The sequence below is a fragment of the Meriones unguiculatus genome, chromosome 15, assembly GCF_030254825.1.
Source record: "Meriones unguiculatus strain TT.TT164.6M chromosome 15, Bangor_MerUng_6.1, whole genome shotgun sequence".
Lineage (NCBI taxonomy): Eukaryota > Metazoa > Chordata > Mammalia > Rodentia > Muridae > Meriones > Meriones unguiculatus.
The window spans coordinates 42,793,125-43,346,865 of record NC_083362.1 but is presented as its reverse complement, the minus strand read 5'-3'; the positions used below and the strand labels follow the sequence as shown (position 1 = coordinate 43,346,865).

The following is a 553,741-nucleotide window of genomic DNA, read 5'->3' as shown; positions in this document are numbered from 1 at the left end:
TCTGCTCGTGAGGCCCGCCCTGCCGCGGGAGGAAAGCCCGAGAGCTGGCTAATTATGTAACTTCACCACCACCCCACCTTCCCCAATGCTGGCCCGGCACGTACTCGCGCACGCTGCCAAGCCTGGCGGCTCTTACTAGGTAATGGCAATCTAAAAAACAGTACCTGCTGTGCTGACCCTGAGGGTTTGTTCCGAGGGCAACTCTGGGTCACGCCGTCCGGGAACAGGCCCAGGCACCTGGCAGTTCTGGCTGCCTTCTTCCTACGTGACTAACTTTTGGTTTGGTGTTAGTTTTATGACCTAGGTTTCCTTCATTCCATGCAGTGCAGCAACTTTGCCACATTTCGGGACTGGAGAGATCCTGACTTCCTATTTGTTTAACCTCTGTAGTCCCTTGCCTCTCATAAAGGTAGGGTAGCACTACTTAGAATTTTAACACTCCTGAAAAATATTGCGTTTATTTATAGGGGAGGGGCGGCACACGTAACAAACACGTGTGAAGGTCAGTCAATTCTCTTTTCTTGTGAGTCTGAGGGATAGAACTCACTTAACAGGCTTGCATGGCAAGTATTTTTAAGCACTTGGCCATCTTGCTGGCTCTAATAGTTTTAAAATATTGAATCATTGTGTTTTATTACTGTGTGACTGTTTTGTGACTGGTGTGTGAAATGTCTAGCGCATAGAGGTCAAAGGACAATTATGAAGTCATTTTTCTCCTTCCATCTTTCTGTGGGTTCCAGGGATCCAGTTTGTGCCTTCAGGTTTGCACAACAGATTCTACCAACGGGGCTTGCCTGCATTTGGTCAACATACTTTTGAGGAATAAACGTGATTGCTGGTTAAACATAGGTAATACATACTTTGAAAAACTTGCTAGCTGCTGGAGAAGTAAATAAGTCTTTCTCCTCACAGAGCTTATATTCCAAAGGGGAAGAGGGAATTGATGTATAATGCAATATCAGATAATTTCATATCATGTAGAATAAAAGAAAATAAGGAGTAGGGTAGGATGTCTCGTGCCGGTAGACGGCACATACTCCAAGCTAGGTTTAACTACACAGTGAGAGCCTTCTCAGAAACATTTCAAGTGAAATAATGAAGCTGGAAAGATAGCTCAGCGATTGAGAACACTTGCTGCTTCTGGGATACCTCACTCAGGATGGTCGTTTCTAGGTCCCACCATTTGCCTGCAAATTTCATGATTTCCTTGTTTTTAATTGCTGAGTAGTACATTGTGTAAATGTGCCACGATTTCTGTATCCATTCCTCCGCTGAGGGACATCTGGGTTGTTTCCAGGTTCTAGCTACTACAAATAAAGCTGCTATGAACATGGTTGAGCATATGTCCTTGTTGTGTACAACATATTTTGGATATATGCCTAGGAGTGATATAGCTGGATCTTGAGGAAGTGCTATTCCTAATTGTCTGAGAAAGGGCCAGATTGATTTCCAATGTGGTTGTACAAGTTTACATTCCCACCAGCAATGGAGGAGGGTTCCTCTTTCTCCACATCCTCTCCAGCATGTTTTGTCACTTGAGTTTTTGATCTTAGCCATTCTGATGGGTGTAAGGTGAAATCTCATACAGTATATACTCACTTATAAGTGGATATTAGACATATAATATAGGATAAACCTAATAAAATCTGTACAGCTAAAGAAGCTAAGCAAGGAGGACCCTGGGAAAGATGATCAATCCTCATTCAGAAAGACAAAATGTGATGAACATTGGAAGAAGGAGAAAACAGGAAACAGGACAGGAGCCTACCACAGAGGGCCTCTGAAAGACTCCACCCAGTAGTGTATCAAAGTAGATGCTGAGACTCATAACCAAGCTTTGGGCAGAGTGCAGGGAATCTTATGAAAGAAGGGAAAGATAGTAAGACCTGGAGAGGATAGGAGTTCCACAAAGAGAGCAACAGAACCAAAAAATTTGGGCGCAAGGGTCTTTTCTGAGACTGATACTCCAACGAAGGACCATTCATGGATATAACCATGCTCAGATGTAGCCCATGGCAGCTCAGTGTCCAAGTGGGTACCCTTGTAAGGGGAACAAGGACTGTCTCTGACATGAACTCAGTGACTGGCTCTTTGATCACCTCCCCCTGAGGGGGGAGCCGTCTTACCAGGCGACAGAGAAGGACAATGCAGCCAGTCCTGATGAGACCTGACAAGTTAGGAAGGTGAGGAGGATCTTCCCTACCAGTGGACTTGGAGAGGGGCATGGAAGGAGATGCGGGAGGGAGCCTACAGTGGGATACAAAATGAATAAACTGTAATTAATATTAAAAATAAAAATTTAATTAAAAAAGAACACTTGCTGCTAATTCAGGAGACACCAGTTCCATTCTCTGTACCATATTAGGTGGCTCACAACAACCATGTCAGCTCCAGGGTGGGATCTGTCAACTTTTCCTGCCCTCTGCAGGCACTGACAGTCCCCACCACACACACACACACACACACGGACTGGAAGGGTTCTCAAGATGAAGGTGCTTTTGGCTAAGCCTGACAATCTGAGTTTGGTTCGAAGGACCCACATGGTGGAAGGAAAATAATGAACCCCAGAAGTTATCCTGACCTTCACAACTCATGTTCACACATGCGCTGAGTTCTTAAAAGCTTTAAAAGGAAAAATTAAGGCCGGTGGTGGCGGTGGGCAATGCCAGCACTCGGGAGGAAGAGGCAGGAGGGTCTCTGTGAGTTGGAGGCCAGCCTGGTCCACAAAGGGAGTCCAAGACACCAAGGCTACACAGAGAAACCCTGTCTCAGAAGGCTATTAAACAAATAAAGGGTAAGAAGAAGGAAAGAAAAGAGTAAGGTGGGTTGCTGGTTTTGTTTATTCTGTTTTATACAGAGCCTCACTCTTGCCCAGACTGGCTTTGAACTCTTGGGCTCAGAGCATCCTCTTGTATTAGCCTTTTAAGTAGCTAGGACTAGAGAAAACTGATTTGTTTTTGTTGATTGTTTTTTTGACACAGGGTTTCTCTGTGTAGCCTTGGCTGTCCTGGACCCACTTTTTAGACCAGGCTGGCCTCAAACTCTCAGCGATCCACCTGTCTCTGCCTCCTTGAGAGCTGGGATTAAACATGTGCACCACCACACCTGGCTCTGATATTTTACAGTGACACTGAATATATACTGATATACAGCCACACTCATGTGCATGTGTACACAAATATACACAAAATAAACAAAAATAGCATTTACTCTTTTCCCAGGAGATCCTTTCTCTATGCTCTCCCCATCTCTATTCCTTAACTCCTCTTTGTCCTGTAAGACTGACTCAGTGTTACATTACCAAGTTCATCTGTTTGTGTTGTCACAACAGAATACCTGGACCGGGGATTGAATTCAATAGTAAAGTGTTTGCCTCACGTGCATCCTGTCCCTTTCTCCCAAAATAATAACATTTGAGACTAAGGTAATTTTATAAAGGCAAGAGGTTTTTTGTTTGTTTCTCTTCTAATGGCTGGCATGTGGGTGGAAATGCTTGCACATGTAAAGAGAGGTCGTGATAAAAGAAGAGGCAAGAAGCCAGGTATGGTGGTTTGAAGGAGAATGGACCCCATAGGCACAGTATGTTTGAATGCTTGGTCCACGGCTGGTGGAAGAATTTGATAAGGACTAAGGGGTGTGGTTCTCGTTGGATCTTCACTTTGTGCTGGTTTCAAAAGCCCATGTCATTCCAGTTAGCGCTCTCCTTCCTTCTCTCTCTCTATACTTTTGGTCTTCCTCCCTCTCCCTTCCTCTCTCTCTGCCTGTAACTTTTGGATTAGGATATAATAATCCCTATAGCTTCTGTTCACATGCCATGCCTACCTGCTGCTGTGTTCCCTGCCATAACGGACATGGACTAAACTTCTGAAATTATAAATTTTGGTCATGGTGTCTCTTCACAGCAATAGAGCAATAACTAATACAAGGGTTAAGTCAAGCTTGTTTTTCTTGGTTTTGTTTTATGGGTGTGGACATCTACATATGAATGTTGCCAGTAGAGGCCAAAGGACAAACCTCACATGTCATCCCTCTGAAACCACACACCCTGTCTTGTGTTTATGTTTTTTATTGTCATTTTGTTCAAGACACAGTGTCTCTGTGATCCTGGAGAAAGGCTCAAAAGGTTGGAGGTGACTAATCACTAATTAACGCTCATGTGGAAAAGCTAGAGGGCATCCTTGGCAGTGTGGAAATAGTGTTTCATTTCCTGCACCGAAGACCAGAAGAGGCTTGATGATGAGGTCTGGGACTTGAGTAGCATAGCTTCAGGGTGGGGACATATTCAGCTTCTGTATATCTGTTCCACAAAATTGCCTCAACTGGGAAGGATTGTCATCCTGGAATAGGCCCCCAACTCTGGGCCAACAAGGGTGGGCTAATCTTCCTTGTGAAAATCTTTTGTTGTGCTGTCCTTTGTGTGAAGATGCGGAATCCTCTGCCTCATAAGACAAGTGTCCCATTCTGAAACTTCCTTTACTTTCCCTCCTGAGCATCAGACCAACAACTGGGATGAAGTCATTAAGTGCTTAGCCAAGAAAGTCCTGTGTGTACTTGTAAAAAGGAAAAGGACAACTCAGAGAAGACAAAAGATCTATCCTAAACGTACTATTATGGTGTAGTAAGCCTGGCATAAATAGCTGAGTATTGGAAAGAGGTTAAAGCTCTACTTACATATTTTACATTTAGAACTGGAAGCTGGATGGTGCAGGGGTCATGTAAAACATTTTACAGCTGTGGCTTTCAAAGATAAGTATGTTTTAGCTGCTTGCACAGGAGCTGCCTAGTGCCTCTGTAACAGTAAATATAAGAGCCTTTAGCCTTGGCCACATAGGGAGTTTATGAACAGCTTGGGCTAAGCCTGTCTCAAAAGCCAAAACAGGGCTGGAGAAATATAGTTCAGTAGTTAAGACCATCTACTGTTTTTATTTTTTGTTTGTTTGTCTGTCTGTGGACCAGGCTGTCCTCAGACGCAGAGATCTGCCTACCTCAGAGATCTAGGATTAAAGTTATCAGCCACCCCGCCTGTTTGAGCACCTACTATTCTTACAGAGGACATAAGTTCTGTTCTCATGACCCAGGTAGGACAGGGATCTGACACTGTCTTCTGGACTTCAGAGCCTCTGTACTCACAAACTCACACAACACACATACACACACACACACACACACACACACAGTACTAAACCAGCCAGCCAGGGGAAGATGGCTCAATGGCTAAGAGCACCAGCTTCTCTTTTAGAGGACCCTGGTTCAATTTCTAGTTCCCACATGGCTGCGTAACTTCAGCCCCAGAAAATCTGACACCCTTTCTGGCCTCTTCAGGTAGTGCATGCAAGTGGTACACAGGTATACATCTGGGAAAACCACCCACTTATTAAAAAAAAATGTTTTAAAATGTGGGAGATGGGGAGGGCTTTAAGTGTTACAGCTCTTGGGGGAAAGGTTTCCCCAATAGAAGTGTTGCAGCTCTGAAGGGAAATGCATCCTGGCTTTCAAGAGCCAAGGGATACCACAAAATCATACCACAAAACAAGCCTCACACAAGAGATTTATTGGGAGAGACACAAGCTGCTTGGGCGAGAAGCAGCAGAAAAATAAGAGAAAGGAAGGCTTTATATAGGGTTTCTTGGGGGTGGAGTTTTCCAGGGTGGAGATTTCCACAGTGAGGACTGGTGCAATTTCAAGCCCTGAGTTTGGGACAACTCTAGGGATTGATGGGTTTGGGAGTTCAGGATAATAGAAGTTTTTGTTTCTTTGTTATGTAAATTCGTTTTTGCTTTAATCCCAAGTGTGGGATTTTAGTTGGGCTTTAGTTTGTCCACAGGCTGGGGGGTGGCCTTTGACGGCTGGTAAAAAGCTGGCCTGCCTTTTGGGGCATGGAGATCGGCGTGGTCTAGGGCTCTGAGACTACGAATATGAGTGCCCAGCATGAGAAAGTATGGCATGTGGTGCTGGTGTGTGGCGTGTAGCGTGTAACAGTTTTGAAAAAGTGGAGATGGACTGTGTGGTGGTTTGGAACAGACAGACAGAGAAGCTTTGGGCGCAGCAGCTTGGAGGAGAATGCTGGCTGCATTTGCTGTCAATGGAGATTGATAGAACCCTGAAAGAACCCATCTATCCTAAAGAGCCAGGAGAAGTAAAGGGGTCTGAGGCCCACTTCCCCACTGACCTTCTCTCTCCTACCTAGGGTTGGGGGGTTGGAAGGGAGAGGCTTTAAGGAACCCCAAATAAAATATAATTTAAAAATTGCGCACTACAGGGCTGGGGAGATGGTTCAGTGGTTAAGAGCACTGTCTGTTCTTCCAGAGGTTCTGAGTTCGATTCCCAACAACCACATGGTGGCTCACAACTATCCTGTACTAGGATCTGATGCCCTCTTTTGGCATGCAGGTGTACATGCAGACAAAGCACATAAAATAAAAATAAAAAATAAACAAAACTGTTAACAAACAAAACAAAAACCTGTGCTATAGCTCAGGGATTGGAGGGGCTTTCAAAACCAAGAAATAAGCTTGGGCTTTTTACCCTACATCTCCCCTTTCTTTTTGTTTATCATTAATAAGCAATGAAGAGTCAGAAGCTTGGGCAATGTTATCATTAAACTACTTCCTGCTGTATGGGGGCATGGAGGACCATGGGGCAAGGTTGACCTTCACCACTAAAACATAATCAGGAATTATAGGCCCCTGGCTTGTGGCTTGGGGCCAATAATCTGTAAGAGCAACTGAGTAATAGTCTAGTTAGAGATCTTTTGGATCTGTTAAAGAAATCTATAGCATGGTGCATTTAGTAGAACGAGGAAAAGAAGGAGAAAGAGGGTTAAGAAAGGTAGTGGCCAAGTGAATAAACTGTAATTAATATAAAAAAATACAAATGTAATAAAAAAAGAAGAGTAGCCTATTCCATACTGGGTTTGTCAACAATCTGCTGAACAGAGCCATAGGACTGCTCCTTACTTTTTGGAGATCCATCTAGGATTGTCAGATCATATCTGCTACTGTACCTGACTGGTGGACGTACAAGCAACATTTCTCCCTGAGGAAGAGGCAAAGACTACGTTTCTCCATTGTTAGAAAGTCCAATCCTCGCCTATTTTGTAGCACCACAGCGGACAGTGAGTCTGTTTGGCCCTGGCGGCTGAGGATGGTCTGAGGCACCCACTGGAGGAGCTGGGTGAACCGAGAGGAAAACTGATAGTAGGTAGTTGGGGAAGCAGTTACTTCTGCTCTTCTAGTGGCAATGTCAGCAGTTACAACAAGGACCTGAACCACTCATGTGTCATGCGTGCTACTATAAATTCCATGATGGGAGCCGGCAAGGGTTCTTCATCAGGTACTACTCCTAGTTTTGGAAAAACAAAACAAAACAAACAAAACAAAACAAAAACACCAGGGAACAGGCCCCAGACCACCTAGTAGGTAGGCAACCGGAAACTTGAGTGCCTGTGGATTGACGCACTGAGTACATTCAGGCCCAGGGGCCGGGTGGTGGTGAGCAGGGTCAGCAAATTAGTACAGTCTGAGGAATCCAGTGTGTCCCTGAGGAGTTAAAGCAGTCTGCAATGCCAAAGAGAGGGCTGTGGGAGAGATGGGGATGGTCGTGATGCTTGGCTCAGAGCAGTTAGTGAGCTATTGGTTAGAGGTAGGGGTCTCGTGAACATTAAATTTCCATATGAGAGAGTTACTCTGGACAGGAATAGATAGGAAGAAGGAGAGGAGGAGAAAGCAAGTTTAAATATAAAAGCCAGAGAGAAGACACTTACTGAGTAGGTGAGGAGACATGGATAGTTAGAGCAGGTGGAGGGAAGGGGCAGCCGGCAAGGCAGACTCTAGAATTTTGAACTAAATATGATGGATGGCAGAGGCCAGCAGAAATGAATGATTTGTACACACCTTGAGAGTCAGATCAGCAACCTGAGCCAGTTTGAAATCTTGAGCCGTGGGCATGGCTGAAAGGCAAGTGTGACATCTTCTGTGAATCTTACCTGAAGAGAGAGGTCTTGGGAAGGGAGTAGTGTTTGGGCACTCTGAATGCTAGTTAGGAGAGCTGGTGAAAAGAAAAGACTATAGTGGGCGACCCAAAGACTAACCTTTTTTATTTGAGTATAAGAAGTTCATCTGTAGCCAGAGCATGCAGACAAGGAGCCTGTTTTTGGATAGGATGGTCTATTTTTTTGTTTGTTTTTTTTTTGTTTTGTTTTTTAATATATAAATATGTATGTGCAAGGGAAGACCCTAGTTGATAACCCACGACCACAAGGGCATATTTCTTCTTTTCTGTAACAGAGAAGGGGTGAGTTCCGTCCAGAAGATGTAGGGGAGGGCTTGTTGAAGCTTACTAAAGGGCTTAGCAATGGGTGGGAGGAGGGGCTCGTGTGTGGGGCCAAGAGCTGCCTTATATAAAAGCCAGGCAAGAAGAGAGATATGGGGCAAGTGAGCTGTGAGGCTGGGAGGAACTGGCCTGGAGCAAGAATGAGACCAAGACGTGTCCAAACCCTGAAAATCCCATCTTGAGACCTGTCTGGGCCTGCATGTCCCAGCACACGTAGGCTTGTGACCCCTACCTCTGCCACCGTTGAGGTAGTCATGTACATTGGTGGCCAAGTTTCAAGACATGTCCATCTAGCACTTAGAATTCCTCTCCATGCAAATGAAGCATTCCCAGCACCTCAGCTCTAGCCAATGATGTACATACCCTGAAAACCCTTACCCACTTCCTCAAGGTAGCCCTTAAGCCCCCAATACTTTCTTGTTTGTTTGTTTTTTGAGACAGGGTTTCTCTGTTTAGTCTTGGCTATCCTGGACTCGCTTTGTAGACTGGCTTTGAACTCATAGAGATCTGCCTGCCTCTGCTTCCCTGAGTGCTGGGATTACAGGTGTGTGCTGCTGCACCTAACTATGCCTCCCAAAAAGGAGAGCTGTTTAACTAAAAACCATCTCAGAGAAGGCTGTTTCTCCCCTGGCACCTGACCAAAATCCTGCTAACCCACTTGTCCAGCTTCATTCCTTCAAGTCCAGCATCTGTGTCTAGATGAGCAAACCTGGCTTCACACACACACACACACACAGAGAGAGAGAGAGAGAGAGAGAGAGAGAGAGGAGAGAGAATCCAAGAGACTAAGAAGCCAGCCATCCTCAGGAAGGATAGAATTTGTTCTTCATAATAGGGATTAAAAGCAACTAGATTAAATATTTCCTTTCTAGGGTAATTGGCCTTGTGAGTTGGAGTAATAACTAGCCCCAGGTAGTTATCTGAGGAGTGGACAGTTGGAAGGTGAAACTCTATATCCCTGACCAATCAGAAAGTTTAATAAGAAAGAGGTGTCTGCTTGGCTAATTTGCAGGGACAAACTTCAAAGGAGAGGACCATCTAAGTATTGTATAAGCTTGGATTCAGGACGAGACAGAGTGAGTCAGAGTCTAGAGCCTGGCCAAATAGATATGAGCTATCTCGGAACTCTTGGGGTAGGACAGTCCAGGTGAATTGGGTAGAGAGGTGAGTGTCCAGGTAAAGGATATTTTGTGACTGGTGTTCAGAGGAATAGAAAAGAAGGCATCCTTGATGTCTAGGACAGAGAAATGGGAGGTCTTTGAGGGGATGGTGGAGAGGGGAGTATGGGGTTGGGTACAGGGTGAAGGGGAACCATTGCCAAGTTGAAGGTCCAGAGCTAAGTGGTCATTCCTCAGCCTCAGAAGAATGTTTACACTGACCAAAGGGAAACTTACCTAATTTTCACTAGTGGATGAGGTGCTGAGCAATCGGCGAGCTGGAAGGTGAGTCTGTTGGGGGTGGGCTGGAGATGAGGGATAGGATGCCAGTGCAGCTTAGACCCCAAGGGGGTGTGCCAACACCAGGAGAACCTATTCCACTCATGGTACCAATATAAGTGTTGCAGCTCTGAGGGGAAAGATTTCCCTAATAGAAGTATTGCAGCTCTGAGGGGAAAGGCATCCTGGCAGTTTGGACCCAAGGACTACCATACAGTCATACCGCACAACAAACCTCTCATGAAAGACTTACTGGGAGAGACACAAGAGGGTGGGTGCTTTGGGTGAGAAAAAGCACGGGACTGAGCTGGAGGCAGGCTTTATATAGGGCTTCTTGGGTGCAGAGCTTTCCAGGGTGGGTATTGGTGGGATTTCAAGTCCTGAGCTTGGGGCAAACCCAGGGATTGGTGAGTTTTTGAATCTGGAAGTGAGCTCGGACCTATTGCCTTACACTATGTAATGGCGGGAGGAGAAAAACCAATTGTATATAGTTGTCCTATAACCTCCATCTTGTGTCATGGTATAAACACTGTCCACTTATATCACACACATACATAGTAATAAATAAAAATTTAAAACAGAGACATGGCTCAGTGGTTACAAGAGCACTTGCTGCTCTTGAAAAGGGCCAGAGTTTGGTTTCCTCCACCCACGTCACGTGGCTCACAACTTCCTGTAATGCCAGCTCCAGGAAATGCAATAGTCTCTTCTGGCTTCATCGACCAGCTGCATGCACATGAGCAGATCTTCGCATACAAAATAAATCCTTAAAAAAAAAAAAATCACACCTCCCCACAAACCACCCTTCACTCTGAGTGACTTTCTGACTTTTAAGTGAACTGCTCTTCTGGGAGTGAACTTCACTTTCTTTCAATGAACTTTCTTTCACTTCTGCTGCTGTTCTTGTGTCACCTAAATCCTTTCCTATGGTAGCACAAGAACAGAAGAGAAACTTTCACTCAATAACACTGTCAGGAGTTGGGAAAGAAAATAACTAAATTTGCAAGCTCTCAAATCTATAGCAGAGGTCAGTAATAGCCCCAAACTGGATATAGTGTCTATGCGGAGAAGAGCCTGTGTAATAAAATACCCTATCAAGATCTCAGGAGACAGGCCTTGCACTCTAACAGCATGTTCTTAGAAATCTGGGCTGGGGATGTGTAGCACAGCAATAGAATGCTTGCCTTGAAATCTGGAGACTACAGTGACCCATATTAAGTGTAGTGAATGTGGTAGAACGTTGGTGAAAGATGGGAGAAGGAAGAATCAAAAGGCTCGGAGAAGGGGACATGCTAAAATATATACCCTGCAGTAAAGCCTTAAAGGTTAACAGATGACTGTACATACTCAGGCTCAGAGTAAGCTGTGTCTTAACAACAGGGAGTATGAGAGGGACACTAGCCTTCCTTGAACAGGGACTGAGACTAGGTGAGGTGATGAAGTTCTTGACTGGGGGTGTTACAAACACGTCGATGGAATGCCAAAAATCCCAGCAACCAAGATCAACTATTGTAATGTGGTATTTAAAATAACCATTTGCTTTACCCAGGTAAAACTTAGTAACCATGAAGTAAGTGTTGTGGTGTTTTTTCCTTCCGTCCCCAAGCTCCTGGAATAATGATTCATGAGACTCAAAATATACTTACAAATACCTAGGCCGTATAGGTAGGCTCTTCTCTGACTAGCTCATAACTTAAAATAACCCATTTATATTAATCTACATTCTGCCATGTCTCTGGTTACTATGCTCAGGTACTACATGTCTGTCCTCACATCTTCCCATACAGATCTCATACAGATTCTGGCTCTATCCCAGAATCCTCTCTGCCTGCTCGATGTTCCACCTCCTATTCTACCCTTTCCTATAGATAATGGTTCTAAACAATACACAAGATATCCTCTGTAGGCTTAGATTTTTCAAACATCTACTTAATTTATTTAACCTCCTTTTTCACACCCAGACTATAGGTAGGAGATTTAATAGGGAAAAGGGCTGTAGATCTTTTTTAGCTAATTCCTGATGATTAGGGTTGTTGGGTTCTTTGAGGATATACCAATCTCAGTCGTCAGCATACCAGTAGTCCAGTCAAACAGCAAAGCAGCAAACCACAGCAGCAGCAGCAAATAGCAAGCAACAGCAACAGAGGTGGTACCACTCAGCAAAAAATGGCAAGACTATGACCAAATGGCAAGAGTGTGCTGAAAGTGGCAAAACTCTGCCAGAGCAGCAAGGACGTTTCTGGAGCATTTCTCTCTTTGAAAACCAGCAAAGCGATGCTAGCCATTTCAAAGTGTAGTGATGCAAAAAAAACATTGTCTCACTGTCTGTGGGCTTCTATTTATCCTTTCTCAGAGTCCACACAAAGATGTTTTCCAGCTAGCAAAAACCACAAACCTCCACAAGGCAGTTTCCAGCTGACAAACACCATAAGCCTTTTCACAGAGGTAGTTTCCCCCCCGCACCCAGGATGGGGGGAACATTACCATAACCACACTCTTAGAACCAAAACAAAAAATACATATTCTTATGACACAACTGAGTTTCCAAGGAAACCAGAAACTTCCACTTTGATTCTCTCTACAAGTAAGCCATTTAATCGGATCCCAGGTGCCATCTTGAACAAATTTTTTTGTAACTCTTTGATTTTTAACAAGTATTTGTAATACTGAAGAAGCCTGGAGGCCAGCATAAGCTTTTGTATGCTAACAAGCGACACAGATATCTATTTGTCCCTTTTGTCAGGGAAAGGGATTTTTTTTTTTTTTTTTTTTTTGGTACAGGGGAACTAGTTTAACTTTGGCCCTAACACTCAGTCTTTAGTTTCTGTAACTCTTTCTCAGCTGAATTTACGACTTTGTTGTAAGGGCCCGAGGGAGGCAGGAATGCCTGTCAAAAGCTGGGTTGGGATATCTAGTTTGCTGCACTGGGGCTAGGGAAATGCAGGTATCTTTGGAGTAGTCTGGTCTGGAGTAATGCTGGTCTGAAGCTGAGGCTCAAGTTGGTAGGAAAGAAATTTCATTAGCAGCATCTGGTTTACATAGGATTTCAGCTAGTCCAGGGCTTGTAAGGACCACCTGAGGCTGGCATGTTTGGAGCAGTTTGCAGTCTTCAGTTGATTGAAAATCTGCTGGGATAAATGTAGACTAAAGACAGAAGGTAAAGCTGAAGAGATTATGGGACAATCTTTAGCTTGGCTGTACATTTGAGACTTTCAGGCTCTGGTTGTTGGGGTGGTAGGAGAAGTCTTAAGACCAGGAGGAGAAGAGATTTTACCCTCAGGATTAGGCAATAGGCTTAGGCTGTTGGCTGACCTCAGAGGAATACTCATCTGGAATTTGTTTGAACTGTAACAGGTGGACAGGTGGATCCAGGTCACAGCTCCCTGAAGCTTACATTGAATTTTTTAAGTTTACAAAAGAAGATGGTAGTTAAATATACATTAGCATTATTGTTTGTAATTCGCACAGAGCTCTTCACTCTAGAAAGAGCAGTTAACAGGTATCTGTAAGCAGCTGAAGTAGACTCATGACTTTAAGTGTAAGTAAAAGTTTGGGGGCCCAAAAACGATTTGGGGTTAAAAACATGAACAATCTATGTAATAAGTATAGCAAAAAAAAAAAAAAAAAAAAAAAGCCTTTGACATGTAAAAGTTACTCAGTCAGGATACCCTCTACACCCAAGGCTCCCCTTGATAACCAGAAGTCAGCGACATCATTTACTCAAGATAACCAGACATAGTCCTAGAACCCCACGACACTCGCTATTTAAGCAGAGATCAAAGAGCAGTGCTCTGCTCTGCCCATCTGGAGAGATGCCACCTTGATCTGGCCTGTGGCTGCAGAGTATGCCCCAGGATCCTGGCTCATTCAGAGACTTCTGTCAGAGACTGGACCTAACCTTTCAGCTATGATATGTCTCACAGGTGTCAGCCTTGAGGAGATAGGTTTAGGACCATAGTTAGAAATTTAAATGTGAACATTTTGTAATGACCCTCAGCATAATAAAATATAACTTTTGTTATACTGACTATGTGTATCTACCTTCTTGCTTGTGACAGTCTTCCTTCTGTCCAGATTGTTGGATGTATGTAGATGTTTTCAGCATAAAGAGAAGCATTCTTTTTTTTTTCTATTTATTTATTTTTCTCTCATACAACACATCCCAAATTTAGGCTCACTTCTCTCCACTTCTCCCAGAACCCCCCAACACCTCCTCCGTTTCCCTTCAGAAAAAGGTAGGCCTCTCAGGCTTATTGACTGAACACAGCATAAGAAGATAATAAGACTAGGCACAAACTTTCATACCAGGGCTGGACAAGGCAACCCAGTAGGAGGAAAAGGGTCCCAAGAGCAGGCAAAAGAGTCAGAGACGTAAAAGCCCTGAATACAGTCTATAGAGGGACAGGGAATCCTGCAAAAACAAATATAACCCATGGAGAGACGGGGAGCCTTATTTTTCTGATTCTTTTATTGCATACAATTATATATTACAGTTTCTTGTATGACTCAGTTTATCCAAATAGGTAAATCTTAACAAAGTTAGTAACAATAAACAGACTAGACATGTATTTTTAACTCAATTATTGTTAACCTGAGTAGACCTTAGAACTTTATAAACCTTATTTATTAAATATATTTTATTTACTAAACATATGGTTTATCTAAAATTTTTATTTTTTAAATTATTATTATTTTGAGACAGGGTTTCTCTGTGTTGCCTTGGTTGTCCTGAACTCTTTTTGTAGACCAGGCTGGCCTCAAACTCACAAAAGATCCACCTGCCTCTAGGCATGTGCCACCATCAAAAGTTTTATTTTTAGGACAAAAATCATCGTATCAAAATCCAGCCTAATCCAAAATATTTGGGAAGCCTGTTGTTGCCTTCTTAGTCTAAAAAGCAGATAACAAGAATTGTATAGATTTTTAACTGTTAAAACCTTTTTGTTATAAGTTTGTCAGTTTTTTTGAGACAGGGTTTCTTTGTATAACAGGGCCCTGGACTCACTTTGTAGACCAGGGTTGCCTTGAACACCTACCTGTCTCTGCCTCCTGAGATGTGGGATTAAATGCATGGGCCGCCATGCCTGCCTGGGTTGTTATAAACTTTATGTTTTGTTGTTGTTTTGTTTTGAGATAGGGTTTCTCTGTGCAGCCTTGGTAGTCTTGGCCTTGCTTTGGAGACCAGGCTGGCTTTGAACTCCCAGTGATCCACCTCCTTCTGCCTCCCTGAGTGCTGATTGTTTGTTTGTTTGGACTAGAAAAAGCTTTATTCTTGTCCAAGGGTCGAAATGGATAGGGACGTATAGATGGCGTAGGCAGTCAGTGCCCTGATTAGCATTGTATGCCCATTCCGAAACGAATGTGCCAAACTGCCGCCGTTCTGCATCACGGTTTTCCCATGCCGCCCCTCAGCTCCCGACCTCGCTTTCCTATCCTGAGACAGGAGAAGGTGCCGAACAGTGCCTCAGCAGTCCACCATGCCCACAGCGTAAGCCGTGGCGAAGCCCATCTTCACGCGGTCGAAGCAGCTGGGCTGGGACTGCCCGTGGAGTCACGGGCCACGCCACTGGCCCGTTACAAGTTTTAAGCTAACTTGTGCTTGGAATTTTACAGGTCTTCCCCACCCACCCCCGAAATGGTCTTACAGATCCTGAGAGAAAAAAAAAAAAATGTTTACATCGCAGCAAGAGTTTAGTATATCTACGTTCTTGAATTGGGGATTTTTTTTTTTGGGGGGGAAGGGCTTAAACAACCAAAAAAGGAGGAAGAATTCCAAGAGTCAGATCTGTAATTACATTTAGCCCTTCTGATTTACTCTATATAAAACGTTTTGATTAGGATATTTAAATAGATGAGACATAACAATAACAAAAAATTTACCCTTTGTTGTAACGATTTTTTCCTAAGTGCGGGTTGGACAATCTCTGGAGCTTTCTACCCAGAATATATAAGAGCTTTCCCATTGTTGGACACCCTCCTTATTCTTATTCTTTAGCTTAGTTTCTCCGGAAAACCTCGAGACTCTAATTGCATGCTACCACCTGGGAGAATACTTAGGTGAAAGTCAGTGATCTTGCCTATCTCCTAGGGAAAAAAACAAAGACAATCTAATTATAATTAAAATATTTATTTTATTGATTAGCTGCTATCAAGACACTAAAGTTGAGATTGCCATGAGAAAGAGGATGAGGGAAGCGTTGTTTTTTTGTTTTTTAGGTTTATTTATTATGTGTACAGTGTTCTGTCTGCATGTATGCCTGCATGCCAGAAGAGGGCACCAGATCTCAGTATAGACCCAACCATGTAGTTGCTAGGAATTGAACGCAGAACCTCTGGAAGAGCAACCAGTGCTCCTAACCTCTGAGCCATCTCTCCAACCCTGTTTTAGTATTTTTTGTTTTTTAAGACAGGGTTTCTCTGTAGCCTTGGTTGACCTGAACTCTCTTTGTAGACCAGGCTGGCCTTGAACTCACAGAGATCTAACTGCCTCTGCCTCCATGAGAGCTGGGATTACAGCCCTGCACCTCAGGTTGAGGGAAAGTTTTTTTGTTCTTTTTGTTTCTAAACTTGAGTAAATATAACCTTGTTCAAAATGTTATGAAAAAATGTACATGTTTATACAAGACAGGCTGTGGCAGGGCACTGGGTTCTCCCTGCGTGGGTGGCCCCAGGAGCGGCTGGAGTCTCAGATGCTTATGTCTCTGTCTCCTCCCACCACTCTTTCCCACCTAGTCCCCCAGGAGCCAGCAGTGCCTGCCCCTTCCTGAGCACACGCACACCCCTGTATTCCCTGGGGAAATAGCTAGTCGACCTTTGCCATTCCCCCATACCCCGGGAGGAAGGAGCTAGGATCTGTCAGGCCCTCTCTCTTGCAATCGTTCACCCTGACTCAATGGTCCATGTCTCCACTCCTACTTGGCTTGATACTACTTAATGAAAAGTATTTTTCTGACCTTAGAAACAGCATTGTCAATAGCCAACCACCAGAGAAACAGCAGGCCATGCACCTGTGTTTTGAAAATTTGATAGAAGGCATTGAGCGGAATCTTCTGACAAAGAAGAGAGACAGGTTCACCCAGAACCTGTCAGCATTCTGTCAAGAAGTCACCAACTCAGTGAAGAATTCTACTTATGGAATGAAGAGCAGTGACACGATGCGCTGACAACTCTTGGACTCTACGTGGACAGAGGGAAGGGTTTTAAAGCTGAAAGCCACAAGAAGACCTTGAGTGTCTGCACAAGAAAGCCAGGAGCTGTCCTGCTCCGCCAAGATTAGATAGTTTAAGCGACCTCAAAATGGTCCTTGACTGTCTGCACAAGCACGTTACAGAAGCCAAAAAGCAGTTAGTCATAACCTAACAAGTACATGGTCATGGAAGTATACTTCTGGCTGGGGGTCACTGAGTTATCTTCCAGGGACTGGAGTCAGAGACAAGTGCCTAGTGGGTACCAAGATGGATGCCTAGCCAAAACGGAGTCTCTTTAACCATCACAGAGAAGGATAGTGAATAATCACAGACTCCCTCAAGTAGTAACCCCTGTGCCAGTTATGGTATCTAGAGCAGGCTACTATGACCTCAAGTATATTGTATTGAGCTGATCTGATAAGACTTTTGCTATCTTTGCTTTCAAGTGGTCCAGGCTAGTCTCAAATTCCATCCATAACCAAGGCTGCCTCCTGCCGCCTCCACCTTCCAAGTACTGGAAGTACAGGCTTGTGCCACTAGGCCTGGCTAAGAGTTCATTCCCATTTTTTTTTTAAGAAGCTTTTTTTTTTTTAAGATTTATTTTTTATTTATACAGTGTTCTGCCTGCATGTGTGACAGCAGGCCAGAGGAGGGCATCAGATTTCATTATAGATGGTCATGAGCCACCATGTGGTTGCTGGGGATTGAACTCTTTACTCTGAGCCATCTTTCCAGCCCTCATTCCCATTTTTAACAGCGAGTCTTTAAGTTTCCTGTGCACATTCTCTTGAGCTGAATAACAGTATACATTTAATTGTTGTATTTTAGTTTCTTAAATTTTTTGATATAGATTTTCATGTAGCTTATGTTGGCTTTTAAGATTTTTTTAATTAAATTTTTTTATATGTATGAGTATTTTGTATGCATATATATCTGTGCAATACATGCATGGCTGGAACCCAAGGAGGCCAGAAGAGGGCATCAGGTCCCTTGTACTGGAATAGCAGACGGTAGTGAGTCACCATGTGGGTGCTGGGAATCAAACTCAGGTCCTCTAGAAGAGCACCAGTGTTCTTACTGAGCCATCTTTTCAGCTAGCAGAGGAATGTTAATTCAGAACATGGCTGCTCTGGCAAGAGATCACATCCAAAGACCTTCTAGGTCTGTGTGATCTGGCTGGACTACAAACACGCCTTTAATCCAGGAGACAGAGATAAGCAAATCTGAGTTCAAGGCCAGCCTGGTATTGAGCGAGTTTCAGAAAAAAAGCTTAGGTCCAGGTGTGGTGGTATACGCCTTTATTCCCAAACATTGAAGGTAAAGTTAGTTTGTAGAAGGAAGAATCCAGGTTTGAAAGTGATGTTTAATTGAGTGGCAGAAACATTGAAGGATTTGACAGATGAGGATACACCCAACTCTCAAGAGCAGAGAGAAGAAAGGGAAGCTATGTAAGGGGCAATGCAGAGAGAAAGGAGGCAGTTTTACTAGGGCAGTAATAAAGATACAAGTTGCAATGAGAGAACAAGCTAGACACAGGTGAAGACTGAATGAACTGGAGAATGAGAAGGAGGTAGGAGGCTAGAAGAGATTGCTGGAGTTGGTTTGAGGCCAAGTGAAGCAATTCCAGGGCCAAGAGAAAAGCCAGATTGAATAAGTCAGCTGGGAGAGGAGTTTGAGCCAGAACAGCTGAGTTGAACCAGCCAGCCCTAGAGCTCAGTAAGAACAAGAAATGGTGAGCTTATTTCAGCAGTAAGTCTCAGAGGCTGAAAACATTCTAGGCCTAGATTAGATCGCATGGAGTCTAGAGGCTTCCAGGACTAAGTCTAGGTTAGCAGACAGAGGCAGCAAGCCTCCCAGATAGCTGAACCAGGCAAATAAAAGTTTATTTTACACCAGCCCCTAGATTTTAATTTTTAAAAGTTGTGAAGAAATTGGAGATAATAAGGCTAACTCCATTTTCTTTCTCAGACTCTTAATCTTAAACTGACTGTCCTTAGAGTGACTTGTCCCCCACCTTCTGGTTTGGAGAAAAACCACCTGGCCCTACACCATTCAGGTTGTTGTCAACACCACAGAATGTGTTAGCAGATAACTACAACCAGGCCTCCACCCTACAGGTTGTCATAAATACCGCAGAATGGCTTAATGGGCCCTCCACCCAGCAGGCTGTCGTACAGAGGTCTTGCAGTTTGACTAGGTGGCTCTGACCAATCAGCTTAAAGGTCACCTCATGGCTGAACCCTTACCCAGTTTTACCTAATTCTGTTGGAATTCCCCACCTGCAGTTTTTCCCTTTAAAAACTCTGCCTTCCAGGGATTCAGAACGGCTATTTCTGACTTGCTGTGTCAGGGGCGACTGATGGCCTGAGCTTAAGCTTGAATAAAGACCCTTGTGTGTTTTGTATGGTTCTCTTGTTTCTGGGGGTCTCACAATCTAGGCATAACAGTTGTTAACTCTTACATTAACATACCCCATCACAACATTGTTGTAGCCTTCCCACTTCTGTCTCTGGTTTTTTGTTTTTGGTTGTTTTTTGTTTTGTTTTATTTTACTTACTTACTTAATTATTTTTTTAGACAGGGTCTCTGTACATAACCCTGGCTGTCCTGGAACTCACTATGTAGATCAGGTTGGCCTTAAACTTGAGATCCATTTGCCCCTGCCTTCGAGAGCTCTTGCCTCTCTTAAACCTTTTGCTAGCCAGGTGTGGTAGTGCATGCCCGTAATCCCAGCACTCTGGGAAGCAGGTGGATCTCTGTGAGTTCCAGGCCAGCCTAGCCTGGTCTACAAAGTGAGTCCACAACAGCCAAGGCTACACAGAGAAACTCTGTCTCAAAAAAAATTAAAAAAAAAAAAGAAACCTTGTGTTGCAACAAATCATATTAGTTGACAAATGTCCTTGTGTTAGTAGTCAGTGACATTGTTCAATCTTGTTAATCAGCCCAAGAAAACTTAACTACATTTAAGGCCTTAGAAAGTCACATGCCCTAGGGAGTGGCAAATAAACCTTGTGAAAATTAAAGCCCTTTTACATTCATGATACCTTTAGAACAGGCTTCCTTCACAGTGACACTTGGCACTGTAGGCTGGATGAGTCTTTGTTACAGGAAGCTTTCTTGTGTAGGATGTTGAGTAGCATCCCTGGTTCTTAGTCGCTGTTCTATTGCTGTGAAGAGACACTATAATTACAGCGACTCTTAAAAGAAAACATTTCATTGGTGCAGGTTTACAGTTTCAGAGGTTTACTCCATTTTCATCATGGAGGGAAGCATGGCAGCGTGCAGGTAGACATGATACTGAAGAATTAGCTAAGAGTTCTACATCTTGATGCACAGGCAGCAGAAGACAGAGACACTCACTGGGGCTGGCTTGGTCTTTTGAAACACAAAGCCTACCTCCTGTGGCACACTTCCTCCAACAAGGCCACATCTTCTAATCCTTTCAAATAGTACCACTTCCTGGTGATCCAGCAGTCAATCTATGAGCCTACAGGGGCTATTCTCAATCAAACCACCACACCTGGCTTCTAAATTCTAGGAATCCTGTATTAGTTATTTTCTGTTGCTGTGATAAAATACCATCACCAAAGCCATTCATGAAACAGTTTATTTTGGCTCACATTTCCAGAGACATAAGAACCATGGGCAATGTCAGCGCCAAAGTTATGTTTTAAGGTTAAATTACTGTGCCTAGAAGATCCATGAACCAAAAATGTTTGTAACCTGTAAGCCCCTTGCTAAGGACAGATATTCCCTGCATTGCTAGAGGCTATTGTTTATGGGAGATAATAGCCACTTGTTTTCACTCCCCTAAACAAGTTTGTGTGGCCCAGCTACACTGATGTGTTTGAGCATATGCAGGCAGAAGTTAGGTGGCAGGAAGTACGTCAGGATATATGCTAGTCCTCTTTGGACCTGATGGGAAATATGGTGGCCCCATGGCTTTGCCTTTTAAGCCCCTGCAAAACATGACTTGTGGCCATTCCCTGGGAACCCATGGGTGAATCCATCTTCTTGGCCAGTATTTAATTAAAGCTTGTTTCAAATTTGGCTCAAAATTGTAGAACTGGTTTTTCTTTCAAGAATCTCAGGAATAACATTATCTAAAATATAAATTGTAAACTGGGCATGGTGGCATACTCCTTTAATCCCAGCAATCCAGAGGCAGAGGCAGATGGAACTCGGTGTATTGGAGGCCATCCTTATCTACATAAAGAATTCCAGTCCAGCCAATGTTATATAATGAGACTTTGTCTCAAAAGATAAAAGGAATTTTTAAGGTCCATTTTCAGTGAGCTTACAGTTAACAGAGTTAGAGATATGCAGGAGTCACAGGTTTTTGGAGGTTGGCACCGGCTTGTCTCAGAGCTCTAAGAGCTAGAAAGTTACAGAGTTGGCTATGTGATTGAGCCCAAGACCAGAGAAGGGAACAGTCTCTGGCCTCTAGTTACTCATTAGATGAAGCTTTGTTTCCTAAACCAATACACTAGTGGGATTCGGGAGGGGCTGTGCTGGTGTGAATCTCTAAAGTCCCAGCCTATGACAAGAGAGGGCAGGGATCTTTCTCTGTAAGGGACTTTAAAACCACTGTCCTGCTTGGGTAGTGGCGCACACCTTTAATCTCAACAATTGGGAGGCAGAGGCAGGGGGATCTCTGTGAGTTAAAGGACAGCCAGGGCTACAAAGGGAGACCCTGTCTCAAGACAAAAAGCCCAAACAAGCAGAAACAAAACAAAAACCAAAAACACACACCACCCCCCAAAACAATCAAGCAAAGAAACAAACAAGCAAACAAAAAACAAAAAGAGACAAAAACACTGTCTTGCACCAAATCAGCCTGCCAGACATTCTTGCCCTTTCTATATGCTGATATTCCTTTCCACAGAATGGTTATATATTTGGCTCAGTGGTCAAAAGCACTTGCTGTTCTTGCAAGAGGATCAGGGTTCAGTTCCCAGGACCCAGATGGTGGTTCCCAATCATCCCTAACCCCGGTTTTGGATTCAGGGGATCCAATGTCCTCTTCTGACCCCAGCACGTATCAGCCATGCATGTGATATAATACATGCATTCAGGCAAAACACCCATACTCATGGAAAAATATAAAGAAATTTAAAAAAAATGCTGGGTGTGATGGCCCATGCCTTTGATCCTATCACTCGGGAGGTTGAGGCAGGCGGATGGGTGAGCTTGGCTGGGTAACCCCCTGCCAGAGGGCTAATGTTCTCCCACTGTTGTGGGCCTCTGATAACAAGACTGGTTGTACTCTGAGGGCTTTTTGGCCACAGGGACTTTCAGAGGTTCCCTCAACCTGGCCTTTGCCAGTCAAGTCTTTCCTGTCCAGATAAATGCATCTTAGTCTAATTCAAGAAGGAGAACAGCGGGACTGGGGTAGCACATGCCTACCCCAAGAGTCTCACGGAAGAGCTAGCAGGCACCACCAGGATAGCCAAGACTACACAGTGAGACCCTGTCTCAAAACAAAAACAATTAAAAAGCAAGCCTGCTCTGTTGTCCACTAGTCTCTTGAATATGCTATTACAGAGTGAGTATAGTATTTCCCAAAGTGTGTGTGTGCTCGGGGTGGGGTGGAGTGGGGTGGTGATGGGGAGGCTTGTTGTCAGGAGCAAGAAGCTGAAAGGTCATCTTCAATCACAAACTTGAGGCAGAGAGCGCAAACAGGAAGTAGAATGGGGCTGTGACCTCTCAAAGGCTGTCCCTAGTAAACTACTTCCTCATGCAGGGCTACACAGCCCCACCAAACAAGGTACCAAGTGTTCAAGTGCCCAAGCCTACGGGAGCCATCTCTGACCCCCTTTTTGATGTTTTCCTTCCTTTATTGAGCCATGTTAGCATTCTTTCAGCCATAGCAGTATTCATACAGATAAACAGGCAAGAGTAAGGAAGTCTTTTTACAAAAGAGGACTCAGGAGATAACTCCAGGTGCTCTTTTAGGGATGCTTCCCATTACCCTGGGGCTTCAGGAAGTATTTAGCTCCCACAGTTGCCACAGATGCAGCAAAAGCCCATTTGAATCTGTTACAGAAGTAATAAGCCTTCCCAGTGAAGAAGCGTTCGGCATGTTTAAAGGTTAATAAGGGAAAAGGTTCTTTAACCCTGCACATCTGGCTCTGGTGAGGAGCTACCTTGAATAGCTTAGATACACATTAGGCTTAAGCTCTCCAAATACGAAGCCATCCTTAAATCTCCAATTTAGGTCCCAGGCTCAGGTTACACTTTAGAACAATTTTAAACAGAGATAGGAGGCTGCAAATCTGGCCACTTAGGCAGATAGATTTGCCAGCAAAGTTATTGCCAGAATTTGTTTAGGTACACCACCGGCATTGTACTTTTTCAAATGGCTGTTACCTGGGGTCATCTTGCTCACCTGGCAGAATTGGGCTTTTATCAAGAAAAGAACTGGGGGTTTTATTGCAGACCAAACTTAACAATGCTCATGTCCCCACCCTTCTCCCTTGAGCTGTCTGTTAGAGACATGTTCTATGATTTGAAGGTAGGCCTGCTGGCTGGTTAGATATTGGTATACAAACATTGACATCTTAGCATCATATACTTTCTCTCAAACAGGCCTGGTTAGCATTCTACTTATCTTTGGGGGTATTTTGGAGGCAGTGTTCCCTTAGCTAAATTTTACTTTGTGAAATTTGATGTCTTCTAAGCAAACCTATTAGTAAATCCTTTCTAACATCAATTCTATTACCTTGAGTTTCTTTTACATTAAGTCCTTTTTAATAATACGCACATGAAGGAAACATTGCTTGAAAAACTACTCATTTATCTCCATGCTTCATTGTGAGGCCGAGCAGCATGTGTGCGCGTGTGGTAATAAATGTGTAAATGTATATATATGTTTGTGTGTGTATATAAATATGTATATATTTATATATATGTTTATGTATATAAATGTTTTGCCTCCATTTGTACATTCTCCACATTCTTGCAGTGCCCACAGAGCCAGATAAGCACATTAGATACCCTGGAACTGGAGTGAAAGTTTGTGAGGGGCTGCTTGAGTGCTGGAAACTGGATTTGGGTTCTCTGGAAGAGCAACCAGCTCTTAACCTTTGGGTCATCTCTCCAACCCCTCCTAAACAATTTCTAATGGTTTCTCTTCTTTTTCCACTGTCTGTAATCTGTTTTGTGTGTGTGTGTGTGTGTGTTAGAGACAAGCTAGCTATGTATAGCTCTTGTAGTTTTGGAACCCTCTCTGGCAGCGAACACAGGCTGGCCTGGAACTCGAGAGATCTGCCTGTCTCTGGCCACCAAGTGTTGGGATCAAAGGTGTGTGCCACCACATCAGGCTGAAGTTCTAATTTGTTGTGTTTGTGTCCATGTCCCCAGTCTCACAGCAATCTGCTCTCTCAACCAACTGGAAATGGGTGGTCTGTTGTTTTTTTGCCTTTTTTTTTTTTTGAGAAACGGGTTTCTTTGTGTAGTCTTGGCTGTTTTGAACAAGCTCTGTAGACCAGGCTGGCCTCACAGAGACCCACCTGCCTCTGCCTCCTGAGTGCTGGAATAAAAGGTGTGTGCCATGACTATCCTGGCCTATTTTAAAATTAAGAAAAAAAAAATTGAGTTATTTGGCTTCTGGGAATCCAGGCTGGGAGGCCAGGATGTCTTTGACTCGTTATATAGTAGAGGCCGACCTTGAACTCTGGATCTTCCTGTTCTACCTCCCCAGGGCTGGGATACAGCACCTCTGGCCCCAGCGTTAACTGCCTTAGTATTTCTTTCTTTCTTTTCTTTCTTTCTTTTTTTTGAGGTTTGTCTGTGTAGCCCTGGCTTTTCAGGAATTCCCTTTGTAGACCAGGCTGACTGGCCTCGAACTCGGGGAGCTAGCTGTCAGTCTTAGCCTTACTAAAGTTAAAGGCGGGCGCCCACCACCGGCCCGCTTCTCCGCGGGGCGGGGCCATCCTCTGAGGAGCTAGGCGCTTCCGCGGCTCCGCTCGCTTTTTGAGGAAGCCGCCGCGAGCCCGCCCTGGCCCCTCCCACTCCCATCATGCCCCTCGCGTTTTTATCTAGGTGGCAGTTGCGGTGCGTGCCACAGCGCGGCGCGCGTTCCCGTGCGCGCACGCTCCGAGCGGAGCCTCTCTCCTCCTGGGTGGCGGCGGCGAGCGGAAGTCCTTGGGAGCGCCAGTTCCGTCTGTGTGTTCGAGTGGACAAAATGGCGAAGATCGCCAAGACTCACGAAGGTAAGCGGCCTTTCCCTTCCCACGCGCGACCTCGGCTGCCCGCCAGCCGCGGCCCGGCCGCTTGGCCCTCGGCGTCTTCGCGTGGCGTCTCCGGTCCCGGCCGAGGCCGCGCGGCGGGCCCTGCTCCGGCTCGTCGGCGCAGGCCGCTGCCCGCGTAATGGCGTCCTCTCGCACTCCGGGACCGGCGCTTTGTTCCGCGCTGGATGTTGCTGCTCCCGAGTTGTGTGGGGCCCGGAGGGCCTCGGGGAGCGGCTTGCTCCGAAGGGCCCCGGGGGCGGGGGCGGGGAGCGGGCGAGGGAGGGCGGTCCCTCTCGCCCCCGGGGCGCCGTCGTCGGCAGTTTGCACCCGGAGAGCCCCGAAGGACGGGCCGCGCTTGGCGGAGTCGCTCCGGCGCAGGCCTGTTCCCTCAAACCTCCAGCCGGGCATCTCCAGGCGGCCAGGTTGTGTTGTGTGGTGGTTCTTGCTCGAGAGGATTCGGGCATGCAATCTGGCAGTTTACTCCTTTAGTCGCTTCTCGTGTCGTGTTTCTCTTTCGCTTTGAGGGCTGATTGTTGGAGACTCGGTAGCAAGAAAGGAGGAAAGGCAGATTTTTTTAAATCAGTTTCCTAAGTTTTCTGTGCAGTTGATCATTTTATGGCACACACAGTAAACACAGCTTTGTTGTGGGTTTTTTGTTTGTTTGTTTGTTTGTTTTTGGCAAACGACCTGATTCTATAAGAAAGTAACTGGAGAAGACAAGAGTTGGAGTGTGTGAGGTTGAAACCCTGGTCCTAGGTGCCTGGCTTGGAAGCCAAAATTTACGCCGACAACATGGCTTCTGAGAGTCACTAAACACACCCTTTCTTAATGTGTACTCTGTGTTAAGAGGTAACAAGCTAAGGATGTCTGAAATTTGACAGTTTGATTAGGAAACAGATGTGTGAATCTCAGTTCTCTTAGAAAATCAAAGGAATGTAGACAGAGAAGTAAAACCGATACTCTGCGAAACTTGGTTAACGGAGCCGTTAATTTATGCTTAGTTATTTTAGAGAGGTGATGACGCTGATCTAAAAGGATCAGTCAGTTTTCAATTAGGGGAGAATGCCTGAGCCCGAGGGAACATCTAACAACCCATTGAGTCGTGAAAGATGTGCAGGCCTCGTTGCTGTGGTAGGAAGAGAGGGTGTAAAGAGGGATTCCGATATGAATGTAGAGAGATGGGTTAGGACCGAAAGGTGATCGTTTTTTGAGACAGGGTTTTTCTGTGCAGCCTTGGCTATCCTGGAAGTCGCTCTGAAGATCAGGTTAGTCTGGAACTTTGTTTTGTTTTTTGAGACAGTCTCTCTGTGTAGTCCCTGCTGTCCTGGAAAACTCTTGGTAGACTCTGCTAGAGTGGCTTGCCTCTGCTCCCCAAATGCTGGGACCAAAGGTAAGCACCACCAGGCCTGTCTAATGTAACATTTACCTTTGCTTTTTGCAAAGGTCAGAGAACAACTTGCAAGAATGTTCACTCCTTCCGTGATACAGATTCTGGGATATGAATTCAGGTTGTCAGGTCTGGCAGGAAGCAAGTTCACCCTTAATCAGAATAATCTCATGAAAGTTTTCATAACTCTACTATTATTGTCGTACACAAGAATTGTAGATACACCGATAACTCCAGTATCTGGTCCATAGTGGGTATTCAAGTGTTAAATCAGCTTTTATTTGATAGATTATCATGGAGAAAGAGTTGCTTGTAGTCCAGGCTGGCCTTGACTTATGATTTTCCACCTCTTTAAGAGCTAGTGTTGTAGATACGTGAATTCTGTGGTTTTATTGGAAAAGTTTCAGAGAAATAAGATATCTATTTTTTAATTAATTTTTTTCTTACATTGGTTTATTGTGTGTTTATGTATTTCTGCCTCTGTGTCCACATGGAAGTCAGAGGACAACTTGAGTGTTGGATTCAGGTTTTCATGCTTGCTGCCTTTAGCTGCCCAGCCATCTTGCTGGCCTTTCCTTTTGTTTTTTCTTTGAAATATAATGATTGTGTAGCCCTGGCTGGCTGGTTACCCACTTTCTATTTTTACTTTCTTTGAGACAGGGTTTCTCTGTGTAGCTCTGGCTGTCCTGAAACTTGTTCTGTAGACCAGGCTGGCCATAACTCAGAGTTCCTGCCTGCCTGTGCTTACTGAATGCTGGCACTAAAGGTGTGTGTCACTACCTCACTGTGTATCTTACTTAAGCTAGCCTCAAACTTGGAGGAATCCTTTGTTCCCTGAACACTGGAAGTTTTGCTATGTATCACACTACCTATGCTTTCTGGATCTCTATCAAAGTTGGGGATCAATCCCCAGGATTCTGTTCTGTATTTTATAGTTTCAGATCTTTTGACATTGAACTATTGAAGTACCCCTCCCCCTCTGAAAAGAGGAATTTTAAAACTCAGTATTAAGTTAGACAGGTAGGAAATAGCTTATTCTTGTTTTGAGAATCTTCTGAATTGAGAGGAAAAGATGTTTTAGTATCAAATTTGGAAGGCTTTAAACACTGCAAGATTTGATTTTGGCTTTCCAGTGCATATAGAATAAAGTGCCATCTTCCTGTCTCCAATTAACGTGTTACTATTTGTGTCTGTGTATGCATGCATGTATGCATGTGTGTTGTATATGTATGTGTGTCGGTACCCCCATCTGTGCAGACCAGCATATGCACATGGAGGTCAAAGAATGCATTTGGGCTTATTCCCTTGAGACAGGGTTTCTTACTGAACCTGGAGCTATGCTGATTGCCAGCAAGCCCTTTTTTCTTCTCTGCACTGGAGTTTGAGATGTGCATGACCATGCCAGTCTTTTTAACATGGTGTTTGGAGGTTTAGGTTCTATACAAGCATTCTTACTGGCTGAGCCGTCTCTCCATCCCACAGATGACTTTTTTTGTGTGTGTCATTAGAGCCAGGTGTGGTGGCACATGTCTTTAATCCCAGCCCTTGGGGGCAGTGGTAGGTGGATCTCTGTAAGTTCAAGGCCAGCCTAGTCTACAAAGTGAGTTCCAGGACAGTCAGGGCTACACAGAGAAACCCTGTCTTGCAAAACAAACAAACAAAAAGAGAGTCATTGGGTAATTGCATCAGAGGCAATCATTTTTAGGTTATTGGAATAATTGAGAATGGGACTTATGGTGTAACTTATTTCTCAATAGTTTCCCATATTATGCTCAAGTATTTCTTGGTTGTGTATTTATTTTTTATCATCATTGTCATCATCTTTGGGCTTTTTTCTGTTGATTTCAAAGCTGCTGTGTAGCTGAGTTTGTCTTTGGATTCCTGATCCTTCTGCCTCCACCTCAGAAGTGCTGCCATGTCAGCTATGTATCATCATGCTTCATTTGCATGGTTCCATTCTCAGGCTGTTGATTCCCATTCATTATTGAACCAAACTGAAGATTTTTTCTTGTCATATAATTTTTCAATATATTTCTCTTTCTTTGAGATAAGGTATGTTGCCCAAGATGACCTTGACCTTTGTTTTTTTTTTTTTTTTTTTGTGACAGGGTCTCACTTTGTGGCCCTGGCTGGCCTGGATTTCATTATGTATACCAGGCTGGTCTTGAATGCTGGGAAAGGCATGTGCCGTCATTACAAATGGCTGGAATTATAGGATAAACCACGACACCTGATTTATATGGTACTGAAGATAAAATGCAGTATTTCATGCATTCTAGGCAACTGAGCAACATCGCCATACTGCTTTTCAAATATTTCTGCTAGAATCATCTCTCATATCCTCTTTAACTAATTTGATCATTTTAAAAAAGGTTTATGTTTTGTGTGCTTGTGTTTATGTTTCTGATTCTGTATGCACAAACATACTTGGGTGGCCATGAAGTCAAAGAACGGTATTCAGTGCATGCCCCTAGAATTGACATGGTGCTAGGAAGTGGACTCTTGTCCTCTGGAAAAACAGCAAGCACTCTTATGTGCTGAGACAGCTCTCTGGTTCCTAAACTGATCATTTTCTTACTTGGTCAGTGTACCTTATGCTTTCCAGGATTGAAAGATAAGAACTAGACTTAACAAGCGGCGGTGGTGTATGCCTTTAGCTCCAGCACTCAGAGAGAGTCCAGGACAGCCAGGCTACACAGATAAACCCCGTTTCGAAAACTATCACCCCCCCTAAAAAAAAAAAAAAAAAAAAAAAAGAACTAGACTTGCATACCAAGTATGATCTTTTAGGGGATTTTTGCATAAAATGTGTCAAGTATGTTTAGTTATGAGTGAGCACAATCTTGCTGCTGTCTAGCAGTTTTGTAATATTGCTGACTTTGGCAAAATAAGGAAGAAATCTTGGTTTAACCCAAAGTTTCAGTAATGTGCTTTGCCTTTAGTTTCTTATTTTATGTACTTATCTTTATGGATATCTGCATGACTTTCTGTATATGAATGCAGAGCCTTTGGAGGCCAGAAGAGACATCATGTATCTTAGAACTTGGGACAGGCATTGTGAATGACCTGCCGTGGATGCTGGGAATATCTGTCTTCTGCAGGAGCAGTACCCAATCTTAACTACTGAGCCATTTGTCTAGCTCCTGCTGTTAATTTCTTGAGTTGAAAAATCAAGAGTATCACAAAGCTGAGCAATGGCTGAAAAACAGACACTTCAATGTAATGTTTCCTTTTGGTGGCTAGTAAAAATAAAAAGTTAAAACGTGTGTAATGATTTTGAATTTTTTTTCAGTAGAATTAATTACCTGGGAACTGACTTAGTCCTCTGGTATTCAGTAAAAATAAGTACACTGTTTTCAAATGTTTTTATTACCCAGGCATAGTGTTGTTGTGCACCTTTAAATCGCAGCACTCAGGGAGGCAGAGTTTGAGGCCAGCCTGGTTTACAAAATGAGTTCTAGGACATTCAGAGCTACATAATTTTCCTTTCTGGAAACCACCCCACCCAATTATCTTCATTTGTTTGTTCCTTTTTTGTTTTCTTGAGACAAGGTTTCTCTGTGTAGCCTTGACTGTTCTGAACTCACTTTGTAGACCAAGCTGGCCTTGAATTTACAGTGATCATCTGCCTTTGCCTCCCTGAGTGCTGAGATTACAGGTGTGCCACCATGCCCCTTCCCCCATTTTTTTTTCCTTTTACGTAGATGAATGTTTGCCTGAATATATGTATGTATGTGTGTCACTTGCATGCCTAATGCTGGAGGAGACTAGAAGAGGGTTTCATATTCTCTGCTACTGGAGTTACAGACGTTTGTGAGCTGCCATGTAGCTGTTGGAAATAAACTTCCATAGGCAGTGTTCTTAACCACAGAGTCATCTCTTCAGCCCTAATACTTTTATTTTTTGTTTTATTTTTTTGAGATACCATGTATCTCTGGTTGACCTGAAACTCAGAGATTATCCTGCCTCTGCCCCCTGAGTGCTGGAATTAGTAAAAGCCTGCAACACCATGTCTATAAAAGTACACTTGATCTACTGGGCCTTGGTTAAAGAAAAAGTTGAGTTTCTTTGCAGAATGTATTAGCTTTTTCTGGGTGCCTTTTAAATTTTGAGAAATTTAACCTTAACAAATTGTGTCCGGCTAGAAGAAAATAGCTGTCACGGATCAGAGCAAAAGGGAATGGTGCAGTATCAAACCCAGGGAAAAAGCAAAGCTCAGAAGGGTAGCCCAGTGAAAGACAGCTGCCTTACTCAGATAGGACATTCTTGGTTAAATAAGAGTTTGCTTGCATGAATGAACAGTTGTTAGATGTTTCCCATCTTTTAAAAAATTTGTTCTTAGACTTATTTTGTGTGGTGCCTACATGTATGTGAATGTGTGTACAACATGTGGATGCAGTGCCCAGAGTTCAGAAGAGCACATTAGATTCCTTGGAGCTGGAGTTTCAAGTGGTTGTGAGCTATCATGTGGCTGCTGCTGGCAGCTTAACCCATGTCCTCTGCTACAGCAGCAGTGCTGAGCCCAGTGCTTGATGGATGAGAGACAAAACCAATGCATATCCACAAAATATATTTTGAATAAGTTGTCAAATATATCAGCCACCCAAATAATTCACCAATTCATTAACACTGTTACTATCCATCTTCTGTACTTTGGGGAGGGATGTGTTCCTGATAAGTGTGTCAGGGATCAGAATTCCTTCCAGAACAACAACAATCATCTTGTTGGGGTTTTAGTTGAATGACAATTCCTTGTACTTCATTGGAGCAGATTTAGCCTTTAGACATTTAAAATTTTAACATTTAGAAAAATACCATTATAACCAAGTAGAAACCAGTCTACTGGGAAAAGTGGCGTGAGTGGGCAAAAGAACTGGAAGCTAAATACGGTTGACCATATTTCTAATTCCAGTTCTCAGGAGGATTGCCAGGAGTTTGAGGTCAGCCCAGACAACATTGTAAAGCTTTGTTTCAAAGTAAAACAACAAAACAAAACGCATGTTAGCACAAGGGAATTGACTAAAAGAAGAGGGGCCTGGTAAAACTTCTGGACATTTGTTAATAAGGAGGACTCCTGAGCTTTTAAATTGGAAGTTTTTTCCAAGCCTGTATCTGTATGAGGGTTAGGATGCTACCCTTTTTTTATAGCTGTATGAGGGCATTTTCATTGGAGTGGTCATTATATTATGCTGAAGATGTAGAAGATCAGAAGCTGTTTGGCAGGTCTCATTTGCTCTTTTCTATTTTCCTTCCAGAGTTCTGATAAAAATGGTATTTGTGATCCCTTGAAAAACTTTCAATCACAGCCATACTTAGGAGGCAGAGGCAGAGTCAGGCCAAACTCTTGAGTTCAAGGCTACATAGAGAGACCCTATCTCAACAAAACAACAACAAAACAAAAACCCTTCCCCCAGAAAACCAAACCAGCTACCACCACCAACAAAAGAAAAGCAATAGACTTAAATCAAGTGTGGTGGTGGTTCAGACCAGCTACCACCACCAACAAAAGAAAAGCAATAGACTTAAGTGTGGTGGTTCGTCCTTGAAACCCCTATATTGATGAGGCAAGGGCAGGAAGATTTCTCATTAGGTTGAGGCTTGCCTGTCTACATAGTAAATTCCAGGTGTGAACGGTCTCAAAATATACACAAAAAGAAAAAAAAAAAAAAAGCAGAAACCACCATCCAACTAAAGTGTGCATGTTGTAAGGGAGAAAAACCTTAAATATTTCAGGAAAAAAAAAAGAGCACTTACATGTTAACCAGTTTCTACCAAGAGGTACGCTAATATTCCTCTAGGAATAAGTCAGTGCCAGAAGTAAACAGAGGGGTTAAATAGAGATTTAAATAGCCACTCTGTCTGTCTGTCTGTCTATCCTATCTATCTATCTATCTATCTATCTATCTATCTATCTATCTATCTTTTTGAGACAGGGTTTCTCTGTGTAGCCTTGGCTGACCTGGACTAACTTTGTAGACCAGGCTGGCTTCAAACTCACAGTGATCCACCTGCCTCTACTTCCCTTAGTGCTGGGATTAAAGGCATGTGCCACTGTGCCCGGCTTTAAATTTTTATTCAAAGTGTTGAGGATTGAACCCAGGGCCTGGCATTCCCTAAGCACATTCTGTATTTCAGTTATTATTACTGTCTTTTTTGGAGACAGTGTCTCTCTACATATATCTGGCTATCCTAGAATTCACTATCTAGACCAGACTGCTGGCTCCACGATCACAGAGATAGATCCACCTGCCTCTGCACCTCTCCTCCCACGTGCTGGAATTAAAGGCATTCACCACCAGGCCTGGCTCAATTAAAAACAAACAAACTGAAAAACTTCTGTAAAGCAAAGACACTGTTGTCAGAAAAAAAAAAAAACAAAAACAAAACGACAGTCTACAGACTGGGAAAGGATCTTCACCAACCCTATACCTGACAGAGGGCTAATACCCAGACAATATAAAGAACTAAAGAAGTTAAAAAGCAACAAATCAAGTAATCCAATTAAAAAATGGGGTATGGAGCTAAACAGAATTCTCAATAGTGGAATATCGAATGGTAGAGTAACACTTAAAAGAAATGTTCAACATCCTCAGTCATCAGGGAAATGCAAATCAAAACGACACTGAGATTTCACCTTACAGCCATCAGAATGGCTAAGATCAAAAACTTAAGTGACAGTGCATGCTGGAGAGAATGTGGAGAAGGGGAACCCTCCTCCATTGCTGGTGGGATTGTAAACTTGTACAACCACTTTGGAAATCAAATCTGGCCCTTTCTCAGACATTTAGGAATAGTGCTACCTCAAGACCCAGCTGTACCATTCCTAGATGTATATCCAGAAGATGCTTAAGGACACAACAAGGACATTTGCTCAGCCATATTCATGGCTTTATTCTTAATAGCCAGAACCTGGAAACAATCCAGATGTCCTTCAGTGGAGGAATGGATAAAGAAATTGTGGTACATTTACACAATGGAATACTACTCAGCAATTAAAAACAAGGAAATCATGAAATTTGCAGGCAAATGGTAGGATCTAGAAAAGATCATCTTAAGTGAGGTATCCCAGAAGCATGAAGACAAACATAGTATATACTCAAGTGCATATTAAACATATAATATAGGATAAACATACTACAATCTGTGCACCTAAAGAAGCTAAGCAAGAAGGAGGACCCTGGGTAAGATGATCAGTCCTCACTCAGAAAGACAAATGGGATGGTCATTGGAAGAAGGAGAAAATAGGAAACAAGATAGAAGCCTACCACAGAGGGCCTCTGAAAATCTTTACCCAGCAGTGTATCAAAGTAGATGCTGAGACTCATAACCAAACTTTGGGCAGAGTACAGGGAATCTTTTGAAAGAAGGGGGAGATAGAAAGACCTAGAGGGGACTGTAGTGCCACAAGGAGAGTAACAGAACCAAAAAATCTGGGCACAGGGGTCTTTTTCTGAGACTGATACTCCAACCAAGGACCATTCATGGAGATAACCTAGAACCCCTGCACAGATGTAGCCCATGGCAGCTCAGTGTCCAAGTGGGTCTTCCAGTAAGGGGAACAGAGACTGTCTCTGACATGAACTCCGTGGCTGGCTCTTTGAGCACCTCCCTTAAGGGGTGGGGGTGGCCTTGCCAGGCCACAGAGGAAGACAGTGTAGCCAGTCCTGATGAGACCTGATAGGCTAGGGTCAGATTGAAGGGGAGGAGGACCACCCCATCAGTGGACTTGGAGAGGGACATGGGAGGAGATGATGAGGGAGGATGAGATTGGGAGTGAATGAGGGAGGGGGCAACAGCAGGGATACAAAGTGAATAAACTGTAATATAAAATAAAAATAAAAAAACAAACAGCTTTAAACAGAATTAAAAGATAATGGCAAAAGATAAATCAGGAAAAGATAGCTTAAGTTAGGGTAATTCTGATTGTGCTTGTTTGCTGTAACAGTTTTGAGGGGTGCAATGTAGGAGATGATAGCGTCTGTGAATACAGTAATACATGCTAAGATTATTGAGATGTGAAACAACAAAAATGTGGGACAGCAAACTTATTACCTCTTATTTTTTCATTTTTAAAGTTTTATTTTTAAATGCATAGGTGTTGTGCCTACGTGTATGCCTGTGTACCTCATACATGCTGTGCCTTGGAGGCCAGAAAAGGGTGTCAGAACTGGAGTTACAGGTGGTTGTAAGCTGAACCAGTGCTCTTAACCACTAAGCCATCTTTCCAGCCCCTCATTGCCTCTTTAATTCTTTGCCTGCCATTTTCCGTCTTACTGGGAAAGGGGCCCAGCTATTCTTTGGACTGCATAAACTTGTTAGATTTTAAAAATGGTCTACCTTTGAGAATACAATGTTTTTCTTAGATCAGACTCAGTGGGGTTGGGCAGTTAATGTGATAATTTCTGTCCTTATTTTGATCCCTGTAACTGGTGAAGGAGGGTTTCTTCTGTTCATAGGCTTTATGACCCACCCATAAATCTCTTAAAATCTTGCTTTTGAAGTCATGGTGGCCAAAGATGGCCTTGAATTCCTCTCTTTTCTGGGTTTCTCCAATTATAAATTGGGAGTTATTATACTTGCTTATACAGTGCTGGGGCATTTATTCATGCTAGGCTAACACCTGCCAACTTAGCAACACTCTTAACTCAGTCTATATGAAAAAGAAAACTAAAGAGTGCTGGGCATGCTTACTTAACACGTGTAATCTTAGAAATTTTGATCCCTGGAACTCATGTAAAAAGCTAGATGTGTAAAAAGTTAGATGCATAAAAGTAGATATGAGGTGTCAGTACTCCTACTGCAAGGTGGAAAATAAAGATAAGAGAATTGACAGAGCTTTGGGGCAGCTAAGCTGGAGTCTACTATACAGTTGAGAAACAAGAAAGGCCTGACTTGGCAAGTGGAAGGAGATGGCTCACCAACAGGTGCTTTACCTGCTCATCCACTTCACTAGCCTCACTGTGCCTACCTTAATGCTGTTTTATACTTGGTCTTAGCCGGAAGGCTGAGAAATGACTTATACTGTTGTTTTACACCTTTGGTAGTGGGTTTTATTTTCTGCTGTAACATAATACATGAAGCTCTGTATCAGATTGAGGAGCTTATGCAATGCTGAGCAAGTGATTCACCACTGAATTAATTATGTCTCTAGGTCAGTTCTGGTAGTGACAAGTTTAAATAATTCTTAACATTGCCCTGGTTCATAATCAACACCAACAGTTTTTATGGCTGGCAGAGAGGGCTCAGCAAATCACTTGTCATACAAGTTTAGTGACCTCAGTTTGATCCCTGGAACCATGCAAAGGTTGGAGGGAACTGACTTTAATGCGTTACCTGACCTACACATTTACACATGCACCACTCATACTAGTAATAAATACGTATTTTGAAGTGACTCTGATTTTTCAGTTGGGGAAGGTTTAGAATTTTGAGATTAATTTTGATAATTCATTTTAATGGTTAGGGTAAGTTGTTTTAATGGTTAGGGTGAGATAATCAATCAGTTTTTTGGATTTCTTTTCGTCTGTTGAGGTAAGAAGATAGAATGTGTGTGTAGTTGTACTACACATGCATGGGGAGTACATTACATGGGAATAAACTTTCCTGTATTTCAGTATATTTGATAAGATCTAGGAAGGGGGTTGAGAGCTCTTGGAATATGAAATTGTTTTCTTTCTTACAGATATTGAAGCACAGATTCGAGAAATTCAAGGCAAGAAGGCAGCTCTTGATGAAGCCCAAGGAGTGGGCCTTGATTCCACAGGTTATTATGACCAAGAAATTTATGGTGGAAGTGATAGCAGATTTGCTGGATACGTGACATCAATTGCTGCCACTGAACTTGAAGATGTAAGTTACAAATTATATAAGAGGCAAGGGTTATTTTCTTTTTCTTTTTTAAGAAAAAGTAAGAAATAGAAGGGATTTTTCTGTTTGAGTTGCCTGGTTAAAAGGAAAGAGAAAACAGTTATACACATACACACACGTGCGCGCATACCGGATGTAGATGTAGGCACATCTACACACATACCCACTACTATGTAATCCTGTATGTAGACCATGTGGGCCTCAAACTCTGTCTGTCTTCCAACTGCTGGGACTAAAAGGGCATGCTACCGTAACCTGTTTCACTCTGCCTGTTTTTGCCTGCCCAGTGCTGGAGCCTGCACCATGCCCTCAGATACTTTCTGAAATGCTCAGTTTTGAATTCGATGTGGAAGACTTCTCTGAATATTGTTACACAGTATATAAAGCACTTTCACATTATTTTTGATATAAATTCTTGTTACCTAACCCTGTCTTGAGTACCCTATGGAAAAAGTGACTTTACTGTAAATAGCCATTTTTCTGTGACTTGTTCATTCTACACACCCAATTTTTGTGACTTGATTTGATTTGGAATCAAACTTTAGGCCTTCTTTATTCTAATATGCTTTATCACTGGGCTAACTAAACTTTCAAATTATGTATTTTGTTTGTTTTGAGACAGGATCTTCTTACAGGTCAATCAGGGTGCTGGCATTATAGGCTTGTGCCACTGTGCTTAGCTTTAGTTTCTTTTGATCTCTTGTCTTTTTCAGTTTTTAAAGAAATAAGATTTTTTTATTCTTTGGGAATTTCATATTAGCTTACAATGTATCTTGATCTTACTCACCATCTACTTCCCATCTCACTCTTCCAGACCCACCCCATGCCCTTCCAACTTTTGTCTCTTTTTAAAAAAAATAACTCACAGAGTCTAGTTTGTGCTGCTCACAGTCATGGGCCTTGAAACCATCTACTGGAGCATGGCAACCGACCAGGGACCACCCTCTTAAAACTTTCTCTCCCCAAAAAGTCATCAGCTGTTACTAGCCCCTCAGCTAGCGTATATAATGCTCTGTAAATATACCCTTAGGGAAGTCAATGCATTTGATAACGATTATTGTTTCCTTGTTTCTGTGGTTAAATAAAACTGAGGAAGTCCAAATAAACTATGGAAGTTGCCAAATCACAGGCTTTTGTCATGTTAATTTTTCTGTTGTGATATTTTGTTTGTGACCTTTGGGTGTTTCATTGCAGGATGACGATGACTACTCTTCATCTACGAGCTTGCTTGGTCAGAAGAAGCCTGGGTACCATGCCCCTGTGGCACTCCTTAATGATATTCCACAGTCAACAGAGCAGGTGATTCTCTACACCTCCACACTTGATTCAGTCACAGAAAGGGAGTGAGTTCCCATGGAAGCAAATCTTCTCTCTCTCTCTCTCTTTGTTTTTGTTTTTTTGAGGCAGTTTCTCTGTGTAGCCCTGACTGTCCTGGACTGCTTTGTAGACCAGGCTGGCCTCGAACTTGCAGAGATCTGCCTCTGCCTCTCTAAGTGCTAGGATTACAGGCATGCACCACCATGCCTAGCAAAGCATAGAAATTTTAGCAGTCAATTCTAAGACTGTTTTGAGAGAAGAACTGGCGTGGGAGAGTCACAAGTAATTGTTTTGTAAAGGCAGTCATTACATGAAGTGTAGACTTTTAGAACTGATCAGTCACACACTTTTTTTTAAACAATGGTTTATGTATTTTTGTGTGTGTGTGTGGTAGGGAGGTGTTGGTTATTTAATAGAGTATGCATTGAAGTGAGACATGCCTCTCTTTCAGTATGATCCATTTGCTGAACATCGCCCCCCAAAGATTGCAGATCGGGAAGATGAATACAAAAAGCATAGGCGGACCATGATAATTTCTCCAGAGCGTCTTGATCCTTTTGCAGATGGTAATTCTTTCCCACTTTTCTATAAGTATTCAGAAATTTATTTTAATTAAGTTGTCTTTAGCCCTTTGATTTTTTTTGGCATGCTTATGAATTTGCTTTTTGTTTTTAAAGACCCCCTTATAGATTTGTATAGATTTGGTTGAAATCACAGATGCCATATTCTTCATCTTTATAATGCAAGTTTTCTTTCCAGGTAGAAGGACAAGAAAATAATGAGCCAATGCCATAGAAACGCAAAGGGTTAAAGGTTTTTCTTTTACTTTTGTTTTGGGTACTCTTGGTATACTTTGAACAAATGTGTTTTTCTGCTCAAAATACTTGCAAAATACTGCAAAGTTTTCATTCAAAATTCTAGAGTTTTGGATTGTTACTTTTGAGAAACTATTTCTCACACTAGAGTTCCCCTCATTGTAATAGCTTAGTAAATGCACCTACTTTGCTCTATGCAAATTTATAGTTAAAACAAAATTATATGCAAAGACTTTGGTATTTTTAATAGTTGAAGTCTGTTTTGCTAATTGTAGTGTGCAAGGGCCATAGTGAGCCTGATGGAAGCTTTCCTCAGGTGAGTGAGTCCCACCCTCAAAACTAAGTGCCTGTTTCTAAAAATAGATTTTGCTGCAGGTTTACAAATTAGACTTCAGCCTGCATGAATGAATAGGGCTATTCTTTTTTTTACTTGCATAATTGTAATTGATTTAAACATGTATGTCAGAATTCACAGGCCCATACTAACTGTCCTTAATTTCTTTCCTACAGCAGTACTGCTATATGCCAGTCCTGTCTGCATTCTTAAGGGTGCAGTTCAACACATCCTCTCTAGATTATGGTGAAAGAGTATTCCAAAGGAAGTCTTATCAGAGCTAGTGTCAGAAAGAATGACACTACCAATTGGGCATGATCGTCAGCATAGGAGATGTCTTAGAATTTTATTATTTTGTCCTAAATTTTAATGCTATACTACTTGTATAGCCAATTATCACTTTTCTAAAGCATAGTGTGCCTTTGTGGTTCTTGTTATATACTGTTTGGGCTTCTTTAAGATATTTTGCAGTTTGTAAAGCAAATACTGAAACTTTAACCAAGAGACTAACACATCTCTTTGTACACCACTTTTCTTTTGTGTGCATTGTAGTAACTAGTAGAATAATATATCTTAAGTAATATTTCCATTGTAATTGTATTTTCTAAGAAATAGAATTATATAGTGGGTCAAGAAAAAAACTTTAAAAAAAAACATGAAGCCCTTTTTAGTAATGTGACATGAGAATATGATTGTAGGTATATTTTTTATAATCAGATTTTCTAAGTTACAACTGTTTAGATGAAAAACTTACTTTAGTCAGTTACTGTAGTCAGGATTTTAACAGCTTGCAACAGGTAATGTTTTGAATATAAATATCTTTCCAAAGTGTTACTAATGGTAAAGAGATAATTTTCTAGGCTTCTATTCTGCTGCTTGAAGTCAGAACTGCTGATGGAGACAAAGGCACGAAAGTGTACGTATTCCGGATTAGCAACCCAGGAACCCATCACTTCTGAAGACTCTAAACTGTGCTGTCATTTTGCTTTATATATGCATTAAATAATTGTTTTAAACTGCTGTAGATATGTTTGTGTTCAAACAGGTTAAATTGATCAGCAAACTCAATAAAAAGTAAGATGTATAATTATCAAAGTTTTCCACCAAAAAATAAATTAATTGATTTTGTAATAACATAATATTAGAGCAGGGCAGAGAAATCAGTTGAACCTAATACGCTTTATTTATTGTACTCTTGTCCTGTTGCTGTTCTTTTCTGCAGGAGGGAAGACCCCTGATCCTAAAATGAATGCAAGAACTTACATGGATGTTATGCGAGAACAGCATTTGACTAAGGAAGAGGTATGAACTCACTTCTCAGTGTAGTGGTTGTGAAATAATTTAAGAATATTTGAGAGAGTTTTATATTTATTTAGTTCTCGTACACAGCAATATTTTTGCTTCCCCCCTTGCCCTAAGACAGGACTTCTTTGTGTAGCCTTGACTGTCCTGGAACTCTCTGTAGACCAGGCTGGCCTTGAACTCAGAGATCCACCTGCCTCTGCAGTGCTGGGTCAAAGGTATGTACCACACTGCCCAGCATTTTTTTCTCTCTCTTTTTAAATTATTTTTTAAAAGATAGTCTCATTATATAGACCTGGCTGGCCTAAAATTCAGAGAGATCTGTCTGCTTTTGCCTCTCAAGTGCTGGAATTAAAGGTGTGAACAATCATATTTGGACTGTAGTACTTCCATCATAAAAATTAAGAACATCATCCCAGAATTGTATCACCCTTGAAACTTGTCATTTCGATTTCCTAGGGCGTTCTGGCCTCCTGTGTGTATGGGCATGGTTGGGAAGGTGTTTAGGGGCATTTAGTAGTGTACCTCATCAAGCTAGTGGTCACGTTATTTCTTCAAGAATCCCTGGGTTTGGCAATAGATGGAGAATTCTGAATAGTCCTTTGGCTTACAGAGATAATTGTGTTTTAGCATAGGTGTAGTGGTGAGGAGCCAGACTTCAACTGATTTTGTAGTTTTTGTTTTTATTACATTTATTTATTTGTGTGTATATGCTCATGCCATGGTACATGGCATGGTGTGCCTGTGGAGGCCAGAGGACAGCTTGCAGGAGTTAGTTCTGTTCTACCAAGTGAATTCCAGGGTAACAACAAGTGCTGTTACCAGCCGAGCCTTCTTGCCATCCCTGGTCCTGTTTGTTTGTTTGTTTTTTTAACTTTTTTTTTTGCTTTCTAAAAAATATTTCTTTATTATGAATACAGTATTCTGTCTGCATGTACACCTGTTGGCCAGAAGAGGGCACCAGATCTCATCTTAGATGGTTGTGAGCCACCATGTGGTTGTTGGGCTTTGAACTCAGGACCTTTGGAAAAACAGTTACTGCTCTTAATCTCTGAGCCATCTCTCCAGTGCTCCTGGTCCTGTTCTTTTTGGTTGTTGTTTGAAGTAAAGTTTTCCTGTAGCCCAGGCTAACTTAGAACTCATTCTGTAGCCCTAGTCATAGGCTGGCCTCTAATGCACTGTGACACTCCTGCCTCACTCAGCCTTCTGAGGGTTAAAGGATTAAGGTGCACACTACCGAGGCTGCCTTGGCTTGTTGTTATAGCTACTGTGCCTTTATTAATAATGAAGCAAGTAGAGTTGTTAGGTGAATTAAAAGAGAAATGGAACCTCATTTTAAAACGAAACTGAATTAAATGCATTTATTATGACACTAAGTTTTATTTTCACTTTTTTGGTTCTTTTTTTGTTTTTGAGACAAGAGTGTTGCTATGTATTCCTGGCTGGGCTGGAACTGACTTGTTGGTCTTGAATTCAAAGCAATATTTCTGCCTTAGACTATGGATCACAAGCATGTGCCAGTACACCTAGCTTATTTTTGTCTTGAGTTTTAAAAGCTTTCAGTTGTATGTTTTTGAAATCTCTGCTGTTAAATGAATATTTTACTTACTGACTAGAGATTTTATTTTATAATAAATTTCCTTCAGTAGCTTCAAAGTGTAGGCTGTTAAAACTCTAGAGTTGCTTATATATTGTTTAGGGAGAAACAATATATAGAACTGTTAAAGATAATGAATGGTACAAACTAGAAACAGAAAATAGAGAGGGTTTTTTTGTTTGTTTGTTTGTTTTTTTGAGGCAGGGTCTCAGTGTAGCTCTGGCTGTCCTGGCACTTGCTCTGTAGATCAGGCTGGCCGCAAAATCAGACATGCACCTGCCTGTGCCTCCCAACTGCTGGGATTAAAAGCATGTTCACTCACTTGTTGTGAGTGGAATATTAAATAGCTTATTAAGAAGAAATGAATATACTAGTAGTATAAAAACTTAATTAGAGGAATTCCCTTCCTATTTTCTGGTGCTGGGAACTGAACAGGATCTTAGGCATGTGAGGTAGATATAAGCCACCTGTGAGTTTCTTCCACGTAATGAAATAATGTTCTCTGCTCTTTCAAATGTTTTTCAGAGAGAAATTAGGCAACAACTAGCAGAAAAAGCTAAAGCTGGAGAACTAAAAGTCGTCAATGGAGCAGCAGCATCCCAGCCTCCCTCAAAACGAAAACGGCGCTGGGATCAAACTGCTGACCAGACTCCTGGTGCCACTCCCAAAAAGTTATCAAGTTGGGATCAGGCAGAGGTAATCTTTTATTTTCTATCACTAGTTTTATATTTTTCTTTATGGACTGTGTTCATTTTTGGGTTTCTAAAACAAGTTACTACTGACTAGGTGGCTTAAGTGACAGTTTGTGTTTATTTCTCAGTTATGGAGGTCTGAAGTAGAAGATGGCAGTGCTAGCAGGGTTGCTGTCTGGAGAGAGCACTTTCTCACTGTTTCCTCCTAACTCTTCTCTTGCTCTTCTCACGAGGACTGGTCCCTTTTGATTTCATCTAACCTTGAACATCCCCAGCCTCCAAATGCAGTCACATCAGGGTTACAACCTCAGTCCCTGAGCAGGGCTTAGAGACGCTTCATTCCATGTGTTGAAAAATGGAATGTTTTCTCTCTCTCTTTTTTTTTTTCAAAGATTTATTTTTATTTTATGGTGCTTTGGTGTTTTGACTGCATGTATGCCTCTGTGAGGGTGTCAGATACTCTGGAACTGGAGTTATAGACAGGTGTGAGCTGCCATATGGGTTCTGGGAATTGAACTCTGGTCCTTTGGAAGAGCAGCCACTGCTCTTAACCACTGAGCCGTCTCTCCAGTCCCGGAGTTTTAGTTTAATTTTTTTTCCCCCTTAGAGACAAGGTTTTGCTTTGTAGCCTTGGCCAGCCTGGAACTTCTTATATAGAACAGAGTGGCATCAAACTCAGAGATCCACCTGTCTCTGTCTCACAAGTGCTGGGATTAAGGGTGTGTGCCATGTTACCACTCAGGGCTGTAATATTAATTTTACACATACACTGTGTTACATTGTCGAGATTGTAGAGTAAAACGTAGTAGTCTTCCTTATTTTCTTTGACCAGTTGGTAATTGGTAACTTTACTATATCCTTGGCTAGCTTATATACTCTTGAACTAGCTCTTTTTTTTTTCAAAACAGGGTTTTTGTTTGTAGCCCTGATGTGAGTTCTGGGAACTGAACATGGATCATCTCTTAAAAGAGAAGAGTTCACACTATATCTTTCCTTGGCCTGGATCTAGCTATGTAGACCAGGCTGGCCTCAGACTCAGAGATTCTACTGTCTCTGTTTCCTGAGTCCTGAGATTAGAGTCTTGTGCCCCAGACAAGATGCCTAGCCCAGAGCTACGTTTTTAAAGCTGAGAGAAACCTGCTCTACTCAGAACGGCTTAGCTGTAGCTTGTAACTAGATAGAGGAGTTTATTTTTCTTAAAAGATTGATTTACTTTTGGTTACATATTTGTCTGAATGTACACCACATGTGTGCAGCCGTGCATGGAGGTCAGGAGAGGGTGTCAAATCTATTTGGGATTGAAGTTAAAGGTTCTTGTGAGCCACGGCTGTGTATGTTAGGAACCGAACTGAGGTTCCCAGCAAGAGCAGTTAAATGCTCTTAACTGCTGAGCCTTCTTAGCTGAGTTTATAGGTTTCTATAAAAGCCGTTGTAACTTAGACCTACCTTGCTTCTGCTCAGTTATGGAAACTAAAATGCATAACAGGAAGATCCATATTCCTTTTTTTCTTTTTTTTACATAGGAAAAGCAAAAAGCTTGTGAAGAATTCATTTTCATTATTTACTTAATCCAGAGTGTTTTCCATCACGAATAACATTCTTTATTAGCTGAGTGTGGTGGTATACACTTGTAATCCCATATGGGCAGAATGAGGCAGGATTATGAATTATAAGACAGTTTCTGGGCTACCTTATCTCAGGAAAATAAAACATAACCCACCGCCACCCTCCTGTCACTGTCAAGACACGATACATTTTGAACTAATCTGCATTCTTGGATATTATTTAATATTATTACCTTCTAATTCATCTTATTCATCCCACTGATATTGGGAGCATCACAGTAGGAAAACGCTGCCAAGCCTGATAGTCTGAGTTCCATACGTAGGATTCACATGATGCAAAGAGACAGCACATTCTGATGGATTATACTCTGAGCTCCACACTTTCTCAAATGGCATGTGTGTACTCCCACACATACACACAAGTAAATATAATCTCTCTTTTTTTAAACATGCGGTCTCACTACGTAGCTCTGGGTTACCTGAAATTCACTATGTAAACCAGATTGGCTTTGAACTCAAAGAGACTCACTTTTCTCTGGCTTATAACAGGCTTTAGAAAATATTTCTTACAATATGTTTCTTCTTACCCAGAGGTTCGGTGTCTCAGAGATCCAGTTTGGGAAGCAGTAGTTTTAGAGCTTGAAAGTCTTGCGTTGGAGATGCACGCAGACAAACCTTTGTGAATTTCTTAAACTCACAGGTTTTAGTAGTGTATTTCAAGATACTTTTGTAAGAGTAAAAGCTACACAGCTTCTATTCTAAATGGCTATTCTAACTGTATAGAAGTTCATTGAACTGTGTAGACTTTAGGTCTGGTTAATTTTTATGTTTTTTTTTTAATTTGCAAGTTTTTTTTTTACAATAATTTTTGAAAAGAAGTCATAAAGAACAATAGCAAATAGTAGATAGGTGCAGCAGATGAATAAATTATTGAATCAGTGTTTCACAACATCAAGCAGAGATAGTTGTAGTAACCTGGGTAAAAGAACTAACAAAAGTAGCATCAATCAAGGGCATACCAACACCCACCAAACATTTACTGAGTTAATGTTTAAGGTAGCCCAGTTCTTCAGTAGCTTTCTTCCCATAAATGAGCTGCTTTTCCTGTTGAGTGCAGACACTTTTATCATGGGGTAAACATCAGGTGATGTTTGCTGGAAATAGTTTATAGCTGTTTTCAAGAATAGTTTGGGCTCTTTTGCTATTCTTTCTTCCTGTTATAGAAAGAGGGAGGGAGTCAGACTCAGCCAAGATGTGTGTATTGGAAAAAGTTTGAGACACACTTGCTTGGGTCTGAAATGGGGGTTGGCTACCTGCCTCCTTCAGAGTCAGCTTTTACAAGCTTAAGCAGTAAATTACCAATACATATATATTCACAGAGGTTTATAAACCTGAATGTGTTTTGTGCTTTTAAAAATGTTTTAATTATTTTTATGTGCATTTGTGTTTTGTCTGCATCTATGTCTGTGTATTTTGAATCCCCTGGAGTTAGGGAGAATTGTGAGCCACTGTGTGGGTGCTGGGAATTGAATGGGGTCCTTTGGAAGAGGAGCCAGTGCTCTTAACTGTTAAACCACCTCTTCAGCCCCATGTTTTGTTTTTAATTTGAGGTTTTTTACATTGTTTTAAATGAAAACTGTAAATTAGTTTTGATCATAAGGATATGCAAGACAGCAAGCAAAATAATACTCTAAACTTAAACTAAAAAATGCATTTATTAGTTTTTGTTTAACAGAAAGTTTGTGGTTATTTCTGTAGGGTGTATAGATTTGTGAAATAAAATTCTTTTGCTTTGTTAAGACACCGGGACATACCCCTTCTTTAAGATGGGATGAGACACCAGGTCGTGCAAAAGGAAGTGAAACTCCTGGAGCAACCCCAGGCTCAAAGATATGGGATCCTACACCTAGTCACACACCTGCTGGAGCTGCTACTCCTGGTCGAGGTGATACGCCAGGCCATGCAACCCCAGGCCACGGGGGTGCGACTTCCAGTGCTCGTAAAAACAGATGGGATGAGACTCCCAAAACAGAAAGAGGTAGGTACTTTCAGCAGAGTACAGATGAGTGTTTGGATGCGGTGTTGACCTGAACGTTGTGTTTCAGGCTGTACTTTCTAATACAAATATATAGTAGAAATTTCTTTGTAATGACCAGCTACTGTGGAGATGGAGCAGGTTGACTCTCTTTGAGAAGACTGAACCACCAAGTGTGTAAAACTTTTTTTCTTACTGTTTGACTCAGTACCCAAGCTTAAGTCTATTAAAACCTTTTCTTAATAACCTTTGATTTTGGGTTGGTATATGGCTCAGTGGTAAAGGCTCTTGCTGTTAACCAAGCTGGCAGACTGGGGTCTGATCTCTGGGAACCACATGGCAGAAGGAGATTCCCACTCCACTGGTAACCTGATCTTTATATGTGCATCATGGCACGCGCTCCCCAGCACCACACAGTAAATGAATAAAAGCAACACACCTCAAATTTGATTGAAATAAAAAATAGAGCCTAGTGGATGGAGCACTTAGTTTTTACCCTGTTTTTGAAGGGGCTGAAGATTCTAGGGATAACTGTGAGAGAAGATAAGTTTGATGTTTTAAGATGTAAAAAAGATCATAATTTTATGGGCTTTTCTTTTTTTAATTTTAAAAAAATGTTTTGGATACTGTCTCACTAGCCTTGACTGACCCAGCCTCCTGTGTGTAATGTACAAGTTTTAAGTTTTAAATGTACAAGTTTTAAGCATTTTTTAAAAATAAATACACAACTTAGTGGCTTTAAGCATACTCATCGGTGTTGCACAACTGTGACTGTTACTTAAATCTATATTTTTTTTCAGTGACCTGAACAAGAACTGTATTCCTTAATGTTTTTCCTTTCTTTACCACCTTCTGGCTTCTAACATCCTGTATTTTCTGTTGTCTCAGAACTTTGCCTAAATCCAGTGTTTGCTGTGTAGTGAGAATAGCTGGAGCGTGGCTCAAGATAAGCAGTGGACTGATTGCTCTACATAGTGGTTCAAAATTTTGTTTTTCTTTTTCTTAGTAAGTTGTTATATCTGCCTTTGTAGTCAGTGGAAAGGAAACACAAAACTACTGAACAGAATTTTAACTATCTTGTTTTGAAATACGTTCTTTTGCACTGGATCAAATTGAATGTGGGGGAAGCGGTGTTGTAAAAGTGCTTAACAGTGTGGTCGTGCTGACCTTTGTCTTTGAAGATACTCCTGGGCATGGAAGCGGATGGGCTGAGACTCCTCGAACAGATCGAGGTGGAGACTCTATTGGTGAAACACCAACTCCTGGAGCAAGTAAAAGAAAGTCTCGTTGGGATGAAACACCGGCTAGTCAAATGGGTGGAAGCACTCCTGTTTTGACACCAGGAAAAACACCAATTGGCACACCAGCTATGAATATGGCTACCCCCACTCCAGGTAGAAACTCTTTAATTATTCTTTCTCTTTATCTATTTTAGGATTTTTGCTTGTTTGTTTTAATGTTAGCTTTTCTGTTAAGAATGAGAATAAGAATATAAAATGTCTTGATTTGCATTTGTAATATAAAACTAATCAGATGCTAGGGCTGATCTTACTTAGTGATGAAGCAGATCTTTAACAATTTTGCTTTTTTGATAGGTCATATAATGAGCATGACTCCTGAACAGCTTCAGGCTTGGAGGTGGGAGAGGGAAATTGATGAGCGAAACCGCCCACTTTCTGATGAAGAGTTAGATGCTATGTTCCCAGAGGGGTACAAGGTACAAGCAGTGAATGTATGGCAGAGATGTTATATTTGTTCTATGAGTTTTAAGTTTTTAGTTTGAAAAAAATTGCCTGGAAAAATTGCATTGGTCTTGCTCAAATTTACTAATTTCACTTTTTTAGGTACTACTAAGTACATTTTAGTTTGAGATGAAATAAGTAACATGGAGTTTTATTATTTTGTTGGCTGGGGTGGAGCTTTCCTTTAGTCCTAGTGATCCCTGGGAGCCAGAGAGGTAGGCCGATCTCTTGAGTTTGAGGCCAGTCTGGTCCAGATAACAAGTTCCAGGCCAGTTATGTAGGAGATACCCTGTCTCAAACCCCTCCCCCTTCAAAATGTTTTATTTTGGGGGCTGGAGAAATGGCTCAGTGGATAAGAGCATGCATTGCCCCTACAAGGAACTGGAGTTCAGTTTCCAGTATCCACTCAAGGGCCTCACAATCACCTGTAATCATCTCCTGAGAACCCAGCATCTTCGGCCTTTCAAGCACTGTACTCAAGTTTACAAACTTATATCTAGTCATACTTATATACATAATCTTAAAAATTATTTAAAAAATTATTTTTAATTATATGTGTGAGTATGTGCATATGAGTGCAGGTGTCTGTAGAAGCCAATGTAATTTCTCCACTGGAATTACAGTGTTTATGAGCTGCTTAATGTGGGTTTTGGGTTCTGAACTCCAGTCGTCATGATTTGAGGTGCAAATGCTCCAAGTCACAGAGACAGTTCTCTAGTACCTGCTTTCAGAAAACTATATTATTTTTTGAGACAGTGTTTTACTATGTAGCCATGGCTGTTCCAGAACTCAAGATATAGACCAGGTGACCTTTAATTTTCAGAGATCTGTCTAAAGGAAATGCCACCACTCTTGGCTTTTATTACTTTTTCAGTGAGTAATCTCAGGATGTCTGGAGGTCCACAGATAGTGTTTTGAGAACCTCTGGTTAGTTTTGTAGGACTGAACTTAGATAACATGCTGGTTTATTTGCTAGCTTAGTAAAACTTTCTCTAAATGACATGTTTTCTTTCCAGCAGTAACTTCAAAGTTATTTATTTTTTTCTATTTTACAATAGGACCTCACTCTGTAGCTCAGGTTTATTGAAATTTATTTTAATCTATAAAATTTTCCAAGTACCTGTCATTATGGTGATACGTGTTGGCAAAGAGCTGTTTGTGATGGTAGTTAGAGTCAGCGTCAAGACCATAGCCCATAATGAAGGGCCTGTAGAGCGCCTTCTGGTGTTACCTCTTGTCAGGACAGTGTGCAGGGTGTGTGCTGCTGCCACTCCAGTTAGGCTTGTGTTAGAGCATTTGCTTCACATGAACATGTCATATTGCTTAGTGTATTCGCCTAGGAGGTAAGGTTCTGAGTTTCATTTTTATAACCACAGTTAATTGATAAGACTTTAAAAACCAAAACTACCTTGGAGCCTTTTTGTAATGCTTTGCATTTTGACAATCTATGTTGATTGCTTAAGTCTCTTTTCAGTTATACTCTTTGGCTTCCTTAATACTAAAAGGAGGGACACTTTGTGAGTCTAATAATTAAAATCTTAAATACACCTTTAGGTGCTAAATGTACAGTGACAGCTATGGATTTGACATACTGTAAGACTCAACAAATAAATTCTACTTTCAGTCAGTGGTCTGTGGTACACATGTGTTGACTAGCAGCAAAAATGAATGATAAAATACAGGTGACATCAGATATATTTAACTTGACTTCACTTTTAGTCTCTTTTAGTTATGATAACTAAGGCTATTTGGAGAGGGTCTGTGTTAGGCTTGATGAACTACCCAGGAAAGTAGAATTATCAACAACAACTAGAATCTTAAGCTTTAAAAAAACAAATGTTATTGTTTTTTATTAATATTTTTACACATTTTGTTGGTTTTGCAGTAGATTTAATTTGGCATTTCTTTCAGAGGATCTTGGCAAATAGTTTTATTTTTTGGTATTTAAGTTCAATCTGAATATATATTTTTATAGTATTGTTTATGTGAATGATTTTTAGTCTGTTACATAAACCATGTTTATTTCCATTTAAATAATATTTATATATATTTCCTCTAACAGTGCCTTTGGGATATCACTGACTTAGGTTTTATAATTTTGAAATTTTGTTAATTTGACATGTTGGCTTGAAAACATGTTGATATTTCAAGCATGTTAATGTTTAAAGGTGACCAGAACTTTTAAAGAGTGCTTCATGTATTTTCTTCTTTTCTACTTAAATTTTAATTAGCAAATTAGAAATATAAATGTTTTTCATAAATATCTTAGTTTTTAGTTAACATTGCACAGTGGGGTATGTTTTCTTTAGATAAATAAACTTGCTAGCTAAAGTTGTAAAATCTGTTTAAGTGCAAATGGTCCTCACTGTGTTGTGTTTCAGAGTAGAAGTCAAGGCAGGCCTACTAAAAGTGTTTATAACTATCGCAGGTACTTCCCCCTCCAGCTGGTTATGTTCCTATTAGAACTCCGGCTCGAAAGCTGACAGCAACTCCGACACCTTTGGGCGGCATGACTGGTTTCCACATGCAGACTGAAGATAGAACTATGAAAAGTGTTAATGACCAGCCATCTGGGAACCTTCCATTTTTAAAACCTGATGACATTCAGTACTTTGATAAACTGTTGGTAAGTGATGATAGCAAAAATGAATGATAGCAAAAATGAAGTATTGTTCTTTGGTTGGGAGTTACAAATCACTAACTTGATCTACTTTCAAATATAATTGTAGGTTGATGTTGATGAATCAACACTTAGTCCAGAAGAGCAAAAAGAGAGAAAAATAATGAAGTTGCTTTTAAAAATTAAGAATGGTACACCTCCAATGAGAAAGGTAAGTTCTATTTTTTGTTGTTGTTGTGGTTTGTTTTGTTTTGTTGTTGTTGTTTTGTTCTGATAAGGATATGAGAAGATTAAATTCTTTTTGTCCTTGACAGCTTTAAAGTGTTTAGAACTTAGGGGAACTTGTTATACCAAATGTGACTTAAACATAGAAGGTTGTTTAGGCAGAACTAAGTAAGGCATATGGTTTAAATTTGTGTGGTTCTATAGCTCTACTGAGTTATCTTTCTAAAAATTTTAAGAACACCTTATTTATGGGCATTTGTATATGCAGCACACGTGGAGGTTGGGATAGCTTAAAGGAATCAGTTCTTTCCTTTTACTGTGTGGATTCTGAGGATTGAGTTCAGGTGATTCCCAGGCTTGGTGCCCCTTAGCTCTCTGAAGAATCTTGATAGCCCTATAAATTAACCTTTATTTCTTTTATGCTCACTTCACTCACCCAGTCACCCACCCATCGTTCTGTCATCTATTTAGTGTACGAATGCGTGTGTTTGTCTGTGTGTGTGTGTGTGTGTGTGTGTGTGTGTGTGTGTGTGTGCGTGTGCGTGCATGTATGCATGGTGTGTGGGTATGTGTGCAGGTAGGTAGGTCATGTCCCAGGACAGACATGAAGATCAGAGTACTGCTTTTGAAAATTGGTTCTCCTTCCATTGTCTGGATCTCAGAGTCGGAACGAGGTCGTTAAGTTTGGTAATAAGCACCTTTACCTCTCAGGCCTGCCACTGATTAAATTAATTACCCTTTTTAAATGAGCTGATAACATTGAACTCGAGTTACATGAGTTTGAACATTAAAACAATTTTAACAGGAATTAATTCATTGTACTGTATGTAAATTGTCTGCAAAAATATATGTCACAGTGTTATTCCCAGTGAAATTGGTCCCTTTAGAATGCTTGCTCATAAAATAACTATTTTCTTTTTCCTCAGGCTGCCTTACGTCAGATTACTGATAAAGCTCGAGAATTTGGAGCTGGACCTTTGTTTAACCAGATTCTTCCACTGTTGATGTCGCCTACACTTGAGGATCAAGAGCGACATTTACTCGTGAAAGTTATTGATAGAATATTGTATAAACTTGATGACTTAGTACGACCGTATGTGCACAAGGTTGGTTTGTTTAATGGCTTTATTTTTATTTTTTATTTTTTTTGGTTCTATTTTCCACTGTCTGGAAGGTTCTTTTTTCTTCCTCTTTTTTTCTTTTTTAAAATTATGTTTTATTATTTATTATTTTTTAAATTTATTTTTGCTTTGTTCAGGCAATGGTCTTGTCCACAGTTTAGGTGGGTCTTTGCAAGATAATTCCTCACAGGCATGCCCAGAGGCTCATTTCTTAGGTGGTTCAAGATTATGGCCAATTAACATTACAACTACAAAGCAACTACCTATATATAGCATAGGTATATGTACATTTTTCTTTTGCTTCTTCACTCTTATGGGTTATTTTCCCAGTTGCTTTTATTGACAGAATGAGAATAGCTATTTTATTATAGAATAAAGAACTATCTTATGATGCTAGTTGTTATGACAGTGCTTATGTATTTTTAAATGTTAGTTTACATTTAATTTTCATCTATATCTAGGGCTTGACAGTATAGAAGTTGAGAAACTAAAAAAAACAAAAAACAAAAAACAATTCCCCTGATAAGGTTTCTCTTTGTAGCCTTGGTTGTTCCTGAAACTCTGTAGACCAGGTTAGCCTCTGCCTGCCAAGTGCTAGGATTAATGCATGCACCACCACTCCTGGGAATTAAAATTAAAACCGGTTACACCCTATTAAAAAAAATTACTTTGATAATTGTAAATTGATGTGGAAATGTAATTCCTTTGGGTTTGTTTGTTTTTTGTCTTTTAGATTCTTGTGGTTATCGAGCCACTGTTGATTGATGAAGATTATTATGCTAGAGTGGAAGGCCGAGAAATTATTTCCAATTTAGCAAAGGTATTCACATTAAATTCCTAGAAAAGGAAATTTATCTTTTAATGGGTTGAGGATTAATGGTATTAAACTAAGCTGTTCTTGTAACTTTTTCCTTAGGCTGCTGGTCTGGCCACTATGATTTCTACCATGAGACCTGATATAGATAACATGGATGAATATGTCCGAAACACAACAGCTAGAGCTTTTGCTGTTGTAGCCTCTGCCCTGGGCATTCCTTCTTTATTGCCCTTCTTAAAAGCTGTGTGTAAAAGCAAAAAGTCTTGGCAAGCGAGGCACACTGGTATTAAGATTGTACAACAGATAGCTATTCTCATGGGCTGTGCTATCTTGCCACATCTCAGAAGTTTAGTTGAAATCATTGAACATGGTAAGTGGGGATGTATCTTTTATAGATCAGTTGATCTGAATTTTTGGTTACTGATTTGGGGTGGTGTTGGGGGGAGGTAAATAAAATGGTTTCCCTACACAAATAGGTTATATTTTGAAATGGGTTTTGTAATATTTTTTGTTAACAAACTACTTTTGCATTACCTTTATGTACTGTGAAATTCTTGCAGTTTGGATACATGGCTAGATACATTGCTAAACTTTGGATTGTATTTGAAGTGAAAATTAGGTATTGATGCTAACTCACACCTGTGTCTGATTGTATAGGTCTTGTGGATGAGCAGCAGAAAGTTCGTACCATCAGTGCTTTGGCCATTGCTGCTTTGGCTGAAGCAGCAACTCCTTATGGTATTGAATCTTTTGATTCTGTGCTCAAGCCCCTGTGGAAGGGTATCCGCCAACACAGAGGAAAGGTGAATCTCCTCATTAGGTCTGTTTTTGTTGTTGGTCATTAAGGCAGTCCAAATTACTGACATGTATGTGTTTACTTTTTATTTTAATAGGGTCTGGCTGCTTTCTTAAAGGCTATTGGGTATCTTATTCCCCTTATGGATGCAGAATATGCCAACTACTATACTAGAGAAGTGATGTTAATCCTTATTCGAGAATTCCAGTCTCCTGATGAAGAAATGAAGAAAATTGTTTTGAAGGTAATTTGTTGTTGCAGTTTGTGGGAGCATGTTTGTCAGCATACTGTGCATGTTTAGGAAGTTCAAAGAGATCTCTATAACATTAAAAACAAATTAAAACTATGTTGTGTTCCATCAGTGTTTTTGGTTTATTTTTATTTTTATTTTTTAACATTTTAGGTGGTGAAACAATGTTGTGGAACAGATGGTGTGGAAGCAAACTACATTAAAACAGAGATTCTTCCTCCTTTCTTTAAACACTTCTGGCAACACAGAATGGCTTTGGACAGAAGAAATTACCGACAGGTGACCTTTTATTGTTAAAATTTGATTCTTATAAATATTTTTGACTAATTACTTACTTAGAATGCATATCACATACTACAATTTGCTTTGACTTGTATGTATTCTACTGTTTGTTTTTTCTTTTTTGAGATAGGGTCTCACCATGTAGCCTAGAAATCACTATGTAGACCTCAAACTTAACTTCTGCCTCCAAGTGCTGGGCATAAAGGTGTGCTCTACCTGGCCTCTTTTGTGTTTTTCTTTTGAAAAGCATGCATTTAAGCCTAGCATAGTGGTACATGCCTGTAATCCCAGCCCTATGGGAGGCAGAGTCAGGTGGATCTATGTTGTGAATTCGAGGCTAGCTTGGTCTACAAAGTGAGTCCAGGACAGCCAAGGCTACACAGAGAACCTTGTCTCAAAAAACAACAAAACAAAAAGCATGCATTTAATGTGAAATTTCTTTGAAACTGGTACATTTAAAACTTACTTGTAGTGTATGGGTGTTTTGCCTACAAGTATTTCTGTGTGCCGTTTGGTCTTAGGATCTTCTGGTATTGGATTTACAGACAGTTGTGAGCCAAAATCTCTTGGTATTAGAGTTACAGACATTGTGCCATACGGGTACTGGGAAACTTGGTTCTTCAGAAGAATAGCCAGTTCTTTTAACTGCAGACCCATTTGTCCAGCCCAGTCCCTGGGCCAGTAACAAAACACTCCCCCCTCACCGTGTGTCTGTGTCTGTGTCTGTGTCTGTGTCTGTGTCTGTCTGTCTGTCTGTCTGTCTGTCTGTCTGTCTGGTCTGTGTCTGTGTCTGTGTTATAAACAAAAAGTTTCTCCCTATGTGTCTGTGTGAGAAATTAACAGAAAGATTCTCTTTTTCCCTGTGTATGTTTCTGTGTGTGTGTGTGTATGTGTGTTTAACTTATTCTTATTTGGTGTGTGCATGTACCCCAGTGCATGCATGTGTGGAGGTCAAAGAACAGCAGTCAGGAATTGCTCTTTCAGGTAGATCCTGGGGATCAAACTCAGGTTGTCAGATTTGTTGGCCATTTATTTATTGAAACCTCTCTATAATCCCTTACCTTTTTTAAGACAAAATTTTACTTTGTAGCCCAGGCTGCTCTCAAATTCTTGGTTGTTCTGCGTCAGCCTTTCAGCTTGGCAGTACTGCGAGTTGATGTTTTTGTCTGATTAAGTTGAGGCTTTCTTTAGTTAGCTGAAAATAGGTTTAATTTAACTTAGAATTGTTTTTGTTTCAGAAATAGGATTTTATGTTTCTTGGAATGGCCTAGACCTTGCTATATATAGCCAGAATGACACTGAACTTGAAAGACTTGATTCAGCCTTTTGAGTGCTGGGATAGTAGGCCTGAGCTACCCTATCTAGCTGTTCTCACTTTGAAAATTAATATTGTTTTATTTCCTTAGAAAAGTAATAGATTTAAAAGGTGTTTTTATTCTCTCTTTTTAGTTAGTTGATACGACTGTAGAGTTGGCAAACAAAGTAGGTGCAGCAGAAATTATATCTAGGATTGTGGATGACCTGAAAGATGAAGCTGAACAGTACAGGAAAATGGTGATGGAAACAATTGAGAAAATTATGGGCAACCTAGGTGCAGCAGATATTGATCACAAACTTGAAGAACAACTGATTGATGGTATTCTTTATGCTTTCCAAGAACAGACTACAGAGGTAAGGGCAACTAATAATTTATTTCTGGTTTTTAAAATTTATAATTATGTGTATGGGTGAATATTAGAGGGTGTTTTAGGGATCAATTGTCTTAAATTTGTTTCCTGGCGATCAAATTCTAGGCATCAGGCCTGGAAATAGACAATTTACCTGCTGAGTCATCACCCTGGCCCGTCATGACTAATTATTGTGGCACATTGTCATTGACTTTCATATATGTAGAAAATTTATTTTTAAAGGAGATATTTCTTAAAAGACATTTTAAATACCTTTTTTTACTCAGTTTAGCAAATGTTCTTTTACCTTAGGTTTTATTTGATTTAAAAACAAATGAGGTGTTTGCGTGGTTAGAGAATATTGGCTTAATATTTAGCTGATTATTGGCTTAATATTCAGCTTTCAGTCAGAACTAAATGCTGTATTTTTAGTGTTTTTTTTTTTCTTTCTTTTTTTCAATGCAACGTTTCTCTTTTAGGATTCAGTAATGTTGAATGGCTTTGGCACAGTAGTTAATGCTCTTGGCAAACGAGTCAAACCGTACTTGCCCCAGATCTGTGGTACAGTTTTATGGCGTTTAAATAACAAATCAGCAAAAGTTAGGCAGCAAGCAGCCGACTTGATTTCTCGAACTGCTGTTGTTATGAAGACCTGTCAAGAGGTAATCTATTTATTCTACCATATCTATATTATTGTAGCAGGTAGCTTAATGGAAAACTAACACTTGTAACATCTCTTTTATTATAGGAAAAACTGATGGGGCACTTGGGTGTGGTGCTGTATGAATACTTGGGTGAAGAGTACCCTGAAGTACTGGGTAGCATTCTTGGAGCGCTGAAAGCTATTGTAAATGTAATAGGTATGGAATTTGCTGGTCATGTGTCAATTTGGCCTTTTAATTTTCTTTGTATTTTAAAGCAAAATAGAAAGTTGTAATTAGGAGTTTGTAGATTTTTTTTTCTTTTCTTGAGCCTTTCAGGATTGTCAAAATGTCTCAAGTCTTTTTTCACTATTGCCTATTTATATTTTAATTTAAAAATGTTAAGGGGGAAATTTAGGACATACAAAATCTGGAAATAGTTACAGCTCAAAATGTTTTGAGTTAATGAGAAGAGAGGGCCATAATAGAACTAGTGTATCAGCTGAGAAATAATCTGGCATCTTCTCTAAGTGGGAGGGACAACGCTGAAGAGGTAATTTAGTTTTAGAAATTTTCTTTATCTAGTCAATCTTCTGTAGTAAGGTGTTTGGACTGGTTGTTAAGATATTTTTGTGTGCCCTGGGTTCAAAGAAGATGACTAGGTAAAAAAGCTGTCTATCCTGTCTTTTATCCATAAGTAAAAATGTAAATATGTAATAATCTTGGGTATGGAGAAAAAAAAACTAAAGCAAACAAAGGGATTCCTGTGTTTAAAAATCTCATAGTATGTAAACATAGTGTTGAAAATAGCTTCTTTAGGACTGAAAGGATTGTGAAAAGGCCAATAGTTCATAACACCTGGCTGTTAATAACCATTGTTTTTCCCATTTTGAAAGAAATACTGAAAATGTGGAAAGGGGAAAGGAGTATTACGCAGTATAGATTTTTGAACTGGTGCATTTACATATAGTCGCCAGTTTAGCCCAGGCTTGAATACTGTAATGATAATGACTTGCCAGCAGTCATTTAGCCACCTGTGAGTCTCTGCTTTTTCAGGAAGTTTTAAACCATATTGTTTGTCTGGCAAACATGAGAAAAGCAGTGGAGAATCAGAGCAAGTAATTCTAATTGAAGCAAGAGCCCCTGCTAGCTGCTCTATAGGTTTAGGTAACATCCAGGTATACCCTGCCTTCAGGGAGCCTGGGGATGTGCTTTGTTTTGCACTTAAAGGATATGGACACCCCGACTGGGTTTACACGTCTGCCTTCGGCTTATATTGTATTTGGCCACAATATAGGATGTTCCTATATGAAAATGTCAGTGTTCAAATAACATTTCAAAACCAAATAAAAACTTGTTACTTCATTTTTAAAATCCTTTCACTGGTTTTCATTTATTTTTAAATGTAATTAGAAGCTGTTAATAGTTTAAAAATTCTAATTGGGGCTTTTATCCATTTATGTTTATGCATTATATTGCATTGCACAGTAAAAGGAAAAATGAAAGAGATTGCAGTTCAAGTTTTAATAGTTCTTTGATTTCTGTCAAATAGGTATGCATAAGATGACACCACCAATAAAAGATCTCCTGCCTAGACTCACTCCTATCTTAAAGAACAGGCATGAAAAAGTACAAGAGAATTGTATCGATCTTGTTGGACGTATTGCTGACAGGTAAGCAGATTGTGTAGCAGCATTTTCATAATTTACTTCAACTAGATTTCTTAAACATTCTCATAGGCAGTATACATTTTTTTTTTTAGATTTAATAAATTTGTATTCAGTAGCAAGTTTTGCTTGGAGTTGCTAACCTAAGTATATATGGTCTGGTTATTCAAGATGACTATTTTCAGTTTGGCTGGTTATAAGAAGTAACAGTGTAGTGTTTTTGTTTCGTGTCCTCTTCCTCCCCCCAAGACATGTTTTCCTGTGTAGCCCTGGCTGTTCTGACACCAGGCTGGCTTCAAGTTGAGATCCACCTGGCCCTGCCTCCCAAATGCTGGGATTAAAGGCGTGTGCTACCACAGCCTGGCTAATCAATGTAAGTTTAAAAACTAAGCCAGGCTTTTTTTTTTTTCTCTTTCCCTTTTTTTTTGAGATAAGATCTGACTGTACACTTGGCTGGCCTGGAACTCACTATATAGACCAGAGACTTTTAAACTTAAATCTGCCTCCTGAATGTTGGGATTAAAGGTGTACACCACCATTTAACAAACCAGGCTTTTAAGAAGAGTGATGCTAGTTTCCATTTAATAATTAAGATGAGTTAGTGGGGATTTCAGAACTGAATATGCACATTTACTTTTTAAACTTTCGTGAGAATAAGGGTTGTAGATCAGTGCTGGATCCCTTATTTGGCATGTATGAAGCCCTAGGCTTCATCCCAGCAGTACAAAAACAAAACTAAAAAATATCAAAACACCTTGCTAACACAACAATGTTATTTTTTTAATTAGGGGCGCTGAATATGTATCTGCAAGAGAGTGGATGAGGATTTGCTTTGAGCTTTTAGAGCTCTTAAAAGCTCACAAAAAAGCTATTCGAAGAGCTACTGTCAACACGTTTGGTTATATCGCAAAGGCCATTGGGTGAGTATTTTTTTTAGTAGGTTATAACAAACCCAGTGTCTTGGAAAGTACTTTCATGTAGGCATATCTTTTGAGTCATAGAGTTAATCATTTGAAGAAAAAGCATTTCATTTAACCACTGACCTGCCTTTGTCTGTTTTAAAATATTTCCTTAAACTTTTCATTGAACTAAGACAGGTAGGAGACTTTAAATTTTTCCCTACTGAAATAAAGATATTTTCAGAGAGGAAAATAGTTCATTTTCAGGGTACATTCAGAAGGTTTTGGTTTTTTGTTTGTTTGTTTGTTTTGTTTTGTTTTGGAGACAGAATCACTTTATGTAGTCCTGGAACTTGCTCTGTAGACCAGGCTAGTCTTAAATTTACAGAAATCTGCCTGCCTCTACTCCCCAGTGCTGCGATTAAAAGTGTATTGAGAGTGTGTGCCACCACACCTGGCTAAAACATTGCTTAAAATATCAAGGGATTAGTATTTTACAGTCTTTCATTCTTCACACATTGTCAAATTGTGGGCCTCTGTTTTAATTGCTCTTAAAAATAAAAAGAAGCTTCTCTGGGCTGGAAAGATAGCTCAGCAGTGAAGAGCACTGGCCGATGTTACAGAAGAACCAGTTTTGATTTCTAGCACCCACATGACTCACCTCCTGTGACTGTAACTCCCATGTCAGGGATCTGACACCCTCTGCAGGCACTGAACACATGCAGTGCACAGATACATGCCAGCAAAACACTCATACATATAAAAATAAGTATAATTTTTACTCTTTAAACTGCTTGAAATATCAAGTAATTTAAATGGTCTAACTGGCTTCAATAGCCAGGCAGCCTTATAGATACAAGACTACCCAAAAACTCTGGACTCCCATGTTCAAACACATAAAATCTCAAGGAATTCCTTATCTTTCCCATTATCCCTGTTACCATGTTTTTCTTTAGCAGGGCAACCCAACACAGCTCTGGCTGCTTCGCACCAAGCTTTTACATACTTCATTTGCTAAACGTTAGAGAGATATTTGAAAATGCGTCTACCTGAACTAACATTAAGAAAAATGTGACAATTTGTATGACGCTTTTAAAACCTTTTTTAAAACAATTTTTATTTATTTTAATTTCCTTCTTCCTTGTATGAAGTTCGTTAAGTAAAACCACAATCCTAGTGATGAGAGAGTACTGAATTTTATCAGAATGTTATTAATGTTACTGCATTTTTTTTTATTTGCAGTTTTTTTCTCTGAGAACAAGTTTAACAAGTACAATAACTTGCTGACATATTTCTTCTTTCTTTTTAGCCCTCATGATGTACTGGCTACGCTTTTAAACAACCTCAAAGTTCAGGAAAGGCAGAACAGGGTTTGTACAACTGTAGCAATAGCCATTGTTGCTGAAACATGCTCACCCTTCACAGTACTCCCTGCCTTAATGAATGAATACAGAGTTCCTGAACTTAACGTTCAAAATGGAGTTTTGAAGTCACTTTCCTTCTTGTTTGAGTATATCGGTGAAATGGGAAAAGACTATATCTATGCTGTGACGCCCTTGCTTGAGGATGCATTAATGGATAGGTAAGTGACTAAAACTAAATGCAGAAAAATAATTAATAGTTATGTTTCATTTTAGAGTTTATTAAGATAACGTTCCAATGACCTATTATATTGATAAAGAAAAAATACTACTATGGATTATTTTACAAGTATAATTTTTTTATCTTCATATTTGTTATAATGGGTTATCCAGATTTTTTCTTCTAAGTCCCCTATCCTGTTAGTCTGTTTTCATATATGTTAATAAGCTAAGTACATTTTGAAATGCAGTAACTGATTTACTGTTTGTTTGGGGTTTTTTTGTTTTGTTTTTTAAACAATTGGTTGGGGAAGATGAACAATATGAGAGAAATGTGTAGTTATGTTTTTGAGACAGGGTCTCAGGTAACCCAGGGTAGCTTTGAACTTAACTATGTAGCTGAACATGATGACCTTAAATTTTATTTCTCCCTTCCTCCTGTACCTTCAGAGTGCAGGGATTGTAGACACATACCACTATGCCTGGTTTTATTTGGTACTGTGTATGACCTCAGGGCTCCCCATACATGTTAAGCCAGTGCTCTAACAAATGAACTATATCCTCAACAGATCTGGTGTTTTTAATCTGTATCGAAGATGAAGCTACCCTGTCCAAGTCACAGTCTTTCCTTTGCAGGCCCCCAGTGTTCAGATGGTAGCCATTAGCTCAATATTACTTTTGAGTTACGTGATAAAAGAGTCTTGCTACATTTTCCTCTCTAGATTGAAGTACAGAATTAATTGAACCTGGCAGGATTATAAAGGCAAGTGTAAGGTTCAAGTAGTTTCAGTGGCTGATAAGTTTTCGGCTGGTCACTTTTGTGTCCAGCTTAAAGTTATGTATTCAACTGGCCACATAGCCTGTAATCTCAGCTACCACAGAAGCTGAGGCAGAAGGATCGAAAACTAGGTGCCAACCTATGCAACATACTAACACTGCCCTGTATCAAAACAGCCTTCTAAAAATTAGGTGGGGTTATAATTCTTCTACCATGCATGAAGCCCTAGATTCAGTCCTAAGTGTAGCCAGAGCCACTCAGTGACCTTCATAAAGGTCAACTTACACTGACTTAGTGTGGTACCAGAAAATACAGATGGGAAGTTATGGAGACAGATTAGTAATCACAGTCGGTAGAAGGTCGCCTTTCTGTAAACCTAACAAATAGAAGAAAATTGCCTTGTTTTTCACTTACATTGCTTTTTAGTGAGGCATACCTGGATACTACAGTCATGGAGAGGTGTGACTTGAGGTTAAAAGTTGTGTTCTGCATAGTTGTGAAAAGTAAGCACAACTTGTCTTTTCATATTTAGACTATAAATAAAACTGATAGAATCGAAAGTTTGACAAAACTTTCTGTTTTGGGGGTTGTTTATTCATAAGCCCTTGGATACTGTACTGCAAAATATATTTGAATTTTATTATTTTGAGATAATATCAAATTTGTATTCGGAAAATTCAAACTTCTATCAGATGTACATTTTGTAATTTTCATCAATCACCACAATAATTTCCTATACCTTTTACTTTCTTTATTGTGATCTCAACTATTTTTCAAAGTTTTTCTTTTTTTTTTTTTTTCTTTTTTCTTTTGTATTTTGAGACAGGTTTTTTCTGTGTAGTCCTGGACTTGCTTTCTAGACCAGGCTGGCCTCTAAATCACAGAGATCCTCCTGCCTCTCTGCCTGTCTGAGTGCTTGGATTACAGGTGTGTACACCATGCCTGGCCACTATTTTATTTTTTAATTCTAGAGTTTATAATAGTTGTTGGTTCTGTATTTAAAAAAACACTGTGCTTTGAGGATCAATATGCTCAAGATACACTCTACACGATTCTTAAGGAATTAATAAAATATAAAACAATATGAAAAGAAATATTTTGTTCTGTGTAAGTTGAGGTAATAACTCAAATTGAAAATTACTAAAAAGAAAGAGTACTTCAGTTTGAAAACTTATTAAGAATAGGGTTATCATGGTGATTAAATGACAGTGAATTGTTACAGGTCAGATCTTTTTTTCTTATTCCTTTGAGAGGCTGTTAATTTCTTGGCTAAATGTATGAACACTATTTTATTTCATGTTTGTGCTCAGAATAGGTAGAGTGAATATTACATTGATTTGTCATGAACGTAAGTTCAGATTCCACAAGAAGATAAAAATTCTTATTTGTGTAGATGTAAATTGAAATTCTGAATGAAACGATGCCAGTTTGAGAGCAAATTTAATTTTGACTTAAGTGGTGTTAATCTTTACTATCAAATATTTAAGGTTGCAGAATTTAAAATGACTCAAGTCAAATGTTGAGTAGTAATTTAGTTCTTAATGTACAGATGAATATTTCTTATAAAATTGAGACGAGTTACAGAGACTTTTTCCTTTCCTTTTTAGGGACCTTGTGCACAGACAGACAGCTAGTGCAGTGGTGCAGCACATGTCACTTGGTGTGTATGGGTTTGGCTGTGAAGACTCCCTGAATCACTTACTGAACTATGTGTGGCCTAATGTGTTTGAGACCTCTCCCCACGTGATCCAGGCAGTCATGGGAGCTCTGGAAGGCCTGAGGGTTGCCATTGGACCGTGCAGAATGTTGCAGTATTGCTTACAGGTAGGCGAAATGGGTGTGTGTGTGTGTGTGTGTGTGTTTGTTGTTTCTTCTACACAGGGTTGCTCAAAAAATTTAGATGACTATGTTGAAGTCAAAGTCATTCACTCTGTAATTACTATGTGGGAGATAGTTCTGTGTTGAGGTAGGGATTAGGTTTTGTGTTTACCCATCACAGTTTTGTGCAGTTTGCAGATTTTTTTTCTTTCCTCTTCAAAGGAAGTACTTGTGTCTGTGTTTATGTTATTTTTGATACAGGGCTATGTTGCCCTGGCTGACCTGGAACTTCCTATGTAGACCAGGCCAGCATTGAACTCCTGGAATAGATCCACCTGCTTCTGCCTCCCGAATGCTGGGATTAAAGGTGTATGCCATCCCATCAGCTAAAGTGAAATATCACGTCTTTATAGCTTACAGTTGTGTTATGTTTGTGTGTGTTTATAATAAATAGTAGTAACTACCTTTTAATTTATTCTAGGGTCTGTTTCACCCGGCTCGGAAAGTCAGAGATGTATATTGGAAAATTTACAACTCCATCTACATTGGCTCACAGGACGCTCTCATAGCACATTACCCAAGAATCTACAATGATGATAAGAACACCTATATTCGTTATGAACTTGACTATATCTTGTAACTTTATTTTGTGTCTAATACAGCTGTTTCACACCTTAAACTTGCTTCAATCTGATGATATAAACTTGTAAAACATTGCAGACCAGTGTAGAGCTGGTCATAGAGAAGGGGTAGAAAATCCAGTAGCATGATTTTTAATAACTTTTCTTTCTGACGTTAAATAGTAAATGCCAGTAGTGACCAAGGACACAGTGATTACACACACTATACTGGAGGGATATCATTTTTTATTCATCTTTATGAATATTTAGAATTCATTCCTTGTGTTTAAAGGGAATGTTTAATTGAGAAATAAACATTCGTGTACAAAATGCTAATTTGTGTGTGTTTTTTGAATATAACTTGTAAAATGCAGAACTTTGGTAACATTTTGGTTTGTGTAGAGTAAGTGGCTTAATTTTATTTTCTGTCACCTGGCTTATTGTGGAACATAGCAGAACACAGATTTTAAAGTGATGGCCCCTTTGTCAAAAGTCCACTGTTTTGTTGATGAGAAGAGTAGCTTTGAGGGTGTTCTCTCAATGTAGCATAACCATTCCATCACCATCACTGTAGGAAGTAGCACTTTGAACTTGAATATTATTTTGTATTTACATAGCACCTTTCACCTCTTGATTTCTCAAAATGCTTTATGAATGGGCATAAAGGATGTATTTTACGTCATGTGCAACTCTTGCTGTCCTGTGTTTTTAAAGTGGAAAAGCTGTCTATATTTCAAAACTGTTCTTCCCCTGTTAGGATGACGCTATAAATGAAATGTTAGTGTAGTAAGATAATTTTGGGGCTTTTTTTTCCCACTTTTTTTTTTTTAATTACACATTATTCACTTTGTATCCCCCCCATAGCCCCTCCCAGTCTTTGGGCTTTTGTAGTATGTCATTATCCGTTCATTTCAGTAAGCAGCTGTTGAACACCTGCTGAATGCTAGCCACTGTCCTTAGATGCAGGGGCTACAACGGTGCATATGACCTGGTCTTTACCTTTTAAAACCAGTGTAATGGAAGGGGCATGCACAGAGTCCTTATGTACCAGGATGCTATGCAATGGCAGAAGCAAAAATGCCTGGATTTGCTTAATTTGTATTTAATTTATATGTAGCAGTCAGATATGTTGGTTTAAGTGTGAGCATAAGCCAAAATGCCCCCACAGTTCTTGAAGAACCAAGCATTAAGGCTCTACTTTAATGTTTTAGGGGTAACTAATAATCAGTTTTCTTTCATTTTATGCCCTAAATTTCTTGGCCCCTCATTACTGTTTGTTTTGTCTCCCTCTGTATTTTTGTGGATTCTAAAGGGAAATAAATTGTGCCATCGTGTGGCTCATATATGAATGCCATTCTCAAACTTCTAGGAGTGCTAGAAGCTTGTGCTTCTGACTACTCTGATAGAAGTTTAGATAATAAACAGCTTCCTGCTTCGCTTTTGTAAAACTGATAATGAACATTAAATGCTCCCAAGCAGGATACATAGCACCTTTCTCCCATGTGTGTGGTCTGACTTCTTGACTATTTGTATCATTGAGTACTAAAATCAGACAAATTTCCAGACCACTTTCCTGTTCTTAGAAATTTTCTACCCATACCCTATTACACATTTTTAAATATTGCTGTTTTGTATAGTTGATTTCAAATAACCCTTGGTAATTATTAATTTTAAGAATTGAATAGTTCTCAAAGTTAAAATTTAATTTTAAACCACTTGGGGAAATTTTTATTGCATTATCAATTAAAATACTTAACATAGCTTCTTGCTATTTATGGAAAACAAGATTTGCAGTAGAAATACAGATCAAAAGAGACTGCCTACTCCTTAAGTGACATTTTGCTGATAGAGGTGATTTGAAGATAGATAAGGGGGAAAATGCTGAAGACTGTGACCTCAAGATTAGGACCAAATAGAAGCTCAAAGATGTTTATGTTGTTTAATATTCTTATTAAGTATGGAAAGCATTTTGGGATAAACCTTTGTGAAAGATGCTATGTGAAGTTTTAACTCTTCTCAAAGACCTTTTCTTTAGCACTTTATTTTCATATTTCTTAAGGCAACATTTAGGCAGGAAGAATTAATGTTCTTAAGTCGACAAAAGGGTAGGTTTTCTTCTGGGTTTTTGTTTTTTATTTTTTCTGTGGGCCATTGCCCTCTGATGGAATTAATTTCTTTGGCTGTTTGATTTCTTTTCTTTTTTCTTTTTTTTTTATTGTATTTTTAAAATTTGATGTATGGTGCCCTGTGAAGCATCAAGTACCACTAGATAAATAAAAATTATTATTATATCTAAAGTCTTAGTATACCAATTCTTAATCTTAGTTGACTCTGTATGGTGTTACACTGTGTATGCTGTGTTGTGGTTTACCATTTTAATTATATAGAGCTCTTTGGCTTGTTGGTCATACAAGTGAAATTGAATGTTAGAAGATGTTTTTCTTCATGAACTAAGGTGGGCATGGTAGCACAGGCCTGTGATCCTAGCACTTGGGCAATGGCAAGAGGATTGTAAGGTTCACTATCTAGGGTGTATGTAAGACCCTGCCAAAAAACAATCTAACGAAACAGAACTAAAAATAAGTTGAAAAAAAGACAGTTGCAGCTCTATCAATTAAGTAGTTTGGCTCAGGTTTCCAATGGTGGTTATGTTTTGAAAGGTTAATTGAAGATACACTACAGCAATCCCAGAATTACTCTGTTTCTGTACTAACGTTGTAGGCCAGATAAATCCTATGTGAGGGGATGTCCTATGCCAAAAACACCCCTTTTCCTTGCCTTTGGGTGAGAAACAGCTAGCTTAAGACTTGGGTTTTTAAATGGTTGGCTGGGAACTTAACAGCTCAGGCTGACCTTAAATTCCGGGTCGTCCTATCTCTACTTTCCAAAGGTTTGAATTACAGGTTCATGCCACCATGCCTGTGTGGCTTCAGACTTTAAGTAGGACTCATGTTTGCTAAACTGTGGAGTATGTAGAAAGTATTTCATTATAAGCATCAATGCCTGGAAAGGAATTCACAAATACCTAAGACACCTACCTACCTAAGTAAATGGCCATGTAAGTCCTATGGAAAGTAAGCTGTGAAGATGTGTTCAGATGTCTGTCAGAGCATTTGTGTGGTACACTTGGGGTCTGCCAGCAGCAGTTAGGAGGCTTGTTGCTCCTTTTGGACTGTTGGTCTTTAAGGCCTTTGAGGTGATAACAGGTAAGTTTTGTCAGGCTAAGTTAGAGTTCTTGAGACTTCAGACTGCATTTAACCTATTGTGTACTCAGCCTGTTTAAACTGCCTTTAAGAGAGTACAATTGATCTTATTATAATGCCCTGGATATTGATGTAGTCAGCTTTTACAACCTCAGTTAATAACTTTAATCTTAAATTGATGTACTCTCAATGCTTCTGACCCAGAATAAGGCCAACAGCCTTATACAACAAATACATAAGTGTTGGGAGTAACCTGTGGATACAGCTTCATATCATATGCTTGCAGTATGCCCTTCTCAGTGCTTCTGGGAGTAAAGCTACATCTTCCCTCGTAAAACTCTTAGCCTTATCTTAGCATATCCCGTATTCCTTACCCATGCAATGCTTTCTGCAGGGAAAGCTAGAGATTTAGAGCAGACTGACAGGCCGGTAACCACAAACAAGACAGAGGAGAGAAGCGGAGAACTCAAATTTGAACATGCTTTTTTAGTTAAATTAATTCAAGAGAAAGTCTGTTATTCCCAACGTAAGATTTTACATTTTAGTCTCTGAGGTTTTCGTTAGTGCATTAACCAATGCAGACATTTGCATAGGAAGCTGTGGAGGGCCTTCTGCAGCAGAGTAACAATCCATGGGAGGCAAGGCAGCTCGTGACTCAGCAGTTCAAACTTTGCCAGTCTGACCCTGAGTAGCTTATTTTAGGCATACTTCAGCTCAGCGCAACTTGGTGAAAAATTTCCTGGAGTAGTTAACCTCGTGTGTACAGTAAAGCACAACAATCAGACATGACTGTTGAACTATGTAAAGTACATGATAATGCCAAGGTCAGCATGCTATAACCTCTTCTGCTCCCAGCCTGCTGGGCGCTGAACAACCGTGTGTTTATCTTCCTGTGGGAAGCTATTGAGCATGACTTGCTGAGAATTTAGGTTTCCCAGGCAGTCGGGATTTGTAGGTCTGAAGGAGTCAGTGACATTTTTAGTGCTCATATTAGAAAGATTGGAGATGTGCTGGTAGTCTGTTTCGGGCATTGTGACGTGTTGGATACCTTTGTATTTTATAGTCCCATTAATAAGTGTAGGTAGAGATTTATTTATGGTGCTGGGGATGGAACCTAGGACCTCAAGCATACTGTGGGTGTTCTACCAACTTCAGGCTTGGGAAGAGCATTTTAAAGAAGTTAGCAGGTTGGCTTTGGGGCTGGGGGTTCTTAATGAAATATTATCCTGGAAACTGCTAGGGAGAAAAAAATCAATCTGCAAATGATAAATTGTTGATTTGTTGTGTATTATTACCCCTCTGCCACAAGTTAAAGTTGAGAAAATCTCCATATTTAGCACTTCTGTGGCTTCAGTAATAAACAGTGTAGTTCAGTAAAGCAATCCTCAGTACTGAAGAGAGGCTTCAGCCTAGGGAACAAAAAACCCACCGAGTCCACAGAGTGATGGGAATGCATGCACGGGTGTGGGGCCTTCTGCTAGAGCATGTGAGGGAAGAGAACAAGGTGTCGCCACAATACAGGCTGAGCGGTTCTGGTGTTAGTCCTGAGCTTAGAACCAGGCATGCTAAGTCCTGGCTGTGTGACTGCGGACAAGCTGATCTCAGCTTTCCAGTTCATAGAATGGACATAATAATAGTTTTTCCTTCGGTAAGTGGTGGTCTTAGGTAAAGAAGAACTGAGATAATGTTTACACATATCAGCATCCTGCTGTATGGTTGAGACCACTTTGGAAAAAACTCAAGCTCCTTCTAGGACTTAAACCCAGGTCCTTAGCGCGAGCAGCTTGTGCTCTCAGCTGCTGAGCCATCTCTCCATTCCCAACACAAGTAGTTTAACGTCAACTTCTGATACGTGAAAATAACAAAGCCAAGAGTCATCAGAGTTAAAAATCTTCCTGGGGGTGAGCATGTGTTTATTTTTTTTCGAGATAGGGTTTTTCTGTGTAGCCTTGACTGTCCTAGACTGCCCTGGCTTTGTAGACAGGCTGGCCTCATACAGAGAGACGTCTGCCTCTGCCTCCCTGAGTGCTGGAATTAAAAGCATGCACCACCAGGCCTAGCTAATGCTTTGTAATTTATGAACAAATATCCATTGTTCATTTATTTTTCACAGTAGCCTTCAGAAGTAGACATCTATCCCTGGTGGACGAAGGAGAAAGGGTTCTGAGAGGCTGCGAAGTTGTATGTAACCAGCGCACTGATTTGACTCCAAGCTGATACTTCCACCAGTGGATACATTCATTATTATTCTGGTCTTTTAACTGCAAAATTGATTTCTGATCTTGATAGTGTAGAATAATTACATATTTTTAAAATATGTGATTTAAAAACTTTCTGTGGTACCAGCTGAAACAGTGCCCTCACACATGCCACGTATACTCTCTACCAACAGAAATATATTCTCTTTATTTTGTTTTGAGACAAGGTTTCACCCCGTAGCCCCAACTGACTTCAAACTGGAGATCCTTCTGCCTCAGTTCCCTAGGACTGGGATTACAGGTGTGCATCACCATGCCAAACTGGGTTTCTCTCCTGATGTTACCTGAACTGGCTGCCCTGCCTTGGCACTTTCAATTGAGGCTTTCAGAAAGGTCCACGGCTTGCTCTTCACCTGACTGGCTGCTGCCAGTTTTTTGACAATAGGCTCTTTTGGCTGTATGGGGTCCAGCTCTCTAAGATATAGCAGCATCCAGGATTCACACTGCTCTCACCCCACGCTCAGGCTTGTCTTTACTCAGGTGTCTGCCCTGGTGGACTGTGTGTGTCATGGGAGCATGGACTGGACCCCTTACTTACCCTTCTGTCCCTGGCACCTGCTTGCTTCAAGGGACTTGGTGTAAAAGCTTCCATGTGAATTATTTCAGGCAGGTTATTGTTGACAAGTGTTCTACAAGAACTTCAAAAGCATGGAAGTAAGTAGACATTTTCAAGCGAATAATTCTTTTAGAGTAACTTACAAGTTCACCCCTAGACTGAGGCAAATGTTCTGTGAAGAGCTTTCTTCAAAACATTCTGATTTCTGCAGTATGTTTAGGTTCCGACAGGGGTCAGCAAAACCCAGGAAAACAAAAGCGTACCCCTTCTCACATGGCAAGTTAGTCAAGAAAGCAGCACTAGAAATCTGACAAGTCTTATGGAAGAATAATGGCTGCCAGAAAGGGCATATTTTTATTAATTAAGTATTAATATTTAATATTCTTTAATCTACTTTAAAAGACAAGGCGTTTAAAATAATCATCTTTCATTTTATTATAGTTCTTTAAAAATTGAGTGCTTTTTTTTTTTTCTGCCAGTGTCTCACCATAATTTATTAACCTTCAAATCCTCTTGAACAGTAGCTGGTAATATTCTGTACTAGTGGCAGTGTGAATGAAGTCCCCAAGAACCACGCAACTTCATATAGTTTTTAGATGAGGGAGCCCAGATGCACACATGAGCTGTTTGGCTCCAACAGCTGATGTTTTTAGCACCATTTCACTCCTCTTTTTTCAAGACAAAATCCTCTTTCGTCACATTGATTAAACATTTAAAAACATTTACTTATTTTTATTTTACATGTATGAGTATTTTGACAGCATGTATGTATATGCCCTACATACGTGCAGTGTCCGCAGAAGAGGAAATCAGTGGGCTCTGAAATGGAGTTACAGACGCTTGTGAGGCTCAGTGTGGTTGTTAGCACTGAACCTGGGTCCTCCGCACGAGCAGCAAGCACTTTTTAAACAGCCGACCACCTCTTCAGTCCCTACGTTGATGTGTTCTCTTCGGCCTTGAACGTAAGCTTTAGTTCTAAGAATACTGGGTTTCGTTGTAACATTTTCACAGCACATCACTGTACTTCCTCACACTCCATTTTCCACATGCTGACTGCCTGCCCTTTTTTTCTAGCCTGTGCCTCACTGCTCCCCCTTCTGCTCTCAAATGGCCTTTTTTTCTGCTTGCGCACACACAGGCACACGTGCACATATGTACACACATGACATGTACAGATTTCTAAAAATACAGATGGTTTATATGAGAGAACATGCCCAGTATCTGTCCTTTTGGTTTTAACTTATTTTGCTTAACTTACCTTTAGTTCCATTCCTTTCCCTAAAAAAGATTTAATTTCATTTTTATGCTGAATAAAATTGTATATTATACATGTATTAATTTTCTTTACCCCTTCATCTATTGATGGCATCTAGGCCAGTTTCATTTCTTGGTTATTGAAAATAGTGCGTAAAGCTTCTGCACAGCAAAGGGCACCATTATTTAAGCAAATTGGTATCCTACAGAATTGGAAAAAAATCTTTACCAGTTATGCATTCGATAGAAGGTTAGAATCTAGAATATACAAAGAATTAAATAATTTTGAACATAAAAATAACCCAGTTAAAAATGGGCCATTGAATTAAACAGGGAGTTCTGAACAGATGAAACACAAAAGTCTAAGAAACGAACAAATGTCAACATCTTTAGCTACCGGGAAAAAGCAAATGAAAACTTACTTTATCTTACTTCATTGAGAATGGCCAAGATCAATAAAACAAATGCTGACACATGCTGATGAGATTACAGGGGAAGAGGACACTTACTGATAGCGGGAGTGCAGATGGCGCAGCGGCTGCGGAGAGCAGTGTGGAGCTTCCTCAAAAAGCTAAAAACCAGTTCACTACAAAACCCAGCTGTGCCGTTCCTGGGACACCTACCCAAAGCACTGGACATCCTACTATGCAGAGACACCTGCTCAACCATTTTCATGGCTGCTCTACTCACAATAGCCAGAAACTAGAAACAGTGGCGATGTCTATTGATTGACGGGTGGATAGTGAAAATGTGGTACATTGACACAATGAAATATTATTCATTTGTTAAGAAAATATGAAGTTTGCAGGGGAATGGATATAGCTATAGAAAACCATACTGAGTGATGTGACTCAGACTCAAGAAGAAATAGTGTGTTTTGATCTTACATGTGAATGTTAGCTTTTAAGATTTAGATATGTGCATTTTGATCAGAATAACCATAGAAGATAGGCAGCTAGTAAAAAAATGGGGTGGGGGAGTGTATCTTTTAAGGAAGGGGAGATAGAGCACTGAGCTATAAGGAGATAAAGGGAAAAATAAAGTAGGAAGGTTAAATGGAAGAAGGGGAATGAAGGGCAGGGTAAAGGGAGAGACACCTAACACTATGGTCTTTTGATCACATGTAAACCTATTACTGTAGAGGCTCCCTAAAATATACGCATATATGAAAGAAAACTAAATGGAGTCACCAAATAAAAGGGAGACAGTGCCCAACTAGACATCCTAAATCATCGACTCAAACCTCCAGTGCCAGGAATGGCTTCTATCGTGTTGAATTGTTGGCCAAAAGGGTCCCATCGAAATCTCCAAACATCATTGGCTATTGTCAAGGCTATTAGTTACCTGCTACAACTTGATGGTAACGTCCTCTTGCTGAAGACCCCACTTATGTCACAGAACATGGAGAAGCCGAGCTAGTACCAAACTAGAAGCTTTCCTCTACTGACTGGTGTTCATGGTTCTGGAAGTACTTTGCATAGTTCCGGAGGAGAAAATCAGTCATCAATATGACCCAGCTACAAACGTTGCACCTTGTCTTAGTTAGGATTTCTATTGTTGTGAAGGGACAACATGGCCATGGCAACTCTTATAAAGGAAAACATTTACTTGGGGCTGGCTTACAGTTTAGAGGTTTAGTCCATTATCAGCATGAGGGCAGGCTGGCAAACACAGTGTCAGAGAGTTCTACATCTGACTCCAGAGGCAGCAGGTAGAAGAGAGAGAGAGAGAGAGAGAGAGAGAGAGAGAGAGAGAGAGAGAGAGAGAGAGAGAGAGAGAGATATGAGCCTGGCTTGAGCTTTTAAACCCCAAAGCCCATCCCTGGTGACATACTTCCTTCAACAAGGCCTCACTACCTAATAGTGCCACTTATTGGTGACCAAGCATTCAAATCTATGAGCCTGTGAAAGCTACTACTATACAAACCACCACAGTCATTCAATTACAAACCGTGCTGCCCACAGCTGTGACTTTCATGCTGGATATACTGGTGCGGTGTGGCACAAATGTTATGGGAGTAATCAGCCACTTTCTGAGTGAAATTAAGCTACTCGGTGATATGGGTCATACACCCAATACAGCTAAAGTGGCGAAAAAAATCCAAGATTAGATGGGCCCTAGGGAAAAATCTTTTATTATTTTTTTAATTAAAAAAATTACAGCCAGGTGTGCACATCTGTAATCCCAGCACTCAGGGAGGAAGAGGCAGGCAAATCTCTGTGAGTAGGAGGCCAGCCTGGTCTACAAAGTGAGTTCCAGGACAGCCAAGGCTACACAGAGAAACCCTCACTCAAAAAATAAAAATAAAAATAAAAAATTACAATATAATTACACCACTTCTGCCTTCCCTGTCAGAAACTTTAAAATGCCATGCAATTCTTGGGATCATTTCCTGTCCTATTGGAAAGTCTATGTTTATATGTTTAAATGTTTTCACTTAGCAGTTTCAGAGTTTTGGGTCTCAGATTAAAGTTTTTAATCCACTTTGAATTGACTTTTGTGTGGGGTGAGATACAGCAGTCCAGTTTCATTCTTCTACATGTGAGCATCCAGTTTTTCTAGCACTGTTGTTAAAAAGTCCATCTTTCCACAATGTGTATTTTTGGCACCTTTGTTGAAAGTCAGTGAGTTGGCTTCTTTCTTAGTTTTCTGTTCTTCCCCCTCCCCCATTCTTCTGTTTTTGTATCACTACTATTGTTACTGTGTTCTGTAGTATAATTTAAAACCAGGCATTATGACGACTTCGCTCTTTTTGTGGAGGATGGTTTTAGTGGTTTGGAGTAATTTGTGTTTCCAGGTGAAATTTAGGCTGCCCCTCCCCTTTTCTGGTGAAGAATATCATTAGCTTTTGATGAGGATCGCCTTGAATCTGTAGCTTTCTTTTGGTGACAGCCATTTTCACAGTTTGAATTCTGTCAACCCATAAGCATGAGAGGCGTGTTCATCTTCTGTCTTCTTCACTTTCTTCCTTCAGTGTTTTACAGTTTTCACAGAAATTCTTCACTTTGGTTGGGTATATACCTAGGAATTTTATTTTGAAGCTATTGTCAATACAAGTTTTTTGTCGTTGTTGTTGTGATTTTTGTTTTTTGTTTGTTTGTTTTAGTTTTTCAAGACAGAGTTTCTCTGTGCAGCCTTGGCTGTCCTGGACTTTGTAGAGACCTGCCTCTGCCTCCCTCAGTGCTGGGATCACAGGCATGCGCCACCACACTCAGCCTTCAACAGGAGTTTTTCATTTACATTTTTTGCTTTTTTCTAATTTCATACACAAAAACTGTCTTTACATAATTTCCACCTTTCTTTTTCCCATTTCAACTCCCCCAACTCTCTCTCAAGTTCATGACATCTTGTATAATTAATGTTGCAGGCATCTGTATCTACACCTATATTTATCTCCTACTGATCCCATTTAGTGTTGTATGTATGTATGTATGTATGTATATGTACGCTGACCACTGCGATTGGATAACACATAAGGGGATTCATCTGCAGAGAAGATGGATTCTCCCTCTCCCAGCAGCTCCTGTTTCATCTGGAACATAACAGTAAGGGTACCTGCCAGTTTAGAATGAGAACTCTGAGGTGAGTGAGTAGCTAAGTGTTTTCCTAGTAGGGTCAGTGCAAATGTAGGGACAGATGCTGTTTATTATTTGGGCTGCTATGTATTCAGAGTACTGCCTTTTTTTTTTTTTTTTTTTTTTTTTTTTTTTTTTTTTGCCTCATTTGCCCCTAAGAAAACTGTGTAAATGTTTGTTTCCTGAGTGCCTTCATGTGCGCACAGGGAGGAGGCCAGGAAATGAAAGCCATGTGGCTCAGACTCAGGCCTTGAAGCTTCACGCTTCCTCACAAGGACGGAGAGGAAAATATGCCAGTGATGTTTTCAGGTGATGATTAGGAGCAATATGAACTAGGCCTGTGGCCTTGGCTGCTTGTGTTTCTCTTGAGCAATTGTTTCTGTTCTGTAAGCAGCATAACAGCAAACTCACATTTCATTTGTTGAAATCTGACAAAATTGGACAGAATAAGAGGCTCAGGATGCTATAATAAAAATGACCTATAAAATTTAAAGGAGCCCAAATGACTTGGCCGCAGGCACTGTCATAGCCAGGGTCCTCTAAGAGTAACAGAACTTACAGAATGAATCTCTCTCTACATATAGAAGGGGGATTTGTTAGAATGACTAAGAGGCTGTGCTCCAGCTAATCACGATAGCTGGCTGTGAATGGAAGGTCCCAGAATCCACTTGTACAGTCTTCAAGACTAGATGTCAGCTGGTCTTCAGGATATACTGTAATCCTGAAGAAGTCGTCTAATGCTAGTGAAGGAATGGACTTGCTAGCAAGGTGAGGGCACACAGGCAAAGAACAAAAGATTCCTTCTTCCATGTCCTTCCAGCAGAAGGTGTGTGGCCCAGAGTAAAGGTATGTCTTCCTGTCTCAAGACTTGGATTAGAAGTGGATCTACTTACTTTAAATTAAGCAAAAATCATGCAGAAGGGGGGGAGGAGGGTGGGACGGGGGGGGAGGAGGGTGGGACCGGGAGGGGAGGAGGGAGGGGCTTATGGGGGGATACAAAATGAATAAAGTGTAATTAATAAAAGTTAAAAAATATATATAACAAAAAAAAAATTAAGCAAAAATCCCTCACAGGCTCAACCCCCATTTTGGAGGTTCAGTTAATTTTAGATGGAGTCAAGCTGACAACCAAGAATGGCCATCACAGGTGCATTCTGGAGTCACATGGAATTGTGTGAACTTGGATTGCTTTTCCTTACCACCCTTTACTGTGGTGGCCATGCTATGCTCATGTTTACAGGACTAGTCTTTAAAAGTGAAATAAGTTCTCTATTAACCCATTCTTTTTCCTTAAAGTTACTGTTGTATAAGGAATTTAGTCAGATAGGGACAGTGAGGAGTTGACAGCCACCTGATGCCAGCATCAGGGCTGGGGAGCACTGACATGCATTGGAGAGTGAATCACAAAAATAAATAAATAAATACAATGATTAAAAGGCTTGGACATTTGGGAGTCAAATGGAGCAGTTGAGTGGGAGAGAAGTAAAGAGATTATTTGCCCGGGGTGAGGTAGGGTGGTGGTGCTGGACAGTGGGTACAAGAACTTGCTGAAGAGGCGTGAGGATCTAAACTTCGATCCCCAGGATTCACTCAAAGCCTGGTGCGGTATCATGATCACAGAGATCTGAGAGATGGGAGTTGGAGACAAGGGAATGCCCAGAAATTCATGGGCCAGTTAGTCGGGCATATGCAATGGTGAACAAGAGATACAGTGTCCAATGAGGTGATAGATGGTAACTGACGCACAGAGGTTTCTGTCTAACCTCCGTATGAATGCTGTGACACACACACACACACACACACAGATTTTTAAAAAATTCCTTTTGGAGATTTAATTTATGCCCTTGCATATGCCAGGCAACCACTGATCTACATCCCTAGACCTTTTTTCCTCCTCTTTATTTTGATGTTTTTATTGTGAACCCAGCCTTTAGTGGCTGAACCGTCTCTCCAGCCCTCCTTTTTGTTTTGAGACAGGCTCTCCCTACGTAGCCTATGCTGGCCTTGAACTCTCCTGCCTTAGTCTCCCAAGTAAATGGAATTTCAGGTGTGTGCCATCAGGCTTACCCTCAACAGATTCTTGATCTCAGTTTGGAAAACTGATTTAGCCAAAGGGACTGTGTGTGTGTGTGTGTGTGTGTGTGTGTGTGTCTGTCTGTGGCAACAGGCAGCTATGTCTGTACCCTGAGACAGGAGATCAAAGAGGGTTTCTCCCCAGACCTGAGACTTAACATGGGTTCAGGGGAGACTAAGACAGTTGTTCTGAAGTAACATGTTAATGCTTCTAAAATTTCTTTATTTTAAAAGTTTGGATTTAACATCTGCTATGGAGAGAGGAAAATAAATTCCAACTGGCTTCCTTCTTTGTCTTATTTCTCGTTTAAGTGTGGGGGTGGAAAGAGGCTGGTCGTTGAAACACAGTAACATGAGCCATGAAAACACAGTGATTCACAATTAGAAAGGGAATGGTTTACAGATGGCGTAGGGTAGAGAGAAGAGGGGCGGTGTAGAAAGGGGGCAAGGGGACTCCACGCAGGTCACTGTACCTACAGACCAGGTTAAAGTTGGGGCTAACAAAAATCCTACCTCCTCTGGAATTCTTCTTGAGAATGTGTTACTTGGCACAAAGAACAGTAGAGAGAGCATGTGACATGTTTAATATTCAGTCTTTTGTGTATTCTCATCCTGAGCCAGTCAAAATGGACATGCTTGGTTGCAGGGCTCTCCTCGGATGAACCAGGACCTCAGGCATGCTGGGTATGTATTCTCCTGCTGAGTTACACTTCCATCCACCCACCTCAGGCTCTTTCCTCACGCACCTACACTAGGAGCTACAAAAGGGCTGTGATGTGGCTAGTTGCTATCAATGTATTAAAACTCAGCCAGCCAGGGACACCAACGAAAATTCCTTCCTGTGGACATCAGAGGAGGGAGAAAACAGGGAACAGGGCAGGAGCCTACCACAGAGGGTCTCTGAAAGGCTCTACCCTGTCGGGTATTGAGGCAGATGCTGAGACTCATAGCCAAACTTTGTGCAGAGTGCAAGGAATCTTATGAAAGAAGTGGTGAGATAGTAAAACCCGGAGAGGACGGGAGCTCCACAAGAAGAGCAACAGATCCAAAAAGTCTGGGCACAGGGGTCTTTTCTGAAACTGATAATCCAGCCAAGGACCACTCATGGAGATGGCCTGGAACCCCTGCACAGATGTAGCCTATGGCAGTTCAGTATCCAAGTGGCCTCCATAGTAATGGGAACAGGGACTGTCTCTGACAGTGATTGGCCTGCTCTTTGACCACCTTCTCCCGAGGGGGGAACAGCCTTACCAGGCCACAGAAGAAGATAATGCAGCCACTCCTGATGAGACCTGATATACTTGAATCAGAGGGAAGGGGAGGAGGATCTCCCTTATCAGTGGACTGGGAGAGGGACACGGGTGGGGAAGAGGGAAGGTGGGATTGGGAGGGGAGGAGGAAGGGAGGTGCAGGGGGGATACAAAGTGAATAAACTATAATTAATAAAAAAATTCCTTCCTGGAAATGCCCATCTCTACACCCAAGGAAGGTTCACTCCTCACTCAGCAAAAGCCCTAGAAATAGAAGGATAGGGTCTGGGAGGACAGGGTGAAAGGTGTCTCCTGGACCCCGTAGGACAGTGGCTTATGAACTCACAACAGCGTGGTGGCTCATGCACACCAAACCTACACAGCATCAAGCCAGCCGACGCTGCAGCGGGAGTCAGCACTCGTGAAAGCCGAGAGGCTGCTGCTCCTTGCCAGAGGAGGGAGGGCCAGCTTTCCTCAGGGGTGTGAACCTCGGTGGCTCGGTCAGGCTGCAGTGGCTGTCACACGCGTCTGAGAACATGGACAGCACTCGCTGGGCTCGCTGCTTTGTTTCTTTGCCTCTGTTTTCGAGACAGCGTTTCTCTGTGTGGCCCTGGCTGTCCTGGAACTCATTCTGTAGATCAGGCTGGCCTTGAACTCACAGAGCACTGGGCTTAAGGCGTGTGCCACCACCATCCAGCTAGGGCTCTTGGGTTATTAAAAAGAAGACATGAAGGTTAGGAAGGGGTGAGGACAGATCTGAAGGAGCTGGGAGGTGTGGGGTTGAATATGATCAAAATACATTGTAAGAATGCATGAAATACTCTAAAAATTAATAAAACATGTTTAAAACTTCTCCCTATATGGGAGGCAGAGGCAGGTGGATCTCTGAGTTTGAGGCCAGCCTGGTCTACAAAGTGAGTCCAGGGTAGCCAAGGCTACACAAGGAAACCCTGTCTCAAAAAACTAAAAAAAAAAAACAAAAAACAAAAACAAACAAACAAAAATCTTCACAAAGGTAGGTCACTTTCTTTCAAATAGATACTTTCTTTTCCTCCTCCTTCTCCTCCTTCACGCCCTTGTCTTTTTTATTATGCTATATAGCCCAGGCTATTCTAGAATTCAAGATCCTCCTGCTTCAGCTTCCTGTGTGCTGGGATAATAAGGTTACAGCAGTGAACTTGACTCTCAATAGACGCTTATTTTTATTTTTTAAAGAACCACTCAGCTACAGCCAACTAAATTCATGCCTGTAATTCCAGCTCTTGGGGATGGGTGTTTCGAGAGTGTGGTAGAAGGATTTCAAGTTCAAGGTTAGCTTAAGCTATTAGCAAGACGCTAACACAAACAAACAAACACCAAAATCACAACCCATTAGGTAATAACTAATTGAACAGAAGCCTAGAGGGTCAGGATGCTTTGAGAGGTGTTTTTTACTCACTTTACATTATAAGCAATAATGATGTTGTATTTTGACACTTTGATGATTTGGAAGGTCTAAATTAAGAATGTTTCTGGTCAGTTGTGGCACAGGCCTGTCATTACAACACTTGGGAAGTTGAGGTTGGAGGACTGTTATGAGTTTGAGGCCAGCCCAGGTTACATAGTGAGTTCAAAGCTAGCCTGGAATACAGAGCAAGATTCTGCCTTTTTATTTTACAACTTGTTTTAGTTAATGTGTATGGGTGTTCTGCTGTACCACATGCGTGCCTGGCACTGGAGAGGGCAGAAGGGGGTGCTGGATCCCTTGGGATTGAGCAGCAAGGAGTATTGAGTCACCATGTGAGTGGTGGGAATTCCACTCACTTCTTCTGGAAGAGCAGCCAGTGCTCTCAATTGCTGACCCATCACACCAGCCCCGGTCTTAATAAAAGAAAGGAAGCTGGGTGTGGTGGTGTAGGCCTTTAATCCCAGCACTTGAGAGGCAGAGGCAGGTGGATCTCTGAGTTCTACCTTGGTCTCTATGGTAAGTTCCAGGCCAGCCTGAGATCTATATAGAAAGACTTTATCTAAAAAAAAAAAAAAAAAAAGTGTTTCCCCAAGCCAGATCTGTAGTCTTAAACAGACACATTTCTATTTATTTTAAAAGAGTTGGGAAGCAGGCATCTAGCGGTGTTAGTTTGGGTGGCTGATGGTGATTGGCGATCCTGGAGAATCTCTTGGCCTTTTCTTAATGGTTGCAGCATGTCTGGAGAGCAGCCAGGGTGTTCGACTCTAAGTCAGGAAGAAAGGGAAGAGAGGAGAGAGATCGGCTTTGCTGGCAGCTCTTTACAATGAAAGCCACTCTTTCAGACCATGACCCCGAGTGGCTCCTTGCTTACAGCTCACTGGTGGGAACTGAGTTTTATGACCAGGAAAGAGGCTAAGTTCAGACTGTCCCCCACCTCAGCTTGGCCTCAACCTCACTACATAGCTGGAGATGACCTTGAACTTTCGATATCCCAGACTCTACTTCCTTCCGTGCACCACCATTCCTGGTTTTACACCGTGCTGGGAACCGAACCCATGACTCAGTACATGCTAGGCGAGCACTCTCCCAACTGAGCTCTAGCCCCAGAAGTTTAGATCAGTTTGACCCACCCGAACTAAACTCTGGTAGTACATGCACGGAGGAAGGGGAGGATGGCGAGGGATCGTGACTCGATGGCGGTGTGTCTCGTCTCCCGGAAGCTACGTGAACACCCTCACCGCGCCTTCTACTACTGACGGCGCGCAGATGGCATTAAAAGTGCGGAGCTTGCACTATCGCGTTGCTCGTTTCCCTACCCGCTGTCCTGCATCCTTATAGCTCCCCCACAATCTTCTTTGAAACAGCACGGGCCTCTATTTTCTTAAAAGAAGCTTTGTTAAGCCTTGCCACAGCTGTTTGCCTCGAGGGTTCTGAGAGCCTGAACCACCATTAGCGTCCCCGTTCATAGATCTTCACGAGCAGCTGGAAGTAATTTTGCATCTAGGCATTTCACATTTCATGGGTGGGTGAACTTTACAATAACTTCTGGAGCAACGATTCTGAAGCGCGTGCATCTTTGATTGGACATTTGACTAACTCACCGTTCCATTGGTGCGGAGATATTTAAAAACCCTGAAAAGGTCCTAGCCAGAGTTGTAAAAGAGGTGCCAGAAAGTCACAAAGAAACAAAACAAAACAAAACAAAAAAACCAAAAAACACAAGTCAATATGTTGAAACTATTTCCTACATGACAGCTGAAATGATCCCCCCCCAAATGAGAAGCAGGCCCCTCCCTGTCCTCAATCTGCCAGTGGCTTCCAGTCATTTTGGACAAAATGGAAGGCTTTTAAAAATGGCTTTCCAGGTCCATGGTGACCTGGCTTCCTCCTGCCCACTCTGAGGTGGCCCCCTCTCAGGGCATTGCGCCCCCCTCCCATGACGTTCCATTTCCAGGTGTCTGTGTGCATCGCTCTTCCTTCATTCACATTTCTGCCCCAATGCCACCCTCTGAAGCTGGTTCCAGGTCTACCCAGTCCCTCCAATACTGCCCTGCCCCCACCACGTCAACCCCCAACCTACTCTGTTTTTCTACCAGGCCTTGACTGTGAACGAACACCATAGGGCGCTTAGTATAGTTCTCCAGCAGGATGCTGTTCCCTGTCGTCTGGGAACCTGCTGTTTACCTCTGTGTCTTTCGTGCTCAAACCAGTATGCACCCAGCCGATATCATAAACATTAGTTGGATGAGAGCAGAAGAGGTTTTACTGTTTGAGAAAGAGCCTTACCTGTAGCCAAGGTTGGCTTTTGTGTGCCCTTTGCTTGTGTGTAGCCCAGGCTAACTTCTGTACTTCCAGCTAGCCAGCTCCTGGCTCAGTGTCCTGAATGCTTGGATTGCAGGAATGTGCCCATCACCCGGCTGAGAAGAGCTTTTTTGGATTGTCTGTTTTGGGAGGCTTTTGTTTTGTTTTGTTTTTGTTTGTTTGAGACAGGCTGGCCTCAGACTCACAGAGATCCACCTGCCTCTGGCTCCTGAGTGCTGGGTTAAAGGTGTACAGCAGTACGCTCTGCCCGCTGAGAAGAATTTAAGGAAATGGGCCCTTCTATCACATGTGCAGAAGACTAATGAATTCATCAGAGCATGCTGGGTAAGTTCTCTATTTTGTTTTCTCAGGTGTACACCGGTATTTAATTTGCAAAGCTAAAATAACGAAATGTTCAATGAAATCAAACAGCGTTAGAGCATTGAAAAGAGAGTATGTGTGATTCTCTTGAATTATACATGTAGGGACTATTATTGTTTTCACGCTAATGCGTGCTGAGCCTTTGATAACTGACACATCATTTTCCATTTCTCTGCAGAGGTAGCATTACACACATTTTTAGAAAAGGAAGCAGGACGGTGCCTTCTAAATAGTCCTCAGATCTCAACTTCTGGCTCCAGGTAGTGAACGTGTTTTGTCGTTGTTTTTAAAGATTTTTTTTTTTATTGTTAAATTATTATTGAAACAGAATCTTCACACTGTAGACCTGGTTGGCCTGGAACTCTCTTCTGTGTAGACCAGGCTGGCCTCGAACACACAGAGCTCTGTCTGCCTCTGCCTCCCAGTGCTGTGATTAAGGGTGTATAACACCACCTCAAGCCTTATGTAATGGTTCAAAACCATAGCTAATTAGGCATCTGTCTGTGTATATATGTTAACCATGTGGGTATGTTAGTCCATTGTCTTAGTCAGTGAAGAGACACCATGATTATAGCAACTCTTATAGAAAGACTTGGGGTTTGCTTACAGTTTCAGAGGCTTCATCAGTTATCCTCATGGTGGGGAGCATGGCAGGATGAAGACAGACAAGGTAGCTGAGAGTTCTGGATCTGGATCTGAAGGCAGCAGGAAGAGGCAGACACTGGGCCTGGCTTGAACACCAAAAACTCAAAGCCCAGTGACATACTTTCTCCGACAAGACCACACCTACCCCAACACGGCCACACCTCCTTATCCCTCTCAAGTAGTGCCATTCCCTAATGACCAAGCATTTAAATATATGAGCCTATGGGGGTGGGGGAGGGTCATTCCTATTAAAAATTATCACACTTAGTTTGTAAAAGTTCTCTTTTGACCCCTTGTTGATTTTCTAAAGACTGCTGACATTTTAATTGAGTTGTATTTTCTAAGATGTATAGAATGAATGCAAATAAATATTGTTTATGATAGGTGTAAGTGTAAAGCTTGGGAATCATCAAGAGTATCTTTAGGCTAGCCTAGTCTACAAAGCATCTTCTCAAAAACAAAACAGACACAAAAGTACCTTTGGAATAGGCAGAATTTTATGTGCTGATTAAAAAGATGTCTGGGCCAGGAGATGGCTCATAGGTAAAGTGCTTGCCATAAAAGCCTGATGCTTGAGTTCGTAGTCCCAGAAGCAACCTCAGACTCAGTGTATATGAGTAAAATCCCGCACTCCGATGTTAAGACAGGAGGTAGACATAGGATAATCCCGCCACAGTTGGTGGGCTGGCCTGGAGGGAGGGTGCCACAGAGAGGCAGATAAGGAAAGGAAGTGTGAGGTCATTCTTTGAATTCCAGCTGTGTGCTGTGACATACATGCCCTCACACACGTATGCAAAAATCAACAAATATTAAAAGAAAAAAAGACATTTAACAAGGGTCAGCAAGATGACTCAGTGTGAGTAGAGGTGTCTGAGGCCAGGCCTGAAGACCCGAGTTCCAACCCCAGGACTCACTTGGTGGAGGAAACTGACTCCTACCAGTTGTCCTCAGACCGCTACAAGCACACCACGACATGTGCACACACATCCACAAGATGACTAAGTAAACAAACAAATAAACAAACAAACACATATAATCGAGGAAACAAAAACGAAAGGATGGTCCACTGATGGGTAACTGAAGAAAAGCAAATGAAAACAGTAAACTGCCCTCTCTCCCAGAAGGCTGGTGAAGACTGAGTGTTGATAAGGATAAGAGAAATGATTCCTTCATGCACTGTGGTTAAAATTATAAGCTGGTTTTAAAAAAACTTTCTGAAAGGCAATATATATTTCTTGTTTGAAAAATAAAGTCTGAGCTGTGATGGATGGGGCACGCCTGTGATCTCAACACAGAGGCAGAGGCAGGTGGATCTTTGTGAGTTCGAGGTTCGAGGCCAACCTGGTCTACAAGTGAATCCAGGACAACCAGGGCTACACAGATAAATCCTGTCTCAAACAAAAGAAAAGAAAAAAAAAAAAAAAAGAAAAGAAAAGAAAAGAAAAGAAAACAAAATTCTAACAAAAAATTTTTTGGTTCAGGCAGTGGTAGCACACCTCTTTAGGCCTAAGCAGAGGATTAATCTCTGAGTTTGAGGCCAGGTTGGTCAGCAGAGAGAGTTCTAGGACAGCTAGAAAACCCCTGTCTTGGGCTGCTTCCCAAAAATGTCTGTATATTACATATTCTAGCCATTTTGTTTCTAATAACTTTGAAGGACATATTTAACAATAAGGGTGCTGGGTAGAATAGTTTGTGTAATAAGCCATACTAATACACATGAGTATAAAGTTCAGAGGCGTCATTTAAGGACAGACAGTGCTCAGCTCGCCACCAGCTGTAAATTCTGCTGGTATTTTCCATCAAGGTTTTGCTATGCATTAAGTCATGGGATCAGAGTTCAAATGTCTCAAGTACTTTCCCAAGCCTGGAATGGAAGGGCTCAGGTAGGTGTTTCCAACCCGTGCTGCAGCCAATGGTGTTTTAAATAAAGGGCATTTTCAAGCCTCCTAGAAACTGTACGCTTAGCACAAAGCTTTGAATTGTTTTGGAGGGGGAAGTCGTGAGCTGACTCAAAGCACGGGAAGAGCAGTCTCAATTGAAACCAGATGCTCCCATCGAGGTATCTTTAATGGCCGTCAGCAGCCAAACCCTAAAGCCCACCTCTTCAGCACAGTGAGCAATGCCGTGGTGGCTGGACAAACTGCCTGGCTGTTTTGTTCACGAGGGGCAGACAGCTCCCTAAGAATGTGCGGTTTCTGGAGTGCTCCCAGCACCGGCTCCCATGTGCAAGTTCGAACGCTCCTTACAGAACTCGAAGAAACTTGCAGAGTAGGTTTCTCCCATCATATGAATGGAAACACTGAGGATCTGAGAACTTAAAATGACTCACCTAAGGTCATCCTGGAGAGAGACGGGCCCGCTCACGTCCGAGTGTGCGGCCTGGCTGTTTGTTCCCACGCTGTCGGTCTCTTGTTATACGAACAGCAGAGCTGAGTAATCCCATTGAGACCACATGGCTTTCTAAAAATTAGGGTGTTTGCTCACTACTAATTGGGACATAGCTGATACCCTTGGCCATTCCCCATTCCAGTGCTCTTCTGTTAGCTTTCTGATTGCCCGGAATGCCCCTGCATCAATGAGGGAGGGCTGCACCCGGCCTGCAGGGGGCTTCAAGAAGTCTGGCTATAAGGCTCTGTGCTTGGGTAGTATGTGGCTTACAAGTCTCTGCACGCCATCTCTGAGGAGCGTAGGGCAGAGACAGCGCTGCACAACAAATTTCATCTCCCAGCTAACAATTTCTTCAAATGGGTCAATTCTAAGATGGTCCCATTTCTGCACAGCCAGACTTCACTGGCTGAGGCAGATGAGGGGTTTTTTTTTTTTGGCACTTTCATTCTGTACTGTTTGCTCCCTGATAATGCCCCCCAGTTGCCCCATTATCTTCCCGGGGAGAAATGGAGCCAGTGAGAGACTGAGATCCCATGAACAACAGCTTGGCAGAGGGGGGAGGCGGGGCTCACAGTCACGACTTCTGGGCAATTTACATGGAAATTGTGAGGTCCAGAGATCTCCTGAATGTCGTCCTACACATTATTTACAAGCCAGTGCTGCAAGTGACGAGGGCAACCTCACTGGGCATAGCCATTTGAATTAACTTTATCAACAACCCATGAAAACTGATCTGAAGTGCCAGGTAGAGTTCTTCATAACATATATTACAAGTAAGTGTGTAACTGTGACAAAAGAGCTTCTCACAGTCGTGCTGAGACCCAGCATGACCTGTGTGCCGTGCTCTGGCTTCCTTAAAAGTACCCGGGATTTTCAGTTACTTCACAAGGCAGAAGGTGAACTCATCACAGGAAATGGAGGGGGCGGGGTCAATTCCGACTCACACAGCAGGCTTTGTCCTGTGGCACAGTACAGGTATTTTCTATGACTCTGTGATGTCTGGCAGCTGCAATAGGCCCGAGTCCCTGTCCCCGTCCCCCCAGACAGGGCTTTTCTGTATAGAGTTCCTGGAACTCTCTCTGTAGACCAGGCTGGCCTCAGACTCAGAGATCTGCCGGCCTCTGCTTCCCGAGCGCTGGGATTAAAGCTGTGCACCACCACTGCCCAGCTAGGCCTGAGGGTTTGTAAGGCTTGCTGTGCCCTTGCCATGGAGTGAGACACAAGAGAAGTGATAAGGCGAGCTGCTGCCAAGAAAAGCCTTCTGTTGGTTGGATGTCTGGGCAGTGATGGAGTCTGCTCAAATGATAACATGGAGCTGGGTGGGGCATGACAATGACAGCCGAGCTGTGCACTCGGGAGCTGAGGCACAAGAACTGCCAAGAGTTGGAGGCCAGCAAGGCCCAGAGGAAGGCCCTGTCTCGGAAAGGCCAGATAACAAAAACGAAAACAATTGAGTACACTGTAATGGTCTAAACTGTTGTGAGCCAACATACCTGAATAACAATTGCCCAAAATTTAAACAATATTTTTAAAATATGCGGATTTGTTTTTGAGTTTTGTAAGTGTGAGTGCAGTGCCCAAACAGGCCAGAAGAAGGTGTCGGATTACCTGGAACTGGGATTGTGTGTATTTATGAGCTGCCTGACAGGTGTGTCGGGAGTTGAAGTTGGGTCCTTTCCAAGGATGCTACATGCTCCTAATTGTTGAGCTACCTCTGCAGCTCCAGGCCCCAAATCCTTAAGTAGAGATCCCTAAGGTGATGTTATGGGCAGACATTTTAAGAAAACCTGCCAGCAAAGAAAATATTAATGTAAGAAAGAAACTCCTCCTCATTTTTTAATAATCACAGGGAAGGTTTTGCTTTTCATTCCGTGGGTATGGAGCCGAGCTTCAGACCTGGGTCATTGCTGTAGGAATTCCCAAGTGCCTTTTCTGATGCTGCTATATATATAGTGACACTGAATTTCTTACGGGTCATTTGATTTTCTCTGTATGTCAAATAAAAGTTCTTGGAGGCCGTTGTTTTGGGCTTAGCTCTTGACCTATCGCTAGATAGATTGGGCTAGAAATGGACCATCCACGCTAGAGCGCCATGTCAATAAACTGCAGCTAGAGTCTTTATCAGGACTTTCCAGAGACCAGGATCAGGGAGATGGCAGCCAATTCTTTCTTAGTCCACTTTTAGTGAGTGTGACAAAGACAGTTGCTTTACTTTAAGCTCTACCCAGAGAAGGTCACTTGAGGTTAACACAACATTGTCCTGCTGTTCCGTCTCACTGCTCTAGCAGGCAATGAAAGCTCTTTTGAAAGGTGACAGAGCATCAGTCTGCATTTTATTTTAGCTTCCTTGAGCTCTTTACTGTCTGCAAACACCATCTACCTCCATTCAGCCCAAATGATCCCTTACTCTACCTTATGCAATAAAGTCTAGCCTAGAATTTTTATCTAGAATTAAAAGTAAATGAAAGGCCTGCCGAAGGTACCCAGAGGCACACCTGCTGCCAGGGTGTGAGCAGGCGGGTGGGCGGGCGGGAAGACCATCACTACTATGAGCAAGAGTGTGGTGATGTGCTGGGAGGGAGAGAAGTGGAATGGTTTGTGCATTCTGAAGGGAGGAGGAACTGGAACTCAAGGGTGGTGAGAAAAAGCCTGATGTGAGTAACCTGTGCTATCACCTGAGGGCATGATGAGCTCCTGGCACACTGCCAGGGCCACATCTACCACCTGAGGGCATGGTGAGCTCCTGGCACACTGCCAGGGCCACGGCCCTGAAGCAGCAGGAGTCCCATATTACTACCAAGGGCCGTGCAAACGTCCATGGTCTGGGATGCCTCCTGGGGTCGTCTTGATGTCCAGGGCTTCAGGAGAGCCAGCCCTGCACCTTGCCTGGGCAGTGTGGGAGTGCCAGCTCTGAAGGTGTGAGTTTGGGAGAGCTGGCCCTGCCCCTCATCTGGGCAAAGCTGGACATCTGGCCCTGGTGAGGTGGGTATGGGGGAGTTGTCTGGCCGAACAACACAGCCACTACCCAGGCCCAGGGCTTTGAGGTGGCCCACCCCAACATCTACCCCATCTGTGAACTGCTGGAGCACATGAAGAGGCTGGTCCTGCAGATCCAAAGCTGCAGCATCTCCACAACACAGGGCAACAACAGGATATCCAAAAGGAGTCCTGGTGAGGATCCAATATTGACGATGTAGTGGAAGCCGGAGGCCTCGAACCAGGCCAGTGACTCATTGTGATAACCTTTGCAAATGAAGTTGTTTGGGAAAAAGGGTGTATTGTAGGATACACTGTGATACATCGCAGTTTCCACAATGAGAAGCTTTATTTTTTTATTTTTTAAATGTTTTTTTTTTTTCCTTTTTCTTTTGGCAGGGAGGTTGCAAGGGAGGAGGGTGGATACAGAGAGACAGAGAGATGAGTGGGATTGGGGTGCATAATGTAAAATTCAGAAAGAATCAATAAAACGTTTTTGAAAAGCAAATTAAGTTTTTATTGTTACAATTTTGTCTTTTGACAGCCTAATTCCAATTATAGGTACTTTAGCTTACCTTCTATTGAATTAGTTTTGTTGACTTTTTTTTCCAGTCAATTATCTATTTAATTTCTATCTTAGTCATTTTGGGTGCTATTACAGAACGCCATGGATGTCTAAGGAACAATAATTTGCTTTTTGCTGTTCTGAAAGGTGTGGAGTCTAAGCTGAAGGTGCCGGCAGGCTCTGTGTATAGTGAAGGTCGATTTCCTAGTTCATTGGAGGAAAAGTGTGAGAGAGCACCTGTCCTAGAGTTTTACTGCTGTGAATGCCATCACCACGCAACCCTTATAAAAGCAAGTCTTCCGAAGGAAAGCAGTTAATCGGGGCTGGCTTACAGTTTCAGAGGCTTAGTTCATTATCATAATGTGGGAAGCATGCAGCGTGCAGGCAGACATGGTGCTGGAGAAGGAGCTGAGAGTTCTACATCTGGATCTGCAGGCAGCAGAAGGAGACTGTGTGACACATTGGGTGTCGCTTGAGCACCTGAGAGCTCAAAGCCCGCCCCCACAATGACACACTTCCTCCAACCAAGCCACACCTCCTCATAGTGACACTCCCTGTGGGTCAAGCATTCAAACACATGAGTCTATGGGGGGCATCCCTATTCAAACCAGCACAGGCACCAATCTTATTTCTGAGGTCTTCATCCTCATGACTTAATTACCTCCCACAGACCCCATGCTACTAAAATCCCTTCCCTTAAAGAGACTAAGCAGCATGTACCCTTCCCCCCTAAGTCCCTGAGACATGAGACTGGAAACCGTTGGTGAATTGGGTTTTCTTTCTTCCTTCCTTCCTTCCTTCCTTCCTTCCTTCCTTCCTTCCTTCCTTCCTTTCTTTCTTTCACATGTATTTATTTATTATGTAAACAATGTTCTGTCTGCATGTGTGCCAGTGCACCAGAGGAGGGCACCAGATCTCACTATAGATGGTTATGAGCCACCATGTGGTTGCTGGGAGTTGAACTCAGGACCTCTGGGAGAGCAGACAGTATTCTTAACCTCTGAGCCATCTCTCCAGCCCCATGAATTGGGTTTTCTTTCTTTCTTCCTTCCTTCCTTTCTCTCTCTCTCTCTCTCTTCTTTTATGTTTTTGGTTTTTTGAGACAGGGTTCCTCTGTGTAGCTTTGGCTGTCCTGGACTCACTTTGTAGACCAGGCTGGCCTCAAACTTCACAGAAATCTATACGTCTCTGCCTCCTTGAGTTCTGGGATTACAGAGCCTAAGTCAGGGGTTACTTACAGGAGTGTGGACAGTCTTGCCCCAACTGGCCACACACATGGACATTCCACCCTTTGACCTATGTACTTTGGCCCCTCCCAGTGGTCACTGCAATTAAGGCAGAATTGTATGCAACAGGTGGTAGAGAGACAGGATACTCAGGCGAAGGTCTTGTGACCCTCTGCACTGGGTGTAAATGGCCAGTAAACTCATCCGGGACAATCCTTTTGTAACAGGGCACAGCTGAACTTCCCAAGATGATGTGTGCTTGACTTGGAGGATAGTCACTCAACGCATACATGTACCATAAAGTACAGTGATCACATGGACTGTGGAAATTCCCCTGTTAAAGCTAGTCTTAAAGGGCCCCTCACACAGGGCAGTGAGGGTGCACACCTTTAATCCCAGCATTTAGGAGGCAGAGGCAGGTAGATCTCTGAGTTCAAGGCCAGCCTGAGCTACAGAAGGAGTTCCAGGACAGCCAGGTCTACACAGAGAAACCCTGTCTTAAACAAAACAAACAAACAAACAAACAAACAAACAAACAAGGCCTCTCATGTCCCTCATCTTTTACTTTTTTCCACAGTTAGTTTCTGCTAATTATCTTGCGCCCTTTTGGTTTCTTCAGAGGCTAACACACTTGAAACAATGAGTATGGTGTGTTCGTGCCTATGTGTGAAAATATGAACAAGTGGGAGGGAGAGGAAGCCTGAGAGAGGCTGGGAGGGAGGGCATCGGGGGAGGGTTGCTGCGCTCCTGCAGCATCCGCCTGTGGCCTGCCCTGAGCGATTTTCTACTCTGTGGGCATGCACTTTCTCCTTTTTGCCTTGAGCCACTTGAGTTGAGTTTCTCAGAATGAAGAGTCCTGAAATAGAGGAGCATCTTGGTGCCTGAGGCTTTTTCTAAAATTAAATGATCTCAGGATATGGTCTTTTAGAGAAAATGATAGGTCTAAAATTATCAACAACTTACACCATCTACAGAAATGTTGACTTATTTTCTGTGGCTCTTACAAGTATTGAGTGTTATGATTTGTTTAAGCCATTGTTTATGCCTTAAGTTGAAAAGAGAAGTTTGAAACTATTTTTTAAATTTATTGTCACTGTGTGTGTGTCAATTTAAAATAAAAATTCAAATTCAAATTGAAGAGTTAGAGAGACCTGCATACTACATTCAGAAACATGTTTTTTGGTTAAATATGAGTTATTATAAAACTGTCAATTTCCAGGCTCTGTTGGTGCATGCCTATAATCCCAGCACTTAGGGAGGCAAAGGCAGGCAGATCTCTGTGAGTTCAAGGCCAGCCTGGTGTAAAAAACGGCATACAGGATAGCCAGAGTTACACAGAAAAACTCTGTCTCGAAAAACAAAACAAAACAAAACAACCTGTTTATCACTATTACAGTTTAACTATCTGTGCCCTCTCCAAAGTCATATTCTCCAAATTTTATTCTTTGCTGTGGTTCTCTGAACTGCCTGCTAGCTTAATAAGAACCACCAGGTACACTGCTGCTCTCCAGGAAGCTGAAGTAAAGGGAAAATGGTGAGGAGGGACACCAGGGAGATATTGGCCAAATAGTGTGCTTTTGTGAGGATGGAATTCAGGGGATCCGTACCTATTTGAAAATTTGTGCATTCTAACTATGAAGGGGCAGTGGAGTGCTCCTGCAAGGAGACACAGCAAACATTGATTCCACTGACCTGGAGCTCAGACAACTCTCTGGCCACTTCGGGCTTTTGATGCTCTGAAGCCAACAGCCTAAGGAAGGAACAGCAATGTTAGGAGGGATGGTCGATCTAGATTATCAAGTGGAAACCAGATCACATGTGACACAACCCCGCCAGTGAGTTTTAAATTTAATGTTCTATGTGTATTTATTTTACTTAAAAACCATTTCTTAGAACCCAAACCAATTGATAGTATATGTCTGTGCACATGTGTGCCACAGCGCATGTGTGCAGGTCAGAGGACAACGGGTGGGAGTCAGTTATTTCCACTCTGAGGGTTCGGAGGGTCAAGCTCAGGTTGCTAGGCTGGGTAGTGAGGACACCTTCAGATGGAGCCAGTCCTCCAGCCCCTGGAGGATTGTTTTTAATTGTCATGCTAATTGTATGTGATTGTGGGTTTGCAGGACGGGATGTAACATTTCAACACATGAATAAGTGCGGCGATGAGCAGATTAGTATAACTGGGTACCTGCCAGCTCAGATATTTGCCCTTTCTTTGTGTCAGAGACATTTGAAATCCTGTCTCCTAGCTATTTTGAAACATTTAATTGACTTCTGTCTGCCATACTTATCTCATTTTATGTAGAACATTAGAAGTTCTTCTTCATATTCAGTGACACCGTAATGCACCAGCAATTTTCATCCCTGTCCTCCCATCCTTCCCAGAATCTAGCACATTTTACTCATAATCAGTATTATTATTTAAAATAACGACCCAATAGTTTTTGTTCTTTTTTAAATTTTAAACGTGGGCCACTTTGAGAGCAATGCTCTCACATGGACTCACAGCAGAGCTCCTGGTCAGTGATAGGACATCCTTGTCACATGGACTCACAGCAGAACTCCTGATCAATGACAGGACATCTGAACACGAGGCATACTGGCCTCCACCACCTTTGCATTTTGGTAGCTCATGATCCTATCTCATAATTGTAGGGCCCTGGCATCATTCCCCACTCCTGTTCCCCCACTGCTATTTCTCCAGATGTCCTACCACAGAACCTGACAGATATTTTACATTCTTCAGGTCCTCCTTAGTTGCGTCCTACCCATAAGTCCCCGAGGCTGCCTGGGCCCACAGAGGCTCTAGTGCTACCCTGTAGTCTCAGTATGGATTTGAGCATATCATACCACACATACAGAGCAGCTCTGTGGATGGCCACAGCGAATGAGTTTAGCGGTAGCAACATGAATCTCCTAATAGCTACAAGAAGAAAAAGCTCATACCTTAAGTGGGAATTCATTTTAAGATAATAGTTTAAATCTATTGATTTTGTGAAGGAATTACAGGATTCAGAAAGAGCGAGGTAGCCATTGACAGGTCTGTGACACTCACAGTGTCTCATGGAAACTTGCTAAAATGAACGTATGTTTAGACATCATAAAATGCTGCAACATTACACAACACTAAAAGCAAAACTTACTGCCTTACACGCCAGGAATCTTAAGTATGTGTTAAGATTTTACTGCATGTCTAGATTTCTTTCTACATTTAGTAAGTCAAAATTCCTCTGGATCTGTTGTTAAGTTAAAGGTTTTTGTTATGGAAAACTATTTACCTAAGAGTAAACTGTCAGTATAAATCAGAAGCTATTCTGTCTTTAAAGACATTCTTGTTTTTTTTTTTAAGATTTATTTTTGTTTTTTGTATGTATTTTCCATTTATGTATGTATGTATGTATATATGTATGTATGTATGTGTACCATGTACATGCTTGATGCCCACAGAGGTCAGAAAAGGGCACTGGTTCCTCTTGGAACTGGAATTACAAGTGGTTGTGAGCTACTATGTGGGTGCTGAGAACAAACTTGGATTCTCTGGAAGAGCGGCAAGTTCTGTTATCTATCGGGTCATCCCTCAGCCCCCTAATGACATTCTTGACGATGGAATCTTCTTTTTTTCATGTTTTTATGTGCTTTACTTTTAAAATTTTATTTATTACAGTTTATTCACCTTGTATCCCAACTGTAGGCCCCTCCCTCATGCCCTCTGAATCCGTCCTCCCTCCCTCTTCTCCACCCATGCCCTTGCCCCAGTTCACTGATAGGGGAGGTCCTCCTCCCCTTCCATCTGATCCTAGTCTATCAGGTCTCATTAGGACTGGCTGCATTGTCTTCCTGGTAAGGCTGCTCCCCACTCAGGGGGAGGTGATCAAAGAGCAGGCCACTGAGTTCACGTTAGAGAGTCCCTGTTCCCATTACTAGTGAACCCTCTTGACACTGAGCTGTCATGGGCTACATATGTGCAAAGTTTCTAGGTTATCTTCTTGTTTGGAGTATCAGTCTCAAAAAAGATTCCTGTACCCAGGTTTTTTTTTTTTTTTTGTTTTTGTTTTTTTTTTGTTTTCTTTTTCTTTTATTCCCCTCTCCTTGTGGCACTCCTTTGAGCTACCACTGAGCTGTACCTCCAGCTAGGCTAAGAGCTCCTTCCTTCATTTGTTTGCTCCTTTCTTCTTTCCTTCTTTCCTTCCCTTCTTCCCTCCCTCCCTCCCTCCCTCCCTCCCTCCCTCCCTCCTTCCTTCCTTCCTTCCTTCCTTCCTTTGACCTTTCCTCCCTTGCTCCCTCCCTCTCTTCCTTCCCTTTCTTTCCCTTCCCTTCCCTTTCCTTCTCTTACCCCTCAACACTTATTTAATACTCCAGGTTTTTCTATGTCCCCTTTCTTTCATAAGATTCCCTGCACTCTGCCCAAAGTTTGGCTATGAGTCTCAGCCTTTGCTTTGATACCCTGCAGGGTAGAGTCTTTCAGAGTCCCTCTGTGGTAGGCTCCTGACCCGTTGCCTGTTTTCTCCCTCTTCCGATGTCCATCCCATTTGCCTTTCTGAATGAGGATTGAATATCTTACCCAGGGTCCTCCTTCTTGCTTACTTATAAGTGGATATTAGGCATATAATATATAATAATCATACTAAAATCTGTACATCTAAAGAAGGTAAGCAACAAGAAGATGGAATCTTCTTTTTCTGGGGAGAGATACTGTAGTTGTGGAAGTTATCTCATAAGTCATTTTTAAATGATAGTTTAATAAAGTTAAAGTTTTTTATTAAATGCTACAAAGTGCTTTGAGAAACCACAGTTTGAACAAAGCTGACTCAAACTTCAGTTAAAAAATAAGCTTGGCTGACAACCCAACCATACTGCACTTACATGACTCTTCAGGCTATACTTCACAGACCCAGTGTTGTCCTGACCATTTTCATTAGACTTTAATGTAGTTCAAATTGCAAGAAAAGGAAGGCCGGAGGAATGAGGAAGAAAGAAAGATAGATAGATAGATAGATAGATAGAGAGATAGAGAGAGAGAGAGAAAGAGAGAGAGACTTGATACAACAATTGAGTAAACACACTGTAAAATAAATTTACAAATGATTGGAAGACTTAGCAATGCCTATGCGATGGTAGGTCATCAAACAGAGTCAATGGGTTTTTGGTTATTGTTTTAAAGTACGATAATGACATGGTGTTTATTTTTAGAAAAGAGTCATTTCCTTGTCAAGATCCTTATTGAATGTTTGCTGATGAAATGATAAGAGGTGATTGATTGTTTCAGCAAAGGGTTGACATAATGGATAATCACGGAGAAACTAGAACTCACCATGAGCTGATAATTGTTGGAACCAGGCCACAAGTAAGCCGGGGTTCATGTTGCTATTTTCCCTAGTTTAGAATTTGCTCTGAATTGGTGTCTCTCTCTCCCTGTTCTTGGGGTTGAACTCTGGGCTTCATGGATGCTAGACTGGCACTCTACCACTGAGCTGCACCTCTGGCTAGGCTAAGTTCACTTGTTCATTCATTTGTTCCTTCCTTCCTTCCTTCCTTCCTTCCTTCCTTCCTTCCTTCCTTCCTTCCTTCCTTCCCTCCTTCCTTCCTTCCTTCCTTCTTTCCTTCCTTCCTTTCCTTCCTTTGTCCTTTCCTCCCTTGCTCCCTCCCTCCCTCTCTTCCTTCCCTTCCCTTCCTTTCCCTTTCTTCCCCTCCCCTTCCCTTCCCTTCTTCCCTTTTCTTCCCTTCCTCCTCAACCCTTATTTAATTGTTGAGTCAAGGTTTCATTGCAGTTGAGTGATGGGTTTAAATGTATGTACCACCATGCATTTCATTTCCAAATCTTTCACTAGCTTGGTTCTTTGAACAGCATTGAGTACTAGCTTTGGCTAGGGTTGGGAAAACAGAGCTGAGTCAGTAAAGGACTTTCTGGGAAGGCACGAGAACTCAAGTTTGATCCCCAAGACCCTCTTAAAAACCCCGAGTGTGGTGACATGCATTTGTAATTCCCATGCTGGGATGCAGGGACAGAAGGATCTCTGGGACACTCTGGCTCTCCAGCTTCTCTCTGTCAGTTACTGAGTCCCAGGCCAGTGAAAGACCCTATCTTCAAAAACCAAGGTGAATGGTACCTGAGAACTGATAACTCAGCTTGACCTGTGACCTATGCACACATTCACACAGACACATATAAAACAAGTACCCCTAGCTGCTCTCTTTGGTTGGTTTCCAACTTTAAAGACAATGCTTCTATCCTTTCATCTTGCGTTTTTCTTTGTGAACTCAGACTTTAGTGGCTGAGCCATCTTTCCAGTCCCTAACCTTTTATCTTTAACCAACCAATCTGGCTGGTCCTGGCCTTGCAGGTTGGTAATTCCTGCTATTTGAAGTCTGAGGCAAGGGTATTTTAAGTTCAGAGACAGCCTGTGCGGCTTAATGAGATTCAGCGTCACAGAAAGGAGGGAGCTCAGCAATAAAGAATACATGTCATGCATGAGGCCCTGGGTGTGTGTGTGTGTGTGTGTGTGTGTGTATGTGTGTGGTGTGTATTTGTTTTGGTCAGTTTTTGGTTAGTACCATACATCTCATTAAAAAGGCTCTTTTCCATTTTTTGTAGCTCTAAGATTTTTTTCTTTCAGTGGGCATTACACTTATCAAACGGTCTTAGGAAATCTACTGCATCCCTATTGGTTGTGAACTTTTTTTGATTATTTGACCAGTGTATATCACAGTATAAAAATATTAGGTAAGTAAAATCTATTTGTCTTTGTCTTTCAATTTCTTTTTCTTTCCTTTTGATAATGACACCTTGAATTAAATTTTTTGTAAAACTTTTATTTATTTATTTATTTATTTATTTATTTATTTATTTATTATGTGTGTGTGTGTGTGTGTGTGTGTGTGTATGTGGTCAGAGGACACCTTGTAGGAGTTGGTTCTTTCCTTTATCATGTGGATTTGAAGACTGAATTCAGACCATCAGGCTTGGTGGCAGGTGCTTTATCTATTGAACCATGTGGCTGGTTGCCTCCTTAACTTTATTCAATCACACAAAATCATCAAATTAAAATGAACCTGCTGGCACCGTAGAGTGGATGCCTTTGTTGTGCTCAGGCTGACATTATCAGTGTCACCTCAGAGCCTGACACAGGACAGTGTGCAGACCTCGCCCCTACCCGAGAGGAGGACAGCCCAATTTTTTTATTAACTAAAACATTTGCTTTATTTTTTACTATTTTGCTTGTACGTGTGCTTATGCACCATGAGAACGCCTGGTGCCTGTGGAGACCGGAAGAGGGCATTGGATCCCCTAGAACCGGAGTACAGATGGTTGTGAGCTGCCATGTGGGTGCTGGGAATTTGAACCGAGGTCCTCTGGAAGAGCAGCCAGCACTCACAACCACAAAGCCATGTCTCCATTCTCATGGTTTATTCTTTACCCATGCACAGCAGATTTCCCCGTCGCTGTGTGGAAGAGGCGTCAAGGGCTGACAGTGTCATTTGGCACCTTGAAGGCTACTGATTTGCTTGTGCTAAAGACTGTGTCTAAGGCAGGGTGTCTCCCCCAAGAGCTTGGGTAGGGCACTGGTGTAACATGGGCTGGCAGAGGATTGCGAAGCTAAACAGACGCAGGGGAAGACGAGGATTGTGGCAGGATGTGTGATTTCAGCATGGCCATTGGTGAGACACAACTCCATCATCCTAGAGCAGGAATAGATTCCGGCTTAATGTAACCTTGGGTTGTCAGGGCTGCAGGAATCAGAGCTCCAGAACCTCCCTGGATGCTCCAGCGGCTTATGTCGGAAGTGATTCTGTCTCTGTGTGAGGGCTTCAGCAGCACTGCCTCAGTGGCCCTATGGACTGCTCAGTGAGCTTGTGAGATCCGATACCTCCTGGGTGTCTTTTCCGCTCTGAGTAACAACACATTGGCAAACACAGCAGAGAAATGGCACATTCTAAACACAAAAGCACGTTTTGGATTCTGTTGCTATGGTCTTGACTTCTGTTTTAATGTAGCATCCAGCCCTTAAAGAACTAGCCAGTAAATATTATTTCTTTCTTGTCTCTACAAAAATTGAGGGGGCTTTCTGATGGGGTGGCTCATCATGCTTGACACCTACTGGATGGAAAAACCCAACTGTGCCTTTGTGTCTCTGAATGTCATTAACTAGTTTTCAAACACTCACTGAAACCATTGCTAGAATTTGGCAGAGTACTTTCCTGCTGACTTTTGAGACTATGCATATCTTAAGACATGCGTCACATATGTTCTCCATTCAGTTGCTACTAAGTTGATGCATTATAAGAGTTAGACACTTTCCAAGGAGCTCATTGAACCATTTTGAAAAGGTTCTACCTAAAAAAAAAAACAGGAAGTCACAATGTGTCCAAAATCAAGTGAGTTTGAACTTGGGAGGAGATGGATGAGGTTCAAAGCTCTTGCATTCTGCTGTTAAATTTGGTTTATTCTAAACCAGGATGCGGATGAGCCTCTACCTTCTAACTCTTTTTCTGTGCCTGTGTGTGCAAGGACAAATATTTGTGTGCATATAAACAGGCACACTCCTTACGAACTCCAGGACAGTGGCTGGAAAGAAGCATTGCTTGCCTGGCTTTAGGGAGGGAAGACAGACACTCCTGTGGCTTTAGACCTGGCAATCCAGAATGTATGGCATTTGATACTCCCTAGGTTCAGAAAGAGCAGGTGCTGATCACTGTCACTGGGAGAAGTCACTGACGGAGAAGACGTGTGGCCCTAGCAACGCACGTTAAAGATAACTTAGCATATTGCCTTCCAAAATGAGTGTTTTTCCTTTTCTTGGTGTGTGTGCTCATGTCATGTGTGTTTGCACGTGTGTGGGTGTGAGTGCACACAAAAAATGTGGTGCCAATAGGTTGCTATCAGGGGTCTTTCTTGATAGCCCCCATTTTCATTACTTAATTAATTAATTACTTTTATGTATTTATTTATTACAATGTATTCACTTTGTATCCCAGCTGTAGCCCACTTCCATTTCCTCCCACTCTCACTCTGCTTCCCTCTTCTCCCTCTATGCCCTTTCCCTAGTTCACTGATAGGAGGGGACCTCCTCTCCTATCTGACCCTAGTCTATCAGGCCTCATCAGGGCTGGCTGCATCATCTTCCTCTGTGGCCTGGTAAGTCTGCACTCACCAGGCAGAGGTGATCAAAGAGCAGGCTACTGAGTTCAAGTCAGAGACAGCCCCTGATCCCCTTACTAGGAAACCCAGTTGCAGACTGAACAGGGGGTCAAGGTCTTCTCCAGGCATGGTCCTTAGTTGGTATCAGTCTCTGCAGGGCCCCCTGGGCCCAGTTTTTTTTTTAAATTATTAATTACAGTTTATTCACTTTGTATCCCAGCTGTAGCCCTCTCCCCCATCCCCTCCCTATCCCATCCTCTCTCCCTCTTCTTCTCCTATGCCCCTCCCCCAGTCCATTGACAGGGGAAGTCCTCCTCTTCCATCTGACCCTAGTCTATCAGGTCTCATTAGGACTGGCTTCTTTGTCTTCTTCTGAGGACTGGTAAGGCTGCTCCCCACTCAGGTGGAGGTGATCAAAGAGCCAGTCCATGGGTTCAAGTCAGAGACGGCCCCTGTTCCTATTATTGGGGAATCCAATAATAGGACACGGAACTGCCATGGATTGCCCCCATTTTATATACTGAGCTAGTGTCTCTCATTTGAACCCAGAGCTAGAGATTCAGCCAGTTTACCTAGCCAGCTGGCTCTGGGATCTCCTGTATCCTCCACTTTCGCAGCGTGATTTCAGGTGGGGTGCTGTGTACAGGGGTCTACAGCCTCACCTTTTAAAACTAATTTTTAGGGGTCAGGGAGAGCACTCAGTGGTACAAGAACGAAGACCTGAGTTCAAATCTTTAGCACTCACTTAAAATCTAGGCATGCCTCTGTTAGCTTGCCCTCACTGGGGAGGTGGGGTAGAGGAGGACAGTGCCACTCCTAGCCAGGTAGCCCGTGGTTGTAGAAGAAAGCAGGCTGAGCAGGATGGGGTGGGCAGGTGGATTCTGGGTGATGGCTGCACAGCGAGCCTGCCCCAGAGTAGACGCCCCAGGTTCAGAGAGAAACACTGTCTTATAAAGACACAGTAGAGAAGTTCTTGTGGACGGCACGTGGCATCAACCTCTGACCTCTGCAAACGCCGGCATTGGGTGAGCTCTACCCCACTTTTCACGTACATCAACACACAGCTGAGTTACCTCCCAAAGTTGCTGTCTTACATAGGGTTTCTGTTGCTGTGATACCAGGATCATGAATGCCCAGGGAGGAAAGGGTTTATTTAGCTTACATTTACAGTCCATCATGAAGGGAAGTCAGGATAGGAACTCAAGGAGCCTGGACGTACAAGTGAAAGCTGTTGCCTTTGAGAAACACTGCTTATGGGCTTGCTTCTCATGGCTTGCTCAGCCTACTTTCTGGTACAACTAAGTACTAACTGGCTAGGAGGACTGTTCCCCTCTCCCCCACCTCCCCCAATGAGGACAATCGAACAGAGGCATTGTCTCAACTAATTCTTCGCAGATACTCTAGGTTTGTGTCAAGTTGACAAAAACCAACCAGTATATTAATGGACTCCATTAGGACATTTGATACGTTAGCACATTGCTTAAAGGATGGCTTTACAAGGAATGAGAAGTACATGTGTTGTTTGTTATTTATAGACCTATACAGGATAGATGTGTCTCATGATTTTGGGGGAGGGTTAGGGATCAAAAGGGAGAGTTAAAAATGTCCCAGTTTGAAAACAGCAAAAACCTGACAGCTGCTCTGTGCTGTACTTATTCAGTGGATGCGGAGACTGTATACAATGTGAGTGCTTAGGGTGAGTCCTAAGTGAGAGCAGGCATAAAATTTTCCTCATAGGCACACCCAGAGGTTGTTTCATGGTGATTGTAAGCGCCATTATATTGACTATCAAGAGTAACCATTTTCGTTACAATGCTCTACATATTAGGAGGACTGAGCCATTTTATATGACCATGTGTGCTTGGGATTAAAATGACAACTTTGAACCAGGCCACAACCTGAAGGGGCTTAGGGTAGGGGGGCAGAAAAATAAATTAACCGTTACTTCAAATGGGGCGTCTAATGGCAAAAACCCAAATCCCGAAGCAAGGAGAGCAGAATTAACTGTGTGTGTGTGTGTGTGTGTGTGTGTGTGTGTGTGTGTGTGTGTAATTTCAGGCCAGGTACAGTCCCTGGAACACAAGAGGGACAACAAATGTTGGTTCCCTTTCACCTTCCCTTAGATACATATGAACCATTATTTTTTATTCTTAAAAATATGTATTTCTTTTTCTGCGTCTGGGCGTTTTGCTTGCACGGAGGCCTGTAACACACTCATGCAGTCAGTGTCTATAGATGCCGGAAGGAGCATTCTATCCCCGGAACTGGGGCCACAGGTGGCTTTTAGCCACGTGTGTGCTGGGTGCTCTGGAAGAGCAAGGGTTCTCTTAAGCACTGAGCTCCCTATAAAGCCTAAACTACAAGGCCATTGGCCAAACACCACGGTAATACAATGGTAGAGACCTTTCCTTGTGGAGTGGTAAGTTAGGATGGACTTTAGGTTGTTTGTATTAAAACATGTTTGGCCTCTTTGGGAACCAGGAACCAACATTTACACAGTTGCTTATCAGTCGAATGGGCAAGCTAATTGTAAACAACGGGTCCAGAAATGCACGCTAAACTGTAAACCTAATTCCCTGATAGTAGTGTGACAGCCATATTTACTGAAGCCTCTTGGGCCCTGTGTCTGTTTTTGTTTCACTTGGCAATATGAAGTCCTAGCAAACTTCTACATGCCGTACTTAATCAAACTCCCTTCTGCCTCTGAGGGTCTTGAGGGAGGGGGATGTATTTCCTGGCTTCAGACTTCTGGGTGGTGGAGAGGAGGGCCTGTGGGGTGGTTCATTACAAACACAAATGTTTTAAGTCAATGCTTTGTTTAAAAGATGTATGCAAAACTGAGTCCATGCCATGCTATGCCACGAGGTTATATAAATATGGGAACCGCTGCAAGTTATTTACCACTTTAAATGACCTTAACTTCCTGAATAGAAAGACAGATACCCTGGGTATCCGAGACAGTTTAACCCTGTGAGTCCCCAAGCTATAGCCATGTTCATCAACATGCTCCTCTTTCTTTCTTTCTTTCTTTCTTTCTTTCTTTCTTTCTTTCTTTCTTTCTTTCCTTCCTTCCTTCCTTCCTTCCTTCCTTCCTTCCTTATTTCTTTCTTTCTTTCCTTCCTCCCTCCCACCTCCCTCTCTCCTTCCTTCCTACCTTTCTTTCTATATATATATATATATATATATATATATATATATATATATATATTTTAAGTTGATAGACACAAGGGGCTTTGGCCTGGATTCAGGCCCTTTGCTGGGGCCTGGGAGTCCAATTACTGCTGCAGGCTGAGAAGCAGGTCACAGAGAAGGTGTCTCATGCCCATAAGTGAAGGAACCAGAGGCTGAAGCAGGCCAAGGTTGAGATGGATAGTGCCACCTACAGAGAAAGAAAGAGTTCATGGCAAGGAAGCCACAGCAGGGGCCCCAGGCAGCACTCAGTGGAGGACACCCAGAGAAAGAAAGAGTTCATGGCAAGGAAGCCACAGCAGGGGCCCCAGGCAGCACTCAGTGGAAGACCACGACCCTCCAGAGCCATTTCTGCAAGAACAGGATGAAGTCCTGGTCTGTCCAGAAACTCACAAAAATGACCTCTTAAGTGAATCGAGGGTGAAAGTGCTTGTTCTTAGTGTTGTCACTGGAGATGTGTTCATCTGACCAGGCACTGAACTGTTCTCCACACACAGTAGGTCCCTCCACTTCCTGGAGAGTAGCTAATCTAGTCCTTAGAGTTCTGTCTTTTGGCCTGAGCATCTGTCATTGTCTTCTTTTCTACATGTCTTTTTTACGTGTCCAGGCAAGCAACATTGTGGCAACAATGTGGCCTTTTCATTCTTACTCTAGTAGGGGGAGATTCTTTGAAGAAAGAAGGGGATTAAACTGTTCCCTTCCGCTGGGATTTATCTCTGAAAAAAAAATAATAAAAATAGTTATTTGTAACTTGTATGAAGTAGCAGCCACCTTAAACTTGCCCATTTTGGCTAAGGGTCAGAGCAACCAATATTAACATGGCTGTTCCTGGTGTATCTTAATCCAAATTACTAGAGGATAAAAGCCAAGAGCGTGCTTGTGTTGTCCCTGTACTGGTAGACTTTGAAAGGTAAGGGCTTTAGGGCTTGAGGGGTGGCTCGGATGTTGAGTGCTTACTGCTTTTGAGGAGGACCTGACTTCACTTCCCAGCACCCATGTCAGGCTGCTTACCACCACAGGTAACTCTAGCTCAGGACGACCCTGTGCCTCTGGCCTCCAGGCCACATGTGCTAACATGCACACACACATAAACACACAGTGAAACATAACTTAAGGCTTTTTTTCATGCAAAAAAAAAAAAATGGTGATAAAGACCAGCAACTTGGTCCTTTAAGAAAGGAATAGGATATATATGTGGGTTTAATATAGACAAGGATGAAGAAATATTTTTACAAATGGTTAGTCATTAAACTCTGCTGTCCTGTCTTTTCGAACATTTGGCTGTTCGTTTTAGCTCAGGAACAGGACACGGGCCGTGTGCTTACTTCAGCTGCACAAGCTCTTGTGCATGACGGGGTGGGGAGGTGTCCCTCGTGTTTCTCTCTTCTTAATCCAGTCCTTGTCATTTTCTGTTATGATGGTGCCAGGAAAGTTCCTTCTGTATCTATGTATTTGTTCCTGCTCTTAAGCATTTTCATACACGTCTTGTTCTGATGGCAATGAAGACAGTGTCTTAGCTTTATCTGGACAGGGTTAGGTGAGGTTCAACTGTGTTAAATGATTCACTCAAGCATATTCATTAAAATTTTCATTTGTTCTGTGCATCTACCCGGTATCCCAGATACTGTGAAATGAATTCGGGACCAGTGGTGGATCAAATACAGTCTCTGTTCTAAGGGAGGAGACAGGAAAGCCGACAGGTGGCTTTAGGACCGATGGATAAAGGCGATAATAAGGGCTAAGGTTGGGCGCGAAGTGTAAACCCTTAGGGAAACTCCTAATACAAGCTTGGGAGGTGCCGCGAGAAAGGGAAGGCTTCGTGGATAGCTGAGCCACATCCCGAAGGACAGGCGGGACCCAGCGAAGGCGACACTGGGGTGTGAGATTCAGATAGGAAACATCAGCGTGTAAAGGCTTAGTGTGACAGGGGATGTGATCTATCAGAGGAAGCAGTGACTGAGAAGGGGCGAGGTCATTTGTAGGGCGCGGATGGAGTCCTAAGTGAACCTGTGCTGCTGACTTGAGCAGGGCCTTGTGCCGAGCCTAGTGCCTCAGACCCGCGGCAATGGCTAAGCCCCTCCCTTCTCCATGCTGGACCGGTACTGGCTTGATCTTGTTCAGGCAACCACAGCTGCCGGGAGGTTGAGAGCACAGCAGTTCTTCGTGACCGGAAGACACGGGTTTGCACTACTTCTCCTCTGTCATAGGCTTTTTTTTTTTTAAATTAATTTTATTTATATATTTATTTATTACAATTTATTGACTTTGTATCCCTGCTGCAGCCCCCTCTCTTGTCTCCTCCCCGTCCCAGCCACCCTCCCCCTTCTCCCCAGTCCCCTGATAGGAGAGGTCCTCCTCCCTTTCTATCTGACCCCAGCCTTTCAGGTCTCATCAAGGCTGGCTGCATCGTCTTCCTCTGTGGCCTGGCAAGGCTGCACCCACTAGGAAGGGGTGATCAAAGAGTCAGCCACTGACTTCACGTCGGAGACAGCCCCTGTACCCCTTACTAGGGAACCCACTTGGAAACTGAGCCACCTATGGGCTTTCTTTGAACAGGAGGTCTAGGTCCCTCGTTGGAATATCGGTCTCTGCAGGCTCCCCTGGGTACTTTGGCTCTGTTGTTCTCCTTGTGGAGTTCCTGTCCCCTCCAGGTCTTTCTATCTCCTTCTTCTTCCATAAGGTTTCTGGCATCTGCTCAAGGTTTGGCTCTAAGTCTCAGTATCTCCTTTGATACCTTCGTGCATAGAGTCTTTCAGAGGTTGTCTGTGGAAGGCTCCTGTCCTGTTCTTTGTATTTATCTTCTCCTACTTCTGATGTCTATCCTGTTTGCCCTTCTGAATGAGGATTAAGCATCTTCCCTAGGGTTCTCCTTGTTGTTTAGCTTCTTTAGGACTATAGATTTAAGTTTGTTTATCCTATATTATATGACTAATAACCACCTATGAGAGAGTATATACCATGTGTGTCTTTCTGTTCTGGGTTACCCACCACTTAGGATGATCTTTTCTAGTTCCCACCATTTGCCTGGAAATTTCATGATTTCATTGCTTTTAATTGCTGAGTAGTACTCCATTGTGTAAATATACACACTTTCTGTATCCATTCCTTTGTTGAGTGACATCTAGGTTGTTTCTAGATTTTGGCTATAATGAATATAGCTGCTATGGACATAGCTGAGCAAATGTCCTTATTGAATGGTGGGGCATCTTTTGGGTATATGCCTAGGAGTGGATTAGCTGGATCCTGAGATAATACTATATCTAATTTTCTGAGAACACGCCATCCTACAGACTGGGAAAAGATCTTCACCAACCCTACATCTGACAGAGGGCTAATATTCAGAATCTATAAAGAACTGAAGAACTTAAACACCAAGAAATCAAGTAATCCAATTAAAAAATGGGGTACAGAGCTAAATAGAGAATTCTCCACAGGGGAATATTGAATGGCAGAGAAACACTTAAAGAAATGTTCAACGTCCTTAGCCATCAGGGAAATGCAAATCAAAATGATCCTGAGATTTCACCTTACACCCATCAGAATGGCCAAGATGAATAACTCAAGGGATGCTGCCTGCTGGAGAGGATGTGGAGAAAGGGGAACCCTCCTCCATTGCTGGTGGGAATGTAAACTTGTACGGCCACTTTGGAAATTAATCTGGGGCTTTCTCAGACAGTTAGGAATAGTGCTACCGTCATTGGCTCTTCCAGTTTTTCTGCCTCCTCTTCTGAAATGTTCCTTGAGCCGTGATAAAAGGTAGTATACAACAGAAGTCCCATTTACGGCGGGGCACTCCACAGATGCCTGTGCTCCGTGCTTGCATCAGCTGTGAGTCTCCGTATTTAACCGCACAAAGGACCAAAAGCATCACTAACCTATGGATGTAGATACGCAGATTTAGAAGGTAGCTTCACACTGTGATTGTTCATCAAAATAATAGTAGATTTTCCCTTAGGGACTATGAGATTCCCCAGCTACAGGTTCTCGGCCACATTTCCAGCATCAGGCATGAGCTTCCTTCTATGGAGTGGACCTTCAGTCCGATCAGAAAGCGGTTGGTTCATCCCATTATGGCACCTATGCACAGGCAATTCCAGATTGCAGCTCGGAGGGTTCACGCTGTGGAAGACCCGTTGATGACTTTGCTCCTCTGGTAGCCTGCATAGGACCGGCTGGGACTAGGAAAGCTAGCATCCATGTCAATACTGACTTGATTTCTCCAAGTCCTGTGACCAAAGTGTGTAATGTCTCAGCAACAGGACCTTATATCAAGGTCTAGTGAGCAACTAGAGCAATCGCAATTGCCTGCATTGTTTTGCAGGTCTCTGGGATATCTTCCTCCCCAGACTGACACTAAGCTTTGTATTTGGCACATTTTATACATGTATATGTAACCAATAGTTTATAATAAAACTATTGTACAGCCCTTTCATTTTATTTTATGATTTTTTATTTCAAATGCTGTATGTGCTTGTATACCTGCAGGCCAGAAGAGGGCAGTAGAGGGTATAGATAGTAATGGGCCACCATGTGGTTGCTGGGAATTGAACTCAGGACCTCTGGAAGAGCAGACAGAGCTCTTAACCACAGAGCCATCTCACCTGCCCCTCCCTATGGGCTTTTCAAACATCCTTTGTGTTATCCTTTTCTCCCCCTCTCATCTTCCCTGTCCTCCCAAACATCTTACTATTCAAAAAAATTAAAAAGGATTCATTTATGTTTTTGTTTTATGTGTATGGATGTTTTGTCTGCATGATGTCAGTGTTCCCTGGTGCCTGTAGAGGCCAGAAGAGGGCTTGGGTCCCCTGGAACTGGAATTACAGATGATTGTGGGCCACCACGTAGGTGCTGGGCATGGAACCCTGAACCTTTAGAAGCTCAGCAGCTGCTTTTAACAACGAAGCCATCTCTGCAGCCCCAATTTACAGAGCTAAACACTGTAAATATTATAAATATTGTGCCCTGAGTGTGGGGACTGGCAGCACACCACAGCCTCCACCACAATGATACTTATTCATGTTGTTGTGCAATTCATATGTGTTTACATGCACATACATATAAAACATATGGACATATAAACATCTTTTTAATGTCTGTATTTATGAAATTAAAAAATGAAATTAAGTCAACAAAACAACAGTAAAATGAGATATAGCATACTGAATAGACATTAAATTAATAGGCTCTGGTTACTCTAGTACCATTTCTCAGGATGGTACTTTTTAGATTGGAAGAGATATACTTGCTTTTTTTTTTTTAAAGTTGCCGCACACCTTTAATCCCAGTGCTTGGGAGGCACAGACAGGTGGATCTCTGTGAGTTCAAGATCAGAATGGTCTACAAAGTGAGTCCAGGACAGCCAGGGCTACACAGAGAAACCCTGTCTCACTCTCCCCCCCAAAAAGGAATCAATATTTACACTATATGCCCACTTTTTTGGAGATAAATGACTGTTCCTCTGTGATGTTAAGGTAGCAAGTGCAGTGTAACCAACGGGTACCAGGCAGCTAATTTCTTTTGGAAATAGGAACTCGATGGTTGATTTCTGATGTTGTTAGGTGCTGGCCTTACCGCAGAGAAGCCCGTGACATTGAGCATGAACTTGATTGACTCTGTGGCTCTATATATTGCATTTATTTCCTATTAATAGAGTCTAGCTAAGTTTCTCAGGTTGTCCTTCAGTTCCTGGTCCTCTTGTCTTAGCATCGTGAGTACCCAGGATTATTGTCACCACTAATCTACAGATATAGACATGGCTACCATGGCTACTTTGAAGAGGCCAACTTTGCCTGATATGTCATCTCTACTGAACAGTGAGTGTTTCACTGACACAGGCACTCTCCCACTCTCTGAGGGATGGGAACATTCATCTAGGATTTCTCCAGATCTCCTGTTGTTTTTTTCTTTTTCCTTTCTTTCTTTCTTTCTTTCTTTCTTTCTTTCTTTCTTTCTTTCTTTCTTTCTTTCTCTCTCTCTCTCTTTCCTTTCTTTCTTTCTTTCTTTCTTTCTTTCTTTCTTTCTTTCTGTCTCTCTTTCTCTCTTTCTCTCTCTCTCCTTTCTTTCTTTCTTTCTTTCTTTCTTTCTTTCTTTCTTTCTTTCTTTCTTTCTTTCTTTCTTTCTTTCTTTCTTTCCTGGCTCCTGACTAGTGAAATAACCCACAGTCATCCATGGTTGAACACAAATCTATGTCTCTAGCCATCTCTCAAGCCAGACAAAGACATTCAGTTTGCTCCCAGAAATGACTCGCACTGAGAAAACTCTTCACTGCTCTGGTAAACATGGAGTTGCCAGCTTGTGGTCGTGTTCTGAGAACTGTCTTTTCTTTGGTTTTAAAATCTTCAAGGGGACAAAAATGTTATAGGAGTGATTATCAAATGCATCTAAGTTATCTGCTAAGGCAACTTCTGCTTTCTGAGCCTGCCCAGTCTCTTCTATAACAGTTCCATGTTGGGGACATTGCCCTGGCGTGGACTGAGCCTCATGGCGGCTGGATGAGACATACTTAGTTCCTGAGAGCAGCTGAGGCTGCAAACTTGATGCTTCATGGCTGGTCAAACTCAGCTAGCGAGCCAGGCCCCTTTCTCAAACGGATTAGTTATCTGCGGAAGAGGAAATACCTAGCTTTGGAACTAATGTCTTCTTGTTAGCTCTTTTAATCAAGACCGCCGGGGCTCCACATAGAATCCCTATTAGGGTCCTTCTGTAGGGTCATTTTCTTTCTTTTATCCTTAACAAAAAGAGCCAGTTTATGGGTTACTTGGTAAACAGGTCAAAGCATAGACTCAGATATGGTATGTATTGCTTCTCAAATCCAAAAGGATACAGCACGTGTAGTGTCTCTTTGGTTAGCACTGTGCTTGCATGCGTGTTTTTGGTTGCTAAGAACGCCACCACTGACTTGCTTTGTTAGACAGAGAAGACATTTATTTTGGTTCAGAGCTTGGGAGGGACTTCATCTCCTGACAGCCTGCCTGCTGGCAGACCCTGAAGGGGGTGAAGGGCGTTACACGGCAGGAAACAGGGAGTGTCTTCCCTCCTCCTTACACCGCCACTGATAACTCACCCACAAGGCCTCACCGGGATGGCTTTCTCCTCCTCCAGTCGCCTGCAAAATCCTCACCCTGAGATACGGACAGGTGGATTAAATTCCTACCCTCTCAGTGGGGATCAAAATCTAACATGTAGAGTCACCAGGGACATTCAAACTGACGCAGAGGAGCGCTGTAGAGGATGGCGATTTATCTTTTACTTCTCAGGGGACCTCCTGACAGTGTCCAGGGCTCCGGACCATTCAATTAAATGGCAAATTCCCTGGGGCGCACAGCCAGCACTCTGGCACACATGTGTCTTGTTAAGCCATCTCAAAAACTTTTTTCTGTTCTCGGGTCTAATCATCTGAGGTGTCTTTAACACAGTGATCAAGGGGAGAGTTTACACAAACAAGATTGTAAAGGTGAGCTCGTGCCCTCAGTCTATGCAAGTTTGATTTATTTATTTATTTATTTTTTACAGTCCAGGTCCTTTTTTTTTTTTATTTTTACTTTTATTTTTTGTACATAAGGCCATGAGCTCATATGGATTGGGCTCCAGCAGCTCTGACTCCTTCCCGTTGGTCCTCACAAAGTGTGCTTCTCTGGGGGAGGGGGGGCGCAGGCTGGCGCCTGAGCTGAACCCAGGTGCCCTTCTCCTTGGCCTCCTTCTTCTTCTGGTCGTTCTCCTTCACGCGCTTCGGGAAGCTGTCCCTGTTCCTAGAGAGCTTCATGTGCTCAATGCCCACGGTTGATTCTCTTGGCGGGGATCTTGTCCTTAACCTCTTGTTCACAATGATGGGTGACGTTGTAGGCCGTTTGGGTTTTGCCGTGGTGACACCCGTGGGGCATTCCTTCTTGGACAGTGCCCATCCCCTTGATGTCTACAACGTCACCGTTTTCGTAGATTCGCATGGATGTGGCCAAAGGAACAACTCCCTGTTTCCTGAAAGGCCTGGAGAACAGAGAGCCAGGGCCCCTCCCCTTTCCCTTTGTGTTTGTTGTCTTGCTGAGTCGCTGCAAGATGGCTGCTGCGGCGGCGGAAAGCAAAACAGTTTGCTTTGGAATAGATTAAAAAAAGATTGCTCTCACACTAGATGTATGCCAGGTGCCCAGCTCTGTGACCCATTTGTTGGAGTGTAGCTACAGCACCGGTTGCAACTGGTGTGGCTCTTGCTTGAGTTAACAGTTTGTAGTTAAACTGGAGCCCTCCGCCAGCGGCAACCGCCAAACAGGTGAGTTAAAAGGGAAGAGTCTGTGCAGCCCCCACCTCCAGCATGTCCCACATGTCTTATGGCGGTGCTGACGTCTACATTCTGGAGGACTCAGCGCTACCCCCATCCTTTTAGTCCATCAATAGGGATTCCGGTCGGTCCCTCTGCCACAATAACCTGTGTGTCAGAGAAAACACCTTGGGATTCTGTTAGCTATCAAGTAGGCCTCCTCGGCTGAATACTTCACCGTATGTAACTATATTATAGGTCAGCAGTGACTTACACAGGTCTGTAAACTCCATGTATCACCATTGCCATAAGCCTCAATTTGACTGGTGGTCCAGGCCTGTGCCTGGAATCTTAGGAACTAAGATTAGATACTAAAGTATCTAATTCCTGAAATGTTTGGGTCATCCTGGAAAATGACACCAGGTTCCCCTAAGGAGAATTTGTACCATATATTTATGGCAATATTGTAGAGTCCCCAAAGAGGACTAACTTCTTCATTCAAAGGGTTCGGTGTCTGTGACGTGGCTTAGTGGAGACTGGGCGAGGCGGAGGCCATCGCTGTGATGTCACCAGCAGCTTTCGGGTGGTGAGCCCATGGGTTTGCTGCTGTAAAAATCAGGGCCATTTCGAAGTTTTCCTACCTATTTAATTTTCAGGTTTGCCCAGGCCACTGCCAAATATCCTGCCAAATATCAAACTTTGTTCTGCTTTGTCCCTGCTGCCCGTGCTTGTCTGTGCTAGTTAAACAGCGTCATTTGGCACAGTGTCATCTCAGGATTGTAGGAATCACCGAGCTAGCTCAGCGGCAGTCTCCCCTCCCCTGCCCTCTCTGTCTGTTATAGAGTTTTTCTGCGGTTGCCCTCACTAATGTATTTTCCAGCGCCTTCATATCTAGAGATACATCTCTAGAGATACACGTAAGTCCAGGCTCTCTGGACAGGCATTCATGTTAGTTATTTTAGCCTAATTTTTTCCTTTTTAGTAGGTACTGGACCAGTTCAAATTTCATACCTCCTCACCTATGACAACACCATTAATTGTATGTGTGTGTGCATATACCTGTATGCCAAGGTACATGTGAAGAAGCTGAAGGATAAATTTAAGGCAGTTGGTTCTCTCTTTCTACCATGTTTCTGAGGTAGAATCTGTTGTTTCCATGCTGTGTGTTCTGGGCTAGCTAGTCTATTCTCGAGTCTTCATCCACCTTCCATAGACATTCTGGGAGTACAGATGCATGCATCCACCACATCTGGCTTGTTATGTGGGTTCAGGGGATCAAACTGGTGGTTTGCAGGCTTGCAGGGCAAGCAATTCCACCCAGAGAGCCAATGCCATGTTCTTGGTGTTTTTGTTTTGAGACAGGGTCAGGCTGGCTTTAAACTTGATGTAGCTGAGGACGACCTTAAACTCTTGACCTAGTCAACAGGACTGGGATCGTGGGCACTCTCTTGACATTTGAGTTGCTGATACTACCCATTTGGATTGCCCTGCCCTGCCAGTGTTCTCAGCAACAATGTTACTGCTTTGTCCTCTAGCAGGGTTGTGCTGGATGTATCATTTAGCTGTTGGAATATTCAGCAACTATACCTTTCCATTTGCTTTTCGTTTATTACATAATTAGGGCAGGACATTGAATTCTAAAATAAATTTGTGTAAGTAGGTAATATTATATTTGAATTTCAGTTCTGGAAAGTGAAGGCAACGTTACAAGCACTACCTCTTTCTATGGATGAAAATGCCTCCTAGGGCTATGATTGTGTCCCTTTCAACGACAGCCTGCTGTGGCAGCACACACTCGGGAACAGCAGGAACAGCAGGACTGGGAGTTCAAGGCCAGATTGCCAGCAATATTGCAAGACGCGATCTCAGAAAGACAGGGGGTAGGTGAATGGGGGACCTGACTGAGCCAAGAGCCCATGTATATGCATGTCCATGATGACCTAAGTAGATCTCGAGGGAATCGTCAAATTACATAACTGGTTATCTCTCTTTGGAAATACAGTTGTATTTAGTCAGGGAGTTTGCTGTCCCATATACCTACAAATCTACGCAAGGTATCAGCAGGCAGCCTGATGGACAGCAGTATGGAATGCCTCACTCGCCAACAAACAACTGAGTTGTCTGAGAAGGGTCTTGGGAACAAAGACTTTGAGGTGTGTGTCTGCTTTTCACTGGTGGACAAAGAGGGGGACCCCAGGACCGTGCTTCCTCAGTTCCTCGGTTTCTGCATGAGTTGAATCACAATCTCCAGGGTGGAGAAGAGTGGCGTTGGGGGTTAGCTGCTTCACCAGCCAGAGCGGGTGGATGATAAATGCAAGGATGCTAGTCGATGACGGTCACTCCCTTCTCCCTTGAAATCTTTGTGGAGGCACTGACAACGGGGAGGGAGAATCTACAATTGTTTTGTGAGTGAATTGTAGGGGCAGGCGTTTGATCTCACCCAGGCACTTTGCAGTTCTGATTTACTGTTCAACAGTCCTGAAGGCTTGCTCCATGGCCTCTCAGGGCACCTGCGGCTTCCTGGGAGTGTCCCAACTCTCACTCTCCTGTTTAACTTTCTTCTCTAGATCTTAGGCTTTCTCCTCTCTCAGGGAGCCGGCCCTTAGCCACCAGTCCGGTCTGGTGTTCCCCTCCTTGTGACCCTTTATATCAGTTTGTAATTATATTGCTCAGCAATGGCTGTCTGGTTTATGTGAGTGGCCTTTGAGAGTCGGAACCTGTCTTGGGGTTTCTATTGTTGTGAAAAAAAAAAAAAAAAAAAACAAAACAAAAACTTGCGGAAGAAAGGATTTATTTTTGCTTATATTTCCACATCGCAGTTTGTCACTGGAGGAAGCCAGTGCAGGAACTGAAGGCAGGAACTGAAGCCCAGGCCACGGGGAAAGCGCTACCCATTGGCTTTGTGTTCATAGACTGCACAGCCTGCTTTCTTGTACACCCAAGACCTGAAAAGGGCCCCACCAGCTTGCCCACGGGCCAATCTGGTGGGGACCTATTCTTAACCGAGGTTTTCTCTTCTCAGAGGACTGTAGCCTGTGACAAGTTGAGGGAAACACCAGCCCGCAGAGTATCTTTCCTGCTTATGCCTGTTTTTCTCCATGCTTAGCCACTGCCTGAATTAATAAGTGCTTTTCCAGATCTCAAAAGTGCCAACACTTACTATGGGTTAGAAGCCCATGTTAGAATCCCATGCTGCTGGACAGCCGCCTCTCCTCGCCCTCGCCCCTTCTTTTCTCTCTGTCTCTGTCTCTCTCTGTCTCTGTCTCTGTCTCTAGCATGCAACTTACGCTCTCGTAGGAATAAATCAGCCAGGACCATGCAGTAACTTAGGACAGTTTTTTTTTTCTTCTTCTCAGTGCCACCTCAGTCCCCAAGCCCAGGATACCAAGTTAGGGTACTGTGTGGTTTGGCGGGAGAAGTTGGAACGAAGGGCCCCCGAGCCCCTGTTCCTCCCACCGCTATGTGTTAGAGAAACACTGGAACCACAAGGCACCCAGGGCCTCCTTCCGTTAAACAAAGAGACTGTCAGCCGTGCGCCCAGGTGGCAGAATTCAGAACACTGGAGCGATCTGCCTAGGGAAGGAGGTTAGGGAAAGGGGGTGTGACGCAGTCCCGCAGGGTGAAAGTTGGTGGCGTGGGAGTGGCACTCTCTCCGGGCCCCTGGGGCGTGCCTGCAGAGGGGCTTGCCCACCGGTCGCGTGCGCGCGGGGGTGGGCGGTGAGACCCTCGAGGGGAGGGGGTCGCCGTCATCCCCACCAGGAGCTCCTCCGGCGTGGGGCGAAGAAGCCACGGGCAGGTGCGGGAGGGCGCAGAAGCCGCGGGGCTGCGAGGAGCCCCTGCGGGCGGCAGGAGGCAGCGTCGGCCCGGGCGGCGCGAGCAGCGCGCGGTGATGTCAGTGGCGGCCCAGCTGGCAGCGGCCGGCACTTCCTGTAGCAAGGCGGGCGGGCGGGCCGGGCTGCGGATCCCGAGAGCCGGGGCCGGGCTCGGGCGGCGGAGCGGTGGGCGGGCCGTCACCTTCGGGCGCCGGGCTCCCGGCGCTTCCTCCGTCTCTCCCCCCCACCCCATCCCCGGCCGGTCCCTTCCGTTTCCCCGGCTCCCGGCGTGACATCTGCGGAGCGGGGACCTGGATGCGCGCGCGCGCGCGGGAGCGGAAGAATGGCAGTGCTCAAACTCTGCGACCAGGTAGGGGCGCCCGGGCGCGGGGCGAGGGGGGCGCGGCGGGGCGCGCCCCGGAGCTGTGGACGCGCGGCCGCGAGCGTGCCCGGCCGGCCTCGGGGCTCGGCTCCGGCGCGGTCTCTCCCCCCCCCCCCAGCCCCCCAGCCCCGGGCCGTTCGCGGCTGGAGAGGGTCGGCGGGGTGCGGGAGTGGCCGCCGTGCGCGGGGGACGCGGGCCGTGGCCGCCCCGGGGGAGGTGGGGGAGCCTCGGGCCGCGCTGCGCACTCACCCCGGGGCCAGGCTGTCGGCGGGCGCAGGGGGAGGAGGAAGGTGGAGGGCGCGGGGGAGGCTCGCAGCCCTGGACCTCTCCCGCGGCACGCGTGAGGCTGGCCCGGATCCCCGTTCCCGTGCGCCCCGCTGTCTCGCTGGTGGGACGGGACGCCCTGACTTCCCCTTTAGTTGCCCGGGGGCCGGGTGTGGGGCGCGGGGTTGAGGGTGCGGAGGGGCGCGCGCTCTCTCGGCCCCGGGCTCCCCGGGGGAGGTGAAGTCAGGTCCCAGGGTGAGCTCGCAGGCGCCGGTGCCCGTCAGCTTTGTTGCTTCTCTGGCCGAGACGTTACTCAGGGCTGCCCCGGAGTTCGGCTAGAAGCAATGGGATTATTTACCGAATCCGATTGACAGTCTTGGCTACACGTCCTGGACACTGACACTCACAGAAGCCCAACCAAGTTGCGAGACAAAAAAACCCCAAAACATCTCTTCGTGGCTCTTTCGGTGCTCCTCCACTTCTCGGTTTATTCGTGCACACTGAAATGAACACTTTGGGGGGGCTGGCGAGCAGGGAGGCGGTCTCGACTTTGACACACGGCCACCAGGCCAGCTCCAGGATTAAACCACTCAAACTTCTTTAAGAGGACGCCTCCCGAGTCTTGCTCCTTAGTGTCCGGCCAGAGCGTCCTGCAGCCGAAACGCGCCGCCTGCGTTAGTGAACCACAAGGATTTGTTTTTGCCCCTTGAGATGGACGTGACCTCAGCTTGCTCTTCGGACTCATCTACAGCCCCCTTCTCTTCCCCTCCCCCGCCCCGTCCAGAAGTCACCGAGTTTAAAAAACTCTCTGTTAAATTTAGCAGGGAGAGCAGCTGTTAATTGTGGAACCTGCCCCCTCCTCATCGGCTCCTGAGCGTTTCAAGGGCTCGTAAATTGATATTAGGGTTTTCTCCACCCTTTGTTCACCATTTTTGCCAACTGTTAGACATTTGCTTGTTTTAAGCTGCACACTGTCGTGTGTCTGGGTCAGGTCAGCTGGCACACATTCTTATACTTTGTTAATCCCCAAATCTGCAGAGTACAGACCTGGTTCCAGTCGGCATTGTTAGGTTATCTATGTGAGAATTCCGTGCAGCGTCTTACTTAGGAAGATGCCAGCCATCTATCCTAAAGTCCTTATTTTTTAAGTAAAAACAGCGGACCCGGAGAGGCAAGCAAGTCTTCCTCAAGATCCTCAGCTGTTGGCTGGTATTGTTCACCTCCTGGGCTCCTGTAGTTGCAGAAAGCTTGAGGCCCTGAGGTAGATGCCCCCTTCCTTTCAGTAGATGAGTTAAAGCGGGATGTGAGGCTCTTTCTCCGAATATGCATCAGACCTGGTGAAGAGTGTGCAACTGGGCTCAGCAGCGAGGGCCCGGTCTCAGGCTAATCAGAGAAGAGCTTTCAAAGATGTTTATCTTTGCAAATGTTTCTAAATACACCCTCTTTGTTTCCACCGGGGAGAAAGAGGTATAACCTTCATTTGACTCCAGTCTCCCGGCACACAGAAGGCACTAACTAAGGAGTTCTGTGACTGGAGAACACCTAAAAACCACCAGTCTATTTTGGGACAAAGCCAGAGGAAGACTGGGTGGGGTGGTGGTAGGGCGGGGTGGGGTGCAGTGGTGAACGAAGATGGTTTCAGTGTTTCTTTAGGTCCAGGAAGTACGTTTTTCTTGCCTTATATAGTCTTACTTTTTTTTTTTTTTTGTTTGAAACATACTTCTTAGAAGCAGGCTCTTAACCTCATCTACTCAGGATAACGACCCCTTGATTCAGCAACTCCTGGAAGAGCTTTGCCCCCTCATCTTGCGCCTGCCTGTGATCCCTGCTTTAGTTTGTGGTGGAGCAGCTTGTTCTCTACCAAGGGGGGGCGGGGAGGGGGCTGCCATCTTGGCCTAATATTTGTAAGGCGAATCTCGACCCTTGGCTACAGCTCTTTGATTCTTTTGGTTTGAGGACACAGTCTTGTCGCTGATAACTTGCATCATAATTTGTCTTGCTTTGCCTTTGGATGTAGGTGAAGTAAGAGGTGATCACCCCTGAAGGCTGGACCGGGCTTGGGGGCAGTGGGCACTACGTCAGCAGCCACTTCATCAGTGATCTCTGAGCCAGGCAAGAGAAGGGATATGCCTTTTAAAAACTGTTTTGGGAAAATTACAAAGTAAGGGGGAAGGGAGAGGCTGCTGTGGTTTTAGTCTTCTACTGTGCGAAGGAACTGGGAGCTAGTGCTACAATCAAGCTCGACACTTAGGACTTCTGCATTTGCAAGTCTGTCCTGTCATTCTTTTGTTGCTGTTGTTTTCTTTCTGGCAGTATTTTGGGACCATTTTAGTTTGCCTAGGACTGAGGGGCTTTCCTAGCATGTGGTGGCAAAAAGCTTCGACAATTCCTAGCAACTGGAGGAATTGGTTGCTTGCCCTCTGCAACATTGTTCTTTAAGCATGTAATTAATATAGTAATATAACCATTTCCTCATAGGTGGACATGAAGGCATTTGTTTACGCCTTGGGAGAACTGAGAGATAATCATAAGGTTGAAGAAGGTTTCATCACATACAATGCAATGTGTTTAGATTATAATAATAGTCATAGAGCCTTTTGCAATTGGATTTATCTTTGGACTTTTAGGGTGCATTTCTTATGTATACAGGTAGAGCACCACAGAGGTTTTCGTGTACGGCTACGTCAGTCTGGCTCTTTCCTTCAGTTTTTCCTTTTCAAAGTTGCAAAGGCTGGAAGGGGCCTCGTCCATCATTTGAAAGGTCTGCTTTTCTGATGTGAGTTTCCTAATGACAGCAGAATGGCTCCATTTCTCAGGAAGAGTCTGGTAGACAAACTGCTTGAGCAGTTGGCCCTTTGGAGCTTCCCGCCTGGAGGCCTTATGGTTGGTGTCTCCTCGCCAAGTCCTAGCTCACACTCCAGTCAGCCGCCTCCTTGCCAAAGCACTGTCCGGCAGCCTTGGCAGTGACCAGAGACTAGAAATCCTGACACTGTGAAAGTGGGATTTCTGGCTGCTCTGTGGGGACTTTGGACTTTTTTTTTTTTTTTTTTAATGCAGCTATTCTGTATTTTCAGCTACCCTCTATGAACCGGATTGCAAGCCAACACTGTATATGCTATAGGAGCGAGGGAGAAAAAAGACAAACTTGACGTTTGGACTCTGTTTTGGTTGCTTGTGACCCAGTGGTATGGTTTTGGGAGTGTACTTGAGGGCTGGCATTTCATGGCCTGTGCATAACAGTGGCTGGTGTTGATTGTGGTCTTCCTGTGTGCTTGGCCTTGGCAGTGAATCATCTCCTTTAATCCTCAGAGTCACACTAGGAGGTAGATGGTGTCACTCCTACTTCACAGTTGAGAAAACAGGACAGGGAGGCTAGGGACCTGCTCAGGTCATACACCCTGAGAGTGACTAGGCACAGTGTCCTCCCCTGGCGGCTGATGGCACAGGTGGGGCTCTGAGCCCCAGGCTGTACTCCCCACAGTTGAAATGGCAGCAGCACGTACAGAGCTCAGTCTCGTCTCTTAGCTCTGGGGAGGCTCTGGAGAGGTAGCACTGTCCACGCTCCCAGCATGGGGTCAGACCCCCCTCTGTCAGTTGAGGACCTGCTGTGAGGTCTCTGTGCCTGCTTTGCCTCTACCTGGCTTGTCTCACTGACCTCTGTACCCAGCAAATGATGTGTTGGTACCGTGTCGATTCTTTTCTTAATTACTTATTTGTCTTTGTGTAACATGGGAACCTGTAATCATCTTCAGTGTCTGGTCACCTTAGGAAATCAGGAAGCCAGCCAAGCAGATGAAGAAGAGTTTGACAGTAGAGATAACTCCTTGTGGCATCTTGATGTGCTTCCTTTAAAGCCTCTGTTTAGCTGGTACAGACTCTAGCTTCCTTTGTGATAATGTCAGTATCCTGAATGATGTACATAGCTGATACCTGTTTTCTAGACCAAGGACTTTTCTAAATAAAGTTATGTTTCCCTTAAATACTTTACTGTCTGCTTCAGGATAAAAAAAATCCAGCTCCTGGGCTGGAGAGATGGCTCAGTGGTCAAGAGCACTGGCTGCTCTTCCAGAGGTCCTGAGTTCAATTCCCAGCAACCACCTGGTGGTTCACAACCATCTGTAATGAAATCTGATTCCCTCTTCTGGTGTACATGGAAACAGAGACTCATATACATAAAATAAATAAATCTAAAAAAAACAAAACAAAAAACAAAACAAAAACAAAAAAAAAAAAAAAGAAAAGAAAAAGAAAAAAAAAAGCTAGGCTTGGTGGCATACTCCTTTAAAAAAAAAAGTCCAGCCCTGATTAGACAGAACCTCCTCTCTTAAAAGAACACTTTAACTTTCACTTCTGCTATTCTGAGTAGAGAGTAAACATAAATTAAAAAATGCGCAGTTCTTATACAAAGACATGGGGCTGAGACATCTGGAAAACAGTTCATCTTTCAGCAACATAAATATGATATGTTAACATATACATTTATAACGTAATGGTAAATTACTTTAAAAAGTTATATTAGTGTAAATTCTTCAACTTTTTTTACACTTAAAAATTTTCAGTTGTTTGTTTTTTGTTTTTGTTTTTGATGTGTGTGTTTGTGTTGTGTTCCTACATATGTGGGGGTCAGAGAGCTGCGAGTATCTTTTCTTGCCTTCCACCATGAGGGTTTTGAGGCTCACACTTCAGGCACCAGGCTTGAAGGTGAGCACGTTTTACCCACTGAACCATCTGGCCAGCCCCTCATGAATTCCTATCAGCCAGACATCTGATGATCCTGCACTCTGCAAAGTTGTTTAAGGCATGGCACTTAGAGGGCCTGTGAGATGGCCCGGCTCACCAGTAAAGCTGCCTGCTGCATGAGGCTTGAGTTAGCTTGCAGGAAGCCATGGAGAAGCCAGGAGAGAGCCAGCCCCACAGAGTCGCCCTCCGATCTCCTCATGTCCACGTGGTACATGCATGCGTGTGTCCTCCCCCAACTATATAAATAAAGCTGGACACAACTTATCCTTCCATACCTGCTGAAGAAAATTCCAGCTTGAAGCCAGTGCTTAAAAAAATGGCGCTGGGGGGGCTGGAGTGATAGCTCAGAGAGTTAAGAGCACTGGCTGCTCTTCCAGAGGTCATGAGTTCAATTCCCAGCAACCACATGGTGGCTCACAACCATCTATAATAAAATCCGGTGCCCTCTTCTGGCGTGCAGGTGTATATGCAAACACAACATTATATAATAAATAAATAATCTTAAAACAAAACATTGAAAAAAATGGCGCTGGGAGGATTGCTCGCTGGGCCAGGTGCTTGCCACCAATCCCGGGGACCCGTGTGGTAGAAGGAGAGAACTGAGTCCTGCAAGTTGCCCTCTGACCTATGCACATATGCTGTGGCACATGTGCACCCCCCACTCCCAAGAAATGAATAACATGTAGTTAGAATCTTTTACAGTAGCGGTTGCTGTAGTTATTTTAAGGATTCCTGCTAGTTAATATCTGAAAGTTTCTTTGTACATGAAAAGTCCTGGTGACTGGTTCACTATTTTTTTTTTTTTCCTTCCTGACCTATCACGCATGCAAAGCATTTAAAAATGCTTGGGAGTTACATAGACTTTCGTGACCAGGTCACTTTCCTCTAACTCGGGGCCCTTTGAGAACCAGAAGGTGCTATTAAGTATTGACTGGAAAGGGACCATCAGGTAAGTCTGTGCACACAATCACATGTAGACTCCTCTCTTGCCTCTGCTCACCTGGGGTTTGACAGTGACACTGAACTGGTTTGGCTCATATGGGTTAAGTCTGTACTGGAGCCTGTTGGCCGTGTGTAAGCCCAGGGTTAGACCTGGCCTTTACCTCACACATCGCCTCTGAGCAGGTGACGGTGGGTTGCAAGCGCCATCTGGTAGAGGTGTCCTGACTCTGACTGTGGAAGGTGGGGGAGGGTGGGGTGAAGGAATCTGTGTTGTGGGCATAAGTCAAGGGGAATGGTGTACGATGAGTGTTAGCCAACACTTGGAGGTCAGACTTGTCTGTGGGTCCGAGGTTCCTCTTTGGCAAACGGAGATGTTGAACTGGATGTCTTGGTGGTGCCTGAGCTCTGCCCTGTTCCTCTTGGGGCTCAGTCCTTCCAATGGAGTTTTGCTTTACAGTGCCTCCCATGCGTGTGGCTGTGATGTGTGTATGTGCACATGGGCTGTGGTTTGGTTCTGCAGGCAACAAGGTTAAATGGTTTCAGGTTCCTGAAGAGGCTTGTATTCAATGTCAGTGAGTTAGAAACTGATTGTTTACTCTTCCCCTACTTCAACTTACAGATAATCTAAGATTGTCTATTTTATAGGAGGTTTCTCTTTTTAGTAGAATATCTTGTTTGCCTCTGGCTTTCAGAGGTTGAGAGGCTGAGATAGTTTTTCTGACCAGTGTTCATTTTTGTGAAGAGCTGGTAACCTAAAAGATTGAAGTTAAATAAAGTCCTTCAAATTATGATAGTCATACTTTTAAAGGATGCTTTCTAGCTGGACACCGTGCACATGTCTGGAATCCCATACTCAAGAGGTAGAGGCAGGAGGTTCAGGAGTTCAAGTTCATCATTGGCTATCCCTGGTCACACAGTTTAAGGCCAACCTGAGTTATATAAATGCATATCTCCAAAATTAATCAGTCCATCCATCCATCCATTCATCCATCCTTTCACTTGCTTCCCCTTTTGAAGACCAAAAACCTGGCTGGGATCTGTCCCTATTACCCAGTAAATCCTGACCACCTTAGTGTAACTCCTAGCTGTCTTTAATACTGGAAGGCTCAAGGAAGCTTTCAGAGCTCTTACTAAAAATAATTGATTTGTAGAGACATTGGTGTTGCCCTGATGTGGAAATTTAGTATCAATTCTAACTTGTCTCTGAAAGCTTCAATATTAAATTGTTTTAATTTTCCTCTGATTCATTTAAAAAATAGCATCAGATTGGAAATAAACTCTTGGATTCCACTTACAAGCCTTTCAGTAGTTACGTGACTTTGAGCAGTGCCTGGGATTGGCTTTTTTTTTTTTTTCTTGCCTAGATATAGAGGCAGACAGGTAGAGACTCTTCTAAATTCTTTCAGGCTCTCCCTTGTAGAAAAGCTTTCCCCCACTTTGTGGTGATAGCAGCTTTAGATTTTCCTGGGCCTGATAAACATACTTTGAGTCCTGGGTCCTTTCCTCCAAGAAGGCCTTCTGGGATCTCTGGGAGCCTGGTGTGGAGACACAGACCCCAGTGGCTCCTCTTAGTGAGGCTGCTCTTGAATTGCTTTCACACAAGAGAAGCACTCTTCGCAGACCAGGGTCTCTTAAGGGCTGGGCCAGCACAGTGGTTCTCACAGGCGCTGTGTGGGTAACTGCCTTGGTTCTTCCAGGAAGCATCTCTTTCCTTAGACTCCATAGGCTACATGGGCCTGGCAAGTCTATTTTTCAACTGTGGGATGGAAATTGGGCACAGCTAACAGGGTGACAACAGCCATCTCAATTACTAGACTCTTCTGAAGAGGTGGGTCCTCGTTGTGGGGAGGAGACTGGCTTTGGGATCTGATACAGGGATGCTGAGGAGAAAGATTGGAAAGTGACAGACGATACGTTGTAAAGATAGGATGATGGGCAGAAAACAGGTCACTTGGAGCCAGTCGCCCAGTAACCGAAACAGTAGAACAAAGCTGCAGCCCAGGACAAACAAAATGGTTTCCCGAGCTTGAACCTGGGAAGGAAAATAAATATACATTCCCATAGTTCTTTAAATCCACATTCCTTAGAAGAACTCACTCCTTTAAGCAGTAAGCTTTTTTGGGTATTTTAGTACGCAGTCTCTAATGGTACCATTTAACATTTGCTTCTGCTTTTTACTTTCTGTCTGGCCACATCTCCACCTGAACCCTTGTCGCTGCCTTCAACTGGTCTCACCCCATCTGACCCTGGCCACTGCACTGTGCTCACAACAGAGCAGTCAGAGTGGTGGAACTTAGGTCACGCACTTCTCCACACCCAAAGCCTCCGCTCTTCAGTGTATAATGAGGGCTGAGAGCAGGCATGATGAGTTAGAACTAGAAGGAGGGCTAGAAGTGAGATGGGACTCTTTAAGTGTGATTTAATTCCAATGGCATATCCACGTCAGAGTTGTGATTGTCATTGCATTTTGAAGAAAAATGAAAACCCAGAGATGAGGGAATTTACTTGGGGCTTCTGAGTCTGGGAGTCACAGCGGGATGGGCTTAATTCCAGACAATACGTTCTTAGTTCTTATGATCCCTGAGACAGGGCCACTGTCACAGGAGACCCTTCCTTCATTGGTGATCAGGGTCTAGGTGTAGCACTAGTGTGGATGCCTTGAGCACGGAAGACCCTCATCTAATCTTGGCAGGACATACGTGACGTATCAAACAGCTGTCAAGCCAGCTGCAGGTTTAGGGTACGTTTGGGATACTGACTGTAGACTACAGTTCAGCCATAGAGCCTTTGGGAAAGGCTTTAGTGAGCCAGAGAAGGTCTAGCTGCTCCTTAGGGAGAAATGCTTTGGTAGCAGTTGGAGGCGAGTGACAGGGTGTACTTCTCAGGTGAAGGGGTTAGAGGAGGAGGGGCTTATTGAAGCACAGAGTTCCTGTTAGGAGGACAAGAGGTAAGGAAATAGATGAACTGAATAGGAGAGGGGCTGGTGTAGTAATGACAGCATCTCACCACCTCTGACCAACAGTACATGTCCTCACCTGGATACTCGGAGAAGGGGTCTGAGACTTGCAAGGCTCATTGCGTTCACTGACTCACAGGCATGGTATTTTAGAAGTTGATTTGTACCTGCCTCATTCCAGAAAGTAAACTGATCTGTAAGTTGAAGTGAGGCCTCTGGGGTCTCCGAGGATCCATACCTCCCGCTTTGGTGGAAAAGTGCGAGGTCCTGGCAGTGTTTTGTGGACAAATGTGTATCCAGGAACAGCAAGGACTTCACAGTGAGGACCTGGATGGTTTCGGTGGCACATGACATGGATGAAATATTGCTGAGGTCTGAGATGCTCTCTTTCTAACTTGATAAAGTTATTTTTAAAGGAAAAAGCTAAATAGGCAGGATATTGAAAAAAACAACCTATAAGATTACCCGATTTTACAGAGAGTATCAGTTGCAAGATGGGATGAGTTGGGGTGTGGGGGAGAGCAAGTGTAAGCGTGTAGATTAAAGAGATTTAACACTCACCCAAGCAGTCGGGGAACACTTTGATTCGGATTGCAACAAGCAAAGATATACATTTATAAAATAAACTGGTGAAAACTGAATGCTGACTGGATATTTGATGGTTAACATGAGGGTGATATTGCAACTATTTCTAAGAAGAGAGTCCTCTGGCAAATTAAGAAGCAAAGCCACAAAAACTTTATTACTTGCCAAGGTGTACCTAGCAATTTAAGCCACAGTACTTCCGGAAGCAATTCCTCACTCTTCCACTTCTTGGGCTCTGTCTGTGCTGTCCCCTCCTGCCTGACAGCTTGTCTTTGGAAGAGTTCTCAGCGTCTTTGTTTGATTGCCAGAGAGTCACTGTCTGAGCAGGGTATGGTGGGGCTCACTTTGAACCTCAGTGCTTAGGGAACAGAGTCAGGTGGGACCTCTCTGAGTCTGAGATCATCCTGCTCAACAGAGTGAGTGCCATGTCAGCCAGGGCTGCGGAGTGAGACCCTGTCTCAAAAAACAACAACAAAGAACCAGAAAAAAACCCCACAAAAACAAACAAATAAAAACAAACAAACAAACAACCCAAACAATTGGGCCGGAGAGATAGCTTGGCAGTTAAGAGCACTGTCTGCACTTCCAAAGGCCCCAGGTTCAACTCCCAGCACCCACATGGCAGTTCACAACTCTCTGTAATTCCAGTTCCAGGGCTCTGACACACTCACACAGACATAAATCGAGGCAGAATACCAAAGTAAATAAAATAAAATAATAAAAAAACTCAAACAACAAGGCACAAGTTGTTGCTGGGTTTGCTGTCCAGTGGAATACAGGTCTCAGCTGGTTGTGAGGACCCTAGTAGCTATTGACTTAGCCTTGATCCTTCATAACTCATGTGACAGTTGATCATCTGATTTAGAATCCCTCGATCCCTCCCTTCCTATCTTTCCCTCTTTCCTCCTTCTTATGCTTTTCTTCCTTCTCTCTCTCTTGACAGGGACCCTGTGTAGTCCTGACTGCCCTGTGGCTTGTTGTGTAGCCCAGGCTGACCGTAAACTCACAGAGATCCCCCTGCCTCTGCTTCCTGAGTTTTGAGATCAAAGGCATGTACTATCATTCCTGGCTCCCTTTCTCTCTCTTTTCTTTTTCCTTTTTAACAAGGCCTCATGTAGCCTAGGCTAGCCTTGAACCTGATGTATAGCTGAGGATGAACCCCTCGAGCACTGGCATTGCAGGCCTGTGCTGCCATACCTGGTTTCTGTGGTGCTCAGGATCAAACCCGGGGCTTTGAGCTAGGGAAGTGGGCTACATCTCCAGGCAAGAGCCCCAGCTTAAGAGGACTTGGATTCAGCTTGTCCCTGTTTGATATATTAGTTCAGATATTTGGGCGGGAACTTAGGTATCAGAGCTGATAGAAGTAACCTTGCTTAAAGCAGCCTTTAAAGCAGGCTTTTGTTTCAACTGCAGAGCTTTACAGAGCAGTGAGAAGCTACAAGGTCAGTGTAACTAAATGACACATCTGTCCTCACAGTGAGTGGAATTGCTCGTCATTCTCAGTGGTTTTAGGCTTTAGTCACACCAAAATACTGTCATTTATTTCTACACATGTGAAATGGCCTTCTGAAGTGAGTCTAGATTTAAGGATACTGAAGGCCACAAGGCTAGGAAGTGGGCACCTTCAATTTTAATAACTGGAGCAGTCACTAGCAACGAGAGAAGCAAAGGTTTTAGATGCTTTGTGGCTTCTAAGTACTTATTTCTTGGGGCCACTGAGATGAGCATAGCATTTTAGTTTTCTTCTGAAGTCTGTCTTTTGGCCAAGGGCCTTCTATCAAGTACTGAATTTTGCATATATACTTTAAATATGGCATCTGGTTTAAATAGGTTTCATAAGCACTATATAGGAGAACACTGAAACTGATGTTTGGAAATCTGGGATGCACATATAGCTTTGCTCTTAACTTCTGTCTTCATCTTTCTATGACCCAACTGTCCTTGACTGTAAAATGGGTACAGTAATATTTGCTTAATGGGGAACCTGTGACACTTAAGCCAGAAATGTTCAAGTACCCCAAACAAGCAGACATTTATTATTTATTTTTATTTTTATTTTTTTAAGATTAAAAAAAATTTTTTTAATAATTACACTTTATTCACTTTGTATCCCCCCATAAGCCCCTCCCTCCTCCCCTCCTAATCCTCCCCTCCCTCCCCTTCTTCACGCATGCCCTTCCCTAAGTCCACTGATAGGGGAGGTCCTCCTCTCCTTCCTTCTGATCTTAGTCTATCAGATACCATCAGGAGTGGCTGCATTGTCATCTTCTGTGGCCTGGTAAGGCTACTCCCCCCTCAGGGGAGGTGATCAAAGAGCAGGCCAATCAGATTATGTCAGAGGCAGTCCCTCTTCCCATTACTATGAAACCCACTTGGACACTAAACTGCCATGGTCTCTATCTGTGCAGGGGTTCTAGGTTATCTCCATGCCTGGTACTTGGTTGGAGTATGAGTCTCTGGTAAGACCCCTGTGTTAAAATTTTCTGGTTCTGTTGCTCTCCTTGTGGAGTTCCTGTCCTCTCCAGATCTTACTATTTCCCACTTCTTTCATAAGATTCCATGCACACTGCCCAACAGTTGGTCATAAGTCTCAGCGACTGATTTGATAGTCTGCAGGGCAGAGCCTTTCAGAGGCCCTCTGTGGCAGGTTCCTAGCTTGTTTCCTGTTTTCTTCTTCTTCTGATACCCTTCCTCTTTGCCTTTCGGGATGGGGATTGAGCATTTTAGTCAGAGTCCTCTCTCTTGGTTAGTTTCTTTAGATGTACAGTTTTTAGTAGGTTTATCCTATGTTATATGTCTATATGAGTGAGTATATACCGTGTGTGTCTTTCTGCTTTTGGGACAGCTCACTCAGGATGATCCTTTCCAGGTCCCACCATTTACCTGCAAATTTCATGATTTCCTAATTTTTCATTGCTGAGTAATATTCCATTGTGTAGATGTACCATACTTTCTGTATCCATTCTTCAGTTGAGGGACATCTGGGTTGTTTCCAGGTTCTGGCTATTACAAATAAAGCTGCTACAAACATGGTTGAGCAAATGTCCTGATTGTGTACTTGAGCCTCTTTTGGATATATGCCTAGGAGTGGTATGGCTGGATCTTGAGGAAGCGCTATTCCTAGTTGTCTGAGAAAGTGCCAGATTGCTTTCCAGAGTGGTTGTACAAGTAAGCAGACATTTATTGCTGCTCAGTCAATAGTCCCTGAATCTTAGCTCCTCATTTGTCAAATTAAGCAAATGAGTGTTTTAGGGTCAACCGCAGCTCTCTGGAATAGGTTTTAGTGATTTTTTTTTTTGCTTTGTTTTGTTTTAAATTTATGAATTTTAATCCTGTCTTATTTTTCTGTAACTTCAACAATTGTGGTACACAGATACTTGATTTTTATATGAACTCTCTCTATTGAGTACCCTATATATTGGGTCCTACAATTTTTTAAAAAGTGCTTTCTTTTGTGATGGTTTTATCTCATCGGTTGGTTTGGTTTCCTTAACTCACAAAGTTTACATTGAGACAGATCCACTAGGGTAGGCAAGTGTGGAGAAGATTAGAGTTTGCAGACATTCTTGATTTAAGCTGTCAAAAAAGACTTTGGAAATGACAAGACCCCAACTTCCTCTTCACATAGTGTCAAACTGTCTCTTTGAGGAAGTGTGTGAAAGCAAAACAGTTTGATGGAACAATCGTCATAAAAAAGTCACCATGAGAAGTGTTATCAGGACAGAATATCTTAAAGACTTAGGTGCAGAATTTCAGGCTGCGGATGAATATTTATTGGGGTAAACGGAAACCATAAACGTTGGCTGGGGCTGTAGCTCAGTGCTAGAACGCAGGCCTAGCAGTCATGAGGTCCAAGGCTCAGCCATAGTCCTATGGGGGATGGGAGAGTGGAAGGAAACCATTATAAAACAACAACAAAACCAAAATCCCAATCCTGATCCCAAATCTGATCTCTGAAGAAAATTGTTTAAAAATATCAGATGGAGGACAGAAAGGATACATTGTAAAATGTCATTTTAATTTCGACTCTTTTTTTTTTCAGTGACGGGGCATTGCTAAAAGAGGATATAGGCCAAACATAATTGGATACATATGTATGTTTTAATTTAAAACATACTTGTTTCACCAGTAGAAATTGAGAGCAAAATGTAGCAAGGTAATAGAAAATGAAAATTAAAAAAAAAAAAAAAAAACAATGAAAGAAAAGCAGGAGAAAGGGAAGAGCGCCAGGAGGTGAAAGATTTTTTTTTTTTAAATGGATGAATCAAGCAAGTGTGGTTGTGTACGCCTGCATTTTCAGTATTTGGGATTATAATGCAGGAGGATCATGAGTCCATGGCCAGTCTGAGCTCATACAACTCACTGCATACAACTATTGTGTGACTGGCATTTCTTTCAAATAACCAAGATGTTTGTTCACAAGAGAGAGGGCAGAAAGAGGTTAAGGCAGGATGATGGGGAAGGGTACCATGAAATGAGGCCTCCAGATAGGACATTGTCTTTGCAACTGTGGGCCCACAACAGCATTGGATATCTGCCTAGGTGAGTTTAAGGCTAGCCTGGACTAAGTGAGACTAGGTTTCAAAACTTAAAAGGAAGATGAGAAAGAGGAGGAGAAAGAGGAAGCAGAAGAAAAAGAAGCAGAGGAGAGGAGCAGATAGAGACTGACAGGAGGAGGACTCTGTGGGTTTCCGGGGGGCGGGGCTAGCTGCACAGTGATGTTCCTGAACTTCGTGCTACACTGATCATTTAGCCTCTCCCTGGAGCAATCAACACGAGCCAGGATGCTTCAGCTGCCCAACACTTCCCAGGGTGCTGGACTGACAGAGGAGGCTGTTAGTTAAGCCAATTCGTAACCGGAAGCTGCAGCTTAGAGGGCCCATGAGTTCTGTGGCCCAGCAGAAGGTCTTGAGAACGGGTGTGGTGACTGACGGAGAGAAATGATTTTTGCATAGCAGGAAGGAAGTCTTGGGGCTCCTGCACCTAGGAACATTTCCTTGTGACATCTCTGTTTTTAAGCACCCTCCTCTCTCCTGGTGAGCTAAGGACAAAGTCATTAAAAAAAAAAAATCACAGCGTTATCTTTCCAGTCCAGCCTTTCTAGAGACTGAATACTGTTTTCTTGGTTCCATTCCCACCATGAATTGGCTGGGAGACCCTGGCTAGTAATTTTATCTCCTTGGGTCTCAGTTTCCCTTTGGATGGCATCAACAGGAAAGTGCCCGCCCCCATTTTGGTAGCCAGCATCATGATCTAAGGTCACTGAACTGCCAACCTGGGCGTGTCCTGCGTCATCCCAATGTCCATTTAGAGATGACTGTTCCCGAGCCTCGCAGATGGTGGGACTTTGGAGTTTCTGGGACCAGACTGACTAGCTGAGCTTGGTGGCTCTGTAATTAAGGCAGAGAGGCCCCTCTGGAGCAGGCACTCTGGGCCAGTGCTGTTGGCTGCTGATGGAGTTGAGCACCATTCAGCAGCCACCTTTCCCTCGCATCAGGAAGGAGTAGCCCTGCAAATGAGCCAAACTGTCTAGAAAACAGAGACCGTAGGATCGGCTGTCCCCAGGCCTACCTTCTAGGAAGCCTGGGGTTGCCTCTGCTCCAGCTGTGATCACAAAGCACCCAGTGGGGCCAGCGATGCCCAGGTCTCAGCAAATGACTCTGCCAAGTCCTGCTGTCCTTCCTTCCACTGGCACTAAGACACGCGTGATAATCACTGTTCCACAGCAAACCTGAGGCTGTCCATGCAGCCTGCCTGAGCCCTTCTGTGTGCAGTTACCAGGTAATGCCAGCTGATGCTGCATGATGAAGAGATGCCTATTGTGCCACAGTCTCCACAGTCTTGTGCTGTACAGGCCGGGGATGGTGTGAGGCACATATTAACTGTGGCCTGGCGCAGATTCCTTTCCAGGCTGCTGTATCTTTAAGACAGAGAGTACTCTCAGGGTTATTAGAGACTAGACCTAGTACATCAGTCCCAGTGGTACAGAGGAAGAGGAGGAGGAGGAGGAGGAGGGGAGGAGGAGGAAGGGCAGACAGCTCTTTGGTCCTGAAGCTCTAGCCTACTTCAGGAACAGGGGCAGGGCAGAGGGACAGGAGTAGTGTTTTCTGCCATGGCTACCCTCTTTGCAACAGTGAAAGGCGTCCATATGTGAACAAGGCCATCCGGCTTCTGCTGACCATGGCTTAAAAGACCCTCCTCGAAGCCAAGCTGATAACGGCAGCTACTTTCACACAGAACACTCAATGGATTTAGATTTTTTTTTTCTTGTAACAACAAAAATTTCCCTGGGATTCTTCAGCCACTAGTAAAATGATCAGGCAGAAATAAAAATTTATTTAGGAGGGTGGTAGAGAGATAGGCAGTTGGTTTACATGGTTGGACAGGACTTGAGGCAGCTATAACTGTAAGGGTTGGTGGACTTTTGTTTACTAGCTGAATCTGGCCCACTGCCTACCTGCATTTAATGCCTATGGGCTAAGAATAATCTTTATGCTATTAAATAGCTATAAAGGATCAAAAGACTTGTATTTTACAACATGAAGAATATTAATAGAATTTGTGTTTTGGTTGTGCTGGAGCATACCCTCCTGGTTTGTTTGCACTGTTGGTGTCACTCGGAGGTGACAAGAGTGGAGCTGAGAAGTTGCAGCAGAGACTGTAGGGCCAGCCAGGGTGAACATATTTATTAGCCAGCCCTTGAAGACAGAGTTTTTGGGGCCTGGGTGTCACCTCAGGCCAGATTCAGGACCACATGCTTCAGAGGGTGGGCATTACATGAATTCCCTGGGCTGCGCTTTGGTGTAGGTTCAATTAGAGTGTGATGGGAATTCTTGTGGCCAAGTTTCTTCAGGAGAAAGTAGGCTCTTTTCTGGGTACACTTCTCATGTAAGAAATCCTGTTTTAGGGGCTGGAGTGATGGCTCAGTGGTTAAGAGTGCTTACTGCTCTTACAGAAAGACCTGGAGGGGGACCTCCCCTATCAGTGGACTTGGGGAGGGGCATGCGTGAAGAAGGGAGAGGGAAGGTGGGATTAGGAGGGGAAGAGGGAGGGGTTTATGGGGGGATACAAAGTGAATAAAGTGTAATTAATAAAAAAATAAAAATTAAAAAAAAAGACCTGAGTTCGATTCCCAGCACCCACAAAGCAGCTCACAACTGTCTGTACCTCTGTTCCCTTGGACCTGACGTCTTTACACACGCTCGCTTGCGGGCACAGCACCAATGCACATAAAACAAAGCCAAATTATTAGATAAAGGAAATCCCCTTTTCAACAGGAGTTTGTTTGCAGTCCAACTTTCTCTCCCTCCAGGAGCTTGGTAGAGAAGGACCCATGTGTTTATTCTCTACACCATTTGCCTTTTAAACTGATGCTTAGACTTTTGCTGTGGACCAGAAAAACTTACTATGCACTTTTAATGCACTCACAGAGCCCAGATAGGGAGGTGCTCCAGCGTTTGAGAGCAAAACAGAATCTTATTATTTCTACTCCTTTTCTTTCTTTCTTTTTTAATACTGTTTTTAGTTTGAGTAGAAATTAGATCTGGAAATGACTTCAATTTATAGAACGCTAATTTTAAAGAGGATCTTTTGACTGTAAAGTCAGCTATTAAAAAATACAAACCTATTTGTGTCGTCGGTTTATATTTCTCACTATTCTAGAAGGCTTGTGCGGTGGTAATTTCCGTGTGTCTTGCACATTCGGGTGAGAGTGTGCCTCTGTGGGTCTGTGAGTCCAGCGTGTGTTCATTTCATCATCATATAAGGGAGGCCCTGCCTCCCGTCCCTTCCTCTGCTCTGGCTCACTTAGTCTTTAGACCTGGAGTTGCAGTTGGTCCTAGAAGAAGTTGGGGTGCTCTGGTGAGTGAGGGCCGAGGTCGTTTGACATTGTTCACGTTCTCTTTAGTCACGAGGTAAAGCATTAAAGGCCAATGATATTTGCTTATGAGAAGATTTACATGTGAACTGGTGTGGTGTTTAACTTGAGAAAAATCCTCTGGGGAGCCCCTGACGCTTCCTAAAGAACATCCCAAGTGGGAGGACAGGAGGGGTCTACTCCCATTTCTGCTTTTTTATAGGGGAAACTGAGGCCACAGTTTGTTACTTAGCTTGCAGACTGCTGTTTCCGGCTAGATCTGAGATGCATTTCGTTTGCCTGTCCTGTTCTTAAACACCATTAAGACCTCACGTGTCATGTTTACGGTTACATTCGGGATGCAGCCTGAAATACTAACCACTCTGAGAAGGAGTTCTCAGGCAGACGCCTGGTTAATTACTTTTGGGTCTCATAGTCTGCACTCTCTGTCTCAGAACACGTCGCTCGCTTCTCAGCAGGCCTGGATGAGGGAGTCTGCTGCATAGCCAGCGCTCTCGCCTTACGATCCCCTTTGGGTGCAGCACGGGATAGTCCCAGGACTGGAACTTCAGCTGTAAAACACTGAGGCCTTCCCGGGCCCTTGCCTCCCGAAGGCCCGGGCAGCGCGCTTGTCTTCTTGCCTAGAGTCGGTTGGGAGCCGGGTGGGCTCTCTGAAGGCTGATGGAGCAGGCCCCTGTCCTGGCAGAAGGAAAGCGAGGCTTCTTGGTGTGTCTCTGGTCTTAATCCACCTTTAGCCTCCTGATTAGTATTTGGCGAGGAAGGCGCTTGCTAAGCCATCCATTGCTCCTCACTTCTGGGGGAAACGTTGGCACCCCGCTCTTGCTCCACCAGACTTCAGTTAACCCCCCAGGGGATGAGCCGGAACTGCTCAGTGAATGAGGGAGCTGCGGCTTGGTCCTGCTTCTGGCTTACTTAGTGTTTTGAATTTACTTTTTTTCTGTCCTGTGATCTTTACCAGGACGGCAGGAAAGTCAGAGAGTGGTTAAATTTTTATTAGGTAAACAACCTTTGTAAAAGCGTTGGTGGTACTGCCATTCTGTAGGGAGGAGTATGGAATTTAACACATTTTATTTTATTCATGGTCTGTGTGGGAGATGGGGAGAGGGGAGGATAGGTGTGTGCTACTGTGTGTGTGTGTGTGTGTGCGTGTGTGTGTGCACGCGCGCGTGTGCATGTGCGTGGTCACAGGTCAGCTAGCTTGCAGGGTTTTTTCTTTTTTTCTTCTACCACATGAGGCCCAGGGATGGAGTTTAGGTTGGCAGTTTTGGTGGCAAGAGCTTTTACTTCCTCATCCGCCTCTTTGGCCCATGGAGGGAATGTTTTGTTGGTAACTTCTTAAATATGTACAGTGGAGAACCCGTAGCTGCACCCTTAGTGTGCAGCTAAGATACTGACAGTTCTGAAAAAGCTCCCTTTCACTCCAGCACTCACCAGTCGAGGCAGCAGTGGAAAAGGAATCTTGCCAGCGTGTGCGTGCATGCGTGTTTGTGCCTGAGATAGCTCGAGAAGACCAGGGCTTGGTGTCATGTGCCTTCCTCCATCGTTTTCCACTTTAGTTTTTGTGACAGGGTCTTCCAGTGGACACGAATCACGCTGCCTGGCCGCACTAGCCGTCTGGCGAGCCTGGTGTCCTCCGGTCGCTCCCCTGCAGAGCTGAGATTGCAGGCCCGAGCTCCTGGGCCTGGCTTTGCCCCTGGGCCCTGGGGAGCCAGACTTAAGGCTTTACAATGCTAACCCCGCAAGCACTTGACCTCCTCTCCCTAGCTCCAGGGGAATTAAAGCTGCTCATTTTATTTTATCATTTTACATGTATGGGTGTTTTGCCTGCATGTGTATTTGTGCACAACAGGTACTCCTGGTGCCTGTGGAGGCCAGAAAAGGGTGTCAGACCCTGGAACTGGCTGTGGGCTACCAGGTGGATGCTGGGAATTGAATGTGGATCCTCTGGAAGAGCAGGCAGTGCCCTTAACCACTAAGTCATTTCTCCGGCTCCTGGAAATTTTATTTTGTTCATCACTTTCTGCGTTCTAAGGGTTTGATCTTGTCCGTGTGTATGTTTGTATGTATTCATATGTTTGTATAGATGTGTGAAAATATTGTGTATATGAGCAGACATGAGAGGTTGAACTTGGGTCTTCCTCGGTTGTATCTCTATCGCATTTATTTATTATTTATTTTTGTGTGCAGTTTGTGTGCAAGATGCATGTTAGCGTGTGTGTGGGCACCCATGTCATAGTGAATGTGTAGAGGGCAGAGGGTAACTTTGTGAAGTCTGTTTTTTTCTTTCCATCTTTACTTGGCCTGCAGGGATCCAACTCAAGTCACCAAATTTGGGCAGCAAAGGTCTTTATTATTAGTTTTATTTTATTTTTATTTTTCTGAGACAGAGACTACTCTCTATGAAGCCCTGGCTGGCCTGGAGCTTACTATGAAGATCAGGCTGGCATTGAACTCACAGAAACCCTCCTGCCTCTGCCTCCCGTGTGTTGGTCAACCACACAGATCTTATTTTTGAAGACAGATCTCCCACTGAACCTCGAAGGCCATTGACTGGCCAGACTAGTGGCAGGCCAGTAAGCCCCAGAGATGCTCTTATCTCCCCCTCCCTCCCATCCCACCCAGCACTGGGGTTACAGGTGAGCTCTGCTGTGCAGGGCTTTTTAGGTAGCTGCAGGGATATGAGTTTCTGTCTTATTCTTGCCCAGCAAGCATGCTTTGGACTGAGCCAGTTCTCCAGCTCTTTTGAGGATTTCAGACTGGCTTTCATGGAAGCAGCTTTTAAAAGACCTGGGTAGGAAATCATGCTTCCTGGGAGCTCTCAGTTTCAAGCTCTGTGCTTTTTCTTTAAGGAGGCTGTCCTGGGTTGATTACAAAGCCCGATTGCAGGACATCTCAGTGGAACATTTTTACCTCAATCCCCAACCTCTACGAGGTTTTTATAAATTGTGTAGCCCCTGAAAGGTTTTTTTTTTTTTTTTAGTTGGATGTCTAAAGATTTTCATCATAAAGTTAGAAAGATACAAAGGATGTAATTTTTGGCTCAATGTAAATATTAATATTTAAAGTGAAAACATGGTATCACTGTTTAAATTGTATTGACTGGAATTTAAACACAATTGTCATCGGCTGTGCCTGTTAGTAGTCCAGATTTTATAGTGTTTCTTTTTTATTCAAATGTGGTGCTCTTTTTGGGTGGGGGACAAGGTTTCAGCCCAGGCTGGCCTGGAACCTGTCACCTTCTTGGCTTAACCTCCTGAGTGTTGGGATTGAAAGCATAAACCAAAATGCTGTGATACATTTTTGTAAAGTAATTAATAAATTTTTTAGATTATAATTGCATCACGTTCCCCTCCCTTTTCCTTTCTTCAAACCCTCTTGGGTACCTGCCCTTCCTCTTACTGTGATGTGTTTAAAACAATTATTCTATGATAAATTTTAGGATTGTCTTTGTAATGATTATTAACAACATATCAATATGTATCTTAAAAATTGGATTAAATATTCTTAGAGCGTGCAAAGTAAGATGTTCTTATTTGAAATACATTTCTTGATCTAGGAGTAGGAAATTATTCTTTGACCATTGTTCACCAGTGTTTAAAATAGACAATATGCAGTTGAATAATGTTCCTATACTATGAAGTATTTTCGTGGCTTCTATTGAACCAGAAACCCAAATGTTGAAAAGATGGTGTTTAGCAGTAAAGAAAAAGCATGCAGGTCAATAATTTGTATTACCACATTTTGTTCACCAATTTATGTCAGCAGGTCCTAAATTGCTAACATCTTTAGCCATTTTTGGTACATTTTCATGAGTGATCTTGCTATTCCTTGGATCACAGCCTTCTAGTGCACAAATTTCAATTTTCTATTTTGAATGCCCTGTAAGAGGAGCCTTTTGTGCGCTTTTAAGTCTTGCTTAGCTAATGAAAGCTACTGGCGTTCGTCTAGCTTCCTAGTTCCCACCTGATACGCAGTTTAAAGATTAGCTCACCTGTTTGTGGAGAACTTGCTGATAAGCTGGCCCAGGGCTGTTTGTGGAAGGATGTTTTCCTGACCTGGGCTGATTATGAGTGGATCATTTCTTTTTTTTTTTTTCTTCACAATTTATTCATTATATATCCCTATTGAAGCCCCCTCCCTCGAATGATCATTTCTTAGACACTGTGGTCTTTTTGTACACGAGGGTCAGTTTCCTTGGTCAGAATCTCAGAGGGCGAGGAGTATTTCTGCCTTGGATCCGGGAGGAGAAGGAAGATGCTGAAGAGGGAGGCAGAAGGGAAGTTGTATCTGGAAGGTATCCACATGGGGTACCTGGAGAATTGAAGCGCTATTCCCACAAGGTGATCTCTGGCTGCAGCCTTCCACTAAGCTTGCCCGTACTCCAAGGAACCTCCTCATCACGAGAACGCTGGAAGAGCTGGTGTTAACGTAGGGTCTTCATTCTCTCCCCCCCTGGAATCCCCTCAGGCGGCCATGAATGACAGACAGGTAATTCTCACAGGAAGTGCAGTTGACTTTTGAAACTCCATGTTGCAATGTGTACCATGTAGCACGTGTTGAAACTTTTAACATTTGAAGGGTGAGATGGGGAGCAGATGTAACAGCTCGACACACTCAAATCGATGAACTTAAATGTAGTTTTCATGATTGTTCTGTAGTACAGTTCCAGTGAGTTATGATGAAGAGTCGGCTTTGTATGTATGAGATTGGGGAAGTATTTTCTTTAATACTTGAACCTTTATTGGGGTCTGGTGGAGACTTCCTCTCAGATTTATTGAATGTGGTCTTCATGGCTCCTCCTCATGTTCCACTCTGTGGAAGGGATTGACTGATAGCAGGATGTAAGCAATAGTGTCTTAGTCATTATTCTGTTGCTGTTTAGAGACACCATGACCACAGCAAATGTTTATAAAGGAAAACATTTAATTCAGAGCTGGCTTACAGGTTAGAGATTTAGTCCATTATCATCATGGCAGGAAGCATGTGACACAGGCAGTCACAGTCTGGAGGGGTAGCTGAGAGTTCTATATCTCACTCAGCAAGCAGCAGGAAGAGAGAGTGACACTTGGCTTGGCTTGATCATCTGAAACCTCAAAGCCCTCCTCCAGTGACTTACTTTCTCCAACAAAACCACACCTACTCCAACAGGCCACACCTTTAATAATACCACACCCTGTGAGTCTATGAGGGCCATTTTTTTTTTTTTTAATCCAAAGAACCAGAAGTGGATTATAAATGTGATTAAAGCCAATATTAAAGCAAAAATCAACTAGATACAAAAAAAGCTTAGTTTGCATATTGAAGCATTCAGGTCTTGCTTTCATAATGGAACACCAGTAAACTACTTACTTGAGGGGGAGGGAAGGAGGTACATCTGATGGCTACTTTGGTTGGTTTGTTGGTTTCTGCATTAACCAAAGTCTCCGGATGTACTAGATTGAAGTGTCTGGTTACTTTAGGATAAATGGGGTAGAGTTTCCTGTGTGTGAGATCCAAATGATGCATGTTTGCTTGGGGACGTTGAACAGACTTGCCTGATCAAGAATGCATTTTTTTGGGTAGTGGTAGTACACACCTTTAATCCCAGCACGCTGGAAGCAGAGGCAGGTGGTTTTCTTAGTTCGAGGCCAGCCTGGTCTATAGAGCAAGTTCCAGGACAGCCACAGCTACACAGAGAAACCCTGTCTCAACAAAACAAAACGAAGCAAGAATGGGTTTTCAAATATAACACCAATGTCTGACGACTAGAGTTGGCTGGTCTCTCTTGCTCATCTCTAGACCAAACAGAAACACACATCCTCTCTGCCAAGTGCTCTGTGATGTATAAGCAGGCCTTACAAAGTAGCTGCTTTTATGCTTCTACTTTTCTTCTTGCAGGGGAATTAACTTTTTCAATGATGTATCTCATTTTTAAGAGGGAGGAGATGTACTATTATTTTATTTTTAACATCTGGAGGGTAAAATTCCTTTTTAAAGAAAGTAGACTTGAGAGCTTAATAATGAACCCTCTTGCAGAGGGTCCAAGTTCAGGTCCCAGCACCCGCAGCGGGTGGCTCACAGCTAGCTTCAGGGAACCCAGCACCTGTGGCCTCCACGGGCACCTGTGCTATACCACATGTGTGTGCAGACACACACATACCCACACACAGAGTAGTAAAATTCTTTTAAAATAGACTTTATTATTGAAAGCAATTTTAGGTTTATACGGCAAAATTGAGCAAAAGGTACAGCTTGCTTCCACATAATCTCTGCCCTTGCTCCAGCATCTCTGCCAGCTCATGGTTCTCAGCATCCTCCGCCAGGGACTGGATGCCAATACTTCATTATCACCCAAAGCCCATAGCTTACACTGGGACTCCTGGTGTTGGACAGCTTTTAATAACTGTCAAGGACACATATTCACTTGGGTAGACTTCAGTATTGCCCGGAGTAGTTTCACTGCCCTGAAAACTTCTGTGCTCTGTGCCATCATTTCTCTCCTCCCAAGCCATGATGACCTGAGTACTTTCTCCATGGATTATCCTGTTCTAGAGTATAATGTAGTTGGATGATTTTTGTTCATTAGGGATAAGATAGACTTCTAGAATTTTAAGGAAGCTTAGATTTTTCAACAGACCTACTTTATGTAGGGTTCCTAATGCTTCTACCTCCCTCCCACACACTGACCAGGGGTAGGGGAGAAAGAAGGTTATTAGGTAGAGGGCATTGTAGACCTTTTTAGAGGTAGTTCTTTGGGATGAGTCCACTCTTTGTTGTCTGGATACCAGCAATGCACTGCAAAGGTCAACACCAAGCAGCAATACAAACCAGCACGATTCAGAAGATCGGGATACATCAGCAAAAGCCAAAAGACTCAGTCGGAACACCCCAAGAAGCTCTCTAGAACGTTTCTCTCTGAGAAGTCAAGTGTAGAAGCATGAAGATCAGCACAGCGATGTCGGTCCAAAAAGTGATGTCTCACTGTCCGTGGGCTTCTGCGTATCTCCTCTCCTCAGAGTTCACCCACAGATGTTCTCAGCTGGCCAAAGTCATGCCCTTCGCCTGCAGAGAGCTCACAGGAAAACATCCCGTGCCCTCTCACAAGCCAGCCTCCAGCAAAACATCACATGACTCAAGTGAGCCTTCAAAGACACCAGAAACTTCCACTTCAGCCAGATCCTTCTTTACAAATTGGAGTGGTAGCACTATTACACACACCCAGAGTCAGCTGTGGGGTCTGACATCTTGTGTAGGTGACGGAATGGTTGATTGCTTTTACTGACAAAGTAAAGCTGGAAAACTCGATTTTCTCTGCTGATATCCAGAAGTGCTCACACTGAACACACTGATACTAGTTGTATTTTTTATTTTTATTTTTTAAGAACCTGGTACTATATTGTTATATCATTTCATTGATCTCTTTAAGCCCTATTTAGGTAATCTGTCAGCCAGAGTGGAATTTCATGTTTTCTTTCCCTTTTGGTTCTTCTGCAATCTGCTCAACCAAGGTGTATTTTCTAGGAACTTATAACCAGGACATGCTTGAGAGATGCAGATGGGGTGGATGGTTTCAGTGCTGTGGCTTGAGAAGCTCCTGGGGTTCATGAAGTGACCCCCTGAGTCACAGAAGGGTGAGCTTCTGTGAAAATCTGCTTGCTCTGTCTATAGGAAAACAGTGTAGGTCATTGCCCTTTAGAGCCAATTCCCGGGCTCCAGCTCTTGGGCCACAGCTGCCCCTGTGTCTGTCTCACTGTTGGCCCTATGGTTTACTAGGGGCGGAAAGCATTGAGTAATTTAAATTCACTCGATTTGCCTGCCTCTTCTTCCCGAGTGCTGGGATTAAAAGTGTGTGCCACCATTGCCTGACTGACAGTACTTTTCAAATAAATACATATATTTTAATAATTTAAGGAGATATTTTAAAATATAAAGTGGTAATGAAATCACTGGATTACTGAAGCAGATTACTTATTTTGAGATAATGGCATGCGGTTTCAGGTTGACCTGGGTGTGCTGTGCAGCTCAGGATCGTCTTGAAATCATGGTCTGTCTGCTTCCACCGTGATCACGGGTGTACGCCACCACACCTGCCACTAAAGCAAGTTTTAAAAATGCCGCTTTTCCTTGCACAGCTGTGCTAGTAACAGAAAAGGGATGGAGTAGAGTTTGGGAGCTGTGCCAGGCTTGACTATCTGGTCAGAGTAGGGTTCGGATTCTGGCCTGGGAGGATTCGTGATATTTGGTGTATCACCTGCTGGTACGCCAAAAAATCTTAGAGAAGCCCTGAAGGAAGGGAGGGGTCTGAGGGCAGTCTGCGGTCCATCTGGTCCATCACGGCAGGGAAAGCATGGTGGCAGCAGTGTGGGTTTGTAACTCTTCGCTCTGACGAGCATTTGAGCCATGTGGGTAGCTGGGCTCATCTATCAAGTGGTCACGGTCCTCCTCGGTGGCTTTTACTTTTGCAGGGATCACGTTTAGCAGTGCAGTCCCGCTCTGCCCAAATGTCATCCGTGAGGCTTCATGTGGTGATGAGGACTGTTGCTGCCCGAGGCGTCCACATTCTGTCCCTCTACCTCCACACAAGCCCTTCTGACAGATCTTAAACCACCGAGTCAGCTCGAGCTCTGCCTCTTCGCGGTTCGGGCACAGGTAACTGAAACCAGATGTGCCCAGTGAGGCTGCGGCTTTTCTTGCTGAGCATTTGGTGGCTGGGGGCAGGGAGGGAAACCTTACAAACCCTTTGTGCTTTTGTTCTATGCACATCTTCCATGTCTCAGCAGTTTCTGCCCTTGTTCTAGCTGGACATGGTTTGGGAGGCAATGTTGATAGGCAGAGAGGAGTGAGGATCGGTTTTCCTCCCTGCCAGTCTTTCCCCTTTGCCTCTTATCCATCTATGTGCTGCACTTGGCCCTCTGGGGCCCAAGTTGATTTTTTTCTGACCTGGCATTTACCTGCTTGGTAATTTAGAGTTTGTGTTGTGACTTAAGAGAAGCCATGAAGACTTCGTGTGTGTGTGTGTGTGTGTGTGCGTGCGCAGAGCTATGTTCTAGGGCTCAAGAGTCTCATCGGGTGTAGCGAATGATGGCCTCAGACTTTCTTTCAATCATATCTGAGCATTTTGTGCAAGATGGGCTCCCTGGCATCTGATAAGATCGCTCACAGGCTTGCTCCTTAGGGCAGCGTGCACCGCTGTGTTTTCCCCTTAAGATCCCCAGGGGCAATATTTTATCAGTCTCTGAAATGTGGGCAGCGTGAGGGATATGCAGTCTGCTCTTCAGTGAAGCCCTGCTGAGCTCAGCCCTACAATCATGTGGTTCTGAAACACGACCCAGCCTGAAACTATAAGAAGGCTTCCGCTCCATCTGACGTACCCACAGTGCTTGACACGAGCAGCTAACGTCTGAAGGGTGTGGAAAAACCAGAGACTTGCTGACTGCACAAAACGCATATGAGAACTGCATGGAGGAGGGGTCGTCCCGTAGAATTTTCGGTATTTTCTTCTCGAATGTTTGCTCCAACTCACGCCACCCGTTTCTGCTCCAAATGTTCTCAAGGTCAAAGGCCTCTCCCTCAGAGGTCTGAGGCCCTTGCTTGCTGGTGACCTGTGTATCAGCTGAGGGAAGAGAAAGTGGGTAGAGGGGTCCTCAGGGCAGTCAGAGCTGAAACCACATAGCTAGTGGCGTGAGTGTAAAGAGAGCCCCCTTTTCTTTCCCTTCATAGAGATAAAAAGTAAGTTCGTATATATCGGGGCGCACATGCAGAGTGCAGAATTTGGAGCAGAATTGGTGTGTTATTTTCATCCCACCACTGCTGATGGTTCTTGTATTTCTGTCTTAGATCACAGAGTCCTAGCACTTTACAGTGTGACGCCACTCAGGCACTGAGCACCAGCCCAAAGCTTTTCTTCCAACCTTGCTTCTGTTCCCACCTTTCCTACCAGACATGGTCTCATTGCTGTAGCCCTCACCCTGCAGTTACTCATCATTGCACTCAGCATCACCCTGGGGGCACTCTCTCACCCTGAGGGCACTCTCTGATTGGGCGGGGAATGGTCAAGCGCAGGCTGCTTTGAGCTGTCTCTGTCAGTGGAAGCCGCAGGTACTGTGATGGGGCTGAGCCCCCTTTGCATTTTGCTGCTGTTTCCACTGAGTCACTTTCCCTCTGATCCACCGCTCATTACCCGGTTGGTGAGACCGGAAAGCCTATACCCATCCTAGAGTCTTCATGGCCATCTGTGAAAAATCCCTTATAACTCTGGTGATTTCTAGTTATAATCCTGAACGAATGCTGTCGACAGGGCTAATGGTTCCCTGTGTGAAAAGTCTGACCTAGTGGTGTTTGCCTAAAACCCCAGTTCTGGGGGCATCTCAAGAAATAAAGTGGAGAGTGATCAGGGGAGACACCTAAGGTCAACTTCTGACCTCCACGCCCATGTGGGAACCTGCGCACTGGAAGAAGAAGAATCTAACGCTAATATGAGAAATAGTAACGTGATTTGTAGCAAAGCATCACATCAATATGCATGGCCACACTGATAATGAGATCGTATTTTCAGTTTAATTCTAAATTAGTTGAATCCGAGAAATACTCAACTCCATACTATCAATACGTTTTACATAGCTTTAGAAATAAGAGAGTAATTTTGGGCCAGGTGGTGGTGGCACACGCCTTTAATCCCAGCACTCGGAAGGCAGAGGCAGGCAGATCCCTGTGAGTTCAAGGCCAGCCTGGTTTACAGAGTGAGTTCCAGGAAAGCCAGGGCTACAAAGAAACAACAACAACAACAACAAATGAAATAAGAGCTTGGGTTGAAGTATGCCTCAGCTGAAAGGGTTCATCTTTCACACGTACAGGTCCTGAGTTTGACCCTAAGCATCGCAAACGGAAGGTCCTAAACAAGCCTTTCCTAGTAGCACCAAGGCTATGTGGACTTCCGGAGTAGGCCAGTGTGGGGGTGATGCAGAGATAATTCATTACCTGGGAGCAGCATGGTTGTCAAAGCTAGGATTTTCAGAGCCAGTGAAAAAACTTGGAACTTTAAACAGAATAAAATGCAATTTCTCACTTAGGGTTTTCAAATTCATATTAAATTCAGTGTATTTAGAGTTGAAGCCTCATTATCAAGAGGAGACTTCAGGAACGGGAGCCATGGCTCTGCCATTTAAGAATTTACACTGCCTTCCAACATTCATGTTAGGAGGTTCACAGATGCATAAAACTCCAACTTCAGGGGGAATCTAATATCCCTGTCCTCTCCCACGTACATACCACCCCACAGATCCACACACACGTGTAATAAAAAAAAATAAACTAAAATATTTTTTAAAATGTGTTTTACATTTTGACCACAGTTTCCCCTTCTTCCTTTCTTCCCAGTCCGTCCTTCCTACTCCCCCACTCATCTTGTCCACTCCACCTCCATTTCTATTCAGAAAAGGGCATCGACCACCCAGGGCATATGAGGTTGCAGTGAGACTGATCACCACCTCTCCTATTAAGGCTAAGGCAACCCAGTAGGGGGAAAATGGTCCCCAAAGGCAACAGAGTCAGAGACAGCTCCTGCTCTCACTGTTAGGAGTCCAACCTACACAACTGTTACATATATGTGGATGGCCTAGCTCAGTCTCATGCAGGCTCCCTGATTGGTGGTGTAGTCTCTGTGATGCCCTATGGGCAAAGGTTAGTTGCTTCTGTGTTATCTATCTATCTATCTATCTATCCACCCATTTATTTATCTATCTATTTATTTATCAATTAATTAATTTATTTTAAGCATTCTTGACCCTTCTGTGTTGTAGGCAGTGATTAATATTTACTATTGATTTATCTTCTGGTAATGGTGCTGTTAATCCTAAGCAGCTGTATAACCAAATCACCACATAGACACTGGGTTTATTTAGCTAACCTAGAACACAATGCTGGGCAATAGCTACTCCATCCTAAACCTTCAAGCCCTCATAGTTTCCTAACGTTTAGATTTCTCACATTATACTTGCTTTTGTGAAAGCTTAGGTCCAGTCCATCTCTCCACGAAGTTCCAAGATCTCTCCTCCAGCTCTCTCTCCTAGCTCTCCTCTCACCCCTTCTCCTCCCACTCATTTCCTGTTCTCTAGCTCCTCCCCTCTTTCCTGTCCTCTGGCTCTTCCCAGCTCAACATTGTCTCTAGTTCCTTTATTTTGGCCTGTTTACACAAGAGTTGAGAAAGGATGCTTAGAATGAGTATCACAATGCAATATCTGGATTGAAACCAGAGGGGGGGGGTCAGCATTTGAATGAACCAAGGGTAAGGTGTATACGTTTTAAAAGAACATTACACCAACACTTCTGGCTCCTATAATCCTTCCTCCCCCACTTCCACAGGATTCCCCAAGCTCTGCCTAATGTCTGGCTGTGGGTGTCTGCATCTGTTTTTATCAGTTGCTGGGTGAAACCTCTCTAATGACAACTGGGCTAGGTGCCAATCTATGAGTACAGCAGAATATCATTAGGAATCATTTCATTGACTTTTTTTTTCAAGTCATGTTTGGGTCTATCCAGCCTCTGGGTCCTTGCCCTCTGGGAAGTGTCAGGGGTGGGCTCCCTCTCATAGCCTGTGTCTCAAGCTGACCTTGTCATTGGTTGGCCATTCTCCCAAATTTCTGCGCTGCCTTTACCCCAGCACATCTTGTAGGCAGAATAAATTTAGACTGAAGATTGTGTGGCTGGGTTGGTGGCCCAGTTCCTCCATTGGAAGTCTTGCCTGGTTAAGGAGATAGCCGGCTCAGGCTCTGCATCCCCCATTGCTAGCAGTCTTAGCTAGGGTCTCCCTCATCAGTTCCTGGGAGTTTCAATTGCCCTAGGTTTCTAGCTTGTCCCAGAGAAGCCTGTTTTTCCCTTGATTCTAGTTGTTTTCTCTCCATCCTCCCACACCCAAGTCTTCCTGTTCCCATCCCTAACTCCAACCTCCATCCAGCCCCTTTTTCTCATTCACTTTTGATGTCTGTTCTGAATAAACTTTGTTTTTTTTAAAGAGGCCCTTCAGGAGCTCAGCAGTACTCTAATTCTAGAGTTTTCTTGCCCTGTCTCTCAAAGCCAGTAGATCCTCTAGTCATTAGACAGCTGAGAGCATCTGCTCTTCAGCTCCAAAGCTTTGAGAAAGCTACTCTACTGAGAACCTCGGCCCTTGGCAGCAAGGGAAGGCCCTGAGCTATCAGCAGATGTCACCCAGTGGATGCCCCTAGCTGATGGTATTTGCACATATTTTGTGAATGAATGAACGAATGAACTACTAGATTTGAAACAGGAGCATGGTTGCCTCTCTCTGCAATCTGGGTATTTAACACTGAGGGAGGGCAGCGCTGCATGTTGAGCTTTGGGGAGAGGCTCTCTTGGGCTGTAAGGTGCTCATTAGGGCCGGGCAGCTACAGTGGGGACAAAAGTACCTCAGGCAGAGCGAGGAGAGGAAAGAGGCCTCAGCCGCTTTGGTAGGAAGCTTGTGGATGAGCAGCCATGGTGTTCTGCTTTGATCCAATAGTGCTGGAACTGCTGGTGTCTGCCCAGCAGCAGCCAGAATAAGATGCCTGCCGTGATCTCAGGTGCAGTGGCTGAAGTCCAGGCCTCCCTTGAGGGAGCTGGTGGCTACAGTCTGTGTTGACCACATGGCTGAGCTGGGGTTAAGTCATTACTTGACGAAGGTTTCTGGATGGCTCACCTGACACACACAGGCCTTCATATCTGTTCTCACTTGAGCTTCATGGCAGCCTTAGGACATGGTCACAATACTCACGCCCATCTTATAGATGAGGAAACACATTTAGGAACCATTCCCTGAATTCCCTGTTATAAGCACCCAGCCATTATTTCATCAAGAACAGGCTCTCTCAGGGGGCCTATGATGACAGTTGCCCTCCCTCTCTCCTTTCCTTCCTCCCTCCTTCACTCTCTCCCTCCCTCCCTTTGCAGCCATTCAGTTGGTGTGAGAAACGCTGAGCTCCATCTGCAGTGGGACAAGAGAACTGTTGAACACTGTTTCCCTCATCCCGTTGCTTCTGTGGATGGTTGAGGAGCTTATAGGTTGATTAGCACAGCCAAGTGGAGGGTTCATGCAATTATCACTTGATCAGCTTAAGGAATTAATTAAAACAACCCTTGGCATGTCAGAAAGCTGCTTGCTTTGTGGTCAGGTGCCTTCATAGGTTGTTTCTGACATGGACAAGGATCTGTGCTGTATGGCCTCTGGAGAAGAGCACTCTGAGGCCTTCAGAACATCACTTTTCAGGGTCCAGCCAGCGAGCACCTGAGGATGAGCAGGCTGCTGGCTGGGACCTGACCTGCATGCCAGATGCACATGGGCCAGGGAGTGCTTGGCTCTGGACCCTCCAGCTTCCTTTATGGGCCACTTCAGTTTGGGCTCTGAGTGGCCCATTGGAAAGACTTTCCAGCCACTTCTAGTCCCTCAGAGGGAACTACTGTTTTTTAGTCCAAGCCAAGGCATTTCTGTTACTATTTGTTCCAATAATCTTGGCTTTTGAACAGACCTAGTTGGGAATGACTGCTGGGCCATGCCATGTGGGCCACAGGCATGTGCAGGGCAGGTGCCAGAACCACGGTCTCACCAGCTCTGACTAACGAGACTGATGCAAGGTAGCGTCAGCTTTTAGTAAAACACCGGGATGTTTTGGGGCTGGAATTCTCTTATGATGACATTTCACGTGAAGGAGTTGGATTCGGGGGTGGGTGGGGGTTCTGCAGCCGGAGCAGTTGGTTCTACAGAAGCTTTCCCCCAGCCCAAGGCACTGTTGCTCCAGACATTCTGTCATGCTGATATGGGAAGAATGGGCGCACGCTCCAGAGCTCCGATGAAGTCGGGAACCTTTGTGTATGTTCTTTGGCCCCTTTGCACATTCTTCTCCTTGACTTACCTATTCACTTAGCTTTTTAAGAGTGCTCAGAAAGAGGGAGGGGGCTACGGCTGGGATGCAAGTGAATTAAAATAAAAAATAAAGCAAAAAACCCAAACAAACAAAAGAGTGCTCGGGTTTTTCCGTCTCCCTGTGACCACTCTGTAGTCACTCTTTGGTGGGTCCCCTCTCTCTCCTCTGTCTTCTCCATCACAGGCTTCCTTAGATCTGGAGAGATTCAGGTCTGTTTAATTCTCAGGACCATGGAGCATACACCTATAAGCTTTTCAGAGGCCTAACTAAATTCATAATAGAAATAAGAGGGATTCTTTTGAAATTAAAATACAATTAATCACTCGTCTTCTCCTTCCAGTCCTTACCATGTTATTCCCTAGCCCCTGTTCACTCTCACACTCACGGGGGAGGGGAGATTTTAATCAGCTTCTTGAATACTCACATACAGAACCTAAGCTAGCGTGTCAAGGCTTTTACAACTTACGATGCAGTTATTTGTAACTCAGGAGTGGTCCATATTAAGTGCTGGAGGCAGTTGCCTTTTCCTTGGGGCTTATAGAGAGCAGGAGCTCCCCAGTTTGGGTGCTACCTGGTAGCTCACCTACATCTTGCAAGAGGTGTCACCTCCTCCCTCCTCACTGCACGCTGCCTTCAGCCCTGTGGGGCCGGACGATTAGGTCTTCTCAGTCTCTCAGCTTTCTTACCCGAGTCCTCCCTCCCTCTGGCTTGGGGATTCCCCAGGGAACGGCTTGGACATGCCTGTGACAGAATGTGAAGTGGGCTGCCCCTACTCTGGACGTCTCTCCTCAGCAGTTGGCCCCTGTCCATTGCTTCCCAGCTGCCCTGTGAACGCCCCCCAGGTGCTGGAGCTGGATGTTCTGCCTCACCTCTCTGTCCCCTTCCACACACTCTTCTTTCACATCCACGGCTCTTGCTAGTGCCAGTCTTGTTTACTCATCTGTCCAATCTTCATTCTTCACCTTCTACCCCCTCAGACCCCCTCAGAGTTATCCGGTTGGCCTCCCGCACCATTCACTGCATTACAACCCATTCTCTCACCTCAAAGTTTAAAACGAGTGTGAGCCTTGCATCTCATCCTAGGCCCTCCCTCAGCCCCTGCTTCAGCCCCAGCTCTGTTCTTGGTCTTTGCGCTTCTACATGGGTGTGCCAGCACCACCTTCACGCTCCTGGGACATGTGGGAATGGGAGGCATTCCAGTTTTCATAGTGATTAGCAGTTGTTGCCAGCAATGGGTGGAGCCAGAGGTGGCCGATGTCCTGCGTGGGAAAGTCTCTTGTGTGTGGACGTGTTCTGCCCAGAGTTGCAGGTCCTATTGATCAACAAGACGATGCTGTGTCATTGCCTCTGCCCTTCGAGATACCCCACCTTGACCTTCTCTGCCTGAGGAACTCTTACGTATTAGAGTTCCAGCTTAGACCTGCCACATACATCCCTGAAGCTTCTTTCCCAGATCTCCCATTCACTGCAGGAGTAAGCCTATGCATGCTTCCCAGTGAACAGGCTTTGCACGTGTATTTCCTGCAGAAGAGCTGGCCTGATTCAGCTTCGTATTCCCACAGCTAGTATGGAGAGTGAGTGGCTCAGATCACAAAAAGGAGTAATCTTTTAGCCGTGTGCGTCTCGGATTGGTTTACTTGTTAGGTTTGAATTGTCTCCCTCTTTCTTCCCTCTCCTCTTTTTTCTGCCTCTTCTCTCTCAACTGCAGCCTTTCTAATTCTGGCATGTGCTTCTTCATTACTACAGATTGGCTATCTTCCATAACTACAGCCCTCTGCAGTTCCTCGAGGCATCTAAGAATTGAAATAGATCTTGGCCATCTTTGCTACGAGGTGTGATTGCAGTAGTTACAGCTCCTGTTGCCAAGGCAACAGCTTTCTGGTTAAGAGTAGCGTGCTTGTTGTAGTGAATCTCCATTAAGAGAGGGGAGTTTTATGGCTTCCATCTCCTCACATCTCCATATTCAAACTCTGTCTGCTTCATTGCTTATAAAAGGCTGGTTTACATGGGAACAGGGCAGGCATAAAACATCTTTATACTTGCTGTTTAAAAGCAGTGCTGAGCATGTTAAGCATACAGAGGGTGAGGGCACACAGTAAGTACATGTGTTCATGAATACACCATGTAAGTAGAACCCCAGGCACACAAATGGCATATCACTAGCATCCTAAAGCTTAATGGTTATTGATGAAAATCCTGGATGTTTCGAAATACGTTTCTTATTTCATCTAAGAATCATGTTTTCTTTCAAATGTTTATTTGTATGTGTGTATGTGCATGTGTGAGTTCATGCCTGAGTATATGTCTGTGCATCATGTGTGTGCAGGAGTCTGGAAGAAGTCACAAGAGGGCATATGGTCCCCTGGAAGCTGAGTTGCAGGTGGTTGTGAGCCATCCTGTGTATGCTGGGAACTGAATGAACCCAGGTCTATAGCAGCAGCAGCAAATTTTGAGTAGATTCAGGGAGAGAGATTATTTCTAAGACTTCTGAAAACTGGCTGTGTGGACGTCACGCGCCATGTGGAAGGAAGTGGGGAAGCTTGACTTACCTTGGCTAATTTGCTTTTCTTTGACTAGGAAGCAGGGGGTGTGGCTTGGATCTTGCAGGTGGGGAGACGCGTGGTGTCTAGCCTTTCTTTCTACAGAGGGTGAGTGGTACTTCTCTGCTTGTTTGTTTTGTACTGCTGGGGACTGAACCTCTGCACCCAGGGCCTTGCCTTTGCCTGGCAAACTCTTCTGCCACGGAGTGGCACAGCCAGCATTGGCGAGTTGGCTGAATGTCCTTACCGGAAGGTTCTTCTTCTCCAAGTTCAGAAGTTTGGGTGTGTCATTCAGTTTGTGTAGAGGGGAAAAAAAGCCCAAGTTTTAAATATAAAATGGTAAGAACTGCAGTGTTTTAAAGTTTGTTTACTCAGTTCTTATCTGTGGCTTCCTTAGTCAGGTAGACACGAGCCCTGCTTACATATCAGTGGCTTAACTGGCTCTGGCTTAACTTTTAAGGATGCCATTTCAACTGTAATTTTCCACTTCCCCTCCCTCTGGCATCTTTTTTAGGAGAGCTCTGAGCTGTTACTTGAGGCCTTCTAAAAATTATCAAAATGAAATGGCTCTGGCAGCTTTTATACTGGTGCTTAACCAGAAGGGATTGATGAAAACGGTGGAATTTTGTGGGGAATTCTCTTTCTTTTTCACATGTACTGGTGTTCCCCTGCAGTTATGTCTGTGCACGGCACGCATGCTTGGTGCCCAAGGAGGCCAGAAGAGGACAACGACCCCACTGGAACTGGAATTTCAGATGGTTGTGAGCTGCCAATTGAGTCCAAGAGGCTGAGAATTGAGTCCAAGTCCTCTGCAAGGGCAGCCACAAGCTCTCTTAACTACTGTGCCATCTCTACATGTGGCCCCGTGGTGAAGGATTCTTTAGATGGTCCCCTCTGGTTGGTCCCCTGAAAGACAGGGTTTCAGCCTTCACGGATGGCTGCTGCCCGGCAGGTGGGCCTGTGTGCCGAGCAGTTGCCTTGGGTTTCAGCCCCAAAGCCTTTATAGGCTCCTGTCACCTGCCTTGCAGTTTGTGACTCCTGCTTGCAGGGTGATCACTGGTTTCTTCGGGAAGATCATGTTTAAACAGGGATATGTTATGTTCTCTACGTTTTAGTAGCCAATAAAATACTTTTACTACTGGATTTAATTTGTGAAAACAGAGGTGATTCAAATTAGCCTCTGATGTTATCTGCTCATTGCCAAAGGGTTGAAATAATAGCTTTCTTTTGGTCTGTGCCATTAATCCATTGAAAGGCACGCTCCTCCAAGTATTAAAGGGAAGCGACAGCCATTGGCTTTCAGTTTTTTTTTTTTTTTTGGCAACATTTATGTGCGACATTCATAAATGGTCTGTATTATAATATTCTTTACAGATGCGAACTCCTGCACTTAGGACTTAAGAATCATAAAGCAAACACGTGGTCATCTTTATTAGACAAGGCAGAGGCAGCTAAAAACAAAAACAAATGAAAGAGGCAACCTGAGCTTTCAACTTGGAAAGGCCTTTTCAGGGGAATTGTGCTAGCATTTCTGTGGGTGAAATAGGAGGAAACTGCCTGGCTCGTGGAGTGGGGTAAGGAGGCATTTGCTCTTATTTGGATATGGGCTAGTGTGCTGAATTCCGTGGGAGGCTCACTGGGCCTCCTCAGTGTGCCTACGGTATTTTGGCTGCTGACTCCCATCCTTCTTGTCAGAGAGCCAGCTGTCCCTTCATTCCGTAAGCGGTGATGACGGCTACTATAAAACAGCTTTGGTGTCTTTTAAAGCAAATTCTTTTTTTTTTCCCCTTTGAAAAAAAAAAAGGACTTATATTTTTCAGGGTGGCCTAGCAGTTACTCTAGCTTACTCTAGCTAAGGTTGACCTTAACTTTCTGATCCTAGTGCCTCCCTCATGGGCCCATGCCCCCAGGCCCTGTTTATTCAGTGTTAGGGATCCATGGCCTCCTGCATCTGAGGCAAGCAAGTGTTCTATCTTGACCTACATCCCTACCCCAAATCATGAAATCACTGAGGAGCCTATAAAATCTGACCTGATTATGCTGACCTAGCTGTATGTATGGTCCAAGTGTAACAGAGCCCTGACGTTTGATTCTTCTTGACCTAGAAGAACGGCATCTCGTTATCCTCAGCTGTTGGGGAGAGGGTAAGATGATTCTCCCATTTGATTCTATTTTATTTTGGTTTCAGTCAAGGTCTTTGTATGCAGCCCAGGTTGGCCTAAGCCCTCTGATTGCTGGCATTATGGCTTGTACTACCATGTCAAGGTAAGGGTCTCCTGTTACAATGATGAGAAAGACCCTGTAGCTTGTATGCGTGTTGCCTTGATGATTGTACACAGGTGTAATCTGTGCACATTGAGAGGAGATCCTGCTTGATGGCTGAGGAAGGGGATAAAGTAGACCGCTTCCTCCTTCTGGAAAGGTGACTTGACTGAAGATGTGAATATATATATATATGTAAAAAACATAGACTAAAGACTAAAAGATTATTTTTAGTAAAAACTGACACCGAGACCCAGTAGTTGCTCATTTTATGAACTCTTCGATGCTTCCCAAGAAATGGCTGTCAGTGAGACACAGTGGTGAGCTTATGTAATTTGGCACGTGGGAGGTACACTCTGGAGGATCAAGAATTCAGGGCTATCCTCTGTGAGTTCCAGGTTACTCTGAGCTATATAAGACCTTATTTGAGTCCTCCCACACCCCCAAAAGATGGCTGTTCAAACAAGATAATGGTTGAATTTAGAGTGCTTCAAGAGACGTATTTGTTAGGATATGCAGTGGTCGGGCACTAACAAGACAGAAGCTTATTTAACTCTGATTTGTGATAGTAAGCGCATAAACTAGTCAAGGCTGGGAGAATGATTGCATGAGGGTTTTCATCCCTCTGTCTGTGCGTGCATGTGTGTGTGTGTGTGTGTGCGTGTATGCCTGTTTTAGTACAGCGTCTACTTTTTGGCAAAGATGATTGCTCTACTTCCTGTCATCTTGGGCAAAGGTGTTAGGAAGAGGCCATCTATTTTTTTCTTTTAAGAGCATTTTGTGGCCAACATCCCATTGGTCAGAACCAGTCACACGCTGACTTATCTGCAAGGGTGGTTGGGAGATATAATCGTCACCCAGATAGCCATATGCCTAGCTGAGAGTCTATTACTGCGGAGGAAATGGAGAATGCACGGTCAGAGCACAACCAGGGCCTCTGCTGGGGAAGAATGCTGTCCTCTGCACCTTAGTGTTGCCTTGCTCCTTCGGTTTCCAGACACGTTCAAAATTGACACATAAGAGGCATGATGATTATTCAATGATAGCCGCAGAATATCATGCAGTGTTCTCTTTTTGCTGAACATGTTGCCCAGACATCTGTGTTAGGAAAGTAACCTTGGAATATGCTGTCATTCTTAAGTGTGACTTTAAACATTCTTTTGTGGGGAGGTTGGACTTATCTTAGCAAGTAGAAATTTTCATAGAGAATTTCCACGTGCACAAGTCCATGCACATTATAATGGGAGAAGGCTTTGCAAAGGCCGACCTCCAGGGATGAGGCAAAAGTCTTTTATTCTGGGTGGGAATTTGATTCTGACATTGCCAGTGGTCAGTGATTAGAGTCGACTTTATTATGATGCTGATTCTAGGAATGGGGCCAAAACATTAAAGCCTCACTCATAGCCCCCACCCCCGTCACTAACCATGTTATAGCTTGACTCTGGGCTCTGTAATAATTCTGTTAAAATAGAGCAGTATTTCTTAATTTTGTACAAGGAGATGGTGCCAGAATGTTCTGCCTTTATTTTTTCTGGCTACTTCCTGTCTGGATTTTGTTTATTGCTCTCTGCCCAGACTGTCTGTCAGAGGGAACTATTACACGACCAAGAAGGGTTGTTTGTATAAAAGTGCTTGACTATTTTGTTTTAGTTCATGGGGAGTGGTCTGTCCTTAATACTTGGATTCTTGTTGAGTGCCCAATATACATCATATTTGACAGACTTTTAGTTGATACTTCTGGTTATATGTGCATTTTACATATCTATTTCCCTCCAGTTTTTTTCATATCCCATCACACATGAAAAAAGTGATTCTGATATTTGACTCTTTTTGGGTCCCAGTTTCCTTCCAGGGAGACATAGGCTTGCAGTCTTTTTCTGGGTGTCTCAGAATAGTGTGGTAGACTGCCTTGTCTCTTGTTGCCTTCATAGTATATATCGTGGCTCAAATCATCTGTTTGTTTTGTTTTGTTTAGCAACAAATGCCTTAGATTCTCTGGGGTCTCTGTTGTCTTTCTGTACCAAACAGGAGACTCAGCAGTAACCATAGCTACAATGACAGACAAAGTGTCAACAACTGTCAAAGCTTCGTCATTGGCATGGAGACGTCAGGTGAAAGCTTTCTTTAGAAGAGGTTGCTTATTTTCTGGTATTTTTATTTTTAGTTGGCAAGAAAGCATTTGGTAAATTTTCCTTCAGAGGTTTGGCTCAGGTCTCTGTAAATGTGTGAGGCCACTGAAGTGCATGGGCTTGCTCAGATCACATGGAGTTTGCTTGATTTCTTTATTAGGCCACTCTGATTTTAGTGGGTTACTTTCTGCTTATGGACGAAGGGTGGTTTTCTGCACAGGAGACACTTCAGGAGTTTTAGAGAGAGGCTGAGGGAGGGCAGCTTCATTTGTTGGGTGCGGAGTTCATCCAAGGGACCAGGTCACCTGGCCACACAGAGGTTACTGGAGCATCTTGCCTGTTGAATTAATGACTACACATTGCAAGATAGTATACTGAAAAAGTAAAGATTTGGTAATAAAGTGTAAATTTTCTCAAATCATCTCAGCTTAACCAGAGATGGGAATTAGATGATATGCAGGCACTTAGGAAATCATGGTAAGCCAGACAGATGGAAGTGAGACCTGAGCAACTTCAGGAGCAGCTGCCTTCAGAACTGGGTCCCTAACTCCCCAATCCCTCCACTGCCTGTGTTTGTTTGGCTTTGTAGGTTTACTTTAAGGAGGCTCTTCTGGCCTGTTGTGCTCTCTGTTAGCCCTGGAAGCGGGATGGTAGAGCATGGGTGTGTGGGGGGATGAGGAAGAAGAGGGTGTGGAGAGGGGGCGAGGAGGACGTGGGGGAGAGTTGGAGAAGTTCCACCCACACTTGGATATCCAATCCCGAGAACCCCCGGGTCATACTTCTTCAAAAACAATGGAAATGATTGGCTTTGTAGGAGGGTAGGGTTCACGGCTGCTTTGCCCAGCTTAAGAGCCTAGAAGGAAGCTCTTGGAGTTGTCTTTTGTCCAGGTTGTGGACAACTGGAGGTTGTCCACCTCAATCAAAGGAGGTTGTGACCTCAATCATGGAAACTTTGGTTTCTTGGTTGGAAGTTGTTCCTCAGAGGTCTGAAGCATCTAAGGGGTGTCTCCTTAGAGCCATGATGACAGAGAGGGCCGAAGAAACAAAACAAGATATTTTGAAACGCCGTTTAAAAGAACATGGAGCAATCACTAGTCATTAAGGACCTTGATGCCAATCAAAGCCGCAAAATGACATACCACTCCATGCTCATTACGATGGCTATCAAACCAGCCAACTGAACAAGCAGCCCAACCAAACAGGAAATGATGTTGCTAAGAACTCGGAGAAACGGGAACCCTTGTGAATTGCTGGGAGGAATTAAAAATGCGACAATAGTATGGTTCTTCCTTGAAACAATTAAAGAGACCTGTTTGAGCCAGTAACTCCATTTTGGGCATATATCCAACAGATAATAAAAGCAGAGACAGATGATCATAACAGATTATTCACAATGTCCCCAAACTGGAAACAAGTCACATTTCAGTGACAGGTCAATGGGTAAACAAAACGTGCTTTACACACACAGTAGATTAGTACTTAGCCTTTGAATGAGGGTTGAAGACGTAGCTCAGGGGTGAAGCATGTGCCCTAGCACTCAGGAGGTCCTGGGTTCAAAGTCCTGTGCTGAAAAACAAACCTGACCAACCGAAAACAAAGCAGAATAACAAAAATCAAAGTTCTGGGGGAGACATTGCCATTGTACTCGTGAGCTCACGGCAGCTGTGGGCACCTGTACAAGACAGGTCTCGTAACATTCCATCATGGATGGCATAGAGACTTGGGAGGATCCCCATGCCTCCCTGGGGAGCTGTTGGCAGTAATGATCACTGTGAGAGTCATTTTCTTCAGCACTGTAGCTACTGATAAATCCCCTACGTTCCTGCAAACACCCATCACCTTCAACATACACGCTCATGTAAGCAGCCTTTAATTAAAGTCTGTGGGTCACAACAAGACAAAGAAAAAGATGTGAGAGCGGAAGGGGCCTCACTGGGGAGAAGGGCTTACCAAGAGTGGGAAAGGAAGAGAAGGGAGGCGTGAAAGAGGACCAACATACGCCATTTTCATGTGTGAAACTGTCAAAGAATAAGGAGAGAAAAGGAGCGAAGAGCCTGGTGGAAGCACAGGAGCTAACTGTAGGTCTACAGGAAGTACCCAGGCAGCTGGACATGGACACAGGAGCTAACTGTAGGTCTACAGGAAGTACCCAGGCGGCTGGACATGGACATGAAGTATCCATGGAGATGGACGGTAGAATAGGGATCTATTGTTTGGAAGGAGTTCAGATGAACTCTTGATTCTAGAGATGGGGAATTGTGGTGACTACACAAGAGACTGAAGGGACTCCATGCCTGACCAGGGGACATTCTGGGTCATGCTAGCCACTACCATGCAGGTTCCGGATGGGCTCAGGTTGAGGGACCTGTGTTTCAGCTCCAAGCCTGTGTAAGTGGAATGTGCTTAGGACTGGCCGGGCATTTCACATACTCCTTGGTTTTCATGAGCATTAGCTACTTTCGCAGCTTTGGAATGTTTACCAACTCTCCCTTTCCTGAACCTTGGAGGTATCCGAAGCCTTCAGATAGATTTTCTTCCTTCTCTCTGTAGACTTTGTCATTAAGCTTTGATCCTGTGAGGTGTTTTTATAGGACAGTTTGCCATTAATTGGAGATACCTAGACATTTAGGGCCAGGGTCCTGTGGCTAGCTTAAAGTTCACCGGAAGTAAATGGCCCACACCCTGAGCAGCATGGCTTGTTTATGTGCTGAAACTTGGGCCCCTTATTCTCCTGTGTCATTTTCTGAAACAGCGAGGCTTTTGCTTCCAAGTTGATTCTACTGGGGATTGGGTTAGACCATTTTGCTGAACATGATGCCTGTTTCAGAAAGATCTTAGAAGAGTGTATCCTAAGAACAGTGGCTCCTGAAGATATTTTGAGTGAAAGATTCTGTTTCCTGTTTATCCTGATTTGTTTGGTTTCTTTTCGGACTCAGTGTTTCTGCATGCCTTGGATGCAGTGTTAGAGTGTGCCTTGGATGCAGTGTTACAGTGTGCACTGGATGCAGTGTTAGAGTGTGCCTTGGATGCAGTGTTACAGTGTGCCTTGGATGCAGTGTTAGAGTGTGCCTTGGATGCAGTGTTACAGTGTGCCTTGGATGCAGTGTCAGAGTGTACCTTGGATGCAGTGTTACAGTGTGCACTGGATGCAGTGTTAGAGTGTGCACTGGATGCAGTGTTAGAGTGTGCCTTGAATGCAGTGTTAGAGTGTGCACTGGGTGCAGTGGTAGAGTAGAGTGTGCCTTGAATGCAGTGTTAGAGTGTGCTTTGGATGCAGTGTTAGAGTGTGCCTTGAATGCAGTGTTAGAGTGTGCCTTGAATGCAGTGTTAGAGTGTGCACTGGGTGCAGTGGTAGAGTAGAGTGTGCCTTGAATGCAGTATTAGAGTGTGCTTTGGATGCAGTGTTAGAGTGTGCCTTGAATGCAGTGTTAGAGTGTACCTTGAATGCAATGTTAGAGTGTGCACTGGGTGCAGTGTTAGAGTGTGCCTTGAATGCAGTGTTAGAGTGTGCACTGGGTGCAGTGTTAGAGTGTGCCTTGAATGCAGTGTTACAGTGTGCTTTGGATGTAGTGTTACAGTGTGCCTTGGATGCAGTGTTAGAGTGTGCCTTGGATGCAGTGTTAGAGTGTGCCTTGAATGCAGTGTTAGAGTGTGCCTTGGATGCAGTGTTACAGTGTGCCTTGGATGCAGTGCTACAGTGTGCCTTGAATGCAGTGTTAGAGTGTGCCTTGAATGCAGTGTTAGAGTGTGCCTTGGATGCAGTGTCAGAGTGTACCTTGGATGCAGTGTTGCAGTGTGCACTGGATGCAGTGTTACAGTGTGCACTGGATGCAGTGTTAGAGTGTGCCTTGAATGCAGTGTTAGAGTGTGCCTTGGATGCAGTGTTACAGTGTGCACTGGATGCAGTGTTAGAGTGTGCCTTGGATGCAGTGTTACAGTGTGCCTTGGATGCAGTGTTAGAGTGTGCCTTGGATGCAGTGTTACAGTGTGCCTTGGATGCAGTGTCAGAGTGTACCTTGGATGCAGTGTTACAGTGTGCACTGGATGCAGTGTTAGAGTGTGCACTGGATGCAGTGTTAGAGTGTGCCTTGGATGCAGTGTTAGAGTGTGCACTGGATGCAGTGTTAGAGTGTGCACTGGATGCAGTGTTAGAGTGTGCACTGGATGCAGTGTTAGAGTGTGCACTGGATGCAGTGTTAGAGTGTACCTTGGATGCAGTGTTGCAGTGTGCACTGGATGCAGTGTCAGAGTGTACCTTGGATGCAGTGTTAGAGTGTGCACTGGATGCAGTGTTAGAGTGTGCACTGGATGCATTGCTACAGTGTGCACTGGATGCATTGCTACAGTGTGCTTTGGCTTTGTTGTTTTCCGGTAGGAGGGTGTGCTCAGATGTCTGATGTTCGGCTGTGCTGTGCTCACTTGCCTCCTGTGAAGCTGTTAGTGAGCAGGGATCACATTTGGGAACTGTAAGATTGAAAGGTCTTCAAAGACACAGACTGGTCAACAGGAATCTTTTCTTGAGAGATCCTGATGTCTAGGGTTTTAGTTCTCCCTGCCTTGGGGTTTAGAATCCTAGACTTAGACCTCTTGATCCATTAACACAGTTGCTAAACTAAGCCTCCATCTGGCATCTTGCTGGTTTTTCTTTCCTTCCCCGTTGATTTCAGTTTTCCACTTATTTAGGGAATTCCATGAGGTGCTGTGTGTTCCATAGAGTTCTACCTTAGCCTTGAAAATGGCTTCACATCCTATTTCATCTATGCATGTTTCCCCTGAAATGATACAGATTAAGATGGTCCCCACAAAAGAAGATACATTCAGAATGTTCTAAGACTCCTTCCTGAACATTTTTGTGGTTTTAGCCAGGTAGGTCAAGAGTTCTTATTATTCTTAGGCAATGCACTTAGGTGGAAGGCTACACATTCTTTATCTGGTGAAAAGTCCTTAGGCAAGAGCAGTGTCCTGCTCTTAGCATCACGTGACGACGTAACGTCAAGTGGGCCAGCCCGCCCTCCTGGCTTACTTGATGGACAATATGCAGTTGTTGGTGGGACACCCTGGCGGGGACCAAAGGCCACTTCTTCAGCAAATCCTATCGGTGTGCGCCACCACAACCAGCCAAAGGCCACTTTTTTTCCACACCACCAGGAGTGGCGGCAGTGAAATGTAGGCAGCAGCCTGGCACAAAGGAGCTTCCCAGACAGGCCTGTAGTTTTCGTTTGGACTCCTAACGTGTAATTTTCAGAGTCTTGGTTCTGAACTGTCAGTTAAAGGCATGTTGGGTCTCTTCCCTTCTTGCTAGGTAAGCAGGGTTCCTAGTGATATTCCAGCAAGAGCCTGCACAGACGTTAATTCAGTTTTGTATCTCCTTCCCTCTGTCCCTCCCCTCCTTTCTCCACCTCAGAATTATTTAGGCAAAACATAATTGAGCATAAGCTTCTCCTCACATGATGGAGGCCTCAGATAGCCGTATTTTGCCCATGACTTCTTGTCACTTAGCTCCTGTTTCTCAAATGGGGGCACTGTGGTGTGCTGAGCTGGAGCCCTCAGGCTGCAGAGCCTCTGCACCAAAGGATAGTCCATGGTTAGCACGCCCACAGGGAGACAGGCTAAATCCTCTTCTATTTCTTGCCTCGGGCTTCTGTCTGCCTTATCTCGGTTGCTTGCTTCTCTGAAGGTGGCCTTTTCAGACTTCTTAGAAGTCGGGACTGTGCTTCTGGACCTCGGTAGTGGACTACCTGCCTACAGGTGCAGCCAAAAAGAGACTAACTCTTAGTTTGTTCACCTTTTCCTCACAGTCACAATATCAGGAGCCTCCGTGGCTCCCCTAAAGCAGACGTTTCCCTGGTTCAGACAGCTGTGGCCCAGGGTCTTCAGGCAGCACGCTGGACACCTGTGTCTCAGGAATCGCTTTTGGGTGTGTTTCACAGATGGCACCTGGAACATTTTGAATAAAGTCCATGATGACAGTCATGCGCCTCATTGGATGCCTAGCATGCATGTCCTCTAGGAGTATCAGTTTTAATTAATTACTCAAAATGTTTTTATGAGTATATATTAATTACACAAGATAATTGGTTTCATTATGAGATTTCTATACATGCATATAATGTATTTGTGTTTCAGTAAAATTCATTCTCACTCCTTACCCTCTCTTGCCCCCTCCAACTCTTGCTAATCTCCTTCCTCTTCCCAACTGCTCTCCCTTCCACTTTCTTTTTTTTTTTTTTGACAACCCAGGGAATTTCCTTAGTGTTGCTTGCAGGAGCCTGAATGGGAGCTTATTCATAGGAGCACGTATAAGTATCAGTGGCTGCCCCACTGAACAAATCTTTCTCCTCACCCATCAGCTCTTCGCTGCATGTAAGAGCTCAGGGACAGGTGAGGCCTGAGGAGACCCTCCCCTCCCATGACAGGGTGGCAGTCCCAGCCTTGTAGAGATCTTGTTCAGGTAATTACATGTGCTGTGAGTTCAGAAGTAAGAATATGTCATGCCAGGGGGCGAGACTCCTCTATCCTCCTTCTCTTCCAGCCTCACCTTCCTCTGGCTTTTATAATCTTTCTTCTGCCTTTCTTTAATGATGGAATATCAGCTTTAAAGAAAGCTAGTTTTGATATTAACACAGATATCCATAACGTTTGTTTGGGGACTAGGCTGGAACACCTGCAAATGTTCTAACGGTAATTGCGAGGGGATTCTTGGACCAGCATGCTCCCCTGCTGTTAGGAGCTGTTAGCAGGAAGTGCTGAAGTCCCCAGCCAGTCACAGGATCCAGCCGTAGACTTGACCTGAGACCCTGCAATAAGATACTGAAAATCTCTGCCTGCTTCAGTTGGTGGGGCCCGAAGGTTTGTTTCCTGTGTAGTACAGAGTTGGGTAAAGGATACTCCTGCTGGGACGGCTGGGTTAAGAAGCATTAATGTAATCTCTCAAGGGCCCTGGGCCGATTATAAATATTATTTTTAGAATGAGGAGGAATAATAAGAAGTCCCCGATGTGGAGGTGACAGTTACCTTTGCCCTAGCTGACTGCAGGACCAGAGTGTGCCCTGTACCTGCTCCTAGGCCACCTCACGCAGCGTGGTTTTCTGCATCTGGGCCTCAGAGAAAATATAAAGCTAACTTGAGTGCTTCCCCTATCTGTTGAGGCTCCTGCTGGAATACTGGGACTAAAGCATCTACATCATCTACACGGGCAGACCTGGAGAGTTAGCGTGGAGCTGACGTAATAAAGTGTCTGCATTAATATCCTCCTAGCTTTCAAAGCCTCCTCTTTGTGTAAGCTAATTCATGTTAAGAGAGTACAGAAGTTGATAGTATCGGAAACACATTGAACTATCATTTTATTGACATATGTGAAATGAACAGATAACGTATAATAATTCCCTAATGTACATATCAGTGTTATTGAATACATTGAATATTGTGTTCATTGACAACTTAGAATAAGTTTGTAACAATAGATAACTGACAGGAAAGATAGTCTAAAGCAACTGATAGGTAAGTTGAAAATGTCACCAGATTTTTATGAATTCTCACTTATTTTTCCCTAAGGCATAAATATAGTTTTTGCAAAACACTTAATAAAAATCTGGAAAATAAAAATGAAAGTTATTAATGGATGTACCACGCTCATCCCAGAAGATTTTGCTCATTTTTGAATTTTTTTTTTTTTTTTAATAAACCAACCGCTGGGCATGGTGGCACTCTGAGAGGCAGAGGCAGGTGGATCTCGGTGAGTTTGAGGCTGGTGTGGTCTAGGTAGTGAGTTCCAGGACAGCCAGGACTACATAGAGAGACCTTGTCTCAAAAAAACAAACTAACCCAAACAAACAATAGCCCTGGAAAAAAAAAAAAAACAACAACAAAAACATGCATCCAATGAACAAAACACACTTCTTAAAAAAACGTATAACAGCACCGAAAATTCCTGAATACTTACCTTCATTCTGGAGATAAATCACATTTAGGCTGTAGATCCTGATGCCACGTGACGAAAGTCTCAAGTCCCAAGGGCCTCTTGGGACTGTTTGGCGGTCATGTTGTACAGAAGTCAGACTGTTGTTTTATGTAGGTAAAGAGCTGGTTAAGAGTAAGTTGTCTTCTGGGAACTCTTTCTCAAACGTGGCAGAGATGCCTAGCGGCATGCAAGGACCTAAATATTAGCTTATGGTTCCTCTTAAGCTCCAAGTGAGAACTGTTGAGGAAAAAATATTAGAAAACTTGGGGAATATTTTTGAAAGTGTGGATTTGTATGCTGTATCTGTAAAAATTTTGGTTGGTTGGCTCTTGGGTAGTGGGATAGAAATTCACATTTTAAAGACACGCTAAGGGATTCTGGTTTGAGAAAAAATACTTAGGTAACAACAATATTAAAAAAAAAAGGCATTGTGGAGGAGTTAAACAGTGCAGACTCTGGTGGGTGCTTCACCTCTCCTCTTTTTAAAAAAATTGTGTTTTGAGTTATTTTGTTTTTGTTTTTGTTTTTAAATTGAGCCAAAAAATATCTGAAGATATTATTGTTCCCTCCAATTTTACACCTACCTAGCGATTTCAGGATTAAAACACAAGGTTAAGTCTGGCCATGATGATTATCCCAGATAAAAGAGTAGTTCTCCATGTGTAAGCGTGGATGTGAGGACTGGTGTGGGGATGGAAACAGGCAGCAGTGGAAATATCCTTGTTCATAATTTTACACCCAGGCTGAAGTTCCTGCCTCAGTTTAGGAGGTTGGAGGAAGCAGCTTGGATTTGGGTCCATCCTAGTGTATGTCAGGGGCGACCATTCATTCCGGCTACAGAAATGAAATTAAGCTTTGTTTTGAAATCTCTGAATCACAACAGAACTAAGACCCAAAAAGATTAATGGGCAAAGAATATTCACAGACTTCCCCAGGAGGAAACTCCGCCAACATGTGCAGAAAATCTTTCCCCCACCCCGCAGAGAAGTTAAAGGGGCAAAGCTGTAGTCGTTAAACAAACACACACATGGGTAGGACAAATCTCTAGTTCTGGGTGACTAGAACATGGGGTGTTCTTACATTTTGGCAGTTGTGTTAATTAGTTTCCTTCTGTTGGAGAACAAATTGGCTTTGGATATAAGAAGTCATCCAAATGCTCAGACCCTGTGACCTAGTATTTCCGCTTTTTGGAACTTACTCTAAAGGAAAACTTGTAATGAAGAAGAAAGCTATGAGAACGAAGATAATTGTTATGATTTTTATTTCTGATGCTAAACAGTTGAAAGAATTTAGCTGGCCAACAGTCGGTAAATAAAACACGGATTTTTTTTTCACCCATTCACAAGGACTATTAGGAATGATGTACAGAGAAAGGAAAGGGCTTTGGGGTGGAGAAAGCACCACCCAATGGTCAAACATATTGTGGTAAAATATGAGGTGGAGGGCATAGCTCAATGTAGGGCGTGTGCTCATCATACACGGGGTTCAGTCCCTAGTACCAATCCACCAGCCTATGCCAAGGCAAACCTCTCTATTATGATCTCAGCAGTACGCATGCACACGTAGGACTGGGAATGTAGCTCAGTGGTATGTCACCTGCCTCAGTTCAGCAAAATAAATAAACAAATACAATTGGATTCTTAACAATATTATGTGGGTTTAGAAGTATTTAAAAATCGATGCTGGAGACATGGACAGAGCACTTGATGTTCTTTCAGGGGACTGGGTTCGGTTCCCAGCACCCACATGTCAGTCTGCAACCACTTGTAACTCCAAATTCCAAGGAATGCAACACTGTTTTGAGGCTTGCGTGGGCATTGTGCACATACATGCAGGCAAAACACCCATGCATATAAAATCAAAACTAAAAAAGAGAAAACATTTTAAAAATTTAACAGTAAGCACTAGGAAATATTTTAAAATATCCCCCACTGTCAAATCTGCTATACTTGTATTAACATGCTCAACTCTAAGTTTTGCTGGCTCTTTTACAACTTTTCTTTATACAACTTCCTGCAAATAGACCTTGGGGAAGCTCTGTGAGCACTCTAGGCCTCAGTTTTCTCATCTGAGATATAATATATGAGATAACAGTCCTGAGCTAGTAAGAATTTAATGAGATAAGGCACAGTTGATGTACAGTAAGATGCCTTCTACTCTGAGTGTTCAAGAGGACAAGCTAATCATGCTTCCTGTCCGGGTGGCGTTCTGGATTGCTGCTTGTTTCTTGCTAACAGGACTCTGGATTTCTCCAGACATCTAGTTGTAATGTGTCAGCCCTGGGGGATGAAGAAAGGTTTCTCAGCTGATTGTGACCATCCCATTCTCTTTTACTACAAATTGCTTTGAAATGAGCATGTGATTTTGTCCCAGTCCATGAAACTTAATGGAAAGTCAGCTGAACTGACATCTTCTGGGAAAGATGCTTATCCCCTATAACCAAAGGGGGGTCTACCATATCATCTCTGTTCTCAGCTTGTTCACATTGGACCTTCCTGTGTGATGACATGTTCTTCCAACAGCCATCTTTGTCAGTTGTCATCAACCACAACTGTAGATCAAGAAGGCTGGCAGAGCCTGGACCTCTGATGACATCATAGAGCCTGGGTTCCCTTGCCTCTAAAGAGAGAAATAAATGTCCCAGTTGCTCAGGCAAATTTTTGTTGACTATTCTGTTATTGCAGTGGCAATATCCTACCCCAGGGATGTTTGATTAACACGTTCTAATTTAGTACTTCAAGAATTATTTTATGTGTGTGGATGTTTTCCCTGCATGTGTATATTGCTCCATGTCTGCACCTGGTGCCTGAAGAGGCCAGGAGAGAGCATTGGATTCCCTGGAACTGGAGTTATGGATGGCTATGAGCCACCGGGGTGGGTGCTGGGAATCAAATGCAGATTCCTCTGGAAGAGCAGCCAGGGCCCTTAACTGCTGACACATCTTTTTACGTCCCAATGAAATACTTTTAATTCATTAATTTTAATGTAGCCGTTTTAAAAGTTATGCCATCAGAAAAAGTTAATTCGTGAATAGATTCATATTTCTGGAATGTCTTTTCACATAAATGTAAAATTCTCATCACATAATATGTTAAAATTCAACCTTAATGAATAACCATCATGTATTTTATACCTAGAAGTCCTTTGAAACTACTTTGTAATAAAAGTGAAATGTGGGTGAGCTTGTGGACTTTAATTATCAGCAGGAAAAATATTCTCAGAATAAATACTGTAACATTTTGAGTGGTTTTGGTGAGAATGAATGTAAACCTGTAACTCTAACTTATGGTCCAGCTGCTCTAGGAGTGAGCCTTAAATATTTTGACTGTGCGTATAAAAATAAACTTTAGTGCAGCTGATGAAGAGATCGTGTGTTTCTATGGCTGTGTTTGCTGAAATTACATATCTAAAATAAATAGGAAGTTGTATTTTTTTTTTTTTTGCTTTGTTGTAAAAAATATTGGTTCCCCAGTGACAGGTTTGAATGCCACCATGCTGTTGGCTGCCAAAACTTTTGTGCCATGGAGAGTGGACAGAACTGAAAAGATCCATTTCTTCCACAGCCAGAATCCTGCCTTATTTCAGGAAGGTTAAGAGACTTGTCAAAAGTTCTCTGTCAACTGCATTTTCTAGCAGGATTTTTTTTTTTTATAGCCAAAGTGATCTGTATGCTACACTTTTCCTATATAATTAGAACCAATTTATCATGTAAACGTTTTAAAATTGTTAAATTATTATGTGTTTATTACAGTTAACTCTCCACACGGTGTAAAGCCTCTATTCAGGCCTAGTGCTTTACCGGCTCTCACACACTAATGCTCCCCTTTTGCATGGATGCCCCATGCTGCCCCATGTCCCCATATGCCACCCTGCTCTGAGTTTCTCTTCTGTCCAGAGAATCTTCTTTCTCCACAATAAGTTCATTGGTTGGTTTTGTCAACTTTACACAAACAAGGGTCACGTACGAACTGAGGAAATGCCTCCACCAGACTGGCCCGTGAGCATGACTGCTGGGCATCCCCTTGATTAATGATTGATAAGGGAGAGCATGGTATACTGTGGGCAGGGTAAGCACTTACTCATGGGGAGTAAGCCAGTAGTCAGTGTCCTCTCAGGTCTCTGCTTGAGACTTCCTCAGTGATGGAGTGTGATGTGGAAGTGTAGACCCAATAAAACCTTTTTTTTTTTTTCTCAAAGTGCTTTGTAAAGCAACAACAGGCAGAGTCGGACAGTATGAGTGGGCTCCCACAGCTGTGCCTTATCACCACCCAACTGAGAGTTTTCCAAAGAGAACCAATAGGAGCTATATCTCTCTCAAGAGTATGTCTGTTTGCTTGTGTAGCTGTCTAGAGATTTATTATAAGGAGTTAGAGCACATCATTTTGGAGGCTAGGAATCCTAAATCCAGGTCAGCAGGTTTAAGAGGACCCTGGTACCATTCCAGTACCAAGGCAGTCTGCTGGGGGATTTTCTCCTCCTTTAACTGATTGACAAGGCCCACTCACGTTACGGAGGACAGTCTTCTTTTCCTAAGGTTACATTTGTGGTGGTTTGAACGAGATGTTCCTCATAGTCTTGGGCTTTTGAATACTCGGTCCTCAGTTGGCGACACTGTTTGAGGAAGCCTAGGAGGTTTGCCTTTGTTGGAGGAGGTTATGTCTCTGGAGGCAGGCTTTGAGAATTTAAAGACTGCTGGCCTTCTCGGCTTGCTGTTCAAGATGTGAGTTCTCAGCTTGTTGCTTCAGCCACCATGCCTGCTTACTGCCATGATTCTCTGCCATGGTGGTGACAGGCTCTTATCCCTCTGTCATTTTAAGCCCAAATAAACCCTATTCTATATATTGCCTTGGTAGAAAAGTAACTAATACAACCTATGTAACTTCAGATACATTTAAATTTCGTGTGTGTGTGTGTGTGTGTGAGAGAGAGAGAGAGAGAGAGAGAGAGAGAGACAGAGAGACAGAGAGACAGAGAGACAGAGAGACAGAGACAGAGACAGAGAGTCTCATACATTCCAGGCTGGCCTTGAGTTTGCTCAGTAGAAGAGGCTGACTTTGAACTCCTGATCCTCCTGCCTCTATCTCCCAAGTGTTAGGATTACACATATGTGCCATCACACCTGGTCAATAGCTCATTGGCTGTGAAGTGATTAAACAAACAAATGGGGAGAAAAAGGACTGTAAAAAATGTAATCTTACCTCAAATCTCCTATCAAATTGATACACAAGCAAATCATTGCCGTATTGCCTTGGTTACAGATAATTGTGTCTTGCTTTCTGTGTTACTGGTGTGATGGGGTGGGGAGCCAGGAGGACCACATGTGGGTGTGTCTATGTTCTCGGCTCTTGGTTTTGAAGGTGTTGCTTCAAGAGGAGGAACAATGAGGGAGGAAGCCTATGCAGGCTGTTACTTGTGCACCGTTGATGGAGTGTATCATGCCCCCAAAAAGCCTCAACATAGGACTCTGTTGTCAGTTATTTTCCACGTGTTCTTAGGCTCCTCCAGTCCTTGTCAGCAGGCTTGGATGCTTGGTCTGAGCTAGGCAGAGTTGGATGGAGTGTTTTGTATGGAGGAAAAGTATGTATGCAGAAAAGTCTTAAAAACAAAACGTTTCACCAGTTGTTCTCCACAGTTTGACTTGGAGACAGGAAATGAGCTCTTGCTCTAGGTTTGTCAGATGGTTTGAGGTCTCAGCATTATTTGAACATCAGTTTTCACCTCAGCCAGATGGGGGGAATAAGGCCCCAGTGCATCACCTTGGGAATTACCCAGGAAACCCCGTAGAAATGATTCATGTCTGTAAGGCATGAGAGGAATTAAGCTTGTGTTTTTACCTTAGTTTAGTTGGTCACCAGACAAAGCCCATTTTATACAAAACGGGCAGCTTAGCCCTGGTTCCTAGGACTTCAGCTTAGTGGGATTCCCCATGGTTGAATTTTCTTTCAAGGAAGAAAAGGAGATGCTATGAAGTACGAGCATTCTGAACTGGGAAGCCATATCTCACCAAAATGTGCCTGCCTGTTCTCATCCCGGGGAGCTTGTCTGGGATGCAGAGCTGTTAGGCCTGCCTTGTTTGTAAGCCGCCCCTCCCCACCCTGACAGTGAGGGATGAAACTAATAAACCTAACAAGTTCCTTTGCATTTTCTTTTCTGTTTCTTGGTGGCATGTCCAGAGAGTAGACTTCTGGGCAGAAGCAGAAACTATCCTCCCCTCCTAAGACACTGAAAATAAGAAAACATGCTAGAATGAAATTAAAACTGGCTGTTGATTCATTAGTGTAGGCATTCTTAATCCCACCATAGCCACTGGAGCATGAGTGGCTGTACCAGGTATCAAGGGAGGAACAAAGGGGATGAAAGGGGACAGGAGGGCTGCCCGGCTGGAGAGCCTGGGCTCTGTTCTGTTAGAACATGGGAGTTCCAGGTACTGAACTTGGACCTGGGGCACCTGGTTCTGCTTCTGGCTGTCTGTTGTAGCTGTGTGACCCTGAGCAAGTTTCCAGACAACTCTGCTTTAGTTTCTCTGTCTGAAAAATGGGATCCCGAGCAGCACCGGGCACTCAAAATTTAAGCCCCTGGTGGAGGATGTCTGGTAGGCATCCTCCTTCCCTTTACATCCTTCTTCAATGATGTATTGCGTTTGATTTACAGTGTAACCTATCCAGTTCTTATATACAAGGCACTAAAAAAGAAAGTGAATCAAAAATTAAAGGCAAATCAAGAAGTTACACTGAAAAGGATGTAACTTGGTAGAGTATTTGCCTAGTGTACACAGGCCCAGGGCTCAATCCCCAGCACAACAGGAAGCAAAAGTTCTTTTAAATTATTAGGGAGGAGAAGCACAATGGGGAAAACATATGTTTTTAGAATTACTGTAAAAGTGTTTTTAAAAATTATTATTATGTTGCGACACTTTAGTTTATCAGCAGTGGGAAAGATCTTTCAGCAGTTCCCTTGTTCAGGCCACAGGTACTGTTTAGCAGCTGCTGACCCGGATGGCTCCTTTCAGTTACTTAGTACCAGAACCTGGCATAATGGAGGTGCTGCCAGGCTGTGGATCCGGCTCAGAGCTAGAGAACTTGTCTTCTGTGCACAAGACCCTGGTTTTGATCTCCAGCATCAAGCAGCGTCCCGCCATCCCATCTCTTTATGATCTCACTTTTAGATACTTCTGGTTTCTGAAAAGATCAATACAGGCTCAGATACACTCGCTCATCAACACAACGCAAGCTTTCTAGGCAAAGGGGTTGGAGAGAGATGGTTGCTTAGACAAAGCTGCTGCTTCATTTGCCCTGTATTTTTTCTTTTCCTGCATTTTCTTTCACGTGCATCGCACAAGGCGCTTGACCTGTAAGATGCTGTGGTGATCAGAAGTTCAAGTCAAAACCCTTTCACCGTGCGCTCCCTGGAAGTGATGCGCACTGGTGGTGTGGAAGGCCCGAGGCAGTCTGTAAGGGAGAAGCTGTCTTCCGTAGTTAAGTAGTGTTTCCCGAGTCATCTGTGTCACACTGGTTAGCGTTCTCATGATCCAACAGGTTAAGTTCTGTTTTCCTTTTCTTTTAAGACATTAGTTGTTCTGGAGCTGTCTTTTTTTTTTTTTTTTCCTAGTACTGGGTATCAAACCCATGGCTTTGTCTGAGATAGGCCCTGAGCTACAGCCCAGGACTTTCCTTGATCATGACCTGGCTGCTTGTAGAATTTCCTGGCTTCAAAGGACAGAAAGTTGTTTTTTAGAGATGCTAAGGTTGGGGCTGTGGGTTTCCATGACGCTCTGAGCAGCAGTCACCGTGCCATCAGACTGCCACCATCAGAGCAGGGCAGAACTGTCAGCACAGAGCCGTGTGCTCTTGTTCTGCTGTGTCATGCTCTCTTTTTAATTCTACCTATCTATCTATCTATCTATCTATCTATCTATCTATCCATCCATGCATCTATGTATGTATCTATCATGTATGTATGTATCCATCTATTTATCTATCTATTTATAATTTATTTGTTTGTTTATTTTTCTGTGTCATGTTCTTGGGTCTCACTTTCCAAGATGACTTTTACCCTCAAAAAAACCAGGACCGTGTGTAAGCAATAAAATGAGTGTTGATTGCTGTAGAGGCCCCACACCAACACCAGACACACATGCTATCGCTTTGGTGAGGTTCCTCCCAGGTGGCCAGCATCAGCAGTTCTGTGGGGGTTTCTGCGAAGCTCTGAGTAGCAGTCACCAGTGCCATCAGACTGCTGTTTACACTCATCTTCCTTCCTAGTGTTCCCCCTGAGTTTTATGCAGGGAAGTGAGTGGCAGAAGTCTGAATCAAGCATTCTCAAAGCTGGTCCCTCCCCCACCAGAAGGTATGGACCTGGCTCGTGCATCATTCAGTAAGTGCGCTGAGCATTTCTTATGTGCTTAACTGTGAACGGAGGGTGAGGAACAGGCACAGGGGAGGGCTGGCAGAGTTTGTCTACCCTAGATGATGACCATTGGTGTAAGACCCATACCTCAAAGAGAGTGCTGAGGATGCTTCCAGAGTGCATGTGATGGTGCATGCTGTGTTCCTGTGAAAGCTAGCTTATGTGTGTGTGCGTGCGTGTGTGTGTGTGAAGGCTAGGCTGTGTGTGCATGTGATGGCTAGCCTGGATGGGGATGATTCTTGTTACTCTGCAGGTATTTGTACCATGTGTGGAAGTCAGAGGACAAGTGTGAGTCAGTTCTCTCCTTTTGGTGCTTGGGGACTGAACTCAGGTTGTCAGGCTTGGCTCAGGTTCGTTTGTCCACAGAGTCATTGCAATGACCTGGATCAGGGTGGGGGCAGGGCTTGGATCTGAAAGTGAATGTGGTTGGAAGAGTGTGTAGGATGTCCTAGACTGAGGGAATTCGTGAAAATACACCGTGAGGATGGAGGGAGCTGGGGTACCTTCAGGAGGGGAGAGGTAGCAGGTGGCAGGCTCATGGCAAGCGGAGCAGCGGGAGTGAACCAAGCTCGTTTGCCGAGTAGTCACAATTGATTTCGGAGAAACCAACTGACCACGGCCATGGTTACAACAAGCAGCTTCAAAAGATTCTGACCTTTTGTATGCTTGGGAGTGAAGCCTCGGCGTGTGTGGTCAGCGCCAGGATTTTCAGAGTGACTCTCTTCTGTGCAGATTTCCTCATTGTGTCTCACGAGGCTGTCATTTAGACACGTGCGCAGGTAGGCGGGGCACACATGGGGTTGGCCTTAAGATATCACAAAACCGATGCTTCTGTGTGTTGAAAACACAAATGCTACCAAGTATTTTTGATCAGCACATGTTTCCCTGAGCAGAACAGTTTCTTATAGAAAGGAATTTCACAGTTGCACGAATACAAATGATTTCATTTTGGGGCCCAAACAATGCTGAAATGTTACCTTTAAAGTTAACGAATGCCAAGGAAAGCCAAACGGGCGGAGGCAGGAAAATAGTTGTTTTGCAAACGTGTTTCACTTATAGCTCGGCAAGATCACAGAGAAGATGATTTAATAATTGGTTTCTTTCTGTTTTGAACAAATATAGCATTTTGTGCTCTTCTTTCTAGGCACAGTAGCTGGCTCTGAAGTTTTTGAGGCTGAGGCACTATAGGAGAACAAAGGTCTATTCTCAGGGATAAAATAAGATAGTCGGCCATTGTGCAAGAGCCACAATCCACGGCAAGTGACTTAAAAGAGTTGCGCTTGGTGTAGAAGCGGCTCTCCACTGCCTCTCCTCGGCTCTGGTCACAGCACTGCTCCCTCTGCCCGCTGGCCCTCAAAGACTGCTTTGTTCCCCTCCGTTTTCTCGACCACTAGTGAGGCAGTGGTGTCTTGCTACGCCCCATTTTGCCTCTAATATTTCTGAATGCGGATGTGTCTTTGCTACTGTGAGTTACGAATGGAGTCCCCCCTCCTTCCTCCGTGTGCCTCCCTTCAGTGTGAACTCGGGACTGTTTGTGATCCTTTTCCCGGGGGGACTGTATTTCTGTAAGTTATTGGCACATTTCTCTTCCACTCTTTCCTATTTTCTCTCTCGGATTCTCCCCTCCCCCCCCCCCCCCCCGAGGAGTTTGTTGCAGGAAGAGATTAGCAGTTCAGGATTTAGGTCAAGATTGTTTTTGTGAGGACTAGAGGAGGAATGTGGAACCCGTCTAGAAGACCCGTAAATGAGGATACAGGCCACGCTTCTAGCAGTAGGCTGGCAGACGTCTAAACTGTGCACTCCAGGGCGGCCTTTAGCATTATAGGACTGAACTGCAACAAGAAGTCTGTCTGCCTGCCCATCTGTCCATTTGCCTGTCCGTCTGTCCGTCTGTCCCCCATCTATTATGCATTATCTTTCTTTTTAATGGCTTTAAGAAATATCCTGTTCTTGCCTTTTAAAAACAGCTTCTGGAAGTCAGAAGTCTTCACACTTAGGGTTGAGTGCATGCTCTGGCACATGCTAGACAAATCTCTACCGTTGAGCTCTGTCCTCAGACCCCCAAGGTTGAATTGTAAACTATTTTTGAGTCCCTCTTAGTACATAAGAGTCAATAAACACTTAAATTTGGAAGACTCAAGTAAAGGTAATTTTGCTCATGTAGAATACCAATCTGTTTTGTCCTTCTGTATAACCCCAAACCTTTTAATGGGTAGGTATTTCCTTAGAGAATGCTAAAGAATTCACAGGCATCATTTGTTCCTTAGTCTTGAGTAAGGAAAGGAGGAGGAGGGAGAAGAGGAAGGGCAGAAGGGCAGGGAGGGCAGAGGGAGAGACCACTCAAGCCAAAGTCTGTAGTGACCTGTAGGAGAGCCCATGGGGAAGGGGCCATACTAAGTATTTTCTGGCGGCTGATGTTGGTTGGATGTATTCAGCATCTGGGAAGAAGCTACCGCATACTTTACAAAATGCTTCTCAGTATTTTACTTCCTGAAGCTTCCAAGGGCAATGGTGAGGTAAGGCAGGTATCACCTCTGCCCAGCACAGGAAGGGGACCGGTGACATAGCTTGAGTCACAGAGTTAGGAAGTGACAGGGTCAGAGTGGATGGAGTGCTGTTCTCCTGTTCATACCACAATGCCGTGCACCTTCGCAGGACTGCCTGAGTAGCGGGACTGTGACTGCGAGGCGAACCGCTAGCAGTTTGGTGCCAGTAGAGAAGGCACCCGAGAGAACTTCAGGCTTGAAGGTAGTGGAAGGGGATCAGAAAAAAGTAACAAACATAAAGGAATTTTCTTGAAGAACATTTTCTGTGTTTGAGGTGGTGGTTGGGTCTAACACTGTACTCTACCTCTGCTTGGCTTACTTGTGCTCTCTTCTTTCCCATGGGAGAGCTGACAGGGAAAGAGGAGAAGTGAGGAGGAAACAGGCAGGAGAGGGGCCTCCCTGCCTGCAGGGGTGACTTCTTTCTAGGAGTGGGTGAGCACACTGAGAGGCAGCCCGGGAAGAGCCGACGGCCATGCAGACAGGCCCAGCACACGCATAAGTGATGTGGTAGCAGATTTTGAAGCTGCTGTTAATTATGGGCATGGATGCCCCACACGTAGTCTTTTTCAGAGACTGTCTGATTTTCCTGAACGGCCTGAGTTGCCTTACACATTACCCCCTTTTCTATCTGGCTTTGCTGAGTAGATTCCTGTCTGGACTCTTAGAGGTTTCTTTTCAGTGTAGACAGGTCTTGAACGAGTGCCTTTGGAACTGTGTCTGCCTCCAGGTGCTATGTTTTTGGAACTAAGAGAGTAGACACTTAGGGGGTGTTCCGGTCAATTGACATCTCCCATGAAGCCGCCTTGGGTACAGCTTCCTAGATTGTGTGTGTGTGTGTGTCTGTGTGTGTGTCTGTGTGTGTGTGAGGTTGTGTTGTCAGCTAACTCATGCATCATCATACTTGCCCCCAGCTGAGAACTGCTGGTCTCGAGGAACACGGGATTGCCATCCCATGCTGCTAGGGCCTGGCAAGGGCATGTAGGGGAGGGCAGTATTAATTGGTTGATAGCTCAGACTTAGCGGCATTGCTCCTTAAGAATTGTGGCCTAGGACAGTGATCCGGGCCATCTGTCTCATTCTGAGAAATCTGGCTTGCTTTCCTTCCCCCTGCTTGTCTGACATGAGTGACACAGGATCTCACCAGGCCCCTTTCCTTATGGGCCCATTTTGCATCTTCCCTTTGGTGGGGTGGGGCCAGTTTTGAATTCTGAACAGAATATGCCCCCCTCCCATATGCAATATGGGGTTAGGGGTGCTGTGACCACCCTCTGGCCTGGCCCCTGTAGAACTTCCAGGTGTTCTAGCCATGTCTCTCTCAGTTTGGAGAATGTAGCTCAGGATCTAGCAGGGACCCTGGAGTTCTGGGACACAGGGCAGCCACTAGAGGAGCAAACTTGAGACCATGAGCAGCCCATGGAGGCACAAAAAGAAATGAACTCTACTGTGCTCTACCCCTGAGGTTTAGAATATGTCTGGTATAGTAGTTAAGGCAAATGATTACTAACTCTTCTAGATGCTGATCACCTGTTTTAAGGATTGATGGTGTTTCTTTTCTTTCGTCAGCCTGGCATCTGCCCCGTGGCATGATCCTACGACAGGCAGTACCTAGGACAGAGCTGCACCCTCTCCTAGCTCCACAGTTTTCTCTTTCAAAACCTTCTGTGAAGGACTAATGTTTGGATCTGTCCCCAGCTGGCCTTTGGATATTGGCTCTATGGTTGTGGTGTCAGGGGTTTTGGGTGCAGTCCAGGCTGAAATGATTCCTGAATGTTGAGTTCATAGTTGCTTGACTCCCCACACAGTTCAAATGCTGACATCTTAAGTCAGGAGCGGGGAGAACAGTCAGTCTTTTATCTAATTCTGGCAAGGCTGTGGTTTATGGTGCTCTGGGGAAAGGCAGCCTCGGATGTATCAACCATTTTAAAATGTCTTGGCAGTCAAATCTTTAAGTAAAACCTAAACACAGACAGCGCATGCTCTATAAAGACTCATGCTAGCCACATGCAGCGATGACCTCCACCTTCCAGTCCGCATTCTGCCTTTGCTTACGGGATGTGCCTTCTTTTCATTTCATCTTAATCAGCACTTGTTTTCTTGGCTCACTCAGAGGTGTTGTGATTCTTGCCTGTTAGATACTTTTTATGATTGTCTCAGCATTCACTGTTCTGTTTATCCTTCACTGGTATGGGGCTAAGGAATACAAGGGGGTTCCTTTTCAGAGTGTGTGGTGGCAGAGTGGGGCCTCTGCTAAGAGACCACTATTACAGCGCGGTTAAGAGCTTGGGCCACAGGGTGGAGGAGGTAGAGGGCTCCCCTAGCTTCGGAATGTCCCGGAATCATCCCCAGTAACACACGAGACTCACCTATCTGGGAGGCAGAGACAGGAGGGTCAGCAGGTCAAGGGTCTTCTGTGCTCACATTATGAAGTTCCGGGACAGCCTGGGCTATATGAGACCATGCCACACACAAAACCCAAACAATGAAGAACTTGGATTCTAAAGCCCTCCTATGTCTGCTAGCCTCACCTGGCATTTTACCTATTGTGTGACTTTTGGGTAAGATATTTGACCTTACCATACCTTTGATTTAGGAACTAGAGGGGTTAGTTTATGTATGGACCTTAGGGAGTGCCTAGTACAATGTAAGTGCCTTATAAATCTTTTTTTTTTGTCAGTATTAATGAAATAACAAGCACCATGTTTTCATGCCATAATGTGTGGTAATCAAAAGGAGAAACTGGCTCCTATTCAATCCATTATATCTTTAAGCATCATTATTTATTTATTTATTTATTAACAGGTTTTTATTTTATGTGTAAGAGTGTTTTTCCAGCATGAATGTGGACCACGTGCATGCAACGCCTGTGGAAGCCAGAGAGGGTGTCCGGTCCCTTGGATCTGAAGTTAAATGGCTGTGAGCCACCATGTTGGCGCTGGGAATAGAATCCAGGTCCTCTGCAGAGTGGCCAGTGCACGTAACTGTTGAGCTGTCTCTTCAGCGCTCTTTTGTGCTTTTTTTTAAGCTTGTAGTTAGTGAAGGATGTAATTTATTCCGAGAGAATGCTTATCTTTGTCATAGATAGGAAAAGATAACGAGCAGTGTATGCACCTGCATACCAATTTCTTTGTCTCTTAGAGATGGGTTTTGGATTACCTAGGTTTATTTTGATTTTTCTCACTTGCATATTTTAAGTGCCTACACCAGAGGCTGTACTATTTGTGGAGTTTCTGATAAGAAACTCCGCCAACGTTTTTGTATTTCTGAGGAGAATATTATTTGTATTATACGTCCCTGTGATTTACATGAGAAGGCATATGAAGTAAATGTTTCATGCGTTTTTAATTTTAAATTTTATGTACTTTTATGTGAGTGTAGACTGTCGTGTGTGCACACCGTGGAGGACAGAGGCTCTCTCCTTTGACTTTACATGAGTTCTCAGGATCAGACTCAGGTTGTCAGGCCTGGGTGGTAAATGCCTTGACTTGCTGAGCCGTCTTTCCATGCCCTATGCTTTAATTTTGTGCATAGTTTTCCCACCGTGTGTTTTCTTTATAGGAGTGAAAGTGTCAGGAGGTTCAGTGCCATTCACTGACACTCACAGAGACTTCTAGAACACAGCTAGCTGCCTGTGATTTTTTATATAATTACCTTTAATGTGGTCTTTATAACCCACACATGGGGTCTGGGGATAGAGACTATCCCAGCTTTGTCTGTGAGGAAGAGGAAGCCTCTAGAAATGCAGCGTAAGTGGAGGGGCAGGGCTGCATTTGATGTCTTTGGGTTCCTGGTCCAAGTTTCCTTCCATCCTGTCATGTTCTGACACCAGTTTCTCACAAGTCTGCCCCCTATTTTCTTTCCGCCTTCACCATATTGTATTTCAGTAAAGCAAACGCTTTTCTAGTCATGTGTAGTAACGTGGTAGGATTCGAGCACTCGGGGTCAGGAGGACATCTGAGGGAAGTGAACTCCCAGGGGTGTCAGCCCTTAGGTTGTGCTCATCAAGAAGTGTTTACTACACCATGTAGGCTAACTGTGCTCAAGATTCTGGAAAAGGCCAGCCAGGCAGCAGAACCCCAGTGCTCAGAAGCCTGGCCCGTCTCGGCCCGCTGCGCTGCTTTTCCGGCCCTCTGCTTAGCTCTCTCTGAACACAACACTTTAGACCACTCAGTGTCAGCAAATTATCCTCCTCTCACGAAGCTGCCCTGAAGCTATTTCTTTATATGAAGGCTTTTAGTTCATTCTTGCACCAGAAATTCAATTTACCAACAAATGAAGTTTTTTTTCTTTTTTGAAGAGGTTGTTATTATTTCTTTGAAAGAGAATTATCAGAGGAACAGGGGTTGGTAGAAGCAATAAAGGAAGCCATTAATATAAATTGAAATTCAGGCTGCTGTTTTGGGGTGAGCATGGCAGGGTGGTGAGCTAGTAATCATGCTCACTGCGAACTCCTGGGCAGAAAGGCAGCTGTGGACTGACTGGCCAATACCTGATCTCTGCTCTCAGGTTACCAGGTCCAAACTGTGGTCTGTTTTCTGAACCCAAATGCTGTGATTTGTCAGGAGAAATAGTTATGAAAGAGGAGGATGTAACAGAGAAAGAAGATTGTGATGACCTCGGTCCTAATCCTGGTTGTGTACTTTAGGAATGTCATGTGATGGGCCTCCAGGGAGGGGGTGGGGGCGGGGCTTACCTGCAGAATGGAGTGGTTGGGCCAGGTCGGTGGCCTCTACCGCACACCAAAATCACCTGGGAAATTTTGACTGGTGATTTCACTAACCATTAGTCGGTGCTGATTTAATCAATGTGGGATTTCCCCTGGTGTCTGTATGGCTAACGCTACCCTGGGATTCAAATGCGCAGCCCGAGTTAGAGCAACTCTGAGATCCCTTCTAGTTCTAACGTAGTTTAAAAGCTCACATCGCTGGTCCAACCGCAGCTTTATAAAGGATGCCGCACCTTGGGCATGGCCGCGCTGCGATGAAGGACACTGATCCCTTTTGTCTTAGAAACACAAAGCTGCTATTAGAGACCCTGACATTTTTGTCACTGACTTGTAAGGATAATTCTCCAGGGAAAGCCATGAAACTTTTCTTTTCTGAGGCATCAAGAATGGAAGAAAGATATTAGGGAGTTTTATATATCCAGAAAGGGCTTCTGTGTTTTCACTCCAAAGTTTATACAAGGGGAACTTGTTCGTAGGACTAGAAGAGGGAGCATTATAATTTCTAACTCGTATTATCCTCTAAGTTTAACAAAAAAAATTTTTTAAAGAGAGAACACTGGATTTTTATGAATACAAGATCATCAGCTCTTTTTTTTTTCTGGGTTAAAATCCCATTCCTCACAATGTAAGTTATTCTTCCTTGGGAATCAGATTTCTCCAAACTAGATTTATTTTGAAATATAATGTAGGAGAAAAGCCTCAACTTAATTTAATGTTCTTTTTCCTTAGTTAAAAGTATTAACTATACATGAATTAGGCTAAGTTATTTTATAGTTTATACTTGAATGCCAAAAGAAAAATTACCCGCGACACAAAACCTGATACTAAAAATTTCTGCACAAGTGCTCCTTGCTCAGATCTTCAGCCTCTCAGACCCACGAAGGCATATTGTCACGTGACACAGAAGTGAGTCAGAGTCCATCCAAAGCCAAGGTCACGTCTCCCCTCCCCCTCCCCCTCCCCATGGCACACTGAAGCTTTGGCTGCCTCATCCCCTCCCGGGCCAGACGAGCATGTTACAGTCCACTCCTGCACACAGGATGAACTTGAGATTTGTTTTTCGTTTTCCAGCCTCTGGTCTGTAACAGTTCTGATTCGGAAAGGTGGCTGTCAAGGCTACTAGCTACTGGTCTCACCTGGGCATGTGGACAGGGAGGAGGGACTAGAGCATCTTTAAAACTTCCATGAGACTTTATGAAAAATTGGTGTTAGTTTTTTTTTTTTTTAATATACAGAAGAGGACGATGAACGCAAAATCGACAGTTAATCTTCTATACAACTATGTGAATGTTAGAAATTCAGATGCCCAAAGAGGGCACTCCAAGGTGTCTGCTTCTAATAGAAAATTTATTTTAAAAATGAAGCCAGAATAGAGGCAGTATTTTAATTGATTCTTACAGGCTAGCTCTTCTAATTGTCTCACAATGATGGTTATCATTCCCACTTGGCAGATGAGGAAAAAAAATACTGTTTTATCGTAAAACACATGGGACGTCAAATGCAGGAAGTCTCTGCTACTGTTGTTAACTAGGCTGCTGTGCGAATGTAAGACACGAATCCTAAGGTCTGGCAGAGCCGGTCTTAGGATCCCCTCCTTCCACCTGGCCCATTGGTGACAGCTCAGAAATACAATAGTTGGTTCTAACAATTCTTTTTTAAAAATTTATTTATTGTTTTATTAATTACAGTTTATTCACTTTGTACCTGAGCTGTGGCCCCTTCCCTTGTCTCCTCCCAATCCCATCCTCCCTCCCTCATCTCCTTCCATGCCCTTCTCCAAGTCCACTGAGAGGGGAGGTCCTCCTCCCCTTTCATCTGACCTTAGCCTTTCAGGTCTCATCGGGACTGGCTGCATTGTCTTCCTCTGTGGCCTGGTAAGGCTGCTTCCCCCTCAGGGGGAGGGGATCAAAGAGCCAGCCACTGAGTTCATGTCAGAGACAGTCCCTGTTCCCTTTAGTAGGGAACCCACTTGGACACTGAGCTGCCACAGGCTACATCTGTGCAGGGGTTCTAGGTTATCTCCATGCATGATCTTTGGAGTATCAGTCTCAGAAAAGACCCCTGTGTCCAGAATTTTTTTCTCTCTCCTTGTGGAGCTCCTGTTCCCTCCAGATCTTTCTATCTTTCCCTTCTTTCATAATATTCCCTGAACTCTGCCCAAAGTTTGGCTATGAGTCTCAGCATCTACTTTGATATACTGCAGAGTCTTTCAGAGGCCCTCTGTGGTAGGCTCCTGTCCTGTTTCCTGCTTTCTCCCTCTTCCAATGTCCATCCCATTTGTCTTTCTGAGTGAGGATTGATCATCTTACCCAGGGTCCTCCTTCTTGCTCAGCTTCTTTAGGTGTACAGATTTTAGTATATTTATCCTATATTATATGTCTAATATCACTAACAATTCTTAATAGGTGGCAGTGGATTAGGATTATGCATTCAAGGGGGAAAGACCAGTTATGGCTAAAATTTTACCACAACCAAATTCTTCTTCTTCTTTTTTCCCAAGTATCTTCATATTAGGAAAGGATTTGGGCCTCTCCTAACAACGGGGAGTTGTTCTCATGAGATGGGGGTTGCATTGGTGTTCCCACGCAGGTCAGTGGTGACGGTGGTGGCGTTGACATTGGCAGTGTTAATGGTTATGGTGCCGGCAGTGACACTTGGCTTTTTCATGTGAGTGCTGGGGATCAAACTCAGGCCCTTCGGCAAGCACTTTACAAGCTGAGTTATTTCCTTAAACCTTAAAATGTTTTGAAAAGGTGGCTTCAACCCCATTCCCTCACCCCCAAGCTAGGAAGCCTACGGAGGCGGCCGTCCTCTCCAGTTACATCCTATTCCTGTTTATCTCGGCGTTCAGCTTCTCGGGGTTCCACTCTTGACCTCCTGAACTCAGCGTTCCTTCAGCCCATGGTAGAGACCTGGGGAGGTGGGGAGTGGCCTGTGAGGTGCCTGCGGGCCTGGAAAGTTGGCCCTTTTAACTGTGTCGTCGCTGCGAGCGCAGTCACAGAATCCTGCTCAAAGTAAAGCCAGAGCTGGTCCGGTGTGTCGCCAGGGAAACCCCGCAGTAACAGCAGCCCCTTCTACCGGGGTGCCGCATGTGCCAGTGCCCCGCCTCACCCTCCTGTGAGCTCCCAGGCGTCTCTAGGTTATGTGTAATACTCGCCGCAATGTGATCCCACACACGCAGTTTTCATACTCGGTCACTGAGGGGATAGATCTGCATTCACTACAGACGCCGTGTTAGAAGTGGTCTTCCGTCACCTGCTTGAACCCAAAGATGCGGAGCTGTCCGTACACATGGGGCCGCTGTATGGAGGAGCAGGAAAGGGTGCCTGGGAACTGCCCCAAGTTCCTGCGGTATCAGACACGTCCTAGAGACCTGTGGATCGCGGCAGTCGCTTCTCAGGCTCTGAAAAACATGGCGTGCTGAAAGAAGGTCTGGTAAACGGTGTCCAGTGTTCCTGTGTGAAGGCCACTGTTGCTCTGTCGGTTAGCAGGATAGGTTTTTGCTCTTCGCCGTTTTTAACTAGACTCCTTGGGTTGAGGTGACGGTTCATCCTGTTCGGGTGTTTGCTTTCTTTCTCTTTCATGCTAACGTTTTGACCGCACAGTCTCTTGTCTGTAATAGGTCCTCAGGCCACTGCCCATCTCATTCCAGAAGGAATGAGTATTTTCAACCAGGAGTAGAGTGCTTTCTGGCTAAAAGGATTTTCCCTTGGGACCAATTACTCAAGATTTTTTTTATTTTTTATTTTTTTTTGGAAACTTTGTGGGAGTTGTGTATTCTGAGCTGAACCATGGACTTTTTGAATCTGGAAAGAACAACAATGAAAATCGGAAGATAGGTGCCACCCAACCTATTCACTTAACAGAGGAGAACGCTGGATCTCATACTCGCTAAGCCCCAGCATACTTACCTGATCTCACAGGACAGATATGTTGAGGGTGCACCTTGAGGAGGAGAGATCAGTGATTCAGAACCATTTCGGCTTTCCACAAAAGCGGAAAACAGCCTCTTCTGCACCAGGTACCCTGCCATTTTCCCATTGCTTAATTTCTTAACCACTCCACCTGGCGATTTCAAGTAGCTTTCAGATACGGGATCCAGGAAGTTGGTTCTCTGTCCTTTAAGGAGAGTCTGTTATGCCAAAATAAACACTAGTCTATCTCTTGTTCAAATGCTGCAGTTTTGGTGCCCCATGATGACACTAATACTTTAAGAATAGGATCTTTCCACCTTAGCGAAAATTCAAGTGGCTTCAGAGCTTTTGAGCTTCAGAGTCAATGCTAGTTTACGCACACCTTGTTGGTGTTTATGTTATATTTGATATTTGATACCCTGGATCTTTCTATTTTTGGGGGAGGGGAGATTTAACTGGCTAAAACTCAAGAGCCAGTCAGCAAATGGGAGGAAACTGTGATTTTTCTGGATGCTCTAATAATGTGGAGATGATTAGATCAAGAAAAGAAGTAGAAAGTAAATTAAATGATGGCATTTTTTCAGGAAAACCAGGCCACTTAGACAGACATCGATGAGGAAATGGCCTAAAGCTCCTCTCACATTTATAGGAACCTTTTGTATTTTTGCGATATGAAATACTGAGGATTCTGTTGGGACCGTTTGCAGATGAGAAGCTCAGTCCTTATTTTGGGTGGTAGTTAGGAGTCCGTCCACTTCCTCTATGGCTGGAGGAGCGATGTTGGTTGGTTGTTTTTATATCTGGATGCTTGCTTCCGAAGCCAGCCTTGCCTTTCATGTCATGACAGTGAGGTCAGGCTTTCTAGAAACTGATGCTTGTGAGAATAGAAAGGTTTTTCTTTGGAAAAAATCCCAGAGAAAGCAGTTACGTGTGTGAGGGTGTTTGTGCAGAGCAGAAAGTCTACTGGCTTCCGGGACTGGGAAGAGGGAGATGGTGACATGTACCTCTCTCTGCACAGTAAGGCATGCTCCCCTAATATTTAGTCAGGGTCTAGAAAAGGGCTCTGTCTGCTCACTCTGGGTTCTGTGTCAAAGACAGTCAAGGACAGGTTTGTCTAAATCACAGTATTAGGAGGAAACACACTGGGAACGGAGGGAGATAGGTGGATGAAAGACTTGCAGCTGTTTTCCTGCAATGATGGTGTCAGGATGGTGCATGGTTGGCTCATATAGAGATCCAGAGATAGCCTTTAGATTTCGGGGTAGAGTGAAATGCGGGGAGACTGTTAAGGTGAGACTGTAACTCATCTCTTCTCTTGCCTGCAGCTACAGGTCTCACGAGCATCTTCAGATGGGGCGATGCGTTTTGGAAGCTCTAGTGGACACACGGCACCTCACACATGGGCCCTGTATTCTCCCCCGGGTTGCTCTCTGGGTTGCACTGGCTCACCAAAATGGTTGGAGTTTCCTTCTTGCAGCTTAGCCAAGTCAGGTGCCAACAGGGAGCAGAGTAGACCCTCGAGCCTGGATCTGTCTGATTTTAACCTCTGGGTTCCGTCCGCCTCACTGCCACTGCCCAGTGAGAGCTGCAGATGCGGCTGTTAATCAGAGTTGTGACACTGAAGATGGCGAGGAGGAAACAGCATCATAAATTCTGCCACCAGAGTTGAAGGCTCTAATGAGCCTCAGTGTACCGTCTCTCTGAGCCCGTTGCCATGTAATTAGCCCCGAAGTCTTAATTGCAGGTTGATTTCTAAAACTATCCCCCTTGGGCCTCCAGAATTTATGCTGAGAGATTAGTTTTAATTAAATGGCTACTTAGTGACAGTACTTGGATATATATCTTTTGAAGTACCAGGTATTTCTTCCAGATACTGGGCCAACCTGGGGCACACTGCCTTCTCATTGGCAACATAATGGCATTCAGCCAGAAATCTTTCTCTCAGCTAATTGAAGCCATTCAAGACCATCCACAGTTCCTCAGGGAGGTTCTTCTCTAATCTGTGGTTTCAGGAGCGGACACACTGAACCTGCCCCTTCACATGCTTTCATTTCTAGTGTTAAGTGGGCATACTGTGTATCCTGACCCCTGTATCTGAAGGACTTCATGCTTCCAAAACCTCCAGCTGCTGAAGTTTAGTCAGTGAGCATACAAAATAGTCTTTTCTTGGTCCAGTATCAAAGGCAAACACCAAGCCCAAAACAAACAAACAAAAACCTTCTGGTGAGAAATAGGGGCTGGCTGTGTATTTCCTAAAGTCGGTCACTGAATGAAATAAAATTGGTTGTTTTTATTTCCCCCTTAGGTTTAATGTGTCATTCCAATTTAGGGAATTTCATCGAAGCGGTAGCTATGAAGCATGTGTGTGCTTTTCCAGCATGGCTGTGAGTGCTTCTAGCCTGGAATGCCACTTTGACCCAGCAGGAGGGGAGTGTCTGTGACCTTTGTCAGGAGGCCTTGCTTCTGCCACAGCTCTTGGGGCACTCTCGCTCTGCTTTGGAAATTCTGCTTAAGATGCACTTTAACTCTAGTGACTGCTTCTGCATTTTGTTTTAATGTCTCTTTTGTCTCCCAATTGTATCAGAGGTAGATATATAAACTGTAAAATACGGAATATACAGATTAAGAAGAAGATAATTCACCTGTATTTTCAATCACTAAGAGATGAATATTGCTGATATGATCCTTTTCCTCTTAAATGCCTCTTCATAATCACTTATATATAATTATTGACTTAATATATGGATCTCTTATTTATATATTAGTTAATATATATTTTAATTAATCTAAAAATTTGTTAGACATTATGGTAGGACTTGGATATGATTTTCAGGTTCCTTTTACCATTTAATATTAAATAACAAGTACTTCTCCAAATCTTTAAAAATTGGTTGGAGTGACATTTAAAAAAAAACAAAACACAAAACCTTGTTTTTTGGCTTTGAACTCATGTTGATCCTCCGTGTTGGGGTCAAAGGCATGTGCCTCCACATAGAGTTAAAGTGACATTTAAAATTAATGCATAATAGTCTACTATTTGAACATACCATATCTTATTTCATTATCTCTGTGAGTTTGGACAGTTAAGACGCTTCTAATTTTTTTTTTTTAATACCTACCATCCCAATAAACCTATTTGACAGAAAGCTTTGAGCTCACAGCGAATTGTTCTTTTATGGTAACTGCCCAGAAGAGCTGAGAGGAAGTGTGCAGCTGGGCGCAGCTCATCACAGGCACAGCCAGCGCCCCTCTGCCTTGTTCTTTGACTCTTGTCTCTGAAGTTACTTGATTGCTTAATGTGGTGCTGAATTTCCCAGAGCATCAGAGAAACCAGCATAAAACATGCTGTATTCTTAATGCTGTAAACACACACACCTCTTGGAGGTGACGTGGTTGAGATATATACCATTGTAAAAGAGGAAAGAAAAAGAAAGAGCTCGAAGGTTGTTCACTCACAATGCCTTATAAGACATGCTGTTTACGGCATTAGAGTTGCCTTGATGATGGAAACATGCAGTTGGCTTAAACTGGGAGATTATGAGTCTTAAAGAGCTCAGCTTAGGACAGGCCCAGTGTGTTACTTCTTCAGTAACGTTCCTATGCTTCTGCTTAGCACAAAAGGCCGACAATGGTGGAATGATAAGACTGCACAGAGTGTACTGTAAGCAGTGCTTAGCAGAGTAGAGAAAATATTTACTCACACTCTGCTAATGAGCTGTTCTTCCTATCATCTAATTAGGTGGATTTATTTTAGTTAAAGTTAAATGTGTTTAATATACTTAATAGAGATCTTGAAATAACATGTTGAAACCAATTAAGGAAAAAAAAAAAAAAAAAAGCCAAGAACATTCCGAGTGGGCTCACCGGTATAATCACCTCATGGATATTGTTTTGGTTGCTCTTTGAAAAATCAGGAAAGTGATTGGACGACGGTGCACCGAAACCCGATCCTGTGCCAAAAGTAATGCTATCTACATTATAGCTTCTTTCACACACTGCTTGTGTAAGCAGAGGAACAATGCCCTCCTTTGGAAAGGCCTCCTTACCCATTGGAACCTGGGTGATGCATCAGTTGTGTAGAGGGCTCGCTGCTTACTGAGTGGCAAAGTTTCTGTCCCTTCTAAAACGCATAAAGCTCTTAGATTCAAAGTTACCTTGAGAATCCCACTGCAGGGATTCACCTTAGTAGTGAACCCTTTCTGTCTTCTTGAGGCCAACACAGCCAGTTTTGCCGACAGAGTTAAAACACGTCGCTGATTCTTTGAGCACCAGATAAGTAGCTAGCTTGCATCTGGGGGTCAACTTGGATGGAAAATCAATGTCTGAACATTAGGAACCCACTTATCTCTACGTGGTGTATTCCTGCCGTCCTGAGGTTGACACTGATGGACCTGTGGAGTTGACTACCTTTTTTTTTTCGTCCTGGAACATTCGGTCATTGAACGATGCTTGGAGGTATGTCTGTGACAGGTGTTACTAAATTCTTTGGAGCCAGATCATGCACCAAACAGAACACTGCCATCACTGCATTCAGAATATGTGTGGCTGTTTTTCTGCGAGACCCTTCAGTGATCTTATTGATTGATCATGTGTTACAAAACTAGAGGTAGAAGAGGTGGGGTGGCTGAGCGTGTTGTTTTGAATGAAGATGAGTGAGCTGGGCTGAGTCAGGAGTAGAGAATTACTGAGGACCTGCTCTGTGCTGAGCGTTAGGGATGCAGAGGTGAACACCAGTTTGGGTAGATTCTTGAGAATATGCCTTTGTCTAAGCAGCAAGGGACTGCCTAGGCAGTCATTAAACCTAGAGGGAATTAGTATTGGTGCAAATTCCAAATGAGAGCCTCTTATTTGGGGCTCTTCAGTTGGGACTGTCTGATAGAAATGGTTTCTTTGAGGATTGCCTTGTGAAAGTCAGTCTCGGAGGACAGCAGGTGCTGGTCTGATGGTGGAGTGCTCTCAGCAGATTGCTATTCTCTAATCACTGCTCTCTTCTGAAGAGATTAGAAGAGTCTGACAGAAGTCCCATATCCTAACCTCTCCTCTCCCTTTCAGAAGCTGCATTTCTGACAGATCCTTTCTTTCCCCTAATGGAGTTCTGAGAGGGTATTCGGTGGAAGAGGTGAAAGGGAGAGGGAGAGGGAAATCTCTGCATAGGAACATTTACTTTAGATGACTAATTTTTCATCACTGGAGAGCTGGTCACTGGAGAAGAGTTAAAGTGTCTGGGTTATTTGTATGTTCCCTGACTCTTTTGGTTTGGGGCCTGTCAGCATTATAAACCATAGCTCAGGCGAAGGGAATCTGAGAAGAGAACAGGAGAGAGGACTCAGTGTCTGTAAGAACCACAAAATGCAAGACACCCAGAGAATGGTTGGCCCTAGCCTCATGGGAGGGCTGGGATGCAAGGAACATGCTGAGAGAAAGGGCATGGGGTTCATAGCACCCTTTATGTCTCTTAGAGCCAGGGCACATCAGAGGTCACAAATGCTGGAAGGGCGTCTATAAATCTCCCAGATGGGGGAGGGTGTGATCAACCCGCAGGCTCAGTGGGGGCAGCAGACATGTTTGCCCTTCAGCCTCTAGCTCCATGCTCGGCTTCAGTTTCTGACTGATTAGAGGAGCCCCAACTACATACTTGTCATGCCTCTCTCCAACTCACCGGCCACTGTCAGGGCTCTGCTCCTTTGCTCTCCCCCTTGAGGGCAGCTGGGGAATCTGGGAGGTATTTTCAAGACAGCTTTGGAGAATGATTTAGCTGAAGTATGATGCCTAGTAAGTTTTGTTTGCTTTGGTTTTCTGTGAGTCTCAGATTTGTCCCATTTTGGGGGTATATTTGCATAAGCAATTAAAAGTTTTTGTCTAGTCAGAGTTTGGGGTCTTGAGTGCATACAAATTTGGCCTATTTGGAAAAACTGCCCAGAACATCTTGTTTTCTCATGTCTGAAAAGCCAGGAGCATGTGAGCCACAAGCAATAAAATGAATTGCACTTGAGGCTTACTTGAGCAGCCCAGAGAGCTGCTCTAAGAGTATTGGCTGTTAGGTCTACTTTGCCTTTATTCTAAATGCTTATTATTCAAATAGCCAAATGGATGACTCACTATGTTCTGAGAGAGGCAGGCAAACAGCTCAGACAAAATGGGTCACTTACATGGGGTTCGGGGCTATTATTTCTCCATGGTTACCATTAGAACCTACCTGAAATCCCTGGATGAGAACTATTAGTGAAAAGTCAGGTGGCCAGTGTGAGGCACAGGTCAGCTTCACCCGCTTACCTCTCTACTAAGAACTGATTTCCATATTTGGACTGTAAAATGTGCTTACCCCCACTCTCATGGATGGGGGAGGAAGGGGGTGGGGGTAGATGAATAGCTCACTCTTCCCAGAACCAAGGAAAAGCGAGTTAGCCATTCCTCAGGTCTCTGCTGAGTGCTTGGAGTGTGTGGCTGTCAGCAGATACCGAGCATTTACCTGCAGGGCACCTGTGGGTAGGCTGAGGTCCCACTTTGGTTTTGAGATTTTTTTTTTTCTTTCTGTGAAGTTAGTTAGAAGATACCTAAAATAATGTCTTTGAGCATCTGGAACATAGATACCTTGAAGAAGGCAATGACTGTATCCAGGAAAGATGACTCACCAATAGAGGGTGGTCTCAGTGATTTTGGACCAACAGCAATGATTTGAGCTGGGGTGGTAAGAGCAGTGTGCTGAGACAGAGAGAGAGAGAGAGAGAGAGAGAGAGAGAGAGAGACAGAGACAGAGATAGAGACAAAGACACAGAAAGAGACATGGATGGAGGCAGTTTCACTTAATGCACCTTTTCTTTTGCCGGCTGCTTTGATTCTGGAATCACGAAAGGTCAAAAGAGTCATCTGAAAGGTCACAAAAATAGAACACTTCTAAGGGAGAAGCAGCTTACCGTGCCGTAGCAGGCGCAGCTGCTTGAGGGAGGGTGGCTGTCACATTGGGCGGAGTGCAGGAATGGCAGGAATGCTTGGCTTTAACGTGGATGACAAGGACTGGTCAGGACAGCAGGTTCCACTGGCAAATCACGGAAATGCCGGGTTGAACCTGTGGGGTGGCAGCAGTTTTCAGACACCCCTGCCTGCCTCAGAGCCCTGGTTTCCTGGTTGCCTGTTCTGGACGGCTTCTGGGTAAACTCGTTCCACTAACTCCTGGTTACTAACCCTAGTACAACGAGAAGAATTTCCATTTGATCCAGCCCAAGGCCACATTTAATATATTTTTGGTAGTTTTCTAATTTATTAGCTTAATTTTCACCTACTTAAAAAGAGTTCTTTCTGCTTGAGGAATGACGAATTAAGACATAGGCCGAGTGTTCTTATTTTCCATGAGAGAAACAAGACAAGAGCACATAATCTTCCCAGAGGATGGATATAGGAAGATAATTCTGAAGAGTTCACAAATACCTTATGTGGTCCTGATGTTTAATGATCCTTTGAGAACTGTTGATGGAGGAGCAAATCTTCACTTCATCACTAATAAACACAACCAACCAGTGAGCTTTCTGTCTGTCATTTATTACTTTTGAAATTACTTTTCTGGGCAGCTACTGCTTACCAGAGGATTAATAGAGCGGACTCCACGGTGTTTGCTTTTGGCTGTCCTGTATGTCTAGCCAGGGCAGAGGGTCTGTTCATGAAAAGGGCTGTAATTCTACAGCGTTACTCAGCGGATGAGCAAGTGAGAGAGCGTGTATTGACGCTGCCAACCAGCATCTGCCCTGCTACTGCTTCTGAGTGGCCTGTCACCACGTCCTCGCTGACTTACTGCCACAGCAGTCCCCATGTGGTCTCCTGGCCTCCAGTCCCGCTTTGCCAGTCTATTTTCCATACTGCAGCAGGTCTGTTCTACCATGGTAATCTGAATATATCATTACTTTGGGCTAAACCTTGCGACAAAGACAGCATAGCACACACGAGGAGAGAGGAGAGAGGAGAGAGGAGAGAGGAGAGAGGAGAGAGGAGAGAGGAGAGAGGAGAGAGGAGAGAGGAGAGAGGTACCTCAGCTTTGCCCTGTCTTTCGAGCTGTCCCTCTCCTTGTCACTTAGCTCACAATACCCTGTGCCCCAGCTGCACTGGCCTGCTTGTGTTAAGATCTCTGACCACTGTCCCCCTCAGCCTAGATCTCTCATCAGCTAAGGCCGCAGTTTAACATGAGCATGCCAGAAGCCCTTCCCCCGTGGCGCAGTTGGGTTGAATCCCTCTGCTTTGACCCCCTCCTCTCTGCATGTTTGATTTTGTACTTCTTCTTTAGATTGCAGAGGCTGGGGACTGTCCTGGTAAGGCAGCTAGCACATTGGCACATTGAGGCACTGGTGATGTAGGAAGAACATGGCTTAGGTGAGCATGCCTGAGTCATAGGGCCAAAAAGATGTTCATAAAAGATCATCATGGTTGGGCCATCCTTAAAACTCTGGTCTTAGTTTTGCCCTCAGGAGCTGGGATAGAGACTTCTGACCTTGCTGACCTCGATATTAGGTTTATTTAGCCTGTGCAGTGCATGTGGCTGCATTGCAGCCAAGTATATAGCTATTAATGTGGCCTAATACAAAATCAAAGCGTAGTTAAAACATAGATATGCTTTCGGGGTTGTTTGAAAAAGAAAAACAACATCACATGGTTCTCAGGTGTAGACTTTGTAGATCACAGCACTGCACCGCAGTGTGAAAAGGCTGGACCTCCTGTGCGCTGTGAAGACTACAGTGACATAACATAAGAAACCTGTGTATCTCAGCACTCATAATGAGCTCCAGGTAATCGGCCTCCCTTTCCCTAGTCCTTTTCCGCCTCCTTAACCTGTCACAGCAGGACAGTGAAACCTCCGGGCCAGGTCCCTGAAGTGTCCTGTGACAGATCTGGAACCTTGTAGGCCAGCTGAGGTACTGTCTAAAGTCATTTCAGTTCTAAGAGTTCAGATGTCTAGTTTTTAAGTTTTCCCAATTTCTGGTGCTTAGACGCAGAGAGAGCCTTTGGTCTAATCTAGCTTCTGACCCTCAGCAGGAATCCTGGTCACGACTTTGTAGGACCACCTCAAGGACAGGTGCTGCCAGACACCTGCTCCATAGTTAGAAAATACACCCCTAGATTCTTGTCTGGCCGGACCTCCTTCTAGAGGAAAACAACCCCCTCTCCCCACCTCCCACCCCGTCATTTTTTTTTTTCTTTCTGATCTGTGCAGTTACTACTATAGCGTTTCAAAGTTTCTTTTTCTTTTCTTTTTCCAGGGTAAACACTCTTGTTCTATGAACCAGAGTTTACCAAGTGGCGTCTGTGGGCTACATCTGGTCTAAAGATGTGTTTTGTTTGGCCTGTGGCGTTTGAAACATATTGAATAGATTTCCAACTTTGTAAAAATTGGGGCATTTTACCGAAGAGTCTGAAGGTTTAGGGCCCCAACTTTGGGCAGGATGGGCTTCCTCCAGCTACAGAGTACGCTGCTGGTGTCCTCTTGCCCCCTGGTTTTAGATTCTTCAGTGTTTATTATTATTATGTTTTTAAATCTTGCCTGGCTCTAGAGTATCAAAAGGTCACATTTTCTAAGAATGTTGTTTCAGTTTATATTATAAAGATATTTGGTAATAATTTTACAATAAAAATGGTATTATGGGCCTGGGGAGATGGCTCGCTGGGTTGAGTGCCAGCCACATAACAGGGCGTTTGATCCCACATCTACATAAAAGCCTGCGAGGTAGCAAGGTATGTCTAACTCTAACCTCAGCACAGGGTGGCGTGGGGGGCGAGACAGCTGGTCTCTGGAGCCCACTGGCCAGCCAGGCTAGCTGCATTGGTGAGTCCTTGGTTCAGTGGAGAGGTCCTGTCTCAAATAAGGCAGAGGGTGGCTGAGGAAGCAGCTCTTCTCAGCCCGCTTTCTGTGTATCTTTCTCTATCAGGAGGCCGGAAGCCCACCATTAGACCTTTCGTGGGCTGTCCTCCCTCTCATATCTCATTAAACTCCCTCAAGGATCAACTTAATAACTCAGATTATTCTTCTTAATTTGCGTAAACTCTTGGGTTTTAAGATATGGCAAAACAGACCTTGCATGCCACTTTAACAATTTAAAATGGACTGCATGTCATTTAGCTCATTTGGTTATTATCACTATCTGCTTCCAAAGCATTTCATGACCTCAGAAAGAAACCCTGTATCATTAAACAGACATTTTCCCTTCCCTCTTATTCCTAACCCCATAGCAACCATGAATCTGCCTTTTCTTGCAATGGATTTGCCTAGTTTGAGTAGTTCACATAAATGGAATCAGGCAACAATGTAGCCTTTTGTGTCTTCTTATACTTAGTATAAAATATCCAAAGTTCATTCATATCACCTCAAACATTATGCACTATATTTTCTCTTATAAGTAAATTGCTGAGTAAATTGCATGGCTATCCATTGCATGGCTATGCTACATTTCATTTATTTATCATCAGTTGATGTTAATCAATGAACTGTTATTTCTTCCTCTTAGCTATAGTGTATATTGTTGCTGTAAAAATTTGTGTACAAGTTTCTGTTGGAAACTATTTTTTCTTTTTAATTAATTTATATGTTTATTCACTTTACATCCTGATCATAGCCCCCACCCTCTTCTCCCATTCCCATCCTCCCTTTTGCTTCCTTCCTCCCTCATCCTCCCCTATTTCTTAGATAAGGTAAGCCCTCCCCTAGGACTGAGCTCTCCTCTTCCTTTGTGGCCTGGCAAGGCAGCTCTACCAGGGGGTAGTAATCAAAACGCAGACAACAGAGTCCGTGTCAGAGACAGCCCCTGTTCCCCTTACTAGGGTACCACATGAACCCTGAGCTGCCTTTTGGCTACATCTGCACAGGGAGTCTAGGTCCAGTCCATGCATGGTCCTTGTTTGGTGTTACAGTCTCTGAAAACCCCTCTGGGCCCTGTTGACTCTGTTGGTCTTTTTGTGGCGCTCCTGTCCCCTCTGGGTCCTTCTATCCTTCCTCCTACTTTTCCACAAGACTCCCTATGCTTCAATCATTGTTTCGCTGTGAGTCTCAGCGTATGTTTCAATCTGCTGCTGGGTAAAGCCTCTCAGAGCACACAGCTATGCTAGGCTAGTGTATTGTTACCTCTCTCCAGCCACTTCTGCTGTCTATTCTGTTTTCCCTTCTGAGTGAAGTTTAAGCCTCCTCCGTTGGGTCCTTCTTGTTACTTATCTTCTTTGTGTCTGTGAATTGTAGTGTTTATATTCTGCACTATGTGTCTAAATCCTCTTATAAGTGAGTATATATCATGTGTGTCTGGATCTGGATTACTTCACTCAGGATGGTCTTTTCTAGTTCTATCCATTTGCCTGCAAATTTCATGGTTTCCTTGTTTTTAATAGCTGAGTAGTATTCCATTGTGTAAATGTGCCATACTTTCTGTATCCGTTCTCCTGCTGAGGGACATCTAGGTTATTTCCAGATTCTGGCTACTGTGAATAAAGCTGCTATGAACATGGTTGTCCTTGTTGTATGGTGGAGCATCTTTGGGTATATGCCCAGGAGTGGTATAGCTGGGTCTTGAGGTAAAGCTATTCCCAGTTTTCTGAGAAAGTGCCAGGTTGATTTTTCAAAGTGGTTGTACAAATTTGCACTCCACCAGGAATGGTCGAGTGTTCCCCTGTCTCCACCTCCTCACCAGCATGTGCTATAACCTGAGTTTCTGAGTAATATAAGATGGAGTCTTAGTGTTGTTTTGATTTGCATTTCCCTGATTACTAAGGATCTTGAGCATTTCTTTAAGTGCTTCTCTGCCATTCAAGATTCCTCTGTTGAGAATTCTGTTTAGCTCTGTAGCCCATTTTTTTTTTATTGGATTCTTTTGTTTGTTGGCGTTTAATTTCTTGTTCTTTATATATTTTGGATATTAGCCCTTTGTCGGATGTAGGGTTGGTGCAGATCTTTTCCCGATATGTAGATCCTTTGCCTTACAGAAGATTTTCAGTTTCATGAGGTCCCATTTATTAATTGTAGATCTTAGAGCCTGAGTTGTTGGTGTTCTGTTCAGGAAGTTGTCTCCTATGCCAATGAGTTCAAGGTTGGTGTCTACTTTCCCTTCTAATAGATTTAGTGTTTCTGGTTTTATGTTGAGATCTTTGATCCTCTTGGACTTAAGTTTTGTGTAGCGTAATAAATATGTGTTTTTCTACATGTAGACATCCAGTTAGACTAGCACCATTTGTTGAAGATGTTTTCTTTTTCTTATTATATGGTTTTGCCTCCTTTGTCAAAAATCAAGTATCCATAAGTGTGTGGCTTTATTTCTGGGTCTTTGATTTAATTCCATTTGTTCACCATTCTATTTCTATGCCAGTCCCATGCAGTTTTTATTACTCTTGCTCTGTAGGATAGCTTGAAGTCAGGGATGAAGATACCTCCAGAAGTTCTGTATAGGATTGTTTTGGCTATCCGGAGTTTTTTGTTTTTCCATGTGAAGTTGAGAATTGTTCTTCCAAGGTCTGTAAAGAATTGTGTTGGAATTTTGATGGGGATTCCATTGAATGTGTAGATTGCTTTTGGGAAGATGGCCATGTTTACTATGCTAATCCTATCGATTCATGTGCACAGGAGATCTTTCCATTTTCTTATAAGTTCTTCAATTTCTCTCTTCAGAGACTTGAAGTTGTTGTACAGGTCTTTGGCTTGCTTGGTTATAGTCATGCCAAGGTACTTTAGGTTATTTTTGGCTATTGTGACCTGAAAATGGAAATAGAATCAATAAAGAAAACATAAACCGAGGAAATCCCAGAGATGGAAAACTTAGGGATGAGAACAGGAACCATGGAGGTAAACATCACCAACAGAACACTCATTTTCAGTTCTTTGGGTTATGTATTAAGGAGCGAAATTTCCTGGTCCCACAATGATTCTGTGTTTAACTGGTTGAGGGACTATCCAGATATTATCCACAGGAGCTACATTGATTTCAAACCCCAATCTACAGTGCACCTCTTTCCTCACATACTCACCCATCCTTGCATTTTGTCTGTCTGTTGTTTCTTCATTTTATTTTAGCCATTAGCGTTTAGTGGCATCTCATCATGGCTTGGGTTTACCTTCTCTAATACCCAGTGATTGATGGGCCTTTTCACGTACTGTTGGTCATTCTGTTTTTGGTTTGTGTGTTCTGGCTATACTATAAATTTTCAGCTTTGACATTTGTGCTGTGACCAATAGTGTTGTCATGAACAATCTGAAATAAAAATTGTCTGACCACCTCTTTGAAGTGGTGCTTGGGGTTAAAGGTGCAACTTTTCTGAGGTGTTCACAAAAGGATGAGCCTCCACATCCCAAGTATACCGATGCATGTCTGTTAGGTTTCTTAAAGTGCTGACATGAGATTCCACTTCACTGGGCTCACTGAGGTGGTAGATAATCTAACCTAACTGTTAGCTAGGTCTCTTCTGTAGCTATTTAGGTCTTGAAAAGAAAGAAAGAAAGAAGTGTTTTAGAACTACGCTCAACCAGCCCACTACTCTGCTGTGAGCAGCTCCAAGCACAAGGGTTCTGCTGCTTTGTAGGTTGTGGGTGACAGGCCAGTGACCCTGCTTGTCCTGTCAGAGTGAGCTTTTCTCACCAAGTCCTCGTCATCAGATTCTTTTCTCATAAAATCAGATCTTCCTGCTCTTCACCATTTGGGAGTTGGTCATTTTGAACCCACATTTTCTAGTGAGGAATCAAGTCACTTGACTAGGCCTTAGCTACCTAAGGCCCCAGTGAGCAAGATTAGATTAAACCCAGATCTCTAGGCTCTCAGATAATTTGTTTTCATTTTCTTCCCGGCCTTGTTTCCATGTTCTTGATGGTCATTATATAGAAAAGATCATTGTCACACAGTGCCAAATGTACTCAGAGCTAGCTCCAAGTGGGAACAGGCCCCCACAAGTCTGGGCAGGCCGTTTCTATTCTATCCTTGGCTTTACTGCTTTTGGCCAAGCCCAGTTCTGTCCCTGGTGCTAGGAAGGCAGCCAAATCCCCCTGAGTCAGAACAACGGGACCACACTCTCAAAATAACTGCAGTTATATTATGAGTTTGAAGGTGCTAGAGTATTGTACACTGACTCGATAATAATTTCTGAATTTTGATGTTAGGTGTGTAGTACAAGTCTTAATTTTAAAGACACTAGCAGAATCTTCACACCACCTATATTAGGGGTAATGTGATAGTGGTGAAGAATAGGGTGTGAAGTCACTCGGAGAGGGATGATCTCAGTTACAGTCCATGGGACCACTGGAGGCCTAAGGACCACGCCACTCTGATACTAAGTTTTGGGTCTCCGTCTTCGTGACTGGCCTCAAGGGCAGTGGTGTTTTTGGTTTTAATTTTATTACTAAATAAAAGCAACAGCAATTGGACTTAACTTAAACTCAACTCATTGTCCTTATTAAAAGTCCTTACTTTCCAAAGTTTGACTGTCAAGATTGTGTTTGCATATTGGTGTTCAGCTTAGCATCCTGAAAATAAATTTTGTCTTCCTCGTGTCTAAAAAATATGCTCAGAGGCAGTTTTGGGCTGGTCAGGTGAAAACGAGAACCCTGGAGGTCTCTGTGGGTCCCTCAGTCTCTGAGACAACACACAGCTCTTTGCGCATGTTTCTCCTGTCTAGAGAGCTTCCTCACGGAGGTTAGTACTGGCATAATGTACACTCAGCATATACACTGAGCTCTCACTTTATTTGTTAAAAACATGGAAGAGTTTAAAGCACATTGTTACACACGTAGCTAAATGAATTGGACATGTTATAAGCATAACTGCGGCCCTGAGGGGAAGTTCCACCCTGTCAACACCAACATTTCCACAGAGGTTTGCTGTAGAAGGACTCAGCCTGGTGTGCTGACATATCCCTGTAACCCCAGCACTGCAGAGGTGGAGTCAGAAGAGTTAAGAGTTAAAGGCCAGCTTCAACTACTTAACAAGTTTGAGGCTGGCCATGTCTACATGAGACTCTAACAAACAAACAAACAAACAAACAAACAAAAAGGACTTGGTGTTTTGGTCAAGTTATAACCATTTAAGCTTCAGCATTGCTTTCCTTCATGCTATTCATGTTATTTTCCAGACAGAGCCAGTGTGTATGATTGCTCACAGTAGTGTGAGTGGGTGTGCACATGTGTTTACATGCATGCTGCTCAGTAGTACATAGAGTGAGACACAGACATGAAGGAGTCGAAGGGACGTGGGGGACATTCCCAAGCCTACGCTGCCTGAAATTACGGGTTAAGTCACTGTCAGGGTAGTGCTGTGGGTGGCTGAGCTGGATTCCTTTATGTGTTTAAGGAGCTGTGTAGGGAGGATAGCGCTTGGAAGTCCAGGAACTGTTGGTTGCCCCTCTACCAAACATCGGCACATGCTGGACACCAGCCCTGCGCCCTCCTCAGTGTGCTCTAGCTCGCTTTGAGGTCTTGCTCAAGCTCTGTCTCCCCCACAGGCTGCTGACTGTGCTGTCCTGGCCCTCCCACCCCCTGCAGTTAGAGAAGGCGACCTCCCTGAGCCCTCTGCAGTCTGTCTTGGTGCAGAAGGAAACCTGTCAGATCTTGCCTCAGGTCTGGAGAAATCTGAATCACCTTCGTGTACATTTGCACTGTCTGCATGGGGCAGGCACGTCTCCCTAGCTATATTTGGCGTTCTCTGAGGAATAGGCTACAATACACATCTCTTTTGTGTACTTCCTAGAAATAGAGTACCATAGGTATTCATGAAATGCTCTCAGCTCTGTAGCTCTTATTTGTGCAATGCGTAGCTAAGCTATATTATATCTGTATCACAGAAGACCATAGCTGTAAAGAAATCAGCTAATCCTGTAGCTAAACTGGGAGATAACCTCACTATGTTGTTATTCTAAGAGATTTCAAGATAGGGGCATAGTAAAATCCTATCTTAGTGACGTGTGTTTGATAAATATCGATATTTTTGTGTATAACAGAAACATTCAGGAAATGGGTCAAAGAGTACATCTGAGCCTGCTATCACCAGGGACGGGAAAGGTTATTGTGGTTTTGTTTATCTGTCTTTGTATTGTTGCAACAGGAAATTTACTTAAGATGTAACCTAGCAAACACAGGATAAAAAGAAGATGCATAAAGGTTTTTGATGCCGCTTTTCTCAGAATTTTTTTCTGGTTTTGAAGCTGCATGGCTAGAGAAAAAGGAATCTTATTCTCTGACTAAATTTTGAGTTGGGGACTAAATACACACAGAGAGAACTCTATCCTTTTGTGTTGTTGTTCCTTTACCTCAGTGCAGGAGACCCTTCTTTGTTATTCAAACCTGGACAGAGCAGGTAATGCTCAAACCCGACAGCAGCGGGCTGTTTTTGTGGCGCGCTGTAGATGAGTAACAGGTCGTGCAGACTTGGAACGTGCAACCTTCAGAGCCCCAGCAGCTTCCGGTCCGGGCTGAGCGCCGCACAGCCAGCAACTGGCTTCCACCAGCTGACGGCCCCCCAGCTCTGCTGCTCTCCCACCAGCCTCCCGCCGATGCCCGGGCTCGCTGCACCCTGCAGAGAAAGTCAGCCAGTGGCTGCTGGCAGCCCCAGCCGAGCCGGGCGTTCATGCTGCACGCCTAGCCTTAGATCTGCTGGCTGGACCCGTTTCCTTGTGTAGCTGAGGAATAGCCCATCCCCATGAACTCTCACCTAGACTGGTACTGCCATCTCATTTGCACCACTTTTCTTTTAGCGTATCAGTACCAGGGTGATTATTTGAAAACAAAACCAAAAAACCCTTTTTGTTTCATGGGTCTTACGTAGCCCAGGCTGTCCTCAAACTTATCTGTGTAGCTGAGGATAACTTTGAACTCCCAAGCCTTTGCCTTGACTTGCCAAGTGCTGAGATTATAGGTGTGTGCTCTCTAAGCCCGGCTCTTAAGCGGTTTAATTAAAACGCTTTCTTTTTATTTATGTGAATGTGCATGTACCCGCTTGAGTGTATGTGCCATTCACATAGTGTCTGTGGTGGCCAGAAAGGGTGTCGGTTCCGTTTGAGCTGGAGGTACAGGCAGCTGTGAACTGTCTGATGTCCTCTGTAAGAGCAGCGATGGCTCTTTACTGCTGAGCTGTCTCTCCAGCCTAAAAAGCACAATCCTTCAATCACCCTCCCCCTGCAAACACAGATTCAGCTCCCCAGGTCTACAGCAGAGGTCCAGATCTGCTCGCCAGACACCAGGGGCCCACTGTCATCCATCCCCACTGACTTCTTTTTACCCTCCCTCCTTTCACTCACGTTCCAAGGAGCAGAACTGGCACTCTTCCTCATTCAGTCTGCTCAGTCTCAAAATGTGGAGGGCGGTCTCTTGCCAATGCCCACCCCTGTCTTTTTAGACCTCACCAACCTTCAGTCTTTACTTCAAAGGCTGCATCTGTCATAGGACCAGACAGTTTCTCTCTCTGCTTTGCATGCCTCTCGTTTGCACTGTGTGTGCTGTGTGCTTCCTGTTACACGTTGGGGGCTCTCTCAAGGGAAGGGCTGACGATGGTATCTCAGTGCCTGCATTTCCTTTGCATGGTAACTTTCTTATGCTCAGTAAATCATTGTGGACCAGGACTGAGAATGGCTGTCTGAAGTGTGCTTGAGTAATGTTTAGAAAACATCCCTTATCCGTAGCTGGGTAGGTGGTGTTTAGAGAAATAAAGTAAATATGAACTGGGCCAGCGTCTTCGAAAGGAAGTGAGATATGCTATCTGCTCCTGTAGTAGTTCCCATTCCCACGGCGAGTGCTTTCCAGTCCTACAGGCCCCTCTCTCTTCCTGATGTCTCATCATTTCCCTTTGACATCCATCAGTGAATGCCTTTGCCAGGATTTTGGCTGGGGAAGCCAAAGATGCTTCCCAGAAAACCACATGGAGGAGAGTCTTAGATTCAGGTTCTCTGTGACACTCCAGGCTCTGTGGGTAGCAGGGCAGAGACGTTGCAGGCCGAGACTGATCCAGGCTGTGGATTTGACAGTGGTCAGGACATGAAGGAAAGCGACACCAGTTTGCACATGTCCCTCGTCCTCCGTCGGTAGAGACATATTTGAGAGCTGCAGTACATACAGGCGCATACACAGTTCTGTATCTCCACAAAGTGCTCATGTAAACCAAAGAGGAAAATTCACAGACAAGGAGGACAAGGCCCAGGAGAAAATCCTAGGAAGTTTTGGAAAGGGTTGTTTGTGTAAGAATTGGCTTGCTGCTCCTTTCAAGGAATTCAGATTATAACAGAGTTCAGAAAAGCTCAGTTGGGAGTTTTCCAGGATCACAAGTGACCCAATTGGACTATATTAGCCCACAGTCTTCAGGGATGGTACCTGTAGCCCATACCCTCCCCAGTCAGCAAAACATTGATTCTACCCTAATGAATGCCTTGTGTTTCCACATGGCGATCTTGTTCGTAACGCCACTCAAATTGCCTTATTCATCTTTTCATTTCTGAGGCTGCCAAAATTATAACTGCTTGAGTGACCACCATGAAAAAAAGCATACTATGATAAAAGGTCATTTTAGGGCATGTATTTTTATAAAGGATAAATTTAAAACTTATTGTCCTTTTATGATAAAGGAGATGTGTTAGTTATTAACAAAAACCATATTTTAGATCCTACAAATGGAAACTGCTTTATGAGGGCTGGAGAGATGGTTCAGAGGTTAAGAATACTGGCTATTCTTCCAGAGGTCCTGAGCTCATTCCCAGCAACCACATGGTGCCTCAGAACCATCTATAATGAGATCTGGTGCCCTCTTCTGGCATGCAGGCACACTGCAGGTCAAGAGTATAAATAGAAAATAAATCCTAAAAAAAGATGCATTATGTCTCTGAACAAAGATATTTTGCTGAGTGTTCTATAACCTTAAGGTTATCTCTGGACCGTACGGTCTCTGCTAACCCCACCACAAAGATCTCTGAAATGGCTTGCAATGGTTAACATAATTAATTGATATTTGAATTGTGAATTGAATGTGCTGTAAGGTACAGTTGCAGGAAGAATGTAAGCAAAACCAGTTAGGAAATAAAGCATCTAAACGAATTTGTGAAACAGGAAACTCAAAGAATTACACATCATTGTTCTTTTTTTTTCTTTTCCTCTAAGAATATGCTGACTTAAGTATTCTGTACATCCTCGGGTTTACTGTGTTCTTACTTAAATAAGTTTTTAAAAATTACATTTGTTTATGTGTGTATGCGCCTGTATGTACACGTGTGCCATGGTGCGTACATAAAGGTCAGAGGACAGATCAGGGTCAGTCCTCTATTTCCATCAAGTGGGCTTCAGGGACTGAACTCAGAGCAAGTATCTTTATCCACGGAACCATCTCCCCAGCTCCAGTTCTCAAAGTTCTCTCCCCAACGATTTAATTAACTTAGGTTTAGATTAGCTCTCCAGCCATTTGAAAGTAGACAGAGTGGGAAAAAGATTCGAGTAGTTGGCAGCAGATCCTGATGAAAATATGGTACTTGGCAAAGCGTATCTGCCGTGTTTTGTTTTTCTTTTCTCTTTATGGATATGGCCTATTTTTGAAATGTTATGATTTCAGTTCATTGCTCCAGTGACAAGCCTGACAAAACAGAGCTTGCATGTGCAGAGGTTCTGTGTGTGTGTGTGGGGGGGAGGGACAGGAATGTTCCGGAGCTAAAGGAAGTAACCTCAATTTCACCTGGAAACATTAATGTCTTGGGGCAGGAACTCTGGGCTATATATAAAGAGAGAAGGAAAGTAGCCAAGATGCAGAGCCAAACTCACATCCAGGAACAGAGCAGGTATCGAAGAACTGAAAGGAATGTCAGTGGTTTTCGCTGCATCCCAGTGGGTCTTCCTGGGGAGCCTGTCACAAAGGAAGACCAGAGAGCTTTTTCCTGCAGTGGCTTCAAGTGTGGCAACTGTCTCCCAACCAAGTCTGTAGCTCCGGCGGCTCTTCCCCGGGTGCACAGCGCATACTGTGGCCAGAGCGCACACTTGCGAAAGCTCCTTGCCTTTCTCTTGCTCAAGACCTGGGTTCCTGTTTGTCCACACATTAGGTTAAAACTCCTTTTGCTGGCACAGTGCTCCCCCCGAGCCAGCCACTTACTCCTCAGTCCTGTTACTCCGATTCATAGCCCACCCTTCGAAGGCCACCTTACCTCCCTGTTCTCCCTCGTTTGGGTGACACAAACCCACATAAGTCTCTTCTTTGTTTTGTTTTCAAACTTTGGGTAAATGCGTTTCAGTATTAGCTTTCTAAGAGTAGTTATATCAGGCTGGGTGGTGGTGGTGCACGCTTTTAATCCTAGCACTCAGGAGGCAGAGGCAGGCGAATCTCTGGGAGTTTGAGGTTCTAGGACAGCCAAGGCTGAAAAAGAGAAACCGTGTCTTGAGCCCCTGCCAAAAAAAAAAAAAAAAATCTGTTAAGTCTGTATAGAGCTACTATATAGTGTAACTATCCACACATTATCGAGACTGTACCCTTCATTTGATGCTGCTTATTCTTAGCAGGCCACTGGGTATTTAATATTTGGGCACAGTGGCTCACACCTATAGTTGGAGCATTCATGAGGACTATTGAGAGCTGTAGGCCAGCCTGGGATACACAGTAAGCCTAGCCTGAGCTATACGTAGCAAGACCCTGCCTCCAACAGACAAACGAACACCCCCAAGCAAAAACAAAAGTACAAACAAGATGGGAGTCTGTGGAAACTGAGGCCGAATTCCTGCTCTTACGCTGTCATGTCTATGACCTCATCTATCCTCATCTGTGTGGCCTGCGAGATGAGGTTCTGACTGGGCAGAGTCAGGGTAATGTAAGTCTTTCAACTCAGTTTCTCACCAGCAGGCAAGCCACAAGTTTCTCACCCACAGGAAGGCCATTCTCTTTGCAACCAAGAGATCACCAAACAAGGCCTAACTGTACGTGTGTTTGCCAATGTAGTAAGTAGTTTGAAGCAGTAAGATCAGTCTCCAATTCTCTCAAGCGGTGGCGTGTACACGGCACATTTAAGATTAGCATTTGTTAAATCTATAAAAGAATGGGCTCTATTAGACCATTTCCATGCCTGTATATAATGCTCTTTGCTTATTACCTGTGCCCATGACACAGCTTGATCAAAGAGAGATGATGTATTACCTTACTAACTTGCTATCACAGATGAGCTGTGTGACGCTCTTGAGGTTTCCCAATGCAGCTGAGGCCAATCCAGGCTGCTGGATTCCTGCTCTCTTCTTGTAGGGACACCCCCTCCTGCCTCAGAGATGTTGTTGCATGGATTAGGACTCCAATCTGATGGCTTGCTTTGCAGTGTTATTATATTATTTAAATATTATTATTACTGTGTGTGCGTGTACGTGTGCGTAAATCGGAGGACAGCTTTGGGAGTCCTTTAGTCATAGGTTCCAGGGCTTTTAACCCCCTCCCCCAATCAATAGGGATCCCTGCTTTCACTGCAGGCGCCCCGAGAGCTGGCGTCCTGAGGGAGTGTTGAGTGCATCACACAATTCCCTCAGGGCATCTTGTGAAATGGCTACCATCAGGTCGTGTTATAGATGAGGGTGCCCTGTTAGGAGAGTCCTAGGCCAACCAGCTTTTCAGTGGCCGTCTCCCTGCTGTGGTAAAAGAGCGATTCCAGGCCAGGCAAATCAGCATTGCCTCAGGTTTCAGTTTAACCGACCTGCGATTTCATCATTTCTCTTTGCCTAACCTCTCCTTTCATGCTTTTCAGTAGCTACCAGCAGAGTTGACATATGTGGACTTCGCTTTATCTTGGGCTATCTGTCCTCTGGGGAGTGGCCTCAAAGAGCAGAGCGGTGGCTGTGGTGGAGCTCGGAAAGCAGAGGGCGGCCAAGGATATGAATATTCCCCAGCTTGGTAATGAAAGTGGTCCTTAGGAGCCACTGCTGAGACACTGCCTCTGTGTTGTTTCATTTTGAAAAGGCTAGGTGATCAGTTAATTTTTATCCAACTTCTGGTTACATTTTTCCATTCTACTTAAGCAGAGGGATTCTTACTATCACTTGGAATTTATGCCTTTTTACAATAAATAACTGGGCTTATTATAGACATCGACTTTGTGACGTACCCCGGGGAAACTCTTACTCTCCCCACTCCCTTTCTCCCTCCTGCGTGGTTCATGTGTGTGTGTGCTCACATTTATGCTCCTATGTGGCATAAACTGAAGGAAGACCTTGGCATTGTTCCTCCAACACTGCCCACCCTTTTTTTCTGAAGACAGGGTCTCTGTTGGCTGACCCTTCGTCCCCAGCTCTGGGATAGCAATGGTGCCTCATCAGGCCTTGCTTCTTTTTTTTTTTTTTTTGTTTTGAAAGTGGGTTCTGATGATTGAAATCATCACTGTGCCGAGTCCCTGCCTTGATGAGTTAATTAAGACACGGATACTTGCTATCTTCCACGCTGGCCCAGACTGTTCTCCCTCCACCAACCAAGTGCCAGGATTACAGGTGTGAGCCACCACACCCAGCTGAGAGACATCTTCAAGCACTCACTGCCGCACTCCCTAATTAAAAGGGGTACATGTGAGGACCCAGTGTGCTCTGTCTGGTTCTTACGGTACTTCGGGAAACAGTTTTGATTTTGTGATCATCATCATCATCTTTTTGAGACGGGGTGAACTCCCCAGGTGGGGAGTGATCTACAGCCAGGAAGCACTCAGCAGCAGCCTGGCCGGACATCACTCGGCAGGGCCTTCGTGAAGCAGAGCAGCAAGCTCTGATGGGTAAACCAAGGGGCATGAGCACATTTTTACTATCCTTTTGCAAAGAACGCAAACTCTGCTTCATATGAAAGTGGGTTGTTACTTATGGCGAGATTGTTGCTGTGTAATGTGCTCCTTCCTTCGTGACTCACTGTGCCCAGAATGCCCCAGAACACTGGTGCTCCCTGTTGGCTCTTGATCGATTCCAGTATCCATTCCTGATTGGAATACAAGGCGCCTGCCTGTACATCTAAGGTCGGCAGAGAAAGAAAAAAAAAAGGCGACAAGTCGTTGAGGACGTGGAGCACCACGCTAGGGCGTCTCCTGGATGTGTTTGGATTTATCGCCCTGGGCTCTAGGTCCACTTGGTCTCAGGGAGTCTCTGTTCCCCTGCCTCTCACAAGTCTGCTTAGAAAGACATTACAGCTGACCACAGCAAGGCAACATGGGATTGGAAGAAATCTGACTAGTGGTTTCCAAAGAACACATGGTTTTTTGTTGTTCTTGTGCTGAGGATTGGGCCCTCATACATGTTAGGTAAATAACCTACCAAGGAGTTGTGTCCCCAGCCCCAAGCTTATCACTTTTCTTTTTTTAATTATCCTTTTGCAAAAAAAATGCAAGCTCTGCTTCATACAAAAACCAGTTGTTACTTAATGGAGTGTTAATGGAGTGGAGTGATTAAACCCGGGATGGAACACATTCTCCCAGTTCTTGAACTTTATTCCTAATTGGATGGCGTGGCTGATGTCGAAACGAACATATTTCTAATGGAACTGAAGGAAGAATTGGCTTGTGTTTTTCATTTCCGTGTTGATGTGTGGTGTATGTATGTGTTCGTGTTTGTGCCTGTGTAAGCAAGTGCTGTGGAGGCCAGAGCCTGGTGTCCTGTGACTCCCTTCATCACACTCCCCTTCATAATCTCCGCTTTGTTTTGGGGCAGACCTTCTCTGTTATGAAGGCCTGTCTGGCTCGCCACTCGCTCTGTGGACCAGGCTGGCTTTGAACTCACAGAGGCCCACACCCCGTGCTTCCCGAGCGCTGGGATTAAAGGCTTGGCGTCACACCCTGCCTCCGCCTTAATTTTTGAGACACGGAACCTGGAGCTCAGGGATCAATGGTGGGTGGATGACTCGGGAGCGGAGCCACCAGTCTCTGTAGTGCTGCCCTGCCTCCAGTGGTGGGATTACACATGGCCTCCGGCTTACATGAGTACTAGAGATCCCAGCTCAGGGCCTCATGCTTGTGTGGTGGCTGCTTTACCAACTAAGCCAGCTAAATTGTGCTTTCAAATGATGAACATGACACTTTCAAGCCTAGAATTTATCCACGTAGTCTGTTCTTATTCCCCAAAACAATGGGTCCTCACAGCTCAGTAGAGAAGTTGGGTTTAAAAATAGTTTGATCCTTTTCTTCCGTTTTTACTTTCTTTTTATGTGTGCACATGGCGTGTGTGTGTGTGTGTGTGTGTATGTGTGTGTGTGTGTGTTTCTTGCTAAGAACCTTCTTAAAGGGGAAGAGAACCTTTTAACAACTTCCCCTTAATTTTACCACCGCAACATTGATAGGATAACAAATTGCTATCTTGCACCCCCTAGTGGAATTGTGACTCTACTTCAGAGTTTGAGAATAAGGATTCACAAGTCTTACCTTTGGAAATGAGGTGTTTTCTTCTGGTTTGTTTTCCAAGACTGAGAATAAAAAAAGGAAGAAAAATACCGCACTGGGATGAAACGGCTATGAGTGGGGAAAGCAACTTTCTACAGAGTCTTTATTTTTTTTCATGTTGTTACAGGATTCACAATGGCCTTCAAACACAAGGAGCCCTCTGCTCGGCTCTGCTGTCCGTACAGGCCACGTGTCCCTTCTAAATGTGGCAGCCTCCCCTCTAGGAAAGATGGAATGGATGGAAGTTGAGGATAAGTGTTATCCACATCCATCCCATTTGTGGCCGGGAAGCTAGGCTGCAGCTTTCTACGTCTGCCGGTGTGTGTGTGTGTGTGTGTGTGTGTGTGTGTGTGTCTGTGCCAGCACTCACAGCACACGGCATTGCTTGCTAATATGCAAAGAAAAGTCTAGCAAAAGAAGCTGAAATGACTGCTATGTCTCTTAAAATCCTCCCATTCTCTGCTGCTGCTGCTTTTCACAATTTTGACCGTTGTTCTGAGTATATCTATCAAATCCTGCACAGCCCAGCCTCCTATTGCCAATGCGCAGGCTGAGCTTTGCGGGGTTTAAAAAAGAATACAGGACTTTCCCCTTATCTACAGGATGTGTATTCCAGGAACCCCAGTGTGCGCCTGAAACTGTGGGCAGTGCCACACCCAGTGTGTGCTATGGCTCTTTTTAATCACATGTATATACACCTCCTTACGATAGCATTTGATTCATAGATTAACCATAACAATCAGTAAGGTAATGACACTGTAATAAGATGGCTGTCACCTCTACTCTCGTGCTCTGGGGACATTGCTAACTAAAGGCATCCTTGAACACAGTGACAGCTGATCTGCTAGCTGAGCTGGCACCTGAGGGGCCCATGGGCAGGTATCGCCCTCATGTCCTAGGCAGGATACAGCAAGACAGCGCATCTTGCCAGGCTTTTTAGAGTGGTGTACAATTTTAAAAAGGGGATTTGTTTATTTCTGAAATTTTCCACTTAATAGTTTTGAACTGAGGTTGGCTGCCATTGATGGAAACCCATGGGGGGAGTAAACTGTGGCCAAGGGGGACCCATTCCATGCACACCACGGCTGACGACACTGCCTCATGCAGAGAACTCTTCCGTTTTAAGGCTTAGCACCACTAAGGCAAAGGCTGCAAATGGTATAATGGCAAATGTGGGGCAGAATGTGAGTCTTCAGCACTTACGAAGCAAATACTGTAATGAGAATAATGACTTGATATAGACGGTATTTAGATGTATCGTTCCCCAAATATTTATTTGCAGGTAAATGTTTACCTGAGGTTAAAATCCCAATGAATGGAAATACCCGAGTGTTTTCTGACTGTGTTCTCTTTAGGAGGGAGAGTGAGGGAGAGCTAGGAAGAGAGAGGCCCCTAAAGTGTATTTTAAAAAAGCACTACTTATGGGAGAGTCACTGCAAACACTCAGCTCCAGGCCATCAGAGTGTCTGTGAAGTCCTGGTCTGGAGTTGTGTGAGACTTGGATTCACAGTTGTGAAGATGGTGGGGGTGGGACAGCTCACAGCAGAATGAAGTAGAGATGTTTGTCTGTCGTGGCTGTGGAGAACAGGCACTTCTGCAGGGAGTGGGAGGTATCTGTAAGTGAATTAACATGTGTCTCTACGCACACATGTCCAAGTGTAGATGTGTTTGTGCGCCGTGCAGATGGGTGCACTTGTCGGGGAGCGGATTTGTGTATGTGGCAGCCGCACTGGAGGGCACGCAAACGCTCAGCCTCCTCGGGAAGCCAGATCTGTGTCCGTCCACGTGCTCCGAAGCAGCTGTGAGCAGAGCTGGGCCCGGGCCTCTGGGACGCTTGACACACCTCCCTTTGACACTGCGCTGGCATCCTTCCCTGGCAGCCGCGTCAGGGAGCGTCTCGTTGGGAACATTCCAGCCATCGCCTGGGAGGCTTGCCTTGCTCAAGGAGCTTGAGGGCTTAATGAATCCTGCAGAGAATCTGTCTGCATTCCTTGTGCTTCAGAGTGAGAGGTCCTGTGCAGAGCGCCGTGTTCCTAGGCACTGACCGACCCTGCACCCCGGCATCTGAGCTTGTCAGCTGTTGTGCTGCCTTGTGGCTGTTGAGTTTTTCCCTCCTCCATCAAGGTTCATTTAGGCAGACATTCACCCAACAGCACTTTGCTCAAAGATTGGTGTGAGTCTGCCGGGTCTTGGTCGGCAGGAAGGAAGCAGGAACGGAAGGATTTCTTTGTCTTTTCAGAGCCACCAGCAGAGACTGAGCCAGCAGGAAACTTGCCTCTGTTCTAAGCCATCTTTTGGTGCTTGGTTGCAGACAACTTGAAAACTGTCCCTGTCCCTTGGCATATAGTAGACTGCGGGACGGGTGGGCAGGAGGAGGCATGCTTGCTGGATTCACGGCAGGTGAAAACATTTGCCTGCAGTTTGACACAGTTCATGCAGTATTACCTCGGGGACTCCTGCTGCATCCTCCTGGTTATCTTGTGTTGGTCTCCCAAACCAACACTAACCATCATTGAAAACTACCAGGGAGTTGGAGAGGTTCTCAGTGGGCGGAGCCCGCTGCACAGGTGTGAGCCCTGAGCTGGAATCCACACGCAAAAGCCAGTGCTGGTCACGGTAGCCAGCATCTCCTATCCCCACTGTCTGCTGAGAGGGAAGCAGGGACGGGAGCCGTGGGAGCCTGCGGGCCAGCTAGCCTGGTGTGAGCGGTGTCGGACAGCAGAGAGACATTGTCCCAAACAAAGTGGAAGGGGAGGACCAGTAGTCAAGGTCACCTTCTGACTTCCATATGTGTACCTACACTCATGTATACATACACACACACACACACACACGCACATACATACACAAATACACATACATATACACACTACACACACACACAGACATACACATGCTCACATTCACAGACATACACATATACACATATGCACACAAATATGCATATACACACATATACAACACACACACATAATCACACATACATACACATTCACATACACATATATATATATTATCACATACACACATACACATAATCACACATACACATAGACACACATACAGACACACACAAACACATGTACACACATATGCACACACATGTATACATACACAGAAGCATACGTGTGTATGCTTTCCCACATTCTTCCCACACTCCACTCAACAGCTAGTGATGGTGTCTGTGTGTCAGGTCCTGGGCATATCCATCCCTTTGCCCTTTGCACACCTTCTCTTCAGGATGGAGCGCCCTCCCTTCTCCATCTGTAAACCCACCATTCAGCCTAAGGTGCCCCCATTCAAGCCCTTTGGGTACCCTGTCCTGACCTTCCTCTCAGCCTGCAGGACTCACTGCCCTTGCACCTGGCTCTCTTTCACCTTTTATAGCTCCTCCTGCTATGCAATAGGTTCTTCTTTGCCCCTTCCTTGTTCGCTCACCCTTGTTACATCTCATTTTAAATCAGTAATCATCCTAATAGCCAGTGCCCATTGGCTAAAGCATTTGGGGGTGATTGCAGGGCGTTTTGAAGGTTGACCCACAAGTGTTTAGGTTGTAATGTCCTCCATAAAGACCTTATGTTGGATGTGAGGGTGATCTGGCTGTAACACCTGTCATGCCGTTGCTCTTGGGGGTTGATTTGGCTGATCTGGCCGCATAGGTGTGTGTCTTCTTCCGTCCTCACTGCCTTGTTCATCCCTCCCAAAGCTGTGCATTTGGCTGGAGAAGAGGCAAGCCTTCCTTGAATAGAGCTCCAGTGTTCCGGTGGGGTACAGAGGTAGCTGGGATCCCTACTGGAGCCTCCCAGCAAGGTCTCCAAAGGCCCAGTCTCCACTGAATTGGGTATGACAAGGCTTAGTCCATTCTGGGCTAAATATAGCCATCCTGTGTTCGGACATATCCTTGACAGGATCTTTAAGGCCTGTCACACAGACACTTTGTGAGTGTAGGCCCGAGTGTTCTTTATTTTTGCCTTCCCGTTGATAATTCTTGAATGAACTTAGAAGGAGCAAATCTCGCTCTTGCTGTCTGCACGTGAATGCAAGCATAGCGATTAAAAACAGTCCTAATTCTCATTTCTTGGTTTTGCAGCCACCGCTGGTCCAGGCCATCTTCAGCGGAGACCCAGAAGAGATTCGTATGCTCATCCACAAGACGGAGGACGTGAACGCGCTGGTAAGAGATGCTGCGGTTGTCGGGCAGGCCCTCTTCTGGGGCAAACGAGGGCTTGTTGACATTTCCTATACTGTGGATCCCTGTGGTAAACTCTGAGAGCTCTGGGTTGCTTTTTAGATCATTGTTTAAAAAACCCATGCCCGTGAAACTGTAGGGTTCGACTTAAATTAATTCTATTGAAATATAGTTGTACATTTTTTTTTTTTTAAAGATCACGGCTTGAAGAAATGGGTCATTCTGTGGGAGAGTGCTTGCCTAGCATACCCAGGCCTGGGATAGACCCCCAGCACTGTGCAAAAATAAACAAAAACCAACATTCAAATTTAGGATACAGTAGTCTGTATGCTTACAAAAATTGACCTTATTCTAATAAAGTCATAAATTAAAGCATCACACAGTTGCTTAAGGAACCGTGTAAGCGCTTCCCTGGCCCCAAACTTTATATGCCTCCATGTGCTCCATGTGTAAAGTTTATACGGTTAGAATGAACATTCTGAAGTTGTGGACTTTCACTTAGGGTTTTCTACTTTCCCTGTCAATCACAGTCATTCACTGACCCACCACAGAAAGAGCAAAAACTGTGACCGAGTTGAAACTAGAAGAAAAATAATACTTTATATCCCAACTATATACTTCCTAAGATACAGCAACAGACCTGGCTGTGAGCCAGGGGTGAGGAGTGGCCAGCACCTAGTGCCTGTGTGAGCATGCCTGTGGGTTCTCCTGGTGACATCGTCAGACGGGGTGCTGCTCCTCCTATGGTTCGCTGCCTGTGTCCACGAGGAAAGGCTGCAGACTCCTAGTAAGACAGTGAAAGTGAGGGGGTAACCTTTTTCTTTCCCGATGTGCTGCGCTTTGGCTCTCTGGTGAAGTCTGGCCACCTGTGCCTGTGGGGCCACCAGATATGAGAGCTTTTCATTTTTTTTTCAATGACTGAATAAAGAAGAGGAGAATACCAGTTCTTTTTTAACATGAGCGGTTGATAGGAAGTTGAAACCTTGAGTGTCCACAGACAGCCTTGTTGGCACGTGGCCATCCATCTTGAATGTTGTATTGTCTGTGCTGTTTTCAGGCCGCGCTTGCTGAGCCTAGGGGCCAGACAGAGCCAGACCCACTCATGCTCTGGCCTTTACAGGAAAAGTCTGCTGGTTCTTGTTCCAGGGAGTCTGTGACCCTGGGATGAACCATTGAACTCAGCAGCCATTATGCCCTCCCTGAAGTTGTTTAAAGCACGTGTGTGCTTGAACATCTTGCATCTTTTTCTGAGAAACTGGTCAGGCTATTTCACTGAATTCCCCAAAAGGCCTATGGCACATCTACTGTTAATCTCTTGGTGGATGTGCCATAGGCCTTTTGGGAAGTTTCCAAACAGCTCAGTCACCTGCACCAAACAAAGGGAAAACCTATTAGTCGAGAACTGACCCTTTTGATAGTTAGGACAATTATTAGGACGAACAAGCAATTAGGGGCAGGACACGCTGCTTGATTCACTCACAACAATCTGATTATCAAAATACTCAGGTCCCTTAGGGAGACGAGTCCTCTTTAAAGTTCAGTGTTCAGCAGAAAAGACAGGGAGAGCCAAGGCCGTCTTCCATGTAAGCAGATCTCCTCCCTGGGGCGCTAACCCAGCTCTGGGGTGGTGTCTCTATCAGGTCTGCTGACGGCTCCCTTCCAGCTCCTTTGGAGCAGCCTTTGTTCTGAGGCAGTACAGACGGGCATGGCTCTTCGAAAAGCTTTTTGGCAGCTTTACCCCAGCTGGCAGGGAAAACAACAGGGCAATGTTTTGAGATGCATCTTTTTGCAAGGTAAGCCGGGATGAAGTCAGGGATAGAGGACTTGCAGAGGCAGCTGGGCATTGGTCCAGGGCCTGTTGGGTGTGACCAGGAGGCCATGAAGCAAGTTCACTGTCAAGAGCTTTGATATCACAGCAATTTGCCCAGACTGTTTGGTGGCTGTGGGCCAAGCCCTGGCAAGCCCTTAGCAAGGTTACTACCTTTTCCTAATGGTCACAAACAAACAGAACTTTCAGTCAGCTACCCCTCAGGAAATTGTACTGACCTTTGAATGGCCTCTGTTTCATTTTGGAAGAGTAACAAGCCACTGCAGCCACTGCTGATTGGTACAAATTACTGGAATTGTGACCAGTTATGTCACTGAGTTAGATAGGTTTAGCTTTGTAACATATAGAAGTCTGATGAATATTTGAAATCCAGAGCTCCCTCAGCAACAGATGAGAAGAGTGTCCCCATTTTACTCAGGGTCCCAGGTATGAATGTGTGGTTTTTAGGGTCACTGTATGGTCCTCCGTAGACTGGCTGAAGAAAGGAACAAGAAGTCTAAAGGGAAAGCGTGGGAAGGTCTTCATGGGCCGGCGTGGGGGTGCGTATGTCACTTGCGCTCACCCTCGGTTTCGCAGACTGTCTTATAGCCACACCGAACTCCAGGGAGGGTGGCTTCTCACTGCGGCTGCCCCACTGAAAAGTCAGCACTGTCAGCTTTGGTCTTCCAGTCCCCCGGGGAGCTGAAGGGATTCCACTAACTTATCTTTGGGGCATGCTGTTCATGCTTCAGTTATTTTCGGAGCCACAACTCTGTGCTCAGTGCTAGGACACAACCGTGGCAAGATAGCTCCATCACCGAGTTCACAAAGTGAAGTCAAGAAACGAGAAATTGTTCTGTGGTTTACTCTGAGCCACGCACTGTGAGACTCAGGAAGACTAGAGAAGGATTCCCCCTATGTCTGTGCTGGAGGTGCGGTAGAAGAGGATCAATGGAGGACTGACTGGCCTCCAAGTGAGGCCCGAGTCCCTTAGGTATGGGACATTTTGGGCAGGGCTGCCTATCTGTGTCGGTAGGTCCATGCGAGTGCGGGTACCCACAGAGGCCAGAGGCATTGGATTCTTCTGCAGCTGTGTCCACCAGTGGCTGTGAGCCAACCAGGGTGGCTGCTAGGAATGAAACGCGGGCCAGCTAATGGGCAGTGCATGCTTTACCCTCTAAGCCATCGCTCCAGCCTCTTGATGGGCTTTAAAAATTCCACACAAACTGCTGAATCCTGGCTGAACACTTGATGGCGCAGGGTGGAGAGCATCTTCCCCGCCTTTCAGGTTTTATAGTTGTGTAAGTGCAGAGAATAAAGTGGCATGCGCATGTTTAAGACCTTTCAAACCATCGTTGGAAGCGCCATCATAATTCAAATTCATTGAACAATTTCTTTTATGAAACCAAGCTACCACACACTACCTTTGTGTGTGCAGTTGTGTGTGTGTTCTTGTGGGTTTGTGTGCAGGTGTTCACAGCTGGCTCTTTTACCTGGGTTCTTGTGACTAGACTCAGGTTACAATAATACTTGCAAAGCAAGTAATATTTACCAGCTAAGCCGTCTCCCAGGCTCTTCAAATAACAATTTTTAAAATATATAAACACGACGAAACTGAGCAATGAACTAATTTCATATATACGTGCTAAGGAATTCATGTATATAGTACATACATGTACATAGCAAGGAGAAAATAAATTTCTTTATCTTCCACAATTAAATCAGGAGAGTTCTAAGTGAACAAAAATTTTGTGCAGTAAAAATGCTGTTTGTAATAAAAATTTTAAATCACTTAAGTTGCAATTTTACAGTCATTGACCATAAAGCACACTAAAAATGTTATTTTTAATAACATCCAAAATGTAAAGATAATTTTAATTTTTACAAAGGAGGAAGCCAAAGATGAATATTTAGACCAGCACACAATTTTGAATTAGCTATTATTGTATTTAGATTTTAGATATTTCGTAGACATTTCAAGTAAACTCTTGCCATTGAAACCAGAACATGCAGGTCTGGTCTTTCAGGGCATGTGGGAAACTGGCTTCGATCTGAAGAGCTTGCCTCTCTGAGAAAAAGTCCCGTTTGCAGTGAACCATAGAGAGACCATGCTTTACCCAACTTTTCCACAATAAGGTAATAGCCATCTTTCTTCCTTTGTTTTTAGACATTGCTTCTCCTATTGCTTTCAGTCTTTTGTTTGTAATAAAAAAAAATTCTGAGAAGCCTCATTTAATGTTTAAAAATAGGGGGAGATAAATCAGACTTCTCATATATGTAAGGTCAGTAAAACGTGTTCTTGGTCTTTTGTGTGTGTCTGTTTTATTCCGATAGAGTAAATGTGTCCTTGTATTAAATGCAAAGCATTTATTAATTCGTAGTTGTAGACTTTACAATATAATTCAATAATAAAGTAATTAACCCCTAAAAAAATGCTGTTTGTAGCACACAGTAGTCTGGACTAAGCCGAGTGCTGCACGCAGTATTTGTTGGTGTGCAGCGTGATGGCACACACAGGGCAGCGTGCGCGTCTTGTGTTCGCCACGGCACACCCTGAGGCACAGCATGGACAAGCTGGCTGGAAACACCTCGGGTCCCGTCCGTGTTTGGTTTTGAGCTGGAATGTGACCATCTCATGCTCAGGTGCCTGTCAAGGTGACCAGTATTTTTTCGTAAGAAGCCGAGGTCCAGAGGAAGTGCTGTTGTCAAAGGGTGTGACAGAGGCCAGATACCCCGTGATGGGACTCTGGGGGGACCCGTGTTTAGGAGGCAGGGGAACGACAGATTTGAAGGAAGAGAGTGTATGGAGGGCCCCTGTGTCCTGGAGGGTAATCCTGGTCGTCCTCCCTTCCCACCCTGCTTTCCTCTCTGACCCGCCTTTTCATTACGCGTGCTTCCCCCTTGGTGCACTCGCCCAGCACCTGCTCTTTTCTCACATATTCCCTTTGCTTTTTATTTCTTTCCCTGAGCCATGAGTTTGTCGCTGCAAACCACTCTTTGGTTAGCTGATCCTGGTAGAGAAAGCAATGCCATTCAGGTTGGCCTCTCCGTGCTTCTCCAAACTTGATTTCCCATCCCTAGTACTCATGTGCCCTATGCTTCATCTGTATTGAATTACCTGATCGTATTATTTTCTCCTCCCTCTTTGACATCTCTGTGTTTCAGCCTCATCTGCCCTTCTTTTCCCACTAATGTCTCCACTAAGTTATCCTAATTCTTTCTTTCTTATGTCTTTATCACCACCCCCTGTCCCAGAAAAGGCCTACTTCTCTCAACTCCCATAGCCGTGTCCGCGCTCCTCGCCACTGTAGACTTCTTCTTGAGTCAGCTCATTGTGCCCGCATCACAGGTCCAAGGAACGATGTGCTTGGTGACCTGGCTGTGCTCTCCTCCCTCCTCAACTGTTCGGCCACCCAGGGAGCCCCTGCAGCACACCAGGAATGAGTCAGCCCCACCTGTTTCCGATGCTGAGCCACCTGCTGTGGCCCGTGTTCTCCCAAAGAGGACGGATCACTGAGCCAGAGAAAGCAGCTGGCTGAGTGAGTGTCCCCCAGGGCTCAGCTCTTTGGAAGGCGGAGAGCTCGTAGATTGATCTTAGGAACCTGTGAGGTGTCAGGATGGCCGCTGTGGATCCTTCTGTTGCCTCTGTCAGGAGTGGTGTATTGTGAGCCCAGAAATGTGCGGTGACTGTTGTAGCTTCTGTGATAGCCATGTAAACCGAGCCAGGCGTGGGAGATCACCTGGGGCCTTTTGGAAACTCCCACTGGAATAACCAGGCCCAGCCCAAGGTAGAGAACTGCATCTCAACCAACAGCTTCAGGATCCCAGACTTCGGAGTCTGAAATCAGACATGGAGGCCAATAATGACATACTTTAGGGTCACGTTACAGCAACCCTACGCCAGGAGGGTGGTCTGACTGGGGTACACAGCGAGCAGGCCAGAGACAAATGTCCACGGTGGGTGGCGAGGATGGGGAGGAAGTGTTTGAGGAAAATGGTGACATGCTAGGCTTAGGGCAGGAGGCTGCTCCACACAGCTCACGTGACCACCATTACATTAAACTGGAAGTAGACTTGTCCTTACAGCAGGCGGTTGTAAGCTATAGAAAACAAAATCTCAGCCCCAAAGATAAGAAATAATATACAGGGCTGTCCAAAGAAGTAATGAGTTGTCTACACAGATGAGATCGCTGAAGAGCCAATAGACAGAGCCTCCAAAGGCAACCACTGGTGGTGGCACAGATAGCCCCGCCCCCTGCATTGTGCCTTCTGCATTATGCCCTTGGTAACAGTAGTAATTCATGGCACTGTTTTATCTTCTTCCTGTTTTAGTGTTTAGAGATACTGTTAGGTTGGAGCCGGCACATAAATTGTAACTTCCTTCCCAGCCTGAAGTAGATTTAGAGAACCTTGTCTTCCAACTGTGAAAGACGACTGTACTTCAAAGATGGGTGAGTCCTGAGTGATGGCGAAGCGGAGGCGTTTATTTCCCATTAAAAAGAGCCACGAACAGAGACACATCCATGCACACACAGATGCAGCTGCTTGTGCACATGCTCATCATCATATCAGATACAATTAGGAAAGACTCTTCAATAGCATTTAATACTCAGGTAACAATAATTAATGGTCTCAAACCGTCGATTGTCCCCAAGTTGTTTTTTAATGTATCTATTTTATATAAAAACAATTTTGTCATTCATGTAATATTTGTTATTTGCAATAGAGTTTGACCCAAATGTACTTATGCATTTTGCTTACCTCCTCTGTTCTGTGGTAGGAGGGGCTCATTATGATTGTGACAGAAAACACCTTAAGTTAAAGGCAAAGAACTTATAGCAAGCAAAAGAGAAGCCATTATTGCTACGTTTTTTTTTTTCTTTATGGAAAATTTGTTGTAACATTTCAACGGCGCATCACTTTTTTCTTTTCAACATCTTTCTCTGCAGGTCCCTCTGCCCTTTTTGCTCTGATACCAAAGAGCTGGGCATTAGCCTGGGCCATTCGAAGGCTGGCAAAGTGTGAAGTTCTTCTCTTCTGTGATGACTCTGGCTTTCTCCTTTTTGTAGGCATTCCAGGTGGGCATCACATGCCCTGTTAGCTGGGTGGGCAAGTTAAGCTCTTCAGCAGAGCTATCTCTCTTCTTTGGATCAGAGGGCTTCCTGGGGAGAAGTATGAGCTTGGAGCTGTTCTCCTTCAGGGCTCCAGTGACTCAGTGGATGTGTTTTGCCTCCTTGGGGCCACAGAGATGCCGATGGTATGAGCCATTTTCTTATGGAAACCAGCAACCCCGAGTTCTTCCACACTGAAGCCCCTGCCAGCTTGGACCTTGGTGTGGGTATCTAACTGTAGAGCACCTCACCGTGGGCCTGATGGGGCTGGGTGGGAGGGGCAATGCAGTGCACTTTGGCCTGCCAGACCTTGCGTCTCTGGATCTTGGGTGCTAGCTTGGATCAAGTGTCCTTTCGTGCCTGCCAATCCTTGCGGAAGTGCGGCTTCAGGATGATGCCATGCAAGCTGGGCGTCAAGGCTGTCTGCTGTGCAGGAGAGGGGCCGAGCGCAGAGGCTAATGCTACAGTTTCTGACTATAGAAAATAATTTAGGTGGTGAAGGATTGTTAATCTCAAGATGCAAATGAGAAAAGGAAACCGATATTTTAAAAGCATGGGGCTTTTAAAAGCACAAGACAAATGAGCAGTAGTGAGCTTGTGATTAATCTGGTGTTTGTTGGAGTAGATTACTAGTTCTTTAAAAAATAGAATGTATTTTTAAATCTGCTCATGAGCAGTCTGGAGAAATGGCTTGGCAGTTAAAGAGCATTGTCTGCTCTTCTGGAGGACACAGGTTCTAGTCCCAGCATCCACTTGGTAGCTTACAACTGTCTGTAACTGGGTGCGTGAGATTCTCTTTTGGCATCCGCTGGCATCAGGAATATGCATGTACGCAGACACACATGTAGACAAAGCACATAAACATAAAATAATAAAATGAATTGAATGATAAATTCACTTTATGAGGGCTAAGTGTGTCTCTACTCCAGGAATTTGGAATGATCACTCTGCCACATTCTTTAGTGTTTTCTCAGCCTGGCTCTCCCACGTTAACGCCCCCCAAACATTGGAACACAGATTCTATAACTCTGTAGTCTAGCTTGCTGTGCTTGTGGATTTTCCCGCTTATAGATATGTCATACTTTCTCTTCCTATTTTTAGTAAGGGAAAAGGTAAGATGTTGTACAGGGGTGTCATGGACACCCTGAAAATTAGACTAAATGAGAAACTGCAGGCATGAGGAAGATGCAGGCAGGGGTGGCCCACGCAGCTGCATCTGTGATGAGGGCATCGTCAGCGAGGGGGACGAGTTGCTGAGCCCTTTTGAGTGCCATGAAATGATGGGGTGTCACATAGCTGGGCTGTCAAAAGATTTTAAGAGAGAATACGAGAAACTTCTAAGGTGTTAAATGTTGGTTCCAACATTGTTCATGCCAAAGAAGACACTCCTGTGGGCCAGACCCGGCCTGAGGCTGTTCGTGGGTGACAGTTAGCAGTGGTTAGTTGGGCATTAGGGCTCCCCCGGACACTGTGTATTCAGTGTGGTTGCTGTAGCCTTCATACTGCGTGCTGGTGATCTGGGGACAGCAATGTCTGTGCTCTTCAGTATGTGAAGCATTCACAATAGAACTATCTCTCTATCTGGAAAAAAAAAGTTGTTGTACTGACTGGTTTATGCTAATACATTGTAAAACAAATAAGCCCATGTCAGCGCACATGCGCACAGCCAAACATGACCTGCATTTGCTCATCTTTAGTATGAAGGCATGACTGTCACTGTGTGAATACATAGGTTGCAGGAGCACAGATTGGATTCCAGGGCACAGCACTTGAGACCCACAGCCAAGCTGCAGAGTGTTCTTCTCTTTTATCACATGAGGACTCTTCTCCTGGGCCAGAGTGGTGGCAGGAGCTCCTGCTGTTCTGGACCACTCCTTCCAGAATTGAACAGTGTCCCCTATTGGGGAAGGACTTCAGAGAGAACCCCATTGATAGTGAAGGCTGTAATTGGGTATGGGTGAGAGTATAAATGGAAATATCATAGAGTCTGGTAGTTTTGTTTTTTTTTTTAACTTCAGTACATGAATATCATTGTATGTTGTCAATGATATGAAAAAGAATTAATTTTGTTTAGGGCAAAAAGTAAACATTTTCTGATACTTCTTGTTTTCTAGATGTATGACATGTTCTCTCTTTTGTGCTTGTTTATTTTGTAGCTTCTTGATTTTTAAAATCTTTTATTAAATTTATTTTTTTGACAGTTTCTCTCTTCTCTGATTACACTCTCTCTCCTCTTTCTTCCCTCCTGCCCCTGTTATCTCCCTTCAAGTCTGTTTCTCACATTCATGTTTGTTGTTTCACTTTGCCCCACCGAGTTTCACGAGGGCCGTCTGTGTGATCATGTATTGGTACTATCCAGTGGAGTGTGACGGGCTTGTCAGTGGATACACAGTGGAAGGCAATGTCTGCCTTTCCCCAGAATCTAATGGTAGTCAATAGCTTAGCAGGAAGGGGCAGGACTATGCGGGCCCTTCCCTAACCCAAGACTGCCCACTGACAGATGTCTTCCACAGTGAGAATACACTGAAAGAGATTTAAGTTTTGTGAAACAATGACAACTCACTTTCACACTGATTTTGGCAGAGCTAACCACACACTCAGGTCATCCTTGAAGAACAGGATTATATTAAAAGGCCAAAGGTATATTTGGAGCAACTGGGTATTCCAGTAATGCTGCTTATTAAGTGTCTGAGGTTGAATGAGTACAAAGTGCTGACATCCAAAGTTCTGCCTTCCAACCCTTGTTTTATAGATACATTATTATTATAGCTTTGAGTACTAACTTAAAAAAAAACCCAAGAAAATGCTGAGCATATTTTATTTAATCAGAAAAGAGGCCTAGTGGGTAGTGATATATTTGTTGCCAGTTTGTTGCTCAGCCAGTTAAATTAACTTGGCTGCCAGATTCCTGTTTAAAGAAGAAGTATTTAGGATAGAATTTGTATTTGCTGGAATCTTTGTGACTTTGACACAGGCTGTCTTCTTCTCTGTTAGTTTTCCTCCTGAAAGTTCTTATTGTTGTTTCCTATCCCAGCATGCACAGCACATTAGCTAACCTCTGTTGCTGAGAAAAACAACCTCACGGTTTTGGAGGGTCAGCTGTTCCATTGCCTCTAGGCATCATGGAAGAAAGTATAGCAAAAGAGAGCTGCTCATTTCTTGAAACCAAGAGGGAGAGGGATATACTGACATGTTTTATTTATTGGTAAGTAATTATATCAGTTGGTAAATAGTCCTATCAGTCACACCAAAATGCAACTCTAGATATAGAGAAAAGACCCTGGGCTTGGGACAGAGGCAGGAGTGTTGAGCTCTGCATGTCCTTGAGCAAGCCAATTTTCTTCCATTGGCCTCCGGTCTATAAAATGGGATCAATAACAAGTGCTTCCTAGAGTTAGGGTCAGGGAAAAAAGATGATGTTTGTGGACAAGGTAGCAGCTATGATTATTTAAAACAGTACATTTTAGTTAAAGAAAAATTAATAGAATTTAGTAATGAGTTTATTTCCCATGTGAAGCATGTCCTGAGAGAGACTGTCCTGGAATAGCACGGAAGTCCCTTGTGTCATGTCCAGACCATGTTTCTTTCTTTCTTAGCCGTCATCATCATTGACAAGCATTTTCCATCTTACTAGCACACCAGCCAGCACATGTAAGTTCTAGCTGTTGTGAAGGAGGCAGGTGAAAGAAAGGTGTGCTCTTTCTCTTTAAAGGTCAAGTGGAGGTATATTTTCCAGACCCTTATCACATGGTCAGATGCTCAGCCAAAAGTTAGGATTTCTTTAATGATAGAGAGAAAAATGTTGGTGCAAACCAAGATTCTGCCATAGTATGTGAAAGCCCGCCATTGTGACCTGGGAATTGGCTTTGTGTTATGGGGTAACCTCACATATTAATGTATTTATTACATAGTTAGTAAGTGCCTGTTATAGATAAGACACTAGCCCCAATCGCCTACATGCTTCCTTGTATATGTTCTCAATTAATCACGCCGTCTGAAAAGATCTGAGGGAACTGGCTATCTTTTCTCTGCTTTATCAAGCATGTGAAAATATATTGCTACTAAGGTCTGTGTTCCTTTCTCTTCAAGGTAGCAGAGTGACATTGTAGTGTGTCTGGAATGGTGGCCTGCTCTTGATCTCAGTGGGTCAGGCACACATTTCCCTCCAGCTCGTGGGCCTGCCTTTTGTCACAAAGCTTCGTGTTGGCTCACACCTGTATCCTCACCAACGCTGTGTAGATGACTTTCCTCTGCCTTGAAATGCACATGCTAGGCTGTGACTCTCATCTTTGGCCTTGGCCTTTTCAAGTAGTTTTCAGTGTTTGAACAGGCAAGTGTTTTATTTGGGAAGCAGAGATAGACAGAGAGGTAGTCAGCAGGCTGATGGCAAGTGAGCATGAGTAACCAATGGCTGGGTATCTTGTGTGTGGCTCAAGGTTTCTTAGGAGCTCTAGGCTCCACACATTCCACCTGGCAAGGGGATGTCTGAAACCCTGCCTCCTAATCTTGCAGTCACTGATGCCAGGGTCTTTTTAAGAATCAGTTCTTTTAAAAATATGTATTTTTCTGTGTCTGCGTGTTTTGCCCATATGTATCCATACATGCCATGTGCATGCCTGTGCCTATGGGGGTCATAAGAGTACCTTTGTAGTTTCAGATGGTTGTGAGCCACCATGTGGTACTGGGAACTGAACCTGGGTCCTCTGTAAGAGCAGTCTGCTGCTCTTGTTCTCAGAGCCGTCTCTTCAGCCTCAGATGTCTACTTGAGAGGAGAACTAATAGAATGAATATATATGGGATTAGCCTGGCTGATCCATGGGATGCATTAGAGTGGCTTACAGACTGTGGTCCAGTGAGTCCAAAAATGGCTGCCCACCAATGGGAGGGCCAAGAATCCAGTCCACAAGGCTGGATGTCTCAGCTGGTCTCCAGTGTATGTCAGAATCCCAAAGAAGAAGCCTCTCATGCCAGTGAAGGAATGGACTTGCCAGTGAGCGAGAGGTGAGCGGGCAAAGAACAAGCCTCCTTCTTCTATGTTTTTATATCAGCTGCCACCAGGAGCATGGCTCAGGTGTAAGGTGGATCCTCCCAGCTCAGGAGACTGGATTTAGGATGAGGTCTTCCCATGGCAGATGATCCAGCCAAGAAAAAGCCCTCGTGGGTGTACCCAGCCACTTGGATTTTAGTTAATTCCAGATGTAGCTAACTTGACAACCAAGAGTAGCCACAGTGTCAAACATTCAGTGAGCAATTCTGAACACACCCCCAACATTAAACATCAGCATTTTGCCATATTTACTTTGTAATAATACAATTGTATAGACTTCACCCCCATGTCAACCCACACTCATGCTCTGTGTCATGCCTCCCCAGGAAAAGGATACTTACCAGAGGGCGGATTTCAGTTAGCAAGTGCCTTGTATGTTTTGTAGGTATGAATATAGGTATAATAGGAGATGCTAAGGGAGATTCTATTACCCATCATTTGGAATGATCACTCAGAAGACCTTGGCTAAATGTGATACTTTCTAGAAAGATAGCATCATTGACCCTGTTTTGCATTTTGTATGTAGAAATCCATTTGGGGGCTGTGGTGTAAATATCTTGTTTCTAAGGACAGTCTTACACCAACTTAAAAACTGTTCTTTTTCATGTAAATATTGTTTGATGAGTGTTATTCCCTTATTAAACTTAAGTATTTAAAACCAGACAAACTACCCAAAGATGGCTTTTTCATGTCCGTTTAATCTGCAGATGCTAAGGGGACGTCTGCCATGTCCCTTGCTTGTCTGGGCCTCTACAGGGAGGCGCCCTGCCCTCCTGGATGACAGGATGCAAAGTGTCAGCACAACAGTAGAAGTGGCTGTGTTCTGGGAGAATACCTCCCCTGTGTGGCCAGGACTGAGAGCAGTGGCCACTAATGTCAGGACAGTGCCCGATGAGGGTGTGGGGATGACTGGAGAGCTTGAGAGCCTTCCCACCACCTTTGCCTCATTTATACTAAATATGGCTAAGATACCATTGGAAAATTCCTTTTACTGAATATTTAAAAAATAGACTTGGTCTTTAGAGCAGTTCTAGGTTCACAGGAAGATCAAGTGGAAGATAGCGAGAGCACCCACATAGCCCTTGCCCCCCACATGCACAGCCCCTCCCTCCTGGTGCCTCTGTTACCGTCAAGTCAGCCTCCAAGGCTTACACAGTCATCACCCGAAGCACATAGCCAACCTCTGAGGTCTCTCCTGGTGTGCACAGGGTACATGTTCAGTCTATAGAGTAGCTCAGTGATGGCGAGATGGCTCAGTGATAAAGGCACTTGTCACCAAGCTTGATGTCGCGTTTCTAATCCCTGGGAGCTGCACGGTGGAAGGAGAGAACTGGCTCCCCAAGCTGTTACCTCACATATGTGACACGGCTCAGTGGGTGGAAGCAATGAACGGGCAGCAGGTCTGATGATTGGGGTTCAACCCTCAAAACCCACAGTGGAGGGAGAGGACCTACTCCTGAAAGTGGACTTCTGACTTCCATACATACTACACCACACGCACACACAGAGAAACATACCATACACACATACCGAATAATGCACACGTGCAGAGTAACATACACACAGTAACACACATCACACATAGAGTAACACATTCCACACCCACCCACACACAGAAATCCACACACTATACATACATAGTAACACATGTGATATACACACAGTAAAAAATATATATATATATATATATATATATATATATATATATATATATATATATATATATTATGCTTCACCTATTCATCTTTCTCTTCCTGCCTTAAGGAATTTCTTGTTTTATTTTGTTGACTTTTAATGAATAATCTTTGTAAGAGCACACTGCCTGAGATTTGAAGTAGATGCAAGTAGGCTCCACCTGAAACCCCCCTAAGTAGGTATTCTGGACTCGCCATGGACTCAGCGTTAGCATCTTTGGCCATCTGTGTCTCTATGAGCTTCTGTGTTTGGCACAACTGCCCCAAACTTAGACCAGTGCCTGTGGCATTAAGTCCTGCAGCTTCCCAGCTTGCTGGTCTCGAGTCTCCCAGCTCTGGCTGGGCATCATCGGAAGCCGGGTGCGGATCTGCCTCTGTCCTCCTGCAGGCTGCGGGGCCTCTGAGCTCCAGATGTCTGCTTACAGTGCAAACAGTCTTGTTTGCTTTTAGAGAAGCAAATGTTTTCTGTGTTCAACTGAGCTTATAAAATTTCATTAAGAAGCCAATCATTAGCCCTGATTAAGTAAACACTGGGTGTTTGGTATGAATATTTTAACTTCCTCTTCCCAAGCTGGCTCAGCTTTCTCAAGGTTGCTGGTTGGGGGGGGGGAGCAGTAATGCTTCGGTCACCTGCAGTGTGCCCTCCTCATCAGGGATCTCCACCCACTCTATTAAACCAGGGCCTGGATGCGGATTGGTTCTCTGCAGCTCCGTTAGAGGAACAGCCTGAACAGGGGATTTCCCTACTGCTCACCCCATACAGAAATACAAATCAGGAGCCTTGAAACGGCTAGAAACTGCCGTTCGCTGCATAATTCCCTCCAGTCCCTACTCTTCCCCATTTGTTTTCATAAACATTTCAGGCTTTCACAAAGACCAGAGTTCTTTTTTTTTTTTTTTTTTTTTTTTTTTTTCTGGCGTGTGTGTGGATATGCTTAATAGTAAGCATTTATTTTCAAACCTCAGGTCAAAAGAGATGAAGATGCTTACGGCAGCTGCCACAGTGACTCAGACAGTATTGGCATGATTGCATTAACACTGCTGTGGGCATAGTGAGGTGCGAGAGTGCTGAGGCTTCCCCTGGGGGAAATGCACAAGGCAGCATTTCCAAGTGTGTTTCCCGGAGTCCGGAGCGAGTCTCCCTTCCAAGGAGTGAGACGAGGTAGCTGAGCGGCCAGAGGAAGTAGGAAGGCCCTTCCACCACATATTCCCCCATGCTTTAGTGATTTGTAACATGTTACTGTATGAAGGACTGAAGATTCATGTCCATTGGATATGAATTTAATGGGAAGTTTTTCAAGACTCCTAAATCTTCTTTACAAATTTTCTTGGTCACTTCCAACCTACGACCATTCTCCAAACTGATGGGCAACCCACAAAACCTCCAGAATAGGCTGGGGCATTGTTTCTATCTTGAACTTTCAGTGTGCAACAGAATCTTAATACAGGCTGGTGGCTGTCACCCCAGGGTTTCTGATCTGGCATGTACCAGGAGGGACCCAAGAGTCCACAGTTCTAAGAAGTCTCTAGGAGTTGCTAGCACCGCTCTTTGGGGACCATACTTTGAGGACTGGCTCACGGTCAAACTGGAGAGCGATAGAACAGACTCTGATGAGCGAGTGGGAGGTACCATAGGCCCACTGCTGTGCGATGTGCAAGTCAGAATACTCATTCACCAGATACAGCCGCTGCTTGCAAGCACCGTGCTAGGGACTGGGGTGCGCTGGTGCTGAGTATGGACATGGTCTGTGACTCCAGAAGCTGCAGTGAGCGGGGAGACGGGCAGTGATCTGGTAGAGAAGGTGGGTCAATTGGTACTTATAAACTAAGACCTGCTGAGAAGGAAGCTGACTGTGAGCTATGACACTGAGCTGAAGAGACAGGAAAGGCCTCCACAGTGGCAGTGATGTTTAAATTGAGACTGGCCATGAGAAACTGGGCTTCTTGAGAAGACTGGAAAATTCTTCAGGTCGGGTAAGGATATGAGCAAAAGCCTCTAGAGTGGAGTGGTAGCAGGGGCCATGGCCTGGTCACAGATATCCCAAGAGGCTTTGCCCCTGTGGATTTCTTGTATGTGTTGTGGGTGGCCAGGAGATATACACGCCTTCTCAGGCGATATGGAGATAGGTCAGTCAAGGCTGGATGACAGGTTAGGTGTGAAGGGCATGGAGGAGCTAGCTGCCAAGTGTGGCTCCTGGCCTGGGTAGCAGTGAGGAGGTGACACCAAGGGTCAGTTTGTTTCTGAGAGGAGACAGAACCGAAGGCTTGCTTTTCAGGGAGCAATGAAGTGACTATTATTCTGCAAATACAGTGATTGCTGTTTATTGGTAAAGGGAGTGGGGCTTAATAAATGTTCTTGTTGACAGAGTTCCCTATATGGGGCTATCAGTGACTGCCTAGTTGCCCTGAGTTAGAAAATAAATAAGGCCATTGAACAGTAAACACAATGTGTTTTTCGGTAATAACTAGAATACTACAGGGTCTCAGGCACTGTGATGGTTGCTGTGTAACAAGCATGGAACAGCTGCTCTATTATGCTTATCTGGGTTAGGAATCCTGACAGGCCACAGTGGGATAGCTTTTGCCATTTCAGGACATCTGGGATTATTTAGAAAGACCTTTCTAAATAGCTGGGTGATGACACAGAATGCTAAAATAATCTTGGGGTTCTCTCCTCACAGATCTGTGAGCCTGAGCGCAGCCTTTCCTGGGTCTTCTCTCTGTAGGGCAGCCACAGAGAAGTTCTGACATGGCAACTCAAGGTTATAGATGAGCATTTTTTGCAGAGATCTCAGGTCTCTAAATTATGTAGGGAAGGTAGCCAAATTCAGATTCTGCCTCTTGGAGTCCTGGATGAGGAGGGATGGCTGGACCTAGCATGCTGCCTCTGGTGAGAGATAGTCCTGGGGAAGAAGACCCAAGTGAAGGGAAGAGTGGATGGTTTGCATTAAGTCACCTGTTAAAGATCTTAGCCTGGAGCTGTCATGTGATTATCAGCTTTTCCAGGCTCTTCTCCCTGCCCAGCCCTCAGAAGCAACCAATCCTAGTTAATGCTATTAGGTGATTAGAGGACGTTCACACACCAGGACATGAAAGAACAGGCTTGACCTGGTCACAGATTTCCCACGAGGCTTCACCCCAGTATATTGTGGTAGGCTTCACCCTCAGTGTCAGGAACTATTCTTGATGAGAGAAGTCTTAAATAGTTAGAGGACACTGGCTGGCATTTGTTGATCCAGACCTGAGATAAGCTCTTTGATCTAAGTAGAGGGGAACATAGGCATCCTAGGATGTGGATAAGGTGACGCATGGGGGAAAACTCATTGTCTCAGTGTTTTAAAATATTTTAAAATGTGTACTTTATGTTCATGCTATTGAACAACAATGTGATATATCAGTATGTTTATTTAAATTTACAAGTGCCTACTTTAATAAAGTTGCATATGTTCAAATTTTTTTGGTCATAGATACTCCTTAAAATTGTTTTTTGATAACTTAATAATATGTATACAATATGATCACATAGCCCCTTCAATTATTCTTTCATTTCCTTCTACTGCTAATGTTCCTCCTCCTCTTTTTCTTCTTCCTCCTCTTCTCCTCCTTCCTTTTACTCTCTGCTAGTCTTGTGTAAATGGTCGTGCTCATGTTAGAAACGGCTACGTGATACTGAGAAGACAGCATTTCATAGCTCACTCCCCATCCATTCGGCTCTTATGTCTTTCTCCTCCTCCTTCCATGGTGTTCCCAGGCTTTGGGCTTTGGGGAATGAGCTAGCCATATCCTGTTTAGGACTAAGCAGTCAATGGCCACTTATTTTCAGCATTTTGACCGTTTGTAAGATTCCGTATGAGCCATCACCCACTGCAAAAAGAAGCCTCTATGCCCCAGCTGTGAGCAGTATTAGTCTAAGATGTAAGTAGCGGCGTTTAGAAGGTGTTGGCTTCATGCTCTTTCAGCATAGCATTAGTAGCATTTTACCTCCAAGGCCTGTGACCTCCACAGACACAGTCTCTTGACCAGGTCTCCAGTACCAGGGAAGTATTCCTTCTTGTGGAGCAGGCCTCGGATCCAGTTAGAAAGCAGTTTGACATTGCCAAAACAAACCCTGCCTTTTGCGGTACCGGGCACACTTTGCCTGGCAGTTCACCGGGTGTTACAGCACTCAGGGTCCACAGCTGGGTAAGACAGTTGGCATCTTCTTCACGGCCACCTCCTTGTAATAACTCTCAGAGTACCTCTGGCACTAAAACACGAGCCAGTAGGGGGACGGCCTCCACCTCAGTTCTAGCTTGATTTATCTGTATCTGGATCCCAGGAGCATGGCACCTCCAGCAATAGGGTCTCATGGTCTTGTTTTGACTGAGAGCAATGACATTAACCATCATTGTTTTGGGATCATCTGGAGGCCTCCTGGCTAACAACTCAGGATAGACCCAGCAGCTCACACTGGGATTTTCATTTAAACATTTATGACTTCTGGGAACAGCCTTCTCCATCTATGTCGTATGCTGCTGCTCAGGTTGCTTTTTTTTCTTAAAAGTTTTATATTTTTAGTTAGCTTATGAAATAATAGGTTTTTCAAAAATATGGCCTTAAAAAAATAAATCCTTAGTTCCTGCTGGCTTCCACCTCTCCCCTATTCCGCATCCTGTTAATCTTTCCTACTGTTCTCACCTTTGCTTTTATATCACATGTTTTGCTCCTCCCCACCTCCATCCAGCTCCCCTCCACACCCCTCATGCCTCCCATCTCACTTCCTGGCCTCTACTGACACTCACTTGAGTGTAAACGCAGAAATGTAAAAATGTGAAGCCACGATCCACAAATGAGTGCAAGCCTGTGGTGTTTGTGGTTCCCGGCCTAGGTTACGTCAGAGCGGACACTGCTTAAAGGCTCATGTCACAGCCTCACGGTTATACCTTGTAGCTAATACTTTTCAAACGTTAACATGCGTTTACACCACTGGAGAAACTCTACTTTTCCAGTACAATTTGGGGAATAGATTCATATGACTTAAGCTCACGAGGGATATATTTACAAACCCGAACTCCACATTTATTAATTTTCACTCGCTTAAAAACCTGACCTGCTATTTAAATATGTTAAATTTTTTTTGGGAAAGATAGCTTACTTAGCTTTTATATAACAGCATTGCACTAGAGTTGGCTTGCTGAGCCTTGGGCTGGTACGAGAGACCTTGGGGTTCCTAAACGACATTTGCATGAAGCCTATATGGCCTTGGTAGCGAGTGTATTCATGAGACGCGGCTGAGCAGTGGCTGTGAACACAGGCTGCAGTGAGTGGACCACCTGGACAGCGGCTCTGTTGCCCACCGGCTGCAGTGTGACCCTGGGCTGGGAAACTCAGCTCCTCGTGCCTCTGTTTCTCCTGTGTGACGGGATGTGAGAGTTCCCACCCACTCCGAGTGTAATCATGGCGAGTGAGGAGGGCAGACCCCAGGACCTGGAAGACAGAGCCAGCGTCAGCGCTTCTTAATTCCAGGGACCGCCCTGCATTCTCTGAAAACCCTTGCTTTGATCTCTTCCATTAAGCTCTCTGCTTCTGCGGGGATGTGGGTGTGGCTCCGCAGCCTCCCAGGGTTTCTAAGTTGGAACCTTGGCCTCCAGCAAGCGGTGTAGGGAGGGGAAATTTCCAATGGTCTGGGAGAGGCGATTAGGTCTAGGGGGTCCCCCCACCCCCAGGAATGGATGAATGCTGTCTCACAGTGCTGACACAGGACGGGGCTGTTAGGAAGTTAGGACTTCTACATGCCTGGGCTCTTCTGCGGAGGCGGGCCCTCTTTCTACTTCCCCTTGTTGGGACACAGCCCGATGACAACTTTGTACTCTGTGGACTTTCCAAATTACCCCCCCCACACACACACACTCACACACCTTATAACTTACTTAGCCAGGGGAATTTTGGTTTTAGTAGTACACAAGCACAGAACCTTAAGCTCCCTACAGCAGGATCCTTGACTTGTCGCCATGGAAATTACAATGTGTGGTGTCAGAAGGGTGGCGCGTCAGTTACGGCATTACACGTGCCTCAGCCTGTCTTTGTATGGCAGTTCGTCGGTTCCCAGTTGCATGGCTTTTGGGAAGGTGCAGCCTCAGTTGACAGCTCAAAAGCCTGTGGAGTCCAGGAGACAGTTACCAGTACACGAAGAAGGTATCAGAGAATGGTGGCAGCTATATGGAACTGCAGCAGCTGTGGCCCCAAGAAAAATGTCTCAGGGAGTGGCAGCCCATGCCTAAAACCCCGGCATTCAGGAGGCAGGAGGATCTGGAGTTCAAAGGCAGCCTTGACATAGTGAGTTTGAGGTCAGCCTGGGCTTGGGACTACAAGAAAGACTGCCTTAATCAAAGTTCCCACCCTCATCAACCCAAAAGCAAAAACAAACAAGCAAGCAAGCACCAAAAAGATCTACCCCAAAATAAGATATTCCAATTTATATTTAAGAAAAATGCATGATAACCAAACATCTGTGGGTAAATTTGGGGTTCAGTTTCTGGAGGCCGATGATCTCATAAATACATGCTTGTTGCCTTTGCTGAAATTTGGACCTAAGGGTTGAACGAAGTGCCATTTCATGTCCCCCTCCTGGACATGAAATGTCCTACCTTAGAAGATCCTCCTTTCGTTTTATAACGATCTGTCTGTCGTGTCTCTTGTCATTTTTACGTCACTATCTGAAAAGTCCACACTTAAAAGCCGCCTCATGTAACTGAGTCTCCTTTATAGACTGGGGTGTGAGACCGTGAGGCCGCCTTACACACCAGCAACCCACGGTCCCACAAGTGATGCTTCCTTCCTCACGTCTTCTCCATGTGTTTGTTCCTCAGACAGCTCCAACAGCAGTGGTCGTTTCATTCATTCATTGTCTTCTCCATATGGGACGCTTTCTGGGTGTCCCCTGTGTTTGGAACCCCGTGTGTGCTTTCTCCCTGGCTACCAGCCCCCATTACAGGCTCACAGCCACTCTGCAGCAGGAAACCAGAGATAGCTCAAGTGCCTCATTTACTGTGGTTGGCCTCACTCTTTTTTCTTTTCTCCGCTTGTCACCTGGTAACTAACTACAAGTGGTTGTGGCAATGGTAAGCTTTTGTTCACCAAAAGAGGCACGTGCCAGCTCCCTGTCACTCTGCCTTTAGTGGCTGGCAGGTTCCTATCTTGGCCTCTGATGCTGTGAATCTCTAGACCTTGCACCCCTGCAGGAGGTGTTTATCTGGCTCCTGGACATGCTTCCTCCCCAGGTTGGCTGATACCATCCTGATCACTCTGTAACCGAGGCCAGCCTGGCTAGTGCCTACTTCATCTTCTCTCAGGCCCCACTCTCTCTTCCCTTCTTTCCCATCAGCCAGCCAGAAGGGGCCTGTTAGGGAAGGAATGAAAAGATGGGTTAGTCGGCAGTTGTCGGGAACTAACCACACGCCAGGAACTGTGCCAGGTGCTTTTTGAGCAGCATTTCGCCACACACACCACTCAGGAGGAAAGTGTCACTATTCTGTTCATTTGATAGAGAAGTGATGGCTAAGAGAGGGGGCTAGTAACTTGCCCAAGGTCACTTGGCTCTCAGCGTCAGGTCAGTGTTTGAATCAGAGCCTTTGCCCTCTGGAGTCCACTAGGATGTATTGCCATCCACAGAGGTGGCAAAAACCCCTTGTGGGCTAAACAAGTCCAGCCAGCCAGAGGAGGCTGCGCCTCGAAAATAAGCCAGCCTAGGGGTGGAGAAAATGAGGAAGTCAGTTTTGCTTAAGAGGCAGGCCCGATGGGAGGAAGAAAGCGCAGTGGCAGAGAAGCAGAGGTCCCGAGGGAGGGGCTGGGCTGTAGGGAGCAGTAGGCAGGGTGGGATTCCGAAGTGGGAAAATGGCCTGTGGTTTCCAAGATGGAGCCAAGCCGGGCTCTCTAAGTGTCCGTGCTCCTTCCACGGTGTGTGGCAGGGCCCTTGATGCTGCTGTGTAAAGGGCTCTCTGAGCACGGCTCTTCAGTGGACAGCGTGTATGAACTGTGGGTCTCACCGTGTGCTGCCTCCAGTGAGCAGCCTGGTACCTCAGGAAAGGGAAAAGCTTCATGCATTGAGCCTTCCATGCTGCCTGGGAATTCCAGCACCTTACAGTAACTGCTCTCCTGCCTCTGCCCTTGGCCCTGTGTTGCTGTTGGAGGTGTCCGGCTACCCAGTGCAGCTGGCAGTGTCTGCCGCCATGCTTCCACTGACCCAAGAAATGTAGGAAGTCTCCACCCCGCCTTGTTGGAGACACAGTAGCTTCTCTCCCTCTGAACTGAATTTCCTGTGAACTGAGGTTCTTGCCCCATGACATGGCCGGGTTGTGGATCTCCCAGACTATCTTTGGGAGTTCATACCAGGGAAGTCCTGACACTGTAATCTTGCTTCCTATTCTTTATGAAGCACTTGGATGGGGCTGTTCTTCCCCACCCCCATTCTAGTTTCAACCCTCTCAGTTTTTAGGATCAGGACATCTCCTTTCCCAACTTCCAGCTTGCTCTGGTCTATTCATGAGCATCACTAACTGTGTTTTCTTTTTTTTTAAATATATATTTTTTTATTTTTAAATAATTTTATACATTCACTTGTATCCCAGCTGTAGCCCTCTCCCTCATTTTCTCCCAATCCCCCCTCCCTCCCTCATCTCCTCTCTGCCCCCTTCCGAGTCCACCGAGAGGGGGTGTCCTCCTCTTCTTCCGTCTGGCCCTAGCTTATCAGGTATCTTCAGGATGGCTGCAATGTCCTTATCTGTGGCCTAGCAAGGCTGCTCCTACCTCAGGGGGGAGGGGAAGCTCATGAGTTCATGTCAGAAACAATTCCTGTCCCCCTTACTAGGGAACCCACTTGGATACTGAGCTACTGTGGGCTATGTCTGAGCAGGGGTCTAACTGTGTTTTCTAATTCCAGGGACAGTTCCATTACCCATACCTGGAATGTTCTTTACCAGTAGTTTCATTTTAATGGAGTGTCTAATCATTCCATGCATACACTGAGGCTAGCCAGAGACAAACACTTAAAGAAAAAAACAAAACAAAACAAAACAAAACAAAACAAAACAAAAAACCCCTAAGAGTCAGTATCCCTGTTTGACAAATCACTGAGTTCCCAAGAGTGAGGTTTGGGGTCGTTTTTGGGGTCTCATTAGTGCTACTCTTTGGGTCTTATTATTGTAGGTGAGGTGTCACAGAAAACAGACTTCCACAGCAGGCAGCCCTCATAGAGGGAGTGCAGGTGGGCACTGGAACAGCAGCTGAACTTCCTGTTTCCACTTCCTGTCTCATAAAACCTACTTTTCTCACTCATTGGATTTAACTGTGAATGTGGTTCTAGCTGAGAGCAACAGAATGGACAGGAAAGCATTGAAACAAGGCCAACTCCCACCCGTGATGGGATGAAGGCTGATCTGTTCAGTCAAGTGTAGGGGATGTACAGGAAGCAGAGGAAAACATGGCACCTGCTTATCTATACCTTTGAAGACTTTCAGTTCTGTCTTACCACAGAGAGCTGCAGACCCACCCTCAGAGATAGATCTTTTCCCTTTGGGGTCATAGTCTTCAGTAGAAACTCTAAGATAAATCAAAACATTATGCCTCTTTATTCTATAAGAGATGTGTTGAACAGGCACCATGTAGCAGGCACTGGACCATCTTTATACAGAGATGCCTAACTAGACTCTGCCTGCCCTCTGTCCACAGCTCAGGTCATGTGACACCCATCCCAGCAGCTTATGATGTGACCAAGGTGCAGTGTGGTAGAACAACCAAAGAGGTCGCAGAGGAAAGGGCACTAGGCTGAGTGTGGGAAGACTTCTTCCAAGTGACCACAAACCTCAAGTCAAGGACTCCGCACTTTGTGGTTTTAGATCCGGCACCTCACCTTTGCCAGATGCTCCTGCTGTTTCTCCAGTGCTCTGCTTGGTGTCTCAGAGCATCACATTTCTTCATTCCCATCTGACTGAAATTTGAACAGTCTTGAATCGGGCAGGGAAGCAGAAGGAGTTTTAGATGTACAGTGGCATAGGCCAAAGGTTATAACACATGTTATCCCATTGGTTTTCAGAGAGTAAAACCTAAACATCTGGTCTCCCATAGGGTATTAACAGAAGCCATGTTGAAGTGCTTAAAATAAAAGTATATGATTTGGGGATGAAGCTGGGGCATGATCCAGGATTAACATTAAAGAATATAGAACTGGGCCTGGTGGCCCAGGCCAGGGATCCCAGCTAATTGGGAGGCTGAGTCAGGAAGATTAGAAGTTCAAGGCCCACCTAGACTACAGAGTGAGTTCAAGGCCAGTCTGAGCAACAGTCTTAGTGAGGCTGTTTCAGAATAAAAAGTACAAAGAGGGCTGAGAGCTAGGTGTGGAAGCATATGCCTCCTCATCCTAGCACTCATGAGGCAGGTTTGGGAAGATTGGGTGTTGAAGGCCAGCCTTGTTCAAAAGCAAGCAAGTTCAAAGCCAGCCTGGGCTGCCTGCAATCCCATCTCACCTCCAACACAAAAGAGAGTGGGCCCTAGCGGGGCTGGAGATGCAGCTGAGTGGTAGAACGCTTACTGAGCATGTATGAAGGCAGTACTGAGCAAAGACCTCAAGAAAAGCTTAGGGGGTTAGAAAAAAGCCACATAGCAGAATATGCTGTGAGATAAGGCCCTTTGTCCTGCTAATGGTGATGGGGTTTTCTGGCGATTTCAAGACTGAGTGTGACTGGGACTGACAGAAGGGGCAGACTTCCCATGCTGTGAGGCTTTGGGAAGGTATGAGCCTACAAGTTTCCCTATGAAAGGAAGAGGAGAGCTGACTTGCTAGAGAGAAAGAGGTCCCGGCCAGCTCACAGTGCAGTCCGTCAGATTGCCAGGCAGCACACAGAGACCTCAAGCAAGCAAGAGGTGATGCACAGGGCCCTCACCTCATCACACCATGTATCATTTTATGTCTATTAGCTTATAACTCACTGGGGAAAAATCAGTTAACTTAATATGTAGGTGGCCTTCAGAAGTGCATGTGTATGCTAAGCAGGCCACATTGATGTGAAAATTACGACTATGTAAGTTCAATAGAGAGAGCATAATGCTAGCAGTAAACCCGTCATTGAAAGAAGCAGCCGGTGTTTGTACTATGTATCTACGGAACGCCACATCTGTGTCTTCTCTGGTGGTAAGAACAAAAGTATTTGAGGTGTCTGGAGGGAATGACCTCGTTCTTGCCTTCTCTTTGCTCTCAGAAACTAGATTATCGTGCGAGGCTCCCAAGGGCTTAGTCCATGTGAGAAAATGGTGGCCTTGAGCTGCTGGACTTCGTAAAGCTGGGTTAGAGAAACATTTCGTCTCAAGTCCAGTTCTGTGGGGGCACGTTGGCGTTCCTGAGCGAGCCTCTGGGCTCATTCTCAAGAAGTCCGGGTCTATGGGAGAACACCCTGGGGGTGGGAAGTGTCTCCCTGGGATGCAGCACCTCTGAGAAGAGCTGCGCTGTGGCTCTGTGACTGTGCTCTCTCAGTTCTCACAGCACCTGTGATTCAGGCTTGGGAGGCGACTGTTTTGCAATCAGCACCCCTCAGCATAAGGCGATGTATGGGATTCACTTGGTGAGTTTGGCTTTCTGGGTCATTGGTTTAGGTTATAAAGGCCAACTGTGAATGCTTCCCTGTTTGGTGATGCAGAAAGTGCTCTGGGTTATCTGGTATGAGGACCTTCATGGGTCTCTTGTGGATTTGCTTCTAAGTACTAAGGAGGACATTTTAATTTTAATTTTTATAATATAAGGGTCTCACTCTGCAGATGTCTGCCAGTATCAGAAAGCATGGGCAAGGCTTGGGACGCACAAGGAAGAAAGAGCTACCATATTAAAACTCCCAGGACAGGGCCTGAGCTGAGCTTGGATCCTAGACACACATAAAAGCCACCTGCAGTAGCACAAATATCCGAAGTCCTAGTGTGCCCCATGGCTCAGGGGAGGCAGCACAGGAGAACCCACAGATTGTCTGCCTTCCTCACAGGGGAGAGGACCCTGTGCTGGCAAGGAGGAAAGGCGAGGGCTGGCACCTGGAGGTTGTGCTCTGACCTCCACGTGTGCACATTCACACACACACAGAACATGGCCACATCCCCACGTGTCCGGGTTTCATCCAGACCTGCCTCTGCTTGCCATCGAGTGAGAGAGAAGGCCTGGTTCAGGACGAACATTTTCTGAACAGGCAATGTGCCTTGATGGGTAGGTATTTGAGGGAGTTCTGAGAGGAAGAACCTGATATGGGCTCCAGGAGATCTAGGCCAAGAGCAGTGGTTCTCAACCTGTGGGCTGGTGCCGCTTTCGAAGCTGCATATCAGATACCCTGCATGTCAGGCTTTTACATCGCCTTTCGAAGTAGCGATAAAATAATTTTATGGGTCGGGGTCACCACAACGTGATGGCCTGTACGAAAGGGTTGCAGCACTGGGAAGGTTGGAGACCACTGAGCTAGAGTCTGAGAAGGGCTTCAGTTACCTGTTGGCTGAGGTAGGACAGTGCATAACAGAATACAGGATACAACCAGTGGGTTGACTACCTCATGGGGAGGGGCGAACAGGGCAGGTGCTGGTATTGGCTGACTTTGGCTTTGATGACGTATAGCCGAATATAGATTTATTTTTTAACCAGCAAAATAATTTCTGCAGAAGATATTCCTTAACTCCTTGTTCTCCTCTAGAGTCCCCAGAGGAACTGAAAAAAAAAAAAAAAAAAATCAAGCCATGAAGACAGAGTAGTAATAGCACAGCTAAATTTTAAAATTAATTAATTAACTTTATATCCCAATCGTAGCCCCCTCCCCTCCTCTCTTCCTGGTCCCCCCTCTCCTTCCCCCCTCTTATTTCTTAGAAAAGGGGAGCCCCCTCATCAGGACTGAGTGACTCTTCTTCCCCTGTGGCCTGGTGAGGCAGCCCCACAGGTGGGAGTGATCAAAAAGCAGGCAACAGAGTTCATGTCAGAGACAGCCCCTCTTCCCTGACTAGAGTACCCCCACGAAGCCTGAGCTGTCCATCGGCTTCATCTGTGTAGGGGGCCTAGGTCCAGTCTGTGCATGGTCCTTGGTTGGTGCTTCAGTCTCTGCAAGCTCCTCTGGGTCTTGGTTAGTTGACTCTATTGGTCTTGTAGAGCCCCTGTCACCTCCAGGTCCTTTTATTTCCCCCCCCCAGCCCCCGCCTCCCATTCCACAAGACTCCCTGAGCTCCACCCAGCGTTTGGCTGTGAGTCTCAGCATCTGTTTCCATCAGCTGCTGGGTGGGGCCTCTCAGAGAACAGCTATGCTAGGCTCTTATCTGCCAGTATAGCAGAATATCCTTAATAGTGTCAGGGGTTGCCTCTCCCATGGGCTGGGGCTCAGGTTGGGCCTGGCATTGGTTGGCCATTCCCTCAGTCTCTGCCCTATCTTTATCCCTGCACATCTTGTAGGCAGGGTAAATGTTGGGTCGAAGTTTTTGTGGGTGGGTTGATGTTACCCCTCCTTCCATTAGGAGTCCTGTCTAGTTAGAGGGTGTCCTCTTCAGTCTCCATGACCCCTGCTACTAGGGGTGTTGGAGTTAGTTTTTTTTAAATTATTTATGTTTCTTATATCTTTTTCTCCCTACTCTTCCCCAGTCCCTTCCAACACCCCAACAGTCGGTAGGAAGGAGGGTGTGGTTCTTTTAGCTGCTTCCTGCTGATCAGGGTCATCGGGTTCCTAGGAGCCAGTCCAAACCTTGGTTCAGGAGATCTCCAACTTCTTGTCTCACAACAGCAACCAGGCGCAGCAAGGGGGAAGCAGGAGCAATGCTGTTCTTTTTGCTCCATACTCTCTGTGCTCTGGTATTTATTCTCTCCAGGGTCGTCAGACTCAAACTATCTGCAGCTGGCAAAGAGCTCCTCTCAGAGACTGCAGGAGGCAAATAGTCTGTTGCTGTGGACCATCTGAATCTATCCCACACCTGGGACCAAAACAAAAACATGTTTACGTCCACAACATTTTCCACCTTTCTGTTTTAAAATTTAAAAAAGGCTTTTCTTTTAATATAAAAGAAACTTACTGTTGCTTTCATAAAAGGAGATAATCAAGGAACCAAACCCTTTTGGATTAATAATTTCTTTTGTAACCTGATGACTTTCGGCTGCTCTGGTCTGGATCGATTCATGCTTTTTGCTGTTGAGCCTTGAGCTAGGCTCCCAATGGCCAGAAGTTACCCAGATGTTCTTGCAGAGAACCCAGAGCTGCCAGAAACGGCTCATTCGCTTCTCTGGCAGAACCTACTCTATTTCTGAGTTAACACACCAGGCATCTTAAGCTCTGAGGCAGCATTGATCATTTCACTATCGATAGCTTTTGGTAGCTACTGGGAAAGCTAATGCTGTTAATCTCATAACCGGAGGCCGCTCTTCTGGCAGCTTAGTTTGCTCAGGATTAACCTAGTTTCTTGAAACAGGCTTTTTGCCTTTAACCTTTTGGGCCATACAGCCCCTCTGCTCCTCCTGGCTCCCCAGCCTGCCGAGTGGCTGTGGGAACTTGACCCTGAAAGTGCGCTGGGCAAGCAGGGCTGGGTGGCAATTGTGGAGAATTCTGGCTCTTAGTTACCAGGTATTTTCCCTTATCAATGATGCTTTTGCTTTTCAAGCATTTCAACCTCCACCTGCAAATTTTCTAGTTGCTTTGCCAACTCTTCAATGAAACAAAACCAGAGGATCCCCTTTGGGGGTAGAATGGGAATAAAACCAGCGGTAGCAGCCACAGTAGATTTTATGCTCATATCCTCATATTCTCTCTGTGCCCTAATGTATCCTGTATGGCATTTCTCATTATTTTAAGCCCAATGTCTGGGCGCCATTTGTTGGTGTACCTTAAAAAAAAACCTTCTTATTTACGTCTCTTATATCTTTCTCTCTACTCCACCCAGTCCCTCCCAATACTGTAACACCAGGAAGGAGAGAGAAAGTGTTAGTGGGAGAGGGGGTGAAGTTCTTTCCATGCTGCTTCCTGCTGGTCAGGGTCGTCGGGTGCCTTGGAGCCAGTGCAATCCTTTCAGGAGATCTCCAACTTCTTGTTTCATAACAGTAACTAGAAGCAGCCTTGTTCCTACTCCAATGTCCACTCTCTGGGCTCTAGTATTTATTCTCTATCCAGAGTCTTCAGAGTTAAACTATCTGCAGCTGGCAAAAGAGGTCCTCTCAGAGCCTGCAGGAAGCAAATAGTCTGCTGCTGTGGACCATCTGAATCTGTCCCACATCCCACATCTGGGACCAAAACAAAAACATGTTTATATCCACAACTAGAGTCACCCCATATCCTCCCAGAAGCCTACCTTGTTTTAGGTCTTCAGCTTGTCATAGAGAAATCTCTGTTGAATGTTTCTCTTCTTCCCGCAAGCCTCTGCCTTCCTGCTCTCTCCAGGTCTCGTCTCCACTGTGGTCCCTTGCCTGCCTTGTTCCCTCTATTCAACTCTCTTCCACTGTCTATTCTATTTCTTCTTCTGAGTGAGATTTAAGCATCCTCCCTTGGGTCCTCTTTGTTATTTATCTTATTTGGGACTGAATTGTAGTGTGTTTATCCTGACTATATGGCTAAAATTTGCTTATAACTAAGTACATACTATGTGTGTCTTTCTGGATTTGGGTTACCTCACTCAGGATGATCTTTTCTAGTTCCATCCATTTGCATTCAAATTTCACGATTTCTTTGTTTTTAATAGCTGAGTAATATTCAATTGTGTAAATGTACCACAGTTTCTTTATCCATTCTTTGGTTGAGGGACATCTGGGTTGTTTTCCAGTTTCTGGCTGTTGTGAATAAAGCGGCTATGAACATAGCTGAGCAAGCGTCCTTGTATGGTGGAGTGTCTTTTGGGTACATACCCAGGAGTGGTACAGCTGGGTCTTGAGGTAGAACTATTGCCAGTTTTCTGAGATAGCACCAGATTGATTTCCAAAGTGGTTGTACTAGTTTACATTCCCACCAGCAATAGAGAAGCATTCTCCTTTCTCCACATCCTCATCAACATGTGCTGTTGCTTGAGTTTTTTATCATAGCCATTCTGACAGGTATAAGATGGAATCTCAGAGTCATTTTGATTTGCATTTCCCTGATGACTAAGGACACTGAGCATTTCTTTAAGTGCTTCTCCACTATTCAGTATTTCTCTGTTGAGAATTCTCTGTTTAGCTCTATACTCCATTTTTAAATTGGATATTTTGTTTGTTAGTGTTTAATTTTTTACGTTCTTTATATATTTTTGGATATTAACACTTTGTCTGATGTAGGATTGGTGAAGATTTTTTTTTCCAATCTGTAGACTGTTGTTTTGTTCTGTTGACAGTATCCTTTGCCTTACAAAACCTTTTCAGTTTCAAAAGGTCCTGTTTATTAATTGTTGGTCTTAGAGCCTGAGCTATTGGTGACTTGTTCAGGAAGTTGTCTCCTATGCCAATGAGTTCAAGGCTCTTCTTCGCTTTCTCCTGTAGCAGATTTAGTGTATCTGGTTTTATGTTGAGGTCTTTGATCCTCTTGAACTTGAGTTTTGCGCAGGGTAATAAATATAGATCTATTTGCATTTTTCTACATGTAGACATCCAGTTAGAGCAGCACCATTTGTTGAAGATGCTGTCTTTTTTTCCATTGTATGGTTTTGGTTCCTTTGTCAAAAATCAAGTGTCCATAAGTGTGTGGGTTTATTTTGGGTCTTCAATTCAATTCCATTGATTAACAGTCTATTTCTATGCCAGTCCCATGCAGTTTTTATTACTATTGCTCTGTAGTATAGTTTGAAGTCAGGGATGGAGATACCTCAAGAAGTTCTTTTATTGTATAGGATTGTTTTGCCTATTCTGGGTTTTTTTGTTTTTCCATATATGAAGTTTAATATTATTCTTTAAGGGTCTGTAAAGAATTATGTTGGTATTTTGATGGGAATTTCATTGAATCTGCAGATTGCTTTTGGTTAGATGGCCATCTTTTCTATGTTAATTCTACTGCTCTATGAGTATGGGAGATCTTTTCATCTTCTGATATCTTTTTCAATTTCTTTCTTCAGAGACTTGAAGTCAAACAGGTGTTTGACTTGCTTGGTTAGTTACACCAAGATACTTTATATTATTCATGACTATTGTGAAAGGGGTAGTTTCCCTAATTTCTTTTTCAGCTCATTTGTCGTTTGTATACAGGAGGGAATACTGATATTTTTTTTTAAAATTAATCTTCTATCCAGTCGCTTTACTGAAGTTGCTTATTACCTATAGGCATTCTCTGGGGCCACTCATGTATACTATCATATCATCTTTGAATAGTGATACTTAACAGGATACTTGCAAACTGAATTCAAGGGCACATCAAAAATATCATCCACCATGGTCAAGTAGGATTCATCCCAGGCATGCAGGGGTGGTTCAATATATGAAAATCCATCAATGTGATCCACCATATATAAACAAACTGAAAGTAAAAAAAACAAAACAAAACACATGATCATCTCATTAGATGCCCCAAAAGCATTCGACAAAATCTAACACCTCTTCATGTTAAAAGTCTTGGAAAGATCAGGGATACAAGACACATACCTAAATACAATAAAAGTAATATACAGCAAACCTATAGCCAACATCAAATTAAATGGGGGGAAACTTAAAGCAATCCCACTGAAATCAGGGACAAGACAAGGCTGCCCACTCTCTCCATATCTCTTTAATATATATATATATATATATATATATATATATATATTACTTGAAGTCCTAGCCAGAGCAAAAAGACAGTTAACTAATGGAGATCAAGGCCATAGAAATTGGAAAGCATAGCTAATTTTTATCAGACATCCAAATTGTGTCTGCAAAGGAAACAATCTTATTTTTATTTTGTAGAAGAGGAAATCAAACCTTAAAGAAATTGATGTATTTGTCCAAAATACATGAGTGAGCTCATGAGTGGCAGACAAGTGACTCAGTCAGAGTCAAGGGCAGTCTGAGTTCTAGACTCCTTATTTTTCTAACGGGAGTGTGCACGCACATGCGCCTGAGGATCCCAGTGGTCCCTGATAGGAAGATTTTGAGTGGTCCAAAGGCCTCCAAAGTGCTTCGAAGGGAGAGGAAGCACGCTGTCCTCAGAGAAGGTTCTTACAATGGTTAACACTTTCGTAGTGTTGTCAGAGAATCTAATGAGTGCAGGGCTAGAAAATCCAGGACCACTAAATACTGGCTTTGTGACTCGCCAGCCTTCATTCCCGTCCTGGAAACTGTGGGTAATAATACATCCTGGGTTGCTTTCCTTTAGCCACTGAGGGCCTCTCTCTCTCTCTCTCTCTCTGGGTGGGGGCTTCCCTTAGAGGGGAATGATGGGAGGGGCTGTGTGGGTGGGGCTGGGAGGAAAAGAGGCTGTGATCAGGCTATAAAGTGATTAAATACATAAATTAATTCAGGAAAAAAGAATCAGCTGCAACACGGTATAGTGGTTTGGTAGCTTTCTGGCGCATTAGGTAAATTATAGTTTCATCATCACTGATCACAGATGTAATGCTTTGTTTATTTACAGAGAAATACATTTACGAGTCAAAAGTTTAAAACCTACTGTAAGATAATGAAGGCTTTGGACAGGAAATAAAGCCTGTGCTCTGCCATTTCTCTGTAATTGCTTAAAACCAGCTTAGCTGAGCAGTCCAGTCTTTGTTTATTGATAGCAAAGTCTTTCATTACTTACAAAAGGGATTTTATCTTCCTGGTTCTAAACAGCAATTGTTGAAATACAGTCAGAAGAAAACAGGCAGAGAACAGGCATAAAAGAGGTAATTACTCAAACTAACATCTTGGTATGCTGCAGTGATTTGATGCCTTTGGCCCAGACAACTGCATCGGTGAATTTTACTATCAGTATTACATATAAACTCTGTCTCTAAAATATCTACCTGGAGGGTGAAAAGAAGAAAAGAAAACAAAACAAACCTTGTTAAAGTACTAATCAGTCCAGTTAAAATGGTTTTCTATGAGCCACAACAACCCATAAAATCTTATACTTTTTAATTTATTCAGAGAGAGTGTGTGGGAGAGAGGCCCCCGGCAGCTAAGGGTTGCTGCTGTGTCTAGAGTGGATGGAGCTGAGCATTGTCCTTCCTTTCGTGGCATGTCTCTCTCTCTCTCTCTCTCTCTCTCTCTCTCTCTCTCTCTCTCTCTTTCTCTCTCAGGTGTTTTCTAACTTGATGCTAGCGGCTCTTTGCTGACGGCAGAGTTTAACTGACCGTTAAAGTGGGAAGTCCATTGCCTGGAATGAGAGAGTAAGGTTTCTTCAGTCCCTCTGATGGCAGGGCCTCCGTCTTGCTCTGTCTTCAGGATTATGCACAGTGCTTGACTTGAGGCGGGCCTTCAGTAAATTTATGGATTGAATGAAAGGGCACACTCCACAATATGGCAACACCACAGTGTGCCCATCTGTTGTTGATGGATGTAAGGATTACTTCCATGTATATATATTATATATATGATATATGGATTACATCTGTATTGTAGTAAGGCTGTGGAGCATGCCTGTGCAGGTCTCTCTATGGACATAAACTTTTATTTCTCTTGGGGAAATCCTAAGAGTGAGTACCTAGATTGTATGGTCCATATATATTTAACCCTTTAAGAAATCGTAAAACTGTTTTCAAGTGGTTGTATCCATTTCCATCCCCACCAGCAGTATGTGGATGGCTGGGTGCCTCTATGTCATGTGACACCATCACATGATATTATTAGCCCTTTAATATTATAATCTTAGTAAATATTTAACATGCTTTTAATCTCTAAGAATGAACAATGTTGAGCATTGTTTCACTGTTATTTACTCTCTGTATCTTGTTGATGACATATGTTCAGGTCTTCAGCCTAATTTTAATCATCATTAAGTTCTTCTTTAAAGGTCTGGTAGAATTCTGTTTCAATCTACCTGGTCCCAGGCTTTGCTTTGGATTTAAGACCCACTTGATGAGATGAGACACATGTTCTAAAACTGCTAACGTGGCTAAGAGCCCGAGACTTAGGACATGGGCCCTAGGAACCCACTACTATCATTGGCCTAAGGGAACAGAGCGATGAAATGACACCTAATGGCATATTGCTGTACCCATGGATCGGTGCCTTGCTCAACCCCTATCCTTGTCACATGATAATTAACACAGAGACCCGCCACTGGACAGTGTGCAGAGAGAGCTCTTAGACCTAAATGGAATGCCTTCACTGGAGACACCATTACTGTTTCAGTCACACTGGTTGTTATAGATCTGTTTAAGATATTATACAGCTGATATTCTCTTGATTTTATTCTGGTAGGTCATGTGTGTTTAGGAATTTATCAGTTTCTTCTAGATTTTCCAGATTTTTTTGGACACAGATTTCCCGTATGATTCTCTGGATTTTCACTGACATCTGTTGTAATGTTCTTTTTTTTTTTTTTTTAATGTAGTGTTTTTCGTCCACACATCTTCATTACACAACATTTTGGGACTGATAAGTCTAACATCCTTCTTTCATCTCAAACTTTAATGGCCTGGGTCTTGTTGCTGTCTTTGGTTATTTCTGCTAGGAGATTGCTGACTCTGTATCATTTCAAAGAACTGCTTCTTTATTTAACTGAGTCTTTATATTGCCCTTTTAGTCTCCAGTCCATTAATTTTTACCCTGATTTGGGGTTTGACCCAGCCTTTTTTCTCTCGAAGGCCTCAAAGCAAATTATTAAATAATTTACTTACATCTCTGTGATGTAAGCACTTGTAACTGTAAACTTTCCTATTAAAGTCACTGTGACCACGTTCTCACAGTTGTGATAAGTTGTGTCCCCATTTTCATTTGCTTGTAGGAAATTTTAATTTTCTCCCTCTTCAATGTACTGGCTGTTCAGCAGCGGTCCCTCAGTATTCATGTGTTGACTTGTTGCTTTTTTCCCGCTGTGATCTGATCAGCTACAGAAATTGATTTATTTCGTATTCGCTAAGACTTGCTCTGTCTCTTAGAATGTAATCTGTTTTGGAGAAGGCTCCATGGGACGCTCAGAAGAACGCATATTCCTCGGCTGTTCAGTGGGATCTCGATCCGTTTGATTTGTGGGGCTGACAAACTACGTTCGGGATGTATTTGGCGATACCTGATAAGTGAAATGCGTGTGTGCCTCTGTGCCTAGTGCTTCTCCTCCTTGGGGCCTCCCCTGGAGAATGCCTCACCGAGGGACGCGTGCGAAGATATATGCTGCAGCACCATTTACGGGGTGGAGAACTGAGGTCTCTGTGGTTTTCTGGAAGGTTTGCTTTGCTGAGCTGAGCTGTGGCATTTTATCTCTGAAGGCAGTTTTCAAAGCAGGCTTCTGAAGCAGACATAGGTAAATGTCACCACGTTTGAGCTTGCTGGTGGGCATATGTTGGTCTGTTATGTAAATACCCCTCAGTATTTGTGAGGAGTTCCATCTGAAAGTAAACAGAAATTCTGAAAAGAAACTTGACATTCGTTTCCTTTCCTTCCTTTCCTTTTTTTCCAGTTCCTTCCCAAGACATTATCCTTCCTTATCATTTTGTGCCCTTTTTAAAAATGTAAGTCCACGTCTGTCGTCTTCACATGATTTGAAATCTCTCCAAGGTACCTATTACGTACGTGTTCAGAGTTTCTCCAGGCATCTGTTTGTCTCAGGCAATCTCTGTTAAGCTGGTTGGACCCAAATTGTCAGGTATTCTCCAGCATCTTTGATTTTAGTGAGAGATAGGACTGAAGAGGCAATTCAACTTTTATATTTCATGGGCTCGTTTTCCTAATATCGCTCCATTGTGCACATTGACAGGCAAACTAGTCATATCTAGGGAAGAGTGCTTGCCTTTTGTACACCAGATACTTAGAATGCAAAAAAGCTCATGCGCTTTCAGCTGAGGATTCCAAAATAAGCGGTTCTTCATCTGTAAGATAGAGGCTTGGGGTACCCCTCCTCCTGCCTCTCCACACAGTGTTTTCAACTGCCAGAATGGCCTTGTTGAATCAAAGTCAGTCTGTGTGCTCATGCTTCACACACACACCCCCACCCCACCCCAGTTCTTTCTTCTGCTTCTTCCGTGGTAAACAGACAACTCGGGAACTTCCTCTTCAGGCTTTGGCTTATCACACACAGGCTCAGACCCCAGCTGGCCCTCTGGGTCTCTGGCTATTCATAGAAGAGAGGGCTCATCTGCTTCCCTTCTGGAGGAACTGGGGCCTCTCTCATCCCATGTGTCTGAACCCATACGCAAAGGGCTGTCTGGCATCGGTGCTGATGGGTAATGGAAAAGAATCTTCCTCTTTGTGATACCATGTTCAGGAGCCAAGTCCAGAGGCTGTTAAGTTACTCTTTCCCTTGGATTCATGGCTGTTGTGAAGGTCTGAGGGCTGGGCGTTCACTTTGTCATGGTGAGGCCGCTTTGACAAGAGACAAAAATGGTCAGGGTGCTCAGCTCAGCCACTCTGTCCAAATGCTACTCTGTCCCTGGCCTGGTCCTGTGTTCTACTTTTCCAGACTCCAAAACCCCTTCCTCCTATGTACTATGGCCTAGGTTTTGGGGTTGATCAAGGTTCTCGGATAAACTGGGGCCAGTAGAGAACACAGGGGCCATGGGTGAGATGTGCTTATTTTTTTCAGATTTTTCATGTCTTTTGAGACTTTCTATCCGGACTTGTTCATAATAGGAGGGTGTGGGGAGGATTCCCAATGACGTTTGATAATGTCCTCCAGCCTTTGGCATCGTGGCTGTCACTGTCGCTCTGCTGTTATCCCCTGTTCTAACACCCTGCATGAGGAAAATGGGGGCTAGATTGCAAGTTTCTCTACTGTGAAAGGACTGGATTAGTTTGTAGTCCTAATGTCATCTACAGCTTGTGGCAGTTGATAGACAGTTTCTAAGCAGGTGGTGACGTTCAGAGACTGTGGCTGACTTATAAAACACGCCATAAGGTCACTACTTATTTTTCCTTCCCTCTAATATGCTTTTTCCCCCTTCTGTAGTTTCAGTATTCTTAGACAAAAATTGTAGATAATTTGCAGCATAATCGTACTGTTTCCCATAATTCTTCATTTATCTATATTTATTCATTTTTTTTTCCTTAAGCATACAGCTTTGCTGTTTTCCAAGGCTGGTCTTGACGTCGGGTTGAAATGGTCCTCTTCCTCCCACGTATCAGTACCACAGCTGTGCACTGCCATACGTGGCTTCCGCATTTGGCTCTTCTGAAGACAAGGGCTTTTTCTACCTTAGACTTTGTCTTTTGTGTCTTAGGTTTACACAGTATGCCTAATTTCTGTCTGGTTTCCTTGTCACCTTAAGTTCTTGCTGCCTTTGTCTGCCATCTCTTGCTTGTGGTGAATTATTTCCATAAAGGTTTTCTGTCTTAGGCTTACAAGTTCATCTTCAGGGGAGATTTCATCTGTGGTGTCCCAGATTGCCTGGGCAGAGAACATAGCTCTCCAGCAAGGTTTTGGTTTTAGCAACACAGGGATACCATTGCTCTAGAACTAACTTTTAAACCTATTTTCAGTGTAAAGTTTCTGTATTACATAGGTATTATAAATTCAAAATCCTAAATCACAGAGGGGGAAATCTGGGGGACACAGATGTCTAGTGGAGAGGTTGACCTCTTCACCAGTTGCCCAGGACAAGGTACCCCACCCCGACACCTGCCTGTGTAAATACTTGATTTTTCTTCAAACTAAACTTTCACTTCAAAGGCCGGTCCTTCTGTGAGGGTCTTAGTCCAACTCCGCACTCGGTCTCCCACAGCCAGGCCTGGCTTTGAAGGTCCTGGGGCATCAACATGTTAGCTCCTTCCTCTTCCAGCTCCGCTTCCCAAGCCACTTCCCATTTCTGCCCTCTCTATTCAGTTTCTTGCAAGCGCCATGTTTACAGTGCCTTCTGCATGCTCATCACATTACCGCCTTGGTAAATTTTGGGGGTTTGGGGAGGGCTCTCGAGGAAAACTATCCTGGTTAGTTTTTATTGTCTACTCAACACAGCCTATTTCATCTGGGAAGAGAACAATTGAAGAATTGCTTCAATCAGATTGTCTTGTGGCCATGCCTATGACAGAGCTCTTTAGTGTTTTGGGGAGGGCCAAGCCCACCGTGGGCAGCGCCATCCTTGGTTATGTAGATCTGGATTGTATAAGAAAGTTAGCTGAAGCTGGGCAGTATTGGCACACACCTTTAATCTAGCACTCAGGAGGCAAAGGCAGTGAGTTCAAGGCCAGCCTGGTCTACAGAGCAAGTTCCAGGACAGCCAGGACTACACAGAGAAACCCTGTCTCAAAAACCCAACCCCCCACTAAAAGAGTGAAAGCCAGCTGAGCACAAGACAGTAAATAACATTTCTTCATGGTTTCTGCTTGAGTTCCTGCCCTGCTCTCCCTCAGTGATGGATTGTGACCTGGAAGTATAAGCCAAATAAATCCCCTTCTCCTCCAGTTGCTAGCGGTAGTGGTGTTTACCATAGCAACAGAAAGCAAACTAGAACAAAAGGATGTTAGACTGCCAAGGGAAATTCTAAGATGATATCCTTGCTTTCACTTTTAGTAAGAAAAATATTTCAGATTTGGATCATGACACATAATTCTTCAACATCAATTTTCTGTGTTGGGCAAATCCTATAACTGGTGCAGGGCTTGGATTCTTTCTCTTTTAAATTACAATAATACAATTTGAGAACAAAGTTGTGTGTCTCCCATGGTAGGGATGTTTTACAATAAAGCACTTTGGAAAAGGTAAAATGAAAGTGTGGTGTAGTTACCAAATGGGCTTGCCTCTTCCAAACACTTGAGGGTGGCGTTAGCCCAGAACTCATCTCTGGTGGCACCATTCCTGGTATCTCCTTTCCACCATCTATCCTTGCCTCCTATCACTGCATCTCTGGCACCATTGGTTTGGCTTGTGACAAGGTGATATGACCTTTGAATTTTAGCTTGTTGAGCACAAAGATACCATGACTCTGTCATTCAGCCTTGGCTCATGGTCCTTGTCTATTGCTCATTCCTTGTTGGAGAGCAGGTGTGAGCAACCGTGGTCAGCAATGAAGATGTACTGTTTTTGGCTTCTTTGGTGAACAGGTCTCCATTGCAGTTCCATGTCTGCCATGTCACTGAAGTGGGGGAGTGTCATTTGGAGTGGTTTTTATGCAAGCTACTGGAAAGCTTTGAATGCATATTAATAGCAATACTTGGATCCATATTAAGAATTTTTACAATATGATCTCATACAACATACCTTCTTACTATTATTGGAACTTTAGTTTGAACAAGTGGTGTCTTCTAAGGAACCACAGATTCAGCAAACCCAGCCATATAATGATAGAGCAACCAAATTTGCAAGGCAGGGAGAGATGCCAGAATTTATTTTCTTTTTATTTGAGTCCAAGCTCTCAAACTGAGCATTAACTTCAGGTCAAATGAAGTCATAATTTAAGCTAGGATTATCATTGTTTAAATCACTTGGGCAAGGTTGAATTTGTTCAGCCAAGTCCTGGATCTAATTCAGTTCATCAAAGAGCACACAATTATATAACTTTTGCTTAATTTAAGCAGGTATAGTGAGGATTTTGAGAAGGCAGGAGGTTAAGATAACAAATGTTTGCAGGGGATGGGGAAATCAATGGAAGAAAGAAAATATTTGTGTCTTAAGTGGTTTTGTAGTTTACTGCCTATAAGAATATACTTGAGTCTTATATGTAAATTTTGTATGTATATACGTATGTAAATTTTCAAGCGACTCACCATTGTTTTCAAAGCTAGGCTAATTCAGGGTTCACTATAGTTATATAATCGACTCAGATTTCCAATTGTTTTTTTTTTTTAGTTGCAAACTGTTCTTTGCTATCAGCAGTGCTGCTAGCACATACATGTATGGCATGAGTTTCCATCTGATTTAAGCTCCTCTCTTTGTTCACTTAATGTCAGTCCATAAAACCACTCACTAGGTCTTCCAACAGCTAAAGTGGTTTGAAGATCAAGCCCTGTCATGTCCCCTGTCTGCCGTCGGTTTCAGACACGAAATGCACAAAGCAACAGTCTAAAAGAAACAGAGGGAAAGGGAGGACCTGGACTGTGAGAAAACATCTTGGGAGACTATTATCCTTGGGATAGTAAAAGGTTGTTAGGTCAATTGTATAATCAAGTGGTAACAGGAGTGACAGAATCAACAATGGATCCCAGGAATCTTAAGTGGAAGAGGCCCTGCTTGCGGACTGGCTCATTTGGAGCTGACCCCGGGTCTCTGAAATGCTGCCAGCGCAAGGATAAGGAGGAATAAGAGCTGTTATTTACTTTCAGGAAATTTCAACCTTGGAGGATTGAATCATGTACTTTTCATCTATTTTATTGGGGTTCTTTATACCTTTACCTCCCTTCCAACCCTTTTCTACCCTAATCCCTTTTAACACCCCAACACTAGGTAGGAGAGAAAGAAGGTTAGTGGGGAGAGGGGGGTGGAGTTCTCTTTAGCTACTTTTTGCTGGTTAGGGTTGTTGGGTTCCTTGGGGCAAGTCCAATCTTCCTTTCAGGGTATCTCCAACTTCTCAAATGGCAACAACAGCAACCAGGAGCAGCAGGGGCGCTCAGCAGCCACCTTCTTCCTTCAAGCTTCCTGCCCTTCTCTGGGCTCTGGAGTTTATTCCCTCTCCAGAGTCTTCAGAATTAAACTATTGCAGTTGCTGGCAAAAATCACTACCCTCTCAGAGCCTGCAGGAGGCAAATAGTCTGTTGCTGTGGACAGTCTGAAGCAGCCCCATATCCCACACCTGGGATTAATATAAAAACATGTTTATTTTTTTTGTTTATCATGTATACAGTATTTTGCCCGCATGTACACGTGCATGCAACAAGAGGGCACCAGATCTCATTATAGATGGCTTCGTGTCACCATGCAGTTGCTGGGAATTGAACTCAGGACCATCCTGGAAGAGTGGCCAGTGCTCTTAACCTCTGAGCTATCTCTCCAGCTCCGATAACTGAGTTTTTAAAGACACCAAAACGTCCACTACAGAGAGTTTTTACAGTTCATTGCCCAAATTAATATACCTGATTCTCATTTCAGCACGCACATTTTTAAAATAATGTAGCTTTATTTTTAAAGCTGGCGTGATGCAGCCCCAGAGTCTCTATGGTCATGTAAGTGGCTGAGCTTCTGCCCCATGCCATTATTCGTGGTCACAGACTGAGCCAGTTTTCCGTGTACAGACCGTGAAGGCAGAGCTGCCTTAGCTTTCACCTCAAGCAGCAATGTCCTCAGAAGGCCTTGCCGCTGCAAAGGCTACTGTTGCACCATGGGATAGCTGGCCATACTGGCCATCATTGTGCACAGGCGCTGCAGCTGAGTGGACCACTGTGCTTCTCTCCCCCGGCAGCAATCTGTGTCTTGTGTCCTAAGCGTGCAGTGTCTTTAGCAAGAGGGGCTTAGCTTGGTCCTCTGAGAGGACTCCAAGGGTGGCGGCAAAAGTCTAGACTGCTCTGGGGAGTCGTTTGTACTATCTGACCAGCCACTAGAGAAGTGGTTGCTCGTGGGTTTTTGTTAAAGTCGCCCGCAGAGGTTGGCCTCCAAGCCTTCTTCCACAAGTGTGAACCCCAGAGTGAGGGAGGCGTCTCAGCACCCAGCTTCCGCTGACTGATGTTGGTATTGTTCATTTCAGGACTCTGAGAAACGGACTCCGCTTCATGTGGCTGCATTCCTGGGAGATGCAGAGATCATTGAACTCCTGATTCTGTCAGGTAAATAACTGCCGTGTTCAAAAACCAATTGCTCGTGGAAGCTTGAACGACCAATTTACTAGACTGGTAATTACAATGAACGAAACAGAATTTCTTTGCTTTGCTCATCAAAGTTTTATTTGACCAGCAACTTGACTGTACAAGAAATACAATAAAAGAAATTGTTGTTTGGCAATGATTCTTAAATAAAATATTTTTATATTGCTTTGAAAGTTTGACTCCTGTCTATCTTGTCAGATTTGGCATTATAGACAAATTCAGTACATTTGGGTATCTTGAGTTTTTTTTAATTGTGAGAAAAGAAAACTGTCTAAGGTCTACATGAACACACACATATATACCCTATATGAGTTTATATACTCTGTGTAGTACACAGTATGTATAATAAGGGCATATATTTATGTATATTTAAAATTGCAAAAATAATACACAACTATGACTTCAATAAAAGTGAGAAAACAGACGTAAGTGAGCCATGTCAGTTTCTAAATAGAGGTTTCTCTAAGTAGACAGGGGCGGTGTTGAGGTATCCTCATGAAAAGACATAGAAGGGGTTACTACAACTCTATCAGGTATTTCACGTTTTTAAAAACTAGGTGCAAATAAGTGAATCATGTCACCTCTAATCCTTATATCTTCTGGTCTATGAGATTCTCTTTTTCACTCCTCTGTACTTTTCACATTTCATCAGATTTAAAGATGTGAATGTTTTCATTTCTAAACTCTTCTATGTTCCGTACAGCTCACCAAACAGGTTTCCAAAACCAGTACGTGGTTTTTTTATTTGATTGCTTGCTAGGCAAATGCCTAGGATAAACCCGAGCACCACTTGTGTGCCTCGCTGAGGACTGTATGCAGCCTCTCAGCTTTTCCTTCTCCTGGTTTTTGTTTGGAGGGATTAAAATATGGAGGGAATGCTGTTGCCAATGAACTAGGCAAAGGCCTGTGTGAAGGAGTTGCCTTTGTCTGCAGCAGTAACGGGGGAATGTTGACATTTCAAAGTACACAATGCACGAGAGCAGGGGCACGCGTGCAATAAACATGAAAAGCACCGTGGCAAAGACAGAACCGTGCTGTGCCGCGAGGAAAGCTCCTGGCGTTCTCGGGTTTGTGGTGTCCCCATTCTTTGGGTAGCTCTATCCAGGAATCGGGTATAATGTATGTGAAAACAAGAGTGTTTGTGCTCCGGCACGCTTTGAGTTTTCTGGACATTTCTTGTTCTCTGAAGAGCAGATCTTCCGTTTGACAACCCGGGGGTGTTCTGGGCCGTGTTCCAAACAAGCACCCATTGTGAGCTGCTGGCACAGACCACGGCCAAGAGCCAGTGCAGCCCTGGATGCTTACCCTCGTGGCTGAAACTTGGTCTATGGGAAATTGTTGACAGAATCAATGTGTAAAACAAAGACGCGTGTGACAAAACACCTAACGACCCCAAGCAATAATGTCACCACTGCCAAGATATCATTCACTCCCTTATCTGAAAGTCTAAAGTCCAGAAATGTTCCAAGTGCTGACATGATGCCACAAGAGGGAAATTCTACCCCTGACCTGATGGTGACGGGCCACTGCCAAGATGCAGACACACCAAAATATGTCTAAGGTATATAACGAAGCAGAATTGAACCTCATGTAGGCCTTGGTCAAATAGACCAAAATTCTTCCCTCCAAATTAAAACTCTGTGAATTTTTGACTCAGGAAGTTTGGATGAAGGATGTTCCGCTTGTGTCTGATGGGTCCAAGGCACCAGAGATGGCTCAGTGGTTCAGAGCCACATGCCAGAGGACGTGAGCTCAGCTTCCAGCATCCACATCAGGCACCTCACAACTGCCTGGAATTCTAGCTCCCAGGGCTCCGACACCCTCTTTTATCTTCTCCCGGTATTTGCACACGTGGTACACATCAAACACACACACACACATACACACACACTCTCTCTCTCTCTCACACACACACACTCAATCTTTAAAAAGTTATATCCTAGGGAGGGGGCAAGGGCAGGAGAATGGGAGAGGAATATCTAAGAACAAGTAAAGTTGGAGTTCATGCTCCACTTTGGAAGGGGAGGTTTAAATCCTGCATCGTAAGGGTCACTCCTAACGAGACCGCTGTTTCTCAACAAACTTGGCCTCATGTCACCTTCACAGGCACAGGAGTCCTGGTCTTTTGTACCTGCGGCCGAGTCCAGAGCATCAGGAGAAGCTGTTGTGTGCATCATGATCTGCACATTTGCTGTTAGCATTACTGATCTGTTAATCTCTTTAGCATAACTTTGATTCAGTTTGTTGTGGCATTTTCCCCTCCCTCTCTCCCTTCTTCCTATCAAACTGAGAAAGTTCTTTAGCAATTCTATTCAACAGAGGCCAACTTCTGCAGAACATGTAGCTTTCATTTTCCCTGAAAGGACTTTTGTCCGATTTATATTTTACATCCCTAAAGAAATATCATTCGGCTACAGTGATTTCGGTTCTGAGATTTCATCTGGCAGCTGACCCTTTGGGGAATCCAACCACACTGTTTTCTCATTTCGTAATGAATGAGGCGCTAATGATTCCCATGTTGGACAAATAATTTGACCTTGCCAGAATAGCTTGTTATAGCTGTGCTCTCTGCTGCTGAGCAAACTCTCAGGGCATGCTGAGACCCAAACTCACTAAGCTGACTTCGTCTCCTGTCAGCCAGGCAGCTGGAACCCCAGTGTCTCTGAACACACATGTTGGCAGGGTGGAGGAGTGGGGGAATGTCTTCACGATGAACAGGCTCTGCGGGTTCTTTCTGCCTTCTTATCCCTGCTGTCACTCTGGCTTGATTTCTTCGTCTGACTCAGCTTCTGTTTGGGAACTGGCCAGATCAGGATCGAGGTGGGTGGGTAGGTGGTGGTGGTGGTGGTATGTGGAAGGTGGGGAGGGGACAGGCAGTGAGAACTAGTCAGGAGGTCAGGGTTGAGGTAAGGAAAACAGAGCCCACAGGAAAATAGCCACAGAAGAATATCTTACAGAAAAAATTGGATAGACAAGGGTGAGGGAGTTTTGTGTTGGAAAATAAAGTGAATATTTGTGCTCTAACATGTGAATTTGTCAGGTCTAACTATTCAGTACAGAGTAAATTTGCTAAAGGGTCTGGGGAGAAAGCTCAGTCAGCAACGTGCTTTCTGTACAAGCATGGGACCTAAGTTTGATTTTCAGCAGCTATATAAATTACTGGGAATGGTCGTGTGTGTTTGTAATCCCAGAATCGAGGAAATAATAGACAGTCGGATGCCCTGCCACCTGGCCAGCCAGGATAGCCTAATTGGTGAGCCCCAGGTCCCACGGAGAGACCTTGTCTCAAAGAACAAGGTGGACAAGGCTGGAGAACAATCCCAGAGGTTGCCCTGTGGCCTCCACATGTGTGTACCGGCACATAGGCGCGCACACACACACACACACACACACACACACACACACACACACACAACCATCTACCTGCCTGCACAAACACGCAAAGTAAATAAAATAATAAATACATGTACCAGAATGTGTGCCACCGGTCAAGTGATAGTTCAGCAAAATGATTGTGATTTCCCCCCCCTCAACTGAGTTTCCTAGTTCTAGTGCCAGTTGTCTGCAGAACTGGGGGTGCACAGTTCTTCTGTTCCTTCATGCCTAACAGAGAGCCATCCTTTGTGGGTGGAGTTGTTGATCTTTTTAACATCTGGTAGAAGAGTGTGATTAAACAAAGCAGAACTGATCACCGACACACATATGGCCCAGTACTAACACGCAGCCTTCTGGTGAGTGTGCAAGCTGGCTCTAGTGGCAACTTCAGGAAGAGTCTGAAAAATGTTTCAAGCCGTTGTCACATACATGACATTATCACATGTGTTTCCAAGGTGACAGGACTCCTCAGCTGCAGGAATATATGGTCTGTTTGACAGAAAAATATCAGATAGCGACTCAATTGCACGATACTGTAATCATATTTTAATACACTCTTTCCTGTTTCTTTCCCTTAAAGAGCTGAGTAGCCGGTCTTCGGACAGACTTGCCTCATGAATTGATTGCCTTTCATCAGTCAGATTCTCCCATCAGTTAGTCCATCTTGATCCCCTCAGTCCTTTTTCCCCCTTCCACTTCTTCCTTGATGACAGGGCTCACAGAACAGAAATATTACCTCTAGAGAAGACTCCAGAGTTCCTTCCTCCCTACCACTTGGGACTAAGACGAAGAGGGACTAGACATAAAATGAAGACCCCGCCTCGTCAGTGGTCAGAGCTGTGCTTCCTAATTCTTAGCTGATCTCTTGTTTTTAAAGAGTCAGTAATATTTAATACTTATTTTTGAGATTAAGAATTGTAATGTCCTTGGGTAAAGGAGGATTTGCCTTTAAACCCTTAGTGATGAAGACTGTCCTTCAGTGCATGATGGCGCCTGACAAGCAGGCGCATAACACAGGGTTTCCTCTGGAAAAATCAGTTATGAATATTCAATGAAGAGCTCAAACCATCTGACGCCCCATCCTGGGAGGTAAACAAGAGTCTCCAGGGTGTTCCCAGGCAGGGGATGGGGAGCCAGGGGAGATGGCCTGCAGGCGATACTGCTCCTATCAGAGCTCGAGGCTGAGAGAGAGGCCTTCCTGGCAGCTGCTCAGCCCGCCTTCTGGCAAGCCTGAGAGGCAGAATGGAGCAGTTCCTCCCATTCCTCAAGCTCCCTTGAGCCTGTACACAACAGGGCTCATATTGGTGGACCCGGCACCCTGAGTCTCAGAGCCAGCAGGCAGGGGGCATTTCCCTCCTTCAGACAGTCTTAAGACAGAAAGCCAGCCTTGTATCTGCACAGAAGTAAGCATGGTCAGTACATGACAGTGATGGCAATAGCCACCCCGCTCGGTCCATGTGTGTTTCAAAGTTACATGGGGGAAATGGGCGAAGAATAGGAACCACGTGGTTCTCAGAAAATGTATTTATAACCAGGAACCAAACATGATGGGAAATGTTTAAACACAGTATTAAAGAAAAAAAATGAGGTGGCATTTTCTTCCAACCAGATTTGCAATATTTTAAGTTATTTTGAAGGAGTTTTATTAAAGTATAACCAATATACTGTATGCTTCATGTATATACATGCATGTATATTGTATGTATGTATACATACACACAAATAATTCGGTGAGTTTAGGCATATGCGTATACAGTCATTAAATCATTGCTGCAATCAAAACAATATTACCTACCACCTCCAGAAGATTCTGTCCCTCTACCGTTCAGGATAAAACACATGCTCTCTCACCTCACACAATGCAGTGTGATTAGATCAGCTTTGCCACACTTGAGGTGACCGGTAATAAAAAGTATTGATGAAGACACGTGGAAACGAAGCAGCCTTAGACGCTGAGTGTAAATTGCCATGCTTTGGAGAGCTGAGGACACCATCAAAGCACGAAGTGTGCATTGCTTTTGACACATAAAGTCCATCTTTAATTATTTTGAGTATTTTCATCAGAAGTCACTTTATGAATACCAGTTATTTGTAATTTTTGGAAAGCTATTGGGAGTAACCAAACTATCTGTCGCAAGAGGAACTGTCTAAAAAAAAATGACATATTTGTGTTGAAATACATGTAGCAATGAAAAGAAATTGACTCACTCTATGACAGCCTAGATATAAAATATACCTTGTTAAGTGGAGCAAGGAAATTAAAGGTATGAGAACAATACAGTTTATGTAAAAACATACACTCACACACACTTTAAATTTTAGCCAGGCATGGTGACACACAGCTGTAACTTCAGGACTTGAAAGGCTGAGATCAAGGTGTGAGTTCAAGGCCAGCCTGGACTCCACAGTGAACTCCAGGTCAGCTGGCAACAGCACTAAATCCTGTCTCAAAGAACAAAACAGAATGAAATTCTTCAGGAGGGTTGGTTTGGTTATTGTGTGTATGTGTGCTGAGTAGACTTGGGTTGTTTGTGTGTGTGTGTTTGTAGGCGTTTAGGCGGGGGTGTGCACATGGACATCACAGGTCACGATTGGTTGTCCTCTTCCTCCTCCATGTTATTCCTGAGACGGGTCTCTCTCCACGCAAGCTTAGTGGTCATCAGTTGTACCAGCTAGCAGGTACCAGGGGCTGTCTGTCTCCACCCTCAGCCTGAGGATGGGAACACACAGGTCCTGAGGATCTGAATGGAGGTGTCATGCTTGCATGACAGGCACTTTACTGAATGAGCCACTTCCCCAGTTCCAGCAGGATGGTTTCTGTGTGTGTGCTGTGTAAAGTGTGTCTATGTATGTGTGTGAGTGTGTGTATCTGTGTGGTGTGTGTATATGTGTGTGTGTGTATGTATGTGTGTAACTGTGTGTGTATGTGAGTGGTATGTTTGTGTGTGAGTGTGTGTGTGTGGTAGATATGTGGTGTATCTGTGTGGTGTGTATGTCTGTGTTTATGGGAAAAGAAAGAAAGAAAGCTCAAGACGCACTCTATCAAAGTGTGGGCAGTCAGCCTGGGCCCAGCTCTCAGGAGAGTGTGATGCCTTCGTGATCCTTGCCACCTCAGTGCCGAAGAAACAGGTGAATGTAATCGCCGTGCACGTGGTTAACACGCGGTGTACACGCTTTGTGTACGCAGTGGAGATGTAAGAAAAGGCGGTGTTGGGAAAGGTTGACTAGCTTCCGGGATGCTCTGCTAGAGCTGCGGGGACAAACGCCCTTCCTGTCTGAGCCAGAGGCTGCTCAGCAGCCCTGAGACCTCACTCTCCGCTGGCACCGACACCCATGGAAAAACATCTCAGATTTCCATTTCAGCAATGGGGCTTTTATTCTCCAGTTCACTTTTGTTAAAATCACACCTGGGTTTCCTTGTCCCTAGGATTAAATAACACTTGAGTCTCCCTCACTTTTACAAATCTGCTTGATGAGGCTGGAGGGAAAGCCCAGTGGGGAGACCTTGCTGCTCTCCCGGAGGACGATTTCAGCTCCCAGCACCCACAGGAGGTGACTCTCAGCTGCCTGCAATTCCAGCTCCAGGGGATACGACGCCCTTTTGTCCTCTGTGGGCTCCCACAAACATGTAGCGCGCACACACACACACACACACACACACACACACACACACACTTGTTTTAAGGAAGAAAAAGAACGTGCTTGTGAGGCCAGCAAGAAGACTTAGTATGTAAAGGTGTTCTCAATGTTCACAATCAAACACCAACCCTGACAACCTAAGTTTTATCTCTAGATTCCAAGAACCTAGTGGAGAGCGAGAACTCTGACCTCCACGTGTGCGTCTGTACAGATAAATGTAAAGACAATTAAAATGAAGAAGTGTGTATTTGGAGGCTGGAGGGAGGGTCTGGCGGCTTAGAGTCCTTGCTGGAGCTTGCGGAAGACCTGGCTTTGCTTCCCAGCACCTTCACAGTGGTCCACACCCATCAGTGTCTCCAGTGCCAAGGGTCCTGGAATGCCCTGTTTTGACCTCCGTGGATACCAGGCATGCACATGTGTGCATACAAGTGAGCACTTGCACACGTAAAATAAAATAAAAACATTTTAAGTGAGAATTTAAAAGAACGTGCTTGTTTGTATGTTTCATTTTTGAAAGTCCTTTGTACTGCACCGTAATTGTCACTATGAAGCTCTGAGCCGTGGACCTACGGCTGGATGAGCTATTGAGGTGACTTTGAAGTGAGAACTGCTAATCATTTGCTAGAGCTTTTCGATTTGTGACGGATCCTCACATCCAGCTGAGTCTCCCAAGCACCCAGCCCGGCAAGCAGGGAAGAATGTATGTGGTCAGTCTTGTTCTGCACATTAGAAGCCCTGGGTCCCTGGAATAGTGGCTGCTGAAATCAAAATGCGAACCCCAGGCTTTGTCTGTAAGCCCCCCTGTCCTTCCAACATAATGTCACTTCAGAGCATTTAGCTCAGGGCTTCTAGCTCTATTGTGGTCTTCATGCAGGTGGGCTTTAAAACCCTTTAGACAAGATGGAGTTGGTGAAAGCCGACTCTCAAGTTATTTTAACTTTGTTTAAAATTAAGTTTGTCAATGCTTCTCAACCTTGACAGCACTTCACGATAACCTCAGGCTCTAAAAAACAAATACTTGTTCCTGATGACATCAGATGGGAGGTGGGAGTGGCTGGGTTTCCCCTTTGTTTAGGGGATAATGCTGTTTTCTGTGATGAATGCTGCTGATGGTATTTGTCCTCAGTAAAGGAAAATACTATCAGGTCTATGGTTCATTATTTTTTTAGTCCGTGGCTTAAATAGTAGCTCACTTTTACCCACGAATGTTTCCTGCTGCCTTTCTAGAAGGTTCTGTGTTTAACCTCTGCTTCCACTGACTCACTTTCTTGTCCCCTACGTGTCTATTGTTTTCTTCCTTTTCAATGCCCTTTTAGTCTCTTTTATTCTGCTCTCCACCCTCATGAGATTCTTCACTATCCTAAGACCAAAAATGGGTGCTTCTCACTGATCTATAGATGCCTTCTCCCGGTTTCTGTTTGCAGCCATTTTATAAAATAGCATCATGGTGGGATTTATCAAAACCCTGAACCAAAGGCTTGTACGAGGTGTTTCCATTGTTCAGGTGTATCTGTGGCAGGTTTGCTCCATGGGAAGCTGTGGGAATGTCAAGGGAGCAATGTGTGTTCTGTTTCCCAGGAGCCCACCTGTGTGCGGCTTCCACTCATATGCCGCGCTGTGGCCTGGCTTCAGTGAGCTGGGCACGGAACAGGTCTCTCATTGTGAATCAGTTTCAGCTTGGGCTTGAACCTGTCTGCTCCACAGCAGAAAGAAGCTGTGAGCAATCTGCACAGGCTCCTGTCCGAAAACTTCATGGAATACGGATTCTTGTATCAAAAAATATCTATCTGGTACTAGAGAAATATTGGGATTTCAGGGTTGGACAGATTTCTGCTGACCCCTTTATCCTCAATAAAGTCTTGTCCAATTACAACTTACACAAAGAAAAGGCTTGCTGGTGAGACCAGGCGGATAGGAGCCGCACACGGCCCGTGATTCCGCTAGGCCCTAACCTGTGCTGTTTGGTTGCAGGAGCTCGCGTCAATGCCAAGGACAACATGTGGCTGACCCCGCTGCACCGCGCTGTCGCCTCCAGAAGTGAAGTGAGTGATCCCCGCCTTTAGTCTAACACCTACTGCTGTCCGTCAAAAAAGAGGTCTTTCTACTGACTCCGGGATCCTACCGGGAACACAGAAGCCTTTCATGGGCAGCTCTTGTGTGTCTTGGGAATGTCAGACACGGTGCAGCAGGAGGCATCTTGGTTGTTCAAGTTGCACAGCATGAACCTTGGCTTCTGTGAGTCTTCATCCTGGAGACAGAGCGAGCAGATCCGTGCGAGGCCAGAGTGGGCTGGGATGATCATAGAAGCCATTGCATTGGGAGGCTGACGGATGGAAAGGCTAGAAAGGGAGGGTCACTGTGGGAACAGGGGTGGGAGGGAACCAGGGAATATAAGCCTGGCTGGAGAGGGCACAAGATTTTCACCTGAAAGGCACTGAGCATTGTGTGGGTAAATTAGCCCAGCAGAGGTGGCATTGGAGGAAGTGATAATGTTCTCCAGTGAGTCTGCTCACGTTACCGTGTCTCTGCCTGGCATCCGTGCCAACTTTTCCTCTTTGGCAACTATGTGGGAATTTTGGAATATTCTTAGTATGTGGTAGCTTAGGGCACACGATCTTCCTTGTTGCGCTGGGTGTTTGGAGTTGTTTTTGAAAAGGTCTTGGCTCTGTGCTCTTTCCAAATAGCCACACGGAAGGAGGGAGGTAAAGAATCCTGAACTACCCTGGGCAGGTACCAGTGAATTGATCTGATGGCTCCATGTTGCATTTCTGTTGTACCTGGGAAAGCAATCACAATGGCCACTCAAGAGAGGAAGACCAGCCTCAAGAGATCAGCTTCGTCATGAGGGAGTACTTCAGAGGCTAGACCTTAAGATGACTTCATCCTTAGCAAATATGTTGTCTTTTAAAATATATGTGACAAGGCCTTTTAGCTGAAATAATTTAGACCCTTTCTATATACCAGGTACCATTTATGCTGATGGAGATACAAAGGGAATAATATCTGTGGTTCCAGTCTTAGGGGAGAGAGGGACACACGGCACTCGGTTTCAGTACCCTGTGACTTTGTTAAGTGAGCACCCCTACAAACACATCCATCAAAATGGCCATTTGCCATCAGCCACCAGTCCATTGTCATTATATGTCCTAATATGTGTGAGCCCAGTCAGCCCAATGATGGGTTGTTCCATTCTATTTCTGTGTCAATGAAAGGCACTTGTTGCTTTCTCCACTAACCAGCAGCCTCTGCAGGATTTCTGGGTTAAGAGGAAAAACTGCTCGTAGATGGCTCTTGGCAGGAAGGAACTAAATATAAACCCACAAAAGACAATGCCTTTGTGTCATCTGCCACAGCTGAGCAGTTTCTAATGAAAACTGCAATCTCAGAGGCTGTCATTAGAGTTGACCATGCACTGACCATCTGAACTTGGGCTCATCCCAAGGCTGTGGAAGCCCTAAATTCAAGCTCATTTCTCCTTTTGAATTTGGTCCTCTTGCTACTCTTTTAAGCTTCTCCTTATAATTGGGGGGAAGAAAGGTAGGCTGAAGGGGAAGGACGGGGGGGGGGAGTTAGGTTGTTTTTTTAGTTTTTGGCCGTTAGCACTTGCTAAAGAGAATGTTATAGCACTTGCTAAGGAGTTTCAGTATGAGCTGGCATGTGGTCCATCTTCAGATTGAGATTGTTAATAAGTGTGTGGTAAAAACAGTTACTTCATCGAAAAGCTTCTAAACTCCATAGCACCCCTAACATTGTTACCTGGTACCCCAGGATCAAAACAATACAGAACCAAACATTGCCTGCCACTCAATGCCACACTGGTCCCCTCTCCCCTTTTTGCTGACTTCTCCCAAGGTGGTGGAGAAATGAAGAGACTTTAACATAAATATTGGAGAAATGTACTTTGTAACAGAGACCAACAGAAATAAGAAAAACTTGGGCTTCCTAGAGGGAATATTCTGATTGCTGTGAACTATTTCAGTTTCTCCTCTCCAGTGCGTCTCTCTTGCTTCCTTGCTTTGCTTTCTGGGATAGAGCACCTGTGAGGAACAGAACCGAGCGCACACTTGCCCGGAGTTGAACATGGAGAAGCTTAACACTTGTTTGTTGAGGCCGCTGGGCGGAACACGGTGTCAGCTGTGCTGTGTGACGTTCAGGGAGTACACAGTGTGACCTCTGAGACGATGATGTTTGCGGCCCAGGATGGGCCAGTGAACGTGTTACTTCCGCTCTGATGAGCGGAGCAGCACTAACAGGGAATTGCTGAGCCTTTCGCTTCCCTCTTCTAGAGACTGTGCTTGGGTCAGAAGAGTTAGAGCTGTTTGCACCCTGCCTTTGGGGTATTGGACTGAGGACACTATGCTTTCCTAAATGTTGCCATGCTGAGAACCGAGCATCCACACTGAGTTGGAGACCTCGTGAGCATTAGTCAGCTTTGACCTCCGAGCTGCCGAGGCTGCGTGAGACCGAAGTCTGGATGCTGGGAATGCTTTCCTATATTGTCTCAAGTTAATTGTTTGATAACTTGTTAATTGTTTGATGCTCTTCCCCCACTTTAAAAAAAATGTTTTATTGGTTCTTTGTGAGTTTCACATCATGTACCCCAGTCCCGCTCATCTCCCTGTCCCCTCATATCTGCCCTTCACCCATGCAACCTCCCCCCCGCCACAAATAAAACACACAAGCAAGCAGGCAAACAACAACAAAAACAAAGCAGAGAAAACATCTCATCATGGAGGATGTGGTGAGTCAGTGTGTCCCACAGCACATCCCTCTGTCCACACATCTTCACTTGCAGATGTTCATTGCAGTGAGTCACTGGTCCGGTTCGAGATCTCTGGCTTCTGTGACAGCATCAGTATTGGATCCTCACTGGGACCCCTGGCTATCCTGTTGTTGCCCTGTGTCATGGAGCTCCCGAGGCTTTGGAACAGCAGGACTGGCCCCTTCATGTTTCCCAACCATTCACAGATGATAGAGATTTTGGGGTGGGAAAATTCAGAGCCCTGGATCTAGCTGAGGGTACGATGGTGGAAGAGCTGTTGGCAGGAGGCAGGGCCAGCTCTCCTGCTTTCATGCCCATGGGACTAGCTCACCCACACCCATGCCTCCACAGACAGCTCCGTTGTGTTGACCAGTCAAGGTTTGGGGCTCACCCTCCCAAGTGCTGCAGACTGTGAGGGGCTGGGACAGCTCTTCCACTATCATGCCCTCAGGGCTGACTTGCCCCTGCCTTCGCCATCAAGGCCAGCTCCATGGTATTGCCCAAGCAAAAGGCAGAGCCCGCTTTCCTAAGTGCTGCAGCTGGGGAGGGGCAGGGATGGCTCTCCTGTGGGTAGATTTTCTGACTGCCAGAGGTGGCGAGAGATGAAATCTCTCTTGAGGATCATCTCTCCAACAGTCACACCCTTGGGGGGGGGGCTCATCAACACTTGCAGGTGTTCTACACTTTGTTAATTTAGTTAAAAAACCAAATTGAATTCCCTCTAGTGTCTGCGACAGACCCAGTGCCGTGGGCTTTTGACTGGGACTTATAGCATGGAGTTGAGACGTGGACTTCAAATCCAATCAGGGAGATGTTGGTTACCTCCGTAACGGTCATGCCATTATAGTCAAGTGGGCACACCTCACCTGGCAAGTTGGTATCATAGTTCCTAGGATTCACAGCTGGGTAACGTTGTTGCTCCATTTTTCTCCCTCAGCCCCCCCGCATAACTTCTTCTAGCTCTGTAAAAGCTAGCCAGTAGGGAGATTTCCAGTGTGGATACTTTTGTGTTTGTCTTTTCTAGCATTCAATGATGAGGCTTTGTGAATAGTCCCCATAGAACACTCCCCAAGTTTCCATTGAATAGCTTTGTATAGAATAACTGTACCTTGTAATAGTTATAATAATGGGCTTTAGTTTAATTTGACAATGTGCAAATTAATTAATCCCATTAATCGAGCAAATTGGTTGATCATCAATTTATACAGTTATTATAGAACATGAAATTTCTATACTCAGTATGGGATAAAATCCCTGAAGATTACAATCATATGAAATGTATACAACAGTCTAAGACTTGAGGATTCGTCGTGGCCTCGAGGGCATTAGCCTACAGTACAATAGCTGTCCTGTTAATATGTGTCAGCTGTGATTTACAAACCTTGTTGGCGATCATGTCCCTATGTTTACGCTACCCGAAGTTACTGCATGTGTCGTATGTTCAAGGCACCGGCTAAGCTCTGTGTGTGATACGGAAGGTCGTCTAAGACCCAGAGTCTGGCCTAAAGCTTCTTATAATGCACTGAGTTTGACATTGCTTACACCTGCAAGAACTAGTGTGTACTTCAGCCTCACGTCTACATAGTGATTTGTGGCCAAGTGAAGTGCAGTGGTGAAGGTGGTGGTTTTAAAATGTGTGCTGTTTCTTCTCAGCTTTTCCAAGTGCTGCAGTATTTGTATCTACTCCTCAGGAGGATGGAATGGCCTCTATAAAGAGAGAAACCCCTAAAAAGTGGAACTCAGGTAGGAAATCAGGTGACTGCAGGCGCCATCATCAACTAGTGGCATCTGAGTCAGTCCTCTCCTCTGCCTTTATCATCTGCAGGCAGGATGCCACAGGGAGTGATCCGTAAGGCCTATAGTCATAAGACCGAGCATAACAGGGCTGAAACCTCCATTCAGGAGAAATAGGATTCTCCCTGGTGTTTGTTCATTTAAAAGAGAAAAAGGCGGCTGTGAAAGAGCACTGCATGTAGTGGCCCAGCACTGTGACCCTACCTGTGAGCTTTCAGAAACCTCAGGAGAAACCGGGTAACTTCATACCCCAGTGTGGTGGCTTGTGCTTGTAACTGTAGCAGAGCCTGAGACCAGAGGGTCTTGAATTCAAGGACAGGCTGTGCTGGAGAAGGAGCCACATCTCAGTAAAACCAGACAGACAAGAAAAAGAAAAAAAAAAAAAAAAAAACTACAAAGAAAATGTTCATACCTGCTAGATTTAACAATAAGTTAATAATTTTATTTTATTTTTATCATTTTTATTCTAATTACTTTGTAATTATTCTAACCCAAATATCTATCAACGGAGGAATGGATATAGAAATTGTGGTACTTTTACACTACTACTCAGCAATTAAAAACAAAGAAATCATGAAGTTTGCAGGCAAATGGATCTAGAGAAGATCATTCTGAGTAAGGTATCCCAGAAGGAGAAAGACACACGTAATATATACTCATTTATAAGTGGGTACTAGACCTATAACATAGGATAAATATACTGAAATCTATCCACCTAAAGAAGATAAACAAGAAAGAGGACCCTGGGTAAGATGATCAACCTTCACTTAGAAAGACAAATGGGATGGACATTGGATGTAGGAGAAAACAAGTATGACCTGGAGAGGACAGGAGCTCCACAAGGATCAAATATATTTGGGCACAGGGATCTTTTGTGAGACTGATACTCCAACCGAAGACCATACATGGATATAACCTAGAACCCCTGCTCGGATGTAGCCCATGGTAGTTCATTACCCAAGTGGGTACCCTAGTAAGGGGAACAGGGACTATTTCTGACATGAACTCAATGGCAGGCTCTTTTACCTCCCCTCCCTCCACCTGAGGGAGGAGCAGTCCTGCTAGGCCACAGAAGAGGACTTTGCAGCCAGTCCTGAAGAGACCTGATAAGCTAGAGTCAGATGAAAGGGGAGGAGGTCCTCCCTTATCAGTGGACTTGGAAAGGGGCAGGGAGAAGATCAGGGAGGGAGGGTGGGATTGGGAGGGAATGAGGGAGCAGGATATAGCTGGGATACAAAATTAATAAACTGTAACTAATATTAAAAAAAAAGAAAATATTCATACCTGTCAGATTTAACAATAAGTTAATAATTTAATTTTTTTATCATTTTTATTCTAATTACTTTGTAATTATTCTAATTATATCCTAATTATTTTGTAGAAGTTCTGAATTGCGAAGCCCTGGAAACAATAATAAAAGGTTTCTTTGGGACTGGGTGCTGTTTTGGTCTTGGCTTTATGATGGTTCTTATGTTTCTGAGGGCTGGAATTATGGCGTATACCACTACCACCACGCTTAGCTGAAAACGTGATTGTTAAAAACCAGAACTTCACACAGAGTCAGGAAGCCACTGAGTATCTTTTCTTAGTCTGGAAAGTACTGGCTATCCTCCTCCAGCATTAGATTGTTCTGTACCTTGTATATTTATATTAGAAGAAACTCATAGACATTAGGTTTTAGCCAGTGTGAAAATATAGGAAAAGAAAGCCACCTTTGATTTAAAAAATTAGTCTCCTAAATATCCAAGTTAAAGCACTTTCCAGGTTAAAATTCTTAAAATAGGAACACAGTTTTAAAATCAAAGTCTTTTCTAATTTTTGAGATTAAAATATGATTGAATCATTTTCCCCTTCTCATTCTTCCCTCTGGGGATTTCCATAGAGATATTTCTACTTGGATATCTTTCAAATTTGTAGACTCTTGTTTGTATTAGTTGTTGTTGCACGTGTGTGTGTGTGTGTGTGTGTGTGTGTTCTTGTTGCATATATATATATGTGTGTGTGTGTGTGTGTGTGTGTATGTGTATGTTTATACGTAACTACTACTTGCTCACTCCTTTATTTATTTATTTATTGTGTGTATGTTTCCTTTATTTATTGTGTGTATGTTTTCAGAGCTGACCATTTGGTTTTGGATAACCAGTTGATATGCTTTTCCATGGGGAAGGCTATTTCTCCTATTCCCAGAATTCCTTAATTGCCTGTAGTTCTTCATGTACATCACGGGATTTTCCCTGTCCACTTTAGCATATCTACTGTTGCTCAGCTCACATTTGGGCATCCAAGTTGGTGAGACCTTATGAGCATAGTTTCTGACATTCCTAGAGGACAGAGTCTCACAGGAAATGGCATGCTCTGGCTCTTACAATCTTTCTGCCCCCTCTTGAGTAATGTGCCTTGAGTCTTAGGTGCAGGAATTGTGTTGCAGATGTTTTCACGTTTTCAAAAGTGAATTTTTCCGATTAAGAACTCCTCCTTTGTGTTCTGTATATTTCTCGATAAAGTCCTCTCTCCTTAGGAAGGGGGAAAGTGTGGGAGTCACGAAGTAAACAGACATAAACATGAAAATGGAGAACGGCAGAAGTAAAACATGTAACAAACGTAGGGGAAAAAAAAGGTGTGGTTCTTCAAGCTACCCTTGAGTGGTAAGAGCTGGGTAGGAAAGGCCAGTGTGGTGACGTTTGCAGTCACATGGGGAAAGCTTGAAGCAAGGAGATGCCCTGCTTTGTACACTTCCCCCCGGCTGTTAATGAACTTGAACTCTTAAAGTGCGGCTCAAATATCAGTCATGACCATGGTGCCTTCAGAGCTGATAGGATTAAGTAAGGACCACATGCCCCATCTTGTACAAGTCTGGTCTTCGCTTGGTGGTTTCAGAGGTTTTGGGAGATCTGGGTGGCTGATTGTACTCCTGGCACTGGTCTAATTAACTAAGCTTCCTCCTTAGCAGGTGACTTAGTTATAAATGGTGTTTTCCCAGCAAATAAACTTATAATCAGATTTGATGACTTTTCTGACCATTCAGTCAAGGGCTGTTCTGGGGTGTGTGCAAATAAGGGCTAGAGAGCAAGGATGTTCGCCTCTGCAGTTAGCTGTCTCAGCTTCTCTGCTCTGCTGTGGTATTATGAAAGAAGGCGTGGGCACTGGGAGAGCAGATGAACTGTGTCCCCACAAATAGTTTTCTTTTCAAAAAAAGACACACTACGTGTATGGGTAAAATATTGTAAAGATACTGACCGTGGCAGAGGCTGGCCTTGAACTTAAGGTCTTCCAGCCTCCCAAACAAAAAGCCTTTATTTATATGTAAACATTACTTGAATATAACTGTAGACGGTCTCTGCTTAGCATATTGCTTTGAATAAATGAATGGTAAATTATTCTTAAACATTTATTCAAATGCATCTAGGCAATGTCTTACCTCCTCTCCATTGTGATATTAACCACACATTTTATGCTGGGAATGCTGATCCTGGTAGAGCACTGGCTTAGATGCAGGCTCTGTGTGATCACCAGTACTGAGAGAGAGAGAGAAAAGATTATTATATCTTGTTAACTTTCAATTGTAAATTCCTCATCAATTCTCTAGTCTTCTCTCCCAACAGAATAAGTTTATGAAATGATCTTGCATATTTTATTTTGTTAATCTATCCTAAACTCACATAATACTTAACAAAAGCAAGAACCCATGCAAGCACAGTGAAATAACACTAAACTAAAAGGTATTCAAGTGAAAGCACGTGTTAGTGCTTTGCCGTGAATGTGCGAAAAGTGTGCTGCCATCTTATGTCCTATATCTGCAAAACATTTATGTGGCACACATCCTCAAAATACTGTATTTCATTTATAGTTAGGTTATGTATACTCGAACTAGCACGTGGGATATTTTATTTATCTTTTGCTTATACAACCGAGAAGGTAACAGTCTTCTGTTGGCTTTTCTCTGCCTTGTCCATGTTCTTGTCAGATCCGATTAAACCTGTCACTGCTTTTTACCTCCCAAAGCTCTCCCTAGAGCAGAGAGGAGCCTCCATGCTAGGGCTATCCTGGCTCAGTTGCTATTGCTATCTCTCATCCTTGGGTACCAAGAACGGATGCTGTCCTCCATCCCCCAGTATTGGGGCTTGAGCCTGGGGCTTCACACACTAGCCAAGCATTCTGCCAGTAAATATATTCCTGTGTTAGTTAGGGTTTCCATTGCTGTGAAGAGACACCGTGACCACAGCAACTTTTTTAAAGGAAAACTTTTAAATGGTTGTTTTTTCCTTGTCTTAACTCCCAGAATAACAACTCATGACACTCATTAAATATTATACAAATACCTAGGCCATATAGCTAGGCTCTTCTCTGACTAGCTCATAACTTAAAATAACCCATTATTCTAATCTACATTCTGCCATGTAGCTGGTTACCTGAGTTCAGGCACCGTGCATCCATCTTCCTCATCTTGCTGGCTAACTCTCCCATGCCTGTCTCCTTCCCAGCATCCTTCAGCCTAACAGATGTTCCACCTTCTATTTCCTGCCTCAGCTATAGGCCATAGGTTTTTTTAATTGACAGGTGTTGCAGCCATACAATACACAAGAGATTCCTTTTATGGGAGCTGACTTACAGTTCAGAGGTTTAGTCCATTACTGTCATGGCGGGAGGCCTGGTGGCATGCAGGCAGACACGGTGCTGGAGAGGCGGGTTGGAGTTCTACATCGCACAGACAGCAGGAAGAGACAGCCGCACTAGGCCTGGCTTGAGTATTGAGACCTCAAAGCCCATCTCTAGTGACACACTTCCTCCAACAATGCCACATGTACCCCCACTAGTCCATACCTCCCAATAGTGCCAATCCCTATGGCCCATGGAGCCATTTTTGTTCAAGCTACCACAATCCCTAATCACCTCTCGAGTTTTTATATAAAGACAGTGTTTCACTAAGTTCCCTAGGTTGGCCTTAAGCTCAGCCTATATAGCTCAAACTGCAATTCTCCAGCCTCAGCTTCCCAAATAGCTGAGCTTACAGTCCTGTCCCACTGGTGCTGGGCAGTTTTTGGACGCTTAGTTTAAAGGTACATATTAGAACCTGCAAGTACACTTTCAGGTACACTGAAGTGCGCAGTAAGAGGGAATGAATAAGGGGGCGAGCCTTGAGTCTTCAGTATTGTGGAGGCACCATTCTTCCCTGAGGATTTCTTCATAAGTGAGGGGAGAGCCTTGGTTTTAGTACCCAAGGGCCTAGTGCCAACCTGAGGTAAGTATCAGCTACAGTGCTTTCCTTTTTAAAGCATTCTAACTGGAGATTCCAGTACTGCCTTCTCATATCACCACGGACGATATTTCTTCCTTCAAATAGACTTTGGAACTTATCAGACCATAGTTAGTAGATTAAATTACTTTCTTATTCTAAAGTGTCATATCTTTTATATTGTTATTTGAATGTTCTTTTATTTATTTTTGTTCCTTCAACTGTTTTTGGGCTAGAATCAAATTAATTTCTCTTGATCTTTGTAGTTCTAGCAATGCTTCATGCACAGGTGAGCATCAACAATGCATGTGGGGCCTGGGCGGTGACTCAGCAGTAAAGCCTGAAGACCCAAGCTCAATTTCTAGAACCCCTGTGGTAGAAGCAGAGAACTGATCCTTACACACACAGAGAGAGATAAAGAGAGAAGTGTAAAAAAAATTATGTACTCTTGTTTCACTCTAAAATGGGCTCAAGAAGTATTGAGTAGTATTTTTGTCAGCTTCTTTGAGAGTGGGTGGTGTGTATCTATTCTCTCTTTATTTGGGTCCCCTCAGTTTCCTGAATTTTACATCATCTAGAAGAGGTTCCTAAAGTTACTGTACTACTCATATCAATTATATAATAGATCTCCACAATGTGTTTGCTCTCATTTTGCTGTCTAAGTTAGTTGCTTTTCTCAATATATTGCTACTTCTGACTCACAGAATGTTTTAAAAAGCATTGACATCTGGGCTCAAAGTGTTGATTTTGCTGAGTTCAAATCAATTATCTGGGACACACTATTATATATTCGTATGGTAACATAGTTTGGATATCCATCCTCTGGTGAATGAGGTACCTAAAAATAACTTCTTGTTTCATGAAGGGTAGCAACAGGGTGGTACTGATGCCTTTCACCAGCTTGTTGATGCCACACTGGCAAGATATCTTTGAATAATACCGCTAATGACTCCTAGGGAGGTTTCTGGAAGTAAGGAGAAGCAGTCAGCAGGGATTTTCTTCTTGAAAGGAACTATATAAGTCCCTTGACTAAATGGGAGGCAGAAAGAAATGCTGAAACCTAGCAAAGTGTTGGGTGGACCGAGGCATCTTGATTCTGTAGTGTAGGTAGAGTTGAAAGTCATAGGTGAAGAAACTGGTAAGCTGATTGGGTCAAGGAGAGGAAGTCAAATGAAGAAGTCTCAATAGTTGTTTTAAAAAAAAGATTGGCAAAGAAGTTGCTCACTATTGCCAGGCTTGGTGATGTACACTCGAAATCTCATCACACAAGAGGCTGAGACAGGACAATCGGTGCTGCATTGTGAGTTCTAAGCCATCCTGGGGCAACTTACTGAGACTTTGTTTCAAAACAAACAAACAAACAAATGGAAAAATAAACTGAACTAAAACAACAAAAACAGCCACTAATTATAGTGGAAAAACTGGAACTGTTTTATAGCTTTAAACTGAGACAGTACACTTTGCTTCTTTGACTGCATGTTGATCTCACGAGATGGAAGGTTATGTGTTGCATGTTGACACACAAGACCCAGAAAGTAGTCTAAGAATGTGTGACAGGCTTTGGGAGTTTGTTGGCTTATTGTCAGACTCCTCTAATGTTAGAGAACTTTGTGTGTGTGTGTTTGTGTGTGTAAGTTTTACTCACATATCTGATATGCACATCTGCACATGAATGCTCTCAGGTGCTCTAAGGATGCCTGATAAGAAAACTGTCTTTAGAGAGACACACTTGCTTTTAGATGGGGGTCAGGCTCTTGACCTGACAAAGCAAGACAGAGTGATGCTGTGCTACTCTTCAGATCTCCTATGACTTGGCCTGTCCACAGCCTGCCTGGGAGGGCAGCACTGTTTTCCTTTATCATTAAAGTTCCTGTGTCCAGAGAAGCGCCTTATTACACAGGAAGTATTGATTGCACATTTGTCAGTGACCCTGCAAACTGCTTTTGTTGTAGGAGGCAGTGCAAGTATTGATTAAACACTCGGCTGATGTCAATGCGAGAGACAAGAATTGGCAGACCCCCCTCCACGTGGCGGCCGCCAATAAGGCTGTCAAGTGTGCAGAAGTGATCATTCCACTACTGAGCAGTGTCAATGTCTCTGACAGAGGCGGGCGCACAGCCTTGCACCACGCGGCTCTGAATGGACACATGGAGGTGAGTGTTCTTACCACTGGGAACGGGGGCACACTACTCAGACCCTTTGTTCCACCGATCAGACCACTGTGATTGTTGAGACTCAGTGAATCTGAGAGTAATAGAGGTGTGTCGCCTGGGTAGTTACATCCTTTCTCCAATTCAGACCATAGTGAGTTGAGAAAGCAGACTGTCCTTTCTGTCTTCTTTGACTGGAGCAGCAGAGCCCGTTGTCTTCCTAGTCTGGATCCCTGAGCTGCTGTTAGGGTTGATGCTAATTTGGTTTGGATCACCTGCAGGTGGCAAGGAGCCCTCATCCCTGCAGAGGGAACGCTTGATTTCACTGTTTGTTATCTTTCAGATGGTCAGTTTACTCTTGGCCAAAGGGGCAAACATCAACGCATTTGACAAGAAGGACCGGCGTGCTCTCCACTGGGCAGCGTACATGGGTGAGGATTCTGTGTTTGGAAAGCAAAGTGCCAGGGTCTATCTCATTGGCTATCTCAGTGGCTGTCTCATTGGTAGGGAGAGTGCCTCGTGTACACAAGACCGTGGTTTTGATCTCCAGCATAGTAAACAACTAGAAACCACAAGCGTATGACCTTAATTACAGATGCCATGGGCCTCCTGTTGACCATGTAGGATTTCTTGGGCAAATTTGACTTAAGGGTTGGATTCTACTTGAATGAAGATTTGGCCCATTTTCCTGGCATCTGTAAAGTGCTCTAGTTGGACAGTTGCCTTGTCAGAGGTTTATTTATCCCAAACGAGGGGGAGGATGACTCATGGCCTGGACCTCGCTGAACATTCTTCACTCTGTATTGGAAAGCTCCACACATTGTGTGTATGTTAGCTTGTTATGGCATCAGATAAAGTGTTTTGGGAAGAAGGCAGACTGATTAACAAAGCAAGGACACCATGCTCTCTCTCTTGGCACTTGTAAATATTTTTGAAAGAAACAAAGGGAAGGAAGAGAGGGAAGCTCCTGGCTCTTCTCCTCATGGAAGAGGAGGCGTTCTCATAGATCAGGCTTCTGCCATGCTGGGCACAAAGTGGAGGCTCGCAGCCGTCTCTCTATCCACTTCATGCCACTGTAGCTGAAGGAAGAGGTGGCATCTCTCTTTTGTCCTTTTCTTTTGATTGGTGCTAAGGCCTTGGGCACCTGATAGTCCTCACAGCTTATCCTCAACGCAGACGAGAGAAATGAATAACTAAGATCCTTCTGTGCATCCCTGACTGGAGAACAGCCTGCAATTAGAAAAGATAGGGTTCTATCAGGCCCAGCTGCACACAAGCTGACGCCCACCCTCAGGCCATTGTTTTGGTAAACGGCGGAGGATCCACTCAGCGGGCACAGTAGGGAGTCCAGCAGTGATATCCATGGAGATTCATAAACATCAAGAGCTCTGTGACACGCCAAAGGGAGACACCCTATACAGAAGGATGTATAATACACTAATATGTGTAATATTTTCCATCGCTGTGGAAACTTCTATACAGTGAAGGGGAATTTGGAAAACAAATACTGAAATACTAGATGATAGCTCCAGGGATTGGTGACTGGCTCTTTCTTAGAGCATTTTTGCCTGTTTGAGTCAGTTTCACAAGCACACACATCTTTTATCATCATTTCAAAAATTAACATTAATTGTAGGGGGATAAAGAGTACATGAGGGCAAGAATAAAATAAAACCACCCAAGACATTCATTCATTTCTGAATGAATTCTTAGACTTACAGACCCCAAGAACCTTAACATTTTGTAGGAATTTCTGTGTAGCAGAAGACCTTGAACTGATCCTCCTACTTCCCAAGTGCTGGAATCACATGTGTGTGCCACCATGTTTACCCCTGACCCCCCCCCCCCTTATTTTTTCTTTTGACGATTACAGACCTTTGAGATGGCTAAAACCAATTAGCTACAATATACACTGCGCTACTCAAAGAATCTGGGGCTTCAGGTTTATGCTTTGCTGATGTATAGTTAAAATATTTTTGTGATGCAAAGAAGTCAAATCATTTTTGCTCATGTCATCAGGGCACAAACAAAGGTGACAATCCGTAGGAGATAATGGGAGAAAAATTGGAGCAGGTAGCTTGAGATAGCACCACTAGCAATTGAAAATATTTTTTCTATATACAATTTTTTTTTTTAGACAAAGAATTAAATTTTGATAAAGCAAGCTAGTACCTCCCTCCAGCCTCCCCTATGAATTTTAGGTCTCTGAGTCAGCATTTGTCTCCTGCCCTTTGGTTAAGTCACAACGTTTATAACAATGAACTTAAGCTTTGAACGGTCTTCAATTATAAAATGAAGGCCAAACTCATTTATTATCGTGAATTAGGGAACAGAGTTCAAATGCCCACAAAAGTTGAGATAAGGAAGGTTTTCTCTTTGGTGAATAATTTATGGGAGTTATTTTACACAGAAACATAAGAAATTACCTTTTATGGATTAAAGCCCAGCAAAGCAATGGCAATTTCCGATTTTGCAGTAATCTGGGAGTATTTTTTAGATTGGTTTTCTAAACTAAATTGTTACTGTTGGGAGTCTGTATGTTTGCGTTTTTGGAGTGAGGAACGGTAATTGCTTACATTTTAACACAGCCCTTGTTACTGTTTCCATATTGAGGCAGGGTCTTTCTCAGTCATCTAGGCTGGTCTGGAAGTCACTCTGTAGCCCACTCTGCCTTTGAACTTGTAACTTGCTTGCCTTAGTCTCTTAATTGCTGGGATTACACACTTAACATCAACACAATTTTTAAAAGGCTGTGCTACTAATACATCGTCAGACTCTGGCTCTTTGTTACCAGGGTGAATAGCCACTACTTCATTCACTGTTACACATGAATCACCTACCCCCCACCCACATGGGGTTTATATAATGTCCAAAACATAGTAGGTACCCAACAGATGCTCCTTGACTATTTTCCACGAGGCAGCTTTTTCTTCTTCTTTTTTAAATAAATGCACTGGGAAAATACTGGTGGGGAAAAAAGGCTAATCATGATCTTTCAGGTGCAATGAGTTGTCAGAGCGTCTTCTAAAGGTTAACGATGTTTTCTCTGCTTTGTTTGTCAAGGCCACCTGGACGTTGTCGCACTACTTATTAACCATGGTGCAGAAGTTACCTGCAAGGATAAGAAGGGTTACACCCCCCTGCATGCTGCAGCCTCCAACGGGCAGATCAGTGTTGTCAAGCATCTCCTGAACCTGGGGGTAGAGGTAAGCCTTGGTGGCTGCATCACTGCACGGATCAAGTCTTTCCATGCGGGCTGTCTTCTGCTCTTTAATGAAATCCTGTTTGCATTTATATTCAAACTTGCGTCCTTGGACCATGTGTTTCTTAGTTTATGTGGCCTGATAACTTGTGATGGGGCAAATAGCAGAAACCACAAACAGACTATAGGCAAGAGAAATATATAAGCACACATACACTGGCTTCATGCACCTCCTCCCAGCTAATATTTATAGTCTCTCTCTATATATTCAGTGTAATATGTAATGATCAAGACCTTCAGAAGCAGGCTTTGGAAGTTGTGGCTCACAGCAGGAAAGAACGAATGGGTGGCTGGGATTGAATGAGTTGGAACAGTCGTCCAGTCTCATTCCCCTTCAGCTAGGAGCAGTAATGCTCAGAGGAACAGAGAACCAAGTGCTATGTGAGACCAAGACCCAGATCCTTGAGCAGGTCTGGGGAAAGCACTAGGGAGCTACAGACTAAGGTATCTCAGTTCTGCGGGTACATCAGCCTGGTGAGCTGTCAGGCTCCAGGCTTGAGGGCACAGGGTCCATAAGCCAGTGTCTTGCTACCCCAGTCCTCCCTCTCCTTGGTTCTCCTTGAGCATTGTACCCGAGCCCATGAATTGGGTTTTTGCCTGTTCTTTTCTGGCAGTTTGAAGTATCTTTGCCTTCCATCTTGTTTATTTTTCTCTAGCTGGATAAACCTCCTCCCCAAGCTGCAACCTCGAATACCTTGTGGATTGTTCGGTTTTGCCTGTCTTTCCCCAGGGGTTTGTGGGGATGGGGAGGGCAGGCACTCTCAGGATAACCCGCTGGGGAGCAAGTGAACTCTGAATAATTACGCTGATGGGTGGATATTTCCTTTCTCTGGTCAGAGCCATTAAGCCTTTTGTGGCAAATGGAGTAAACTGGCCCCAGTGGCTTTAACTGCCCTGTGTTGGATGCTTTGCAGATTGATGAAATCAACGTCTATGGAAACACAGCGCTCCACATTGCCTGCTACAACGGGCAGGATGCTGTCGTTAACGAGCTCATCGACTACGGTGCTAACGTGAACCAGCCCAACAACAGCGGCTTCACCCCCCTGCACTTTGCAGCGGCATCCACGCACGGTGCTCTGTGTCTGGAGTTGTTAGTAAACAACGGAGCCGACGTGAACATCCAGGTATGACACTCAGTCTCTCCGCCTGAAACGCCTTTGCACCGAGCCTTTGAGCTCAACCACGTGTTGTCCGTGACGCTGCATTTCCATGAACTGGAAGCACTTTGGTTCACACAGCCTAATCCTGGGTTGAGATGCCATGGAAAATAGCTAGGGTGCCTCTTCGGGTATGATGGTACCAGCAAGTAGGCACCAAGGCTCTATCATATCTCCTTTGTGACTCAGTGAATGCTCCACTTAAGGAGCTAGCTCAGCCCATATTTTAACTTAGATATCCATGGATAGCAGAGAGGGGAGAGCTGATGATGATGCAGAGGAATGACTAATGATTATTCCAATCCCAGCCTGCTCTTCAAATGCTTTCCTCCAAGAGGCTGCAAACAGTGGTTCCGGGGGAGGAACATTGACCCGATAGTGGAGAGCACTCCTTCAACCATGGTTGACCAAGGACTGCCCTGCTCTTTATTTGACAGTGGAGGAGAACTTGAAGAGGAGATGTGACCTCTGGCTGTCCATAGTCACAATACAGGAGATAAAACACACTCAGACACTTGAGGCAAGAGAGAGCATGATGAGTGCCAAGAGAGAAAGAGTAATAAAACTTTGCAAAGGAGATGACACACATGTTAGCTTGTTTCTTGTCTGGGGATAAAAATTTGAACTTGTCTTTGAGCTGAGAATTTGAGAGGAGCCACAGAACTAATTTGAGAGAGGGCATTCCCGCAGGAAAATGGTATGAACAGGGAGGGAGGAGCCACGGAGAAGAAAAGCTGGGTGTGGATTGGTAACTTATCACCGTGACGGCTGATGAAGGCAGCCTGTGTATCTGCAGCCAGTGTTCCCCATCTGGCTGGTACTGAAACAGATCTACCTTGTAGCAGAATACCCTGAGCACTGCCCCCCCACCATCCTCAGCCTCAGTGTCCCCCACCATCCTCAGCCTCAGCACCCTCCCGCAAGCCTCAGCTCCTCTCCTGCTTGCATTCAGGACTCTTAGAGCAAAGTCACCTATCTGCAGAGCATGAAGGGCCAGAAAATATGTAAGTGCACGAATGCTTCAAACTTTATATGGTAAAACAAAATAAAACTGGAAAAATAGAAGCTCCTAACAAACAAAGTGGAGAGGAATGGAAATTTCCATGCAGTATACATGGCAATCAAAAGTTAATATTTGCTTAATATATAAAGAGTTCATGAGAAGAAGACTTTTGATAGTCTGCTTGAAATTTTAAGCAAATGAGTAGAGCCCACTCGAAAGTTTGTAATACCCAACAAGCCCATGAAAAAATATTCCGTATCATTATTCATTAGTGTTTAGAAAAATGTTGGCTAATGCTTTAAGGTTGAAAAACATGTTGACTGTTAATGCCTAGGCCTAGTATTATCATAGTACAGTGTGTGTGTGTGTGTGTGTGTGTGTGTGTGTGTATATGGCCTCGTTTGCGTATTTTTGTTGTTTTATTTTTTGAGACATAATCTCACTTTTGTAGCCTAGATTGGCATGCATGCTTCTCTCCTCCTGCTGGTCTGAGTTTGGGTGACAGGCGGACACCACCATCCCCTCTTCCCTGTGCGTGTCTGCGTGTATACAGAAAAGGCATAAAATCGTCGGAGTAGTATCAATACACTAGTGTCAGTTACCACCTGCAGAGAACAAATTTTTGACTTGGGATTTTAGTTTCCATTTTCTATTTTTGAAAGCCCTCTGATTTTCCTCAGTGGCCGTGTTGTTTTTAAATCCAAAAGACAGTATTTTTCATTCTGAGAAAAGAATAAATCAATAAACATAACTGTGGCGGACCTGCCCCAGGGCTGGCTTCACAGTCACTGAAAGTCAGGGAAACTGGTGGAGGTGATGAGTCATGAAGATGAGGAATGGGAGGGCCGCTGATGGGGGAAGCTGTGCAGAGAATCTGCAAAGGTTGGCAGGACACGGGAGAGGAGCTGGAGGTGAGGAATGGAACCTGGGGACCGGGCGTGGCACTACAGAGCCGTCATGTGTTTCGTTCTGAGGTAGACTGTCCTAACTTCAGATAGGTCAGTCAGTCCTAGCACTGGATTCGGATAGCTAACCCATCAATGACCTGTCTGTGCCTCAGTTCTTTTACTTGTAAAATTAGGGAAATGATAGCATCTTCACCGTGGACGTATTGTGAAGATTAAACATAGTTGCCATTCCTAATTATAGAGTTCAAATCTACCGTAAGGTAAGCACTTGATACTGTTCACATACCTTGAGAGGATGCCAGGAGCAAGAGTAAGCGCAGGAGAAAAACGGATTCGTATGTATTTTGTGTAGGTGCGGTGTGTATGCTATGGCACCCACGGCTGTGGAGGTCAGAGGACAACTTGCCAGCAGTTAGCTCTCCTCCAGCCCTCCGCTTAGTTAATCCGGCTCGCTGATGCTCCCCGCCCCCTGAAAATGCATCCCGGTGCTCTGTGTCTGATGCCCAGAGCTAGAAAGCCTCTTTCTGGCACGGCTGCCTGCCGCTTCCAACTGGCTGCACAGTGCTCTGTTCAAATTAGATAATGGGCTTAACCTGTAGAGGTTATGTCGTCAGCCTTATTTATCTCCTCCCCCTTAAAGTGGACCCGAGGGGCTGGAGAAATGGCCCAGCAGTTAACAGCTGCTGCTGCTCTTGCAAAGGATTGGGGTGAGTTCCCAGTAGCTACAGCCAAGGGTTTAAAAACCACCTGTGACTCCAGTTTCAGAGACTCTAACGCCATCTTCTGGTATCGGCAGGCACCTGCACACAGGAATATAGCGCGCATATATACACTTAGTCACACATACATATACACGTACATACATATACACGTATGTATACATCATGTACACACACACACACACACACACTTACATAAGTAAATTTTTTGAAAATGGGCCAGGTTAAATGCATATTTACTTACCCTTGATGCTTAGTTTTCCTTATACAATGTTAACCTTAAAGAGAATGAGGTAAATGGCATCTTAAAACCCTTGATTGATGGGTTATCTGAATCTTCCTTCTGTGACGTTTTGAATTCATATCTAGCCTTTCTTGGCCTCCCCTCATCCCCCGTGTCTATCGGCTGTGAGTAATTACCTTCAGCCCCCCCCAAGGTTCAATTTCATTCTAAATGCACCCCACCTCCCACACTTTCATATAGCCATCCAGTTTGAGTCCGAAGGAAGATTTCTAGGGTTGTACCACATTGCTCTAAGATTCTCAAAATGTCTGTGGGTATTGGACAGTTTGTACCTTTTTTAAAAAAGATTTTTCAAGTTTGACAGAAACAGCGTATTGAAATCTAGCCAATATCTACCCAGTGGTCACTTAGATTTCCTTTTCACTTGTAAAACACTAAAATGGTGTCTTTATAAGCAGTAACAAGACTGATAGAAAAGGGAGAGGATGGTGTATCATGTGCATTTTATAGTCTCCTGTTTTATTAGGTTCATCTCATTTTATTTAGCTTCGACTTTTCACTGTTTAACTTTGATAAAGTAATAAAGACATGTTATTTTTATATAAAAATCTATTGAAGATTGACTTGTAATGTGCAAATAAGAATATGTCATTTTCTTCTCTATTACAGATTATAAGTTCTGTAGTATCTCAATGCTATATATATGTACACATACACACACATACATATATATACACATATATGTTTTTGTTTTTTTTTTTTTAACAAACACTCAAAGACTTCAAGAAAGTACTACATACAGAGCCACAGTGGACAGGGAAGAAAAACAGTCTCAGAGATTGCTGCAGCCACATTATCTAATTCCTGACATCTAACATTTAGTCTGGCCATGATTTCCATTCTCTGTCCATGGACCTTTGGAGCATTTATACCTAGGAGATGACTGAAGCTGAGGCCTGCCACAGATCTGACGTGAGTGGGCCAGTTGCCTTGTCTGTCTGTCTCAGGGATAACTTACAGAATGGTGTTCACAAACTAGAACAGGCAGGAGGAAGCAGCAGAAGGGACATGACCTGGGAATTTTGGAGAGGAAGTAAAGAAAAAGTGAAGGTTTGAGTCCACACATAGCATCTTTGGCATTTGAACCATTAACAACGAAACAAACTGAACTTCCATTGGCTTAGGGAGCCCTGTTGGGTACCTGAGTTTACATAAATGACACCCATATCTCAACTTAGTGTGATCTCATGGCAGTGTTACTGCCTTGTGATAGGCCACCGACTCCTGTGACGCTAGGATGCAGTGTGCCACAGAACGTGCCCTGTCTCCAAGGAGTATTGACGCCGTTTAGGGAGGAAGCTGTGGGATGTGTGGGCGGATGAGCAGAGAAGGCATTTTGAATGGAGGGAAGGAAGGATGGATACCTGAGGAACGTGATGGTCAAGAAAATTCACATATTCTACTTAATTCAGGGGCAACGCTGTACTCTACCCTGCAAAAAAGTACTAGTATTTATCACAAAGTAATCTTAAATCTTGCTAGCGTTCCCTTATGACTCAGGGCTTGGCCACACATAACAAAGGGGTTTCTTGTTTAGTTAAGTGAATTCTCAAAATAAAAAATTTAAAGTCTTAAATCTGATGGGAAAACTATATCCAGGAAATTGGAGGGAGACTAGGAATTAAGAAAGGAATTATTTTCCATAAAAGCAAAGCCTTGAGCAAATAGAAGGATTGGACACAATCTCCCTGAGTACATAGGCAGTATTGTCCTTGTCCAAGTCCAGGGACAGTAACAACAACCAGGTCCCAGTGTGAAGATTTTATTTTTAGGCAGAAAATGAAGTGCAACACAATTTCTAGCCTTAGCTTTAATATTGAGCTCTAAAGGCCAAAGAAAGAAGATTGGCCTTTGAGTGTCATTGGTTGTCAGGTGTTTTTTTTTAAACAGTGAGCACTCTGTCCATTCATACCATGTAAGCAAAGTGTCCCCAGATGGCAGCCATGAAACTTAGGACAACTGGCTATGGCCTAGTCTAATCAGTAGACCAAAGTCTGCAAAGATAGATCTGAAATGAGTGCCATCCGTACGAAACAGCTCATCTTTCGTACTCCATCGCCCGTGGTCATCTCTGCTTATTTGTTCCTTTAGCAGAGACCCAAACACTCTCACAGGGCAGAGCATGGTGGTTGCTCTCTTCTACACTGGACTGGCTTTTGCAGTCCATGCCCTAGTAACTGCTTGCCTCTGCTTTGGCTCTCGGCTACTAAGTGAGTAATCCTTGGTAGAGCCTTCAGGTTCTTCTCCAGGCATGGCAAGGTGCTTGCGTCAATATTTATCAAGACAGTGCCTAAACACCAAAGTATTTGTAGCTTTATACACATTAAATTAAATCATAATTACTTATGGTTTTATAGTAAATCTAAGAGCAAATGCTGGAGCTAAATTTAAAGAAACAGCACCACCTACAGACAAGTTAAAGTCAGCTCTGACGCTCCCACCTTTACTTTCTGAGAGTCTTGGACGGCTATCGCTCTTACCTGGAGGGTTTGTGCTTTTTTATTTCGTATTCCAGGGCGGTTCCCAAATATGTGAGTTACTGGAACTATCTCCATTCCAGACCAGGCTCTGGAGTTACCTGGCTTTTAGAAATGCCCATGAAGGTGTCAAGGTCAGCGGCGAAGGCAAGCCTCATTCTCCCAGTGGATTTTCCTTTAAAAGGTGTTGAGCTTACGTCTGTCCTTTCTCAGAATGTTCTGGTTCAGGCTATACTCACATTACACGGATCCTATTACCTTCCCTCCCATCCGCTGAAGAAAATTTTCACCGTAGTGTCTTTTCTTCAGTTAGGACGCAGCTACCACTGTGGTTAACTCTTCAGTTGGCATAGACTTTGTGTAAGTACTTTCCTCTTTTCAAAGGAGTATGGATAAGGTATAATAAAGCTCTTTCTGATATAAAAAAAAAAAAAACAACACACAGTCTAAAGCTTGCCCTTAACCTTGAGTGTACTGTGCAAGCTTGGGGTGGTGGTGCTCACGCCCTCTGCACATTCAGTAGCTGTGAACTAGCACACAGAATTGGTACCACCCATAAGCATCCATGGGTGGGGGCAGATCTCCTTGAAGAGGTGCTTGATGATTATCTGCTTTTAATTAGGGACTTTAAAAACAAAGCCATTTTAAAGCACAGATGTTTAGATTTTTACCACAAGATTGAATATTCATATGTGACACTTCATTTTTTTTTTAACCTCGGACTTGAAAACAATATTTCTATAGATATTTAGGAAAATAACAGTGACATAAGTTTTAAAAAACACCCAAGGGCCAGCAAGCTGGCTCAGTAGGTAAAGGCTCCTGCCACCAAGCCTGCTGACATGACTTAGAACTTTGGGTACCACATGATAGAGGATGAGAACTGGCTCCCTCAAGTTACCCTCTGACCTCCATACACAAGCACATTAAGTAAGCGAATTAAAGTGCAATAAAATTAAAATGCAGTACTTGCACGAAGACAGGGACACTCCTCGTCGTAAGTCCAAAGCTGTCGTAAGCTTAAAATGCCTGTAACAAGTTCCCTTCCCACGCGGAACGTCACTCGGCAGCAGCCCACTACAATGACTGCTGCTCGCCTGCCAGCACTCCGCACCTCCAGGGCTTCACACTGCACATCGTAGCCCAGAAAAGGAGCCACGGCCAAGCTCCCAGGCGTGGTTTCAACTGAACGCAAACAGGTCCACGTGATCCCGAGGTCAGGAAGGCCGAGTGGAGCTGCGGTGAGTTGAGGGAATTCTGCACCCCTTCAGTTGCTCCGAGCTGCATTTTCATTTCTCAGTCAGCTGCAGGGGAGTCTGGTCTTTGGTCTGCTAACAGTCAGGAGATAAGTTCTGTACATTTTCTATGTTTTGCCATAGTCTGTTTTAGGAAGTTTCATGATTTTTTTTTTTTTTGGTCATGAATAAGGAGTATGTAAATTCAGCACACATTTACTATCTGCCAAAGTAAAATGCAGGGAATGGTGCAGCGTTTCCCCTTGGTTTTGAGAGTCGAACCAGCTTAGTCAGCTACGGGTCAGACAGGCCCACGCAAGTTCGTTTACCTCTCTAGCGGCTGAGAACACCCAAGGAGATGTCCTTTGTCGGCTGATGACAGGGAGGAGAAATCATGTTGGGTGATGACTTCTCTAAGACTTCTTAAGATGGGATGTCTATAATTTTTTTAGGCTGGTGAGATGGCTCAGCAGGTAGAGACACTTGATGTGCAAGCCTACGGCCCAAGGTTGATCTCCGGAACCCACATGTAGCTAGAAGAGATTGTACCCTGTGAAGCTATCCTCTGGTTTCCACATGTACACTATCCCTGTCCCCTTCCCACCATTGTACACACACACACACACATGCACACACACATACACACACACACACCACACACACACACCACACACACACACGCACACACACACACACACGTAATAATAGTAACAATAAACAAAAGTTAAAAAATTTAAAGATGTGATGTTATATGTGGCTGGAGAGGTCTTACATATGTTGCATCTTCTTATATAATATTTTTATTCTTTGAGAATTTCATACATGTATCCAGTGTTTGCTGATCAAATTTAACTGCTCTCTCCCTTGATCAGATATGCATGGGTGTGGGGCTATTCACTGGAGCAAGGTCAGCTCACCTAAATTAAACCGACTTTCCTTCAGCTGGCAGCCATCAGTGGTCAATAGCTCCACAGCCCCTCCCCAATCCCTGAGCTAACTGGGTTGCTTTTGTGGAGGGAACAGGGGCTGCTGGGAGTTCCTGAGAGCCCAGTCCTGTCATGCATGGAATACGTTTGTCCTGGTCCTCCTCAGCCTCCACCCCTTAGATTCGTTATCTCTTTATTTCAAAATTGACTCTTTGTAATTGTTGACTGTACTTGTAAAACAAAAGTTGAAACCGGTGTTTCCAGGGCATAGAGAGTGGCTTTCGCGGTGAGTCTCAGGCCAATGATACTGGCTCACAACTTGTTTCTCCTTTCTCATTTTGTAGAGTAAAGATGGCAAAAGTCCCCTGCACATGACGGCTGTCCATGGACGGTTCACGCGCTCACAAACCCTCATCCAGAATGGTAAGGGGTGTGCTGCCGTGGTCTTAAAGCCTTGAGCGGTTTTCTCAGATTGCACCGGCTTTAACGGGCTGTATGAAAATCGATGCTGTGTTTGGGATTTAGGAGGCACGGGTTTACACAAGGCTTTGCAGTCTTGCTGAATGCTTACCGTCTCCCCCATTAGCGGGGAGAATGAAAAACCATGTTATAGACAATCCCTGGACGGGAAAAACGTGTGCTTGGGCCACTGGAAAGATGGACAGGCTTCACTTTTAGTGAAGCTAAGCCTCTGTGGCTTGCATTTTCTGACAGCTGATCTGAGTTGTTTTTAGATTGTTGAAGCCAGTAAAGGTCCCAAGTTTAAGCTCATTAAACCACTCAGACAAAGGAAGAAAGGGGTGAGGTGACTCAGGGTTTAAGCAGGTAAGTTTGTGGTGAAACCACAGGCTTGACAGAGAGCTGGGAAAGCCATGTAGCACAGTAATTTTCCAGGCTCTCAACAAAAGTGTACTTGAATGTCACTGGGCCGTCTCTGCGGCCAGAGTTCCTGACGTCCCATTGCGTGTCACAGGTCATTACCCTTAGGGCCATGGTTGACCTCTGTGAGCAGATTAACTTTGACAACACAACTTATATGATCTGAGCAAGCCTTAGAGACAATTTAAAAACAAGGACAACAAAATGCGGTTTGCATTGGACAAGTAAGATGACATTCCTGGTGAATTTGGTAATGCCTAAATTATGTTTTGTAGACTCAAACCATTATCCAGTTCTCAAAATTCTACTGTGAATGACTTTTCTTGGGTTCTCTATTTTATAGCTGCAAGAGTCTGGGGCATCCTGGAAACTTAGTGGTACTGAATTAAAACTTAGATCCTCAAGTCATAAAACCAAAACCAACCAACCAAACCAAACACAGGTCACTGATGATGCTTAGGAAGCACATATCCACAGCAGTGCAGGGGACAGTCACAGGCTTGTCAGTGAAGCTGTGTGAGGAAAGACACCCAAGCAAGCTTTCGGAGAGTCAAGAAGGAGACGTGGGAATTCCCTGCACATTGCCCATCACTCCTAACTTAGTATGAGCCAGAGGCATTCATGTCAATAGGCAGAAAATAAAAGGCCTGTCCACTTTCTTATCCTATTACATTTCTCCCCAGTTCTTCGGGAAGTATCTATCCCCCTCAAAACAAAGAAGGCTTAAATTTAAATATTCACATTATATATACATACATATTTTAAAATATATTTTTGTATGTTATGTGTGTGATACACATATGAGAACATATGTGTCTGAATGCTTGAGAAAGCTCATGCTGAGGCTAGAGCAGGATGTTTGGTGTGGTCTTCCTGTCTCTGTCTCATTGTCTTGAGAAGGGCTCTCTCACTGAGCATCTGGGGGTTACAGCCAAGCTGGTCAGTGAGCTCTTGGGTCTGCTCTCTCTCTTTCTCTCTAGCTCTATCCTTCCCTTCCTCTCTCCCTCCCAGTGCTGGGGTTATGAACATAATCAGCCACACCCAGTTCTTTATGTGGGTACTGGGAATTGGAACTTAAGTCCTTGTGCTTGCAGGGAAAAGGCTCTTACTTGCTGGGCCATCTCCCCACCCCCTTGAACTTCTTTTGCTATGAGTTTTATCAGTGGACTTTAGCTATATGAAACAAAAACTATTTCTTATTAAAGCAATCTCCAGTAGCATAGACAAGGTGGAGAGAAGAATTAAAAGAATTACAGAAATTATGTGTATGTATGACTCCCTGGAATTGGAATGACAGGTGCTTGTGCACAGACAATAGACTCTAGGAAACAAAGTCTGTCTTCTGCTAAGTGTTCTTAACTACTGGACCAGCTCTTCAGCCCTGAGAACACATTTTAAACCTATGAGCTGCCTTTTTACTAGTCTCTCCTTCTGCGAGAGCAGACCTGCATCTCCTCCAGTGCAGCGTTTGGCCCAGCTGCCTTCTTCCATCCAAGCATGCTTACAGCATTCCTGGGGCCTGGTGGATGCCTTGACTTCTCCGTTGGTCACACTTTGAGTCTGCTGTACTTTGAGGTTAGGGCAGGGGCTGAGAGTCTTAGCTTCTGTGTGTAAGAACCCTTTGTCTGAAAGCTTAGCCCACCTGTGCCTGGCTGGCATCTGACCGATAGGTGGGCTAGGACCCTCAGGCCTGAACTGACGATACGCAGCGGCTGTAATACAGAGGCCAGCTACATGCTCATGCTGTGCCAGGCGCTTAGCCATACATTGCATATGATTCCCTCTCACTGTCCTGGGAGGAAGGGGCACTGTTACCAATCTCACCTCAATTAAGGCAGGGCAGCTGTCAACGGTGGTGTTGGGTTTTCTGAGCAGCATGTGGGGGAGCAGGGATTGGGACACAGTCTAGCATTGGAGAGCAGCCTGTTGGACACCATACGTGCAGATACGTCTCCCTGAAGAATCGTGGTACTTAAAGGTGTTCTTTTAAACTTGAGTCCAGTTCAGAATTGCCTATGCTTGAGATAGAGTTGTCCCCACAGATGGACAACTCAGTGCTTTTTCCTCTCTGCTTTTATTACGTCCATGAGAACTGTCAACTCCTCCATTTGACCTTCCTGGCATTTGAAAAATGTTCTTAGGGAGCAGAGGAAGGTCTTTTCTTTCTTCCTGTTTATTTTCTTCCTTCTGGAAAAAAAAAATCCTGCTCTTGCTGAGCCCCTGCCTCCCCAGAGGCTCACACCCAGGCCTGGTGTCGGTTTCCAGAGCTTGTCACTGCTCACATAAACTTCTCTGTGTTAGGAGGCACTATTGCAAAGGGACACAGTTGGCCATGCCACCAGGGAATGCCCTGTGTATTTCTTCTTGTTCTTGTTAGGCAGCTTCGTTGTTCTGCTCCTGGAGAGCATTCCTCCGAGTCTGCTCTCCAGCCAGGATTATTAAATCCACGAGAAAACCTCCTTCCTCCAGCATCATTCAGCTTTGGGAAGGCAAGCCCTGAAACAAACAAGTACAAAACCCACAACTTTTCCTTTCCCAGTTAGAAAACAAAGTGTATGTACGTGGTCCCAAATCGCACTGTTTGCTGTTGCAAGACACCCTGTCACAGCAGGAGAGGGTGGGAACTACAAGATGGCACCCTGTGGAATCAGGCGTTTGGTGCAGCTATTGGCACAAGGCAGCAGCCTCACATGCTGTCCAGCAAGTTACAAAGTTCAAACACACCATTGCCTTAGATTCTGCCAGTACTAGCTCTCTTTATTTTTAAAACTTCTCAAAGTACGAGCTTATGATGACTCAGCATGAGATTTTTTTACCCTTTGGCTCTTAGTCCTTCTGAAGCAATATAACATGACCATTCTTGTTTGTGAATGAAAAGCTAGTTTCAGATGAATGCCAATAACCCCTTGGAACACGCCATACACGCCTTTAATGTGGTAAAAGTTTATTTTACTTACTGATTATTAATGATCAGTTTGACCCATTTAACATGCAACCCTCACACGAATGGTGAAGATATTTAATGTAGACTCTGAGCAAAGCTTAAAGAGTTACAAGTGGAAACGGAAATGAAAATGTCTGTAGAGTGCTGATAAAATAAAAACTCACTCACCCAGAGGATTTACTTTAATAGAAACATATTTTCAGATATAAATGCAAGTCTCTCTTATTTTTTCTATTGTGTGATCCGCTAAAATATATTTTAAATGACAGCAAATGCACATATATACATATGTGTATATATATGTGTATGTGTGCATGTGTGTATATGTAAGTGTACACACACACACATATATATGGCAATTTCCCTTACGTGGCTTTAAGCTGACTTATAAAATGACAGCGTCAATGAGAAACCTTTCAGACTCAGACTAAAGTGGTGTTCTTATCCTTGTTGATATTTTCATCCTCCTCTTTCTCTGTCCAATTTGAGGGTGGTAAACCTAGGCCCTACATGTCATCAGAAACCTTTGGTGGCTCTCAGCCCAGAAGGATGTGTGGCTATGTAATGCTATTTGGAAGAAAGGCTCCTCAAAAGTCTAGGATCTCCCTCCTCATTTCTCTAGACCAGCTCCATGGCTGAACTTTTCAGGCAGACCACAACGCAGGTCCTTTGACAGATGCATACACCCTGGACTGTGCTGGGCTAACCATGGAGGCCAAATGGCTGCCAAAAATACTCTCAGGTCATAAAAGTGAATTGATCTAAATAGAAGCCTCTGAAATCAGGTCACAGTGAGATATCTCTAGTCTCTTCATGATCACAATATTTATCATTTTTATTATTACAAAATAACTGAACATTCACTGCAAACCAAAATGAAATCATTGAATGATCTCCCTAGTCAGAATTGCTATTGGCAATTTGGTATAAGTTTTGGAATATATAATTTTCTCTCTCTGTATAGGTGTATATATAGAAAGATACATAGTTATTTACCAGAATGACTATAGTGTGTTTAAATAACTCATTCTAAAAATGGTAATGAATACCACAGAGAGACACGGATGTGAATAAAGAGCAATGCTTGGATTGAGGCTGCCATTGATACTTCGCTGCCATTGATACTTCTCTGCCGTGGTCAGCGGAAGAGGAGTTACCCTTTGTAAACAGCGTTGTCAGCTGCGCACGCACAGACTTGTCAGCAGCAGGGTGATTCTCCAGGTGAAGATCTAGACACAGATGTCTCTGAGACAGTGGGAGCACCTCAGAGCTGTCTGTGATGGGCACAGTTTTTGAAGCTTTCGCCTCCTTCACAAAGGCCACACATTTTAGAATTTTATTTTATTGCAAAGATTGTTATCAACTGCCATATTGTAGCAATGTACTTGTCCAGTAAAAAAATATCACCTCCTGAAAAATTAACAAGCCTGGTGATGTGTTGACTGAGATGAGCAAAAGTGGGATTTGTTGGCTCCTTGGACTGAAGAGATGTGCAGGTATGAGGGAGGCATGCTGATATTTTTATCACAAGACAGTGGGTCCAGGCCTGGAAGTTCATGCTCTTTCACAGATCCAGGAAGGCCCTGTAGTAATGCTTGAGGACCCTTCACAGGGAGGTCAGCTGACACAGCCTTTTCCCAAAGCTGTGCTTCTGCTGCTGCTCAGAGCCTGTATCTGCCTTTTCTTTTTCCGACTTCTTCATTTAATAACGCGATTGTAGCCCCCTCCCTTATCTCCTCCCAGTCCCACCCTCCCTTCCTCATCCCCCCTATTCTCTTCCCCTAGTCCACTGAAAGGGGAAGTCCTCCTCCCCTGCCATCTGACCCAAGCCTATCAAGTCTCATCAGGACTGCCTGGATCCTCTTTTGAACCAGCAGTTCTGCATCTAACAGCACTGCTGGAGGAAGTGAGCTGCAGTGTGAAATGTTTTCAGAAAGATGTTTATTCTTCTGTTCATCTTTTTTTAAATTAATTTATGTCTTTATTAATTACAGTTTATTCATTTTGTATCCCAGCTGTAGCCCCTTCCCTTGTCTCCTCCCAATCCCATCCTTCCTCCCTCTTTTCCTCCCATGCACCATCCCCAGTCCACTGATGTGGGAGGTCCTTCTCCCCTTCCATCTGACCCTAGCCTATCAGATCTCATCAGGACTGGCTATATTGTCTTCGTCTGCAGCCTGGTAAGGCTGCTCTCATATTAAAAGGAGGTGATCAAAGAGCCAGCCACTGAGTTCATGCCATAGACAGTCCCTGTTCCCCTTACTAGGGAACCCATTTAGAGACTGAGCTGTCATGGGCTACATCTGTTCAGGGATTCTAGGTTATCTTCATGCATGGTCCTTGGTTGGAGTATCAGTCTCAGAAAAGAGCCCTGTGCCAAGATATTTTGGCTCTGTTGGTCATCTTGTGGCACTCCTGTCCTCTCCAGGTCTTCCTATCTCCCCCTTCTTTCATAAAATTCCTTGCACTTTGCCCAAAGTTTGGGCATATGAGTCTCAGCATCTGCTTTAATACCCTGCTGGGTAGAGTCTTTTAGAGGCCCTCTGTGGTAGGGGCTCCTTTCCTGTTCCCTGTTTTCTCCCTCTTCCTCTTCTGTTCATCTTAATAGCCAAAATCTGGAAAGCCTCTAATGTCTAGTGCCTGGGGACTTGTTAAGTAAATGCTCCAAATTACAGATATTATATAGCCATTTATAGTTATATTTTGAAAAAATACACATGGAAGTATTTATAATGTAGCATTAAGAGAGAACACAAGATACAGATATTTCTATACTATATGAACTCAACCGTTAAATCCCGTATATAATCTCCACACATGCACACACATACAAATGCACAGATGCACACACATGTACACACACAAATACACACAGACATATTCAGATCCGCTCACATGAACATACAAATGCACACACAAAAATTGAAGAAAATGTTTCAGAACAATGTCCTCTTTTCTTGTTTTTGTATTTTATTTGATCATATTCATTATTTAGAACAAGTATATCATTATAGCTTGATCAAAGCCATTCATTCATATATTTGCATTTCTTATTTTGACAGATACAGGTGTGCATGCAGTTTAGGTGTGTGTACTAGATATTATAGAATTAGTATATTTTATGACAATATGAATATATTACTATATTAATATAACTAATAATGTAAATCAGGTCAAAGGTGATGGGACATTGTTGACTGGTGACTTTTGGCTTCCTTTTTTCAGTACAGGGGACTGACGGTGACTATTTGGCAAAGCATTCATTGAGATCTACTCTATACCTGTTATCTATGAACATGGTCTGATAGCTCAAAAATGATGCAGAGATTTATTTCCGAATAGGATAACCAAAAGCTAACACCTCAGAATGACCCATCTGTGCTCTAACACTCTGGGCATTTAAGTTGAGATCGAGATCATATGTGATTCAGTGAATTTTAGCGTTTTCTCAAGGTTATACAACTATCACCACCACGTAACTCTAGAACATTCTTATCATTCCTAGAATGAACCTCATCCCATTCTCTTCATTCTCCCTCCCCAGATCCTGGTTAACCACTAATCGAGTTTCTATCTTTATGAACTGTTCAAGCCTTTCCCTCAGACTCATTCTTCAGGCCTTTGGGGAACATTTATTTATTCAGATAACTTACATCACAGCCACTAAACTAAACTTCAAATGGGTCAGCTATCTCAACAACAGATTTTTCCAGTGTAGTAAACAGTGGGTTAATTTCTTTGTCACCAGACTGTGAACAAAGCCTTTCTGCTTACAAACCAAATTCAATAAATAAAAAGGCTTATGTATTATTTTTTAACTGAATGAAAATACCATAAAAAAACAAAGACAAAGGAAGAGCAGAAGAAAAATATTTGTAGCATATATTACCGGTAAATACACAACCCCCAGAAGTCTTACCAGCTTTTGAAAATCAAGGAATACAAGCCCACACACAGATACACAGATTTAGAACAATGGGCAAAAGCCCTGAAAAATGCTTCTTTAGGATAAGATAAACACATGTCCCTTGAGACAGCAGATGATGCTTCTTCATAATATGATAAATGCAAATGCAGTCCCCACTGGGAGGCTGGCTCTCAGTCATCCGATGGCAGATATTCAAAATCCCGAGTCTGTGGAGAGGAGGCACACTCGCACAGTGCTGGCTAGCATGCAACTAACACAGCACCCGCAGGGAGAGAGCTGGTAAAACCCCACAGAAACATGCATCCGTTTGCCTAGCAAATACAAACAGTGCACATCCATATGAGATTCTTCAGTGCAGCGATCCTGGTAATTGTAAAGTGTTACTTACAGCCTAATCCATAGCCTGTGAGTCTGCTAAGCTAGTTCATTCAGGCTGGAGCATCAACAAGACTGCATCATATTAAGGTGATCCTCAAGAAGAGATGACTCAACTCGAGTTCTGGGATACAGTCACCAAAGACACTGTCAGAACACAAAAAGCACACGCTAGAACAAATGAGAGTGGTTACTATGGGAAGTCAATGAGGATGTAATAAGGGGAATGGGAAGGGAAGAGAGAGAGAGAGAGAGTGTGTGTGTGTGTGTGTGCGTGTATGCAGACCACAGGTCAACCACGGGTGTCATTCCTCAAGAGCCATCTACTTTGCTTTTTTTTTTTTTTTTTTTTTTTTTTTTTGAGGCAGGGTCTCTCTCTGGGATCTGGACCTTGCTAATTAGGCTTGGTTGCTGGCCAGTGAGCCCCAGGGTACTTCCTGTCTTTGTCTCACAAGTGCTGGGATTACAAGTGTGTGCCGCAGTGCCCAGATTTTTAACGTAAGTCCCGGGAACCAATTTAGGTCCTCATGCTTGCATGGCAACCACTATGCCAACGGAGATGTCTCCCAAGCATGAGGCTTTTAAAAAAAATATGATTTTGATTTGTGAAGTATAAATATTTTAATACGAATAAAACACATTAAATTGAATCTAGTTAAAAATTTAAAACAGAATCAAACGCACCAGCTCTACATCAAGGCACTAGTACAAGGGCACAGCAGTCAGATGGCCTTTGCGTAAAGTGCTCACTGCATGGGGGAAGTCAGGTGGGAGAGTCTTGTTTGAAAATGGCATATTAAATCGTGTATTCACACAGCCTATAGGATGCCTTGGCAGTTGCAATCTTAAGTACTCAAATGTCTTTCTTATTGAAGTAAACTGCATAAAACAGAAGAAAATCCCCATTATTACATCCTTATTTAAAAAAAAAAAAGAATTAGTAGTTAGGTCCCGTTGACTGCCCTTGCATTGCTATGCAACCATCAGCAAGAGCACCATCTCTCCGCTTTGAAGCTGTGCCCGCTGCCCATAATACAGTATCACATCCCCCAGCAGAAGAACGAGGAAACCTGCGTGCGTGCGGGAGGTGCCAGAGGAAGTCCCCATCTGCCCCGGAGTATCCCTGCCAACATGTTTAGTGTGACACTAACAAGGAAACCAACATTTAGGACCTCTTACACCACTTGGCTTGGCTTCCGGAGGCATTAACGGCAGGAGGGGTTTGAAATAAAGTGTAGAAGAGGTATGAAAGAGGTGATGTCGGCGTCTTCCGATTCCAGACTTAAACAGGAAAACAACTGTAAAATCCATTTGGAAGGCAGTTGAAGAAAGTGCCATCTGCACTGTGTATTACACAAAATTATACCAAATTCATTTTCTTCCGTAAGAGAAGGCAACGCATTTGTGTGTGAGAATATTTTCAGTTAAAAAAAACCCACAAAAACATATATACAAGTGAAATGCCCCAATATCTAATCTATTTTTAAACATTCCTTCAGATAACTAAATAAACACATTACATTTGTACATACACTTTTAGAAAGGGAAACGTGAAATAAAATGTTAGGGGGAAACAAGGCAAAATAAAGTGAGGCAAAATGAAACTGTTATATGAAAGAAAGGATTACAGGAAACCGATGTCATATTTTTAATAAATACTGGCATCATCAGCTTTTAATTCATGCTTTTTCTCATTTTCCTCATCCACATTTTAACTTAGGTCATCACACTACACAAATCTTTCCCTGACTGCTCTGTCTCATTTGGTTTCTCTGAGGTAATTTCCATATGTCTCCAGAGTTATATTTTACGGAATTTGACTGCATTGTTCAGCTAGAAGCAGAATATAGTTGGAAGGTTTTAGGTTCTTGAGACAATACAGCTTTTCCCGAAGCATTTCTGATAGACCTCTCTTTCTGCAGAGATGGCAGCTGCTACAGTTTCAGGTAGGGAGTCATCCCCGTAACAGCCATTTTTATGCTGTAGAGCAGAGAGGCACGCTGGAGTAGAAAGGAAATCAATATTGGGTGCTCTCAAGGGGCTGGCGGGATGTGGTACCCAAAACAACCTGAAGTGAAGCCTTGCTTGATGCTGTGTTAAAATCTCTTTCAGGAGGCGAAATTGACTGTGTGGATAAGGATGGCAACACCCCCCTGCATGTGGCTGCAAGATACGGTCACGAGCTCCTGATCAACACCCTAATAACTAGCGGAGCCGACACAGCCAAGTAGGTCACAGGGAAAAGGCAATGGTCTAAGTGCCACGTGTGGGGACGCTGCCAAGGGAGGCTGTTGTGCAGCGAAAGGCTCCCATTTGTCCGGAGTAAGGTGGATCTGTGCCATTATGCTAAGTGCAGATTACATCTGGCAGAGCCAAGGAGGAACCATTTGGTTTCAGCTGCATCAGAATGAGGTCTGTTTTGCTGGGTTTAGCTGAGAAAGCCATGACTTTATTTTCAGCTTTGCTTTCTAGTGTCTCTTTGTTTGTTTCAGCCTCCATTGGTAAACAGGAAACATAACCAGGCAAATTCAAATTTACTCAGAGTTTTTGCTCAGTTTTAAAAATAGAATTGTAGGGTATAATTGAGTCTATCTACCACATGAATTATTTTGCACTTATTTCCTCAAAAATACCAAAAGCATTTCTCTGTGTGTGGGGCTGAGTTCTTAGAAGGTTTCACGAGCAATTACTGCCTGGCATCTTCAAGGAACTCATACGTTTATTGGCCTTAAATCCCACTTAGAACAAAGAACCATTAAAGACAGCCAATCAGAGTTCTGAAAAGCCAGGCCTTCCATGGCAAAATGCTGTCTATGTTGTCAGAGTCAACAGGAAAGTGAAAACTCAAAGGCGGTGGTGGAAGTTTTTGAAAAGGCTTCAGGAGGATGAGTCTTGGGCAGGTCTGGGGGTGTGGTATGGGTGGGGATGTGTGTGTTTAGTAGGGGGAGTATGGATGTAGGCAGAGAGTATGAGGGGCCCCGGAGGAGGGTCTGAGCAGAGCAGAGCAGGGGATGCTAGCAGCTTATGGGAGGAGAACAGCAGAGATGTAGAGCCATACCTTTGCAAGGAAGTGACTCCCAGACTCCATTGACCACAGAGACTCCATTGACTGAGATGCCAGGGAGCTGCTGTCTGCCCAGTGGCAGTGTATGGTGCTTGGAAACCCAGGTTTGCTGGGCAGGGCTGGGCTCCATTGCTACCTACTTCACTTTAGAACTGTGCGATTTTGAGCCTGCTGTGCAATTCCTCTGTGCCTTGAAAAATAGAAATGATAATGGTATCCATCTCTAAGTTTGTTGGGAAGATTAAATGACTTAATTACCAGGAAAGCTCGCTGGTAAGATCTGAATGAGTACAAGCTATTTAAACACACCAGTAAAGCTTATTAAAATGATAGTCTCTATAAAAGGCTCTCTCAACAGTACACAATACTCAGTAAGCTATCAATAAATGTTAACTATTATTACCTATTAATATGTAATAGAGACAAACTCAAGAGTACCTTAAATGCTTAAATGCGGAAGTTAGCCTTGATCACAGAGGCTGTGGGTAGCCATAACTGAATTTATAGGAGGGAAAGCATACATTAAGAATTCTGTATTTGTCAAATGTGTATATTATAACTGAAAATCTTAGTGAAGAATAAACCAAAATTAAGATAGTTCATGGTAGCTATGATGGGGCCACATTCTCTGTCAAATTTCCCAAGGGTCAGGTGTTTGAAGTGCGTTTTAAGGAACAAATAGCTTGGTAGTTACAGTGGTTTACCTTCATTAATTGTTGAGTTGAGCTAGATTCCACCGACCTCCTGGTGCTGGCCTGATGATGGTGGAAGTCACAGAGGAGCAAATGGTTGCCGCCTTATGCTTGCTACCATGGTGCTCTGCAGCTGGCTCTTAAAACAGTTGCGGAAACTTGCCCTCTGGATCTCCCAGAAGACCTAGCATTCCAGCAGAAGAACACATGGACAAACATCTGGATGCATTTGGGAACTGAAAGAGGCAGAAACAAGAAAGACCTTTCTTGAGGAATGGTTCTCCTTTACAAGGACACAAACACATGAACCTGTTGAAGCATACCCTGGGGCCAGGTGGCCAGACACGTGTGGAGGGGTTGGGAGAAATGAGGCAGGAAGGGCGGAAGGGGAATCTAGGAGGATCTCATGTCCTGCCAAGGAACTGGCTTCTGTCTGGAGGCATTCGGAAGCTGTTAAGGAATTATAAATGGGTGTAGGATGGGCTGTGTCTCACAGTCCCATTTGTGTGTAAGAAAGATCCTCTGATAGCCATCCCCACGACTGGAGGCTGTCCAGGGTACAAACACTTGGCAGCCTCTTCCAAGTGTCGTGGGAAGAAAAGATGAGGTCATAGGCTAAGGATGAGGCTGAGGACCTGCGGAGGAGGGGAAGGATGGTGACCAGTGCTGGCTGTGCACGCCTCTTTGCATAAGGAAAGGAATCCGCTTTTAGTCAAGCCTTCCACCTCACAGATTATGTTCATGGTTCTTTCTGCATCCATCACTGCAGAATTCGTTCCCATGGCTACTCACATGACAGACTGCGACACTTCATTGTTGCTTATTTTTAAGTGCCTGTTAGTTGTCACCCACTGTGCCAGGCTCTGGGATCATATAGGTGCCTGCTCTCAAGAAACATATAACCTATGTGGGGCCAGATTGAATGAACAATGATGATCTTACATGCCACCAGAGCAAGTAACACTGCCACTGGGCTACAAGAACTCATATCAGGAATATGGAATCCTGTCTTGTAAGGCCAGGACTGGCCTCTGGGAAGAAACATGGTGTGTGTGTGTGTGTGTGTGTGTGTGTGTGTCAACCAAGACTGAGATGAGCATCTGCTAATTAGGTCATGGTAGTGAGAGAGTTTCAGGAGCTCACTGTAGACTCATTTTTGTTATTGTTAGTTGAATAATCAGCATTACTCCAGCTTCTAACTTCTTGGACTTTGGACATTACCATATCAGTGAAGGTTTTAAAGACTGTAAAACATATGCACATAGACATTAACATTTATGGAAAGTGCTCAGCAGTGTGGAAGCAAACACCTCTCAGTGCATACTTAGCCTAGGCACCACTCTAAAGGCTAACAACCATTATGACACTCCCATAGAGTAAGTGCTTTGTGGTTAGCCCCAGCAGACAAGGTCACAGAGATAGTGAGGGGCAGGACGGAGACCCTGCCCTTGGCCATTTGGGTCTGGAGCTCCAGCATACCAGCATTGCCAGTGTGATAACTCATATGGCAGTGACTCAGGTAGTACAATGTGAAGCCACCATCTCTGTGGAACTGAGGTGGCTGACTCAGGGTTCCGTGTGTATTGCAAGAGGGAAAGCCTTGCAGTGGTCTTAGCAATGTGGAAGAGCAATGAGCTCAGTACCCAGAACAATGGCCTTATTCTAACTACTATGCCATCTTTTGTTTGTACAAAGCTCTCAGTGTCCTCATCTCTCCCCAGGCTGAGATATAGGTATAGTAGAGCCGATTTATGTCTCTCCCAGTGCTCTATGACAACCTATAACCAAACTATGCTACACAAACACAAGGTACGCTGAAGTGCAAATGCCAACTCTGAGGTTTGGCATATACTTTAAACTAGAGTAGTTTTTAATCTATTGTTATAATATTATTAACAAGACAAGATTCTCCTAGAAGACTTCTTAGAGCCCAAGAGTATTTGCAGTGGTGCACAGGCATGCATTAACAAGTTTAAGAAACATTACAAGAGGCAGCGGGAAAGATGGAGAATCAGAGAAACCTGAATGTGCAAAGTTCAGGGGTCAGGGTAGAGCTCGGCTCTCAGGAGGGAGGCAAAGACGTTCACTGAGAATCTGGAATCCCTGTGGACTGGACAGTGGCCACCCAGGAGAAACCTTGGTAGCCATGTTAGAGTACCCAGACTGCTCTAGCCGCTGAAGGTTTATGTAGGCTGCAGAAGGCAGGAACCAGTCTTCTGTCATCAGCTATTCCCAAGTGCCTGCAGCAGTAGCTACAGTGACGTAGATTCCATTCCTTAGAAGTTTTGTTTAAAAAAAAAAGATTGAGAACAATTCAGGTGAAATAATCATAAAATCGTTCCATTGTAAGTTAGGAAATGTCTCTTGCCTACTCAGTGGGCAAGTTAAACCAACGTCGCTCACCCCGAGAGCTGTGAACGAGGACTTAGAGAGAAGGAAGCGGAGAGCGCTAGGTGGTCGAGGTTCGCCTTCGCCATCGTCGGCATCCTGAGCACGGCCGATGACCTCCAGCCTCCAGGGAAGCTAATGCCAGTCACACGGGTAGCTGTGTGCCAGCTCTTCCATTTCAAGCTTTGTGTGCATTAGCCCAGGGAGTGCTTCTAATTACTCTGTGATGCAGACACTGTAAAGATCTTTAAGTTCTTAGTAATGGAACCATTATCCACTTGCCCAGCTCCAAGTACTTAGCAAGTAGCGAAACTGACATTCAGAGTTCCTGACTGCATCACTCTAAATGGTATTCTTTACCACGGAGAGTAAAGGGACAGTCCTACAATATCCTGAGTATAGGAAGGAGCAGACTTGTCCCCTGATACCAAGAGGAAAATTGAAAAGACCCCAATATTTTTCTGATCCAACAGCCCTTTCACCTCTGGTAGCATGGCACAAAAACATCTTTCAGACCTCATTTATTTTGGAATAGCTTAGTAGCGGATGCCAGCTAACTATTAAAGTAGAAATGGCTAAATACAAATGGCTTCCATTAATTTTATGACTTGTCAAATAAATGCAACAATTTAGCTGGAATTGGTCTCCTCTTTTCTGTAACTGATGTATTGTTAACTTCAGGGTTATTTGACATTTTTATTCTCAATGCTCCTTGATGTATACCTGAAGCAAGAGTGAGACCTAAAACTATGGCAGCCAAGTCTGGATTTTCCTACTAAAGGTTTCAAAATCCTTCCTTTATGAGCCTTTATTACAATAAAAGATAGTTCTATTTCAAATGTTTAATCCTTTCTACATGATTCAGAGATTCTGAATCATGCCCTTTTCCTTGACATATAATTTGACTGTTTGAACCAGTGTCATATTCAAGTTGAAATGCCAATAATAGTGATACCTATACTGATATCTTCAAACCCTGCACAGAAATGACTCTTTACTAAGTGCAGAATAAAACATAATGTAAATAAGCAGAATTTTTGCTAGGCACTTTAAACTAGAGTAGTTTTATCTCTTTTCTTTCTAAGTAGCGGTGAAAAAAGAAAATAGTTAATGTAGATTGATAAATTACTGAAAGTGAAAAGATTGATAAGAGTATTGGTAATAAGGTTTATAGAATATATTATGCAACTGTTAAACTATTGCTTTCTGTTTTATCTAGTTTCTTAGAGATGCTGGTAATATTTCTCTAATTCATTCTAATTCATGCTTGCTCTGTTGTATATAAAATATATTTGTCATAAAATATATTCTTTACATGCACATATAGGTGTATATGCCTATGCACATTTAGAATTATAAGATATGTGCCATGTATACACACATGTATATAAATATTACCTTTATAATATATTGGTAATATATTTATGTGTATATACATGTATATATATTATTTGTCTTTATAAAATTTATTGTGTATCTATACACATATATATAAATATATATGAATGTATATAGTTTAAAAATTAGGTTCATTCAGGAAATTGTGAGAAATGCAGTCTTGATTCAGACGCATCTCTTTAGAAATAAAAATATCATAGAAGTTATTCTGTACTTTTTATATATTCTATGCCCTCTTTACATTCTCTTCTAAAAGTCTAAAAATATTTAATCATGTATTTTTGCCTTAACCCTCCTCAAACAAATCAAATTATTGCTTGCTAATCCCATTAGTAAATTTCATTAGTTAGGGTCATATCATAACGTACTCTTAAAAAAATAGTGTTTCTATTAAAGCAAATGCAAATGATATAAATAGTAGCATAAACAGGAAACCTCCTCCCCTCCTCTGACTCCTACTTTCCATGAACATCAAGATGATCATTTATGCAATTGTTTTTTAGGATCTTGTAATGGGGGGTGGATAAGTGATGAGAGAGGAGATTACAAGCAGCTCTCCTCCACATGATGTTGCCCGGAAGACTGGAAAATTGCATCTCTTGATGGATGCCAGCTATTGTCTACCCTGGGCCAGAGATCTCCATATAATAGAAAGGAAAACTAACAGAAAATTGAAAAAAACACCAACCAACAGAAACCAGAAAGTGAGGCTCATTGCTGACACTTTCATTTTGCAAAACACCAAAGACTGAACTATTTGTGGCTATGCATTTACTTTCGTACATTCACACACTTAATAAGTGATAACTCTTGGGATAGAAAAATACAGTATTTATAACCCAAGTCTAACAAATTCAAATGATGGGTGTCTCTTTATGAGGCATGAAATCTGAAAATGGACCACCTTGTGTCTGAGAATCAACTTGGGTAGTTAATGCTGCAGGGCTAGTGTGAAGGACTGAAAAACTGTAAGTGTATTACTTGATTTAAGTGAGAGGTTACACGAAATGTTATGGGTACACAGCAGCCGCAGATGATGCTGTTGCCTACGAAGTAAGTTCAGCTCACGGCTTTAGGTCTTGGGCAGAGAAAGGTGGGGGGAGGGGCTCAGAGGAGCACCACTTGGCTTCCCACCCTTCCAGGAGGGTCCTGAGGATGGGCTCTCAAGTCAGGCTTAAAGCCTTCTCTAGATTGTTTTTGGAATACTTTTTAGGGCAAAGCATGCTAGGTTTATGAAATCTGCGCTCAGTGTTTACTGCTCCTGTGTCTAGGGGCTGGTAGAGTGATGTGGGTTAGTGCACACCGGCATAGTCCATTAGGAAGATAGGCTTTTGCCAAACAAAAGGCAAATAGCTACTTTTATCTAAGTTTATTTTTAATAATACAGCAGCTATTAGCAAAACATGGGTGTGTATTAGGCCAACAGTAAATACTTACTGAATCAAGGAATAAAACAGGTTGCTGTCCCCACTTGAGGGTTCTCTCGCTCAGCACTATTAGCTCTGGCACTAAGCATGGTATCTTAGGTTCACAAAATGTTGAGCACATAAGTGAGCAAGGGAATGAATGGATGAATAAACAAGATGTCTAACAGCTAAGCCAAAAGAAACAATAGGGTAATACAAGTTTAACTCTTCATATGAAGGAGATTCTTTTATTAAATCTGTGTCTACTTACACATGCATGCAGTATATATGTACACAGATACACATACACACATCCCTGTGGTTATGGGCTTTTAATTGCTTTAGGACCAGGTCATCTTATTTTAAGGCAGAAAATGGCTGTGTAATTCCTTACTGGATGGAAAAATGACAAAATTCCTTCAGGGATCCTTGTAGGCGTCTCCAGCCAAGGACTGGCAGCGGGGTGATTGTGCTGTGCATTTTGGGATCTCTGACCGTGAGTGGTTGTTGTTCTCCTCAGGTGTGGAATCCATAGCATGTTTCCCCTCCATTTAGCTGCCCTAAATGCCCACTCTGACTGCTGCAGGAAGTTGTTACTATCCGGTAAGTGAATCCACGCCAGCAATCAGGCCTCGTGTGTCCTGTCTGTGAGCCAGATGGCTTTAGGTGTGTGAGCTCAGCGGCTGGCTGTGCTTGGCCATTGCCTTACCTTGGCAGAGTGAGGTGGTTCCATAGCCTGCCTGCAAGAGACAGCTCCGGGCAGTCCCTGAAGTCAACGCTGTCTGGATGCCAGCGTTTCTGTGTCAAATGACAGTCCTTTTTCAGTGGTCTAGAGTTGGGTGGGAGGAGCAGCCAGAGCTTACAGAGGGGAACCTTAAGTCATAGAAGAAAAAAAAAATCTTTGAGGTTTAAATTGATGACTTAATATTTAATATTTTTCAACAAAAGAAAATGACCCAATCTTCAACATTTCAGTGGTAGAAAATATCATGTTATTGTCCAACTCCATGTGCATCTAAACATTATCAAGGCAGACCCACTTCCAAGAAGGTTTAATTTTTCTATTTTTAATGTGGGGCTGTCTGGAACCAGAGATCCTCTCTGTTTTCCAGCTTTGCCAGTCTTTCTTATCTCTGCTTCTGCCCAACTCCTTATCTTAAGAAGTTCCTGGGCTTTCCAAAGTGGTAGAAGCCTGCAGGGCGAAGATTGTTTATGAATTAAATCATTAGCTACCTGAGAGGCGTATTTCTTCCTCTAAGTACTTTACCTATGGTGGATTCAGTTTTCACTGCTTTTGGCATGCTTAAAAAAATAATCCCTGCTTGAAAGCATGTTTTCCACGCCATTGACCCCCGGGAAGGTTGGGATACCCTTAAAGGAATTTCTACCCCTGCCTGTTAGGATTACTCCTCTGCCTTCCATGTTTCTCGTATGTTCTGTTTGCCTGTCCATTGGCCTACTTATCTCAAATTGGTTTCATAAATTTCTATCCTGGGATTGAAAAACGGGGCTGCAGTTCACCGAGGGCTGAATGCAAAAAAATAAATCCTTCTTGACTTCGTGGTGCTTCCTATAAAATTGCCAAGCTTGAGCAGTTACCATTTGTTTCCATGACAACCTCTTTCTGACTACAATTGCTTGCCTTCTGGTTTTCCTACTAACTGATTTTTCTGTCTCTGCAATGTTTCTTGTGGTTTAACTAGGACAAAAGTATAGCATAGTGTCCTTGTTTAGTAATGAGCACGTGCTGTCTGCAGGCTTTGAAATAGACACCCCAGATACGTTTGGAAGAACGTGCCTTCACGCTGCTGCTGCAGGAGGGTGAGTACTTCTGAGTGCTGGTTATTTCGTGACGTGATGACTTCATACATCTTAATTGACATAAACTGCCTGTGAACCAAAGGCAATTTCCTCAGTAAATGGGGTCACCATCACTTCTACCAAATATCAAGTGTCACTAGCTTCATTTCCACATCACTCAGATTTCAGTTTTTCCACAGGAAAGCAGTCCATCCTCATGGTGCATAAGGCTTGAATTGTTATCTTTTCCCAGCTCCCACTGGCTGGGCGATGTCAGGCTACACAACATGACTCCTACTCAGCATCAGAAATTAATTTGAACGTTGTTCTCAAGTTTTCCCTTCTTTGTCACCAGTTGCTGGGTGGTGACTAAGAGGATAAAAGATTGAATCAGTTTATACTCATTTATAGACACTTTGTGGTATATAAGAAATTAGTTTTGAAATTTTTAGAACGATTAAACATGAACAAAGGCCAAGGAAATCCTAAAGATAGGCAAGAGCGATTTAATCCTTGCCTCTTCCCTTGTAGCAAAGGGTGTTTTTCCATCAGCTTTTTTTCTTTTTCACATATCAATGGTTAGATGAAAGCTCTGATCAATATAGTGTTGGTGTATGACCACATATTGACAGAACATAGTGCCTCTTGTATGACCTTGTAGTGGGAAGGTGCTGGTTCTTAATCAGTTTTCTAGCACTCAAGGAAGTCTCCATTTATCATGTGTGCTACCAAGGACATTACCTATTTATCCGAGGTGAAGGAACCATGAGACTGTAAAACTCCTTCTTTACATGGGTCCCTTTTGGAATCATAAACTAAGCCTTGCACAGAATTACTGCACCTTCTACTATATGTGCTGCTGAAGCGAACACAGATTACTGTATTTTTTGTTTTTTATTTTTATTTTTTTATTTCAATGTATTTGCTTCATATCCCAGCTGTACCCCCTTCCTCGTCCCCTTCCATTCCTACCCTCCAAATTACTGTATTTTTTTTAAAGAGACCCCCTCCCCCAAGCCCCAGTCCCCAAACCAAATGAGATTCAGGAACCACACAGGTTGAATCCACCTATGCTTTTGGTCCTTTTCCATCCATCATCCAGTAAGAGACAGGTGCTGCACATTAGTTGTACCGATGCGCCTTTTAAAATTCATGCATTCTGTGACTCTTACCTCTAGTTCTCAGAGAAAAAGTGGCTATGAAGGGTACGCATAGAATTCGAGAGGCCTGCTCAGGCTTATCATTAATAACATCATTTTTCTTACTTACGTTATAATAAAACAAAACATTCTGAACCACTTCTTAGCATTTCGGGTTCAGAATGATGATGGATAGCTACGCCCACATTTTAAATAATACCAGAGCTCCCCAGAAAGTGGCAGCGCACCACGCTGGGCTTATGCTTGAAACGATGATTAAAATGAAGATTAGCTGCATGCCCTTCAACAGGAAAATTCACTCCAGTGGGTCCTGTTCTCTCTGCGGGGGGTGATTTATTGCTCTTGTGAATGACAAAGCTGGCTGGAATGATCGCTGTGCTCCATTACATCATTCTCAGTGTTGGTCCAGCATATTTATTTACCTGCAGGGAATGCAACTGTCTTTTTTTTTTTTTTTTTGATTGGGGAATATCGAGTTGAGAATGGTTATTGTGCTGTGGTGAAAGGTTGAGCTCAGCCTCTTTGCCTCATTGTTTAAAGGCGGCATGGAGTTATTAGAGGCTGAAAGTAGTTTCATAAACTCCTGTCGTTTTGAAAAAGAATTTTAGGATAAATGATGAGGCTATCACCAGAGGACTTAATCATATAATAATCATTAAATTCCTTAGTCATTGGGTTGAAAATGTTCCATGAAGCCCCTTCATTTGTTGACTTATTAGTTTGGAGAAAGGAATTTAGATCCTTACAATGTGACATGCCTGGACTATATCCAGGTTATTTCTTGTTAGCGAAATTTCAGCCCTGAGGCTATCGTTTCATCTGATCCTGTACTCTGCCAAAAGCACCTCTTTCTGGAGGTACCTTAGTAATTAACCCTGACCATGCTAATTATGTTTTCCCTGTCTTTCTAGCAATGTAGAATGTATAAAACTCCTGCAGAGCAGTGGAGCAGATTTTCACAAAAAGGACAAATGTGGGAGGTATGTAGTCAGGCTAACCTGCCGCCCCGAGGGCCCAGATGAGAGTGGGGAATAGTCCATCGAGAAGTCCTGTCATTGACATGGTCACAATGGGACAGCTGGGGTGGCTCCACCCCCAGAAGGCACCCTTCCTTGTAGGGAAACACAGAAAAAGCTGATGGGAGTCATGAGTTAAGGGCCCTCTAGGTTCTGCTTTTGAAAATATGACCTGCCCTGTGCTTTAGAAAAATAGTGGAACAGACCAGCTTAGCACATCAAACTCAATATATGGACTGGAGAGTTGGCTCAGCCATTAAGGGCTTGTGCTGCTTTTGCAGAGGAGTGGAGTTCAGATCATAGCTCCCAAGCCTGGTGGCTCCTAACTGCCTATAGGTCCAGCTCCAGAGATCCAATGCTGCCTTCTGGAACCCCCCCTCTCTCCCAGCAGACACACACACACACAGACAGACACACAAATAAAAATGTTTAAATATGGTCAAAATATCTACAGCATTTGTTTTCTGTATTGGGCATTTCGTCTTGAGATAAATTTTAAGACATTTGAAATATTAACTGAACATAAACCACCACTGGGCCATAGGACTTTTCTTCCCTTCATAAACCCTTGTATAGCTAAACTAGTCATGATGCTTGCTGGTTCATGGGTACCTAGACACACACACACTCTCTCTGTTATATATCAAGTAACAACATATGACTCAGTGCTTAGCTACGTTCACCATAGTGGTCCCATGTATCTTAAATGTGTATTAGGCTATATTTCTAGTTTTTAGTCATACAGTGACAAAATCACCTAATGCTACATTTTTTAAAAAAATATATAACATGCTTTTGAGACATGACTATGTGTATGCAACACATAAACACATGAGTCTACACAGGTGTGACTATACCCATCCTTTTCCCTCTAGCAATTTCCAAAGTGTCCTTGAACTCACAGTCCACCTGCTTCAGCCTTCCCAGTGTCAGGATTACAGGCATGTGTCCCCACATCTAGCTTTCTCCTTATCCTTAAGCCCTGTCAGAGCGCCTGATACCTAGTCATTTTCCTTCCAAATAATTAAAACAAAGCGATCCAAGATGTAAATTATTATAATTTCATAATCATAATTCTTCCTTTTGGACTGAAGAAAAAAAAATCAGTTAGTAAAAGAGCCCTAAGTTGTCTACAAAATGAAAAAAAAATGCTTGAAAACTAATAAATAATTCCTGAGCTAAAGTTACTTTATTTTTAGCATTCTGTTTGGTTATTATTCCTGGGATAGTGGCTAGTCACACCAGAAAAAAAACCTGCCAAATAATTGGAAACTAAAAATAAGTAATATAAATTACTTCATAGTTCTCAGACAAAGAAGCTTGCTTCTGGAATAGAAAGGGTGAATAGATAGGCAGGAAAAAATACACATGAGGCGAGATGGCCATGAATTAAGGTGACATGTGAGCGCGATCTAGCGACCCTTGCCATCTGGTTCGCAGTCAGTAACGGGTTCATACTGTGCAGAGGTGAGAGAGATGCTCTGTAGAAGAAATTGACACAGCTTGGGAAAGCCCTCAATTCCAAGCCGAGAGACCAAGCTTCTGTCAGTGTGGGGAAGCTGATGATTTTAGAATGGGATTGTCATAGGTGGGGATTGGTCCTTTGGAAACTCAACCAGAAGCTGGGTGAGGTGACACATGCTTGCAATCAAAGCACTGGGGAGGCAGAGACAGGTGGTGAGTTCAAGACCAGCCTGGTCTACAACTCGAGTCTAGGACAGCCAAGGCTACACAGAGAAACCCTGTCTTGAAAAAGCAAGCAAGCAGGCAAACAAACATAATGCCCCCCCCCAAAAAAAAAAAACCCAAACAGACAAAAAGAAAACCAGAAACTAGATAGAAGCTTGATTAGAGTTAAGGATGGTCCATAAAAACAAACCAACAACCAAAGCTAGCATACTCTTAACTAACGCAGAATGATGCGTTTCACTGTGACGTTTTCATACGTGCATATAATACAGACTTTGTATTCATGCACTCGGTTGCCTTCTCACGTCGCCCCTGCCCAATCCTCAATTTTCCCTAGCAGTATCTATGGATGGTCTTAATGAAGATGATCTAGATGATTCTTCATGGGGCAAACTTGCCTCGGACAAGCAATAACATGGACTTAACTGGGCAGGCAGTAGGCGTAGAAAGAAAGGACAGTGCCCCTGTGGTCGGCCGGTCCAGAAGCCGTCTGTGGAGATTGTGCACCTCTCAGCTTCCACACACTGAGAGCTGAAGCAACAATACTCGGGCCAGCGTTTCTGTCAGTGATGAGTCCGATTGCTAGGCCGAGTAAAATGGTAACAATGCTATTAATAAAAACTGTTTGTTTTCCAGGACCCCTTTGCACTACGCAGCTGCGAATTGCCATTTCCACTGTATTAAAGCATTAGTGACCACAGGAGCCAACGTTAATCAAACAGATGACTGGGGACGGACAGCCCTGCACTATGCCGCCGCGTCAGACATGGATAGGAAGTAAAAATAGCCTTGTCTGTGCCTCACCTCGGGGCAGAGCTGCGAGGGGAGGATGGTTATGTTTTCTTCACACTGCCTCCTAGAAACCACAAATGAGGGATCTCTCATTCAGAGTGGAGGTCACCCCTACCCCAGGCTTCCCGCTCTGTCTCTGGGTTTGATTATTTCATGACATTGCACGATTTCTTCTCTTCTCTACCCTTGGGTTAAATGCCAAGTAGAGCTGTCAAGCCCAGGCTTTTCAGTTCTTTGGAAAGCTATTGGAATTTACTTGACACGCACAATGGTAGCCATCATTGCTGCTTGAATGCTCCATCTGCTAATATATATATATACATCCTGTGTAAAGAAATGCCTCCCAAATGCATAATCCCAAGTGCCTTCAAATGCAGCTTTGGGGGGACGAGATTAGACACTGTTCTTCCAACCTGGGCAGCCGCAGAGGAGGAACTTCTTATTCCGAACAGTTACATTCCAACTGTTGAATTCTTTGCTGGCCCCAGTGGTGCATTGGATTCTGGGTTATAATGGCTTCTTTTCTAGAACAGTGACATCTAAACATTTAATGTTAACATATAAATAAGCTAAGCATATGCTCTTCCACTGGGCTATCCCATCAGCCCTTTCAAATATTCAAGATGGTGAACCAAGTGAGAGATACATTTTATATCATGATTCAGTACGCATGTTCACATGTATGTCCGTACATGAGAAATTAAAATCTCATAAACCAGGTTTACATTTATTGTATGTGATACATTATATTTTCTATGTCATTTTGGCAATTTCGAACTAATTGATTTTACTCAGTAATAGGTTGTGATCCAGTGTTTAAAAATTTGCATAAAGGGCCAGGTATGGCGGCACATACTTAGAATCTTGTCAGGGTGAGCAGGGGGATTAGGAACTCAAGTTCATCCTCTGATACATAGTTTGGGGATAGCCTGGGCTACATGAGATTCTGTCTCAAAAAATAAACAGCAACTCTAAACACACACACGCACACATTCACACACTCACAGCTGGGGAGGTATCCCAGTTGGTAAAATGTTTCCTTGCATACATGAGGTCTGAGTTTAATATCCAGAACCCACATCAGAGTACCCAGACATGGTTTAGTAGTTAAGAGTGTTTGCTGCTCTTTCAGAAGACCCCAGTTCAATTGTCTCACAGTCACCTGTAATCCTAGCTCCGAGGGATCTCACCCACGTGATAGCATCTCACACATGTGGCATTCACTCACACAGACACACAGATACACATAAATAAAAAAGAAATCTTAAAAAAAAATTCCAGGTATGGCGAAAGCTTGGTGACCAGGCGGTCTAGGCTCCTCGACGAGCAACACTGCCTCCGGTCTTCATCGCACGTAGCTAGGGAGAAGTTTTAGGAAGCTGATGTACTCAGTTGGATTCCTTGGGAGGAAGCAGATTTTCTAGATAGCCTCGGAGAGAAACAATGCATGTCCCTTTTGGGTTGGGATAAAAATCACTGAAAGATAATTGTGCAAAACCTATCAACAATTTTTAATTAAAAATTAATTGTGATTTTTTTTATATCTTATGCTGAGCAGTAAGATGGTCTTAGGAAACGCCCATGACAATACTGAAGAACTTGAAAGAACGAGGGAAATGAAGGAAAAAGATGCTGCACTGTAAGTTTCCTCGGAGTGTAAGAATGGAGCGCCATATTCTTTCATCCTGCCTTCCTACCGGGGGTTTCATTTGGGATCCTGAGAAAGGGGTCGGATAAATATGTCTTTAACATGCCCATCCTACTGTTCTTGTATGTGGAACTCTGTACAATTACAAGCTTGCGTTGACTACCGTTGTGATTGGCCAGCAGCCTTGGGTCTTAAATATTATTTCTAACTCTGTCTTGTATCATATGCCATCGGGACATGTTAAGCCTCTACTTGGGACCTTAGGTTCTACTTTGATAACCCTGGGATAATTATTATCAGATTCTATAAATAAAGGCCTTTAGACCTTGGTGTGAAATCCCCTCAGGCCCCTGACCTACAGATACCCTCCTGCTTCTTGTAAACAGCTACCCCTGACCAGTTTTACCAAACCTGACCCAGCCTGACTTCAGACTGACTTCAGACTGGCTTCACTGTTGCTGCAAAAAGGTCTGGAGCCCCTGCCATCACCCAGGGGCATCAATGCAGGGACACTCCTTTATAGTCTAGTCGTAAACAAATCAGAGATCTGTGGCCAGTGGTGAGCCTGGCACTTAGTGCGATAATGCGATAACTCTGGATAAGGGAACAACAAGTGAGTCCGTTTGTCTGCTTTGTGCCCACTCCCCAGGGGATACAGTGCCCCAAGAGTCTACAGACTTGTGTTCCAGGGTGTGTTCATTTTCTTCTCAAGTTGCCAGAGGTCTGAGTTTCTGTGCCCGTATGCTTGTGCTCACTCTAAGGCCTCTACACTACCCCCTCTGCTCTCCTCCTCATGTTGCTGGGTCTAGGCTGTTATAGATGAGGATAGCCCTGGTGCAGGTTGTAGGACATAACTGAGAATTTCTGGGGCAGGGACAAACACTGTTGTGAATTGCAGCTGAGTTGAATTTCAGGCTTGCCCCATGACAGCCCAGAGTCAATGGTGAGGAAGAGAGCATGAGAGGAGAGAACGGGCCAGGAACGGCAGCCCTGAGCTCCTTCCTGCAAAGTGAGGCCTTCCCCTCTGCCTATACCAGCAACCTGTAGTTCTTTTGATTTTTGCATGTCAAGTAGACAAACTACTAGTTAGCCCTGGAGAGAGGAAAAAGAAGCCGTAGAAGCTGAACACTGAATTTGTTTTTCCTTTGGAGCTATGTGGAGAATGCCCAAATCCCACAGTGCTTCTGCTGCTGTATCCATATAGATGTCGTCTAGTTTAGCAATGTTCTGGACTAAATAATTCTCTGGGGGGAATTCTTGATTTTTTTCCAAATTATAAATTTATCATGTCAAATGATTTTCTTTTTGCAATACATTCAATCCATGGAGTTGTATGTCCTGATGAATGATGAATGAAAGACCTACATTCAGTTTACAATGAGTCATGAACAGGATCCTCTCTACAGACATTTAATTACCCAAATATAAAAGTATTTCCCTTTTAAGGTATGAAAGACCAAAGATAGCATGATAGTAGGACTTTAATTAGAGTTTGATTTATTTTGGAGCATTTTATAGATTGGGTTTACACAACATATCTTTCTCCAGTTTTGTAGAAATAAAGAAGCAGTTTGTCTTTTTAATCCCTTTGGCCTTAACCCAAATGGTAGGTAAATGTAACATCAGAGTTTATGAATAAACTACAGAAAGCTTCCACGGGCAATCTTATTTAATGGGGAGGCTTCTACTTAGACTCTTAAAACCCTGAGCGCTACCGATGGCTGGTGGCTCATCCTAGAAATCCCAGAACTTGGAAAGTAGAGGGAGGAGGATTAGAAGTACAAAGTCATTCTCAGCTACGTAATGAGTTTGAGGCCTGCCTGGGCTACATGAGACCCAGTTTCAAAAGGCCAAATTAACAAGTCTTGATTAGAGTAGGAAACTGAATCAGCGTGGACTTGTCTCATGGTGATGGAAATGGCCCTGCGACAAGCTAGTGAGGTTATTGCCTCTGTAAAGCCAAGATTGGTTTTCTGTGCATGTGCTGGTGTTCTAGAGCCTGAGGCTCTTCGGTGAAGGTTGCACCAAACTTCTCCTCCTGCCAACTGTGTCCAGACATTGCAAACACAAGTTTGTCACTGCAGAACGTTTTAAGTCAGCTCTCGTTTGCATTGGGCACATTCGAAGTTATCCTCGGCTGCATGTAGACGAGGGGCCACAGCTGGACATGCTTGCAGCCCATGGTGGCACTTTTTTCAGAAAAATTACAGCTATGCCAGAAAAGGCTTTTGAAGTTCATAATTTTGTGTAGTCTATATTCCTGATGGTCCGGCCTAAGTTTCTTCTCCCAAGTGTAGTCACTGAATGAGTTCTTCATGCTTTTTTAAGTGGTTGGCCATTCTTTTCTTTTTATGATTCTGTCTACTCTCGGGTTCCTTTCTTCTTAATTTGTTTTGAAATTCCAGTTTTTAACAACCTAATCTTCATCTCCAATGGTGATGTCAGAATTAATCCCTTCTCTATTGGGTTTTCCTAGCTGCCGTGACCTGACCACTCCTTTATTACATTTGAGACTTGTGAACACAGAGGTTGTAATCTTACTATTGAAGGTATATTCTCTACCTTAGGATAAGAAGAGGGAAAGACACCCAACCACCCACTTGTTCTAGTGCTTCCCCTGACTCCCAGAAGCGTTATTTTAATGTGAAATAAAGACAGATAAAGAGAGCATGCGCCCTCCCCCCACCAGCACATATAGCTTTGTGGTAATAGGCTCTTTTACATTCTCAGGGTGCTTCATGGAATGTCCATAATAGAGAGCTTTGCTCTAATTATCCTTCTGGTACAGAGGTGTTTCTGAGACTGCATCTTTATGGTTACAGATGTCTAGAGTTTCTGCTTCAAAATGATGCAAACCCATCCATCCGGGACAAGGAGGGCTACAGTAGCGTCCACTATGCTGCCGCCTATGGCCACAGACAGTGTCTAGAACTGGTGAGTTGTTTTGCCTCCATTTTTTTTTCTAACACAATATTGGCTCCGAACTCTCAACAGCCACCCTCACTGCCTAGTTTAGTCACTACCAGGAATTTCTGGGAAGATGTTTTCTGCTAAGTGAAAAGTTTGTTAGACCTTGCAGGATGTAGATTTCTTTGTTCCTGTCTGTCCTCATCTGACTGGCAGTGGACTCAGCCTCAGTAACCGTGGTGCGAATGTTAGATCCATGTGTAGACACAGCTTTTGTTTTAAAGATAATTAGGATGTGTCGAAAAAGCCGAGTAGCTCTTTCCAGAGGAGAACTTAGTAAAGCAATGCTCACTAACAGTGCTGTATCTTAGTACTCACTGACTTATTCAGTCATTAGGCACAGGGCTTCATTTGGAAGCCATCCCATGTATGGAGTAGAAAGAAAGAAATGGGCAAAGACCAAGAACAGAATTTTAACTGAAAAGGAAAGAAAGAACGAACGAAAGAAAGAAAGAACGAGAGATATAGAAAGATCAAATGATTAAGCGATACTGGGGGTGGGGATGTTGAAATCTGAATTCTTCTCTTGGTGATGGTCATGAGACACAATACTCCAGTGTCCATAGTGACTTGAAACATGGAGGGGGATGTGAGCTCAGGTGTAAAACAGTCAGGAGTGATGGGGATTGTGGCAAATAGAGAGCGCTTCTGCAAAGGAAGGCCCAGCGGGTTGGAAGACCAGGAAGGAAAGGGTTGCTAGAAATTGTGTGTGTGTGAGTGTGAGTGCGTGTGCACATATGTGACATGCGTATGTCACAGCACACACGAAGGGCAGAGGACAACTTTGTGGAGTCAGATCTCTCTCATTTTATTTACATGAGTTCATATTGAACTCAGATCACTGGCTTGATCAGCAAGCAATCCACCCACCGAGCCATCTAGCCAGACCTAAAATCTGACATTTTAATGTAAGATTCCTGTTTTAAAATCTTCCTGGGGAGGCTGAGGGGAAAGCTCAATAAAAGCTATATCCAGCAGGTCACAATTTGCTACTTTCTTGACACCGCTCTTGGCTTAGCTTCATGAGGATACTTGAATGTTCCCAACCCACTGTCTTTGTGGGCTGATGACTGGTGCCATTTTCTTTACTGCCCTTGAATATGTTTATATGCCTGTGTGGTGGTTTAAATGAAAATGGCCTGATAGGCCCATAGAAACTGGAGGTGTGGCCTTGTTGGAGGAGGTGTGGCCTTGTTGGAGGAGGTGTGGCCTTGTTGGAGGAGGTGTGTCTCTGGGAGGTGGACTTTGAGGGCTTACCTGGTCAAGCCAGGCCCAGTGTCTTACTCCTTGTTGCCTGCCTATCTGGATGTAGAAATCTCAGCTCCCTCTCCAGCACCATGTCTGCCTGCGTGCTGCCATGCTTCCCTCCATGATGACAATGGACTAAGCCTCTGAAACTGTAAGCCAGCCCCAATGAAATGTTTCCTTAGAAGAGTTGCCGGGCATGTTGTCTCTTCACAGCCACAGAAGTCCTAACTAAGACAGCCTGTATACCCAACATTTGGGAGGTAGACGCAACGGGATCTTAAGTTTGAAGACAGCCTAGGCTCAAATTTTATCCTGTAAAGAAGTTGTGCCGGGCACGATGGCACACACCTTTAATCAAGCACTTGGGAGGCAGAGGCAGGTGGGCTCTGAATTAGAGGCCAGCCTAGTCAATACAGCAAATTCCATTCCAGCCAGGGTTACATAGTGAGATCATGCCTCAATCAATCAATCAACCAATCAACTCACCCTACTTGCATTTCTAGTTTCCCATGTTATTCCTCTGAATAAACACGCAGTGGCTACTGTACTTTGTTTGCTAAGAAAGACACGAGGTAGGGAGCCAGTAAGCTAGAGTATCAGAACCTACACAGAACTAACCAGACTGTGCTCTTTTGCTGTCCTTCAGTTGCTTCTGCCCATGGGTCAGTCTTATTAGAGTTCTTCTACTATGGAGCATGGGGAAATCCATATAAAGTCACCCAGTTTGGAAACAAAAACAGGATTTTTCTTGTTTTTCTTGTTTCTCACTGCACGGTTGGTGAATTACATTTACCGTCACCATTCTTGAATTCAATATCATCTTCTCTGGGGTTCTTATAAGTACTGAAGAGTTTGTAGGTAGCAGTTTTCTGATTATTATTATTGTTTGTTTGTTTTCCTCCCCTAGTTCCTTTTCAGCTACTATGGCTGCATACATAATAAATCACCCAAAAAGTTAGTGGCTAAAACCAGTAGTAGTGGTGCTCTGACTTATTGTTGTGGTGAGCTAGGACTTCTGGAATGACTGCGCTGAGTAGGTCTAGCAATGTATCTGAAGAGGTCACATGCTGGGCTAAGGACTAAGAGCTTTCTCTCCATGGCATCACTGAGCTAGAAGGTGCAAACTGATAAGCTCCCTAAGACATGTATTAGCCCTGTGTGTTCATGGTATTTCTTTTCTTCCACTCTCCTCTCTGTCTTCCTCTCTACCTCTTCTAGTTATCTCTCTACTCTTCCCAAATGGTCCCCTTTATAATTTTGCTGTCTAGCCAGGTTGGCCTCAAACTCTCAATTCTTCTGCCTCTACCTCCTCAGTTCTGGGTTTACAGCTGTAAACCCACTATTCTCTGGGGTTTTCCATGTTGTTCTAGTGTAGCTGGGTGTCTTATGTGGTGACTCAAGATCTGCCGAGGGGGATGAGAGAGAAGAGAAAGGAGGAAGGCTGTCTTAGAAAACCACTTAAAGTTTCTCCTGTGCATCCACTTCTTGAGGTGATGATGAAATACAGTGAGGCAAGGGAAAAACATAAAGTGCCCTCCATAGCAGGTGTAGGAAGCCAGTGATTTCAGAACTCCTGAGCACTGACTGTAATAGAGAACCCCAAGTGGCCAAGGAGCAGCCAAGAATCATGCAGGTTAACGAATCAGTCATGGAGGAATTAACTAGTTTGTCCGAAGTTATGACTGTGGTCTTTGGAAGAACAAGGACTAGTAATGGCACATTTTATGAGTTCTGATTTTAAAGGAGTGGTTATTCAGCAAACTGCACACCGCCTTCCATTACAGATTCTCCCCAAGCCCCAAACACGGAGCTGGTGCTCCGTAGGAACTGGTTAAAATAAGGCAATGTCATCTTTGCCTCTTAACCCCAGCTTTGCAGTGGTTCTTGCTCTAGGCCTATGAGCAAGGATGACTTTGTGCTTAGACCTTATGTACGAAAGGCTCCTTTCAGAGAGTGCACATGTATGAATGTGTGTTTTCACCACTAGGAGAGGCCTTACAGTTGTAATTACCCACTCTGAGCCTGTCTTCTGAAATATACTTAAGACACAGCTGTCTCTAATTGCCTTCCTCCCAGAAAGCCATATGCCATAATTGGTTATATGAACTTTTATTACTAAGTTTGTTGTTGTGCTTTTAATAATGTGTGCCGCTCTGTGGAGCTATAATGAGTTATTGTCAATCCTGTAGCGTACAGAGCATAATGATCTGCCAGCACCTTCTTTCTGTCCATGTGATGTGCTGCATGCCTTGTTTTCCTTTTTTAGGAATGCCGTTTTGAGTCCATTCTTTTATCAGATGAAAAGATTTTTCTGGCCACGAGGCAGAAAAGACTTGGCTCTTGGGTTGGATCAGCTCTTGCCTTTGTTTTTGCAAAGGCGATTGTTTCTGGAAACTAGGAATAGTCTAGAGTAGGTAAGGGAGGTATTAATTGATCCTCATTTGTACTGTCAGCAGAATCAGACCAGATAATCAGTGTAAATTGACAGAAGCATCACCCTTGTTTGCTTCTAAGAAAGAACCGCCATAAATCATTTCTCACACAAACGGGATTTTCCTGAGTGGTTGTTGTTGGCTGGAAACCTTTGTGTGCACCCCTTTTGGAATGCATCCTGAAATTCCTCTTGGGTGCATTTTGTACTAAGCAGAGTTCCTAAGCAGGCTGTGGACATTCTCACAGCACCCCTCTCTAACACCAAATCAAAGCAAACAGGACGGAGAATAGTCTTGCACCCGTCCCCACCGGATGTGAAGCACTAAGCCAGACTTTTGCAGGTGTCTTACCCTCCTGCTAGCTCATCCAACAGTGAACCAGTTTTGGAGGAGATGGGACAGGATGAAGGTTCCAGGAGGGGAGAGAGAAGAGGGTCATCTCTGGGATGAGTGTTATATGAAGAGGCGAGGGAGGGTGGTTTCTTTTGTATAGGGGAGCATTTCTAATTTTTTTCTCTCTGCCCCCCCTTGGGAACCCCGTACCATCATAGTCCCTAAAATGCCCCATTTCCTTAGGCACTAGATGTTAGGAACATAAACCAACGAACCAGTATACACAAGGGGTAGATTTATGGGATTCACTGTCATGTCAAATACCCCTTGTCTATCTCAAACATCTCATCTTACCAGAAATCTTTTTTTTTTTTTTATGGTACTCAGGATCACTCTGAGCAAACTTTCTCCCAATAGACTAGTCTCTCTTTTTTTTTATAATTTATTTTTATTTTATGTGAATTGGCATTTTGCTGCATGTATGTCTGTGTGAGGGTGTCAGAAACCCTGGACCTGGGGAGTTACAGACAGTTGTGAGCTGCCATGTGGGTACTGGGAATTGAACCTGGGTCCTCTGGATGAACAGTCAGTGCTCTTAACTCTGAAGCATCTCTCCAGCCCGTGTCCCCCCCCCCCCCCAGAAACAATTCTCTAGTTCAGATTCCCAGCCTGTGCTCTGGCCTGTAGAAGGAACAGAGAGCATAAATGAGTATTTCCCCCTAGACCTGGCTTTGTGGTTTTGGAGCTGCAGTGCAATGAAATGGCAGGTGGCCATTGGAGTGAGCTGACTTTTGTACAGTCGGTGACATTTGCTCCCAGCCCCTCCTCTTAGCTAGTAGAACTATTACTGTGCTTATGCAAATCATTAAATATGCAAATCATTAAATTTTATGCATATGCATAAGTGACGGTGACATTTAACTTTGTATATATTTGCTTGACATTCATGGTTTATGGCTCTTGTCTGAGAGTAAAAGCTTAAAATTTATACACCATATTTTGTTTTTATTTTCCCAAGATCAAAATGAAACAGAAATCACGTTAGCTGTTTTAACTCTGTTTTCTCTAGTTAAACTGACTTTGAGCTAGTTCTACCAAGAAAAAGCTCTTAGAAAGTGATGGATTCCTCAGTCTTGACAGACAAGCCAGGCTCAGAATTCTGTCCCACCCTCCCACTTAAGCCAGTGTGCTCATTGCTTTTGATCAAAGATATCTGTCCTGAGCTTGCTCCAGAAATCTGCCTATCAGTGTACACAAAGAACTGTGACCAGTCAAATTCAATTGGGCTCAGACTATCAAAGCGGCGTGGAGGGTTCCTGTCTAATGAAGTACCTTGTGTCAGAATCAAATGTTTGCTTGAGTGGGGGAGGGGCCTGGCAGAGGGCTTGGGTTCCCGTGTGCAGTCCACTCGAACTGACTGGAAAGAAAGATGTGGGCAATAGACCCCTATTTGGAATTTCAGTTTCTGTTGGCACGTTTTCTTTTACGGTATTGAGCATCTGTCTGTGAGCATAAAGACGTGTATGACTTCGTTATTTTCAAAGTAGGAAAACATACCTTCCAGCGTAATTACACAAACTGCCTCCACAGACTTAGAAAGATGGTTTGGAAAAATAAGAGGGTTCAGATTAAATCCAGTCCAGGATTTTGCTAAGCTTAATAATCTCTTGGAATTTGGCTGCTTCCCCTGGCTCTCCCGTGATCTTGAACTTCAACAATAAGAGTAAGTGGGTGGAGTTAGCAATCTCCAAGCGTGTATCCCCGCTGGAGAGCTGTGGTTCTCGGAAGACAACTGTGCTCTGGACAACTAAAAACAAAATTATTTGCATTCATAGAAACTCCTAGGTGTTCCTGACCTTTATCACAGACTTGAGCATTGTTAGCAACTGGCTCTGAATAAACACACATGTCTGTATAGGATGCCTTTCAGTGTCGAAGCTTCTTTATATCAAGAAAGTGGGGTTTAAAGGAGATAGTTTATTTTGGACATTTTTTAAGGAAGTAGTCACATCAAAAGGAAAGGTTGTCTGAAGATAACCAGTGGATTTGAACCTGACTCCCCAACAAGCTTGTAATGACTTTTTCTGTCCCCTGAGGTACCGTGAGCTGTTCTTAGAGCACTTGACTTTGAGAGGGCAGGCTTTGCATGAACATTGTTCTGTGGAACCCTCAGCAACACTGGTGTGAGCCATCTACTGCTGAGCTCAGTGGGGCAGACGCACTTAGTCCTCCTTAGGAGGACCACTGAGTGAGGGCTGAGGTGGACGCAGGCATTCCAATGCCACTAGCAGCCCCTCAGTGTTATAAATGAGTTCACAGAAGTTGAATCTATATTCAGAACAGTAGAACAGACAATTCAGCAAATGGTCTGAAGATTACAATGAAGCAGAAGGTCCTTCTGATCTCACTATGAATCAGTCTGGCCATTGATGAAAGATTCACTTAACAAAATTTATTAAAATAAACAACCTCCATTGGAGGGCTCAGAACATCCAGGCTGCTGCCCCCACATTTCAAAACTAAATACCTCTGCTTCAGCCCACAGCTCACTTAACCTGGGAAAATAAGGCCTGGGAAAGGCAGAAAGCTCAAGATTGTGGAGAGGTATTTTTTTGTTTGTGTTTAGCTGCGCTATGCATCACACCACCCCCACAGTGAAGAAGAAGACTTCCTCCTTTTGACTAAAGACCAAACCAAGACGCTTCACTGAGGTGGCTTGGGTGTCTGGTCTAGCTTCTATGCTCTTTAGTGGGCACAGGGGTCTGGTGTGTGATAAATGGCTCTAACCACACTTTGCTTGCCTGGAGGTCATATCAAAAAGCCCACTGTGGAGGATCACGCCACTATTAGCTGCAATGGGAAAACGTGTCATGTTCCCAGTGCCCAGATGTGCGTCAGAGGCCACAACTGGCTTGGAGCTCTCTCGAATCTTGCTGAAGAGAGTTGTCTACGATAGTGGGGAGGATCAGGGTTCCTTGAACAGGAGAGGGAGAGTCAGTTCCTGTGAGGCAGGGCCATGACTTCAGAAGAGGGAGCTACAGGTAAGAGGAGAGCCTCCTGTGACGCTCCAAAGAGAAATAATGTGAACATCTAGCCCAGGTGGACATCACTGCCAAGAGTGCATGCTGGCTGGTTAGACCATTGTCTCTGCTGCCTCTTGTTTTCCTATCCCCTTCAACCTTAGAGGAAGTAGTCATTGAGAGGGCAAGAGGGGACAGAGAGGTCCCGCCTTGACCCCTTCTCCACCACAGCCTTTGGTGGGGAGAGGCTCCAGTGGTAGGCAGCCTTCAGGGTTTATGGTTCTTATACTAGAACAGACTGGTTAACTGCTGACATGAACCTACGTTTGTAACTGGAATGCCTGGAGGGGTTTTTATTATTTGTTAGAGATGTTTATCTTGGTGGCAGGAAAAGGGAGTCTCATAATGGAAGCTGAACCTGGTGTAGAGAAAAGAGGCACAAAAGTGGAACTTGCTGTGGCTTACTGCTTAGTCACTCCCTGGCAGCCAGTGTTTAAAGGAAGACTAGCGTTCAGCTTCAAAGACAAATCAAAGGATACTTGACTTGAAACATACATGACTTTAAATTTCAACTTTGTCATGTCCTAATAATTTCGAGCACTTATTAGGTGCCAAAAAGGCTGAACAAAAGTGATGCATTGCTGATTGATCAGCTTGATTTAATGATGAAGTTTAAAGGGTAGTTTTTAAGTGTTTTAGTTAAGTCTTTCGTTTGCTTTGAAGATAATTTCAGAAAAGATGACAGGTTGGAGAGAAAAAGAAAATTTATGCTTCTATGGACTGGCCTTCTCTTTAGCTGTGAAAGCATTTTATTGTAATCTCCTTTGTTATTTTTTTCTTCAATATCTACAAATCTGTGTAACCAATTGGTTTCCCATAGTAAGGGGAACAAGGACTATTTCTAACAGGAACTCAGTGGCAGGCTCTTTGATCTCCCCACATCCCAAGGGAGGAGCAGTCCTGTTAGACAGAGGAGGACTTTGCAGCCAGTCCTGATGATACCTGATAAAACAGGGTCAAATGAAAGGGGAGGAGGTTCTCCCCAATCCATGGACTTGGAAAGGGGCAGGGAGGAGAGGAGGGAAGGAGGGTGGGATTGGGGAGGGAATGAGGGAGTGGGATACAGAGTTAACAAAATGTAACTAATAAGAAAAAATAAAAAAAATGTAAAACTAATGTAAAGACACTTTGCAAATTAAAAATTAAACACACACACACACACACACACACACACACCCTTCTGTAATTGTTTCCAGACGTATAGTGAGTACTAAGAGATTCCAATAGGCATTACTGATTTTAATGGGAAAGTTTCTAAAGACCCAGCGATGTGCAGAAAAATAAGGCCTTCTTAAAGATGGTGTGGTTTAAATGTGAACTGAAGAACAAAGTGAATCTGGCTTGTTCTCCTTTTTCCTTCCTTGTCTCTTCTCCCCTCCTCTTTCTCAGTTACGTTTACATTGATGTAACAAAACCCCATGACTAAGGCAGCTTACAGAAGAAGGAGTTTATTGGGGCTTGGAGTTTCAGAGGGTGAGTCCACGACCATCGTGGTGGGGAGCATGGCGGCAGGCAGGCAGGCAGGCATGGTGCTGGAGAAGTAGCTGAGCTCTCACATCATCCACAAACAGGAGGCCGTAAAGTCTAACTGGGACTGTTAGGAATTTTTGAAACCTCAAGGTCCTAGCCCAGTGAAACACCTTCCCAACCAGTTCCACCAACTGGGAACCAAACATTCAAACATCTGAGCCTGTGGGATCCATTCTCATTCAAACCACCACACCCCTCAGTCAAAAACCCATGAGGCAGCATTCAGTGAGACAAGACAGCAGCCCAGTTGTCAAGCCAGACAGCTTGGCCCCAGGAGGATGTTAGGAGAACATCCAGGAAGGATGAGGACCTTTCTGAAGGATGGTGACCTTCGTGAGTGTATTTATTACTCTTTTTGTGGCTCTGTCAAGATACCCGGCAAAGGCAACTTCATAAAGGAAGGGCTGATTTGTGTTCATGATTTAAGGGATACAGTTCGCTATGGTAAAATAGATATGGCCTCAGGGGAGGGAATGGCTAGTCAATACCATAGTATAGAGCGGGGCTAAGATTGGGTTATAAAACCTCAAGCCGTGCTCCCAGTGACCCGCTCCCTTTGGGGAGGCTTCACATCTCAGGATATCTGGCCTCCATAGCGTGGAGCTGGGAGCAGTGGCACACACCTGTAATCCCAGTATAGGAGGCAGAGGCAGGCAGTTCTCTGTGCACTTGAGGCCAGCCTGGTCTATAAATCAAGTCCAGGATAGCCAGGGCTACACAGAGAAACCCTGTTTCAGAAACAAACAAACAAAAAAACAAAACAATGGGGTGGATTTAGAAGAATGTATTGAACTATGGTTGACACAGGAATATGTTACACAAGGGTGTAACTTTCAAAGAAATCAGAAACTAGTTTGGGAGATAAAACCATATCCCATAAATATTGGTTCAATATTATACACTTCTCCAAGTTCTTCACAGGTTAATCATGGAATTATAATAGCAACTCTGGGCTGTTTATCTGGTCCCAGTCCTTTCCATTTTGCTTGGCTCTGCTCCAGTTCCTGCAGAAGAGCTTTGTCATGTTGCCATGTGGTCTGTGCATTTCTCCCCCCCCACCCCCCCACAAGCACAGCATGGCTAACTATTTCCTTCCTCCCTTTCCATGTTTTCTGGGGTGTTATGTCCTATTACTGTCTATATAGCAAAAGCTCTTTAGTCATAGATGTCTAGAAAAGACCCTGTTTCTATCACTGCTAACCCAGCAGGGCAGAGGCAGCCAATGTCTGTGCCAGCATTTAGAATTTACACTAAACCATCTCCTGTAGGGCCACAGGATGGTCCCAGTATCATTTTCCTCCCTCCCTGCCACACACCTGACAACTCAGCCTGAGCTGGAGGAAGCTTGGCCTAGTGGGTGAGGAGGGATGGCAAGGTTGAACGTTCAAGGGCTTCCATGTTATGCTGTCCTGAGGCCAAATGCCTGTGAGCATTTTGCTTTACTTCTGTTAGGCTCCATGTTTTGCCTAATCTGCTAAATGGAGCCTATGTTATTTTGAACGTTGAATAGGAGAAAGTAAGTTAATCTTCAAAAGTTAAAAACAGAACTCTAATGTAGTATCAATCCCATTCCTGGTATACATCCAAAGAGAATAAAATCAGTGTCTCTTAAGAGACTGTGTGTTCATGGAAGCATTATTCAGTTTTGGAAACAACTGTCTCTTGACGGAAGAATAAATAAAACTATATAACACATATATGCAAACAGTTATGTATATAGCTATCTGTTACATATAATTATATATGTATATATACTGTATGAAACGTAATATTCAGCTTTTTAAGAGAAGGGAGTTCTGCCACTTCATAACTACATAAAGTGAACATGGAATACATTATCTTGTATGAAATAAACCAGACACAGAAAGGTGAAACACTATACAAGCTCATAAAAACGAAGTTTCCGAGAGCCGGGAGTCAGGGAACGTGAGGACGTCAGTGAGACTGTATAGTCTGAGCTCTGCAGGATGCTGAATATCTGTTGAACGGCATGATGGCTACAGTTAGCAATGCTGTGTCACAGAGCAGGCAGCAAATGTTCTACACGCACATGCACACAAACACACACATGTGCTCATGTGCACACACACACACATGAACACACACACAGAGCCACTTGAAAGGTGGTGGAAGTTTAGTAGCTTGGGATTATCAGCTTTATGTATAACTTAAAACATTATATTATATAATATGTATTTTTTTGTCAATTTTACTTCAGTAAAGTTGAGCAAACAAATAAGGAATTTGTCTAGCACCATGCCTGATACATGAGAGATAAAAGTAGCAATTGTTATTTACTCATTGTCTGTAACCTAAGAGACCGCCAACTCCTGCACCCTGGGCCATCCCTAAAAACTGAAAAAGTATCTGTAATCTTACTGTCCAGCAGCGGGAACCCGCATGTAAATAAATAACCGAGATAAAGTAAGTGGTTGCTTTATTGGGAGTCTGTATTTCTGTTATATATGTTACCGTTCTCTAGGATCAAACAGGAGTTCCAGAAAAGTCCAGGTGAGATGCTGTGGGGGTTTTCTGGTCAACGAGATGCTTGCCCACTCCCGTCAGCATAGTGTGTCTGTTAAGCACATCTCTTCACACTTCTCCTTGATCATTTGTGTGACCCTGTGACCAGGAAGTAGCAGCTTGAAACTGGAAACGAACCGAATAAGGTCGGGTGCTGGGGGAGGGGGTCTGAGCTTGGGGGGCTAAATCAATAAGTACCAGATTTAATTCTTTGATTCTGATGATCTACGCCTTGCCTATTAAATGAAACAGTCGTAAGTGACACGATACACTGGAGCAAAGAGAAAATAGATGCTGCATGTAAACCCGGGCTGCTGATCGCGCCACCATCTGGGACCAGCCACTCATAAAAGATGCTATCTGAGGCAAGCACGTATCTGAATATGTGTGTCAAGGCTCTTCCATCTGCTCTGATTTTGCTTAAGATAATAACAGCTTTCTTACCCACTCACTTGAATCTGTGCTGATTCTTTTAATACTCACCAAGGAGATGTAGTCTTTGTGGTCTGTGGCCAGTGTTTTTGAGTCCCAACAAAAATTAGCCTTAATTGTATCAGAAGAAATTTCCCTTAAGCTGTGTGTTTTATGGCCTGGGCTGAAATCAGTAGACCATTTCTCAATGTTTACCGCAGAAATCTTATATTGCCATCTAATATTAAGAAATGGTGTCCAAAGGACATTCGTGTTGCTGAGCACAAATTTTGTGTTATTAAGAGCAAGCAGGCAAGGAGTCTTTCTGAAGCAGGATGCTCTTTTATGTCATATTGCTTTAAATTTTGTTTTGACGTTGATAATTTTGTATTCAAGTTTTGTTCTGAAATTTTAATTATGTTGCCATGCCTCTCAGCTTTGGCGTCCCTCTCCAGCTCCTATTCCTCTGATAAAACATCCAGCGCTCAAAGCAAATGAATTGCACCCTGACCTGAGGCAGAAAGTAAATGAACACAGTACCAATATCCTTCAGAGTAGCATGGGAATATCACCCAGATGAAAATTACGGTTGATTAAAAGAGTAACTTTTAAGCTTGAGTGTTGCTCTTAGAAATCACCATGGAAACACAGGCAGTAGGCTTGTTCCCTAGCATAACACAAAGAACTGCACGTGCTCAGTGAGTGGAATCAATCAAATGTGACCCGAGACCCTGACTATTGTGGAGCTGACTACCTGTCACCCTTTCAAGGTGGCTGTCAGTTTTTGCAGCTAAGTGTTCTACAGTGCACAACCTCAGCTAATCTAGCTCTCCAGGAAGTGGGTGAGTTGATGGACATGGACAGTGGGGAGAGGAGGGAAGACCCTGCTGCCTTTCATCCCAGATGCTGCTTGCTTGTACCCTGGGAAACCTCGTGTTTTTATGAAGACTTTAAGAGTGACACCCATATAGACAACATTCACATTTTATCATTGAATTAATAGTGCTCTGGGGGTGTGTGTGTGAAAGGTTAAGCCAAATGGCACCATATCTATGCCGCTTTCACTGAAATTACCTATGTTGTTTTTTTGTGTTATGCATCCCTTTTCCGCGTCAAGAGGCTTTCGTTTACAGAGCGCTGTGCAACAGCAAAGAGCTGCAGTGTTCCACAGCGCCCTGCAGGTGGCACACTCCCTGAGTCTCCTAACCAGCGAGTGAGCTTTCTCTGGCAACTTTGAGCCAGATCTATGTAAAGATGTGAGGACCGCGCTGTCATCACATGTGCAGCAGAGAAGACGGTTTTTGGCATGTACTGTTACTACAATCCAAGAATATTACCACATAGTACTCAAAAAGGAAGATTTCTGTTTCGCTTTACTCGGGAATAGAAAGCCGCCATCGCCCAGGGTAGCCCCTGATGACTTATGGTCAGCGACGCTGTGTTTATTGAGAACGTGCAGCGTATGAAGCGTCGGTCATCTGAGGTAGACCCGGCCCCGTCTTGATGGATGTTGGGTATTGTGGTTTGATAGCAGTGCAGGAAGTGAGTGGGTGAATCACTGTATTGGCAATGGCGGCTTTTGTAGCGTTCTCTCTTTCTACCCACAGAAATGAGCTTACCTTACTAGGATGAAATGACACAAAAAGTAGATAAAAGAACTACTATGTGCTTTCATCAGTGTGGACAAGGACTAGATTTTGTGCGTTTTTTAAAAAAGATTTTATGCTTTAATTATGTGTTTATGTGTCTATCTGTGTGTATGTGCACACAAGTTCAGGTGTCCATGGAGGCCAAAGGAGGATGTCGGATCCCTGGAGCTGGAATTACGTGTGGTTGTGAGCCATCTGACACGGGTACTTGGATTGTAATCAAGTCCTCTGAAAGAATAGTCCATGGTCCTAACAACTGAGTAATCTCTTTAGTTCTCAAAAGCTTATTTAAAAAAAAAATTTTTTTTTCATGCAAAGGTAGAGGTAAAAAGTATTTTAGATGAAAACTTCCAGTAAAAATATTGATAGTCCTAAGCAAAATGTCAGCAAATTAACTGCAATATATTTAAAAGATAATACGTCACAGCCAAGTGCAGCTGTTTGCTCTAGGTCTCAAGTGGAGTGTACCACTGAAAAAAACTAAGCAAGGTCATTTACCATATTAAGAGAAGAGGCAGGGAAAACATCAGCAAAATAGCTTAGTGCAGTTAAAAGCCATTATGTAGAGCTCAATGTCTGCATATAATATAAAAATCTTGGCAAACTGAATACAAAGAAGCTTCATTAATCTGATAAAGATTGTCAGCAAACCATCTTTGGTGAAAACACAAAACTTAATAGTGAAACACTGAAAGCCCTTTTCCCTTTAATGGTGGGAACAAGACAAATGTGTATAGCATTTCCCATTTTTACCAGAGTTGGAATGGAAGTCCCAGCTGGACTTATAAGTGAAGAAAAAACAATGAAACTGTCAGGGCTTGGGAGAGGGCTCAAGAAAGAGTTTGCCTTAGCAGCACAAGAATGGGACACCAGATCCCTAGAACCAATGTAAAGCCACGATGCTGTGGGTTCTGCCTGTGAATCCAGCACTCAGGAGTTAGAGATAAGGAATACCAGGGGGAGCTGGCTAGCGAGACCTGCAGAATTCCAAGGTCCATGTTCAGTGAGGACCTTGCCTCAGTTAAGTGGAGAGCAGTAAGGGAGAACACTGGATGTCAACCTCTGGCCTCTATATGCATGTGTATTTGCATAAGCATGTTCTCACACACATGTGGACACGTGCACATAGACCATACACACATGGAGGCTGTAGTTGAGTGGTAGGGCACTTGCTTTGCATCTATCAAGCCCTAGGTTCAATCCCCAGCATTAGGAGAAAGGGGGAACAAAAAAGCAGACTGAAGGAAAGGTGTGGAGCTGGGAAAGCTTCCCAGTGATGACAAAAGAAACTTTGAACATGTAATTAAGTTACAAACACTAAAGTCGTGGTAGACTGTTTGAGTATGCGCAGAGTGGGTTGTCCCATCTTATATCCTATACAGTATTGATTCAAGGACCGGTAAGGGCATAGGGCCAATATGAACCAAGCCAAGATGCTTCTTTATACCAGCAAAGAAAACAAATAGGGTAGCAGCATAACAGATGCCATTTACAAATACAGTAGCATTAACATTAGCATCTGAAAGACATAAAATGTTCCTTCCATGAAAACAATAAAAATCACTGAAAAAAGTGAAGAAAATATAAATATCTTTATTATATACAAAGCTGAGAATTAAAAATTTAATTTATTTTTTTACCCCAGAAATTATCAAGAGGAAAATGAAATTTTAAAAAGAAGCCAGTCATAAAATTATAATTTTCAATATCATAAAAGTATCAAATTCTCTGATGAAATTATAATACATTATAAAAACTGATTCAATAAATGCAAAAATAATTTTATATCTGTATAATGTTATATAGACAGTAAACCACTTCAACCTGAGTTATAGATTCAGCAAAATCCCAGTAGGGTTCTTCACACATATATGAATTGAAAGCTGGTTTTTAATTTTATGAAGAACTGCAAAAGGCAAAGAATATTCTTTGTAAGACAGATGTAAGAATATGTAGGCTTTTCTTGAAAAAAGAAAAACCTACGGGCTAGAAAGATGGCTCTGCAGTTAAGAGCACTGGTTGTTCTTCCAAAGGACCAGGGTTCAATTCCCAGCACCCACATGGCAGCTTCTCTAACATGGCAACTGTCTCTAACTCCAAGATCTGAAACCCTCACACATATAATGTACATAATTAAAAATAAATAAGTTATTAAAAAAGAACAAGGTTACATAGCGAGACCTTATTTTTAAAATAAAAGAAAAAAGAAAAACCTAGAGACTTTGCTTCTAGATATCAAAGACCTGTTAGCAGAGTTACAGAAATGAAAATAATCTGGTTGTATACAAAGTAGATAAAGTGAAGGATCAGAAATTGAAGACTGCACATATGGTGTCATCACTAATGATAAATGTGGCACAAAAGTTCAGTAGGAGAGAAAGGCATCGTTTTACTAAATTTTGCTGGGGGGGTGGAGAATTAAAACACTTTTACTGTACATAAACCTCAATTCAAGCAGGCTTGCAGGTCCATGTTGGAAAGATGCAATAATAAAGGAGTTACATGGAAACTGAGTAGTCTGCTACTTGGTTCCCTAGTAATGGGAACAGGGACTATCTCTGAATGAACTCAGGGGCTGGCTCTCTGCTCACCTCCCCCTGGGGGGTGCAGCCTTGCCAGGTCACAGAGGAAGACAATGCAGCCAGTCCTGATGAGACCTGATAAGCTAGGGTCAGATAGAAGGGGAGGAGGACCTCTCCTATCAGAGGACTAGGGGAGGGGCATAAGGGGAGAAGAGGGAGGGAGGGGGCCACAGCCAGGATACAAAGTGAATAAATTGTAACAAATGATAATAATAATAATGATAATAAATAAAAAGAAAAAAAATGAAAAAAAAAAGAAATCCAATATAAGGTTCTACACAGAGAGAAGAAGGCTTGAGAGAATTTGACATGACTTTTGTTCTGAGAGGGATACTTGAGCAGCTTAAGGCCCATATAAGACCAGAACTGATAGAAATGGATTGGTCCAAATGACTGCCTCGTTTCCTCAAGCTACTGTGACTTTGAATCATCTCTCTCCTACATTCTCCCAACGTGTGCCACACTGAAGCTCTTCTTTAATCAGAGAGTTACTAGATTACCATTTTTGATGAACTTATTAGTGTCCGAGCCTAAACGGTTGCTAGGTTTTTCTGTTTGCTTTGGTTTGTTTGCAATAGAGTTGTTTCTTTGATATAGGTTAAGTTCAGTCATTGGAGTTTTGTTAGTATCATAGCAAGACACTTCCATTTTTGCATGACATGATTCTTAGGAGTTGTGTGTGTGTGTGTGTGTGTGTGTGTGTGTGTGTGTGTGTGTTATTTCATACTTTAAAGGAATGTTTATACTTGAACCAAAATGTGCTACAACTGAATGTGGTTCAGGTCTTATGTAAGCTAGACGATGAGCTTAAACACAGCTCTGGTTCAGACCCTCTTCATGGTTCGAGTCCTGTGTGTCCAGGACACCCTGTGACTATCCTCTATGTGACCTGCTATCTAGTCCCTTCTTTGTCCTTCCCCTTAACCGTGCACATGAAGACGTGTGCACTCTTCTGTGAAAAACAGGTTAGAGAAGCCCCAAATCACTTTGTTCTTGTGTTATATATTGGCATCTTATGTAGCACCGTGTTGTTTAGCCAGATAGAGAACGCGGGGTAAGATTTAAACCTTGTTACTCTCTATGACTATCTCTTTTCAGCATTCGGAGCCATGCTGAAGATTAGCTGTAGAAGCAGGACTGGATTATAAGTGGAGAATGGACTAGCACAAATAAGAGATAAATAACTGCAGACTATTTTCTCATTATAAAAATACAATGTGCCTTGTTATAGAATTTTTGGAAACTACATAGTATATACACACACACACACACACACACACACACACACACACACACACACGATATTGAAATCTGTGATTTTCACGCTTAGAGATAACCAGCTCCTATGTTTTGCTGTATTTTCTTCCCTCTGTGTATATACATGTGTGTGGGCAGGCACTTGCACGTTAGGGTTTATGTTAATTATCTCATAGCAAAACAAGAACACATTTTTAAAAAGGACTGAGTCTAGATGATCAAGAGGGAGGCAGCCAGGCATCAGTTTAATGCAGACTTCAGCAGAAGGAAGGATTTTGTTTGGAGCCTGGCTAGAAGAGACTAATTGTGGCCGTCTGGTTTTAATCCGCTTTACCAAGTGATCCAAGAAACTCACCTTCTCCCCGCTCTCCCCTTTGCATTCTGTTTGGCAGAGATACACCCTAGCATGGCTACCAAAACAAACGGATGCCTCTTAAGTCTGCTTGTAATTAATAACTCCCGGCAGAGCCTGAGTCTTCCGCAGCCTTGGAATCTTGCCTAATTTCCCCTAAGATAAGTAGATGCATCGGCCTGATAAAGCTTCCCCTCCGAACATCTGCCTGACAGGCTGCATCTGTAATAAGGGGTGAGATGATTAAAATCTGAAATGGCTGTGGCTTTTCTCAGGTGTCACAACATCGCTGATATTTATTACTTCCCCTCCACCCCTAGGCCAAAGGTATCCCCAAAGAAGAGACGACTCAAATGACTCAAATTGAATCAAAAAGGCTCAAGCTGAGGTCATTTTTTTCTGGTTTGGTTAACATCTGTTGTCTACATTTTCTAGCATATAAGCTAACTGTGAAAGGTGGATTTCTCGAAATCAAGTTGGCGGTGCTCTTCTGGGGAAACCATCATGCCACCACTGAACCCACGCTTACTAAATTCCTTCCTGAGAACACACAGGGGCACTTCCATCATGGGGTTTCCATGAGCCACTTGTCTGAGATGGAAGCAGACCTCTATTCCGTGGGTGGTAACCCTCCCCAAAGTTTCAAAGGGAATACTTCCTTAAGTCCTCTTTGGTTTCACTTCTCTGACAAAGGGCTTCCCAGCCTTTGCACTATTAATATCCGGAAAGGGAAGACCTGTGGGGGCTGCCTTGTCGTGTGTGTTGCCTTGTACGTTCCGGGATGCTTTCTAATTTCCCTGACCTCTGCTTGCTGGGCACCAGAGGCAACCCTTCTCCCTCAGCTTCCTACAGTCAAAAGTATCGCTAGACAGACATTTGCCAGAGGTTCACTGGCGTGGAAGGTAGATTATACTTCCGTGCCCGAGAATGATATTCACAAGTCAGTAGTAACAGTACAACAAATAGATCTCGGCTAACAATATATAGTTGGAAACGCAGTTAGAACTACTCAACAAATGACTCAGAAGGCCCATGCAGAGAACAGTTGATTAAATACATTTTGATTCAACCAAGCTGAATGTGAAAGAGGCTTATAGTTTTGACATGGGCGTGTCCGGTTGTTGGGGAAGCACGGGGACATTGCTTGCATGCAGAGGCCTTCGTCCTGGCGGCTCAGCGCTGCTTCTGACATTGTTGTGTTCTCCCCAGGCCCAAGCACAGCCCAGGATAAGCACAGTTCACTTCTACTCTCTGTATGTGAAACAACCAATTTGACATCTAGCCAGCAGAAGGGAGCTGCAGTACAATTTAATTAAGCCAAAGTAATTATTGTGGGAGTGTATTTAATCACGGAAAAAGGTATGGTGAATTTAGAACGTGGGGAAAGTAGGAAGCTTTAGTATTTGGTGTCAAATATCCTGACCAGGAAGCTACAGGTTGGGTTGGAAGGAAAAGTGAGGCAGTCTCTCGTGGAAACCAAAATCCAGAGATGTGTAAATCTCTTACATTAAAATGGCTTTGTATTTGCATATGACCTACATATCCTCTCTGAAGCAATGTAACTGCTTCATACATAATGATGTTTTACTACTTAGGGAATACTAACAAAAATATGTGTTCAGTGTGGGTCTTTTTTTTTTTTTGTCAGTTTTTTTCTTTTCATAATTTATTTATTTAATCACTTTACAGCCTGATCAAAGCCCCCTCCCTCCTCCTCTCCCAGTCCCATCCTCACCCTCTCCTCCTCCCAGCCTCCCTCCCCTTCTCTGAGTACCAAGCCACCCTGACACATCAAGTCCCAGCAGTTCTAAGCACATCCTCTCCCACTGAGGCCAGACAAGGCAGCCCAGCTAGGAGAAAGGGATCCAAAGGCAGGCATCAGAGCCAGAGCCAGTGCCCACATGAAAAACAAGCTACACATCTGCTACATATGTGTAGGGGCCTAGGTCCAGCATCACGGACCCTTTGGAAAAGGTGGCGGGCCTTTCCAGTTCCAGTAAAGCATTCATGTTCAGTAGCTCAGTCGTTAAAACCATTGCGGTACTCCTGTTTAATTCCCAAGCCCATATTTCTGAGCCTAATCTGCCTATATACCAAGAACTATTAAGGCTCAATTCTAAAATGTAGGCAGGCTGGTGCTGTGGCATTTTGTGTCCAGTGATATTTAAGAAATGTCGCCCGTTGGTGTTAGTTTTAGAACAGCAATTTTAATAACTTTATTTGCTAAGCAGAAATAAATGTTTTAAGAACTTTAATAGCCTCGTAGAATCAGTTATCCCTAGAGAGCTATACAAACAATCAAAAGGTTAACTTGTGTGTGTGTGTGTGTGTGTGTGTGTGTGCCCGCATATGCTAAATGTACTTTTGTGTGCATGCAGAAGTCAGAGGACAATCTTGGCTATCTTCGTTCAAGTGCTGTTCACCTATTCTGAGACAGGGTCTCCCACTGGACTGTAGCTCACTGGATGGTGTAGGCTAGCCAGCCTTTGAGCCCCAGGGAGGCTCCTGTCTCTGTCTACTTTCCCAACGCTGAGATACAAGCCCATAGCACCATGCCTAGACGCTTTACTTGGGTTCTGCAGCTTGAACTCAGGTTCTCAGGCTTGCAAAGCAAGCACTTTATTGACTGAGCCATCGCCCCAGTCCCAAGGCTAATTTTTTTTTATTCTTTTCTTTCTCACAAGTTAAAAATCACTTTTGTTAAATAGGTGGGAAGGATTAAGTTTGTGATAGCTTAAATGTGACTCAACTCCTAGTTTAAGAATGAGCACAACTAATCCTGGGCACAGTGGCGCACACCTTTAATCCCAGCACTCAGGAGGCAGAGGAAGTGACTCTCTGTGAGTTGGAGACCAGCCTAGTCTATAGAGAGTTTCAGGACAGCCAGGGCTACACAGAGAAACCCTGCCTCTAAAACAAACAAAAACAAACAAAGAACGATGAGCACCATTAAAAATTGAAAAGTTATGTCAGGTAAGATTAGTTTTCTAAACTGTGCGTGCTGCTAGAAAGAAAAGGAAGGGACACATACACTGTTCTATCCCAGCATAAAAGAACAGCGGGAAATACCCCCAGAGCCCATTACAATGAGGAGAGTTTCCTTTCTCTCCTCATTGTTCAGCAACAGTTTCCTTGGAGGCTGGCTGCTTTGATTAGACTCGAAAATACAGCTTAGAGATGGGGGTGAATAACAAAGAATTGATGGACCAAGACCCAGCAAGTGTGTTTGCTGGCACCACATACTAAGCTATGCAAAACTTCGACTTACACAACTAGAAAGATTCTTTGTGCCAATTATAAATCAAAAACCTTGATGTTCTGCTTCTTGTAGTTTGTCATCAGGAAATCACATGGATATTCATGTAGATTAAGCCACATAAACGTGAATTAGTTCTCCGTAGCAGCATTAACAACACCAGGAGAGGACAGTCTAGAACAGAGGTTCTCAGTCTTGGGTTGTGACCCCCTTGGGGTTGAATGACTCTTTCACAGGAGTCGCCTCAGACCATTGGAAAGCACAGATATTTACATTACGATTGATAACAGTAGCAAAAGGACAGTTATGAAGGAGCAATGAAGATAATTTTACTGCTGGGGGTCGCCACAACGGGTCACAGCGTTAGGAAGGTTGAAAACCATTGCTCTAGAAGTCCAGTACTGAGGGGAAAAGATGATTATTGATGCAATGTTGCACTGACTTATTGAGTTTTTATGTAGTCACTAAAAGAATGTTGAAAATTTATATTTAATACATGAAAAATATTGACTACATATTAAAAACAGGATAAAATATTTTAAAGTACATTATTGTTCGTCTATGTTTATGAGCTATTACATGAATAGATATCCATTAAATATTAATTGGTTTATGAGGCTGTTACTATTGTGATTTATGGATCATGATTTTCCCTTTTATAAATCTATGTTTTAAAGATGTGTTTATAATGCTTTCATTTTTTTTTTTTTCCACAAATGAACATTCTTTCTGGAACAGGCACTAGTTCAGGCACCATGTTTAACACTATATCCGTTCTTGAGTGTCTTGCCTTAGAAAACTTATATGGAAGAAGGTCAGTGGGGGCCTGGAGATACAGCTGGAAAGAATGCTTGTCAAGGATAGACAGAGCTCTGGATTCTGTGCTCAGCACTGCCCTTCGCCCTGCCTGCCAAGTAAATAAAGCGTGTAAATATTTTTTTCTTTTTCATCAGGCTTTACATTTTTTCACGTATATTATTCATTTTAAAATCCGTGCATTAACACAAATGAACATTCTTTTCTGAGACAGGTACTACTTTGGGCACCATGTTAAAAAAATATTTTTTAGGGAAATTAAGCTCATCAGAGTGATGGGGGTCGGGTATTGAGAGCAAGCTCCCAAACCTGACTTTAAACAGAGGAAGAGCACCAGGCCCAGACTTCAGACCCTTTTTTACCTCAATACTGTGCTGAGGATGCGTGGAGGCCGCTGTGAAGACAGTGAGAAGGAACAAGACACTCTGGGGTGGACTGTGAGTCTCCATGGTCAACGGCTGGGCCTGAAGTGCCTCAGAGCAGGTGAGAGCCTGACTCCATCACTTTCCAAAAAGGCTGTGTACTGCAGCGCCTCCCTGCTGCAGCAGGGGGTTATAGAGACAGAACTGTCCAAGAGGGGGTGGCTCTGAAACCCTCCTAAGGCCGTGTGTACAGTCTACTCTCTCCCTATGGCTTCAGTGGAAGGGAAGGGGGAACGGAGAAGAAAAAGTGAGAAAGAGAAAGAAAGGATGGGGCAGGAGCAGGGAGGCAAGGTCAGTTAGGGTCCAGGCTGTGCAGCTGTGGGATCTCCAGAACCTCTCACAATTCTTTTGGTATTTTAATAAGATCCAGCATTAATGTTTAATGTTAATAGTTTTGAGTTCATCTTTCCAACCCAGCACCCTCCCTAAGCGCAAAGTTGGAAATTCTTTTTTTCAGAGCTCTTTACAGTGAGTAAATGCTGAAATGAAGCTACAGGTCACGTTTTCTTGATTAGGCATGGGGTTTCTTTTCATGTCTTCTACGCCCTGGCCCTGGATCTGTGGCTGTAGCTTCCTCCAGGCTGATGGGAGGCCTTGCTGCCTGAGAACCAAGTCTGATCTGTGCCTGTGCTGTGCTGTGCTGTGCTGCTGGGGACAGAGCCACAGTCTTCAAAGCTCATCAGCATAAACAAACGAAGCCCCTCCGCACTCCAGGCGGCAGACATTCCTTCCTGAGGAGGACATTAAGCCTGGAATATGCAGTAAGCAGCTGCTGAGCTGCTGTGCAATTCAATGTTAAGCACTCGGGCAACTGTACAGTAATTTGATATTGCAAGAGAAAAAAATCTTTCTATTATCATAACAAAGGAGGTTCCCACGTTTAGGATTCATTTGTTTTTATTTTATGTGTCTGCGTGCTGTGAAGGCCAGAAGAGGACACTGGATCCTCAGGAGCTGGGATCCCAGATACCTGTGGGTGCTGGGAACTGAGCCGAGATTCTCTGGAAGAGCAGCCAGCGCTTGTAACCCATGAGCCATCTCTACAGCTCTCTGTCTGTAATTTTCTCTGAGATGGGCTCTCAGTATGTAGCTCTGTAAATCTCTAAGTGGACCAGACTGACCTAGACAACTCAGAGATCTGCCTGCCTCTGCCTCCCAAGTACTAGGATTAAACAGTTCACATTGGTATGCGCTTATATCCATCACCATTTTTCTTACTTGATGACTAATATTGCAAGATATAGAGAAAGAAAATATAGTACAAATTATGATTTTTTTTAAAGATAAGCTTTCTTCTGTTTAAACTTCTGATCACAGATACTGTAACTTAAAAAAAAAATCAGTTCGAACATGTGTTAGAGCGACTCTGACCTTAGCACTAGGTTTTGTAAGTAGGCCTTTCTCATCTATTGTCGACTTTCTGCTTTATGGATTTGGTGGTTAGAAGTAAAATCTCGGTATGGTGGAGAATCATAGTGATCTCGTAGGAGATCAGTCTGGGCTGTGTAGAAGGGACCCTGTCTTAGACAAAAAATAAATAAAAAGTGTCAATTAGCCGCTTTTTTTTTTCTTAAATTTGTCCCTAACCAATATACCTGGGCTTAGAGTCCATGATAAGGTGAGGGTCCTCAGAGGGGAAATTGGGGTTCAGTTTTAACAACTGTGTTCCCACCACACAGCGCATAAGAGCAGCTCAGTCAGTCTCCACCGCAGCAAACTGGCAGTTTGTTTTCCAGTGTTTTCTGGCCACTTTCAGCTACATACTGATACAGTCCACATCTTTTGAAAATTAAAAACCAAACTGTGTAAAGTCACCCTTTCTGTAACTTTTAGAATATGTTAAGTTTTGTTTTGTTTTTAAAGATGACCTTTTGAGAACAGCCCTGTCCAATCTATAGTGAAATCACTCTGATGGCTGGGAACAACAACAAAAATGTCACAAGTGTACACAGGGTGCTGTTATAGGGCTTTTCTAAATGGCAGTCACACTGCAGGCTAGTTTCATTTTTTTGTTTGTTTATGAGTGGGGATGAGGTCATAAGGTAAGACCATAGATGACAGAAAAAGCTAACTCAGGTCCATGCTTTGACCTCCGTTAAGCCTTTCACTGAAGCTATTGGCCAACGTGGTGGGATACTACGCTAAGGAGTGTGAGAGCTGTGAGAATATTTGTGATTTGCTTTGCTGAATTAATATGACCCTTCTCACAACCTCTTTACAAAGAGCTATTCAACAGAAATGAAAGACAATCAACAAATGGAAAGGAGGCAAAGACCAAAATACCCAATTGGTATATGAACTTCTGAATCCCACAAGTGGAATGGCTCCCGGTGCACCAAGAAGCCATTGGCTGGGTGTAACTGTGGTGCTCTGAATAAGAATAGTCCCCAAAGTCTCATTTATTTGAACGCTTAGCCACCAGGGAGTGGAACTATTTGAAAAAGATTAGAAGTAGGCGTGGCCTGGCTGGAGGAAGTGTGTCACTAAGGGTTGGCTTTGAGAAGTCAAAAGCCCATGCCAGGTCCAAGCTGTCTCCCACAGGCAAGCCAGAATGTAGCTATCAGCTATATCTCCAACACTATGCCTGCCTGCTGGCTGCCATGTTCTCTCCACAGTGATAATGGACTAAAGCCTCTGAAACTATGAACAAGACCCCACTTAAATATTTTATTTATAAGACTTTCCTTGGTCATGATGTCTTTCCATGGCAATTGAATAGTGACTAAGAGAGCAACTTCTAAAATTCTCAAATACCTGAAAAGTACCTAGCAGAAACATGATTTTACACTTCATTACAATTTGTGCATTATCCAGGAGTTTTCTGGATATGTGGCTTCCTGTTATTTCATGGAGGTTGGTAATCAAAAGCAGGTTTATATGTTCCTGCTGAAGACCAGAAATGCTTACATATGAGCACAGATTTTAGTTTAGTTTTTTTTGGTAATAAAGGGAGGAAGAGAGGGTGGGAGGTGAATTGAAAGGAATAGGAGAGAGAGAAAGACTTTTGAACAGTGCTCTTCCTTTCTTTCCCAAGAACGTGGGCTCTCTGGAAGAAGGGAGGAATTGTCTTCCACTTAGCAATACACAGGAAGTGAAGGAAGGAATCAGACGGCCTAGTAAAGTGAACTAACACGTTTGAGGAAGCAAATCCAGGAGGGTTAGCTATGCCAAAACTCAGGCCCGTGAGCTTGCTCCTAGCATTCCCTTCAGCTAAGGAAAGACATAATGGTTGGGGCCAGAGTGTGTGGCTAAAGTGAGACCGACAGTGGAGGAACCCACAGAATAAACCACTCTTTAAATTGGCATACTAACAAAATTAGTTTGGGGGACATCGTGCTTTCATTATATGACAAGATGATGGAACTGTTGTGATTTCTTTGGAACATAGTCCATCTTTTTAAAGTCTAAAAATATTTTTCTTACCACTGTGCCCATGAAGTAGCAGCCATGACTTAATAAAGTTTAATGTTGTGAGCTTTGAAAGAAAAAACCCTTTGAGTTAGCTGAGGCTCAGTTAGCAAGTTCTTGCTTTGGGCTGTTAGTGAGCTGCTTCGTTGTTGGTTTGAGAGTCTTCCGTTTTTGACTGCACTGAGTTCTAGTTTTGAAAGGAATGGGTTGAGGGAGGGAAGGGGAGTCCATTTGTTAGGCTTCAGCCTTAAGTCCTGAAGGCTTTTGGCAGGGGTGAAATCCCTTGATCCTGTTCAAGATTTGAGGTAGGAAGGAGAAACTGAATGACATTGTGTGTTACCACTTAAGGGTGTTGAGCAAAGTTAACACTGGAAGGCAAAATGAAGCCAATGGCCATCCTTAGTCCTTCTCGTTACAGGGAGAAAAGTGAGTAAATGCTGATCACAATGTCTTCTGTTGGCTCAGTGACCCACTATCAGGTATATCCGGTCTGTAGGGCACATGTGTCATGGCCCAGCATAGCTATGAATGAAGCCCAACACATCTGTAGATGACACCACATCACAATGTCAAAGGCTGGGTATCCCTTGTAGATGCTTGAGCCAAGGCCAGAGGATGAGCCCAGAGGTAGACAGCTGTCAAAGGAAGCAGCCTGCATAGGGGAAGCCATTGAAGTCAGGAGAGGAAGAAGGGAGCTTGTGAGAAATGGTCCTAGCCACTAAAAGGGCAGGGGTGCTGTGTGCTCTGTCTCAGAGCCAGAGAAGAGCTGGCTGGGTTAACCTCGTGACTTCACAGCTTTGTCTGCTCTGTCCCTTGCCCAGCAAGCTCTTCTATGGGGGGGGGCTCCCCTACTTAAGTTCTTTAAAAGTTCCTGAGAAAAGAATTAATTGTGGGAGGGTGAGAAGGAGGGACTGGTACAGGCATCGCCCAAGGGTACTGTAGAAGTAGCTCAGTGGTTAGGATACTTGCCGCTCTTGTTCAGGCCCTGGATTCTGTTCCAAGCACCCATGTGTTGGTTCATAAGCACCTTGACTCTAGTCAGGGGATCTTATGCCCTTTTCTGACCACCTCAGACACTGCTCACACATGGCACACAGGTAGAAATGCAGACAAAATGTCCACACCCAGAAGAACATCTTTTTAAATAGATGTTTTTAAATACATCTTTTTAAAAAGAATATAAGATTTTGAGGATGTGTGTTAGGGTTGGGCTGATGGGTGGAGCCAAAGTATACTTTTCGAAAGAATGCAAAGTGCAGCTCACCTACAAAGAGCGAAGGGACATCTATTAAAGACTTTAAAAAAAAATCTCATTGAGTAGTGCAAAAATAAGTAAGACTCAAAGCTCACCCAAGGACCGTTTGAGAAACAGAGCAGCCAATGCAGCAGCAGAAGAGGACTACCGGGCTGCGCATTAAACTGCTTAATGTCCCAAAGGACGACAAGAGTCAGCTCCTGGGTTTTCTTTCCTACCTGCTGAACAAACCTACAAGCTAATGCGTAACTTCACAGAGAATTAGCCTTTGATTAGCATCACGCTATCAGATCAGTGTTTGAGTGAGCCTGTTAGCGATTTTGGAAAGATCTGGGATTTTCCTAAGGGTCTTCTGCACAAGTGTAGACATCTGGGACATTTGTCAGTGGTAAGCACGTGCCTGGCATGTAGGGAGCCCTGAGAGAGCACCAATGCTCTTCTTATCAGTAGGGGATCTATTAGTTGCCTCCTGACATCTCCCAGGCCCCCTGTTGTTTTGAATCCTGAACTCTTGTTGTCAGTGTATATTGGCTAATTAACACCGACTTCTGTTTCTCCTCTTCTGCCACTACACACAAACACAGGCACACTCCTCATCACTGTTAACCTTTTGGTAGATTCTCTTCACATTTTCTTTTTACATATATACAGTGTTACATGCTGATGTTTCCCCCATAAAAATTATGACAGTCTTTTTTCAAAGATGCTTAATAACACATGGTCAGCGTGTAAATAGCTAAATCATATTCAGTTATTAGAGGGACATCTCTTTAGCCATGGTTCCATCATTTAGTTTTTACTATGACTACTGAATAGCTTTGAGCATTTCGTCTCTGTTAGGATGCAGGCTGTGATGTGGGTCAATGTATCCAAACATCTTCAGCGCAGGATAGTCTGAACACCATACGGTTTGTGTCTTGCATCAGCTTTTATCCTCACCGTGAGTTCCATTAGCCTTTCTTTACACATACTGCAGGCTCTTATGCCTTTTAATTGGCAAGGAAATCAACAGGAACTGAATACACACTGGAGGGAGGAGATAAGCAGAGTCATCAAAATCAGCTCCCAAGAAGAAATGGAAACTTAATCCTAGCCAAGCTTCCAGTAGCACACTCTTTAATTTGCTGTTATCGCCTCTTAACGTGGCATGGCGCCTGATTTACACAGGTGAAGAGAGTTAATGGTTCCTTCTTTGTGGAATTCGGGGTTGGGGGCGGTGAGGGGAGAGAGATATGAAAGTGCATTAGAGTCATACCTTTCTAGAACTGCTGAGTTTCATGAGTCCTGGCTAACAATTTCAGGCAGCTCAGCTTTTTCTGAAGGCTGTGAAGGCATGAGGGCAGACTCCCAGGAAGAGAGGGCTGTTCTGGGTGTGGCTGTGCATGGGGAAGCTGTTTATTTGGGGCTGGGATGAGCATCTGTGGTCAGCAGAGAGACCAGGTGCCCACAGAGGTCACCGTGGCCTGGCTTGTCATGTGGCTTCTGATATCGAAAGGCCTCTGGGATCCCCTGAAAGCTAACTATGTCCCTGGAAAGCGAAAGGAAATTCTGAAGGAAAATGTATCAGTTGTGATATTGATGCAATGGGGTAGTCTGAGGTCAGCGGTCTCAGTCTCTTTTGTGGCTGGATCCATTATCTACATGCACGTAAACACACACATGCACACACACACACACACACACACACACACACACACGCATACTAGCAGAGGAACTTGGCCATATTCCTGGAGTTGCCCTGGTAGCATTTCATTCCTAAGTATAAACAAGTGGGATGTGGAACAGGATTTCTGAGAGGTGCCAACTTCGCAGGAGCCTTGTCCTGTTTTGAACCCTTCATAGACCGACAAGTCCTTACACTAAAGGACCAAGAAATCTATCTCCAAACTCCTCTTGTCTTGACCTCTGGAGACATGGCTGATAGTTTTCTAGTCTTCCTACCCTCCTACTCATGGACACTAGCTATGTGTCAGAGTCAAACAAGAATCAACCAGAGCAGGGCTTACCTGACAGACCTACTAGCTAGACTTTTCTCTTTTTACTGTTGGAGCCACTCTCTCTTCCTCTTTTCTTTCTTTTTATTTTTTTCATCATCATCGTCATCATCATTATCATTATTATTTATTTACAATTTATTCACTTTGTATCCTGGCTGTAGTCCCCTCCCTCATCTCTTCCTGGTCCCTCCTTCCTCCCACTCCCTCCTATGTCCCTCCACTAGTCCACTGATAGGGGAGGTCCTCCTCCCCATCTAGCTAACATTAGCTTATCTGGTGTCATCAGGACTGTCTGGATTCTCTTTCTCTGTGGCCTATTAAGGCCACCTTGTCAGGGAGAGGTGATCAAAGAGCAGGCAACTGAGTTCATGCAGGAGACTGCCCCTGCTCTCTTTACTAGGGAACCCACATGGAGACTGATCTACCTATGGGCTACATCTGAACAGTGGGTCTAGGTCCTTTCCATGTATGACCCTTGGTTAATTCATCAGTCTCTGCAGGGCCCCTGGACTCAGATTTTTTGGCTCTGTTCATCTTCTTGTGGAGCTTCCGTACTTTCTGTTTTCTTAAGTAGAACACTTTAAAACTAGTTTAGCTCAGTCTGAGGCCCTTGAGACCCTTAAATTTTTCACTGCTATGTCTTCATATGGAAACAACCTATACTGTTTCTAAAGCTTGGGTTTCCAGATCAAGTGCAATATTTATGTGTTCCTTACAGAATTCAATGAGATTATTGTTTCACTGCCCTCCCAGCCAGTCAGCTCACCACTGACTTCATATTTGTCCTTTATTTTGTAATCACAGAAGCCCTTTATAAAAGCATGTTCTAACTCTGCTTGTTCTATTTGCTGCATCTACATCTAAGACATGAAGATGCTCTTTGAGTGAGCTTTATAGTCCTGTGGAAATGCCTCTAGGATTAGAAAAGATGTCCTGGAAATTGTATAAGTGCAGATACAGCAGTCTGTCTCCGGCTGAACAAAATGCTGAAAGCTAGTCACAGCATTTAGAGCTGAGGCCACATGATCACTTGAGCCCATGGGCTCAGAACCAGCCTGGGAACCATAGGAAACCCTTCTCAACAACGCAACAGCAAGATCTGACCAGCATCCCGGCCACCTCCTATTCCTGTAACCAACAGACAATCAAGATGGTTGGATAATCTGTTTGCTTACTGGGTCTCCTTTCTCTCCACTCCCACTCGGTGCCTCCTCTTTGCATGACAGGGGCACTTGAGGTCGCTGTAATACTAAATCTTCTGCGTTTCTGTACCCAAAGAAGGTTGGCAAACTGATGCTGTTTAGAAGAGGCAAAAAAGGAATAAACTGACTCAAGCCATGTCATTTTTTATGTAGAAACTTGATAGCTGATTGGTCAGTTGAGAAAAGAATGAACATCAGGATTTTGGAGGTGATAAGGGAGACAGTGAAATAGTCCATAAGAAGGTTTTATGACGGCAATCATCAGGATGAATACAAATTTCACTGTGTCCATAGAGTCTCTGATGACTTATTGAGTATGTACACATCAGGTTTATGACATTAGATCTGGGTGTAGTTCATTACGAATGCATGGACTATGTAAATTTTGTTAAGATGTTAATTGGAAGTATACTTAAGGGAAAGTTAAACCGATACCCTCATGTCAGATATAAAATCAGATCCACTCATTTGTAACTGCACTCTGCACTCACTGTTTCTGCAACGCTGCTGCTTTGGCACGTGTTCTTACCAAAGTGAGGTTTCAGAAGAGCCATTCCACTTCTCGTTTGTACAAAGTAGTCCGAGGTTGATCTCTGTAGGACAATGTTATCTTCCAGACATATGGCAAGCCGCAAACCACATCATGAATCATGGTGTAAGTGCTTTGACCCTCCCTGGCCCCCAAATGCCTCCAGGGAGGAGATTATGCAACATGAGGTGTCTGAGCTGCAGTGAATCTCTGCCCCATCCCCTGGAGCTGTTATGTTTAGCACCAGATCTTCAACTGGGAAAGAAAGTTAATTGAAATCATAGATGGCAGTTTTGGAGGACTTGCAAATTGTTTTTCTTTCTACTAGTCCACACTGTCTTCTTAAGAAAGGAAGAGCTCCTAATTTAAAGGAAAGGGGAAACTTAGGGGATCAGGTCCCCTAAGTGTTCTTGTGGAATAAGACAAATGCTTACTACTCTTTAGGAAACAGTCACTTAGGTTAAAAGACACTGAGATGTTAGAGACAGAAAAGGGTTGCATACTTAAAATATCCCTGTGAATTATCTTTGTTTCCTGCCCATGATCCCAGACTTCTGTGAAATACCAAGAAGATTCACTTTTTTGTTAACTGGAAGGCACTGTGGTACAGGTGCGAGTTAGATCTGGGTCCATTCCCTCATCTGTCATTTACTATGCTCACACGAGGGTGTTACTGCCTTAGGCTTGATTGAAATGACCCAAGTAAGATTCATGAAGCTCTTGGCTTAGAGTAACTGCTTGATAACTTAGCTGTCACCAGTGAGAATCTTATCACCATTTGTCACCACTGGTACCTCCAACATCATCTCTCAGTCATCATCATCGCAATGCCCTGATTTTCTCTTGCTTCTGTCTGCTCCTAACCCCCACTAAAGACACTCCTTCACTTTCAGATCCTCATATAGCAGAGTTCTTAGCATGATAGCCCACATCCTTCGGCCTTCTCTTACTGCACGTTCCTCCTGGATAATCCAATACACAGGGAACTTTAAGCAAGATCTCTATTCAGAGGCTCATGCTTTATATCCAGCCATCCATTAAGCCAGTGGTTCTCAACCTGTAGGTCGTGACCTCTTTGGGGAGTGAATGGCCCTTTCACAGGAGTCACCTGAAGCCATTGGAAAACACAGATATTTACCTTATGATCCAAAACAGTAACAAAATTGCAGCTATGAAGTAGCAACAAAAATAATTTTATGATTGGGTATCACCAGAGCGTGAGGAACTGTATAAAAGAGCTGCAGTATTAGGAAAGTTGAGAACCGCTGCATCAAACTAAACATATCCCATTCAATGACCCAGCTGTTCTTCAGACCACAGTTCACTGCATAGTTCTCTCCCATGAGCTTGCTTGTTCCATTTCTTACTTTAAAGAGGATGTCACACGCTCTTTTGTTACCAGAGCTGGAGAGCTGGATGTCACCCCTACTGTTTGTTGTCCCTCTTTCTCTGATGTTCAACCAACAAAGCATATTCTGCTTTCTAGACCATAAGTCCTGTATGGTAGAGTCTATGGGAAGAGCTGTAATCTCAGTGCCTACCACAGCTCTCAACAATAATTTTTGACTGGATTCTACTCAAAAAAGGAATAAATGAAACTCTGCTTTCTTTTGCTTCTGTTGCTTTTTCCTTAATTTGAGAATAATGGGTCTTTCCAACTTAATTCATGATTTAGAAATATCTTAACTGGCTCCCCGTTTCTAGGGCTAAATTCCTCACCCCGGTTATATATTTCCTCACTATCATTATTGTTAACGTTGTAGCCAGAATGTCTTTTTTTCTATCATAAAAGTCAAGAATATACTCACAATCATGGCTCCTCCCTGCTTGCATCACTTTATTGACGGGAGAGCTATCATATATATATGAAGGCTAGGGTTAAAACCACTAAAATACTCTGAAAATGTCTTAGGGGCTGGGAAGATGGCTCACAAGCATGCATACCTGAACTCAAATTTCCATAGGCTGTGTAAAAGTCAGTGCCAGTAGCACACATCAGTAATCTCAGCAGCAAGGTGGAAGGTGGAGACAGGAGAGTCCCCATCAGCTTAGGTCAGCTGGACACATGCAGCAACAAGCAACAAATAGACCCTGTCTCGGACAAGGTGAAGTATGTGACCAGACACTCCAGGTTATTAGCTTCTGTTCTCCATGTGCGTGGCATGCTCCCTTCCATACATGCTCTTTCTGCTGCCTTGAACTGGCTTTGTTTCTGTGAGCTCCCATGAGGTCTGTGGATTTGTCCCATCCTAGCCTTCGTTACCTGGTAACTGCTCTGGGTTCCCCGACAGCCCCCAAGTTCTCTTAGGTCAGCAAGCACACCTGCTCGCTGCATGCACTGAATTCTGGTGCTTCCTCCAGCAAATATTTGCTGAGTGAGTGAAGTAAGGCCTCCCATGCTGGTAGAATGATCAAACTGTGTGTGTGGAAAAATCTTATTCCAAAATAAACATCACAGGAACATACCTAATCTGTGTCTATTCGAGGCATATTGTCTTCTTGCTCCTGTTTGTTGTGTTTGTGAAAGTGGAGGAAATGGTTCTGTGTTCCTTTGGTAGCAGGTTCATTCTAGGACAGGATTTGGGGCTGGTACACGCTGTCAATTCCAGGAAGTCTTGTAGGTGATATTGTTGCAAAACAAAGAACGGCTGTTTACCGGCCTCATCAGGCAGTGAAGGCCCTTTTTAGTTCAGTCATATAAGAGAGATGGGTTTTTAATCAGTGCCTTTGAAGTTAAAATTAAATTTGTTTTCATTATTTTAGTATATCCTAAGTTTAAAGTCTAGATTCTATTCTCATATTAATAAGGAATAAACATGAAATATTTTATGTTTCCAGTGTAGTTATTTACAGGGTATTATCTATAAGTTTCAAATTGTGTGTTTTGAGCTATTAATTTCTACACATGTTAGTTGACTTACCAAAGTCTCTTCATGATAACATTTTGTCCCATATGTATAGACTCTGGAAAAGCTTTGTATACCCCTCTGAGGATCCATGGGCATCATTCTTTTGATTACACGGAAGCTTAAGAATTTGTTTTCAAGTAGGAATGGTTTTAGTCATATATCAGATTACTGTATACTGTACTTTGCTTCTTCTGTGATAAAACACTGACCAAAGCCAATGTGGAGGAGGAAAGGGTTTATTTCAGTTTATACTTTAGAGTCTATCATTGATATAAGTCAAAGCAGGAACTCAAAGCAGGCACTTGAAGGCAGGCACTGAAGCAGAGACCATGGAGGAACTCTGCTTATTGGCTTGCTTCCCTGGCTTGCTCAACTACTTCTGTTCCACGGCCCACCCAGGCTCATCTACCTAGGGATGATACTGACCTCCTACGTCAATTAGCAACCCTTCAAAACTGCCCTACAGATTTGTCTGTGTGCTGGAGGCGATTTCTCATTTGAGGTTCCGTCTACGCATGGACATCTGAGTTCGTGTCAAAGTGACAAAACTGTGACATGATAACACTATATATTCAGTGTGAGAAGAAAAAAAGGTTAGGAAACAGGAAGAGGAAGTTAAATGTTCTGTAATCCTATTTGCAGGTTGTTGTGTTGAACGTCTTAGACTGTTCATTTCTATGATGTTTTCTAAATATATTGTGTTCATTTGGTTTTGGTTTTTAAGTGAAAATAATGTCATTTGTTCTGGTGGCTTTGGAATGTGTGTTTCACTTGACAAGTTTGAGGTGTTTCAAGGACAAAAGTGAGTGATACTCTTTTTAGGAAATTTTGCCTTTCAGGGTTTGAATACTTTAATTCTGCCTTTATCACTCTCTTTAAGAGAACCTCTATGCCAGATGTGGTGGCATACGTGGTCTGTAATCACAGCACCTGAGAGGCAGGTAGATTTGTGAGTTCCAGGCCAGCCAGGACTGTATAATGAGACACTGCCCTCCCCCTAAAAATGAATCAAAAATGGAAAACTTCTGTAAAAATCTGTGCAGTCTTCATTTGCAGGACATGAAAACATGCTACCTATCTGCGGAATAAAAAAAAATGTTATTTTTATTTAATGGGTGTTACAAGACAATTAGAATGTTCAGGACGGTAAGTCTAGGCTGGACCTCCAGAAATAACCCTGAACTGATGCACCATGCTCTTCCCTATAGTCACAGAGAGAAGCAGCCACTGACTCACAGACACACCGTCCTTGCTGATATACAGGGACACTTCTGCCTTGGGAGCCACCCTGCCCCAAAGTAGATGCCTGGCATCCTCTTTCTTCTCTACCCTCATGGTTCTGTGGCCTGTGTATGAGAAGTTGAAAGAAAAGCAAACACAGCTCCATAACCGTGTTCCCCATCAGAACCACAGGGGTTTAGTCTGTCCATTTCTGTCTTCAGAACTTCAAGTAGTGCAATTTATTGCCAGAATTTAAATCCCATCTGGAACCTTTGCTCTAGGGCATCTAGAAAATGTCAGCTTGAGTTGTCTAACCTCTGACGTATAGTGCAATCCATGCCCAGCCACCAGGAGTCTGGAGTGGACACTGATGACCACTGTGTTCATCACACATCCATCCAGGCTCTGGATGTTGGATTGGTGTGTCCCTTGTGTGCATCCATATATGAAAAAGAATTTGAAGGCAAGATAAAGAGGAACATCTGATTAGGAGGGAAAAAATACTCTTTGCTTTTCTTTATATATTCTGCTTAGATCATGGCGTCTAGATTCCTCTGTCTCTTCTCTCTGTCTTCCCCTCTTTCTTTTTTCCCCCAGTGGGTCCTGTAGATCAATCCCTGGGCTCTATGTAGGCTAAGAAGGCAGTCTCCCACCAAGCTGTGTCCCAGCAGTCTTTATTTCCTATTTCAAGACAGTGTCTCACTGACTCATCCAGACTGCTTTTGAACTCCTGCTGTAGCCCAAGGCTACAAAACAGTTCTTCCTTGTATGACTCTCATTAACTCCCCGTTTAATCATGGTTGTTCAACTCTGCATCTCCAGTTATCCATCCATCTATTTCTGTCTGTCTCTGCTGCTTCCTGCTGGTCCATGCCATTGCTTTTCTCTTCTGAACTGCTGCTTCAGGTCCTAAGTGGGGGCATCGGCCCCCTCGTTGCCACTCTAGAGTCACACAGTTAGATCATGCCATTTCTCTGCTCAGAGCACATCAGTGAGTTTCCACTACACTTTGGCTCAAAGGCAAAAACTTGACCACAACCCATAAGAATCTTTCCAGCATTCCACCCACCACTATTTCCTCCTCTGCATTCTTATCTCCCCCCTCCCGCCACGTTCTCCAGCCTCCTTGATGATCTTAGGAACAGCTGGCCCTCAGGGTCTTAGTGGTCACTGATGCTTCTACTTGGAATGCCCAGATAACCACAAGGCCCTAACCCCTTGCCTGTAGCCTGCTCAGGGAAGCCTGCCCTGGTCGCTGTGTAAAGTGGCAACATGAGTTCCCTCAAGCTCTATAGACCCCCGTCTCTGCATCATTTCTCATAACACCTTGTACTGTGTAATGAGCTCTGTAACTTTTTTATTGTATATCTTCCTCCATGAGAAAGTTGACTTTCATTTAACTCTTGGATCTTCAGTCCATTGTACAATATCTAGGTCCAGAGTAGTCATTCATTAAGTATTTGTTACATGAATACATTTGTCTATGAATACTCTATGGTATACTCCTTGTGAGGATGAAAAGTATGCACAAATAGCCAGGAAGGTTTTAACAGTGTTTTTCCTCCAATAGTCCATAAACATGCCATTGTCCCGTAACTCTCCAGGGCACCACAAAATCGCACTTGCTCCTCCAGTCCTCTAGTTCAGCATGTTGCTACTCTGAGTATCTCACTGACTCTTGTCCCAGTGCTCTAGTTACCACGTTCTCTCTCTAAAGTCTGAAGACTCTAAATGTTGGAGAGGCCTTCCATTACCATGGGTCCAAGTTAACTAACCCCCAGCCTCATAATCCACCACCCTGTTTTGTTTTCATGATGGCACAAGTCACTTCAAATGCTTCCTTGTTTCTATATTTATTTGTCTGTGTTTGATTTCCCCCCAAAACTATGAGCATCATTTCAATAAAGAGACTCACCCATCTTTTCTAACATTTTTTTAGTAAATATGTTTGATAATGGAATAAACACTAGCTATCTTTTTTTTCACTATTATGAATTTGCTTAGTGAAATAGATGTAATGTAGTTATTTTTTTTTTCTGAGCATTTTTGTAAGTACAAACTTTTTTTTTTTTTTTTCGAGTAGCAAACATGCCAAGTTGATCTGGAAACTTACGTACTTGCCTTGGAGGCAGGTTTGAGGCAGGTGACACTGGATCTGCACATTGGTTTGCTGACATGCTGTCTGACGTCTTAACTTCTGAAGGCTTCCTTCTCCTTTTTGCCTATGTCAGTATCCAAAAACCACAACTCCTTGGTAATGCTTGCTTTTATTTTATTTTTTTGTCTCCACAGCTCTTGGAAAGAACCAAGATTGGTTTTGAAGAGTCAGGTCGCGGTGCTCCCAAGAGCCCGCTCCACTTAGCGGTAAGTGAACTGCTGTGGGCAGCTTTGCCTGTTTGTCTCACAGAGAACAAGTTCTAAAACCTTAAGCAGATCTGAAAAAACAGCCCAGAGAGGCAGCAATCAGTGCTAATGAAAAGAGCAGAAGGTTGAAGGCATCGGCCTCCAAGGGAGACTCCTCACCTTGAAGGTCTGCTTCCCCAGCCTGTGACCTTAGATACTGTTACCTATCTTGTCTTCAGTATCCTTACCTGTAGAATGGGAGCAAATAAAAAGATGAGGCCTGCATAAAGTAATAAATGATCTTGTTAAGCTTTGCTCATTTTTTTATATAAAAGAAACATCTCAGCTGAAAGGATTTTATTATAGAGAGTAATATGCAAACATTAACCCTAGGAATAATCAAATATCACATTTTTCAACTGTCACAATTAAAACCTGTATGTATTTTAAACACAACTATAGGAGAATGAAAGTGACAGGTTTAGAAGAGCAGCTGGTCATTCTTCCTGGATTTGCCATTGGGCCTCAGAGGAAGTTTCCGGCTCTAGTTCTCATGCTGGAGAGATCTGGAGGGACGGCTAGAGTTCTTACTAGCAAAGCGTCCTCTTCACCTCCCAGCGATTAAAGGAGAGAGCTTTGACTCCTTGACTCCTGGGGTGCTCCACTCCCACAACTCGGCCTCAGATGGTGTCTGGTTGACCGTTAGTGATGAGCAGCTGGTTGAAAGAGTTCTGCTGCCTGGCAGCCACAGCCAGCTCGCCTGCCACCCCCCCCCTCTCCGCGCTGAACACTCAGTCACGGTCTGGGGGTTGACGTAGAGGTGGTGTTAGGTGTTTTGTTTAGGAAGTGCAATGGAGCGGGAGCCAAGGAGAATGAAGGCGCTGGGTCTACACTGACCCAGTGAATTTTACCCAATGAAGCACAAACACTTCTTCAGATGAGCCTTTAGACAGGGGAATGTTTTATTACTAGACACGGGTGGGCATTCCTGTAGGCATTCCTGCAAGCTAAGAGAGAACAAAATCCACGACGCAAGGATCGGGAATGCCCAGGGCCAGTCACTCTGTGAGGAGCCCACCCTCCACTACTTGTCTCTTCACATACTTCCACACACCTGCAGAAGCCCACTCAGAACCTGTGACACAGCCCAACACATCCACTGCTCATATTAACATATGACATCCACTGCTCACATTAACATACGACATCCACTGCACACATAACATACTACATCCACTGCACACATAACATACTACATCCACTGCACACATAACATACTACATCTACTGCACACATAACATACTACATCTACTGCACACATAACATACTACATCCACTGCACACATAACATACTACATCTACTGCACACATAACATATGACATCCACTGCACACATTAACATACTACATCCACTGCACACATAACATACGACATCCACTGCTCACATGAACATACTGCATCTACTGTGCGCACACATTTGAATGCTGTGAAACCGCCCCTCCGTCTTTGTTCGGGAAGGTGGACCTAGATGGAGAAGGAGGGTGGACAGCCGTGTTACTGTGGACAGAGCCTCGCAGCAGCTGCTCTTCAGAACCCCTGTGCAGCTGTCGGCTGTGTGTGAGCGAGGCCCCTGGGTGTGCACAGATGTAGGGGCTCTAGCTGCCCTTAGCAAGGCCACATGGGGGTATTTTTGAGCAGAATCCTGGGGCCCAGTCAGCATGGGGCTGATTGTGTTGTTACTGAGAAGATAGTTTCTAGGCTTTCAAAATTGTTATTATCTCTCTCTCTCTCTCTCTCTTTTTTCCAAAAAATTTATTTGCTTTTTGCTTATGGTGGCCTAGTGCACTCCTGAGCTCTCTGGGTCTCCACTCACATAGAAAAGGGTGGTGACGCTGTGGCAAAGAATGGACTCTGTTAGTGCTGCCGCCGGCAGGGCTCAGACACGAGAAGGAGGGGCGGCCCTCGCCCACGCTTCTTATCATCTGAACATGGGTTTCTTTTCCACTGAAAATTGAAAGGATCAAATTAGTTAAGGCTCTAAAGACCCTTTTGAGATTGCCAGCTTGCTTGTTAACTGTGTGATGTTGTCCAAGTGCCTCAGTTTTCTCATCCATCAGATGGAAGCAGTGCCTCATCAACGGCCACTGTGGGAATGGCATGAGCTAATCCGGGTAAAGCAATTAGAGGACCACATGAGGACATATGTGTGTCAGCAGCCAGCTTCCCCCTTCGTCTCCTCCATGTGACAAGCGCTGGCTGAGAATACTGCCAAGCACTGGCCCAGGAGATGTTACAGCGAAGGGACACAGCCTCTGTCCTTGCAGGGTCTCCCATGCTGGAGAGACCTGAGGCAAGCGAAAGCATGGCAGATGAGCATAGGTGCCACGAGAGAAAATGAAGTAGAACTCATGTGACGGAGTATTGAGGTGGCAGACAGAGAGCTGTTTGACAGAGACAGAAGGTCACACATTCACAGTGGCCCCAAGAACTAGTCACATTGCTGTCTGACAGAAGATTGTGGGCACAAGTATAAAGTCTTGAGTAAGAGAATGTTCGGTATGTCCACTGAGCAGCCATGTAGCTGCCACAGAGGGACAGTAGGGGAGCAAGGAGCGGGGGCGGGGGGACGGGGGAAGAGCTGCCTCAACATCTCACCGGGCCTCCTGGTCCATGGTCGGAACCCTGACTTTTTCTCTGAGCAAATAGAACCCACTTGTTCAGATCTGAGGAGACAAGGAGGTGGTCTGACTCGTCTCAGAGATCACAGACTACAGCAGAAGCCAAAGCCAGAGATGGGTGACTCCGACCACAATGAGGCATCTGTTCTAGAATTACTTCATCTTTCCCTCCACATCAACGCTTCTCAACCTGTGGGTCTCGACATTTTGGGGGGTCCCATATCAGATGTCCTCTGAGAACCACACGCTGTTCTACACGTTAAAGCTTAAAAATATTTTCTTCAAGACACCTCTAAATACGCTCATGACCCTCTCCAGGGTTTTCTGGAGCAATTACTTCGATAAAACCCAAGGCGTGTTATTCTTAGGTGAAAGTATTCTAGCAGGGAAATGGAACCAGATGCCCACAAACCTTGACCCATAAAGAGACCCGACCCGCCTTGAGCTACTATTTCCCGCCTGAGTGATTTGAGTCTCCAGGGTTATCAGCTCGGAGAATTTCATATTCACTTCATCCACTTGAAAAAATTAAATTAAGAAATGAGGTTATGCAAATGGGAGGCTCCAGCTGTTGAGGTTTCCAGATGGACTTGCAGTGTCCCTGAACTGTGTCAGGCTCCCAAATTCCTTCTCCTTGTTTGCCCATCGTTTCCATATGAAAAGGCTTACGCAGATTAATCATGATGAATGCATTTAAGTTGCCTAATGAGACATTTCTTGAAATAATTTAAAGTAATAATTTAAATACTTTTAAAGCTTGATGCTCCCAATGACATCTTAGCATAGTGGAATTCACCCCTAACCAAGAATCTATTCGCAGTGGTTGCCTGCTGGCAAAGGGACAATCTGTCCTCTCCAATGGAGTCTCACTGGGACAGGCCCCATGCCCAGGACTAGATGGCCAGTACAAAGTGAACACCAAGGGGATTTTATTGTTGTCATTGCTTTGTCTGGTGGTCTTTATGTTTTGGCATTGTTTTTTTTGTCTTATTGGATTTTTGTTTGTTTTTATTTTTATTTTTGAGGGAAAACAAAATGAAGTGGGTGGGTAAGGAGGTGGGGAGACTCTGGGAGTTTAGGGGAGTAGAAAAACATGCTCAAAATATATTGTATGAAAAGAATTCAGGGTGGGGGGGGAGGAAGGAGCTATAAGCAAATAGAAGAAACAGGAGAATTCTTCCTGTAGGTAAATCTGGCATTTGAATCATTCTGAGCATTTGCCCAGTACACAAAATCATCTAGGCTGGAACTGAAAAGCTGTACTAATTAGCAAGGATCCGTCCATTGTATTTTATACTAAGCCGCTTTAACTTGAAAACAGCAAATGGACTTTTTTTTTTTTTTTTTAATTGTGAGGATTAGAGAGGAGAGTGCAGCGGGTAAGTGCCTTCATCACAGCTGCTCTAGAAATGCTTGCTGCCTCCTGCCTGGTGTCTCCCCTTTCCCCTGTGTGTCCTCTCCTAATTAAACCTATGCTGGCCATTGTCCTTGCGTATTTACAGTCACGGTATGTCTTCCTAGGCTAAGTTAAGGGAACAGAAATTAAAATGTCAACTATTCTTTTCATAATGAAGAAGGGGCCAGCATTTGAAAATAGTATCTAGGACCTGCTGCTACCTGCTGGGCACACTTTCCTTCAGCGTGGAGTCATGAGTGGAACCAGTAACTACCGTTTACCTGTACACTGAAAAGAGGGAGGCCATCGTTTGAAAAGTCAGTTCTCGAGTGACCACCAGATTCACATAGGAAATCAAATCTAAGAGTCTACTCTGCACTCCTTTGTGGATGTTCCTGTCACTACAGGTCTTAGCTTAAGGTTAGATGCTCCTGTGTTGGCTTAAAAATCACCTATGGCCTGAGTTGGTCACAGCTAAACTTGGTACAGGACACATGGAATATATTTGACTGTGTTCTCTTCTTTGCTGATATTTTAGATCCTATAAGAGGCCAAATCATTCATCTTGCTGCTGTATCACATTCCCATAACCTGAGCCCTAGTTCTTCCACCCAAGACCACATACCTGTAGCATAACTAGGTACCTCTGCCTTTCTGGGTTGTCATTAATAAGAGGAAGATGGTAAGAGCCTCTAAATTGCAGATCAGTGTGAACTCACAGCCAGCAGCCAGCCAGATTACTTCAGAATCTGTACTGTGCTGTACTTAGGTTACAGTACGGATGGACTTCCTGTCCTGCACAGTTAAGGCTCGTGAGACACAGAAATTGTTCTCCTGTTCCTGGAGAGGCAGTGGTGTAGAGTAAAGGCAGGGTGGTCTAGGAATATGTCCCTGGACTGTACCTTCTTGTTCTATCACTATGTTCAGAGCACTTCCCATTTACATGGCCCTTTCTACAGAAGGAATTTAGGTTTTCATTCAGCATTTGTTCAGCCCTATTCCATTGCAGCCAGACCTAACAGTGTTTAGCCTTCAAGTCAATCAGGTGGAATTACTGAGAGAAAGTGTGTGCTTATTGGACCACACACAGATTCGGAGCTCAGATTCCGACTCTGGAACTACCTAAGGATGTGCTAACCTGTGAAAAAAGATGTTTACAGTAGGTGTGGTGACACACCTACAATCCACACACAGGAGGGGGGGGCAGGGAGACTAAGGATTCGAAGCCAGCCTAGGCTGCGTAGCAAGATCCTGTCCAGAAAACTAAAGGATATTTATAGATCATAAACCAGATGTGGAGGTGCCTGGCATGGTGCCCAGCACAGAGAGAGTCCTTGGTGAATAGTTGCTCTTATCAAAAGCAAATCAACAAATGCATGATTGGTATTTGGTGGCAGTAATACTCTGAAGACAAAGGAGTAAGCGGCTGAAGAGTGGAGGGAACTTTTACATACGTGCTGGGAGGCTTCCCTCATAAGGGACCGGGATAGTCATGGGGCTCTCAGGATAAAGCACTCAGCAGAGGAGGTCAGAAAGCACAGAGGAACCAGCCAGAGGATGAAACTCACTCAGCTAACTGTAGAGAGCAATGTGGCCACCCCAGAGCCCAGCCATGCTAAGGATGCTTGCAGTGGAGGGCCAGAGCTGAGGGCCTGAGTGATCTTGCCAGGTTTTGGATTTTGCTGCCATCCAGAGAAGAAGCTTTAGGCTAAGCTTGTAGCAGGGGCTGTCAAGGCATCCAGCTTGACCGTAGAGAGGTTTTACCCAGTGACAGTGTCCACGACAGGTCACGGAGGGGCAGGGACAGAGGGGACACCTTTTCTGGAGTTAGCAGTGCAGGGAGCGTGTGCATTGGTAGACGTAGATGTGTCTCTAACACACCGAAGAGGTGGCGAGGGTCTCGTGAGAGGGCTGCTGTCGCTCACACAGCAGCACCTCTGTGGACTTGAACAGACGTGAGGCATCCTCCGGTGATTCCTGAGAACACAGAGACAGGCTGTGTGAGTTAGCAAAGACACGTGTTCCCCTGGGCAGACATGACAAGAACAGGGCAAGGCATGGAGGGCGCGCTTTGTCAGAGACCACTCGCACGACTGTGCCAGGTGCTTGTTCAAGGCTGCCAGTGTGGACTTAAGAGTTAAAGAAACGCAGACGACATAAGGGTCGCGGTCGGAGACTAAAGCTGCCATGTGCAGAAGGGAAGGCTGCAGGCAGGGCGGGTTTGTGCAGTGCATTTGGAAGTTAAAGAGCAGATACCAAGGCTGGAGGTGTGGACCTGTAGGCATAGGAGTAATGGGAGAAGTTGAGACAGGGCTATAAATAGGGATTCATTACCATATGATTTATATTGCATGTTACACAGAGCATAACATTTAATATGTAAACATTATCCTAAAATGTACACGTTATCATTAACAAAGATTCACTGATATGAAAAAAATTCATTTTAGCTTCTCAGTACTCCTAATTCTTATGGATTCTTCTAAACTTAGTTTTTGTTACTGTTGTTAACCTATACTCGGGGCAAAAATTATTTAAATTATGTTTGGACGGTAAAATAAGAACACGTGCTCAGTACCCCATAGTTGTAGCAATAATCAGTATTATTGTGTATAGGGGATTTTTGGTACCCTTCTGAGTTTTTCCTGTTGCATATAAATATGCATATGCATGCATACATCTTCTTTTTATATAAAGGAGGCCATGCTAAATATATTGCTTGCAACTTAGTTTCTAAAAAGACCCTTTTTGGATTCTTTCATATTACCATGCACAAACACCATAACAACCTATCCACCCACCAGAGTGTCCAAAATCACCTTTTTCCCACAGTTTTAATGGTATCGGGCATGGCGAAACTCTTCATTAATTGCCCAGATAGTTATAAAAGAGCGCTATAAAATTTTTACAGAATTTTGTATGTCTGTTGGCACTTTGCATTTCTCCTTTTCCTCTATCTTTTCAAGTCTTTTGCATACTTTTCTAGTTTTCAAAAGATCTTTTTACATCAGGAAAATAATTTTTTGTGATAAGTCTTTTGTAAATACACGGTGGCTTGAGGAACAGGATTGTGGAAAATTCAAGTGACAAAAGAGGAGTGTTAGTGGTCTGAAGACACCTGGGGCAGACCTTTCCTCTTTCTTTCTTGTCTCTCTGACCTGCTTCCCCTTAGACAGTCTTAGCCCTTTCTCTATTTTATTCCCAAGTTCCTTTGCTTGTGTATTGTGGGGGTGGGAGTAATATTTTCCCCTTACAGACTAAATTAAAAGTCTCAGACTTTCCATCTTGTGTTAATACTACACAGCTAGGACCTCATAATAGATCTGAACTTGGCCCTGACCCAGGCCCTGAATTTCCCTAATTGTTTCTGTGGCTTCGTTCTGACCAACGGAAGAAATAAGGAAGAGGGGAAGGCATCCACTGCACACAAGGTCTTGTGCAGAGCTGGGGCAATTATCTCTCTTCATGTTTGTGGCAGGAGGCAGCTTTTACTGCTTTCTTTTTATAGATGAGGAAAACCTAAGTACAATTAAGACACTCACCTACACTCCTGTGGTTAGTGATCAGTCGTGCGATGGGCTGTGAGGGAAGGTTTGCCTGCCTGGATTGAATTACAGAGCCCTGACTGCTTCCAGTAATCTTGTTCCCTAGCTTTATTAACAGAAAAGCTAATGAAAATGTTCCCGTATTGCCCGTTGATTTGTTGAGGACTCAAGAGAGATGAGTGTATGATTCACACAGCCATTTGTCTGTATTGGACTGGCAGAAGGGTAGCTCGAATAAGCGCACACTGGTGGATGTGGTGAGCATATTACTTGGCAAGGGAGAAAACAAAAATGGCGTTCACAGGCAACCAGAGGCTCGCGCACTGGCGTTTCCACCTAACTTCAGTTTGCCAGCTTCAGATCCCCTCCCAAGCAGTGTTCCGGCGGGCTCTTTGGAGGAGCCTGAGACTCGGGAGCTCACCCCTCAGGTGGACCGTTGTGGGGTTTGAGGAAAGTGAGGGTGTGCGATTTGTGAGTTTCTTCTTTGCAGGCCTACAATGGGCACCACCAAGCCTTGGAGGTCCTTCTGCAGTCGCTGGTGGACCTGGACATCAGGGACGAGAAAGGCCGGACGGCTCTGTACCTAGCTGCTTTCAAGGGGCACACAGAGTGTGTGGAAGCGCTTGTTAACCAGGGCGCGTCCATCTTTGTAAAAGACAGAGTCACCAAAAGAACTCCACTTCACGCCTCAGGTAGGTCCTGTCAAAGGTCTTGACTATTCCCCAGTTTTGCAACTCAGGCAGAGGGCTGTTGCGGGATTTGAGGTGTGAGGTGGCTCAGCAGGTAAAGGGGCCTGCCACCATGCCTGATGCCCCGAGTTCAGTCTCTGGGACCCACGTGGCCAGAGGAAAATAGTGACTTCTGCAACTTGTCTGTCATCCAAATGCGTATGGCACATGCCACCTTAATAAACAAGCAAACAAATAAAATATTTTAAAAAGTTTTAATAGCTTTAGTTGGGGCTGTAGCTCAGGGCTTTAGTGAGAGAGCATGTGCGTGTATGAGGGCCTATGTTCACCCCCCCACCCCCAACACACACACCAAGAAGGGACAATGGCATCTTCCTTCATCCCAACTTTCAACACCTTAGTTTTATTCCTAAACCATGTACACCCAAAAGCTTCCAAAAATGGTTTTGATGTGATTTTTTTTTCCATAGACATAATTGATGCTCTCTGGCCAGCCACTGGCCTTCCCAAAGAAAGAGCTTAGAGCCTTTGGCCAAATGCCACCACAAAACTTCTGAGTGAGGGGCAAGTTACAAAGTGATCTCCAGAGCCAGTTAGATGGAACAAGCCACATCAAAATCACAGAGCAGGTTAAAGTCCGGCTTTTGATGGTGTTATAGGGCTGTTTCTAGAGGAGCGAGCAGACAGTGAGGTAATAAACATGTCCTTCCATAGCGCTTTACTCGGCTTTTACTCCGACCCTTGATGCATCTGACATCAAAGCAGAGACCCTTAACAGGCGCTTGTGTACATCAGTCAGCAGGCAATGTGGCTCTCCGGGAAGTTTCTACAACACACACGAAGGGACATTTCAGATGCACACATACGTGAATGCAGTTTCGAAGAATCTCTGACCCAACTAAAGCATAAGTATCTTTTGACTCAGGCAATCACAGCCCCCTCCCCCTCTTCCCAGTTCCATCCTCACGCATCTCCCCACTTCCCTGTCCCCTTATTCTCATAGAAGGGGAGTCTGCCAACGGCCTAGATCCAGCCGCTTTGGTTGCTGGTTCAGTCTCTGTGAGCCCCCACGGGCCCAGGTTAGTTTACTCTGTAGGTCTTCTTGTGGAGCCCTCGACCCCTCTGGTTCCCTCAGTCCTTTCCCCCCATTCTTCCATAAGAATCTCTGAGCTCTGCCTAGTGTCTGGCTGTGGGTTTCTCCATCTGTTTCTGTCAGCTGCTGGGTGGAGCCTCTCAGAAGACAGACTTACAGCGACTGTACGCATAGCAGAGGATCATTAATAGTGACGGGGAGGGCTCTCTTCTGTGGGGTAAGCGTCAAGTTGTATAGAGAGGAAAAAGTAAATGTGGTCTCATTGAGGAAGTGAAGGAATGAGGTCACTTTTCCAAGAGATTTGTATGATTCTCTTTACTTGAAAGGTCTCTAGGAACGCTAGACAGAGAGGCATACATCGGTTGGAGCTGGTGAGAGCTCAGTGGGTAAAGGTTCTTACCGCCGAACCTAGTGGCCTGAATCTGATCACTGGGACCCACATGGCAGCAGGGAAAACCAACCCTTGGATTGTCCTCAGAGCTCTATAGGCACACGGTGATAAATGCACAACAAAAGAAATGCAAACATAATTAATGCTTTTATGAAAAGAAGTACATTTGTATCTATATCCCTTAACACCCAAGCCACTGAACACACACAGGACAGACACAGAGAATGCCCACCTGTTTCCTAACTATCCAGAAAGAGCTGCTACTGGGAAGAGGCCACTGATGGCTGGTGTGGGCAATTCTTGTTACAATTTTTGTTTCCCACCAGTATTTTTGCTTCCAGGGCATTCCTTGCTGGTATTGCCAAAATCAAATTTGCTCATTTTAAAGACTGGTTGACTGTTATTAAGCCAGGCAACCTACTCTGTGATTATGTAATTCCTAACAACTGGCTTAACTGTGGAAGACTACCCTTAAAATAAGTAAATAAGGACTATCCTCGCCCACCTGCAACTGGGATGTAGGCGTGGTCCAAGGATGCCCCCTAGTGGTCAACTAGACCCACTCTGGATTTCCCTCATGCCATTCATTCATTAAAAAGACAGGCTTTGACAGTTCTCCACAAAATGCCTGCTCTGCAGAAGCTTCAGCCTCTGATTCCAGGATCTACTTAGCCGGAATTCTTTTCAATTTACTTGAGAGGCTGGTTCCTTTGTTTGAGACCCTCGAAATACTGTGGGGAGGGGCAGCCAGAATGAACACTGGAGGTTTTAGCACAGATAAATACAGTGACAGTTGTGGTCTTTGAGCATTGTGAAAAATGGCTGCACTCATAGCTGGGAGAGGCTGAGGCAGTCTCACAGAGAGCTGGGGTTGGCAGAGCACAGCTGAAAGCACTAATGTCTTTTGCTAGAAGGCAGTTTGGAGGGATACCGTGGAACCTAAGGAGAACTGAGGTTGCTACTCTAAGGGGAACTTAGCATTTTCCCGAGGGCCCAGCTCTTCTACAGCCATGGTCAAAAGCAAAAGCCCCACTGCAGATGATTTTGCTGTGTGACACTCTGGTGAGAAATAGGAACCGAGATGGGTTTTTCTTGTGTTTAGCCAAAAGTGACGCATCCTCGGAATGATCAAAGCATTAAAGAATAGTAAATTGATACGGAAAGGAAAGCCAAGTTCTCTTGATCCCACTCCTTGAACCCATTACTGAGGGGATTTAGCTGTCCATCCTAATGCCAGTATTTTCTCTTTTAGACACATGTTAAACTTCCTGCAAATTTCAACAAAGTAACAGACTTTTGTATAGTTCTTTAGGCTAACAACAGCAGCAATAAGATGTTGCCTGGAACTCCAATCCATAATATTCCCTGCCAACACATATGTTTGAATGTATTGATGCTATCTATGGCTTATAATGTGTGGACATTGTTCCTGAAGTTTGTTTGAATGGTGTCAGCGAGTCTGAGCTAATTCTAATATGTTCCAGAACACTGTGGAAATCAAATTACCATTCTTTCATGACAATAGTCATGAAAATAGTGAAAATGAGTGTGAAACAGCTGAGAGGAGCCTCTGTCCACCTAGTATGGCTGCGTCCACTCCCTTTCCTCTCGCCACATCCAGAGCGAGGGAGGTTCAGTGTTCTGTACAGCATGCTTATGTTGAGAGAGTAAGCCCTGTCTGGAATATTAAGGATATTCATCTTACTCCCCGAGTGAATTCCTTGATAGCTATAAGGCTCTTCAAAGGTTCTCTTCAATAAGAGGAAACGCCTCGTTCTAGAGGGGGATTTGTCATCCCATGAGGTCTGCTTCCCAGGGCCCCTCGCACTCCTTAGGCAGCACCATGTTCTAAAGGAGCGCATTCATCCTGGTGCCCCTTCCCAGCTGTGTGGGGTGGACCTGGCATTGGGGTAGCACTACATTTCCTGCCCACTGCTGGGTAGCTGGGGCAGGGAAGGGCTAGCAGCCCTAACGAGGGGCCTGAGAATCCCTGGGTCCTCACCCAGCAGGGAGAGAAGGACGGCAGCCGCACCTGCTGTAGCACTCGGCAGGAGCAAGGCTGCGGTTTGAGGATCGCCAGCTCCGCCAGCTCCACAGAGCTCCAGTATCAGAGAGGAGGGAACATGAGGGCTGTGCTTCCTGCTCTGCCTGAGCCTCAGCCCCCATTAATCGATGAGAACTGTTGCTGGAATATCGAATTTAGAATTCACTGATGCAGAAGAGCGGAGATTGCTCTGTTCTTCCTCCCCCTCCCCCTCTTTCCCTCTCTCCTCCCTTCCTCCTATCCCCACTCCCTTCTCCATTTTTAAGAGGGCTGTAGACAGGCTAGACATAGGGTAGTTATATGGAATGGAGTGCCTCTCAGTGGGACTGATGTGTGCGGACTCTTACCAACCCTCTACAAGGAGATAAGAAAGGATGTGAAGCTTAAGAAAGCCCCCTTTAACTCTGGGAACAGAAAAAGGTAAAGAGTGAAGGGAGCAGATAAAAAGAAACGGGGGAGACAGGGAATCCTGCTGCAGGCCGCCTGGGCCATCAGGACTATGCGCTGACAGCGGCGGGAATTTCGCTTCGGAGAGATGCCCGCGGTGCTGGCTTGTTAAAAGAATGCCCGTCACTTTCTCTTTCAGTTATTAACGGTCACACGCTGTGTCTGAGGCTGCTCCTCGAAATAGCAGACAACCCAGAGGTGGTGGATGTGAGAGACGCCAAGGGACAGTAAGTGCTTTCATGTTGGCTTCTGGTGTTGCGTCGGTTGCGAGGGCTGATTGGTTGGTTTGTCGGGCAGCAAAGCGGGTAAGGAGCCTTGAACCATGAGGCGGCATCACCGAAGGGAAGAACTCGGTGTACGCATCTGTTAATGACAGCGAGCGCCCTTATCCTGGCTGTAGCCATGTTTCCTGGTTGCTAATATTTCCTCTTTCTTCCTGTCTTTGATTTCTAAAGCTACCACTTTGCCACTTTTTAATAATGGCAAAAAGTCAGACCCCAAGAGTGTGTCTCTTGTGGAAAAAAAAATTCCTTCAGATTTTTATCTCCTGAGTTGTTTTCATTTTCTCTCTACTGGCCTAGTCTTTTTTTTTTTAATTTATTTATTACATATATAGTATTCTGCCTGCAGGCCAGAAGAGGGCACCAAATCTCATTATAGATGGTTGTGAGCCACCATGTGGTTGCTGAGAACTGAACTCAGGACCTCTGGAAGAGCAGTCAAGTGCTCTTAACCTCTGAGCCATCTCCCCAGTCCCTACTGGCCCATTCTTTACCCAGGCTTTTCTTACAAATAGGAAGTGTAGAGAGAAAGACTCTCGTTAGTTCCCAGGTGCATGAGCGTAAGTGACAGAGAGGGGCCAGGTCTTAGTCAGACTTATCTTCCATCAGCTCTGTCCATCAGACAAGTCTTTAGCAGAGTCCAGCACGGACTGCTGTGAAAGTAGAGAGAAAGCTCTCCCCTCGCTGGAAGCAGTTTTCTATTTCCTTTTTAAATGCCTATTTTTTCCTTCTCCCTCCCTAGAACCCCGCTGATGCTTGCAGTAGCGTACGGACACATCGACGCTGTTTCCTTGTTGCTTGAAAAGGAGGCGGACGTAGATGCCGTTGACGTAGTGGGATGCACAGCCTTGCATAGAGGGGTATGTCCGTGTCTCCCAGCTTCAGGCTGGCACCTTTTCCACGACTCTGCTTCGTCTTCCGCGAGGTTTCAGGGGGAAAGATTTGTCTCAGAATGTAGTCAGTCAGCCTCGCAGTCGGGACGAGATTACGGAGCGTCATACAGTGGAGGGATAATGAAAGCTAGCGTTGGGTCCTGGCGCCGCGAGCGCTGGTGTTGGACTGTGAAGGCAGACACGCGAGAGCCTGCTGTGGGAGGGGCTGGCTCTCCTTTCTGAGTACGAAACGCACATCACGGAAGATTTGCACAGCGTGCTTTTAAGTGCAGAAAAAGAAGCAGCACAGCCACCTCCGAGAGATAACCGCGCTCGACCTACACAGCGCGCAACGATCTTTCCTCCTCTTGGTACGCACAAAGGAGCACTCTCCATGCTATGAGTATTCTTTCCGCGTGGGCTTTTCCAGTGCTCCACTGTGTGCAGACGCCCAGAGGAATTCAGCGGTTACCTGGTTTTGAGCAGCCGCGCTATTTCTGTTGCTCTTTGTGACAAATGGCAGCAATGTATGTAAACTATGGCCAGTTCTTTGTACACATCTGCTGAATTGGTTTTTGTTTTTTTTTTTTTTTTGAAAGACAAAAATAAGCTAAATGAACAAAGGTTAAAAAAAATTATAAAATTGCTCTGTGGCGGTGGTGTAAACAACCTAGTTAGTGACTAAGAGACTTTTCCGCGGTTATTGACATAAGCACGGCTTTTATTTATTGACCCTTCTTTCAGGCCGTGCAGCAGTCTAGGGGGAATTTTACACACACACACACACACACACACACACACACACACACGTCCATCCGTGACGGGCTGCCCGCGGAGCAGTGATGTCATCCGGTTCTAAAGGAGCTCAAGAGATTCCTTTCATGTAGAACTTTTACACGAACACTCGCCACCGTGTTGTGACAGCCCCCTCCCCCCACCCCCGCCCCCGTGTCCAGCAGGGTAACGTGCTGTGCGTGTTAGCGTGGGATCAACAGCTCTAGGCTCCACCCCACAGCCTGCGAGTGTAATAAGCTACGCTTTCTAGCGCTGTGCACAGACACCCTGGCCCCGTCCCCACTGTGATGGGATTGCGCTGTCCCCTCAGGACTGAGAGACCTGTGAGGTCATCGCTTCTCTGCCTTCCTCGGTGGGGTAGGGGGGGTGGACAGGCAGGATTTGACATCTTGCTTGATCCCGAAGCTGGCATTTTCTGATGTATCACGATACCCTCCCTGGTTGTGTTTGGAGAGAGAGTTCCGAAATGCTTCTCCAGTAGGGATTTTGCTAGGGTAGTTCTGCTTCCTACCTGCGCAGCAGAGGCTTCCGCTCCTCTTGCTCCTTTAGGCCAGGCCACGGGTCCAGGGCTGGGGAGGCCTTCCATTCTCAAGGGTGTTGTCCGTCGCCGACTGAGGTTTGTTTTGCATTTCAATCCCAATGTGCCAGATTATGACAGGGCACGAGGAATGTGTGCAAATGCTGCTGGAACAGGATGCGTCGATCCTCTGTAAAGATTCCAGAGGGAGGACACCCCTGCACTACGCGGCCGCTCGGGGCCACGCCACGTGGCTGAGTGAGCTGCTCCAGATCGCCCAGTCTGAAGAGGACTGTTATCTCAAAGACAACCAGGGCTACACACCACTGCACTGGGCCTGTTACAACGGTGAGTGGCCTGTCCTCTGGGCTGGGCTTTCTGACCTCTGTGACCTCAGTGGGGGTGAGAACGTCGCCATGCTGGGCTTTCTGGTGTCTGTCTTTGGTCCCTCGTCCCCACCCCGTGGCTGCCATGATGCCATGGCTGAGTAAGAGTGGCTTCCCCCTTCTCTGACATACTACTCCTCTTCAGAGTCACCAGTGGAATTAAGCAATTGTAACCAGAGTTTCTGATCTATATCAGATAACCGTGAATCCTATGAAGTATTAAAACAATAAGGGTAGAAACAAAGTAACATACAGTATAGATCCTACCACAAGTAAACACCAGCAGATGTGAAGTTTTTACATTTTAGTGTTTCTTTTCTAACATTTATGTTTCACATTTACTTTGTTGTGCTTACTACTTGGAATATTTAAATTTTTTTTTATTTCAGCTATGTGGAAAAAAAAAGAGGAGTGCTAATTGTACCAATTCATAACTATTGAAGGGCTGAGGTTATGGCTCTGTAGAGTGCTTGCCTAGCATGCATAAAGCCTTTGGTTCTGTCCCCATCACTGCATAAAACAGTTAGGTCTGCTGGCAGTGCTTTCACCCCAGCACCCAGCAGGTAGACGCAGAAGGATCAGAAATTCAAAGCTACCCGCAGCCATGTAACAACCTCAAGGTCAGCCTGAGCTACCAGAGACCCTGTCACAAAACTAAAGAAAGAGAGGAAAGCTAAGCCAACATTTTCTATTTCCAACCTCATTTTCGGATATGATTTTGTATGGATGTTTCTAAGTTTTCCCTCTGAGATTATAAATAAAATAGTATACATCTACTTTAAGTGAAATTATATGACAAGCCTCAACCCACAGCTTTCTTTCTTTTTACTGGTGTTTCCTTAAAATCACCTATCAGGCTATCCTTAGCCACTGTGTGCATCATAAATAGTTTTAGTAGCGATATACTAATAGCCACACACACACACACACACACACACGCACACGCACACATACACACACTCCTCAGAATTTACTGCTTATTGGACCAGATCCCCTTTGAAGGGACATTCAGATTAACTTTAGGCTTTCTTTCCTACCATAAACACTGGCAGTATGCATGTTTATATTATAACATGAAAAATCTCATTAAATATCCAGAAGTCGAAGTTTTTAAAATAAAGGTGTGTTTTTAAACTGTAAGGAATAATATTTTGCACAAGAGGCTTCCATAATGTGATGAAAGTGTTTTCCCCACAGCTTTGCTAGCCCAGGGTGGGTCTACCTCTGTTTTTGGCAACAACAAAAGTGAAAACATGTCTTTTAAAGTGTGTGTCTCCATGCTTATGCTGTACTTACAGGCTGTTGTTCCCTCTCTGAGAGCAGTCCTCTCCATCCATGCGTGCTTTCTCTTACTGAAAGGCTTGTGTTTTCTCGTGCAACCGTAAGCCTGGTATCTTAGCTGTGTGCATTTTCCACAGCGTATGTTGGGGGTGGTTTTCATCGTTGTTTTAAATGCCCTTTCCCATGCAGATGTCTTGAGGTTGAATCTATTTTATGGTATCTCTCTAACCAGCCTTTGTAAGGAGATCTCACACAAGCCAAGATAACGGATATTTTCTGCACATATTTTTTACCCTACTTCTGTGCCTTTACATTTGCATGTCGGTTTCATTAGGATTTTTAATTTGGAAATTGTGATCATGACTTCTGGGAAGAGTTTCTGCGCTCTAATTCCACGACTTAAAACTGCTTGTGTGTTTTCATTAGTCTTCTCTTTCATTGATTCTGCCTTCATTTAAAACAAGACAAAACAAAAGGTTCTTCCTCTTCTATCACTGGCCGACTATAAGTTTTTTACCTAAAATAATTTTTAATGTGTTAGAAATATTTGTTAACTAAAATACATCACTTAACTTAATTTTAACCTGTTTGCTTACCAGAAATTTTCTTCTGTCTTCTGCATATTTTTTTTAACTTTTAACTTTATTTACTTAGTTGTTCACTTTACATCCCAATCGTAGTCTCCATCATTTTCTCCTCCTGGTCCCACCCTCTCTCCCTCTCTCCCCTACCTCTCAGAAAAGGGGCCCCCAACCCACCCAGCATCTCAGGACTGAGCACATCCTCTTCCTCAATGGCCTGCAAGGCAGCTCCACCAGGGGCAAGTGATCAAAAAGCATGCAACAGAGTCCATACCAGAAACAGCCCCCACTCCCCTTACTAGGAAACCCACAAGAAGACCAAGTTGCCCCTCCAGTATATGTGTGTAGGGGGCCTAGGTCCGGTCCATCTGCACATATTTTTTATACTATAGTTTTGCAAGACAGCATTTCTCTTGACTTTGCATGTAAAAAAGATGTGTTTAGGAGAGAGGGGCCTATGACCAAGATGTAAATCGAATTAATTAATTAATTAAGAAAGAAAACAAGATGAAGAGAAGATGTAAAACGGCAGGGAAAGAGACCTGAAGTTGATCTCTCTGCTCCAGCGGCACGGGCATACACAGAGTGACATATGGAGGTTTCATCAAAACTACCACATCTACAGCTGGCTAGGCAACCCAGTGGCTGCCATGACCTTATTCAGTAACTGAAAATGGCATTTGGTAGCAGGAAGGAATGCTGCCAGCCATGAGTCACTCTCATTCCAAACTTTCTTGCCCTAAAATAACCTACAACCCGTGAGCTCTCTCTGGCAAGGGAGAGTCAACATGAGGAAGGGAAGGGTGTTTTGAAGAGCACTGAAGGTGAGGGTGGACACAAGCCTGTCACAGACCACAGCCTTACCCTGGGGCTGGGTCCAGTTACAAGCGAAGGAGAGCGGGCTTTTCCCAAGCATCCACACTTCTGGGATTCCAGAGCAGCCTTCACTAGGTCAGAGGTTCAAGCTGCCAGCATCCCCTTCACTGGGCAGTGTGGACTGTTGAAAGTACCACTCTTCAGTCTCAGCTGTACCCCCAGCCTCCCTCTGAGGAGTGGAATCTGCACCTCTTGTCCTTAGTTGTTCCTGTCTATGACCGCTGAGTGATGGTTGGAGGCAACGAGAAAGTTAGATGATATCATTTACTTCTCAGTCCTTCTAAAAGAACCATCAACGTGTCCCTTTAGAAAGGTTTTGTTTGTACTTTAGTATTTCAAACCGCCCATGTGGGAACTTTGACTAAATTAGCCCTGAGGTCAATCAAGAAGAGGTTCTGGGTTGGTGATCTGTGATAAAGCCAACTAGCCATGCCTTTCCGTCCTTAAAATTGTACAGCATGTTCCAAAGGACACTTAGGTCCTTAACAAAGTCCCATCGTCTTGTGACAGGGCAAGGTGGATGTTCCTAGGCCAACTGTGAATATGTGTAGGAAACTGAGGTTCAAAAAGTCACAAATAAACTGTCTCAGGTCACGTACAAATAAAATGGACTGAGCTGGCTAGTTTTATGTCAATCTAACACAAACTAGAGTCATTTGGGCAGAGAGAACCTCAGTTAAGAAAATGCCCTGACCCAATTGGCCTGTGGGCAAATCTGCGGTAGGTTTTCTTGATTCATAATTGATATAGGAGAACTCAACTCACTTTACGCGGTGCCATCCCTGGGCTGGTGGTCCTGGGCTCTAGAAGAAAGCAGGCTGAGCAATCCATGAGGAATAAGCCAGAAGCAGCATTCTCCCGTGACCTCTCCAGTTGTTCCTGTCTTAGCTTCCCTGGATGACTGGCTTTGACAAGCTGTGAGATGAGAATGGATACTTTTTTCCCCCAGGTTGCCTTTGGTCATGGTGCTTTATCATAGCATTAAAAGCCCTAGTTAAGACAGGGCAGGGCAAGGTTTAAAGGTCTCATGTCAGAGCTATTCACCATGATGCCTCACATTTACTCATGCGCTTTCCTAAAAAAATAAAAAATAAAAAAATGCTCATTGGGTGCCTACTGTGGCCAGGTGCCACTAAAACCATGGCCATGATAATTTACATCTAGAGCCATTTTTGTTTGTTTTTCTACAAGGCACATGCCCCTTCCCTTGGGTACATGATCATAAGTTAAGCTATTTGTGTGGGTGAATGGATGGCAAATTTCTCCAGTACAAACCTGGGAAAATTGAGGCACGCCGATGTTGGCATCTAGAAAGAGCTGAGGGTGGCTAGAATCTCTGCTGCTTACAGATGAGGTGGCTTCTTTATCTCTCTCCGCCAGGCCATATGGCCTTCACTGCTTGATTTGTTCATTATATCTCAGAACACCTGTGAGCACAGCTAATAACATTTTAACATTTTGTTAATTTTATTCCACAGAGAACAAGCGTTCAGCCAATTCAGGAAAATTCATATGCCAGAACCCAACGCTTAATGGGAAATTAAAAACAAAACAAAACAAAACAAAACAAAACCAGAAGACTGTGTTGAGCAAAGTCTCTTTCTTGGGAGCTCTCTAATTTTTATTATCATTATTATTATTCCTTACAGGTAATGAAAACTGCATAGAGGTACTTTTGGAGCAAAAATGTTTTCGAAAATTTATCGGTAATCCCTTCACTCCATTGCACTGTGCAATGTAAGTAGAAACGCCGGAGAAGCTATGGCGCTGCTTCTGTCCTTTAACTACGTGTAGAAAGAGTACCTCTTATGAATGGAAAAAGCATTCAGATTGCCGATAAGACTAATGTATTCTATTCCGCTGCTAAAGACAATAGGTCTGCCACCAATGCATGGGCTTTCACGTTAATGATTTTCCAGAAGCCAAAGTTCCAAGGTGACTCATGGTCCACATGGGGACACTGAGGGCAGTGGCCTGAGCTGCCTGGTTCGTAGATTGGAGAACCCTTCAGTGGTAGCCTCCATTGCCTGGCAAATTCTGGAAAAGAAGCCAAGGTTAATCCTGATACATCTGTAGCTGGTTAGAAATTTTCTACCAGGAAGACTTTTCATATAATTCCTCATCCTCATCCTGATCTTGCTTCTCCTCCCCCATCCTTCCCCTTCTCTCCTCTTCCTCACTCTCCTCCGCCTTTTCAAACTTGTTATTGCAAGTTCATAGAGAGAAGTGTTATTCAGAGACTCCAGGGACCTGAAGTCAGGGTTCCACCAGTTAGTCTGGGGTGTGAGGCTTGAAAGTCCTTTGTCTTCACATTGTCTGCACACTTCCCACCAAGCTGGGGCATTTGACTGGAAAGATACTAGAGGCGTGAAATCACATCCGTAAAGAAAGAGTAGGGAAGAGAGAATCAAGGTGATTTTAGGGGCTGGGGAGATGGATCCATGATTAAGACCACTTGCTGCTCATGCAGAAGACCCAAATTTGGTACCCAGCATCCACATGGTGGCTCACAGATATCCTTACTAGTGTCATAGGATCTAGTAACCTCTTCTGGCATCCCTGGGCACTAAGGTACCCATGCAGTGCCCGTACATACATGCTGGAAAAACACTGGTGTGTATAAAATACAAACAAACACATCTTTAAGATACTAACCAGGGCGACTTCATGTGTGAAGGATCTCTTCCTTCTCCACTTTGATGTCTGGACATCACCAAATGGAGAGGTCCTAAATGGAAGCAGTGGGAGGTTTCAGTGTATTGCAGCATGCCACATATATTGGCATCGGATTTCTAAAAATACATCAAATTATTAAATATACAGTGCCTATAAAAATGAGGTCTGGAGGAATATATAATTTTAATGAGTTTCTTTACAGTAAAATCTATTTTCATTTTAGAATAAATGGTCATGAGAACTGTGCATCGCTGCTACTGGGGGCCATAGATTCCAGCATCGTCAGTTGTAGGGATAACAAAGGCAGGTAAGTGATGCAAAGGTGTCACGCTCTTGGTCTTGAGTCTTGGCCTTTGTTTCGAGTTGTAGGATAGTAGACCATTTGCATATATATATATATATATATATATATATATACATACATACATATGAATTATATATCTCTATATATGTATGTATTCTGGAGATCCTTCCATGCCAAACATAAAAATTTACTTTGCTTTTTAGGGCTGCATATTATTTCATCGAATGAATGCATAACACATTGCCTAGCCCGACTTCTTTAGAATAATATTCATGTTTCTTTCAATACTCTGCTATTTCTAAGAAGTGCCACAGTGAACACTTATGTGTGAAACTATTTACAAGGCCAAATATGTACAGGAGATGGAGTACTAGGAATGGAGCAACTTTGCCAAGGCTAATGCTTTTTCCATTTCATGAGTAATGTCAAGTTGCCTTCCCCAGGAGCCCTACCATCTGCTTTAGATAACATAGGCTTTTAAGGTTTCTAGTTAACCAACCAATTACCTACAAATTAGCCCTTCATTAAGTTAAAAGTACCTGTCTCATAGATGAGTGAGAACTCACCTGAACTCAAGATTAAAAGGTCAGCAAGATGCTGATTTCCTTATCAGGGTTACTGGGTAAGCCTCCTCCCAAAATCTAAAGGGTACCATCCGCATAGGTGAGGCTTCAGTAACCATCTTGAGTAATTCTTAGAGAGGATTTGGTCATTATATCTGACAGCCAAGACGCCTTGAATCTTTAGAGAACACCTCACGTGGTTCCTGGTAGTTTCTGCAGGCAATGTTTGAAGGCAATAAATTCATATGTGTTTGAAACCTTCAGGACAACCCTCCATGCAGCAGCCTTCGGTGATCATGCGGCGTGCCTGCAGCTGCTTCTGAGACACGATGCTCAAGTGAACGCTGTAGATAATTCAGGGAAAACAGCGCTGATGATGGCTGCTGAGAACGGGCAGGCCAGCGCTGTGGGTAGGTACCTGGGCTGTGGGCTTCATACTTTAGGCCTCTCCAAAACTCCTCAAGCAGAGGAGCCAGCGCTGTTCAAGCACAGGCACCTGACAGGGCTGGTTTTACCGAAGTCACCCGTGTGCTCAGTCATCTGCAGCTTTTGTAACTGTCTCTGGAGGACTTCAGCAAAGTACGCTGACACCTGAATGAAGTTTCTCAGCACTTAGAAACAAGATACAGCAGCAGAGCCATCCTGTCTGGAAACAACAGCACTGGACTTGGATTTAGCCCAAAGGTTGAGGAGTGGTGAAACAGTGAAACTCTGCTGACGGTGGGAACTAGCCCCCCCCAGTTCCCATTTGAATGCAACAAATATGGCAGCAAACTACTCCTTTTTACAAACGTTAAATATAGCTGTGCCGTTTGGTAGCTACACTGAAACACGTGGTTGGCATGCAGGCTAAGTAACTCTCTCTTGGCTTTGTCTATAGATATTTTGGTGAACAGTGCCCACGCTGACCTGACTGTGAAGGACAAGGACTTGAACACTCCCTTACATCTGGCTATCAGTAAAGTATGTAACGGGTTTTAAACAGTGCCGCTTACTGTTGCAGTCATAGTAATGAAACCACAGGACATCTGTCCATCTGGGACCTACATAGCAGGGATTTTAGCCAAATGACCATGTCTCAGGATTCTGTCAACTGTTCATGAAAATGAAGGGAGAGAAGGAAGGGGCAGAATTCTGGGTTGATAGATATACTCCACTCGTCAGAACGAGTAATGAAGACATGTTCTATGCATTTACCGCTTGCAATCCTACCTGTCCTGATGTTGCCACTCTGTCTCCCTGGTTGTAGAAATATGTTTTGGTACAACACAACAGGTTAAGATTGTTAGCTATATGGCTTATAAACTCTAAACACTTTCCACTGAGTTTCGTTTGAAGACACTGAGAACACAGCCCCAAATCATGGTATTGCAAAGCAATATCCATGTGCAAAAAGTGTGGTAGATTTTTTTCTTCCATAAAAGGTACATAAAAATGCCTATGTGTGTGATTTTTACAAAGTGCATTATATAGAATGCCAGCTGAAACCGGCGGTATCAGAAATCTCAGCCATCCCTCTCCATGTTTTGTTTTGTTGTTCTTTGGTTTTTGTTTTGTTTTTGTTTGTTGTTTTGTTTTGTTTTGTTTTTAGACAGGGTTTCTCTGTAGACCAGGCTACGAACTCAGAAATCCACCTGTCTCTGCCTCTGCCTCCCATGCTGGGATTAAAAGCATGCACCACCACTGCCTGGCCTCAGCCATTCCTCTCATTGGTTTTATATTTTGTATTATTGCTCTGGAAAGAACTTGGAAACAACAGAAGTGCTCAGAATCTGAAAGTTTATGTCAAAGCACAGTGTTGTAAAAGTAACTTTTATTTGCCTGAGGAAATTGTTGTCTGGGAGGCTTACTGCCTCCTTCTGCCTAACCTAGGCCTAGTCCTGGAAGCTTCTCACCTCTATACAGTCTAACCTAGGCCTAGAATGTTTTCAGCCTCTGAGACTTACTGCTGAATAAGCTCACTCTTTCTTGTTCTTACTAAGCTCTGGGCTAGCTAGTTCAACTCAACTGTTCTGGCTCACACTCCTCTCCCAGCTGACTTATTCAGTCTGTCTTTTTTCTCAGTCCCTGGATTGCTCTGCTCTGCTTAGCCTCCAACTAACTCAAGCAATCTGCTCTAACCTCCTGGCTCCTTGTCATTCTCTGGCTCATTTCATCTTCACCTGAGTTCTCACTCTGCAACTGGTCTATTATTGTCCTGGTAAAAACTGTCACCTTTCTATCTGAATTGCCTATTAAGTAGCTTCCCTTTCTTCTCTCATCTCATGAGAGTTGGAAATTTCCTGTTCTGTCAAATCTTTCTCTGATTTCACCTTTCCTGATGTCACCTTTTCTGGCACTCTCTTTAGGCATCACCTTGTGCAAACTGACTTCACCTTCATTGTTTGGGATTAGAGGTGTGGACCACCACACCTGGACCTAAGCTTTTCTTCTGAAACTTGCTCAATACCAGGCTGATCTTGAAATCAGATCTGCTTGCCTCTGTCTCTTGGATTAAAGGCATGTTTGTAGTCCAGCCAGATCACATGGACTTAGAAGGTCTTTGGATATGATCTCTTGCCAGAGCAGCCATGTTCTAAATTAAAGTTCCTCTACAGAGTATGTTAGTGAAGGGACCTGTGGTGCTTTTCAGACATCTTTATGTAAAGGAATCACTTAAGAATGTCACATTCTCAAATTAAAAAATACAGATTCTAGCCAGGCATGGTGGTATGTACTCTAGAGGATGAGATGGGAGGATCAAGGGTTCAAAGCTAGCCTGGTCTATGCAGTAAGACCCTATCTCAAAAAACAAACAAACAAATAAAAATACATGCTCTTTATTAAGTCTAAGATGGCCTAAGCTTTTTGTTTGTTTGTTTGTTTGTATTAGGCAGAATTTCCCTGCCTGTGTATGTACTAGGAAGAGTCAACATTTCTAATTCACAGATGATACTGATGATGGTGATCTGTGCCCTTAATTAGCAAAGGCTCAGTAATCCATGACCTTAGACCTAATAATTGGTATTTTTAATTATCAAACATCTATTGTCATAAGATCCAGAGATATCTTTATTTTTGGTTAAACACACACACACACACACACACACACACACACACGAAACAGGGTTTCTTCATAGTATCAAACAGAAATGAAGATAAGTGATACAGATCTTGGGTGTCATGGTAACTCCAAGGGAGATGGAGCACTAGGGTGGTAATTGAAGGCTTGAAGAAGGAAGGACATGACGTATGCTCAAGAAGCAGTGCTGAAGAATTTAAAAGGTGCTGCTAACTCTTCCCTCCATCACCCGTGACCCAGCAAGGCTCCCATCTGCTTTCACTCTCTGGATGTTAATTATAATAATTATCTTGGAAATATTCATACTCAGTATGGATATTTTCGGTCAGTCAGATGGTAAACAAGTCCTAATAGGCCCCATATAGAAGCCTAAAAGTGTCTTGGGCCCAGCTACTTTTTAGAAAAGGAATTACTCAGAAAATAGTTTTGAATGTTTTCAGGCAGAGGAAGCTGGTACTCAATTGAGAGTACAATCAGGTGAGCATTCAGAAGGTTTTCTGCATCTCTGTCTCATGTCTCATGCTCTTTTTCTTTATTAGGGCCATGAGAGATGTGCCTTGTTAATACTTGACAAGATACAAGATGAGAGCCTTATTAACGCGAAAAACAGTGCTCTGCAGACGTGAGTGTGACAACTGTAGCTTGATTTGAGCCCAGAATCATAGGATTTTATCTTTATTTATTCTTTGGGAGCTTCTTACATGTATGCAATGAAATATGGCTATATCCATCACCATTACCCTCCTCCACGATCCCCTTAGCATGACCCCATCCCAACTGCATGTTTTTTTTTTTCTTTCAATGAGCCCATTAAGTCCAATTTGTGTGCATGGATGTGGGCCATTCACTGGAGCATGGGAAACCTACCAGTGGCTACCTCTGCCAAAAAGAATGACCCTCCCCCTGCAACCCCAACTGTCCTCTGCAAAAAGCTCCTCGGTGAGAGGTGTAGCCCAGCCTGGGGATGGTCTATCCCATCTACGTTGAGGTTTTTGCCTGGACTGATCTTGTGCAAGTCTTATGCAGTTAAGCACAGCTACTGTGAGTTAATGAATGCAATGGCTGAGTCGCGTCCAAAAGACAGCACGCCACCGCTCTTCTCCACATCCTCTGGCTTTTACATTTCTTACCGTCTTCCCTGAGATGTTCCCTGAGCCTTAGCCCTTGGGGGAGGGCATGATAAAGATGTCTCATTTGGGGTGGGGCCAGGGTCATGGTATTTATCCAACACCTAGAAGAGCCTGCCATGTACTAGTGTAGTTCTGAAAGGCAGAGGAGTGATAGATAGTGCTGACCTGCCTTCGCCTGCATGAGGTTGATTTTGCACATCTGTGATGTTGACTAGGGATACACGGTTGTAGGTAGAGCCCTTATTTTTGATATGGCTCAAAGGATTTGTGAGATCTTTGTTCTCCCTACCAGTGTTTCTGTGCTTCATTATAAATTTAGTGAGCTTTCAGAAAAATCTTCTGGGCTTATGAACTGACATATTTGGGGAAACTGTGTGTATTATGCATTAGCATTATGTAGTCTGACTGGAAAAACGTCAGGTTTATAAATCAGGTTCCCAGAACACATCTGAACAGTTTCTAAGCTATTTGTTGTAATTATATTTTAATGTAATTCAGTGTAACCCTCAGTGTGAAGTATCTAAAAGCTGTTTCGTTTTCCATTTGGGGAAATTACTTATGCATTTGTTTTAAAGGCAAAGAATACTGTTTGTTTTTTTAAAATTTATTTAAGATTGTTAAAGGATAAAGGATATAGCAGAGTACACTGAGTGTGAGACTCTTTTATAAGGTGCTATAATCCAGTAAGACATCTGTGGACATGTAATAATAAAAAGATTTAAGAGTGGATATTATCATCAGCCATCCCAACAAACTTTGTGGAACAGGGACTCGAATTAGCCAATGAAGGGCCTCTTACAGAACACACAGAGCCTGAATTCCTCTTCTGGCCTTCTCTGTACTATCACCAAGACTGTTTAAGACACAGACTATGTATAACACTTGCAGAGAGATCTGGGCCAAACAAATAAGAATAGCTGGACCAATAATACCTGGAAAAGATACGGTCAACATGACTCTTTTTAACAACAAAAAATAAGCCTGTACTGTTTGTAGATTCCTAACTATATCTTCCTTCCTTTTAGTGACATAAGTTAACCAAAATGTCACATTTTCTTTTCACTGTGAGTTTTTCTTTAGATCAGATACCCAAGAGAATCATGAAGAGAAAAGGCTTGTTTTGGCTCACAGTTCTGTATGTTTCAGTTCATGATGGTTGGCCCCTCCACTTTGCATGAGGCAGCACATTTTGACCAGGAACCCATAGCTTTTCACTAACAGGACCAAAAAGAAAGCAGGAGTGGGCTAGGGTCTTGCAGTGCTTCAAAGGCATGCTCCAGGGCCCGAGGATTCTCACCGGGCCCCACTCTCACATCTCACATCTCCCACCTCCACCAGGCCTACAGTGCAGGCTTTTGGAAGGTCCCACTATACCACTCACACAAACATGTTATCACGGCTGATGCCCAGTGTTGTCTTTCAGACCTCTCCATATTGCCGCACGCAATGGCTTGAAGGTGGTAGTTGAGGAGTTGCTGGCCAAAGGAGCCTGTGTCCTTGCTGTAGATGAAAATGGTAAGTAGGAAAAATTGCTGCTGGTTGTATTGGTTGAAGCCAGAGGACAGTGTAAGAGAGAGGAGTTGCTTAAGAGCCAGTAAAAGGTTTCTTCCCGTTGGAAGTGTTTTGTGTGTAATCAATCGAGCCCAGGTAACACAACCTGCCTGTCTTTCTGTACAATACGTTGTCTGCCTGTAGCCCACCATTGTTGTCCATGTCGCATGTGACATTACCAGCTGAGCACATCTCAGTCAAAAACTCTCAGGCATCCCAGCAACCTCTCAGCTTGGCCTTGGGAGTTCCAACTGCACACGCTAAGGGGTGGGAGACTCGCCAGGTCTCAGTGTCATCAGTGTATGCACCAGGGCACAGGGATCACAGATCTTTCCATTTCCCTCATTCTGTGATCAAATATGTAACAGGACTCACCTTGTTCCTAGAGAAAGCTGGCAAGCATGAATAAAATGTTTTAACTAAGGTCTAAGGCTGGAAGTCCCTCCTGTAATGTATGACTTGCCTTCCCTAAACCAGCCAGCTCTTATCTCTACTTCCTCCAACATGATAAAAACTAATGAATACCAGAATCCTACTAAAGAACCGCTATACCCACAATGCCTCTCAACCTTGGGACTCAAAGGAGGAGATTCCGGATATTTATGAATTAAGTGATTTCCGCACTGTGACATCTAACTAAAGTGTTCTGCTATGTTAATGCTACTCAATTAACTGCCTATTACAGGTGTTGGACTTAGCGGCTCATGGCCATTTCTAAGAAGTAAGCAGCCATGCTGAATCTTAGCTGACTCTTTAGTCTTGCTCTTGCAACCCATGTATCCTAGCATGCACCCTGCTCTCTCCCCAACACGGCTCATGCAGGAAGTACAGAGGGTCCTTAACGTCTCCCCTTTGTTTTTCCACCTTATCTTTCTTCTCTTTGAGCAGCATCACATACCCTAAGCAGAGCATGAAGAAGCCCACTGTTCTTCTCCAAAAGGGAGATAGTGGCTGTCAGCGTGCCCTTAGGTCTATTCAGTCTGTATCTATGGATACAGGAGCTCCATGTCGCTAGAGTCAGCCTTGCTCAGAGTTTAGCTGTGCCCGATGTCCGGGAGCATTTGGAGACTACTCTGTACCACTCTGCACCAATAATTCCTCCACTCATCCCTGCCCTTCCAGAAATGGAGTGTCAGGACACCTGACCTTCTTCATGTGTCTTTACTCTGTAAAGATGAATAATCTATTTGGGATTGAGGGTACAGAGGGCCCTCACGTCCAGTGATAGGAAACAGCCACCTTTTATCAGAACAGTGCCTCCAGCTGACTGAGGAAGCTCACTGCCCAATGTGGAAGGGGCTCTGTAGCCAACAGGTTAGAAGTTGGATACAGTCAGCAAGTACATCTCAAGAGCAAAGCACTCGCGGCGCATGTTGGGGTGCAGTTTTCTCAGGAGTTTCTATAGCCTCAAGTCTGAATGACATGTGCCTTTAGGCCTGAGTCACACCACCTAATTATGGCAAACCATCATTTGTCCCGCATTTGTGCTGGTTCAGATTTGTGGCCTTAGTTGGTGAGGTGACATTTTTTTGAGGTCTATTAAAATGCTCTTAAATGGTCATAAAGTATTTACTGACAACCAGCCTCCCACGTCTTACCTCTTCAAAAGCTTTTTCTAGAATAGTAAATTAGTGTGTGCTTTCTATGAAGTGTGTATAAAGTGACATCAGTTATTGGTTTTACCCTTTCCGCTGGACACACACACACACACACACACACACACACACACACGTCATGGAAAGTGACTCCTGTCAAAATGAGAGTCTCCTGCCAGGTCGGTGGCTCATGGTGTGCTCTCAGTGGGAACTCCCTCTTGGATGTCCTGTTGCTGGTTTCTGTGGCTTGTGTCCCCAACCTCCCTTCCTTGCCATGTTGTCTCCGTTCTCTAGAGGATGGCTGAGATCTGTCTAACTTGGAATCATATTGTGCTTTCTGTAGACATGTGAGCCACCCCCCCCCCAAAAAAAAAAAAACCCAGAACCTCCATGAAATGTCGCATCCTCCCTGTCCCACTCCAGTTGTACCCCCAGCATGACTTGTGAGAAGCAACTCCTCTTCCCTGGCATGAATTCTAACGCAACATGCATCTCCACCCCTGAGGCTGTAGGAGATGCACTGTGGAGCGCTGTGCAGCTCCGGGCCTCCAGGACTAACCTTGTCTGCATTTACGCCCAGGTCACACCCCGGCCCTGGCTTGTGCTCCTAACAAAGACGTGGCTGACTGCCTGGCCCTCATTCTGGCTACCATGATGCCTTTCTCTCCTTCCAGTTCAATGGCGGCTGTCAACTTCGTTTGTTTTAGAAAAGAGAATTTGAGCAGATCAAGCCTCTCCAACCTGGGCAGTAGGGTTAGTCTGTGCAGTAACAACGTGGGCTCTGAGGACGGGTACAATGAAAATGATTCTGATTCGGAAACATTCTAACTCTGGACTGTAGAGGCGTTTCCTCGATTGCCTGTGTTTCAGGAAGGGGTGGCAGCTTGAATTCCAGGTTTCTGTTGCATTCAAGTATTGAGGCCAGGCTTCCAGAGCCAGTAGAAAGGTGTCAGTCTAACCAAGAGAGGGCAAGTAGGCTATAGGCTGAAACACACAGATGGGCCTGGGTTGTGTTTTGCTTCATGTTTTCTTTAAGTCTAAGGTATTTCTATGAATGTCTACCTCTCATTTTAAGTAAGGAAAAAAAATTAAGTATGTAATTCTTCATCTATGTGGATAATGCAACAGAGAGACAAATGTTCAGTCTAAAGACTTTCTTTTTTCCACATACTCGCCAGTGAGTTCTGTGAGGTCTGTAAAGGTGAAGTTCATGTCCCTTGGGAGGGGAGGGAAGAGGAGACAGGAAATGCCTAGACCCTCTTCTCACTCTGCTGTTTACTTCCTCACTAGAAGCCAAAGGTCAAGGTTCATCTTCAGACATAATGCCTATAAATCAACCTCTTAAGGGAGTCCACCTGACCCTCCCTCCTCTTTAGGAAGCAGTAAATACTGAGCTTCTTCCCAGGATCTCAGTTACAGTTGCCAGATGAATGTGAACATTGATTATGGTTTTGTTTTGTTTTATTCCATTTTGTTAAACACAAATGAAATAGCACCAGGGCTCTCCATAAGAAACCTGTGAGTAATTTTTCAGTGGAGTAATGGATCCCAACTTTATCCAATAACATTTCAGGTGAAATTGCATTGTGCCAAAACTTGAAACAATATGCAAGTCAAATAGGAAATCGCTGTTTATTGAATTTGCTCTTAAATGAAAATGCTAACTTTGCAAGGGCATTAGAATGGCTGGCACTGTCCTTCAATGGTAGAATAGCAAAATAGCTACTCAGTCAAGCTCATGCCACAGGAGTTACAGTGTGCCTGTAAGAGGGAACCAAGAAAGTGAAAGCAGAAAGCAGAAATGGTTGATGTGGAAGTGCAAGCCAATTGCCAGTCGCTTCAGTAATAAAATCAGCATTGTGAATACTGTGTCTGCTCCCTCTGCCAAAGCTTCTAGGTCGAATGGACCCCGTTCTCCACCTGGAACGGCTGTACGAAAAGAAGAATGAGGCTTTAAGAATTGCATACATACACATGACACGTGTATATTTATGTCTATACTTCATCAACCAGCTATCCATGAGGACCAAAATGTTTCTGCCTAAACTGGGAGATTTTAAACTCTTTCTTTCTAAATGCAAGTGAGAACTGTTGTAACTTTTCTATGGGGTTAAAATGTAATCTTTTTTGCATACCAGACTTTATTGTATTTTATATTTCTAATGACACATTTCTAGTTGACTGCTTGACATTTGTAACTGATGATGTGTTGACAACAGGTTTTTGTTTGTTTTGTTTTCCAAGTAGAGAATATGTCTGTATGCTTTGATGTAAATGTGTTTGTATTTATTTGAAATGAAACAAATGCGGAGGAAATATCCACTGTTTAGGTTTCCCTTTTTTCCCCTCTCTGTTCCTTTCCCTCTCTCCTACCTGTCCTCCCTCCCTCTGACCTCTGTCTCTCCCCCTCTTTTGTTTTAGTTGCTACATACCTATTTAGAATAACAAAGTAGGTGGGGAAGAGCCTGGACTCTGAGCTAGCCAATAGCTCTAGGATTAAACCCAGCATTTCCCACTTCCACCAGCTGGCTCTTGGGTTTTACCATTGCTTAGCCCGGCTTTATAGCCAATCAGAGCCCTTCTGTGAGATGAGACCTGATGTAGCAGATTATCTAGACACAGGTAGCCCAAAGAAAGACCCAGAGACTGCAGAAACTACACCAAAACACACCACATGGTCCTGACAACTGAATGGGAAATGATACCAGGTACGGGCACTATGCCAAGAAAAGGAATTAAAAAACAAACCCAAGCCTGAGTGCCATATTCCAGGCTGAAGATCCAGGAAAGCCACAGCAGTGGGGCACAGCTTTACAGTGGATTCTCTTTTCTCCTTTGAATGTTCTATTTTCTAGTATTTTAAAAACAGTGTCCTATCACATCTAGATCAGACCCAGAGAACGTATTCTATTGTTTTCGTCAAGCTATAAGAGCCCTTACTCTTTTAATATCCTGGATTTAATTAAAATTCATGTTGGTTCTTCACAAATGAAAACTTGTTCAGTGGTTTTATAAAACTGATAATGATTTTATAAAAAAAATTTTTTTTTTTTTTACACCAGCAACATTTTGTTTTTATTTTTACCTTCTTGGTGTAATGTGCCCCGCCATCTGTTTTTGTTGTTGTTGTTATTTTGTTTTGGTTTTTTTGTTTAGAGCAGGTGCATTTTAAATAAGGAGACAGACTGCTAATGAGCAGCAATGACCTTATCTTTAGGGAACCCTGAAGATTAAGGCAGTTCTCTCACTGAAGAAGTGTGATTTGCTGTAGCATCTCTATAGGAATGCAAGTCTTGCTGGTTTGTCATTTAAAACAGGAAATGAAATACCTGCATTGCTGGTGATGCAGCAGAGAGCAAAAGGGTCGCTTCAGCAAAGAAGTGACCTAGCAGGAGCCATTGTGTCCACAGAGATGCACTGACCTTCCCTGGCTCTTTCTGATAAAGGACAAAGGGACACGAGGAAATCAAGCTTGCCAATAGCCGTTCTTCTGAGCTGGTCTGTCTGTCTTTCTGTCTTTCTACTTGTCTGTCTGTCTCCCCTTCTCTGGCTCTGCTCCCCATTCCCCCATCCAACAAGACCAAATTTTTTAGAAGAAATAATATTTTTAGAAGAAATAACATCTATATATTTCAGTTGTCTCATAAATGCAGCATCGCTTTCTGAGGGGAAAATACTTTCAGTCATCCCAGTGGCTCCGTGCTTCTACCGAAATGCATTGTTCTTGGAGTGTATTTTAGCCACCACAAGGACCATGTTCCATTGCACATCCCTGTTCACTGGTGTCTGTCTGTCTCTGGTAAATTCATTACTATCTCCAAATTGCCTAACGTCCTAGTAAATAATAGCTCAGGGGATTTCTATTCATCACTACTTAAAGGGCACCATGGTATGATCTGGTACTTTGGGCAGTAAGCGGTTGCTTGACTTATTGTTGAGAAAGATCAAGAACACCGGACGGATTTGCTGCTCTAGTTATACCGCGTGCTGTTGAGCAGCTTGGTTTGCGGACCCGTTGTGCTGGTTGAGGAGTTCACCCCTTTGTGGTCGTGTGATATGACGTTAGAGTGCCTTTTTATATTTGTATATCCTGGAAATGTTCCATGTAATGTTCTGTATTTTTCATTTGAGTGTTATTGAAGCAATATAATCCTAGTGAGTTTTCCTTTCTTTGAATGTACCTCTCCTGTTTCTACCTTCCTCTTTGAACGAAAATGCTCAAGTTTTCTATAGGAATTGTATTTGGCTTTGCAGTGCTCAAATGCTTTCTTCTTACAGAACTGTAAACCATAGGTCAGTATTATAGAGGAACAGCATTTTAAGATAGTGACAATCTGCGTGTGTGTGTGTGTGTGTGTGTGTGTGTGTGTGTGTAAAACGTAATTCTGTGAGTTTCCTACACAGTGATCTGAAGCTCCAGTGCAAGAACCTTTTGTTTAGTAGTTTTGTCTACAGACTACGCTTCGGCATGTGCAATATACCCTTGCAAAGCACGATGATACACATCTTGTGCCAGTGTTATATTTTGTATAACATATTCGTAACAACATAAACTACTATGTAATTTCAGTGGGATTTTGTCTGCAGTTTTAAAATGTGGACCAGAGTTGAATGACTCTGATAAGCGTCCTGAGTGTAAAAATGAGGAAAATCGCTTTGGGTTCAGTGAAGGACTTTGAACTGGACTGAACCTTCCCCAGCACAGTTTCATACTTTGGCAACTACTGAATGCTCTAATAATACAATGAAGTACTTACCTGTAATATACGATGGACATGCATTCAGATGGTTATTTTTACAAATAAAAACGGTACAAATATTGTTGCAATTTGTGTCTTCTTTCATTTTTCAGACGAACACTTTTTTTTCCAAATTATGCTAATTTATGTATTTGCCCCCTGACTCCAAACCAAATCAGTTCTGAAAATAATTAAGAAAGCAACCTCCAGATTTGTTATTTATGCTTAAATTATCAGAGAAATAGAAGATTCATTTACTTATGCCTCCAACGTTTTTCGTAAAGGAGTTCAGCTGAGATATAACAAAAGCCATGTGATAGATAAGACCGAAGCAGAAAAGTCATGCAATCATGAGAACCACCGATCTTGACATAGTAGGTATGACTGAACTTGAAGTTGCTGCAAACTTCTTTGTGATGAGAGGGACATGTGGAAAGTCAAGTTTGAGAACCTACATGGTTCTCAAAGCCTGCTGTCTGCATCGCTGTCACCATTACAGTGGTCTGGCTTGATGGAAGTGAAAGATTCTCTTTCCACACTGTCCTCGAGGGTAGAGTAGAATTTGTGTCTCCGTCTGTCCCAAGTTTCTCCCGGGATTATTAGCTTCAAGGACAGCTCCTAGAAAAGCTGAGGAACAAACCTAACCATGACGTCTCCAGCTAATGAGAAGGAGACTTGGGGCATGTGGCTTCCCCCTGGTCCTCAAATCACAACATCACAGAATATACCCTCTCACTTCCTAAAGACCAGCTCTGTCACCAGCTTTTTCATGAAGAAACTGAATTTCCCAGAAGTTCTCCATCCTCAGATTTGCAGAGTTAGTGATAGGACCGTGGGGTTTATCCGTCTAGATACTCTCTAGGGTGTTCGTTTTGTTTTATTTTTCTAACAAAGATGGTCTAGAAAGTTTTGTTTTTGATCTTGCCTCATTCTTTGTCTAAATATACAATTCTGGATTTTCCTTAAGGACTGTAAGTCTTGAACCATCCCATAAGCGGGTGCTTCCTGCCCACTGAGACCAAACTGAGTGTATTAGTTATATGTAGCTACGTAACAAATGTCCCAAACTCAGTGGCTTGGCAACAGATATTTATTCTCCTGTTTTCTGCGGCTCTGTCACAGTTTTCTTGGGTCTTCTGCTACAGAGTTCCTCATATAGTCCAGGGTTGACCCATTTTTAAGACATGCATATGGTTATTGACAGGATTCTTCATGGCTTGTTGGATGACGAAGGCCTTGCTTTATTCATGCCTCATGGCAGCTTTTGCTGAGTGGACCTTTTCAAAGTGAAACTCACCATACTACATAAAACCTTCCCTCAGGAGACAGGCAAACTGAGAAAATCTGGAGCGAAAAAGAATAAAATGGAACTGTTTTTTTCTAACTCGGTCTTAGAGGTGATAGTACGCTATTTCTCTCATAGTCTTAGAAATGGGTTACTAGATCCTGTCTATACTCAAGGGCACAGGATTGTTGAAGGTATGAGGACCAGGAGCAGAAATCTGGGAGCTCTTTGTGACAGTATGGCAATGTCCTAGAACACCTTCTCCATGCAGGGAACGCTGAGGGCAAGATACATTTCTTTCAAGAATAATATGGAGATCCCTAAGTTTGCCGTGCCCTCAAAAGCACCAAGGAGCAATGGCCTCTCCTGTGGTATAGTTATTATATAGGCGTCCCTCTTTGTCTTCAAATTGCAAATCAAAAGATCCTTCTCTGATTTCATTCAGGCGGGTTGGAATCTCATATATCCTTCACTTAACGTGCCTGATGTGTTCCAGAATTAGCTTCAGAGACTCAAAAAGCTTTCAGCTTAGAAGGCTATTAACGTGGCATAAAGCCTTGTGGGTAAATGCACTCTAAGGATTGTCTCTTCAGCATGTTTCACTCTGAAGGCGTGCGCATTGGCTGTAAAATAAAGTGCCATCCGTTCACTCCCAGACCCCCGGGAAGTAGTTGGAAGTTTGTGGTTGGCCCGATGGCTGGGGAAGAAGACTGGGCAGGATACTGACAGCATTCCCTCTTTGGAGGCTCAGGGATGCCAAATGCGCCACCCAGTTCAGTGACCACTTGGTCAGCTCCCAGCTACAGCGCCAAGAGCCCCTTATCCTTGGCTCATCTGCTTCTTCTCTTGTTTCTCAATCACTCCTTCATCAACTCAGTGCCTGGGAGGTCACTCATATTTCCTTATCTCCCCCCAAGGAATTGTGTAAACAGGTACTAATATTTGTCCCATCATGAGGAGAGCTTACATTCCAAGGTAATCTAAGCTCGTGTATCCCGGTTTTTCCCCAGGGGAGGTTATATGCAGGTGAGTGAACACGTTGAAAGCATCATGAAGTCAAGGTGAGCGTTTAATCACTATTAATGAGTGTGGTGTACACACTCATGCGGACATATTCATGTTCCTTGTCGTAAGCAAGGGTGATTGTATCTACTCTTCAGGTAGGGAGACTTGTGCTTACAAAGACGGGTGCACATGGGTATACAGCACGGTCTGGAAAGACAACACCGTGAGCTCTGGGAGACACTGGTAGACACTGTCTCTATCTTTCCGTGACAGCAGAGTATATTAAATTCAGGAAGAAAGTTGTACTTTTCAATTGTAAAAAAGATACCCGTATTTAAAGCACAAAAAGTGTGCCACTGTTTACAGTCACTCGATATTGTGTTACTAGTGTTACCAGCGGCCTTTGTCTAGAGGGAATTTCTAGGTCTTGCTCTCTTGTTCGAACAACTGAGGTATACACAAATTTCAAAGCAGCAATGGATTTTATTCAGAAAGAAAAGGTGAGTACGGAGTAGATGCATTTCAAGCCAACGAGAGGCCATGAGCGATATTTACTCACGAACACTGGGTTATGTTCAGGGCTATCTTGTATGGGTCCAACAGGGACAGAAGTTGGCTGCTTAGGGGTGAGACATGGGTGATTTTCTCAACAGACTTACCTAAGTCTTTGATTACTGCGCATGCCCTTTTCCATGACCTATCTGATTTTAATTTTATATACACTCACAGATATAATGTTGTAAATAAGAAAAAATTCCTAAAAGTTTATTCAAAGGAAGCAATTTGCTTTTCTGTGCATGCACCCGGAACCATTTCAGGTTGGTCTGGCCTGTTTTCCTTATTTACCGGGTATGTTTAGGATGTGTTTGGAGAAGATCTGCTTTGTTTGGAGCAAGATATATATACGCAGCTTGATGCAGGCAGAGTTGGGGGGAGGTGTCAGGTTGCAGGCTTTGTCAGGAAAAGGATATGTGTATGTATCAAGCCAAGTGGTGTCCTGTATCACTAAGTTATCTCTGGGCTGGCCTGCCCCTGAAGTATCTGCACGTTTGAGAAGCTTCAATTACTCCTAGTTCTTATTTTTTTTTTTTATTTTTTAATCTTTTCTTTCCTTCCTTTTAAAAGACAGGGTCTCACTACATAGCCCAGGCTGCTTAGCCTTACACTGTCATCCTCCTGCCTCAGGCTCCTTAGTGTCGGCATTACAGGTCACACCAGCATGCCTGGAACGAATGCTGCTCTTTCTTATTGTTTGGGTTCCCAAGAATGACAAGTGCTGAAGTTCAGTTCTTAACCATGAGAAGTTGCCAGCTATGGAAATATCAGGCAGAAAAGATTGTCATTAAGGAAATGCAGGTTTATCTACCTGTGAGCCACTTCAGGAAGGTTAATGTAGATAGGACAGGGGCTCTTCCCCAGGTTTGGCAACACAGAATCATTAGTGACTTTTGCAAGACCATGTGTGTCAGAGTTGTATAGACGGCCATCCAAAAATAATGGACCGAGGAGAGAAAAAAAGATTGGAGATGGCAAAAGGAAAAAGTCACTAGGCAGGGATGGTGGATCCTGGGAAGAACATTTTGTTTTTAGATAGGAAATGTAGCATTATGATGGCGGAGGAAGGACCTTGAAGAGAGCAAGAAGGAGTTGTGGAAGGGACAGGAGGTTAAAGTTTGAAAATAACTGTGGTGTGGGTTTCAGAGCCCTGAAGGTTTAGAGCATGGATTTTGAACGTGCCATCATCATAACCGACTTTTTCCCCAGATGCTAGGCTGCAGGCATGGTATAATTTAAAAGCAGAGTTCAGCTAGAGGCAGAGCTTTGCTGGATGAGCTCACTAGGAGAAAGGGAGCAGGACCAGTATGACTGCAAAGGCCATGGATAGTCTAAAGTAGGTCAGCAGGCACGCTGAAACCTGGGGGAGGGGGGATGCCGAGGATTTTAAAGGTGGTACAGTCGGTGGGTCAGAGATGAAAAGATGGAAGAGTTGGAGAGTTGTGACACTAATTTATGAGCTGGCTTCGGGTTCTCGAGGGTGAAGTCCACGAGTTCGGCAGTTCTGATAATGACAGGATACTAGCCACGACAGGGGGTGAGTGAAGAGGAGAGGCAGATCTTGGAGGACTTGAGGGAGCTGGCAGGATGGCTCAGTTGGCACCTGCTATGCAATTATGAGGACCCAGCACCCATAGAAAAGACAGGTGTGGCAGTATACACCCACAGCCCCAGAGACAGGAGGATTCGCTGGAGCTCCCTGGGTAGCCACTCTGGTCAGCTGGTGAGCTCTGGTCTCTGAGCTCAGGAAGAGACCCTGGCTCAGGAAATAAGGTGGAGACCTATAGGATTGGCCTTTGGCCTCTAAATGTACACAAACACGTGTGCATGTGTACCTGCACACATATGACACACAAACATACATACTGTACACACAAAGAACAATTATTAAAAATAATTTTTAAAATCCCAGAGAAGGACCATGGCTCAAGAGCCATTAACACACAATTTGAACAAAATTGAGAAAATCAGGCCACAATGAAGCGTGTACTGCTCAGGTATTTTACTGACAGTCCACACACCCTCAAATCTGAGTTATTGTCAGACTGAAGACTGGTTTCAGGATTAAGCTGAAGCTTCTAAAGGGAAAGGTGTCATATTTCTGCTAAAAAGAAAGAGGAGCCCTTGACTATGACACAATGGTGGGTTTTAAGATCATAAGAGTTTAACCTAAATGTGCTTTTACAGGCTCCTCAGAAAACTTGACAGATGGCTAAGAGCTGTAGAATGAACAAGAGGAGTTACAGAACTGACAAACATGTGAAAAAATCATAGTGAAAGATGGAATCCTTCTCAGGGGCTTTCAGAGAGAACAAAGGACTAACATCACTGGGATTCTTTAACTGAACACTAAGTGTGCTTTAAAATATCACATTTCTCTTTAAAAATTAACTTCTAACTGAAAAAAATAATGTGGGTTCCAATTATTTTGGAATTTCTTTTTTCAGAAATTGTTTTACTTCCAATGCCATGTTTTTATTTTATATCCATTTCGGGTGGGTCTGACATTTATTCCTGACTTACTGTATTATGATTTAAAATCTGGAAAGATTCTTTTACAGAACCATCACCTATTAATTCATTGATTCTCTGCTGAACTTCACTCACAAGAGGCTACTCCTTTGCGTGGATATTTTGATCAGGCTGCTTGGGCTCATTTTGTTTTGGCATCGCTGCTGAAATCACTGATAAAGGGCCCCGTTGGTGCCATCTGGGAGCTTGCTTTGTGATGTCACAGCTGACACTAGAAATTAGATTGAGAAAACCAATTAATTTCCCACAATGTATTTCAGATACTGAAAAGGGAAAGCCTTTGAAGAGAGGCAACAATAGCTCCTAGAGATAAGAGCATCTCTTCTCGGATGTATTAATGATCTACCCTCATCATCCATGCCACCAGCTCACCGCCTGAGTGTGAGGTGGACGGCACAGTGCAGGGGACATGCTCGCTGAGATGTCACTTGTGCCACAAATTAAAAAAAAAAAATCACCCTATGAGACCACTCAGACCGACTTTCAGTTGGAGAGAATAATTAACAGTCAACACGCCCTGCGTTCTTATGAGGTGCCATGCACCGTGGTGAGTGCTCTAGATACTTACAAGAGCTGTGGGAGACGGACACTATTATTGTCCCCATGAAAATATGGCTGATTAGTGACACATTTGCCTTCAAACCCAGTCAGGTGGATTTCAGACATCTGTCATCTTGGCTCTGCTACATCTGGAAGAAAAGGAATTGCTTGATTTCCCTCCCTCCTTTCGCAGCCTTTTTGTTTTAAAGTTAACATTAGTGTATGACTTTGCCTTTGTGTCCGCATTATGTACGCTATAGTTTGGATCAGGACTATATTCCGTGGCAGTAGTGGAAGGTGGTAGACTCGGGAGGCGGGACATCCTGGGTACCCGTTGAGGGTGTGCTTTCGAAGGGGACTGTGGGGGGCGGAGCTATCCCTTCCCATTTTTCTTTTTCATCCGGGTCAAGTGTGAGCAGCTTCACTCTGTCACATGAACTCAAGTGATGTGGTGCCCACCCAACACAAAGCAACCAACCAGTCTTTGACTGAATTCTTTAAAATGCTGAGCCCAAAGAAACCCTTTTTTCTTTATAACTTGCTCATCTCAATTGTTGCGGTAATGGAAAGTTGACACACAAGCGGTCTACAATAGTGAATTTTAGAAACTATGACCCACGAGACCAAACCAGTATCATTTAAAAAAGAATGTCGACAGGGCCAGCAAAGATGGCGCTTGGCCACCAGGCCTGATGATCTGACTTCTATCCCTGGAACACACATGGTGGAAGGAGAAAACCAACCCCCAAAAGTTATCCTCTGACCTCCACACACGTGTGCCCAGGCACATAAGATGGCACCCGTCTTCCTCTGAGCAAGCAAATAGAATTCACCATAAAGTTACAAATTTAGGAGGGAGGAACTTGTCTGAGAAATATGTAGTAAATACAGATTGACCAAAGAGTTCCCCTAAATGGAGACTGTTAGAATGAAATGGTCACATCACTCCAGGATTGGATTAGGGAATTATCAGAGCCCTTTCATTCTGTCATTCTACAAAATACCTTTCCTCTGATTTATGAATAACCTGTTGTCTCTGCCGTATTTGTTATTACCTAATTTATCTGTGTTCCCAAGCTGTAAACCAGATCACGCGCACTTCTCAGTTTCTTTGTTAACTGTGTCCAGTCAGCTTTTAGACCTAATGCTCTTACCTAATTCCATCCCCTATCACAGGTTTTCATTTTATGTATGTACATATGAATGTATGTATGTATGTATGTTTTTTTTTTTCAAGATAGGGTTTCTCTGTGTAGCCTTGGCTGTCCTGGACTTGCTTTGTAAGCCAGGTAGCCTCAAACTCACGGGAATCCATCTGCCTTTGCCTCCCTGACTGCTGGGATATTTACAGGCCCCTGGCTTATCCTAGGTTTTCTAGATCATTGTAAGAACATCCTTTCACCTGCAAGCTTGCTTTTTTCAATCCTTTTTTCAAAATTGCTGCCCCAAAACTATGTGTTTAAAATTCCAGTTCTTTAATCTGAGAAAGGATCTACGAGCACTCCATCTTCACTCGTGCCACTCATCCACCTCAGCTGTGATGTTACGGAAGGACTGACACCCTCCTTGTTCGTGTGCGCACACCTTTCAAAATGTCCGTCCTTTCTTCAGGGTTCTGCCCTCACCATCTCATGACGAGTGAGGTCAGTTTCTCAGCGGTAGCTCAAAAGTCACCTCGTTTTGAACTCTTACTCAGAAGTAAAAGGTAAAAAAAGTAAGCGTGTCTTCACCTAGCTGCTCAGAGTGTCTACATCCCACACCAGCAGTTTGGATGGTAGCTTTTGTGATCACATGATTGTAGGCATGACAGCAGTGACGTATTCGATGGTCCCCCTTTACGTATTTCCTCCACTCCAGATCACACTGGAGGGCGCTTTCAACTGCTCTAATTCTGAATCTCTTCTGAGATGAAAGAATAAGGGGTGATTCAAAACCAGGACAGAAAGGGTGAAGAAAAAGACCAGGATCCAGTGAGGGTGGCTAAACATGTCGACAAAAGAAGAGAGCAGAGCGTGGGAGAGTTTCCACCAAGGGCAAGGAAGGACTGAGGGGATTAGCCCAGGAGGACCTGTAAGATACAGCCTCTAAATACAGTGAGCTAAACTGAGATCCTCTGAATAGTCTTTGAAAAACACAAATACTGGAATGTAATTTTAATTACCATTTGGAAATGATGTTGTTTCCCACATGAGACTAAGTTGTAACAGTTGTAGGTTTTGCCCAGAATACAAGTGTTTCTTATCTCCTTTTCCACTCAGTGCTCATTTTGTTGGTATGACTCCAGTTTGAGTGTGGGTAGTAGACTCAAAGGTTTGTATAGTGGAAGCTTTGTTTCCAGGGAAGCACTACCAGGAGGTTCTGTGAACCTTGAAAGACCACAGTTTCTTGAGGACCTTGGGTTGTGAAGAGTCGGATCTCCATTGACTGTGGGATTCTAGTCACTCATCTTTCATGTTTCTTCCTTAGCCACATTCTTCTACCATCATGTGCCACCCTCACCAGAAACCCAAAGGAATGGTGTTAACCAATCCTAGACTGTAACTCCAGAATCATGAACCAAAATAACCTTTTCATAAGTTAGTTGCTTACGGGGTATTATAGTATAGCGATACAGAGATGACTAGTGCAAACAATGCATGATGGCCGAGTAAGTTAGTGTATGTGTGGGGTACAGATAAATATGTTCTACCTGGTCCTTTACAGAAATATGACCTGGGTTTCAAAATCAACATCAACAAACACTGCTAGATGGTGGCACCTGAGACATGCCAGCAGACGAGAAGGCTGTTCACAGCTGGGTATAAACAAAGGGACCTGCGTGAAGGCTCCAGATGGAAGGCCATGATCAAAGGGATGAAACTGTGGTGATAGCCAAGGATGATAACTACTAAAGTGATGCCAAGAAAAAGACAGGCAAAGGCTTAGGGAGTGAAATGAGGCAAGCGAGTCCAGAAAATGATGTCCACGTCCAGAGTGTCAGGCAACTGAGAAATTTAGAGGAAGGCCCTTACATTGTGTCCTTTGCTAGGTCAGATGCCGCTGCTTACAAATGTTAGGTCCCGCTCCTGTCTGGGAAGCAGGTGGGTTAACGACAGATCTTCATCTCCTCCTCCGTTCCTCCAAGTCTCATTCCTCAGTCTCACCCCCATCTCTGCAGCAGCCTCCCCTGCCGCCTCATCTCCAGTGGACTTCACAGACCTTGTGCTTCTCACCTCTCTCCCCCACGTATCCTACCCCCCAACTCCAGCACTGCTCCCTGTGAACTCTCAGGCCACTCTTCTGATCCTTCACACCAAATCCTCCAGTCTTCCCCAGCTCTGCAACAGCACACCTGCTGTAGCCCCTCCCCCCCCCCACACCTTTCTGCACCCATCTCCAGTGGATCACACAGATCTTTCCCTCCAAAATTCTGCCCCCAAACTCATTGCTTTGTCTCAGCCCCCAGCTCCAGCAGATACTCCCTGGGAACCCACAGGCCACCCTGACAAGGGAAGCAAGTAGGCTGACTACAGGTCTGTATCTCTCTCTCCATTCTTCCAAGTCCCATCTCTCTAGCTCTTTAGCAGACCTACTATGGCCTCCTCTCACTCTCTGCACCTTGGGGACTAACCAAGCAGATACAGGTGGGATACCCTGCTTTCCTCCCTCTTTAAAGCCCCCCACCACACCCACAGCCCTTACCTATTCCTAATTTTCAGTTTCTAACACTCAGAAACACATTTTACCTGGCACCTTTAGTGCCCACACCTATCAGGACCCTAAATGATTTTCCTACAGGCAACACACCCACCCAACAAAGACAATACCAGATATCAGCACCTAGAATTACAACCTTCCAAATCCCAGAAGAATAGACACAGATGTAAAAGCACAGTACCAGCCAGGATAATGTCTCCACGAGAGCCCAGCAACACTGCAACAGCAGACCTTGATGTTCCCACTTATCTGAAGCACAAGTAAGATCCCCTAAAACAGCTTTTATGAAGATGAAACAAAAAGAGGAAACAAATAAATCCTTTAAAGGAATCTATGTAAGCACAAACAGTAGAAGGAAATGACTATAGTCTTTGAAGACATGAAAGTGGATATGGAATCAATAAGAAATCAAACCCAAATGAAGGGACATTGGAAATGAAAAACTTAGAAAGTCAAACAGGATCACAGAGACAAGCCTCACCTACAGAATACAAGAAATGGAGGAGAGAATCTCAGGCATTGAAAACATGCGCTGAAGAAACAGGTACCTCAGACAGAGAAAATGTTAAGCTTACAACACTCCAGGTACAAGTCATCCAGAAAAATCTAGAACACTATGAAAAGACTGAGAATCATAGGAATAAATAACAGAGAAGAAAGACAGATCAAAGGCACAGAAAATATTTCCAACAAAATCATAGAGAATTTCCCTAATACAAAGGTAATACCTATCAGAGAGCAAGAAGCATACAGAACACCAAATAGACTGGACCAGAAAAGAAAGCTCTCTAGGTACATAATAGTCAAAACACTAAACACACAGAACATAGAAAGAATATTAAAACAGACAGGGAAAAAGACCAAGTAACATATAAAGGCAGACCTATTAGAATTACACCCGACTTCTCAATGGGGACTCTAGAAGCTGGAAGGGCTTGGGCAGGTATGCCATAGACTCTAAGAGACCACAAGTGCCAGCCTAGACTACTATACCCAGCAAAACATTCAGTCCAACATAGATGGAGAAAAATAAGATATTTCACGATAAAGCCAAATTTAAACAATAGCTACAAATCCAGCCCTACGGAAGGTGCAAGATGGAAAACTCCAACCTAAGGAGGTTAACTACGTTCAGACAAACACAGGGAATGAATAATCCAGACAAGCAAAGTCAAAAGAAGGGACAGACATACCACTATCACCACCAACATAACAGGAATTGTTGGTCATTGGTATCTCTCAACATCAACATTCTCAAATAAAAGGACATAGATGAACAGAACGGATATGAAAACAGAACCCATCCTTCTACTGCATTCAAGAAACACATTTCAACATCAAGGAGAGACATCACCTACAGGTGAAAGGCTGGAGAAAGATACTCCAAACAAACAGACCTCAGAAACAAGTTGATGTAGCCACCTTAATATCTGACAAAATAGACTTCAAACCAAAACTATTCAGAAGAGCTAGGGAAGAACACTATAGGCTCATCAGGGAGAGAAAGGGGGGAATAGCCCTGAACCCCCTGGCACAGGGAAAGACTTTCTGAACAGAACACTGATAATACAGGCACTAAGCTCAACATTAATTAATGGGACCTCATGAAACTGAAAAACTTCGGTAAGGCAAAGGACCCTGTTAATTAGACAAAATGGTAGCCTACAGAATGGGAATATATATATATATATATGTATATATATATATATATATATATATATATATAACCAATTTCACATCTGATAGAAGGGTAATATCCAAAATACATAATGAACTCAAAAACACTTGATATAAAAAAACCCCAAATAATTCAATTGGAAATGTGGTACATATCTAAACAGAATTCTCAACAGAAGAATCTCAAATGGCTAAGAAACATTTAAAGAAATATTCAACATCCTTAGCCATCAGGCAAATGTAAATCAAAACTACTTTGAGATTTCATTTTACACCTGTCAGAATGGCTAAGATCAATAATACAGATGACAGCTCATGCTGGTGAGGATGAGGAGCAAGGGGAGCACTCTTCCATTGTGGTTGGGAGTGCAAACTTGGACAGCCATGGAAATCAGGCTGGAGGTCTCTTGGAAAGATGAGAATTGATCTTCCTCGAGATCCATAGCAATGGGTATACCCAAAGGACACTCGCTCCTACTACAGGGACACTTACTCAACCATGTTCATTGCTTCTCTACTGATCATGGCCAGAAATTGAAAGCAGCTTACATGTCCCTCCACAGAAGAATGGATAAAGAAAATGTGATATGTTTACACAACAGAGTTGTTAAAAACAACTCAGCTGTTAAAAACAATGACATGAAGAATTATCTTAAACATCGGAGTATTACTCAGCATGAATGACATCATGAAAATTTCAGGCAAATGGATATAACTAGAAAAAAAAATCATCCTGAGGGAGGTATCCCAGACCCAGAAAGACAAATATGGTATGCATTCACTTATATGTGAATATTAGCTGTTAAGTCAATGATAACCAAGCTATGATCTATAGAACCACAGAAGGTAGGTTTAGAGTAAGGGACTAGAGCAGTGATTCTCAACTTTCCTAATCTCTTTAATACAGCTCCTCAAGTTGTGGGGACCCCCGGCCATGAAATTACTTTCATTGTACCTCATAACTGTAATTTTGCTACTGTTGGGAATCATAATGCAAATATTTGTACTTTCTGATGGCCTTAGGGGTCACAACCCACAAGTCGAGAACCACTGGGCTGGAAGGGACAGACAGATCTCGTTAGGAAAGGGAAATCGAATAGGTAGATATGGATGAAGGAGGGTGGTGTGAGGCTGGAATGGGAAGATCGAGTGTGGAAGAGGAGTGGAGAGGGGCTGTGGGAGGGAATACGGGGTGAGACAGCCAAAATTAAGGAGTATTTGAGGGGTACTATGAAAATCTCATACCGTAGGAACTTCCTAAAATGAATACATATTTGAAAGTGTTCTAAATCAACTCCCTAAATAATGGAGAAGACAGAATCCCAACTGGCCATCTCTTGTCACCAAACAAAGCTTTCAGTACCGGTAGTGGGTTACATATAATTGAGTTGTTGGCTAACGGGACTTGCCAGGACTATAGGTTGCATTCCCCAAACCAATCAAGTCCCTACTGCTGAAGACGATACCTTACACAGCTCATTGAATGTGGAGAGTTTGAGCTGGTGCCCACTTAGCACTTTACGCCTTGGTTCCGGCGTCTTGAGCACAGGAAGGTGCTGTGCACACTATGAACACCAGGCCAGCCACAAACCCTTTATCTACAATGCTGTCCTGCCTGCAGGGCAGAGCAGGGCCATGGTGGCACAATGCTTGTGGGGGTAAACAACCAATAACCGATTTGACATGAGGCCCACTCCACAAGACAGAAACCATACCTGACACTGCTTGGATAAACAAGCCCAGACAGCCCAGGGACCAAGGGTAGAACAAATAGTACTAGTCTGGAACAAAAAAAAAAAAAAAAAAAAAAAAAAAAAACTGTAGTGACACAATGACTCCTAATGACATTCTGCTATGCTGATGGAGCAGTGCCTTGTTCAGCCAGAGAAGCTTCTCTTGCAGAAGATGGAAACAAAGGTAGAGACCCACAGGCAAACATCGTATAGAGACTCTCACCTTGGAATACTTGGCCCTAAATGGGATGTTTTCATCAAATCTCTCCCCTCCTAGCTCTAGGAATGCCATGAAAGAGGAGGCAGAAAGAGTGTAAGGCAGAAGGGGTGGAGGACGCCAAGAAAACAAGTCATCTAAATTAACATGATCAAAGCTCATATAACTCACAGAGACCAAAGCAGCAAGCACAGGGGCTACGTGGGTCTGCACCAGGTCCTCTGCAGAAATATTATGCTTCCAGTTTAGTTTTTTGTTTGTTTGTTTGTTTGTTTTTAATGGGATTCCTGAGTGAAGAATCGAGTCTCTGATTCTTTTGTCTTGTTCTGGTCTCTTTTCCCTCTTTGGGGTTGTCTTGTCCAACTTCGATGTGATAGGTTTTATTGTTGTTATTATTATTATTGTTATTGTTGTTTTGTTATAGTTTAAAAAAATGAGTGAAAACTTAGAGTCTAGGGTAAAGGTTAACAACTGAGCCATCATTTACACCTGCTAGGAGTGGGAAAATCAGTTTTCTCCAATGAAGTGAAATTTGGTATATCAAATGCTCCAAAGCAGTCCTTGTGTTCAGTAATAATTAACCAACATACAATGGACTTCAGGTTTTTGGGGGGCAGGACAGTTCAGAGTAGCGAAGGCAAATGTTATCAGGTGAAAATGCTAGTAGCTTAGCACTAATCATGCCCTCTGACTGGTTCCACACTGGCAATTACCGTATTTTACTCCATCACACATTTTGGCTGAAAGAGAAAAAAAAAATGATTCAGGGAAAACTACCTTGGAGCCAGTGCAGTGGCTCAGGCTTGTAATAGCAACACCAAGGAAGGAAAGGCAGGAGGATTGCAGCGAGTAGTACGCCAGCCTGGGTGATGGGGTCAGACCCTGGCTCAAAAACAAATCAACAAACATCAAACAAACAAACCCTGTGTCAGAAGACACAAACCCAAGCTCTCTCTCTACCTCTGTCAGAATGCGGGATCGGTTCTTGGAACCTATTTCTGTAGGATCCTAAAGGAAAGCCAACATTCTTCATCAAGTGACTGAAGTTTTTACATTTGGACGTTTCTGACCTTCTGGGAATGCTCTCCCTCACAGGACACATCAGTGTTGCACTGGTGTAGAAAACATCATAAAACTATGAAAATCATATTTCATGTTCTTGCTTTTAGCACTTCTATTTAGTGAAAATAATTTATTTTCCAATACAGATAATTCGAGATTAGCTTTTGTTGGTACTGTGTGGAAGTGAGCCCTGTACCGTTTACTGAATAAAATTATTTGTGGAGTTATTTTTTTAAGAGATGTACTCATTCACAATTTCATATTATCCTCTAATCCTAACCTTAACCTTTCCCTCCCACCAAACCATTTATTCTTCCAAGTCCTCTTCCTACATTATGTCTTTTATTTTACCCCTTTTATTTTGGGATGCCCATTGCGTTTAACTGGGGCTGCCTAAATGAGCACGGATGGGGAATTACACTTGAATGAGAGCAATGGGGCAGTGGCTACCATTGAGAAACGATTGTTCTTCCCTTAGCAACCACTGCCTGCCTATTCGTGCTCCCAGCCTGTGGATGACGGAATATTGATGAGTACAGGCAGCCACTGTTTCTGTAGGCTCATGTGTGTAACAGTCTCACCATTTCCAGAAGAATGCACCTGCTACGCGCTCCTTTTGTTCTCCAGCTCTTACAGTCTTCCAGCCCCTCTTCTCCCTGTATTCCCCGAGCCTAGGAGGGGAAGTATAGACATCTGATTTACTGCTGAGCCCTCGGCAGTCACGGCTCAACATGCTGAGTATCACACAGTGAACCTTTAAAAGAACTTGTCTGAACTGTTCTAAATGGGGCACTAATATCACATTTCTAAATATTTTCCTGACTTGAGCACAACCCATCCCACATTTTGAGAAACATACATAATTGTACATGTCTCCCTCTCCCCACCCTCCTCCACCTTTCGCTGCTGTTTTCACTACTGTTTTTTTAAACAGAAGCCTGGGTGGTTAACCCTTCTAAGAACAGGAGGCATCTGCCTAACAGTGTCCCGAGGAGGCTGTTATAAATTGAACGTGCAGTATCCCAGCTGCAGAGCACGAAGGGTTACGCTCTGCAGAAAGGTACAGGAGCCACAGTGGCAAAGGGGATGAGCCATCGGTATTCCTTGCCTGGTAGTGTTTCGGGGCACTTGCCCTGTATCTTCCCATTGGGGACCAGGCACAGGAAATGCTCCCCTTCCACTTAGAAGTAGGCCAGAGTATTTTTTTTTTTATGGGAACCAGAGAGAAATGATCAATAATCCCACAACACACTCAAATTCTTTCTGTATTGTTGAAAACTCTCCAGGTGAAGCTTTAATCCATCATCATCTTCATTATTGTCATCTTTATCATTATGACTGCTGTCACTACTATAAGTCTTTGGACGTTGTAAGCCATAAAGTAACTAGAAAACCTTGTCATGGGATGAGGGAAGAACCAATGTCTGCAGAACTAGACTCTGGCTCACAGTTTTTGTCCTCCATTCTTCATTCCACATGATAGGATCCTTCCTATGGACAAAAGTAAAAGGCAGAAAGGTGAATGGGAAGCAGGAAATCATTGTAAATGGGAGCCCCAGTGTGGAGAGAAGCAACCAAATGTCACTTGTGCCTGATAAATGGTGTCCATTTTCATGGGAAGGAAAAGTAGAAACTTCCCCGGATCATAAACCTCAGAGGAAGTTAGGGATTGAAAACACAAGAATAAACAAGGGAAGGAAGTTGATGGCCTTTTGAGATTGGCTCTGAGCTATACACAGTTCAAGTACCACAATTTTCAAGGAAATCCTACAAAAATTAACATTTAAAAAAATTAATTGTAGCAAAGAAGATGATTTTTGTTTTTGTTTTCCTAAAACAAGAGTTTCACTATGTACTCCAAGCTGACTCAGAACTCACTGTATAGTCCAGGACAGTTTTGAACTTACGATCCACGTGATTCGGCTTGCTAAGTGTTAGGGTTACAGATGTGTATCACCATCTCTGGCTTTCTTACTTCATACTTCCATTTTTCTGAGTGGTAATAGCACTCAAGGGGCTGGAGAGATGGCTCCCTGGTTAAGAGTACTTGCTGCTTTTGCAGAGGACTCACCTCCCACATGGCCGCTCAGAACTGCCTGAAACTTCCATTCAGGAAATCTGACTGCCTGTCCTTTTCCTGTTGTCACCAGGCATGTGTGTGGTGCAGGGACATACATGTAAACACTCATAAATAAATACACATGAAAATAAAAAAAATACATCTTTAAAAAAGAAATAGCTTTCAGAATACCATATTAGATCTTAAGTTGCTCTTAAATGAATAACAGTCACATTTCAGGGAATATTGTTTGTTCCTGCATTTTATTGCTACAATGATCTAGACTCCATTTTCCTCTCACAGTGTGGGTCCAGCAAACAATTTGAACTTTGACCTAGTGTGGCCTGCTACCAATCTTCATTAAAGGCCCAGATTCTCCTCCCAGTTTCTTTTTATTTTCCTTCGTTTTTTTTTTTCTTGCCATTTTCTGTAGGATTTGCAAACTATGGCCCTTTACTTTTGTGTAGTCAAGAGCCTGTTTCAAAATATGATGAAATCAAATTCGAAATGTACTTTTTCCTCCTCTCACTTTGCTCCTCCCAACCCCCACACTTCATGTGTACCAGCCTTCCCGTGGTGTTGAACCACAGATATCCGATCCCTTAATACGAGCTTGCAAAGCAGGAAGCTATTTTCATATTTAATTCTAATTCTAGCGCCTCTCTCACTGAAGGTGCCAAAGCCAGTTTTATAGCGCACAAACTGCTAAAGCATTAACAAGGGCAGTGTTTTTTACTGCAGCTGTACTGGCTGTCACCATGATCTACGCTGTTAGACTTGCAGCTAAAAAAGAAAAAGAAGGTAGTAAAAATCACCAATTTTATGAAACGTCAGTTCTTGAGGAAATGAAAGAGCTCAGAGAGCACTTAGGCGGCCACCAGGGTACAGTGTGCTTGGGCTCGACTCTAGGAGCTTCTAACTGAATTAGTGGCTTTTTCACAGAACAGCATCTTTATAGGAAAACATAACTGAGGGGATGAGTGATGCTAATGCAGACTGTCTGGTATCTGCCAGGCATTTTCTTGAGAGGGAACAAAAGATTCTCACTAGAAGGAAAACGGCTAACGTTATTTCGTTATTTCTATCTTTAAAAAAAAATGTATATGTCCTGATTGTGGTTTGTTTTTTGTCAACTCGACACAAGCTAATATTATCCGAGAAGAGGGAACCACAAGGGAGAAAATGCCTCCTTGAGACTGGTTTGTAGACAACAGGATGGGGCATTTTTGTAGTTAGTGATTGATATGGGAGGGCCCAGCCCACTGTGGGTGGTGCCAGCCCTGGGCTGGTGGCCTTAGGGTGTATAGAAAAGCAGGGTGAGCGAGCCCTGGGAAGCAAGTTCGGAAGAATCATGTTTCTCCTCTGTGGTCTCTGATTCAGAGCCTGCCTCCAGGTTTTTGCCGTGAATTCCTGCCCTGACTGTGATCAGGACGTGTAGGATGAAATTACCCCTTTCCTCCCCAAGTTGCTTTTGGTCATAGTCTTTATCACAGCAGTAGAAACCTAATGAAGACAGTTGTGAATATGCTCATAAGTGTATGAGTGTAAGTGTGTGTGTGAGTATAAGCACACATTTGACACATGTGTGTGGTCAGAGGACAAGCTTGAGTATCAGACCTTGACCGTCACCTCGTCTGAGGGAGGAAGCTCTTGCGGTCCATGGCTGTGGACACCAGCATGGCTCAAGCTGCTGAGGATTCCTCTGTCTCCACCTCCTCTCTCACTGCAGGCGTGCTGAGATTGCAGATGTGCACCACTGCATCGAGCTGTTCTGGGGTCTGTGCTCTGTGTCTCACAATTGCTTGGCAAGAGTCAATATCCATTAAACTGTCTCTCTAGCCCGAGAATAGTTTTAAATGAATTAATGAAGTTTTTAGAATCTCTCATCCAGTACAATAAATATCCTTTATTATAGAAGCCAAGTCCCTTAGAAGCCAAAGATTCTGCCAAAGTCTGTAAGAAAGAAGTACTGTTTCGTTTTGTTCAGGAATTTCTCAAGATTTATTTGAATATAACACTTGGTTTCTCACTTAAAACAAAATCCCATTCTATGAAACATACTTTGAAGAATGTCGTTCTACCTTTTTTCCCCATATTGTCACAATTCAGTATGAGGTAGTGCTATAATCATGTTTGGTGTCTCTTTTGGTTGTCACTGGATATAAATAACATTAAGCTATAGAAGCTCGTTGCACAGACCTGAATTCTTGTACCCTGCTAGCTCCCAGCAGGAGTTTCCTCCTATTGCTGTGTTCTGGCTCAAATTGCTTTTCTGGTTATGTCTTCTCTTTCTGTCTATATTTTTACCATAGGGCTAGATATTTGAATTTCCTACATAGAGTCTTGAGAATCCACCTTTGATGGGGAAACTCTGTAACTCTGAAGCAACGACAAGATACAATAAGCATTGCTTTAAAAAGTTATTTTCAATTTCAGAATAGTTTCAGAATCCAGATCTAAGTCACCATAGTCACATGGAGTTTGTTTCTCTTGTTGGCAATCAATGCTCTGATTTGTTGGCAAGCTCTGCTTTTAAAACTTCTAGGCTTCCTTATTACTTTCCAATCAAGATAACAATATCGACATACTCTGTAACCTGTACATACTACTACAGACTACCAGAAGAATCACCATTAGGCTTTCTACCCTAGCCTGACGTCACCACACGCCTCCACACACTTCTCCCAAAAGCTGAGCATCTGGGCTGGTGTGGTAATCAGGACAATGGGGGGGTGGTGCTGGTTGCAGCCCTTCAAGAAAATAAAGGTTTTATGGCCCTTGTTCCCAGCCATGGCCAGTGTGACCTTTGACATTTATTGCCAGCTTAACAGGATCTACAGTTACCAAGGAGTCAAACCTCTGGGCATGTCTGTGAGTTAACTGAGGTGGGGGAGCCCCCACCCTAAACCTGGGTGGCACCATCCGGATGGGCACTGGATGAACTAAAAAGGTGAAGGTGAGCTGAGCACTGGCACTCACTTCTCCACATCACGGCTGTATGCACTGTGACCAGCTGCCTCACACGACTAACCCACAACAATGGGCCGCGCCCACAAACTGTGAGCCAAAAACAAACCCTCCCCCCTTTCACGAAGTTCCCTTTGTCGGTTATTTTGACACAGCAAAGAGAAAAGGAGCTAATGCAGGCAGGAGCACAGAGTAATAAAAATCTGCAGTGAAGCTTCAAAGTGAAAAGTCAGTGACATAAAACAGGCAGAAGGCTGGAAAAACTAGAAAGCCAGGAAGAGAGATCAGTGTGTATGAGTTAGAGGGACATTGTTAAAGACACTGAGATGTTATAAATTATGCATTCCTTATGAGAAACTATGTTATTAAAAGCATATGTGTATTGATTAATTTATATGCCGCTTTTTCTTTTCCTCTCTTAAGAGAAATTTATGAATATCCACATTTACATTCATGAACGCATCCATAAAAACAATCTTGAAAGAATGCAGCAAACTTTACTCTGTGTCTACTTCTGGGGGAGGAACAGGGAGTGAGAGCAGAAAGAGGTGATGTAAAGGAGCAGTTTCGGTCACTCGATATTTCTCTGCTGCTTCACACATCACACGGTATTTTAAAGTATTATTTTAAAAGTAAAAAAAAAAAGACACAATCAAAATAAAGTAGAGAAAGACTGAAAAGCCAATGTAAACAATATTTAGAGTCTTGTCACCACCCCACTAGAGGAGAGGCATCGATTATTTTTCATATTCCTCTTTCTCTTCCGTTACTTTTATGTTTATATGTGTGGTGTTCCGCCTGTGTGTGTGTCTGTACACCGTCCGCGTAGGCCACAAAGAAGTGTCTCATCCCTAGAGACTGGAGTTAGTTAAAGACAGTTGTGAGCCAGCACAAGGCACTCCTGGAAGAATAGCCACTGCTCCTAACCACTGAGCCACCTCACCACCTCTCACTCTCCCTCAAGGACAGCTTTAGATACATAAGTGAAGTTCACAGTGATATTGTTGCCTAGGCCACCCACGTCCTTCTGAACCCGTTCAGAGACGTCTCAGAGGTCCGCCTGTTCTTCCACCTGCGTTACAATCATAGAAGTGTGTCTTAAGATGCTGTCTGCATCACCCATGTAGGTCGTGGTGTAGCCATGACCGGCAAAAACTTGCTGGTTAGGGTTTAGACGGGCAATGTAATGGTGAAACACACTCGGTGTTTGTAAGCGGTAGAAAACGTCAGGGCGTAGCATGGTTCAGAGTGTCTGGACTGACGGAAAGGATAAAGATACATTTGTGAGCACGTGTGCGTAAATGTAATGATATGTGGATGTTATGTGGATGTGGATTGAGGAATGTATACATATATATAAAGGTCACATTACTATGAATGTGGGTTCGCTTGGTATCCCGTTTTGAGGCTATTTTAAGTTTTAAAGTTTCCTGTCTTGCAGGGCACACTGGTGCACACCTTTATTCCCAGCACTTGGGAGGCAGAGACAGGAGGATTTCTGTGAATTTGAGGCAAGCCTGGTCTACGTAGTGAGACCTTGCCTCAAACAGAACAAAGCAGAACAAAGGTTTCCTCTCTTGAGGAGGGGAACTATCAGTAAATGCTCACTGTGCAAGCACGAGGAACTGAGCTCTGGGCAGAGTGGTATGCGCTCGTAAGCCCAGTGCTGAAGAGACAGAGACAGCCCAGCCTCCGTGGCGAGCTTGGAGCCAATGAGGGACCATGTCTCAAAAGACAAAGTGGTGAGATGGCTCAGCAGGTAAAGGTGCTTGCTACACATGTCTGAAGACCTAAATCCTATCCCTAAAGCTACATAAAGGTAGAGGGAGAGAGAACATTTACTCATCACACACACACACACACACACACACACACACACACACACACACAGGCAAGGAATAACACCTGGGGCTGACCCCTGGCCTCCACAAACATGTGTTCCCACCGACACACCTGCGTGTGCACTTACTGTAAACCCACAGGCACAAACACGTACAGTCTTTTCCCCGTCTTGGCATATAGTGTCTGGCTTTGTTTCTCTTCTGGTTTGTTTACTGAGGCAGTGTCTTTCTGCTTGAACTCATGACCCTCCTGCCTCGGCCTTATAATGGAATACAGTCATGTGCTAATAAGACTATCTTCCATGGGTTTTTTGAAATTGATATCTTAATGGCTGTGCGTCGTTTCTACCTCACAGGCTTAAACAGAAGGAATTTGTCTTCTGTGTGCAGGCATTTGCATTGCTTCCACATTTGTCTCCTAAGTTATCAGTGAAACATTCATCCATCTCTCTCCACCCTCAGATATCATCCTTAGGATAACTACTAAGACAGGGGATGGCTAAATTGTCGTGGTTGCTTCCTGTCCAAGCTGCTCGCTAGAATCAACAAGTTAGAACAGTTCAGCTGACAACCGACAGAGGCATTAAACTTCCTGCCAGGTTTAGCAGATGGGATAAAAAAAAAAAATCTCATTTCTTCCATTTCCATACGCTTCAGCAAGTACGGGTTTGAGGCTTTTTTTCCCTTAATACTTATGAATTTTCATTAAAAACCCAAGAATAAAACAAACAATATTGATAAAACACAACTTTCTGCTCCTACCCAAAGATTATGCTTTAGGCTATCCAATCCTGAGCTCTTTGATTAGAGGTGACGTTTGCCTGGCCTTTTCTGAGCTTGTCCTCAGGCAAACCTTCTTCCACGCACTGGGCTACACAGACTGATCACGAGGGCAGAGCTGCTTTTCACCTCCACAACCGGAATTATTGGCATGGCACCCCAGGACCTCACTGACTTGAATATTGTGCGACTCTATAAGTGCAGGTGTGAATGTGGATTCATACGTACGCTAATGGATGAGTCAACAAATAATGCAAGGAGGAATGAGAGTATGTATTTCCCATCTCTGAGATCCGAAAGACACAACCTTCCTGCTTTCGGGTAATTAAATTTTACATCTACCCAAGTGGTTTATCTGCAAAGCGTGGGTACTTATGAAATAGATATGCATAACTTGGAGCATGCTGCTCTGGCTTGGGAATAGTTTCTGTCCTGTAAGGGATTCTCTGCTGAAAGGTAGTTTTCATCTCAAGGTGTGGGCTCACAGCTACGGCTCCAGTGCCATGCGTACCTGCCTGCTGCCATGCTTCTCACCATGGTGGTGGTGGACTCTAACCTCTTGAAATCAAGAGACGTAACTGTGAGGCAGAGCGAGCTCACTGAGATGTGGTGGGCTTTTGAAACTCCAAGCCCACTCCCAGTGACATACCTCCTCCAAGGAAGCCACAACTTCCCAGACAGTTCCTCTACCTAGGGTCCAGGTATTCAAATATATGAGCCTCTGGGGGAAGGGAGGTATTCTCATTTAAACTACCGTATTCCACTCCCTGTCCCCCACAGACGTGCAGCCATATCATAATGTAAAACACGTTGACCCAACTTCAAAAGTCTCCACGGTCTTTTACAGCTTTAACACTGTTTCAGATTTCAAAGTCTCAAGATGATCTCTTAACTGTAACCCATGTAAAGTCAAAATCAAAAAACAAATTACATACAGTGGCATAGAATATACATTATCATCCTCAACTGGAGCACACTGAGGAAATACTGGACCAAAGCAAGACCAAAACCCAGCAGGACAAACCACACCCCGTAGCTCCACAGCTGATATCATAGGACTTAGGTGGCTCTGCCCTTCCGGCTTTGTTGACTGCAACATACTTTCCTTTCTTGGATGGGTTCCATTCCCTGTCTGCAGCTCTTCATTTTCACAGCTTCATGCAATGGCTTCTCAGGGACTCCCCCACCACATGCCTGGCCTCCGTGGTTTTCATTAACCAGAGAGGAAGACTTTTACTCATGCATCCTAATAACTCTGAATCCAGAACCACAAGGACCATAATGTCAAGTTCAGAGTTCCTCTTGGGATAGAGCCTGCCCCTCCCCACCTGGAATCACATTTGCCTAAGGTTTTCTTTGTTGTTGTTTTTTGGGGAGATGAAAATTCCTTTTTACAAGTTGGAAGCTTTGCTGGGTAGGGTCTTGCTCTGAGGCACCCTCCCCTTTCCTCCTTTCCAGAGCAGGCCTTCAATCTTTCCCTATCTTTAAGCACACGCCTTGACTCTAACATTACATTTCCTGATTCTTTTTTATTTTGTTTTTAAAATGTACCCTCTCTTGCTCATTTTGGTGTTAGGCTTGCATAAGATATATATAACTATATAACAGAGTTAATATTAAGCTGTCTTGAAATCTCTTCCACCAAAGAAATTTGTTCATGAGTTTTCAACTTAACCTCAGGTGGAGTCTTAGGATAAGTGTTAGGTACAGGTGATTCTGCTGGCCTGCCCTCAGGGGCCTAGCAACATCCTATGTCATCACCTGCCACTGCTAGGTGGTCGGCACCTGCCTCAGGATAAAAGGACACCCTTTTATCCCACCCCACACCTCTGTTCCAGCTCTGTGTGGGTGTGTCCTCTAAGTGTTCCCTTTCTCTCTCTCCCCCGACCCCTCTCTCTGCCCTCATGGCTTGTTCGCTGCCTCTACCCCTTCTCCAGGCCTTCCCCTCCCTTACCCTCAATAAACTTCCTTACACCAGGTCTGTTGTGTGGTGTAATTTCTCAGGTGCGCACCTTGGCGATCCCCCTGCAGCCGCAGCAACGTTGATGTGATGACCTGAACGGGCTCTACTGGTGTCTGGACACACTGGGGTCCCTTGTGCTGCTACACCTGCCTGCAACAGATTTGCTTTCCAGTCCACTGATCGCTAGGCACTGCACCCAACACCAGCAATCAGTGAGTTAAATGTTTCTCTGGGTCTGACTGGTTGAAAACGGCAGAATGAGCTAATTGCAAGACAAAGTTATAATGTATAAATGCAGGTTTACTGAATGCAGCTCTCAGCCACCATAAGAGACAGAGGGGAGAGAGAGAACCAAATTATCTGGATTATATAGTAAAGTCTCTAGGAGAGGGGAAGGCCCAAGCCTGGGCTAGGGAATTCAGGATAGAGAACAAGGTATGCCAACCATGCCCCGCAGTAGCCTTGCAGCAGGTAGGATGGAAACTAAACATCTCAGCCTTTTGTTGATAATGAATCAATAAGGGGCAAAGTAAACTTCTTTGGCCGCTTCCTGCTAACATTGAGAATGTCAATATTGGGGGAGGCAAAGGTTAGAATGTTGGCCAAGTCCAGGAAGAGCAGGCTGTTCAACTTGCTGTTAGGATCTGTGAGACCAGCTGAGGCTAGGAAACCGCAAGGCCAGCTGGAGCAGCCTGTGGGGCCGAAGCACCTGCGGTCTGGATGGAGCTCCTGAGGCAACACCTGAACCTGGCAGGATGCTGGAGCATATATAGATATTGGGGGCAGAATGTGCATTTGAGATTTTTAGGCCCACAGTTTTGGTAGTTGGAGGGGGGTGGGTCCCAGGACCAGAGAAAAGGGAACAAATCCCACCCTCAGCCAAACAGGCTGTTGACCAACAGTACTTACCTGGAGTCTATTTGTCCTGTGAGAAGTGTATTCCCTGAAGCTTACAAAAAAATCTTTTTAAGTTTACAAACAGAGACAGATTTGAAATATGTTAGCATCACCTCCAGCCTTCGTAACTTGCATTTACCAACCTTAAAACACCTTCTCAGACCCTCAGATACTTCCTTTGATCCTCAGACCTTACATAAACTTTACTCTTTTCTGAGAAGGCAGCTGAAGCTTTGGTTTCTGCTGTTAAACTGATCTTCAAACACATCAGAGACCTGAGAAAGATAAATTACCTCGGGAAACATAATCCAAGCAGCCTATGTATTGATTAAATGACCGAGGCTTACCTGTTATCCAGATGGCCTTCCCTGCACCAGGCTCCTATGGCGTTGTTGGCTTCATTGTGGGCACAGGTCCTAGGGCAGCATCAGTCTTCAGCTGACAGGCCCAGCAAATCTTGGGCAGGGGCCGTCTGTGCAGGGAGACTGACTAACCTTATTTTGTCAGGCAAAATGGGGCAGTCAGCTCTCCCAGTATCACGTTTGTCCACGGTTTGGGCAGGGCCTTAGCAGATGGTGAGGCAATGAGGCAGTCTAGTCCAATATCACAATTCAGGTGGAGTCCTCTGTCAATGTGCTCACCTCATCTTGGAGGCCTTGGAGCACCATCAGAAGCTAGGGTCTCTGTCACAGTAAGCTTTTTAATTAAACATTTAAATGCCATATTCTGTAGATTCTCCAACAGGTTTGAGGACCATAACCTATCAAGCAGTCTGAGTTAAACAGTCCTTGTGTGTTTTTAGTTATCTGCTCTAAAATGTAAACATAAAATAGGAGTAATTAGCATGACTTTAAATATATGAATACATTAAAGGATTTGATCATACTATTATCAAAGAAAAACTTCCAATCACAGATACAGCTCATAGAATGGTAACCTGATAATCCTACCACATTGCATCATTCCAGACCATTGTGGTTTTCTGTATGTCCCAGTGTATCCACTCAGCCAGAGTTTAAAAAAACAGAAGTTATAGTTGGTGGTCCGCAAGGTACTGAACGCACCTGGTAGCCCTCAATAGAGATGGCGACAAAGCAATGACTCTCCCACAACAAAGATGGCTGCCAGTCATGTGCCTGCCCTTAGTCAAGACGGTGGTGAAATCATGGCTCCACTCTCTTATGTGTCCTTTGCTGCGCAACAGGCAATTTAAAAAATATAGTCATTGGTGTCCCTACTGCTAGTGCTGCTGCCACCATTGCCTCCGCTCGGAGACCATGTTTGGACGAGAGTGAGGTTGGATAGAGGCTAGGCAGCACCTGAAGCTGTATGTGAAGAACCTCCACAGCTGAATCTGTCCTGTGGGGGAGGGGAGGGGCAAGAGCACGCTTCCCAAAACCCTGAACAAATGCAGTTTGGAAAAATTTTCAAAGTCGCCCAATGGCAGCCATCTTGGCAGCCTTTATTGGAATCCCAAAGTTATGGAAACCTTGTCCCTAATCAATAATCTGGGATCTAACAGTATTGAGCCGGGGGGGGGGGGGGGAATGAGGTTAGTAATCTCCCCAGAACAAAGATTGGCTCTGGCATGGCTGCAGCTCAGTAGAGCAAGGAAGGGTGGAATGAAATGGGGGAGGGGTGTCCCAGACCCTGGAACAGGAATCTGGTACCTCTTGAAGCCAGCTGGGTCAGACACTGGGCTGGGGACTCAGCTCCTCCTGGGTTTCCAAGCAGAGATCAAGCAGAGAAAGATGAGGTGAAGGGAGTGGTCCTATGTGTCCCGCTTGGCCTGGCCTGCTGAGTGGAACTCAACCTCCCCCAAGCCATGGGCACAAAATGATTGAAAACGGCAGAGTGGGCCAATTGCAAGACAGAGTTATAATATATAAATGGAGGTTTATTGGACGCAGCTCTCAGCCACCATGAGAGAGAGAGAGGAAAGAGAGGAGAAGAGAGAAAGAGAAAGGAGAGCCGAGGAGAGAGAAGGGGAACCAGAATGTCTGGATTATATAATGAAGGGCCTCTATGAGAGGGGAGGCCGGTACCTGAGCTAGGGAACTCAGGGTAGGGGGCAGGGCATGCCAGCGACGCCCTGTGGCAGGTAGGGACCGAGGGATGCTTGAGGCCAAACACTGACCAGTTTTTCCAGCAACGTCCCCCCCATCCCTTCTCTCTCTCTCTCCCTCTTGGCTTCTGAAAAAATCTTGGTATTGGTAGCCAGGTCTGCTCATGCTCCTGGCACTGGCCCCCGTCTGAGTAAACAATGATTTACCAGAACAGTTCGGGCTTCTCAGTTGAGTTCCTTGGGAAACCAGGAACTCAGGCTTGGAATTTATCTCATCCGTCGAACTGTGTCCTGATAGACTCAGCTTCCAGATGGGCACAGGCCCTGCAGGGCACACACCCGCCTTTTCCAATGCAGCTGCCGCCCTCAAGATCACTCTGCGGCACGTTCAGATCATTTGTGTGTAAATTTGATTCCAAATTCTAGCTGGAATCCAATTCCTCCTTGTAGCTCTAGCCTTGAGCCCCCTTACCCCACCCCCTTCCTGCTGCTGGACTGCAGGAAGCCAAGGGCTCTCTCTCCTTTTCCTCCATGGACCAGAAATTGGCACACCTGTGAAAATTTCCATATTCTCACAGCCACAGACAAATGATCCCCAAAATACCTAAACTTGCTCTGCTCTACGATCCTGAAGTCTCTTATCTCTAAGGCTCTGCTTCCCAACTCTTAAAAAGAAATCTTTTATCTGATTTCTTCGAACTTTGCTCTCAAAAGAAAAATAGTAACTTAGTATTATACTGTAAACTCTTATCTAAGGCTCTATAAACTATTCATTGGATATGGTTTAAAATCTATATCATATGCAATAATATTTGGGTTTAAACTTATATAACAAATGTTTTATCATTATATATATATATATATATATATATATGATTCAGCCATGTGTGTATGTAACTAATTCAACTCCATATGTGTATATGTGCATGTAACTAAAACTCTCATTTAAAGATACATATCTATCGAAACACAGATGTTTTGAAATAGCTACTATGTCAACCACATGGCTTGCAACTGCCATGTGACTCCACCATTTTAAGATGATCACATGGTAGAAAGCAATATTTATAAAACTTCTAAGTCCTAAAGAAATCTCTGTTTATTATCACATCTCTTTTTAGACTAAGAAAGCAACAAGTCTCATTTTAAATTGGTATGGATTTTTATATGATGATAGAAATTCAAAGTTACAGCATACTGTATCTGTAATTTAGACCTGGTTTAAAATATTCTTTATATGATGATGAACTTTCAAGGTTATAAAGGTCTAGTCAGGTTAACAAAAGCTAATTCATGTCTTTGTTAGTATATGGCCATTACATGTTTATAATCTGTATGTCTTAGTTATAGATCCTAGACATAAATTATTAGATATGGTTAAAAACCATATCTGGGGATCAGTAAGTGAAAGTTTGTACTTAAAAAATCTTAAGCCATGTGACATGATCCTAAAAACACTTAAATTGAGATTACTAAATTAAATTATTAAAATTACTTATTAATTTTAGAGACATTGAATTTTCGTACTGCTGTTAGAACTTGAGTTTGCCTTCTGAAAATTATGATTATGCTCTATGTCTTCACTCTTAAAAAGGTAATTTATTTTAATATTACAAAAACACAGTTTGAGAGATATTAAGCTTTGTTTTAAAATTTTTTGGAGGTTTACAACATTAAAAGGTTAAAAATAACTGCTTAAAATATGGTTAGTCTTGTTTTTGCTAATGTTATTAAACTATAACACAGCTTTAGATTTTTTTAAACTATAGACTTTTTTAAACATACAGGAAACTCTTATGCTCTGTAATGGCATGCCATATAAAGGTCAGAAAAGTCCTAGTCTTATGAAAGCTACTAAATTATTGTAAACTGTTCATGATAATTTAAAAATGCAAGTTAATAGTCAGTCATCTTATAAATGACCAAATCCTTTAATAAACCAAAACTGCATTTGTAGTCATGCTAAGAACTAAAGTAATTAATTACAAGATTAAGCTTTATGTAGCCTCCATACATGTTTTCAAAGTTAAGCAGAAATAAGAAACTAGAAACAAGCAAAGTTTGTACTTTAGCTAGACATGTGGTCCTCAAACACTTCAGAGATCTGCAGAATATTGCATTTAAAATACTTTGGCAGAGTGTAGGGACTCTTGTAGAAGAAAGGGGAGATAGAAAGACCTGGAGGGGACAGGAGCTCCACAAAGAGACCAACAGAACCAGAAAATCTGGGCCCAGAGGTCCCTGCTGAGACAGATACTCCAACCAAGGACGGTGAGAGGACTTAGAATCCTTGCTCAGTCTCTAAGTGGGTACCCTAGTAAGGGGAGTAGGGACTGCCTTTGACATGAACTCAGTGGCTGGCTCTTTGATCACCTCTCCCTGGGGGGAGGGGTTGCAGTCTTGCCAGGCCACAGAGGAAAACAATACAGCAAATCCTAATGAGACCTGATAGGCTAGGGTCAGATGGAAGGGGAGGAGGACCTCCCTTATCAGGGGACTAGGGAAAGGGCATAGGGGGAGAAGAGGGAGGGAGGATGGGACTGGGAGAAAATGAGGGAGGGGGTTACAGCCGGAATACAAAGTGAATAAATTGTAATAAGTAAGAAAAAATTTTTAAATGCTTAATAAAAAAAGCTTTTTGTGATTGACATGCTAGTTCTGGATAGCACCCCTAATCTCAATCAAAGAAGATGATGGGAACAAAAGAAACTCCACCTGAAACTTGCTTGAAATGTGGCAAAACTGGCCACTGGGCTGTAGACTGCCCTCTGCCTCCACTGCTGACACTACGCCGTCCAAACTATAGACAGGCAGGACACTGGGAAATTGTGTTACTTTGCTAAGACAAATATGACAGCCCCTCTAAGTTCCTGCTTCGCTGAAACATCTGTGGGATCTCCTGGGACTGGTGGCTTAAGACGGACACCCCCGCAACACAGAGGAACCTTGGGTGGCTGTCCAGGTAGCCGGCAAGCCTCTTGTCATTTTTTCATAGACTCTGAGGCTGCTTGATCTGCACTACCTGCTTACACAAGCGATACTTACTCAGGTCTCTAATGGGTTTGAAGACTAGGATAGTGCAAGATTTCTAAGAATAACAGCAGAAACCAAAGTTTCAGATGCTTTCTCAGTTCTCTTCATATGTAAAAATCAGGCCTACCCTTCATTCTTTCAGAGCTGCTATCACTATATCTAGACACAGTTCACTTTGTTACCAGACTAAAAAAAAAAAAAAAAAACATATTCCAAAGTAACTTTTTACTATTTCTTTACCTAAAGGAACTTAGTTTTACAGTGACTGCTCCCAGTAATGTCACTGTGACTCACGGTGAATAACTGGATAGGAAAATGGATGTAAAGTTCATGTGATGCCTAAGGATACAGGAGCTTAAGTTATGAGGACCTAAGAACGTGTTTGAGTGTCTAAGGTAGTGTTTTAAGGTTGGTAAATGCAATTTACGAAGGTTAGAGGAGTTATGAGAATATAAGAAAGTGTTTGAGAGTCTATGAAAGTGATTTAAGGTATATAAAAGGAATGAAAAAATGCTTCGGATTTCTTCCTGTTGCTATGAGTGTTGTATTAAGTCTTCCAAGTTCAGAGCTTTAACATTGATCAATGGAGCTCTGATTTATAAATCTAGCTCTGGCAAGACATTCTACTGTATGATCCACTATCATAGTTCCAAGCTCAAGATTTTAAATTCCCTCTGGTTTATCTTTTAAGTATAGACTTTGAAGTGTTTCTCATTGTGCTGAATCTACATACATCGAGTCTCCTGGATAGGGCGAAGAAGCCCGATTTCACGATTGCAGTCCTACTGAAAATCACCGTCTTCCCTGAGCTCGCCTCAAAGGCTGTTCATGCTGTTAACCCAAAATCATTTCCTGAGCCTCTTCTCTATCTACTATGTGGGCTTCAATATAGATTACAAACAATGGCACTGCTAACCTGTTTAAATCTTATGTCTTTCGTAAACTTAAGAAGATTCTCATAAGCCTCAGAGAATCTAGTTGGATCCAGCTCTCACAGGTCAAATGAACTGTGGATAAGTAAACCTGTCAATCAGCAGCCCAAGTTTCCCACCTATTGCCTATTCTGGAAGGTGGGGGTGGAAATTCATCCCACTTTCCCTGGTTTTGGGACTCCCCTCCTCACAACTACCAAGCACATGGGCCTAAACATTTCACATGTACACCTAATTCTTTTTTCTCACTGACCTTCTTAACTTCATCTTCTGCCCCTAATATATGTATCTGTTCCTACATCTTGCCAAGTCCCGATGTTTCCAGGACAGCTCCAAAGCAGTTACCCATCGGTGCTCCGGCCCAGCCTCACTGACGGCTTCAGCTAGGCTGCAGATTCCTCACACATCCTGGACAGTAGTGAAACAGACAGCTCTCCCAGGACTTCACCAGAATCCCAGTTTTCTTAGGGTTCCCAAAGACAAGGCCACCCTCAATCAGCAGGAAACAGTCCAAAGAACAGGGCGCCGCCCTCCCTTCCGCCCCAACATTACCCCTTCCTAGTTTCTTATTTCTTTCTTTTTTTTTTTTTTTTTCAATGCAGTTTATTCAGGAACCTTGAACAATCATCTGACCCTGGGGAAAGCCAGCCCATAGCTTAAATAGCCTCTGGGTAGCCAACCCCAGCGTGCCACGTGGGCAATGCAGATAGGTCCACATACATGGAAGCAAGCCAGATCCTCGGCCTTAGCCAAAAGTGGAGTTGTTCGTGACACAGAGCACTCACCATCGGGAAGGTGGAAGGCAGAAACCAGCTCCATCTTTAAGGCGCGGCATTATGCAGCTCTCTACAGTTCCCCCTTTTTGTTTTAGACGCATCAGGCAAGAGTAGAGGTCTGATCTCTGATATTAGAAATAAATTGGGACTTTGTACTGATGTTCATTTAGGTGTCATCCACCCAAAGAGCATCAGACCCATCCGATACCTTTTTCTCAGAGGCGGGACCTGGGGCATCAACCCGCATGCAATCAGACATGCTCTTCTCTGGGTCAAAAGCGGCTGACCCTGAGTGCAGTGCTTAGCCTCACATCCTGAGCATAACATTTTAGCTTTTTATGGTAGCCAACCATGCTTGGGGAGACTGTCCTGCTTCAATGGCTGTAAAGGCCTGAATGGTCATGGCTGCATTACGCTGTTGTGAGACTCTAATCTTGCATATATACCACAGGCAAACCAAGGAGACCAACACCAGAAGGCCTGCTAACGCTCCCATGCCTGCCCATTCCTTCAGATGATTCATGGCTGCAGCAATCCATGATGATAATCCTGTGGCTAGTCCTGCGTCCACTCTGGTAGAATTTACCGTGACAATGGCCACTCTCAGCTGCTCCATCCTAGTATCGAATTCTCCAGTCCAATTACCTAAAATATAGCTAGACAATTGTTTAGACAGATTTGCAGCACAGGGAAAATTCTCATGTTGTATGCTAGTGACTCAAAGTCCAGCATACTTTCATTGACAGCCAAGTTGAGCGATTTGCCATAGGGTATCAATTTGCTCCTGCACGAGGTCAATCCTCTGATTGAACACCATCAAGCCTCCTTTTAGTTGAGCATTAATTCCTTTTTGTACATCTAAGGCATGAGCTACATTGGCTAAAAGGTTATTCAGGGTCTGAGCAGTCTGCACAGTATGACTCCTGGCTAATGCCAGGGTGGTAGCTCCAACAGCCGCCAATGAGATGGCAGTAACAATGGTGGCTGTAATTCCAAGATCCCTTTTCTGTCTGAAGAGATTCATAGCATGAGGGGCATCAACGGACACAGGCACCCAGCGAGGCATGCGAGTAACCAGCTAGTAAATTTACTAGCATTCCAGCATTGGGCAAAAAAGCAAGTATTATTACCGCAATTACTTGGCTCTATCTGGCTAATAATAAATAAAAATGGGGGATATAAACAAACAGGTGTGGGCTTATAGGAAATATTATGAGAAGCCTTAACCCCCTCGTTGGAACATCCTGCATCAGTTCTAGAACTAGCAGTTGTGGTGTCCGAGGTCTGAGTAGGTTCAGGAGACCATTGCCCCCAGGGGCGAGACGTACTCCATGTAAATTGACTAACTCCAGGTTTTCCTCCACTTTTGAAAGTCATTTAAGGTTCTTAAATTATTTTTTCCCTTTTTTAAAAAATTTTTCATCAATTACACTTTATTCATTCTGCATCCCCCTATAAGCCCCTCCCTCCTCCCCTTCCAATCCCACCCTCCCTCCTCCCTCTGCATGCATGCCACTCCCCAAGTCCACTGATAGGGGAGGTTCTCCTCTCCTTTCTGATCTTAGTCCATCCATTCACATCAAAAGTGACTGCATTGTCCTCTACTATGGCCTGGTAAGGCTGCTCCCCCTCAGGAGGAGGTGATCAAAGAGCAGGCCAATCAGATTATGTCAGAGGTGGTCCCTCTTCACATTACTATGTAACCCAATTGGACTCTGAACTGCCCTGAGCTACATCTGCGCAGGGGTTCTGGGTTATCTCTATGAATAGTCCTTGGTTAGAGTATGAGTCTCTGGAAAGTTCCCTGTGTTCAAATTTTCTTGTTCTGTTGCTCTCCTTGTGGAGACCCTGTCCTCTCCAGCTCTTACTATTTCCCAGTTCTTACATAAAATTCCATTCACTCTGCCCAACAGTTGCCCATCAGGCTCAGCATCTGCTTTGATAGTCTGTAGGGCAGAGGCTTTCAGAGGCCCTCTGTGGTAGGTTCCTAGGTTGTTTCCTGTTTTCTTCTTCTTCTGATGTCCATCCTCTTTGCCTTTCTGGATGGGGATTGGACATTTTAGTTAGGGTCCTCTCTCTTGCTTAGTTTCTTTAGATGCACAGGTTTTAGTGGGTTTGTCCTATGTTGTATGTCTATATGAGTGAGTATATACCGTGTGTGTCTTTTTGCTTCTGGGACAACTCACTCAGGATGATCCTTTCCAGATCCCACCATTTACCTGCAAATTTCATGATTTCCTTATTTTTCATTGCTGAGTAATATTCCATTGTGTAGATATACCACATTTTCTGCATCCATTCTTCAGTTGAGGGGCATCTGGGTTGTTTCCAGCTTCTGGCTATTACAAATAAAGCTGCTACAAACATGGTTGAGCAAATTTCCTTTTTGTGTGCTTGAGCCTCTTTTGGATATATGCCTAGGAGTGGTATGGCTGGATCTTGGGGAAGCACTAGACCTAGTTGTCTGAGAAAATGCCAGATTGATTTCCAGAGTGGTTGTACAAGTTTACATTCCCACCAGCAGTGGAGAAGGGTTCCTCTTTCTCCACAACCTCTCCAGCATGTGTTGTCACTTGAGTTTTTGATCTTGGCCATTCTCATGGATATAAGGTGAAATCTCAGGGTTGTTTTGATTTGCATTTCCCTAATGGCTAGTGAGGTTGAGCATTTCTTTAAGTGCTTCTCTGCCATTCGGTATTCCTCTACAGAGAATTCTCTGTTTAGCTCTGTTCCCCATTTTTTAAGTGGGTTACTTGGTTTGCTGCTTTTCAGCTTCTCTAGTTCTTTATATATACTTGATATGAGTCTTCTGTCAGACAAAGGGTTGGTGAAGATTCTTTCCCAATCTGTAGGCAGTCGCTTTGTTTTGATGACAGTGTCCTTTGCTTTGCAGAAGCTTTTCAGTTTCATGAGGTCCCATTTATTGATTTTTGCTCTTAGAGCCTGTGCTGTTGGTGTTCTGTTCAGGAAGTTTTCCCCTGTACCAATGAGTTCTAGGGTATTCCTCACTTTTTTTTCAAGCCGATTTAATGTGTCTGGTTTTATGTTGAGGTCTTTGATCCACTTGGACTTCAGTTTTGTACAGGGTGATAAGTATGGATCTATTTTCATTTTTCTACATGTAGACATCCAGTTGGACCAGCACCATTTGTTGAAGATGCTGTCTTTTTTCCATTGTATGGTTTTGGCGTCTTTGTCAAATATCAGGTGTCCATAAGTGTGTGGGTTTATTTCTGGGTCCTCTGTTCGGTTCCATTGATCCACCATTCTGTTTCTATGCCAGCACCATGCAGTTTTTAAAACTATTGCTCTATAGTACAACTTAAGATCAGGGATGGAGATACCTCCAGAAGATCTTTTATTGTAGAGGATTGTTTTAGCAATTCTGGGTTTCTTGTTATTCCATATGAAGTTGAGAATTTTTCTTTCCAGGTCTGTAAAGAATTGTGTTCTTGATGGGCATTGTAATTTGATGGGCATTGCATTGAATCTGTAGATTGCTTTTGGTAAGAAGGCCATTTTTACTATGTTAATCCTGCCAAGCCATGAGCATGGGAGATCTTCTTATTTCTTAATTGAACAAAAAGTGCACAAGCGATTCTGCTAGCCTGACCTCAGGGCCCTAGCAACTCTTACGTCATCACATTATCACGTGTGTTGTCAGGTGGTCATCACCTGCTGCAGGTTTATAGGACCCCTGCCTCCCCATCTCTCTCTTCTCTTTGTTCCCTCTGAGCCAGCTTCCTCTCTGTTCTAAGCATCCCCTTTCTCTCCCTTCCTGCTCTCTTGTCTCTCTTGCCCTTGTGGCTCTTTGGCTGCTTCTACTTTTTTTCCAGGCCCTCCTCTCTCTTCACCCAACAAACCCTCTGCAGGAAACTTTTAATTATCTATTTTAATAGGGCTTCCTTAATGCCTCCTTCTACCTCCCTTCTCCACCCCTTAGAACTTCCACCCCAACCCACCCCCCAAGTAGAGAGAAAGAAGGTTAGAAGGGACAGGAGACACAGACCTCTTCAGACTTAGTTCCTGTTGATTAGGATCGTTGGGTTCTTTGGGGGCAATATCCAGCAGCAGCCTTCTTCCTTCTCCCACCATCTCCTCAAAGCCTCTCTCTCTCAGAGCGTCCCTCAAAGCATCCTCTGAAGCCTCCCTGAGCCTTGGTATTTATACCCTCTCAGAGTCCTCAGAATTAAACTGTCTCCAGCTGACGAAGAACACTTTCCTCTCAGAGCCACAGGAGGCAGCTGTGAATAAACTGAAAGCAGCTCCATATCCCAAGCAGCAATTGGGATTAAAAAACAACAACAACAACAACAAAACCCACCTGTTTACATAGCATAACTGAGCTTTTAAAAAAAAAACCAAACTTACGCTGGAGCCATCTTAATAACAGATCTGTTGTGCGGCATGTAATTTTTCACGGGCACACCTTGGCATGGACACACCATGGTACCACCCCACCACATCATTATATACCATAACGATAAGAGAAAAAGCGGACACCTTCTTTGCTAGAACCCACAAGAATGGTCTCTAGCCCAGTTGCTAATACTGTTTCCCTCTGAAATCTTTTGAGTTGGGCCTACATCGTCTTCATTATTCTCAGTACTACTCTGCTAAGATGAAGCATGGCAGAGACGGAGATGGCTCTATTAAGCTCTGCTTACACTTTTCAATTACCTTTCCGGTTCAAAAATCTCAAAGTCTTTTGAATTTGTTTAAAAATCAGCATGGGCAGGGCCGTCACAGCAATAGCCCACTTCCTGGGGCCAACTTCTGTCTTAGCTATTTTTCTAATATGATAAAACACCATGATCAATGGCACTTAGAAAGCATTTAATTTGGAGCTTCCACTCTCAATGGATGATTCCACAATGGTGGAGAACATGGCAGGCAGGTAAGGTGCTGGAGCAGTAGCTGAGAGCTCGCATCTCGAACCATAACCATGAAGGAAAGAGAGCTAATTGGAAATGGTGTGGGCTTTTGAAACCACTTTTGAATCCCTGTAGAAGGAGTTTAATTAAAAAACATGACTACTCTGGCTGGAATACAGACACACCTTTAGCACATACCTTTACCCAAACAATTAAGGTAAATTTAGTTTGGAGAAGGAAGCACCCATGTTTGAAAGTGACATCTAATTGAGAGACAGACAAAGTGATGAATCAGAGAAATTTAACATGAGTCTGAATAGGATATGCCCAACTCTTACCAGTAGAGGCAGAAAAAGAGCTTAGGAGAGCAGTGTGGGTGGGGGAGGAAGGAGAGTTTTACAGAGACAGGTTGAAGAGAGAACAAGCTAGACACAGGTAAAGACAGAATGAGCCAGAGAATGAGAAGGAGACAGAAGATTAGAACAGATTGCTAGAGTCAGTATGAGGCTGAACAGAACAATTCAGTGAGAAATGAGAGAAGCCAGATCGAATCAGCCTGGAGAGGAATTTGAGCCAGAACAGCTGGTGGAACCAGCCAGCCAGAGTTCAGAAAGAACTAGAAAGAGTGAGCTTATTCTGAAGTAAGTCTCAGAGGCTGAAAGCAGTCTAGGCCTAGATTAGATTGTATAGAGCCTAGAAGCTTCCAGGACTAGGCCTAGATTAGCAGATGGAGGCAGTAAGCCTCTGAGATGACAATTATATCAGGCAAATAGAAGTTACTTAAGTCCCAGTGACCTCTTCCAGAAAGGTCATACTTCCTAATTCTTTCTAAGCAGTTTCATCAACCAGGAACCAGGTATTCAAATATATGCGCCTACGGGCCCATCACACTCAGCTTAGGCTACATAAGACCCCATGTTATGATTTGAATCTAAAATGTCTCCCCTGGAATTCATATTTTGAACACTTGGGTCCCAGCTTGTTGTACTATTTTGAAGTTTGCATAACTCCTAGGACCTGGGGCCTAGCTAGTAGAACTAGGTCACTAGGTATAAGCCTGTGAAGATTGCACCTTTGCTCTTCTTCACAGCTCACCGCAATTTGAGCAATGGCTCTTCCTCATTTTCCCACCACCATGGGGAGAGCCCCTCCTTACTTTCTCCACTACGAAGGGCTGAGAATCAGAACCCTAGGGATAGGAACACAGCTTGGTGCCCAAAGCCCTGGGCTCAATCTCCAGGATCCTTAAAGGGAGAGAAACTAGAGGACACACACACACACACACACACACACACACACAACCACAAACACGAACGCACACATGCATACACATTTCCTGTCTCTTGCTATGTGATCCTTAGCACTGGCTTAGGACCCTGCCAGTAAGAAGACCATGACCATAAGCAGTTCTGTCACCTTGGTGACCCCAGATCTCCAAAATCATGAGCCAAAATGAACATCTTTTAAAACAATGAAGCAGCTTCTGTTAAATGTTTACTTACAGTAACATATATACATGTAAACATATATACATATATACCTGTGCCTTCTGGGAATGTCACAACTGCATTCCCTTTTCCTCCCTTATAATTAAATGACAACTGTGAAAAGAAAGGAAAAGATGTTTTAAGGTAAAATCCTTATCATCATCCTTTTGAAGTAAGAGGTTCATGCTGCAGTGTCTTGATACAGAGTCTGGGAAGCCCGTAGGGAGCACAGAATTCCTCGTCAGTCTTGCTAGGAGTGCTCATTGGTGCAATCATTTCGAAAATGATTTTTAGGGTATTTATTACATTTATCAATACAGCATCTGGCAAGGCAATTCAGTTTCTAAGGATTTATCTTCTGTAATGCTTATATAACGCATCAATATAAATGTAAGTAGATGTTAGTTGCATCATGACCTCTAGTGATAAAAATTTGGAAATAACCCAAATGAAATAACACAATGAGAAATTAGACGAATAAATAATGTTAGATGCATATAACAGGGTATGCTTTAGGATTTTTAAAAAGTATATAACTCTCTGTTTATTGAAATGCAAAGGCATATATTTTAAATTTTTAGTGATGAAAGCCAAGTTTCAGAGCAGTTTATTAATCTATAGTCTAGGAAAAGAGGAATAGGCATAATGGAAAGACAATAATTTATTGCAAATTTACAGTGCTATGTCTGCGCAGCTGAAGACTGGAGTAAAACTGGAAGTGTTCTCAAGCAAACACAATGATGTGGCTGCCATCTCAAGTCAGAGGCTGAGAACTCATTTTTTTTTTCATTTTAGAAACTTCATAAATATAAATATATCCTTTAAAGGAATTCAAATGACATAAGAAACAAGTTGAACAAAGTAACAGCAATTTCCAGATTTAAGCTACTTGACCTATAGATCTATGTACACAACTACCTGACATCACAGGGTAGATGACAGATACCGCAGGCCTGTGCTGGGTTATTTTTCAACAGACAAGGAACAGTGCGAGGAGATTGTTCTTAAAGTCGGCAGGCTCCCGTGGATCCTCAGGCTGATGTCTTACCTGGGGCTGGTCGGACTTATTTTAGCTTGTCCATAGCTTCTCCGGAGCAACCCGTTGGTAAGAGTTTTTATTTGGGCTAGTGGTTACTTTATTTGGTCACTTGTTTTTTCTTGCTCTTGGAAGTCACTACACATTTTCCCTAGCAAAGCAAACTCTGTCTTGCAAAGTTGTACATAGGGACAGTGCTTTGCCTAGAATCCTCTGGAGGTAAATACGTCAAACCCTTTTCAACTTTACTGAGAACTAGTAGTCACTTATGACTCAGCTCCACACCCCACTTTACACAATATCAAGGTCTTTATTGTTTTTTTCACTTCTATTTATTTTCAAATAGTTCAGTCAATGGAAACCAGTATCTGACTGAACCAGCCTGCTAAACAGAGGCAAAGTTCAGTGAATTATTGCTGTGTGCTTTATTGTCATAGTTCTGTGAAGAATCATCAGATGGCTTTTTAAAGATTTGGGTTTTTTTTATATTATTTTAATGATATGTGTTTGTATGTGGGTGAGCAGTACATGAACGTGAGTGGAGGGGCCTGCAGAATTTAGAGGCATTGGGTCCCCCTGGAGCTGGAGCTATGGGCAGATGTGAACCACTTGATATGCACACTTAGATCTAACTCAGGTCTTCTACGGAAGCAGTAGGTCCTGGTAACTGCTGAGTCAGCCCTTTATCCCAAGCAGCTTCATTCTCTATGCCAGCTCATGGCTAAGCCTTTCAAGTGTGCTGCGTGTTACCACAGGCCATTTTTCCTGGAGAGCAGATACATCTTGAATGTGTGGTTATAAGCATACAGCTTCCACTACCCTATGAAAGCTCTTATTGATGTGCCCGGGTGCTTTTTTAAGTAACTTAGGTAAGCCAGGAGAAAGGGGTGATAAGCTCCCAGAGCTATAGAACATCTTTATATATTCATGGAGAAATATTGATTTGGGCAGAGCTATAGCACAGAGTTGTGGGGGTAGAGGTTCATTCTCCTTACCTCCATATCGAACCCAGCAGTGTCCCTAGGAACACTGGAAAACAATGTTCTTAGCACATTCTTAAGCAAGTGTTTCAGAGTAGATTTCCTCAGCAGACATAGTAGTAAAACTTTCTTCCACTCACTGTATTTTAGCAGTGAATGTTGACAAATAAGAATGGTATAAACAAGGGAATGTATTATGGCTGTCCCAAGAAGGCAAGACCAAGGTTTCTACAGAACTCAGCAGCCTTCTTTCATGTAACAGGTGATAGGCACTCAGTACATGTTCATTGATGGGCACCATGTAATGACAAGTCTGAGAGGTGGCATTATGGATTTGGGCAAAGCACATGTTCAGGAATTTTCATAAACAACTAGGATCATTTTAGAGCAAAAATAAAATAGGATTTGGGCCTATTGTAATTTATGTATAGATATATGATTACATTTGTTTTGGTAAGTAGTGATAGGTGACAATTGGGTTAGAAGGTTTTGAAGTTGTCAGTAAAATAATTTATTGATGAGGTAGTCACAGGGCTGTTGTTTACTTGTTATTTATCTCATATAAACGACACTGTATCTGTGCACGCTTCCTTAGCTTTCTCTACAGCACTAGGATCTATAACTCAGGCTGAGGTGATATGTTTTTAATGTCATGAATATGCTTAAGGAGCAAATGTTCAGTGGATACAGAACAGCTGACCAGACACTTTTGCTCTCTTCCTGAATACGTTGAAACTGAAGCAAAACATGAGTTCTTTATGAGTATGGCACTTCCATGGGAAGAATTTGTGTAGTTACCAAAGCCACCGGCTGTAACAAGCTCCCATCTAGTTTTCAGACCCCATTTGTCACACAGCTTGGTGTTAGCATTTACATTTTTACTTCTAGATGAGATCTGGACTAAGGAAGAGATGGTAGAGGAGAGGGGGCAATTCTGTTTGCTTTTAAGGTCAGGCAGTCAATTTCACAGCTGAGCTTATATAACCTTTAACTTCTCCTAATTAGAAGCCTTTCAAGTACCTGGCTCTCCCTAGGATGCCAATTTGCTAGAGAAATCTGCTTTCGGCAGCTTCCATGTGAGAAGTCAGTTTGAAGGCTTAACCAACAAAAATAACAAAAGCTTCCATTTCTGAAGCAGGCTCTACCTCATTGTTGACCCATTTGGGCATTAATGTCCTAGCCTGATTTAAATTTAAATTTAAACTTAAATTTAAACTCAATTTAAACTCAATTATCTTGATTCATATATATTTTATACAGTTTCTTTCTCTTTTAAATAAGTCTCACCAACCAGCAGGACAGAAGGCAGTCGTAGAGAAGATGGTAATTTTTATTTCACTGGTATCAACAAATTGATTTGTTACTTTTTCATTGCTGTGGAAAATGCCTGTCATGAACAATTTAAAAGGAAAGATTAATTTTGACTCCTGGTTTCAAAGGTTCCGGCCCATGGGTAGCTGGTTCTGTTGCCATGATGTTTTTGACAAAGCAAAAATATCATGACAGAAGAACATGGCCAAGGAAAGTTGCTCTCAACTCACGGCAGCCAGGATGCAATGAGAAGCAAAAAGGAGCCAGAGCCAAGGCACATTTTTTCAGCAGCAGCCCCCCAGGCTCTACTTCCTCCATTCTACCACCTCCCGATAGTATATTCAAACTTGAAATCCAGCAATGGCTTAAAATAATGATCATGTCAGAGTCCACACAAGCCAATCATTTGCAGGAATGCCTCAAATGTGCACCTGAGGTGTGCTTTACAAATCTCCTGATTATCTCTACATTTCAATAAGTTGATGGAGGTAATTCATTAACATCTGTTTTCAGATAAATGCTTTTTAAAATGCCTTAAACTTTGTAATTATTTTAACACCTGATAATGACAAGATAAAATTAACATTCTATTGAATTGGGGTCATGATAAACCAGTTGGACATTTTCATATCTAAATAGCCTTATTTGGCTGTGGAATTTATAGTCCATTGACAGAACGGTTACAAAACAACCTTAGAGATACAGATGTCTATCAAACATTGTTTCTTCTGATTTTTGTTCATATGAAGCTATTGGCTTTTGTATTAATTTTATTTTTGTTACCAAATTCTTTTATTTTTATTAGTAAGTCCAGTTCTTGTTTTCCAGTTGTATAATCCTGCTATCTAAAGAGATATTTTTTCTTCTTCCATCTCTTGTAAAGTTAAATGCTTTTTAGATGCTCTAAAATGCTCTGTTTTTCAGTGATATAGTGACTAATGTGGTCATCTTTGTCTCCCTACTGTCAGTAATGTTTTCCCATTAAGTAAGAAGTTGACATTTGGGCTGAAGTATCTCCCTTTCTTTTTTTCTTTACATGAAAGGGTGCTGAGTTTTGGCAAATGCCCTTTCTGCGTTTATGGAAGCAATCACCTGATTTTTTTCCTCTTTAGTTTTATTAATACAATGAATCTTATTACTTACTACCTAACTGTAGAACCACTAATATTTTTGGATTATACTTATAATACTGTCCTGTTTCTCAGTGTGGGGTAAGTTCTCTTTGGTGATATTCACAATTTATTGATCTGTGGTCTATTTATTACAATCATTTGTGTGTGTTCAAATTCCTTGTTTGTGTCTTTTAGAATATTCTTCATTCCCATGGCAGCTTCTCTCCAGAAGACTGTCTTACCCATCTCCAACAATATAGCTTGCCCTAATATATTTGCTCAATTAATTAACTGAGAGAGAAGAAAACATTTGGCTTAATTCTATGTTGGTTGCTATTTCTGAGGTAAATTGCTTATGAATATTACTTCTTTGGTTTACACCACAAAAATATTTGTTACAGATCACGATGATCAGTTGATTTTGAAACATAGTGTAAAAGAATTATACAAGACTCTCCAAGATGGTGGTACCCAGTGCTTAGTATGGACCAAGCTGCTGATTTCAAAATGCCATCATTTGTGTTTCTCGGTCAAGAGGAGGCATCCAGGGAGCTAAGGACTCAGTTCCAGCCCCCTGCCGACAGCTCCTGGGTCACCCATTGCCTACTGCCTACTCAAACAACAACTATTGAGTTCCAAAAACACACACATGCCTCCAGCATCAGAACCCCAGATTCTTCTCACCTCCCTGAAGACAACTCCCGGATACCAGGGAGATGGCCCCAGCCTCTGGTCCACAATTCTACCAGTGCCCCTGTGGAGACCGGCTGGACAATATGAGCATACAGGGCCCCATCCAAGCTGGCAGTGCTAGCAGAGTCTGAGCACAAGGAATGCATTGTCTTCATTGTGAGCAAGCTGATTTCAAAACGCCAACAGCCATTTGTGATTTTGAGGAGAGCAAAGAGGATCTCCACAGACCTCCCAGCTACTCCTGTCATCCTGAGAACAACTCCAGATTCTAGAAATGTGCAGAGCCAGCCTATGGTTCACTGACCTACTAGCTATCTTGAGGAGACCTTCAGGATCTCAGGACTACACAGGTTACAAACCCACACCCTAATTCCCGGTCTATAGGTCCAACTGGGACACAACCAGCAAAGCAGAACTTTAAGCTACTTGAGGAGATCCAGCCCCTCCCCCAACCCCAGCCCATGACCTAGGACTCCTCCTGCATGCCTCAGAAGCCCAGCAGGTTCCAGGAACAACCAGCCAATGCCAGGTATGAACAGATGGCTAAAGGTCAGCAGAAGAATACAATCAACAAAAACCAGGGCAATATGGCACTGCCAAAACACAACTATCCTAATACAGTAAGCTCTGGATATCCTAACACAGCTGAAACAAAGAAAACAACCCTAAACATACGCTTATAAAGATGGTAGAGGCCTTTAAAGAGGAAACAAAGAAATTCCTCAAAGAAATGTAGGGAGAGGGAAAAAGGGTGGGATTAGGAGGGATTGGGGGAGGGGCTATAGCTAGGATACAAAGTGAACAAACTGTAATTGATAAAAATAAAAAAAAATTTAAAAAGAAATATAGGAAAATACAATCAAACAAATAGAGGCACCCAAGAGGAAACAAATAAATCACTTAAAGAAATAAGTGAAAACAAACAAATAAAGAAAATGAATAAAACAGTTCAAGACCTGAAAATAGAAATAGAATCAATAAAGATAATATAAAATTGGAGAAATCCAAGAGATGGAAAACTTAGGGAAGAGAACAGGAACCAAAAAGGTAAGTATCACAAACAATGCAAGAGATTAAGGAGAGAATCTCAGGCACAAAAGACAATTGAAGAAATCAATATATCTGTCAAAGAAAATATTGAATTTAAAAAGTTCCTGACACAAAACATCCAAGAAATCAAGGACACCATGAAAAGACAAAAGCTAAGAATAATAGGAATAGAAGAAAGAGAAGATCCCTGGCTCCAAGGACCAGAAAATATTTTTAAGAAAATCATACAAGAAAATTTCCCCAACCTAATGATGAAAGACCAAAAGATAAGCAGCGATTGTTAACACTATGTAGAGTAGGCGTGGTATAGCAAGAGCTACCTCGCTGCATTCTTTCCCGCCTTCCGGTTCCGGGTGGGTACGTGACTGGGCTCACAATCTGCCTTCCCGCCTTCCCTGTTCTGGGTACGTGACTTAACTACGGCTTTGTTCAAACCACCCAATCAGACCCCTGTAACTATGCTTCTCGCTTCTGTAACCCCGCCTCCTGCTCCCGAGCCCTATAAAAACCCGTCACCCCAACCAAGAGGCGCGCAAGTCCTCCGATAGGCTTGGTCGCCCCGGGTACCCGTGTATCAAAATAAACCTCTTGTGGCTTGCATCCAAAGGCTGGTCTCGCTGTTCCTTGGGAAGCGGGGTCTCCCCGTCTAGATAGGCTCCTGGGAGTCTTTCAATGAAAGAGATGCCTTTAAACATACTAAAGGCTTACCGAATACCAAATAGATTAGACCAGCAAAGAAATTCCTCCCACCACATAATAATCAAAACACTAAATGCCCAGAACAAAGAAAAATATTAAAAGCTGCAAGGGGAAAAGGCCAAGTAACATATAAAGACAGACCTATCAGAATCACACCTAACGTCTCAACAGGGACTATAAAAGCCAAAAAGGCCTGGGCAGATGTCTTGCAGACCCTAAGAGACCACAGATGTCAGCCCAGACTACCATACCTAGCAAAGCTTTCAATCACCATAAATGAAAAAAAAAAGATATTCCATGATAAACCAAATGTAAACAATATCTATGCACAAACCCAGCCCTATAGAAGATACTAGATGGAAAACTTCAATCCAAAAAGATTAACTACACCCAAGAAAACACAGTACATCAATGAGTTCACTACAGCAAAACCAAAAGAGTTCAAGAACACAAATACACTACCACCACTAACATTATAAAAAAGAACTGTCTTTGGTCATTAATATCTCTCAACATCAATGGACTTAACTCTCCAATAAAAAGGCTAATAGAATGGATGAGTAAACAGGATCCATCAGTCTACTGCAAACAAGAAACATCCCTCAAAAATAGACATTACCTCAGAGTAAATAGCTGAGAAAAGGTTTTCCAAGCAGATGGATCCAAGAAGCAACCTAGACTAGCTATCCTAATATCTAATAAAATAGACTTTCAACAAAAATTAATCAAAAGAGATGGGGAAGCACACAAAACCATCAAAGAAAGAATCCACCAAGAGGACATCTCAATCCTGAACATCTCTGCCTCAAATACAAGGGCACCCACATTTGTAAAATAAAAATTATTAAAGCTCAACTCACACATTGATCCCCACAAATTAATAGACTTAACAGATATTAAAGACTTCAACAGCCCACTCTCACCAATGGACAGATCATCAAGACAGAATCTAAATAGAAAAACACCAAACTAACAGACGTCATACATCAAATGGACCTAATAGATATCTACAGAACTTTCACCAAACACACATACATACATACATGAAAACTAAACAACTCCCTACTCAATGACCATTGGGTCAGGAATTTTAAAGAATTCCTAAAATTCAATAAAAATGAAGGCGCATCCCAAACTTATGGGATACAACAAAAGTAGTTTTTAGAGGAAAAGTGTCTTCATAAAGAAATTGGAGAGATCTCATAGTGGCAACTTAACAGCTCACAGGAAAGCTTTACAAAAAAAAAAAAAAAAAAAAAAAAAAAAAAAAAAAAGCAAACACAACCAAGAGTAGAGTAGACAGCAGAAAATAATCAAACTCAGGGCTGAAATCAATAAATTAGAAACAAAAGAACAATACAAAGAATCAATGAAACCAAGAGCTGGTTCTTTGAGAAAATCAACAAGATAGACAAACCCTTAGCCAAACTAATTAAAAGATAGAGAGACAATATCCAAATCAACAAAATCAGAAATGAAAAGGGGAACATAACAACAGACACTGACAAAATCCAAAGAATCATTAGATCTTACATCAAAAGCCTGTACTCTACAAAATTGGAAAAAATCTAAAAACTGAATTTTTTTTTTGTAGATTCCACTTAACAAAGTTAAATCAAGATCAGGTAAACACATTAAATAGTCTTAAAACTGCTAAGGAAATAGAAGCAGTCATTAAAGGTCTCCCATCCAAAAAAAAAAAAAGCCCAGGGCCAGATGGTTTTACAACAGAATTCCACAAGACCATCAAAGAAGAGCTAATACCAATACTCCTCAAACTAGTCCACAAAATAGAAACAGAAGGAACATTACCAAACTAGTTCTATAAGATCATACCCTTGATATCTAAACCACACAAAGACCCAACAAAGAAGGGAACTTCAGACCAATTTCCCTTATGAACATTGATTCAAAATATTCAACAAAATACTTGCAAAACAAATTCCAGAACACATCAAAAAATATCATCCACTATGACCACTCATCTCAGGTCATGCAGGGGTGGTTCAGTATACAAAAATCCATCAACATAATCCACCAAATAAACAAACTGAAAGAAACAAAAAACCCACATGATCATATGCCAAAAAATCATTTGACAAAATTCAACACCCTTCCTTTTAAAAGTCTTGATCAAGGATGCAAGGCACATGCCTAAACACAATACAGGCAATATATAGGAAGCCTATAGCCAATATCAAATTAAATGGAGAGAAACTTAAAGCAATCCCACTGAAATCAGGGACAAGACAAGGCTGCCCACTCTCATTGTATCTCTTCAATATAGTACTTGAAATTCTAGCCAGAGCAATAAGATAACTAAAGGAGATCCAGGGGATACAAATAAGAAAGGAAGAAGTCCTATCACCATTCTCAGATAATATGATAGAATACATAAGCGATACCAAAAATTCCACCAGAGAACTCCTACAGCTGATAAACACCTTCAGCAAAATGGTTGGATTCAAAATTAATATCAAAAAAATCAGTAGCCCTCCTGTATACAAACAACAAATGGGATGAGAAAGAAATTAGGGAAACTGTACTCACAATAACCACAAATAACATAAAGTATCTTGGTGTAACTCTAACCAAGCAAATCAAAGACCTGTATGACAAGAACTTCAAGTTTCTAAAGAAAGAAATTGAGATATCAGAAGATAGAAAAATGTCCCATGCTCATGGATCAGTAGGATTAACATAGTAAAAATGGCCATCCTACCAAAAACAATCTACAATTTCAATGCAATTTCATCGATATACCAACACAATTCTTCACAGACCTTGAAAGAACAATCATCAATTTCATATGGAAAAACAAAAAAGCCCAGATAGCTAAAACAATCCTACATAATAAAAGAACTTTTGGAGGTATCTGCATCCCTAACCTCAAGCTATACTACACTGCAATAATAATAAAAAACTGCATGCATAGAAATAAAAATGGTTGACCAATGAATTAGAATCAAAGACCCAGAAACAAATACACACATCTATGGACACTTGATTTTTTTACAAAGGAGCAAAAACCATCCAGTGGAAAAACACAGCATCTTCAACAAATGGTGCTGGTCTAACTGGATGTCTACAATTAGAAAAATGCAAGTAGATCCATATTTATCACCTTGCCCAAAACTAAAGCCCAAGTGGATCAAAGACCTCAACCTAAAACGAGATACACTAAGTCTATTAGAAGAAAAAGTGGGAAAGAGCCTAGAACTCATTGGCACAGGAGACAGCTTCCTGAACAGAACACCAACAGCTCAGGCTCTAAGACCAACAATTAATACATGGGACCTCTTGAAACTGAAAAACTTTTATAAGGCAAAGAGCACTGTCAATAGAACAAAATGGCAGTCTACAGATTGGGAAAAAAATCTTTACCAATCCTAAATCTGACAAAGAGCTAATATCCAAAATATATAAAGAACTCGAGAAATTAAACACCAACCAACAAAATAATCCAATTAAAAAGAGGACTACAGGGGACAGGAGTTCCACAAGAAGACCAACAGAGCCAACTAACCAGGGCCCAGAGGAGCTTACAGAGACTGAAGCATCAACCAAGGACCATGCATGGACTGGACCTAGGACCCCTACACAAATGTAGCCAGTGGACAGCTTGGGCTTCATGTGGGTCTCCTAGAAAGAGGAGCAGAGGTTCTCTCTGACATGGACTCTATTGCCAGCTTTTTGATCACTTTCCCCTGGTGGGGCTGCCTTACCAGACCACAGGAGAAGAGGACCTGCTCAGTCCTGATGTGACTTGATGAACTGGGGTGGGTTGGTAGTGAAGGCTCCCCTTCTTCTGAGGATTAGGGGATGCAGGATGGAGGAAGAGGATGGCAGGAGAGGAGAGAGGGGGCTACAATCAGGATGTAAAGTGAGTAAATAAATAAATAAATAATTTTAAGAAGAAATAAAAAATCATAAAAAAACACTTTCTTCTCCATTGTATTAATTAACACTAAGGGAAAGTATCATTGCATGTCATTAAAGAGATTATGAATCCTTTTCAATTGTCTATAAATTAAAGACACTTATATGCTTAGTAGTTATTGCTGTCTCTGATACCAAACTTCAAGTCCTGGTGAGTGGTGTCTCCAATACTCAGTGCTCTTAAAGTGCCACTGTTGCCTCGGCGCTCGCTCCCAGTTGGTGGGTGGTTTGCATGGTACACATGGTTACTCTCCCAAAACTCCATCAGCTACATCATCTAAAAAAGTAAAGCAGGTTATCCCCTCTTTTCTAGGATCTAGCTTGGAAATTCTAGTAGAAATAGGGAAAGGGACAGTATGGGCTCTGTTGGAATCTTGGAGTAGAGCAAAGTGGGGAAAAAAAATCAGCCTTGGTTAGAATTTGAAACACAAGCTATCACAGAAGCAGCGTGATTAGATGTATTGGGTTTCATATTACTGCATTGCTGCATTTGACGCATAATTAAAAGCTAATGAGTTACCTTAAACTAGAAACACATTTGCCATGCAGTCTGACTTGCAGCAGATTGCACTCCAAATGTTCATTTGTAAAATCGAGAACTTCATACTCATCAAATCAGGAAGAAAGGGCATGTGAAATAAAATACAGTTCTGATTATATGTAATTACTAAAATAGCTCTTGAAAGTAATTGCCAGATAGAAGAGATGCTTTCATTGCAGGCGCCTGTGCCTTTTGAATTTTGTGCCAAGCACATGTGATATTTATTCTCCCTGAAAGGTTTGTTATATTTTAAAACATGGAACATTTCTCTAGTGTGAAACTGAATATATATTGTTTCTTTAAAATCTGGCCTCATTCCCTGTTCTGCTGTGGTACTCAAACCTGTCTGGTTAGGTGACAGCAAACTTCAAATGATATCTATTACTCCAAGACTGGTATACTTCTTTTCCCCAGTAAAAACAAGTGTGCCATCGTGAGGTAGCCTGTTTTGCCTTAACTGTAGATAGGTCCCTTTCTTGGGAGCATTTATTCTTTCTCTTCTCGTGGGCTCTGTTTTCCCAGGTGAAGGGATATCAGTTAGTATAAACTCTTTACTTTTCTGTTCAGCTACTGACCAGGCAAGTGCTGCCAAACTTCAAAGATCAGACAAGACTGGGCACATTCAGGGTGGCTTTGCCATGGACTCTCTTGACCTCTCCAGAGAGACTGACTATGGTAAGTGTGGGACCAAGAATTGGGTAATGAGAGCCCCGCCTTGTTCCTTTCCTTCAACTGGGGGACAGCTGCCGCTAAGAAGCATTAATGCCAGGTAGGCAGCCAGCCTGATCTGGAATGTCAGTCTGATTTTGGATATCAGTATTGCTCACAGACACGAACCACAAACCAGCTGCTCTAGCAGCAATCAAAAAATGGCTGCCTGAATCGCTCCAGATTATCTCCAGACTCAACAGAAAGAACAGATAGCATTATCTGTACATGTCACCATCTATCCCGTTCTTCAGCAATGAGGGACTGGAGAGATGAATCTGTTGTTAAAGAGCTCACCACACAAATATGAAGGCCTGGCTTCAGATCCCCTGTATCCACATAGAAAGCCAGGCATGGCAGCACATGCCTGGAAGAAGAGCTAAGAGGAGCCTTGTAACTTTCTGGCCAAGCAGCCTAGCTGAATCAGCGAGCTCCTGGTTCAGAGGATGACCCTGTCTCAAAAACAGAGTGGAAGCGATTGAGGAAGACAGCCCACACCAACTGTGGTCTCCACTCGTGTGCATGCATGGTCTCCACTCGTGTGCATGCATGGCCTCCACACATGTGTGCATGCACACACACACACACACACATACACACTCTCTCACACACACAAAGTAGGAAAGAAAAGGATTTAAAATGTAGTTAATGCGTGTTGGTGACTTGAAAAATGTGAAAACGAGGAAAGTCTAATATTAGGCTAGCTTCCTGTGGTTTGTTCATTCATTCTCGGCTGCTTTTGTCTCTTTTACGATTGCCTGGCTCCAGCTAGAATCTCATTTGCAGATTTACTTCACCCCTCCCTACTCTGTTCAGCTGTTTAATTAATTTCCATGTGCCAAACTAAGAAGGTAGCACCCCGAGATGACTAAGGCAGAGAATGGTGGGAGTGACAGTCGCACACATTGCTAATGCGTATTGAATGGCTAAGCGCAGTTCCCGAGAAGCAGGCAGGAAATTATGGAGGCATCTGTGCTGGCTGTTTTTTTTTAAATTCTTCGATCATACATTACAACCTGACTGCATTTTCCCCTCCCTCTTCTTTGCCCACTCTCTTCCCTTTACCTCCCTTCTCCTCCAGATCTAACCCCCGCTACTCCCCCTCAGGAAAACAATAGGCCTCTCAGGAACATCAATCAAACACTGCCTAACAAGCTACAATAAGACCAGTCATATACCATCACATCAAGGCTGGACAAGGCAACCCACTGGGAGGAACAGGGCCCCACAAGCAGGCAAAAGAATAACATGATTGTCCCCAGAGAGACTCCATCCAGCAACTGATGGGAGCAGATGCAGAGTCCCACAGCCAAACACTAGGCAGAGCTCTGGAGGTTCCTATGGAAGAGGGGGAGGAAGGATCGGAGGAACCAGAGGGGACAGGAACCCCACAAGAACATGACCCACAGAATCAACTGACCAAGACTCATGGAGACTGGCAGAGAGCAGGCAGCCTGTAGGGGCCTGACCTAGGTCCTCTGCATATATGAGCTGGATGTATGTGTCATGTTTATGTCAACTTGACACAAGCTAAAGGAGAGAACCTCAACAGAGAAAAATGTGTCCATAGGATCAGCTTGTAGGCAAGCTGATGAGGCATTTCCTTCATTGGGTGGGGTGGGCAGCCCACTATGAGTGGGGCTAGTAGTCCTGGGTTCTATAAGCAACAGAGCAAGCCAGGAAGAGCAAGCCAGTAAGCAGCACTCCTCACTCACGGCCTCTGCACAGGCTCCTACCTCCGGTCCCTACCCTGACTTCCTTTGATGACGAACTGTGACATGGAAGAGTAAGTTGAATAAACTCGTCCCACCCTGACTTGCTTTCATCACAGCAGTAATAACCCTAAGACAGCATCCAACTGTGACATCTAATCTGGCCAGGGCGAGTCACAAAAGGCTCCTTCAAGATGTAAGCCTGAGAAGCATTTCAAGAACAAAAACAAACAACAACAACAAAAAAACCTATGAAAATAAGTAAGTAAATTTGCTAGACAATGTAAACCCTTTCTCATTGCTGCTTTCATCTGTTGTCAGAATCTACTTCTTGTGCCATAGCATGCACAAAGCCATTTGTCTGGGAGCTTCTTTGGAAGCCTGGTGTCTAGCCCAATTATGGCCCAAAGTGGTAAGTGAATTATCACACTCAGGACCAACTCCGTCAATGGGGACAAAGTCAGTAAGTGCACAGCGTCTTGTTTTTCAGCAGAATCCGGTAGGCATTCTGGGTGCTGCTTGGAGGTTTCGGAGCTGCTGGGCTCCTACTGCCTGTAGCAAAGATGTCTAGAACACAGCTAATCATATTAGTCTCTGTCATTCTCTTTTCCTCCCTGTCTCTCAGTGCTGCTTCCTATGATCCACTAGAAAATATTCGGTCTGCTCCCAAATCTCCTCCACAGGCTCTATGTTCAAGAAAGCCCAAACAGAAACACTAGCCATTGAGAAATAGAGAGGAACGGCCCCTCTGAACAAGGTGTGAATTCTGTCGCAAAAGCGAGCCCTTACACAGCTGGAAGTATTTCAATAATTTACAATCTCTGTTGGCTTTTTGCTTTGAGATCTTTTGCTGCAAAACGCTTCCTCTCCACAGAGATGCCTTTCATGTAAATGTATGACTCAAAGAAAGAAATGAGCATCTTTGCACCCATCGCCCACACTTAAGAAACTGAGCAAAACCCCTACTTTTAAAATCTTCATATTTCCACCCCTTCCATCCTCACGGATGCATTCTGGGTTGCTTGTTTTATTATAACAAAACACTACTTTTAACCTAAGTATGTCTCTCTAAATGTTAAACAGTTTCGTCTTTTTCTCTTTTTCTTTCAGGTTTTCTTCATGTCATGGGCAGTTTTAGTTGTCAGCCTGAAACACCTGGAAAGAGGGAGCCTCACCTGAGGAGCTGCCTCCTCTGCATGGCCTGTGTCCACGTCTTTAGGGCATTTTCTTGATTGCTAATTGATGAAGGGGCCCAGGCTAGGTTGGGCGGTGCCATGCTTTGGCAGGTGAACCTGGGCTGAATATGGAAAGGAACCAACATGAACCTGGATAAGGCTGGTAAGCATTGTGTCTACTTTGGCTTCTGCTCCACGCTCCTGCCCTTGATAGAAGGTACTTTGCAAGTTGAAATAAGGCCTTTGTTCTCGAAGTTGGTTTTGGTTAGGGTTTTATCACAGTAACAAAAGGCAGACTTAGACACTGAACACGGAGGATTATTTTCACGGCAGCCTGGTGTAGAAACACACAATTCTAGCCATCATAGAACTGATGGACATACAAGTTGTTAGTGTCTGTTGTCTTGCAGTTATGGCCAATGCTATGAGCATTTCTGCACATCTTCCAGAGCGTGCGCACAAAAGCTGCACTCCATGGGGGTGGAACCCGTGTGCACAATCAGCCCTGACAAGTGTTACCAAGGTGTGGCACCACTTACCATCCCCGGTGAAACTGTGTGAGCACTCCCATTTCCACAGCATCTCTTGACACTTGGGGGTATCTGATTTCTTTGTTTCTACTACTATGTGCGAGGTTTGGTTGTGTTCCATTCCATTCGGTTCCCCTTTTCCCTGAGTGCTGAACAGATTTACTTAAAAATTCATTTGATTCATGCTTTAACTTCTGTGACACTGATGATTTTTTTGTTATCCATGGGTGTCATGTCGCTTTTATTTAGATTTTTGTTGTTTCAGCAAAGTTGCTTTTCCTATGCAGACCTTGTGTACCTGTTGCATAGGTGTGTGTGTGTGTGTGTGTGTGTGTGTGTGTGTGTACAGTAAGCAGCACTTGTTTAGGGAATTGCTTTTAAATTTTGCTCAACTTTTATTAGGATGACTGCGCTTTCATCTTTCTTCTTGAGAAATTTTCTAGGTTACATTTTTCTAGGACCTCATCTATTTAATATATTTTTTCAAATTTAAGCCATAAAATTGTTCAGCAGACATAGGAGAGTACGTTGGGCATTGTACATTTGGCTTCTGAATCAGTTTTACCTTTTTGAAGTTGTTTTTTTTTAAAACTACTTTATATTTTTAAAACCGCATCTTTATTTATTTATCTATTTATTTGGAGGGGCAGCAGGCATGCTTCACTAATGGAAGACAGAGGATCGTTTATGAAGAATCTGCCATGTGTGTCTCAGATCACCAGGTTTGGTGGTGAGTACCTTCACTTACTGAGCCAACTTGCTGGCCCCACATGTGTATTTTTTTAAATGGCTTTCTTAATATATTTTGAGGGATGACAAACTGCACAATTTTAAAGTGTGTAAGTTTTGACATACACATAGCACCCGTAAAGCCATCTCCACAGTTAAGGAAGCAAACACACCTATCACCTCCAGCGTTTTTCTCATTCTTATTTCCCCTTAAGGGCCCCTTCAGAGTACGCTAGAGAACTGTGGACTTTTCCACTGGCTAATGGGATCGCTGCTCCTGCCCCCTTCATAAAATTAGAAGCATTTCTGCCTCCCTGCTGATGCCCCTTTTCCGCCCTTGGTTAGGTGGTTTCTTTTGTTATTGTTGTTTCTGTTTTTTCGAGACGGGGGTTTCTCTGTGTAGCCTTGGCGGTCTGGACTCACGTTGTAGACCAGGCTGGCCTCAAACTCACAGCAACCCAGCCGCCTCTGCCTCCCTGAGTGTTGGGTTTAAAGGCCTAGGCCACCATGCCCAGCTGGGTAGGTACTTTTTTCACACCACATTCTAAGTGTTCTGTGCGCTCTGCGGGTCCTGTGCACTGCCCTGAAAACTCCAGCTGGTTGCTGTCCTTGGAGCATTAGGGAGAAAAAACCCTCCTCTCTCTCTCTCTCTCTCTCTCTCTCTCTCTCTCTCTCTCTTTCTCTCTCTGTCTCTTATAAATTCACTTTACATCCTTGTTGTAGCCCCATCCCCTCCCCTCATCCTAATCCCACTCTTTCCCTCCCTTTTATTTTTCCCCCTCCCCTTTAAAAGGGAGCTCCCTTTCCCATCCACCCCAGCTCATCAAGTTGCTTCAGGACTGAGCTTGTCCTATTTCCCTGTGGCCTGGCAAGGCAGTCCTGCCAGGCAGCAGTGATGAATGAGCTGGCAAGTGAGTCCAAGTCTGATGCATTCCCCATTTCCCTTACTAGAGGACCCATGTGAAGCCTAAGCTGCCTATCTGCTACATCTTTGTAGGGAGCCCACATCCAGTTTGTGCATGGTCCTTGGTTGATGCTTCAGTCTCAGCAAGCCCCTCTGGGCCCTGGTTAGTTGGGTCTGTTGGTGTTCTGTGGAGCTCCTTTCACCTCGAGGTCCTTTTGTCTTTCCTCCCATTTTTCCACAAAATGCCCTACATGTTGCCCAGTGTTTGGCTGTGAGTCTCAGCATCTGTTTTGAGGCGCTGTACAGTAGAGCCTCTCAGAGGACAACTCTGACAGGCTCCTGTCTGCAAGCTTAGCAGAGAATCGCTATAAAAACTGCATGGTACTGGCATAGAAATAGATTGGTTGATCAATGGAATTGAATCGAAGACCCAGAAATAAACTAAGGTCACTTGATTTTTGCAAAGGAGCCAAAACCATACAATGGAAAAAAGACAGCATCTTCAACAAATGGTGCTGGTCTAACTGGATATCTACATATAGAAAAATGCAAATAGATCCATATTCATCACCTTGCACAAAACTAAAGCCCAAGTGGATCAAAGACCTCAACCTAAAATGAGATACACTAAGTCTATTAGAAGAAAAAGTAGGGAAGAGCCTGGAACTCATTGGCACAGGAGACAACTTCCTGAACAGAACACCAACAGCTCAGGCTCTAAGACCAACAATTAATACATGGGACCTCTTGAAACTGAAAAGCTTCTGTAAGGTGAGGAACACTGTCAATAGAATGAAACAACAGTTTGCAGATTGGGAAAAGATCTTTACCAATCCTAAATCTGACAAAGGGCTAATATCCAAAATATATAATGAGCTCATGACCCAATTAAAAACTGGGACACAGAACTAAACAGGGAATTCTCAACAGAGGAATCTCAAATGGACAAAAAAAAAAAAAAAAAAAAAAAACACTTGAAGAAATGCTCAGTGTCTTTAGTCATCAGGGAAATGCAAATCAAAATGACTCTGAGATTCCATCTCAAACTAGACAGAATGGCTATGATCAAAATCTCAAGTGACAGCACATGCTGGCAAGGGTGGGGAGAAAGGGGAACACTCCTCCATTACTGGTGGGAGTGTAAACTTGTATAACTACTTTGGAAATCAATCTAGCTTTACCTCAAGGCCCAGCTATACCTCTCCTGAGCATATACCCAAAAGACCATCCACCAAATAACAATGGCACTCGAGTATGTTCCTAGCAGCTTTATAGCTGTGATAGCTATAGCCAGAATATGAAAACAACCTACATGTCCCTCAACTGAAGAATGGATAAAGAAACTGTGGCACATTTACACAATGGAATACTACTCAGTTATTAAAAACAAAGAAATCATGAAACTTGCAGGCAAATGGATAGAACTAGAAAAGACCATCCTTAGTGAGGTAACCTAGTTCAAGAAAGACACACATGGTACATATTTACTTATAAGTGGGTTTTTGCCAGATAGCACAGGATAAGCATACTACAATGCACAGACCCAAAGAAGGTAAGTAACAAGGAGGATGCATAAATCTCTCTTGGAAGGGGAATAGAATAGACAAGAAGTAGTGGCTGTAGAGAGAGAGCAAGGTAGGAGAGGGGGCACAGACAGTTAAGAGGGTGGAGATCACACCTGGGGAGAGCAAGGGCAAGGGGACAGAAGGACTATAGAGAAAAAAGGAACAGAGAGTGGAGGTGTCTCTGTGACATGCTTGAGACCTAAGTCAGGGTAGGCTCCAGGAAGGATACGAGGGGGACTCAAGCAGAGACCCCTAGTAGCAGAGACACAACTTTTTAGCAAAATAAAGAACCTGCTGGGCTCTGACGGCTTTGCACCCCTCAACCATGAGCTAGAAACACCCAAGATGACAGTAGCTTGGGGCACTCGTGGTCTTTTCTCATTAGTTTTCCACTTCTTAAGAATTATTGTCCTTCATTCTGATGTCCAGTGTCCTGAAAATTGTTATTTCATCTATGTTTATCTTTAAATGAATGTATTAACTATTCTTGGCTTGTCTGATTAATCATTTCAAAAAGCCAATACTTGATAACCTTTCCTATTATATTTTTTGGATCTATTAATTTGTTCTTTTATTTTTTCATTATTCATTATTATTCCCACTTTTCTTGTGTAAGCATTTAATAAATAATAATAAGTTTATCTCTTGGTAATTCTTGAGCTACAGTCACCAGGTAATTTTCTGTAGTTGATGTTTTTAAAATTTCTAAATTATATTCTGACTTTTCTTTGATCCATAAATTTCTAGAAATATTTTAAATATCTAAATAAAACTTCCTAGGTTTTATTAATTTCTAATATATAATCAGAGAAAGTCATCCTTGAGATACTGTTGTCAGATAATAACACAAGCACGCATGCACGCGCACGCACACACACACACACACACATACAATTTTATAATTTGTAGTAGATGTAATACTCGTGGAACCATTACCGCAATCAAGATAACAAAGGGACTTCTCAAGCTCAGATTCCTCATGTCTTTTATCATCTTTGCCCAATATTTCATTCACTCAAAGGATCAGCTCATGTAGATGACTATTAAGATAATGTTATGTGATTATCTTATCAATGTGATAGTACCTGAAAACTCAGACTTAAAATTTGTCAGATGATAGAGCAATTTTATAACTGACTTAACAAAGAACCCTGTGGGAAATGGCTTCAGAGCCACTGAATGCAAGCCCTTCAAGGCACTATCAAAGGTCTTCGTGCTGTTATACCCTGCTGACTTTCCATCTTGTAGGTTAGTTCTTCTTCTAGTTGTGCGCTGGCTATCCTTTATTCCAGCTTACAGGCAGATATGAAGATGCCCAACAGCAAAAGATGCCGCTTACTTCTGTGTGCTCTTAAGAGCAAGAAAAGAGTTTCATGTACTCCCCCAACAGATGAGACATCATCTCAGTCAGTCAACTAGAACCTGCACCCCCTGCCCTCGTACCATGCCATTCAAGACTAAGAGCTGTCAGTTTTACCACTCCTTTCATGGAGCTGGAGCTGAGAGTGACCTCGACCAGAAGTAAATCATTTTATGAAAGACAAGTTCCAGCTCACAGAGGAAGAAGGAAAGGTTGGGATATTTGCTGTATGAAAGTCATTCAAAAAACACTATCAAACAAAGAGCTATTGAAAGAAAAAAAGAAAGAAAGAAAGAAAGAAAGAAAGAAAGAAAGAAAGAAGAAACCTCCAGCCTTAAAATCACATAGCTCATTGTATGATTGTGTGTGTTGGAGTCTTTGGGGCTTATGTAATGGAACCACATACGAGCTTGTCTTCTTAAGTGATAGGTTCCGGAGTTACCAAGCGCAAGAATTTGTATTCCCCTCAGGATGTGATAGCATATAAACTCATCCTCAACACATGGAGCAGGGTTGAAATTATTAACCAAGTCATTTCTCAGCTCTGAGTACATCCTTTAACAGAAGAGAACTGAAAATGGTCATTCATTTCAGCTTTATTGAAATACTAGTCTCCCCCCAAATTAATTATCTTTATTGAGTTTTTAGATAGTAAAAAATTGCATTCCATTCTATCAGCTAGCTCCAGCTTTTCATCAAATTAAAGGGCAGAAGCCTTACTTCCCTTGAAACACTTTTCGCACCATTCTATAAATGTAAGAGGCTGAATAATACCGTGATTGCAAAGCAATTAATTCACTCTGGGAACCTCTGGAGCTATCTTTTTCCCTCTCTAGTATCCACTGGAGGGAATACTCTGGGATGAAACATTTCCATAAAGGCAACATATATCTTTATGCTTTTCGTCTATAAATCATCTGCCACGGGGTAAAATGGTTTCCGTGGTAAGTAGAGAAAATGAAAATAGTAGGATATTATCTTGGCTTTATTCCTAGGATTCAGATTTCAAAAGACAATAGACAAAAGAGAATGGGTAAACAGACTCACCCAAAGTAGCAGAGATAGAGGCCAGGCTACCAAAAATTTAAAAATAAAAAATAAAAATAAAAAGGCCTGTTGTACTTCCAACATGCTTAATACTGTGCTAAATCGTCTATAAGGGTCGAATCTTCCAGGAGCCTCTGACTATTACTTCAGTTTCACAGATGAAGAAAACAGGGTCTAGAAAGGTAAAGGAACTTGGCCAGATGCATACTGTATTAGGTTTGGTCTGAATCTTACACCACTACCTTAAGGCAATCATGATAGAAAATATCCATCTGAATTTAAATACATTTTTCAAGTCCCCTTTATAGTTCTTGACCTTGTCCTTTTTTTTTTTTAAACATACTTGAAAATATTCAAAAGTTACAGAACCAATCATTGCTATCTTATGCCTCCTTAATTCTAGAGCCATGGCTCTCATAGCGTTGTGCTCAAACCGATAGTGGCACTGACACCAGGAAACCTGTTAGAAACGCAAGGGTCTTACTCCACCCAAGACCTACCACGGAGGAACCCCCGCGAGTGGCCGTAATCTCTATCATAAAGCTTCCAGGTGGCTCTGTTAAAAGTCTACTCCAGCAGCGGTGTTTAAGTGTCTTGACCTTGTCATGCAGCGTTGCCATTACCAAGTTCACGCTGGAGAGCTGTACAATCAAGTCACAAATAACACAAAATCCCACCCAAAGTTCTCAGAATGTTCTAAGCAGGCTTAGGATCTTGTGTTGGGCCACATGCAGCCCATGAGCCACGGGCTGGATACGCTCACACAGAACATCTGGCTGGAACGCAGGCTCCTCCAGCTGCTGCGCGCGGCAGGGATGGGATGGCTGTGACTTTGCCTCAGTCCCCTCTGACCTTATCCTGCTTCTCTTGTGCTCTTCTGTCAGCGGATTTCTGTTGAGTTTCAGAGTCCTTGTTGCTGAAGACTCTGGAATTTCTGCAGCAGTTATTGCGACCATTTCTTCTTTTGCCTCCAGTTTTACACGGCTTCTGCTTTTCCTCCTTTGTCCTGTTTTTAACTCTTTCTTTTTCTGGATTTTTATTTTTACTTTTTTATCCTGAGCACACTGTGCTCTGCATGACACATTGTCCTAATGTCTCTTCCTTCCCTGCTCACTCGGGATGGGTTCTTAATTACTCCTCAGGAAAATGTCATTTGGGAAAGAAAAAAAAAAAGTACTAGCTTCTTGGCAGTATCAAGATACTGCCATTAAGAGCAGTATAAGGGAAGATACTTCCATTAAGAGCAATTCCTAAAAGTTATAAAAAAATATTTTTAATATGTTTTTCTTTCCTAAAATCACGAATCACTGGCTTTCTCAATGGAAATGCCTTGATGGTGGGATCACATATAGCGTATGTCTAAGCAGTATAAAAAATGATGTTCTTAAGGCCATCACTCACTTTTTAAAATCCTGCGGTAAAATAGTCATACCAACAGTCTCATCACATTCCTATTTTTAGTGCACAAATCAGTGGCATTTAAGACATTACCCCAGCTGTGCAACTTTCACGACCTTCCATCTGTGTATCTGCCCTCACTCTGTAGAACTGAAACTCGGATCTCATTAAGCAGTAACTCTCTCGTTCCTGTTCCCCAAGCCCCTAGGAATCATCATCTGCTGTTACAGGAGTGGAGCTGAGTCCCCGGGGGCACCTACCTGCTGAAGCCTCCCAGGTTTCCAGTATCGAAATAGGAATGGTTTGTAGAGAGAGAGGCACGCTGTGGAAGGGGAGGAATGGGTAGTGGCGTGGAAGAAAGTCACTCACCCAGGAGCCTGGAGAAGCTTTATCGGTGATTTACACAGGACCTGCCTCTCCTGGGTCTGGGTATCATGACTGGGGTTTCTCACTAGTTGCTCACTGCTTACTGCAAGAAGCAGGGCGACTCATTGCCGCGGACATTTGCAAGTCAAGAAGTGTGGACAAAATTGTGTACTGTGTGACAACTGTGACACACTACAGGGTCCACAGTGAGATTTTTTTTTCTTGTTTTGTTTTTTATTTTCTTTTGATGGGGAGGTTGCAAGGGCGGAGGGCGGATACCCCAAGGGATGGGGAGATGGGTGAGATTGGGGTGCATGATGTGAGGTTTTTCAGGGAATCAATAAAAGTTAGGAGGAAAGAAAATAATAGACGCCCAGGTGGGGAAGGGCCTCCAGTTTTTCCTAGCCAACTGGCTTCTTATGTTAGTATTGCTGCTCTTCCCAGGCCTTACTTGGACACAATGCTTTTCTCTCTCAAATACAATCACTCCGTGTACCTCACCATGCAATGTTTGTCCTTTCTAGTCCCCCTGCCCCCGCCGCTTTGCATCTCCTTAGGGTTCAAGCATGTAGAATGTGTCCGAATTTCCTTCCTGTGTGTGCACATTTATGTGAGTGTTCAGGTGCCTGCCTCTCCTAGGCATTCACCCCACTCAGGACAAGTCATATTCAAAAGCTGCCCCTGCTCACCTGTGTCACTTCCTCCTCCAGTCACTGTGCCCGTTGTGGGCCTGGATGTAAAATATCCGGGGGAGGGGCATCATTTACTTTTACATATCACTTAGCACTGTGGACTTGGGAGCACTTACCCCAGCAGGGGAGACAGATATTAATGGGAAGAGTAACAAGCTGGTGCAAGGAACACTTGGGGTATGTAATGACTCACTTCCCTATCAGCACATGGCCAGTTCCCTAGACCTGTGGCCTAGAGCTTATTCTCAGTTTGCTCCTTACACTCAGCATGTCTCTTTCCTTCTGTTCAGACATGGTGTCTCTGGATGTTGAGTTCTGCTCCTCTCTCAACTTTTCTTGACTCAACTCTGACAACTTGTTACTGCTTCAAAGCATGGCACCTGTTGTATCCTTACTTTTGTATTCTCCTTACTAATTGTTTAAAGAAATTAATCTCAGCGCTGCTATGTGTGTGTGAGAGAGAGAGGAGAGAGAGAGAGAGAGAGAGAGAGAGAGAGAGAGAGAGAGAGAGAGAGAGAAGGATCCACCACCATTCTTCTCTCTGGTCATCAGAAGAAGCCAGGAGCACAGTGGTTGGAAATCCTAAAATAGAGCTAGCAGATATGGGCATCTACCTGTACTTATCTGTTTGCCTAAAGCCTCTGTCATGTGATCAACCCACAAGATGCAGAAAAAGAAATAACAGATTGAAAAGTCAGGCTAACTCCTCCCAGACAGACTCCCTGCTAGCTTCTTTCTCTTGGGGAACAAATGGTGATTAGTCATGCAGAATCTCCAGACAAGGGGTTCTTGGAGCCTTTGTTGTGTGACTCACTGATTTCAGGATCTTAGAGACCTGTGTACCCACCCAGTGCACTGCCCTTTGTAATGCTCCATGTTATGAATCTCCAGGAACTTAGTTTCTCACAGGCTTTGAAGCAGAACTTTGGCAGGAGTGAAGGACAGAGCCATGAACCTTTCAGACGCACACTGGCAGCTCTGCGTTCTGAAGCAGGCCCTTCAGTAGCAGAAAGAAAAACAGCTGTACAAACAGCCACCAGACTGAAATGCTCAAGACAGCTGGGTTGGGTCTTCAGTAGGATGAGTTCAAAACCAATTACTCATAGGAACTACAGGCTTCACCAAAAGAGCCTCCCCTTTTTCACTAGCCCTGAGAAGCCATCTCACCAGCTGTCTGGTGCCTGTGATGAAGCATAAAGCATGCTCACAGCTCCTCTTCGACCTCACACCTTCTTTCATTAAATCAAAATTTATAAATGTTAATTTTGTGCAACAACTGGGCTTTGACAGAAAGATGACAGTCTTTTTGTCAGTGGACTTTTTAGCTTGTCCTTTCTCCCCTGGAACCAGGAAGACAACTTTGCATTATAAGAGATAAGCACCAGTCTTCCTAAATAGGCAAATGCTAATAAAAACAACGATGGTTATTTTTATTTTCCTTTATAGTAAATGCACGCTGGAGTTGTGTGTTCTCAGGGGTGCACGCATGTATGCAGGTACATATGTGGGTGGAGGCCAGAGTTCAATCAGGTGTCATTCAGGAGCTATCCACCTTGCTTTGTGAGACAGTTTCTTACCGGCCTATTAAGATAGCCTGGCTGGCCAGGAAGTGCCAGAACCCTCCTATGTGTGCCTGCCCAGTGCACAAAAACACTCCTTACCAAGTTTTGGTTTGATTTGTTTTTAATGTGAATTCTCACAGTAGCAAGAGCTACCTTTTTTCTTTTTCTTTCTTTTTTTTTTTTAGGCTATAATATAGCCAGTATTTTACCCAGATTTCTGTAGTTGTTTTAACAACCCCAAGAGATAATTTTTCTTCCCATTTTGTGGATGAGGAAACTGAGGCCGGAAGAAATTAAGTAACTTCCCAGATCACAAAAATAGGGCAACAGAAGCAACAGAGCTAGCTAGCACTTCTTGGATCACAGATGTATAAGCACTGATTTGGAAGTCTGGCCTTGGAAAGCCCTTCTGTTTCTGACAGGGCGTGAGTGACCGGCATTAGAGGGCTGACTAATCAGCGAAACCACAGTCTTTCTTACAAGTGTCAGTTTGCTTCCACCTCCTTACCGTTGTGTCTCAAGCAGACACTGATCCTTTAAGTATAATAGAAGAATCTTTAACAACACTGTACTGTTAAAGTATATCTCCCTTCTCAGTAACCACATTTAGTCAAAGTTTGAATCATAAGCCTAAAATTTCTTTGCAAATCTTCCTGCTAGTCAGGTTTCTTGACTGACATAAATTCACATTGGCTAACATCAACATTTACAAAAACCAGCATTGACTAGAGAATGCTGAATTGGATATCTCCTGGTGCAAGGGTTAGTAATCATGGCCAACAGGCCACGTCTGGCCCAGGCATATTTCTGTTATACCGGCTTACAGCTCTCTGATACACTTAGCTCACCTGTGTAGCTCTTTTCCTATTACAGCAGCAGAGCAGCTTAGCTGTTAGTAGAGGCTTCGTAACCCACAGGGCCAAAGATATTTATTATCTGCTCCCGTCCAGAAACACTGCTGGTCCTTGATTTAGCCCTCTTTTGCTAGAATAGACATAAGTTTACAATTCTGGACCCTTCATTATTACTTCCACGGGCCTCAGGTTCTGTGCTTTGGTGACATACACGGACATATGCTTTTACCCAAACCCATCACCTGGCATGCCTTCCCAGGCTCCAGGCAGCACTGTCTGCTTCAAATATTCTTGGTATCCCCTTTTCATACAACCTTAAGACACTGTGCTCTTTTCAATGTAAAGCCCTTGATGTTAAGCTAGTTTTCTCAACTCATGTTCTGCTCTCCAAGCCCTTTTTAAAAGCTTTAAGTATTGAGAGTTGTTTATAATGTATCACTTACCCTAGCAATTAAGATATTTTTAAATATTATAAATTTTACATTTCACGGCAAGAGGCTCCAGAATCTGGGGAAAGCCTTTAATTAAACTACAGAGTGTTACTTAAATAAATTAGCAGATTAATTGCATATACTTGTGGAGCACTTCCAATTACTTCCTTTATTGGTACTCAGGTATAAAATATGGCCAGGATTCTCATACAGCACAGGCCTCCGCAAAGCTTAAATTGTTTGGAGGGGATAATAAATGAAGCAGAACATAGGTGCAGAGAAGGCAGCAAATGACGACTGTGTTCTTCATTCTCTCCCACTAGGGACAGTACCTCAGTCTCATTATTTTCATCTGATACTAAAACCCCTTATATGATATTTCTATTAAAACACATTTTTTTATGATGCATGTCATTGCCCCCTCCAAAATCCTCTGGTTGAACTAATTTTTTTTTAAATAAAGGAATGCTGTCTTTATAAAATACATAGCAATCCCGGATGACAAAACACCAAGCTTTTGACAACTACAGAACCAAGTATGAATAGCTACTATTTTTGGCATCATAATCTCTATCTATAGTAGGTATAAATCTGAGGAAGAAGGAGTGATGTTATAATAGTATTTTCCCATTATTCCAATTATTTCCCCCCCCCATGCCTCTTCTTTTTTCCCATCTATGTACTGTCTCATCTCTTTAGATAAATCGTTTCATGTCAGAAGTTTTTATCCTCTTATTATAAATTCCTATTGCTCTCTTACATTGTTCCCAAGATATATGAATTTTGAGACTGAATAATCTATGCATTAGACAGAGGTTGACTCACACTAAGACTCACACCAAGCTACAACATGCTTTAGACTCACAGGTTTCACTTCACTTTCACGGAGTCAAGCTTCCTCTACACGCAAACCAACCTACAACCCAAAAGATCTTATTTTTCTGCCCCATTTTAGCTGCGAGAGACAACACAAACAGAACCAAATTTTGGTTCCCAAGGCTGGGTTATGCTGCCTTCCACTGTGTAGCAGCAGAGGCTGAACGGGTGGAGAAGGGTAATCAGCTTGAAAATCCCTCATTTTGTTTTTGATGATTGCCTCTCTGTTTCCGTGGAAACCAAGCCGGCAGCCACACAGTTGCCAGAATTGCATTTTCTTGTTTTCTTTTAAAGCTTTAAAGCATCAAAGAAAAGGTGAGGTTTTATGGTTGTAACTGTACAGTCCGACTTATTTTCAAATAAAATTTAAACAAATATTTGTTGATGACCTGCTGCCTAGAAGGCACTAGGAGCGATGAGTGATGCGTTAAAGAAATGCTTTAACCAACTGAGTAAACCGACATTACTTTCTAAGACCTCGTCTACTGTATGGTGGGCTTTTAAAAAAAGAAATTGATAAACAAAGCTTATTTTTCAAACCTGTAATAAAGCATTAAATCTAGCATAATTTAGTAAGATGGATTTGGGGAAACAATTTGATTTCCATACCAGGCAGGGTTCTCTTTCTCTTACCGAGCATTAAGTCTGTGTGTCATGGGTGCTGAGAAGACAGTCTTTGCCTTCAGCAAATAAACGAAAAGTAAGAGGAGCTTAAAAAAACCTAAGAGGTCTTTTGAGAATTTGATGTACCAGTAAATTTAATAAGTATTTTATTTGAGGAGTGGTTGTGAAAAGATTGTCTGATCTCTTTTCTTATGGAAATTCACATTAATTGAAGCTTAAATAATTAAGCTTTGGCAGGGGCTGAGGATGCAGCTCAGTTAAGAGTTCTTGTTTAGCAAGCACGAAGAAGCCCTGGGTTCTGACAACTGCACCTCTTCCAATCGAGCATGGCGGCCTATGCCTGTGACTCCAGGACTCGGGAGGTGAGAGGATCATGAATCCAAGGTCATCCTAAGAGCCCAAGGTTGATTCTGTCTCAAAATGCAACAAAACAAGACAAAATAACCCAATCTGAATGTAGTTAAAACATGCCATAGGCTTTCAGAAATAATTGATCAAATAAGTTTGACCCAGAGGAAGAGAGAACACACGCACCAGAACGGAAAGTTCTGGAACCCCAGTCTCGGATCCCGACCTCCTTATGCGTCCGCTAAGGAAGCAGGTGATGAAAGTTCCGTTTCGTAGAACTCTCCCAGGCTTCACACTGAAAGAAGCGAACACTGGAGGGACAGTCATTCCGCCTGTCACATTCAAGGAGACTGGGAAGGAACCACAAACCTCACTTTTCAGAACTGTCAGAGCGAAGCCTCCTCTGGAAACCAGTCACAAAGCGTCTTGGTACTTTGAACTGTGGGAATCTTTTTGTTCTAACCGCAGCCAATTGTCTATCCGTCACCTCATGCGGTCGAGGATTCAGTGAGCACTCCTGCAGCCCCGATGCTCAGGTTGTGTACGGAACGTGTTCTCTGGGATCCAATGTTCCATGTTCTTATCTCTAACACTTGCCATGTGGCAATGCCCTTATGGTGTGTGTGTGCATGTGCGCATATGAAGTCAGAGGAGACATAAGGTGTCTTCCTCAGTTGCGTTCCACCTTACTCTTGGGAGTCATTGACTCTGGAGCTCCACACCCAGCCAGACCGGCCACCAGGCCCCAGGAATCCTCCAGTCTCTGCTGCCCTAGCGCAGGGATGACAGGGATGCACGATTATACCTTTCATAGCACCCCACCCTGACAACACGGGAGCTGGCGATCCAAACCTGGGCACTCATGTTTGTGTAGCAAGCATTTTACCGACAGAGCCGCTTTAGGGGTTTAATGACTGTCTCATTTATCTCTTATCTCAGTCTCCATGACAAAGGTTGGCACAAATAGCCGGTTAAACGTTTTGTGGCCACATAAACTCTATTTTTGTTTTGGGCTTGATGAAAGACATACTGCAAAACAAGAAAGCCATATTAGCTGAGGAGGCCAGCAATATTGGGGAGCAATAGAGCAGAACACTGCTGATGAGGTCTTCACTATTGATCAGGTCGTTATTTATTATTGCTCGCTTCTCGAAACAGCAATCCCAAGCATTCACATTCTGAGTCCTGAGCCTGTCAGCACTTATACCCACCTTCGGAGTTCTCCCTCAGACAGCAAGACCATCAGCAGAGTGCCCACCCTTTCATCTTCCCCAACTCAGGCTTTATTTTCTCCCCCGGTTTGTATTCCAAAGAAATCTTTTCTCCTCCTTATCTTCATCTGGTCGCATGCCCTACTATCTCCACATCTGTCCAATCACATACATGCTGTTGTCCTTCTATAAGAAAGTTGTTGATTTTCATACAAATAGCTGACTAGCAGACAAATAGGTGAGAAGTGTGGGCTGCTGGTAGTTTGTATTTAAAGCCTTAACATTCCATTTCTTTCTTTTTTTCTTGTGTGTGTGTGTCAGTGTGTGAATGTGTGTGTTTGAATGTGAGTGTGCAGGCATGTGTATGTCTGTGTGTGCGTGTGTTTGTGTGAGTGTGAGTCTACGTGTGTGTCTCTGAAATGTGTGTGCGTGTTTGTGACTGAAGATCATCGTAAAATATACTGGTTAAGAAATATAAAATACACGTTCTCAGAAATTAAATTACAACATTTAGAATGTTAGTAAAATTCAGAAGTACTATTATCACTGGTTAGATAAGTTCATGCCTTGCGCACCCTTCTCTCCTCTCCTCACTCTCAATAAGTAATGACCTCGAAGGGAGTCTATCAGCTTTCCAAACAATTGGCGGCGTAACTGAAACCAGTTCCTCTACCTCATTTTTACACTTTTATTTCAGTCACATACAATTTGAAATTTTCTTTTGTATACTTTTTCTCTCTCTAAACACACACACACACACACACACACACACACACACTAGGGTATGTTTAAGCACAACTAAAAAATTAAAAATCTCAGTAGACCATAGTGACTATTCCCAGACTTAGACACAAAAATGAATCCAAAGAGCAAATATGTGGGAGCAATCCCAATTACTCAGGTTATTTTTATACTTTACATTTTGTTCACAGAAGCTGCTTGCTGTCCAGGCGTAATTCCATGAGTTTGCTCTCTCCAGCCCACACAGTGGAGAGGGAACTCACTCCCAGAGTGTGTGCAAATTGACATCTGACCTCCACACAAAAGTCCTAGCGTGCTCCCCTCTGAAAAATAAGTGTAAAACTAGTTTTTTTTTTTAAATTAACAAAACCCAGAGTCAATAACCCCCCCTAAATGGGTCTAGCCACATTTGCAGACTTCACAAAGGGAGGCATAGGGTCCTAGAGTATATAATTCTTGGGTGAGCTTGGAAACCAAAATTCCAGAGCATTTAAAAAAAAATCTAGTATTATGTAAGAAAGCCATTATATGTGATGTGTAGGAGAAATGAGTACTGTGTAACACAGAAATAACTAGTCTTTGGAAAAACATGTCTTTGTATTGTTTTTGTTTTTCCTGCTTGCTTTGAAAAGGGCCTCTGGCTCAGGCTGGCCCAGAAACTCACTCTGGAGCCAAGGATTACTTCCTTTGTCTTTCAAGTGCTGGGGTCAAAGACACGGGCCCCCACTCAGGGTTTATGCCGTGCTGGTGTACTCATACTAGGCAAGCACTCTAACAACTGAACTATATACAAGCTCTGGAAATATGTCTAAACTACCTGAAAACATTTTAAAATGAGGCCTGGAGTACATAAAGCATGATAAGACATTACAAAAAAAGGGCAGATGACGTCAGGCAGGGTGGCTCATTCATGTAACCTAAATGCTTGAGAGACAGATCCATGAAGATCAAGTTCAAGGCCATCCTGGACCACATTTAAGAGGGAGATCTATTTCTAGCTTTCTGAAGAACCTCCACATTTATTTTCCACCAGCAGCGACTGAGGGCTCCCATCCCCCGCATCCACTCCAGCATTTATCCTCATTAGTCTGTCTGGTTTCGATCTTAACCATTCTGATTGGGGTAAGATGCAATATCAAAGTAGTTTTAATTTGGGTTTCTCTGATAGAAAATGTTGAAAAACATTAAAATATATGTATTTCTTAGACATTTGTATTTTATCTTAGAAAACTGTTTAGTTACATGCCTCGTTTTTTTAAAACTTGGGTTTGTTTCCTTGATATTTACTTATTTATTTTAGTTCTTTGTATATTCTAGATACTAATCTTCTGTCAGACATGTAGCCAGTAAAGAGTTTTTTCCTCTTCTTATAGACACCTACTGCAGAGACATGTGCTTGTCCATGTGCATTGCTGCTCTATTCACAATAGCCAGGATATGAAAACAGCTTACATGTCCATCAGCTGATGAGTGGATAATGAAAACGTGTTACTTTTACAGAATGGAATATTATTTGGCAGTTAAGAAGAATGAAATTCACAGGTCAATAGCTAAAGTTGAAAATAATCATCCTGAGTGAGTTAACCCACATCCAGAAAGACAAATGCTTCATATTCTCCCTCGTTTTAGAGGTTAGCTTTGAATCTTCAGATAGGTATGCTTCACTAGGAATATACACAGAGACCTTGAAATTTGTAAGAGGTCTTCGGTGCACTTTTAAGAGATCAGGAAGACGGAATACAGTGGCATTTACAGAGGGGTGAAATGGAATAATGGGACAGGAACGACTGAATGAGGTGTGGGGTGGGAAGGCAGGGATAACTGACACTAATGACCTTTTGGAAAGGTCACGTGGAAACTTAAAACCATAAAGTCTCTTAAAATATATACCTACACACATATGAAAATAATTTAAATAGAGTTACCCTTTAATGGAACAACGCCTCTTCTAAATAACAAGTAAAACGCCCACTGCGAGGAATGGGTTGCTCTTTTTGAGTTCCCACAGTGAGGTCCCACAGATCCCCTAAACATTATATACTATTGAAAATGCTCTTGGTCACCCTCCAGAATTTGGCGCCTAAGACCTTTTGCTGAAAGGTACGAGTCACAGAACATGGATAAGCCAAGCTGATACTAGCCTGGAAGCTTCATCTTTACCTTTGCTTTCAGGGTGCTATAAAGCGCTCTGCATTGTACCACAGGAGAAAAGCAGTCATCAGTCTTATCCAGATAAGAATCCTGCGAGCAACAATAATGATCAACCAGGCAAGATATACCCATTGACCCAACAGTGACACAAAAGACATAGGGGTGACCAAGCACAGAGCCCCACAGTAGGTCAAGATGCAAGGAATAAGAAAGTGTGGAATGCTCATTCCTGAGTGGGACGTCTGTATCACAGCCCCTCCTCCTCCTCCTAAGGCTCAGGGTTCATTGCAGAAAAGGGGGTGGGGAGGTTTTAAGAGCCATGGGTGATCAGAGATTGCAAGGAAACAATGTCTTACGGACACAGCAGGGCAGTTGCACATATGAATTCACAAAAGTTGTGATAGCATGCACAAGACCTGCACAAGCTGAGGCCAGAAAAAATCCCAACATGGAGAGAGAGTATTTCACAACATCCTACCACAGCTGAGGAGCTATTGCCAATTGATAACTTCTAGTACAAGAAGAGTCAGTTTTCTTTAAGGGTGCAGCCTCTGATAGTAGGCTGTCCTCCAGTGGATGGCCACACAGTCAAGAGGACATGGGTGGTAGCAGATATTGGACTCATGGGTTAAAAAAAAAATGAGGACAACAAAGTTAAGTGGGTAGGGAAAAGTCAATTCAACTCTGGGGAGTTGGAGGAAGAGGGATGAAATAATAAAAATACCAGAATTACTAACAAAAAGAATCACTATGTGGGTTTAAAAAGTAGACATTTGAAACATAAAAAAAAAAAAAAAAACTTTTCACTGGATGGAATAAAGAGTAAGTACCACTTAAGAGCACAAATTGGGAGACAGATTGAAGCATTTCATTGAAAACATGGTATAGAGAAATGAGGAGACCTAAGAGGCTTGCTCATCGGGATGATAGAAGGAGATGCTCCAGCCTTAAAGAAGCATGAGAATATTCGAGTAAGAGAGCATTTGAAGAGATAATGGTCAATAAATTTCCAGAATTGGGAAAAAGGAAGGTGAATCTGTACACTTAAAAAGCATTCTAAATCCCAAGGAGAACAAATAAAAAGGAGCCAAGACTTTATACATTCTACTGAAAATTATACAATGTCAAGAAAAGAGAAAGATCTTTAAATGACAAGAGATAAAAGGTGACTTTTTATTTTTTGTAAAGAAATAGCAAGCTGACTGTGAATGTGCTTCTCAGTCACCATCAGCGGATGCCAGAACACCATAGAGAGCTATCCTCAAAGCTTTGAGTGACTGTCAATGACAGTATTGTCAACCACAGGAAAGATAAAGACGTGTGTGTGTGTGTGTGTGTGTGTGTGTGTGTGTGTATGTGTGTGTGTGTGTGTGTAAATGCTTACTGAGGCAAAAAGATGTTGGACATTTCTCAGTTACTCTCCCATTTTATTTTTGAGGCAAAGTTTCTCACTGAGCCCAGAGCTCACCAATTTAGCTAGGCTGGCAAGCCAATGACTGCCAGGGATTCACCTCTCTCTGTGTCCCTAGAGCTGAGGTTTAAAGCGCGCTTCTGTGTCCAGCTTTTTATTATGGTGCTAGAGATCAAACTCAGGTATGCATGGAAAGCCCTTTCTCCACTGAGCCATCTCTTCAACCCAATTGCCAGACAATACATATTCTAGTAGGGTTTACCTTTTTGAAAGAACAACCACAGGAATGAAAATGAACTCTGTATGGAGAGTGCAAAGTACAAAAGCTATTAGGACACAAATACTGCATCAAAGGCATCTAGTGCTTTCTGCCTTGTCATTATCCAGCAATAAGAAAGATGCCTATGATAGTCACTCTCAGCTGTGAACTTGACACAGTCTAGGATCACCTGGGAAGAGAGTCTCAAAGAGGAACTGTCTAGATGAGGCTGGCTGGTGCTTCATGCCTGTGATTTTCTCCATTGAGTTAACTGAATCGGCATGACCTACCCTAAAAGTGGGTGGCACCGTTCCCTAGGTTTGATTTCTGAACTGTGTAAGAGTTGAGAGACAAAGCTGATCCTAGGGGTGCATGTGTTAATCTATTTCTCTTGGCTCTTTGAAAAAGAGTTATTCCTTTTTTTTTTAAAATTTTATGATCATAACTGTCTTGCTGGCATGTATGTCTGTGTACCTGTGTACAGTGCCCAAGGATGCCGAGGAGGGCATCAGATCCCCTAGGACTGAGTTACAGATGGGTGTGATCCACTGTGTGAGTGTTGGAAATCATGCCCAGGCCCTTTGGAAGAGCAGTCAGTGCTCCTAACCACTGAGCAATCCATCCAGCCCCCTTCTCTCTGTCCTCTACTGTGGATGTGACTGGCTGCTCCAAGCGCTTGCCGCTCGACCTTGGCACAGTGATGTACTCACCTGAGACAGTGAGTGAAGTAAAGCAAATTCTCACTCCCCTAAGCTGTTTTTTGTTTTTGTTTTTTGTCAAAATAGTTTATTAGGCAACAAAATGAAATTAAGTCTCCCTATTAACCAGGAAATTCACCTCAAATGTCAATCAGATTGTTTCATGAAGTACCAGCACATTTAAAGAGATTTAATGCAGCACGAAATGCATATACTTACAAACTTCTAATGTGACGCAACACGTTATGGAGAGTGTGTTAACAGGTACATATGAATCAATTTAATGTATTTGATAATGTGAGTTGGTTATGTTGATAGTGATAAGAGATTTTTGTTTGTTTTTCTTGAGAATCAAACCCAGAGACAAGTGTGCCTGGCAAGTGCTCATAACTAGGCCACATCTCCAGTCCTAAATAGTTTTTATTTAAAGAAATTAATAATTTTGGAAAGTAGTGAAAAATAAAAAGAAACCTGAAACAGCTAGTCATCTTCCACTTCTGCTGTTACAAAGGAGTGAACAATATTAACCTTTTCTTATAACCTTTAAGTTAAAAACATATTATATAATTTGATTTTTTACCTCTTTTCCTTAGTATTGTCTATTGCCATTGTTTTTTTGTCAGAATAGTTTACCAACCAACAAAATGAAATTAAGATAATGCCCAAATTGACTGGTCACCAGGAAATTTACCTCAAACATCAACTAAAACACCCTTTTAACAGCTACATAGTATTTCCATAGTGTAAATGTAGTCTGTACACTATCATTAGCTCTTTGTGGCAACTCGAAGATTTTCTATATCATAAAACTGAGATGTGACAAATCTTTTGGATTATTCCCCGAGGGCAGATTCCCAGACGAGTGGCTTGCACCACCAAACCTGTATGGTGTGTCTCAGGCCCTCATTCTCTGTGACTCTGACACTGAGGGTCAGGTATGGTTTCCAGGTTCATAAACCAGTCTCATGAAACAGCACGCTTCTGCTCCTCCTACTTCTCTGTCAGCCTTCTATTACCTTCTTGAAGCAAAGACTTCTGTCCAGCTCTGTCTAAGCTCCCACTGATATTAGCTAACCGTTAAAGCTTCAGTTCTTACACAAAACTATACTGAAGCTTTGCCGTGGGTTCTGAGGACTTGAGTTCTGTTCTTGTGAGACTCGTTGGCCTTTGGAAATGTCCAATTAAAATTTTTCACAAAACAGGATGTACCTTTCCCAGCACTCCCCCTGATTTTCTTTTTTCCACACATGGCACTGCAGTTCTTGTAAGGCTCACCCATGAAGCCATTCTAATTCTTTTTCCCCTGGTGTAACAGTGATATATTAAGTCAATATCCTTCCACAGTTCTGCTTTGTCCTAGTAAAAAAGTGTTTTCAATATATCCTCTGCATGGGTTTTGCTATCTTTTTTGAAAGTAAAATAAATTAAGACATTTAAAAAATATTATGGAAATATCTATTTTGGATTAGATAAAAGTGGTAAATGTATAAAAACAGACACATATAAAAAATAAATCATTTAATATATTATTTTATGCTATTCTTAGGTTGGTGATCTGTTCTCTACTTGTCAGGTGTGGGCTATATCACCTTTTCTATTCCTTTGTATTTTTATTGTTTCTTAATTCTCTTGCACTAAAAAATACTAATTTTCAATAGCACTTTATTGTATTTGTTTTATCTTATGAAAATAATCCCCAAATAACAACATATGACCCTATACAATAAACCCGGAAATTAATTTTTCTCTTTTGCCTTTAGACTGTAACTTACTAATGAAATAATATGCATAGTCCCGTGTTTAAAATCATTTGAGATAAATATGTTTTGGGGGAAGAGGTACACCTTAGCTCTAAGTTTTATGGAGTTGTGTTAATTCTCTCAGTTCACTTTTAAGTTATATTATTGCTTTTAAGTTATTCTATTTTTGTGGCTGGAGAGATGGTTCCATCCTCTACCAGAGACCCCGGGTTGGTCCTATCGTCACATGTGGCTCACAACTACCTCTAACTCTAGTACCAGGTGATCTGATACCCTCTCCCGAATGTACAGGCAACGGATAGGCACGTGGTGCACATGCAGGCAAACAGCCACTCATAGAAAATAAAACAAATAGGTCTAAAATCTTTAAAATTATTTTATTGTTGACGGCTTACTGTATTTTGTGGTTCAGCATAAAAAGAGATTAAAATAACTATAACTATTATTTCTACTCTTGTCTTCACATCCCTTCCCTCTGTCCTACTAATATTTTATTCTTTCAGGGTTTCTCTTTGTTACACAGAATATGACCAAAACAGTATCTTTTTAATTATATGTATTCTCTTATACCTTGTTTTCCACTAAATATAATTTAGAGATCTTTCCATATTATTTAAACAAACTGTTTTTCATTATTTATCCACATATTGTTCTTCATTACAGAACAACGGAACCTTCTCTTTCTAGACCATCAAGATGGTTCAGGGGACAAAGTTGTTTGCTACCAAGCCTGGCTACCTAAGTTTGATCCCTAAGGAGTCACATGGTGGAAGAGAGAACTGACTCAAGTTGTCCTTTAATAATGCAAGTTGTTCTTAGGCCTCCACATGTAGCTGTGATACACACTTACCCCATGTGTCAAAGAAATATTTTTTATTGATTAATTAATGCAATTAATTTTTTTTTCAAAACCCTCCCCTTTCCTCATCCCTTCTGTTTGGATTAAGTCTACAACTTCTTGCTGCTCTGCTGGAGACTCCTGCTGTCCAGTCCCAACGGACTCTGAAGCAGGTCTAGTAACTCTGAATGGCTCCATTTATAAATGTTCACTAGTTTCTACTATCTGTTGGATAAAACTCTAATTCCTTTGTCTATCATGTTCTAGCTCCAGTGTATCTTCTCAGTCCTACATACTCCAAATCTTTATTAAGTCTTTCCTAGTGAGGACTGACTCAAAAGGCTGATTAGCCAAATGCGTCTAACTCATGTTCGGGGGCCACACATGAGGACAGCTATGAATGTGGCCCAGCACAAAAATCATACACTTACAGCGTTATATCTATATATGTTTTTGGTATTACTTTTGGAATTTAGTTACAGCTTTAAAAGTGAACTTGGTAGGTGACAATTGACAAGGAAGAGGTTTTAATTTGTGGTAAGTGGTAACTGGCCAAAAGTTCAGTTTTAAGATAGGCATGGCAGTGAGGGTGCTGTGTGCATCCTGCAGTATAAGACTTCTTAGACTTCTTTTCATGCCATACCTCTTTATGCCCAAGAAAATTTCACACCACGCAGGTATACAGGTAGATAGAAATAGGCATTCAGACCAAATGTTTACTGATAATAAACCAAATATTGATTTTAAAATGATCTTTATATTTTATCATTTATAAAATTTATAAGCAAATTTGCATACACGAGAGAGATATGCTTGTTTATTTTTACTTAAAAGTTAAATATTTTAAACTGTAATAACAGTATTTTCAACGTTTTTTGGAGCTGACATATACTTTGAGTTTATATTGAAAGCCACTTCATATAAATATGTCTTACAGAAGGGTAGGGCCATCTCAGAAATTGTTGAAAACTCTAATCCCAAGCCAAAGTACATTTAATTAGTTCTCAGCAAAGTCAAGTCGAAATTTAAACAGCGATTTTAAAAATCAAAGATCCTAATACAATAAAATGAGATATATGAATTCGACAGTTAAATGCTGAGAAGTGATGGTAGGTAGGTATTAGAAGTTCCTGCCTTTCATAATTAAACCACTGTGTTTCTGTAAGGACAGAAAACCTGGGTGAAGAGTGAAGACAATGAGCCATGGTGCTCCAGGCAGCATGGCGTGGTGCTCCAGGCAGCATGGCGTGGTGTGAGGCGCGCACGGCAGAAAATGAGCACACCGTGTTCAAATCAAGGCTGCAACAAAGCTGTGGGATGCCACGGCAGTAAGCACTGCCAGAAACACCTTGGGGTTGATGTTAGCTTGACTTTGAATTAAGTTTCGAGTGCTGCGTGTTCAGAAACCTTTTATTGTTGCAAAATTTTCACCGCTCCCATAGTTAATGGCAGGACTCCGGGAGAAGCAACCACACCCTATTTAAGAAGCTGTGTTATATGTACTGACTTGCGACTTTTGGAATCTCGAGATCTATCTACAAATCACCTTTTAATGCTTGAGTTACTCCGGGTTTCTTGTAACCCAGAGAACGTTGACTGTAATCCAGGCTCTGAGGAACTACACATTTTTAAAAATTTAATTTTTTTTTTTTTTTTTAGATTTGTTTAATGTGCATGAATGTTTTTGCCTACATGTATGGGTGTGTCTGGTGTCTCGGAGGTCAGGAGAGGGTGTAGGATCTCGGAAATGAAGTTCTAGATGGCTGTCGACTGCCGTGTGGGTGTTGAGATAAGAACCCACATCCTCTGCAAAAGCAACAAGTGCTAAAGTTTGACTTTTTAATTTTTAGTCTTTTGAGACATTCTGTTGCATGCTGGGCTAACCGGCCACTCATTTTGCTACCTCAGCTTTGGAATGCTGAGGTGACCATTCCTGGCCTCTGAAGGACTGAACGATGGCTGAGGTAAAATCATGGAAGCAGTCACGCTTGGGGGATAGGAGAAAAGGGAAATTACGCAGTATAGAAGGAGAGCCAGATTAGCAGGAGAAAACTCCATGGAAAAATGGCTTTAAGGAATGAGGGCAAATTTTAGAGGAGGAGGACCAGGCAGGTTTGGAAAGTCTCTGTTGGATTTGCTAACTCGGGTCAATGGTAAGAGGCAAGATTGAGCTACATGAGACCCTATCTCAAAAAAAAAAAAAAACAAAAAAAACAAAAAAAAACAACAAACTATAAACATACAGAATTAACTGGCTTTTTGCCCTCCTTATATCCTTTTGCCTTTCTTCCCTTCCAAGATGGTCTCCCTATGTAGTCCAGGCTGGCCTCAAACTTGTGATCATTCTGTTTCAATCTCCAAAGTACTGGGATTACAAATGTGTCATACCATACTTGTCTTCAACTGGCTTTATAGTCTATTCCTTATGAATGATCAAGAAAGTAGGCCGCCAGAATTTATAAAAGCCCCTCGACAAGTATAAAAGCCCCTCGACAAGCAAGCTCGATCATCCTTATGTTCAGTTTTTCTTCATGTAGCAGTCCTTAGGAAGCATACAAAGGAGTCCTTTGAGAAGCAACATCCTTCTCCTCAAAGTGCAGTCTGTGTTTGTGAGACAGAAGACTCTTGGGTTCCCTCTGAGGACTACTAAAACAATACCCACTTTTACCCCCAAATTTCAAATGTTTCACATGTCCATTAAGTATAAGAAATGCTGAACAGGAACTACAGAGATGGTTCAGAAGTTAAGAGCTCTTGCTGATCTTACAGAGGACCTAGGTATGGTTACCGGAACCCATATGGCAGCTTATAAAACATCTGAAGCTCTAGTTCTAGGGCATCCAATGCCCTTCTTCTGGCCTCTGTGGGTACAAGGCATGCACATACATACATGTAGGTACTCATACATCTAAAATAAAAATAATATTTAAAAAAAGAAACAATAAATAAATTGATGAGGGAGTATATGATCACCCATGGTTTATTTATCATAATATTGCCCATGATATGCTAGGAGAAATAAAAATCAGATGTTCAGTCTTTGTTATTCTTAAGCATGCAGACTCAATGCATTTCTCCCATTTACTCTAGAATTTAAATTCCTTCCCACATTATCCATAATCCTCTACACAAAGTGGTAATTTCATGCCATGCCCCAAGTGTCCTCCTCCTGTGGGCACAAAAATCTATAATATATCCTCATTAGCATATTTGTCTCTAAACATTGTACTTATGTAAAACGGATAGTTTTTGTAATCTAGTCCTGTTGGTATAATTCTGAAAATTTAGCATATTCTATTCTTATCAACAAAGTTGAAAAAAAAATTACAAGTAGATCGTTAATCTTGTAAACTTGTTGAAATTTAGAATTACCTTAGAGTGAAATCTCTGAGCATTTCTGTGATGGCTTTTCTAGACTCAGTTAGTTGTAGTGGGAAGACTATCATAACATGCAACTCAAATAAGAAGGAGAAAGTGGGCAGATCACTGGCACGTGTTTCTCTTTGCTTCCTCACTGTGGATGCAACAATGACTAGCTGCTTCAAGCTCCTGTTGCTTTGACTTCCAAGAGCCATAATAGATTATTCCTTGGAACTGTCTAAAAACTGCCTTTGTCCGGGTATTTCTGTCACTGCAACAAGACAACTTATACAGAAAATCGGTTCCAGGAGTGGGGTTGTTGCTGTCATAAACCTGACCATGTGGTTCTTAGGCCTTTGGAATAGAGTTGTGGGAGAAATGTGTAAGAGTTTGAACTTTGGGTTAGAAAAGCTCTTTGATGATGGGTGAAAGAACGTAATGGGCTGTTTCGGTAGATTCTTAAATTCCACAGGCAAGAAGGATGTAGAAATGGAAGTCTGACTCCTGAGGCTTCAAAGGAGGACAGGAACTCTGCTGGAAACAAGGGTAGAAGACATTTATGTTATATTCAGGCAAAGAATCTAGCTTCATTCTGCTCATGTCCCAAGGACTTAAGTGGAGACTAACATAAAAATAATATTAACTAATCAGGCATGGTTGAACCTACCTTTAATCCCAGCACCTAGAATGCAAAGGCAAAATGAATTCTCTTCTGCTGAGGATGCATGCATGGAGTGGAGCTGACTCAAGAGAGAGGTTGTGAAGCTTGAGAGGTGACTCAGTGGTTAAGAATACTCACTCTCCCAGAGACCCAGCACCTCTGTGACAGTTTAAAACTGACTATAACTCTAATGGAATCCCACTTCCAGGGGATCCAATGTCCCCTGCATATTTGTGGTGCACTTGCATATATGCAGGTAAAACATTCATACACAAAATTAAGAAATAAAACTTTCTTTGAAAGAAGGGTTTTGTATTTTGCAGAGCAGGGGGAGCAGGGCAACCTAGGCCGTTTACAGCCCAGATGATTTCATCATGAGCTCTAGATGCCTGACATGGAGTTAATAGTCTGTTTACTCTGCTGGGATTTGGTCTGGTTTGATCTGACCTTTCCTTATTTCTCCCTTTTGGAATGAGAGTAGTGTCCACTCTGTGCCACCATATGTTAAAACTATGTAATGAATTTTCTGTTGTTATAGGAGATCACAGTTAAGACTTAGTCTTAGAAAAAGACACTGTCAAAGATTATGGGGACTTTTGAAGTTGTACTGAATGCATCTGCATTATGAGATGGCCATGATCCCATGGAAACACGAGGTGGAAGGCAATTGTTTAACAGTAAAATTGAGGGCCAAGTTGACAAGGGGTAGAGTTGTGAAGGTTAATTCTGTCACCTGGATGGGATTTAGAATCACCTTGGAGACAAATCTTTGGGCATGTCTGGGAGTGAGTTCCTAGATTAAGTTAACTGAACTAGAAAACCCTACACAAACTTCCAAACCAGCTAAAAATGAAAGAGGGAACTGAGCCCCAGCATTCATCTCTCTTTGCTTCCAGTCTGCTGCTGTAAACTGACCTGCTTCCACGAATCCGCTATAAGCACTGTGAGCCAAAATAAGTCCTTCCTTAAGCTGCTTGTGCCAGGGTATTGACAACATAGGACAAGTAACTAATATACCAAAGCACACACCACATTCGGAAACATACGTATTAGTTACCATTACCCTGATGGTCAGTATTACCCAGAATTCCCTCATCTGTTACCCTGGCCCTTCCAATTCTACCCCCATATAGCAAATCAGCTTACCTGTCCATTTCCCCGTCCCTTTCTTTCTTCACAAATATTCCATATTCTCTAGCTAGTCTTATTTGCTTAGACTGGCAAGTGTTTCTGTGTACAGTAAAAAAAAAAAAAAAAAAAAAAAAATCTACCTTATCACTTTACCTTTGAATCATAGCTTCTTAATGTGAATAGCAGGGCTTTGTATAAGATAAATAATAAGCTTCTTCTCAGTCTTAAAATTCTTTGCTGTCATGTATCATAGCCAAATTTCCTCAAAATATATGCTAGAAAATTAGTCTAAGTAAAATAAAACCCAGTCAGTGCCAAAAAAACAAAACAAAACATTCTGAGTAAAATTCTGAGGTTAGCAACGCCCCCCCTCCCCTCCTGTCTGTGCTGTCTGGTCAGTTTTTAAGGAGTGACACCTCATAACATCCCAGCGATTTGAAGCTGTTACACGGTATTAACCTGATTTTTAAAAATCCCCTCCTTTGTGTAAAGACAAATTGAAATCCTTCAAAATGAATTAAGTCACAAGAGAGAAAGATTGGAAGCTTGAGAAAAATTGCTTGATAACGCAGAACCAGTCCCCAAGAGACATGGGGGATGGGGAGAGCACCTCAAGTCAGTGTCAACCTGATCCTACAGATATCGACTGGGGACATCATGTGGGGGGCATTTCCACAGTGTTTGTTTTAGAGGCCACCCTTCCTGTGAGTTAGGCTTCCACCAAGAGCAGGAGTTCCTCCGACTGCTGTGGGTTCTGTTTTAATGAGCCGGTGCTTCGAGTGTCGTTACCTACAGGGCTCAGGTCGGTGGTCTAAGAAGGAGGGTGGGGGCCATTTGACTCCTGGGGAATCAAGCAAGCAGGTCCAAGATGTTTTGAAGCAAAATTGCGGAGGCCCAAGGCGGTTCGAAATTGAATAGGAGGGGGTGTCAAACTGTTGCAGGGAAAGGTGTCCGCGATGTGACGTCTCCCAGGACCAGTCAGCACTGGATCACTAACAGCCTCCGGACTCTGGGGCTCACCAGTCCTTCCCCCTCCAGCCTCTGGGATCCCGCGCTCCCATCCCCCGCTCCCTTCCTTCCTCCACCTCCCTTTTCCCTTTCCTCGCTCCCCCCGGTTTCTCTCCGTGCCCTGCAGCCCAGCCCACCCCGCCGTCTCCCTCCGTCTGCTCCGGCGCTCCGCCGCGCTCGGGCTGCAGACGCCCCCGGCGCCCTCCTCCGTGGGCGGTGCCGCGGGCCGGCTGCGCGCAGGCGCGCTGAGGCGCGGCCGACGGGGCGGGGGGGGGGGGCGGCGGGCTCCGCGCAGGCGCGCGCCGCTCCGCTGGGCACGGCCGGGCTCGAGCGCCTTTCCCTCGCTCCGGCCGGGTGCAGCGCTTCTCCGGCGGCGGAGGCGCTCCGCCGCACCATGTTCCTCCACTCCGTCAGCCTCTGGAACCTGGCCTTCTATGTCTTCATGGTGCTGCTGGCGACGCTGGGGCTGTGGGACGTCTTCTTCGGCTTCGAGGAGAACAAGTGCAACATGAGCTACATGTTCGAGTACCCGGAGTACCAGGTACGGCCCTCCCTCACCTGCGCCTCCGGGGCTCCTCCCGGGCTCGGCCGGATCGCTCCCGGGTCGGAGCCCGCTCCCGCCCGGTTCCGGGCGGGACCTCCGCGGCTCCTCGCTCCCCGAGCCCGCACTCGGACTTCTGACCCGCTGGGCACTGCCTCTCCCGTCCCCCGAGAGCCCGCCGCGGGTCCCTCTCCCCAGTCCCTGTCCTCCTCGGACCGTCCTCTGCCTGCGGGGAGAGGAGTTCTCTTCCCGCCCAGGGGTGGGCGCGTCAGGTTGTCGCTCCTTCTGGAAAGCGGCAGAGTTGCCGAGGCTGATTTTAGGGGAGGCTGCGAGGCTTTGCCTCTCGGTGAAGTGAAAGGCTGGCCTGATGAATAATTAAACTGAGAACTATTCCGTTCCCTCCCGCGGAGAGGGTTGCGGACCCACCTGTTCCGTCGGTTCGGAGTCCGTGGGTGTCGCTCGCCTCTCAACAGTGACCTGCACACTCTGTTAGGCTATTATAGTCAGCTGCGAGCTCATTCCGGTTCGTGGTGTGTGTGTGTGTGTGTGTGTGTGTGTTTTCCCCTCACTGGCTTTAACAGGATCTCCCCCTCCCTCACTGCCCCTCTCCTCCTCCGTTCCAATTTGAACGCTTTCAATTAATTGCTTCATTTGTTCTGCGTGGTAGAATGTAAAATTTCATTCATGACCAGCTGTAGAAAGAGCTGATGACAAATTACACAGCTGTCGGAAGAAATTTCTCTCTCCGGCGATGTTTTTCTTGCGATTTCTAAATGGATCTCTTAATTTTGGAATCTCTATTGTAACAACTCCTATAAAATATGCACAGTATGTTTTTATACAGGGCATTCTTGGTATACTTTTAAGGTCTCAGCAGGTTTTTCTGTAGGATGAAGGATGAAAATCAGTATTGCCTCTGTATACAGATCCTTACAGAGGGACTATTTGATGTGCCTCTTAATTACATTTAAAAACTGAGCTTTAAATAGCCCGTGGATATTTTCTAGTAAAAGAATTCTTACCTTAATTTTGCGTACTGATTATGAGGGAATGGGAGCATTGGATTTCAGACACCATTGGAGATTTTTAACAAGTTAGGTTAATTCCTAAGCCAATAAACTGATGTGATGTTGGTTTATGAACATTAGAATCTTAATAGTTAAATATATGAACTGTAGTTTTTTTTAAAAAAAAAAAACAAACAAACTGGAAATAGAGTTCATTATAATTCTCTTTCATTGCCTGTGGTTTAATATTTTGAAAACTCAGTAAGATTGAAGTAGATTGCTTTAGTATTAAAGGAAGGCTTTGGTTATAATAAAATCATTTTGAAACAATAGCTACCTTTCTATTTTTAGATTTCTCACAGTTTTTGAATCTGTTTTAATATTTGCAGTAATAGAAATCACCTTCCTTCATGTTCGGAACAAAGCTTATGGACTTCACAGATGTGTCTCCTGCCTTGTGACATTGACTAGAAAGAGAAAATTAGTGTTACCAACACAAAAGAGCTGTTGGGCTTTCTTGTTGAGTAATGAGTATTTGGTTATTTTTGGTTCAGATTGCCTTTTTGGAATTTGGCACTTATTAATTTGAATGTACAGTCATAATATCAGTAAGTTTTACTACACATTTTGGCAGACCCTATTATTAGTTCTTTTACTTTGAATGAATTATATTATTTTACAAAAAGAATTAAGGCCTACCTATAGAAATGGGCCTTTTTGAATAAATAGTGAGATTTTTGAGATAATTGGGTTCATTGAGTTAAGAGCCAAATGGTTTTCATATGAGTAAACCTGTTCTAAAGATAGTTTATATATTGCCTTTTAAATTATTACTTCTGCACCTTTCTAAGTGTTCGCAGGTTGATATCCAACAGGTGGCATCTCCTATTCATTTCATTTTCATCTTTCTTAAGGTCCTTCTCTTACTTTTTTTTATTTTTTAGTTGCTTATTTGTGCCTTTCCTAGGTAGTCAGCAGAAAATGATAAGTGTCATTTCTTTTTTTTTTTAAAGTGAGAGAGGAATTTGAAATTCTTTGCAAAATGGGCTTTTGAGTTAAAAAAAAACTTTTATTATCTCTGTTCATCCCTTTTCTGTAGTTTCCAGGATGCTCTTATTTGGAGTTAACTGAATATTTTACAGTTAGATCTTAAGTCTACCCCATCATTTACAGCTTCCTGCCTTTATAATGCCAATCAGGCTAAACTGTTGTTCAGTTGCACATAATTTTAGGCAAATTGTAGAATCTGAGAAGAGTTCTTTTCTCTCATGTGCTCATTTGGCTCTGTTCATGTGTGTGACCTAATGATTGCCCTCTGAAAGAGGAAGTTGATGTTGAAAATATAAATTGTATTTTATAATAAAGCATATTGATGCTTATTTAGACAGTCATTTATTGAATGACTAGATACATTTGGCATGAGAGGGAATTAGTGATTAAAAACCCTCTTTAATGTAAATATTTTAATGTATATAGTTTAACAAGAGAGACAAGAATATAAAAATCAGTTATAATGTAGCAAGAGACTGTGTACAAGACTCTTCAGAGAAGAAAGAATAGACTTGTGTATTGTCTTTGGGTTTCCAAAGGCTTTTGAAAAGATGTAAATTGAGGGGCTGAAGAGACGTTAAGAGCAATTGCTGCTCTTGCCTAGAACCTAGGTTCAGTTCCCAGCACCCACAAGTGGCTTGCAACCGGACTTAACTCTAGTTCCAACCAGACACCCTCTTCTGGCTTCATGGCACCATGCAGGCAAAACACAAAAAAAATTGAAAAAAAAAAAAAAAAGAATGAATCAGGGAAGCAGGAGAGGTGAATTTGGACATGCAGTTCATTTGGTTAGCATGTATGAAGGAAGGCAGGCACTAGGACATATTACCTGATCAGCATTTGTAACATAATACTATTGATGTAAAAGGGAGAAAATAATCTATAAACATATTTACCTGTATATATCCAGATTATTTGGCAGCACACTTAAGTTGATTAACATTGGTTGTCATCTGGGGTGTGGGAACTGGATAGCCGAAGAACCATGGGTAAGATGCATTCTTTTCAATGCCTGTTCCTTCAAAATTGAAAAAAGTTTTAATATATTAAACTTAAATTTTGGAACATGGCTGTGGAAGTTATAATAACAAGATAGATATTGGAATCAAAATTTTAAAACTCCCCTCTCTAAATTTTTAAATTTCTGTATAGTATGGACACACAAGAGGTGTGTGTTTTAGCAACGTATTTGATAGCAGTATGGACTGGATGATAGCAGAGAGATTATGACAAGAAGAAAGCCTATCTGAAAGGTTAAATTATGTCTAGGTGTTTCTTTCCTGTTTTAATCCAGCAGGAATCCTTAAAACTACTCTTAGGAGAAGCCTCAGTCAAGGGCTGAGAGCTCCTACTGAGAACTTTAAAATGTCTGCATTTCTTTTGATGTTTTTCTTTTCTTTTTGATTAAGTCATGGACATCAAACTTTGTAGTTTTCATTTAAAAGTGAAAGATACAACTATATTGAAAGAGATCTATATAGTATATCTAAATATAAATTATATGTTATAAAACAGAGCCTTTGTTTCCTTAAGGTGGCATTCTCTAGCAGTTGAGGGGTTGTTAGAAGGCTTGTCTTTCGGGAGGGATGAGACCAGCCTGTACTGAGGTGCAGTACAGACATACAGGTTGCAGGGTCAGCATCATGGAGGGAATATTTAATGTAAAGGTCACCAGTCTTCACTGTAGGTCTTTTGTGGGTGAGAGTCTGCTTATTTCAAACTGTCCGTGTAAAGTAATTTATGCTGGAGCCCTGCAGCTGTGTTTCTTTATGCTTCTTTTTTTCCCAGCATCCCACTGTGCTCACACCTCGTCAGTCTCTTCAGTTGCCTTTCCTGCTGTCTTCTTGACACTCAGTCTAACTTCTACTCTGCCTGAAGATGTAGTTCTGCCATTTGCCTACATTTCTCACCATTCTTGTTTCTTCCTCTCCCATCTTTGCTCCATCTTTAATAAATGCCTACCCTTTGGGGTGCCATCAATAACTTGCATATGTTACATTGAAAAGAATTTTGTATATGACAACAGGATTTGTAAAGTAGCTTAAGGCTTTCGGACAATCCATGTTACCTGCTCGGTGGAGTGGTTATGGTGAGAATATGCATATCTTAACCGAGACTTTGTTGTAAGGTTCAGATTATTTTGTTAAAGCATTGTAGTTAAAACCTGAAGTCAACTTCCTAGGGCTGTGGAAATGGCTTAGTAGATGAAAGGATTGCCATGAACTCAGGAGGCAGTCGCTGAGTTGATCCCCAACAGACAGGTGAGAAGCTGGGCATTGTAGTCTGCCGGCAATCCCAGTGCTGAGCAGGCAGAGGCGGGCCAAGCAATCTAGCTGAATGTGTGGTCTCCAGGTTCAGGAGGAGATCTTGGAGAATAATTGAGGAAGATCCCCAGTGTTGTTGACCTCTGGCTTCCACACGCACACACTTGCATCTGCATATGCCCATGCACACACGTGAACACGTGTGTACACACATCTCACACACACACACAAATGAATGAGCATGCATGCACACACAACCGTAACATGCTGTGTCTGAAGTTGTAGCAGCTAGAGTATTTATGTGGGCCTGAGTAAAAGGAGATGTTTTCAGAATAGTTTAAAATGACAAAAAGAATTGATTTGATCATAGAAAGCTCTTATCCTTATTTTAAAGTATAATTGATAACTGATTCTAAATTAAATGCATTTCTAATTAGTATGTGAAACTTTCTGACATATAACAGTGACATATAGCCATCGGCATGGATTATTTTGACTGATTGGCATTTGTTAGAATTTCAACTATATGTGTTTTATCCTTTCATGAAGGTTATACCATTCAAGATCCACATAATTTAAGAGTAATCTGCCATATGAAAGATGATAAGTAGAATTTGTTTTGTGCATTGAGTATGGTCTACACCACTGGTAATATTTTTATATTGTAACATTTCAGAGTTCTTTAACTTACATCTGCATTGAATCTGAGTTGTATTAATAAAAGAGATTAAAATGGACCTTTTTATTTATTTTTTTGTAGAAAATAGAACTTCCAAAGAAACTGACAAAACGCTATCCAGCATATGAGTTATATCTTTATGGGGAAGGGTCGTATGCTGAAGAACACAAAATTCTGCCTTTGACAGGAATTCCTGTTCTTTTTCTTCCCGGTAATGCTGGAAGCTATAAGCAAGGTAGGTGCTGGAAGAAAAAAGTTAAAGCTATGCAGTTCAGCTCTAGACTTTGAATTATGTGCACAGTGCTTGAATCAAGTAGGGGAAATGAAAAGCTTATTCTGTTCAGTACTATGTCTGACTTACTGGGATACTCATGTGTATGCCCCTTCCTTTAAGAGCAAGTATACATTACAAATACAAGGAACAGAAGAGTTGAACACTGCTTTTCACAGAATGAGAAGAATCAGATGGCATAGGGCAGGTTACATAGATTATACAGGTGTTCAGAAACAGTAGAAGAAAGGTTTGCACTGGAAATGAAGTTACTGAGAATGGGAAGATAAATAAAATCTTACACTATGGTGAGCAAGAGAAGAGATCTGTTTGCTTTTTTTTTTTTTTTTGCTTATGTAGAGATGCATAGCAATATGGAGGGATTGCAGAATGGTGGGGAGAATGGAAGTAATATGTTCAGGGTCCAAATTCACTGTTGGCCTGGACAATGTCAGGAGTTTCTGGCATAACAGCCAGATATCCCAATCTGTAAGTAATTTACAAACAAAATCTTATTTGATTCTTATATACGTTACAGGAATTGTTAAATAATGAACCCAGATTTGTTTCAACATGTACAATAATTACTTATATGTGGTTATTGTTCATCTACAAAATACTTACGGCTATCTACCATGAGTCAGGGATTATTCCAGGTGTTAAATGTTCATAGTAGAGGGCTGGAGCGATGGTCCAGAGGTTAAGAGCACTGTCTGCTCTTCCAGAGGTCCTGAGTTCAATTCCCGGCAACCACATGGTGGCTCACAACCATCTATAATAAGATCTGGTGCCCTCTTCTGTCATGCAGATGTACATGCAAAGAGAGCACTCATATGTGAAATAAAGAAAAAAATATCCAGAGTAGAACAAGACAGTAAGTCTCTAACTCATGAAACACATATTCTTATCGGGAAGATAGTCACCAGTAGGTGTTTCAGTAATATTAAAATTTACAAGAAATAAATAAGTAAGATACTGAAGGAGGCAGGAGTAAGTGGTAGGAACGTGGCTTGTTGAGATGAAGTGGTCAGGAAAGGCCACAGAGAGGAGATGATATTTGAGAAGCTTGAACATTATTGTTTGGGGAAGTCTCTGATGCAAGAAAATGTTTGGTGGACTCAGGACCACTATGTCTTGAGAAAAATATAATGAAAATTGGAAAGTAGCTATGACCTATATATGAGATCTGGGAAGGGCTGAATATTTATTTGAGAGGGATGTGAAACATATATGCTTTGGGTAAGAAATTATATAATTTGATTTTTTATTAACTATCATGTTTAAAATAATTAGACGCATACATTTACAGTTATTACAAAGTGAACTAAAGAACTAAAACTTCAGGGAAGAAGGAGAAAATTGCCAGCATCCTGGAAACCCCATGTGCTTCTTCATGGTACACTTACCTTTACTGACAGTTACAAGAAATTAATGTCCTTCCACAAGCATCTTAACACACAAGTTTCTGTACTTGTAGATATATCCTAGGAGTATTAATTCCCCATCACATGTTGTATATATCCTCTTATCTTTATTAATTACACTGATTATATTCTGATAATTAGCATGTGATGCTTCCCTTTGTAAATTCTCTTTGACAACATTGAAATTGCAGAATTAAAATTTTAGCAAATGTGGTAAATATGATTTATTTTTTTTAAAAAAGGACCACTATGACTCTGCTTTGAAGAGAATATGTTCTTTCAGGACAAGAGTAGATTCAGGAAAGATGCTAAACATCATTAGTCATTGGAAAAAGGCAAATCAAAATGAGATACCACACCTGAAAATGATACTAGGATAGCCATAATAAAAGAGACAGATAGTAGGAAGTGCTAACAAAGATGTGGGAAAACTAGAAACCTTACACATTGCTGATGGGGATGTGAGGAGAAGAATTACCGTGCAGATGCTACAACTTGGATGGACCTTGAGAACATCGTAAGTGAAAGAAGCCAGTCCCAGAAAATCACATTATGGGATTATGTAATTTACATGAAATGTTCAGAATAGGCAAATGATGGAGACAGAGTAAGCCCATGCTTATTAGGGACTAGAGGAGTAGAGAATTGGAGAGTGATCCTCTGGTGATTGAAATGTTAGATTTCAGAGATGGTTGTGCAGCACTGTCTAGAGGAGCCGAATGCACTGAAATCCACAGATAGGAACTTTACACAGGGCGAGTTGTGTAATACGTGAATCGTATTTGATAGGATGTTTTAAATGGAACTGTAAACTGGTTTCTCTTCTTTTTCGCTAAAGCGCATGCTACAGTTTTACGTTACTTAATGTAATTTCTTCATAATAAAATTTGTTAAAGGATTTACATAGGCAATAAGACAGAAGGATTACAAGCAGACAAACAAGTTAGGAAGCAGGGTAGTTCAGGCAAGAAAGATGCTTAGACAGAAAGACAGTGATGGAAATAGAGCATTATCTGGGGTGTGTGGAAGATAGCCTGGCAGAATGAAGTGGTGGCTTAGATGTCATGCGTAAAGGAAAGAAAAGTACGCATGAGTGGTGAATACACAGTCCTTACAGGAGTCTTACTTAAAATCCTCAATAAAAGCCACAGAAGTCCTACCTCTCACGCCATCCTCTGGCTGTTAGTGTTCCCAGCCAGAGGGAAGCAAGGAAAGCCTGGGCGACCTGTCCTTAAAACATGCTTAGGAAAAACAAGGCATGCAACTGCTGGCTAGTCCGTGTTTTAATTGGGGTGAGTGTGTGTGTACCTATGGTGGGGGTGGGGGAGAGGTGATGGTGCATGTGGACATATGTAGGTGGAGGCCAGAGTTCACCATTGGGTATGTTCTTTTATCATTCTCCATGTTTTCCTTTCCCCTCCCTCCCTCCCTCCCTCCCTCCCTCCCTCCTTCCCTTCCTTTCTTCCTTCCTCCCATTTGTCTTTTTTTTTTTTTTTAAAGAAAACAATATCTCAAGGAACCTGTAGCTACCAGATTTACCTAGACATGTGTCCAGTAAGCTTCCAGGATTCTCTGTCTCTGCCTCCTCAGTACTAGGAGTGTGTGCAACCACGCCAGGACACTTACATGCATACCGGGATCTGAGCTCAGGGTCTTCATAGATGGCAGGCATTTCACCAACCAAGCTATAACCTCAGCTTCTAAGTTGGTACCACGAATGTGCATCACACTGACGTTTGTTTATAATCATTATGGAGTTACTTATTAAAGACTCTTAAGATGAAGTTGGATGACGTTTCAGAATGTTCTGTCAGTGAGCGCTCCTCTCGTACTCTGCAGTTCGTTCTATCGGCTCCATTGCACTCAGGAAGGCAGAAGACATTGACTTCAAGTACCACTTTGACTTCTTCAGTGTCAACTTCAATGAGGAACTGGTGGCATTGTACGGTGGAAGTCTTCAGAAGCAGACCAAGTTTGTCCACGAGTGTATTAAAACAATTCTCAAACTCTACAAGGTAGGAGGTGAATGTGCAAATCAGTAGTGTAACCTGTCAGCCTCTTTTTTTTTATGAACACATTTGATGATTAAGAAATATATTTATGTTGAAGTTGAAATAAAAATACAAAAATCGCAGTACTTTATATATATATTCAATGCTAGTTTAAAGGTCTCAGTTGAATCTAAATTGAGTTTGAAGTTTCCTACTTCATTGAGAGAGCCTCTCTCAAAAGATAAGGTGGAGGGTTAGTGAGCTGACTCAGCAGGTAAAGATGCCCGCCGCCCAGTGTAGTGACCTGAGTTCAGTCCCTGGAGCCCGCATGTTTGAAGGTGAGAAACTGCCCCTCTCCCCAAGTTGTCCCCTGATACTGACATGTGCACACATGCCAAACTACAACAAATCAAAAAACTGGAATGACTAAATTACTATCTGTTCAGTAGATTTTAGGGAAAGGCATTTTGTCAGGGATAAAGGTGGACATTTTAAAGGCTGAGTTTCAGCCTTAGCCCCCAAAAGAATGAATTTCTGTCATGATAAAAGGGACAATTTATCCATAAAACAAAACAATTATTTGTATGCACCTAATCCTTTCAAATTCACAAAGCAAAATCCAGTAGAACCAAGGAAAGAAATTAGCACTATTAGCAAATTTGCACTAGAGATTTCAATACTGTTCTCCCAAGAATTGATAAGGAAATCAGTAAAACTATGCATTTGAACACTATACACCTGGTTTTGCTCTATAATGTTTGTTGATAATTTTAATTACACAGCAATTACAGGAGCATAATCTTTTTCAGTGCACAGTGAACATTTACTAAGCTGTGTTCTGTTCCAGGCTATATGTTAGATAATGCGTATTAATAATCTTCAAAGTACAAAAATCCATGCAATATATTTTCTGAAAATAGTGAAGTTAAATTAAAAGTAAACTTAAAAAAACCTAAAAAATCCTTTTAGTTCTAGATTACCTGAAGTTTTTTTTTAAAAAAAGAAAGAAATTAAATTTGAAGATACTTTGAGCTGAATTAAAATGAAAATGGATATCAGAGCTTATAACATTTTATAAATGTACAAAATCGCCAATTAATAAAAAAGAACTTAGAAGATTAGATAATGGCTAAAAGAAATACTGTTTTTGAATGCTTATGTTAAAGAAGAATAAGCTTTCAAATCAACCTTTACAACCTTTCTAAACCAGGAAGAAAAGAAAGTTAGAAAAGTTAAGTAGAATAAGGAAACAAGGTGAAAGTAGACCACTGGCTGGCCTTGAACTAACAGAGAGCCATCTGTAACTATCTCCCAGGGTTAAAGGTTTGTAACACCGTGCCTGATCAACAAAGGTTATTATTGTTTATAAAATTGATTAATTTCATGTATGAATATGGATGTTTTGTCTGCTTGGAGGTCTGTGGACCATGTGTGTGCCCGGTACCTGTGGAAGCCAGAAGAGGGCACTGGATTCCCTGGGACTACAGTGGCAGGCTGTTGGCCTCACCTGCCACGCAGGTGGTGGCAATTGAGCCCCAGGCGTCTGGAAGAATTACTGAGCCATCTCTCCAGCCCCAACAAGGGGCTGTACGGCAGTTCCTACTTACAGAATTATAAGTGAATAAATCTCAAATGTACTGTAGAGATGTAATTTGAAGAGATACCATACAGCACGTTGCTACGACAGCTGTAATTGTCTTGCCTTTTAAAACTGTTTTCAGTGGCCAACATTCTGATTTCTTATATATTGTAAAATTTAATATTTTAATGTATATTTAATAGACTTATACCTCAGATTGTATGCAGCCTAACAAATGAATACAAATGATTAGCTAACTCAAGAATTGCATTTTCAGTTTAGAAAACCATAACCAGAAATGTAACTTACAAGTGACTTAATTTAAGAGTGTTGACATATTGTTTAAAACTGTGTGAAGATCGATTTTTCTGTCTTTTGAGGGATGCTCCTGTGGTTTGTCTTTGCTATTACATGGCTCATCTGCCAACAGGAGTACTAAGCACTTTCCTTACAATACTAAGAATTCTGTCATGATGATTTCTTTTTTCTCTCTTTTTTTTTTCTTTTTTAACAGGGTCAAGAATTTGCTCCCACAAGTGTGGCAATAATTGGCCATTCTATGGGTGGCCTTGTTGCCAGAGCTTTGCTTACACTGAAAAACTTTAAACAAAATCTGATTAATCTTCTTGTTACACAAGCTACTCCCCACGTGGCCCCCGTGATGCCATTAGATCGTTTCATTACGGGTGAGTACAGTCACGTTCAAACTGCCCTCCTCTGGTCAGGGTGCAGCCAGCAAGGCTTGGTAGGAATCTCCATGAGAGTTTTTATCTGCGTGTGAAGCAAATCGGCACCTCTCATTCTCACTGTCACTGCTCTCTTTCGATCTAGGCTTATCTGTGAACACCATTGGCTTTCCTTTCCCAGCCCCTTAAATGTGGTTGACGTGATATGTGTTTGATAACACAAGCACACCTTAGGTGCTGCAGCTTCAACTTTGTTATCCTTGGAAATGATTTTTTTTTCTTTTAAGAGTTACTTATTTGAAACTTAGCATGTCAGAATCTTACAGTAATAAAATTAAGAAGTTTTGCTATTAAAGTTGTTCGAATTTTTTGTACTGCTTCTAATAATCATGAATTAGTGTACATTTAGAAAAACAATCAAAAACTGAAAATCGTATTTGTTAGCGCCCTTTCTGTTACATTTTGCATAGTATATATAGATGAGCCATGTAGTTGAATTAAACTGATTGCAGGTACACCTAAAATTAGTCTTTCAAGATGGAACATCTTTTTCTTTTGTTTTTTATTTTTTTGTTGCTTATTTTTTCTTATGTTTTTGAGTTTTACATAATATGTTTTGATCACATTCATCCTCATCCCCAACACTTCTCTGATTACTCCCCCACTACCTACCTACCCATTACTTTGTCTCCCTTAGTTTTTGGAATCCATCAAGACCAATTTGTGGTGCCCAGATATCCTTGTGCTGGATATTTTCTTGTACTGGTGAGTGGTCAGTTTACCTGAGGAGCCACTTCTAGAGAAACATGACTTCTCCTTCTCCAAGCAGCTAATAATGGCCAGTAGCTCAATGGCTTGGGGTGGGATTGTGTGATTTCTCTCTCCTTGCTGGGATTTGGTCTGGCTTAGGCTGCCACAGGGTTTGTAACCCGCCATTGAAACCCACTGTAAGTTTATCCGTGCAGCTGCCCTGCTGTATCCAGAAGCAAATGTTTCCTTTCAGTTATCTTCTGCCTCCAGCCATTACACTCTTTCTTCCCTCTCTTCTCCAGTGATCCCTGAGCCTTGGGAGGCAGAATGCAGTATCTTTCCTTTATGGCTGAACATCCTGTAGTCTAATATTCTCTTCCCCTTGTCCAGTGGGAAGATCACTGGGTTAATCACCAAATATTGCAGATAAAAGCATCTCAGGGAGAGGGATGAGAGGTGCATGGATCTACAGGTAGAGTACTAAGTCACTAGAGAATCCAGGGTCTTAAATATCTTAAATAAATATCCAACTATTTAATCCTGTGTCCGCTTAGCAGCATGATAGGAGGTTCTCCTATAAGGCCTATCTAGCCATAGGTTCTAGCCCAGTAATAGTGTCAGGTAGGTGTTTCATCTTGTGGAGCAGGCCTTAAATTTGATCAGGAAGTTATTGGTTGCTCCCACCATGTTCCTGCCACTATCCCACCAGTGGTCAATGGCCTTCCAGGTCAGTTGTTGTAGCTCTCAGGGCTCGTGGCTGGGTATGATTGGTAATTACTTTCCCCTTTGGTAGGCTGCATAACATCTTTTAGCACTCTTAGAAATAGCTAATATGGATGAAGCTTTGAGGTCTGTATCAGCATGGTTTCACCATGTTCCATAACTCAGTCATGTGGCCTCCTCAGCAATAGAATCTCACCATTAGATAGAGCCTTGTATTTGCTGCAGAAATTATACCCTTTAGCTACCTCCCCATCCCTGAAACATGTGTTTTCAATACTGTCAGGTTTCATTGTTCTAAAGGACAGCAGTGATCCCCTACTAATACTGTCGGTCTGAAGGTGATTCTCATGTCTAGGGTGCTTTTCCTGAGTTATAGGAAGACTGTTTTCTTCCTCTTTTCTGATTTCTGTGTGTGTATATTTGTTTGTTTGTTTCTGGTTTTTGAGACAGGGTTTCTCTCTGTAGCCATGGCTGTCCTGGACTCGATTTGTGGACCAGGCTGCCCTTGAACTCATAGCAATCCATCTGCTTCTGCCTCTCAGAATGCTGGGATTACAGGCATGTGCCACATGCCAGAACACTGTGTTTGGTTGTGTCTGGTGTCCTGACATTCCTGGGTGAAAGGTTAACTCACTCAGTAGTAATCTTTTGGCAGTTAATTAGGTAATCATTTTCATGTAATCTGGCTTCGGACTTGTTTTATACAGTCCGTTTTTGGTGTGGGTATCTGGTTTATATACTTGAAAGTTTGCCCTATGGAGTTGTTGTTGTTGTTTTCTGTGTTTCTGTTCAGTCCCTGGTGTTTATCCAGGAGAATCTCATGTAGTCCAACAAAGCAAACCATTTAACATGCACATCTCCTACCAGATCGCATGGATACGACTGTTAATGAAAACGCTGGCTCTGATACGGTGTTAGACAAGACTAGAAATATAATAGGCGCAGAAGCCACTATGGATTTGCATGAACTCTAGCTTCTCCTTAGAGGCTCCTTTCTGATTTATTTCATTAAGTCAGAGTTAGAGTGAAAAAAGTATTTAAGTAGTCATGCATTTTAAGTTTTTGAGAAACATACGTATGACTTTCAGAGCATATCCCCCCTGTTTATACTTGGTAGAAGTACTACCTTTAAGTAAGGAGAGAGGTCCTGCCCTGGGCCCGCCCTTACAAGGTCATCTCTGACCACACTGGTCCTCACAGGGTAAGAGGGATGCATGTACTAACTAGCTTCTCTCCTTGTAGCTCATGCTCTTAATCTCAGATCATCATTCAGGAAACTCAACCTCCAGATTGTCATTTATTTTCTTTTTTGGGGAGCGTTCATGTAGCCCACTTACTAACCTGAACTTACTATAGCTGATGATGATCTTGAACTCCTGATCTCCTGCCTCCCCATTGCTGGGTTTACAAGTTCACAATACCATGCCCAGCTCTGCTTTTTTTTTTTTTTTTTTAAATCTTGTGTCCCAAGCACTCTCCAGCACTATGTGGCCTTTTGTGTGTCTTTGTTCTAAGAGCAGGTATGCCCAAACCTAAACGAACTGTGGCCAAGGTGTGGCTCTGCAGCAGAGCTTGGACATCCACACGAGGTTCTTGAAATGTGGGATAAAATCAGATGGGGAGGAGAGAGACAGTGACGTAGCAGTGGGCCAGAGAGCTGCGCTTCTGTATTGTCACAAGCTAGTGTCTTGTTTTGAAGTCTCTGAGAATTCTTAACTTTGGCCCCCGCTTACTAAGTTGTCTCAGTAGTTTGTCAAGAAGAGGAAATATTTAATTTAGCAGTTTCATAACTGTGTTTTTGACTTTAGTATCTTTCACTCTGTTGATATTTGTCCCAGGTCCTCCATGTCTCAGATCCTGGTAGACTTGGTGACGTTTCAAGTACAAACTGCTGACATCTTTACTGAGGAGAACTTTGTATAGCAAATGTTTAAATCCATGAGTGGGATCTGATAGAGGAACACAATGCATTAAATTTTGATGCTGAGAAAAAGAAATGAGATCTCCTTTGTCTTGGTCTCAGTTTAGAAATCAACATGAAATTCTTCTTATTTTCCATAGATGAAGTGAAAGATTGCCTAAAAACTCATCCCTTTAAATTTACTGCCAAATTTGATGGGTAAAATCCTAAGCCTGAGATTTTTCCTCAGAGGTGTAATCCTAAAATGATTATGCCACTATCTTGGTTGTTGTAAGAATTCAAGTAAAAGCGTGTGGTAACAGTCCAAAGCAGGGTTCCTCAGCCTTCAAAAACTGGGGTACTTCCGTGATAGAGGAAGTATAAGTCTCCTTTTGAAGACCACTTTACTGAGGGTAATTTATATAAAAACATGCACATATTTAACATATACCGTATGGTGGGTTTGAACATAGGGTGTGGCATGAAGCTGTCACCACTAATGTGTGCTGCTCCTTGGCAAAGTTGGTACATTCTTTGGAAGAATGTAAGGGTTTCTTGGTTTTGGTGTGTGAAATATCATTCTTTTTATTTTATTATTTTATTTTTTAAATAATTTTATACATTCACTTGTATCCCAGCTGTAGCCCACTCCCTCTTTCCCTCTCCTCCCTCCCTCATCTCCTCCCTGCCCCCTTGCGAGTCCACTGAGAGGGGGTGCCCTCCTCTCCTTCCTAGCTTATCAGGTATCTTCAGGATGGTTGCAATGTCCTTATCTGTGGCCTAGCAAGGCTGTTCTTCCCTCAGAGGGGAGGGGAAGGGAAGCTCATGAGTCAGAAACAGTTCCTGTCTCCCTTACTAGGGAACCCACTTGGATACTGAGCTACTGTGGGCTGTGTCTCATTCTTGATAGGTACAGAGATGTGTTTGCATGTGAACTTAATGAGAGTTGGTACAATTTGGCCTTTTTCTTAACTGACACCTTTAGTAACTCAGTATTTTTACTCTAACTTATTGCAAATGTAGGAATATATGCAAATTTATCAAAATAGTGAAATGTGAGTAGCATTATTTATAGGCCAAATAGCTTAAGCAAAAAATACAGATAAATATTAGTATTAAAGTATGGATGCATGAAATGGCTTATTTTCCAGAGTTTCTTTTTTTATTTCCTTCCAGAGTTTTATATGACTGTAAACAACTATTGGATTTTAAATGCTCGGCACATAAATTTGACTACGCTTTCTGTAGCTGGAGGATTCCGGGATTACCAAGTTCGTTCAGGACTGACTTTTCTACCAAAATTAAGCCACCATACCAGCGCCTTATCTGTTGTGGTAATTATTTTAAAGATTCTTCATAGAATTATATTAGACAGTGTGGAACACCAGAAGGGCAATAGGATCTACCAACTTGTAAATGAGTGCTGAATTGATGAGTGGTGTGTTGTGTGCGTGTGTGTGTTTTTGTGTGTGTTTGTATGTATGTCTGTGTGTGCGTATACACACATGCATACGAGAGAGAATTTGAATGAAGATGACTGGGTTTGGAGACCTCTTTATTGGGGGTAATTTATATACAAAATCACATATTTAATGTATACAGTATGATGGGATTGATCACAGTGTGTATCATGAAACTAGCACCACTAATGTCTGCCGCTCCTTAGCGGAGTCTATATGGTCTTTGGGGGAATTCAAGGGCTTCTTTGTTGTGGTGTGTGGAACATCATTCTTGGAAGGTAGAAGAGAAGGCAGGAGCATGGATGCTTATGCTAGAGCAAGTAAAAAGGATGTTAGGAACCTTAAAATAGTAGTCTGATCCAAAATAAGAACCTACACATCTATTAGAGGTGTAAGTATAAGAAAGAATGGACTAAACACAAGAGGCATCGTTACATCTGAGTGTGATAGCATATACAACATTAACAGAATGTCGGAAACACCCCATCCTTCTGAACACTTTGAGATTTACCAATTTCTAAATAAAATATTTCTTCTTGATAGTTTAAGTGCAGACAAAATCCTGATTAACTTGCTGATTGCCAATTTCTCTTCTCTGCCAGAACGCTGAGTATTTGATCTTTAGTTAGCATAAGTAGCCTGGGTAAAGTGAGCTCAAGTTTCCTTTAGAGCTTCTTGTATAATTACCCGTGACATTATCCGCTAAGATCTTGACTTGGAAGGCACAACCCTGTAGAGTGTGGTCCACCTGTGCTTTGGTGAGACTGAGACAGTTTCTAAGTTGTTCTTGTGTGTAACTTATGTGCTGTTGCCCTACTGCTCAGCCATGAGTTAGTCACTCAATCAGCCCTTGCCTTTGCAGAGGAGAAATTGCTATGCAGTTCTAACATTAGCATTTTGTTCTAATTTAGGATACGGCCAGCAGAGCTTTCTTACTAAATTAATGGTTCTCTCAGACATCATCATTAGTGGTATGAATCTCGGTTTTGGTGCTAACTATTTTAGATATTTGATGAAAGTCCTTAAAAGCACCCAGCATCACTCTTCAGTAAACGCAGTGAAGTCTTATGAAATCAGGCAGAACTTTCTTGCCACCCTCAGCCTGCAGTGTGATGTCAGCAGCCTGCATATTCTCACTTGTCTTCTAAAGAGCATTGCCTGTCTGATCCCACATGTACACATGAAAGCACGAATGTGTTTCCTTGTCTTCTCTCATGCATTTGATAATGTGTTGTAGTCAGTATTTCTGTGTCTATGATGAAAATATTTTCCTCACAGAATTTCCCCACAGTTGTCTATTGTATAGCTTGACTCTTATTTTTAACTCTCAAATACTATGCAATTTTCTCACCTGTTTATATGTATGTTATAGAAGTCAATTAAGAAGTAATGGTTTTTCAATGTTTATCTCAGCAATTGAATTATATTTATATTAATTGGAACTAGAAAAATGATAAGCGTTTAAGATCATAATTGTGCTTGTAGCATGGATTGTTAAATTGTTACAATATATTCTCTTATAGGTAATAGTATCTTAAATACAAATGGAGCTTTACTGTGTAGGTCAGTGGGTGATTCTGATTTAGGGACCTCGGCTGATGGCAGTCTCCCCATCTGGAATACTTTACTTCCAAGATCTTTCTAATCATCATTAGTTTAATCAGTGAAAAAAGAGTAATCAGAATTGGGATGAGCACAAGGGATGAAAAGGCACCTATTACTTTTGCTCACACACCATAAGAGGAAATGTGGATAGTTCTTTTCTTTTCTTTTTTTTTTTTTCAATGCAGTTTATTCAGGAACCTTGAACAATCATCGGACCCTGGGGAAAGCCAGCCCACAGCTTAAATAGCCTCTGGGTAGCCGATCCTCAGCCTTAGCCAAATGTGGAGTTGTTTGTGACAGAGAGCACTCACCATCAGGAAGGTGGAAGGCGGAAACCAGCTCCATCTTTAAGGCGCGGCATTACGCAGCTCTCTACAGTTCCCCCTTTTTGTTTTAGACGCATCAGGCAAGAGTAGAGGTCTGATCTCTGATATTAGAAATAAATTGGGACTTTGTACCGATGTTCATTTAGGTGTCATCCACTCAAAGAGCATCAGACCCGGTGGATAGTTCTTAAAGTAAGAGAGGGCAAAGGATTTAACCGTGCTATTTTTCACAAAGAATGAGTGAATTTTAATGAACAGTTAACCGTTTCATGAGCAATTACCCTTATAAAGTATATTTATTTTTATTAATTAAATTTGCTATCTGACAATTTCATAAAAGAATATAATGTATTCTAATTACTCCCCCACCTTTTAAAATCTCCCTCCTACCCCTACCAACATCTTTCTTCCCTATAAATCTCTATCCCGTATTTATATCTGTTTGTATTGGTTTGTGACCCACTGAATTTGATGTGGGCTATTTTTGTGGCCATGATCTATCCATTGGAGCCTGTAGGTACACAATTGCCCAGAATCTGTCGGTAGCCAATAGTTCAGCAGTCATGGTAGGGCCTTATGAGTAGCAACTCTGTCCATAACTGACGGTTGACAAGGCTGTCCTTTGTACAGGCCCCATGTCAGTAAGCGTCACTGACGTAAGGTCATGCTTGCAGTGGCTGTATCCTGCCTAGAAGATGGCTTTTCACAGCTGCTCTCTGTGTAGTGGTGCTCCTATGCTCCTCTTCTTCTTCTGCAGTGTTCTCTGAGCTTTAGAGGAGGTGGGGGTAGTGTGGTATTGCCTTTATCAAGTCAACAAAAATAAAGCACTTCTATATTCTTGATAATGGTAAATGCTGCCTAATAGTAGCTGAGCTGTTATTCTGCTCAGTAGCTAATAAAAATCTTAGAACCATAGAGAACTCTGATTGTCACATATTTTTTTAGTAATTTATCAACAGTAGTTCCCAAGTATATAAGGTACTTATAAATTTATAAATAAAAGGGTTAGGGAGAATAAGAGTTATGGAGCATGGAAATGATTAATATATATTATGCCAATGTGCAGAAATAATCAAACTTCTCACTTTATACGCTTAATATATGCTAATAAATATTTGTCAGACGCACTCCTGCTTATACAATCACCTTGGAACTCAAGTAGCTTACTCAAAACTAAAATCCTGAAATATCTATCAGAAAGTTTATATTTATGTAAAAGTAAAAAAAAACTTTATATAAGAAAGATTTCATAGTTAATAAGATTTTTAACAAGATTCCTTGTTAAAGGAATGTTAAGGTCAACTTTTTAACATGTTAGATGTTAAACTTTAGCATATGATCTGTGGTTATGTTCATTTTTATTTTTTTATTATTTTTTTAACTTTTATTAATTACGTTTTATTCACTTTGTATCCCCTCATAAGTCCCTCCCTCCTTCCCTTTCAGTCCCACCCTCCCTCCCCCTTCTTCACACATGCCCCTCCCCAAGTCCACTGATAGGGGAGGTCCTCCTCTCCTTCCTTCTGATCTTAGTCTATCAGATCTCATCAGGAATAGCTGCATTGTCATCTTCTGTGGCCTGGTAAGGCTGCTCCTCCCTCAGGGGGAGGTGATCAAAGAGCAGTCCAATCAGATTATGTCAGAGGCAGTCCCTCTTCCCATTACTATGGAACCTACTTGGACACTAAACTGCCTTGGGCTACATCTGTGCAGGGGTTCTAGGTTATCTCCATGCCTAGTACTTGGTTGGAGTATGAGTCTCTGGTAAGACCCCTGTGTTCAAATTTTCTGGTTCTGTTGCTCTCCTTGTGGAGTTCCTGTCCTCTCCAGATCTTACTAATTCCCACTTCTTACACAAGATTCCATGCACTCTGCCCAACAGTTGGCTGAAAGGCTCAGCCCTGCAGACTATCAAAGCAGATGCTGAGACTTATGTTCATTTTTAAAGCTTGAGAACCAAAAATGACATTAGAAAGGTATGTAATGCAGAAAATAGTATAACAGGATCATCTTTTGTAAAAGTAAATCACTTTAATTAAAGAATCATACAATACAAGTGAAGTTAATGTTATATATTTCTAAATATTAGTCTATAAAAAATCTAGCAAATAGGAAATGTGCTTGAATTTAATTCTTTTTTTTTCCTTTTAGAGTTCAGCAGTGCCTAAGACCTGGGTCTCAACAGACCACCTCTCCATTGTGTGGTAAGATATCACTTACGCTTGTGATTTGTTATATCTGTGTTTCCCACTGGTTTGACCATGGTTTCCTTCACAACCTGTAACATCTTCTGAAGAAAGTAGATCACTCTGAATGGCACCAGCATCAAATACTAAATTTTAGGGTTTGTCAAAGCTGGGCAGAGCCAGTCCTGCCCAGAGAGGACTTTCAGAGCCCCCGGCCAATCACTCTGATATAGTTAATGCAGTATGGCTGCTAGGGAGGGGCGATGGGAAACCAATTAGAAACTAGAGCTATACCTAACACAAGCAGAAGCATAAAAGATCACATATGGATCAAGAAGAGTGAAGACTCCGGTGACTAGCTCCTTGTTCTCTGGCTGTAAGATTCTTTGTCCTTCCTCTGCCTGCACAAGCCACAGTACCTTTGAGATGCACACAGTGCAGGCATGCAGGGTGAAGCAGACATGATGTGTGCCTGGAGCTGGAGGTTACATGGGCATCAGAAAGGCTGTTCTGTTGTTACATGCCCAGAAAGGCTTAATTTTCTCTGAATGTATAGGTTTCAACCTTAATATATACACTTAATAAGAATGATTTTTTTTTTAAAAAACCTTTTAGTGTACATCATTAAAGGAATATAATATACCCCATTTGCTAATAGAATTGTACATGTTTGAATCAAAACTAACAGTTGGTGGCATCTGGGGGTATAAGAGTCACTTGGGGGGTGACTGTGATTGGCGGAGTCCCCATTCCCTTATGGGTTATCACACACTCATGCATGTATGGGTGGGACTACTGGATTTAATGAGTTAAAAGATGAATTAGATTTAAGAGGACATGAAGTTTGGAAGGAAATGCTATGTGGGAGATGTGGGGAGAACTGGGGAAGATGCAAGGGTTAGATATAGTCAAGACATGAAGTTTTTAAAGAGTTAAAAAAAAAGAAAATATGATCATTTTTAACATTTTATTTTTGTTATGTTGCCACATTAGTAACAATTTTAAATTGAAAAAACAAGTATGCGTCTTAAGAAAATTTTATCTGTAACACTTCCTTCATCTTTTAGGTGCAAACAATTGCAGTTGACCACAATCCGAGCATTCTTTGATCTCATTGATGCCCATACCAAACAAGTATGCATTTTTTAAACTAAAAGCTTGTGTTAGCAATGTAAAATCTTCTATTAGCACTTGTAGATTTAATCATTTTAATATGGACACCAATAGAAATTTACCTTGTATCGATGTAAATTAGTTCTGAAATGGAATTATCTTTGTTGTTTTCTGATGTAATATATAAACCATTAACTCAAGAAGCAGTGAAATTAAAGAGCAAAGGGGTTCTTTAACTCTTCCCTCCATTCTTTTTCTGCACAGTTCAGTAGTTTAATATATATCTCTCCAGCCCTTACTTTTAATTCAAGAAAAATACTTATTACAGACTAATCATTTTTTCTTAGTAACATATTATGATCATCATAATCTGTCTTATTAGGTACTCTTGAACCATGTTTTAAAGTTTTCTTTAGCATATTGATAAGATCAAAATGTAGGCAGTCATTCAGTGACTCACACTCACCAGAGATTTGCCTGTCTCCTGCCATAGCTTGAGCCGGGTCTGTAATGAGATCTCATGGTACCAATTCTCCAGGCATACCCTGTACAGAACACCGTGTTACTCTTCTATCACTCTCTTAACGGCTGCTGGATGGTTGTGCTGGGATGCTCTCAGCATAATGAGGAGACGTGCGCTCATTAGCTTCAGGCTCTTCTGAGCTGGGATGAAGCTTGTGTTCCTCACCTAACCTGTCTGCCCCCAGGTCATCTCTGTTCCACAGGAATGGTCCCGACACACAGCTGTGGCTCTGGCTTCCTCCTCCTCCTGGGGAAAACATTAATTTTTTTTTTCAGGAAGTCTGCTTTCATTATAGCCCCAAATCTTCATAGTTGTGTGACTTTAGACAGATTCTTTCTCTGTGCCTTAGTTCTTCCATCAAAGGCAGATGAATACTTTCTCTTAGAGTTTTTGTGAGGACTAGAGTTAATAGTACATTGTTTTAGAACAGTGCCTGGTTCAGAGAGTAAATGTTGACTGTTACTCAAGGTAATGCTTCATCAGATTGTCACGATGTAAGTGATCTAACTATATTAATGTTCCTTCTAGATAACTCAGAACTCTAAGAAGAAATTGTCTGTTTTGAACCACCATTTTATAAGACACCCAGCTAAACAGTTTGAGGAAAATCCGTCCATAATTTCTGACCTAACAGGTTTGTGGTAGTGACCTTTAAAGTAGAATTTTTCACTGTTGTTTTTGATAAATCTGTTATTAGTGCACCATTGTCAGTATTTGGGACTAGTGGGAAACTGGGATACTTCAAGTATTATGGTTTTATTATCCACCTATTTCCCTCTCATGGTGCTAACAAGTTCTTGGTTTGGAAGGGTAAAGTAGAAAAGCAGATTGTAAGATACTGATAAAAGTGTTGTGATGGAAAAAGCTTGCTATGTAGAAAAGTTTTGGAGTTCCGTACCCACTTATTTTTCCTGATAGTCACCAAAACAGAGAGCCGTATTATTTATAACACCCTTGTTTCTCGGCGTCACTTAGGCTTCAACTTTCTCTTGAGTTACTAGGCATATCATTTGCTTGATGAATTTGCTCTTAAGCATATACCATTATACTCATTTTCTTCTATTGAGAATTCCATTAAGTTAAAGATGCTGAGTAGATTTACAGTTCTTCACCTGATATGAACACTGGTTGATCTTAAGCACAGAGAGTGTGTATCTGGATTTTATCTTTTAAATTAGCCAGTGATGGGGAACCACTTGCTTGGTATTGTTAATAAGTATCTATCAGAATTTAAAAAAAAAAGAAAATTTATAATATGGAAACAAAACAAGGCAAATAAATTAATTTCCTTCACATTAAGGGACATCTATGTGGGTTCCAGTAAAAGTGTCCAGATGGTCCTATGTGGCTTATAATGTAAGTATTCTATCAGTGTGTTTTTGTCCAAACTTATTCTCATATTCATCTTTAAAAGTTAGGAACTTTTAACAACAACCCATATCTAATTTTTCCACGATTTGCTAAGAATACCTTAATAATAATATTGAATATCTTCAATTTACCTGTTTTATCATAAATTTGAACCTTTTTCTATGTTGTTCAATTTATTTACTTAAGGATCCAAGTGAGGTCCATGCAGCACTGTTGGTAGATCTGGTACTCCTCTTTAGAATATTTTCCACTCTTTTATTTTCCTTGCAATTTATTGACAAAATATCAGTCACTTTTTAGGATGGAATTGCATGCTGGGTTGGCTTTGCTGGTCCCACTTTTGTGGTCATTCAGTGTATTCTTTTGCCAGCTCTTCCTATGGTTTAGTAATTGGATCTAAATGCTTGATAGATTCAAGTCTTTACTGTTTATTTTCTTTTCCTAGACTCTCTTCTTGATATATGAACAGTTGGTAGGGAATGCCTGAAGTAATTAGTTTAGGAGGATACAGAAATGATAATATTCTGTTTCTCTTTTATTCTTTCATTTATTGATTAGGATACTGCACAGAAAAATTTCCCCTTATCTACTAAATTTGTCAAAAGTAAGACAAATCCCAAAGGAAAGAATTATGAGTGCTTGACTTTTGTTTGTTTGTTTACCATGTATGTACTGGCTGGTAGAATAGTGAGCTGGCTTGTTTGCATTCCTTAGGAGTGACTGTTGTTAATTCTTGCATATGAATATGTTTGCATCCATTCAGTTCATTGAGTCTGAAGTTGTTCTTTGCCTGGCAAGTTGAAGCCATTTTAAGTTTGCTCCTTAGTCTTCTAAATACAGGTGTTTAGTCATTTCTGTTAGTGTCCTCATTTTCCAAACAAGTGACAGACTGAATGAGTGACAAAATAGTTCAACTCCAGTGCCTGAATTTGCTATTTATTTAAGGAATTGTTTTATTTAGGAAATGGTACCTGCAGATCATAATTCACCTTTAGATTACTAGGTTGTCATTTATAGGACCTTTTCAGTAGCCAGAGTGATTGAAAGTTCAAATATAGCAGCCATGCATAGTGGTGCACACCACACCTTTAATCCCAGCACTTGGGATGCAGAGGCAGAAGCAGAGGCAGGAGGATTGCTGAAAATTTGAGGCTAGCCTGATCTATAAGGCTAGTTCTGGACCAGCCATTGCTATACTGTGAAACCCTGTATCAAAAAACAAAATCAAACCAGTACACAAAGGTAAAAATCATCCCTCAAATGTGCAAATGCTGATGCTTCCAGGACGGTCCTGCTACAGAGCCTCAGTCTCTTTTACCTCTTTATTCTTTACTCCCGATCTTAGCCAACTGGTTCTCAGTAACAGCAACAATATAACAATTATTTATTTTTGTCACCATGATTTTTGAATGATGAAATTAACTTTTTATAGTTAAATTCTTTTTTTCTCTTTTTTTAGGAATCAGATAAGATATATTTTACATTTCCTCTTGCAAATCATAGAAAGATCTACACTCACGCCTATTGTCAAAGCACCATGCTGGTAAGATGATTGGCACATCTTATTTAAATTTGAAAGGCTGTTGTTTATTCTTTTAGTTTCTACAATGCTCTAATGGGACTAGCTATAACTATCATATGTTTAATCAATTGGAAACATTTGTTTTGAACAGTGTTTTGTCTGAGAATTATTAAGTGCAGTTTATTTATAACTGATACTATTGTATTAAATCTTCCATCCTGTTCTTCCACCTTGGATTTATTGTACTTGGTATGAGAAATTGAACTCTAAACTTTTGTCAGTTTTTAAAAAATAAGTATAGTTGGCAAAGCTATCCTAATGGAGTTTTAGGAAATTAACTCTGTTTTACTGTTCGATCAGATACGAGAATGCAGGTGCTTTTATCCAGATGTTCTTTAGGTCAGTAGAGTGACTGCAATACAGGCTTACACTATGGAAACAATGCTTGCTTGTTTTTAGCAAGTACCTGTTAGATACACGTACACTAAGTTGCTCCCGTATACACCAGGCTAGCATGGGCCTTGTGCAAGGATGGTGTGCAAATTTGTGAAATTTTCTTTTTAAAAAATGTTGGTGTCTTTTTTCCTCTGTTCCAAATTTTGGCTTTTGTTATATCTTGGATTTTTTTTTCTTTTTTTAAAGATAGGGTCTTACTATGTATTCCTGGCTGGCCTGGAGTGCTCTCTGTGAGGACCAGGCTAGCCTTGAACTCAGAGATCCATTTGCTTCTGTCTCCCAGTTAACTGGACTTTTGGCTACGTTATTGGGTTTTTCTTCCTACCACCCTTCTCTCCCCCAATCCTTCCAACCCCCTAACACTATGTAGGAGAGAAATGTTAGAAGGGAAAGGGGATGTTGATCTCATTAGACTACTTCCTGCTGATTACAGGCATTGAATTCCTGGGAGCAAGTTTGATTTACAGGAGGTCTCCAACTGGCAATAACAGCAAACAGCAGCAACAGGGAGAGCAGCAGCTGCTGCTTCTTCCGGGAGGGCCCTGGCATTTATACCCTCTGAAGAGTCCCCAGAATTCCAAATGTAAACCATCCTCAGCTGGCAAAATCATGCCCCTGCCAGAGCATGAAACAAATCACAGTTAGCTGCTATGGACAACCTGAAGCAGCTCCATATCCCATACCTGGGATTGAAACAAAAACATATTCCTGTAACATAACTGGGTTTTTAAAGAAACCAAAATTCTCACTATACTCTCAAGTGCTGGGATTAAAAGGTGTGTACCACCATTCCAAGCTCAGGTTTCTTTACATTATATTTTCATCTTTCATAACTTAATTCTTTATCTGTTAAGTTTTTGTTATTTGCATTATTTGTTTGAGGCTGAGTCTTGAATGTAGCCCAGGTTAGCCTTTCAACATTGTGCCCAGCTCTTGAGTAGATGAGATCACATGTATACATGTATTTACATGTATCACATGTATATAGAACTCAGAGCCAGAGAATGTATATAGAACTTTGCCAGAGGATGTTACCGTCTGATACGTCATATTTAGTATAGTTTTTAAGAAAAGGTGGTTGGCAGCCACTGTGGGCATGATTCTAAAAGAATATGGCATTTTAGTGGAATTGCTAGCTTTTTATTTTCTTAGCTGTCAACATGTCACAGCCTAAAATCAGGATAGGCAATTGTTGATCGTGAGAGAATCTTCTCCAGAGAATGATATTCCAGCATATGCATTAATAATGTAATGCTATATTTCAGACTAGGAGGTGTGTTCATTACCTTCATTTTCACTGTGGTAAAATGCATGGAAGATATCAGGACACATGGGTCTTTTATGAGACTGATATTCCAACCAAGGACCAAGTGTGGATATAATCTAGAATCCCTGCTCGGATGTAGCCCATGGTAGCTCAGTATCCAAGTGGGTACCCTAGTAAGGGGAACAGGGACTGTCTCTGACATGAACTCTGTGACTAGCTCTTTGACACCCCCCCCCCCCCCGAGGGAGAAGCAGGCTTGCTAGGCCACAGAGAAGGGCATTGCAGTCAGTCCTGAAGATACTTGATAAGCTAGGGTCAGATGGAAGGGGAGGAGGACCTCCCCTATCAGTGGACTTGGAAAGGGGCAGGGAGGAGATGAAGGAGGGTGGGGTTGGGAGGGAATGAGGGAGGGGGCTATGGCTGTAATACAAAGTAAATAACCTGTGATTAATATAAAAAATAAAAATTATAAAATAAAAGAGTTTACTTTTGCTGTGGTTTAGGCAGGCACCATCCATCATGGCAGGGAAGGTGAGGCAGTTTACAGCAGCAGAAAGTGCAGCTGGGACACCTGACATCTCAGCAGGTTAGGAATCAGGAATGGTGTGGACCTGTAACCCTCAGTGCCACCCACTTCTTCCAGTTAAGCCTTACTCCTAAAGATTCCACAGCCTGGGAAACAGGTATCTGAAACATAAGCCTATGGGGAATGATTCATATTTAGACCACAGCAAATCAAAATTATATTGAGAAAAATGCTTGTTGAATGCAGATCATGCATTTAATGTCTGTGGATGTGCTAGTTTAAATTAGAATGGCCCCTATAGACTCAAATATTTGAATACTCAGTCCCGAGTTGGTAGAACTGTGTGGGAAGGATTAGGAGGTGTGACCTTGTTGGAGGATATATGTCACCGGGTGAACTTTGAGGTTTCAAAAGCCCACACTATTTCCAGTTAGCACTCTTCATGGGCTTGTGGGTTTAGATGTGAGCTCTTGGCTACTGCTCTAGCATCATGTCTGCCTGCTGTTGCCATGGTCCCCCTGTGATGGACATGGACTCTGACCCTCTGGAACTGTGAGCCCCAAATTAAGTGCTTTCTTCTATACATGGCCTTGGTCATTGTGTCTTGTTACAAGAACAACAGTAACTAAGACAGTGAGTATTAATTAACATAAGATAATGTGTGAAGAGCTGGAGTGGCCTGCTTTCTGGGGGCTGGGGGGAGGTGTCAGCAGCCTTATCAGGCCACAGAGGAAGATGATACAGTCAGTCCTGATGAGACCTGATAGGCTAGGGTCAGATGGAAGGGGAGGAGGACCTCCATTATCAGTGGACTAGGGGAGGGGCATGGGGGGAGAAGAGGGAGGAAAAGTGCGGCCAGGAGGAGACTAGAGAGGGGCCTACAGTCAGGATACAAAGTAAATAAATTGTAATAAATAATAAATAAATTTAAAAAGTATATATAAAAAAAGATAATGTGTGAAGTTAAAATTTTGCTTTGCAGTTTTTATTGTAATTCTTTTAAGCCTATATAAAAGTAGAGAGAAAATATGATAACCAATACACATTTTTAACAATTACCAGCATTCTGCGATTCTTATTTCATTTATTCTTCACTTCCAAGTGCTGGGGTTGTGAGCTTATTTGAGTAACCATCCTAATTTGTAGCTCTGTCCTGTCCTCCTGCTTCATAATGTCTCATTGTTATTCTGAGAGATGCCTACAGTGAGAGAGAGACATACTTAATTGTTTAAAGAATGTCATCTTTTATTTAAGCTCCATGAAATCAGAGACTGACTGCCTGACTCACCATTTTCTCTGAGACCTTAACGTTTTGGGGTTGAGAATGGACTTTATAAACATTTGGTTAGATGGAAGGACTGATTTCTTCATTGTTTTATCTGTGAGTCTAAGGCAACTTACAGAGTTGTCTTGACGGCACTCCACATCGCCCTACACTCTGGTGGGATTTCAGTAACATCCCATCTTGGATATCACTTTTGCTTCCATAGAAGTTGGAGTAAAAATCTCAGGTGGTGCTCTTTAAATAACCAAAGCTAAATGTAGGATACTTTGTTAAAAAAAATAAAATAAAGTAGTTCTTTCTGCAACATCTAATTCTGTGCTGAGGAAGCAGTGGCTGCCTGCAGTCTCCAGGCCGTGCAGTTGGGCTTCAGACTTAACACATCCCTGGTGATATAGGAGTTGTGTCCTGGTAGTCAGATGAGAATGCAGAGGGTAAAGTTAACCATCGATGTATTATTTCTGTGGCTGTTACCAGACAGAACAGGAAAGCATCAGAAATGCTTGTTTTACATCGTTGTTTTCTGTTATTAACCAACAGGACACAAATAGTTGGATTTTTGGCTGTATAAACAGCACTTCCATGTGGTAAGTCTCTGCGTTTTTCTTAACACAAACAATGCTTAGAAATTAAACTTTCAGAATAGCTATATAATAGGGGATTTGTTTTGTTTTGTTTTGTTTTGAGATCAGGTCCTATTCTGTAGCCCAGGCTGGCCTGGCACTTACCGTGTAGTCCAGGCTGGCCTGGAACTCCCTGTTATTCTTCTACATCAGCCTCCCAGCCCTGAGATATAGACATGAACCACAATAAGTGACGAGAAGAGCTTTATGTGCTCATATGTTTGTTTTGCTGCTGTTTTAAATTTTAATTTTTATATTTAAAATTTTAATTATTTGTGGGCACATGTGTTGTGCATGTCCATTTAAGTGCATGCATAAACGTGTGCATGTATGTATGTGTGCATATGTGCTCTGTGTGTGTGTGCTCTGTGTATGAGTGTATGTGTGCATGTGTGTGTACATGCATGCATCTCTGTGTGTTCATGTGTGTGTGTATGTGCTCTGTGTGTGTGCATGTGCTCTATGTGAGTGCATGTGTGTACATGCATGCATCTCTATGTATGTGCATGTGTATGACTGTATGTGCTCTCTGTAAGTGCATGTGTGCTCTATATGCATGTGTGTGAATGTGTGTGCTGTGTGTGTGTACATGTGCTCTGTATGTGCATGTGTGTGTGTGCTCTGTGTGTACATGTGTGTGCTCTGTATGTGTGTACATGTGCTCTGTATGTGCATGTGTGCTTTGTGTGCATGTTGTGTGCTCTGTGTGTACATGTGTGTGCTCTGTATGTGTGCATGCATTCTGTGTATGTGTGCTCTGTGTGAGGTAGGTCGTGTATGTGTGTATGCTCTGTGTGCATGTCTGTGTGCATTTGTGTGTGTATACATGTGTGCTCTGTGTGCATGTGAGTGAGTGTATGTACTCTTTCATGTGTGTGCGTGCATGAGTACACATGCTATGGTATGTGTGAACATCAAAGCACATCTGTGGGGTTGGCTCTGCTCTGTTGCTCTGGACTCAGTTGTCAGCTTTGTGCTGCAGTGTTTTTCCCACTGATTCATCTCCAATGAAAAGAAAGGGACATTTCTGTTCATACATCTAACTAACCGATGGTTAGAAAAAGCAGCAGTTTGTTTGTTTGTTTTCCTCACCAAGGGAGCTCTGTGGATATACCCATTAGACTATACACCCACTGTAACCGCGCAGCCTCTCAGGTACAGGGCTGCAGCTCTTGTCTTCTTATTCTGGAATTTATTTGTAAAGTGTAATGCTTGAACGTTTGTCCTCTAACTGTGTGTTCGTATTTATTTCAAAGCCAGCAAGGGGTTGATTTATCATGGAAAGCTGAACTGCTGCCAACGATTAAGGTAAACGATTACATTGGAATTTTATATTTGGGTAGAGAATTCAGCTGGTGGACATGTTAGAGTGTGCTCTTTAGCCGAGTCTTAGAAGTGTATCATGAAGAAAAGCAAACGATCAGCTGCGTTTTGTTTACATTCAGAGATTAAAACCATGAGTTGACAACTTTCTGAATTTGTTCCAGCATCACATTCACAGAGCCAGATAAAATTTTAAAATTCAGTTTGAGGATATGCTAACATGGTTTATCTTAAATATAAGTTGGCTAATGTATTGTGCTGAGAAGTCATTTTGGGAGAGAGAGCCTTGCAGTAGGGAGGCGCTGTTTCAAAGAGATGCTGAGTAACTTTCTAGTTTATGTCACACTGTGGTCAAGCAATTGGGTAACTCGTAGCTAGTTCTGCAGGGCAGTAAATCACAGCACAGAGTTACCTAATAATTGTTAGTGATTTCTTCAAGTAACTCTGGAAAATTAGCAAGTCTTTTTAAAAAAAATCTCAAAATCTACTGTGGAAAACACAAAATAGGTCTATAATATGATGAAAATTTCCGTTCTAATTTCCAAATCGTGTTTATTAGAATTTACAATCTCATCTGGGCTTGGTGGTTTCAGTCTTCAAGTGAATCAGCACTGTAAAATAAAATATATTTTTCTGATGAACTCAGACTTGAAATGGAAGCTTTCTGACTAGTGCTGCTGGTCTTCTCTTGTTGATACCAATTGAGCTGTTTTGTTTTTTTTTTTTTTCTCACTAATACTGATTTCTTTATTGAGGCGGCAGTCCTAGGGATTAAGCTCGTGTCATGCCCTCTCTGCCACTGAAGTCATAGCCTCAGCCTTTAACTTTGCTTTTGGGATGGGACCAGTCTCACTAAATTCACATGCTGCCCTTGAGTGCCCTATGTAGTCCTATGGGCTTTGAATATGTCATCCGCCTGCCTCAGTCTGCTGAGAAGCTGGGATGTTAATTTGCATGAACAATTCAATCCGTGTTAATTGTACTAACAAAGAGCAACCTTAAAAGAAGAAGAATATCAGGAATAGTCACTTCTGCAACTTTGTTTTTGTTTTTTGCTTGCTTTGTTTGCTCTTTGTGTATATTCCTTTGGAAAACAAATATTTGTATTTGTAAAACAAATTTTATTCAGTAGCATTAAAAAAAAAATCACTATTGGGTCTTCCCTAATCTTCCAGGCAAAAGCAAACAGGCAAGTATTAGGACTGATCCTAATTGTAAAGTTGTGTCTCATTCTCTTGAGATACAGTGAGTGTTCCCTTAAATTCCCAACTAGGAGATTGTATCCATTCTATAATTTCATAAGAAATAAATGACTAGAGACCTTAGAACATACACTCTGCCGTGTATTTTAAATGTATTTCTTAGCTAGGTGTAATGGATAGCCGTAACTCAGTGCTCAGGAAGCAGAGGCAAGGAAGATGACAAAGGCTTTGAAGCCATAGGCTGTACAGTGGGGACTCATCTCTGCAGCATTAGAACTTTTCTCACACACAAAAAATAAATTTCATAAGTAAATACTGTTTTTATAAATCGACAAAGACTGAAAAATGTGTTTACCAAACTGTAGGTCCCCCTTTGTTCTTAATTTAGTACTCAAATGTCTGGATAGTAGGGAAACAAGCTGTTCCAACTGTCTACTTTTTTTTTTTTTTGCATACATACTAGTTTAATGGACACATTTAGAAAAAAAAAACTTGCTTTGAAAATGAATTGGAAATCACAGTAAGCCCACTAATTGATAACATTTTATATCTAACTATTATAACATTCAGTTTTAACTAATTTATAAGGAAAGAAGAATCATTGAAAAATCTTAAGGTGACCCACAATTTGATGAAAGTTTTAATTTAGAGCAATTGATTGTAAGAGAGTAGACACGTGGATATGTGTTGGAACAAAGAAAGCACAAAATCCTAGGGTAAAAAGCCAGAGTAATCATCTCAGAATATTTTCTTAAACATATAAAAGTTCTATAGTAATCTTTTCTGAAATAGTCCAAAGATTTAAATAAACTATTATGCTGGATGATACTGGGAGGTGTCCAGTGGTTTTATTTATTCTTGGTTTACTTTTACCAGAACTGTTTTTGAAAGAACTGTCCGCTTTTTAGTAGTGATTTCTGGAAGAAAACATTACAGTATTCTGCAGTCGTAAGTCTGTTAAGATAATATTAAACACAAACTTTCCCATTATACTTAAAATTTTCATATAAAGTGTTAGTGATATTTTAAGTAGCACAATTTTCTTTAAATCATACAAATGAAGATATAGAATGAAGTATGGTGGCTCATGTTTGATGAGCTACATGGTAAGTTCAAGGCCAGCTTAGGCTTCGTCCAGGAACCCCGTTACCAAAAGTTAATAGTAAATAAATAACATCATCAAGGCAAGTATACAGTGCTTGTTTAAAGGAAAAAACAAACAAACAAAAAGCCTGAGACTTAACAGAGTTCTTAAATATTTGTACAGACTAAAGCCACTAAGTTTTCTCCCCGACTAAACATGTTCTGAAAGGTCTCAGGCTGACACTGCTTGCTCAGTGACCCCCCCCCCCCATGTGACCAGTATTGTAGTCTTAGGGATCACTGTCAAATGTAATGTTCATTTTCTTAATTAGAACAATGTAATGTATTCAAACCAGGCAGCCACTTCAAAGTAACCCTTTCTCCACACAGTGGCCATACAGATAAATGTAATGACAGGATAAAGGGAAAACATTTTGTAGTTTTGTATGAATATTAATGCCATTCTAAACAAAGGTAATGCCGTGAAAATCATCACTGTGGGCTGTCTCTGCTTGACTGTATGCTAATAAATAGGTGGAGCACTCCAGTAAAACATGACAAAGTCTAAGCTGGCATTCTTGAGAACACATGTTTAGTAGCTGTTTGAGCTTACAGCTACATAGAACAGCTCAGTTCTTCCTAATTGAACTGTACTCATGCTCGCTGCCCTTTGACGGGTCTCAGCTCCCTAGAGCTGTAATTTATGTGGCACCTTTAATATTCTCTGGTTTCCATTAAGACATAGGCTTTTGTTGCTTAGTTGGTCTTCTGATCAGGCTATTAGAGAGCTACTTTCTCAGTGTTTTAGCTTCTGCACCTCCGTTCCATGTATCCACATTGGTTTCTGAAAAAGAGTGAAGGAAACAAGTATCTGTGGAAACGTTTTTTGGGGGGGAGGTGGGGACGGGTTTCAAGACAGACTTTCGCTGTGTAGCCTTGGCTGTCCTGGACTTGCTTTGTAGAACAGGCTGGCCTAGAACTCACAGAGATCGCCTGCCTCTGCCTCCCTGAGTGCTGGGATTACAGGTGTGCTCCACTGCAGGCTGAAACTTCTTAATGTACACATACTTTTTCCTAGTCTACATCTACTTCCAGAAATAAAACTGGGTTGAAAACTGTTTTTGGAATCTTGGCAATTATTAAAAAAGCTAGTGTCCTGCCTGTCCAGTCATCAAATGTGGACTGTAAAATCTGGTTTTAATTTTTATGGAAATCATAGTTGTTCATTTGACGAAATGCATTAGCTATGTATCTTTGACATGCACTAAATGTTTTATTGCATGGCCTTCATAAAGCCAGTGACTGTTTGCTACTTCAGCTAAGTCAGAATTCTTGGAGATGAACTTGTAACTTTCCCATCACATTCAGCAACTTTTGAATGTTCTCTGAAGTTTACTACCATAAGTGTAGAAATAATACTTAATGCTCTCTATAATAGACACCCAAATTACAAAGAGAAACACATCACATTTGGAAACAGTTATATAAAATCATAACTTTAATGTCAGACATCATTTGTTTTGTCTGAAGAGATATTTTAAGGAAATTTTTAGGTTGTTTCTATTTAACAGTAGTCACTACAAATGTATCTTTATAGGGTTATGGGCCTGGAAATGTAAGTGTGCATATGAATTTGATCTGTGTGTGTTTTTATGGAGGTGTGTGGGGATATGCTGAACATTAAATTCAGGGCCTCATGCATGTTACGTGAGCGCTTTAAGAGATGACTTTTAGGATAACCCATTAAGAAATAAGTTTTTGTAATTCATTAATATGCATCAGAAATAAACGTGTTTTTGCATCTTGACCTTTGCTTTCAGTCTCTGACGTTAAGGCTTCAAGACTACCCATCCCTGTCGCATATCGTTGTCTATGTACCGTCTGTCCATGGAAGTAAGGTAACAGATGTTTTAAGGATCTTTATTGGAATTCTTGGGGGATACTCATGTGAAATTTTTTTCTATGATTTCTGCATAGGTACAGGCTTATCTCAAATGATGGCCAGTGTGGTGATAGCCTGATGTTAAGTCGTTAGAATGCCCGCTCATCTTGAACTAAGCAGAATAAACACAGACCCTTTTGTTCTCGGTGAGAACTTGTTCCAGTTTGCCCGTCGTTCCAGAGCTGTTACTTGCTAGGTCCCATTTTATGTGCAGTATTTCAGGAATTCATAGGAAATATAAGAAGGACTCTGTCATTTGTCATCCTGTTGTGTAAGGTGAAAAATGAAAAGAGCAAGAGTAATGAGAAAGAGTAGATTTTAAAAACATAGACTAAAGTCAGAATATAGCAAGAACATGAACACCTATAGTATCACTGAATGCAGAATGAGTGAGGTGATAATGAAATGCCCTTAAGGAATATTTAAGAACTTCTGTGGGAAAGAAGAATATTCTAGATCAGTTCTGCCAAGCTTCGAATTACTACCATGCTTGGCTATTTAAATTTTAAATTAGTTAAAATAAAAGCTCACATTTCAGCCCCCTTTGTACTGCATACCTTCCGGAAACTCAGCAGTAACATGGCTGCAAAATTTGCTTCATACAAATTAAAATAAAACAAAAGCATGGAAATCAGTAAGTAGATAATTCTGAAAGGATGGCCACCAGATAGAGAATAATAATGGGCAGAAAGGTAGGAAAACTGTCCTTGGCAGTATTGTGGAATCCTTGGCTGAAATTGTGAACAGAAGGCAAGAGGAAGCTGAAAGGTTTTTCACTGAAAGGAGTGCTGGCATCATCCGTTCGTGGTAGAGGAAGGGTCTGCAGCAGCAGTAAGCACCACCTGAGGGGGATTGAGGGGCTTTTTTTAAGCAATGTGGGAGTAGGAATAAAAGGTTTAGAATTCTGAGAGAGTTGCAGGGCAGGAACTGTGTAGAGGGAGACGCCCCAGTGCTCCTCTATTTTCCATTGAGACCAGCAGACTTACCCTTCAGGATCCAGCCCAAGTGCTGCTTGTTTTCCTTCCCACACTCCTCCAGAAAACGTCTACTTCATCACGGGACACTTTTGACAGCTCTGAGGAATATTCTGATTAAATTTTAAACTATGTGCTAATATCTTTATTGTTATCAGCATACTGTGAACTCTTGAGATTAACAGCCACATACTTTTTTTTTGCATCTCCAGTCTGCAGTGAATACCACATTAAACAAGCAAACAAAGAAACGAAACTCAAATTTTTTTGAATGAGAAAGTTGATGAGATTTGTGAGTAAAATAATTAGGAAAATTTAGAAGAAATTATGGAAAGGATGAGGGGGAGTTGTTACAAGTTATCTTGAAGACTGAGTCTCACAAGCACCTTTAATGGATTCATCATTTTTGTTTTGCTTAGCTCAAGTGAGAGATAATTCAGCATTTTCAATAGTAAAAGCTCTTTTTAAGGGTTTTTTGTCAGGTAAGTTGGGTTTGAATGAATCTGACATCTTTCCAAAACTTGAAGAGACTTTTTCTGGTTACACCAAGAAATCAATGAGCCTTTCTGCAAATAGATAATTGTATTAGACTAACAAATACACGGTATATGCTAATCTTCTCCAGAAAATAGCACTGCTGTCTGTGCTGTTGCTTCTTTCTTTCACTAGAACGATAACTTGGATCTTTGATTTCTGCATGTCTGTGCATAGCACGTCATCAGAAAGCTGTGTGCAAGAAGCTGAGGATACTGAGATTGTATGGTTTGGTTGCTACAATGTGGAATTAGCTGCACTCCTATGATCGAAAACAAGCTACAAGCACAGAAACTGACTGGCTGTAGATATCTTAGAGAGAGACTTTGGGTTCTGTCTTCCTTGGTTAAAGATTTGTTTCATATTGCAAAGCTGACAGCAAAGCCAAGTTTCAAAACAATAGAATAAAAAATGCTAATATTTTAGACACCTTTACACAAAATGATTGAAATTGCTTTTAAAAAAACTGCCTCACTATCTAATGATTCACCCAAAAAGCTCTTTGTAAAAACATGAACGATTCTGTTCAATAAATGATGAATAGTCTTTGAATAGCGGTTTTCTTCAATGGAAGTGTTTCTGCTTTGCCTCATGAGAAGGAACGAAAACCAAGCACTTAGTGTCTGTGCAGCACACGAGCCTGATAGAACTCTCCCTCACCTGTTTTTCAACTTCATTAATAATTGAGAGTCCATCTGTGGCAAAGGAATAGCACAGCTGAGATACGGAGGAGGAGTTGTCACGGAAGCCAGGGATGGACCCTGTGGCTTCCATCCTCTTGAGAAGACTATATTCATTATATCCATTTTTTTTCATCTTCTACTGGCCAAAATAATTGGATGGTTATTTATTTAAATCTTCGTGCCTTTTCAGAAACTGTTCTTTTTGCAGACAGCAAAACAGTTTCCCACACATATCTGGAAATGTTATTAAAAAGGAAGTGTTGTCAAAATAAAAATTGTATTGGCATGCCACATTCTAAGTTCCCTTTTGTGAAAACCACACTTTTTCACAGGTGAAAACTCATTTTTTTCCCATTTTCTGTAATAACTGCCCGAGCTACAGTAATCTTATACAAACAGCATATTAAACTATAGACACCTAAAAGAATACAGGACAATAAAAAATCATAAGTAACAAAGTTACATTTTCCTTTTGAGTAGGAAAGTACCCAGAGACATGCTATCTAAGTCCTTATACTTAACTTGTCTTTTCATCACAGGGCTTTGATCCACTCTTCAATACCCTTCCTCTGAAAACACCTGATGTTATAATTACATTTTGCAGGGAATTTGTTATGAAAATGACTTTTAGATAATTTAATATATTTGATTAAGAAGATGCTTATCTGGTTTTCTTGGTATAGCATCTGCTTGAAGAATTCTTGCCTGAGTTATAGAATAATCAGTTGTGCTTTTGTCAAAGCTGAGATTTATTTTCCACACAAACATCAAGATTTTCACTAAGTTAAATATTATATTTTCTAATAAATCAATGTCTTATATTTCAGTTTGTTGTAGACTGTGAATTCTTTAAGAAAGAAACGAGATCCATACAGCTTCCTGTGACTCATCTTTTTTCATTTGGTAAATATTTTGTTTTTGATGCTTAAGCATAGCTTTTAGGAGTGTCAGTTTACTTTGCTAGTCATAGCATATTAAATATTGCCATATTTAGAATATAGTTCTTACCAAACTGTGTTTAGTGGTTTGTCACTCACTGACTACTGGGCCAGTGGTCATCTTCCGAGGAGTGAAAGAAGGGCCTGTGTCTCAGTTCCTTTTCTCTTGCTGTGCTAATACATGACCACAGCAACTTATAAAAGAAAGAACCTAACTAGAGTACATAATGGCAGAGCAAAGGCATGGAAGCTGGGACAGCTGAGAGCCACAGCTTAATCTCAAAGTAGGAGACAGAGAGAGACTCAAACCCGAAACCCCAAACCTCCTCCAACAAGGCCACACCTCCTCCAGCAAGGCCACACCTCTTTCAACTAGGCTATTGAAGGGACTCTAGCCCAGAAAGGCTCTGGTGGGCCTTGTTCTTCAGTCCCATACCCTTTGCCTTGCTAAAAGCCATTAGATTACATTCCTAAAGTATGCTGCCAAAGTCTGTTCACTTATTTGGCCACTTTCTTGTCCTGAGGCTGACCACCAAGACCCAGCTATCAAAGTATTGAAGTCCAGCAATCAAAAGCCCCCTTTGGATCACCCAATTAACATGCCCAGTTGAAACTAAAAGCCTCATCCTAACACAGGTTATCCCCTTTACCTTTATAAACCGGCATTTTCTTTTGTGCCATGTCTGTTTTCTCTCTGTCCAGAGACAGTCCTTTGTCCTCTAGGACAAATAACCACTCCTCCCTCTCTCCCTGCTCCCTTCCCCTTCTTGCTCATTGTATGCCTCTTGTCTGTCTCTGAATTCCCTGTTTATGTTCCTCTGGGGAAAATAAGCCTCCTTTGTGCTGAGAACTTGGTCTTGAGGGTCCTGAGCCAAAACTGATCCTAGCAGCCACACCTCCTGCCACAAGGCCACACCTCCTAATCCTTCCCAAATTGTTCTTGCCACTGGGGAGAAAGTATTGAAACACATGAGCCTATGGGGGCCATTCTCATTCCAGAGTACCTCTGTATTTTTTCATAATTATATAAACTTGCAGTAACCAAGTATTTTTACATATATAGAGTATTTTCTTATGTGAATTTTATACTAATACTGGACCATTTTATAGTTCTTTTCACAGAACAAGCTTTACTTTTTTAATTATATAAGCCTCATTTGTTTCTCTTTCTGATTCTGTGCTATGCCTTCAACATATGGTGATTTTCTGCTCATCAATAAAAAAATATACTTGGTTCTGTCATGGACACACAGATGTCTAAATTGTTTGTCTTATGAAGGTTTCATGACTATGTTATTTTTATGTGTGTGGGTGTTTTGCCTGCATGTATGTAGTGTACCATGTATGTGCAGTGCCTCTGGAGGCCAGAAGGTGGCATTAGATCCCCTGGAACTGGACTTACAGATGGTGTGAGCCACTGTGTGGTTACTGGGAGTTGATTGGACTCAGGTCTTCCGGAAGAACAGCTAATACTCTTGACCACTAAGCCATCTTTCCATCTCCCAATTAAATGTTCTTGTAAGCTTTATTTTGAAAGAATTTTAGACCTGTAAAAACATTACAAAAGAGTACAGACTTCCTTTATATCCTTTACCAGACTTTCTCTGATGTTAACCTCTTACATTCATATACATTTTCTGGGTTATTTGTTTGTTTGCTTGCTTGTTTTTTAATAATGGCTTGCTATGCAGCTTAGGCAGGCTGGCTTAAAACTTGCAACTCTCCTACCTACTTCAGCCTCCTAAGGGCTGGGATTATAGAGCCTGCTTTACCAAATTTGTCTAACAGTCTTTTTTTTTTTTTAATTATCTGTATGCATGTGTATCTGTCTCTGGGCAGGAGGCTAACGGGGTTGGATCTCCTTGGAGGTGAAATTAGCTGTGAACTACCTGATGTGGATGCTGGGAACCACACTCAGGTCCTCTTCAAGAGCTGTGCATGCTCTTAAACACTGAGCCATCCTTCCAGCACCACAATACAGTTTTGAATCTAAGTTACTGTTAATACAATATGTAGGGGCTAGAGAGATGGCTCAGAGGTTAAGAGCACTGTCTGTTTTTTCAAAGGTCTGAGTTCAATTCCCAGTAACCACATGGAAGCTTGTAACCATCTACAGTGAGACTTGGTCCTTCTTCTGGCCTGTAGGCAGAACATGGTATAAATAAAAAATAAATAAATCTTTAAAAATACAATATTTAATAACCTAAACAGGTTTGGTTTATTGCCCGTTTTGTCTCTGATCCTCCTCCAGGTGCCTGCATTGGGTTTAGTTATTGTGTCTCCTGTAACATTTGTCGGTTCCTTAGTGTCTCCTTGGCCTTTATCACTTTGGAACATTTCAAGGGAACTCAGTTATTTGCAGAGCACCCGCTAGTCTGGATTTGTTTAATACTGTCACATTTCCACGTTGAGCTTACGTATTTTTGCCAAGAATCCACAGAAACCATGTGTCTTCCTCATGTGTCAGATTGTATGATGCCCATAAATCTAATTTCCAGTGGTGCTAACTTTGGTCTTTGGATAATTAAAATGGAATCTGGCAGCTTTCTCTACTATGTGATTACTGTTTTTCCTTTACTATTAATAAATATCTTAGAGGAAATAATTTTACAGGATGTGCAGCTTACTAACTTTAGCATACAACAGATCAAGTATTCTACAGAAAGTGATTACTATTGCATTCTCAATTCATTGAAATCCTGTCTGAGATAGAGCTGCCTCATCTGCTTCATTTATTCATTTATTTTTCAAAACAGTATGAACTAATGAATACATATTTTGGGGTGGGGCCTAGCTCTGCTGGGGAGTGCTTGCTTAGCTTGGATAGAGCCTTCTCTAGTTGTTCCAGCTTTGGCGTGGAAGGCTCTATTAGCTTGGTTCCTGTAGCGTTTACTCTGCTACATCCTTCTGTGTGCTTCAGTCTCAGCATGCAGCCTTGGCTGGCCTTCAGGTCTGCACCCCCTGCTCAGACCCCACCAACCACAGCAAAGTTTTAAGTTTTTTCTACTAATTTTAGACTTCTTTTGGTATTTTAAAATGTTATTTGAGCAATCAACACATTTCTTAAACTTTCTGCTATTGTAAATAATACAGTGCTTTTAATTCAACAGGGTTGTCTTCAAGGAAGGTGATATTAAATACGAGTGGCCTGTACTATAATATAGAGCTTCTGAACTTTGGACAGGTAATTGTCATGAGTAGAACAGGAAGACTTTCATTTTCGTTTGCTGTTTTGTTAAACAAATAAACTTTTTTGTTTTGTTTTGTTTTGTTTTGTTTTTGTCTTTGTCAAACTGTCTCAGATATACCAAGCGTTTAAAGTCAACGTGGTGAGCAAATGCTCTGGAGGCAAAGGTAAGTGCATGGGTAGGATTACTACCTGAAAAGCCTGCACATTTGCTGGGAAGTTCCACAGTGCTTGTTTCCTGGCTTCTCTTTCATGTATTTATGGAATAAAATTAGATATATGATAATGGCAAAATAGTTCTATTTTCAAATAATTTAATAGACTCTCAAGAGTAAATCGTATTAATTAATATGTTTTAAAAGTATTATATGTTTTGGGATGGGTGAGGTGGCTCAGATAAAGGGCTCTGGTGGAAGACATGAAAGATTCCCTGAAGTCTCTCTCCCTCCACCCAACCACATGTACTCACACACAAGCATCATGCATAAACACAACAGTAATTGTAAGTGAAAAATATTGTTTCTTAGTACTACTCATATACCTTAATATCCTTGGTGGGCCTAATATTCAAAAATATTTTACCATGTTCCACACTGATCTTTTTGTGAAATGGGTAGTTTATATATAATAGTCTTATAGCTTGTGTGTGAGTCAAGGTAACACAAAGAATAATGCTTCTCTCCTTTGTGTCTTAACAGAAGAAATAACTAGTATCTATAAACTTCATATTCCTTGGTCTTATGAAGACTCGCTAACCATTGCACAGTAAGTACATGGAAGAACTTACTCTAAACCTTGGTGTTTGAAAGTAGAATCTGTGCTTAGATTACTGAAGTCATGCACGTTGTTGACAGTCGTGTGCCTGCTATTTAAGGTGTAAATACATATGCTATTCTATTTAGACAATATAGTACTTAAATCATGCTTGAAAAATGAACATCTTCCAGCATCTCTGTGTATCTCAGGTGCTGGAGGAGCAGCCAGGTAACTGATGTGAGCGAAAGTACCCACTCAGGATAATGCATCTGTCCTTTACCTTCCTCTACATTACTTGACTATACTGTGTGGAGCATTGACTTAGCCATGGCTGTTCACCAACATTTTATAGTTAAGGATTGATATTTCAATAATCTCTTCAGGGTTCCATCTTCCACAGAAATTTCTCTGAAACTTCATGTTGCTCAGCCAGAAAACGACAGCCATGTAGCACTGTTAAAAATGTACACATCATCAGACTGCCAGTATGAGGTGAGACATGCGTTTGCATAACTAAGCATGGTTTAAATATGGACAAGTAGAGGTCTTTTTGCTGTTAGCTGCAGATACATCATGATGTGGAAGCCCATCAATAGGAGAAACTGAAATGTTAAATATTTTCCACTCTGCTTCTTTACCATTGAGTATTTCTGAGGATAGACTGGGCATGTGAGCATCCTATAGAAATAGAAACTGCAGCTTATTCTAAGTTTTAAAGTCTGGGATTGAGAATCAAAGAGCATGTAATTAGCTGCCATCGCTTTACTACAGTAATTGACATGGGGCATACTGGTTTGTGCAGTACTGGGTTAGTTTAGGGATCTCACCTTTAACTACTTTTTAGAGATCTGTATGCTTTCAGTGGTGACATTATAACACTGGCTTATATGAATATTTTATTTCTGGTTAGCAGCCCTAAGTATCTGGATTCTGAACTAGCACTAACTTCCTTAGGGTAAACTAGGAGATAATGGATTGATTGAATCTGTTTCTATGACTAAGTTTCAAGTGCACCTGTATGATTTGTGTCTCATGGAATTCATGGATGATATTTTGCATTCTGTTTCTAACAGTGATGGCTATTGCAGCTCTACTCTGTTTTTCAGTTTGCAACTTTGTATTTCCAGTATTAAAATAAGAATTGTATTATCTTAGGAGGCAGAGACAGATGATTTTCTATGAGTTTGAGGCCAGCTACACAGTGAGAGCCTGTCTCAAAAAAAAAAAAATTATATTATCAGTTTGGGTTCAAATACTACATGCTTGCCAAATGTCCATGGTTTTTGAAAATCAATATTATATATTTTCAAGAAGTTTATATTTTAGCAAGACACAGCCATGTTGTATATAACTTTTATAACTTGCTTAAGAAAGGTTTCCTAGCTGGGTGTAGCACATACCTGTAATCACAGCACCCCGGGGAGGCAGAGGCAGGTAGATCTCTCAGAGTTCAAGGCCAGCCTGGTCTACAAAAAGAGTCCAGGACAGCCAAGGCTACACAGAGAAACCCTGTCTTAAAAATAAATAAATAAAACAAAAACAAAACAAAAAACAAATAACGAAGGACTCCTTTTCTCAGATTTCATAATATATCTAATATATGTTAAGTAAGGCTGAGTTTCTTTCATAAATCTTACTTTGATATACATTCTTTTATCTAACATGATCTCTTCATAACATAGTGTGGATAATTAGATATTCTAGTTAGTAAAGGGTTACCACCCACATACCATTGCATTCATCTAGTTGTTGAGGATGTATACAGGAAAATTTACAGAATGGGAAACTGCTTTAGACAATTAAAATGCTGGCTTAGGATATTCTTAAAGATCTCTTGTTTGAAAGTTATGTTTAAAAGATACACAGAAGTACTCAGTTTACTAAAACAGTGAAATGAGTTTAAGAAAAATAATGTCTTCTTTTAACAATTATTTTTCACTAGGTGACAATTAAGACTTCCTTTCCACAAATACTTGGACAGGTAAGAGAAACTTAATGCAGGTTGGTTGATTATTTATTGCCTTTTGATTTGGAAGGGATTGCAATCCATTTCTGTAAATTAGTAATTTTTAAGTAGAACCACAGTCATTATTTTTAGAACTTTCAGAATTTTGTAATATTAAGACAGAAAAATTAATAGAAATTAATATAATAAAAATTTTATTACTACATTAAATTTTTGATATTTGGTTTTATGACTCAGGCACATTACTTTCTTGGATCATTAATAAATTAATATTGATAATCGTGTACTTGGTCATAATTGTAATTCAACTCTTACAGTTGAGTTGGAAACATTTTTGTATGCATTATCTCATTTGATTTTTGGAGCAACCTTTTGAGAAATAAATTTTAATTACTATAAAATTTATGAACATAATAAAATTCAGTTAATGTATAAATTGTATAAATCATAAAGAAATAAGTAAATTTTAGTTTGAGTTATAAAATAGCATCATAAATACTTAAAGATTTGTAAAGAGTTAAGGAACCAATTAAAAATTATTTCCTATAATACAAGATAATTCCTGCTCTTAGTCTTCTAACGTATACAAAGGACTTGTCATTTATATAGCTTAGAGAAAGGTGGACTCCTCCTAACTATATGCCTTTGGCCCATATTTCAAATCAGGGATGAGAAAAGTCAAGTTATAATCAAGGACAATTATACCAACAGAGGACAAAGTAATACTTATGTTTAGATATAGATATCTATCTAAAAAGTAAGATTGTATTAGTATAACAGGATCAAGAGTGTAAACTTTTCAAGTTGTCAAATAAAGAACTGTGTTAAGTCTAACACTACAAAAGTAAGAAAGTACATGCTCTTCCTTCATCCCTAATTGCTTAGCGTATAGTTCCTAAAAGAATGAACTCAAGTGTTTCATGTATCTAGCTCATTTGGTATATCTTCATTTTTAGGTCTATCCTTTAAATTAGCACACAAACATTATTAGATGTCCTTACGACATTTTCAAACTGTGTTTTAGTAGATTCTTCTCCACACTGAGCTCCCCTTGCCCTCTCCTCCGCCTCAGCTCTTCCCCACATCTCTTCCCCAGTATTCTGTGAAGGGTCTCTGCAAATACTGTGACCAGTAGAGTGAGGCAAAGAGGAAGTCTTGTTCAGCATGACCCAGTTGACTGTGTGTGTGTGTGTGTATATATACACACACCGTATTTTCGTTACACATACATTGATGAGCTTCCTATCTCCTCGTTTTCGTGGATGGAGCATCAGTAAAAGGAATGTGCACGTTTGATGCTAGTCTCTTTCTAATATTTTTATGAATTAATTTTGTTCTTGGACAGTTTCTGATTACTCTCATTCCCCACCCTCACTTACTACCCACTTACCTCTTCCTGACAAATCTCTCACATTTCTGTTTGTCTTAGTTTGTGACCGGCATAGTTGAACTAGGGCTATCTCTATGGCCATGGGTTTGGAGCTTTCCTTTGGAACCTTTGGGGTTACTCCCAAGGTACACAACCCAAGACAATACTTCCTCCTCTCCCAGAATCTATAAGTAGCCAATAGCTCAGCAGTAGGAGGTAAAGCCCCATGATCCCGTCCACATCCATGACTGACAGGACCAGTCTATACAGGCCTAGTGCAGTAACCACAGCTGCTGTGAGTTCATGGTTGCAGTTTTGTCATGTCTAGAGGATGGCATTTCTCCTCCATATCTCCCTGACTTCCAGCTCTTACATTCTTACTCCTCTCACATCTGTAAAGTTCCCTGAGGCTTATAAGAGCTGACACAAATGATTTATTTAAGGCACAGCCCTCAGCTGTCACTTATTCTTAGTGTCTTGGGCAATCATGAATCTCTGCATTCACCACTGTTCACTGCAGAGAGAGGCATTCTTACTAAAGCTAGGGGCAGCTTCTTTCTTACTAAAGCTAGGGTTAGAAGACAGTTTGATGCTATGTCAGTGTCATAAATAATAGTAGTAAGTTCTCCCTTTGGGTCTCTGACCTCCCCAGGCATGGATTATCTACTGTTTTTACAGTACAGGGCATAAATTAATTCCTTCTAAATAAATTAATTCTCTTAGAGTAGGCTAAGGGCAACTGGCTGACCCCATGACAACCGTGCCACTGTTGCCAGCGTGTGCACATTTTGCCAGGAGGGCTGATTTGTAGTTAATAGACTTTACACCTAGGAAAGACTGCTGGCCTTTGCTTTCCTGGCCGCTGGCATCACACCTTCTGGTACTGGAAAGTCCACCATCAGAGAGACGTTTCCTGCTCAGTTCCAGCCTGCTGTCTTTGTGTCTTGCAAAGAAGATGTGTGGTAGCTTCAGCAACAGAGTTTATTCTCTAGGTCTGGCGTGCAACTACGAGAACTGATGTGAGGCTTTATTTGGGGTCCTCTGAGACCTCCCTCACCAACAGCTCTTATAGAGGTGTCACACACCCAGCACTGGGCCCTTTGTTTCTTGATGCGTTACTTCTAAGAGTAGCATTGTCTTTCTGCACAGTGTCTCCTTTCAGTCTCTGTGTGTGTGTGTTTTAATTGGGTTTACAAGATAGTAAGTTTCTACACGACTGTCACAGGTAGGCTTCATTTTGGTTAATCCCCCACTCCCTCCTCCACCCCAGCCCTACCCTATTCCATACATAAACATTCCTACCCCAGAACTCTTTCTACTCTTCTCTATCTGTGTCCTGCTGCCTCTCTTCCTTCATGGCATCATGCCTGCCAGTGTCCCCCTCCTCGTTGTGTACACACACATACACACATACACCTCTGCTACAATGAGAGAAAAGAAATGGGGAAGATGAATAAACAGTAGCTGCTTGAGAGAATTTTCAGCCTTTACACATGATTTTTTTTTCATAAAATTATTATTATTTTTTTTTTCTGAAAAAGGAAAGAGTACATCTTCTTTAGAATATTTACCTGAAAGAGGATAAACAATGACGTGTGATACTGCCTCTGGAGAATTCTATAAGCTGCGGCCGCTGTAGGAAGGAAATCCGGTGTTGCCTGACCTTTACATTTTAAGGACAACTGAAACCTGGGTTTTAAGGATTTCAATTTTTCACTGTTGACATATCCTTCAAATTTTAAGAAAACACGATGCCACGTACTAAGCCAAATATAGCATGTGTATAGTTTAACTCTGACTGGAGACCGCTTTCTGATTGCTGATTTAGTACCTTCTGGACCAGCTGTACTCACAGCCTCGTACAACATGCTTCTAACATTGGCCGTCTGTGTGTTCAGAATACACTATAGGCTGAGCAGTGGTGGTGCATGCCTTTAATCCCAGTACCCGGAAGGCAGAAGCAGGTAGATTTCTGTGAGTTCAAGGCCAGCCTGGTCTTCAAAGTGAGTTCCAGGACAGCCAGGACCACACAGAGAAACCCTGTCTCACAAAAGCAAACAAACAAAAAACAGAATACACTGTAGGACCATATCCAGGATTCTAGAGGCAGTTAAGGATGTTCATGGTTGCTAATGACTACCGTTGTCAGTCACTAGCTGGGTGTCAGTGGCCGTTTCAAGTACTAGCATGTTGTAGATGCACTTGATGAAGCCTTTCGCCCTGAGAGGTAATGCTCTTCGTCTCGTTCTGTTGATGAGGTTTAAGATGAGGAGGGTGCCCTGTACAAGGACAGACGGCTCAGCGAGAGGTGAAGCTGGACATCGCCCTCAACATCCCAGGCTGCCTAACCTCACTGCCATACTGTACACTGTTAGGTTCAAGTGATTCTACTGTCTCAGCATCCTGCAGCTGCCTGCAAGCTTCCTTTTCATTCTCTGTAACTGAAGGGTTCGTTACAGTCTCTTAGAGTGGCATTAGCAAGCAGTAAAGATTGTTTAGGTTAATTGCCTGGAAAAAAATGACTTAGCGGAGCCTTCAAGCAGGCTGCCTTCCATAGGCTTTGTCATCCTGAAGCACTTGAACACAATGGCTATGAGCTTAGGCTGAGTTTTAAGTTGAAGTTTTACAGGATTTCCAATTTAGTGAAGGCTAATAATTTACAGGGAAGAGCCAGGTGTAGCAGCATACACCTTTAATCCCAGCAGAGGCAGAGACAGGCAGATCTCTGTGAGTTTGAGGCCAGCCTGGCCTGCAGAGTGATGTACAGGATAGCCAAAGCTACACAGAGAAACTTTGTCTCTGAAAAAGAATAATAAAATTATAATTATAAGGAAGGTTTGCCTTAAACAGCAACTGTGCTTTATCTTTATAACTACCCATAAGCATTAACATTCTCCCCATTTTATTAATTAACACATAGAGACAAAGTAAGTTAGTGTTAATATAATTACATAGCAAGGTATGGACTCTCCTTCCCTGAATTCTTCTATCCTTAAACTAGAGATTAAAGCCACTTCAAAGGTTGTTTTGAGAAGAGAGCATGAGATAATGCATAGAAGATGCCAAGTATCACGGGTGAACACTTGAGTGCTCAATACGGATGCTTTGGAAATACTTAGTAGCATGGGAGCTCAGTTATGCCTTTGGTGCTACACATCTATAATACTTACTACCTTTGATGTTCCTTGCTAGAAATGTGTGTGGTCATGCCAGGAAAAATATAAAGAATAACCTGTTTTCTTTTGTGTAAAAGTACACTTGTTTCATCAGCATGGATATTCCACAGTTGACTTCTAATTTGCTGGTCTTCTAGGTGGTTAGATTTCATGGTGGAGCTCTTCCTGCCTATGTGATATCCAGCATCCTTCTTGCTTATGGAGGACAGTTATACTCTGTCTTCTCAACAGGTAAAACTGCTTACCCCTTAAAAGCTAATGTCATTTTACAGTAAAGCTCTGTTTGTCCCGTGTTGTTCTCCCTTGTTGATTTAGCTTGCTTTTGATTTCATTTCCAGTACTGGAGATCAAAGCTAGAGTCCTGTACATTCTAAGAGCTGCCGCTGGGCTTTATGCATATGGTTGTGTTTATTTAGGTTGTGTTTATTTATACTGAGTTAGAAGGCATAATAAGAATGTTCTTAGAATTAGCCACCACCTTGGAAATTCCGGAATAGCATATGATTTTGTGACCAGTCTTTTGTCTTTTCAGTTTTTTTAGTACTTTTGTTTTATAAAAGGAGCAAAAGTTACTATATACATTAAAAATGCCCCATATAAATAAGGAAGAGAGGACAGTAAGGGAGGTAGGAAGAGGGAAGATTAGGAAGGAAAGAACCAGAAGGAACGGAAGCATCAGGCCAGAAGAGAGGGTTGGTGCTGTCCTGCCATTGTCAAGTAATTTTAAGTCTTTCATGCTTTCCGGGTAAGATCCACACACTGCAGTCTGTCGCTGGATTTAAGCATTACATTCTGTAGCTGCAGTTCCCCCCAATCCCAGCACTCCCTCTTGCAATTTATTGAAAACATTTTGTTCAGTGTTTCTCATAGTTTAGATTTTGTTGATCGTGCCCCCGTTACAGACATGTTCTTCTGACTTCTTTATTTTCTAAAGCTTACGTTGGTAGTTAGAACTGTGGCCTTCAGAGTCTCTCCTCGTCCATACCCTCCCCTTCTTCCCTCTTGCTGCTGCTGCAGCAGCCGAGGGGTTTGTGTTGATAAACTTGCAGTGGCATGCGCACACTCACTCATCATCTTCTTGGTTCATTCCGTTCCTTCCTCCCAGTCCTATGCCTTCATCTCTCCTCTTCACTCCATCCCATCTCTTCCTTTCCTCCCTCATCTTCCCTGTTTCTCTCCCCCCTCATGCCCTAGCCTTCCCCTTTCTCCTAATTTTTGAGCCAATAACTCATTACTACATGCTACTAACATACATACTACTAACATGCACCTGAAGAAGACAGAAGACGTGGCCACTGCCAGTTGGTCTTACAGGGAAGGAGAAATTTTAGCCCTACTTCTCCTGTTCTGCTCTCCCGACTGCCGCCACCGCCCAGAGAAGCTTGTCCACAAGTCAGCTTCCCAGAGTCAGCAAAGCAAAGGACAGAATGGCTCTAAAGAGATGTAGACTATGGGTCTCCAAGGGACTAAGCTGCGGCTAAGCTTGGACAGTAGTCAAAGGAGGTAGGGGATAGAGGAAAGAGGGCAGCCAAGCTGTTGAATGTCAGGAATCCTCCTCACCATTTCTGTGTACCAAATCTTTTGTAACTACTCAGTTCTTTTAATGGTCTTCAGAAAACTTGAATGCCCTCTAATAGCTTCTGTGAATTTACTGTTAATGTTTAATCTGTCAGCCTGTATTCCAAGGAAAGGAAAGAAAGACATGTGGTCTGCTCCATAACCAGCCTTTTTAACAATTACCAGGCAAAGTATTAAATATCATAGTGGCCTTTTCAAACAAAGTGTGTTACAATTGATTTTTTCCTACTAATCCCTCCCTTCCCCCCTGTTGCTCTCTTTCATGTCATGCATCCCTTTGTAGTCTCCCCTAGGTCCTCAGCAGCTTCCACTCTTTCTTGGTCTCCCTTGTATTTTAAGGTTGACTCTTGTTTGCACCTACTTATGTGCATACACACCTGCATTGCAAACTAAGTTTGCATGTAGAGAGAACATGCAGCCGTTGTCTCCTGAGTTTCAGACCTAGCCTTTTAATTGTGGGGCTATTCTGGCGGTGTGACATCAGCCAGACCTTAGTATGTTTGTTGCACTTTGAAAAGAGACACTTCACATTGCTTTCTTCTAACAGACTGATAATTGATTCTAAATCCCAGAGAGACACTAGGGATATTTGAAACTAGCTGTTCTAGAGGATTTAAATGTGTGAGTATGTCTCAAACAAATTAGGGGTAACCATTCAGCAAGTGTGCAGATCATATCACCTGTAGATTGTACACACTAGAATGAGTATAGTAAAATAATAATAACAATATGCTAATGAGGAAGTGGAGAAATTAGAACCTTCATACACAACTGTAGAAAACAGCCTGACAGTTCTTCAAATTAGATGAACAAAGCTACTGTATAGCTCAGCATCTCTGATCTTAGGCACACACCAAAGAGAATTGAAAGCTTTCATCCACCTAAAAACATATATGCAAATATCCACAGTAATGCTATTCATAAGCAAAGCAGTTGCTAAAAACGATATGAAGGGCTGAGGGTATGGCTCAGGGTAGAGCACTTGCCTGGCATGCCTGAAGTTCTCAATAGGTTTGATCCCTAGCACCTCAAAAAAAAAAAAAAAATCTCTACCTGTTACAATACAGTTGAATATTTTTTGTTTTCTTTTTTATTTTACATCAAACCTAGCTTTGGTTTTATTTAATTTTTTGTTGAAAATAGATTTTTTTCCATACAATATATTCTTTTTTCCATTTATTTATTAATTTAATCTCTTTACAGCCTGATCCCAACCCCCTCCCTCCCTTTTCTCCTCCCAGTCCTGCCCTCATGACCCCAACCCCCCCCCAACTTTTTCTCTAAAAACCGGAGGTCCCCAGGGGGTATCAAACCACCCTAGCACCTCAAATCACAGCAGGACTAAGCACATCTTCTCCCACTGGGACCTGACAAGGCAGCCTAGCTAGGGGAAAAGGATCCAGTGGCAGGCAGCAGAGAGACAGCCCCTATCCCATTGTTGAATCTTGACAAGTACTAAATGAAAGAAGCCAGTCACAAGGATCATACATTATATGGTTCCATTTATACCACATGTTCAGAATAGGAATATCTGTAAGGACAAAAGATAGATTAGTGATTACCAAACAGAGGAAAATTTATAAGCAAACAGTTTCTTTGGGGTGGTGAAAATGTTCTAAAACTGTTTGTAGTGATGGACGCATCACAAAATGCTAAAAGCCATTGATTTACGGATTTTTAGGTGGATGGATTGTTTGGCATAAGAATTGTATCTCTATAAAACTATCTAAAGCCATTATCAACATTTATAAAACTATGCATTGTGAGGCCCTGGCGTTGACACCGTGTGTTTGCTTCATGAATGGCTCGATATGTGGATTACACAGAGCCTCCCAAGAATACTCTGTGTGGTAACACTATAGACCCTTATAGTTTGGGGTGTATGGTGTTGTCCTTTTGTTACATGTGACTGTAGGCATTGTGGGATAAAGTATCTTCATTTTAGTTACTATGAATTCTTTGTTGCACATAACGATTTTCTTTAATCACCAGGTTATTGCTTAGAATATGCTACTGTATTGGATAAAGAAGCTAAACCATACAAAGTTGACCCATTTGTAATTATGATTAAGTTTTTGTTGGGGTAAGTTTCATTGTCTGTGATAATAATTTTAATTTTGTTAGTAAAATAATTATGTTTTGATTTCATAATGTAGCATGAATGTTCAGGTGTATTTGATAATTGATATATTTTATTAAATTTGAATTTTCTTTTAGGAAAAGGTCCAATTGATATCTATCAATTTTTCAGTAGTGTAATCATTTCAAAAGAGATTATAGATTTTTATGTATAAGTAAATTATATGTGTCTAAAAATCTAAAAGCTTAAACTTTAATCCAGTTGATATCTGTTACTGATTTACTCACATTTGGTAATTTTTTTTATTGAGAATCATTTCTTAGACCTTTTTCATTCTGTCATTACAAAGAGCTGTTGGCCTCCTGACTTCAACAGCTAAACACTGCATTAGTTCACACAAGGATTGGGAGGAGTAAAGTAGTACGGAGGGCCTGGACTCAGACATTTAATGCTCATAGACAAACTTGGACAGTGAATGATTTGTTTCATTCAAAACAATTAAGAACCAAGGACTGAGACATCCACTTTGTGGGTAAAAGTGCTTACTGTGAAAATGTGAGCTTGAATCCGTGGTACCCACACAAAACACACTCGTGGCTGTGTTTGCATTTAAAGCCCCAACACTGAGTGAGAAAGGACAGTCGGATCCCAAGAGCTTGCTGGGCTGAAATGGCAAACTTCCAGTTGAGTGACAGACCCTGTCTCAAGGGAATAAGACATAGAGCTGTAGAGGAAGGTTCTCCGTCTGTGTGCAACACACGCACGCACACACACACACACACGCACATGCACATGAGAATGAAGTAAAATCCATGCATGGATGCATACTCTTGTGAACCAGCACCCAGAGGGTGGAGGCAGGAAGATCTCCTGAGCTACATGACAAACAAGAAAGGATTGAGATTTGTTTCAGTGTATTTTACAAACTATTTTTGCGCGTTAGGGGCTTTAGTAGATGGTTAGACATCTCAAGTAATGCACAACAGCTGTTGGAGTTCCGTTTGCTTTCTGCCTCATTTGCCCGTGTCACAGGTATGCGTGGTTTAAGGACCTGTGGGACGCAGTGCTCTTGCCGGAATTGGATGCCGTCGTTTTAACAAGCCAGAGCATGTGCTTTCCTCTCGTATCCCTGATTCTCTTCCTGTTTGGAACCTGCACCGCGTACTGGAGTGGTCTGCTGTCTTCCGTGTCTGTGCAGCTCCTTTCTTCACTGTGGCTAGCTCTGAAAAGGTAACGCTATGCTAAAAGCTTCCTCACTGCTCTCAGTGAAGTGAGAGCTGCATGCAGGCTGCGGGAAGAGCATGTGACCAGCCTGTGCAAGGACCTGAGTTCAGTCCTCAGGACTGGGAAGAAGAGGACGAGGAGAGAGAAGGGCAGAGTATAAAATCATATATACAGACATACACATCCCAACAAGGAATCTTAAAATATTTAGTCATTACTTACTTTGTAAATAAACGTGCTGGCTGCTGTTGTCAAATGTGAAGGTGGGAGACTTGGTCTTTACTACCTGATTGGATGAATGGACAGAGCTCTGAAAACAGAGACTGGAGTTGTATTACAGGCCCAAAGGCACCTTGAACGCAAAACTACTTGTAGCTTTTCTGATGAAAACTCAAGTCTAGTTTTCTTTTCAGCCCTGCCTGCCGTTGGCTGGGATGTGGTTTCCTTTAATGGGGGACGCCACACACAATGCTTCTTCCCTCATTGTTCCCGGGTTCCTGTCAGTGAGATCTCAGGCCTTACAGATGGAATGGTGCTCTTTTGTCAGGGTTGGGCATGCCTGGCACAGGACCTGTCAATAATTGTCATGTTTTCTTCCTTAGTGAAACAAACATCAGTGTGTTAGAGAGCCTGTTTCTGACGGCTGACCGTTACTGAGAAATGCGTTACTGTTTACTTTGTGACCTTGCATGCTAGTAACCAGCAGAGGGGCTGGTAGAGCACTTCCGCTCAGTCCTCTCCATCTGAAATGCTCAAGCCATTAGACTTTTCCTACCTCGGACCCTCTAGAGTCTGAGATACTTGCAGGTACATAATGAAAAATCTTGAGGATGGGACCAACCTCCAAATACAAAAATGCATTTGTTTTATATTACTTTATATACATAACCTGAAGGTTATTTTACAGTTTGCTTAATTCACCTGTATCTTGGCTATGGGCTACTAATGAGGTCACGGATTGGAAAGCCCTCTTGTGACATTAGGGACCCTCAGCCTATACATTGTTTTCTTTTTTTGTGAACTATATAAACACACACTAGTATATTAAAAACAACAAAAAAACAAACAAAAAAAACTTTGTTCCTTTTGTTCCAGACCTGCTGAACTTCCAAAAGATATCAAGGTGATGTCACCAGACTTAACTGTTTTGACAGTTGTCTTTCTCATATTGAGTTGGGCAACTTGTGGAGCACTTGCCATCCTTCTGTCTTATCTGTACTATGTGTTTAAGGTATGTTGGAGCAGCAGAGACTGAAGGCCTGGCCTTTGTAGAATGTCTCACGGACGTTAGTGACACAAATTGTGATTTCTCCTGAATGCAACCCTCTGTTACATCAGAAAGTTGATGCCAAGTTTTTGGTTTGTTGTTTTGTTTTTTTTGTTTTTGTTTTGCATCTTGGTTATTTAACTTATATTTATTTAAGCATAGAATTGAAATTATTGGTCTGAATTGGGGTTTGGGCTAAAACAAAGGGAGGAAGATGTAATCTGTTTTAGGTTGCCTTTTGTTCTTAAAGTATTAGCTTTTTAAACATATTTTAGGACAGATTTACTCACACCCTTTAGGAGATGAGTAGGAAAACTTTTGTTAGTTTTAACCATGAGTCCAGTCATGTCAATAAATACTGACATCCATTACTGAAGAATGAAAGGCGATGGAACAGTGATTAAGTTGCTGATATTCCGGGGGAAGCAGGAAGCACTGAATGGATCCGGGAGGCCACAGGCTGCATGCATGGTGCACTGGTCATACGGTGGACTGCTGACCCCACACCACGGAACGGTTTTGCTCTTAGACAAAGCTCTGTCTGCCTCTTTTAAAACACCAAGACCTGTACCCTGAGTTAGTTTCAGTTTTCTAAAGGAAGCTTCTGTGCATCTGAAAAGCTGTCTACACTTACTTCAGTTTATAAATGATATGGTTAAGCTCTGGTTTTTTAACTATATTTTTTTAGAAAACTGTCTTAATAGACTAAACTTCCTCAGGTATTTAATTTAAGGGAAACAATAGATTTAAAATCTTTCCTCAAAGTCCTGTAGGTATTTTACCACCACATAGAATTGAACATTTTTGTATAATATTGAATATAGTCAAATTTTTGACCTATGAGACCTGTAAAGTTACTGTAGCAAGGCATTATTTGAGTATAATCTTACAGGGTTTAAAAAGTTGCTATATATTCTGGAAGTTTGTAGTGTTTCCCCTTTGTGTTTTTCTTTTTAAATACATGAGTTCGTATTTGTTATGATTAATATTTCATAAAATCTGTTTTTGAATGCTTAAGTGAAGCTTGGTTGCTTATTTTTTTAATGTTTTCATTGTTGCCTATTTTTCTTTTATGTGTTATGAGTGTTTTGTCTGCACTGTGTGTGTGCAGTGCCCATGGGGGCCAGAAGATGACATCAGAGACCCCTGGATAATGGCTTGTGAGCCATTTGGAGCTTAGAATCAAACTCAGGTCCTATGCAAGAGCAGGTAGTGCTCTTAGTCACTGAGTCATCATCCCAGCACCATGTTATATATAAAAACATGTTGCTGGGATGATGACTCATATATATGTTTATATATATATAAACATGGTGCTGGGATGATGACTCAGTGACATATATATATTTATTTAATTTTTTTAGGTTATAATGCTTTTCAGTTTTAACTTTTTAAAAAAAAAATCTATTGTTTTTGTTCCAAATACAAGTAAAATTAAATTAATTTCCTCCTCCTAGGTTGTTCATCTCCAAGCCATCGTAACAACTTTTAAAAATAATCAGCCAGTGGTAAGTTTTAGTTTTTAACTGCATAGTTAATACCACAGTACTTGAAAAAAACATATATTTGGTTTTGTTGTTGTTGTTATGTTTTGAAGTTTGGAGTGGGTTAGGAATTTATAATGTTTAAAAGTAATTATAAATTTAAGTAACCTTAGTAAACCAAAGAATATTAAAATAGACTTGAATCGTGCTCAATTTAACTGGCTCCTAGGTTACCTTCATCACTTTTCTTGTTGTTAAAAACTATGTTTTAAATTTTATTTTGAATTATTACTAACAATAAAAATAGGAGGTCAAAAGAATGTAGCTGAACATGGTCAAGCTCCCAAGTAGCTAAAGCTAAGAGATGGCTGGAGACCAAGAGTTTGAGACAAGCCAGGGTAACAGAGCAAGACCCCATCTCAAATAAAATAATAAAAAGACTCACAATGAGAGCAATTTTAAAATACTTTCAACAAAGTAATTTCAGTATTTTATTTGTGCTTGGTGGTGAAAGATGATTTAGTTAGGTTAGCTAGTATGATTGATTCTAAGCAATATCTTGAACTTGTTCGGGATCATTCCTATCTTGACATTCTTACTTTGTTGCTGTCTAGCATCCCAAGCACTCTAGAAGAAGTGAAAAGAAGTTCAACCACCACAAAGACTCCTCCGCGCAAAGCCTGCACCTGTCCGTGGGTGACGCTGAGGACAGCCTGCGCATGCACAGCACTGTGATGACCTTGCTGACGTGGGTCGTGCTACTCAGCATGCCGTCTCTCATCTATTGGTTGAAGAACCTTAGGTGCGTTTCTTTGTGTAACTGTTATCCGTGTGGTTCAGACAATAAATTCTCTTCATAGAGCCTGGCTGGATTCCTGATGCTCCAGGAAAACTGCTTAAGAATAGGAAGCAATATGTTGCCTACAATTAGTTTTCAGCATGTATCCATTCCCTCATTAGCCAAGATGATACAGGTTTTTAGATTTTAATATTCTCCAGAAATCAGCCAAGAAAATGATATTTTTACAAAAAAAAGTAATAATATAAACTATTTTTATTTTGTGTGGCATAAAAAATACTGGGGTTTACCGTGACATTTTCATACATGCCTTTTACTGCGTTGTCAACTGTCTCTTGTCCCAGCTTCTCTTTTCCACTGGTACTCTCCTCATTCCAACAAAACCATTTACAGAGTCTAAAAAAAGTCAATATGAAGCCTAGGAATAAACCTAACCAAGGAGGCTAAATGAAGCGGTGTTAAAATTTATTTGGAAGCACAATGGATTCCAAATAGCTGAAGCTGTCCTGAGCAAAGAATGGATACCTTGAAATGGCCAGGACAGCAATATCAATAATTGCTAAGTTATGAATGAGCTTAGATGTTCATTAACATGAGTGAATAAAGAAAATGTAGTGTATACACACAATGGAGTATTCAGCCATAAAGAAGAACATGTTGTTACCAAGAAAACGGATGGAATTGGAGGTTATTGTGTTAACTAAAATAAGCTAGACTCAGAAAAAAAAAATGGATATGGCATATTTTCTCTACGGTGTGAAATTTTTTTAAAAAAAGGATCTGAAAGTACAAGAAAGCTTGTATCTGAAGAGTGATCTAAAAATACAAAAAAGTTGGCAACCACTGGAGTTTTCACAGGATCATCTTGAATCTGTAGGTTGCTTTGTACATACAATACAACCATTTTTACAATATTCATTCTGCTGATCCATGAATGTAGAAGGTCTTTCAACCCTATGGGATTTACCTCAAATTCTTCTTCGATGGTTTCTAGGTTTTATTATAGAGATCTCTAGCCTCCCTGGTTAGGTTTATCCCTGGGTATTCTATTGACTCTTTAAAGGCGGTGAGCACATGGTTTTGTTTTTCTGATACCATTCTCAGTATGTATACTATTGGCATATTGAAACGTTTTTATCTTTATGTCTTGTTACTCTGCTGAAATGTTTATGAGATCTAAGAGTCCCTAATGGAATTTTCAGGGACTTTTAGGTACAGGATCATATTTTCTCTTTTTCTCAAATTATATTTTCTCAAATTATCTCAGGGATAATTTGACTGTTTCCTCTCTATTTTTATCCCTTTTATTTCATTTTTTTCCTTTATTGGTATAACCAAAACTTCAAGCATCATATTGAGTCAGAGTAGGTGAATGACACCCTTGCTATCATTGCAGTTTTATGAGAAATGCTGTGGCATGTCTCCCATTCAGTGTAAAGGTGGCTGTACGTTGCTCATGTCTGCTCTGCTCTTTGCTGAGCTCTTATCTTTCTAGTCTTGTATTCTTTTTGTTTGTTTGTTTGTTTGTTTGTTTGGCTAGTTGGTTGGGGTTTTTTGTGGTTGTTGTTTTGGTTTGGTTTTAGTTTTTTGAGACAGGCTTTCTCTGTGTAGCTCGGCTGTCCTGGACTCACTTTGTAGAGGCTGGCCATCTACTCACAGCCATCCACCTGTCTCTGCCTCCCCAAGTGCTGGGATTACAGGCATATATCATTACATACCATTGTTTCTGGTCTTGGATTATTTAGAGCTTTTTTGTGAATGGATACTGAGTTTTGTCAAAGTTTTTTTTCCATCTAATGAGATGATCACATGGATTTTTGTCTCTGATTTCATTCATGCACTAAATTCTGTTGTTTTATTTGTGGGTATCTGCATCCTTTTACCCCTGGAAAGAAAGCAACTTGATTACAAATTTTGACTGTGTTGTTGAACTCAGTTGGCAACTATTTCATCAAGGATCTTTGTACTGCTTCATCAGAGAGATGGGTCTATAGTTTCCTTTTTGCTATATCCTCATCCTATTTGAGGTTCAGACCAAGCTGTTTCCTCGACTCTTTGGCAGTGTTCTATTTTTATGGAATATATTGAAGAGAACTGATGTATGTGTTTTTGATCATCTGATACAATCTGTCTGTCCCTGAGCTTTTCTTTGTTGGTAGACATCATTGATGTATTCTCACTGCTTGTTAGAGATAAGTTGTTTATATCATCTTGGATCAATTTTATGTAGGTCATATCTGTCAAGAAATTACTCATTTCTTCTAGGGTTTTTTCAGTTTATTGTTATACAAGTTTTCAAAATATTCTGTACTGGTCCTCTAGATTTTGCTGATACCTGTTCTTTTTGTTTTTAATTTTATTATTTTATGTCTTCTCCTATTATTGTTAGTTTTGCTATGGGTTTGTCAATATTGTTCACCAATTCAAAGAATCTGCTGTTCCTTTGAGCACATCATTAGGTTATTTGAGATTTTTTTTTTTTTTAATGAAGGTCCTTATAGCTATAACCTCCCTGTTAAATCTCTCTTTATTCCAAAATTTCTGTTAAGTGATGTTTCATTTTCATTTGACTTCACAAATTTTTAAATTTCCCTTGATTAAAGAAATCAACCCCCACTGATTATTCAAAAGTATATTATTTAAATTCCATGTGCTTGTATCATTTCTATAGTTTTTTTGTTATTTGTTTATAATTTTATTTTGTTATAATTTGGTAAGACACAAAAATTATTTTAGTGTTTTAAAATCAAGACTTTTTTTAACTCCTAAAATGTAATCTATTTTGTAGGCTGCTAAGTGTATTTCACAACTGGTGAGTAGGATATGCTATAAGTGTCTCTTAGGTACATTTGATATTTGAGGTAGTTAAATCTGAAATTTGAGGGAGGGCTATATGGAAAATCAAGCTTTTGATGAGGAAGTATAGATGTCATCTACTGTTATTGTACCTACACCAATCTCTCCTTTTCTGTCCAGTAGCATTTGTTTTACAGATTTCAACATTCAGCATATATATTTTTGGTTTTTTATATCTCCTTTTGGAGGGTATTTATTTTATTTTTAACTTTCTGTGTGAGTGTGTGTCTGTGTGTGCATATGTCCACATGAGTGCAAATGCATTTGGACCCTCTGGAGCTGGAGTTATAGGTGGTCATGCCCCATCTGACATGGGTGCTGAAACCAGCTCTGGTCCTCTGCGAGAGTCAACCGCACTCTACTGCTGAGCATCCCTCCAGCCTTGTTACATGTTCTCGATGGACCGCTTCCTTCCTCAGTGTTAGCTACCTTCTCTACCTCTTCAGACTACTTTTTTCGTGATGTCTGCTCGGTCAACTACCAGTGTGGCTACTTTCCCTAACCCTACTTTCTATCCTTGCACGTTCAGTTCAGGCGTGTTAGTGAGATGAGTTTCTTTCAGAGGGCACACAGTTCAGCCAATTCATGTCTTAATTGGAGAATCAAGACTGTTTGTGTTTAGTGTGATTATTGAAAAGTGTGCGCTAATTTCCTTATATTGGAGACTTGTTTATAACTGTTATTAACGTTTGATTCATTCCTAAGTCTTATGTAGTTACTGATTTTCTACTGAGGTTCTTTCCATAGCTCTCATTTTTGTGTGTATCTTTTCTTCTCTTGTATGTGGTATTTCTTTAAGTACCTTCTTTTGCATTACTCCTTTCATATCCCTGAATTACTGTCACAAATTCTTATCATGAAGGTATTTAGTTCTGCTTAAAAGTAAAAGGAGAACTTTGCTGGGAGTCCTGGTTTGACTTCTGTTAGGATGAAACGCTGACCAAAACCAGCTTGAGGAAGAAAGGGTTGTTTTTTTTTTTTTTTGGCTTACAGGTTATAGTTCTCAGTAAAGGAAGGAGTTAAGGGCAAGAGTCTGGAGTCTGGAGCTGATGCTGAATTCCTGGATGAACGTGGATTACTGGCTTGCTTCCCGTGGTTTGCTCAGCTTGCCATCTCATATAACCCAGGAATATAACCTGCCCAGAGAGCACTGCTCACAGTGGGCTGTGCCCTCCTATATCAATCATTAATTAAAAACACAAGCACCCCTAGATATGCCCATGGGCCTGTCTGGTGGAGTCAGTCCTCAGCTGAGGTCCCCTCTTTGTAGGTGACTCTAGCTTGTGTCAGTTTAAGAAAAACTAACCAGCACACTAGAAAAGGTAATCTTAGTTAGCAATTACTTTGTTTCAGGGCTTACACCAGTTCAAGTCATAAGCACTGGCACACACCCGTAAGAGTCTAAATTGTGGGATTCAGATGTTCAAGGTCAGCCTGAGGCACAAAGCAAGCTCCAGCCCCATCTGGGTTATGTAGCAAATTTCTATGTCAAAAACCAACCAAAAAAGGATACTACCTCACACTTGCCTGGCTCTTGGTTTCCTGCCGAGAGACAGTCTGTCATTAAGGTGCAGCTTGGCCGCCTTTCTTTCCGCTGTCAGTACCCTTTGTTCTGAACTGTAGTGTAATGTAGAGCAGCTCCCTGCTCATCCTGTCCACACAGGGTTCCTAATGCCTCTTCTAGCTGATTGCCCACTTCTTTTCCTAGATGGGGGATTTTCTGTGTAAATTTCATTGCATGTGTTTTCTGCGTTTTTAGTTTCCGTCTGTTTCCTCAGATGCACTACAGCATTTGGCTCATTGATCTCCCAGGGTCTTGGGTGTCATGCTCATAATTTTTTTTTCTTCCTTCCTCACCTGCTTTCCTTTTTTCTTGTATGATTAAAATTATTTTATACCTTGTATTCAGTTCCCTGATACTCTTTCTTCCACCTGATATGGTCTATTGTTGACTTTCCACTGAATTTTTAAATTAATTATTGAGCTTTTCATTTCTTTCTTTGTTTGTTTTTGTTTTTTTCAAGACATGGCCTCTCTGTGTAACCTTGGCTGTCCTGGATTTGCTTTGTAGACCAGGCTGACTTAAAATTCACAGAGCTCCGCCTGCCTCTGCCTTCCCGAGTGCTGGGATTACAAGTGTATACCACTGCACCCTACTCATCTGCTTCTTTGAACCTTCTTTGAAGCCACTGTTTTTTAAAACAAGGCTTGTGAGTTCTTTGCCATTTCAAGCGTCCTAGTATCTTTGCTTCAACTACTACAGCTATGAACTTCTGCAAGATTCAGGTTGCCGTTTCAAGTTTCTGTGTTGTGTCTTGCCTGTCTATTGGGGTTGGTGCTTCACCTTGAGGAATTAACCCCCAGTACCACTCAGACAGAAGAAAATGTACTATCAAAGCTGCAGTACTACCACAACAAAACAGATTAAAAAGATCTCAGATCACGACAAAGCAAATCAAGAAGTCAATTCAAAACAGGTGGTGTACACCACTAACAACCACTGGGGGAAAACGGCAAGAAGTATATGTAATAGTCAGCAAAGGTAAAAATCACGATAAAGAAATGAGATAGTGGAAGGTGCAGGAGAGAGAAGAGAAACACGTGAAATAAAGAGAATGTTAGGAAAAGAAGAGCATAAATATCTGAATACAAAATAGAACATACTAGTATACTTAGACAAAGATAAAAGGAATAAAATTATATTTAAGAAGTAGTTAAAATGACACAAAGATACAATAGAAAACTAAAAGTACAACAAAATAAACAGTTAAAAATCTCAAAGAATTAAAGAAGTGTTTTCCTGTGACACTGACGTGGGCCAGATGTGAAGTAGGATCCTTCAGCAGGTAGCATCTGGAGACTGTTGTGGTACCTTATTGTCACCACCATATGTTGGAGCTGTATGCAGCTGGGGACCCGGTGGCTCAAGGGTACGTGGTGCACATCGAGGCTGTATGCCCTTTAGAAATACATCTTGCTGAGAACGGTAGCCAACCCAGTAAGGTTCCCGCTCGCTCCCAAGGTCCTTCCCCAGTTAGAGGGAAAACAGGCTGGACCCTGCTTTCTAAGCTGGATAGGTACACCAAAGGCAGAGAGAATCTATTCAATGAAACCATGGGGGAAAACTGTGAGCTCAGTGCCTCAGCCTCTCCAAGCAGTAAACCTTTATAGGACAGAAGAAACTGGGGTAATCAAAGGGTCCGCTGGACCTGAGCTCAGAGCTGTCTGACTCGCCCACTAGCAAACCTCATGTGGCAGAGAGCTCCTCCAGAGGCAGCCACCCCCGGCAGGCTCGGAATTCAGAACACAGGAACGCACAGGCAGTAGGACTGGACCCGCGTGGCTAGCAGCGGGCACATCGCTCCTGCCTATGTCACAGCCTGGCCTCGCTGCTGTGTTTTTGTCTGAACCTTCCCACTCTTCCCATGGCCATCCCTGGTGGTGACCCCTAACCCAGACCCTTGGTATTTATCCCTGCACTTCCTGACTTGCAGTTGTTCCTTGTTTTCAGGTCCCCTCCATGTGTCAGTCTTGAAGTAGGCTCTGCCATAAGAGGGTGCCTGGCTTAGAGCCCTTGGCAGGGAGCAAAGCAGCGTCCTGGTGTGCACGCTTTAGGAGTCTCTGCCATAACAAATCCCCCACTGCAGCCAAAGCTTACGAGAACTGTGGCTTTCTCCCGTGGCTAGTGCTGCCCTCTGGTGGTTATGCTGCCGGCTCGCTGTGCTGGAAACTTCTGGTCCCTCTCACACCAGGCTGAAAATTGGCAGAATCAAAGTCAGTTCAGGAAACAAAATCAGAGGTCACAGATACTGGTTTCCTTCTTTTGTTCATATTTTAGCCAAGATCCAGAATTTTGTTTAAACTTAGAACTGAGGATAAAGCCAGCTTCTCAAAGGCTACGGAATTCTGTCAATAACTGCAAACGATGAAATTGTAAATTTTGAAAACTAATGAGAAGTTACCTTTTTTTGAGCCTCCATATTATCTGTTTCGACATAAGGTCATCTTGATGTATTTTAAGTCATTTGTTTTTCTGAGCTGTGTGAGCCTTGTAGTCAGTTTTGAGTGCTTTCCACCATGTGTGTTTATTTCCCCTGAGGCCGCATGTGTAAACATAGCACCATGTGTAAAACCCCGAGTTCGAGGACGGTCTAGAGCAGGAGTTGTTAATAGTGGCTTTGTAAGCAGTCTAGAATCTCGTGACTGTCATGTTCCTGGGACTTTTTAAAAATTAATTAATTTGATTCTGATCACTTAAAACCCTCAGTTCTGCTTTCTTGATATATGTTTTCTTTTTATCCTAGGTATTATTTCAAGCTTAATCCAGACCCATGCAAACCCCTGGCATTTCTCCTTATTCCAGCTATTGCGGTTCTTGGAAATACTCACACGGTTTCAGTAAAGTCGAGGTATAATGGTTTAAGTTATTTCTTCCATCTGTTACTGGATGTTATCACTTTTATCTCTTGAAATCTACTCTTTATCTGTATTTAATTTGACCTCCTGAAAGTTAAGCCACAAGGTGACTATCTTGAATATGCAAATATAGTTCTCATGCAAATATATTATGCTTGTTTTCTTAACTGTGGGAGTTTTATTGGGAAATAATGAGGATTTTTTTTTCTTTTAACAACCTAACTTTTAAAAGATATGATACCTAAGATTTGACTTCCCAGAAGCGTAGGAGTAACTAAGTGGATGCAGCTGTAGCTAACACGGCGGCCTTAATCAGCTGAGTTAAGGTTCAGCCTTTCCGCCTGTGTTGGGTGTGAGATGCTCCATAACAACACTTGGTCTCTTGTGACCCAGTCTTTGCCCTGGGAGCCTTTTCAGCTGATTCTGAGACACTTACAGCTGTTCTGGTGCCAGCCGGACCTGGGATTTAAATGGTAATGTGGAAGCAGGAGGGCTGCTGCTCGCCTGGGGTCTGAGCACCGAGGTGGTAAAAGGAGGCAGCGAATCTGCAGCCAGGGTTGTCTTCAGCTGTGTAGTTTGTGGCCAGCCTGGACTAGACTGGCTTATGTCTCAAACAAATAAATTATATAAATAAATAAGAGCAAATCTCCACTTGGCCATTTAATGGCTCTCTGTTCCATAGACTTACCTTCTTAGCTTTAGTTTCTCCATTTTGAGAGTAAAATCAAAGGGGTTTACACTTATGTTCCTTTTCTTGGGGAAACCATGCTTCCTCGGTTGTTTGTTTGTATTGTTCTTTCCTTCCTTTTTAAAATGTAATTTTGCTGTTTTAAGTACTTTTAAGCAGGGCACAGTGGTACAAGCCTGTAATCCCAGCACAGAGGTAGAGCCAGGGATTGCCTGTAGTTTGAGGCCAGCCTGGTCTACAAAGCGAGTTGAGGACAAACAAGGCTACACAAAGAAACCCTCTCTCAGGGGAAAAAAAAATCTCATCATTTGAAATAACTTTAGAAGCATACTCCTGTCATCCCAGTATTCAGAAAACAAAGCAGATCATGAGTTCAGTGCCACCTTGGATTTTATCATATATCACAAAACCTTATCCCAAAAAACCAAAAGGAAGAGCTGGGAATGGTGGTGCACAACTTTAATCCCAGCACTGGGGAGGCAGAGGCAGGCCAGCCCCTGTAAGTTTCAGGCCAGCCAAGGCTATAGAGTGAGTTCCTGTCTCAAACAAAACAAAATAAAACACAAATAACAAAAAGAGGATGATCAGGAAGCAAAAAATAAATAAATAAAACTTAAATACTAGCAAAAATCACTTATGATGTTAACTTTACAAAGCTATATTAAAGATTAACATATTTCCCTTTGCTCACAAATGTAGTTAGTTGTTTAATGCTGCATATTTCTCTGTCTCTTTACAGTAAATTGCTGAAGACTGCCTCACAGTTTCCACTTCCTCTGGCTATTGGTGTGATCGCTTTCGGCTCCTCCCACTTGTACAGGGTTCCAGGTTTTGTCATCATCCCTCTTTTATTCCATGCGTTATGCAATTTTATGTAAAACTGGACTTAAGAGCGATGAAAACAGTTTATGCCTTTAGGACCAGTGGTACAGCGACCACGCAGCTCCGCCAAGACGAACAGTGAGGTCCTTTGGAGAAGACAAGTCTATTTTTACAGTATTGAAAATAGGAAATTAGTTTTGTAACGCTTGAGGGAAATAGTGGAAGCATGGTTTCATTCTGTGATGTAGCGTCTGTGTACTCGTCATAGCTGAAAAAATGAGGGAAGAGATGTTGTGGCCTCTGTCTTTAGGACTCCTGTACATACAAGCTAGCTTTCATCAGCCATCCCAGGAATCCTCTAGAGACCTATAGATGTTTGTAGTGTACGAGAAACTCTTGCTGGTTTCATCAGACTTTCCTTTGAAAAGTGAGTTTTATATTTGACATAATTTACATATTCAAAATAAGTCATAAAAGATTGTTAAAAGTCATAACTGTTTCCTCAGAAGTAAATTAGTCTAGAAGGAGTCTGTGCTCAATTTCTGGCAGCCAGCAGGGACAGAGCTTGATCTGTCCTGTACAACTATGGAAAAGAGCCTCAAGTTAAAGGGAGACTTTTGTTAGCCATAGGAATTCAATTCAAAACAATGACATTTTCTTGAGACTTCAACTAGGAATCTTACTATGAGTCCTTGGTGAATATGAGAAGCAAGAAGGAGATCTATCGGAAGGTCTATTATTAAAAGAATAGTCTTGCAGATTCTGCATTGGCACAGTGTCTGCCCTGTTTTAAATCCTTGCCCCAATGGCTGCCAAAAGTGCCTCCAGGCATGATAAACTATTATTACAGTGACTAAATTCCAGAGGTTGAAAACAACCCTGGGTCTGCATGATTTTTTGTCTCCTGGGGAGGAGGGTGTCTCCTGGGGAGGAGGGTGTCACCATAAGTTACTCCGTAAGTTGGTACTGAAAGCGTGAACACTGCCAGAAGAGATTGCAGGTGTCTGTCACTCCGTTAGCGTGGGATCTTGATTTGCAGAGGTGGCTCCTAGGCCTGTTTTGCCAGTGGGGGTAGCACTTTATCTCATTTCCAACTGTAGTTCATTCTCAGCTACAGAAAAAGAGGACAGTCAGGAGTTTGAAGAATGCAGTTGCTCTTGGCCTTCAGTTAGAGCGAACTCAAGCAGAGACAGACCTGCCTCCTGGAGCCTTTCACTTAGATGTGCGTCCTGTACAGGCCTGTAAGCCTCTCCTGTGACGTCCTCCAGGGTCACGAACTCACAGTCACTCCCCAGGAATGGACCTGGAGAGTCGGCTTGTCCTCCCTGCTGTTGCACCTGGTGTCACAGCCTGTCAGCGACTGCTGCCCACCAGGGGCCCCCCCACTTCAGCCACTTTAGTAGCTTGACTCATTTCCTGGGGGAGTCCTTCCTTGGAGCTTTCCTTTCTCAGCGTTAGTCAAAGGGCTGTGTTGTCAGCACAGAGGTTAGTTAGTTTCTCGATTCTGCTGCTGTCGTGGCTGGCTTGTTAAGTATTCATATTTTCACGTATTCAGACGTTTAGAAGAAAGCCATCATGCTAGAAATGGCAGACATTTTAGTCTCTTGTTTCAGAAAAGTATGAAAAGGAGTAAACTCTACCATAGTGTTTATGCAGGTACCTGAGAGTGAGTCCATTAGATAATACAGTTTCCTCGTGGCACACCCCTTATATATCTAAACAGGGACATCCCTGCTTAGAGTTTGCTAGACTTGTGCAGCATCTGTACACATGCTGTCTCTCGTTCTGTTGGTGATGTTACAGACACATCTCAGCTTCGTGCTAATGGAATACTTTATTTGACCAGAATCTATACCCGGAAAGAACTTTCCAGAATTTGGTGTTAGACCTTTTGACAGTCATGATTATTTATTTATGAGATGTAAGGTCTCCTCACTGCTTAATCAGTGCTGCTCTTGAATAAGATGCAGCAAATTGGGTTTCTTGCTCAGGAGTAGTACATCTTGAAGCACACTAATTTACACTTTTTTTTTTTTTTTTGCCTGAAAATACTTATTCCCAAGCTCCAAAGTTTTATTTATGCCAGCAAAATATTTCAAATAATAGTGATCTGGGTCTTCCCATTTGCCACCTGTATTCACAGATACACACACACACACACACATAAACACAGATGGGCATGCTTTGGCAAAATTTGCCATCAAGATTTAGACTCAAAAAACTAGGTAGACTCTTATCTGATCAGGAAAATTGCCCTCCCTTAAGAAAAGGAAATTATCTTATATCAACATCACATGCTTTTATCTGTCATGTTTATATAAATATTAGTTAAGTTAGAGATTAGTACAGCAAATTTTTGAGTTCCACTGTTGTGCTTTTAAGAAATTGAGTTTTGAGGAAATGTGCTGATTCAGCAACTGGATTCCCCCTGGTGAAGATATTGGGTATATGTCAGACAGCGGGGAACACCGAGCGAAATGCCCTCATAGAGTTATTGCCGTTATGATCGTGACCTGATCATTTCTTTAAAGATTCATTGTTATTTATGTCTGTGTACACATGTGTGCAGGTGCTCATGGTGGCCAGCAAGGGGCAGTGGATTCCCCTAGAGCGGGAGTTACAAGGGGTAGTGAGTTTCTGTACATGGATGCTAGGAACCAAACTCAAATCCTCCAAAATAGCAAACACTCCTAACTAAGCCACCTCTCCAGTCCTGGACCTGATAATTACATAGGAATTGCTGTTACCGGTGTGTACTACTATTGACACATCTTGCCTAGATTAATTTCATGCCAAAATTAAGTAAATTTAACTCTTTTCTTGGTTATTACCATAATGAAAACTTCAATAGCAGTGAGTCTAAAGAAAGTGTTTATGTTAATTAACACTGATTTTTGAGGCTGTCTTGTATGTATATTAATCATGTATTGATTAGTCTTTTAATTCTTTTTATATTTTAATTATATAATTTCATAACTATTAAGGGATACCTTTTATTGAGTGAACTATAATATTATCTATATGATTATAAACTGAAGAAAAATAACTGCAGTAGGCAGGCTTGCCGAATATTGCTGTTGATTACACTGCCACACGTCAACATTCTCGCAATGTTCACAAATTTGTGCAAGACTCATTGTCTTATTTATCATCAAGTTTCTATATATATTTTAAGCTCTTTGGACTTTTCATGTACAGCTTAGTGTGTTCATTTTCCATGTACCCTCTTTTTTAATTTATTTTTTCTTAATTATAGTTTATTCACTTTGTATCCCAGCTTAGCCCCTTCCTCATTCCCTCCCATGCTCCCTTCCTCATCTCCTCCCATGTCCCTCCCCAAGTCCACTGATAAGGGAGGTCTTCCTCCCCTTCCATCTGACCCTAGCCTATCAGGTCTCATCAGGACTTGCTGCATTATCTTCCTCTGTGGCCTGATAAGGCTACTTCCCCCTGAGGGGGAGGTGATCAAAGAGGCAACCACTGAGTTCTTGTCAGAGTCTCTGATGAAGCAAAATAAAGGGAAGAAGAACTCATTCTCAGTGCTTCTCAAAAGCCACAGGAGGACTATGGGAATGAGGGTTAGAGAGATGATTCAGATAGTAAAGTGCCTGCCTGCAGTGCAACCATGAGGACCCAAGTGTAGAGTCCCAGAAGCCATGTGAGACAGTGGGCCAAGCTGTGTATCTGCAGCCCCAGCACTGGATGGTGGAAACAGGTAGATATTTGGGCTCGCTGGCCATCCAACTTAGCCAGATAAGCAAGAAAGATCCCATCTCAGAAAATTAGGTAGAGAGTGAGTAAGGAAGGTACCAGCATTGACCTTTGTCCCTGCCCGGACCCCTCCCTGCACCTGAATTTGTACTCAAACACAGGTGTACACACACAAACATGTACACATAGGAAAACACAAAAAAATTAAGAAGTGGGAATCCATAAATACCAGGAAGTACAGTAGGTCTGTTGATTCCAGAATCAGGGATAAATCAGGTGGCCTGTGTTCCTCCGTAGACATCAGGTCTGAATTAGTGCGTTGCCTTGCTTTTTTTTTTTTTTTTTTTTTTTTTTTGGTGCAGAATTTATTCTAAAATTCTGCATTTGAATATATAGGGAGTGCTTTCTAAAAAGTCATTTGGGAGAAATCCAAAAGTGTTGAGGCTTTAGATAGCTAGGGTTTTGTTGATCGCTTTTATTTGTGTGGAAGATTTGTGAATTTGTGTATCATAGGAAACAGGAGACTTTGTGAAGTTCATCGAGGGTCACCATCCACTTGGGGAGTATGACACTTGCTGGACTAAGGGAAACAATGAAAGTTTCTGTGTTTATGACATTTGTTCCTTTCAAGAAAGCTTCCTTACCAAGTAAAGTAAATGTAGGAGCCATGCTATGAGAGCTGGAATTTTACTGCAATCTTTTTGAACAAGAAGCATTTATAATTCTGTGGTTATCTGCTTTTTCAACATAAGGCCTACTGATGTGTGAAGAAAGAAGAAAGCTCTGGGTTCTTCGCATGCCTAAATTTGCATAGGATTGTGGGAAATGGGAGTCAGATCAGCTGTCCAAATGTGTGCTATAAATCCATAAACTTCATTTTTAAAACATTATGAAAAAACAAAATTAGAATTTGATAATGTTAGTAACTTGGTTTTGAAAACAGAATAAGTTACTAAGCAAGTGAGTGACTTGGTTCATAGGCATGCTATTACTCTAAATACTATAACTGTAACAATGCAGCTAAGTTGATAATGTGTTTTAGGGTTGGCACTAAGTTACAGCTTGATTAAGTGTCTGTGAATAATAATTTTAAAATCAAGAAGTTTTTTTAAGAGGTTGTCATACTACGCTGCCAAAAAACCATCTGAAATACCAAGAAACCTGTGAATTTCTGATGACCTTATGTGAAACTGTCCTCTTGACTCAGAATCAGTGTGTAGACTGTGCATTTGATCTTCAGTGAGAAATTCTATCTGTTGGTGTTTACTTAGTTACTGTAAATTTTGCATATCTGAATTCTCATCTCTGGTTAGGAAGCCTGCAGGGAGGCATTTTGTAAAGTCCGTGTGCTATTTTAAATGCTGTTTTGATTTTTAGTCTTTGTAAGGTAGCGATGTTGCTATGATAAAGTTTATAGACACTGTAACACTATTCACTTCCCCAGAGCCTAATGGCCAGTGTAGTTTGTATTTCATGTGTATTTGTTCTGTTTCATATTGGACTTTTTACTTCCCTTTTTTAGAAAAAAAAATATATGTATACATTTAAATTCTTTTTAGCATAATCTGTATTGGAAACTGTAAGTATTCTCATGGTTAGCAAACATTCTTTGCCACCAAAGCTAAATGAAACTGTACAATACCTCTGGATATTTGTGCCAATGAACTTTTCTTAGTATATTGGGATTAAAACAAAAGTAATCTTTTAGTATTTTTCATCTAGGACTTACAATAAATGTGGATATAATAAAAAACATAGTCCATACTCTATTTTTCTTTGAAAAAATGTTCAAAGCTTTAGAACGATGTTCGGTTGTGTCTGGCGTCCTGACATTGCTGGGTAAAAGGTTAACTCACTCAGTAGTGATCTTTTGGCAGTTAATTAGGTAATCATTTTCATGTAGTCTGGCTTCGGACTTGTTTTGTACAGTCCATTTTTGGTGTAGGTATCTGGTTTATATACCTGAAAGTTTGCCCTGTGGAGTTGTTGTTTTCTGTGTTTCTGTTCAGTCCCTGGTGTTTATCTAGGAGAACCCAATGTAGTCCAATAAAGCAAACCATTTAACATGCACATCTCCTACCAGATAGCATGGATACGGCTGTTCATGAAAACGCTGGCTCTGATACGGTGTTAGACAAGACTAGAAATAGAATAGGCGCAGAAGCCACTATGGATTTGCATGAACTCTAGCTCCTCCTTAGAGGCATGCCATGGAAATCTCAGCATCTCATTTCCGTTTTTCTGACCGGTTTTTACTGCTTCTCTGCCCCACAGTACAGTTAGGTTGGTACATTTTTCATACATGACCCTCACAAGTGAAGTGGCAGCGTAGCAAACCAGCTCTGGAAATATTTGGTCTGATGGAGTGACAGTTATGGGACTGACTGTTGGGGACTGTGGGTAGGGTCATAGGAATGAGAGCTGGCTTCAGGACTCTGCTTGTGCCATCAAGAAACAGGTGTTCGTCGGAGTGCTTGGGCAAATCTCCTCCTCCTCCCTGCTGTGTGAGAAATCTTTTTCTTTTTCTTTTTTAGTATAAATTAGGAAGTTGTGCTGCATACTTACTTTTTTTAATGGAACTGATGTGTATCGTTTTGAAGTGAAGCTGCGGTTTCTTAAACTTAGGGCTAACTGTAAATGTAGCAGCGTGCCCAAGATAAAACAAACCAAAACTGAATATACATCATCACTGTGACCTTCAACTTTTTTGGGATAAAACAGACTGTGCCTTAAAATGACAAAACGATGTAATTACAGTTTTGTAATTGTAAACTTTACAACAGGTGGCCTTCTCAAATTCATCTGAAGTCCTTTTACGTTGTTGAAATAAAAGTTCTAAGTACAAACTGGCTCATACTTCTTTAGTACTTACACAGCTGTTGTTCTTGTGCTCCTCCCCCCTTAATTTTCAGAGATTTCTGTTATTTGAATTTTTTAATTTAAATTGACTTAGTCTGAATATATGTGGGAAATTAGGTTTTGGCTAAAGTTTCTGGGGGAAAATATTTTAAGTGGTAGTAACGGTACTTCTGTTTATAAACGTGCTGAATATGGAAAATATTAATCATTGAAATATATTTTTGTTTTATTGATAATAATCTTATTGGAGATATGAGTTCCTTCTAAGACTTGTGTTCAGTGCTGTGGCAGATTGAGGCTTGCATTTATATTTTCAAATAAATATTATTAACCCAGTAATGATTTTCCTCAGATCAGTGTAGTTTTTGAAGCATTACTATTTCACTTTCCTTGTTCTTTTTCTTGGCTAATTTTTTTTTTATGGTTTCAAGGGAGAATTACCTCCTCTTTTTTTAATTTAATATGAAGCCTTACATTTTTATGCGCTTATTCAAAATAAGGAGTGTAATTTTCATTAAAGTCCAAATTACTCAATTTCTAGTATAAACATTTTCTTTGCCCAAAGATGCCCACATTTCTATGTACTCTGTTGTTCATTCTTACGTGTTACTGTTGGGCATAAACTCAACTGTATTTCTTTCTTCCTAGCTCACCTCCAACACCCCTGTTAAGCAGTTTTTTGTTTAAATAAGAGTCTCTTTAACAATATATAGAAATGGCAATGCATCATTTTTTAAGGCCTGGTCAGAGCAACAAGGAAGTTGCCAAGAGTGCAGGTATAATCCAGGAAGTAACTGACATCAGCTTTTACCTTTCAAGTGTTTAACACAAAGCACAAAGCACTCACGGCTGCTGAGGAGACTCTAAAGTCATCATCCGCTTGTCCGTGGACTCGTTCTCATCCATACGGTACCGGGAGCAGGGAGCCTGTCCTGCAGTGTGAACGCAAGTGAGCACGGCGCGGCTCCACTGGCTGAACGTGCATGCTTCTCCAAAGCGCTGTACGGCGCACTGAATGCGGGGCGTGTGGCTAGCTGTGCATTCTGCTGTGATATAATTAACACTGTTACATTTAACCGGCTGTGACCTGGGGGAAAGTGTTACCTATTGTAGCTTGTCGTAAATGTCTCTACCTGTGTTTCATCATGATAGCGTAGTTTACTAGGTGGACGTTTGCCTTCAGTCTCCGCTCAGGTATTAATGTGTGACGATTTTTGGTGCTTTGTTTTTAGTTTGTCGTAATCTGGTGTTCTGAAGGTTCAAAAATAAATTTGGTGAGTAAGCACATTTGGTACAAAGATTGCTGGTTTTGATAGTCTGCAGTGTCATTCCAGAAAAGAAAGGTTTAGATGTGGCTTCTCGCTGTGTCTGGCCCTCTAGTGAGAAGGTGTCTGCTGAGCACAGGACGCACTACCTCGCAGGGAAATCCTGAACGCAGGAAGAAGCTGATGTTTTACAACTTGGCATTTTATAATTTTCCACATATATCTCTATGGACACTTCATGGTTCAGTCTATTTTCAGGAATCGCACGTTTCTTCCAGAGACTCTACTTTCCCTCTTCCCATTTGCTAACTGGATATAACCCTAGGTCTTCAGTTTCTCCGGGTACTAAGAATGAGAAGGATTTAGGCATTGTACGCACAGGTATAGGTTCATCAGTCTTTTGAGAGAAGAAGCCTGGGGTTCTACTTAACAGATGAGCCAGAAGTGATTCTCAAGCTTGGTAGACATTGTGTTAGTCAGCAAAAGCAACTTCCTAGGACATCTAGAAGCAAGAAGACAGACCTTTAGAATTACAAGTTGCCAAATGACACTAAACAATTTGTGAATTTAACATAAATTCAAACACAGAATTGGATGGAAGAAGTCAAATGAGATAGGCTATTTCTGGGGGTCCATGTTTCTCGTATTTTTAATCCAGATCCCTAAATATGATTGTTCATTGTCTATATAAATACCATGTATATTTACACAAACCAAAAAAATGTCAGGTTTTAAGAATGAGAGCCAGATCAAGAGATCGTGCAGTTGGTAAAATGCCTGCCTTACAAATGTGAAGACTTGAGTTTAGACAGACAGACAGACACACACACCAGCACCTGTAACCCCAGTGCTGGGCTGCAGGAGACGGCGTCGGGATCCCTGGAGCTCACTGGCCAGCCAACCTAGCCAAATCCAAGTTCAGTTAGAGGGCCAGCGGAGTGACTCAGTGAGTAAAGGGACTAGCCGCTAGGCCTGGCAGCCAGAGTTCAGTCTGCCAGAGCTCACGAGGTAGAAAGAGAAAACATCTCTAGCAAGTTATCCACATACATACACAATGGCAAGATCCTGTACACATAGCTGTGTGTGTGTGTGTGTGTGTGTGTAAGAGAGAGAGGGTCTTACTATGCAGCCCTGACTGACTTGAAACCCACTTTGTAGACCAGGGTGTCCTAGGAGTCACAGAGATTTGCCTTCCTCTCCCTTGTTAACGCTGTGGTTAAAGTCTGCACCACTACATCTGACAAAATAAACTTGTTTAAAAATTGGGAATAGTTCTACACCAAGACCCAGCTATACTGTTCCTGGACATATACCCAGAAAGATGCTCTATCATACCGCAAAGACAACTATGTTCATAGCAGCTTTATTTATAATAGCCAGAAACTGGAACAACCCAGACGACCCTCAACTGAAGAGTGGATAAACTGCTACATTTACACACTGGAACACTACTCCGCTGTTAAAAACAAGGGAATCAGGAAACCTGGAGTCAAATCGATGGAACTAGAAAATATGCTGAGTGAGGTAACCCAGATCCAGAAAGACACACAGGGTAGGTACTCACTTCTAAGTGGATATTAGCCATAAAGGACAGGATGACCATGATACAATCCACAGACCCAGAGAAGTAACGAGGAGGACCTAAGGGAGGATGTTTAAATCTCACTCAGAAGGGTGGATAGAATAGATATCTGAAGTTGAGGGAGGGAGGGACCTGGTGGGAGAGAAGAAGGGGAGGGGAATAGAGGGTGGTGGGGTGAGGATAAGGTGTGGGGAGAGCAGAGAGGAGGACTGGGAGAGAAATTGGTGTGGTGGGGACATCTTTGGGACGGGAGGCTCCCGAGAGTCTGTGGGGGTGACCTACCTGAGACTCCTGGTAGCAGGGGATATAGAGCCTGGAGTTGCCACCTCCTGTAGCCAAGTGGGACTTCCAGTGAGGGTGGGAAACCAACCCACCCATAAAATTTTTGACCCAAAATTTGTCTTGCCTACAACAAGTGTTGGGATAAAGATGGAGCAGAGACTGAGGAAATGGCCAACTAATGACTGGCCCACCTTGAGACCCACCACATGGGAGGGAGCCAACCCCTGGCTATCAACTATTAATGATACCCTGATGTGCTTGCAGAGAGGAGCCTAGCGTTACTGTCTTCTGAGAGGCTTCACCAGCAGCTGACGGAAACAGATGGAGAGACCCACAGCCAGACAATAGGCAATACTCTTGTGGAAGAGTAGGAGGAAGGATTGAGGGAACCTGAGGGGTCAAGGACTCCACAAGAAGACCTATAGAGTCAACTAACCTGGGCCCACGGGGTCTCATAGAGACTGAACCACCAACCACAGCACATACATGGGCTGGACCTAGGTCCCTGTACATATGTAGCAGATGTGCAGCTTGTTCATGTGGGTCCCCTAACAATTAGAGCTAGGGCTGTCTCTGAACTGTTGCCTGCCTTTGGATCCCTTTCCCCGAGCTGGGCTGCCTCATCTGGCCTCATAGGAGAGGATGTGCTTAGTCCTGCTGAGACTTATTGTGCCAGGGTGGGTTGGTATATCTCTGAGGAGCAAGCAAGGAGGAATGGGGTAAAGGTGTGAGGGTGGGACTGGGAGGAGAGAAGGGAATGGGCTTCGAGCAGGCTGGAAAGTGATTAAATAATAAATGAAAAAGTCACAATAAACTAATGTGGAGGGCAGTTGAAGACACTGCTCATTCACTGCTCATCTGCACCCTGTGTAGAAAGACCTGCACATGCTCAAAATATCAGGACGGTAGTAATACTAATTCATTTTTCAAATCTTAAGTATTTTTAGTGGTAAGAAATGATATAATCAGGTATGTGTATATCTAAATAATTTTTTTTTTTTAATTCTAGTACAGCTGAAAGGGTGTAGATGTGGATTTTCTATCATTTGGATATCACTTTTGTTTTCAAATTGTGGTTTCTTGAATGGCGGTGTTTTGAAGGTGGTTCAATCTACAATGGTTGTGTCAATTCACATTATAGTAGCTATTTAGTAACGTAGTCCATGAATGCCTTGACCATCCCGTATAAACTACAATGTCACTTTCGTTACTGCAACATACTTCTCTGTCTTGAACAGGTTTCACTTCCTGTCTGCAGCTCTCCTGGGCAGGAATCTCATAGCTCAGGCATCTCCAGCACTATCCAGGCTTCACAGTTCCACGCAATGGCCTCTTCAGGCCTTCTTCATAGACTGCCCTCCTCGCCCAGAGGCCTGGCCTCAGAGGCTTTCCTTAACCCTGGAGGAATACTTCATAATCCCTTCCCTTTATCCTTCTTGACTGTAAATCCAGGACCATGTGGCTTATGCTACCGAATTCTGCTGCTTGCTGGGACTGGAACCTGGCCTAATCCCATTTGCATCACCTTTCCGTTGTTGTCTAGATTAGCTGGGTGGGGTCTTGCCCTGAAGTTACCAGCCCGTTTTATTCAATTTAGCAGCAGGTTTTTCTTTAAACTTCTCATCATCTTCAGCACAAGACGTGGCTCCAACGTTGCACTTCCTGGTGCTCCTTTTTATCCTCAAACCGTGCGTTTTGTGTTTCTCTTTGCCCCACTCGCACCTTTTCACTGTAGGTCTGTGTAAGAGTGAACACTAACGACCTCGTGACATAGGCAGTGATAGGCTGTCTTGAAATTTCCTCTGTCGACCTCATAGGCTAGGGTCAGATGGAAGGGGAGGAGGACCTCCCCAATCAGTGGACTGGGGGAGGAACATGGGAGGAGAAAAGGGAGGGGAGGCAGGATTTTGAAGGGTTTCGGGAAGCAGCTACAGCTGGGATACAAAGTGAATAAATTGTAAATAAATAAATAAAGTTTAAAAATGTAAAAAAAATTACCTTTGTCAATGATAGCTATCAGTGTAAAACTCTTCAGGTTAATTACTGGCAGATTTTTCAGATTAGCCACATTCTTTGCTGTAATATTCACAAGAATGGCCTCTAATATTCTTCCCTTCTGAAACCTATTGAGCTGGATGTCTTCCATAGTTTCCATTGCTCTCAGCCCCACTGTCTTCCATGCTTCTGCGAGGGTGGCTTATTAAGCCCCACTTAAAACCTTCAACTGCTTTCCTAGCCCAAAGCCCCAAAGTCTTCTGTATTTTTCCAGAAAACAGCATAGTCAGGCCTGTCACAGGAATAGCTTACTCCAGATACCAATCTGCCTTAGGGACTGTTGTGAAGAGACACCATGACCAAGACACCACTTATAAAAGAAAGCATTTCTTTGGGGGCTTACACACCGTTTTGGAGGATTAGTCAATGATCACCATGGTGGAAAGCAGACAGGCTAGCTCAACAGCCAAAAGCCTCACCTCCTGATCCACAGGCAGCAGGCAGATAGAGTGAGACTGCTGTGGGCTTTTGAAACCTCAGAGCACACTTGCAGGGTGTAACACTTCCAACAAGGCCACACACATCCTAACTTCCCAAACAGTTTCACTAACTGCAGACCTAACATTCAGACAAGCCTACAGGGGCTACTCTCATTCAAGCCACCCACCCCATCATTTTTGAGGTATAATTTCAGGTTTTATTGAGGTATAAAAACAATTGTATTTGGAGGCCTGGCGATCTGCCTCAGTGATAGAACACAAGCCTACTTTGCTTGAAAGGTCCAGGCTTCAATCAGCAGCACTTAAAAAAAAAATGTGAAATGTACATGGTTGATGCATATATTCACTGTGAAATGATTACACAAGCCAATTAACATAGTCATCATTTCTACCTGCCTGTACATGGGGTGTGTGTGTGTGTAGATTATTACACTCCCACCAACAGTAAGAAGTGAGGGCTCATTTTTAGATATCTTTCCCAGCATTTGATGTGTGTGTGTTTCTTGATAACCCTTTTGACTAGGATGAGATAGAATCATAAAATGGTATTTGATTTGCCTTTTCCTGCTGGCCAAGGATGTTGAACACTTTTAAAATTATTGATCGGCCATTTGCATTTCTTCTTTTGAGGACTCCATTCGGTTCCTTGGCCCATTTATTGATGATCAATTTTTAATTTTGTGTTTAATTTTTCCAGTTCTTTGTGTATTTCAGATATTAGTTCCCTGTTTTCTCCATTCTCTACAGTTTATTGATAGTTTCTCTGCCAAGCAGAGATGTTAATAATTTCATGGAGTCCAACTTTCTAATCCTTGGGACTGTGGTCCCATGCTATAGGATTTCTGTTCAGAAAGGTTCTACCAGTAACTATCTTGAAATGATTTTTCTCTGTGAAATTATTTTTCTTTAACAGTTTTGGTGTTTCAGGTCTCAAATTAAGGTCTTTAATTCATTTGAATTTTATGTGGGATGAATGATATGCATCTGATTACCTTAAAAACCAAAATTGGCTTTCTAGATGAGAAACAATTATAACGTAAAAGCAACATTGATGTCAGTTTCCTCTGTTCTTCTCCCCTGAGGGCAATGTAAGGAGATCCAAGACAGACCCTGAATATGCAGAGAGAAATTCCTGTTTTACACAGTGAAGGGAACTGAGTATCATGGGTCTAACAGGGTGTTTAATGATGCTCCTGCCTCCATCTCCTGAAGAGCCAATGTTACAGTCGTTTGGAATGTTAGCAAATAGCTCAGGGATTTATTGTCAAATGTAAAGATGGTTCTGGAGAGGAGCATTGAAAGAGCTATGTGACAATGTCTTTATAAGCATTTCCTCTGCTTAAAAGGCCAAGCCATATGGAAACTTGATCACATTCCCAAGTTCTTTTTTTTTTCTCTCTCTCTCTCTTTATAATTTGTTTTTATTTAATCGCTTTACAGCCTGATCCTGGCCCCCTCCCTTTTCCCCTCCCAGTCTCACCCTCATGCCTCTGAGAGACCAAATAATTAAAAATTAGTTTTTTTGGTTATTGAATTAAAGTTTAAGGTATAAGCCTGAAGGAAAGCCAGCCAGGTGGAGACATGTCCAGCTACCTGTGGGGAGGAACCAGCCTTACTGCATTCTTTTCCTGCCCACTAGAGATACAGTTGCTAGGAAACCAGCCCAGATGGCCTGGCTGGAACCACTTAAGAGATACCATATCCTGGAACCCACCCAGATGGCCAGGACAGAACCATTTTATGGTCTTGGCACCTAAAGTAAGTCAATCATTTCAAAAGTCAATTTTCCTTCCCAATCATGTAATGCCAAGGCTTGCAGTTTTCCCCTTTAAAAACCTTGTTTCCTTAGATCGCCCGGCTACATACTTCTCTGTTTCCACAGGGAGCTTGTAAACTAGGCTCCAGCTTGTATCCAATAAACCCTCATGTATTTTCCAATGGAGTCAATTCCTGATGGTCTTTGGGGGGGTCTCATGAACTAGGCATAACACCTCCTCCTCCTACTCCCCCCCCTTTTCAGAGAAAGGGAGGCCTCCAAGGGGCAGAGATGCTGCCTCTCTGCATCCTGCATTGCTGGTATTGACATCTAGGGACTGGCATCTTCTGGCTGAGGGAGGCAGAAATGAAAAGGATGGGATGCCTTTGGGGCATTCTTGTGAGGCTGAAGTTGGAGAGGTCTCTGTGAAAGGAAGCCAGTGTAGGTTTGACCTGGAGCCTGACATGGCTCTGAGACATGGAGCAATTACAAGTTAGCATCTCTCTCAGTGCAGCCAGCAAACGCCTATCTTACTTCCCAGAATCCCCAGCGCCTTACGGACAAGAAAGGGAATGGTGTTTCTTCATTTTGTTGCTGTACTTTACAGCTTAACATTAACTTTTCAAAAGAAGTTGACTCAGTGAGGTATGGCGGCACACGCCTGAAATCCCAGAGGCTGAGAAGAACATCAAGAATTTAAGGCCACAGACTACCCAATGAGGCTCTATTGGGAGAAAAGGTGGTGGGAGCAGATGGAAAGAGGAGGAAGAGGAAAGGTGAGTTAATTATTGTGAGACTCTGTAATGCAGCCAATTCTTTTGGTACCAAATGCTACTAGCTGATAGCCTTTATCCATGCTTCAATTTTGAGAAAAATGAAGTTAATCATAGAGAAACTAAAAAGTATGAGCTATTTTAACAAGACCGTCTAGACTACTGTGGCAACTATACAGACTTTCTTTTCCTGTACTTTTCCCTTGAATAGTCATCTGAGTTCCCTTTGTACCAGAATTCATGCCAGAATCATTTGGCTTTTCATTTTATTTTTTAAAAAAGAAGAAAAACCAAAAAAAAAAAAAAAAAAAAAAAAAAAAAGGGTGGGGGAGTCTAACAAGAAAGGAAATGGGCAGAGAGAAATTAAGCAATTCGCTGGGAGCAGACTCCAAGTAGATTACCTGTGATTATCCAAGGAAAAGGTCCCCAGCTGCGACCTGTAGCATGTAATAATATCAGTTGATTTCACATTCTCCACTGAAATCCATTCTGACCATACCCATTATTCCTTTTGCCTTGGGAGGAAAAAAAAGTGTTTCCAATGTTCTACCAAAAGATTTCCTTTTGCTCTTTCTATAATTCTTTTAGAGAGAATGTCTAACTCTGTGGCTTTAGTATTATGTTCCTGGTAGATGATTCACCAGGCCAGGCAGTCTTGCTCATTTCAATGTAGCTCATTGAGCACCGGAACCTGCCCTGTCTACAGCAGAACCATCCAGTCATGGTCCTGCTGGGATGCTTTACCTAATCTTGCCTCATGCGTCTCAAGCAGAAGATGCTCTAAACATCTATTTATTTTCTTCCAGCCCTCCACTCTCTGCTTCTCTGCTCCTCTGCTCCACAAAAACTCCAGAAACAGTGCTGCATGACAGCCCAGTGTTAAATCTGGGCAAGTTTAGTTCTAGAGCCTCGTACCGCATGACCCGGCTTCTGTGAAAAGATGCCCCTGGCACAGAGCCTCACCCATACATATGAGCTACTTTGTATACATTGCGTTCCTGCTCTTATTACTGTGTGTGAGAGAGAGGCAGAGACAGAGAGAAGTGTCATGGTGCACATGCAGAGGTGAGAAGTCAGCTTTGTGGCGTTGGTTCTCTGAATCCAACTTCACAGGAGATCCAGGATCTAATTCAGGTCACTACACTTGTGCAAGTGCCTTTGTCACTGAGCCATCTTTCTGTTCCTTAAGTAATTAATTGTCAAATATTTTCCATAAAATATCATAATAATGACTCAAAATACTCCAAGTTTCTGACTCTAAAAATCTAGTTCTGACTTTAACAAAAATGGCCTATACTATTAATTATTGGAGCTGAATTCAGCTTCAATGTAAGTACAGGGTCTTACCTTTTATTTTTTTTTTTACTGTTGTATATGTCCAAGTTTTACATAATAAAGAAATTTGTATTTTCATTAACATTAGCTAATTGCAAGGGATGACTATGTAATTATGCATTTGTATAAAATTATAGATTATTATCCTCAATACAAACCCTAAAGTACAAATTCAAAGAAGCCTGACTAAAACACTAACAGGCACTTCTAAAATAGAAATTTTAAAATATTAAATTGGCCTTGAAGCCCAGATCACAAGAAAGCTGATAAATTGGTCTTCATTAAAAATTAAAACTTCCTCAGAATATGGTGTTTGGGGGCTAGGAAGGGCTCAGGTGGTAAAGTTCTGCACATGCACAAGCATTCACTGCGCTTCAGGTATGCAACCAGCATGACACAGAAATCACCGTAAGAATTATTGGCAAATACCTTGTGTTAATATACATGTGCTGTATTAGTGCGTTTCACTAATGCAGACCTAACATTCAAATATACGAGCCTATGGGGGCCATTCTCATTCAAGCCACCCACCCTGACCTTTTTGAGGTATAATTTCAGGTTTTATTGAGGCATAAAAACTATTGTGTTTGGGGGCCTGGCGATCTGCCTCAGTGATGGAACACAAGCCTGGAATGCTTGAAAGGCCCAGGACTCAATCAGCAGCACTTAAAAAATGTGAAATGTACATGGTTGATACATATACTCACTGTGAAATGATTATACAAGCCAATTAACATAGCCATCATTTCTACCTGCCTGTACATGGGTGTGTGTGTGTGTGTGTGTGTGTGTGTGTGTGTAGAATATTACACTCCCACCAACAGTAAGGAGTAAGGGCTCCTTTTCAGATATCTTTCCCAGCATTTGATGTGTGTGTGTGTGTGTGTGTGTGTGTGTGTGTTTCTTGATAACCCTTTTGACCCTTTTGACTAGGATGAGATAGAATCATAAAATGGTTTTTTATTTGCCTTTTCCTGCTGGCCAAGGATATTGAACACTTTTAAAATTATCGATCAGCCATTTGTATTACTTCTTTTGAGGACTCCATTCAGTTCCTTGGCCCATTTATTGCTGATCAGTTTTGTATTTTGTGTTTAATTTTTTCAGTTCGTGGTGTATTCTAGATATTAGTTCCCTGTTTAATGTAAAGATTTTTTCTCCATTCTGTATGCTGTTTACTGATAGTTTCCCTGCCAAGCAGAAATGTTATAATTTCATATAGTTCTGCTTGCCAGCTCTTGAGACTGTGGTCCCACGCTATAGGAGTTCTGTTCAGAAAGGTTCTACCAGTAACTATCTTGAGATGATTTCTCTCTGTGAAATTATTTTTCTCTAACAGTTTTGGTGTTTCAGGCTTCAAATTAAGATCTTTGATCCATCTGAATTTTATGTGAGAAGAAAAGTATGGATCTAGTTATCTTTAAAAAAAATGTCTAGATCAGAAACGATTATAGCTTAAAAGCAACACTGATGTCAGTTTCCTCTGTTCTTCTCCCTGAGGGCAATGTGAGGAGATCCAAGACAGACCCTGAACACGCAGAGAGAAATTCCTGTTTGTTTTACACGGTGAAGGGACGGAGTGTCATGGGTCTGACAGGGTGTTTAATGGTGCTCCTGCCTCCATCTCCTGAGGAGCCAATGTTCCCGTGTTACAGTCCACCCTAGCAACCCCCTTCTCCCGTCCACCTCTCCTTCTCTTCAGGAAGGAGAGGCCTCCATGGTGCAGCGGTGATTCTGTTTCAGCATTTGCAACTGATGCGTGTAGTATGAAGAGGCCCATTTGCCCAATTATTCTCCAGAATATCCAAAAAATAACTGTCTGAACTTCTCTTCATGCTTTTCTTCTCTGAAATGACTTTCTTTATCTTGTAAAATACGTACTTGGAAATTTGGGGTTCTATTTTTAAGATGGTATTTTTCCTCAAATACTTAATAACTCTACTAATGGGTTAAGAACATACGGCCCATTACAGAACTCTGAATCACAGATGAGGCCTCATGCAATTTAGTAGCCTGGTATGGACCCTTCATTCTCTCATCTGTTTCATATTTCAAACATCTGTTTAGAAACTGTAAGTTTAGCTATATCCTCTAACCAAGGACCATGCATGGAGAGAACCTAGACGCCCTGCTCAGAGGAAGCCCATAGACTCAGTCTCCAAGTGTATTCCCTAGTAATGGGAACACGGGCTGTCTCTGTCATAAACTCAGGGGCTGGCTCTTTGATCATCTCCCCCTGGAGGGTGCAGCCTTGCCAGCCCACAAAGGAAGTCAATGCAGCCATTCTTGATGAGACCTGATAAACTAGGGTCACATAGAAGGGTAAGAGGACCTCCCCTATCAGTGGACTAGGGGAGGGGAATAGGGGGGAGAAGAAGGAGGGAAGGAGAGTTTGGGAGAAGACAAGGGAGAGGGGTGTAGTGGGGATACAAAGTAAAATAAATAAATAAATAAGTAAACAAACAAACAAACTACAGGTTTACCTGTGCTGCAGCCCAGGCTCATGTTAGCCAAAGCCATTTTGCAGTGTATGTGAGTAACAGAAGTGGCTTTGCTTGTTCCAAAAGGAGACAGGGATTTGAAGCCAGTGTCTCTGGCTCTGTATAACCGAGGACAGCGTTGAGTCCTACGTCTATCCTCCGCTGTGATTCTTGCCATCTCCACACTCCCTGTATTCTTTGCCTGTGGTTGCTATAAAACATTAACAAAACCTCAAGCGACTTAAAACAACAGAAATATAGTCCCTCCTTTCCAGAGGGGAGAATGCAGTCTGTACCACCAAGCCCGAATAATGGAGGACTGGGCAGGACCATGATCAGCTCCTTAGCTCTCACTGGCTTCTCATTGGCTGCCTGCAGTGTGGCTTGTGGCTGCCTCTGTCAAGTCCTCAGGGCCTGCATCCTCAAATCTTTCCAATGTCTGTGTTCCTACCACCTTTTCTCCAGTGTGGAATTTTCCTGTTCCTGTCTTTTGTAACCACGCTGATAGCTCACCTATGTAACTCAGTATAATCTCCTTATGTCTTAATTAACTCATCTCTACAGAGGCCTTTTCACAAATAAAGTAGCGTTTGAACTGTTAGTGCTTGACGATGTTGGCATTTTTTAGCTTTTCACACCTCCCAGTGCCTCAGAACACTTTGGAATGCAGAACCTAAGAATTCCAAATCTCCAGGATCTAAGGTTTAAGTATGTTCTTCCAAATCTCCCAAAGCTCTGAATCATCTCATGGAGCTGTCACTCATGTATTTAGGATCCCTTTGAAACCTGAGGTACACTCTCATCCAGGCCTAAATGCCTAAGGAAATGTTGTTGGATTTACACTGAGTAGTAGGCTAGGAAGTCCGTCTCAAAGACTTTCCCTCTCTCTTCCTCTCCACTCTGAGCGTGTGAAATGAAAAGAATGTGGTCCATACACTTGGTTGCTGAGTAAATTAGCAAGGACACATGACAGGGCCACCCAGTGGATGGCTGATGGGAAGCCATGTTCAATAGATACCAAGCTCGTTATCTTATATCAGAAAGACGAGGCATCCTTTCAGTTCAGTGATGAGCTAGAAGTTAGATTAAAGGCCCATAGAAGAAAATTCCCAAGCTATTCTCCACAGATCTCATAACAGGCCTGTATGCTTGCCCTGATGAACAAACTTACTCTTCAAAGTCCTCAGCCATCACTAAGGAAGCACTGAAAACAACAGTTATCCTTTCTCTTACTCAAACCAAATGGACATTCAACTCTGTGTCCTTGTTCATGACAATTAAATTGTTGGGTCAGCACCTTTACCACTTCTGATAGAGACAAGGTAGAACTGAAAAAAAAAAAAAGTCACAGTTGAGCAGGGGTGTACCTCAGCCAGTAGAATGTTTTAGGTTCAATCCCCAGTACTACATAAACTGAGCAGGGAATGTCAATAATCACAGCACTTAGCAGGTAGAGGCAGGAGGGTCAGAAGTTCAATGAAACAGAGAGTTCAAGACTATCCTGGGCTACACTGCCTCAAAAATGTGTGTGTGTGTGTGTGCGCGCGCGTCATACATGAGATGAAATACAAAAGCAACTTACGTATGAAAGGGTTTAGCTTGATCACAGTTTGGGTTAAACTCTATGGTGGCGAGGAAGTTGTAGAGGTGGGACCTTGAGGAAGCTGTTCGCCTTGCCACATGATCAGTAGGCAGGTAGAGATGATTGCCGATTCCCAGTTTGCTTTCTCCTTTTACTTTTGTTTGGAATCCTGGTCCATGGAACTGCTATTTCCCACATTTCTGGTGGGTCACCCTACCTCAGCCTAACCTAGATAATTCCACACACACATTCTCACAGGCTTATCTATTCAGTGTAAAGTTGAGAATCGATATCAACCGCAGTGCCTAACATAGGTAGTTTCAAAAATTCCTGTCTGTCTTCTTGAACGTCATCTTAATCTAGCATTCTTTTCCTCATTCTTACCTTGTTATGCTTGGATTTAATAAATAATTAATTCAAACCAACACAGTTATTGGACTTTTTTTTTTTACATGTGTGCACCTGTGTTGAGTAAGTACTCCATTTTTCTCAATCTCTACTTAAGAAGTAGCATTAAAAAAACCTCACTCATATACATCTGGATAGAAAAGTGCCTTTTGCCTATAGTGTCCCAAATGTTACTTTCATAAACTCCTCTCTCTCTCTCTCTCTCTCTCTCTCTCTCTCTCTCTCTCTCTCTTTGTTTTTTGAGACAGGATTTCTCTGTGTAATAGAGCCCTGGCTGTCCTGGACTCTCTTTGTAGACCAGGCTTGTCTTGAACTCATAGATATCTGCCTGCCTATGTCTTCCCAGTGTAGGGATTAAAAGTGTGCACCACCACACCAGCTTATAAACACTCTTTAATGAAAGGACGAGTGGAATCATATAGACCAGAAGCAAATGTTGAAAAAGCTCCTCTCTCTTTCCTCTGTCAACTAAATAATCACAAAATAATAATATATCAGTATTGACATATTCAGGACAAAAAATATCATCATCAAGGGCACATTTCTGCTCTTTAAATAGAGATGTAAAGTTAAGAAAGAGACAAGGTTGAGCATTTCTTTAAGTGTTTCTCTGCCATTCGATATTTCTCTATCGAGAATTCTCTGTTTAGCTCTGTTCCCCATTTTTTAATTGGATTACTTGGTTTGTTGCTTTTCAGCTTCTTTAGTTCTTTATATATACTAGATATTAGCCCTCTGTCAGATAAAGGGTTGGTGAAGATTCTTTCCCAATCTGTAGGCTGTCATTTTGTTTTGATGACGGTGTCCTTTGCTTTATAGAAGCTTTTCAGTTTCATGAGGTCCCGTTTATTGATTGTTGCTCTTAGAGCCTGTGCTGTTGGTGTTCTGTTCAGGAAGTTGTCTCCTGTACCAATGAGTTATAGGGCCTTCCCCACTTTTTCTTCTAACCGATTTAATGTGTCTGGTTTTATGTTGAGGTCTTTGATCCACTTGGACTTTAGTTTTGTGTAGGGTGATAAGTATGGATCTATTTGCATTTTTCTACATGTAGATATCCAGTTAGACCAGCACCATTTGTTGAAGATGCTGTCTTTTTTCCATTGTATGCTTTTGGCATCTTTGTCAAAAATCAGGTGTCCATAAGTGTGTGGGTTTATTTCTGGGTCTTCTGTTTGGTTCCACTGATCCACAATTCTGTTTCTGTGCCAGTACCATGCAGTTTTTATTACTGTTGCTTTAAGATCAGGGATGGAGATACCTCCAGAAGATCTTTTATTGTAGAGGATTGTTTTAGCAATTCTGGGTTTCCTGTTATTACATATGAAGTAGAGAATTTTTCTTTCAAGGTCTGTAAAGAATTGTGTTGGTAATTTGATGGGAATTGCATTGAATCTGTAGACTGCTTTTGGTAAGATGGCCATTTTTACTATATTAATCCTGCCAAGCCGTGAGCATGGGAGATGTTTCCATCTTCTGCTATCTTCTTTTAATTCTTTCTTTGGAGACTTGAATTTTTTTCATACAAGTCTTTGACTTGCTTGGTTAGGGTTACACCAAGGTACTTTACATCATTTGTGGCTATTGTGAAGGGTGTTGTTTCCCTAATTTCTTTCCCAGCCCTTTTGTCTTTTATATACAGGAGGGCTACTGATTTTTTTGAGCAACCTCATTAGCCATCAGGGAAATGCAAATCAAAACAACACTGAGATTTCACCTTACATCCTTCAGAATGGCCAAGATCAAAAACTCAAATGACAACACATGCTGGAGAAATTGTGGAGAAAGGGGAACCCTCCTCCACTGCTGGTGGGAATCTAAACTTGTACAACCACTCTGGAAATTCATCTGGCACTTTCTCAGACAACTAGGAACAGTGCTTCCTCAAGATCCAGCCATCCCACTCCTAGGCATATATCCAAGAGTCTCAAGTACACAATAAGGACATTTGCTCAACCGTGTTTGTAGCAGCTTTATTTGTAATAGTCAGAAGCTGGAAACAACCCAGATGTCCCTCAACTGAAGAATGGATATAGAAAGTATGGTACATCTACACAATGGAATATTACTCAGCAAAGAAAAATAAGGAAATCATGAAATTTGCCGATAAATGGTGGGAACTGGAAAGGATCATCCTGAGTGAGCTGTCTCAGAAGCAGACAGACACACACAGTATATACTCACTCATATAGACATATGATATAGGATAAACCTACTAAAATTTGTACATCTAAAGAAACTAATCAAGAAGGAGGACCCTGACTAAAATACTCAATTCCTATCCCGAAAGGCAAAGAGGATAGACATCAAAAGAAGAAAACAGGAAACAACCTAGAAACCTGCCACAGAGGGCCTCTGAAAGGCTCTTCCCTGCAGACTATCAAAGCAGATGCTGAGACTATGGCCAACTGTTAGGCAGAGTGCAAAGAAGTGAAATGAAAGAAGTGGGAAATAGTAAGATCTGGAGAGGACAGGAACCCCACAAGGAGAGCAACAGAACCAGAAAATTTGAACACAAGGGTCTTTCCAGAGATTCATACTCCAGTCAAGTACCAGGCATGGAGATAACCTAGAACCCCTGCACAGATGTAGCCCATGGCAGTTTAGTGTCCAAGTAGGTTTCATAGTAATGGGAAGAGGGGCTGTCTCTGACATAATCTGATTGGCCTGCTCTTTGATCACCTCCCCTGAGGGGGGAGTAGCCTTACCAGGCCACAGAAGGTGACAAGGCAGCCACTCCTGATGATATCTGATAGACTAAGATCAGAAGGAAGGAGAGGAGGACCTCCCCTATCAGTGGACTTGGGGAGGGGCATGCATGAAGAAGGGGGAGAGAAGGTGGGATTAGGAAAGGAGGAGGGAGGGGCTTATGGGGGGATACAAAGTGAATAAAGTGTAATTAATAGAAGTTAAAAAAAAAAAAAAAGAAAGAGACCAGGTATGGTACAAATGCTTGTAACTCCAGCTCTCCTGGAGGCTGAAGCAAAAAGACGAAGCAAAATGACCACAAAGCTTGAGCTACAAAACAAGACTTTGAGACAAAATAAAAATGAAAACCTTTAAAGGGCCTGAGTGTGGCTAAGAAGCAGAGCGCTCGCCTGTGTGGGGCCCTGTGTTCAGTTCCCCACACTACAAAATAAACCAGAAATGGGCTGTCATTGTGCTTATGGCCTTGGCTGCATGGGAGACCCAGTCTCAAAGAACCCAGGGCTGGGTGTAGCTCAGCTGCATTGCTTGCCCTGCATGCTCCAGGCTCTGGGTGTGAGTCCTAGCAGCACTTGACTAACTAGCTAAATAAAAGAAAATGTTAAGGGACAAAGGATAAAAGTTAACTGTGTTTCTATCAATATGTAATTTCTTTTAACAATCAAGAAAACCCTGTGTCAATGAGTAACACTAATAAGGAACTATAAATATTTCTTGAATAGGGAGGTCTTAGAGAGAACATTAAATGATGAACCCTAACATCTTTCTGCTGAGCTTATAGTGGTGGATCTTATTAAATAAGGCTGGAGGTGAAGAAGAGGTTAGGTGAATTGCATTCTCATAGACATGGGCCAATGGGAGAAATTGCTTAGACCAGTGGCTGTGGGAATCTACCTGATTTAGTCAGACCCTCTTTTCTATTTCTAAAGTCCTGTGTATGTGCACTAGGCTGAATTCTGTCAGCACTAGGAATTAGCAGAGGCAATTACACTACAGGAAAAGGTTTATACTTTGAATGTTCTAGCTCTTAGTCTTCCTTGACTACGGAATAGAACTAATTGGTAAAACAAAAACTGTTATTCAGGTT

At 42.9% G+C, this 553,741-nt stretch overlaps 3 protein-coding genes and 2 pseudogenes across 10 annotated transcripts; 3 read left to right on the top strand and 2 right to left on the bottom strand.

The window, feature by feature from the left end:
• The first annotated feature begins 25,008 nt into the window (after positions 1-25,008).
• On the top strand, positions 25,009-63,955 carry Sf3b1 (splicing factor 3b subunit 1). Of its 3 annotated transcripts, XM_021642339.2 has the most exons (25): positions 25,011-25,167; positions 36,255-36,421; positions 37,634-37,738; positions 38,208-38,322; positions 40,128-40,207; positions 42,330-42,500; positions 45,862-46,099; positions 47,278-47,490; positions 47,692-47,813; positions 50,267-50,464; positions 50,568-50,669; positions 51,610-51,789; positions 52,538-52,624; positions 52,721-52,991; positions 53,279-53,424; positions 53,515-53,661; positions 53,821-53,946; positions 55,399-55,620; positions 56,096-56,278; positions 56,365-56,476; positions 57,810-57,930; positions 58,713-58,844; positions 60,133-60,405; positions 62,789-63,005; positions 63,481-63,955. In XM_021642339.2, exons 1-25 carry the CDS (start codon positions 25,140-25,142, stop codon positions 63,637-63,639), a joined length of 3,915 nt encoding a protein of 1,304 aa, XP_021498014.1. In that variant the 5' UTR covers positions 25,011-25,139; the 3' UTR covers positions 63,640-63,955. The 3 variants fall into 3 exon arrangements, with proteins under 3 accessions (XP_021498017.1, XP_021498014.1, XP_021498015.1); XM_021642340.2 differs by lacking the exons at positions 25,011-25,167; positions 36,255-36,421; positions 37,634-37,738; positions 38,208-38,322 and adding an exon at positions 39,766-39,821; XM_021642342.2 differs by lacking the exons at positions 42,330-42,500; positions 45,862-46,099; positions 47,278-47,490; ... (15 more) ...; positions 62,789-63,005; positions 63,481-63,955 and adding an exon at positions 39,766-39,821 and having other exon boundaries at positions 25,009-25,167.
• Positions 63,956-108,244: 44,289 nt separating this feature from the next.
• On the bottom strand, positions 108,245-110,358 carry LOC110551635 (large ribosomal subunit protein eL21-like; annotated as a pseudogene).
• Positions 110,359-114,342: 3,984 nt separating this feature from the next.
• Ankrd44 (ankyrin repeat domain 44) lies at positions 114,343-382,593 on the top strand. 6 transcript variants are annotated; one of them, XM_060368368.1, is made up of 28 exons: positions 114,343-114,475; positions 209,648-209,731; positions 251,048-251,126; positions 260,151-260,221; positions 271,921-272,121; positions 272,462-272,549; positions 275,182-275,324; positions 276,295-276,507; positions 284,457-284,535; positions 294,351-294,465; positions 301,707-301,789; positions 302,944-303,007; positions 305,058-305,126; positions 307,488-307,628; positions 309,202-309,282; positions 312,114-312,225; positions 348,963-349,034; positions 357,123-357,324; positions 361,436-361,523; positions 362,320-362,437; positions 363,893-364,109; positions 368,535-368,622; positions 369,785-369,868; positions 370,693-370,838; positions 371,309-371,391; positions 374,029-374,111; positions 376,043-376,134; positions 379,656-382,593. In XM_060368368.1, the coding sequence occupies exons 1-28, from the start codon at positions 114,449-114,451 to the stop codon at positions 379,712-379,714; spliced, it is 2,982 nt and encodes a 993-aa protein (XP_060224351.1). In that variant the 5' UTR covers positions 114,343-114,448; the 3' UTR covers positions 379,715-382,593. The 6 variants fall into 6 exon arrangements, with proteins under 6 accessions (XP_060224351.1, XP_060224348.1, XP_060224349.1 ...); XM_060368365.1 differs by having other exon boundaries at positions 378,346-382,593; XM_060368366.1 differs by having other exon boundaries at positions 302,890-303,007.
• LOC110551634 (large ribosomal subunit protein eL13-like) lies at positions 216,459-217,492 on the bottom strand (annotated as a pseudogene).
• An 81,650-nt stretch (positions 382,594-464,243) lies between the features above and the next one.
• Positions 464,244-537,278, top strand: Pgap1 (post-GPI attachment to proteins inositol deacylase 1). The gene is made up of 27 exons (XM_021655503.2): positions 464,244-464,492; positions 469,574-469,727; positions 473,027-473,202; positions 475,272-475,443; positions 479,993-480,150; positions 484,359-484,411; positions 485,461-485,527; positions 486,558-486,663; positions 487,330-487,385; positions 488,860-488,943; positions 492,994-493,040; positions 494,333-494,384; positions 498,505-498,582; positions 501,645-501,720; positions 504,866-504,939; positions 505,058-505,109; positions 505,641-505,707; positions 506,082-506,190; positions 507,641-507,679; positions 512,347-512,440; positions 515,780-515,870; positions 516,900-517,097; positions 518,187-518,322; positions 519,816-519,866; positions 520,457-520,644; positions 527,802-527,906; positions 529,341-537,278. Exons 1-27 carry the CDS (start codon positions 464,346-464,348, stop codon positions 529,477-529,479), a joined length of 2,769 nt encoding a protein of 922 aa, XP_021511178.1. The 5' UTR covers positions 464,244-464,345; the 3' UTR covers positions 529,480-537,278.
• Positions 537,279-553,741: the final 16,463 nt, after the last annotated feature.

Excerpts from the sequence above, each read along its gene's own strand:
- Sf3b1 (XM_021642339.2), top strand. The coding sequence starts at position 25,140 with ATGGCGAAGATCGCCAAGACTCACGAAG. Across the intron at positions 53,425-53,514 it reads TCCGCCAACACAGAGGAAAG|GGTCTGGCTGCTTTCTTAAA; the intron begins GTGAATCTCCTC and ends TTATTTTAATAG. Across the intron at positions 55,621-56,095 it reads TCCAAGAACAGACTACAGAG|GATTCAGTAATGTTGAATGG; the intron begins GTAAGGGCAACT and ends TTTCTCTTTTAG.
- Ankrd44 (XM_060368364.1), top strand. The coding sequence starts at position 114,449 with ATGGCAGTGCTCAAACTCTGCGACCAG. Across the intron at positions 303,008-305,057 it reads CACGCTGCTGCTGCAGGAGG|CAATGTAGAATGTATAAAAC; the intron begins GTGAGTACTTCT and ends CTGTCTTTCTAG. Across the intron at positions 309,283-312,113 it reads AAGGAAAAAGATGCTGCACT|ATGTCTAGAGTTTCTGCTTC; the intron begins GTAAGTTTCCTC and ends TTATGGTTACAG.
- Pgap1 (XM_021655503.2), top strand. The coding sequence starts at position 464,346 with ATGTTCCTCCACTCCGTCAGCCTCTGGAACCTGGCCTTCTATGTCTTC. Across the intron at positions 484,412-485,460 it reads GACCACCTCTCCATTGTGTG|GTGCAAACAATTGCAGTTGA; the intron begins GTAAGATATCAC and ends TTCATCTTTTAG. Across the intron at positions 504,940-505,057 it reads AGCTTCTGAACTTTGGACAG|ATATACCAAGCGTTTAAAGT; the intron begins GTAATTGTCATG and ends AAACTGTCTCAG.